General features: G+C 38.9%; 10 protein-coding genes across 16 annotated transcripts; 7 read left to right on the top strand and 3 right to left on the bottom strand.

The window, feature by feature from the left end:
* Positions 1-53774: 53774 nt before the first annotated feature.
* Positions 53775-54596, bottom strand: LOC130931182 (E3 SUMO-protein ligase ZBED1-like). The gene is made up of 2 exons (XM_057859753.1): positions 54340-54596; positions 53775-54185 (listed from the first exon to the last, which is right to left on the bottom strand). Exons 1-2 carry the CDS (start codon positions 54526-54528, stop codon positions 53934-53936), a joined length of 441 nt encoding a protein of 146 aa, XP_057715736.1. The 5' UTR covers positions 54529-54596; the 3' UTR covers positions 53775-53933.
* A 17562-nt stretch (positions 54597-72158) lies between these two features.
* LOC130931181 (alcohol dehydrogenase 1-like) lies at positions 72159-99524 on the top strand. Its single transcript, XM_057859752.1, has 10 exons — positions 72159-72236; positions 77208-77429; positions 79291-79392; positions 83631-83772; positions 83865-83952; positions 89318-89537; positions 94584-94844; positions 94928-95060; positions 95905-96043; positions 96995-99524. The coding sequence occupies exons 2-10, from the start codon at positions 77412-77414 to the stop codon at positions 97026-97028; spliced, it is 1137 nt and encodes a 378-aa protein (XP_057715735.1). The 5' UTR covers positions 72159-72236; positions 77208-77411; the 3' UTR covers positions 97029-99524.
* Positions 99525-104182: 4658 nt separating this feature from the next.
* Positions 104183-128771, bottom strand: metap1 (methionyl aminopeptidase 1). The gene is made up of 11 exons (XM_057859468.1): positions 128264-128771; positions 124267-124318; positions 121378-121487; positions 115555-115615; positions 109238-109329; positions 109064-109147; positions 106344-106482; positions 105732-105863; positions 105402-105545; positions 105253-105318; positions 104183-104521 (listed from the first exon to the last, which is right to left on the bottom strand). The coding sequence occupies exons 1-11, from the start codon at positions 128378-128380 to the stop codon at positions 104355-104357; spliced, it is 1164 nt and encodes a 387-aa protein (XP_057715451.1). The 5' UTR covers positions 128381-128771; the 3' UTR covers positions 104183-104354.
* On the top strand, positions 128409-153160 carry eif4eb (eukaryotic translation initiation factor 4eb). Its single transcript, XM_057859469.1, has 7 exons — positions 128409-128549; positions 137722-137834; positions 143113-143208; positions 143292-143355; positions 145390-145503; positions 149948-150087; positions 150187-153160. The coding sequence occupies exons 1-7, from the start codon at positions 128532-128534 to the stop codon at positions 150299-150301; spliced, it is 660 nt and encodes a 219-aa protein (XP_057715452.1). The 5' UTR covers positions 128409-128531; the 3' UTR covers positions 150302-153160.
* A 15851-nt stretch (positions 153161-169011) lies between these two features.
* On the top strand, positions 169012-265541 carry lingo2b (leucine rich repeat and Ig domain containing 2b). Of its 2 annotated transcripts, XM_057859426.1 has the most exons (3): positions 169012-169287; positions 171262-171366; positions 259365-265541. In XM_057859426.1, exon 3 carries the CDS (start codon positions 259408-259410, stop codon positions 261271-261273), a length of 1866 nt encoding a protein of 621 aa, XP_057715409.1. In that variant the 5' UTR covers positions 169012-169287; positions 171262-171366; positions 259365-259407; the 3' UTR covers positions 261274-265541. The 2 variants fall into 2 exon arrangements, with proteins under 2 accessions (XP_057715409.1, XP_057715408.1); XM_057859425.1 differs by lacking the exon at positions 171262-171366.
* A 7129-nt stretch (positions 265542-272670) lies between these two features.
* On the top strand, positions 272671-294333 carry c9orf72 (C9orf72-SMCR8 complex subunit). Of its 2 annotated transcripts, XM_057860390.1 has the most exons (10): positions 272672-272853; positions 274948-275441; positions 281131-281226; positions 283227-283291; positions 286410-286482; positions 286698-286814; positions 290134-290369; positions 290482-290539; positions 292648-292757; positions 293501-294333. In XM_057860390.1, exons 2-10 carry the CDS (start codon positions 274995-274997, stop codon positions 293685-293687), a joined length of 1389 nt encoding a protein of 462 aa, XP_057716373.1. In that variant the 5' UTR covers positions 272672-272853; positions 274948-274994; the 3' UTR covers positions 293688-294333. The 2 variants fall into 2 exon arrangements, with proteins under 2 accessions (XP_057716374.1, XP_057716373.1); XM_057860391.1 differs by lacking the exons at positions 283227-283291; positions 286410-286482; positions 286698-286814 and having other exon boundaries at positions 272671-272853.
* A 4053-nt stretch (positions 294334-298386) lies between these two features.
* On the top strand, positions 298387-399740 carry kiaa1109 (KIAA1109 ortholog). The gene is made up of 89 exons (XM_057859070.1): positions 298387-298537; positions 299149-299235; positions 299705-299840; positions 303627-303743; positions 305666-305744; positions 305838-305902; positions 306955-307129; positions 308996-309077; positions 309192-309385; positions 311599-311678; positions 311897-312047; positions 312215-312371; positions 312994-313072; positions 313385-313476; positions 313609-313726; positions 313856-314011; positions 315636-315733; positions 315908-316092; positions 323145-323251; positions 323340-323563; positions 323651-323866; positions 324130-324267; positions 324501-324677; positions 325049-325177; positions 328909-329028; positions 329214-329545; positions 329659-329909; positions 330831-331071; positions 331218-331709; positions 333338-333611; positions 334330-334467; positions 334581-334651; positions 334733-334906; positions 335100-335220; positions 335343-335492; positions 336361-336488; positions 336900-337102; positions 337195-337395; positions 337506-337717; positions 338085-338233; positions 338758-338908; positions 338986-339138; positions 339269-339509; positions 340282-340430; positions 340524-340755; positions 341491-341640; positions 342891-343075; positions 343623-343798; positions 344131-344722; positions 346735-346933; positions 348069-348329; positions 349164-349257; positions 351779-351829; positions 353585-353791; positions 354921-355156; positions 355239-355483; positions 355593-355698; positions 355957-356054; positions 356701-356889; positions 356963-357131; positions 359297-359508; positions 361308-361506; positions 361582-361641; positions 361802-362028; positions 364312-364442; positions 364597-364720; positions 364865-364977; positions 366028-366118; positions 369486-369754; positions 371034-371249; positions 371889-372069; positions 372160-372340; positions 372602-372763; positions 372869-373005; positions 373511-373703; positions 373918-374118; positions 379855-380031; positions 380616-380753; positions 380947-381189; positions 381296-381449; positions 384092-384249; positions 385451-385640; positions 385716-385933; positions 387775-388026; positions 388105-388308; positions 388620-388814; positions 392177-392311; positions 392935-393106; positions 396601-399740. The coding sequence occupies exons 3-89, from the start codon at positions 299735-299737 to the stop codon at positions 396821-396823; spliced, it is 15222 nt and encodes a 5073-aa protein (XP_057715053.1). The 5' UTR covers positions 298387-298537; positions 299149-299235; positions 299705-299734; the 3' UTR covers positions 396824-399740.
* Positions 399741-421069: 21329 nt separating this feature from the next.
* On the top strand, positions 421070-473425 carry sntg2 (syntrophin, gamma 2). Of its 2 annotated transcripts, none has more exons than XM_057860055.1 (17): positions 421070-421340; positions 435235-435372; positions 435487-435543; positions 435656-435713; positions 440147-440190; positions 441827-441868; positions 442165-442252; positions 444163-444242; positions 444628-444752; positions 446505-446634; positions 452869-452907; positions 453543-453659; positions 454784-454855; positions 456674-456853; positions 464219-464311; positions 471664-471774; positions 471901-473425. In XM_057860055.1, the coding sequence occupies exons 1-17, from the start codon at positions 421272-421274 to the stop codon at positions 472027-472029; spliced, it is 1572 nt and encodes a 523-aa protein (XP_057716038.1). In that variant the 5' UTR covers positions 421070-421271; the 3' UTR covers positions 472030-473425. The 2 variants fall into 2 exon arrangements, with proteins under 2 accessions (XP_057716038.1, XP_057716036.1); XM_057860053.1 differs by having other exon boundaries at positions 456644-456853; positions 471901-473424.
* An 8709-nt stretch (positions 473426-482134) lies between these two features.
* On the top strand, positions 482135-514896 carry tpo (thyroid peroxidase). Its single transcript, XM_057858555.1, has 12 exons — positions 482135-482222; positions 483366-483450; positions 483564-483724; positions 483816-483945; positions 488917-489046; positions 489367-489555; positions 494043-494531; positions 497295-497553; positions 502897-503067; positions 510742-510979; positions 513488-513696; positions 513930-514896. Exons 1-12 carry the CDS (start codon positions 482135-482137, stop codon positions 514118-514120), a joined length of 2340 nt encoding a protein of 779 aa, XP_057714538.1. The 3' UTR covers positions 514121-514896.
* A 2064-nt stretch (positions 514897-516960) lies between these two features.
* Positions 516961-539849, bottom strand: LOC130931552 (calpain-1 catalytic subunit-like). Of its 4 annotated transcripts, XM_057860460.1 has the most exons (23): positions 539720-539849; positions 539572-539618; positions 538065-538324; positions 535068-535137; positions 534469-534587; positions 533929-534062; positions 533667-533841; positions 533287-533361; positions 530777-530862; positions 530388-530462; positions 530162-530322; positions 528978-529147; positions 526257-526268; positions 525962-526170; positions 525827-525872; positions 525666-525719; positions 525086-525143; positions 524949-525010; positions 522699-522767; positions 522526-522604; positions 522308-522424; positions 517548-517600; positions 516961-517450 (listed from the first exon to the last, which is right to left on the bottom strand). In XM_057860460.1, exons 3-23 carry the CDS (start codon positions 538299-538301, stop codon positions 517424-517426), a joined length of 2088 nt encoding a protein of 695 aa, XP_057716443.1. In that variant the 5' UTR covers positions 538302-538324; positions 539572-539618; positions 539720-539849; the 3' UTR covers positions 516961-517423. The 4 variants fall into 4 exon arrangements, 3 of the variants coding, with proteins under 3 accessions (XP_057716443.1, XP_057716445.1, XP_057716444.1); XM_057860462.1 differs by lacking the exons at positions 539572-539618; positions 539720-539849 and adding an exon at positions 534233-534318 and having other exon boundaries at positions 534469-535137; positions 538065-538152; XM_057860461.1 differs by lacking the exons at positions 539572-539618; positions 539720-539849 and having other exon boundaries at positions 534233-535137; positions 538065-538152.
* Positions 539850-553428: the final 13579 nt, after the last annotated feature.

Here is a 553428-nt window from a genome sequence, read left to right on the forward strand (position 1 = left end):
ACTAAATATGTGTTAGGATATCAGATTCTCAATGGCAGGTAGAATGCCAAAGATGCGAGTTAAGAGAAAATTGGGATTACATCCAACATGCTTTAGCAGGTATTATGCCAGTTTTTAACATCGACTGCAACTTGCAATCAAAGTACAGTGGTACCTCTACATACGAAGTTATTTCGTTCCAGGACCTTGCTTGTAAGTCGAAATAGTCGTATGTCGAGCAGGATTTTCCCATAAGACTACATTATAATTCCATTAATTCGTTCCACAGCCTGAAAACCTATACTAAATCCTTAATAAATACTGCTGGTACTATTGCAAATAGCAGTTACACGGAGCAAAACAAATAAATTATGAATAAAAATAGGAATAATAATATAATAATACCAATAATAAAAACAATACCTGTAATAATGTAACGAATCAGATTCTAATGTGGCAAATATGTTTTGTGTGGTGTAACTGAATGCACCGCGTGGCTGACGTTACAGAGTGAGAGTAGACTTTTTACCTTCCCTTTTTCATGTTCAGCTGCGGCGGACAGTAGGCATGTTTTGTTGCACAAGTTCTGAAATAAATGATTAAAAACCTAACGAAGATGGAGATTTTTTAGGTGATGTTACAATCATAGTCACCTTAACTTATAAAGACTGGCCAACGGCGGTCGGAGGAGAACAGTCGTGATCGTAGACATTCTACATTCTGCCATATTGTTGAGTCAGTTCACAGTGGCGCACACCACGCTCATATTTTATATCATTTCCATAAGGGGCCGTTTACATGGTGACTCTCCGAGAATATGAAAAAATTCAAATTTGCATTTGAATTTGCGTCTCCATTCGAACAATGTCGCAATTCCGCATGAAAACGATGTAGTATTCATGCTAGGCCCGAGGGGTCAGTGCAGATTTACAGGGCGACTGAGAATGATGCACTTTGACCCCACCAAGCTCCCTCAGCTCGGAAAAAAATATGGCCGCCCACTCGAAGCAATGGCATTTTTCTATTGTTCAAAAAGGCACAAAAATTGAAACATTCAACATATTTAATTTAAAAATATTATTAAAACAGTAAATTAAAGCCGACATTCCGCCATATTTGCTGTTTTTGATGTTTAGTAGCACCGCTGCGCACGCCCAATGTGACGTGTACGAGTGCTGATGTTAACGGCGCGGTCTTGCGCCGCGGGTGCCTTTGATATGCATGCCGAGGAAGCCCCACTCAATCCCCCACAATCGGATTCTTCCACTTTGGAGGCAGGATTCAGAATTTTTCAGTCTTCGCCGACACCATATGCACGCGAAGCGAGTCCGCTACTCAGTCATTGCGTCTTTGTGTCGCAAAGTCGCCATGTAAACTGCCCTTAAGAAACTGCGGCTCTGTCATAAATCATCGTATTTCGAGCATGTTGTTAGATGTAGAAACAAATGGCGAGTCAAATTTGATGTCGGATGTCGAAAAGATCGTGTGTCGAAGCGATTGTATGTCGAGGTACCACTGTACTTAAAATTGTGAAAATACACACATACTGTATATATTGTACTAGCAGTATGCCCAGCAACGCTACGTGTCCTGGGTTGTTTGGGCCAAGGTTTGTTAAATTTGTACATGAAACCGTAAAGTCTAAAAACCAACTGTGACACTGCAGTCGCCAGAGACGCGTCTTTTGCCCAGAAGATGGCGCTGTCGCCGCCACAATCAAGTTGCATTTTCTATGCTAATTTTTGGAGTTCCGAATTAATTTTGCACACTAAATGGAGACCTACATTGATCAAACCCATCTAAGAACACTCTCTGACACATAAAGTACAATTGTGCAACATTTTGTTTAAATCCGCCCAGCTGTTTTGCAGTCAATGGCAAACGAACACACACAGAGACAAAGTATAGTAATATATAAATAGAGATATAAAAGCATTATGCCTTCTGCTGACATTGCAATTTGAAAATTGCATTGTACCACATCGCAATGTCGATTTGAATTTGATTAATTGTTCAGCCCTACTCCCTTGTTGAAATTTTAATCAATTGATGTCAACAGACCCTGAGTGAATTTTGGAACAGCAATTTAAAGTAATTCAAGAGTGGCAATGACAGGGAGAACACACTGACTCGACAATGTTCGCCTTCTTTAATTTGTGTTGCAATTCAATAGCTCCAGCTAAACCGTCATCCTCTCTGTAAAAACACACATGCACACACACTCAGCTGACCTTCCCATGCCTTTCTTTTGCTGTGTAAATGCTCAATGTTAAGAGGCTTTGTGGAAGCACCTCGTTGCTGTATTTCAGGTCTTGTTTAATCTGAATTTCTCATATTTTTAACTATCAAATGCTACCTTTAATGAAAGATTTATAAATATTCCTGTGGATCATAATTTCATATAACGGCTAATAATGAACCTCCAAGACATATGAGTATGCAAAGTCCGCCATTGACTGATAGCTTTGAAAGATTTATGACTGGGGATTAGGAGCCATCATATCAGGTCAAGGCATGCATTCAATGGTAAGTGGCAGACAAAAAAAAAAAAAAAAAAAAACGGAGAAAACTGGTGAATACTATATATCAGGAAGTTTAAATGAACAAAATGAGATTGTAAACGCAAATGCTCATCCAAGGTGCAGTATGTCCTCTAATTCAGTGATCCCCAATGTTTTTATCACCATGGACTGGTCAGCATATGATGATTTTCGGCCAAGAAACGAACACTATAGCAAACCTATTGACTGTCCCGAGAACAAATGCAATTATTTTTCATTGGTGCACAAGAAAGTCGAGACTTTTACTTTTTTCAATGAGGAGGCCGATATTATAACAGCTGTGAAAATAGCTTAACTAGTTTTATTGAGAACGTGGAGGTGTGAGAGGCACTTTTCCGGTGTCCCAAAGCTTAGGAAACCTCAAACCTCAAGAAAGCAAATTTTTGGAATGGCCCCTTCCACATCCACAATGAAAAGATTTCCGTGTTGAAAGATGCGCACTGCTACTGCTCTGAAAAAGCTTTTATGCACAGCGCGCATGAGGAACCAATGGTGTTTTGCCATCAGTGTGCCGATGTCTCCTGAGAGCCAATGGTGTCGTTTGCCGCACACCAAGTGCTGTTGGCACTGCTTTGAAAAATGAAAGAGTTTCTGGAACATACTCACAGTGGACTTTCATATTGTTGTACGATGAGTGGATGCTCTATTGCTAGTTTCATACCGCAGGACTTAAAGTGTATTAAAACACCTGGGGAAATGCTAATATTCCATCATTTATCCATAAACGCATGCCTTTTGAATTCATATCATGCCACTTCATGTAATTACACACATCGCAACACCAAGAAAATGATAGAAATTTGGATCGATTGTCAAGCTAAAACGACCGGCGCCCGAGATCCCGGAAATCTAGCATATTGTGTGCGTGACGTCACAACAAGGAAATACCCGGCTCAGTGCTTAGTACTGAATGGCGGCGATTAGGGTTGTTCCGATCATGTTTTTTTGCTCCCGATCCGATCCCGATCGTTTTAGTTTGAGTATCTGCCGATCCCGATATTTCCCGATCTGATTGCTTTTTTTTTTTTTGCTCCCGATTCAATTCCAATCATTCCCGATAATTTTCCCCGATCATATACATTTTGGCAATGCATTAAGAGAAAAATGAATAAAACTCGGACGAATATATACATTCAACATACAGCACATAAGTACTGTATTTGTTTATTATGACAATAAATCCTCAAGATGGCATTTACATTATTAACATTCTATCTGCGAGAGGGATCCATGGATAGAAAGACTTGTAATTCTTAAAGGATAAATGTGACCTTGTATATTGTGACTAAATATTGCCATCTAGTGTATTTGTTGAGCTTTCAGTAAATGATACTGTAGCCATTTAACTTCTGCCCAAATGCATGATGTGAAGTGCAACCATGACTGTGCGTAGTGGTACCAATTGATATATCTTCTCTGCGTTGGGAAATATAATAGGGTGTTAAGAAAAAGATCAAACGAAAGCCAATGCAGCCTAATGAAAGGATCATTGAGGGGAGCAATCACACTGATGAAACACCGGCAACAGATCGTGTGGGAAACACCGAATGGTTTGTTTTGCATTTATTTTTGTGAAGCTGATGCACTGTGACCGCAAAATAAAGTAATGTATAGAATAATTATCATTTATTGTGCTATCATAGGTTTTCGCTCTGCCAACAGACTCAAATATGAATGGGATTAGAGGATTTGTTGTATATATTTCACGAGCGATAATTTATACATGTGTCCAGTCCTATATCCAATGCGTGATATGTTTTTTATTATAAAAGAGTACTCACTCTGGCCATTTCGAGCTTGGCTGTTCCCCTCCTTTGCTTAGCCTAGCATGGGGTGGTCGGGTGGTCTCATCAGTGCCAGTCATCGTCCTTTCTTGATATCTCGGGACATTTAGGTGGCTGCGCGTGCATAGTGGGCACCGCATCTGCTTTCAGCAGCAATTTCTTAGTAAAACCTGATTTCATTTGTCCATAGTTCGAATAGCTTTCAGGTGTAATATGCGCACCATACAAAACCGTGCCAGAGGCTGGGTCAGCAAAATTAGCCCTCTTTGCAAGGACGAACTTTACTCATTGTCTGCGTAATCCATCTCTTTTTCTCGCGTTCGGGAACTCATGGGTACTAACATTGCAACAAATGGCTATTTGTACACCACATACCATGACAGGTTTGAACCATTTTAACGATGGCACCTGCCTCGACCTTTTGTTTCCTGGCTGTGACGTCAAAGCCCCATTTGGCTGTTTCCGGAATACTTTCGGAAATGTTCGTAATTTTTGATCTATTTTCGATAATTGCTCATGAATGTGATTTCTTTTTTTTTTTTTTAAACTTTATTAATATTTGTTATCTTGCCGCATAACGGTTCTATTGATATCTCACAGCCCCTTAGTATTATAATTCTCTTTAACTAGTTTTATTGAGAACATGGAGGTGTGAGAGATACTTTTAGAGTGTCCCAAAGCTTAGGGAACCTCAAGAAAGCGGATTTACGGAATGGCCCCTCCCACATCCACAATGAAAAGATATCTGTGTTGAAAGATGCGCACTGCTACTGCTCTGAAAAAGCTTCTATGCACAGCGCGCATGAGGCACCAATGGTGTTTTGCCATCAGTGTGCCGATGTCTCCTGAGAGCGGATGGTGTCGTTTGCCGCACACCAAGTGCTGTTGGCACTGCTTTAAAAAAATAAAAGAGTTTCTGGAACATACTCACAGTGGACTTTGATATTGTTGTACGATGAGTGGATGCTCTATGGCGAGTTTCATACCGCAGGTCTTAAAGCACAATTTTGATTTTTTTGTCATATCTGTTTTTTGGGCGTGCCCATTCAGACTGCCTTTGTCCATTGAATCCGTTCAAGTACGATGCATGCGCACTAATTCGCAGTCCGCGCTGCGCTGAGCAAACTGACCCGCATGCGCAGGGGCATCAAAACAAATGACTACACATGATGCACACACACACACACATACACATACAGACAGACAGTTTGCCCAGACTCCCGGCAGTGTACGCAATCTTAAAAATATTGCTCATTTCGAGCAGAGAGAAAACCAAGCATTCTCTGGCTCATCCTCAACCCATTTTATCTTTTATGACTGTTGTCAAGCCACCCCTTCCCAAAAGTCGCGTTCAAACTTGGCGCTAACGCTAGTCCACAGCTTAAAAGCTACCATACTGCCCTGTCTCTCTCGCTCTTTGCTGACGTAATTGCTGCATGAATTCTGATTTAGTGGACATGACAGTTCAGACCGCAGCCACATTCTGGAAAAATGTGGCCCAGATCGGATTTTAACCACATACGAAAGTGACCTACATCAGATTTGAAATGGTCCACATTTATGCAACTTTTCCTGTTCAGAATGTCAAGTTAATGCCTCACTCGAGTTGGAAAAACACGAAAAATTCAGATTCGTGCATTAAGACCCGTGGTATGAACCTAGCCCATGAGTACATAGGTGCAGCAGTGTTACCAGACTGGACGGTAAGTAAATATCCGTTTTGTGTCCAGACACTGCCACTTGTTGAATACAGAAGGCATGAGAAGCAGAAAAGGCGGTTTCTCGTAGGACATCCACACAGTTAGTTTTTCCGCGTACACCACTTGAAAAGAGTGAGCTACATTTTTTCTTCTTCTTTCATTATCTTCTTCATTAGAGAACAAAGAAGACAGCGCATTAGTTCACAGGCTAGTAGTCCGCCTATGATAGGCAACCTCTTCCGTCCCATGAGGCAGGCATATTTTTTTGCCTCACGGAGTGAATTATTTACAGCTATTTTAGAATTAATCTACGAGTTTTAAAAACATTTCAGAAAAACATTTTATACATTACCCAGATTATGGAAACGCAGGGCCTATCATCAGAGTGTTTTATTTGTTATATATAGAGGAACAGAGACACACTATTTCCCATGCATACCAACAGGTTTACTGAGAGATTACACCATGTGCATAGTGGCACAGCAAGGACCTGCTTCACAGCGCATCTCTTTCCTGTTTTGAACAGGAGTTATGGAGCTTCTAAATTGGGGGGGAAATGTTTTCCTATTGGATTCAAATGGAAAACTGTTTATAAATGACGAAAATTTAAAATATACTGGATGTACGGCAAAAAAGCCGTAACATTACGAAATTGAACTCATAATACAGTTCTACCTCGACATACGATCGCTTCAACACACGATCTTTTTGACATCCGACGTAAAATTTGACTCGCCATTTGTTTCTACATCCACGACACGACATGCTCGAAATACGACGATTTATGACAGCACCGCAGTTGGTTTTCCCGCAAGACGGACACACGGTGGATTTTCTTATGAGAGAAATCAACATGGGCTTCAAGAATGTGAGTGAGGGTGGTGAAAAAAAAGGAAAAAGGTGAGGCTTGCTACTAGGGGCATTCAAAAAGTAATGCACTCAAGTGCATTGCTCGTACAGGATTTTACCAGTCTTGTTTATATTTGGCTCAAACATGATAGGACAAATATTCTTGTGATTTTTATATGTGTTTTTCTTATATACAGATTTTTAAAGCTTAAACTAGCTTCCAAAATGGCTGCCCCTCTTGAAGCTCGTTTGAAACAAAGAGCTGTAATCGAATTCCTTGTTGCAGAGGGAGAAACCCCTCTGAGGATTCAACCCCGGCTGGAAAATGTCTACAAGGATGATACCATAGACTATAGTACTGTAAAAAGATGGGTGCTGCGATTTACAAACAGTACTGAAGACCACAAAGAGGTGGGTAAAGCCAGCATAGCCGATAAGCCCAAAAAGTTCAAGGCCCAAAAATCAGCTGGCAAAATTATGGCCACCATTTTTTGGGATTCTCAAGGTGTAATCATTGTGGATTTTTTGCCGAAGGGGGAAACCATTAACTCTGAGGTATACATTGAGACTCTTAAGAAGCTCAAAGCAAGAATTCAACGTGTTTGGCCTAACTTGGACATGGCAAATGTGCTCCTCTAGCATGAAAATGCACATCCTCACACAACCATCAGGACCAAAGAGGTCATCACTTCATTTGGATGGACTGTGTGTGATACCACATCCGCAATATTCTCCTGATTTGGCCCTGTCAGACCACCATCTCTTTGGTCCAATGAAAAAAGGACTCCAGGGCAACCGAAATGGTAATGATGAAGTGAAAACTGCTGTCAAGAATTGGTTTATAGATCAACCGGCTGAGTTCTACAACACTGGTATACATGCCCTCGTTCATAGGTGGACTGTAGCTCTTGAGAGAGGTGGAGACTGTGGAGAAGTAAAAATGTAATCCTCACACTTGTACCTTTCTTTTGATGTATAATACATGTTGCTATTATAATTTGTTTGTACATAATAAAATAGGTGCATTACTTTTTGAATACCCCTGGTATTAAAATAAAGATGGAAATGATCGAAACATATGAGCGTGGTGTGCGCGTCTGTGAACTGGTTCGACAATACGGCCGTAGAATGTCTACAATCTCGACGGTCCTCCTCCGACCTCCGTTCGCCAGTCTTTATAAGTTAAGGAGACGATTAATATTGTGGTAACATTGACAAAAAATCACCTGCTTCATCAGGTTTTTAATCATTTATTTCAGAACTTGTGCAACACAACACGCCTACTGTCCGCCGCAGCGGAACAAAGTGAAAGTAAAAAATCCCTCTCTCACTCCGTCAAGTCAGCCACGGGGTGCGTTCAGGTACACCACGCAAAACACACCCACCACATTAGAACCCGATACGTTACATTATTACAGGTGTTATTATTTTTATTACCTAATATTTTATTATTATTACGATTTTTATTCATAATTAATTTGTTTTGCTCTGTGTAATTGTTATTTGCAATAGTACCAGCAGCATTTATTGAGGATTTAGTGTAGGTTTTAGAGCTGTGGAACAAATTAATGGAATTACAACGTATTATTATGGGAAAATCCTGCTCGACATACGGCCATTTCTACTTACAAACAAGGTCCTGGAATGAATTAACTTCGTATGTAGCGGTACCACTGTATAATATAATTACAATTTTATTATTTCGATGACTGATAGGTGAGGCTCTGCCTCCCCTGCTTCCCCTTAATGCACGACACTGGTTAGATTTATAGTGTGATTGGGCTGGAGTCGCTCTTTCTGATCTGCCATCCCTGAGGTGCCCCGAAGTTGGATCCTGATCTCCATACTGACCGTCGATGGCGCCTTGTGTGTTTTGGGCTAGACGGAAATAATTATTTATTTCTCTTGCGGCTCTGTACCAAGTGGCCCTCGGTGGTGGTTGGGGACCCCTGCTCTAATGGCCTACCGCACACAGGCTATTTTTAGACCATGACGTCGCATCGTAAAGCGGAAGTAAAGCCGAAGTGGGACATTATAGACCCGCCCTCACATAGAAACCATGTTAAAGGTGCTACTTTTCTCCGGTAATCTTTCAAAAACGAACATGCCGATCACACATTGCTTTTTTTGGAACTTGTAGAAACGACTCTAGACATTATGACATGTTATGACACAAACGGATGTTTTCTTCATAAGTTTCCCGGAACCAAAAACTCGGAGGGAAAAATATGAAGAATGAATCAACTTGTGCGGACTTTTAACGACAGCTCAGTGAATCCATTCACATTTCATACGCAGTAAACATTTTGTTGGGTTGGCATGGTCTTTCAGAGGACAAAGAGGTAAGCCATTTTGATATTTTTAACTTATTTTTTAGCGTGGCGTGCAGTGCTGCTTCTGTCTGACAATAAATGATTTGAAAATAATTAAAATGGTATCTGACTGCCAGTTACCTTTTCTGTTGTACAAAAAAAAAAAAAACTTTTGTAAGGGAATGTGTAAATAAATGATAGAATTAAGATTTGTTATCAATGAAAAAATTAAAAGTGTTTGTTGGCTGTCACTGAGTAGCATTTGCGATAGCTACACAAAACTAACTACATTACCCCCAAGAACGGTCAGAGACGTAGGACAACCAGAGGGTATGATGTATAAGAAAGACAGGGCTGGTGGTAAAGGATAGCTTGTTGAAACAGGAGAATGTCATTGTCAGTCGCGTAAGAAAAAGGTGTCGATAAAAAAGCTAAGGCTATGCTTCGGTCGGCTCATTTATTTCGTCTTTTTCAGCACTCGACACTCAAGCCATCTATTTAACTGAACATTTTTATGTTCTTCCACATCTTTGCCAGTGAATTTGGCATCAGGGACATCATTTTCGGAGAGAATTGGTAGGTTTAGCTCTGTAAACATCTCCTTCGTACATGATTTCCATTCATTTACTATTGGGGACAACCTCTTGTTTGTCCCCCCACTTAGCAACAGTAGCTATCACTATGAATATTAATGAGCGGAAGTGACGTGTAGCGTGCGGTCCCCCATTAACATCATAGGTATTTCTGCACTGCATAAAAATGAAAGACAAATAAGTTTGTGTTTTTTTTCCCTATTTTTATCCAAATAGAAAAAAAATACATCAAGAAAAAAAAAAAATCAAAAAATGTAATCTTACTTTACTTATTTTTAACATTTCATTTTCAATGTTTGATTGCCATCATCATAATCCGAAAGCTCAAGGAGGCAAATATCACACACCGCAAAATCAATATTAATCTTGCATCATTTTTTACTCTATTAGTCTGGCCTTGACTAGTGTTGGCATAGCAACATTCCACTTCGTCTAAATTAGAGTGCTGCGGCCAATCAAACACAAGCAGTGACCCTGTAGAGGCCCCAATAACAAATCAACTTCGGTGCGAGGGTGTATTAGCGTGTCAGGGCAGTTGTTTTGCACATTCATTTCACTGTCTCTTGTTGAGCAGACACCTTTGACTTGAGATAGTCTGATATATTTCCTCTTCACATCTTTCTGCTTCATTGCTATGCTTTTCTCCTTCTCCCGGTTGCAACCCTCTTTAATTAGCACTGGAATTTAAAAAATACAATCAAATGTTTCAGGTAAAACAATATATATTCAGCGAATGAGACTTTTCACACGGTTGCTGCTCGTGTGCAAATAAATGTTAATTCGCTGCCACCCTCCCGTTTCAAATGGATTGGACGATAACGAGTATGGAATTCATTTCAATTCACAGCAGAAGGATGGCAGACGTCAAATGACTGGATGTCTGACATCGTCAGTGGCTCTGAAAGGGTTAAATGTAAATTCAGGCATTGAAGGGGTTCAGTGGAGCGTGAGCATTTTGTTGCACATAAATGGTATCATGATAGAGAAGCAGAAAATCGGCAACCAGCGGCATGCAGCAGAGAAACTAGTTGAATATTAGTATTATTGATCTAGAAGTGACATTTGGTCATATATTGTTTAGGAACTGATTTATAGACCTTTGTGACAAAGTTGACAAAGGCTTTGTCAATGACTGTCTGAGACCCAAGTGACTTTGATCTGGATTAGAGCCAAAGGGTAATTGACAGACTCACTAATCTAACTGGGAGGGGGACGGAGGTCAACAATCCAAGATTTACTAGTCGATAATTAGCCTATCAGCCTGAAGCTAGATCTTGGTGATTTATCTTAAGTGGGTAAAAAAAATAAATAAATCCTCAGCTGACACACATAGGAACAGACATGGGAAAAATGGGGTGTGTACTGTGTACGCGTGTGTGGGTTTGCGTAGGGGTGTGCGTGCTTGTGTGTGGACCTGTAAGACTTCCAGCAAAGGGGGCTGAAGAATGAGGGGAAGGCCAATAACAACTGGTTGCAGACACAGTGAGCAGGTAGAGAAATGAGAACATAACTTTTTTCTAATATATCTCTACAGTCACATACACACACAAACTATTGCAGTATGAAAAAGAAGAAAAACTCATTTGTATGTCCATTTCAAATATAATATGTTCAAACATGACAGTGTTATGATCGTGGGCTGAGAACCCCCAAAACAGGCATGAGAGATAACGAGGATCTGAGTTCAAGCAGTTTATTGTTCACAGGGCTGTGGAGTCTGTGGTGTGACGATTCCGGGCAAAGCTACCATTAACAAGAGGTGTAGACGAGATTCTGGAACAAAACAAATGAGTCGATGATCAGTTGAGTCCACACAGAAATATTCAAAACACGAGAAGGCACTGACAGTGAACTGAAAGAGACGATCCAGCAACATGGTGGCGCTCTGGCTAGCTTATGTAGGATGTTGATGATGATTGCAGACAGCTGCCGTCGCTCCACCCGTCAGGTGCTGGTCCGTAATTGGATGACAGACACTTGCCACACAAGATTGAATGCAATTCTGCCTTGATCTGTTTATCAATACAATCATTATCTTGCCACTAAACCATGTAAATCCAAAAACCTCCCACTGTAATATCAAAGTAAACATATGTGAAATTCTACTTTAACCCCCTGATTGACATTTCACAAATAAACATTTAGTATTAGAGGAATACATAAGTACATAATAGTAATAATGACAATAAAAAAGAAAATTACAGTTGTATGATAATGACTTTTTAACCAATTACCATTATCTCGATATTGTCCAACTCCCAAAATCTGATACCGATATCAAACCAATTCATGCTGTTGTGGACTTTTGTGTGTTTTGGATAATATTGATGATTGTATTGTATTGTGATGCCCCGCTGGATGGTTTATGAAGGAATCTGACCTTTTAGCCAGATTACCAGAATCATGCCAGCACAGCTGGCGCAGCTCCAACGACCCGGGCCGGCAAGACCCGGGTCGGCGAAACCCTGAAAACCCAGCCAAAAGGCCAAACTCAGCGCATTCATTTTAGTCTTAACCCCTTGTACTGACTCCATTTTAGCCGCAAAAGGCTTCGAAACACAAATTGACGATTTATTCAGGTCGACAGCGATCAAACGGCAAGGCAAAACAGCCACAGACCCAGGGGAGGATGCAGACTGGTTCCAGGGTCACCATATCAGAAGTCAACAAAAGATTCCCGAGAAAAACATGAGAACCATTAGTTAAACATTTAGTCTTTTTGAAGGCTCTCACGAGGTGGGCTGTGGGTAGGAAGAAGGGTGTGTTTGGGAAGACTTGTTGCAGATTTGGGCAGTCAAGTTCGTGTGTCACTGTTGCTGGGTCATGGTTAATGAGGCAACTGAGGTGGGAGGGTCGGCGCATGTTGGGCTTCCATGGTCAGAAGGTGTCATGTATGTCATATGCCCTATGTCAAATAGGCTACGTTCATACTGCAGGTCTTAATGCACAAATCCGATTTTTTGACATATCTGTTTTTTTGGCGTGCCTGTTCAGACTGCCTTTGTCCATTGACACTGTTCAAGTATTACGCATGCGCACTATTTCGCAGTCTGACATGCGCTGAGAAAGAAGAGCTGCATGCGCAGAAGCATCAAAACAAATGACTACACATCCTGGCTATCATCCGTCATTCCAGGGCGATCATATTTTGATTTCCAAAAGAGGACACAAATAAATATACATATATAATCCTGATTCAGGCTTATATTCAAAGTTTCTGTGGATCAATAGCATGTACGTACTGTCCGTGCATGTCACACACACATACGGGCAGTTTGCCCTGACTCTCGGCCGTGTAAGCAATCTTGAAATATTGCTCATATAGAGCAGAGAGAAAACCAATCATCTTCAGGCTTATCCTCAACCCATTTTTATTTTTTTATGACTGTTGCTAAGACCGACCTTTCAACAAAAGCCGTATTCAAGGCAAGCTAGGCGCTAACGGACAGCTGCACCACTACCGTAATGCGCCTTCTTTCTCGCTCTTTGATGACGTAATTGCTGCATGAATTCCAATTCGGGAGACTTGCCAGTTCAGACCGCCGCGACGTTCTGGAAAAATGTGGCCCAGATCAGATTTAAACCACATACGAAAGTGAAATGGTCCACTTCTGAGCGACTTGTCCTGTTCAGACGATCAAGTTAATGCCTCACGCGAGTTGGAAAAAACACGAAAAAATCGGATTCGTGCATTAAGACCTGCAGTATGAACGTAGCCATATAGTCTGCTTGTTCTCCTGAAACTATGATATAACTGCTATTTATTTTATATTGGGTAGGTTAGAGTAATACAAACAATAAAACAGTAAATACGAGAAAGGATACATTTATCATTATTAAATAAAAGAATAGTAAGAACTTCAAGGTTTTCCCAATAAACACTCTGTGAAAAATAAGAGAGCAACTTCAACTGAAATGATGGAAAAAATCCCTATATTGCACTACTAATGGTTCAAATCAAAATAGTGCAAACATCTTTTTTTTTTTTCCTTGATCAAGTGCAAATGTAAAATGCCAATAAAGCACTTATTCTGTCCTCAATGTGTGTGTGGGTACACAAATAAATGGATAGCAAACAAATCAGGCACCAAAAAGAAGTCAGATACTGGAGTAAAGTTGAATTGTATTTACTATGGTCATCCTTCTCTTAACAAGAGCATTGATATTTTTTTGTAAAACCAAAAAGAACAAAACGTTGTGTCAATATATGAAATATAGTCACAAATAAAGCATCCACAACATATCAATTTGAATAACAACTGGTAGTACAGGTTGACAGCGATGAAATTATGTAAACACGTTTTACCACAAATGTAAACAAAACGAAATATACAAATCTCCAATATAATATACTTGTACAACTTTCATGAATACAAAACAAAGGAAGAATATAACTTACAAGCGATGCAGTGATCCCTCGTTTTTCGCAATAATCAAAATCCGCAAAATAGAGGTGGAGCTTATTTACATATTTTTAGTTCTAAACATGTTACTGTCCCACTGGATTATTTTTAAACAGGAATAACTTAGCAAAATTCTTGTCTTTTTCAAGTGCTTCATTTAGTGAGTCCACTCAAATCCGCTCATGCTGCTAATTTACACACAGACACACACAAGTCGCCACAGCACACTACTGCTAATATTTAACAAGCTCAACGGGCTTATACATTTGGCACCTTTCAAGGTAGGCGCTCCCAAGCTTCTCTGCCAAGATGAAAGCTTCAGAGCTGTCACTCATCGTTAACTTTAACAAGCAGCTGCTTGGTGAGCAACAAAAGCAGCGGGGGGAGAAGTGAGAGGCTGTATGTGTTCAGATCGGCACATCTCTATAAATTACTGTATTTATTTATTTTTTTAATTGAAAAAAAAAAATCATGATTGACTGAGGGTGTGAAGTTTGAAGCGCTAAGCAGCAAGGGATCATTGTACTTGTATAACGCCCAAACAATGTGGTGAGATGTCAAGAACTGCTATGGTGCATCGGCTGCAGATGTTAGCTCCTCCATTTAGCTCTTTCAATTCGCAATTAATTTGGGTTGACATATGATTACTTCAGCAGAAAGTGCTGAAACCTTTCAAAACTAATTACACATACGTGCCAGCAGGGGATAGCAAAACACCAGAAACACAAGCAGGCGATAAGGGGACATGACAGCACTTGCCATATGCATATTGGCCTGAAACCGATAATGAAAAATCGATATTGATATTATCCGATATCATTTAAAAATGCTTTTATCGGTTGATATTATCGGCTACCCGGTAATATCGGACAAACCCACAAAAAATGAAAAAAATACAGAAAAAAAATTGAAAACAAACAATTTTTAAATACTCATATAAACAAAAAATAAATAAATAAAAATAAATATATAAAATTTATTTAAAAAAGCATTTTTAATTAAAAATACAAATGATAAATGTATTTCCTATTTATTTTTCATTATTTCAATTTTTTGTAATTTATATATTTTAATTAATTTTCATTTTATTTTTTTATTCTTTTTAAAAATAGTTTAATGATTTTCTTTCAGTTATGATTTTAAATTTCTTTTTTCCAAATTAATATTCTACATTTTGTTATTATCATTTTTAGGTACCTATGTATTCCCGCAATGCTTTTTGATGTATACAGTATTTGCCACTGACGGCAATAGACGTCCAATTCATTTTGACTGGGAGGGAGCGAATGAACATCCCAATCCAAAGAGGATTGGACGTCTATCGTCGTCAATGGCGGTGACACATGATTAGTCAATATCATCAATCTATTTGATTTCAAAGAGGCTTTGGAGGAAGATCGATTGCTGCTACCGCCCAAGTCAAATTGAAATTGACATCTATTGCTGTCAATGGTGGTGAATGAGTTAAATGTAAATTCAGGAATAATGGGGTTAAACAATGTTCACCACCCAGTTGTGACGCTCTGCTGTGATGCTACTTTTCCAGCCTGAGGGGAGAAAACATTTTACAGCCAAAGGATACAAACAGAAGGAAAATAGCTTTGTCAGAATACTGACCACAGCAGGAAAACTAAGATGTTTCTGGGGGCTGCTTACTCACTATAGGGGTGAACAGAAAAGCATGAAAAGAAGCAAGCATGTGTTTAGTTATCAGTTTTCTGCCTGAGATGGGAGTGATTTTTGTCTGTTAAATGATGAACATACACCACTATGGGATATGGGTGGCCATGAATGTGTGGTGGTCATTTTTTTAGCCAAAATCATTGAAATACTACACTGTGAAATAAATGAGGACATAATAACAGTGTTTCAAGATACAGGATAAAAAGGAAATACGAATGAGACATAACTAGCTCAAAATGCTGACAAATAGATGAAAGAAAAAAGTTGAAAGGAAGGCACTACTTTACAGTTCCAGTCCAGCTGTTGAGGAAGGTCTGCAGCAGCTAGCACACACCCACACTCAGACAAAACACAGACATAGGCTGACAGCTATTCTTGCCGATGGCTGACACAGATACTGCAATGCAGAGAGAGATGAGGGGAGGGAGCCAGCAAACAAGCCGGTTGAAAAGCGGCACGCAGGGGGTGGGGGAGTATCGGTGAGTGAAGATGTAAATGGAGGGATAGGAAACAGAGTTGAGGAAGAGCAGAAGGGAGGTTTGATGGTGAATGAGTAAGCAAAATGAGATAACAATACATTGAGAGGAGGGGCTGAATTGCAGACAGGTATCACATGTCATGTACAGTTCAGTGCCAGACTGAAAAGTTTTTCTGCGAGAGCAAAGACAGGCTGCTTCCACCAACTAAATCATCTTTCGGCAGGTTTTATTCAATTGTATAATATATCTTTATAGTTGTCACAGAGTATGTGCTGTGGTAGTTCGGCAATTTTTCACTGGGAGGTCTGCCAGAGACCATTTGTTCGTTTAACGTGTATTGTCCTTAACGGCAATCAAAGAGTTCATTTCATCCTTCGTCATGTCATGAAGTATGATGTATTTGAACATAAGCGCTGAAAATATTTGTAAGGACTGAAAACAAATTAGTGCTGAATTGCTGAGTAACAGCAATAATTTCGTTTTCACTTCCTCAACTGGCAGGAGAACTGGAATTTCATAGCGATCCTTTGCGTGATTGTGGCCTAAAATAATTGTGTCTCTAGCGGCCACTAGAGCAGCGTGAAGTGCCTGACGGTCTGGAGATGTATTTTCATCCAGACTTGCTCAAAAACAATTATAATGGTCACGCCATGAGGCCAGGCTGGTTTGTGCCACTTTGCGCGTGTCACCCCTCTCCAACGTACCTGATTTTGGCCATTAAAAGACAAAATTAAGTTTCGCCTGACAACCGAGCCAGCATGGCTGAAAAAAAGTGCCTCTTGTAGCCACAAAAGTGGAATGCGTTGATTGGAGGTCTGAAGGTGTATTTTCATGTATGGACATACAGCTATTTTCTATACTGCTTAGGGGTGTGACAAGTATGGGAGCCCATTCCAGCCACTTTCTCTTGTTTTGTTGAGGGGAAAAAAAATGTCATACTTGTTTTTTTTTGTGTGTGTGTGTGGTTGGCAGGAATGGGCTTCCATAGACGAGATCAATATGGTGATAAATCCGATACTTTGTATCTCAATAGTTTATCGAAATGCTCACCAATTGAATTGATATACAGTGGTACCTCTACATATGATGTTAATTCGTTCCAAGCGTTGTTTGTAATTCGAAATGGTCGTATGTCGAGCATGACTGTCCCAAAAGAATACATTATAATTCCATTAATTCGTTCCACAGCCCGAATAGCTACACTATATCCTTTTGCACGTAGCAAAACAAATAAATTATTAATAAAAACCGGAATAATAAAATAAAAATAATAGGGCTGTCGAACGATTCAAATTTTTAATCGAGTTAATCACAGCTTAAAAATCAGTTAATAGTAATTAATCGCAATTCAAACCATCTCTAAAATATGCCATATTTTTCTGTAAATTATTGTTGGAATTGAAAGATAAGACACAAGACGGACATATACATTCAACATACTGTACATAAGTACAGTATTTGTTTATTATAACAATAAATCCAAAAGATGGCATTAACATTATTAACATTATTTCTGTTAAAGGGATCCACAGATAGAAAGACTTGTAGTTCTTAAAAGATACATTTGAGTACAAGTTATAGTCATTTTATGTTAAAACCCTTTTAATGTTTTCGTTTTAATAAAATGTTTTAAAATTTTCAATCAAAAAATAAACTAATAGCTCGCCATTGCTGCCTTTCTTCCACAGTGTCTTTAACTACGTAAGGTAGTGATTGAAATACACCACAAGGTGTCAATGGTGAGTTTTAAATTAATTAGCGATCTAGCCAAGGCTGAGTAAGTTTTATGTGTATTTAGCATAGCAATTTTGATTGGGAATGCTAGTTCTCTTTGCATTGAGTGCTTTTCTTTTTGTGAACATTGTTTTTTTAAGAGATAGGAATGTTATTTTTGTTGTGCTTTCACTAAATTATACTGAGGCGACTTAAATGTTCCACCCAAATGCATGATGGGAAGTTGGGCAACCATGACTGTCAGTGGTGGGTGCAAATGGTATATGTTCTGCGTTGTGTTAAGAAAAAGATCATCTCCTGTCATTCTTCCTCATGTCGCTCGCCACAATAGTTATGTTTGTTGTGAAAGAGTTGCCAAAGCTTATGCTAATAAAAGACGCAGCCCAATGAACGCCTGTGTCGACTTGCACATCATTGCCTTTTAGCTCTCAATGTGCAAAAACGGCGTCATTGTAATCTGATTGAGGCAATGCATGAGCGGGTCATTCCGTGCATGCGTCAAATACGTCAAATATTTTAATGTGATTAATTTAAAAAATTAATTACCGCCCATTAACGCGATAAATTTGACAGCAGTAAAAATAATAATAATAATAATAATAATAATTCCTGTAATAATGTAACGAACCAGGTTCTAATGTGGCGGATGTGTTTTGCCTGTACCTGAATGCACCACGTTGCTGACATTCCAGAGTCTAAGAGAGGACTTTTTACTTTCACTTTTCATGTTCAGCTGCGGCGGACAGTAGGCATGTTGTGTTGCACAAGTTCTGAAATAAATGATTAAAAACCTAATGAAGGTGGCGATTTTTTGAGCAATGTTACAATCGCACAGAAACGTGCCGTTGGATGGTTGTCTGAGGCAATGAACACCTTTGGAGAACTCCTTGGTAGTTCTAGTGTTAACTTATAAAGACTGACGAACGGAGGTCGGAGGAGGACCGTCAAGATCGTAGACATTCTACGTTCTGGCTTATTTTCAAGCCAGTTCACGGACGCACACCCCACGCTCATATTTTTCTATCATTTCCATCTTCATTTCAAGGCTAAGCGTCATCATTTTTCACCACCTGCACTAACCTTCTTGGAACCTGTGTTGATTTCTCACAAGAAAATCCGCCATGCGTCCGTCTGCAGCGCTGTCATGTCGTCGTATTTCAAGCATGTCGTCGGATGTAGAAAACATTGTGTGTCGAAGCGATCATATATCAAGGTATCACTGTATTGATTTAAAAAAGTTGCTACAAAAATATTCCACAACACCAGTTTTCCATTCATGTTGCTGTATTTCTTTAAGGGAATGTTGCAATAAAATATTTCTTCTTCTATTGATTTCATGACCCATGTATCGATATTTGTTGTATCACCATATTGTGAGATAATCGTTATCGTGAGCCATGTATTGCAAATTCCCTCAGATACCCCTTTCCCACTGGCCAAAAAACCCGTGTCAACCCACTAACGATTGGCTTTTGGTGGCAGTGGGAAAGGTGCAGCGACCCGCCTCGACCTGTGTCAATCAACCCGCCAAGCGACCCGCGTTAAAATCACCTCGGCTCTGATTGTCATGCAGTGTGAAAGCAAAACCCCGGGTCAACAGTCAACACCCTAATCTACGTGGTGACGTAGGCTCTTACGTGATGCGTCATAACAACATGCCAGTCGCCTCCCATTTAACACGCCCCACAACCGTAGTTACGTCGATGCTAACAACAAAGCTATTAGAAAAAAAAGAATTCACGTCGCCTATGTTGCCCCAGCACAAGCAGAGTGTTGATCCTTTGCCGCATTTCGATCATTTTGAGGGCAGTAAAAAGCATGAAAATAGAGAACACAAACGGAAAGGAGGCTTCCATAATGCTCTGCATTGTTTACTTCCTTGAACTGAATGAATTCTGTCGCACTTGTCGACATTGATCTTAGCGTGGTGACGTCACGTAACCTTACACACGGCTGAGGAGGGGTGGGGGGTTAGACAGGTGAAAAAAAAAAAAAGACACGGCTTTTTTTGTCAGTGGGAAAGGTGCCAAATGCCAGTTTCTAGTGGGTTGCATCGGCTTGGAAAAAACGCGCGTTGACCCACTAGTTTCTGTGGAAAAGGGACAATACTGGAAGGTACCCAAAGCCCCCCCCCAACGTTTTATCTTCATTAAGGTATGTGCCAATCCAAGCTCCCTGTTTATTTTAACTATATCTAATGGAAAAAATTATATGAAATTTAAAGAAATACCAACGTTGCACAAAGGTTTACATTCAAGCCTGCAGGTTTCATTGATAGTATAAAAAGGTCAGTCAGTTTGGTTGTGGTGCCGGCTCTCCTTCCAGTATAACACCCAGTTGAAAACGTAAACTATAGTCAAAAATATATCACGTCCATGGAGTTCAAAAGGTAGCTTCCTCTCAGACAGAATATCAACTACAACTATTTAACTAGTACACACAACCCATTATAAAACAAAGACAACAATTGCACTGAACTCTGGTCATGTTACATGTCATCTTAACTCACATTATGGTGGTAAAGGTGGATGTTACTTTTTCATAATTTTAAATGCACAATAGCATATTCTTTGTAATTGCAACACCTTTGTCTTTAATTCAGTTGTTGCTGTGACAATTCATGGTTGAAATTGGTTGTTCCCCTGTGCTGTTTGAAGTAGGTAGAATTTGATGCACTGCAGAAAAAAAACCCATAACACCTACAGTGGAATTTAATTGGATAGTGACAAAAAAAATAACCTACTGCGACTGACAGCAAAGAAAAAAAAACCTCATCGGCAAATCCTCAGTCACTAATGATCATTTTCACACGTCACATTTTTTAAGGACTTTACAGCAGTGGTGTGATAACCTGGCATCAGTTATTTTAAGATATGGAAATTAATGTTCATATTTACAATTGCAAAGTGCAGTGGAAGGTCTGACATGGGGTAACTAGTGCAGATAGAAAAGAAATAATATTTTTTTGCCCTCAGAGATACTGAATCATTATTGATTAATACAATAAAATTACTAGGGTAGCCTAGGATGCACCTCATGATGACTTGGATAATTTCAAAAAATTAGGATTCACACTTGAACATTGAGTGATTTGATATACTGCTTAGCCACCTCTGTTCATGAATTGTGCAAGCCCTTATGTTTTTTTTTTTGTTTGTTTTGTTTTTGTTTGTTTGTTTAATTGAACCACTTTTTTTCAGTCCAGAAGTGAATTGCTACAGAAAGAGGAGATGGGCAATATTTAAAGCTACAGTGCAGATGATTTAAAAAAAAATAAGTTACTGTACCTTGCATCCATTTATTTAAATGTCTCCAGCTAGATGTACGCTCACAATCATTTTGGCAATAGAGACTGAAATTTCCAATATTCATCTTCAGGATATCATTATAAATATATTGTAGTTAGGGTGCTGCATGGAGTTTGTCACTTTTTCACTCGCGACAGCCACCTCCGGTCTAAAGCTTAACTGCATCCTGTGATAAGCTGCTGCATAGCTGCATAGCATGATTGTACAAGCACAAACATAAAGAAGCAGGAGTTTGGCCCATCACATCAGCACCAGATAAGTAAAAACAGTAAATGTGATTGTTTACTGTTAGTAGCAATTCTTAAGTGGGTTAGACGAGTGGGTTAGAAAAGTGTTTTGCCAAGCGGTGGACAATGTGGAGGCATGGTGAAACAGGGCTGCTGCCGCGGGAACGTGCGTGGACATATACAATGGTCACTCAGAGTGTTCGACCCGAACACCCTCTATTGAAGGAAATAAAAAGACTTTTTGGAGGAGTATCAGTTAAAATACTAATAATACTAGTTGTATAGAGTTCATTTTGCCTACACTTATATATTTGTCAAACCCTTTCTTTTATCCCAGGCAATAGTAGGTAGTTTTATTTACCTGACATGTTTCGGCGGGCACTTCCGCCTTCGTCAGAGGGTCTGTCTCTTATTTATGTATTCAGCATGAAAGGAAAAAAAAATAGCCAGTGTGAATGCATATGCACAACATAAGTGGCTGTAATTTGCAGTGTTGCCATATCCTGCAACTATGACTCAATGAAGGAAAACCACTGGCCAATCAATAACTGTAAATCATGAAAAAAGCTGAAAAACACATGAATGGGTTCTATGATTTTTGCTCAGCATTGTTGTCACAGTGGACCAAAAGTATATAGAGACAAATGAAAGTAAGTGAATTGGCTGACTCAGTCTCTTTTGAAATGTGCATAATTTACACATATTATGTCCGATTTTAAACACAATTATGAACATGCGATCTCATATGGATATACGAACGCTGGAGCGAAGTAACACATCGATAATTTATCATTGTGCAAACTGTGCGTGTCTTCTGTCTGTGGTAAAATTGTACTTGTCAGTCTCAATCTCCCTCTCTAACTATAGCTAATCAATAATACAAGAGCCACTCACTGCCTGGCACACAATCAACAGCTGTTATGGCATTCCTCATTTTAGCAACCTATCATATGATGTCTTCCCTGATCAGACATCTGAAGCATCCCATAGCAGAATTATACTCTATAAAAAATATAAGAAAAAAATCGGGCACCGATACACTATAACTATTGTAAATTGTTCACAATTTCAGCATTAATCAGATTATCAGTAAATAATGGACATGTGTCTGTACAAATTAAGATAATCTTACTACATAAAAGCTCAGATAGGCTCCAGCTCACCTGTTGTCTCAATGAGGATCAATGGGTGTGAGAAGTGATGGATGAACAAGCATTTTATCACAATGAATCAAAATGCCCTTTATTGCTATTATAAGCGCAAATAATACTAAATCTAAAGATAAAAATACTAAAAGTAAAGAGATACATAGCATATTTAAATAAAAATCAAAGAAGAAGCAGGTCAAGTATACAGGGTGCCCCTCCCAAAAAACACAGGCACCCAATATGGATAGGGCAGAAAACACTCAGGTGACTTGAAGTTCCGCTCTGAGACCCAAGATTTGACCAAATTTCAAAATTGTCCGATATGCATGTGTGATACATCATTGGAAAGCTTAAAATCTCAGATTTCTGGGGGAAGAAAAAATTTGACCAGGAAGTCATTTGAAAAAAAAAAAAATTAACAGCAAAACCCTAACAGGAGGTCAGAGCATGAAAGAGCACAATTAAAGACGCCATGATTTTAACGTGATATTGTCACGTACTTACCTTGTTTCGATCCAAAAACTCCATGTAGCATGTATCACCGGGTGTCAAGACACAGCTGTAAATGGCCACAGCTGGATTTTTGGGGGATTTTATGGGTGAAACAAGGTAATATAACAAGGGTCGGGATGCAGAAATCGCACATCAAAGAGTGGTCGAGATTTACTTGTTCATATATTTACCCTTTTAAACGTTTTTTTTTTTTTTCCTTTGTTTGGATCGATAAATTATCATCTAACATATCGGGGAAAATGCAACAGTAACAAAAAATACAATTAAGCAATAGTTATGAGGTAGATATCCGTGACTTATTTACAGACACCATTTTTTTCATTGTGATGTGATTTGTTTAAAGTATCAAAATATGCGACTGCATAATTTTTTAAAGTCTTTTTTTTTTTTTTTTTTTAATGAAATAGTACACATGGATTAATGATTCTAGCTAAAAAGCTAAATAAGCTAAAAATGACAGACATTTTGTATAATAAATATAATTACTTACTTGCTTTTTATGGCTGGGTTGAAACAAAGTGGTTGCGCGACGTCTGTAAACCCGTAAAACGGACAAATTAAAAATATGTCAGGGGCTTAACGCACCATGAATCTGCTATGGCAGCATATAGACATATTGTTCTATCAAAAACAAGTTCTTTTGGCTTAAGATACAGCAGTTTATTTTAAAGAGGGGTGCAAGAGTAGAAACTGCTTTTTCAGTCTTGTCAGTGTTTTCCGCCATAGACGTATTTCTAAATTTTCTGTCGGAATAAAAGGAAACTGCAGCTATGATTAGTTTACTTTAGTTTTTGTTTCATTAGTTTACTTCGAAGACCTCCTCAATTCCACCGACACGCCTTCCTTTGAGGAAGCAGAGTCTGGGGACTCCGAGGTGGGCTCTCCAATCTCTGGGGTCGAAGTAATTGAGGTGGTTGGAAAGCTACTCGGTGGCAGGCCCCCGGAGGTGGATGAGATCCATCCGGAGCCCCTAAAGGTTCTGGATGTTTTGGTGCTGTCATGGCTGACACGCCTCTACAACATTGCGTGGACTTCGGGGACAGTGCCTCTGGATTGGAATACTGGGGTGGTGGTCCCCCTTTTTAAGAAGGGTGACCGGAGGGTGTGTTCCAACTAAAGAGGGATCACACTCCTCAGTCTATTCAGGGGTGCTGGAGAACCAGGTCTTGGGGTCTTGTTCACGAGTGAGGGCAGGAGGGAGCCAGAGTGGTGTTCAGGGCATGTTCTACCGGCGGGAGTCCCCGGGGGCGACCCAGGGCACGCTGGAGAGACTGTGTCTCTCGGCTGGCCTGGGAATGCCTTGGGATCCCACCGAAGGAGTTGATTGAAGTAGCTGGGGAGAGGGAAGTCTGGGCTTCCCTGCTAAAGCTGCTGCCTCCGCGACCCGACACTGGATTAAGCGGAATATAATGGATGAATGGATGGATGGATAGTGGACACTGCACAAAATTACATTTAAAAATAATTACATGAAAAAAAGTTAAAACTATAATATAGAACTTAATTCTCTGTATTCTGAAAAAAAGTAATTTCTAAACTTTACTGGAAGAGTTCCAAACCTCGTATTCATGTAAAATCAGGTCAGGTAGAAAGTGAGGTGGGGAGTAACATGTTACATTTACTACATTACATTTACTTGAATAACTTTTTGAGAAAACTGTACTTCTAAGAGTAGCTAAACTAGGCCATACTTCTGAAGATGAAACGCTACTCTTATTCCGCTACTTTGGGCTACACTAGTCATTACATTTTTCCTCTTTATTCTACATATCAGATTTTACTTTTTTTGCCAGAGATCCCAACATTGGCTCTACCAATTTCACCAATGAAACGCAGCACAATAATCACATTAAACCAATCAGACTCAAGCTTACGCAGATTTTAACCTCTCTCTCAAGTTTTATTTGGCACCGACTGACCGCGGAAAACCGGAGGTATGATTATTTTAATTTCATACAGAAAATGTTTTCTCCACTGGAGGGCACTCATGCTCTTTGGATGAGTAATGCTTCAGTTCTTTTTTTTTTTCTCTCCCTGGAATTCAATGATTTTTTTTTTTGTAATTCTTTGGTTTAACGTTTATGCATACTGTAGGTTACATTACAGTATAATAATAATAGTTCATATAGATAACTGCTGAGAAAAAACATATCATTGTTTAAAAAAAAACAAAACAATCATAAGCAGTTACTCCCAATTTTACACATTATTTGAGTAGTTTTTTTCATCAAATACTTTTTTACTTGTACTTTTTTGTATGACTAATTTTACTTTTACTTGAGTAATATTATTTTGAATAATGCTACTCTAAGTTTAGTAAAATCTTTGGCTAATCTACCCACCTCTGAGTAGAAATTGCCATACTGTATGATTTGATAGGGGTGGAGGGGAGTATTTCCAAATGACTTTTTACATTTGTCCCCCTAATTTGTAAAATTGCAACAGTCCATATTACGATGGGGATTACAGTGATAGGGCAATTCCCGAAAATGTTTAATTTATACTGTGAATATGCAACTCTGCTCTCATGTTATCTTATTTGCAATGTGTGCCTGTAATGTGTTATGTTACTAGATTTCAATGGCCAGAATATCTCATCGTTTTTTGCTTTTACTGGACATAAGTTAGGCAATTCCTGCATTAAGTTACTACAATTGCATATTTGACAGTTTGTAATTGAATGTGTGTACCACAATTTGTTATTATTGTTTATTAATTTATTATTATTGTTGACACGCGGTGATTTAGAATTCCTCCTTGATTTTGAACATAGGATTGCATTTCACCCCCCCCCAAAAAAAAAAAAAAAAATTCTATATCAGTGCTCCCTGCATAATTATGTGCAGATACAACGTCTACGCTCTTTATTCTATTTAATGAGGAGCACTCACTGTGACGGGTACAACTGCAGTGAACATATTCCCACAAATTCACTTACAACCACTGTCATACTCCACCATGATTTGACAATGACAGCCAATTACAGAGAGACACTGGCGATCCAGGTAGCGGTAAGCTACGGTAACGGCACAAAAAGGAACAAGGAAGACAAAGACAAAACATTGATTAGACCTGTGTAAAATCTGATTGCTATTCCGATTGGCCCATTTCAATTGGCCCCCGGGCTGCAGATTTGAGCCCCCTTTCTTATAAGAAGGTAATAAAAACATTTCCAAAAAAAAAAAAAAGACAAAGGGTTTGGAACATTTCTCACTCACTCCCTTTTTTTTTTTTTTTTTTTTTTTAACATATTCATCAATGAAATGTTTTTCTGACAGTACCTGTTTCTGCAGACACCTTCTACTCTAGTTAGAGTGTGTTTACCTCCAGGTTAAGTGGAGGTGAAACAAGTTCAGCGTAGCAGAGGGCTTTCAACTATTTCGTGTCTGTGAGAGAGAAAGTGGTGCGGCTGAATTTAGACAGAGAGGATAATGAGGGCGAAAAGGTCAATTTAGATGCTTGGCACTCAGTCTAGTAGATTGTTCTGGTGGCACTCACTCACTCTCTGCAAAGGATTCTCATTCAGTTCAGTTCTTCCACTTGACGCATCACCGTCACAAGGTTTTCGTCATCGAGATGTTGCTTTTTCTAGGTACGGCTAGTAATATTTTCTTGACCAGACGGACTAATCTTTTCCATACTCCACTATAATGAGCCCTAAGTGTAGACCTAAAGGGCCACTCTCATTTTTCTGCAGGATTTTTTTCAAAGCCTCATTCAATTCTCTTTCTGTCGGGATGAAATTCTTATTCTTATTTCCTGTACTTGGCCGCTTCTAATGCAAAAATCTGTCCATCGACGGAGTCGCTCAGAGATGTAGTGCTCTGCTGGCAAGACAGCAAAATAATTTTCATAATACTCCTTCCTCGCTTTAGTTTGATCAGGCCTAAGTAGTCAACTCAAAAAAAGTCTCAATGACAAATGAAATTATAATTTTAAATTTCATTTATCTCGTCCTACATTTTTTTGTCTAATACACATATTTTAATACATAAAAAGAATTCTCGACATCAGAGTGGACAAAAGTTATTTTCAAATTGTATTTTCTACCTAAATTTGACAAAAACATTCCCATTCATTTCCAATGGGGAAAATAATTACCTGATCTCAATAAGATGTGACCTGAAAAAGCCCCATTATCTACAGGAAGTGACCCAATCATGTCCTAAAATCAACAAGAAATGATCCAAAATATACAGGAAGTAACCTCAGAATGCCATAAATGTTCAGGAAGTGACCCGAAATCAATGGGATGTGACCTGCAAGTACCTAAAATTAACAAGGAAGTGACCCAAAATGACCTCATTGCCTGCCATTTATAACGAAAGACCTTCAGTTCATTTAAACTGGGAGATGTGGCTGTGAATGCTCATCTTTAAGGGCCATTTATGTTTGTATTGTATTAGGATCCCCATTCGCTGATGAACACATCAGCTACTCTTCTTGGGGTCCACACAAAACATAAAACAGATAAGACATCAACATACAAATCAACATAGGAAATGTATAAAAGAACGAAAAGAATAAGCTCTTATCTTGGGAATTCACACCCTAAAAAAGGAATACCGGTAATTCAACATACTGACAGAAAAAGAAGAGACAGTAAGGAGGTAAATAGACAATAAGCAATATATAAGTAGACAACAACAAAGAGAATTCCATTACAATTTCCATCAAAAATGAAATACAATTGCCCCAAAAATACTGCTTTATTTGCTTTTTGAAACTAACTTTGCTTTGAGTTTTTAAAATTTGGTCTGGAAGGGCATTCCATTCCACCATTGCTCTACATAATACTGTACGTTGTTTTGAGTTAGTTTTCATGAAACTTAATGTGTAGTTGCCACTAGTAGCATGTCTGGTGGGGTATGCATGCAGAGTTGAGCTAGGAGTGTAATGCTTAAACAAACTGTCTGGTTTGTGCAATGTCTTAATGTTTTTCAGAAAGCATAGAAGCGATACTCGAAGCCTTGTATAAACTTTAAACCAGGAGAGTTGGTCGTGCATGTTGTCTGTGTTGGCTCTCTGGCTGCATTTAAGGGCAAGCCTGGCTGCTCTATTTTGTACCCGTTGAAGCTTCTGTAGGTTCTTATTTGTTGTGCCTGACCAGACCACAGAACTAGATGTGACAGTGCAAGGGTCTGCAAGACCTGTTTGATCAGCTCAGGTGTTAAATAAGGTGAACATTTTTGACTACAGATACAGTAGGGCAAATAAGTTTGTAGTCAATCACCAACTGTGCAAGTTCTCCTACTTGAAAAGATTAGAGAGGCCTGTAATTGTCAACATTGGTAAACCTCAACCATGAGAGACAGAATGAAAAAAAAAACAGAAAATCACATTGTTTGACTTTTAAATAATTTATTTCCAAATTAGAGTGGAAAATAAGTATTTGGTCACCTACAAACAAGCAAGATTTCTGGCTGTCAAAGAGCATCTAACGAAGTCTAACGAGGTCTAACGAGGCTCCACTCTTTACCTGTATTAATGGCACCTGTTTTAACTCATTATCGGTATAAAATACACCTGTCCACAAAGTCAGTCAGTCACACTCCAAACTCCACTATGGCAAAGACCAAAGAGCTGTCGAAGGACACCAGAGACAAAACTGTAGACCTGCACCAGGCTGGGAAGACTGAATAGGTAAAACCCTTGGTGTGAAGAAATCAACTGTGGGAGCAATTATTAGAAAATGGAAGACATACAAGACCACTGATAATCTCCCTCGATCTGGGGCTCCATACAAGATCTCACCCCGTGGCGTCAAAATGATAACAAGAACAGTGAGCAAAAATCCCAGAACCACACGGGGGGACCTAGTGAATGACCTACAGAGAGCTGGGACCACAGTAACATAGGCTACAATGAGTAACACAATGCACTGCCACGGACTCAAATCCTGCACTGCCAGACATGTCCCCCTGCTGAAGCCAGGCCACATCCAGGCCCGTCTGCGGTTCGCTAGAGAGCATTTGGATGATCCAGAAGAGGACTGGGAGAATGTGTTATGGACAGATGAAACCAAAATAGAACATTTTGGCAGAAACACGGGTTGTCGTGTTTGGAGGAGAAAGAATACTGAATTGCATTCGAAGAACACCATACCCACTGTGAAGCATGGGGGTGGAAACATCATGCTTTTGAGGCGTTTTTTCTGGAAAGGTACCAGAACAACTGATCTGTGTAAAGGAAAGAATGAATGGGGCCATGTATTGAGAGATTCTGAGTGAAAATCTCCTTCCATCAGCAAGGGCATTTCAGCATGACAATGATCCCAAACACACAGCCAGGGCAACAAAGGAGTGGCTTCGTAGGAAGCATTTCAAGGTCCTGGAGTGGCCTAGCCACTTGGCCTAGACAATCTCAACCCCATAGAAAATCTGTGGAGGGAGTTGAAAGTCCGTGTTGCCCAACGACAGCCCCAAAACATCACTGCTCTAGAGGAGATCTGCATGGAGAAATGGGCCAAAATACCAGCAACAGTGTGTGAAAAGCTTGTGAAGAGTTACAGAAAACATTTGGCCTCCGTTATTGCCAACAAAGGGTACATAACAAAGTATTGAGATGAACTTTTGGTATTGACTAAACACTTATTTTCCACCATGATTTGCAAATAAATTCTTTAACAATCAAACAATATGATTTTCTGTTTTTTTTTTCCACATTCTGTCTCTCATGGTTGAGGTTTACCCATGTTGACAATTACAGGCTCTCTAATATTTTCAAGTGGGAGAACTATTTAGCACAATTAGTGGTTGACTAAATACTTATTTTCCCCACTGTATATTTCTACCCATCTTTTGCATTAAGGAATCACTATGTGCTCACCATGATAAATTGCAATCTAGAGTTACCCCTAGAAGTTTTGTTTCCTGTACCTGCTCACTGCCACATTGTTCAATATACTGTAAGGTTCAACTGAGGTTTGGATCTTAGTGAATATTTAGTCCCAAAAACGATAGTCTTTGTTTTTGATATGTTAAGTACCATTTTGTTATCAGATATCCAAATAAACACCAACTGCAGCTCTTTGTTGAGGGCTGAGGTGATTTCCTCCACTCTTTGTGCAGATTTATAGACTGTTAAATCATCAGCAGACATACACGCACTGGCATTTGTAAAAACAAGTGGGAGGTCATTTGTAAAAATAGAGATGGGCATTGACGTTTGCGTGGCAGGGGCAAATGAACAAATGTTGATTGGTTCCTCCCAGTCAGGAGGCATTGGACATCTAGTGCCGTCAATGGCAGACAATGAGTTAACAAGGAAGTGACCCGAAAACGCCAAAAAAAATTATAGGAAGTGACCGAAAATCTACAGGAAGTGACCCATGGGACTGAGCGCAAAGCATCCCCATGCCATTTCTGGAGAAATTGCATCTTTTAGATAGATAATGCTATTATGAATCCTAAAACTGATAAAGATCTCAGTTTGAACTTGGACTAACTACCAACTTTTATATCATCGGTGACACACAAATGCAAAACAAACTTTTAGCCAATTTCAGAAATAAAATCTTCCACCCAAAAAAGTTTCATGTATTTCCACAGAGATAATGCGACATTAATACTAATTTGGTTCAAACTTTGTTCTCCAACTCATCATAGCTGTAAAACAGTAATATGGTATTTCATCATGCTTAAGTGAATCCAAAATAAATGATTCTCATGAGCTCAGAATGGTATTCATTGACAGCAACAAGATTCTGATTAACAACCGCAGCAGCCACTTAGCCATATTAGCATTCAGTGGTACCGTTCTGGAGACCTGTTTCATTTTTTGTCACATTTTATCTTTTACCTTCATGTTTCACTGCACCAGCTCTGGAGGGTTGAGTCCTGCTGTTAAATGCTCTTATCGTCTTTTTAATTAGTGAGTAGTAGACTACCTTTCTTTTTAAAGTACAGATTTGGGACAGATAACTTAGGTAAACTTTGAATGCGATATAACCTTGGAAAAGAACATTAGAATGTTGGAATTTATCACCTGTGAATCCTCCATTCTTGCGAAATGACCTTACTCGTATTAGGAAGTCAGCACACAAGTTAAAAACCCTCTGTCACCATATGATTGGAATGTATCATGATTATTACAGACATTAGCTAACTTCCCTTTACACTTTATTATCTTAAAGCAACAAAAGGTAACTTTTCAGTTTAGGTTGATTTTAGTGACGCAGATGAACAAAAGCTGTAGTGTTACGCTTTGAAGTGCCTGTTACAGATATAAGCATGTTTATTTCATATTTCGCGCAGTATTTTATGCTCCTGAATGAAATGGACCGCTTGGATGTGTGTGGTAGCGATCATTTTATTTCTTCAATCTTTTTAATCCCGCGCAATGAAAATTAATAACTCCCTGTTTTGATGAAGAATGCGAATGTGACGTCACCCGGGTCAGGATCTCACAATACAGCATTGCTTTATAGAATGCAGATGAACTGCGGATTCAGATGATTTTGCAGAGTAATTCGTTTATTTTTCGCATCACGCCAGCCAAATGTACTGCAGGGTTTGGTTGCTGCACCAGGGAGAGGCGTGTGAGCCTTTTTGGGTCTCAAAAAGTTCCCGTTCACCCCGAGATTGGCCATAACAAGTCCAAAAACTGTGGGACCATTAGACTTGCGAGGAAGTGAGTAAATATCGTGTTTTGTATTATATCAAATACTGGGATCGTGGCACACATTTTAAAACGAAGGTGGCTTGCATTTTGTGGCTGACAATGCTCATTGTTCACCGGGAATGCCACTCGGGCAACGACCGGTGGCTTTTCGCACACCCCCCTCGGTCCTCTTCGCTTGCCCGCGTGGAGAGCGCTATACTCGGCTTATTGCCCTCTCGTGTGCCCGATGCTCTGTCAAATTTTGCACCCATCAGAAATTGAAAACTTAGTGTTAAAAATGGCTGCGAATACAGTGATTACAAAGTAAACACTATTAACTTTTTTTAAATAAAGGAATATTTACTTACGTTTGATCTTGGACAGACATGTAGAAAAGTCCTCCTCAGACACATCCTGCCATGTTAGCTGCACACAACAACTGCACGCCACTCTCTCACTGTTTCCGTCTTCACCATGTAGTTAAGCATTCATTTACACCATATTTGTGTTGAACATGTATGCTTACGATGTTACTTGTGTATTTAGCACCTGTGGATAGCATTGAGAGACCAACTGAATGTAAAAGAGGGCTTATTCACAGCCACAACAGCTTTGGGGGCAAAATATTATGAAGGTGCAAAATTTGGCAGAACACCGGCAGTAGACCACCATCCTCGGGTTGGGCTCAGGCAGCTACACGCTCCTCCGACGTCAGCCGGTTTGTCCAGCGGTCAATCTCCAGCTGCTCCAGCTTGGGGGGGATGTTGCTGATCGGCGAGGACAATCGACAACCCCGCCACCGTGTGACATGATCTAGGGTAGTTTTGTGTGATTTTTCACTTCGAAAGGCGAGAATAAGACCTGGGAACGTCGCTCGGTTCGGGCTAGCATGTCGGCTAGCTGTCCAAAGCCGGGGCAGGGAAATGACAAAAGCCAGACAAACTCCGGTAGCATAAAATATTGTTCGGGAGGTGCGACAGTTTTGACCATTATGGAGTGATTTTGCCATGTCATACTGAATAAATATATTTTTAATATTTCATATTCCATTTAGCACAAGACTGTTATTTGTCATGACCATATCATTTATTTAACAATTGGGGAAAAATACTTAGATAAAAAGAATATCCTGTAAAAATATTGGAGTAGAGAAATTGACACAATGATGACATATTGCCACTCTGTGTCGTATTTTCCTCGCTCTGAATCTTCCCTCTCAATGGGCTGGATTCTATATCAGCTGAAATTGTGACCCTGCCGATGTCATCCTCCAGCTGGGGATGCTAGAGCGCTATAATGACAGGCTAAACGGCAGATTAAAAGACTAATTTCTCGTCATTTACGCTTTGCCAAATTGTTGTATATAGTCAAATCGTCTAAATATATGATTCTAAATCACATAATAATGGCATTTAAGACTTTTTTTATCCTGTCATAGGCACTTTAAGGAAGACTGCGTTTCCTTTGAGGACCAGCACACTGTGCGCACAGTGTTGTAAAATCCTGATCTACTGGTCGCCTGCAGTTGGATTAATTGACATTTCTGTTTCCAGCGGCTGTGTAAAGGATGAAAAGTCATGAGGTAATGAACCCAGTTGTGGCTAAACAATAACATATGACAATGTTGATAAGAAACCACATTCCCCCACCGGTCCTCTCAGCACTGACGAGTTCGGTTTGGAGGGGGGTTCACGCCAGCGAGTGAAAGCCAGGCCAATGTTTATTCTCTTTTTTGTTTGTTTGTTTGTTTGTTTGTTTGTTTGTTTATGTTTATTCTAGGGCTGTCAAACGATTGAAATTTTTAATCGCGTTAATTACAGCTTAAAAATTAATTAATCGTAATTAATCGCAATTCAAACCATCTATAAAATATGCCATATTTTTCTGTAAATTATTGTTGGAATGGAAAGATAAGACACAAGATGGATATATTCATTCAACATACAGTACATAAGTACTGTATTTGCTTATTATAACAATAAATCAACAAGATGGCATTAACATTATTAACATTCTGTTAAAGCGATCCATGGATGGAAAGACTTGTAGTTCTTAAAAGATAAATATTAGTACAAGTTATAGAAATTTTATGTCAAAATCCCTCTTAATTTTTTTGTTTTATTAAAATTTGTAAAATTTTCAATCAAAAAATAAACTAGTAGCTCGCCATTGTTGATGTCAATAATTACACCATGCTCACTCATTGTGCTTAAACCCATAAAATCAATTGGACCCAAGCGCCAGCAGAGGGCGCCAAACACCAAAAAAACAAGTAACAAGAGGACATTACACTGCTGTCATTTTAATCTGTTTGAGCGGGGTATGTGCGTTAATTGCATCAAATATTTTAACGTGATTAATTTTTTAAAAATTAATTAATGCCTGTTAACGCGATAATTTTGACAGCCCTAGTTTATTCTTGAGTGTCCTTTTATCCTGGTAGGCTCGCTTTTTCTTTTTCATCTCCTCGGACAAAACAATTTGTCTCTTTTGTTATTCTACCGTCTTTGCAGAATTCGGGCTTTCGCTTTGACTTCCGTCTTTATAACGAACAGGGAAAGGGGGAAGTGATGTATGCCGTAAAGCAGTCAACACATTTTTCGTTTTTTTTGTGTGACAGGGTTCCTGCCACCCTCCTCAAAGTTAATTAGTGCCAGTGAAAGCCACACAGACTTCCTTAAGATATAAAAGAGGTGTCAGTCAACTAGTCAGTCGACACTTCATTACAAATGTTATGAAAATATTTTATAAAGCTTGAAACGTTAGCTAGTGTTGCTTTAATATTAAGATTTTTAAGATAAATTTAGTTCTAGATTTGGATTCACTTTGCTTTGTATTGTTGTCCTGTTGGATGGTCCAACGTTGTCCGCGTTTCAGCTTTGTCACTGACTGCAAGACATTAATACACCTTCTGGTAGATACTTTTAATTTCATGGTACACATTGACAATTCCATGTGTTATAATGTTGCATATGTTTGCATATGAATGTTTATTTTTCTGTTTCTTTTAGCAATAACCTTTCTCTGGAATATTTTGTTGTTCATCCAACATTTTGGAATGTTTCTTGGAGATGACTTCAATTTCACCTTGAAATTGACGTCTAAAGCCCTTTCAGTGAAAATCTGGAGGCAGATGCCAGATTAACGTAGAGTAGGTGAGGGCAGGAGGAGTTCATGGTTATGCAATAGCTCATGTTTTATGCCCTTTTGAAAAGGCTGAAACATTACTTCTGTTAATCACGTTTAATTCAATACTGATTGAAAGCACAGAACTTTTTGGTTGTTTGTCGCTATGTCAGCTTAATTTTCAACAAAAAAAACCCAACAGATTTTTACATTTCCTACTTTTTATGCGTGAAACAAGAATTCTAAATGAAAAAACTATACTTCTTTATGATTACTTTGATTATTTCATGTTATTCTTCAATTTTTAAGAGAAACAATTTTTTTTTTATACAGGACTGAGAGGTTTTAATTGTTTTACCATGAATAAAAATCTCCATTCATTGACTGCATTTTATGTTTACAAGGGTTGTAATTATTCTAATATTCATAGGTTTTTTTATCTTGAAGTGAAGTGGGAAGCTATGGAGAAAGGAAATTTAAGAAGGCAAATATTTCTTTTTTTTTTTTTTTACCCCTCATTCAAATTTGGTTTGTTTTTTAAGAGAATTACATACAGTATAGTAATACACCATTTTATCATGAAAATTGTGTGAAAAAAATTGCTTATTACAGCTCTACTGTAAAGTTCTGACTTGAATATTGAAGCTGAATGCTCTTTTCCTGAGGCATAACTATAATGTGTTTAGTCATGAATTTTTCCGCATAAAATAAACATCCTCTTCCACACAGTGACAAGCAATTCATATTCTCATCATCTCTTCTATGCAGCTGTGACAATTAATCCAATCTCCAATCAAACGGTATCTAATGAGTGAAAATCTCATTAGATTGGAAAGCCTCTGTTGACTGTAAACATGGAAGGGAAATATGAAACAGGCACACTAGTATTTTTTTTTTATAAATTTATAAATGAGTATATCGCTGGTAGACATCCATTCCATTTGTAGTGAGATAAATGAAGTGAGAACATTCGTTCATTGGTTGCAATCCCTCCCACTTCAAATGGATTGAATGTTCTGTGGCGACAATGGCTATCAATGAGTTAAACATTTTACTCTTGAAAATTTCCCCAAAAAACAGGACCTTAATATGAGAAGTAATATTACAAGAATAAAGTCATACATTGTAATATTACATAAAAATGACCAAACATTAAGACTTTAATCTGATAATGATCCTGATTATCAGGATCATTATCAGACTACTGAAGAGCTTGCTAATGAGCTGTTCATTTGATTTAGGTGTGTTAAAAGAGGGAGACATGGAAAACAAGCTGGATAGGGGCTCTCAAGGACAGGACTTGCAGACTGTCTTAAATGCACGCATTCGGAAAAGGGAAGAACTTGCACTTTGGAAACAAAACTGCAACTGGAACATTGAGCTGTTTTCCGCCTAACTGTGCAAGTGCAAACTAAGTGAACAGCAGGCAGAACTCATGTCATTAAGGGAATAGGATATAACATTCCTCACATACGACACTTTGAGGTTGCGAATGGCGCACACAATAATACGTAATGAAACTGACAGGTCTGCTGTCTCAGCACTCTGAGCGCTGTACCTTTGTGTCTGTGTATACATAACATTCTGAGGTGTATCCATCTGTGCTTGTCAAAGTCATTTTGTATTGTCTGGTAATTTTCCCTACCGTAACCTTTGTGGCAGTTGTTTTCAGTGCATGTAGTTGGATTGAGCTATTTCAAGCTTCTTTCTTCATAAATTTCCGAAATAAAAATACATGTAATAGTTTATTTGAACTCGTTGTCGTCAAAATCAGTATTAATATGACATGATACTGTCATGAACATTAATGAATGCTTATGACAGATGTCATTAAGTATCCTAACCCTAACAAAGTTCCTAAACTCTAACCCCAACACAGAGACATTTGAAAATTTCAATATTGCATCAAAGGTGACATAATTTACTAAATGACACTCAATGCCATGTCATTATCATAAGGCCTCATTCATAATGAAGGAATCTGACCTTTTGCCCAGATTGCCGGAATTACGCCAGCCAAACCTTAGGAACCGCACAGGCGCAATTCCAATGACCCGGGCCGGCAGAAGCCTACAACCCGGCCAAAAGGCCAAACTCTGCGTGTTCACCTTAGTCTTAACCCCTTGTACTGACTTTATTTTAAAAAACCAAAAAAGGCTTCTAAACACAGGTTGACAATTTTTTTAATTCCAAGTCGGGAGCATTCATACAGCACAGAGAAACCCAGGCAAGGAGGAAAACTGGATCCAGGGTCACCATATCACAAGTCAATATAAGATTCCTGAGAAAAATGACAACGATTAGTTAAACATTTAGTCTCTCAAAGGCCCTGGTGAGGCGGGCTGTGGTCCGGAAGAATGGTGTGTTTGGACATTGTTGAGGATCATTGTCTGTTGGACTGGAGAATTTGGGTGTTACTGTTGTCAGGGCAATGAGAGTTAAGGATTTTTCCACCCTAGGCGCCAGGTGAGTGCTGAGCATTGACTTCTCGGTCGCGGGTTCCTCTGTATCAGATATTCTTTGGGGCAAGACAAGATGTCCCGCCATTTGTTCTGGACTGTCCAGAAGAGCTGATTGCGGGATTTGGTTCTGCAGACGCGGGCTTGTTGATGTCTTGCCTATCGCCTGCTCGTCAGCGTCAATGTAATCCTGTATCTCTTTTGCCCTTATCTGCCCGTTGTCTTGGCGCTGCAAATTCTAATCATTTCAAGTTCAACTGTTCATAATATCAAATATATTCTGCTTGTTTTTCTTAAACTACGATACAAATGCTATTTATTTTATATTGGGTGTGTTAGAGTAATACAGTCAAACAGTAAATATGAGAAAAGATACTATTCCCTGATTGATTACCGTACTGGCCCGAATATAAGACGGTGTTTTTTGCATTGAAATAAGACTGAAAAAGAGGGGGCCGTCTTGAATTCGCGGTCTAGACATTATACCCATTCACGACACTAGATGGCGCCAGATATCATTGAAGTGGTGTTCTGTCATGACAGATCTCAGCTACTCTCCCCATTCACGACGCTAGATGGCGCCAGATATCATTGAAGCGATGTTCTGTCATGACAGATCTCAGCTACTATCAGGTTTAACCAGTTTGCATTATTTTTATTTTATTTATTTTATTTTATTACAATGTTTTTCCTTATTCAGATTTGTTTCAAGACTACAGTTACAGTTAGACTTCACTTTGATGGTTAATGCAGGTATTGCAATTTTGTTGTTTTATCACAATAGATTGGTTTATTTACATTTCAGAAACCAGAAGCCATTCATTTACAAATGTGATTGCACTTTAGTTTATATATTTAAATGTTCAGATATTAAGATTTGAATGAGGCAAAATTACATGCTTTTTCTCTCAAATATATTGTTATAATCATTTGTTTCTGATGTACTGTAATTATTTTCTGTATAAAAATTAATTTGGTGTTCAAAAAGTGTTTTTTCAAACTTGAGTCTTGAAAAAGGGGGTGTCGTCTTATAATCATGGCCATCTTATATTCGGGCCAGTACGGTATATTAAGTGTGTTAAAGTAATACAACCAGACAAACAGTAAATATGAGAAAAGATACTATTCCCTTCAATATTCATGACAGGTGTCATGCCATCATTAATGTATGACAGTTATAACTGAAATTTACAATCAAACTAAATCCAAAAGTGGTTTTCGTGCAAATTGCTGGTTCAAATATCTAAAAACAGACACTTTATCACAGAATAAAAAGAACACTGCCAAATGTTAATTTAAAAAATGGTGCCATTCAAAATTACTATTTTTAGATAAACCACAAATAAAACACCAAACTAAATATTCATTCATTCATTCATTTTCCATGCCGCTTTTCCTCACGAGGGTCGCGGAGGTGCTGGAGCCTATCCCAGCTAACTACGGGCAGTAGGCAGGGGACACCCTGAACCGGTTGCCAACCAGTCGCAGGGCACAAACCAAACTAAATATTAAAAAAAAAAAAAAAAAAAAAAAAGGGCACAAACCAAACTAAATATTAAAAAATAAATAAACGATGAAGTTATTTGTATCCGAAGTGTCTTCAGTATTTTAACAGTCAAGCGCCAGCTGCAATTGCCTGCATGGGTGCCTGATCAATATAGTTATCCTTATATAGCAGCTTTTTATTTGCAAAGTGGCCGGCAAGCGACAGCTGCAGTTGCCCACATGGGTGTTTAGTCAATATAGTTAACCTTACATATTGGCTTTTTATTTGTAAATCAGCCAACAGCTGATCATGGTAAAAAGTCAATAGGTTTATCTACATTTTTTATTAAACTGAGAGAACTTGTTACGAACAAAAAAATTAAGAGCAGAAAAAAAAATACTGAAAAATGGAACTAATACGAAACCTCTGAATAAACTCGACTAATTACAATTGATATACTAAAATGCTATCTATTTGTATATGGGTGTGTGTCAAGCTGTTTTTGCAGCAAGAACAATAGTGTCTGATTTATCCATTCAACCCTTGGGGTCTCCAACCTCTGGACTCATCACAATGAAACCTACTGTATTCTCCTTGAACAACCTCCATTAATCTAGGATTAAATTGTGAATTACACTAATCATATTTCTAATTAGCCCGTCTTGATATCCTCATTATACTGTATATCGACCCCAAAGCATAAAGATAGCATATGTGAAATCTTAAATGCATGTAATCTACCACTTTACAGAGGTGATTGAATCATACTTACAAGGCATTGTGCATAATATGGAAATTCATTAACAATAATTCTTCATAATTCAAACAAGCATTAAAAAGTAGAATTAAAAAAACTTGAAATGGTGTGTAGACACTTTGCTCTCTCCCCCATAGGTCATTTAATGTAGATTTTGGTTTACTTTTTGTAAATTTGGGGGCATTTTAGGGTTACTTCCTTCCTTGTTAACTAATTTGCTGCCATCGACGGTGCTAGACATCCCATCCGTTTTGACTGGAAGGGGCAAATAAATGCTTTGCAAGGCATCTCCACAATTAGCTTGTAAACAAAAAATACAGTCTCCTCGAGATGCAGCGGTCTAATATGATTGCTTTGAACCTAAAAGATGGCGTACCGGCAAGATGCTAATCCTTTTAACAGTCAGAGAAGGACAGAGAAGCGAACAGAAATCTAAGGCATTTCTTTCATGAAAGGATGAAATAAACAAAACAAAGATGACAGTTGGCTTAGCTGGTATTTTTGGGATGTAGTGCAGTGACTGGGCTGACAACAGGTACAGATGGTGAAAAGGGTAACTCCAAAATAGAAGACATGAGATGCGGAAATGAAAGTTCATGAGTGTGTGGCTGAAAAATAAGGAAACACTGTATGAGACATACATTTAAATACAGCACATCCCCACATGCATTCTCCTGACCTTTTAGGTAGAATGTGAGACGAGTGGCCACAATGTTATTTTTTTGTTTTGTTTTTTAGTAGGCTGTCCTAGTGGTGGGCCAGTAATGTATAAAGCGGATGACACATTGTTCTTTTGCTCCACAAACAGAGCGCACATTTCCGCGTACACGCACACAAGGAGCTGAAAGAGTCTTTTAGTACTCATTTGGAGCTACTAAGGGTGCGAATACTTAAAGAACAGTGTACTCTAGCACCCAAAAAAGTGCATTTGGGTTTCATTTGTGCTGTTTTTGTATCTCTGAGTTAGCGTTATCTTTTCGACATCCGACGTAAATTCGCCTCGCCATTTGTTTCTACATCCGACGACATACTCGAAATACGACGATTTTTGACAGCGCCGTAGTTTCTTTGTTTTGCCGGAAGATGGACGCACGGCTGATTTTTTTGTGAGAGAAATCAACATTGAAGGTTAGTGCAGGTGGAGAAAAAAAAGAAAAGGTGACGCTTACCATTGAAATGAAGATGTAAAAATGGTGTGTGCATGCATGAACTGGGTCGACAATAGGGCCGTAGAATGTCGATCTCGGCTGTCCTGTTCCATTCACCAGTCTTGATAAGTTAAGTTGACAATTCTTATTGTGGTAACATCGCCAAAGAAATCGCCTGCTTCGTGAGGTTTCTGATCATTTTTCCCATCAACTTGTGCAACACAACACGCCTAGTGTCCGCTGCTGTTGACGCCAGCATCAAAACAGAAAGTATCTCACTGTCACGTCAGCCCCGCGGTGCGTTCAGGTTCAGCAAAAAAAGTCTGCCACATTAGAACCCAATTTGTTACATTATTACAGGTATTATTATTATTATAACTATTATTATAGTATTATTCCGATTTGTATTCATATTTTTTTTTTTTTTTTTGCTCTTTGTAATCGCTATTTGCAATAGTAACAGCAGTATTTATTAAATATTTAGTGTAGGCTTTTGGGCTGTGGAACGAATTAATGGAATTATAATGTATTCTTATGGGAAAGTCCTGCTCGACATACGACCGTTTCGACTTATAAATTTGTTTTGCCTTAAGGAAGACTGCGTTTCCCATGAGGACAAGTGCACACCCGCAGTGTCGTAAAATCATGAATCAGTCAAAAAATTATCTCTCGGCTTGCAGATGGATTAAACAATATTTCTGTTTCCAGCAGCTGTGTGAAGGATGAAATGTAATCGGGTAATAAATCCAGTTGTGCCTAATAATAGCATATGACGGCTTAGTGTGGCTAACCCCCCACCCCACCTGAACTTGCGCCAACGTGTTTGGTTGGGGGTTCACGCCAGCGAGGGAAAGCCGGACAAATATTTATTCTGTATATCCCGGTAGCCTTCCTTTCTTTCCTCCTCAGACCAAACTTTTTGTCTCTTTTGTTGCTCTGCCATCTTTACAGAATTCCCACGAAAGTGTTCGCATCGACTTCCGTCTTTATAATGAATAGGGAAAGGGGGAAGTGACGTATGCCATAAAGCCGTCAACACGTTTGTTGTTGTTTTTGTTTCTGCCTCCATCCTCAAAGTTAATTAGTGTCAGTGAAAGTGATACAGACCCCCTCAAGATAAAAGAGGTGTCATCCAACTAGTTGTCAGTCGACATATTATCACAAACGTTATTAAAATATTTTATAAAGGTTGAAAAGTTATCTATTGTTGCTGTAAGTACAGTATTAACCAACCAATGCTGCCATTAATGGCGATAAATGTCCAATGGATTTTGATGGCAGGTCTAGCAGCAATTCATTTCATTTTTCATACTAAACAACAAATAATATGTATTTATTTAATTTTTTGTAATCAATTTACATAAGAATTTGTCCATGTATTAATAGGGCAAGTTCCCAGGTATTTTTTAATATATGAACTTCTTTTGAATGCTTGCATCATACAAGTAAATTGTATCTGTTTTTTTGAAGGCTACGTCAGGCTACGTTTGAGTATCACTAGAATATATTTCATAGCCTTATTGCACTATGTGGCCTGTTGAGAGTCTTGATTATGTTGAGCTTCTGCATTGACGATTGTATAACTGAAAGATGGCAATTTTCTTTTTCCTTTTGGAAAAGTAAATACTTCGTTTTGTCTAAATTAATGTGGATTTGTGGGTGTTTTTTTCAGTGTATTTAGCCAGAATCACTCACCATAAAAAAATTGTAAAACATTTATAGCTATCTGTCAGGAGGCAGGGGCAAGGCGGAGCCAAATGCAGGGAAACGGGGATGCAAGGCAGGGTGTTGATCAACTCAAAATTTAACAGTTAACAAAAACAAAGTACCATCAAAGTCCAAAAAGCACACTACCAACCAAATTCAAGAGGAGAACAAAATACATTCAAATACAATCATTTTGGGCAGAAGAATAACAGGGCAAGGACACGCACAACATGATGACGCTCGGATAGACAATGACGTAACAAGAACAATCAGCCCATGGGGATCTTAAAAACAGACAAGGGGTAATGAGACAATGAGGCATAGGTGGGTGACACAAGAGGCAGCGGATTGGTCAACAAACATATGAAATCAATCGACAATCACAAGGACAAGACACACTAGGGCTCAAACCTAACAGAACTCAACTAAAGGCATGACATAATCCTTATAATCATGATTATCAGATCCCACTCTAGGATTGGAGCAATCTTCCCCGTACTCCATTGTACATTCATAAATTATTTAAAACATTTTGTCACTTACAGCGAGTAAGATTAGGCTAACTTGCCTGCCATGAAATACAGTATCAGCATTGCTCTGACTTTGTCATGTTGTTTCCAGTCTAATTTTCTGAACTTTAAGTCGAATCAGGATAAAGTTTTACAGAGTTTTAGTTTTTAAATCCTCCAGGATATCACCTGCTTGCAACTTCCCCACACTAAACCTTGAGGTGAATAATCCGTATTACGCAGTAAAAGGCTGCTTGCGCATCTCAAATGATTTCTCAAGGTTTCCTGAAACTGAAGACTGCTCTGATTTAATGGGGATGGTGAAGAGATGAGGAGAAGTGGAGCTAAGCCATTGCTGAGTAGAGTCTAAAAACTTTGAGCAATATGTCGTTTTTAGGAACGCTTTGATAATATTATGTCGATTGTACGAGTGTGATTTCGGACTATATAGCACACCATCAATGAATGAGTATATCTGTACGTAGAATGCAACTGATTATAAGGTGCATTAGTGCATCACTTGACATCTATCCTTAAATACTGAATAGAAAAAAGTAAAGTCAAAGACAGCCGCAGCAGACTTTCTATAGGTTTTATAATTCTCTTAAATGAACAGAAGATGAAAACACATGAGCCCGGAGCAACAAAGAAAACAATAATAAGAATACTAAATATAATGTTAAATCAAAAAAAAAAAAAAAAAAAACGAGAATATAAACAAAGGTCAGAAAACGGTCCATTGTACACTCTGATGCCTGGGCCTCGGAGATAAAAACAATGAAAAAGCTTTTTCTCTTCGCAGGCCAACCACGAGCGATGCCCGAGCCAGCATTTATATTGTTCCTAGGCAAATGAGCAAGTTCATCCCACTCGCCTGGGCAGAGCCATAAAATCGCACAAGATGGATAAGTACTCACCGGCGGTAAAGACTAAACAATAAATTCCAATGTCCTCTTATCAAAAAGTGGGCAGCTACTTACGTGAATGAACTGGAGCACAGCAACAGAGCAGCAATGAACAAATACGCATACAGTGGTCCCTCGACATACGATCGCTTCGACACACGATCTTTTCGACATCCGACGTAAAATTTGACACATCATTTGTTTCTACATCCGACGACATGCTCGAAATACGACGATTTATGACACCCCCACAGGTTGTTTTAACGCAAAACGGACACACGGCGGATATTCTTGTGAGAAAAGTAAACATGGGTTCCAAGAATGTTAGTGCAGGTGGTGAAAAAACAAAAAGGTGATGCTTACCATTGGAATGAAGATGGAAATGATTGAAAAATATGAGCGTGGTGCGCGCGTCCGTGAACTGGCTCGACAATACGGCCGTAGAATGATGACGATCTCAACGGTCCACCTCCGACCTCCGTTCGCCAGTCTTTATACGTTAACGCATAGACATCATCATAATTGACTGGTCAGCTCGGCCATGTACTGCTCAACTCCTTCAAGGACGGAGCCGCCCACATCAAGAGGAGCTATTCGCAAACACACGCACGTAGCGAACTAACGGTGCATTTTGGTTCAAAAACTACGAAAGATGTACCACATACAAACAGGAAGGATTGTCTCAGGAGTGATTTGTTCGAAGATTCAAGGTAATTGTTATATTTTTCGTACAATGTATGCATTTTGAATCGTTGTGAAAAAAATTGAGGAATTAGCCGCTAAGGCAATGGCATCATAGTTCGCAATATTTACGTAAAATACCGTATTAGCCCGAATATAAGATTAATTTTTATATATTGAAATAAGACTGAAAAAGAGGGGGTCGTCTTATATTCGCGGTCTAGACATTATACACATTCACGACGCGAGGTGGCGGCAGATATCATTGAAGCGATCTTCTGTCATGACAGCTACTCTCAACTTTAACCAGTTTGCATTGTATTGCAATATTTTTCCTTATTCAGATTTGTTTCAAGACTACAGTTATAGTTAGACTTCTCTTTGATGGTTAATGCAGTTATTGCAATTTTGTTGTTTTATCACAATAAATTGGTTTATTTACATTTCAAAAACCACAACCCATTCATTTACGAATGTGATTGCACTTTAGTTTACATATTTAAATCTTCAGATATTAAGATTTGAATGAGGCAAAATAACATGCTTTTTCTCTCAAATATATTGTTATAATCATTTGTTTCGGATGTACTGTAATTAATTTGGTGTTCAAAAACTCTTTTTTCAAACTTGAGTTTTGAAAAAGAGGGGGGCGTCTTATAATCAGGGCCACCTTAGATTCGGGCCAATACGGTAAATGCTACCTGCACGTTTTTTGCTTTTAACCAAGAATCGAGACTGTTTTACATCCATATCTATAAAGGATTCAGGGATTTAAGCATTTATTAACAAGAATTTCAACATAAAATGCTCTTTGTTGTGGTACGGCGGCGCCACAGTGAACTTACAGACGCACTTTCGACAAATTTACGTAAAATAAATGCTACCTGCACGGTTTCTTTTGCTTTTAACCAAGAATCGAGACTGTTTTAATGTCCATATCTATAAAGAAGTCAGGGATTTAAGCATTTATTCACAAGAATTTCAATGTAAAAAGCTCGTTATTGTGGACTTGGGGTAAGGCAGCGCCACAGTGAACTTAAAGACGAGCCGCACATTCGACATATTTACGTAAAATAAATGCCACCTGCACGGTTTCTTTTGCGTTTAACCAACAATTGAGACTGTTTTACATCCATATCTATAAAGAAGTCAGGGATTTAAGCATTTATTCACAAGAATTTCAATGTAAAAAGCTCGTTGTTGTGGTAAGGCGGCACCACAGTGAACTTAAAGACGAGACGCATATTCGACAAATTTATGTAAAATAAATGCTACCTACACGGTTTCTTTTGCTTTTAACCATGAATCGAGACTGTTTTATGTCCGTATCTATAAAGAATTTAGGGATTTAAGCATTTATTCACAAGAATTTTCAACGTAAAAAGCTCTTTGTTGTGGACTTGTGGTAAGGTGGCGCCACAGTAAACTTAAGGACGAGCCCCACATTCGACATATTAACGTAAAATGAATGCTACCTGCACGGTTTCTTTTGCTCTTAACCAAGAATCGAGACTGTTTTACGTCCATGTCTATAAAAATTTCAGGGATTTAAGCATTTATTCACAAGAATTTCAACGTAAAAAGCTCTTTGTAATGGACTTGTGTTAAGGCGGCGCCACAGTGAACTTAAAGACGAGCCGCACATTCGACATATTTACGTAAAATAAATGCTACCTGCACGGTTATTTTTTTTTGCTTTTAACCAAGAATCGAGACTGTTTTACGTCCATATCTATAAAGAATTTAGGGATTTAAGCATTTATTCACAAGAATCTTCAACGAAAAAAGCTCTTTGTCTGTGATTCCACTCAGTCAGCTTCGACGGCCTCGCCAACAATGCAGGCCCCCTATTTATTGGCCCTGCGCCCCGTCAATAACATTCTGAAGTCTATGGTTAAGGTGACAATTATTATTGTGATAACATCACCAAAGAAATCGCCAGCTTCATTTATTTTAGAACCTGTGCAACACAACACGCCTACTGTCCACCGCAGTTGACACCGAAAAACACAGGACATTAAAAGTGAAGTAAAAATCTCTACTTTATGGGCCTCACTGTCGCGTCTGCCACGCAGTGCGTTCAGGTAGAGCACTCAAAATACATCCGCCACATTAGATCCCGATTCGTTACATTATTACAGGAATTATCATTATTGTTATATCATTATTCCGATTTTTATTTAGAATTTATTTGTTTTCCTATGTGTAATTGCCATTTGGACTGGTATCAACAGTAGTTATTAAGGATTTAGTGTAGGTTCTCAGGCTGTGGAACAAATTAGTGGAATTATAATGTATTGTTATTGGGAAATCCTGCTCGACATACGACCATTTTGACTTACAAACAAGGTCCTGGAACGAATTAATTTTGTGTGTCGAGGTACCACTGTACTTCTAAATTCCTTCAATGCCTATATGTAGAAATTGTGTAGTTCTCGGAAAGGTGTACGGCACAAATATATTTCAGCACAATGTGAGTTTGAAATCTCTCTTAAATGATTATTATGAGTAAAATACATTTCAAAATAAAACATTTTTTAAAAATATATGTATCTAACGCTGGCTTCGCCGGTTCATTTTATGAAAGGGCTAGCAGTGTGCCTCTTCATCCCCAGTATTTGACCTCACCTTCAAGATCTAGATGACCCAGATAACTTGCAATTATGCAACTTTGGGACCATAACTGATTTATTATTCCTGTCAAGGTGAAGGGAATTGGGCAGTCTCAATTGAGCTACGCTGACGATTTTATTGCTTGCTCAGTGCGAGGACTGACTCTGTTTACATTACCGGTTTATGAATGTGTAAAAATAAGGGTGAAATTAACATTTGGACTGTAAAACTCCATGCTGGCAAAACTCCATGCTGGTAAAAATTACGTGATGAATATTTGACAGTAATGTGCACAATATTATCCTAGCCAGACATATTCAGTGCTATCTGGAGCGGAAGCTTTGCAATACAACCTTGGTTCAATATAGCTATAGTGAACATTTGTATAGCTGTAGATGTTTTTCTAAGTTTTCAAAGTATCTTAATTTTTACTTTACTTCATTAACATGATATGTTCTGTCATCACTGAAAGTGAAGTTGTTCAGTTTTACATACAGACAGCAAACAAGGCAGTTGTGCTTTTGGAAGCTTTTTACTTCCTTCACTTTTGACAATTTGTAAAGTTGGAACACACATATGGACACTTATGTTCAAAATGACACGCATTTTAAAAATAAATCACTAGACACAAAACAATTAGTGTTGAAACGTTCATCTAGTCCAGGGGTGTCCAAAGTTTTTGCAAAGGGGGCCAGATTTGGTGTGGCAAAAATGTGGGGGGCCAACCTTGGAAGACGTCCTTTACGTAGAACAATATATTTAAGCAAATTTTAGCAAGCCATTCTGTGTGTCACATTTTCTTTATTTTTTTTTTAATTAATAATTTCAACAATCTCGCAATTAGCCTTTTTGGCGTTCTCTTTTGACTCTCGAGCTCTTGAGAAATACTGCTGCTGTGAAATAAACTAGCTTCAAGTTGCTTCAATTTCTCGCTGCGTGTCTTCCTTATAATCTTGTCGTACATGTCAGCCTGTCTTGTTTGGTATTATTGCCTCACATTGAACTTTTTAAAAACAGCTACTGTCTCTTTGCAAATGAGGGAGACCAAGTTGTTGCATATTTTAGTGAAGAAATAGTCCAATTTCCACCTATCCTTGAAGCGTCGGCCGTTGCAGTCAACTTTCTTTTTTTTTTGTTGATTGTCGCCATTTTAGAAAATTGGAAGTAAAGGGTCACACGGGGTAATGTTGCTTAGAGTGCTGCTGCTTTTTAGTGGGTAAATGAGGAGCAGCATTTAGTGTGTAAGCTACTTCATATGCTGGTAGCAGCACTGCTGACCAATTTACTGTATTGGCCCGAATATAAGACGGCCCTGATTATAAGACAACGCCCTCTTTTTCAAGACTCAAGTTTGAAAAAAGACTTTTTGAACACCAAATTAATTTTTATTCAGAAACACACAGTTTCAGTTACAGTACATCTGAAACAAATGATTATAACAATATACAGTATTTGAGAGAAAAAGCATGTTATTTTGCCTCATTCAAATCTTTATATCTGAACATTCAAATATGTAAACTAAAGTGCAATCACATTTATAAATGAATGACTTCTGGTTTTTGAAATGTAAATAAACCAATCTATTGTGATAAAACAACAAAATTGCAATAACTGCATTAACCATCAAAGTGAAGTCTAACTGTAACTGTAGTCTTGAAACAAATCTGAATAAGGAAAAACATGGTAATAAAATAATGCAAACTGGTTAAACTTGAAAGTAGCTGAGATCTGTCATGGCAGAACATCACTTCAATGATATCTGGCGCCATCTGGCGTCGTAAATGGGTATAATGTCTAGACCACGAATATAAGACGACCCCCACGTTTTTCAGTTTTATTTCAATGCAAAAAACACAGTCTTATATTCGGGCCAATACGGTGTGCGAGCCAGACGTAATTGATTTTATGACAGAGGCTGGGGGCCAGATGAAATTTGACCATGGGCCGCCTTTAGCCCCCGGGCCGGACTTTTGACCTGTCTGATCTCGTCTGATCAATATGTCAATTTAGTAGATTAATTTAGCCTAATTTGCCTAACAAAAGTCCGCTATCTTAAATTCTACAAATGCTAATGTATTTACAATACTCATAGCAAATCGCTCACACATACCTCGACAAACGGTATCTCTAACAAAAATGCATACATGCATACACAAACATACTATATTAGCTGAAACAACTTACAGCCTGATGTGGGCCAAACCAGAGCGCAGCTTTTTTCCATGTCAGACATCTGAATCTGCTCTTCATTCATACAAGGTGACAGTCCAGCCAGACCAAATGCAGCCACCAGAGGGCAGTGTGTCCTCCATTATTCAAAAAATGCCATACTTTGGACTTTTTATTTAGTTATTTTAAGATTTAGGGGTACTTTATGAGTTAATACAGACTTACGTGGAAAATTGGGTTACGTCACCAGCATAGGAACGGAACTCAGGGACTACCTGTATACAGAAAAACCATGAATAAAACTGCAAAATATAACGTAAGGAAAAACAAAAGGAAATCCAATGATACCTCGAGATACGACCGCTTCGACACGCGATCTTTTCGACATCTGACGTAAAATTTGACTCGCCATTTATTTTTACATCCGACGACATGCTCGAAATATGGCGATGTATGACAGCGCCGCAGTTTCTTTGTTTTGCCGGAAGACGGACGCACGGCGGATTTTCTTGTGAGAGAAATCAACACTGGTTCCAAGAAGGTTGGTGCAGGTGGTGAAAAAAGGAAAAGGTGACGCTTACCATTGAAATGAAGATGGAAACGAAAGAAAAATATGAGCATGATGTGTGCATCCATGAGCTGTTGCCCCCGCCACCCTACCCGGACTAAGCGGAAGATGATAGATGGATGGATGCATGGATGGATGGACGGACGGATGGATGGTTTGAAGTTCAAATGTGAAGGTCAAAAGCAGTTTTTAAAGTATATTATAGTGTAGTGTAGTGTAGTGTAGAATAAGTTTAATATAATGTTTCAGTGAATAGGAGTGTAGTGGCACATGTTGCTGTCTACAATGTAACACATTTATTTGATATGTGTGATGAATCAGTTGAGGTTATTGAGATTTCCAGGTGCAGCTGAACGTGCGTTTAATGGCGTATTCACACCAGAAAAGTCCTTAGATCGCGTTCGTTTGTTCCGAACTTTTTTCATGTGGTTCCTTTTCACATTGCAATTTGATCAAGCGACCCAGGACTTGACAACAAACCTACGCATGTGCAAAATTCTTTCAATCATTGGACAAAACAGTCTGGGTGAAGTAACACAGTAAAAAAAGGAAGTATTCCGCTCCTCAATACTATAATACTACAGAATTCAGATTCTACACTAAGAATAGCTTTAAATTGACACCCTTTTTGAAAAATATGACTGGCAATTAATATTATAACTATGATACCGCAATACTAATATATATAGTAGAATACTATAATAATAATAATGTTTTTTTTTGTTTTTTTTAAGAATGGTTTTGAATAATGTTCGAAAGGTGATTATGTGTGATTAATTATTGTTATTTACATGTTTATTTGTACTTTAGTAAAGAATTTAAGTGTTCCAAAATGTTTTTGGGAATTAGTAACTATCAACAAAAATTTCCCTGCTAAATTAGTAAAAAATATATTTTTTTTCTTTTATTAGTCTACTAATCGTAAAAATAATCAGCTGACTAATCGGGAGAACATTAGTCGTTTGGGACAGCCCTACCGGAACATATTTCCTCCACACCCTTCTCACCTTTTTAACCCCTGACCCATTTTCATGCCTGGTACCAGAGTTCGCTGGCTTGTATTCACACCACCCCTAAATGTGCGCACCACAACTTTTTCACCTTGGTCCAGACCAAACAGGGCAGGTGTGAATATGCCCTAAATTTCAAATTTCTTGATAATAATTAATAAGGCATTGTTTTATAGAAGTTACATACACTATGACTGTGAACGGTGAATTACAAGCGTAAATCAGTTTTTTTAATATTGTGAAAGTGCAACTTCTCTGTTCTATGACAGTATAGACACAATAAGAGGGCAAAAGGGTAGAAAAATTGAGTGAAAAAATTAAGAGATGGGAGGTGAAGACAGACAGAGGGGATACTTTTATTATGAGGTATTGCTGATGGCTGCACTGAATTTGATAGAGCAGTAGCCTTGGAGCGGACCTGCACGACCTCCTAAGGTGCTATTGAAATATGACTAGCTATTATGGCTAACAAGCTGCACCTGGAGGAGAGCTTGGAATGGGGTCGATCAGAGAATATGTCATTTTTGGTACAAGGCGGTTGAAGGCCTGTAGCTTCATAAAACTATAAAACAGGGAGGTGCAGACTACAGCTTTACAAATTAACAAAATATTACAGCTGACATCTCAAAGTGATGTTGTTTTTGTGTTGATGTTTTTATTGCTCTAGCTGCAGATGATTTACATAAAATTCATGTGATATTTTCTTCCCAATTTCTATGTACAGATATTATCTCTAAAACGATTAAAACACAGTACCATGCAAGCACAGGTCGATGAGAACCACAATAAAAGTTTGGAACCCTGTTCCTTTCCTACATCCCTGCTTATCTACTGATTACATTCCACTTCCAGTCAAGAATATACACCTTCTTGGATTGCTACTTCGCAATCTCCGTTAGCTCCTGAGCGGTTCATTGCTGGAGGGGCTGGCTGCTAGATGCAGCACAACACAAGCGGAAGCAACCTTTCAGGATCGACTGACATCATTCCTCGCTAAACATCTGTTCATTGATATAACACATCAAACGCTGCAGGCTTATTGGGGAGCCCCCGCGCATGAAGAACAGTACTATCTATCCTCATGCCAGATTGCTACTAAATCAATAGTACATGTTCACTAAATGCAGTTCTGTGTGTTCATCAGTGTTGTTAATCTTACTGAAAAAAAGTAATTAATTATAGTTACAAATGACTTCTCCCAAAAAGTAATTGCGTTAGTAACTCAATTACCTGAATGTAAGAGTAATTAGTTACTTGGCAAAGTAATTGGTGATAATTACTTTTTTTTTTTTTCCTCAAAAAAAAAAAACAAATAAACAAAAAAAAAAAACATTGGCCACGCTATGTGAAGTTTGTTGGTACAATTGGCCCGAGCCCAATTCTTTACCCTAATTTACTCTTTACCCTGAATCAACTGTTAAAAGTTGTTAGAATTGCTCCCATTATTGCATTAGTTCCCTTCTCTCTACTTTCGACATATGAAAGTTTTAAAACTGTTTCATCATTTAAAGATAGATTCAAGTCAAGATTTTGCCGGTTTAGAAGTATTTTATATAAAAAGTTACTTAGGTTCGCTAGGAAGGTTCTCTACATCTACAACAGAGCCGTCCTAAAAAGTCTACTGCTTCAAGATGGCGGCTGTCTACTAACGCATTTAGTGCCATGTCTGTCATTTTGCATCTAGTTATATCTATATACAGTACATGTGATATCTACCATGTCTACCATATCTACCATAACATGCGGGCGTAGTTTGTAGGCTATCGGCTACAACATGTATTATTGGAGCTACCTAGCATCGCGTTTGCTCGGCGTCACAACTTTCTTGCCTCCTCCCAACTCCTGCTCTGCTCTGTCGTCTCGGTGAGTCCGTCTCCCTCAGACTTTTCGACCGATATAGTAACGCATAGTAACGCATGCCTTTCCGTCCTCAGTAACGGTAAAGGCGTTGCCAAGATGAGAAAAGTAATTAATTAGATTACCCACTACTGAAAAAAATAACGCCGTTATATTGTAACGCCGTTATTAACAACACTGGTGTTCATGAACATATTTAAATGTCACCCCTGTTTTTTTCCCGAATGATGAGTGAAGAAGATTTAGAGTTATGAAATAAGGTATGCATTAATACTCTTTCGTACACAGTTCCAACCTATGGCAATATATGCCCATACAACTATTTGACTTGGATTACCAGCTTAATATATTAGGAAAATACATGTGACAATTCAAACAATCATTGATGGTGAAAAGAGCAGTCTTTTAATCTGACATTTCCCTCCTGAGTCTCTGTTATCCAGGTGTTGTAATGATACTAAAATTTTGTATTTCAAGCCTTTGACATAGATCAACTTCCCTTCAGCAGCCTGCCAAATTGATTAGGGTCAAGACTAGAGTCATTTAATTAAAGCCTCAAAGCCCAGGCTATTTTGTGGTAGTCATATTTACCTCAGATATTGAGTCAAAGCTTTGATGTGTGTTATAAGTAGGGCTGCAGCTATCGAATATTTTAGTAATCGAGTAATCGACTGAAAATTCTATCGATTAATCGAGTAATCGGATAAAACACTTTTTTTTTTAGGTAAAGAACAATTATAAATATACATGAGAAAAAAAGACATTTTAACTAATTTTGAACCATTTTTATACAACGTCTTTATTTTAGATGGACATTAACAGCCAAAAATTGCAACTCAGATGTCACTAGAAAAAAAATAAATAAATATAATATTATATAACATTCAACTTAGTGTATTCTTGTAAGCACCAAAACATTTGGCCTGAATAAAAAAATAAAAATAATTTGGTTACGGGTAACAGAATTTACAGGCTTAACAGTCTTCTCCTTTACAATTCCAAAAACATTTGAACCTAGAACAAGTCAGTGCAACCAGTCTCTCATGGCATGTGTGTACAAACCTCTAGAGGAGCTCTTTATTGCAGTGTAGGAATGTAAGCATATCAACATGCTCAGGGCTGAGGCTTGCCCTCTTCTTTGATACAATGTTACCTGCAGCTGAAAACAGACGCTCTGATGGTGTTGATGTAGCTGGAATAGACAGCAGGGACCTTGCCAGCTCTGCCACTGTTGGATAGCGTGCTGCATTCTTCTCCCACCAAGTCAGTGGATTTTCCTTCTTGGAAAGGGGATGTTCTCCAAAATACATGAGGACCTGTGTGTGACAACAATAATATTTAACATATGTTATTTATACAATATTTTGCACTAGTTCCAGGCCGGTTTCATTAGTCATTATCTGTATCAAAAATTTCTATCATTTTTGTGAAAATTGTTTAAGAGACAAAATTTAAAAAAATATCTTTCACCTCCTGATGTACAGCTTGGAGTAACTGCTGCTCCTCATCTTGTTCTTCGTCACTGGTGGTGGAGTCTGAGTCAAGGAATGATGTAGTCCTTCCATGTGCTGTTGGTGAGATTGGGGAGTCCTTTGCTGTGCTGTCTGTCTGTTTACTTGCAGTGGGCTTTCTCACTTGCTGTTTGGCTGCAAGTGCCATGGTTTGTACTGCGCTTTGGACTTTGACAACTTCCTCAGCAGCCAAGAACTTCAGTTTTCGAAACCTGGGATCCAAAGCAGCAGCAAGGAGGGTGATGTTTGGAGGTCCAGAAATAATCTGGAGTAGTCCTTGCCATCTTTCTTTGATCTGTTCTGTTGCATGAGTCTGGAATGAACTCGCAGGTGAAGTCTCAAGTTCTGGACTCTGTATGTTCTTTTTAAGCTTGTGCACAAGATGTGGAAGTGCAGAGAGTGTGACATATTGTTGTCCACTCAGAAACACTGTGGCTGATTCAAAAGGCTCAAGAATCTGGTTCAGCTCCTCAATCAGATTCCACTGGTCAGGTTTGAGATCCAGATAATGTTTCCCTCTCTGGGTCACTGCTGGGTCAGAGAGTGTGGCAGTCACTGGCCATCTCTGTTCTTGTAGCCTGGACAACATGGCACATGTGCTGTTCCAGCGTGTGGCGACATCTTGCACAAGCATATATCCCTTGCAACCCATTTGTTTTTGCTTGTCCTTCAGCTTGGTGCATGCCAGCTCACTCTTTTTAAAGTGTTCAACAAGGCTTCTCGCAGCAGCAATACACTTGGAGATACCCTGGTGGAATTTCAGTGAGCTTTGCACAACCAAGTTGAGGGTGTGCCCTGCGCATCTCACTGATGCCCATCCATTCCTGTCTTCCAATATCTTTGCTGCTGCTATAACGTTGGCAGCGTTGTCGTGTACGACAGCCTTTATTTTCTTGGCTGGAATGTCAAATTTGGCAATCACCTCCTCAATCCACTCTGCAATATTTGAAGCCGTGTGTCTCTCTTCAAGGGGCATCGTCGTCAGAGAGTGGGACACCATGTTCCAGTTCTTCCCAATGTAGTGGCATGTCACCCCGATATAAGCCTCTGTTGAGATGCTTGTCCAAATATCGGTAGTGAGTGCAAGGTTGTCTGTCTCTCGTAGAGCCTGTGTCATCTTTGCTTTGATGAAGTCATACTTTTTCTCCATCTGTTTTGTGAAGAAAGTCCTTGATGGAAGCTCATACTTGGGATTGAAGGTTGAAACCATAGCTTTAAAACCCTCATCCTCCACTATGCTTAGTGGACGCATGTCCGCGATTATCATGTTCAAAATACTGTTTGTAAACTGAGCTGCTAGCTCAGGGCTACATAATGGCGCTTTGTAGATGAATTTGTCCATGCGAGACTGTGAGGATTTACTGAAAAAGATGAGAAATAATATTTTGTTAATTGATATTACTAAGAACAAGTGATATCATACAATACGTTCATGGCTGTGCATTTTAAAACCCTGAATTTAAACCAGCTGATCAAATTCACTGCTTTCACTCAAAAAACTTTCCCCCCTTATTTCTTACCTAAGAATGTCATTACGCTTGACACACACATCAATTAAAAGGTAGGTGTTTTTCCCACGTGTTTCAATTTAATTGTCATTTGTTTCAAGCAAAATTTAAGTTATAGGTAAATTTTAAGGTAGTAGTGTTCAAAATACATTGATACCTCATGTATACCTGCACATTATGCACCAGTACTACTTGTTTTATCAATCAATGACTACTGAGCTAAAAATGACAACATATTAGTTATCTTTAATATTATTCTACATCCTCACTCTACAGCGCGGTGTCCCGCCCCCTCCCGCAGATTAAATAAGGCCGGTATGAAAGGCACGTTAGCCACGCATATACAGTACAGTAGTCATAATAATAGAAACCTGGGCTAGCCCTCCGCAGTACTAACGTTATATTAGCAAGGTTCAGTAACGTTAATCTTATACTGTATATTAGCGTTACTTTTGTTTTACTAGCGCTACGTTTTTTTTTACCTTGTCTCGGGTATCAGTCCCCCGCTCTCGCAGTAAACAGGATGTCTCCGGTGGAGATGCTGTAGCATTGAAGACGTGCTGTAATGGTAAACAAGCACCGCCTTACAGTGAATACATACAACAGTATTCGCCTTGGTGTCCAATTTAAAATGCTCCCACACTTTTGACATTTTCTGCCTTTTCTTTGGGCATTTCTCTTGGCTTTCGTCGGCTTCTTCATCGCTAGCTCTACTTCCGTGCATGGCTGAAATCAAATAAATGCGCCGCCACTGTTTTCTTCCGGAACGTACGTGACGTCAGTGCGTTTTCCTGCATTAAAAGTAGTCCGGGCAAAACGTGATACTTAGAGCCGGCGTAATTAAACGATTCCTCGAGGCCGATAAAATTACTCGGATCAAACTTTATACTCGAGTTACTCGAGTTACTCGAGTATTCGTTTCAGCTCTAGTTATAAGGATGATTCAACATCATTTGTGGAAGAAGGATCCAATGTATACTACCGTTGTACACTACGGTTACCCAAATTTTTGAACGGTAGTGTACGTACAACCCAATTCAGTACAATGACTGCAGCTTCCAACATAAAACCTATACTTTCAATAATTTACAGTACACATAAAACTTATACTCAGTCTTAATATCTTTATATCTATTCTCATCAAATATGCAGGGAACTACGGATCATTATCGACATTGTGCTCTTGTATTTCTGAAGAGGTTGATTATAAATGCTTCAAATATCAACCTGATCATTACCTCATGTCTGAAAACAAGTGATAATTAATATAATTGAAAAAATTCTCTATTCATCCATTTTTCACTGATCATCCTTTTAGGATCTGAATAAACTAGAGCCTAACAAGCAGATTAGCAGATCACTATTCAGTTCCAGGGCACTCTCACATCTGTTCTGATCTAAGGGAAAGCAGTTTTCAGCTATATATCTCAGTGCGATACTTTAATTTAGTGATTCATTCATCTCTCGTACGGCTTATCTTCACGAAGGTCCCAGGGGTGCTGACGCCTAACCCAACTATACGGTGTACACTCAGAAATGGTTGCCAGCCAATCGCAGGGCACACATACTGTCTAAACAAACAACCATTCACACTCATAATCACATCTACAGTGCTGGCCAAAAGTATTGGCACCCCTGCAATTCTGTCAGATAATGCTCAATTTCTCCCAGAAAATGATTGCAATTACAAATGCTTAGGTAGTAATATCTTCATTTATTTTGCCTGCAATGGAATTAACACAAAAGAGAATGAAAAAAAAAATTCAATCATTATCATTTTACCCAAAACTTCAAAAATGGACCGGACAAAAGTATTGGCACCCTTTAAAAAAATCATGTGATGGTGATGATTCTCTAATTGTAATGTGTAAATAACAGCACTTGTTACTTACCTGTGCACATAACAGCTGGTGGAAATAACTTAATCACACTTGCAGCCAGTTAAAATGGATTAAAGTTGACTCAACCTCTGTCCTGTGCCATCGTGTGTACCACATTGAGCATGGAGAAAAGAAAGACCAAAGAACTGTCTGAGGACTTGTGAGGAGGCATGGGCAATCGAAAGGTTACAAATCCATCTCCAAAGACCTGAATGTTTCTGTGTCTACTGTGCGCAGAGTCATCAATAGGTGTAAAGCCCATGGCACAGTGGCTAAAATCCCTAGATGTGGACAGAAAAGAAAAATTGACGAGATATTTCCACAAAAGGACGGATGGTGGATAAAGAACCTCGACTAACATCCAGACAAGTTACAGCTGTCCTGCAGTCCAAGGTTTCAACAGTGTCAACCTGTACTATCCGTCAGCATCTGAATGAAAAGGGACTCTATGGTTAGATACTCAGGAAGACCCCACTTCTGACCCAGAGACACTAAAAAGCTAGGCTGGAGTTTGCCAAAACTTACCTAAGAAAGCCAAAAACGTTTTGGAAGAATGTTCTCTGGTCAGATGAGACCAGGAAAAGGCGTCAACATACAGTTTACAGGAAAAAAACGAGGTCTTCAAAGAAAAAAACACAGTCCCCACAGTCAAACACGGCGGAGGTTCCCTTATGTTTTGAGGTTGCTTTGCTGCCTCTGGCACTGGACTGCTTGACCGTGTGCATGGCATATGAAGTTTGAAGACTACCAACAAATTTTGCTGCATAATGTAGGGCCCAGTGTGAGAAAGCTGAGTCTCCCTCAGAGGTCATGGATCTTCTAGCAGAACTATGACCCCAAAAACACCTCAAAAAGCACTAGAAAATGGTTTGAGAGAAAGCACTGGAGACTTCTAAAGTGGCCACCAATGAGTCCCAACCTGAATCCCATAGAACACCTGTGGAGAGATCTGAAAATGGCAGTTTGGGAAAGGCACCCTTCAAATCTCAGAGACCTGGCACAGTTGGCCAAAGAAGATTGGTCTAAAATTCCAGCAGCGCATTGTAAGAAACTAAGTGATTGATTCCGAAAGCGGTTTTTCGCAGTTATTTTGTCTAAATGTTGTGCTACCAAGAATTAGGCTGAAGGTGCCAATACTTTTGTCCGGCCCATTTTAGGAGTTTTGTGTAAAATGATAATAGTTTTTTTTCCCATTCTCTTTTGTGTTTTTTCATTGCAAGCAAAATAAATGAAGATAGTACTACCAAAGCATTTGTAATTGCAATCATTTTCTGGGAGAAATTAAGCATTATCTGACAGAATTGCAGGGGTGCCAATACTTTTGGCCAGCACTGTATAGAGAATTTAGAGTCTTCAATCAACCTAGTATACATAATGAAAAATCCCATGATACACTACGGTTCAAAAGTTTGGGGTCGGACCCCAAACTTTTGAACCGTAGTGTACAGTGCCTTGCAAAAGTATTCGGCCCCCTTGAAGCTTGCAACCTTTCGCCACATTTCAGGCTTCAAACATAAAGATATAAAATTTTAATTTTTTGGTCAAGAATCAACAACAAGTGGGACACAATCGTGAAGTGGAACAAAATTTATTGGATAATTTAAACTTTTTTAACAAATAAAAAACTGAAAAGTGGGGCGTGCAATATTATTCGGCCCCCTTGCGTTAATACTTTGTAGCGCCACCTTTTGCTCCAATTACAGCTGCAAGTCGCTTGGGGTATGTTTCTATCAGTTTTGCACATCGAGAGACTGACATTCTTGCCCATTCTTCCTTGCAAAACAGCTCAAGCTCAGTGAGGTTGGATGGAGAGTGTTTGTGAACAGCAGTCTTCAGCTCTTTCCACAGATTCTCGATTGGATTCAGGTCTGGACTTTGACTTGGCCATTCTAACACCTGGATACGTTTATTTTTTAACCATTCCATTGTAAATTTGGCTTCATGTTTTGGAACATTGTCCTGTTGGAAGATAAATCTCCGTCCCAGTCTCAGGTCTTGTGCAGATACCAACAGGTTTTCTTCCAGAATGTTCCTGTATTTGGCTGCATCCATCTTCCCGTCAATTTTAACCATCTTCCCTGTCCCTGCTGAAGAAAAGCAGGCCCAAACCATGATGCTGCCACCACCATGTTTGACAGTGGGGATGGTGTGTTCAGGGCGATGAGCTGTGTTGCTTTTACGCCAAACATATCGTTTTGCATTGCGGCCAAAAAGTTCAATTTTGGTTTCATCTGACCAGAGCACCTTCTTCCACATGTTTGGTGTGTCTCCCAGGTGGCTTGTGGCAAACTTTAAACAAGACTTTTTATGGATATCTTTGAGAAATGGCTTTCTTCTTGCCACTCTTCCATAAAGGCCATATTTGTGCAGTGTACGACTGATTGTTGTCCTATGGACAGACTCTCCCACCTCAGCTGTAGATCTCTGCAGTTCATCCAGAGTGATCATGGGCCTCTTGGCTGCATCTCTGATCAGTTTTCTCCTTGTTTGAGAAGAAAGTTTGGAAGGACGGCCGGGTCTTGGTAGATTTGCAGTGGTCTGATGCTCCTTCCATTTCAATATGATGGCTTGCACAGTGCTTCTTTAGATGTTTAAAGCTTGGGAAATCTTTTTGTATCCAAATCCGGCTTTAAACTTCTCCACAACATTATCTCGGACCTGCCTGGTGTGTTCCTTGGTTTTCATAATGCTCTCTGCACTTTAAACAGAACCCTGAGACTATCAAAGAGCAGGTGCATTTATACGGAGACTTGATTACACACAGGTGGATTCTATTTATCATCATCGGTCATTTAGGACAACATTGGATCATTCAGAGATCCTCACTGAACTTCTGGAGTGAGTTTGCTGCACTGAAAGTAAAGGGGCCGAATAATATTGCACGCCCCACTTTTCAGTTTTTTATTTGTTAAAAAAGTTTAAATTATCCAATAAATGTTGTTCCACTTCACAATTGTGTCCCACTTGTTGTTGATTCTTGACAAAAAAAATTAAATTTCATATCTTTATGTTTGAAGCCTGAAATGTGGCGAAAGGTTGCAAGATTCAAGGGGGCCGAATACTTTTGCAAGGCACTGTATATGTATACTCCAATTGCAATAGGCTAGAAAATTTAGAGTATAACTGCTGCCACGAGCAGTGGATAACTATCTGAAATCATTTAAGTCCTGGAAATTTGGGGTTTTATTGACGTTTTTCTCCACTGTTACACATCAAAAATGAAATTCTGCGGGGTTTTTTTGTTTGTTTGTTTTATTTCCAAACTTTTAAACAAGGTTCTTTCTGCTGGGATGTACTTCAACAAAGTGATAATTGCGCTTCAAAGGGTAAACGTTAGATCAATGCATTAAAGTTGACAACCTTAATATGTACGTATATAGACTAATATTGTATTTACCACCAGATGGTTAAAAGAATGTCAACTGGGAATAAAATCATGTGAGAAAAGTACACCAATTATGATCATAGTCGCCATATGTTCTCCAGTCCCTACATTTCCTTTTCCTAGGACCACTATCTCCTCCCCTCTCTTTGCTTCTGTTTTTTACACTCCTGAATACTGAGTAGCTTATAAAATATTCATAGCAACGCACCAGAGTACACACACATGTACGTTTACACACACAGACACACGCAAACAGACTCAAATGAATTGTTCACCCTCTGTGCCTTATGCACTTGAATGCATCCGTACACACGCACAGCTCCAAACTCATTGACATGCTGTAAGAGAAAAGAACCAGCTCAAACCAAGCAGCTATGAAAGTTTAATGTGTGTGGTGTCCAATGGGTTCCCAAACTGGCACTGTTAAGCTATATGGGTGTGCCCTGGCAGCAACACTCTGTGTCTTTTTCACTCAAGATAATAAAAGTTTAATTTACAGGATGTCAAGCAGGTTCCTTTTATTGAGCCGTTTGCAGCACCTTTTATTTTTGTGCTTCTCGAATATTTGAAACAAACTGAAACATATACCGTTCGCACACCGAGCTATTACATAATCTTACCCAAAGTCAGCATTTGTTGTTGATGGAGACATAGTCATTAAGGACTGTTAAAGCAATAAATGTCTTGTAAATTTGACAAATTACAGACTCTCTATGCCACATTTGAATGAGCTTAGCTGGGGGCTTTGTGCAATTTCTAGCCTTGCCTACCCTGTTGCGATGCATCTGGTAGAAGGTAATGGCTCCCGTTAACAGAGCACTTACACGTGCACTTATGCATCCGACTCGTTGCATACAGGCAAACAAATCTATTATAGGGTGACCATATTTTGATTTCCAAAAAAGAGGACACTCGGCCCGGCCTCAAGATACTTGAATTTTACTCGAAGTTCACTCAAAGATGCCTACATCACTTTAATATGTTTAAAGTGTGCCTCCTCCGTATGGACAGAAAAATTCAGTTTTATTAAATAAAAATATTGCCATATAGTACAGTATATATTTTATACTATATGGAAATAAGTTTTTACTCAACAGGCTTTGTTCTTACTAAAACATAATCAAACACTAAAAGCGCAAAAAAAAACAAAAAACGAATGAAATAATGACAAAAAAATATCATGCAGACCTGTGGAAATATAGTACAGTCAATACTGACACACAGTAGGCTATGTGCCACATAAAGATTTTTATAAATTACTATCACGACAAATGTCGTGGAGAAATTGTTATTCCCACTCAATTTTTGTTCTCATTTAGTGTACTAGATTGCACGCAAACAATAACCAAAATAAACTGACAAACTATTCAAACAGCATGTTTCCAACCAAACGCAGCAGTTCAAAACTACATTTCCTATAATGCCTAGCGCGACTTAGCTCACTGATAGCTACCCTATTAGCGAGTACCGGGAGACGAGGCAAAATCAAACTTTGCTATAAAAGTTTACAATCATCGGCAGCGCAACGATGCGACACCAAACGCGATTTTACAGATCATGCCAGTACAGAGCTCCGACTGAAGTCAACAGTTTCCATTATATACGTTTTTATCGTAAAAAAAAACAAAAACTTAACAACTGGGCAGGCGCTCCTACTTAGAATATAATACCATTGATTCTCTTTAAATTGGTCCCATGAAAAATCATAAAAACCGGACATTTTCATGAATTTAAAAAACCCGGCCGGACGCCACGCAAAAGACGTTTGCCACATTACAACCACAATTGTTACATAATTACAGGTATTATTATTATTAGTAAATGTTGTACTATTACTATATTATTATTCCCATTTTTATTCAGAACTTATTTGTTTTGCTCTGTGTGATTGCTATTTGCAATAGTAACAGCAGTATTTATTAAAGATTTAGTGTAGGTTTTCGGGCTGTTGAACGAATTAATGGAATTATAATGTACTCTTATGGGAAAATTCTGCTCGACATACGACAATTTCGACTTACAAACAAGGTCCTGGAACGAATTAACTTTGCATGTAGAGGTACCACTGTATAGTTATTTACTTTATTTGGCAATTAGATTATTTCCCAATATCGTTCAGCCCAAATGTCCGCGTACATTTTGGTGACAATAAATTGCATGTACAGTATTTGTATTATTATTTTTTTGACGGGGGTTGTTGCCAAACTCCCAATGGCATAATGACTAGGGATGTTCCCGATCCGATCACGGAAATCGGGCCTGATCACGTCATTTTCCCACAACCGGAATCGGATGAAAAAGATCGGGATTTTAACATATATTTATATACTTTCATTAATTTTCAATGTATACAAAGCAACAAAATAATCAAGATATACACGGTTATTGGGGTTATTGTCAAAAGCAACAACAACAAAAAAAACTTACTATTTGTGAAATGCAACATCGCAACACAGCGGAATCAGAAGTTAACACAACCCTGTAGGTGAATTGGTAGCTGTCATGGGAAGCTAACAGTAAGATAGCTTCATGCAGGTTATAAATTCTGTAATATGGAAATATTTTACTTTGATCGTGCTTCTTTTTCCCTTTGAAGGGAATAGTATATTTTCTCGTATTTACTGTTTGACTGTTTGTATTACTCTAAGGGCCCAAGTACACCAGATGCATGATCGGTGCGGTTCCGGTCCGACTCCGGTAAAAAATAGCGCCGGAGCCAATCCGTTTCCATTATATCCTATTGTTCAACGTATACCGGCCGCGTCAGTGCTCCGGATTGACTGCGAACCACCTCCGGCGTGCCGCATGCCCACAGGATGGTATAGGCTATTTTCTATTTTTGCCGGACACGCATCCGACAAAATGGGCGGAGCTGGGCCTGACGTCAAAAGCCCAGGTGCCTAATCACAGTTTAAACACGAGCGAAGATGACGGATGATGAGCGCTTCATCATGGAGGTGGAAAATGGAAAGTCACAAAGTAATATACGATGCAGCAGATCGTTATTATAAGGACAGCATTAAAAGCGAAGCTGCAAGGTGTCCTATTATGTGTGTTTATCTGGCAATGATATCAAACACACGGCGTGCTGACAACTTTGAGCGAAAAAAAAAAAAAAAAACAGCGTATCTGGAAGTGGTTCCACTGCAGAAATTCTCGTGCCCGGCGCACACACAATGTCGGTTTGTATACAGAGTCGAGGGGGAAAAGTACGAAAGAGAAAAACGAGACACCCACAATTTTCAACCTGGTGGTCTATTCAAGACGTTTCTCTTTCTTTCCTACGTTTCACTTGACTCTTCATAGAAAAAACAACAGTTTTCGCTGGGCACAGGAATCTGCAGTGTTGAGACACCAATTCCAAGTACGCTGTTTTTTAGTTCGTGCAGTATAGAATTCGCTATCCATTTTATAAATATTACAGATTATTTAACAGTTGTTTATAACAGCTCTATGAGATGTTATGTGCCATAAATTTTAAATGTGCACAAAGATATAAACCCACCGACACAACCAAGGGCATAATAGCCCCCCTTCCCCCCACACACGGAGCCCTGATCTCAACATGATGCAGTCAATCTGGAATTAAGAGACAGACACAACTAAAATATTGTAGCGTCACCGGGGCTGTCATCGGTGGGTTAATTTATGCACCAACGCGGGGCTGTCATTGGTGTGCTGGTGCACCAGCGCGATGCTCCGATTGGTGGACTAGATAGTGTCAGTGTACTGTATATAGTTGTTGTTTTTGCATTGGTGAGGTGGCGGGAAGTTAATAAAGAAAATAGGAAAAAGGCGTTGAAGCTCGTGTGTTGTTTTCACGGCCAAACTTCCACTTAGTAAACGTTACAATATCAATATGCAAGGAAAAAAATGTGCTCTCTCTCTGCTTCTCTGATGAGTACACAATCCGTGTGTTTGTCGTTGTTTTAAATGGCACATTATCGCGCGCGATCACGCGAGACCTCACGAGGGGACGGAGTTGGCAGACCGCAGCCGGCCAGTATGATTTACCTGTTTTTGACGTACTGCGTGGCACGCAGTCAACACTGGAACCGCAACGATCATGCATCTGGTGTACTTGGGCCCTTACACACCCAATATAAAATAAATAGCATTTGTATTATAGTTGCCACATGGAACATCTAATATGGAGGAACCCGCGACCAAGAAGTGAATACTCAGCACTCACGTGGCAAAATCCTCAACTCTCGTTGCCCTGACAACAGTAAATCACGAATCCTCCTGTCCAATCCACAAACAGACAATAATCTTAAAAAACACCCAAGCACACCCTTCTTCTGGACCACAGCCTGCCTCACCAGAGCCCTTAAAAGACTGAATGTTTAAATAATCGTGGTCATTTTTTCTCAGGAATCTTTTGTTGACTTGTGATATGGTGACCCTGGATCTTCGGCTAGGTCCCTCTGTGCTGTATGATTGCTGTCTTCTCGGAATAAATTGTGAACTCGTGTTTCGAAGCCTTTTTCCAGCTTTCAAAATGGAGTAAGTACAAGCGATTAAGACTGAAGCCTGAGTTTTTCCAGCTTTCAAAATTGAGTAAGTACAAGCGATTAAGACTGAAGCCTGAGATATGCTCCTGCGTTGCAGTGACGGCGAAGTGACTATGGCGTCAATGAGCATTCCATGGTTCTGCGGTGAGGGAACGCGTTGCTCTGTAATTCACCGCCAAGCCACCAGAAGGGTGTGGTGTTGTGTTTGTATGATTTTGGGGCATGCTTGTCGACTTCCTCTAGTTTAACAGAGAAAAAAATAAATAAACAACGCAAGATGGAATGCTTGAATGTGGATCTACAGCTCATCAACATTGAATACATTTTGATCATACAAATGTTGAGGTGCAGACAACGCAGAAGATGGTTTCGAGGTGGTCTGTCCGACTTTTGATGCCGCACAGAGACTTCTAGCCTCGGGTGCAAACCAGCAAGCTGTGGCGGCTAGCTTCAAACAGGCGTCAAGCACTGCGTCCAGCGTTTTGTCCGAGGTCTGCAAAGCCATCTACCCTTATTTGTTTGCAGTGTCCTACAACCAGCCAGTTGGAAGCCATAGCAGATTTCTGGTGGCTATGGAACTTTCCAAACTGCGTTGGAAGCTTTGATGTTACCGTTATCATAAAAGCACCGAGGCACTCTCAATCAGTTATGATGTATCGAGCGTGAACTGTTGGTGAAAATTAAACATCAAAACAAATCTTTTGAAACCAAACTTGTACTTTATTCTTCATATACTTGAAGTGTGACACGTAAATAAGTCAGAGACTCACAGCAAACATATGTACATAATAAATGATGAAGTACACCAACCAAAAATACGACATAAAGTGATAAAAAGCTGGCAGTTTTTGGCCGACTGGGTGACCGCTTGGTGTGGCCACTCGATTCCGAACACACACATACTTGTCTCGGTGGTTCTTTCATATTTTTATTCAATCGCTGGCTAACATTCAGCCCCATATTTTCAGCAATCTCCTCCCACGAATTGCTTGCCATTTGGCAATCTTCATAATGTCTTGATGAGACATTGCAGAAGTTGTCGTCCTTGCTCTTCCTTGCTCTTGTCGGCATAGCGTGTAGCAAAATCATGTTTGACAATGGCGGTGATTTCGCGCACAGTCCATTTCCGCCACGTCATATGCGTCGATGTGACGCGAAGTCACAAAATTCTGTAAGTGCACGTCAGGCTACGGTGGAGGGTCGTAAATCGGGTCTTCCTTGACGGCGCAGGTTTAACGCGGAAGCATAACTCGGCCTTAAGGTGGACACGCGGAGTTTGGCCTTTTGGCCAGGTTGTCGGATTTCCGCCAGCCCAGGTCGTTGGAATTGCGCTTGCGCGGTTCCTTCTGGTGTGATTCCAGCAATCTGGCTAAAAGGTCAGATTCCTTCATCTTCTTACTATATTTCCAAGGTATGGTATCGATAGTCAATTTCGCCAAATCCTCAAAATCAAATGATTAGAAGTTGAACACAGGCGCAAAAATATGTGATAATGACGACCCTAATAATGATGCAAATGAAGACAAACGTCTAAGCTTCATTTTCTTTCTTCCTCTGAAGGCTCTCAGTTCCTATCTCACATCTTCTGTTAATTTCTTTAAGAAAATGTATCAATACACTATTTATAATAACTTCATTCCCTTGAACTACTCAACAGGGCACCAATGACAAATAAAACCAAATTATAAATTAAGATACTTCCTTTTGAGCCCTTCTTGTTGCTATATTTTAAATGTTGCTGCTTACAGGTTTTTTTCTTCGTTGGACGTGAATAAAACTACCTTTGAAAACGTGAAAATAAAAAAGGGCGAAAAGGTTAACATACTCTATCTTATGTAATGACAAATGACCTGACCTTTAACTTTAATGAGAAATCTAGTATGAACTTTATATCGTCATAAATACTTATAAGGTGCAATGTGACGTACCAGTTCTTAATTCATGTGCTATTAGAACACGAAGATACCTGGATACATCATGGCAGACACTTACATGGGCAAAAGAGGTGCTCTATAAATCCATATCCTGACCTGATTGTCAAGTGACTACCACGGACATGCTCTATTACACCTCATGAGATATCCAGTTTTCAAACAGTATGTGCCCTTGAGACATACCTGATTGTAATTAGTGATCATAATTAAAAGCTGAAGGGGTCAAATGAAAGATGTTCAACGACATCTTGAGAGTGAATCTAACATCAACAAGGGCTATTCTCAGGCCACTGCGGCATTTAAGTCTTTCGCTGCCTTTGACGACGGTAGATGTCGAATCATTTGATGTCCAATCATCCTTCTGCTGTGAATTAAATGAGTTTATCATTAGTAGACTTCCAGTCCATTTAACTGTGAGGGTGGCAGCAAATGAACTTTCATTTATTCGCCGCCATCCCTCCCACTTTAAATGGACAGGACATCTGTTGGTGTCAAGTTAGTTGAGTTAAAATACACAGATTTGCTTAAAGGTCTTACAAACTCAATATGTTGATACACTGAATTGAGGAAAACCTTGAGGTAGGATCTAAACACTGTACAGGACATTTCAAATAGCCAAACGAGGCATTTGAGGTGTATGTGAAAAGATTTGGTTAGGCTTTGCAGAGGTGTTTCAAATATAAGCTAGCTATGTAGCATGCGCCAGTGTCGAACGATCCAAGGAACCAAATTTCTTTTTTTTTTTTTTTCTTTTTTTTTTTTTGTATCGGGCTGCTGATTAATTGCAGAGTTATGTATATAGAATGAGGAAAATAAGTATTTGAACACCCTGTGGTCTTGCAAGTTTTTCCATTCCAGAAGAGATGGGCAGGTTTAGAATTTTCATGGTAAGTGCTTGTCCACTATGAGAGACAATCTAAAAAAAATCCATAAATCACAGTGTATGATTTTTCAACAATTTATTTTTGCATTATACTGCTTCAAAAAAGTGTTTGAACACCTGAGAAAATCAATGTTAATATTTGGTGCAGTAGCCTTGGATTACAATTACAGAGGTCAAACGTTTCCTGTAACTTTTCACCAGGTTTGCACAGACTGCAGCAGCGATTTTGCACCACTGCTCCACACAAATCTTCTCTAGATCAATCAGGTTTCTGGGCTGTCACTGAGAAGCATAGAGTTTTAGCTTCCTCCAAAGATTTTCTATTGGGTTTAGGTCTGGAGACTGGCTATGCACCTCCAGAACCTTGATATGCTTTTTACAAAGCCACTCCGTTGTTATTGTGGCTGTGTTGGAATACCCAGTCATGATTTATTTTCAATGCTCTAACTAAGGGAAGGAGGTTATTCCCCAAAATCTCACAATACGTGGCCCTCGTCATCCTCTCTTTAATACAGTGCAGTATAATACAAGTAAATTGTTTTTTTAAAAAATCATACAGTATTTTCTAGATTTTTTTTAAACAAGATTGTCTCTCAAAGTGGACAAGCACCTACTATGAAAATTTCAAACCCGCACGTCATTTCTAAGTGGGAGATCACATTGTGTTCAAATACTTATTTTCCTCACTGTATGTTTATACGCACATATACTTTGCATATCCAGCAAATAATATGAAATTAAAAATAAATAAGCATGAGTGTGCTACAGCACACTACAGACTGAAAGCTGTGAAAAAGAGCATACATGCCCTCTACTGCCTAACTTGAAACCTACATCGGCTCACAATCCGAGCATCATATCGCGGTTGATGATTGCCCATTATAATTTGGGTTGTTTCTCATTGATTCTTCAGTTTAGATAATGTTGGTCACTGTTTAAAGAAAAAGTAATTGAGTTTTACTCTTCAACCAAACGTACCCGACCCCCACTGACACGTGTATGGACAATGCCACTGAAGGAAAAAATCCAGAACATGTCCTTAAGAAGTAAAAAGCTTACTTTGCATAAAACAGTTGTTATAATGACGGGCTTCGTCACACTGATTTTCTACAAAAGGCTTTTTCATGGTTGCCATGCAACAGTGTTAAATTATAAGTAATGCATGATTGCCATCTGGTGGGGAAACTAATATTATTCCTCTGTTTAGAAGTGTCAGCAATTCCTGATTGAAAATGAAAAACAAAATAAAATGATTTGTATAATGAGAGGAGAAAAAGATGTGTCAACTCAATGAAGAACAAAGTCACATCAAACTTGGCCAATGGCATCATTATCATAGGGTTATTTCCCACTCCTATCATGAGTTTATTATGTTATGCATTTGAACGCTGTGTTGATGTTGTGAACTATGTTTTCTATGGCGCGCTGAATTTGCCCCTACTTGCATACATCATAAAAAAAATAAAATAAAAAATAATAATACAATAAAAATAAATGAATTACAAAATAAAACCTCTAATTAAGGTTTTGTTTTGTTTTTTAATCCTTATTCAAGTAATTTTATCACGCATATATTCGGATAAAACATGTACACTTTATTAACTGAACTTTTAAAGCTTGAATGGGATTGTAAAGGATTAGATTCAGATTCAGCTTTGTTACTGCACACGTACAGATACAGCACAACAAAATGCACATTGCATTCACAAAAAAGAGCAGCAAGTTCAGATACAACTGTGAATAAAGAAATTTGAATTAAATAAGATTATTACAACAAGGTTCTACTCTGAAAATATACGTATTACAGATGGTACCACACAGGGGTCGCGTTAACCGAATATTTTCCGTCGTTGACCGGTTTTTTAAAACGGTGACGGAAAAAACTCAAGTCCATCTGTCATTTTGACAGGCTGCAATTCACACCCCAGACCACATGGTGGCGAGTGAGCATATTAATTAGCTATTGTCTCTCTTGATGCATGACGTCGTTGGCCTTACTCGGAAAAATGTCAAGGCAACTGAGTGTTTGCCTGGCACGGCCAGACTGTTCTCCCTGTATTTTTCAAACACTAAGAGAAAAGTCTGGGACACAGCCTCTCGAGTAGGTACAAAATCAATCGACGAATCAGATTTGTTTATTTGCGTGACGTGTTCTTCACGAGCAACGTCACTCTTGCGCGCCGAATGGCATCATTATCATAGGGTTATTACAACAACAACACGGATGGTGGGAGAGCCGAGAATATGTTTCAATCCGCGGTAAATTCAGTTTTAAATGAGCTAAAACACATCGACACGAGACATTGACAACAGACTGTCTCGCGCTAGCCATGATGAATAAACTCCGTTCTCCTCGTATGTTTACTTCCGCACGCAAGTCCCTCGTCCTGCCCTCGTCGCTTTGGTAACGGCACGTCTGCCCGTCGCTGATTGGTGCACTCCGCTGTCTGTTTGCCTCTTGTTAAGCTTGTTCAGACAGAATATTAATTAAAAATGAATGAAAACTAAATACTGTTGAATATGTCATTATTATCATTTTAAAAATGTAAGTGACAGGTAAAAATAGATTATGACCGGATTTTTATGACACTGTAAGTCAAAATGACAGACAACGGAAAAAGTCTAGCGCAACCTCTGGTACCACATACATTAAATGCCTTAAGGCTTAAGCTATAGGTGCAGAAATTATTCACATAAAACATGAGGAATGTGCAATGAGAAATTAGACTAAAGTGTGCAAAATAAGACTGAACAGTGTCTATGTTAGTTATTATCTAGTGAATATATTTTATTTTAGAGGAGATAAAATGCAGCACTTGTCAAAATAAGATTTATGTCCCTAAGCCCGGCCCCTTTTGAAAGATGTATGGTCCTTAAGCCCTGCCCCTTTTACCACCTGTCAAAGGATAACGATATTTAAGCCCCGCCCCTTTTAGCACCTGTTAGTATTGTTATGGGGGTGTTTCCCCCGAGGGCGAATTCAGAGGAAGTGTTGGGGGGTTGCAGGTGGGTGTTACAGAATGTTTGGAATTTTTCGGAAGTCTTTGAAGCGAAAATACTCTTTTGAAGTTTGAAAAGAAAGGTTTGGGTTGGTTAGGGTAGGAGGTGGTATGACCGGTTTTCCAAGACATGTCTGGGCAGTTTCCTGCCGGAACACGTGGTTGTTGTGGGATGGTGCGAATAGGTTAGTTTTTAAGCAATGATAAACGGTCGTTTTTTTCCGTTAGCTTACCATATCAGCGCGTGGCGTCATTCTCCTGCTGTGGCTAAAGTCTCTTAGCTCAAGGAGTTTTTGTTGGGCTAAATGTTTAAAAGTTTTACATGAGTGACATCTTTTTTTTTTTTTTCAACGAGTAGTAACAAGGGAAGACCGGCCATGATCAACGAGACGTGTGAACATCACCCGCGGTAGGGTTAACACGAACAGAGAAGCACCCCGCAAAACTCAGAAGTACCTACGGCGTGTACGACCCCCCAGCGAGGAGTTGGAAAAAACATTTTCTGACACAGGTTCGTGGAGGTTCAGATGCAACTACGCTATGGGAGAGTTGTGTTTTTACACTAAGGAGGAAGATGAGGACAACCAAATGCTACTTTGGGCAACACTAGAGATGTAACATTTTTACTCTTTATTCTACATTTTGACTTGACTTGACTTTTTTTTTTTTTGCCAGAGATGCCAACAATGGCTTTCTCAGTTTCACCAATGAGACGTTGCAACAATAACCACATGACTATTATACCGATCAGAGGTAACAATGTTTTTCTCATGCTCTTTGTACGGATGTTTCAAGTGTTGTTCTGGTCTGAATTCAATGATTTTTGCATCCTCCTTTTGGCATAACATGGTCATGTAATATGTAATAATACAATAGAAAATGTTTCAAGTGTTGTTCTGGTCTGAATTCAATGATTTTTGCGTCCTCCTTTTGGCATAACATGGTCATGTAATATGTAATAATACAATAGAAAACTATAGATGAACTTGTGCTGAAAAAAAATACCATTATTTAAAAAGGTCAGACATTGTAAGTAGTTACTCACAATGTTACTCATCACGTGAGTATTCTTTTCAACAAACTTTTTAACTTGTACTTGAGTAAATTTTTGGATGACTACTCTTACTTTTACTTATGTAATACTAATTAGAAGGAACACTATTCTTACTTGGGTACCGTTTTTGGCTACACTACCAACCTCAGTTCATTACCAATAAACCATAATCATCCGATTAACAAGAAATAAAGAGGGAGCAAGAGTGACTCCTCAATAAATTTAAACACTGTTCGAAAAACGATTTGCCTGATAATTAAGTTTTTTTTACTTGTAGCAAAACAATGGCGTCATCCTTGTGCTAAGTCTGGGTGTGTTTCTGCTCCCACCGAAATCAGAAACACTGTGTTAATACGCAGCATTTGTCTGTGTGTGTGTGTGTGTGTGTGTGTCTGGAGGGGGGGATCATCTATTTTCAATCAGACCACTTTGAAAAAAAAAAAAAAAAAAAACTCCTATTATCCTCCCAGTCACTGCCCCTTACATTCACCGCAGCAGTGACCTCCTACTGACTGCTGCATTTTCTTTTGTTTGTTGTGGTGCTGCCCAGGCCACCAAACAATATGCCGTTCCATACCTCCATCTCACCGCTAAACACCTCAATTTAGTCTCTGAGAAATTGCGTTGTTTTTTTTTCCCCTTCTCATTTCACCTGTCGCTATGCCTCATCCTTCACATAGCATTGAAGACCTGACTCATCTATATCATTGTGGTGGTTTGGATAGTCCTTGTTTGATGGACTTTAGGCATGTAAAAAGATCCCCCTTTTTTAAGTGTTTTTATCATTATCAACAAATTGGAGGACCTGCTATAAGATCAAGATACATATGAAATACTTAATACATACCAATCAGAACTTGTGAAGATGGAGCTCAAAACAGACAGTTTTAGAAAAATATCAACATAGGACACACAACAATTTAGAGACTAGCTCGACACACTGGGCAATACCGGCATAAACATAAAATTCACACATGAAGAGGAGATACTGTGTATCACAAAAGTGAGTACACCCCTCGCATTTCCGCAGACATTCAAGTATATCTTTTCATGGGACAACACTGACAAAATGACACTTTGACAACAATGAAAAGTAGTCAGTGTGCAGCTTATATAATCGAGTTAATTTATTTTCCCCTCAAAATAACTCAAAATATAGCCATTAATATCTAAAACCCTGGCAACAAAAGTGAGTACACCCCTTTGAAAAAACGTACATCCCTAAATGTCAAAATTGAGTACTACTTGTCATTTTCCCTCCAAAATGTCATGTGACTCAACTCGTTACAGGAAGCCCGCAAACACTTTTGCTGAAGACATGTCAACAAAGCACATGGATTACTGGAACCATGTCCTATGGTCTGATGAGATGGGCAGGCTTTCTTGTGTACCGTCTTCAGAAGAGGCTTCCTCCTGGGGTGACACCAATTTGATGTCGAGTCCGGCGTATGGTCTGAGCACTAACAGGCTGACCCCCCCGCCCCCACCACCACCACCACCACCTCTTCAATCTCTGCAGCAATGCTGACAGCACCCCTGTAACGAGTCACATGACATTTCGGAGGTAAAATGACAAGCAGTACTCAATTTGGACATTTACGGATGTATGTGTTTTCAAAGGGGTGTACTCACTTTTGTTGCCAGGACTTTAGACATCAATGGCTATATTTTGAGTTATTTTGAGGGGAAAATAAATTAACTCTATTATATAAGCTGTACACAGACTACTTTTCATTGTGTCAAAGTGTCATTTTGTCAGTGTTGTCCCATGAAACGATATACCGGTACTTAAATATCTGCAGAAATGCGAGGGGTGTATTCACTTTTGTGATACACTGTACCCAAATCTATAGCCTTTCTGGATCTCAAAATAGACTACGGAGAAGACGGCAGCATATACATAAAAATATTACAAGAAGGAAGAGGAGGGACACATACACAAAATCAGTATTCACAGTGGGCAATAGAAAAGGGGGCGTGACATGCTCAAAGCGCAGATGAATCTCAATAGAGGAGTAAGAAGCGGGTGCAGAATATCATGGCCACCAACAAACAAGCAATATTCACTTTACCACACATAATGGGGGTCACGAAACGGGTAAAGTAGTAAAAGTCAAATAAAAAAGTTAAATTGTGTGCTAACTTGTTTTATACTTACTAGACGTGCTCATTCTACCAATTATGGCAATGCTTTGAAACTGGCTGCTTAGGTGGAAGTCTTCTCCCTGAATGCTCCTCTAGTTGAATCTGTCTCTGGTGTCATTAAACAAGTTACAGTATTTGCTAGAAATGCTTACATTTTTTAAATAATACAGTACTGGGGTTTGGCAATGTGGCCTAAAAATATAATCTTAGTTTTTAAAATGACAAAACAATTTTTCAAATTCTGAAAAAGCAACTGCTGTTTTTATCCTGGAAATAAAAATTGCAAAAAAAGCTATCACAAATGTTCTTTAATACAAACACTTCCATACTTGTGTACGCTGTCTTCTACTTAACTGCCGGCTACAGCTATAAAAGCAATAAAGCAATCAGGTGTGTGTGCAAGTTAATCTCTTTTGTACATACATTGGTAGGTACAAAACATGCTTGAATAAGTTATTTTATTAAATTGTCAAAATAAAAATGAATAAATAAAGAATAGAATTAATTTATTAACTCGATTCATCTCTCGGGCCTAAATTATACATTCCTAGGATGAAAACAAATAAATTCAAATATACATGTCTGTAGTGTAGTGTTCTTCATTTAAATTTCAATTCATATTTACTGTAATTTTCAGACTATAAGGCGTTACTTTTACCCCTCATTTTGAATCCTGCGGCTTATAGTCCAGTGCGGCTAATTTGTAGATTTATTTGGGTTAATAGGTAACACTTTATTTGACGGCGGCGTCATAAGACTGTCGTAAGACCTTCATAATTATGACATAACACTATCATTGGCATTAATACATGCTTACGACAGATGTCATTAAGTATCATCATCCGGGAAATTATGTCACTAACTCCATTTATGTCCAGCTCGGATCTTTTACATCCATTCAAAAGTGAGATAATTTGCCGGATAACACAAAATGACATCTGTCATAAGCATTCATTAATACTCACGGCCGTGTCATGTTATAATTATGATGGTCTTATGACAGTTTTATGGCACCACTGTCAATTAAAGTGTTACCAAATACCATAGCTAGCAATTAATGAAACAACTGGAACAGTAACTGAAGAAATAATTAGCACAGAACATGTATTTTGATTGTTATTTACATCTGTAGCGCTGCAATGCATGTTAGGAGGCATGTTGTGTGACAACAGTGTTGACAGCAGGTGGCAGCAGAGGTTGAATGTCTCCCACTAGGGGGCAGTGATGGCCAAATGATGTAATGAATTCATGGTGGTTCATTTGGTCTTAGACAGTCTTATGTTGCCGCTGTCAAATAGTTTTACAGGTTAATATCTTTTGGTGTAAATATCCCCTAATACAGTGAGGACAGCAGCGGCTTATAGTACAGTGCTGCTTATCTATGAACACATGCCAATTTCGTGTCAAATTTGGTGGGTGGCGGCTTATAGTCAGGTGCACCTTATAGTCCGAAAATTACGGTACATTTACACTTACACACAATTTTTAAAGTTTTTTTTTTAAGTTTTTTTTTTTTTTAAACAATGCATACAAATGATATTTTGGCTTCATGTGTTATAAAGTCAGTAGTGTTATCAAATAAGTCACATTAAATCAAAGTAATCATGTAAACACAAGATTAAGTAATCATGTAAATATAAAATTAGTGTTTTTCATTTGCATGAGTGAAAATGTATCCTTAACCTTCCAATCTTTGGGGTCACTTTGACCCCATTTAATGTTTAACATCTCTAACTATAATAAATGATTTAGATAACCTCTTTGCTTCAGACTTGTTAACTGTTCCAAATCGAAATCGGGACAACTTGGTCAACAGAATGAACAGGATGACATATTTTCATTGTTCTGGACATGTTGTCTGCGTCAGTTTTTTTTTTTTTTTTTTTTTTGGGGGGGGCAACTTGACACCAAGCTGTTTTAATTGTATAAAACACAGAAATGAACAGTGGATATAAACAGTATGTGAAGCCTTTAATTTCTGCAAAAATTGATTGTGGACTTGAACACTTTCACTGCTGTTGAGGATAATAGATTTCCAATCACGCGTGTCTTCTTCTGTTAATTTATATGAGTTTATCACAAGTGGGTACCACCCTCCCACTTCAAATGGATTGGACATCTAGCGCCTTCAACGACAGTTAGTGAGTTAACAAAGCTATTCACAACAGATTGGCCAGGAAGTTTGTTTTTTTTAAGTGCAACAGTTTGTTCAAGATTTTGCAACTTCAGAAAATTTTGGGTTTAGATTATTGGTACTGAAGGAGGGTCAGCGAGTTATAAAATCTGAAGGGTTACTGACTAGTTCCTCCATGTCCAGTGAATTTATTGAACACATATTTTTTAGGTATTTATTAGTTTTAAGGCGTGTATTTTTGTTTGTTCTTTTGAGTTTAATGAATATTAGACCACATTTTATGAAAGAAATTCCAATGGTACTTTTACACCAACAGTATTGAGGTCTGGGCAGGTCAATCACTTTGCAAAGATAATCTCTGACAACCTTTACTTTTTTCCCCAACTTTGAGGTCTATCTATGAAGGTCAGAGGACGGAAATGTCCCTATGTGATCCAAAACACGTGGGTTCAACTTTACGCCAGAGAGTGAAGCTCCACCCATTGTTTCAGGAAGGGATTATATAAATCCAAGACAGAGGCTCGAATTTGTCCAGCAACTGCAGCTGTATTCTATCAGCTCCTCCTTTCCTTCCCAAAACACATTGACTGTGAAAATGGCCACAGCTGGTAAGGTAAGTCAAATAGTATGTGTTTGCCCAGAATACATGCAAAATGTGATGCCGTTGTGTCATTCGTGATTATTAGAATATTATGAAGTAGTCCTATGATGTACGTATTTGTACATATATCAATAGGAACAATGCTACCACGACAGTATACTATACGTATTGCTGTATCTAAAAACAGTGAGATAAAGGTCTACTCATTTTAATGAAAATGTCTCTCTAAGTTTGTTTTGTTTACTTTAAGTCTGTGCCACTTGCTCTATTTTGACCTTTGAAACTGTCGTAAAAGACTATGGTGTCGGAGTTACTAATATGTTTGGTAGTTTACACACAGTAAGAAGTAGGTGTGTTTTTTTTTCCCTCTCTGCTCATGCCTGGTACACACAGCAGTTCTTATCATGTTCTTTTCAAGGGTTATTCCAGAATTGGAAGACCATATGGCATTCACATTATTAAAAATCTGGCCATTTATTTCATAATTGTTTATCATTTACCATTTTATGATTGTTGTGTTTGTTTGGTGTCAGAGTGATGAGTGTAAAACATCTGCAGATGGTATTAAGGTGGCCTATTGTAGAGATTTACTACTGTATCAACCATTCAGCTGTGATCATGGAAACATGCCTGAGTTGGGAAAAAAAAAAAAAAAGAGAGAGAGAGAAAACAAAAACTTCAAGCTGACCATGGATGTAATTGGGATTTTGCAGAGGCAAAGAAGATGACCAAATAAAATGGCTTGAAAAATGACATTTTGGCCACTTTCACCGCAAACTATCATGCAAAGTAATGACATCCAAGGTTATTAAAAATAATGTAGTCAAAAATAAATTAAAAAAACACTTTAGTGCCATTTAAAGTTAAACGGTCTCTCTGAATACAATTTGTTCCACGTCAAGATTAATGTTTATCTACTTGACCTTTGTGTCAGTTGTAACTTCATTGCACTTCCCTCCAATTATTTTTAAAAGTAAATTAAATAATTCTGCATGTATAGCTTTTTATTGTATTTTATATACAGTGTATCACAAAAGTGAGTACACCCCTCGCATTTCTGCAGATATTTAAGTATATCTTTTCATGGGACAACACTGACAAAATGACACTTTGACACAATTAAAAGTAGTCTGTGTGGAGCTTATATACTAGTAATAGAGTTAATTTATGTTCCCTTCAAAATAACTCAAAATATAGCCATTAATATCTAAACCCCTGGCAACAAAGTGAGTACACCCCTTTGAAAAAACGTTCATCCCTAAATCTCCAATTTGAGTACTGCTTGTCATTTTCCCTCCAAAATGTCATGTGACTCGTTACAGGAGTGCTGTCAGCATTGCTGCAGTGATTGAAGAGGTAGGAGGTCAGCCTGTTAGTGCTCAGACCATACGCCGCACTTTACATCAAATTGGTGTGCATGGCTGTCACCCCTGGAGGAAGCCTCTTCTGAAGACGGTACACAAGAAAGCCAGCAAACAGTTTGCTCAAGACATGTCAACAAAGCACATGGATTACTGGAACCATGTTCTATGGTCTGATGAGACTGGCGGGCTTTTCTGTGTAGATATTAATGGCTATATTTTGAGTTATTTTGAGGGGAAAATAAATTAACTCCATTATATAAGCTGCACACAAACTACTTTTCATTGTGTCAAAGTGTCATTTTGTTAGTGTTGTCCCATGAAAAGATATACTTAAATATCTGCAGAAATGCGAGGGGTGTACTCACTTTTGTGCTACACTATATTGTTACTTTGTACCATACGCAGGTCCGGAAGTAGCATTGTGCCATGCAGGACCATTTATAGACTCACTTTCTTATCTATTAAGCCTATCCCAAGAGTATTGAGCATTTTTTTAATCTGCTTTCAAGGTCATCAAGTGTAAGGCAGCAGTGGCCTGGGAGGCAAATAAGCCTTTGGCTATCGAGGAGATCGAGGTCGAGCCGCCGCAGGCCAACGAGGTCCGCGTCAAGGTCAGTGAAAGAGGAGTCCACCTTATTTTTGTTTGTTGCACAAGAACTTGTGAAAAGTTCATTGAAAGTTGCATGTTTTGAGTATTTGGGTGACCTTTCAGGAAAAACGTAAAATGCACCTTTACCCCCAATAACAGGTAAAATGTACTTTCATTAGTTATTTCAAAACTAGATTACAAGTAAACCAATCGAAAAAAATCAGAACACATTTGGAATCCACAAATAGAATGTTTATTTATTTCATTATTTATTATGGTTTGCCTTTCTCTAGAAGTCCAGTAAGCAGGGGAGGAAAACTGCTTATCTGTTACTGGGGTGAAAGTGGCCAGAATTTCTTGCCGGAACTCCCCGACGTGAAGGTCGCCACGGAGCCAGAAATTTTATTTTTTATTCAAAATTGTATTTTTTTTTCAATGATTTGCAAAATAAAAGTTAACAAAAACAGCAATAACCCCAACCTCCATCTCCTAAATTTTATTTTCCCACATTTCCTCACAAAGTAAATGCCAAATCTCAATTTCAACTACTTAAGAATATAGGATATATATTAAAATTGAAGTTAACGTAAAATTTTCTTTTTTTTTTTATATAATAATAAAGATATAAGTAACATACATTCAGAAAAATTAGTACACTTATATTATGCAGAGTGCAATGGAATATATTTTGAAGATTGCACAAACATTGACTTTTTTAAATCATAAGGAAATGAATAATTAGCCTAACATAAATGAACAAATATATGTCCAAAGTGCACATTGACAGCCAAGATGTTCTGAACCTCAGAGCAAATAAAACTACATATGATAAATAAGCCCCCTCAACTCTTTCGTTGCTCTTAAAGATTTCATCCATTTTATGTTGCATTGCCCTTTTTTTGTCGCATCCATTCAACAAGCTTTTATTATTATTGGTTTTTTGCTGTTCCAGAAAACATGCACATTTGAACCAATCAGAGCTAACCATCTCTGCCGATCACATATCAGTATGTCAGCCAATTGAATTAACGGATAAACGAGTCCAGGCATTTTGCTTTGCTGCGTGCATTCGCACATTGATGTGACTCATCATCGTCAGACTCCGATAACTGCAGAAGCTGGGGAAACCTCTATGCCGTCCGTGGAATGAAATCAATAATAAATATTGGTGGAAACGGATTATGCTGCAGAAGCACTTTATAATGCTTGTTGTTAACACTTTTGTATGTAATTCTGTTGTAGGTAGACTGTATTCTTCTTGGAGCTGAAATGCATGTGTGGCAGCTTAGCATTTTTTTTTTCTTTTTACATAGTGTTTGACAGTTGCTGTCATATTTTCGTAATCAAAGCACCGTGTACCGGAACAGCATTCTGGCCCTGAATTTTATACCAGAACTGTGTTCTGGCCCTGAATCTTATACCAGAACTGTGTTCCTGACCGTTCTGGCCTACTTTCACCCCTGTCTGTTACATTGTCTTCACTTCTTGTCACTGTCTTCACAAAGATTGAAGAAATGTTGCGGCACTGAGATGCATTTTTCTCAAGTGCTTTCTTTTTCCAGAGCCTCTTTCTGCTCCCACTTTCCTCTTTTTGCGCAAGTATTCCATTAGTCCATAGCGATATCCTTGGCTCTGTCTGCTGTTAACATAATGATTTTTTTGTTTGTTTGTTTTGTTGTTTTGGTTGATGTGAAGTTACCAGCCAGTAGCAGAGGCCTTTAAGAAGAGTTTGTTTATTTTTTCCATGGCGCCGTCATTTCTCAGTTCGGGCCTGAACTCAGATTACGGAAAGCAGATCTGTTTTAGATGACGTGGGAGTTCTAAATTGCTCTTATATGGGTTGAATCAGATTTTTCTTGGCACAAACTGAACTAAATATTTTACCCAGACACTATAAGTATTTTTAGGTATCACTACTTGCTATGGCGACCCCAGAAAGGAAAAGTCGAAAGGAAAAGAAGAAGATTATCCAGGTAGTCCCCGGGTTACAATGTACCCGATTTACGTGATTTCGACTTTAGGATGCTGGAGTCTCGTCCGCCATTTTTTCTCCAGTCGGTTAAAAAAATGTATTATATTGTTGACTTTTGTTTTGTGATGCATGCTTTTATTTTGGCGCAGGAAGTGCAGAGAAGGTAGTACTTCCGCACACAAGTAAGAGCGCATGTACACACGAAGAAGAACGCATGCACACACACGAGGAAGAGCGCATTTACACCAACGAAGAAGTGGGCGAGAGACGAGTGAGAAAGGGAATAGTTTACAGCTGCAAGCCTGCGCACACATTTGTTGCTTGTGAAACATCCACAGAGGCAACACCTTAATATAAAAACTTTTATATAACACATATATATAACTTATACTGTTTATTGTACGTTTTCAATTGTGGTGGAATACTGGGGCTGGTTTATGTGATTGTTTTTTATGTGTGGAAGCTAATTGATACATGCTAAACGTTTGTGTGGATTGTTATTGCTGTATCAGCAGCGAGTTAAAAACGCTAATTAATTGCTGCTATTGAAGATGAAACTGATTTAATTAATATTTTATTTTAGTTTCATTCTGCAAGTGTTGATGTCATGAGTAGCTGAATAAAGTCAGCAAAACACAGGGACGTCTGACATCGTCATTTTGGAGCTTAGTTTGCTGTCTAGCTAGGACTTAGCGCCAATGTGTGTTTGTGGGTAATTATTCTGAGATTTAGGGGTAATTAAAGGGATAATTCCGATTTACGTGGAAATTTGACTTACGTCGCCACCGTAGGAACGGAATTCGTTCGTAACCTGGACACTACTTTTTATTGACTTAAAGTGCTTGTGACACAATAAAAAAAAATCTTAAATAGCATTATTATTGAAATTAAAATTGTCAGGGAACGCTGGTGGGCAGGTGATGTGTACCCAAATGCAGGGATAGGGAGGCGAGGAAGAAAGGTGGTGCAAAACTGAGCCAACCAAAAAACAAAGTACAAACCAAGACTGAGGTGATCCCAAAAACACAGTAGCTAACAAAACCCAAGGTATTAACCAAAGACTGGCATCAAAAACTTACTAGGCAAAGGAACACAAGGGCCAGGACGTAGGGACGGACAAGAATTGATGCTGCCATAACGTAGACAATGTCGGGACAAGACTAAAAACGGGGAGCTTATATACACACAGACATGGGGTAACGAGTCAATGAGGAACAGGTGGGTGACCAGGAGGATGCGGGTTGGAGAATACACTAGGAGCACGCAAAACAGGTAAAATCAATGGGCAATCACAGGGACAAATCACATTAGGAGAAAACAAGCACACAACCTAACAATTTTTTGAGATGATTCAACTATATACAACAATTTTGCAAAGCGCAGATGATGAGAAATGAGTCTTTTCATCTGCCGTTTACCTCATCCTGCAGCTTTTTATTTTTTTTTTATTATACAGCTCTGGCGCCTCCATCTGGGTGATGATGTGAACAGAGTAGCAATTTCAGCAGAATTGGAATTAGGGAACCACAGATGAGAGCGTCGGCCGAGGGAGGCGGCCACTCCTGCCTTCTCGGTGGACAGGGCATTGTTGCCCGCAAAATGCAAGCCCCCTCCTTATTAAAACGTGTGCCATGATTCCAGTATTTGACATTAAATAAAACACATAGGTTACTCGCTTTCTCGTCCGTCCAATGGTCGCTCCATTGTCATACTTGTTTTGCCCATTCTTCGCGGCGAACAGGATCTTTTTGAAACCCAGAAAGGCTCACACCACTCTCCCTGGTGTAGCAACAAAAGCCTGCAGCACATTGGGCTGGCGTGACGCGAAAAATTAACAAATTAATCCGCAAAATCAGCTGGATCCGCAGTCCTTTCAGATACAATAGTATGGCTGTAAAGATGATGTCTCCTGTTAACGTCACATTCCCCTTCTTCCTCAATCCGAGACCGTGGTCGGAAGTCTCTCATTTTCGTAGCGCGGGATTCAAAAAATTGAATAAATATATCAATCACTTCTGCACACATCCAAGTGGTCAGTTACATTCAGCAGCATAAAATACTGTGTGTAATATGAATAAAAATAAATATGCTTTTCTGTGTCACAGGCACTTCAAATTGGTGGAACATGGCAGGAAACCTCTAGCATTACATGCAAGAGAGATTTGGAGCTTCTGACTAGCAAATAAATGTGCTATTTAACGATACAACGATAAAAAAAAAAAAAAAGTACTACTACTAACAAGAACTAAATTGGTTGTTTTACTAAGAAGGTGTTCTCTTTGGAACAGATTGTGGCAACGGGTCTCTGCCGCACTGACCTCTTCTACCTTATTGAGACTGACAAAAAAGACCTCTATCCAATGGTCCTCGGCCATGAGGGAGCAGGCATTGTGGAGAGTGTCGGCCCTGGAGTCACCGAATTTCAGCCAGGTCAGTTTGTAAAGAGCGTGATGGGAATAAGATACCATACGTAGGTTTGTATATATTTTTCACTTATGGCTTGTGTTTTGCTCTTTTTTTAGGCGACAGAGTTGTTCCTCTAATTGTCTCCCAATGTAGGGAATGTCGTTTCTGTAAGAGTCCCAAGACTAACCAGTGCGAAAATGCATGGTGAGCTCCATTCAAATTCTTAAATGGTTTTTACGAAGTTATTGATTTTCCCAAAATACAATTAGCTCTTTGGTCCCATCGATCGTTTCCAGTCCCTCCCAATTAAAGTAGACTGGACGTCAATTGCAGTCAATGGCTGAATATAAATTTCCTTCTTTTACTAACTACCAGAACAGATACTCTGTGACCTGGGCTGGCACAGAATGAGCTTAAAGCTTTATCATTTATTATAAATTCTGCCTTAAAAGTAGTAAAAACAAATAGGGGTTACTTCTGATTTATACAGTGCCTTGCAAAAGTATTCGGCCCCCTTGAATCTTGCAACCTTTCGCCACATTTCAGGCTTCAAACATAAAGATATGAAATTTAATTTTTTTGTCAAGAATCAACAACAAGTGGGACACAATCGTGAAGTGGAACAACATTTATTGGATAATTTAAACTTTTTTAACAAATAAAAAACTGAAAGTGGGGCGTGCAATATTATTCGGCCCCTTTACTTTCAGTGCCGCAAACTCACTCCAGAAGTTCAGTGAGGATCTCTGAATGATCCAATGTTGCCCTAAATGACCGATGATGATAAATAGAATCCACCTGTGTGTAATCAAGTCTCCGTATAAATGCACCTGCTCTTTGATAGTCTCAGGGTTCTGTTTAAAGTGCAGAGAGCATTATGAAAACCAAGGAACACACCAGGCAGGTCCGAGATACTGTTGTGGAGAAGTTTAAAGCCGGATTTGGATACAAAAAGATTTCCCAAGCTTTAAACATCTCAAGGAGCACTGTGCAAGCCATCATATTGAAATGGAAGGAGCATCAGACCACTGCAAATCTACCAAGACCCGGCCGTCCTTCCAAACTTTCTTCTCAAACAAGGAGAAAACTGATCAGAGATGCAGCCAAGAGGCCCATGATCACTCTGGATGAACTGCAGAGATCTACAGCTGAGGTGGGAGAGTCTGTCCATAGGACAACAATCAGTCGTACACTGCACAAATCTGGCCTTTATGGAAGAGTGGCAAGAAGAAAGCCATTTCTCAAAGATATCCATAAAAAGTCTCGTTTAAAGTTTGCCACAAGCCACCTGGGAGACACAGCAAACATGTGGAAGAAGGTGCTCTGGTCAGATGAAACCAAAATGGAACTTTTTGGCCACAATGCAAAACTATATGTTTGGCGTAAAAGCAACACAGCTCATCACCCTGAACACACCATCCCCACTGTCAAACATGGTGGTGGCAGCATCATGGTTTGGGCCTGCTTTTCTTCAGCAGGGACAGGGAAGATGGTTAAAATTGACGGGAAGATGGATGCAGCCAAATACAGGAACATTCTGGAAGAAAACCTGTTGGTATCTACACAAGACCTGAGACTGGGACGGAGATTTATCTTCCAACAGGACAATGATCCAAAACATAAAGCCAAATCTACAATGGAATGGTTCAAAAATAAACATATCCAGGTGTTAGAATGGCCAAGTCAAAGTCCAGACCTGAATCCAATCGAGAATCTGCGGAAAGAGCTGAAGACTGCTGTTTACAAACACTCTCCATCCAACCTCACTGAGCTCGAGCTGTTTTGCAAGGAAGAATGGGCAAGAATGTCAGTCTCTCGATGTGCAAAACTGATAGAAACATACCCCAAGCGACTTGCAGCTGTAATTGGAGCAAAAGGTGGCGCTACAAAGTATTAACACAAGGGGGCCGAATAATATTGCACGCCCCACTTTTCAGTTTTTTATTTGTTAAAAAAAGTTTAAATTATCCAATAAATGTTGTTCCAATTCACGATTGTGTCCCACTTGTTGTTGATTCTTGACAAAAAATTAAAATTTTATATCTTTATGTTTGAAGCCTGAAATGTGGCGAAAGGTTGCAAGGTTCAAGGGGGCCGAATACTTTTGCAAGGCACTGTAATTGTAGATGTGGGAAGGTAATCCTGCCTTAAGTAAATAAAGGAGCTCAGGCCCTAAAAAGAAAAATGGTTAACTATTTTAACTTAAACTATAAACTATTAGGATTAAACTATTAGGGTTAAACTATCAGAAATAAAATTAATGAATAAATACATACCTGGAGAAGAAACAGGTATGAAATCTGAAAGGTGAGTACTGAAGGGTGAATGCATATTAAAACACAGTTGCACACAAAGTCAGGCAACAGGCCACCAAAATAGCAATTCCTATGGCTGCTTGCAATCATGTCACTTCACAAACATCACATACACAAGAGTGGGTGGAACAAATAGGACTGCACACTAAAGCTTCTACTGACAGTGCTTGTGTCGTCTAAAGCCAAAGAGTAAAGCAGGAACGCAATAGTATTTGATGCTGTCAGATAAAAGAGAGTATCACATCACTAGTGGTGGCATTTACCAAATTATAACACAGCCCTTATTGCACCACTAGGGTCAGGTTTAGAGCTCCTGCCCATCCTTCAGCTAAATGAACTCCAGATTACAACTCCCCTGCTGTGTGGCGTCATTTATGTCACAGTTCTCCTCCCAGGCGAACGAATGAAAGACTCCTCTTGTAAAATTTGACCTGACCCCAAAATATGTAATTTTATAATTATATGGTATATTTCTATTTTCTATAGCTTACTACTTGTCCTCACTAGGGTAAGAGAAAAACCAGTACACCCTCACCCATAGCTAATTTAATTAATACATTAAATATTTTATATTAAATTAATATATGATTTCTCAATAACAATTTCAACTAGTGCTTTGCGTTGGATATTTTTCATACAACACAGAAGCAGATCATATTCAGGCAGCCATGCAAGGATATACAGTACTGTACAGTGCTGGCCAAAAGTATTGGCACCCCTGCAATTCTGTCGGATAATGCTCAATTTCTCCCAGAAAATGATTGCAATTGCAAATGCTTTGGTAGTAACATCTTATCATTTATTTTGCTTGCAATGAAAAAGCACAAAAGAGAGTAGGAAAAAAATTAAATCATGATCATTTTACACAAAACTCCAAAAATGGGCGGACAAAAGTATTGGCACCCTTTAAAAAATCATGTAATGCTTCTCTAATTTGTGTCATTAACAGCCCGTTACTTACCTGTGGCACATAACAGGTGGCGGCAATAACTAAATCACACTTGCAGCCAGTTTAAATGGATTAAAGTTGACTCAACCTCTGTCCTGTGTCCTTGTGTGTACCACATTGAGCATGGAGAAAAGAAAGAAGAACTGTCTGAGGACTTGTGAGGAAGCATGGGCAATCTCAAGGCTACAAGTCTATCTCCAAATACGTAAATGTTCCTGTTTCTACCGTGCAAAGTGTCATCAATAAGTGTAAAGCCCATGGCACTGTGGCTAACCTGCCTAGATGTGGATGGAAAAGAAAAATTGACAAGAGATTTCAACGAAAGATTGTACGGATGGTGGATAAAGAACCTTGACTAACATCCAAACAAGTTTGTTTGTGCAACAGTGCAACAAACAAACTTGTGCAACAGTGTCAACCCGTACTATCTGTCGGCGTCTGAATGGGAAAGGGACTCTATGGTAGGCTACTCAGGTAGACCCCACTTCTGACCCAGAGACATAAAAAAGCTAAGCATAAAATGTTTTGGAATAATGTTCTCTGGAAAGATGAGACAAAAGAAGAGCTTTTTGGGAAAGGGCATCAACATAGATTTTACGGGGGCAAAAAACGAGGCCTTCAAAGCAAAGAACACGGTCCCCACAGTCAGACATGGTGGAGGTTCCCTGATGTTTTGGGGTTGCTTTGCTGCCTCTGGCACTGGACTGCTTGACCTTGTGCATGGCATTATGATGTCTGAAGACTACCATCATTTTTTTTAGCATAATGTAGGGCAAAGTATGAGAAAGCTGGGTCTCTCTCAGAGCTCATGGGTCTTCCAGCAGGACAATGACCCAAAACACACTTAAAAAAACACTAGAAAATTTGAGAGTTTGAGAGAAAGCACTGGAGGCTTTTAAAGAGGCCAGCGATAAGTTCAGACCTGAATCCCATAGAGCACCTAAGGAGAGATCTTAAAATGGAAGTTTGTAGAGGGCACCTTTCAAATCTCAGAGACCTGGAGCAGATGGCCAAAGAAGAATAGTCTAAAATTGCAGCAGAGCATTGTAAGAAACTCATTGGTGGATACTGGAAGCGTGTTGTGAAATGTTTGGTTGAAATGCATAATTGAATTCATCGTGAATAATAGTTCAGTGTAAAACAAGCTAAGAGAAATAGTTAAAATGTAAAACGTTTCTATTTACATTATTTACATTGAAAAGTGATAAATACACAGCTAAAATTATTCTGATTATTATTTCCTGAACAGTTAATATACTGCTAGAGATTTGACAGGAAGTGCTTTTATTTCCAAGTGCGACAGAGAGAGCTGTTGTATTTTATGTTTCCTTAAGGGGGAAAAAAAAAAGAAAAAGCAAGCTATGCTGAATGAGCCTTGTTATGGCAAATGCCTTTGTTTTATGTTAAACTGCAGCATTTTAAGCAGTAAATGTTCAAGTTCAAAAGCGAGCGTCTTGGTCGTCATTAAGAATGGTAAATGGTGTTATACTTATATAGCGCTTTTCCACCTTGCTTCCACTACCCTTACAAAGCGGTTGTTCGCAGTTATTTTGTCCAAAGGTTGTGCTACCAAGTATTAGGCTGGGGGTGCCAATACTTGGCCCATTCTTGGATTTTTGTGTAAAATGATTATGATTTCATTTTTTTCCCCCATTCTCTTTTGTGTTTTTTCATTGCAAGCAAAATAAATGAAGATATTACTACCAAAGTATTTGTAATTGCAATCATTTTCTGGGAGAAATTGAGCATTATCTGACAGAATTGCAGCAGTGCCAATACTTTTGGCCAGGACTGTATGTCAGAGTGAAAGGCAGCTGGGGTAGGGTCGATGCCTTGCTCAAGGAAATTTTGAAACTAGTCAGGGACCAGATAAGCATTTCTCCAACAAGTTGTGATTTTACATTTTGTCGACACCCAAACCTTTGTCTTGAAAGATTAGCTACAGCCAGCCCATTACAAATGTCAACAAAATGTACAACTCTGACTGACTGACAACTATTAAGGAAATGGAGAAAAAAGAAAAACGTGTATGTATTTGCATAATAAATTGGAACACCGAGTAAACTACACTTCTGAAACAATATAAAAAAATATACTGCATTAGAAAACATTTATTCATTTATCTTGCAAGCTGCTTACATTGAAATGAAAAGCCTGAAAAGCCTTTACAAAACTGGAACCTTACGTGAGGCAGCCATGAGGCTATATTAATTGAGCTGTTTTCAAACCCTGTATTGAGCAAATATAACACTACTGTACTTGGATCTGTAATCCAGCTTTTTTTTTTTTTTTTTTTTTTGTCTAGGGATATTGTTCCTCACAATGTGAGCAGAGCACCTGTCTCCAAGTTAAGCTGCAAGGGAAATAAGTTACTGCAATTCATGGGAATCAGTACTTTCTCACAGTACAGTGTGATTAACCAGATTGCACTGGCCAAGATCGACCCTGCTGCCCCTTTGGACAAAGTTTGTCTCCTTGGCTGTGGAGTCTGCACGGGATTTGGAGCAGCAGTCAATAATGCTAAGGTATGACATGAAAACACGGTTCGGCCAATAAATGTATTCATTTTTTATTATATTATTATTTTATGAATTTTCTTTAAACTTTATGGGACATATTTGAAAGAAAAGAGGTAAAACTGTGGAAAAGAGCGAGCAAAAAGGTGTAGCGCGCTTTGCATGGCTCTAATTCAATACAAGGCATTTCGAAAATATATAACACTATGCAATTTGAAGACCTCGACAATGGGTGACAAAATTACTTACAATTATTCATTTATTACAATATTATTATTTACAATATAATGCTTGAGGTTGCTACTAATTTACAAACTATGACACCTGTAAACCGAGGTGGGTAGAGTAGCCAAAAAATTTACTCAAGTAAGAGTAGCGTTAGTTCAAAATAATATTACTCAAGTAAAAGTAGTCATCCAAAAAATGTACCCAAGTACAAGTAAAAAAGTATTTGGTGAAAACAATACTCAAGTAATGAGTAACGTTGTGAGTAACTGCTTAAGATTTTTTTTTTTTTGTAAACAATGGTATTTTTTTCTCAACACAAACTTATCTATATGAACTGTTAATATTATTATACTGTACTACAACTTATTACATAACCACATTAATCCAAAGAAATACAACAACAACAAAAATATTGAATTGCGGCGAGAGGGGAAAAAAAACTACAGAAATTAAGCCAAAGAGAATGAGTGCCCTCTAGTGGAGAAAACATATTTCCTATTATGAAACTAGAAGAATCATAACTCCGGTTTTCCGTGGTCAATCGGTGCCAAATAAAAACTGGGAGAGATCAAAATCCGCGCTTTTGAGTCATGTTGACGACAGTGCTATGTCAAATACTCATTTTTTTACGGTGTTTTAAAGACACCGTGTGATTGAACAAGCCAGCAAGCATGAGTCTAATTGGTATAACGGAGTCATGTGATTATTATTGCGACGTCTCATTGATAAAACTGGTTGAGCCATTGTTGGTGTCTTTGGCAAAAAAAAAGAAAAAAGTAAAATCTAATATGTAGAATAAAGAGGAAAAATGTAACGACTAATGTAGCGGAGTTATAATAGCATTTTTTCTTCACAAATAAATTCAACTAAAAGTAAAAAGTATGGCTTATTAAAACTACTCTTAGCAGTTAATTTCTCTCAAAACTGTACACAAGTAAAAGTAACGCGTTACTACCCACCTCTGCCTTTAAATCATGAAATGGATTGATGAGTTTTTGTTTGACATAATAATATTATCTTAAACCTGAATGGGGTAACCTGAAGTACATCCACCAAACAGTCCTATGATTCAATTAATGGATTGTTGAGAATTATGAAGATTATCGGATCAGTTATTGTTTTCTCATGTGTGGATTATTGTTTTATGTGTGGGGCGGGTGATGGAGTGCAGTACTTCTTATGAATTTTATACGAATTTGTAAGCAACAACACAAAACCAAATTTCAATACCTGGTTGTGGGGTATCGGTCGATCCCAATACTGTACCAATACAACATTTTTGTTGTTGTTGTTTTAATTAAAAATTATATTTATAAAGCATTCATTCGCTGCCCCCCCCCCCCCCACTCCAAATGGATTGGACGTCTACTAGTAATAAACTCATTGAAATTCACAGCAAAGGACGCCACACATTTACACATCTATTATAATCTTGGGAAGGGTTCAAGCGCTCCTTTTTTACAATGGCGTGTGTCGCTGGCGGTCATCTTAGGTAGGTTGACCAGCGTTGGAAACTAAATCTTGATTGGTTCGTATTGTATAGCTTCAGTGCGTTATTTCTTAGTATTCCCCAATACTGATGACGTCATTTCGACGTCAGGGGTCCTCAAATACAAATCTTGAAGGTCCACAATTATTTTTTTTCATACAAGCATGGGTCCATTTATTAATGTCGGTCAAGTACAAGGCAGGTCGTAAAGGTAGTTTTTTGACCAGACAAAAATACAATGCACGTTCTGATTAAATAAAAATACATTGACAAAACATTTTCTTGACTTAAAATAAAAATACAAAAAAATATGCAAGTACATTGTTTACAAATGTACACTAAATAATTGACAAGATCTGTCATTATGGTGCAAATAATAACTATTGCCAGTACATTTTGTAACTGTAAAACACTGCTGGACAAAAAGAAAACGTGCAAGTAGTACAGTACATGTTAACTTGTTAAGAACATAAATGACAAGCTCTGTCATTAAGGTGCAAACATAAAAATTACTGACAATCAATGTTCCCTCTAAGCTGCGCGCGTGCGCAATCGCGCACTGCTGGCACCTACTCTGCGCACAAGAAATTCAATGCTGCGCACAAAAAAAAAAAAAAATTAACAGAAACGTATGTTGTAACTCAGTGAGTGAGAGGTGTCCAGCAAATGATACGATAAGGTTCACTTCCGCAACGCAGCCAATCAAAGCAAGCTGACAACAGTGCGTGAGTGCGGCGGAGTTGAGAGACGTAAAGGCCCTTATCATGGCGAAACGAACGGGCAGCGACACTTCCACTCACCAAGCCAAAGTAAAAAAGAAATGCGGTTCATATAAGAAGGAGTGGCTGTCGGAGCATGTGCAAATAGACGAACAAGCGGTGAAACTGAAGCCAAAGTACCAAGTGAATTTTCAGAGGGGAAAATGTGGACTGAATGGAAGTTGGGCTACCTCAAGTGTCATATTCAGCAGAAAAGTCATTTGAAAGCTGTTGAAAATTACAAAGACTCAAGATGCGACAGGGGATTGGTACATTATTGCGGGAGAATGCAAAAGACCGACAGAAGAGAAACGAGCTGTCCCACAAAACAAAATCTGACCCAGAGCAAGTTGAAGTTCTCATTGACAATCTTTTACTTGCCATCGAAATGAATGCGTCAATGGTGTCAATTCAACAAATCCGCAATCACGTGGCAAAGTATGTGAGTATATCAGAAAGCTGGCGAAGTAAAAACTATGCCTTTGAATTTGTAAACTCAATCAATGATATAGTCGAGAACGAGACTATGTGCAGTGTTAAAAATGCACCCTGGCATACACTGATAGCAGATGAGCGCACTGACATAAGTACACCAAATGCAAGTCCTATATATTAAGACGTGAAAAATAAGGTACAATTTAAGTCAGATTGGTGTGTATTCCAGTGAAATTTATTAAGATATTTTAATTATGGATATTAATCATTAAATGCTCTTACTACTAAATATTTTACGGGCAGTAGAAATGCTAATAGGCGTGAAAAGGCGTGATACTGGTGTGTGGCCGCTATGTACCGTATTTTTCGGACTATAAATTGCAGTTTTTTTTCTTAGTTTGGCAGAGGGTGCGTCTTATTTTCTGGAGCGACTTATATGTGAACTTATTCACACATTATTATATCATTGTTGCTAGTTAGCATGTTCTTTATGCTATAGTTATCTGAATAACTCTAAAAAGCTGTTACATTGACAAACCAGGCATGTTCTCAGTTCGTTGTTTATGAGTCATGTAATGTTATCATACCGTACACTTATTCAGCCTGTTGTTCTCTATTGTATTTTTATTCTAAATTGCCTTTCAAAATGACATGTCTGTTCTTGGTGGTGCATTATACCAAATAAATTTCCCCCCAAAATGCAACTTATACGCCGGTGCGCCATGTTTTTATCTTTTCATTGCGCATTTTTTTGGCTGGTGCGACTTATAGTCCAAAAAATACGGTGCACATCTGATGTTGCTCACCGTGGGCCGCAGTGTGCTCAGGGAGATTGTGTGTTTGCTCGGACACATAAAAAATTAGAGGGAACATTGCTGACAATAAAGTTAACTGTAAAACACTGCTCAATGAAACAAATGGCATTTGGGGGTCACATAGCTGTTCACTCACATCATCAGCCAGTACTTCAGTGCGTCTTTTGGTTCATAAATCTGAGAGTGAGATTTGTTTGATTTTTTTGTCATTCCCTCCTTTTCTTTCCCTTTGAACATTGCTGTCATTACTTCAGTCATACACTCTTCTACTATTTCTCCATCAGAGAACGGCTCCTTATTTTTGGCCAACACCCACGACACTCTGAGTGAGCACTCTGTTGCAATTTGTTGTTGTGTCATAGATTTATCAATGACCTTGCTTGACTCTTGATATGACTGCTTTAACCTGTTAATTTCTTGCCTTCTCAATTTTGATTCAGGAGGAAACTTATCTTCAAAAGAGCTGTGCTCTTTAACATAATGGTGTTTCACATTTTTATTTTTTATCAGCGCAGCTGTCTTTAAGCATATTAAGCACATAGGTTTGGTACTTGCAGTTAAAATGGAGGCATATTTGTAATCCCATTCCTTATTGAAACGACGATTTTCATGTCCTTTTTTCTTCTCTTGGTCAACTTTAACTTGCCTTCGATCTTCTACTGGTGGCATGTGTGGTGTTAGTGAACGTTGTTTAACGTTGTGATCTTGAACATTGCCCGTATCAGCGAGAGTGCCGGGGTAACACGGGGAAATAAATAAATAAATCACGTTTGATCACAGTATGACTCACGTTCTTGAATGAAAAATGAAGTACACGACAGCATGTACAAACAGATTGTAAAGTGCCAGGTGCGACTCGTGTTTGAGGTTGCTGACACTGCTGCGGTCCATCCACGCTAGCTAGTAGCATGCAGGCTCTCAGCCAATCAGCGCATCCACGCACACCCTCTCAGCCAATCAGTGCATCCACGCAGGCTCTCTTAGCCAATCAGTGCATCGTTGTCATAGAGATAACAACTTAAGTGAGAAAATAAGATATTTGACTAAGAATAAAACAGAATTTAGTGATAGAATAGTAGCGCATAGCGATGGATTGGCGATTCATACAAATGATATGATTTTTTTCCCCCCGTTTTTTCATTCGTCCGTGGGTCCACAGAGAGATGTGCCGTGGTCCGGTCGTGGACTGCGGTCCGGTAATTGAGGACCCCGGCAATAGGCCATCTATACAAGTATCGGTATCAGTGCAACAATATTTAGGATACATATTGGAAATACATTTTGTCAACTTGCAATCGGTAGTGATTTTCAATTTTCTTCTTTCTTTTAGGTGGAACCGGACTCCACGTGTGCTGTGTTTGGCTTGGGAGCAGTTGGCATGGCTGCAATCATGGGCTGCAAATATGCTGGTGCCAAGAGAATTATCGCTGTGGATATTAACGCAGACAAGTTTGATAAAGCCAAAGAGTTTGGAGCCACTGACTTTGTAAACCCAAAGGATCACAACAAACCTATAAGTCAAGTGATATCTGAAATGACTGGTGGCGGAGTCGACTACTCTCTGGAATGTGTTGGGGATGTAAAACTCATGGTGAGGAACATTTGGGTTTAGAATGAGATAAAACCATTTTTAAATGTCTTGTGGAATTATTAAACGTGTCCCTGTCTGGGTAGCATACTGCTTTAGAATCCTGTGTGCCAAGCTGGGGAGTAAGTGTGATCGTTGGCTGGACTGACAGAGAAGAATTCTCTGCACGTCCAAATGATCTCATTAGTGGACGTACGTGGAAGGGCTCCATGTTTGGAGGTAAGGAATTCTTCATGATAATTTCCAACATAGTGTATATTTTTGTACTGTATATGATTTGGAATAGTGATAATTTAACTGGGGCATTTCCGGATCGCATCCTTGTTAATCCATTGTCTGCCATTGATGGAGCTAGATGCAAATTCATTTGGACTGGGAGGGGCGAATAAACATTTGTTTATTCCAGTCCAAATAGATTAGAGATCTACTGCCGTTAATGGTACGGAAAGATGACCAATTAGAGCCGGTCCTGACAATTTAAATTAATTGGATGTCTGTTGATTTTAATGACAGTTGATTGTGAATCACTTCCTTGTTAACTTTAAGGTAATTATGTCACTTCTCGTAAATTTTGGGGCATTTTCAGTTCACATCCTGTTCATTGGTCACTTTCTGCTGATTATCGGGGCACTTACGTGTCAGTTTTTGTGGAATTTAATGAGCCATTGGAAATGAATGGGGCCATTGAAATTGTATGTTTTGTAAGTTTCTGTCAAATGTTGGCAAAATTGTATGTTTTTACCAAAAACTGGCTTTCATGTGCCTTTATTTTGTGAATGTTTGGATGTGGTAATTATGTGAATTGGACTGGAGGACAACAAGCAATTCGAAAATTGGAAGAAAAAAAAAATCCATTGGAAATGTTTTTTTTTTTTTTAATCCAAAACCTGTGTATTTGACACAATCATGAATGCTATGAGCCGTGTACATCTCTGTATACACAGTGATGTACGGCTCCTTGTCCAATTGGTTTTACTTGGTTAACTCAGAATTCCAGCCAGCTTATGTGAAGGATTATTTTTATTTTTAATTTGTTATGTATTTGTTGGAATTCCTACCTCAGGCTTTAAGGGTAAGGACGGCGTGGCAGAAATGGTTCAAGCCTACATGAACAAGAAAGTGAAGCTGGATGAATTCATTACTCACAAAATGCCATTGGATCGCATCAATGAGGCCATTGAACTGTTGAAGCAGGGCAAAAGGTACGAAAGACTCCAGTCATTATATTCAGGGGTGCACATAATTTTTTTGCCCAGGTTCTCAGAGGAGGACCTGGAGATGTGACTTGGTCCTCATTGAGCTTGAGAGCCAACCCGCCTGATGCGATAAATTTATGACAAGGTTTACTTAGAGCCAATTAACTTTAATTAATTATAATAACAATTAATGCTTGATTAACATCAAATGGCACAACAAAATTGCCATTACTTTGAAGTGAAATGTAAAGAAATAAAAAGCACCAATTCAAAATAAAGGGCATTATGCGGCTCCCACATTAACTCCAAGCCTTTTTAAAAGTGGGATGTCCTCCTCATAAGACCTCATTGAACGTGCATGTTTAGCTTTGTAAAATGCGAGCAAAAACACGTTTGTCAGTGCATGTCGTTGTTCATTACCTTTATTCCGCCACTTGTCCATAGGGCGAGTGGGGTCCTGTTTGACATCGATAGTTTTCTTAATTGCCACATGCTGTTTTTTCCGTGGGTTTTCAAAGTTTGGATGGCTGAAATTCTTTGACCCTACATAAAATGCGCTGCTCTTATCGGCGACATTGGGATCCTCACGGCACATTTTGTACCGCATTTCCGTGCGAGCATCATTTGCTTCTTGCCAGCAAAAGTCCTTTTTTTCGGTAGCTCCGGTGACGTCTCTGTCGTCTGTCTGTCTTTTGACGGGGGTGGGGGAACACGGAAGTAATTACTCAGTGTGGCCTGCCTCTTCGACATTTTGAGAAGTTATTTTCTCATGTCCTCCGCAAATACAGTGGTCAGCCATCGGTACGCAAAAGCGTGTGGAAGCCGTTGAGGGCCAGCGCATTTGTCTACGTCCAGTACGCATGCGCGCATGCGGACCACTTATGTGCACCCCTGATTATATTGTTATCATAAGCCAGAAAAAAAAGATCATGATTGTTATTTTTTTTTGTTCCACAGCATCAGGACAGTCCTGAGTGTTACTCCACAATAAGCCTTGCATCACTCCTAAATAGTCTCTGTACATTTAAATTGCACTATACTAGTCCTTCTGAAAAAAAAAGCATATTGTAATGAAGTTCATTACTTTCTGTAATCTACTGATAAACATTAGACTTTCATATATTTTAGATTCATTACACACAACTGAAGTAGTTCAAGCATTTTATTGTTTTAATATTGATTTTGGCAAAAAAGTTAAAGAAAAAAAAAAATTCCTATCTCTAAAAATTTCATCCGACCAATACAAAAAAAGTGTTTTTTAATTAAAAAAAAAAAAGTCAACCTTCAAGTAATTATATCAGCTATGCACTCAATACTTGGTCGGGAATCCTTTTGCAGAAATGACTGCTTCAATGCGGCATGGCATGGAGGCAATCAGTCTGCTTCAATGCGGCATGGCATGGAGGCAATCAGCCTGTGGCACTGCTGAGGTGTTATGGAGGCCCAGGATGCTTCGATAGCGGCCTAAAGCTCATCCACAGTGTTGGATCTGGTGTCTCCCTACTTCCTTTTCACAATATCCCACAGATTCTCTATGGGGTTCAGGTCAGGAGAGTTGGCAGGCCAATTGAGAACAGTAATGCCATGGTCCGTAAACCATTTACCACTGGTTTTGGCACTGTGAACGGGTGGCAGGTCATGCTGAAAAATGAAATCATCTCCATAAAGCTTTTCAGCAGATGGAAGCATGAAATGCTCCAAAATCTCCTGATAGCTAGCTGCATGACCCTGCCCTTGATAAAACACAGTAGACAATCACCAGCAGCTGACATGGCACCCCAGACCATCACTGACTGTGGGTACTTGACATTAGACTTCAGGCATTTGGGCATTTCCTTCTACCCAGTCTTCCTCCAAACTCTGGGACCTTGATTTGCTTTCATCTTTAAAAAGTACTTTGGACCACTGAGCAACAGTCCAGTGCTGCTTCTCTGTAGCCCCGGTCAGGCGCTTCTGCCGCTGTTTCAGGTTCAAAAGTGGCTTGACATGGGGAATGCGGCATCTGTAGCCCATTTCCAGGTTTCTGCAGTTCCCCCTAGGTCTGGAATCAGCCCTTCTCCACAATCTTTCTCAGGGTGCAGTCACCTTTTCTGTTTGCGAAGCGTTTCCTGCCACACTTTTTCCTTCCCACTGAGGTGCCTTGATACAGCACTCTGGGAACAGCCTATTCGCTCAAAAATTCATTTCTGTGTCTTAGCCTTTTGTTTGAGGGTGTCAATGATGGTCTTCTGGACAGCAGTCAGGTCGGCAGTCTTGCCTATGATTGCTGTTTTGAGTAATGAACCATGCTGGGAGTTTTTAAAAGCCTCAGGAATCTTTCGCAGGGGTTGAGTTAATTCGTTGATTCGGATGATTAGGTTAGTAGCTTCTTTAGAGTACCTTGTCATGATATGCTAATTTTTGGAGATAGTCATGAAAAACCAAAAATCCCTTTTTTGCAAAAATCATCAATATTACAACAATAAAAGGCTTAAACTACTTTAGTGGAGGGTAATGAATCTAAAATATATCTAAGTCTAATGTTTAACAGTACAGTACAGAAAATAATGAACTTTATCACAATATGCTAATTTTTTTAGAAGGATTAGTACGTAAAGACATATATTTTTGCTTAATTAGCACACTCATGCAGTAATGAATGCAAACACGTGTACTCCAAGGACTTTTTAAAAAATGCAATAAAAAGGACTGTTTTAGAAACCTTGGACCAAACAGAAGATTTGCGATTTCTCCGTTCAAATGTGTCAGCATGTGTACATCAATAACTGGGGCTTTGAGTTTGGCTACATTACTGTCTGCAATGAAATACCTATCTATAGGTCACAATGCAACATGTGTTTACATTCAGACAACGTACATACAGTATGCCCTCGTGAGGGTTTCAGTGCTGCTTCTTGTCCAGGCGCTCCTTTCTAGCCCTCTCTATTCAAGAACGCAGGCAAAGGACGTAAACAATGGTTATGTTTGGCCACCTTGCCCTTCCACGTCCGGGTCGTGGAAGGTTCTCCATCAAGGACAACGATGCGGGAGTATTTTCTGTATTTGACGGTTTCACAAGGCTGCAGTTTTCAAGTGTGTTTTTAATAAACACCTGAAACGCAACAGCTTTTCATTGCCATTAATTAAACAAACAATGGAGGTCCTGTAACTTTTTGCTTCACTCAAGAAGTATTGGCAAGACCTAAAAAGTTAGACGTAAGAACATGCCTGCAATAAAAAAATTGGTGGGGGGGCACCGACTTCATGATGATACATCAAATCTACGGCCTAAAGCAATGGAAAATGCAAAGCCATTTTGATGTTTATGAGAATTTGCTGTGACAGACATTTGAATTAAATTATTGTACATAAAAAGCATATCTTAAAGATTACAATGTTGATCACTGTTTTGTGTTTTGATTGTAAGAAAGTTGCTATTAAAAATCGTGTCATGTCTGTAATCTGTTTTCTTTCTACAAAATTAAACAACAGCATTAACATCCACAAAGACTGGTGATTGCATAATTTTTGCCAGGGGTTGTATACAAATAAATTGGAGTGCCTTGCCTTTACCAAGTAAAATTCATTCTAGATCTCCTCCATTCTGATTATACGCAATTCATAGGATTTTAGGTATGTGTAACTCATTCACTGTTGACTCTTTCAGGCGTCAAGGTGGCTGTTTTTATACATCCTTCAGTTGTAAATTTAAATGAGTTTACCAATCCATTTGAACTGTGAGGGTTCGTTCATTCGCTGCCACTTCCCAGATCAAATGGATAGGACATCTATCGTCGTTAACAGCAGCAAATGAGTTTAACGCGACCTACGGTACTTTTAAGCCATAATCGCTTGAAAAACAAGTGGATGTAGGTAATTGTTTCATTATCCCATATTGTGTAATATTTTATCTACCTTTCAATTATTTTTTTAATCTGTGTATTATATTGTGTTTAGGGTATGATGACATATTTTAATTTTGCACTAGAGCAACACAATGTCATATCAAGCACGTGCAGAAAGAGGGGCAGAGGGTGCTTGAGCACCTGCCTTTTTGCCACCACATGCCCATAGTGCCCCTTTTGACTGGGCTTTTTTTTTTTTTTTGAGTGCGTATGTGTGTGCTGGCCGACTGTGCAGACACGCCACCGAGTATTTGAACACCGAAAACACCTTTCTTTTATAAAAATAAATAAATAAAAATGCCATCTGTGTGCTGCTAAGCCACTGCATAACACAAGGGGGTGCTTGCTATGGAGATAGAATAGTGCCAAAAGAAGTGAGGTTGTAAAATGAAAATTCTTCCTGTAAAATGACCATTTTTAACTAAAAAACACTTGTATTACCGACTTTTTCCTTTTGTAATAAACATGAAAAAAACACAATGTAAAAAATACATTATACAAGTGTTTTTTTTCCAATTACAAGTGATTTTTTTTGTTCTACGGGTGTTTTTTCTTAGCTACAGGTTAAAAAGTTTTGTCTCACCCTTGTCGCGTTTTATGAGACAAAAAAATACTCGTAACCTAGTTTTAAAATAAAAACATACCTGTAAAATGACTCATCTTAACTAAAAAACACTTGTATTTTAACTAAAAAAAACACTTGTATTTCCAAATTTTTTCGTTGTGAAATAAACATGAAAAAACAATATTATAAAATTTCTTCAAGTGTTTTTTTTCCTCATTTACAAGTGATTTTTTTTGTTCTACGGGTGTTTTTTCTTAGCTACAGGTTAAAAAGTTTTGTCTCACCCTTGTCGCGTTTTATGAGACAAAAAAAATACTTGTAACCTAGTTTTAAAATAAAAACATACCTGTAAAATGACTCATCTTAACTAAAAAACACTTGTATTTTAACTAAAAAAACACTTGTATTTCCAAATTTTTCGTTGTGAAATAAACATGAAAAAACAATATTAAAAAATTTCTTCAAGTGTTTTTTTCCCCCATTTACAAGTGATTTTTTTATTTTTCTACAGGTGTTTTTTTCTTTGCTACAGGTGAAAAAGTTTCGTCTCACCCCTTGTGGCGTTTTCTGAGACAAAAGTCACTTGTAACCAAAGATGAAAAAATCTACTTGTACATCGAAATAATATGTTGTAAAACACAAAAATATCATTCCAAGTCGTGGTCAAAAGAAGACGTTAGTTAAGAAAGAACACAATCTAGTGAATAGTTCTTCGGGTGTTTTATCTTTAATAATCTACAAGTGTTTTCTGAGCATGTACAACTAAATTTCGGCCCAAGCATGTGATGTGAGGCAAAATTCAGACCAATCGGAACGGCGATTGTTCAGGAGGAGGGCGGGACAGCGTGCTCTGCCATTTCTGTCGTACTCTGCCGTGATGAATAAAGCAAGAAGGAGCAGGTCGGCAATGGTGTGTCCCGCCCTCCTCCTGAACAATCGCCGTTCCGATTGGTCTGAATTTTGCCTCACATCACATGCTTGGGCCGAAATTTAGTTGTACATGCTCAGAAAACACTTGTAGATTATTAAAGATAAAACACCCGAAGAACTATTCACTAGATTGTGTTCTTTCTTAACTAACGTCTTCTTTTGACCACGACTTGGAATGATATTTTTGTGTTTTACAACATATTATTTCGATGTACAAGTAGATTTTTTCATCTTTGGTTACAAGTGACTTTTGTCTCAGAAAACGCCACAAGGGGTGAGACGAAACTTTTTCACCTGTAGCAAAGAAAAAAACACCTGTAGAAAAATAAAAAAATCACTTGTAAATGGGGGAAAAAAACACTTGAAGAAATTTTTTAATATTGTTTTTTCATGTTTATTTCACAACGAAAAATTTGGAAATACAAGTGTTTTTTTAGTTAAAATACAAGTGTTTTTTAGTTAAGATGAGTCATTTTACAGGTATGTTTTTATTTTAAAACTAGGTTACAAGTATTTTTTTTGTCTCATAAAACGCGACAAGGGTGAGACAAAACTTTTTAACCTGTAGCTAAGAAAAAACACCCGTAGAACAAAAAAAATCACTTGTAAATGAGGAAAAAAAACACTTGAAGAAATTTTATAATATTGTTTTTTCATGTTTATTTCACAACGAAAAAATTTGGAAATACAAGTGTTTTTTTTAGTTAAAATACAAGTGTTTTTTAGTTAAGATGAGTCATTTTACAGGTATGTTTTTATTTTAAAACTAGGTTACGAGTATTTTTTTTGTCTCATAAAACGCGACAAGGGTGAGACAAAACTTTTTAACCTGTAGCTAAGAAAAAACACCCGTAGAACAAAAAAAATCACTTGTAATTGGAAAAAAAACACTTGTATAATGTATTTTTTACATTGTGTTTTTTTCATGTTTATTACAAAAGGAAAAAGTCGGTAATACAAGTGTTTTTTAGTTAAAAATGGTCATTTTACAGGAAGAATTTTCATTTTACAACCTCACTTCTTTTGGCACTATTCTATCTCCATACTTGCACGCTTGTGACCTGGGTGTGTGGTGAGGAGTCTGAGGACATCTGGTTGTTGGAAACAAATGGAGTTACCCGTATAGATTGTTTCTCTCTTCACAATATTATTGAGAAATTAAGAAAGCTTTAAAAATAAATGCCACCTGGGATTTTTTTTTCTTTTTTTTTTTTTCTTAATTTTAAGATTTATATTTTATTATGTAGACCTCGTAAGGAAAGGAGGTTGAGGGATAAAAAAAAATAAAGCTGGATGAGGCTGCTAAAGGCAGTGGATCCCTCATCAGCTGGGTGAAGAGCACAATAGGTAAGAATAAGTTTGCAAGGATATTCAGGTATAAAATCCAACAATTATAAACACAGTTACAATGTTATTGTTCTATAACATTTTATGTCATTACTTTATTGGGTGCTAGAGTAATCAAATATGGATAATGAAATAATAGTTTTGAAAAAGCTGCTGATGGTGGCTCAGTGAACATCTGATGTACCGTAGTTTGTTCTCAGATGAACAACAAGTTGAGGAAGTTTTGTAAAGAGTTTGAAGGAAGAAAAGAGGCAAAGACTAAGTCACAGCCAGAAAGTGTTAATGACAGTGTTTATTTCTATTCACTTTACCCCCTCCAAATTAAGTCAGTCACAGCCAATTATTCTGTAAAGCTGGTTAAACTGGTTGTTGTTGTAAGGTGTATTAAATTCTTATTCATGTGCCCCTTTTGATCTATGAGCACTTGCCCCTCCATCGGTCTCTGCAAGGCCCTGTCTCATAGTATCTTAATATTACAATGACAACTCTATTCCAAGTAAAAAGGACTTAACGCATGAGCAACGATTCTCGTTCGATTCGATTCTTGCTAGAGATTTTCTTTCAACATTAGTTGGACCACATAATGAGCTTCCAGCTTCATTTAACACGCAAATAAAATACTATGATGGTGATATATGTTGCTTTGTTATGATAAAATAAAAATATTTGAAAGAAAAAAATATGCCAGTATGTGCCTTTTCTATTTTCTATCATAATGATCATCATAATTGTTTTTTAAAGTTGACCTTGCATCTTTGAATCTTTCAACATAGTTCAACAAGCTGCTATTCATGGCAGTCCTATACATGATTTTGGGAAATAAGAGGTAGTTTAATACAGTATATTGGATACTTTTAGTAATTTCACTATAATCAAGACACCCTCTAGTTTAAGAACCAAAGATTACTCAACTTGAAATACAAATTTAAGTGAAAAACCTGTGCAAATGTTTTTTTAAATAAGCAAAACGCATATTTGGAGTACTTCAAATTTCAAATATTACCTTTTTGTACAGTACATCTTACTATATATATCTAGTTTTTTGATGTCAACATCCCACTGTGGATTATACTGTACATTGCCTGACAAGAGTTACAGTTCTTATTTTGCACATTATGCTATTGAGTTTCCGCGCAAATGTTTTGACCTTGAAAGAAAATATATAGGACAGTTAAGAAACTGTTTTGGTTTTGCTCACTACGGGATAAAAAGCTTCTCTAAAAAACATTTTGAATTGCTAATAGATAGTGCCCCCTGCTGACCACCTCAGGAATTTTCCTTAGTCTCTACTATTTTCATTTGATTTATCCTGATGACTGCAGATCACTTTTTTTTTTTTTTAAATACTTTAATATTTCTTCCAGAGAACCACACTTTTCACGATCAAATCAATCCAGATATAACATTCAAGTACATCCATTTAATTTGAGGGCTGATATTTAATTGAAAGAAACGAGAGCCACAGTAAATGTAAACTCCAGAAACAGTATTCTTTTGTTTGAACATGTGTGAACGCGTACATGAAACCCAGAATGCTGGATGTCACCACGTCCGCTTAGTCCAGTCCTCAGTGCGTGCGTACCAGTCCGGTCTACACTTGGCTCAGAAAATGAGCCTGACCATTGTCTTCAAGGCGGCGGGTAAGGATCTCGCAGCCTGTTTCCGTGACCAGAAGTGTGTGTTCAAACTGGGCAGAGCGCTTCCCGTCCCTAGTGACTGCTGTCCAACCGTCGGGCCAGGTCTCATCTTGCCAGCCACCTGAGATGTTGATTGTACACCCTTATTAACCACGGGTATATAAGGCGTTGGCATAATACACGAGCAAACCAACGGGAAACGCGGAGAAAAAAACGTAACCATAAATCATGGCTTTTCAGACAACAGGCATCCAATTTAAGCAGACTGCAGCATAGACTAAAATTCAGACAGCCCGATCGAGTTTGCCTGCATAGAACTGCAGGACTCACTTTTTAAACGCGGTTGTAAGGCAGAAGAAAAAAAATCTCCTCTCATTCCTTTTCACCCAATCATACTCATCATACAACACACCATGGTCAGCTTAGCACTAAATACTCTTGTTATGATTCTAAATATGGATCTATGGAGTGGATCTATTCTAGTCGGACGGATAGCGGGCACAAACCATTTGGAATCGGGGCGCAGAGAGAGAAAAAAAAAAAATCTTAATAGCTGCGTTTCCATGCAGGTCCGTCCAAATATAATATCTTCATACGAATTCTGCCCATGGCGCAAGAAAGGGGTCCAAGATCGAGGACAACTAGATACACAATTCTAAAATAATTAATTTCTTATCATTATGTTTTACTTGATTATTTAATGGACTTGACTTTATTAGTAACTAGGTTTGGACTAAATCTGGTGTTAAATTGGACTATAATTCAATTGTGCATCCATTTTATCAATGCTCACATTTATTTGGTATGATCACAAGATATAACTGCATGTCAAATTCATCAATTGAGACTTACCTTCACATATCATGGGTTCAATGGTAAACACATGACCTGGCTTCATAACACCAACGGCTTTGTTTTCTGGACAAGTGAAGGCAGAAAAAAAATCATATTAGGATGATTGAAAAATTGAAATAAGAATTATTAATGTTAGTGCAACTTACTGGCATAATGCGGCACATTTGGAGCGGTGTGGAAAAGCCTGTGGATGCCATGGCCGCAGTAGCTCCGCACCACAGAGAAGCCATTAGCCTGAGCATGCTTCTGGATTATGTTACCAAGCTCTCTGTACCGGATGCCAGGCTTCACTGTATGGGCAATGTAAGCAACATCAGACAATTCATCCTATTATCTAACAATTACGTTCATGTGTAAATATTTACTCTGCATTTGCACAGATGGAGCAAAAAAGACAATTACAGGTCATTCTAAATCCAACATATAAATGTAGGGCATAAAACGGCCAAAAGAGTAAGTAAAAGACCAGTCCTTACCAGAGTCAATAGCTTGCATAAGGCATTCATATGTAGTCTGAACTAGTTTCTTTCCTCCTTCATCCACATCTCCAACATAAAAGGTCTCATTGAGGTCACCATGGAAACCATTGTGGTAGACAGTAATGTCCACTGCGCAAAAGAGAAGACAGACTTTTATTTCAATCACCCTTATTTTGTCATGTATCAAAGAAGCAGTGGGTATAATACAGCCGATTTCAGGCCTGTTGACAGAACTGTGGGAAATAAGAGCAAATTGGAAGGCAGGTAATATGAATGGAGGAACACCACTGTGATAAGTTAACGACATCATTTGTCTTGTGGGATCATGCTGATCACTTAATGGCAAGTCAGTCAGACGACACAAGAGGAGTTTCTAATTGAAAACTTTAAGTTGAATATTCATTTAAAAAATACTGTAAACTGACTCTCGATTTAGACATGGGGCAATTTAATCCCGTGAGTGAAATTTAAATTTATAAAATGATATAAACATATCATTTTTATATTATTCCAAAACACTTTGAAGGAGACGGGACTGTAAATTGCGACTTGCATAAAAAGGTTAGTACAAACAGGTGCCATGAACACCCAAATGTTGATTGAGCATACCATTAAGAATATCACCATCTTGTAGCGGTCTTCTGTCTGGGATTCCATGGCAGATAACTTCGTTGACGGATGTGCAGCAGGATTTGGGGAAATTATAATAGTTGAGAGGAGAAGGGTAGCAGTTCCTTGAATTACAAGCCTGGGCAGAAGAAGCAGGGATTCAATTAAGGATGAGGGGGCAAATCTAACTAACCTGTAAATCGCAGTGTTAAACTCATTTTTGTCACTGATGGTTACTAAGCCTGTCGCGATAACAAGTTTTAGTAGGCAATATATTGTTTCATAAATTATTGCAATATGCGATATTATTGCCCCCTTTTTTTTAACCTATTCAACCACGAATATAGTGACAATATATAAATAACCTATTGAAACGCAATAGGTTGTTATTCTTAAATAAAACAAACTGTATTAAAATTTATAAATATTAAAAAAAAAAAAAATAAATAAAAAAAACATTGCTTAATGAGTCATTTTAAAGCTAGTTGGGTGCAGAATATGAAATTGGTGAAAAATCCAGTCATTTTTGTTGTCTGCCAATTAGAGCCCATTAAAAGTGTTAATATCATCCAAAATGACTCATCTTGTCCTCCAAAGTGTGCATGCAACAAATTTGAAGCCAAATCATCATAATTTATTACATCATATTATCATTGCCAATTAGAATTTTCATAATGGGTGTCATTTTAAATTTATTCTTAGTGTAGAATCTGAAGTATATTTATTTGCCTCCAGAAATCTGATCATGACATACTTTATTTTGAAATGTTCACCTGAAGTGCTTTTGCGAAGTCACTAACCGTAAACTTTACACTCAGTAAAAAGAAACAAAAACAAAATGTACTTCTCTTTCGTCATGCAAGGTGTATCAGTATCAGTAATAAGATTGTTTGTTCATTTGTATCAGTAATAACATTTTTTTTCTTCTTTTGTTCGCATCGCTTGCAAATTCTTTAATTCATGTTTGATGTGTCACCTTTTAACCACAATTTTGCTTTGTGGAGAAGACTGTCAATGTTTTATAGCAGACTAAAGTGGTTAGTACATTGTTTTTTTTTCCATTAGCCTCAATGTAGCAACGCTAGCTTTTACAATGTTTAATATAGAAGTGTTTCCTTATTTTGTATAGCTGAACTGTAATTCCACGGCGTGTCGATGGCCAATAAACATCTGTGAAAGCTACTGGAGTCTCATATGTGATCAACACGCACGTGTGCCGAGTGCACGCAGCACACGCACGCACACATGGATGTATGCACGCACGCACGCGGCGATAAATCACAGCCAGGAAAATGACCGCCCTCATTTCTATTTACCGTGTGATAATTTGACTTACTGCATATTGCGACAGGCTTAGTGGTTACCATGTAGAAACTAGAGGGAGAGGGTGGAAGCTCCCTGTATCAGAGGTTGCGCTAGACTTTTTCGTTGTCTGTCATTTTGACTGACAGTGTCATAAAAATTCGGTCATAATCTATTTTTACCCGTCACTTACATTTTTAAAATGATAATAATGACATATTCAATAGTATTTAGTTTTCAATCATTTTTAATTAATATTCCGTCCGAACAAGCTTAGCAAGAGGCAAACAGACAGCGGAGTGCACCAATCAGCGACGGGCAGACGTGCCGTGAGCAAAGCGACGAGGGCAGGACGTGGGACTTGCGCGCGGAAGTAAAAATACAAGGAGAGCGGAGTTTATTCAACATGGCTAGCGCGAGACAGACTGTTGTCAATGACTCATGTCGATATGTTTTAGCTCATTTAAAACTGAATTTACCGCGGATTGGAACATATTCTCGGCTCTCCCGTTCGCCATCCGTGTTCTTGTAGAGACGACTTTCGGTGCGCAAGAGTGACATTGCTCGTGAAGAACACGTCACGCAAATAAACAAATCTGATTTGTCGATCGATTTTGTACCTACTCCTGGGCTGGGTCCCAGACTTTTCTCTCAGTGTTTGAAAAACACAGGGAGAACTGTCTGGCCGTGCCAGGCAAACACTCAGTTGCCTTGACATTTTTCCGAGTAAGGCCAACGACATCATGCATCAAGAGAGACAATAGCTAATTAATATGCTCACTCGCTACCCTGTGGTCTGGGGTGTGAATTGCAACCTGTCAAAATGACAGATGGACTTCCATTTTTTCCGTCACCGTTTTAAAAAACCGGTCAACGATAGAAAATATTCGGTTAACGCGACCCTTGCCCTGTATGTACATTTCAAAAGTAGTATCTCCCACATTCTAAATATCATATATTCAACCAACTTTGGTTTAGTGTAAAACAAGGTTTAGCAAAAATGAAAAAAAATCAATTAAGCACTAAATATAGAGTAAACATGATTTATTTTAGTGGGCAACAATTTAAGTGGCGGACTGGATCTGGCCCCTGTGCCTTGAGTTTGAAGCATTATCTGTAAATATTATTTTAATCACAGATTTAATTACTCACTACAATGAAACAAAACCTTATTAAAGCTAATGATACAAAACACTGGAAATGTAACATGGACTACAACCAGCAAGCATTAAAGGATGACACAATTGCACTTTAAATGGCCGATGTGTTTCTTGTTTTGGGTCTCCTCATCAATAATGTCAAACATTGCAAATCTCAACTGAAAATAAAACCTCACCTGTCCGAGATTATTAATGAGTTTTAAAGTGATTATTCCAAACAATTGTCAAAAGGTAACTTGTATGTGTGTTCACATGTACCAGATGTACTGCATGGTCAATTTCTTCTGTTGTAACGCCGGGTTTCACCATTAAAGCCGCGATATCCAGAACTTCTCGTGCCAGCTGTAATTGACAGTCCCAATGCATAATAAATGAAAGGGGGTCCGTGACATCAAGGGCTGTCAGTGCATGTAACATAAAAGAACATAATACCTTGCAGACCACTCTCATGGCTTCAATGTCCTCAGGAGGGAGGATCTTGATCTGTGATGATCCCTTCAGAAACTGCTCAGATTCAGACATCCCTGTGGAAAAACAAGTATAAAATGTTTATTACATTATTCACTTTTTTCTTATCGTTGTCCAACTCAAACTTGCTGAAAGAATTAGTTTATATTTTAATGCGACTGGTCAAGAAGTGGCCTTAATCGATAAAAATAAGAAAAACATACGATCAAATAATTGTTTCTATCTTGACCAGGCGTCACCATTGTCGTAGGAAACAACCGGTCCCATTGATTGAAAGAACGACTAAAAATTTAGGGCCCGAGCACTAAGCGTGCGAGGGTCCTATTGTTTTGCAAAGGATTATTATTTTATTTTTTTTCAGGGCAAATGAAAACGACCAATTTGGAGGCCTGAACATGCACGAAAAGTCACCAAAATTTGCACATACGTGTGGAAAATTGTAAATTTGGATAATTTTGCAACGTTGCAAAAAAATGTAACGCAATGGCTCACTGGCACCCCCTTGAAATTTTAAAATTGGCCTATAACATTAGGGTCTGTCAGCGTAGAGCAATGTTATTTGGGGAGTCTATACCTTGTCCAAAACCGCTCCAAAAAAGCATTGGAACCCATATTCCAAACCCAACAGGAAATCGGTTATTTTGGATCGAATATGAAATTTTTATCGATTTACAGGGTGCACATTTGAGACCTTTTCGCCGAGGGAGTTAGTTGGATCATCTTCAAAATTGGTGAGACTATTCAGGAGACATAGGAGATCTAAAAGTTTTCAAAATGGTGCGTTTTCATTCATGGGTCTGACCTGAGCGTGGTGCCAAAGTCGGACACAACGTTTAAATCTTTTTCATATCTGGCATGTATGTGCAATTGTATGTATCAATTAACGGTGCACATTTGAGACCTTATCACAGAAGGAGTTAGTTGCATCATTTTCAAAATTGGTGAGACTATTCAGAAGACATAGGAAATCTAAAATTTTCAAAATGGTGCGTTTTCATTCATGGGTCTGACCTGAGCGTGGTGCCAAAGTCGGACACAACGTTCAATCTTTTTCATATCTGGCATGTATGTGCAATTGTATGTATCAATTAACGGTGCACATTTGAGACCTTATCACAGAAGGAGTTGGTTGGATCATTTTCAAAATTGGTGAGACTATTCAGGAGACATAGGAGATCTAAAATTTTCAAAATGGTGCATTTTCATTCATGGGTCTGACCTGAGCGTGGTGCCAAAGTCGGACACAACGTTCAATCTTTTTCATATCTGGCATGTATGTGCGGTATCCCACCCTTAACACGAGTGCATTGAAATATTACCCATTAGCCCTTGCGCCCCCTAGTGGGAACAGGAAATGCCTTTTTTTTACAAAACAGGCTCCTCCTCCAAGGAAAAAAAATCAATTCACCTGAAACCTGCATCAGGGGAGCCATGAGACATGTGTTCAGGTGCCTGATGAAAAATACTGAGGTTTGGTTGAAGCAGAAGGGTGCAACAGGAGAAGTGAACATGACTGAAGCTATTTCGTCTCACCACAAGTTTTGAACAGTCATAACTTGGAAGATCTACAACATAACTGCACCAAACATCTCGTGCTTGTTGAGTCATACTCTGAAGGGTCCTGTAGGGGTCATTTGCATCAACCCTACAGCGCCAACTAGTGGCAATAGAAAGTCACTCGTTTTTCCAATACATGTCCAGTTCTTTTCAGGTTGGTCATTGTAGTTTCAAGACCTTTTGAAATACTTATTTTAAGGCCCATGTCCACATGTCTCTGTCTGTTGCCGTGATGACCCTTTGTTCGCCATTAAAAGGAATTTTTTTTTTTTTTCCAGAGACTCAGGCATTTTATAGAGCCACAAAATTTGGCACACTTGGTCGAATTGGTCCAGTTAGAAGATTCATTTCTGTTTTGAATTAGGGCTTGGCTGCACAGCTCAGTAGTGGCTCCTTTTTTGTAGTACTCTCTCCAATAGGGATTTTTATCTCTTAGGTGTGTGAATGTAAAGAGGCGACTTTCGAGCATGTTAGATTTTAATGAGATGATTAGAGAGGAGGATCTGCCACCACCCAGACCTGCACACTGTCCGAGTTGCGTGATGTCCGAGTTGCGCTAGATTGCGAGGGCCCGTTCAGTCCTGCTTGCAGGCCTAGTTTGAATTAGTAATTGCTGCAGAAAGAGATGGCGTCAAATTAATCTAAGGGGACGTTTACATGGTGAAGAATACTACAAATTTCATTTGCATTTTTATGGTTCTGTCTTGGTTCCCTCTCCATTCGAACGACGTTGCAAATCCGTGTGAAAACGTTGTCGTATTTATGCCAGGCCCTAGGGGGCAGTGCAGTTTTACAAGGTGACAGCCAATGATGCATTTTCTTGATGGCAACCTCCTTAGCCTGGAAAACAACATAGCCGCCCACTCAAAGCAATGGTGTCGACGTTTTTTTTTCTTCTTTGCTCCAAAAGGCACAAAAACACGAACATTAAATATGTTTAAATTAAAGTATATAAGAGTATTGAATTTGAATTTATTGTCATTTGTCATCATCATCATCAACATCATCATCATCATCATCAGCATTTAAATCAACGTAAAAAAAAAAAGTAAGTAAAGTAAATTAAAGCTGACATTTATGGAGGACCAGGAGTGCAAAAATTCAATAAATAAATACACAATTAAATAAATAATTAAAAGTGTCATTAAAATGCTTTTATTTCAATATTTCAATATTTATTTATTTCAATTTACATTTATTTATTTCAATTTACATTTATTTATTTCAAAATTTATTTCATTTTTATTTATTTCAATTTTTATTCATTTATTTCAACTTTTATTTATTTATTTCAATTTTTATTTATTTATTTCAGTTTTTATTTATTTATTTCAATTTTTTTTTTTTAATTTCATCATTTATTTATTTATTTCAACTTTTATTTATGTCACTTTTTATTTATTTCATTCTTGCACTCTTGTTCCTCTGGAGGTGCAACCATGAAATAATTTTATCTATCACGTTTGCTCGTCAAAGTTTCTAACGTCTGATTGGTTGCTCAGCAAAGCAAGTCTTAACTAGTCGATCTCAGATAATAGATTGACGCCTGAGGCATTGGCTAATTTTTATGTACACCCGATACATAAGGTGGCAGTGTAGATCCGTATAATCTGAAAAATAATTGCTCCCTCAAAATCACAAAGACGACGAAGATTAGTAGCGTGGTCAGCGTAGCGGTAGTAGGCTTTGACGCATTTCGCGTGTTGTCCAAGCAAAACATACATATGTCCAAAATGTGCCCAGAGCTGCTCAGAGAAGCAGCAAATTTAATCGAGGACACTCTGAGGAGAACTCCACCAGCAGCCCATGGTGGAGTCCAGTCTGTGGCTTCTACATCGCGCGGCCAGCGCCTTTAAACGGGCTGATGTCTGCATACGGGAAACTCATATAACTCAGAAGTGGAATGGTCCTTGGATATTTACCAGATTTTTTTTTTTTTTTTTTTTCATCAAGTTTTGAAATAAGGCTAAATGACACAAATAAATAGCAGTTTTCTAAGTAGTTTTACTCTAAACTCCGACATCATTTTTACATGATAACAACAAGAACAAGAGTGCAAGAATGAAATAAATAAATAAATAAAAATTGAAATAAATAAATAAAAGTTGAAATAAAAGAATAAAAATTGAAATAAATTAAAATCGAAATTTTGAAATAAATAAATATAAATTGAAATAAATAAATATTGAAATATGAATCGAAATAAATAAATATAAACTGAAATAAATAATTAAAAATCAAAATAAATAAATAAAAATTGAAATAAATATAAATTGAAATAAATAAATAAATAAAAATGGAAATAAATAAATAAAAATGGAAATAAATAAATATAAATTGAAATAAATAAATAAAAATTGAAATAAATATTGAAATAAAAGCATTTTAATGACACTTTTAATTACTTATTTTATTGTGTACTTATTTATTGAATTTTTGCACTCCTGGTCCTCCATAGACATTTTGCCGTATTTGACGTTTTTCAATGTCTAGTAGCAGCGCTACGCATGCCCAAAGGGACGTGTGCGAATGCTGACGTCGGCGCAAAAGCTTTTAATTTATATGGTTGAGAAGCAAGCCTCACAATCGAATCTTTCTGCTTTTGAGGCCGGAATCAAAAAGCTTGCATTTTTGCCTTCCATTTTCGCCGTCATCAACACAATCGTTTCGTCTTGGTGTCACAGCGTCACCATGTAAACGGCCCAAATATCGGTAATAAAATGTTGGCTGGCTAAGAAAAATAAACAGAATACCTCTGGGGTATGCATTTTGCAGATGATTTGAGCAACAGCAAATTAAGTCGCTGCTTGCAACTATCTAATTCACAGCCATCTGGGCTCTAAAGATTATTTGTATGTGACAATAATGCTGCGGCTGAGAGGGCAGGACTGATTGTGAGTATAAACAATATAAATAAACATAAATAACAATGTAAAGCACCCTAAAAGCCTTGACCAGCCCTACACTCATGCTGGTGAGTAAGGATAAACAAGGCAAGTAGATGTAGAATGAAGAAGAGTATTACAGTGCTGTCTGTGAAATTTATAATACGGCAATTTCAGACTGTTTAGACATCCCAATGTTTAAAAATTCAACAAGGTTTCAAAACAGATACGGTGCTGAAGGCACTAAAGGGTCTTGTTTGGTCAAAGCATTGGAGTCATCAGGCATTTACTGATCAATAATTTATGAAGTCATCAAGATGATTACTTTATGAACATCAACAGTTGCTCGGCAACAGTGATTTTCAACCTTAGGTTCTGCACAATCTAGGCCCCCTTTTAACCAACCCTAATGGTCCACAGCGTTGAGTGCCACCATCAAACATTACTTAAGCTTAAAGTGAGAATGTCCAAAATATTTTCAGAATGTTAACAATTACTGTTTTGCACTGATTAAAGTGAAAAAGGACAATTATCAATAGTGTAAAAATGATTTTGAACCAGTTCGATGTTAACGCTATTGTAAGAAGCACGGCTATGCGTTCTTCCTGAAAAAGCATCACAAGAGAATGAAAAGACATCGTAACCATGGCTACCTGAGTAAGGATCTATGCAGGCAGATGACAAGGGTGTAGGTTGCCATGGTAACGCTAAATGAGTTGCCAAGAGAATTTTAAGACAGGTTACAACTATCGGAGGGAGAGAGAAGTATGGAAATTTCAGCAGAAAGAGTTGCAGACAATTTTTATTGTTATTTGTATCTTGAAACGGGATGACATTGTAAATCCTTCGTATTAATTATAAGATAAGGAGCTGCACGTGACGAATCATGAAACTGGTGGGATTAAATGAACAAAGAGTTCCATGATAACAATGAAACCATTGCTATCTAGTACATCAACTGTACAATGTTGACATTTATTAATTTATATCATAAATGTTTGGTATTGTAAATAATAAAGATAAATCGTTCATCTTTATTGCTTTGATTTGATTAAAAGTACGGCGATTTTAGGTTGTTTTTAACCCCTTGCTGCAAAAATTTAATTTTAAAAAAAAATCAGATTTAAGAATATTTACTTCTGTTTTTGCTTTAAAGTAGACAGTCAAGTTTAGAAAGTTAAAGTACAAAATAAAATTATAATAAAATAAACCAAAAAATACATAAAATTTTATTTAAATTGTAAATCAGCGACAACAGACATCTATGGTTAAAAAAACATTGAGGCTGCTGTTGATCTGGAATGGTTAATGCTAGCAGGTGAACAAACTTTCCAGTCGCATTATCAATATTTGGTACCCGCCGTTTCAGTATCGTTCTCTGCAGAATCAACGCATTTTAACTGCAGATTCCTGGGGGACTAATAAACTGTAAAAATAGGTCTTAGTGGTAAGACTTGGGGAACCCACACAGTAGATGGCACTGTCACCTCAGGTATAGAGTATAAGCAGTAGAGTAAGAAAGGGAGCCGCAGGCTGCTAACACGAGCTAGCCTACAAATTTAATCCCCCGTCCTTTGATTTTTACAGGGCTGAAATCTTGTCAAATCACCACTCAATTATTTGTTGTGCAGCATGTTGACATTTTCTGTAACCTCAGAAATCATGTAGGTGCAGCATGAACTCCATCAACAATAGACCGGTAATACTGTACGTTACATTCACGTTTGTGTTTGATGGAATTTCATTACAGTGAGATTTACCAGGGTTTTTTTCCCCAACAATTAAATTCCAAGTTAGATGTCCCCCTACCCCCCCACCCCCTTTGTTTTTGATGGTTACCTCTAGGATGGTCAGCATAGTCAGGTCTTTGGATTTCACTGGGTACAGGCCGCAAAGGTGTCTAAAAGGAAAACGGGTCAAAGACAACACATTAGCCAAGACGATTTTAAAATATATTTAATTTTCTTTATTTTAAAGGAACCCTCTAGTCAAGAGAGTTCACTTTTTGACTAACAAGCTTACTATATGTATTTTATAACCATTCATCCATTCATTTTCCATGCCGCTTTTCCTCACGAGGGTCGCGGAGGTGCTGCAGCCTATCCCAGCTAACTACGGGCAGTAGCCATGAACATGAAATTTGCATTCCTATTCTCTAACTTCATCTATTTGTGGTGCAATCTGTAAATAATGACCAGTCACTGAAACGCCTATTTTTTATTGGCAAGACCAACACACCCCTGCTGGTCTTAGTTCAGTGGTTTTCCATCAGCTAAGTAACACATTATATTGTTTGAATGTTTTGAATTGTTTAGTTGTTTTTTTTTTTAAACGTGTTTAGAGAACAACTTTATAGTCTTGGATTTTATTATTATAATTATAAATATATACATACACACATTTATATTTAAGGAGAGAAAATACATTTTCTAGGGGAACCGGGAGATTTATTTTAATTTTTATAAAGTAGCCCTATTGTGTTTGGTTAATGTGTGAAAAAGACTTTGGGGCTATCTCTCACAACTCTTGGAAAATGAATAATAATTGCATGCATTAATATTAGTGCTGTAACGATTAAATCGAGTAATTCGATTACGTAGATAAAAGATTCGAAATACATTTTGCTGCTTCGAGTATTCGTTTAATTAAAGTGGCGTTGTAATGGTTTGTTTTGAAAGTGTTTGCATTTAGTTTTATTGATTTGGGTGGATACACTGCCCTTTAGTGGCAAAAGTGAATGTGATATAACATTTCACATGGCGGAATCTAGCTGCTCCCTATTAAGACTAACAGTTTTTGTTTGAGCTAATGTTTTTTTAATGCATTCGCTCATTCCTCATTTATTTATTTTATTTATATTATATATTATATTTTTATTTATACTTTTATTTATATTTTTATACTGTTTGAGGCTCAGCTCAGGCATTTTATTTTTCAATGTTCCTTATCTGATTACTCAATTAAGATAAGAAGGCCTTTATTGATCCCACCATGGGGAAATTCTCGGTGTTACCGCAGCAAAGATATAGAGGCAACGGCATTATGTAATTATTCGAACTTACTAAAATAATCGATAGCTGCAGCCCTAATGCACATTGGTGCTTATTTTTTCCCTAATAAAGTGTGTTCCAACAGAAAACACAAAACCTGATAAGGATTCCAAGCTGTGGTGGAAGAAAACAGGCAAAAAATGGCTTTTGGGGTATGTAATCATGTATGCATCAGTATATATCAGTAATGAAAAGGATAGATATGATGAAATGAAAATATCTAGTTTGCATTAGACATAGTTCTGCTTGCGCCCTTAACATTTAAAGGGGGGTAGTGCTTCTAGTAAAACAAATTAGTCTGGAGCAGCGCGCCAGACTAACATTTTTCACTATATGTCCAGACTAACATTTTTCACTATATGCACAGTGGCAAAATGTTAGGGGCACGAGCAGACAATTCAGGGGCGTACACTGTAAATCGACATGCAAAGTTTTCCTCTATTTTTCACAGTTTAACTTTCATAATAAATGCATAAAACTACAAATTACACTGTAAATCGACATGCAAAGTTTTCCTCTATTTTTCACAGTTTAACTTTCATAATAAATGCATAAAACTACAAATTATGAAACTATATTTTCTATCAGTTTTGAAATTATCCAGTAACTGCCTGCCTTAGGAAGACCCAGCTGTAACATGGATGTACAGAGGTAAATATAGTAAACTGAGTACACCTTTAAACAATACATGTTATAGATTACAGTATTCATCAGGGTCCCCCCAGAATTGATCAATCTAAATTCAAGACTTTTAAGACCTTTTTAATGCCATTTCAACTGAAAATTAATACTTTTCTTGCACCCATTATTTAGATCATATTGAACCATATTAAATAAATAAAGAACTGAACATCAAATTTAACTTCAATTACTTAGTGTGTTTGACAAAAGAATGCACATATTGTATATTGAAGATACAATTAAAACACATTTAAAGTAACATTATAAAGTCTGTCAGAATTGTTTTAAACACACACACACACAATAAGACAAAAAGAAGAGTAGGACAGGACTCAGACCAGCCATCTTCTGTAACAGGCTAGACGCTAGTGCACCTGCCAAGACCCCAGTGAACATGGCTAACTCTTGAGTTAAAACGGCGAAATTCACATTCATTCGAAAGGCAAACCGAAATGTTTAAGCAGGTCCACTGCCTTCGCATGACCCATAAACTGCAACCTAAAGTTTCTGGATCTAACTTAAGCCCCTATCACATACTCCAAAACAACGGGAATATCGCGGGACTTACTTAACCGTGTAGCAGTTGTGTGTGAAAACAATTTCCCGTGTCGACTGACATGGGAAGCAGTGTGCGTGAAAGCAGGCGTTAAATTCCCGGGTCACAGCAGATGGCTGATGACATAAATATCATAGCGGCGGCCGATGTAACTTCCTCCCTCTTCGCAGTAAAAGGAAAAGCGGTAAACAAACATCGCAATTATAAACATAGCAAGCTGGAAACAGCTAAATTAAACTGAAAACATGACCAAAATTAAAATGTCAATTATTACGTCGGGCCGGGCCAGGGTTCTTTCTCGCCAACTTTTTGAAATAACTATATATTAACGATGTATGAATGATAAACTAAGGAATACTTGTTATAAAATAAATAATTTGGATTTAAAAAAAGAAGGCGCTGTATGGTCATTGCAGAGCCAGAGCGTGCCTATACGCCCTTTTTAATCTTCCCCTCTGCGAGTCTGCAAAACCGCACCTGTTTATTTATATTTAACAAACTTTTCCAGCGTTATTTCGTTGTGTAAATAAATTTATAATGATCATAAAAATATGCAGTCTATTTAACCCTTGAGAGTCGAAGGACGCGCCGGCGCATCTTCAGCGCACGTCGTCTTTGAAGCACCCTCGCGTCTTAATTACGTCACCCACATGCCGTTGGTTGGTCTCGTTTTAAAGTGCGGAAGTTGCGGTTTACTCTCGTTGTTATTTGAAGTCAATCGACCAACTAAAACGTGAGATATTGTCATTTAAGTTTTATAGTTTTATTGTCCTCTCAAAAAAACATTAAAACGCTGCATGGATCATTTGTTTATGTCTATATTTCCATAATTTCTTGTCCTTTTTCAAAACGGAAGCTCCATGAAAAAAACACAAATCAAACGAACTCTTTTTTTTTTTATAAATATAACTGCCGTGCGAGGTTCCACCGAACGAGAGGCAGGAGTGTTCTGACGCAGCGACGGGCGAGCGACGGCCGTTTGAATCAAGCAAGCGGGCGAGCGACTTTGTGTGACTTTGAGGATGAACGGAAAACTAAATTTTGCGCAAGCAATTGTGCTTTTTGATCAACTTGAGGAAGAGGGTGGTCCAAATTCGTCATCATCGTCTTCTTCGGAAGAGTCCTCGAGTGAAGATAGTGACGGATTTGAACACGTGGGTGACGCCATCGACGAGCAGAGGTAAGCCAACTCACTTTTTTTTTTTTTTTTTTTTAATGCTGTAAAAGTTTCTTTTGATATTGCAAGACAAAGTTAATTTTGATGCAATATAAGTGCGTGTTTGTGTATGTAATAATAAAATGTGCATATCAGATCAAAGTATAATTTGTGGTCTTCTTTCTATATGAAGATTAGGGATGTAGCACATATTCAGCTACGGTATTCTTTCTATTGTCATATATATAGATTTCCATTATTATTTATTGCTGTATATATTTTTATTTTATACTTTATTATTTTCATAAATACTGACTTTTGTTTCATGTACATTTATAGTGACAATGAAAGTAAAGTGAAATGAAAATGGAAGGGTGGAAAGAGGACCGACACCCCATGGAAGTGTGGGCTGTGATGTAGCCCTGTGTCTAATTCCAGGACGAAACTGCTTTTCGGAGTGGCATGCCTGAAAAAAATTTAACTTGTTTATTGTAAATATTTTTGAAAATACTTTTTTCCCCAATGTTATATATATATATATATTTTCCCACAATCAGTCTTCTCAATTTGTGTATATAAATGTGTGTTCAAGAAGCTTGATTGTGTGTACATAGTTTTCATCAGGTGATGGGCCGCAATACCTAAACTCATAAAGAGATGGCCTCTAAACACTTTTTGTGTTAGATGGTATATTTTTTCACTGTTCTTCACTGTTTGGTCTGCTGTATATAACCTGTTTTGACTAGAGCATGTATAAATGCAAAAAACGCCTATGGCTATACCTGTTGTTTATGTTGAATTGTCAAATAAAAGACTATTTATTCTAAATTTTTTTGGTTGAATGTTCATCCTAACATGTTGAATAAATATTACAAAGTTTCAAAACGGTTCGTTACGCATGTTTGGTTGTCAATTGGACATCAATATTAAAAATTTTGACAAAACGATTTTGGAATTTTTGGTCTTTTTGGGCCCAAAATTATGATTTATAATTGGTCAGTGAAGGAAACAACAGTTTGGACATGAAGTTCAAGGTGTCACAAAAAAAGGGACCAAACCAGGCCATCGTAAACAATTCTGTCTTTGAAATATAAAGGCAACTTCAAAGGCATGCAAAATCAGACAAAATAGGCCCAGACCTTAAAGGGTTAAACATTAAGAAAATGTGCGGGGTTTTTTTCTTCTGCCAACTGAGAATTCGTTACAAAAGACAGGCTTTTATGCAGACATCGTCACAAATGTTATCACACAAACGCGGGTCGGGCTATACCCGCGGACCAGTTCGGGTCGAGCTGAATTTTTTAGGCCCGATTTTACCTCTATCTTAAAGTCTTGATGAGCTTAAATTGACTGCAGTTACGAAGTCGGGAATGCTCCCTCCGGAAAAAAACACGATTTGACCAACATTATGTTTAACAAACTTTTCCCCCGTTATTTCATTGTGTAAATGCATTTATAATCATAAAAATATGTAGACTATTTAACATTAAGAAAATGTGCGTTTTTTCTGCCAACTGAAATTTGTTACAAAAGACATCGGGAACGCTCCCTCTGGAACAAAACGCAATATGACCAACATTGTGACAGCCGATGCCGACCAAAAATGACGTAATATCCTAAACAGATCACCAATGGACTCATTTGAAGTATATGAATGGTGGTCTGTTTTGGTGTTCAGAATCCATAATACTTCTGCCTGCAGGGTTTTCGTTCCACGCATTCCCGATGCAGAGGTGGGTGGATTCTCCGTTTTGCCGGTTATGGTGGTTTGGCACGCACGAGCTGCATTTCGATTTGTAGTGCAGTGCATCGTAAAAATTCTATGAGTCATCTTCATTATGGATTTAAAAAAAAAAAAAAAAAAAAAAAAAAAAAAAAACTTTGTCACGGATATAATTTAGGTTGCACTGAGATGTTCTTGAAAATTAAGACCACGGTGAAAAAATTCCAGGCTTGCAACAGCTAATTTAATACCTTTAATAATGGAAAACTAAATTCAATGCTTTTTTAATACTTTTAATAACCCGCGGGTACCCTGTTCATGTGCATGCATGGTTCTCTTTTAGTTGTATCAAAATAATTTCATTTATGGTACACACAAACCTTTTCATGGATAACATAACATGTTTTAAGTTAATTGGAATCGGAACCCTCGGAATATTAATTGAAAAGCACTGCCATATACCATTTTAAAAGGTTCTCTTTTTGAGAAAACTTACCAATGGATAGTAAGGGCGAAGTTTCCCTGTGTACCGGTAGCCAGGCCATGGATCTGTGTTGACGTCTTTCTCCACACAGTTCTTACATTCATTCTGGTGCTTGTCCTCCTCTGAAAAAAAGAACATAAGGTTTTTAGAACATGAATCTTATCACTGTCGTCTACGACCTTGAAATATTAGTCTAAAACACAAACTAATATAATTTTACAGTTAAACCATGTTTAGCTTAAACAGTGGATACAGTACATTATTTTCCTAAGAGGGTAAAGTATAGTGGTACCATGCTGCCTTCATGTGGTGTCGAAATTATGGTAACTTGCCCAGTAGAAAATTCCAACTGAATGCAACCTCAAGTCGTATTTTCTACTAGAGAACAGGGATTTTATTATGATACCCAAGTTTCTGATATAAGACAACCTTTCACCCATCAAAATGTCGGAGAGTGAACAAGGAAATGTGAAAACAAAAACTACATTTTTAAGATTCATCGGCAATTTTCCCATTGCTTTGACACCTTCATAATAATGTTGTATATACAGTTACAAAATTTACAAAAAGTTATGAAAAAAATAGTCCTATTTTTTAGTTTACATAGCGAAATAGACACGTGTTAGCACTTGGATGGGAGTCTGAGTAAAACACTCATGCATATGTACATGTTTACAGTACATGCCATTGACAGCATGATTAGTTATGACTCATCAAGCAAAGACGCCCTAATGGGTGGTGGAGATGGTTGGAGGACTGATGATGATAGACATATTAATAGGTCTAAAAGAGTTTTGTCCACGCAACTAACCAAAATCAAGTATGTGTCTGCCATGTGCTTTTTGTTCCGACAACAAATGCTCATTAACAGGACACACTTGTCATTTCCAATCAGCAAGTGGTAAAGATCATCTTTTCCAGAACACGTGAACACAGTACTAGACACATTGCTAAATAAAACGAATGTGTTAAAAAATATATATATGTATGTATATATATATATATATATATATACAGTGGGGCAAATAAGTATTTAGTCAACCACCAGTTGTGCAAGTTATCCTACTTGAAAAGATTAGAGAGGCCTGTGATTGTCAACAAGGGTAAACCTCAACCATTAGAGACAGAATGTGGAAAAAAAAACTGAAATCACATTGTTTGATTTTTAAAGAATTTATTTCTAAATTAGAATGGAAAATAAGTATTTGGTCACCTACAAACAAGCAAGATTTCTGGCTGTAAAAGAGGTCTAAGTTCTTCTAACAAGGTCTAAAGAGGCTCCACTCGTTACCTGTATTAATGGCACCTGTTTTAAATCATTATCCGTATAAAAGACACCTGTCCACAACTCAAGTCAGTCACACTCCAAACTCCACTACGGCCACGACCAAAGAGCTAAGGACACCTGAGACAAAATTGTAGACCTGCACCAGGCTGGAAAGACTGAATCTGCAATAGGTAAAACGCTTGGTGTAAAGAAATCAACTGTGGGAGCAATTATTAGAAAATGGAAGACATACAAAACCACTGATAATCTCCCTTGATCTGGGGCTCCATGCAAGATCTCACCCCGTGGCGTCAAAATGATAACAAGAACGCTGAGCAAAAATCCCAGAACCACACGGGGGGACCTAGTGAATGACATACAGAGAGCTGGGACCACAGTAACAAAGGCTACTATCAGTAAGACAATGTGCCACCAGGGACTCAAATCCTTCACTGCCAGACGTGTCCCCCTGCTGAAGCCAGTACACGTCCAGGCCCGTCTGCGGTTAGCTAAAGAGCATTTGGATGATCCAGAAGAGGACTGGGAGAATGTTTTATGGTCAGATGAAACCAAAATAGAACTTTTTGGTAGAAACACAGGTTCTCGTGTTTGGAGGAGAAAGAATACTGAATTGCATCCGAAGAACACTATACCCACTGTGAAGCACTGTGAAGGAGGTGGAAACATCATGCTTTGGGGCTGTTTTTCTGCAAAGGGACCAGGACGACTGATCTGTGTAAAGGAAAGAATGAATGGGGCCATGTATCGAGAGATTTTAATTGAAAATCTCCTTCCATCAGCAAGGGCGTTGAAGATGAGACATGGCTGGGTCTTTCAGCATGACAATGATCCCAAACACACAGCCAGGGCAACAAAGGAGTGGCTTCGTAAGAAGCATTTCAAGGTCCTGGAGTGGCCTAGCCAGTCTCCAGAAAATCCATAGAAAATCTGTGGAGGGAGTTGAAAGTCCATGTTGCCCAACGACAGCCCCAAAACGTCACTGCTCTAGAGGAGATCTGCATGGAGGAATGGGCCAAAATACCAGCAACAGTGTGTGAAAAGCTTGTGAAAAGTTACAGAAAACGTTTGGCCTCAGTTATTCCCAACAAAGGGTACATAACAAAGAATTGAGATGAACTTTTGGTATTGAACAAATACTTATTTTTCACCATGATTTGCAAATAAATTCTTTAAAAATCAAACATTGTGATTTTCTGGGTTTTTTTGCACATTCTGTCTCTCATGGTTTAGGTTTACCCATGTTGACAATTACAGGCCTCTCTAATATTTTCAAGAGGGAGAACTTGCACAATTAGTTGTTGACTAGATACTTATTTGCCCCACTGTATACATGCCACAAAAGAGGCTTCAGCATGCTTGAACCATGATACATGGTGCACACTAGCGATCGTAGTAAGGATAAGAAGTAAGCAAAATGGATGAACAGGTATTTAGGACTGATTCACTTACTCATGATGACAGTTAGGTGGTGTAGGTGGTAATACTAAAGACCAGAGGCATAAATAGTATGACAGCATTGTACTGTGTCAGGTGTATACACACAGGCTCTCCGGTGTGCTGACAAAAGGAATGCTCCTTAATACCAACTATTCAGAGGGACCACTGATACTTACTTGCTTTTTTGTGCAGCAACTTGTGAGATGCCCAGCTCCCTTTGAAACATTCCTGGGGAGTAAAAGTTGTCCTTGCATTAGTTTTACATGATTTTTCATCACCTTTGATAACATTTCATCAACTTTGCAAGACAATTTTTATCATGAACCTATACAACAATTATTAATCAGGAAGTCAATTTACGATATTCTACGATACAACTATTAAAGATGAAAAAAAAGCTATTTCTGAATGGAAATATGTTTATTATTTGCACTGTTGCGGAAAATCGGTCTTTTGTCTTCCTTTCAGACTGTGAGAATATTTCACTGCAATGTGGCATCGGGAGGGAGGTTTCCTCGGCATTCAACGTATCTGCTTGCACCCTTTACACTCACCCCCTGAAACCTTCACTGCTGATACAGGTCAGAGCACCAATGTAATCTGTATTAATGTGCTAGCAACGCAATCTGACCCCCCTTACCATGCCAGGACTCATACCCATGCCGTCAGCGTGGCAGGAGTGCTTGGTAACCGCCAGGGATGTCCCGAATGCCTATTTTTGCACCAGAGTCCGATTCACCTGATTTTGAGAGTCTGTCGATACAGTCCCAAGCTGACACCGAAAAAAAAGTTTGTTTATTTAAAAAACTAAAGTTTACAGTACTGTACCGTTTACAGTATTTCATCTTTTTCCATATATAATGCATATATTCTTGTTTCTTTTGGCAAGGCCATTGTATTCCTGGATTATTTTGTTACTTTTTAGCCTTTAAAGAATAAAAACATAAAAAAAACATGAGCATACTGGCCAAAACGGTGCATTTCCCCTTGTGCACTGCTACCATGAAATAAATGTCCTCCAATAAAACACAAGGCTTGATATTTTCTTGTTTTTATATGAAGTAATTCATTAAAGTTTGGGAAACTAACAAAGAACCATGCATGCATTCAACACAACTGTACAATACACACCGGTATACAAATACCATGTAACCACACTTCACTTGAGCCACAAGCTATAAGTATAGGTTAGCTTCCATACAACAGGACTTAACAAATTTCGTTCATACAGCTTTTTCCCATAAACACACATATACTGCATATTAACAGGTTGTTATAGATGTAACATACTTAAGGCCGAGTTATACTTCCGCGTCAGACCTACGCCGTCAAGGAAGAACCGAGTTACGATCCTACGCCGTAGCCTGACGCGCGCCTCTCGAATTTTCTAACCTTCGCGTCCCGTAGACGTGTATGACGTGGCGAAAACGGACTGTGATTGGTCCGCTCAGACTGTTGTTTCCGGTTTAGCGCCAAATCACCGCCATTGTAGAATAGAATTAAACATTATTTTCTACACGCAAAAATGGACCAAGCCGACGGGAGTATCATCGAAGACCAAGTCTCGTTAAGAAATTATTGTGATTGCCAAATGGCAAGGTCGGCGATTGAAAAAAAAAAAAATGGAAGAACCACCGAGACATGTGTTCGGAATCGAGTGGCCACACGAAGCGGTGACCCAGTCGGCCAAAAACTGCCGACTTTTTATCACTTTATGTCGTATTTTTGGTTGGTGCACTTCATCATTTATTGTGTACATATGTTTGCTGTGAGTCTGTGACTTATTTACGTGTCACACTTCAAGTATATGAAGAATAAAGCACAGATTTGGTGTCAAAAGAGTTGTTTTGATCTTTAATTTTCAATAACACAGTTGACACACGATACATCATCACTGATTGAGAGTGCCTCGGTGCTATTTATGATAACGTTAAAATCAAGGCTCCCAACGCAGTTTGGGAAGTTCCATAGACGCCAGAAATCTGCTATGGCTTCCCACTGGCTGGTTGTAGGACACGGCAAACAAATCGGGCTGGAGAGGGCTTTGCGGACCTTGAATGCAGTGTTTGACGCCAGTTTGAAGCTAGCCGCCACAGCTAGCTCTCTCCACCCGAGTCTAAAACTCTCTGTGTGGCATCAAAAGTCGGCCAGACCGCCTCGAAACAGTCTTCTGCGTCGCCTGCCCCTCAACATTTGTATGTTCAATATTTATTCAGTGTTGATGAGCAGAATATTTACTTTCAAGAGTTCCATCTTGCATTGTTTATTTTTTCTCCAACTAGCGGAAATCAACAAGCATGCCCCAAAACCGTACAAACATAACGCCACATCCCTCTAGTGGCTTGGCGGTGAATTACAGAGCAACGCGTTCCCTCACCGCAGAACTATCGAATGTCGAATGACGCCGTAGTCGCTGCACCGTCACCGCAACGCGGGAGTATAACTCAGGCTTTACATTGTTTCCAAAGCAGAAAGCTAACATAAAGCACTCAACAGCATGCGACCGACAGGCTGTGTGTGTACTGGGCAAGGGAATGAGCCTGTGTTTCAAAGTGCGTCACACGATGGTTGCAATGATTTATTATGACCACAAGGTGGCAGTAATGTATTGTAAAATGTCAACTGGCTCTGAACACTGGAGACTCTAGCCAGCACAATAAGTTTTTGTTTTGTTTTTTGTTTTTTTTTTAATTAAAAACCCGATCCTTTTCACCAGATTTCGATCCTCTGAAAAAATGGCCAGACCGGCCCGATGTACGATCACGTGAATGGCTCGGGGACATCCCTAGTATCCATTAGACCGGGGTGGGCAAACAGGTCTTCAAGGGCTGGAGTGGGTCCTTGTGTTTTTTCCAAGTGATCCAGCACAGATAGTTTAACCAATGAGGTTTCACTGAGACAAGAAGCACCTGACTGCAGTCAACTGATTGCACTTGCAAGACACCAAATTGATGAAAAGGTTTCCCCTTGATGAGTTGGAATAAAAACCCGCACTCACTATGACCCTTTGTGGAATCGTTTGCCCACCCCGGCACTCGACTAAAAGCCCAGGCTTGCTGCTAGCGCGATCTCTTGAAGGCTTTGGGAGGGAGGTTTCCTCGGCATGCAAGGCACCTGCTTGTTGCCTGGCCCGGCCAGACTGTTCTCCCTGTATTTTTCAAACACTGAGAGAAAAGTCTGGGAACCAGCCCATTAACGGCCTCTCAAACAGGTACAAAATCAATCGACAAATCTGATTCGTTTATTTGCGTGACGTGTTCTTAACGAGCAACGTCACTCTTGCGCGTCGGAAGTAGTCTCCACAACAATATGTTCCAATCCACGGTAAAATCAGTTTTAAATTACCAAAAACACATCGACACGAGTCATTGACAACAGCCTGTCTCGCGCTAGCCATGTTGAATAAACTCCGCTCTCCTCGTATGTTTACTTCCGCGCGCAAGTCACTCGTCCTGCCCTCGTCGTTTTACTAACGTCACGTCTGCCCGTCGCTGATTGGTCCACTCCGCTGTCTGTTTGCTGTGGCTTGCTCCGCCCTGGAAATTGTATCCGCTGAATGGTGGCCAGACTCAATAGCTGGAACAGCAGTGAGTCTGGTGTACCAGGCAAACCTGCTTGCACCCGCTACACATCACCTCGTCCTAGAGGGCACTCTTGCTCTTGGGACGGCAGACTATTTAATATTTTTCCAGGGAATGTTAAACATTTTTACATGGCATATGAAGTCAAAATAAAACCCCTTTTTTTAAATGGCCAGAAAGGGCTCAGGACATTAAGGGTTAAACAGTGACATATTTTTAAAATGATATATTTATAAACTATCAGGATATAAAATATCGCGATATATTACAATTTCGATATATTGTCACATCCCTAGTAACTGCCCCTAACCATGATAACATTTTTGGCCAAACAGTCAAGTGTTAGCTAGGTTAAGCAGCACTTTACCTTATAATATAGAATGAGCTTCACTTATAACGGACGCTAGTATAATTATTCAACTAAATTTATGTCATGAAAATACCCAAACTTAGTTCCAGGCTCACGTGCAAAGCTTCAACTTGCTATGTAGCATGACAGCTAGCTACATAGCGGGCTCATGATAACACAGGGCCCCTTCCGACACAAAAACAGTGCTCACTTTTTAACCAAACGAGACCATGTAGACTTTACCTGGGAACAGAAATAGGAGCCTTGAATGCCAAGTTTGATACACGTGGGACACTGAAGTTTGGCGTCTTTGCTGCAGCATTCCGTCTCGCACTCTCTTCTCTCTTCTATGCTCGCCATGCCTCGGTCTGTCTGTTAGAGGGGTGGAGTCCTGGACTCCTAGTGTCGAGGCAGCCAGCCAGATGCCGCACAACGCGCATGTCTGCAGCGATCGGTCACGCTGCTCCGTCTGCTCCAATCAACTGTAACTTTCCCAACACAGATTTGTAAAATGGCGACTGCCGAACCGGTGAGCACTTTCTCTAAAAACTTCAAAAACACTAGTAGTTAGACCGATTTCACGTAAACCTTGTCGTTCGCTCGTCTGAACAGTAACTATTAAGTGTTAAGGGACTGCTGGTCATGTTGTTTGAGCTTCCAATGGGTGTGTTTTACTGCGACCGAAGCCTAACGTCAAAGAAGTATGGAGACCTCGCAACTTTTAAGCTGACGTTGAGGACTCGCCGTCCACTTTACCCAATACTAGTCTATCAATTTACATTACTTAACTGTACTGGCTTTAAGTCAGAAAACACATAAATCGCAAACGATCGGTCCGCAGTTTAAACACTAAATTCGGCGTTTCGCGTACGTAACAATAAACCCAATTTGTGCTCTCTTGTAGTACAAGTTACCAGTCTAATTGAATGACCTCGCCATCGATTTCTATTTCAGTGACTCATGTTGTATTTAAAGAGCCGAATTAAACCTCCTACAGGGCTAGGAACTATTTATGGTAATTGAAAAAAAAAAACTTAACCCCACATAGATATGTCGTTCACATACGTGGCCATTAGATTTTGGGTGATTTAGGCCCCAATGTTTACTCACCGACTTCCATTGACGGCGATAGACGCCCAACTGGCAAAGCAAGGCAAATTTATTTATATAGCACAATTCAATTCAAGGCAATTCAAAGTGCTTTACATCACATGAAGATAATAAAAATCACATTAAAATCAATAGAACGTAAAAGCAAAGACAATCGAAATAGGAAATAGTTATACAAAAGTATAAATATAAAAAATCGCATTTAATAACCAGGCATGAAAATGGGTCAGGGGTTAAAAAGGTGAGAAGGGTATGGAGGAAATATGTTCCAGTACACTGTACACCCCAACAAAATATTGAGCTCTGTCGACCCACACTGTGTTTCAGCAGGGCCGTGCAGAGACTGGTGGAGGGGCGGGTGCTTGTAGATCAAAAAGGGCACATGAACAAGTATTTAATACACCTTAAAACAACATAACTTCAATTTTAACCAGCTTTAGATAATAATTGGCTGCGACTGTGACATACTTTAATTGGGAGGGGGCAACAGTGAATAGAAATCAAAACTGTCATCAACACTTTATGGCTGTGACTCAGTCAGTCTGCCTCTTTTCTTCCTTCAACGTCTGCATCAAAACTTCCTTCCTCAACTTGTTCATCTGAGAACAAACCACATCAGATGGTCACTGAGCCACCAACAGCACAGTTTTCTCAAAACTATTATTTCATTATTATCCATACTTAACAACTCTAGCACCTAATGATTAATAAAGCAATGACATAAAATCTTATAGAAAAATAACATTGTAATTGTGTTTATAATTGTATTTAATACCCGACTATCCTTGCAAACTTGTTCTTACCAGGTCTGCTATTCACCCAGCTGATGAGGTATCCACTGCCTTAAGCAGCCTCATCCAACTCCTTTTTTTATCCCTCAATCTCCTTTCCCTACGAGGCATGTCTATGTAATGAAATATAAATATTTAAAAAAAACAACAACAAAAACAGACTCCCCGGTGGCTTTTAGTTTTAAAGCTTTCTTAATTTCTTTCTCTCTCAATAACGATGGAGGTAGATTTGTGTTTTTGTTATTCAATCAAAAAACAAAGTTACTTCTCTCAAAAATAAAGTTGCTTCAATCAAAATACAGTATATACTTTTAATCCCAAAAAAGTCACTTCAACAAAAAAAAATTGTTTTTGATTGCAAAAATAAATTTGAGACAAAAAAAGCATTTGAAAACTATTTTTCTTGATTGAAACAAATTTTTCCATTGAAGTAATGTTGTTTTGTGTTTGGGCCACATTTTGGCTAGGACATTTGTGTCTTTATTATTCAATCAAATAAGTTGCTTCAAATAAAAAAATATATATATAAAAAGAAAAACTTTGCACATGTGTCAATCACCGTTTAAAAAAGCCTGAGAGGGTTTGAGTAGACTCACTATGAAGCATTTAATAAAGCCAAGCATTTTCTTACTACTTTATTCTTGTTGAAAAATAATTCGGTGGGGCAGTAACATGTTTAAAACTTATCATAATTCTTACATTTTGAAGTGCTTGAAAACCATTTATAAATGATACTTTGGTGAAAAAAGTGAAAGAAACATGTCTTATATATACAGTGCCTTGCAAAAGTATTCGGCCCCCTTGAATCTTGCAACCTTTCGCCACATTTCAGGCTTCAAACAAAGATATGAAATTTAATTTTTTTGTCAAGAATCAACAACAAGTGGGACACAATCGTGAAGTGGAACAAAATTTATTGGATAATTTAAAATTTTTTAACAAATAAAAAACTGAAAAGTGGGGCGTGCAATATTATTCGGCCCCCTTGCGTTAATACTTTGTAGCGCCACCTTTTGCTCCAATTACAGCTGCAAGACGCTTGGGGTATGTTTCTATCAGTTTTGCATATCGATAGACTGACATTCTTGCCCATTCTTCCTTGCAAAACAGCTCGAGCTCAGTGAGGTTGGATGGAGAGTGTTTGTGAACAGCAGTCTTCAGCTCTTTCCACAGATTCTCGATTGGATTCAGGTCTGGACTTTGACTTGGCCATTCTAACACCTGGATACGTTTATTTTTGAACCATTCCATTGTAGATTTGGCTTTATGTTTTGGATCATTGTCCTGTTGGAAGATAAATCTCCGTCCCAGTCTCAGGTCTTGTGCAGATACCAACAGGTTTTCTTCCAGAATGTTCCTGTATTTGGCTGCATCCATCTTCCCGTCAATTTTAACCATCTTCCCTGTCCCTGCTGAAGAAAAGCAGGCCCAAACCATGATGCTGCCACCACCATGTTTGACAGTGGGGATGGTGTGTTCAGGGTGATGAGCTGTGTCGCTTTTACGCCAAACATATCGTTTTGCATTGTGGCCAAAAAGTTCAATTTTGGTTTCATCTGACCAGAGCACCTTCTTCCACATGTTTGGTGTGTCTCCCAGGTGGCTTGTGGCAAACTTTAAACGAGACTTTTTATGGATATCTTTGAAGAATGGCTTTCCTCTTGCCACTCTTCCATAAAGGCCAGATTTGTGCAGTGTACGACTGATTGTTGTCCTATGGACAGACTCTCCCACTTCAGCTGTAGATCTCTGCAGTTCATCCAGAGTGATCATGGGCCTCTTGGCTGCATCTCTGATCAGTTTTCTCCTTGTTTGAGAAGAAAGTTTGGAAGGACGGCCGGGTCTTGGTAGATTTGGAGTGGTCTGATGCTCCTTCCATTTCAATATGATGGCTTGCACAGTGCTCCTTGAGATGTTTAAAGCTTGGGAAATCTTTTTGTATCCAAATCCGGCTTTAAACTTCTCCACAACAGTAGTTCGGACCTGCCTGGTGTGTTCCTTGGTTTTCATAATGCTCTCTGCACTTTAAACAGAACCCTGAGACTATCACAGAGCAGGTGCATTTATACGGAGACTTGATTACACACAGGTGGATTCTATTTATCATCATCGGTCATTTAGGACAACATTGGATCATTCAAAGATCCTCACTGAACTTCTGGAGTGAGTTTGCTGCACTGAAAGTAAAGGGGCCGAATAATATTGCACGCCCCATTTTTCAGTTTTTTATCTGTTAAAAAAGTTTAAATTATCCAATAAATGTTGTTCCACTTCACGATTGTGTCCCACTTGTTGTTGATTCTTGACAAAAAAATTAAATTTCATATCTTTATGTTTGAAGCCTGAAATGTGGCGAAAGGTTGCAAGATTCAAGGGGGCCGAATACTTTTGCAAGGCACTGTGTATATGTATCTTTTTTCCAATGTAAAATCTGAATAAATACATCGAACACGCACAAAAAATAGGGGGGGGGGCTACTTCGCGGTTTTCACTTATTTCGGCGGGTTCTGGTCCCCATTAACCGCGAAAAACGAGGGATCCCTGTATTTCTGAAAAGCTTTAAGAAGCAAGAGTCATTCCCACCACTCGTCGGGCCGGTGTTGTGCCGACACCGGCCGTCAGCTCAAGTCCCAACCGAAAATAACGTGTCTCAGGCGGACGACGGGAGCGATGCGAGGCGCCCCACTCCATCCGAGAGCATGCCGCTTAATTTGACTCAACTGTGCGTTTCTTCGTTAATATTACCGCTAAATACACGAGTTTGACGCCAATTTAACGGGAGCTATTTTTTCACGAGAGATTTGGCTAGCTCTGGCAGTGTTCAACACAAGCTGCAACGAATGGCAGTAACTTTATTATATCGCAAAATATGAAAACGATTGAAAGCATTACTCACCAAATTCAATCTGCTGGCAAATGCAGGGAAGTGTGTATGCTGCGCTCTGGTCTGCCCCGCTCTGGATAAGGCCTGCTTTTTGTTTTCGCAGCTTTGCAATGCAACCAAAGGCTCTCCAAGCACTCCATGTACACGTAAAGAGTGCGCGCGATTGGAATAATGGAACGCAGTTTGGGCCGATGATTGGTTCTCGTCAGCGAAGCATCTAGAAGGATTTGCTGACTGGATTTCTTAAGTGCTCAGTTAACGTACTAAGTTAATCACATGATGATAATAATAATAACTAAATAAAACCTCCCGACCCCCCCCCTCCTCCCAAAAAGAATTTCTCCTCGGATCTACGCAATTCACGTAGGTCGCCCTTTTTGACTTCAAAACGGCGAATTTCGCCGAAAGGTGAGAGATTTTCATGCCTGAATAACGAATAAAATAAATAAATAAAACGAATACTACTACTAATAATAATAATAATTCAAATCAGCAATGGGGATAAGCACAAGAGGAATAGAAAGCAAATAGATTGAAATATAAAGACAGTTATGGATATGCAGTGCTAAACAAAAGCGTTTTTAGCCCTGATTTAAAGGAGCTAACAGTTTGAGCATACTTCAGACCTTCAGGTAACTTGTTCCAGAGGTGAGGAGCATAATAACTAAATGCTGCCTCACCCTGCTTGGTTCTTGTTCTTGGAACATACAGGAGACTGGTTCCAGACGACCTTAGGGGTCTAGATGTTTCATAAGAATCTAACAAATCAAGCATGCGTTTTGGTCCAAGGCCGTTAAGTGTTTTGTAGACGAGCAGTAGTATTTTATAGTCTATCTTTGACTCACTGGAAGCCAGTGTAACAATTTCAAAACCGGTGCAATGTGGTCCAGTTTCCTTGTATTTGTGAGTACTCTGGCTGCAGCGTTGTGTACTAGCTGCAGCTTCCTGACTGATTTTTTATCAAGACCTGTAAATGTACCGTTGCAATAGTCCAGTCTGCTGAAAATTTTTTTCCATGTCTTGTTGAGTCAGAAGCCCCTTAATTCTGGCTATATTTTTTAGGTGATGATAAGCAGATTTAGTGACTGACTTTAGATGGCTAGCAAATTTTAGGTCTGAAGCAATAATTATGCCAAAGTTTCTGACTTGATTTGTAGCTGTAAGTGACATTGTGCTAAGGTGCCTGCTTATCTTTGACATTTCCTTTTTTGGCCCAAAACTGATCACTTCTGTCTTCTCCACATTTAACTGGAGAAAATTCTGTCACATCCATTCAATGATTTGATGAATGCATTTTCCTAAGGGAGACTAAGGGACTATAGTCATGTGGGGACACAGAAAAGTTTGGTCTCAACATTGGTAGGGAAGATATAACAGCATAACCTGCATGTACACTTTTTGCAGGGGACGGACATTATTTTGACCAAATAGATTATTTAACGGGGGTCAGAACCATATTTCTCACAAATATGAACCTAATTAATTGATAGGTGAAATGATTAAAACAAAATGAATCTGTATTGACTTATACCAACTTTTATGTAAATTTGGTTCACGTGATACGTTTGATTAAAAAAAAAAAAAAAAACTATTAGAGAAACATTTTGAAGGAAAGTCCCTTTAATAAAAAAAAGGGCAGCGATCTAAGAATAACTCCACTTCTAGGAGACCTAGACTCAAACTAAAGTATTGGAATATAAAAGTGATTTGGGGAAAAAAAATCATGAAAAAAATCTGAGATATCCAAAATACTCTCATGAAATTCTGATGTGTGATTTCATTTCACTTTTTTTCATGTCAGTTTATGTTCATGTCAGTGTCCCTGTGAAGTGGACCCATTCTTGGGACTTGCACTCTGAAGCCGCCGCGTTGCATTACGGTAATGCACATAATGCAAACAATGCTCCAGATGAGGGTCAGGTAGCTTGCCTTCGTTGTTCCTTGTGGAGGCTGTCCTGACCGCAGTATTTTTGCTGGTTATTAAGTTCACACAGATTAATGCTATGCTAACTGTGATGCAGGTCGGACTTAGTAGCAAAATTAGTGGCATTTCCCCCACCTCCACAACATTGACATATTTTTACAGTACATACATTAGTTCCAGTTGCTTGTGCTGGCCGAAAAAACCGTCTAATATCCCTCCTCTTTGAAGGGTGTGGAGGAGGCAGCACATTGTATTTCTGTCAGCGAGGTTGTGTGAGTGTGCGTGTGTCTGTGTGGTGGGAGAAGGGGGCGGGGGGTCAAGTCATCATCCAATCAAACGTGTGTTTGAGGGGAAAAAATGCACCGGCACATACAACAAGTGAAAAGGGATAAATATAAGTCTGAACATAATGAAAATTATTCACTTACTAATGGTAGGGTCTATTCAATCTTTTCACCATTTTAACTGAACTCATAATGCAAATAAGATGGCTTAAGAGTTTGTGGGGTCAATTTGAGCATCCTGAAAAGTTGATAGTGTTATGTCCCTAGCGTCACTATGCAAACCTACGCCCTTGCGGCCAATCCATTTGAAGTGGCAGGGCTTGCATTGCAAAAAATCCGGGAGATATCCAAGGACTGTTTCACTACTGAGGTAGTGATGGTGAGATGAAGCCTCGTGAGGCATTGAACCACTTGAGCCAAATGGTTCGAGAAAGGGTTAATTTTTCAAGCTTCATGTTAGCACGGTACCACCTACTGGTTAAGTGTATGATCACAGTCAGTTGTCTCTCAACCCTAGTTATTCATTGGTTTTTGTTGTGTGTGTGTGTTTGTTAGAAAGGAATTCATTTACAAAATATTGTTCGACCAAATTTTCTATGTCCATAGATTATCACATATACAGTGATCCTTCAGTTATCGCTGTTAGTGGCAACCGGAACCGACCGTTTAAAGTAAAAACCTGCGAAATAGCCCCGCCCACACACAATTTTTAACATATGTTTTTTTCGTGTATTTAATATCAGTATGTGTATATAAAAGCCTAGAATGCATATGATATCATTAGAATATTAAAGAATAGTTTGAAACGTAAATAAAATATTAATAACATAAATAAAATACGTAAAATAATGTATAAATAATACATACTGTACATTCTCTCATATAATAGGTGTGTTGTCTTGTGTGTAAGTGTACGTAAATACGTAGATGAATATCAAGTGCACATAAATATATTTTTAGCAGTATTTTATTCCTGTAACAAAATCCTTATGACAAGATTAAAAATTCTGCAATGCACTGACGGTGCAAACTAGGGCTGCAGCTATCGAATTTTTTAGTAGTCGATTAATCGATGGACTAGTTAGTTCGAATAATCGAGTAATTGGATAAGGAACATGAAAAATTAAAATACCAGAGCTGAGCCTCAAACGTTTTTTTTTTTTTTTTTTTTTTTTTTTTTTTTTAATGAGGATCTATGTACAACAAAAGGACAATTGGCTAACTTACATAGAAAAAGTCCGCTAGCTGAAATGCTATAAAATGCTAGTTTTTTTCAATGCTCTTAACAAATGTTTCAGACACATATTCTCACAAAAACTGCTGAATATCCCTATAGACTAAATTATGTATGCATTAAAAAACATGAGCTCAAAGAAAAATTTAGCTCACGTTGGTCTTAACAGGGAGCAGTTGGATTCAGCCATGTGAAAAGAGGCAGACCAGAGAGCAGTGTATCCACCCTTATCAATAAAACTAAATGCAAACACTTCTAATGTAAACCATTACAACGCCACTTTAATTAAATGAATACTCGAAGCAACAAAATTTAATTTCAAATATTTTTTTTTTCAAATCGAATACTCGAGTTAATCGATTAATCGTTGCAGCACTAGTGCAAACGTTGAGTCACGAAGTATCAAGGGATTACTGTAATGAATAGTGTGTGCGTGTGAAAATGATTCCCCAAATGGTATTCTCATAATATGACAGGTTGTGCAATGTTTTTTTCTCAGATTGGCATGAGCATAATCAGGCAGAGGACAGTAAAAGTGTAACTTGAATATTGATGTACAGAATGGGTGGGTGGGGGGGGGGGGTCATTCATTTTCATTCAAAAGTTTCTCTTTCTTGCTGGCTCCATCCTATAAACTACTGTACCACTCCTTAACCTTTCAATCTCCAAACTATCCAGACTCTCACCTGATCGCAACTCTCCTTCAAACACCCATATTTGGAATGTAACCACTAGCCAGAGGTGTTTATGTGCTGCAGCGAGCTGTCAAACTGCGCGTCAAAATATAAAGCACTCCCTGAAGCAATCACGTGGTTCAGCTGGACAGCAAGGCTTCAGAGGTCATCGTTTTCGGAACCTCCCCTAAATGAAGCGAGCCTCGGTACACTCTTCGCAGAAATGTCCCTCGACACACGCTTCGAAGGCTCGGGGCACCTCGTTACATCACTAGCTTGCACCCTCCCAGCGAATGAATGTTCGTTCATTTGCTGCCACTCTACAAGTTCAAATGGATTGGAAATCTACTAGTGATAAACTCATTGTTGGGAGGGTAAATCTTTGTCAGAAGAACGTTTTTGGGAGGGTAAATCTTAGCCAGAAGAAGAACTTTTTTTAACTAATTGCCATCGACTGCGCTACATATCCAATTCATTTGAAGCGGGAGGGCTAGCAGTGAATAAATTAATGTAGAGATAGTCAGTGCAAATTGGATGCCATCTGCTCTTAAATGTGCTTTGCAAGAACAGGTTTTTAAGGTGATAATGATGATAAACATCTAAAATGTCATTAGAATGATGATAGACATGTAAAATGTCATTAGAACGGTTTATGTGGTTCGGTAATATATCATCATTTTGTAAAGCATTATTCTACATATGTTTTTTTGTTTTGTTTTTTCTCTCTCTCTCTCTCTCTCTCTCTCTCTCTCTCTCTCTCTCTCTCTCTCTCTCTCTCTCTCTCTCTCTCTCTCTCTCAGGAAACTACTCCAAATCCATCCCTGCTAGAAGAGGGTGGAGCTGAAGAGGCAAAAGAGACTAGTCAAGAAATTGTTAGCCCAGAAGCCTACATCAAACACCCTCTACAAAACAGGCAAGGCTCAAACAGCACAGTGAGAAATGTGATGTTTTGTATATCATTCAGGCATTTCTCTGTTTCTGAACTATCTGACTTCATCAGGAGAGTCAAATATGCAACTTGTCACCTTCTGTCCTTGCAAACTAGTCTGGTCAAAGCTTCTGTTAACGACCTAGCTTGGTTTATAAAACTACCTTTGTACACTCTTCTCCTACCTCATGTTCCTTGACCTCTCAAATTAGCTTCAGTAATTGCAATAGTAAAAAAACCCAGTACAGAGACAAATAACTTGAATAATTTAAGCTTTATCTCCAATTTATCATTTCTGTCCAAAGTTCTCGAAAAAATTATCGCAATGGAAGTCCATACCCATCTCTCTGAGAATAAACTTAATGAACAGTTCCAATCTGGGTTTCGCCCATGACATAGCACTAAAACTGCCTTGTTAAAGATCACCAACGACCTTCTTATGGCTGCTGACTCTGAGCTTCTTTCTATACTCATCCTCCTTGACCTAACCGCAGCATTTGATACGATCCCCAACGCCATTCTCATTCATAGACTAGTTTCCATTAGCTTTTCTGGCACATCCCTAAATCAGTCCATCTCATACCTCTCTGGTCGCGCTCAGTTTATCCAGGTAAACTATTTTACATCCCGTCCTTGTCTCTTTTCCTCTGGTGTTCCCCAAGGCTCTGTTCATGGACTTCTCTTATTTATCATCTATATCATCCCCCTAGGTCAGATATTCCTCAAATTTGACATTTCCACTGCTATGTGGATGACACCCTGCTCTACCTTTCCATCAATCCCAATTCTAGCCTTCCTCCCACTCATCTCTATTCCGCCAAACTATTCCACATAGGGCTATAGTAGATGCAACAAAATTGCAACAAAACAAGATAAAGAAAACTCCTTTTCACCAATCTGGTGTCTTACAAATATAATCAGTTCATTGCAGTCAGGTGCTGCTTGTTTTAGTATAAAGCTCATTGGTTAAACTGTCTGTCCTCGTTCGATAGGAACAAAAATCATGACCTGCAGCGGCCCTTGAGGATCAGTTTGGCGACCCCTGGTTTACAGGAAATAGGGCATCTGGTTTTTATCAATTTCCTCAAATTTAACAATAATAAAACAGAGCGCCTTCTAATTGTTCTAATTGAACAACTTCTTAATTTCCATTTCCCCATCATCTTGGGTTTAGAGTCGGGGTGTTATCCTCACACTTTCATATCAGAGCCATATAAATAGCATCACCCTTTCAGCTTATTTTCACCTCCGCAGTATCTCCGCGTCTCCGTCCTTCTCTCTCTCACCTCAGAATACTGCAACCCTGTTCCATAGCCTTGTCACATCTTACCTTTATTAGTGTAACTCCCTATTACTTGGTTTACCTGACAAATTCAAAAATTGCAACTAGTTCAAAATGTTGCTGCCCAGATCATCATGACAACTCCCTCCATGAGTCACATTACACTCATTAAATTCCGCGTTATCTACAGAATCCTTCTTTTAACCTTCAGGGCCTTAACCTACCTGGCCCGTCAGTATCTCACTAACTTCCTCCATATACATGCTTCCATCCGCCCCCTCGAGGCCTTCTTCATCCAATCAATGCACTATACCACTTGCTCGCTTGACCACCATGGGGTCCAGAGCATTTCAGCTGCTCAGCTCCCTACCTTTGTAACGACCTTCCTGAACATATAAAGACTTCAACTCTATTACCACCTTCAAATCACAGCTTAAAATATTTATTCAGACAGGCTTATTCTTTTTCATAACACCGTTATTCCTACTTCACAATTTCATGTTGTTATGGGTTTTATATGTATGTAAAGCACTTCATTTTGTATACCGGTATTTTAATTTTTTATCTTTTTTACAGTGACCTTTAGTGTCCTGAAAGCAGCCTAGAAAAAAATGTATTATTATTTAAATGTATTTATTATTTAAACAAGGCTATGTGTCAAAAACAAAGGGTTGACATTTTAATTAGTCACACAATCTTATTGTGACCATTGCTGTAACGATATGCAGATATAGTAAGAGTATTCATACTGTCTCGAAGAGAAAACAACCAAATTGATGCAGAAACGGTAGCTAGGCGGAAGGGCATGAAAGTCCTTATTGGAGAAAGTGGCTGACAGGATTCAGTCATTTGTCTGAAATAGGCACACGACAGTATCATATTCTGACGGTATGACAACCTTGAGCAAAAATATCCTGGTATTGTGATTGAAGCTCTAAAATGTTTATATATGTTTTGGTAAATAAATAAGAAACAATTTTTTTCCTCATTGAAAAAAAATGTTTTGGTGATGCTGCGACACCAAGATTCAACAATTGTGTAGCGGAATAGCCTCGCCTTTACGTGGTGATGGCAAAAACAGAAGACGAAGACGCAAACTTTTCATTCCGCCGTCCAAAGCGGAACGATTCAATTGCAGGGATTGCTCCACAACCATATGAATGGAATGCTCTCGCTCCAGTGGCGTCATCACTCGCACATGTAACTTTGGGCATGTGCAGTCGCTGCTAGTAAAAATTCAAAACAGCAAACATGGTCAGCTTTAATTTACTGTTTTTGTAGTATTTTTAATTCAAATATATTTTAAGTTTGTTTTTTTTTTTGCATTTGAAGCAAGGGTCGCGTTAACCGAATATTTTCCGTCGTTGACCGGTTTTTTAAAACGGTGACGGAAAACTGAAGTCCGTCATTTTGACAGGTTGCAATTCACACCCCAGACCATAGGGTGGCGAGTTAGCATATAAATTAGCTATTGTCTCTCTTGATGCATGACGTCGTTGGCCTTACTCGGAAAAATATCAAGGCAACTGAGCGTCCGAACTAAGGCTACGTTCATACTACAGGTCTTAATGCACGAATCCGATTTTTTCATGTTTTTCCGACTCGAGTGAGGCATTAACTTGATGGTCTGAACGTGACAAGTCGCATAGAACGGGACCATTTCAAATCCGATCTGGGTCACTTTCGTATGTGGTCTAAATCCGATCTGGGCCAAATTTTTCCAAACTGTCGCGGCGGTCAGTACCGTCCAGTCCCGCAAATCGGATTTAATGCAGCAATTACGTCATCAAAAAGCGAGAGACTGTACGGTAGCTATGGTAGCGATGCAGCAGTGCGTTATTAGCGCCTAGCTTGCCTTGAACACGGCTTTTTAGGAAGGGTCGGACTTGACAACAGTCATAAAAAAATAAAAATAGGTTTGAGGATAAGCCTGAGAATGATCGGTTTTCTCTCTGCTCCATATAAGCAATATTTCAACTTTGCTTACACGGCCGAGAGTCGGGGCAAACTGCCCGTATGCGTGTGTGACACAAATAACAGACATAAATAATCCCAGTTTAGGTTTTTATTCAAAATATATGGATCGATAGCATGCACGCACTGTTCGTGCATGTCGCACGCACTGTTCGTGCATGTCACACACACATACGCGCAGTTTGCCGCGACTCTCGGCCGTGTAAGCAATGTTGAAATGTTGCTTATATGGAGCAGACAGAAAACCAATCATTCTCAGGCTTTTTATATGACTGTTGTCAAGTCCGACCCTTCCTAAAAAGCAGTGTTCAAAGCAAACTAGGCGCTAATAACGCACAGCTGCATCGCTTCCGTGGCGTCTCTCTCGCTTTTTGATGACGTAATTGCTGCATGAATTCCGATTTGAGAGACTGGACAGTACGGACCGCCGCGAGAGTCTGGAAAAATGTGGCCCAGATCGGATTTGAACCACATACGAAAGTAACCCAGATCGGATTTGAAATGGTCCAGTTCTATGCAACTTGTCACGTTCAGACCGTCAAGTTAATGCGTCACTCGAGTCGCAAAAACACGAAAAAATCGGATTCGCGCCTTAAGACTTGTAGTATGAACGTAGCCTAATTCGCAGTCCGACATGCGCTGAGCAAGACGACCCGCATGCGCAGAAGCATCAAAACAAATGACCATACAATCACACATGCTGGCTGTCATCCGTCATTCCAGGGATATCATATTTTGCTTATTAAAAAGAGGACACAAATAACAGGCATAAATAATCCCTGTACAGGTTTATATTCAAATTATATGGATCAATAGCATGCACGCACTGTTCGTGCATGTCACACACACATACGAGCAGTTTACCCCGAATCTCGGCCGTGTAAGCAATGTTGAAATATTGCTTATATGGAGCAGAGAGAAAACCGATCATTCTCAGGCTTATCCTCAAACCCTTTTTTTTTTTTTTTTATGACTTGTCAAGTCCGACCCTTCCTAAAAAGCCGTGTTTAAGGCAAGCTAGGCGCTAATAACGCACAGCTGCTTGATGTGTGATGGCGCGGTGTGGATTCTCTGTTAAGCTTGTTTGGACAGAATATTAATTAAAGATGAATGAAAACTAAATACTATTGAATATGTCATTAATAACATTTTAAAAATTTAAGTGACGGGTAAAAATAGATTATGACCGGATTTTTATGACCCTGTCAGTCAAAATGACAGACAACAAAAAAGTCTAGCGCAACCTCTGATTTGAAGCGAAAGAAAAAACGAGTGGACGCCATTGCTTCGAGTGGGCGAGTATGTTGTCTTCCTGGCCAAGGAGGTTGTTGTCGAGGAAGTGCACTGCCCCCTAGGGCATGGCATGAATAACACATCGTTTTCGCGCGGAATTGCAACTTTGTTCAAATGGAGACGGAACCATGTAAATGCAAAAATGAAATTTGTCGTATTCTTGGAGCGTCACCGTGTAAACAGCCCCTTAATTTACCATTTATTATGTTTATAAAAGTTCAGTTCAATTCTGTATGTTTAGAGATTCAGGATCCGAGTCAGATTTTTACCCTCGGCTACGGTATAGTTGATAAAGCACGTTTAGTCAAATGCCCATCCCTAATTTCGTTCGGACGTGAGTGCACTCACAATGTCAGGATTAAATGGAATAGAAACCGGAGCAGATGACTCAACAGTTCGTACAAACAGCATCCAGGTGCATCCTGATTACTCATTTGCTATAAAGCTGAGTGTCTTTGACTTTTATCAACCTCTCTTTACTTTTTCCACTGATGATGTGGGATGAAAACATCCTTCTTCTGTTGCAGTTTATAACTGGTTTATCTCTTGTAGACATCCAAGCCATTTGAAGAGTGGCAGCAAATGAACTTTGTTTCGCTGTCAACCCTCTCTCTTAAAATGGATTGGACGTCCACCGCCGTCCATGGCAGCTAATTAGTTAATGAGGAGTTTTTACATTTATCCAAATCTATGTTTCTGTTCACACCCTAACAGATGGTCGCTCTGGTTCTTCAAGAATGACAAGAGCAAAACATGGCAGGCCAACCTGCGACTCATCTCTAAATTTGATACAGTTGAAGATTTTTGGGCGTAAGTGGCAATACATTTCTTCAGTAATCTACTGAAATTACAATTCAAATCATTTTGTTTACTAGTATACTATTTCTTTCCAGTCTGTACAACCATATCCAGTTGTCAAGCAATCTCATGTCAGGCTGTGATTACTCCCTTTTCAAGGTGTGTTTGATCAATTCATAGTATTAACTAGAGATAGACCGATTATCGGCGCCGATATTTGGAAATTTGACGTACATCGGTATCGGCCTTTTTTTTTTTTTTTTTTTTTTTTTTTATCTGAAGTAGTATTCACCTCGTCCTCTGATTCGTTAAATGGTATGCGAAATGGAATTACACTTGTATTGTGCCTTTCCACCTTTTAAGGCCCACAAAGCGCATCACACTATATCGTCATCAGTGTTGTCACTAACGCATGACTAAGTAAAGTGTTACTGTAATCTGACGCGTTCATTTTTCCAAACCAGTAATCTGATTTAAGTTAGTTTCGTTTTTGTTATTGCCTCATAATGTATGTAGAATGACGAGTATTGTAGTCATGTACAAAGAGCATTTTGAATAGAAAATGTTAGAAAGGTTCCCGCTACGTGTTCGTTTCCATGGTAACCGCTCACAGTTACTTCCTGTTTTGGTCGCGAGTCACACGCACTGTTTTGGGCCTGAGAAAGGCGTGTGCCATCCGTGCCTGCCCCCACCCTTGTGTTAATTGCACTGTGCAATTCATTTGCGTGTTTTTGAATATTGTGCAGTCAATTTGCATTGTTTTACATTGGCAGTGATATGCTGTTAACCATAACTTCTTAACCCCAGCTCGAAATGCAGAATTTTTGACATTAGGCTTAATCTTCGAATTAACAGGGCTTAATTAGTCAGTTGAGTTGATTTCAACAAATTCCATGCAGTTTTTCAGTAATTTGTTAGTTTCAGGGCTCCGAAGTGGCTAAGCTAGCGCGAGTCAATGGTGGTTGAAATCAACTCCATCGACTAATTAAACCTCCGCTAACTCAAACATTAAGCCTTATGTGAAATATTCTGATCTTTCCCTTTAAACTCAACTATGGGAAAGTCAGTTATATGCGATGACATTTTCCTTTTGTCAGTCTTTTATGTTGAGGCGGCAAAGGGGAGAAAAATTGGTAAAAAGTAACCGATAAATTACTTTTAAAGGGACTTAATTACTTTGATAATAAAATAATCAGTAAAGTAACTAGATTACTTTTTTTACGCTTAATCAGTAATCGAATTACTTTTTCAAGCAAACTGTGACAACACTGATCCTCATCTAACCTACTGGTGACGCAGCACCAGGAACAACTTGGGGGTTTATTGTCTTGCTCAGGGATACTTAGATGAGGTCATCAGAGCGGAGAATCGAACCCACAACCTCTGGGTTGGGGAATGACTACTCTGCCACTGAAACACACACTCCAGATTCAGTAAAGATGCTCTAGGCCAGGGGTCTCCAAACCGTTCCTTGAGGGCCGCTGTGGGTCCTGGTTTTTGTTCATACTGATCAAGCGCAGACCTTTAAATCAATGTGTTTGTACTAAAACAAGCAGCACCTGCAATCAACTGATTATACTTTAAAAAACACCAGATTGGTGAAAAGGTGCGGTCTTGTTTTGTTGGAGTGAAATCCTGCACCCACTGCGGCTCTGTGGAATAGTTTGGAGACCACTGCTCTAGGCATTTCAATAAAGTTCAGTGTTTGCATTATTCAAATTTTTATGCCAATTTTTTTACATGTTTACTGTAAATGAATATCTGCTCCAAAAATTGGTTATCTGCCCCTCTAACAACTAATAATAGATATCAGTCCTGAAAAACCCGTATCGGTCAATCTCCAGTATTAACATCCTGAATGACCCAATTTTTTAAATGTTTGTAATGTTTTTAGTTTATTTTGTGGTTGCATCACCAAAACCTAGAACCATAGAAATGTGGATCATAATCTTGATAATTGGTCTAACCAAAAATAAGGTTTTACCTTGACTAATAATTAATTCCTTCCGTATAAAAATGGAAACTTCAGATATACCCTTTTAGCTAGAAATCTTTGAAGTGGATTCCAAATTCAACCCCCTTTGATGAGTTTGAAATGACATGCTGCATGTCATGACACCAGTCATTGTTTTTGAAAGTGTGTGTTAACAACTGAGTAAACAATGAATTTAACACAATTAATGTTTGCTCCAGGATGGAATTGAGCCCATGTGGGAGGATGAGAGAAACGTACGTGGAGGACGCTGGCTGATTACACTTAACAAGCAGCAGAGAAGATTAGACCTGGACCGCTTCTGGTTAGAAACTGTGGGTTTGCATATTGACTACAGTATATGCACTGCGAAAACACACCACCTTAAAACGAGTTCAATTACCTTGTTTTCAGTGTAAATTGATCAGAAATAAGTGAAATTATCTGCCAGTGCTTCAGGTAAATTTTACTTAAATTTCTTGAAATAAGAAAAATACCTAGCTGAAAATAATCTATTCGGACTTATTTTAAACAATACATTAGTATATTTAAGCTTAAAAGAACTTTTTGTCAGAAATTTTCCTAATTTAAGAATAGATATTGCTTAAAACATTTGAAAGCATTTTTTATTTTTTTGAGAAATATTACTATTGTTTTTATTAATCCCATACACCTAAAAGTTGGTAATTTCTCACCTAAATCAAGAAAAAAATTATTTCAAATAATGTTTTGAACAATATCTATTCTTGAATTAAGAACATTTGCTTTTCGGTTTAAGATTAAATATACTAATTGCTTAAAATAAGTCTGTTAAGCTTGTTTTCAGCTAGCTATTATTCTTATTTTTTTTAAAAATCTGAGTAAAATTTACTTTAAGCAATGGCAGATAATTTTACTTATTTCTGGTAGATTCGCACTGAAAACAAGGGAATTGAACTAGTTCTAGGAGGTGTGTTTTTGCGGCGTGTTGCTGTTTTTTTTTTGTTTTTTTTTTAAATCATATACTGCACAGTGGAAAATTCCTTACCACTACTAGCTTCGATGCATTAGTTACTTTTTCCAGAGTAAAAAAAATACTGTACAGTGTAGCCGAACAAAGGTTGTAAAGCTTGTTGACTGGTGGGAAACAGGCCATGGATTTAGGGATATCTCCGTTCCAATCACGTGATCGGAAATCAGGCGCAATCACGTAATTTTCAGAGGGTCGGAATTGGGTAAAAAAAATATATTTATATTTATTCTTCTTTTAAGTATTAATGTATTGGCTACCATTTACGGCGATAGACATCCAATCCCATTTTAAATGCATTCAAACAATTGCTGCCAGCCACCCAGTCAAATTGGACGTCTACCGCTGTCAATGGCAGTGAAACGTGATTCCTCAATGCCAGTTAAAATGAATTTGTTACTTATCACTGCCAGTGGCAGTAAATGATTTAAAAGGAACAAAATAATGCCCAGATATACATACATTGCAAAAAAAAAAAAAAAAAAAGAATACCTATATGTGTGTATACATGGGGGAAACACTCAGTTGACTTGAAGTTCCGCTCTGAGACCACCATTTCGCCAAATGTCAAAATTGTCCTATATACACAGGGGTGCACATATTTTTTTTGCCCAGGTTCTCAGAGGAGGACCTGGAGATGTGACTTGGTCCTCATTGAGCTTGAGAGCTGACCCGCCTGATGCGATAAAATTATGACAAGCTTTAGTTAGAGCCAAATACCTTTAATTAATTATATTAACAATTAATGCCTGATTAACATCAACTGGCACAACAAAATTGCCATTACTTTGAAGTGAAATGTAAAGAAATAAACATAAAAGCAGTATTAATTCAAAATAAAGGGCATTTTGCGGCTCCCACATTAACTCCAAGCCTTTGTAAAAGTGGGATGTCCTCCTCCTCATAAGAGCTCATTGAACGTGCATGTTTAGCTTTGTGAAATGCGAGCAAAAACACGTTTGTCAGTGCATGGCGCTGCTCTTCATTAACTTTATTCCGCCACTTGTCCATAGGGCGAGTGGGGTGCTGCCTGACATCGATAGTTTGCTTAATTGCCACATGCTCTGTTTTTTTCATGCATTTCAAAGTTTGGATGGCTGAAATTCTTGGACCCTACATAAAATGCGCTGCTCTTATCAGCGATTCTCACGGCAAATTTTGTACCACATATCCGTGCGAGCATCATTTGCTTCTAGCTATGGTACCTCCTGCAGCCACTTTTCAGCAAAAGACCTTTTTTCGGTAGCTCCGGTGACGTCTCTGTCGTCTGTCTGTCCTTTGACGGGGGTGGGGGAACACGGAAATAATTACTCAGTGGGGCCTGCCTCCGACATTTTGAGAAGTGATTATCTCGTGTCCACCGCAAATACAGTGGTCAGCCATCGATACGCAAAAGTGTATGGAAGCCGTTGAGGGCCAGCGCGTTTTTATACGTCCAGTACGCATGCGCGCATGCGGACCACTTATGTGCACCCCTGAATATACATGTGTGATACATCATTGGAAAGCTTAAAATCTCAGTTTTCTGGGGGAAGAAAAAAGCAGGGCATTAAAAAAAGTGGGCATTTAATTAAGAAAAAAGTTTAAAACCCCTAAACCCCAACTAGAAGGTGAGAGCATGAGAGAGCAGAATTATAGACGCCATGACTTTAACGAGATATTATCTCGTACTTATCTTGTTTCGATCAAGAACTCCATGTAGCATGTCTCACCGAGTGTCAAGACACAGAATAGCCACAGTCCCGACTTTTGGGGGATTTTATGGGTGAAACAAGGTAATATAACAAGGGTCGCAATGCAGAAATCTTAGACATCAAGGAGTAGTTGAGTTTTTATTTTTCAAATGTTTACCTTTTAAACATTTTTTTTTTTTTTTCAATTTTTCTTTGTTTGGACCGGTCATTTATCATCTAAAATATCGGGGATAATGCGACAGTAACAAAAAAAGTCAATTAAGTTATAGTTATGAGGGAGATATCCGTGACCTATTTACAGACACAGTTTTTTTTAATTGTGATGTACTTTGTTAAAAGTTTAAAATACTATGTGAGTGAATAATTTTATAGTCTTTCTTGTAAGCTGAAAATGATAGATATTTCGAAGGATAAATATAATTACTTTTCATTATGGCTGGGTTGAAACAAAAGCGGTTGCGCGGTGTCTGTAAACTGGGGTCCCCAGGGTAAAACGGACAAATTAAAAATAGTTCAGGGGTTTAATGCGCAAAGAAACTACTATGGCAGCATCTAGACATATTCTATCAAACACAATAGTTCTTTTGACTTAAAATACAGCAGTTATTTTTAAAGAGGGTTGCAAGACCAGAAACTTTTTTCAGCCATGTGTGTTTTCCGCCTTATAAATATATATATATATATATATATATATATATATATATATATATATATATATATATATATATATATATATATATATATATATATATATATATATATATATATATATATATATATATATATATATATATATATTAGGGCTGTCAAAATTATCGCGTTAACGCGCGGTAATTAATTTTTTTAATTAATTACGTTAAAATATTTGACACAATTAACGCACATGTCCCTCTCAGAAAGTATTCTGCCTTTTGGTAAGTTTTACAGCAAGGCTTTTTTTGCTGTCCAACAGCGAACTCTTATGGTCGCTTTGCGACATGGTTTATTATTTTCTTCTTTTCTTTCTTCATTATGGCTGCACGACGTCTCGGGCTGATAATGTTGTGCTTATATGATCCTTGGACAAGATTTTTCCGTAAGTATGGTTGTTGTAAAGAATGTACATATTATGTTAGTAAGCGAAATGTTATATTTTTTGTATGAGACGCTTTTTGTTTTTGTTTAGTGAACCTGTATAGCGTGCTAAGCTAACGTTGTTGCTAATGCAATGCTTGTGTACTTTTATTTTGTAGTTTTACGACAGCCTAAAGAGGACAATGGTTTGAGGCCATTTTATTAATAAACCAATGAAAAAGGAAGAAGTCTAATTATTAAGGCGTCGTTCACTAGCTGTCTAGCTTTGGAAAAAGTAGACGCTTCGGAGTGAGGACAGCATAGACAGATTTAAATGACAGTAGAGTGAAATGCCCACTACAGTCCTTATGTACCGTATGTTGAATGTATATATCCATCTTGTGTTTTATCTTTCCATTCCAACAATTTATTTTACAGAATATATATATAATTTACAGAAAAATATGGCATATTTTATAGATGGTTTGAATTGCGATTAATTGCGATTAATTACGATTAATTAATTTTTAAGCTGTAATTAACTCGATTAAAAATTTTAATCGTTTGACAGCCCTAATATATATATATATATATATATATATATATTAATAAAATACATAGTTAATTATATTGTGTGAGCAACATATGAGGTTATGTTGCCCACACAACATATTTAACTATGTGCATTAAAAAGAAACGTTTTTTGATTCAGTGAGCTACCCATACTAGCGTTGCGATCGGCGTAATGGGCACCCCTGGCTTAAAGAGCCAGACAACAACTTTATCTTGTTTATCGCAGCGGAAAAGCTTTTGTTTAAAAGAAGAAAAAAAAGTGAGAAATATAACATTTGAATTTAATTTTTCTGATGTTTAATAAAAGATGAAAACGTCTTCGATTTCATCAATGCATAATATTTGGTATTAAGTATTGGAATACTAAGTCAATTCTTAGATATTTCAGCAATTGGTCTTTCATAATATCTTCATCCCAGTCCATAATTGCTTCTCGTCCTTACTTTTCAGCTCTTGTGTTTAGTTGGGGAGGCCTTTGATGACTATAGTGATGACGTTTGTGGAGCTGTGGTCAACATCCGCGCAAAAGGAGATAAAATTGCTGTCTGGACATCAGACTGTCAAAACCGTGATGCTGTAACACACATCGGGTGAGGAGCTTGCTTTAAAATAGCCAAATGTTTGTATTTGTACAAATTATACGAATACCAGCAGTCATCCAACTTAATTTTTTTTTTTCCTGCCAACAGGAGAGTTTACAAGGAGCGGTTGGGGCTCCCCATGAAGATGACTATTGGCTACCAATCCCACTCTGACACAGCAACTAAAAGTGGCTCAACCACCAAGAACAAATTTGTTGTTTGAGAAGCACCCATTGTGCCCCTTTTCAACTTGTCATATTTGTTGGTGCATTTGTTTACTTTACTGCAAAGACTGCGGAATGCAATCCAAGGTTACATGCCAAATGCTTCCAGAGCCTGCCAATCACTTAGACCACAGAAATATTTTAATGTCAAAACTTGGACTGAGCACATTTTATTATGCGTAAGATTAACTGGTATTAATGGCATTGTCATACACACAAGCCGAGAATGAATTCAAAAGTGGCGTTTAGCACACTTTTTTTATAAAAGCCAATAGAATATCTTTGAAGTAGTGCTGGGCACATTTTAATCGTGATTAATTGCGTGAGATTACCTGCGATTAATCGCATAGTCCTACAATCCGATAATGCATTCAAAAGTGTTTTTTAGCAAACTTCTAAATGTACTGCAATGTTAGAGAAATATTATTTCATATTGACTCATGGGGAATGAGTTCAAATAATTATCTGTGTTAAATTGGGAGGTAACTGCGAGTTAACTTGCCAGGCTTAGTTAAAACACTAACACCGTTGTTCGCTCGGACATCGATGTAAAATTAACATTATTAGTGCACATTTTTTAGCTACTATCTCTAAACAATGCAAGTCAACAATGACATTGGGATGCAATATGGATGTAACTCCGTAGTGGTTTTTAAGTAAATTGGATTATAGTTGAATAGTTCAGCAAAATGGAAACTAATGTGATCACTAAAAAAGAAACATGTTCCGTTCAATGTCTGGTTTTTGCTGGCCATGTAAACATATCCAATGAGTGCTATTACTAGATGTTGCTACTTAGAGTGCTTCATGAATACTCTAAGTAAAAAAATATATATATACTACCGGTAATTCCTTTCTTTTTTTTTAATTGCAGTCAGTCCTGAAATGCAAAAATGTATTTTTTTTGCCATTTTCTACAGCATGAGTGGTTTGCTGTAATTGTCTAAGAAATTAAACCCTTTAATTTATTCTAGCCTGCATATTGTTCAATTAGCAGGGAAGTTTAACTTTTTTGCCCTGACTGTTGCATGTAACCACGCTTCTTAGTCTCTATATTTTATGACTGATGTTCTTTTGGGTTAATATAATTAAAACAGGAGTTTTGCAATCATTTGCAATGTCACTCATTGCAAATTCATAGATTCTTTCATCTTGAAATTGTTGTGTATTATGGTATTACCACTAAGAGTTACTGATTCTTTAACTCTCTTGCAGGTACCGATAATTGTTCGGGTTTATTAGGGAAATTGGACCCCATCATGTAATGTTCTGAGGATCATAATAGGGTAAAAAAAAAAATCTGTGTTTTCAAAAAAAATTTTAAGTTTTAACTCATTGACTGCCATGGCGATAGATTTCTAATCTTTTTTGACTGGAAGGGTTGGCAGTGATCGAAGAATTGCTGTCAGGGCCGGCCCTGGGCATAGGTGACTAGACAGTTGCCTAGGGCGCTGTCTAGTGGTGGGGGTGCCAAATTGCTTTGGAGGGAGAAAAAAAAATTCACACTACACTTCCAGAACATTTTCTAACATATCAAATATATTTAAATAGGCTTTATATAAAAATTGTAGCCCTTTTCATCCTGGATTGTATTAGCCACCTGCTATTTTGTAGCACATATGAGGCAGGGAGGAACAGTCCATTCTAACAGTATGTAAGCAGATCCACTTAAAGAAAAAGGACAAATAATGGCAGGGGTTTAAATTCAGTTTCAATTTATTCATACACACATTCATATTTACAAAGTGTACATCATATCACAGTGCTGATCAAAGGTCATTCAAACTAATAGTTTCAAAACAACATTATCACATAACTAAGTAGCATAACTAGCAATTGATAAAACATCTGGTGCACTAAATAATTAGCACGGAGCCTTAAGTTTAAATGTTATTTACATCTGTAGTACTGCAATGCATGGTGGAAGGCATGAGGCACGTTGTACGACAACAGTGTTGATAGCAGGTGGCAGCAGAGATGGCCTGTCTCTCCCAAGGGAAGTGAGGGATTAAGTTGATCAGTGATGACCAAATGAAGCTCCTTTGAATGAATCTTTGCAGCCAATTGATTCAAAGCTTCACGATGGTTCATTTTCTCAATGGAAAACTGGTCATGAAGCCCAAGAGGCAAACAGTGATGAGAATTCTTTGGCTATTTCAGAAAATGATATGAATGTGCTTGTGTTACTGTATGAACAGAGTGCAACAAGTTCGACAAGGGTAATTTGCTATTCATTTATATTGAGAAACAATAGCAAGAAAGCTCGCCCGTCTCATCAGACCATAAGACATGGTTCCAGTAATCCACGTGCTTTGTTGACATGTCTTCAGCAAACTGTTTGGGGCTTTCTTGTGTACCATCTTCAGAAGAGGCTTCCTCCTGGGGTGACAGCCATGCACACCAATTTGATGTAGAGTGCGGTGTATGGTTTGAGCACTAACAGGCTGACCCCACCATCTCTTCAATCTCTGCAGCAATGCTGACAACACTCCTGTAACGAGTCACATGACATTTTGGAGAGAAAACGACAAGGAGTATTCAATTTGGACATTTAGGGATGGACGTAGTTTCTAAGGAGTGTACTCACATTTGTTGCCAGGGGTTTAGATATTAATGGTTATATTTTGAGTTATTTTGAGGGGAAAATAAATTAACTCTATTATATAAGCTGCACACAGACTACTTTTCATTGTGTCAAAGTGTCATTTTGTTAGTGTTGTCCCATGAAAAGATATACTTAAATGTCTGCGGAAATGCGAGGGGTGTACTCACTTTTGTGATACATTATGTATAAAACATATTTACATGACTGGAGCAAACATTAAAGAACAATGTCTAGCAATGAGAAAAAAAAATCACAATGAGGATCCAATTTACCATATTGGACGACCAATTTTATTATTTTTTTTTTTTATATAAAAGTATTGACGTGTTGTGTGTGTGCAACCTTATTTTTGCGGCACAAATGAATTGAAACTTCTCCTTAATCACTTCAATGAGACCACTGCTTTGTTCAAATTGCGGGTGAGGGCATTTGGACGGCTATTATTTATCAGTTTTTGCAGATCCTCAAAATCTGGTGACTGATTCTCATGCAAAAATGTGTGATCAAGACATCCCTAATAAATATCCTGTGCTTGCTGCCAAGGTTCTTATAAAAGACTAACCAAATTGGCATTAAACATTCACTGTAGTTCAATTGAAGTGACCATCTCCCTATATTCGAAATGTCAGTATAAATAGAACTTTCAAAGAAAAGGTTTTGAGGACATGGCATAACATATTTAATTTGTATGTCGGCTGCTTTAAAAATGTCATTTTAAAGGAGACAAATGTCATCAAGATGCGGGTAGTCTTCAAGCCAGCAGGCACACTGCTTACTGCTGGATCGGAAGTCTAACAGAGTCCTTGTTTAAGTGATGTTCAAGTTGTAGCAACCTTTAAAGGTCAGTTGATCTCCACATAGGATCCTTTATAAACAAATCCTCACAGCATGATAAGTTATCGTTATCGACCAACAAGGAAAGGCTGTTTCTGGAGAAATCGTTGCAGATTGCTGTCACTGCATCCCCAGTAAACGGCCACCAAGTTACATGTTTACTTCATTATTTGATCATGTCAGTTCCCTATTCAAAGGGAATTTAATTAATTTAGACTATAGTGTAGCATTATCTGGGGATAAGCAATACAAAGGGTATTTAAGCATATGTACCAATAACTATGAAAGCCCAGGGTGTTATACCCTTGTGAGTACATGATCTGAGGAGCCACAGCCACTGGAGAAGCTTATTGCTTTATGAGTTAACTATTCTCCTGTTGACTGATGAATTACCCCAGGGTCTACTCTATGATTATTTTGCTTGCAGCAGTGTAAAGATCAATGGTTGGATTTGTTTACTCAGATTACAGCAAGGGAGGCGACAATCACAGAAGCAGTTATCCTACCCTATGGCTTCAATCAAGAATCGTGAAGTGACATTAAAGCTTCGCCACGAAAGGATCACTGGAACAGTGCCATCATACAATATAATCAAGCAGTGAAAAACAAACACTAAGCAAAATTTATGGTTTTCTTTATTGATCATAACTGATCTCCACTCACCCTATCAGTAATTTCTATAAAACCCAACTACTAAACAGCAGTCAAACAGTGTATTAACTCATGCTTTGATATTAAATCCACAGACGGTCATAGAAAGCTTTGTATTTCTCCCATGGGCTCTTCACTGCTCATACGATGTTGTCAGACTGTCAGATACTGTACATGTTCTTGTCTCTTTAAATTTGGTCTACGTGGGTGCAACTGTTCCCCGAAGACTTTCAAACATAAAACCAGTTTTAACTTACACTGAAGTTGCAGTTCTAAAATAACAATGCCGCATACTGCTGAATACAGTGATCCCTCGTTTTTCACAGTTAATGTGGGGCAGAACCCGCCGCAATAAGTGAAAAACCGCAAAATAGCGCCCCCCCCCCCTTTTTTTTTGTGTGTGTGTGTGTGTTCAGTGTTTTCATTCAGATTTAGCATTGGAAAGATACATATAAGACATGTTTTTATTTTTTTATTATTATTATTATTATTTTTTAATTAATTAATTTATTTATTTTACATTTTTCCCATAGTATAATTTTTTAAAATCTTGTGAACTTTTGTATACGTATATATATTCTAATTAGGGCTGTCAAAATTATCGCGTTAACGGGCGTTAATTATTTTTTTTAATTAATCACGTTAAAATATTTGACGCAATTAACGCAGATGCCCCGCTCAGACAGTTTTAAGTACAGTGAAACGCTCACTTGTTGTGTTTTATGGAGTTTTGCCGCCCTCTGCTGGCGCTTGGGTGCAACTGATTTTATAGGCTTCAGCACCCATGAGCATTGTTTAAGTAATTATTGACATCAACAATGGCGGGCTACTAGTTTATTTTTTGATTGAAAATTTTACAAATTTTATTAAAACGAAAACATTAAGAGGGGTTTTAATATAAAATTTCTATAACTTGTACTAACATTTATCTTTTAAGAACTACAAGTCTTTCTATCCATGGATCGCTTTAACAGAATGTTAATGTTGTTAATGCCATCTTGTTGATTTATTGTTATAATAAACAAATACAGTCCTTATGTTCCGTATGTTGAATGTATATATCCATCTTGTGTCTTATCTTTCCATTCCAACAATAATTTACAGAAAAATATGGCATATTTTATAGATGGTTTGAATTGTGATTAATTGCGGTTAATTAACTTTTAAGCTGTAATTAACTCGATTAAAAATTTTAATCGTTTGACAGCCCTAATTTTAATAAATGGTTTTTAAACACTTCAAATTAAAAATGATCTTAAACATGTAACTGTCCCAATGAATTATTTTTAAACAAGTTTAAAGTTCTACTTTATTCTTGCTAGATACTTGTCTTTATCAAATGCTTCATTGATTGAGTCCACTCAAATCCGTTCAAGCTGTTCACTTAAGGCTGGTTTATGCTTCTGCGGCGGACCTACGCCGACAAGGCAGACCCAATTTATGACCCTCCACCATAGCCTGACGTGCACCTCCACAAAATCCGGTCACGCGTCACATCGACACGTGGTGACGTGACACAAATGGACTGGGATTGGTCCGCTCAGCCTGTTGTTTCCAGTTCAGCGCGAAATTACGGCCATTTACAAACATTCCTGCGCTACAATCAAAAATGGACCGAGCCGACGAGAGCATATTCGAAGAGGTACGCAAGTGCAACCACCTGTACACTGTTTCATCAAGGCATTATAAAGATTGCCAAATGGCAAGCAATTTGTGGAAGGCCGAAGGAGATTGCTAAAAATACGGGGCTGGAGGTCAGCGAACGCATGTAAAAAATAGAAGAACCTCCGAGACAAGTACTGTATGTGTGTGTTCGGAAGTGTTTGCTGTGAGTCTGTGACTCATTTACATTTTACACTTCAAGTATATGAAGAATAAAGCAGTTTTGGTGTCAAAAGAGTTAGTTTGATTTTTAATTTTCAACAACAGACAGTTCACACACTTGATCATCACTGTTTGATAGTGCCTCGGTACTATTATGATAGCATGTTTACCATCAAGGCTTCCAAAGCAGTTTGGAAAGTTCTATAGCCGCCAGAAATCTGCTATGGTTCCCCACTGGCTGGTTGTAGGACACAGCAAAGAAAGCGGACAAAACGTTGCTTGCTGGCTTCCATCCAATGCTAGAATTCATAATGTGACTCCCAGTCTCTGTGCGGCATCAACATTCGAACAGACCACCTCTGCAACGGTCTTATGCGTCGCCTGGCCCTCAACATTTGTATGATCAACATTGGTTGTTCAATGTTGATGAGCTGAAGATCCACATTCAAGCATTCCATTTCCGTTGCCATTGTTGTCTAACCGGCAGAAAACTCAAGGAATTCGACAAGAGTACCCCAAAACCGCACAAACACAATGCAATACCTCTGTATTGGCTTGGCGATGAATTACAGAGCAAAGCCTTCCTTTGACGCAGAACTTCGAATGCTCGTCGATGACGTAGGGCAGCGGTCTCCAAACCGGTCCTCGAGGGCCGTTCTGGGTCCTGGTTTTTCTTCACACCGATCAAGTACAGGCCTTTTAACCAATGTGGTTTCTACTGAAGGGAAAAGGTACCGTTCTCGCACACACCATATTATTGTTTGCATTAGTCTAACACATTCATCTAACTAGTTTAGGCAGACTTCACTCAGTGCCCTTGACACAGTAAAGTTAATCACCTTATCGGCGCTCATGAGGGGGAAAAGGAAAAATGGTACCGTTTCTCGTAGGCACCGTCTAACTGTTTGCATTACTCGAACACACGTAATATAATCAATCATGAAATAGTATAGTACTGTATACCATAGTTTAAAGAAACGTCTGTGCCACAAGCAAGATTGACACACCAACTCTAGCAATCAGTCCTCCCGACAAACGAACAAGGACAAAGACCAGCACGCTTTGTTCTAAAACAAGTAGTGCCAGCCCAGATAACAAAGTTGATAGCAGGCGCTTGTGACATCAAGACCAGCGGTCGCTGTGGCAACCACATCCCATCCACGCACGAACCTAAACAACCCGAAACCGGCCAGAGAGGGATGATCCCAAAGCAACGCCAGGACACACCTTCGGCCGGCCCACAGACTTAAAAAACACTGGACATTGAGATAAGACAGATTTTGCTGCTCGGAAACATTTGTTATGTAGCCTTGCGTTGGTTCAGCATTGTTCCCTCCATCGTCTGTTTTTGCCTTGTTTTTGACCATTGTCAACGAATAAATTGTCAACCTGTTTTCGGTGAGTCTTCTTTAAACTTTTGAAACATGGAGTCAGTACAAAGGGTTAAAATAAGAAGAGAACGCGCGAAGTTCCGCCTTCCCGGTTGGCGCACGCGAGGCAGCATCGGCCGAGCGGCACTTGTTTTGGCTGTTGCTGTTTCCATGCGGCTTGACTGGGGAGGCGAATTTCAACACTACTAAAACAAGCAGCACCTGACTGCAATCAACTGATTACACTTATAAAACACCAGATTGGTGAAAAGGTGTGGTCTTGTTTTGTTGGAATGAAATCCTGCACCCACTGCGGCCCTATGTGGAATAGTTTGGAGACCACTGACGTAGGGTCTACGCCGTTGCTACTCTGTCACCACAACGCAGCAGCATAACTTAGGCTTTACACACAATGAGTTGCCACAGCAGCTGTTTAACAAGTTAAACAATGATTGACACATGCGGTACTTTGAAGTATCGGCTTCCCAGCGTCTCTGGCAAGCTAAAACCTTAACATCTGTCAATCATTATTAACTTTAATAAGCAACGCCAGTGCACTGCCTGACCAAGAAAAGCAGCGGGAGCGAGAGTAAGAGACTACGTGATTGGATCGGGCCAGCTCTGTAAACTACTGCATTTATTTATTTTTTAATTGAAAAAAAAAAATCTGCGATGGGCGGAGGGCACAAAGCGCAAAGTAACGAGGGATCACTGTATATGCATTGTTAAGTAACAGTACATTGAATCCACATTCAATGGCAAATTATTTTCTGACTTCAAAAGGCTATTTGTTACTTAAGTAAACATAAGGTTAGCTTTGAAATAAGGTCAGATCTAAAGTCCCTATAGGTATTTAAATAGCCATGAATAATTGAGAGTGAAAATTAAAGAGAACACAAGTAGAAGACGGTTACATAAGATGAACAATAAACGGATGAGTACAATCATAAATTATGTACTCCGTCTGTATCGAAATATTGCTGCGTACAACAAAAACAAAAAAGTTTAGTAATAATTTCCTTTGATTTCATACAGTGGACTGGCATCTGTACAATTATGACGGGTTGCTGAATTTAAAAAAATATGTTGAGTATCACAAGTAAAATTAACTATTGTAAGTGTATAATTGTTGCAGGTTTATTATTATTACTTTTTTTTTTATTTTTTACACATAATTCTTTTCAGACTGATTGTACTGTATTTGTGAGCTTGGCTTGCATGCACAAGCTTCCAAGTATTTAACGCCTACCTCTGAGCCACTTGTCACTTATTCATGGTTGCTGTCAGTAATTCTCACACAAGTAAATTCTACAGGACTGAATAAAGGACTCAGCAGTGTGATGTAAATTTATTGGCCTTGTTATTTGTTTATTTGCACCTCTGAGGTATAGTATATAGTGACGGAGTGAACGAGTTACATAACAAATGCACAATTTAATATACAATATTCAAAACATAGCCTAGAATAATATGAAGCCATTCAATAGAATTAGACTAGCAGACCGGCAACCTTCTTTCTAACTTTCCTATGCAATAACTTGACAACTCCAGAGTGTCAGATAATAAGGGGTGTGCCTGTGACCCCACCACCACCACCACACTCCCATCCACTACAGCAGATGACAGTATCAATATCAGATATGTTTTTAATGTACTGTATATATGCACACAAAGCGTAGAGATATGAAGTACAGGGAGCAAAATTTGAAACATAGACTTCATAATATATTGACGGGACAAGTCAAAGTTGACCAAGTGGAAACACAGACAAAGAGCTTCTTACATTGAAAATTCTTGTGAATAAATGCTTAAATCCTTGAATTCTTTATAAATGTGGACATAAAACAGTCTTGATTATTGGTTAAAAGCAAAAAAAACCCACAAAAAAAACGGGCAGTTAGCATTTTATTTTACGTAAATATGTCGAATGTGCTGCTAGTCTTTAAGCCACTGTGGCACCACCTTATCCGCCTTATCGCCACAAAGAGCTTTTTACGTTGAAAATTCTTGTGAATAAATTTGTAAATCCATGAATTCTTTTAAGATATGGACGTAAAACAGTCTCAACTCTTGTTAAAAGAGCAAAGAACCAGGCAGTTAGCATTTATTTTATGTAAATATGTCGAATGTGCTGCTAGCCTTTAAGCCACTGTGGCGCCACCTTATCACCACAAAGAGCTTTTTACGTTGAAAATTCTTGTAAATGAATGCTTAAATCCCTGAATTCTTTATAGATATGAACGGAAAACAGTCTCGGTTATTGGTTAAAAGCAAAAAACCGGGCAGTTAGCATTTATTTACGTATATATTGCGAATTATGACGCCAATGCCATAGCGGTTAATTTCTCCCATTGATTTTTTTTCACAACATTTCAAAATGCATGCATGGTACGAAAAATTTAATAATTACCTTGAATCCTCGAACAAATCACTCCTGAGACAATCCTTCCTGTTTGTATGCGGTACAGCTTTCATACTTTTTCAACCTTAATCTGGCGTTGGATTGCTGCGTGTTTGAGAATAACTGCGGAGTGTGGGACGGCCCCCTACTTGAAAGCGTGGCGCAGTGTCTGGCAGATGTGTTCCGTCAATATCATTATGGAGTTTATGTTTGAAACTAAACCAATGGAAAAATATTTAGCTGGGATGAAAAGAAAGGTGGAGACAGGGCCGGAGTGGGACTCATTTTCGGCCCTGGAATTTCATGCCTCAGACCGGCCCACTCATTTAAAATTATGTCATTATGCATACACGTGTTAAGTTCAGTGTTCTCTAAAGCCGTGTACTGTAATTCTGTGTATTCCAATTCAGTGCAGGTCATGGTTGTTTAACAAGGTGGCTTTATTTTAACAAGTGCAACACAACATATTTTGAACAAATTTAAAAATGGATTTTAAAAAAAACTATATTAAATGATACATTTGAAAAATAAATTAGGCCTGTCAAATGATTAAAATTTTTGATCGAGTTAATTACAGCTTAAAAATTAATTGTAATTAATCGCAATTCAAACCATCTATAAAATATGCCATATTTTTCTGTAAATTATTGTTGGAATGGAAAGATGAGACACAAGATGGATATATACATTCAACATAAGGTACATAAGGACTGTATTTGTTTATTATAGCAATAAATCAACAAGATGGCATTAACATTATTAACATTCTGTTAAAGCGATCCATGGATAGAAAGACTTGTAGTTCTTAAAAGATAAATGTTAGTACAAGTTATAGAAATTTTATATTAAAACCCCTCTTAATGTTTTCGTTTTAATAAAATTTGTAAAATTTTCAATCAAAAAATAAACTAGTAGCCCGCCATTGTTGATGTCAATAATTACTTACACAATGCTCATGGGTGCTGAAACCTATAAAATCAGTCGCACCCAAACGCCAGCGGAGGGCGGCAAAACTCCATAAAGCACAATTAACAAGTGGGCATGTCATTGTACTGTCATTTAAATCTGTCTGAGCAGGGCATGTGCGCTAATTGCGTCAAATATTTTAACGTGATTCATTAAAAAAATTAATTACCGCCCGTTAACGCGATAATTTTGGCAGCCCCAAAATAAATGAATAAATAAGACCTTTTCTGCAACATCAAATATTAACAAAATGAGTGCTTACAGATAAAACAAACATAGCAACATAACAATATGAAAAATAAAGAATACGTATTGCACATTGTAACAACTTCTAATGATACTATTATCCATTTTCCATTTCCACTTTAAAAACGCCACGTAATTGATTATATTAATTCTAATGTTCACTCGCTGAACGACATGGCAATCCTACCTTCCAGCTCTGCACCTGTGGTGTGTTCATTATGGCTAATGCTTGCTGCTACATATCCCTTGTGAGGTGCTACAAGAAGCCAAAGTTTCCACAATTACATATTGTCGTATCACACGGTGCAAGTTGCATTTTATTCGCCATCTGGCCTTACCACTTTCGTTGTAATCCTCTGTAGTTTGAGGCAGCAAGGTCGTTGCATGAAAAAAATTAGCTATTTTCGCGCATTTTGCCGATTCTTTCACGAGTGCTTTTCTTTTTTTAATTCTTATTTTTCAGCGCCACCCTTGCTCTTTTTATCCATCCGAGCACCGAGATAGCAGCTAATTTGGCTCAATACAGACTACAATTAGGGGGCGGAGCTGCATGCTGTATTTTTCGTCTGCACACGTGAGGATGAGTCTGGAAAAAAAAATAATACTGTTTTTTTTTTTTTTTTTAAGACGGCCCACAGGGACAGCGGTAACAGAATGTAAGTTATACTCAGTGACACTGTCATAAATAAATACCAAACAAAAAATGATAACAGTGTAATTTTTTTTTTTTTTTTTTTAATAAAACGCGGACCGGCCCATCTGGCCGGCCGGCCCTTCTGGAATCGTCCAGAAGCTCCCGATTAGTCACTCCGGGCCTGGGTGGAGATATGCGTAGATTATAAAACAAAGGAAGGACTCTTGAAAGGTGTGACCAGGAAATAATAAGTTGCGCATTTAGTGCTTGGCTTCACTGTAACTATGATGAGAAACGAGGAAAGGCCGGAGTGTTTACTGTGTCTTGGTAGCTGACACCATGAAGCTAAAAAAATTACTACTGACTAATCTTGACTTAAGTGTCTCAAGCAATGCTTCATTTTATTGTCTGAATGTGATTTTGATTGAACAAATGGTAAAAACGAGCATTCGAAACCACAGCAGGATTTTTTTTTTCTCCACCAACATCTAAAATGACTTCCCACTCAATATTTTGGCTCGTTTAATAAAAGAAATAGCGAAAATTTCTTATATGAATTCAGAGTAAATGACTACAATAAAGTGATTTTTGCCTCAAGTAACATTATTACTGTCTCCCAGACTGTACTGGGTATACCATTGGAGACAGAACTGTCACTCTGAAATTAAGTTTATTCTCTTCACCTGACATTTTGAGTTTGAAAATGTCATCTTTCTTATGTTTAATGACTTGAGGCTTACCACAGAGGGGGTAATGTTTCCTGTTTATCAATCCAAAATGTCAAGATGGAAGTTACTTATTTTGGATTTACCTATACATACGTACTTATTTTCCATTCACCAAGAGGATATCCAACATATTGGCAGAGGTCTAAAATTGTACCAACATGACGACACAACTTCATTACATTCTGCTCATCATCAGGAACTGCAAAGTGAACTTCAAGGAATAAATCTACATTGTATTACAGTTTTTCTCAATTGCTTTGGTACGTTTCTCAGATCAGAATTGAAATTGTCACACTCTCAAACAAGCAAAACAACATCAATTACCTGCAAAAGCCATTTTTTGTGTGCAAAATACCGTATTTTTCGGACTATAAGTCGCAGTTTTTTCATAGTTTGGCTGGGGGGTGCGACTTATATTCAGGAGTGATTTATGTGTGAAATTATAAACACATTATGATATCATTTCACATGTTGTTTTGGTGTTTTGGAGTGACAATGATGGTTTCGTAAACTTGTTAGCATGTTTTTTATTCTATAGTTATCTGGATAACTCTTAATAGCTGTGGCCACGTTCGCCTTCTGCCTTTGGCAATGTGTGTTCAATTGTATTATTGACTTTTTTTATATTGAAATGCATGCTTTTAGTTTGTGGCGCTTTCACGCCCTCGTGGGGGCACACTCGAACTTGTTTACGTGAAGAAGAGCGCTCACACGTCAGAAGAAGACAGCTATGCAGCATCTATAAGAGCGAGTGGGCAAGAGAGCGAGACAGAGAGAGAGAGAGAGAGAGAGAGAGACACGACTGCGAACCTACGTTCATTGTTAATGCTTGTAAAATATCTCTACAGAGGTAACGCCTGTGTGTATCATCTTTTCTGTTGTTGTTGTGTGTTTTCCACCCGCGATGGGACACTTAGAGCCAGTTGTGTGGCTGTTTGAACGATGTACTAATGCTAGCGAACGCATGGTAATCGTTTGTGTCATTGCTGTAATAGCACCTAATTATTATTTATTTATGTTGATGCGAACCTGTTTGGTATCGAGGACGAAATTGAGTCAGCAAATTATACGGACGTCCAGCATGGTCATTTGGGACTTTAGCTCGCTGTATAGCCAGGACCGAGCCGTAGCGTCCTGGTGAGGACAGTATATTCGCATTTCGTTGTTCATGCACTGTACACTGTACACTTATTCAGCATGTTGTTCTCTATTGTTTTTATATATTAAATTGCCTGTCAAGATGACATATCTGTTCTATGTGTTGGATTTTATCAAGTAAATTTCCCCCCAAAATGCGACTTATACTCCGGTGCGACTTATATATATATTTTTTTCTTCTTTGGGCATTTTATGGCTGGTGTGACTTATGGAGGAAATTGGTGTGATGTCACGATGACGTCACCTCGCTTAGCAACGTGTCGCTATTTTGTGAAGGGGGTACGCACAGCTTAACAGCCGTAGACAAATGTTGTCTGACATTCATATATTTCAGCTGTGTTTTGCGTCTTTTTTTCATGAAAACGTCTTAAACATGACTTTTCATTATCACGAGTCACTGCCGTCAGACGCGAGGAGGCGATACAATTTAAAATTACCGTGTATTGGCTTGCAAATCTGCCCATACAAAGTCGCAGCTGATAGCTGGATGAATAATCCAAAGGAATGGCCTGCAGTGGAGTTCGGAAACATCTACAACTACCTCATAAAGTCACCCTGTAAGTTGACCTTTATCAATTACTTGGAATATGTACTTTGTGGAACTAAGAAAACTGGTAGTACAGTGCCTTGCAAAAGTATTCGGCCCCCTTGAACCTTGCAACCTTTCGCCACATTTCAGGCTTCAAACATAAAGATATAAAATTTTAATTTTTGGTCAAGAACCAACAACAAGTGGGACACAATCGTGAAGTGGAACAAAATTTATTGGATAATTTAAACTTTTTTAACAAATAAAAAACTGAAAAGTGGGGCGTGCAATATTATTCGGCCCCCTTGCGTTAATACTTTGTAGCGCCACCTTTTGCTTCAATTACAGCTGCAAGTCGCTTGGGGTATGTTTCTATCAGTTTTGCACATCGACAGACTGACATTCTTGCCCATTCTTCCTTGCAAAACAGCTCGAGCTCAGTGAGGTTGGATGGAGAGTGTTTGTGAACAACAGTCTTCAGCTCTTTCCACAGATTCTCGATTGGATTCAGGTCTGGACTTTGACTTGGCCATTCTAACACCTGGATACGTTTATTTTTGAACCATTCCATTATAGCTTTGGCTTTATGTTTTGGATCATTGTCCTGTTGGAAGATAAATCTCCGTCCCAGTCTCAGGTCTTGTGCAGATACCAACAGGTTTTCTTCCAGAATGTTCCTGTATTTGGCTGCATCCATCTTCCCGTCAATTTTAACCATCTTCCCTGTCCCTGCTGAAGAAAAGCAGGCCCAAACCATGATGCTGCCACCACCATGTTTGACAGTGGGGATGGTGTGTTCAGGGTGATGAGCTGTGTTGCTTTTACGCCAAACATATCATTTTGCATTGTGGCCAAAAAGTTCAATTTTGGTTTCATCTGACCAGAGCACCTTCTTCCACATGTTTGGTGTGTCTCCCAGGTGGCTTGTGGCAAACTTTAAACAAGACTTTTTATGGATATCTTTGAGAAATGGCTTTCTTCTTGCCACTCTTCCATAAAGGCCAGATTTGTGCAGTGTACGACTGATTGTTGTCCTATGGACAGACTCTCCCACCTCAGCTGTAGATCTCTGCAGTTCATCCAGAGTGATCATGGGCCTCTTGGCTGCATCTCTGATCTCTCTGATCAGTTTTCTCCTTGTTTGAGAAGAAAGTTTGGAAGGACGGCCAGGTCTTGGTAGATTTGCAGTGGTCTGATGCTCCTTCCATTTCAATATGATGGCTTGCACAGTGCTCCTTGAGATGTTTAAAGCTTGGGAAATCTTTTTGTATCCAAATCCGGCTTTAAACTTCTCCACAACAGTATCTCGGAACTGCCTGGTGTGTTCCTTGGTTTTCATAATGCTCTCTGCACTTTAAACAGAACCCTGAGACTATCACAGAGCAGGTGCATTTATACGGAGACTTGATTACACACAGGTGGATTCTATTTATCATCATCGGTCATTTAGGACAACATTGGATCATTCAGAGATCCTCACTAAACTTCTGGAGTGAGTTTGCTGCACTGAAAGTAAAGGGGCCGAATAATATTGCACGCCCCACTTTTCAGTTTTTTATTTGTTAAAAAAGTTTAAATTATCCAATAAATGTTGTTCCACTTCAAGATTGTGTCCCACTTGTTGTTGATTCTTGACAAAAAAATTAAATTTCATATCTTTATGTTTGAAGCCTGAAATGTGGCGAAAGGTTGCAAGATTCAAGGGGGCCGAATACTTATTCAAGGCACTGTATATACGGAGTGATTATTTCTGCCGTAACCGGAAATTCACCTCCAAGAGTTATTTAGTCGTGAACACGTCACAGCAAAATAACCAATTTCCACCAGGCCATTAATATACCGATTGACCGATCAGAGCAGTTCACGGCAAAAGAAAAATAACGCTTTTCGAGTTGTTGGTTCCGGTAATAATAACCACTGCCTAGTCTATTGAATCCTAGATGCTAATTGGGGCAAAAAAACTTACTCACCAGTAATAAAATGTCGGCTGCAAACGTAAATGTGCTTGGATTTAGATTCCCACAGGCGAGAATAGTCCACGGAACTGTCTTCTTTTACTGTTTTTCGATTAATTGCTTTCAGCCATTTGTTTCTCATTTTCTTCTCACGACGAAGAATGAAGAACTTCAAATGTGGCTCTGAACTCTTCCTTGTGTGACAACCCGCAACACAGCAACTTTTAGTCGTTCCGACGGAAAAAAGACCACAAATAAGACGAAAGTTGAACGCGTTTGTATTACAATGCACGACAGAGCAACTGCTTGTGACTCGTCTTTTGCCCTGTTTTCAATATGGCGACGCTTTGTTGTGGCTGGTGATGTCATTAATGCCCAGATGTCCGACTTCTTCTATACTCAGGTGCGACTTGTAGTCCGAAAAATACGGTAGTCTATCGCTCAAAATTGAATTTCTATGTCAATGAATGTGTCAGTGCTGTCAGAATGACAAGTCCTTGTTTCATTTTGTACATACAACACAGTCAAATTGCTTAGTCATGTTCTCAATTGAACAGTTACTCTGGTGGAAGGCTCCGATGCTGAAGATGGTGTACGTAAGTTTTGATGAAAATTGCAAATAACACATTTGTGTGCGGGAGATTAATTGCAAGAGACTGGACAAGATTCAGTTCACACTTTTACTGTTTTTACAATTTCTTGACAGACCATGTCACTGCAATACAGAAAGCAAAAGACAGCGCTGTCACAAAGAAAACAAACAAAAGCAAAATTAGAAATGTGAACAAAAGACAATCGGCACAACTAAACTTTGAGCGCTACATGTTGGGATTTTTTTCCCCATTCTTTCGACACATCTTGACATTCCTACCTGTTTGCCACAAAATTTTCATCCACGTCACAAGGGATGTCCTCTTGATATACAGTGTGGATAGAATGTTCTCTAATGCCATATCCAGCTTGTGCAGGCATCTGTTGTGATGCCACTGCATGCTGCATTCATGGCATCCAGAAGAGTCATCTGAGTGTGAGACTGGCGATCATACACTTGCCATGTGGAGAAAAATTCTTCTTTTGGATTGAGAAGTGGGGAGTACGTTAGGAGGAACTCCATTACCATTCTGCTGTGGGTTGCAAACCATTCCCTGATTTTGTTGGAGTGGTGGAAACCCACATTGTCCCAAACTATCATAAATTTTGGCAAGTCAAAATAAATTACGTAAAATATGTAATGAAAATACTTCAAAATACGTACACATTTTGACTTATTCTGACAAGATGTTCATGCATTTTGCATGTAAAGACTTATGCAATGAAGTGATGACAAGATGTTGTGGGTGGTGAGACTAATCAATAGAGACCTATGATCATCCAATTTGACCATCATGACAGATGCAACTGATAATGTAGGAAACAGCAGAGAATTGTACAAAATCATTTGCATGGATGCACAAAAACATCTGCAACTTGCTCAAAGAAATGAGAAACTGCTTTTTTAATGTGCACTACTGGGACAATGTTGCGAGGATTGAACAAGTAGTTTTGAGTACCAAAGCAAGTGAGAAAAACTGTAAATCACTAGCACCTTCATACGCTTTACGATCAACGGCAATATTCGTAGAATTGATTCAGAATAAGCAAAACGCTCAAAACAGCTCAAAAAAAGGAAACATGCTTTTCTCTCATTCACACCTAATGTTATTCATCCAATAAAGTTGGAAAAGTATTGAAAAGTTTTTTTCAATGTAGCCGACCTTTTGAATTTGTGGATTTTTATTATCTTTATTGTATTTTTACCTCTACTTGTGTTACATCATGTGCTGTATTTGGAATTCTGCACTTAATGTTCATTATTCAATGTTGTCCTGATTCTGTCTTAGTGTAACCTACCTGGGCCATGTTTATATCTGAAGAAAGGTTATTTTGGTACCTGTCCTACTCATGTATGTATGTATGTAATGTTAGACATTTCAGTGGCAGCCAAAGATTTAAAAAAATATAGGCCTATATAAAGCGCTGGAACTTGGAGGAATATACTAGTACATAAAAAATATAATCTTAATTTTAAAAAAAAAAACTAAAAAAAAACTAAAAAAAAAAACTTAAAGTCATGAAACAGTTATAACACAGAAAAATCATCTAAAATAAAAAGTCATAAAATAAATATAAAAAGATATTGAAAAAGATTTTTTTTTAATTGGTAATGAACACAAAAAGGAGGAATTTAAATTCTCCTCTTGTATTTATTTTTTATTTCCTGTGAAATTTTATTTCTTAAATTTCTTTAAATGTTTTTCCTTCATTCGTTTTCTATATTTCTTTCTATTTCTGTTTTTTAATATTTTTATTTAATTCTTTAATCACTTTTATTATTTTATTCTTATTAATCTCTATAATTTAATTATAAGTATTTTTTTAAACAAATCTTTTTTTCTGTTAGATGTTTTTTTTAATTAAGAATTTTCCAATTTTTTGTTATATTTTTCAGTTTAATTTTCTGTATACAGGTGAAATGTAAATTCAAGCATCTGGGCGTTAATAGAGTTGAATAATATATATCACTCATTACAATGACTAATAATTATCTATATCTAAGTACATCTATTCCACCAATGCTTTTTGATGTATATTTGTTCATGTAAATTCAGGCATCAACCATTTTTGCATTTATCAGTGAAGGTTCACATAATTTCAGGCTTTTACTCTGAAGGTATAAACACATCAGTCTTCCTCCTGCTGCTGGCTTGATAACTCTCTCTCCCGCTCTCTCCCCTGTACACCCCCTCATTCTCATCCAGCACTGTGCAGATACATTGCAAAATGTGGAGCAACCTCCGTCTGGGATGAGCTGCTGGGCAACTGAGCAGAAGATCACATTAGGGAAAATAAATCCAAGAAAAAATATATTTGTGAAGCTGATTTTTCTTCAGTAGTGCAACGACACTAACTCAGACAGAGGATTCCATGCACAGTCTGTGCAAGTCTGTGTCAGTTTGAGGGTCTCCGTGTTTGTGAGTGTGCGCCTCGGACACCCATTGTGCGATGTAAAGGTGGATTTTGACATGCAGAGGAGCAGGTAACAAGGTAAGAGTCGTGACACTCTTTGGCCTGTGTTGAATTCTCTTAAAGCCTTTGCAAATCTTTTTTTCTTTTTAAATTAATATTCATGCAAATATAAAAAACACTCCTGTCCAGCATGACTCACTATCAACTGACCGTTAACTCCCAGGAAAAAGGTATTGATACTTGGTTTCATCAGCAGTAGGGACAGATGTAGTATTTATATTAAGGCTGGGTGAGTTAACTGTCATATGAATTATTACAGTTAATTATTTTAACTGCACATTAACTCTCGTTGTGAATTAATACAGGTTAATATTTAATTAATATGACTGATAAAAGTGTGCTCAATACTACTTTTGTGTAAATACTACTTACCTTATTATACATAATGTGGTTAATAGCAATTAATCTTTCAGTTGATTATTCTAACTGTAAATTAACTCATTGTCTCCCATTGACAGAGTTATTTCATTAATAAGATTTGGAGAGGAATTGTTTCATTAATATGGCAGTACTTTTACAATAAGTGTGCTAATGACTACTTTTGACTTTACAGTTGTACAGAATGTGATTAATCGCAATGAAAATGACTAACTATTGTCCAGCCCTAATTTATATTTGTTTTTATAAATCTTTGAGGAGGTCCTTGTAGAGTTGTGGTGATTAAAGATGGTTTTCCTCAGTTTGAAAGGTGTCTTGGGAAAAGTAGTGTTGTGCATTAACTGGGATTTTTGTGTGTGTGTGTGTGTGTGTGTGTGTGTGATGACATTTTGCTTTTTCAGGCAATTCTGGGATGAAAAGGCAATCAATCAAGTGGTGTGAAATGTAGAGAAGAAGGTGTAAATGGGCATGAATGGATGAAGTGAGATGGATGGGAATGGAGTCTCCAATGATTGTTGCAGCTAATGACGTGATAACAGTGAGCGTACTCCACAAGGTGGTCCCTAAGATGACACATACGAAGTCGGCACTGGTGTGTGACTCAAAGTGATCCTGCAGCAGAGTAGTACTGTCCTTTCACTGTAGACCGCCTACCGCTTGAGTGCACCAGCATCTAAAAGCCTTGATTTTTTTTTCTTAAAAAAAAAAAAAACTTACCTCAATGCTGACTTTAAGTAGGAGAAATAGGAATGAATTATAAATGAGTTCTGTTCCAGCCGAGGGACTCAGCTACTGTCTCCCGTCTCACTTTCAAAGCCTCAATTGGAACTGTGTGGTGAGATAAATGTGGAAAATAAAGCTCAATTTTTTTGCAGCAAATGAGTGTTCATCCTTATGCTGTGAATTTGATTGAGTTTATGATTATTAGACATCCAATCCATGTAAAAAGAAATGCAATTAAACAAAATAAAATGTGTTCTTCCTCTGGCAAAGATGCACACTCCCACTAATTAGTTTGTCAGAAATAGACGTCCAATCCATTTGAACTGGGAGGTTGGCAGCGAATGAATCACGACCCTCCAGGTCTGACTGTCATTGCCCACGTGAGCATTTAAGTCCCCAAGCAGAACGAGGGAGTCACCCCTCGGGAGCTTTTAACCCATGACAACACATTTCTGGTAACCTGTGGTCGTGCAAAAACAAATAAATAAATGTCAATACTTTTGCAATGCAATAATGTATCCAGATACAACATTTCAGTACTGGTACTTCGATACTCTGATACTTTTGACAACCCTACTGATGAAATATCGCTTATCGACATGTAAAAATCCACCTATAAGCCCCAGGGTTCAAATGGATTGGACGTCTAATGTCGTAAATGGCAGCCAATGAGTTCATTATATTTTTCTTCCCCTAAATGTTTTTAGACAAAGGGACTTTGTGCTACATCAGGGCTTTGACAGCCCTCCTGTCCCTAAACAAAAAGAATCCTAATGGAGGAGAGTGAGGATGCAGGCATTACCGCTGCAAGACAGAGAGAGGGAGTGCATCCGTGAGAGCGTGTGTGAGGCGTTTCCATGGCAACCTGACAGGGGTGTGTTTGGTCCCCAGAGATGGTGCGAAAGCAGAGTGGAGAGATGAGAGGAGAAGAGAAAACTCTCCCTTGTTAAGGGAGATAGGGGGATGGGAAGGAGATGATGGAGGGAAGAAGGGCAGGTAGGAGCATTACCCTCTTCCTATTATTTGTTTTCCCCTGCAGCGCTCGCCTCGATGGTTTCCTCAACATTCACACGCAACCTTTTTTTCTTCATTCCCAGCAACTTGTAGGGCTCGCCGTGGTTATATGTATATCTGTCACGAGATGCTCTCCCCACTATCTTCAGATATGCGTTAGAACTCATTGCACGACATCAAGTCTCCATCACCCTTGATTAGCTCTTCAGTAGGTTCTTTGTGTCTTTTACTTGTATACATTGCAACCTGCATACGAAACACACTTTATGACTTAACTAACGAGCTGCACTCACACAAAAACCTGCACTCAAACATGCTATTGTTGTCTCGGTACTTTTTTGACTCTAAGATGGGGTAAAAATGGAATTCATGTCATTTTTACTACAGTTCCTCCCATTATTCGTTGAGATTTAGATTTTATTTACAGTAGCCTGGCAAGCTAGCCTGGATTTCCCCATATACAAGGCACATGGCAAGTCAGTCTGGTCTTCTGTGGTTTGGGGTAGATTTCAAAATCAATGCTAGAGATGGGGCTAATAAGCAAAGGCTGAATCTGAAAGAAACAATCACAGAAGCACAGATGTGACATAAACACAATGCCACTCACGTTATTGGTTATAGTCAATTTGTAGTGCACAAACAATCACAGCGGTAATTGCCGTGTTTTTTGGGAAAAAATCTTTAGTGCCGTATTCAGTACTCATATTTGATCAGAGCCAAATCACCCCAAAAATTTTCCATACTTAATTCGATCTGACAGCAAGTTGGAAATGTATGTAAGGTATGTGAAAAGTTTTGACTTAACGCTGTACGAGCCATAGCAGGACGCTGAAAAAGAGTGCGTCTTCAAAAAATATCGCAACACCTTTAACACCCCGGCTCAGGACCAAATGAGCGACTGGGAGACCTTTAGAGAAAGTGTACTTCAGAGATCACCATCACCCAAAAAACCATGGATATCAGAGAAGACGCTCAACATCATTGAACAGCAAAGCTGGGGAGTACTGCCAACGGAACCGTGCACGAAATGAGGCTATTGCCGAGGACAGGAGGCTGAACATCTAGAGCCAGCAACCAACAAAAATAACATGAGACGTGTTTACAATCTACTCCGCCAAGCTCGCAATGGCCCCCACATAAAGTCAGCCCTGGTTAAAGACTCTGACGGCAACCTCATAACAATGGAGAAAGGCTGCCTTCAATGCTGGAAAGAGCACTTCCGCCTCTTACTGCAGCACAACACCACCCTGCTTCCCACCATCATTCCAGTTGTTGCAGCCACAACACCCAACCAAGTCTGTAACACAGTCCTCATAACACCAGAGGAGGTCAGAGCCACTGTACAAAAACTGAACAACAGGAACCATAACCGCTCCATAACCGCGACGATGATGAAGTCAGGCCGGAATGGCATTGTCGAGTGGCTGACACACATCTTTAACAAGGTGTGAGAAACAGAGCAGCTCCCCAGCGACTGGACCAAAGGGGTCATCCTGCCTTTCTGGAAGTGTAAAGGCTACAGGCTTGTCTGTGGGAACCACAGAGGGATCACTCTGCTCTCCATTCCTGGAAAGCTCTTCACAAAGATCTTGCTGACCTGTGCTCTCCCAGCGATTACAAGTGGCCGCCGCCCCCAGCAGGCTGGCTTCAGGCCAAACCGCTCCACATCAGATCACATTTTCGCCATTCGTCTGCTCATTGAGAAAGTCTATGAATTCCGGAAAGACCATTATCTTTACATTGGATTTCTAGACCTCAAGGCCGCATTTGATACAGTCCACCACTCATCTCTGTGGAGTATCCTACAAGCCCTTGACTTACCCCCAAAAATCACCATCCTCTTCAGGCTGCTTTACAGCAACGCACAGAGTTGTGTCCGGGTCAACGGCCGTGACTTTGAGTGGTTACCCATCTCCAGTGGTGTCTGCCAAGTCTGCGTAGCTGCTCCAGACCTGTTTAATTGTATAATCGACCACCTGATGTGCATTGTCTGTGAGTGAGTACTCAGAGTGTCCCTTGGCAATTACCAACTGACCGACCTGGAGTACGCTGACGACACCATCTTGTTCAGCAAATCCTACAACCAGCTAAGTGCCGCTCTGAGTATATACAGTGAAGAGGCAGAAAAGCTTGGTCTCCACGTGAGCTGTACCAAGACAAAATTCATTCATGTCGGTGAGGTAACTGATCCACCCCCCATCTTGCTTGGTGATGACACCGTGGAGCATGTGAAGAGCTTTATTTATCCGGGGTCCCTCCATATTGGTGACCGATAACGGGGATCTCAAATCAGAGGTTCTCCGCCGTAGAGCCCTGGCAGCCTCTGCCCTGCAGTCTCTCTTGAAACCACTCTGGCGGCACCAAGCCATCTCATGGAAGACGAAGCTCTGAATTTACAACACCGCCGTACTCTCTATTCTCCTCTATGGCTCTGAAACATGGCCCTTAAACAACACACTGGCCGCAAAAATAGACGGCTTTGACAGCAGGGCTCTTAGAACCATTGAGAACATCATTTGGCCCCAGCAAATCTTCAACGAAAACCTGCGAGCCTGGACAAATCAGCCCAGAGCCTCCTGCCTGGCTGCACAGCGCCGCATCCGCTGGCTTGGCCATGTTCTCCGTCTTTCTATCTAGACCACCCGATAAGAGCCATCCTGAAGTTCGACCCAAAGGCCGCAAGCTGGAGACGACCACAAGGAATGCCCGCACTTGATGGCTTGACACCATTGTGGACGACCTCCAACAACACTGAGTTACCTCGAAGGATGCAAATCTGCTGGCACGAAACCGCCAATACTGGAGGGGCCTAGCTCACCTGATTGGGATGGGAAACCAGCCCCACCGCAAGAGCCGTGATGATGATGATGATGATTCAATAAATATACGGAAAAAAGACGAGAACACACGACACCTTCCAAAACCCACGAGTGTATGAAAGGTTTGACGTATCATAAAATCTCACCTCGCGTGCTTTGATTTGTCGGTTCAGATTGGACCTGTCAAGGAACGGGTGCGGGCGCGCGAGGAACTAAGGAGCGGTGGACCCAAAGGAGGGAAAACTGGCGAGGCAGAAATGCTTTGATTGAAGTTAACAAAAGCAAAGTACAAACAAAAGGCCAAGGGATCCAAAATCACAAAGGCAAACAAAAGACTGGTATCAAAACACATTTACTGCGGATCTGAGCTTGGACGGAGGATCAGCAACACAAGTGACATTGACAATGACACAACAAGAAATAACAAAACATAGGGAGCATGAAAACAGTCATGCGGTAACAAAACAATGAGGCGCAGATGGGTGGCACAAGAAGCAGCCAATTGGTTGACATGCAAGGAACAGGCATAGCAGGAAAAATCAATGGGCGATCACAAGAACATGAGAAACTATGGCAAAAACATGAAACAAACCAACAAACCAAAACTATAATTGGACCAGAGTGTAAATTCAATTGAAACCACAGAATACAATACTGACATTCAATGTACAATATATTGTACATGGCCAAAGTAAGGTTGATATTTGTTTCCATTTGATTGCACATACTATATTACTTGGTAGCATACAGAGACATAGAGATAGACAATACATTATGGGAAGGGCGATTCTCTATTTATTTGCCAAGAATACCCCATTATACTCGAATTCAATAAAATTGCAAGGAATAATCTAACAATACACCTGTGATGTACTGCTCCAAACAGCACTACCTACATACATGGGAGAGTTAAAAGAAATCATTTTGTTGATTGTTTGTTCAGGGGCGAATTCAGTATATGAATAATAAGCATGCTGTGTGACAAGCGCCAGCTTTTGCCGAGAATTGTAGGACTTGCTGTGTATTGTGTTTGTTCTCCTTGACATGTTAACATGTCATGTTAGTCAAGAATAAATATGATTTCATGCACTTAAAAGTGCATCTCAAACTTTTCTTTTCCACTTTATTCAAATGCTTATGACAGCGTCATAAGACTCATAATCATGGCATGATCCATGTCATGAATATAAGTGAATGCTTATGCCAGATATCATCAAGAATCATCCAGTCAATTATGTCACTTTTGAAACAAAGTTGATAATGTTTCAAATGTCTTTACTTAGGTTAGGAACTGTGTTAGTTTTAGGCTTAGGACAGTGGTGTCAAACTGGTCCTCAAAGGGCCGAAGTGGGTGCTGGACAAGATGAATATCTTTTTCACCAATCTGGTGTCTCAAGGCCAAATTATACCAGACGCGTTTGCAGTACGGATCCGCCAAGCACCGTATTGACTGCGTGCTCCGCAGTACGTCAGTTATAGGACAAAACATACCGACTGCACACAACTGGTGGTCCGGCAGCTCTGTCCCGTTGTGAGCTTTCGCGTGATCGCACGCGATAATGTGGCATTAAAAGCAACGCAAACACACAGTCTAACCCTACTCAACAGAGAAGCAGAGAGAGGTGGACTTGATTTGACTGAAGATTTTTTCCCGATTTTTTTTTTTTGCTTTTACCATGGGTTTGTGACACCCCGACCACACCAACAGCCCATTCTGTACTGTTTTAAATTACATAACTTGCATAAAAACTCACCGTCCATCCTCATAGCTTCTGCTATAGCGTTCCATGCAGATTCCTTTTTAATGTTGTCCTTATAAAAAAGATCTGCTGCACCATAAACCACTTTGTGACTTTCCATCTACATTATAAAGCGTTCTTCATCCATGTTCGCTGGTGTCTACACCGTGAATAAGCACCTGGCCTGTTGACTCCAGCCTGGCTCCGGCCATTTTGCCGGATGCGTCTGCAGCAAAAATAGAAAATTGCCCAAACCATTTGGCGGACTGCAGCATGTCGGAGATGGTCCACAGTCAATCCGTATCGCTGACGCCACCGGTAGAATTTGAACAATAAGATAGAATGGAAACGGATTGGCTCCGGCGCTATGTCTTGCCGGACCCAGTATAATTTGGCCTTTACAGGTGTAATTGCAGTCATTGTCTACTTGTTTTGGCAGAAACCTCATTGGTTGAACTGTCTGTGCTGGATCTGTTCAAATAAATGCATTCAAATAAACCATAGGTCTCCAAACCAGTCCTCAAGCGCTGCTGTGGGTCCTGGTTTTTGTTACAACCGATCGAGTACCGGCAGTTTAACCAATGAAGTTTCTGCTAAAACAAGCAGCACCTGACTGCAATCAACTGATTACACTGGTAAGACACCAGATTGTTGCATAGGTGTTGTTTTGTTTTGTTGGAATTAAAGATACACGATAATATCGGTGTCCGATAATTATCGGCCGATAATGGCAATTATGACGTCACACAGATAATCCAGATAATAAAAAATTCAACCGATAATGCAATCCGATAATTATATACTTGATTTAGCCTCCAAATGTGCACAACCGAAGAATTCAGCACGCCACCTCCTCAACCCCTCCCCTCTCTGAAGCCCCTGAGGGAGGAGGGGTTGAGGAGGCGGAGTTACACGACAAGAAATAGTTGAATATTATGGCGGCTGTTACTAAAAAAACGACGCTCTCGCCATTTGCGAAACATGTACCGCAGAAGTTCCATGAGGCCGAAAGAAAGCGTCCTCATTCAAAACCACTAACCCAGCATCCATTTAAAACTGCATCACAAAGATTTTTGGAACGAATACCAGGCTGCTGCTGCTAGCGGGAATGCTAAAGCTATTGTAAACACTAAGTTAAACTAGGGGCTTGTGACGATACAGAGTCAGGTTGTTTGGGAAAGCAGCCCAAGGCGGGTGGTAAACTCTCATCTAAGGCTAAACACCGGAACGATTGGAGACCGATAGTCGGCAAGTAGCCGTCTTCCGACGGAGCCCGCCGCTCTGGCCGGTCCGGCAGGCCACCACCGCCTCGCCGTTGGCGGGGCGGGCAGAGCCCGGTTCCCCGGCTTCAGGACCTCCGGCGAACACCCCGGTTTCTCGAGCGTTCCCTCACGGCATGTGAGCAGAGCCAGGCCCCGAATACGCCGCGGCCCCGGGCGGATTATCCGGTACGAACGTAGCCGCCGCCGAGACGAGACACGATTTTTTTTTTTACCGAAATGACCCGAGAGCCAAAGCCCTGGATAAAAAAATAATGCAGTTTATACGACCACCATTCTTCATGAAAAACATGCCAATCACATTTTCACCACTACATCTGAAAAAGTGATGTCCAGTAAGCAAGCTTATCATGACGGCGCAGCGGTTAGATGATAATTTAAACATGGAGAAAACGAAGTCAGCCCGTCAATAATGCATTCAGTATGTAAAATGACGAGCGGTCAGATGACTTTGTAATGCTGCCTTTATTTTCGGCTTAACAAAACTCAGGCACAAAACAACACGCACGGAGATGCGAGCTCCAACTGCATCCAAATAGTACTGTCGTTTATCAGTTTAGCTGCTGTGAAGCGAATGTCGCGACTCGTGAGTGCCGCAAATGTAAACAAAGCGCTGCAGAATGGGTACATGACATTTCGCTGTTTTAAGTTAATCATTTTCACAGTGTGCAACAAAGCATATAACATTAGCAATCACTTTTCAAATTAATTTAACTTATTTGTCTGCTCAATTACAGTCACAGTAGATGATCTAAACTTATTGGCACTTATCAACACTTATTAATTTAAATATGCACATTCCTGTTGTAATGAAATAACAATAATATTCTGTAGCCACAAATATTCAAAATCTTTTCTTCTTCCAAGTTTTTTTAGGATTAAGTATAATAATGTATTGCTTGAAATAAGGCTGTTAAGATTATTTTCAGCTAGCTATTTTTCTTCCAAGAAATCTGAGAGAAATACACCTGAAGCGCTGGCAGATAATTTCACTTATTTCCAATAGATTTACACTTAAAACTGACTAGTTTTAAGGAAGTGTGTTTTGCAGTGTATTAATGTTATGTTAGGAATGGCTTACTTTTAAAGGCATTTTTGTGCAACTTAGGTATTTACTCTGTAAGTAATTGTTGCCAAAAGTTTACCATTACACAATGTCAGACAATGTCATTATTTAGATGTTGGAATTGACGACTTGTTCATATTTTATGTTGAAAAAAAAAGAAAAATTATATTTTTGCACAGTAATATTTTCTTTTGTTTAAAATTTTACATAAATCTTTTTATAGAATTATCGGCTTGACATTATCGGTTATCGGTAGGAATGAGGAGGAAATTATCGGTTATCGGTATCGGTTGAAAAATGTATTATCGTGCATCACTAGTTGGAATGAAATCCTGCGCCCACTGCGGCCCTATGTGGAATAGTTTGGAGACCACTGATATAAAGTGTTATCAAGAAGTTATAACACCATGAACAAAAGACAATAACCACTTTTGATACAATAGAAATATGTTTTGGTGTGCCAAATGTGTTATAATAACGCTTGAGAGACTCTCCATGAAAATGCTAAAAGTCTGTCATGCTAACGACAGTATTATGACACTGTCATAAGAAGCATTCAAATAAAGCGTTCCAAAAAACACTATAACAACATAAACAAAAGACAATAACCTTTTTTGATTCAATCGCCATGTGTTTTGGTGTTTCAAATGTGATATGATAATACTCGACGTACTCTCCATGAAAATGCTAAAAGTTTGTTATGATGACAACAGTGCTATGACCGGTTTTGGTAATAACGCCATTATAAATAACGCCGTTACATAACGGCGTTATTTTTTCAGTAACGGGGTAATCTAACTAATGATTTTTTCCGCCGTTATAACAGCGTTACCGTTACTGACGGTCAAAAGCGGTGCGTTTGTCACTTTGAATAAACTGAAGAAACTACCAGCCATAGCGAGTCTACTCTGCTCTGTTTATTTGTCATCCAAGACTTGGGGTGCTTTCAGGTTCATGGCAATGAAAATAGTAAACACACATACCCTACCTTTACAAGAACGATGGAGTTGCCGTTTGACACAGTCATAATGTGCAGGTTCTACACCCATCCGCAGCAAAACTGTTCGTAGCTTTGTAGCGATTTGTAATTTCGGAATCGCTGATGAGTTTAGTAACATACACCAAACAATAAATAAGGCAGAATATCCATTTCGCGTAATTGTGGAAGCCCGTCAACATCTTTACTCCATTTGTCTTCGGCTTGCTCGTAAGGGTCAACATTGTTCAGATCCTTAAGTTTGATCACATATCTGTTCTTCGCCTTAGTAACGAGTTTGTCTCTTAAATCGAACAGGCAAGTTAAAGTTTCATGTCCCGCGAGCCAGACCTGCTTCCAATATGGCTGCGTTGTTGTCAAATCTCACGTGATCCCCCATTCTGTGACGTAAACGCTCGACTTTAGAGCCGGTGTTTTCACACACAAACCGGAACAGCGCGTGCGGCAAACATAAACACGCAAAACAGATGCAGAGGGATATGATGGCAGAGCATTCTGAGGAAAACTTGTCCTTAATGAGGTGGAGATATAAACACTATTTCAAGTTGGTCGAAATTAAAGGAAAGAACGTGCATGTAAAGTGTAATTTATGTCCCGGGGCAAAGCTTTTGTCGACATCTGTGGTAAGCAATTCAAATCTGTTTATTTTTGTCGCACTTCAAGTGTAGGATAAATCTGTTGCTGGTGAGGTGGAATTAATATTACAAGGTTCTATAACACAACTACCTGTCTGTTCTTCTCTATTCAACTGACTCGAATACTGCTCAGAAAATTTCAAATTTTTTGACATACAACAACTTCGTTTTAAAGTAACGTAAATAGTTACTTTCCCTGGTAACTAGTTACTTTTACATTGAGTAATTCAGTTACTAACTGAGTTAACTTTTGGAAGAAGTAGTGAGTAACTATAACTAATTACTTTTTTAAAGTAACGTGCCCAACACTGGCTACGACACTGTCATAAGAAGCATTCAAAAAAAGTGTTAGGAAAAAATTCTAAAAATGTGAACAAAAGACCTTATGATTCAATAGCAGTGTTTTGGGATAGCAAATGTAGTATAACAACGATCGAGGTACTCTCCATGAGAATGCTAAGTTTGAAAATGAACTGTGATGATCTCTAGATGACATGAGCAAGTAATAAATGAAAATAGGCAAGTCAAGTAAAAAAAAAAAAAATACAGAGTGAACATCGGCACGGGCTTTCCGGCAATTGTCAAGCCATGTTAGGCCCTGACTGATGAGACTACCGGAAATCAATACATGCCAGACAACAAGGAGCACAATGCAAAGACAGGAAAAACATGATTGATTGACCTGAAATGTAACTCTGATGAACAAAACATAAACAGCCAATCAAAATGTCATGACATATTTGTTTCACCAGCATTTCTTTTGTTTCTATCTTGAATTTTAGGAAATCCTCGCAAGTCTGTGAGGGAGGACAATGCTGTCTCAATTCAATCGATCGTATTTTTGGGTAGGAAAAATGTGCTTCCCACCCTGAGAGTCATATTGACAAAAGTGTCAAGAACTAATGTTAAATCAGAAATAAATTTTGATTGAAATATCCTGACATGGCTGCATTAGCCGAGATCAATTGAAATTCAATCAAAATATATGTACCTTTTGTACATCGCAAAGGCAGTTTAGTGTACATAATGCCATGGACGATTATTGACGTCCATTTAAATGAGTTTATCGCAAGTAAAAAAAAAAATGGTTCCAATAAAATAATGAAATCTATATAAAAAGATATATAATAAGCCCAGACTATCAGTGAGGCATAGAGCCTGAAAACATATATCAGATTTATAATGTACATAATTATGTAGTCTATAAAACTGTTTATATGTGTATCATCTGGCAATTACAGCGGATACCCCCAACAAACCCCGTAAAATCTTTCAATAGGTGAATTTGTAAATGCCTACCATTAAAAGTAACAGCAGTTTACCCCAAATATGTGCAACAAATCTAAATATAAATAACATTTTCTACCAACCAAGAATCCTGTAGAATGAAGTTCAACAGTCCTGATTTTATGTATCATTTATGAACATTTTCAAAGATTTATATTACATGATATTCCCGTAGAGTTCATTTTGAACCAAGAGCTTTGTCTAATATGGTGTTAATATGATATGTGGTACTTGAACTGTATCAATATTGATGGTATTTATTGCTATTTGTTTATATGACCAAAATGAATTGAATCAATCTGTATCAATTAATTACCTATCTTTGGGATATAACCTCTAACAATTTTGTATGTGTGCTCATCCTAATTTCCAGCTGTTTTACAAGCATTTATTTGATACTGCAGTGCCTGTGATCTGTAACAAAATGTTTTTTTTCTATTTGACTCAAACAGCATTACTCTTGCAAATGGATATTAAAAAGTTATTTGCTCAAGATAAATCAGCAACAGAGGTGGGTAGACAAAAATTTTACTCAAGTAAGAGTGGCGTTATTTCAACATTATATAACTCAAGTAAAAGTAAAAGTTGTCCTCCAAAAAATGTACTCAATTACAAGTGAAAAAGTATTTGGTGAAAGAATACTCAAGTAATGAGTAACATTGTGAGTGACTGCATATATTTCTGTTGGATTTTTTTTTCTAACCATTTGGTATTTCTTTCTGAGCACAAAGTATGGATTGTTATTATAATAATTCTGTACATTAACCCATTACATAACCACATTAAGCCCCCCCCCCCCCCCCCCAAAATCACTGAATTCCATCGAGAGAGGAAAAAATTACATAAATGAAGCATTATCCATCCAAAGAGCATGACTGCCCTCTGCTGGAGATAGTAGTTCCTAGTTTGAATAGTGAAGATTTCCTTCATAATTACTACTTTGAAATTAAAAGGATCATATCCAGTTTTCCGTGGTCAGTCGGTGCTAGATAAAAACTGGGAGAGAGGTTAAAATCATGTTGAGGGCAGCGCTCTATATTAAATACTTCATTTTTTACGGTGCTTCAAAGACACCACATGATTGAACAGACTGGCGTGAAGATAGAATGGCAAGCTTGCGTCTGATTGGTATAATGGAGTCATGTGATTATTGCTGCGACGTCTTATTGGTGAAATCGGTAGAGCTACATCGGTAATACACCAGGCACGTCTGGCATCGCTGTCAAGAAAAAAAAAAAAAAAAAATCAAATATGTAGAGTTAAAGAGGAAAAATGTAAGAACTGTTGTGTAGCCCAACGTAGCGGAATAAGAGTTTTTTTTTTTTTTATTATTATTCACAAATCTATTCAAGTAAAAGTAAAAAGTATAGCTTAGTAAAACTACTCTAAGAAGTACATTTTTCTCAAAAAGTTACTCAAGTAAATGCAACGGAGTACATGTAACGCGTTACTACCCACCTCTGATCAGCAAGGAGGTAAGCTAGGTAAACCATGGGCAACATAAACCCATTTTAGGTCACAACCTACCAGTTGAGAAACTGATTTATTCGCATAACGCTTACAATGATATAGTCAAAGTCGAGCAGCAGAGTCTGGAAGAGGAAGAGGTGAAGGAGAGATGAAGGTTAATGAGCATGAGCAGAGGTGAATTGACAATCAATAAGGTGTCCCAATTTTGATTTTGAATACTGAGGGAAAACAAAAAAAACCCATCACTTTTACAGAAACATGTATTTTGGTTTCAGTATACATAGTTTAAAGTGCTATTTCTGACTTTTTATGATAGATAAGCACAAAAAAAAAAACTCACCAGTGCCCCTCTGAACCTCAGTATAGTATTAGTTCTAGTGACGCCCCTGGATTGGAATAAAAAATGATTCATTGAAAAACCCTTTTGATAATATTCGGACCTGATCAAGCCTTTGCAGATGAAGATTCCATTCCGAACGAAAAAGATGGTTTATGTCGATTTATAGTTGGATCACCACGCATGAAAACACTTGTTCTGAAATTTTGGAACAAATCGCCTTAACCGCGCATGTCTGTGGAGTCAGTGTATGCATTTCTGTTATTCTCAGAAGTTAGTAAAAGCAGAGCAAGCCAAACAGCAAGACAGATCGGGCACAAGACTGAACTGGTCTGTATCCTAGACAAACATGCTGCTGTAGATATTAAAAGATCTTACAATTGTTGAAAGACCTGACGGTAAAAAATCGGGAAAATACGCAAAATAACACTAACATTTAAAGTACAGATGGACAGACTGTTTTCTAGACACAGAAGTCGTTATACAGCTCCTTCTTCTACTACTACTTTATCTGGTATGTTTGGTCAATCTGCGCATGTCAAAATACTTTGTTCCGACTGAATGTGTGAGGTCTCAGTGTCCATGAACACAGTGCATCCAATCATAATATCAATCTAAATGCTGTTCGGTGCTAAATGCTGATTTCAATTTGTCCATGTAAACAGAGCCATTGAGAAGACAACTTTGGATAAACGTGTAAAGGTGTGTTATAGGAAGAACATTTATGAATTTGCACAGTCATCAAAAGTTATGTTGAAAGAGTTGTTCTTAATCTAGATTTTGTGAGTCAGGCAATGTTTTTGTTTGTTTAGACGTCGCCCCACTGAGCACATTATGGATGTAGCGAGCAACGCAGTATTGTTATTGTAGATGAATTTTTAGTTTGACGGGAAAGACGTGGCTAGACTGCCGGGTCCTTTTGCTGGCATATGATTAGCATTGCAGATGTAGGTTTCTGTAGGCGTCAGTTACAACAAACTCACGGTTCCCCCGTCTCTAGTGCGTGATTAAAATTCATCAGTGATGCGTGGGAATTTCGCTGCACAATAATGATCCTACGTTTTATGTGACTATTTTTTGTTCAGGTATGTTGTACCTCCTTGCGCACAGGCTCTCATTTTCACACACACAAGGGCTAAAACAATACGAGAGGTTTTATGTTCAATGCCAAAATACATTTTGAGTAGGACACTAATAGAAAAGAAACAGTCTGACTGAAACACAGTCAGAAGCAAAACAACCTACAATATATTTCCCATATTAGTGGGAAGCACTGCCTTATTTTAATAGTTTGTGGAATCCCCAAATTATGGATTGCAATTAGTGTTGCGCTGATATCATTTTTTGGCCCCTACTTCCAATACCTGACTGTGTGGTATCGGCTGATGCTGATACTCTAGTCCAAATTACTGCATACGAAGGTGTAATGGTACATGTATTTGTATTGAACCGTTTCGGTACGTGGTGCTCGGTTCGGAACGGAGGCGTACCGAACGAGTTTTTGACGTAATGTAACCCTTACTTTTTGAGGCTGGGAGTCGATCGGATTACAGTTTCTTTGTGTAGATTATATCGACTCCATCTTCTCTACTATAATGAGGACCAACACGGTAGGACAGTATAACCAAGAAACGTCAACGGTGCGACAACGTGGCCGCCGCGAGAATGCAGTGAAACGCGGGCGTTAAAGTAAATCAGTAAACGCACACCATTCGCAGTGTGGCCGCGTGTTAGACGCGTCCCAGAAGCGGCTCAACATGACGCACGTGAAAAGAACGGCAGAGTTTAATATTTGACACGAGACGCGACCCTCCTGCGTCAATACTACTACCGGTAGCTAGGATCAGGCAGACTGGAAGTCACTCGTGTAAAAATACGGTGGTCAATTTTCAAACTAATATGCAATCGTAACCCACTTTTTGAGTCCATCAGATCTCTTGAGTGTTAAATCGGGGTACAGTTGACTTGTCTTTGTTGATTTACTGCTGTCTTCTCTGCTATAATAGTAACCAAACGGCCCCGTGTTCAATCCAAAACCCTCCTACCAACCACAAAACAAGTAGGAATTAATATTCACAACTAAAGTTATACAACATAAAATATACAATATAAATGAATACTACATCACATTTGTATAATATAAACACATAATAACATAAATAATAGCCCATTTAAATAAAATAAATTGAAATGAGCTAAAACACCTGAAATTAAATAATAAGAATAATACACAGATCCTGCTTACACAATTAAATTTATTAATTTCTGTGTGGCGCTTTAACTTGAGAAAATCCACCAACAAAGCTTTTGAAAAGCGTTCATAAGAAAAAAAAATGATTCATTGAGGCATTTCATTTGTAAAATACATGTTAAAATCTTTGTCATTGGGATTGCTTTTCTCTTTAGCACAGGACTTCTTTTTTCTTCTTTCTTTCAGAAAGAAATCTGACCAATATGTGGGGTCTGAAAGGCAAATTGTTGTTGGATTATCTTTAAATACCCGCTACTTTATGAGCAGAATTCTAGCTTCGTATAGGCTAATGTTCCTATTGTTGAAAGCACAAAGGTGTGTCATCAACAACTAGCACATTTATATTTTACATTTTGTTTTCTTACTGTACCGAAAATTAACCGAACCGTGACCTCAAAACCGAGGTACATACCGAACCGAGATTTTTGTGTACCGTTACACCCCTACTGCATACTCATTTGAATGTAACGTAATTGGTATCACGGGTTGGTCAGACATTGCTTAACTCATTGGCTGGCACTTTCAACAGGGCTGACAGCGAATGCATGTTGATTATATGCCACCCTCCAACTTCAAATTGATTAGTATACTAGTCAGTTAGTAATAAAGGCATTTAAATTCACAGCAGAAGCATGACTGGACACTACACAATTGGACATCTATCGTAGGCTTACGAAAGATGACATGTGCTTTTTTAAAAAAAAAAAAAATTTAATGGCAGCGTGTGTCGCTTTGGCCATCTTGGATAGGGCGACAGGCGTCCGGAAACTAGATCTCGAAGAGTGCATATTGTGAAGCATCGGCACATAATTTCTTAGTACTCCCCCGATAAGAACAACGTCATTTTAGTGCGTCATTTTAGTGCGTCATTTTAGACGTCAGTGCTGATACCATCACTAATTACAATGTGCCTTCATCCTAAATTATCCAATGAAAAAAACACATGAAGACATACATTAGATCTGCTTCACTTCAAATTGTTCATCAATCAGACTGAATCATACCTATCACTGAAGACAACAGTGGGGATCAAATTGTTGTGTGAGCGACCATTTATTTAAAAGAGATCAATATGCTGTATCCGTTCCAACCACACAAACACAAAACGCACACACGTTCCATATTTTTCCCACAACTACCATGTAGCAGCCTGTCATGTTTTATTAACATATAATGAGGGTGTGTGTTGTCTTCATAAAAATCTGACAAACAGCAGCACTCTTCTGGCCTTGGGGATGTTCCCTGCCAGTATGCACACTGACCAACAGCTTTCCTGGATTTGTGTCTTGCATTGATATTATTCACAGTGCATACACTACATGGAAAAGGCTACTTAGCATAGATTGTCGCATCTACTATGCTAGCAAGGTTTTGTGAGTGCGTATTCTGAAAAGGACAACCTCCTTCGGGCACATTTTACACGCACCTTGCTGTTACCTCAAGTATAACCCTCGGATTATAAACATAATTTGCTCCATATTTGCATCATTTGTTGCTAAATGTACCTTGTAATAGAAAGCAAATACTTTGCAACTGTTTTACGACCTTTCGACTCTGACTCTTTAACTCTGAAACATGTCATAAGTAGCCATGTCATGATATTCTGATGTTATGGTAACCTTGAGCCAAAATATCACGATTTCACAATATCACGGTATTGCAATTACAGCTCTAAAATGTGTTTAAAAAAACTTTTTTTTCCATTGATCAGGATTTCTATTTTTCAGAACGTTAGTAAATTGGAACATAAGTATGATGTTAAGTTAAAATAAATGTAAAAAAAATAACAAAATATTCTAAATAAAATTAAAATAAATGCAGTCCTTTATGTGAAGCCCGACCCGGCCCGAGCAATTAACTTAACTTGTAGGCCCAAGCCCGAAAAAACTGAAATTGTATTTTTTATTTGTATCCCCGAGCCCGAAAAAAAGCTGAAATTTTACGTTTTATTTGTAGGCCCGAGCCCGAAAACCCCCTGAAATTTTATGTTTTTTCTTTGTGAGGACCCAGAAGGAGGAAATGCGGGGATGCGATGCGTCAGTCAGACCTGGAAAGAGCACGGCTGAGGAAACGGATGGGTTTTGTGTGATCACATTTGTGACAATGCCTATGTGCATAATGATAACAAATGAAAGTTTTCTTAATGTTTAAATAGTCTAAATATTTTTATGATCATTATAAATGCATGTACCGTATTTTTCGGACTATAAGTCGCACCCGAGTATAAGTCGCACCAGCCATAAAATGCCCAACAAAGAGGAAAAAAACATATATAAGTCGGACCAGAGTACAAGTCGCATTTTTGGGGGAAATTTACTTGATAAAATCCAACACATATAACAGATATGTCCTCTTGAAAGGAAATTTAAAATAAAAATACAATCGAGAACAACATCTTGAATAAGTCTACAGTATCATAATGTTACATGATGCATGAACAACGAAATGCGAACGTGGCCGGTATGTTAACGTAACATAGCTATTAAGAGTTATTAAGATAGCTATAGCATAAAGAACATGCTAACAAGTTTACATAAACCATCGGTGTCACTCCAAAACACCAAAATAACATGTGAAATGATATCATAATGTGTTAATAATTTCACACATAGGTTGCTCCAGAGTAGTCGCACCCCCAGCCAAACTATGAAAAAACTGTGACTTATTGTCCGAAAAATACGGTACATAACGAAATAACGCTGGAAAGGTTTGTTAAATATACTGTATTTCTGTGTGAGATATTGTGCTCACATGGACGCACCTCTCTGACAAGGAGAGGAACAGCAGCATATACAAAAATAAGCTAAAATAGTTTTAAATAACATTCTTTATTTTAATGACTAAACTACGACTTTAAACTACATTCAATTGATTTAATATTGTGAATCAACCGTTAAAGTTGTTAAAATTGCTCCCGTTATTCCATAATTTCCCTTCTGTCTACTTTCGACATGTGAAAGTTTTAAAACGGTTTCATCATTTAAAGATAGATTCATGTGAAGATTTTGCCGATTTAGGAGGATTTTAGATTTAAAAAAGTTTACTTTAACTGAACTTTAAGATGGTGGCTATTTAATAACGCCAGTAAGTTCATATCATGAGTGTCATTTCACATATAATTTTCTATACATGTGCTCCTAACACCGCCGAGTCTGTAATTTCGCATCTAGTTCTTTATACATGTGATATCTTCCGTAGCATTATGTGGGCGTAGTTTGTAGCAGCTGTTGGCCGCAGCCAGGTATTATTGTTTTTTTTTATCTACCGGCATGAGTTGAGGCAAAGCCGTAAGTTGAACGTGATGTTTACTCTCGGTCCGTTCTTCATTGCGTCCCGAAGACCGCCTGACTGTGTTTTAGTTCCGCTTTACTTGGCATATTTCAATAATTGGAATTTGGATGTTTGTGAATTGTTCTCGAATCTTCCATGGCCGAATCGCGAATAATCTAAGAATCGGAAATTTCGCACACCTGTAGTCTTTACTAACCTTTAATTTTGTATAAATACGAAATCATATTGAAGGTATTGCCTCTTCAGCAGTCACCCTCCGCAAACATGTTTTACATGTTGGTTGGCCCTCCTCCTCTAAGCCGCGGCCATCTGTAGCTTTTCTGTAGTCAAAGTATTCCCATATCAGCGATGTTTTCTTCGATGGGGATAAAATTCAGGAGTTACACCTCCTCCAGCCATCGTGTTGCACAGCTGACTCACTGACACTCACCAACAACCGGTGGGGGAGGGTTGAGCCTTGCAGCTGCAAACGAGGGATTCCTCCATATTTAGGGACATAAAAAATAGCTAATACCTTAGGAACGGGATGACGGAAAATTTTTGCGGTTTTGAAACCTTGACGTTTTCATACCACGGTATACCTTGAAACTGGTAATCAGCACATGTCTAGTCATAAGATGTTGCCGCTGAAATTATTTTTCATTAGCTCAGTTTCACCCAGCTGAAAATGTGCTGCATTCGAATGTACGATCAGCAATTTCAATGATAAATTAGTATTGCACCTATACCAGCTCTAGTATTGGATCAGTACCGATACAGCATTAAAATTCAGTCATCGGTATTGGAGAAATAACTAAGAAATAATGCACCAATGCTGCACAATGAGTACTTTTCAAGATCTGGATCACCCAGGCCAAGGTACGCATACCACTGGAAAAAGTACTTGTCACCCTTCCCAAAACGATGATAGATGTCCAATCGTGTTGCATTTAATCATCCTTCTACTTGTAAGTCTTTGACTACGTAGTAGACATCCTATCTAGAGATGTCCCGATCGATCGGCATCATGATCGATCAGGTCCGATCACCTCATTTTTAAAGTATCGGAATCGGCAAAAAAATATCTGCCATGCCTTTTTTTAATATATATATATAGATTTTTTAATGAAATCTTTTTCTAATTGTATTTAACGTTACCAGCATAATATGTTACACTCATCCAGAGTCTTTAGTTGAGGCTTAAGGTAGGGTTATCAAATTTATCCCGATAAAGGCGGTAATTAATTTTTTTAAAAATGTATCACGTTAAAATATTTAACGCAATTAATGCATGCGCTGCATGACCAGTGTTGTTAATAACGGCGTTACAATATAACGGCGTTACTAACGGCGTTATTTTTTTCAGTAATGAGTAATCTAATTAATTACTTTTCTCATCTTGGCAACGCCGTTACCGTTACTGAGGCGGGAAAGGCGTGCGTTACTATGCGTTACTAAGTTGGTTGAATTAAAAAAAGTCTGAGAGAAACGGACTCACGGGGACGAGAGCAGAGCAGGAGTGGGGAAGACGCCGTTGCAACTGCGATGCTAGGTGGCTCCAATAATACCTGACTGCAGCCATAGCCGACAAACTACACCCACATGACACGGTAGATATCATATTATAGAACTAGATGCAAATGACAGACACTGCTGCATTGCCAACATGTTTTAAGGACTACATGCGTTTGTAAACAGCCGCCATCTTAAAGCAGTAGACCTCTCAGGAAGGCCCTGATGTAGAGATCCTTCCTAGCGAACCTAAGTAATTTTTTTTTCATCTAAAATGCTCCTAAATCGGCAAAATCTTAACTTAAATCTATCTTTAAATGATGAAACAGTTTTAAAACTTACACATGTTTAAAGTAGACAGAAGGGAACTAATGCAATAACGGGAGAAATTTTAACAACTTTAATGATTGATTCACAACTTTAAATGACTTCCACACATAGCAAAGGTTACTAGCTAGTTATCGCAATACCCTTGTGTCTAGTTAAGTGGAGGGTAAAGAATTGGGCTAGGGCCAATTGTCCCCCAAACCCTTTAAGCTTCACATTGTGTGACCTGTGTTTTTTTTTTTTTTTTTTTTTTTTTTTTTGAGAAAAAAAAATATATATCACTAGTTACTTTGCCAAGTAACTAATTACTCTTACATTCAGGTAACTGAGTTACTAACGCAATTACTTTTTGGGAGAAGTCATTTGTAACTGTAATTAATTACCTTTTTAAAGTAAAATTAACAACACTGCATGGCACTAAATGCGTTAGTAGACAGTCGCCATCTTAAAGCAGTAGACTTTTTAGGACGGCTCTGTTGTAGAGAACCTTCCTAGCGAACCTAAGTAACTTTTTATCTAAAATACTTCTAAATCGGCAAAATCTTGACTTGAATCTATCTTTAAATGATGAAACAGTTTTAAAACTTTCATATGTCGAAAGTAGAGAGAAGGGAACAAATGCAATAATGGGAGCAATTTTAACAACTTTTAACAGTTGATTCAGGGTAAAGGGTAAATTAGGGTAAAGAATTGGGCTCGGGCCAATTGTACCAAAAACCTTAACAAAAAACTTCACATAGTGTGGCCAATGTTTTTTTTTTTTTTTTTTTTTGAGGGAAAAAAAAAAGTAATTATCACCAATTACTTTGCCAAGTAACTAATTACTCTTACATTCAGGTAATTGAGTTACTAACGCAATTACTTTTTGGGAGAAGTAATTTGTAACTATAATTAATTACTTTTTTTCAGTAAGATTAACAACACTGTGCATGACCCACCCACGCATTGTCGTGCTCAATCTGTAATGGCACCGTTTTACCTATACAGAGAGATAAAAGGCAGCGTAAATTGAGTAGAGTGAATTTTAGCAGCCTTTGGAGCCTTTTTTTAATTGGCTAAAGCCTTACAATCCCTCTCCCTACGACTAGAAATATCATGGGAAGCATTGTGGGGAAGCAAGGTAGCAATCGATCTTTTTCTTAACACCTTATGTTATTTCCCAACGCAGAGAAGATATATCAATTGGTAGCACTACGCACAGCCATGGTTCCACTTCCCATCATGCATTTGGGCATGGCTACAGTATCATTTACTGAAAGCTCAACAAATACACTAGATGGCAATATTTAGTCACAATATACAGTCACAAGTCTTTCTATCCGTGGATCCCTCTCACAGAAAGAATGTTAATAATGTAAATGCCATCTTGAGGATTTATTGTCACAATAAACAAATACAGTACTTATGTACTGTATGTTGAATGTATATATTCATCCGAGTTTTATTCATTTTTTTCTTAATGCATTGCCAAAATGTATATGATCGGGTAAAATTATCGGGAATGAATGGAATTGAATCGGGAGCAAAAAAAAAGCAATCGGATCGGGAAATTTCGAGATCGGCAGATACTCAAACTAAAACGATCGGGATCGGATCGGGAGCAAAAAAACATGATCGGAACAACCCTAATCCTATCCATTTTAATTGGTAGGGTGGAAACGAATGAATGTTTATTCGCTGCTGGACGTCTAGTGTTGTCAATGGTAGACAATGAGTTAAGACATGTCTGACCGAGCCATGATAGCAATTACTTTACATTCAAGTGAGTTTGCAGTAATTTAGTACTTTAAAAAGAAACTAATCTTAAAAAAAAAAAAAAAAAGAAGTATCAGAACAGTATCGGCATCAGCCAATACCACACATCCAGGTATCAGAATCGGTATCGGGAGCCAAGCAATGGTATCAGTGCAACATTAGATTAAACAGTTACAACAATGAAAATTATTTGGTAGTTTTACAATAATATGTCTATTTTAGTGTGCAGTTCCTTGTTCACACTTGTACTGTAACCGACATCTCTTGTATTTAGTCCCTTTTTTAGTTACAAGCTTCTTTGTTTTTCAGTTTTGTCATTTTTAGTAGCTTCTCTCATTGCGTTTCCCCTCTCTAAATTTTGATTGTTTTGCTTTTCCTTTGATTTGTAGGAGCGGTTTGCAGCTTTTAATACAATAAAGACCCAGCTGTTCATTTCCGCAAACATCTGCTCACCTATTTAGCCATACAGTGTTTCTTTCCAATGGAAATCCCATAACAGTTTGGAGAATGACGAAGTGGTGACAAAGACATCGTACTGATTATCTTTCACCCTAAAGGGCACACGGTTGTAATGTTATCAAGCAGCTTGGCCTTCTTGTGATCATGACCATTTATCAGTGTCGATGCGCCCGGTTATGAACTTGGTGTTATCTTGTCGGCGTTGACGTCCTATCTGTGCATGATCCTGAATCAGTCAAGAGTCTTGTTAACCTGCTTCCTGTCTCCTGTGCGAGCTCTGCACTGGACCCTCATCAATTATGAGCTTTTATATAGTATGATTATTCAATCATTCATCTTCCATCCCGCTTATACTCACGGGGATTGCAGGGGTGTTGGAGCCTATCCCCGGCTAACTATGGGCAATAATTGGTTGATGCTGAATTGGTTGCCAACAAATTGCATGGCACGATACAACCATTCATGCACACTCAAATTAGTATCAAATTGGTTGCTCTTTACATTAATAATTCCTCAAGAATTAGCTGTTAATTGGGGAAAATACAAATGTTTGGTGTGACAGCAGCTCAAACTCTGTAAATGTTGCGCGAATATTGAATGACTGAATGTTTTTCTTTGAAATTTCATACAGGCTATGTTTCCCCTTAATCTCTTTAAAACCCCTCATCATCAGAAAAACATGTTCATAAAAAAAAAAAAAAAAAAACATAGGTATTGGTTTATTGGCTTAGAACTTAACTCACCACAGTGTGCATTGCCTCATCATTCCTGACTCAACTATACAGTTCACACTTGCTGACAATCCACTCTAGCAAAAAGAACAAAGGTGCCACATCATTTCAACATTATCTCAGAGAACGCCGACTCAGCAAGGGATCATTGAGTCCGGTGCAATTAAAGGATTAGTAACAGTCACACCAATTTCCTTTGTTTTCACCTTAATTAAACAAGATTCAATACACTAGAGAAGAATATGTCAATCTGTAACAGGGCAGCAAGTGTTTTTTGACTAGAGAAGAAAGCAAAAAGTACATTGTTTAGACTGCAAAGAGTGTGAATTAACACTGCTAAAAAAAAGATTTATGTTATTTTGCAAACAAAGCCAAAAGGGAGAATATTTGTTTTGTTTTCTTCCCTCAAAAAACAAAAGAAGACAATATTTAAAAACCCTTGTTGTTGGTTCAGTACATTTGACTTCTTTGAACAATTGTATAGCAAAAGCGGCACTGCCAAGCCAGACCGAAAAATACAATGATTGAGGGACAGTTTTCACTACAGTAAACAGCCATTCAAAAGCTGACACATAAAACCTTTAACCCTCTATAGGGGAAGTGATTATTTTGCAATTATATTTACGTGTATGTATATATAGACCCTACCCAGCGACGTCACAAAACCACGTGCTCGCTGTATGGTTCCGCCCACTTGTCCGTCATTTTGTCTCTGTATTAGCATTGGTTTCAATTGACCGAGGAATTTAAAATGCATTTCATGGAAGACCCGGTGCTTTCTGATGCCATAAACTCACTGGATGTGTTGCATAAAAGGCGTTATGTGGAAAAGCTTCGTTCTATACAGTCGCCAGATCCATATTTGATGCCCAAATCGATGTTTTTCGACCCACTGTCTTCACCCTGTCTGCCTGACATCTGCTACGCTGATATTTACAATTATCTCGTCCACACAAAATTAGCCTATTCTCACGAAAATTTGAAAAACTTCAAGAACTTGGAGGCTTATAAATACTTCGTTGCTGGTTGGGTGAAACAGGTCCTCGTCCACGAAAATTCGGCAGGAATCTATCTTGTGCTTGGAAAGGTGAGTTACGAAATTTTCAATTCAAAATCTTTTGTTATTGCTAACATCCACTGTCAAGTCTAATGTATTTCATGTCGTTTGTCAATGGAGTTAAGGCTTTTAATGTTTATATGGTTTAGCGATAGCACTCTCACTACATACATACGTGTATGTTGTCGGCGGTTAGCCTAGCAATGATCTTAAATGTGGTTGTCAGCCCAAAACCCTCTAAATATATCTTAAATGCATCTTACCGGATATAAAATGACTACTACATAGTCAGTGGTGATTTTTTGGTGCCCAGTTTTCACGTCGAATTGCAGCCGTCCATTTCGCTCTCCTTTTTGGATCCCTCGGAATACGGTAAATCCTCAAGTCTCTCCTTCCATCTTCTCTGTTAGTGCAACCAACAGCCACACACGCCTTCACCATTTTGATTATTAATGTTAAGGAGCAGAAAAACACGCCGTAAATAGGAGGAATGTACGTAGCCGTAACAGGTTAACACTATGTTTTGCATACAGTTGGGCGGTACCATTCAGGAGAGCGGAGTTGTGACGTCACGTGGGTAGGGTCTATATATATATATATATATATATATATATATATATATATATATATATATATATATATATATATATATATATATATATATATATATATATATATATATATATATATATATATGTATATATATATATATTTTTTTTAGGGGTGTCAAACGATTAAAATTTTTAATTAATTACAGCTTCAAAATGAATTAATTGTAATTAACCGCAATTAATCGCAATTCAAACCATCTATAAAATATGTCACATTTTTTCTGTAAATTATTGTTGGAATGGAAAGATAAGACACAAGATGGATACATCCATTCAACATACGGTACATAAGTACTGTATTTCTTTATTATTACAATAAATCAACATGATGGCATTACCATTATTAATATTTTGTTAAAGCGATCCATGGATAGAAAGACTTGTAGTTCTTAAAAGATAACTGTTAGTACAAGTTATAGAAATTTTATATTAAAACCCCTCTTCATGTTTTCGTTTTAATAAAATTTGTAAAATTTTCAATCAAAAAATAAACTAGTAGCCCGCCATTGTTGATGTCAATAATTACTTACACAATGCTCATGGTTGCTGAAGCCTATAAAATTAGTCACACCCAAGCGCCAGCAGAGGGAGCCAAAACTCCGAAAAAATCAAGTACACGTTTCACTGTGCTGTCTTTGTAATATGTTTGAGCGGGGCATTTGTGCGTTAATTGCGTCAAATATTTTAACGTGAAAAAATTAATTAACGCCCGTTAACGCGATAATTTTGACAGCCCTAATATATATATATATATATGTATATATGTATATGTGTGTATGTATGTATATATATATATATATATATATATATATATATATATATATATATATATATATATATATATATATATATATATATATATATATATATATATATATATATTCAATTCAATTTTATTTGTATAGCCCTGGATCACAACAACGTTGTCTCAAAGGGCTTTGCAGAGGCAATATGATACACAATAAGAAAAAACAGCAAATGAAGCAACAAAGATGAATAAATAAATTCAAGTCCTGGGTATCCCCCATCCTTAGACCCTCCATGTCGGCAAGGAAAAACTCCCAAAACTCCAGAGTCTTCGGGAGAAAATGAGAAACCTTGGGGAGTACCACAGTCAGGAGAGATCCACTCCCAGGACGGATAGACAGGAAGCCCCAGGACAGCTAATGGGAATTAGCAGGCAAAGTTACAGTCCGTAAAGATGCAGTGGAGTAAAGGAACAAGAAGAGGTCCATCTCGCCAGATGAGACGGGGTGGCAACGAGGACGTCCATCCAGCTTGGGGTCCGGACAGTCAGGAGGCTGCAGCTGAAAAATAGCCCCTCCTCAGAGGGGAGGGGGGAAAGGGGACACCGGGTGACTAGTGATGAAGAGACTAGATATTAACATTGGAAAATAGAAATAAAGTAAGATAAGTGGTAGGTAGAATGAGAAAAAGGAGATAGAACTCAGTGGCTGTACTCCCCCCAGCTTTATAGCTTCTAGTGCAGCTTAGACTAAACTTTGAGTCTACTCCAACTTCAACTAGCCTGACCATATGAGTCTACTCCAACTTCAACTAGCCTGACCATAAGCTTTGTTGAATAGGAACGTTTTTAATCTAATCTTAAATGTGCAGACTGTCTCGGCTTCTTTAATATTAGCTGGAAGCTGATTCCATAAAACAGGCTTGGTGGCTAAAGGCTTTAGCTCTGATAGTACTTTTAGAAACCCTAGGATCTACCAGTAGACCTGCATCCTGACAGCGGAGTCTTCTGTTGGGGCAGTATGGAACCAGAGCATCGGTGAGATAAGATGGCCCCAACCTATTAATGGTCTTAAATGTAAGAAGGAGGATTTTAAATTTAATTCTAAACTCGACTGGAAGCCAGTGAAGGGCCTGGAGCACAGGGGTGATGTGTTCTCTTCTATTGGTTCCTGTTAAAAGTCTTTCTGCTGGGTTTTGGACAAGCTGAAGACCTTTTAGAGAACTTTTAGGACAAGCTGCAAGTAGGGAGTTACAATAATCCAATCTCGATGTAACGAACGTGTGAATTAATTTTTCTGCATCGCTTTTAGATAAAATATTTCTAATTTTGGCTATGTTGCACAGGTGAAAGAAGGCCGTTCTGCAGGTTTGTTTAATGTGAGCTTTAAACGATAAGTCAGGGTCGAATAAAACTCCTAGGTTTTTAACTGTGGTGCTGGAGGCTACACTTACATTGTCCAGAGTGACTATCTGGGCAGCTAAAGAGTCTCTCACACTTTTCGGGCCTATTATAAGGACTTCTGTCTTTTCAGGATTAAGTAGAAGATAGTTAGTGCTTATAGACACCCCCATCCCCCTCTTTCACTGGCCAATAGGCCCCCACATGGTGTAAACCGGAAATACATCTCGCGGACGATAGCACCAGCATATTAGTAACTAGTCTAGTTGTTCAATGTATTTCTTGTTTTGTTTGTGTATGTGTTTCTTTTCTTTCTTCTTTTGTATTTCTTTTCTTCTGTCCCCCCATAATCCCTTCCTGTTCGCTGTTTTGTCATAATAAAAAGGTATTTTGAATGATCACAATGGGAGTATGTCAGACTCTCAATGTGAAACATTAAAACTGTTCAGACTATCCGGGCACTTAGACTTCCATTCTCTGTGTCAAACAGCTGAACAGGACAGGTTTAAAAAAAATAGTGCTCATCCAGGTATTTATATCTCGGACGCAGGTGCTTAGTTTGTCCACTTGCCTGATCTGCGCAGGTTTAATTGTTAATACAGTTGTGTGTCGTCAGCGTAACAATGAAATTTAATGCTATGTTTTCTGATGATATTACCCAGAGGAAGCATATACAGCGTAAACAAGATGGGCCCGAGGACCGATCCTTGTGGCACACCATAACTAACTCTAGAATACGGTGATGATTGCTGGTTTACATTGACAAACTGGTACCTATAGACCCTACCCACGTGACGTCACAACTCCTTCCTCCTGACTGGTGCCGCCCAATTGTCTGTCAACACATCATGTTTTCCTGTTACGGCTACGTACATTCCTCCTATTTACGACGTGTTTTTCTGCTCGTTAACATTAATAATCAAAATGGTGAAGGCGTGTGTGGCGGTCGGTTGCAATAACAGAGAAGATAGACGGAGAAGACGGAGAGACTTGAAGTTCTACCGGATTCCGAGAGACCCAGAGAGGAGAGAGCGAGATGGGCTGCTGCAATTCGACGAGAAAACTGGGCTCCAAACGATTACCACAGATTATGTAGTAGTCATTTTATATCTGATAAGATGCATTTAATATATATTTAGAGGGTTTTGGGCTGACAACCACATTTAAGATCATTGCTAGGCTAACCGCCAACAACATACACGTATGTACCTGTATGTAGTGAGAGTGCTATCGCTAAACCATATAAACATTAAAAGCCCTAACTCCATTGACAAACAACATGAAATACATTAGACTTGACAGTGGATGTTAGCAATAACAAAAGATTTTGAATTGAAAATTTCGTAACTCACCTTTCCAAGCACAAGATAGATTCCTGCCGAATTTTCGTGGACGAGGACCTGTTTCACCCAACCAGCAACGAAGTATTTATAAGCCTCCAAGCTCTTGAAGTTTTTCAAACTTTCGTGAGAATAGGCTGATTTTGTGTGGACAAGATAGTTGTACAGTTCAGGGTAGCTAGCAGATGTCAGGCAAATACGGCGGAGACAGCGGGTCGAAAAACATCGATTTAGGCATCAAATATGGATCTGGCGAATGGATAAACTGAAGCTTTTCCACATAACGCCTTTTATGCAACGCATCAAGTGAGTTTACGGCATCCGAAAGCACCGGGTCTTCCATGAAATGCATTATAAATTGCTCGATCAATTAAGACCATTGATAATACAGACACAAAATGACGGACAAGTGGGCGGAACCATACAGCGAGCACGTGATTTTGTGACGTCGGTGGGTAGGGTCTATTAGATAAATATGATTTAAGCCAGCAGAGGGCTGCTCCTCTAATGCCTATGTCACATTCTAATCTCTGCAATAAGATATTATGGTCGATTGTGTCAAAGGCTGCACTCAGGTCCAACAGAACCAGGATCGAGACTAATCCAACGTCAGCGGCTAGTAACAAGTCATTAGTTACTTTGACTAATGCAGTTTCAGTGCTATGATGAGCTCGAAAGCCATATATATATATATATATATATATATATATATATATATATATATATATATATATATATATATATATATATATATATATATATATATATTTATTTATTTATTTATTTATTTATTTATGTTGAATGATCATTAGCCTCACCCAGTCAAAATGAATTGGACATATAGTACCGTCAATGGCAGCCAATGAGTTAAATGAGTGAGAGAGAAAAAAATCATAATTAGTGCGTGAATGGGTTAATTGGTAAATGCAAGCACTATAGATCCATAGGTTAGGAATAACCTGTGCACTTGCAACATTCCTCCACAAACTGCACCAATTGCACAAAATTGACTAAATAGTTCCCTTCAGGCATTCCCAGCTGGAAATATAAAAAATATGCAGAATTGTGCTTCTTTGATGAAGTGCACTGCCCTAAAATGGTACCTAAATGCATTGCGTTGCTGAAAGATAGGTTGGATGCTCTTATGCATAAAACATTCAGATGTGATCACAATTATGTTTAAAAGCTTTCCCTTATGAGCAGCATTATATTCGAACAGTTAGCAGATCTTCCTCATAGTTCTCATGTCCTCAGCTCAAATTAGGCACCTGCTTCTCTTGCCAATAAGTATCATTCATGCATCAACATTTAAGAAAATTAAAGATTCGATTTTTTTTTTTTTTTTTAAGTAATGGCGTCAAATGTACAGTATTTGACGAAAATAGTCATCCAATCCATTTTGGGGTCAAATTAGATAGAACTTCAATCGTCGTCAATGGCAGTCAATGTGTTCACAAAGATCCATTAAAAAGAATAGAGGGAATACATACAGTAAGTAGAGGGGCGCTGGAAGTCACTCACAGCAGGGGGTGCTGAGGATTATGTTTTGTTTTTCCCATCCAAATTTGTCATGCATGTTTTTCTCCATACAAGGTGTTAGAGGAGTTGCAAAAAATCGATTATTACATGCATCGCGATTTGACACGTGGCGATTCGATTACGATTCATAAAGGTTCAAAAACGAGGATTTTCATTCATAACTTTACGACAGCCGCTCGTAGCAGAACGAAATTCAAGACACGTCTGTCGACCGGACACCATCAACAAACGCACGCATAACGTTATGATGGATGCTCCCAGTTACTGGGAGAGAGATATACTCCTTTTTAAAAGACTGGAAAATAAATTGATGTACGAGACAGACAGGTACAGAAGCGTGACCCACCTTTTGTGCGTAAGTTATTTTTTTAGAGCGAGAGGGGAAGAGAGGTAGTTCATTGCTCCTTGTCTTTCAGATATCCAGCAGTAATTTTAAAGTGCCTGTGACACGAAAAAGCATGTTTATTTCATAATACACGCGGTATTTTATGCTCCTGAATGATATGGACCGCTTCGATGTGTGTGGAAGCGATCGCTATATTTATTTAGTTTTTTTAATCCCGCGCCAGGAAAATGAGTGACTTCCGGATTCGGTCTTGCATTGAGGAGGAGGGCGCTGTGACGTGTACGTTAGAAGACGACCTCTTCACGCTACAGTGTACTGTTGTGTATGAGGACGAAGGATTCAGCTGATTTTGCGGATTAATACGTTTATTTTTCGCATCACGCCAGCCAAACGGCTGCAGAAAAATCATTCTGTATGAGGGAGAGGCGTATGCGCCTTTTTGGAGTTTCAAAAGGTTCCCATTCACCGTGGATATTTACTGTGGGACCATTGGACTTACGAGGAAGTGAGTAAACATCTTGTTTTGTATTATGTCAAATACGAATACAGCGATTACAAAGTAAACACTACAAACTTCCTTTAAATGAAGGACTACTTACGTTTGATCATTGATAGGCATGTAAAAAGCTCTCCTAATGCATTAGCAGCAGCACGTTAGCTGCGTTAGCTCCAGCCACCCTCCTCCGGGGAACGAACTGTAAATTGCTCTCCGCCGGGCGGTTTGCCGATCCGCTAAGACATTCGACAACCGGGTCGTCATGTCAAATAATCCAGGATAGCTTTGTGTGATTTTCCGCTTTGAAGACTTTGAAACATCACTCGGTTCGGGTTAGCATGTCGGCTAGCTGTCACTCCTTCTGGTTTGTTTACATTCTCCGAAGCCGGGGAAGGGAAATGACATATGTCCGATTTAGGTGTCATAAAATATCGTTCGGGAGGTGCGACAGTAAAGGTGAAGTCGACAGTTTTGACCATTATGTAGTAATTTTGCCATGTCGTCTTGAATAAATGGATTTTTATTATTTCATATTCCATTTAGCACAAGATTGTTATTTGTCTTGACCATGCCATTTATTTAGCAATTGGGGAAAATACTTGGATAAAAAGAATATCCTGTAAAAATATGGAAGTAAAGAGACAGAAACAATGACATTTTGCCGCTCTCTTCGTCGCGTTTTCCTCATTGTGAATAGTTCCCCCTCGACGGGCTGACTGGTCCTTCTCAAGCCATTTATATAGCTATTGGGGAAAAATACTTGGATAAAAAGAATATCCTGTAAAAATATGGAAGTAAAGAGACAGAAACAATGACATTTTGCCGCTCTCTTCGTCGCGTTTTCCTCATTGTGAATAGTTCCCCCTCGACGGGCTGACTGGTCCTTCTCAAGCCATTTATATAGCTATTGGGGAAAAATACTTGCATAAAAAGAATATCCTGTAAAAATATTGGAGTAGAGAGACTGAAACAATGACATTTTGCGGCTCTCTTCGTCGCGTTTTCCCCGTTCTGAACAATTCCCCCTCAATGGGCTGAATAGTAAAACCGATGAGCCCAGTCTACCGCTGACGTCATCCACCTGTTGGGGACGCTAAAGCCCTATAATGGTAGGCGTGGCTAACCGGCAGAATAAAAGACTAATTTCTCTTCATCTGCGCTTTGCTAAATTGTTGTATATAGTCGAATCATCTCAAAATATGATTCTAATTCACATAATAATGCCATTTAAGACTTTTTTTCTGGTGTCATATGCTCTTTAAGGCATTTCAATTGAAAAATGTCCTGAGTGTGTTGCTAAGACCTGTGTGCGTCTGTAAGAGGTGAATACACGAACCCTCTTGTACTGTTTAGCCTTTATTGTTGTTGTTTTTGAGCTGTTAATAGTTAGCGCCGAGCGCTAAGCTAATGGGCTAATTCGCTAACGTGTATTTCATATGCAGAACTTGTAAAACCATGATTCAGTGCAGCGGTAACACTACAAACAAGTGAAATAGTACAGAAATCTGTTGTTGCAAGTTCTGCCTGGGAGCCGACAGGCGTGTGTGCACTTGGGCGGGCGGGGAGAGAAGAAAGTGCGAGCGCTGTAATGATTGTGTGTGTGGCAGTGTTGTTTTTTTATGTGCTCAGCAATGAATGCCACAAGTTAAAAGTGATCAAGAGCAGTTGTGATTTCCACCTGTCACTCCAAGAGTTACACAAGGGAGGTAACACTGTGAAAACAAAGTATATTGGTTAAAAGAAGTCTTATTTCTCAAGACACTTTGTTTGTGTCCAGAATTCATTCCACCAGTGTAAATGTTATTGTATTGTTGAGAGGAATAAGTTCTCCCTTTAAAATGGTTAATGTTTTTGCACTTTCTTGTAAAAAAATAAATAAATAAAAAAGCAGCTTAAGGGCAGCTTTTTGTTGTATGGGCATTTTTCCATTATTCCTGTTGAATCATAAAGATATTTTAAATAAATAATGGACATAAATTTGTTTGCTACTTTATTAATCAGTAATGTACGATACATCGATAATCGTGATAATTGTGATAACCATGGTCATCGTTCAAAAATCGAATCGTAGCACTCTGAATCATAATCGAATCGAATCGTGGGGTGCCTAAAATGGCACAACCCTACAAGGCAGGTACAATGGCAGTACACACGCCTGCAGGATAGTTTACGTACCACTACTATGCTACTACAAATACAGCGTTCTCTTTCACCTACAATGTGTGTTGGAGTTTTTGTATTGGAAATAAAAGTACCCGTGTATTTTAATGCAAATCCCCACAGCTAGATAGTGCAATGACACACAAACATGCTTGAATACTAAAAGGTCCAATAAACCTCGGTTTAACACCTACTTTTCACAACTGCAATAAATTGCGCATGAACATCCAACAGTGTTCTGCACTGTGGCAGCTCAACAGCAACAACAAGCAATAATATAGCTGCAGTGCAAACTTTTTGAAGTTCTCCACGTCTAAATCCGCAGCTATCTTTTCCTTGTTGGGAATTGTTAAAAACTATCATAATCATCTTCATTTTTTACCTCGATTTGAATTTTAGAAAATTCCACTGTTTTTTTTTGTTTTGTTTTTTTTTTTTAGGAAAAAATCGATCATTTGTTTTTGCGCCATGTTAACGCCTCCTCTGTCAAGAGTTAACGTTTCCTTTCCAATAGCGCCTTATCCCACACGACCTAGTAGCAAGCAAGGTGTCAGGTGTTGACCAAGGTATTAACAAAAAAAATTCAACATACAGTACTGTGCAAAAGTTTTAGGCAGGACGCCTGCCTAAAAGTTTTGCACAGTACTGTATATATATTTTTTTTATTTTTAAATTTATTAGGATCATGGAAGCTTCCACTTTGGGAAAATATATACATACAGTATATCCTGTATATACATAATATAATAAAAATATACAGTACTGTGCAAAAGTTTTAGGCAGGTGTCCTGCCTAAAACTTTTGCACAGTACTGTATGTATTTCTTCAAAGTTAAATACGCTATTGTTTCAATATGTTTTATTTATTGACTTCTTTTTACAACACCCCAAAAAAAATCTACAAAACACTTTTTCCTCACCAACACCAGGGGGTGCTACAGCAGCCTACTTCCGTGCCACTGCATAAGTACATTTATTAATACATTCATTCATTCATTCATTTTCTGAGTCGCTTATCCTCAAGAGGGTAATGGGGAGCTGGAGCCAATCCCAGCTATGGGCAGTAGGCGGAGTACAGCCTGAATCGGTTGTCAGCCAATCGCAGGGCACAAGGAGATGAACAAACATTCGCGCACACACTCATACCCAGGGACAATTTAGAGTGTTCGATCAGCCTACTATACATGTTTTTGGGATGTGGGGGGGAACCAGAGTATCCGGAGAAAACCGATGCAGGCACGGGGAGAACACGCAGGCTCCACACAGGAAGGCTGGAGCCCGGGATTTAACACTTGATCTCAGAACTGTGAGGCGGACATTGTAACCACTCTACCTTACATAAGTATCGTATTGGCCCGAATATAAGACAGTGTTTTTTGCATTGAAATAACACTGAAAAAGTGGGGGTCGTCTTATATTCGTGGTCTAGACATTATACCCATTCACGACGTTAGATGGCGCCAGACATCATTGAAGCGATCTTCTGTCATGACAGATCTCAGCTACTCTTTTTAGTTTAATCAGTTTGCATTATTATTTTATTGCAATGTTTTTCCTTATTCAGATTTGTTTCAAGACAACAGTTACAGTTAGACTTCACTTAGATGGTTGATGCAGTTATTGCCATTTTGTTGTTTTATCACAATAGATTTGGTTTATTTACATTTCAAAAACCAGAAGCCATTCATTTACTAATGTAATTGCACTTTAGTTTACATATTTAAATGTTCAGATATTAAGATTTGAATGAGGCAAAATAACATGCTTTTTCTCTCAAATATATTGTTATAATCATTTGTTTCAGGTGTACTGTAATTATTTTCTGTATAAAAATTAATTTGGGTGTTCAAAAAGTGTTTTTTCAAACTTGAGTCTTGAAAAAGAGCGGGTCGTCTTATAATCAGGGCCGTCTTATATCCGGGCCAATACAGTACATCATAAAAACAAATGAATAGAAATAAAAACAAATAATTAATTTGATAACTAAAATAAAAAATAATAATAGGAAAAGCCTAAATTTAAAACAATCATGAAATACATTTATAAAATTATATAAATAAATATTAAACTTGAATTCAATAAAAAGGAATAGTAGAAAGTTGGAACCGTTATTAAAATTACCATTATAAAATACAAAAGATAAATATATAAAATAAGGGTTTAATTAAAAAAAAGAATTATTACTGTACTACAACTCCTTTTGTATTTTTGAAATGTAAAATTTATATTTTACTATTTATTTATTTACTATTTCTATAATTATCTATTTTTTATATTTAGTTTTATTCTCATTATTTTTCTATTCTTTTTAAGATTTTTTTTTCTTAATTTTTTTTTTTTTTTTTAAGGGAAATTTTTACAGTTAGTATTTAATCAATACAATTTATATATATCTCTGTATTCCTTCAATGCTTTGTGTATATTTATTGAAAGTAAATTCAGGCATCAAGGATTTCTGCTCCAACTTTTGTTAACTTAATAATTTCCTTAAATGCCTTCATACACATTGTGCCAATCTAATACCATACCATCATTGAGTTATTTCTGAAATATGAGATGTATTGTATTATGGTTTACATCCCATTACACATCACATGAAATATACTTAAATACTTGATTGGCATTACATCTGCCACTAATATTTAATTATGCTACATGAACGTTGTCATTCCAGCAAGATACAACTTCCATAAAAAATATTTGTTGTACTCATTAGACCTCCCGAGCCAGCGCTAGAGTTTACAAAAAAAAAAAAAAAAGCAAGTCACAAACCACCCAGATCGATTGCATTGTAATTAAAATAAATCCTGATTATGTGTTTATGATTGGATGAAGAGGTGCTTGTTGATTGTTTGAAAATCCAAGAGGACTTGACCGTTGAGCACAAATGAAGCCATAAGTGCTCATACAAACGAGTTGTTTGTTCAGGTAGAGAAGGGGGCACCACCCTCAAGTAACTTCTGCACCACTGAAGTCACCACTGTATTGGTTCCATCGGCCCCTGAGCTGCATTTTTAATACACTCACCCTTTCTACATAATAAAGCACTTGTAAGAACATGATTCCCATTAAAAGCAGCAGCCTGGCCTTTGTATTTGTGGAGCCACTGGCCTCTCAGCTGTCCTGTTGTGTGGACACGCACTCCCTGTGTGAGAGCACACTTCTTGCCGAGGGGCAGCACATCTGCTTGATGGCCAGAACCTTGTTACTTGTTAAGGATGAACACGTTAGTTTGTCATGTGGTTGGAGTTGTTGGCAGGTGCCAACAGATTCCTTTTGATAAATGCATCTATTCATCCTGTTTGGGTTCTGGGTCTTATCCCGTCTCATGTTGGACCAGAGACCAGGTACCTATACCGTGTTACATACCATAACATAACACACCATCACATAGTACAACAAAAACATCTAATGTATTTCATTATTATGGCAGTACATTTGAAATAAATGTGTGAGAAATACTATTATTTTATCGTTATGATACAGCATGCAATTAATCGTGATTGAATTAGTAACCAATGCACAACCCTAAATCATATCGTAATAATGTATAGATAAGTTTCCTGAGCGAAACATGGGCGGCGCCATCTTTGACATTTTCTGCTACGGACTTCCGGTTTAGACAGAACATCATGAAGTAGACAAAGTTTTAAACTGACAAATCAAACCAGAGGAACCCACAGGATCTCCCAAAATGGATTCAGCATGACGTAGATGAGACTCCAGGATTTTCTGTGCCTTGCTTGGTTGTGTGAACTCCTGGAAGTGCCTATATACAGGGGTGAAAGTGGGCCAGAACGGTCAGGAACGCAGTTCCGGTATAAGATTCAGGGCCAGAACGCAGTTCCGGTATAAGATTGAGGGCCAGAATGCTGTTCCGGTACACGGTGCTTTGATTCCGAAAATATGACGTCAACTGTCAAAATGCTGTGTAAGAAAAATGCTTGGCTGCCACACATGCATTTCATCTCCAAGAAGAAAACAATCTACCAACATCAGATTTACATACACAAGTGTTGACAACAAGCATAATAAAATTCTTGTGTAGCGTAATCCGTTCCCAACAATATTTATTATTTATTTTATTCCACGGACGGCATGGAGGTTTCCCCAGCTGCTGCAGTTATCTGAGTCTGACAAATGATGAGTCACGTCAATGTGCGAATACACACAGCAAAGCAAAACTCCTGGACTCATTTATCCGTTCAATACTGACATGTGATCAGCAGAGATATTTAGCTCTGGTTAGGGTTAAAAAAAAAAGGTTGAATTGATCCGACAAAAAAAGAGCAATGCAACATAAAATGGATCAAATCTTTAAGAGCAATGAAAGAGTTGAGGAGGCTTATTTATCATATTAAGTTTTATCTGCTCTGATGGGGAGGTTCAGAACATCTTAGCTGTCAAATGTAAACTTTGTACTTATATTTGTTCATTTATGTTAGGCTACTTATCCATTTCCTTCTGATTTAAAAATGTCCATGTTTGCGCAATATTCAAAATACTAGTATATTTCATTTCACTCTGCACAATATAAGTAATTTGTAGTTATTTTTCTGTATGTATGTTACTTATATCTTTATTATTAAAAAAAAGTAAATGTTTACATTAACTTAAATTTTAATATACGTTCTTTGTTCTTAAGTAGTTAAAATTGAGATTTGGCATTTAGTATGTGAGGAAATGAGGGAAAATAAAAATTAGGAGATGGAGGTTGGGGTTATTGCTGTTTTTGTTACATTTTATTTTGCAAATAATTGAAAAAATACAATTTTGAATGAAAATCAGTTTTTGTATGTGTTATAAAAATAACTGTACTAAAAGTTTTCTTTGCATTTCAGTAGTTTAAGATGTTTTTTTTTTCAGATATAGATCGCAATAAAGTTTTTGGACAGCATGATTCCATTTCTTGTTTTATTTAAAACAATTGGTGCATGTGCAATACAGGTCAATAAATCCCAATTTATGAACTTATTGGAAAAATATTAACAAAGTGGAGTATAAATCGAGCCTTCTATCATCAAGGTAGAATGCATGTACACTTGATATATGTCCATTAGGGGTGTGACAAAATATCGAAATGGTGATACAGTGGGGAGAACAAGTATTTGATACACTGCCGATTTTGCTGGTTTCCCACTTGCAAGCCATGTAGAGGTCTGTAATTTGTATCATAAGTTCTCTTCAACTGTGAGGGACGGAATCTAACACAAAAATCCAGAAAATCACATTGTATAATTTTTAAATAATAAATTTTTATTTAACTGCATGAAATAAGTATTTGATACATTACCAACTAGTAAATATTTCGGCTCTTAGTTCTTTTTTAAGAACCCCTCCTGTTCTCCACTCATTACCGGAACTAACTGCACCTGTTTGAACTTGTTACCTGTATAAAAGACACCTGTTCACATGCTCAAACAAACAAACTCCAACCTCTCCACAAGGCCAAGACCAAAGAGCTGTGTAAAGACATCAGGGATAAAATAATAGACATGGACAAGGCTGGGATGGGCTACAGGAAAATAAGCAAGCAGCTTGGTGAGAAGGTAACAACTGTTGGAACGATTATTAGAAAATGGAAGAAGTTCAATTTGATGGTCAATCTGCCTCGTTCTGGGGCTCCATGCAAGATCTCACCTCGTGGGGCATCACTGATCATGAGGATCAGCCCAGAACTACACAGCAGGACCTGGTCAATGACCTGAAGAGAGCTGGAACCACAGCCTCGAAGAAAACCATCGGAAACACATTACGCCGTCATGGATTAAAATCCTACAGGCACGCAAGGTCCCGCTGCTGAAGCCAGTGCATGTCCACACACGTCTGAAGTTTGCCACTGACCATCTGGATGATCCAGAGGAGCAATGGGAGAAGGTCATGTGGTCGGATGAGACCAAAATTGAACTTTTTGGTCTAAACTCGGCTCGTCGTGTTTGGAGGAAAAAGAAGGATGAGTACAACCCCAAGAACACCATCCCAACCGCGAAACATGGAGGAGGAAACATCATTTTTGGGGGCTGCTTCTCTGCCAAGGGTACAGGACGACTGCACCGTATTAAGGGGAGGATGGATGGGGCTATGTATCGCCAGATCTTGGCTGACAACCTTCTCCCTTCAGTGAGAGCCCTGAAGATGGGTGGTGGCTGGGTCTTCCAGCATGACAACGACCCAAAGCACACAGCCAAGGCAACTAAAGAGTGGCTCCGTAAGAAGCATCTTAAGGTCCTGGAGTGGCCTACCCAGTTATCAGATCTGAACCTGATAGAAAATCTATGGAGGGAGCTGAAAGTCCGTGTTGCCCGGCAGCAGCCCCGAAACCTGAAGGCTCTGGAGAAGATCTGCATGGAGGAGTGGGCCAAAATCCCTGCTGCAGTGTGTGCAAACCTTGTCAAGGACTACAGGAAACGTTTGGTATCTGTAATAGCAAACAAAGGTTTCTGTACCAAATATTAAGTTCGATTTTTGTGATGTATCAAATACTTATTTCATACAATTAAATGCAAATTTATTATTTAAAAATCATACAATGTGATTTTCTGGATTTTTGTGTTAGATTCCGTCCCTCACAGTTGAAGAGAACTTATGATACAAATTACAGACCTCTACATGCTTTGCAAGCGGGAAAACCAGCAAAATCGGCAGTGTATCAAATACTTGTTCTTCCCACTGTATATCGTGATGCTTTGTATCCCCAAAGGTTATCGATATGGTCCTGCCCAGAATCGAGATATCGTTTTGAAAAGGTGTCAATGTTTAAAAAAAAAAAAAAAAAAAAAAAAAACAGGAACCAACAAGTTGCTACCAAATTCTTCAACCATAATAGTGTCTCAGTTAACTCTAAGGCTGTCATTGACGGTGCTCGACGCCTAATCTATTTGGACTCAAAACAGAGCATTCGCAGTCATTCTGTCCAATTTTCGGGGCATTTACAGGTCACTTGTTGTTCATTTACAGGTCATTTCCTGTTGAGTTTGAGTCACTGCCTATTCATTTGGGTGATTCCCAGGGCACTTCCTGTTCTGTAACTCAAAATAAACAGGAAGTGACCCATAAAGCACCCCCAAATCAACAGGAAGTAACTGAAAATGAACAGGTAAATTTCCTTAAATGGCCCAAAATTACCTCATTGCCTGGCATTGACTGCCACTGACAGCCATAAACGTTCAATCCGTTTGAAGTGGGAGGGATGGCGGCGAATGAACTTCATTCGCTGCCATCCCTCCCACTTCAAATGGATTGGACGTCTACTAGTGATAAACTCATTCCAATTCAGAGCAGAGGCTTGTTTTTCTGTTTATTGGTTTTTGTAGAATATCCTAGAATGATTTCCTGACCAATGTATCGATAATCGTGCATCGCCATATCGTCAGATCATCGTTATCGTGAGCTTTGTATCGCAAATCGTATCTTATCGTGAGGTACCAAGAGGTTCCCACTCCTAATGTCCATCAAATTAAGTGTTGTGAGACACATCAAGTTGTCATCCCTTGCCTAACAGCGTTTTCCACCTGTAAACAAACAAACAAAAAACGTCGAGCACTTGAATTTATGCATTTATGGTAAAAAGCTTGTGTACTGTACGACTTGAAGTAGATGAGTGTTTGTTTTACATTTCTTTATCGTTGAAGGTAATGCAAAGCTAATGATGTCTCTGCTGACGCAACATACAGAATTGTTGTTAAACTGAACATAATTGTAACTGTTATTGCTTTGCGGTGGCACTGTCTTGGTTCCACATCTGCCTTCATAAACACAAAATTCACATATTCATGTATTAGAACACATTCAGCTGGATGCTTTGGGGCTTTTCAGGTCCCCAGATTGCGTTTCCATACACTGCCATTAAATCAGTAAAATACAAACCATTTTGGTTGGTTGTGGCCACTCTCAGCAATTTCTTCATGTTGTCTTCCCATGTCGTGATGATGGAAGATGATGGCGGCATTTTCAAAATGACTTTGTTGAGGGATTTTGATGAGTAACTCCACTCCAGCTCCACTGTGGTTTTGGTTAGAGAAAGTGTAAAATGGAAGTCGCGAGCAGAAATGCGGAAGTGCCTCGGAAACTTGACTATAACATAACAGCATAACATACATTTGTTGCTTTTTGCAAACACTTTTTGTTCATATTGTTCTTTTTGTTACTGTTAATCTTACTTTTAAAAAGTTATTAAAGTTACAAATTACTTCTCCCAAAGGGTAATTGAGTTCATGTTCAACACATTATTACATCATACACTCTATAACATTTTTCACACCAAAGATGTTCATATGAACTGATTGAGGAATAAAAACACTCTATACAGTATTTTAGAACGTTTGATATTTATTCGGATTAAATATGTTAGTCTGTTAAGAAAACACAAATGTAAATTCACTATTAACCAGTTCAAATCTCTGAAACTGTATGTTAGGACTACTGCACAATAAGTAGAACACTATTCTTATCTTATCTTAATTATTCCGTAAGTAACACTATTAAAATATGAAAATAATTCAAGTACAAATACCAATACCCAAAAATGTAAACTTGGGTTAAGGGACTCACTCTTGCCACAATCCCGGTACTTCCAGTTTGAGAACGCTACCTTTGAAATTCCCTGGCCTGCCGCCATTATCGCTGTCTTGTTGTGTTTGCCAGAGCGTGCAGTGAAGCAGGGCATGATCCGCCCACCTAGCCAATCATCATGGCGTTCGCAACCAGTGTTGTAAAAAAGTAATTAGTTATAGTTACTCACTACTTCTTCGAAAAAGTAACTTAGTAGCTGAATTACTCTATTCTAAAAGTAACTAGTTACCAGAGAAAGTAACTATTTCCGTTACTTTAAAAAGAAGTTGTTGTGTGTCAAAGAATTTGAAATTTTCTGAGCAGTATTCGAGTCAGTTGAATAGAGAAGAACAGACAGGTAGTTGTGTTATAGAACCTTGTAATAATTATTACACCTCACCAGCAACATATGTATCCTATACTTAAAGTGCAACAAAAATAAACAGGTTTGAATTGCTTACCACGGATGTCGACAAAATCTTTGGCCCAGCACATGAATCACATTTTACATGCACCTTCTTTCCTTTAATTTCGACCAACTTGAAATAGTGTTTATATCTCCACCTCGTAAAGGACAAATTTTCCTCTGAATGCTCTGCCATCATATCCCTCTGCATCTGTTTTGCGTGTGTGTGTTTGCCGCACGCGCTGTTCCGGTTTGTGTGTGAAAACACCAGCTCTGAAGTTTTTTGTTTTGTTTTGTTTTGTTTTGTTTTTTAATTGAACAATAATCAGACATACAGACATGCATAAAAACATACATATCAAACAACAGTAATACAGAAAAACCAGCTCACCTAGAAAAAATCCTTATCAACAATATTTCCTCTCACCTAGTAAGACATACAAAATAAATAAATTATATATAACTGGCTCTGAAGTATGTGCGCTATTAGGCTCGAGCGTTTACATAACAGAATGGGGGCTCACGTGAGATTTGACAACAACGCAGGCATATTGTAAGCAGGTCTGGCTCGTGGAACATTAAACTTGAACTTGCCAGTTCAATGAAGAGACAAACTCTTTACTAAGGCGAAGAACAAATATGTGATCAAACTTAAGGATCTGATCAATGTTGACCCTTACGAGCAAGCCGAAGACAAATGGCGTAAAGATGTCGACGGGCTTCCACCATTACGCGAAATGGACATTCTGCTGTATTTATTGTTTGGTGTATGCTACTAAACTCATCAGCGATTCCGAAATTACAAATCGCTACAAAGCTACGAACAGTTTTGCTGCGGATGGGTGCAGGACCTGCACATTATGACCGTATCAAACGGCAACTCCATTGTTCTTGCAAAGGTAGGCTATGTGTGTTTAGTATTTTCATTGCCATGAACCTGAATGCACCCCAAGTCTTGCATGACAAATAAACAGAGCAGAGTAGACTTGCTCTGGCTGGTAGTTTCTTCAATTTATCCAAAGTAACTAACACACCGCTTTTGGCAGTCAGTAACGCATTGTAACAGCGGAAAAAATAATTGGTTAGATTACACCGTTACTGAAAAAATAATACCGTTATGTAACAGCATTATTTATAACGATGTTATTCCCAACACTGTTCACAACAGTGTCACCTCCCCCTTCCCTCCTCCCGCTCTGCACTCTCCAGGTAGGAGGCAGCTAATGTGTGACAAAACCTATTGACTATTGACAACTAAAGTTTCATTCAACCAAATTGTAGTAACACGCCCCTTCACATCCTCAGTAACGGTGACAGTGTTTCAAAGATGGAAAAAAAGTAATGAATTAGATTACTCACTACTGAAAAAAATAACACCGATAGAAACCCTGTTACACTCTAACGCCATTATTAACTACACTGTCCATAGCGTTATCTGTTGCTTTGGGACCTGTTGCTTCAGAACCTTGAGTGGAGAAACACATCTGATTTTAACTCTTTGGCTGCCATTGACAGCGATAGATGTCCAACATTTTGCAGTGGGGGGGGGGGGGGGGGGTCAATGTTGTCATCCTCCCACTTGAAATATAAAGTGATAATTTAAGTCCATAGAAAAAAGTTGACACATGATTGGACATCTATCAGTTTCAATGGCTGCCAATGAGTTGAAAATACCAGTGGGGGTTGCTGTGGGTGTGTGTGCACTTTGCACAAAGCTGAAAATGTCCTTTTGTGTCTAACTGACTGATGGAATGGTCACTGCTGCATATATCAGGACAGGAAAGGACTTCAGGCAAGATTCAACATCGAACTGTCCAAGACATCTGGGCCTCCAGTAACTGACCAAAGAAGCGGAGCTTTATAAGATTACATAAGTGGTGACCCAGTCCATTGAAACGCAGTCATCTGAGTGTGCCGCCTTTTGTTATTTCTGAGCTTGCCCCCCCATGAAGACTGTGACTTGTAAAATTCTCTAATCTGGAAGCTTTCATGCAGAAATATCCCTACAGATGGGCTCTTTACATAAAAAATACAACGAAATGACTTTTCATTAATCATTTTCACCCAATATATGAGTTTGCAGACTACTTTGTAAGGCAACAGAGAGATGGTCACAAACAAATGAGCATGCGAAATTCTTGTATTCACTCAGATTAATTTTAACTGCAAATCTTGCAAAACAATCAGTATGTGTGACATTTCTGGACTGGGAAAAACAGCGAAGTTACAGAGATTCACAATTAGTGTTGCGCCAATTTCATTTTTTTGGCTCCCAACCCCAGTTGCAACACCGGTGTGTGCGGTATGGGCCTTTGCCTGTTCTGATCCCAGCAAATGAATGAACTTGCCTCGCGATTGAACGTCTATAATTGTCTTGGGAAGGGGCGACAGGTGTTAGTTTTTTTCCGATGGCATGCGTAGCTGGTGGCCATCATGAGTTGGGCGACCAGCCATTGGAAATTAGATCTTGAAAAGTACATTTTGGGTACTGCGCAGCATCGGAACGTAATCTCCGCTACTGATGATATCATTTTAGTGCCATATTGGTACCAATACTGATACTAGGCGGAAAACACTCTGGTGACTTGACATCTATTCAAAAATAATCATTCTATTAACTCATTCACTGCCTGCCCTGATCACAGAGTATGTATCGTTGTAGTTAGTAGAGAGGAAAATTGATAGTAAAAATACCTAATGACGATATATATATGGCGGAAAACACTCAGCTGACTTCAAGTTCCACTCTGAGACCCCCTAATTTGACCAAATTTCAAAATTGTCCGATATGCACGTGTGATACATCATTAGAAAGCTTAAAATCTCAATTTTCTGGGGGAAGAAAAATTTTGAACAGGAGGGCATTTAAAAAAATAAAAAACAAACAGCAAAATCCTATCTGGAGGTGAGAGCACGCGAGAGCAGAATTACAGACGCCATGACTTTAACGAGATATTATCGTGTACTTATCTTGTTTCGATACAAGAACTCCATGTAGCATGTATCACTGAGTCTCAAGGCCACAGCTGGATTTTTGGGGGATTTTATGGGTGAAACATGGTAATATAACAAGGGTCGCGATGCAGAAATTGCAGACATCAAGGAGTGGTCGAAATTTTCTTTTTCATATATTTACCCTTTTAAACATTTTTTTTTCAATCTTTCTTTGTTTGGATCGATTATTTATCATCTAACACAGGGTCGGCAACCTATGACACGCGTGTCAGCACTGGCACGCGATGGGTTAACCAGTGACACGCGAGCGCATGGCAAAATATTATTATCATTTTTTTTTTTTACCTGAAATTAAGACATTTTTAGTTGCACGCCCTGTTATTTAGGGCTTTACAGGAGCGTCCCTCCCGACCCCTCTGCCTATAGCGTTATTTGCAAAAATTATGGATTTTGAGCACACTTCCAGCTCTTCAATTTCTCGATTCCTGCGCTCGTCGTTTTTTTCCCCCCTCTGCGCACTCAATTCTGCGCGCTCAGTTCAGCACCCGCTACTAACGTGTCACGAAGCCAACCAGTCAGAGAGCTGGCGGAAGTACACATTGTCACCAATCTGCACTTTTTAGTGCTGTTACTCCAAGCCCCAGCGTGGAGGCCGGCGGGCTAGTAAGCGAGTAGACAGCCGGCGAATCGCCGGCGTCCGCGCCGGGCTTTGAATTGAGATCCCGATGTCACACACTCGCCCCGGCGCGGAGGCCGGTCGCTTAAGATACGGGACTGTACACCCCTGTCCCGGCGCATCGCAACACTCCGGTTGGACCCCGATTGCCAGCTGTCAGGTCAGGGCAGCGGGTGAAGCGATGCTTGCACTTTAGTATGGAGTGAACCGGCGATTAACGTGGCTCGTTGCCGTCGATTCGTCCGGTGCTTACTTCGGAGAGGTGGCAATGTGTATTAAAACACTGTGACGCGTTGGATGGCGTTTTACTGGAGACTTTTATTAAACAAAACAAAAACCAGCGGGGGACACAGCCTCTTCTCTCCTTTTCACGGCGCTCTCCGCTCTCTCTCAACACCTTCCTTTGCTCCTCCCTCTCTTTTTCTCGCACAGACGCCCAATTCCTCTTCTACGCTTAACTAGTAAGCCGATCATATTGTAGGGGACAGCGGCTCCTTGGGGATACCGGTAACAACTGGTTGCCTGGTTACTTCCGGTAGCTCTTTTTGTGCATTATGCCTCGAGAGTGTTGTGTGTCGCACAACAAGTGTCAAACGCCACTACGAGACAAAACATGAAAATTCATAGAAAACAGGGCCAAGGAACACATTAAAGTGGGCATCTTTTATATGTGTAATATAAAATATAAAATTGTGCATATAATTCACTGTTTAAGCTAGTGAACAAGACAAAATGTAAGAGTCGGCTGTTCTGACTTTGAAGGCTCTCTGTACTGTGGGAGACCTGGACTGAGAATCACACCTGTTCCCCTTTGCGTGCTGGGGTGTGTGTGTGTGTGTGTGTGTGTGTGTGTGTGTGTGATATGTTTGCATAAAATGGTACAGCTGTACAGCTGTTATTACTGTTGCACTTATTTTCAAGTTTTGATATTTTCTACAATATGCATTAGTTTTTAGTTAATTGATGAAGACGAATGGTAGTTATACAAATTAAATGTATGTCCATGTTTTTTTTATTTGGAGTAAAATTACAGCTCTGCCGGATATAAAAATTCAGATGCGCGTCATTAATCTTGGGGTGGCACACTGATTGACAAGAAAATTTGAAAGTGGCACTCCACACCAAAAAGGTTGCTGACCCCTGATCTAACATATCGGAGAAAATGCGACAGTAACAAAAAAAATACAAGCGATAGTTATGAGGTACATATCCGTGACTTTTTTATAGACACCGTTTTTTTTCATTGTGACATAATTTGTTTAAAAGTTTAAAATATGTGAGTGAATAATTTTTTAAAGTCGTTTCTAAGCTAAAAATGACAGACTTTTTGAATAATAAATATTAGGGTTGTTCCGATCATGTTTTTTTGCTCCCGATCCGATCCCGATCGTTTTAGTTTGAGTATCTGCCGATCCCGATATTTCCCGATCCGATTGCTTTTTTTTGCTCTCGATTCAATTCCAATCATTCCCGATAATTTTTCCCAATCGTATGCATTTTGGCAATGCATTAAGAAAAAAATGAATAAAACTCGGACGAATATATACATTCAACATACAGTACATAAGTACTGTATTTGTTTATTATGACAATAAATCCTCAAGATGGCATTTACATTATTAATATTCTTTCTGTGAGAGGGATCCACGGATAGAAAGACTTGTGACTTTTTATATTGTGACTAAATATTGCCATCTAGTGTATTTGTTGCGCTTTCAGTAAATGATACTGTAGCCATGCCCCAATGCATGATGGGAAGTGGAACCATGACTGTGCGTAGTGCTACCAATTGATATATCTTCTCTGCGTTGGGAAATAACTTAGGGTGTTAAGAAGATCAATTGCTACCCTGCTTTCCCACATTGCTTCCTATGATATTTCTAATCGTAGGAAGAGGGATTGTAAGGCTTTAGCCAATTAAAAAAAGGCTCCAAAGGCTGCCAAAACTCACTCTACTCATTATATGCTGCCTTTTGACTCTCTATATAGGTAAAACGGCGCCATTACAGATTGAGCGCGACAATGCATGAGTGGATCGTATAGCGCATGCATTAAATGCATTAAATATTTTAACGTGATACATTTTTTTTTTAATTAAGTACCGCCGTTGTCGGGATAAATTTGATAACCCTACCTTAAGCCTAGAGACTCTGGTTGAGTGTAAGATATTATGTTTGTAACATTAAATACAATTAAAAAACGATTTAATTAAATAGCTGTCAAACGATTAAAATTTTTAATCGAGTTAATCACAGCTTAAAACTTAAGTAATCGTAATTAATCGTAATTAATCACAATTCAAACCATCTCTAAAGTATGCAATATTTTTCTGTAAATTATTGTTGGAATGGAAAGACACAAGACGGATATATACATACAACATACTGTACATAAGTGCTGTATTTGTTTATTATAACAATAAATCCACAAATGGCATTATTAACATTCTTTCTGTTCAAGTGATCCACGGCTAGTAAGACTTGTAGTTCATAAAAGATAAATGTTATAGTTACAAGTTATAGTAATTTTATATTAAAATCCCTCTTCATATTTTCATTTTAATAAAATTTGTACAATTTTCAATCAAAAGTAGAGTTAATATAATAATAAGAAGAATAAAAATAACAATAATAAGAATTGAGTGACCAAACTCTGAGTAATGCCAGTTCACTTTCCATTGTTGTTTAGCTGTGTGAGAATAGGGCCTCATTACTACAGACTGAAGTGCTTTTCTTTTTGTGAACATTATTTTTTTTGAGAGATAGCAATATTATTTTTGTTGTGCTTTCACTAAATGATACTTCTGTTTGTTGTGAAGGAGTTGCAGAAGCTTATGCCAATAAACGGCGCAGCCCAAAGAACGCCTGTGTCCACTCACCTTTATAACAGATATATATCGGTGCATATCTTACCCAAAATACAACAAGAGACACATAATTGCCACTAAAAGAAAGCAAACTTACCGAAATATGTGTAGAGCACAAAGCAACAGCATAAACCTCTCACAACTACTAATTCTCCCACTATTAGAAGGAATAACATTAGTATGGAACGGCGCTGCGCTGCCCCCAAGCAGCCGGTGGCATTCTCTTCACTCTTAATGTCCATAAACGGCGTCATTGAAATCTGTTTGAGGCAATGCGAGAGCGGCTCATTCAGTGCATGCGTTAATTGCGTCAAATATTTTAACGTGATTAATTTAAAAATTAATTAACGCCCGTTAACGCGATAATTTTGACAGCCCTAATATATATATTTTAAAAAGGCATGGCCTATATCTTTTTGCTGATTCCGATACTTTGAAAATGACGTGATCGGACCCGATCGATCGGGACATTTCTAATAAATATAATTAATTACCTTCGTTTTATGGCTGGGTTGAAACAAAAGCGGTTGTGCGACGTCTGTAAACGGGGGTTTTCAGGGTAAAACGGACAAATTAAAAATAGTTCGGGGGCTCATGCGCAATGAATCTGCTATGACAGCATATAGACATATTGTTCAATCAAACACAGCATTTCTTTTGGCTTAAAATACAGCGGTTTCTTTTAAAGAGGAGTGCAAGAGCAGAAACTGCTTTTTCAGTCTTGTCTGTGTTTTCCGCGACTAGTATATTCACAAGGCAATGGTGAACTTCGACTTTCGCAACATTTAAAATCTTACATCCTTTATTCAGGTACTGAAAATGTCAAAAAAAAAGGACTATCATTATACTATAAATAATGCATTCCGCCCATTTCAATGAAAGAAACCGGTGACACTTTTATAACTGTTTACTCCATCAACCAGAGACTATTTCTGTTTAGGATGGTGAGCACTGTGGCTTTCGTTACTATGGCAACTGCACAGAAGTCTCTCTCTCACAGCAACAACAAAGAGACATTGTGAATTATTGTCAGAAGTTCATCGCTTATCATATGAGCAATTGGACAAGGTGTTCTTCGAAGTTAATTATATACAAGCATTCCAGCTGTAATGTATATCAAGTTGTTAGGCTAACCCTGAAAACAAAGTACAGGTAAGCTTGCTTAAATTAGCTAGAATGAGAGGACTGGTCCTGTCTAATGCAAGTGAGCGTGCACACAACCCGCCCTACATACCGCTGGGCCAATGGCGGGTATGGATTGTGTTACCATGACGACTAGGATGGATCTAGGGTTGGTGCACGTCGAACCCCGAATCTAAAAAAGTGACTGCGAAATGCAACGCACACAAACACATGTTAGGGTAATTTTAAATAATATATTCTGATATAAGAGTACCTTAATTCTTTGGCTGCCATTGATAGTGATAGACATGATTGCTGCCTTCCCTATCCGTTGGAATGGATTGGATGTCAATCATTGTCAATGGCAGTGAATGAGTTTAAAAAAAAAAAAAAAAAAAAAAGTTATAAAATACTTAGATAAATGGAGTTTACCTCACATGCCTGACTACATTCCACAACTAGCTACTGATTAAAACTGAGTTTGACCGTTGGCTTATGTGACTATATTGAAATGTGTCCTTCAGCAAGAAAATAAAGCCCCGCTGAGTCATCACTAATTGAATGTTAAAGCGCTTTGAATACCTCAAAGGTAGATAAGCATTACACATTTGAAAGCTCATTCACTAATTAATTTTGAGTACCGTATCTTTCGGACTATAAGCCGCTACACTTTTTCAACACTCTCTCCCTGCAGCCTGAATACCAAAGTGGCTTGTTTATGGATTTTTATGGGCTAACAAGCTTCATGGTTTCTTGTTACAAAGCAAATGTTTTCATCCACCCAATTATGCTTGGCGGCTCTGAGTGTTATATGAATGCTGCCACCTTGGATGAGTTCAGAGTCTCTACCTACGACCCCGAGGGTTCCATTATCCTACAACACTCTTGAGTTTCCAAGTATAGCAGCGTGCGCTCAGAGTACATTGCCCAACGCATCTTTAGCTTGTGATAACATTCCAAAGGCTTTGTTTGTGAGAAAGTGAGTTATTTAAAGGCAGGTGCTGACTTGTTGTCAAAAGAACATCTATTTTAAAAGAATGGATGAACAAATTTGCAGTGTTGTCATTAGAGTATAACGGCGTTACGAACTGCGTTATTTTTTTCAGTAGTGAGTAATCTAATTAATTACTTTTCCCCTCTTTGCAACGCCGTTAAAGTTACTGAGGATGTGAAGGTTGAATTTGGCTGAATTAACCGCTTGTTGTCTGATTTTGTCACAGCTGCCTGGGAGGTAGCAGAGCAGGAGTGAGGAGGAGGGAAATGGGTGGAGACGCCGTTGCAAATGGGATGTTAGGTGGCTCGGAGCGTTACCATAGCATTCGCGTTCCCGTTAGCATTAGCATTTAGCGTGGCAAGCGTCATGTTAAACTCTCAGGCAACTCTTTTTTTGCAAACAGTTCGTGGCATTCAGGTGAGTATAATTACTTGAAAACAATGTACTGTTTTCATGTTGAGTATGTATTCTCATCACCAAGTTGGCATTGTCCTCACAATATAATATGCCAAATATAGTCACTTGCCGTTAAAACTTTTCTTGAATGACGTCTCCATGAATATTGAAAAATATATCTATATATATCAGGGGTGGGACGAAACACACAAGTGCAGGTTCAGAACCACAGGAAAAAAATGGCTTTTTTCTTGCAGCATTTGAAAGGTAAAGTTTGTATACCATTCGCTCTTATATAGGTGAAATTTAAAAAAAAAATGTAAAAAGTGTGACCTATGTTTTTTTTGGGGGGGGGGGGGTGAAAAAACAACAATTCAGTCAATTAATATGTAACATATCTGATGTGAAAATGTTATAGAATGTAACATGTAATAACATGTACAGCATGAAAAGTAACATCAGTTACTTTGCTGAGTAACTAACTATTCTTACAATGAGGTAACTAAGTTAGTAACGCAATTACCTTTTGGGGAGAAGTAATTTGTAACTGTAACTAATTAATTTTTTAAAGCAAGATTAACAAAAATGCAAATTGGCCATATTTTAAAAGAACAAATCTGGCTAGCTTCCTCAGACTTCATCAAAGACAAGGGATTTTATTGACAAAAAGAAACAGATGCTAGGTGCAACATACAGATGGAGAATTTGAGGCTATTTAAATTAGGATGACCATAGTTTTTATTTTCAAAAAAGATGGCACTCAGCCTGGCCTCGAGATACATGAATTTTACTTGAAGTCCACTCAAATGTGCCTTTATTACTTGCATATATTTAAAGTGTACCTCCTAGAAAAAGTCAGTTATAAAAAATATATACAGTATATATCAGTATCAGTAACCCAGTATACAACAGAAGACACATAATCGACATTAATAGGAGATAAACTTACAGAATTGTTTCTTCCTTCGAGTGGATGGCGAAGTGTATAAAACACATGGAAGCGTCGGATGGCTTTTTCAGTGGAGACTTTTTATTAACAAAACAGAACCAGCGTGGGACACTGCCACTTAACATGGCGCTCCCACGCAACTTCAACACCTGCCTGTTTCTTTCTTTTGCGCTGCCCAATTTCTTCTTCTGCGCTTTATTTGTAATGCCAGTCATATTGAAAAAGGATAGCGGACCCTTGGGGATAGCAGTAGCATAAACGTCTCTTAGAACTATTCCTTCTCCCCCTACTAGTTGGAGCAACTTCAACACAGGCAGGCGCTGCTCCCCAGCGGCTGGAGGGATTCTCTATAAATTGGTCCCGTAAAAAATCATGAAAACCGGACATTTTCATGAATTTATAAAACCCGGCCGGACGATACGGACAGGATGTCAAAAGTGGACATGTCCTGGCAAAAGAGAACATTTGGTCACGCTAATTTAAATAAGACCGCAATCTAGTTAGCTGCTGTGCTAGTACAAAACGGCTAGTTGTTTTCGTTGCACAAACTGGGCTTTTTTTGCCGACGGAGCCTCCATCTGATGCTAAGGGCCACTACAGAAGAAAAAGATAAGTCTAGCTATGAGTGGTTTGACAGATTAAAAAAGAACGGACATTCACATTGCACTACGCTAGAGCTGGTGTTTACAGCTGTTAGCCCAGCGTAACAAAGTAACGAATAAAATGAAATGAAAATGAACAATGTTTTGATCTTTTAAATAAATTTTACAGATTCTAATGGGGACATAGATGCCAACTAGTGAAACATATCCTAACTCGGGTGTGGCTTTGTAACCGATTTATGCCTGAAAGGAAATAATTTTACCTATTAATGCTGATCGTGCAGTAAAAAGTAAGACTAACAATAACACAAGTAACCATAAGTGGTTGCAATGTTTCCCGCCATTTATCTGATTTAATGGATCCTTGCAGAAGAGGAAACTAACACGGTGCTCTTTGCTCGCCAAGACGTGATAAAGTGCACTCAGCATCCTCGCATGGTTAGGGAAAAGCTTTGTTATATTTGGAGGCTAATTTGCAGATGCCTCTTATAACTCATAAATCATAATCATGTCATGTTAACACCTATTACATTTTCACCATGGTGCTGAGATATATGGATTCTCAAAGGATTTTGTATAAAATAATTCACAAATGAGGGTCAGGCAAAAGAAAAGATGATTCCACTGCTTGTGTGCTGTATTTGCTCACAAAAGTGATGCAACAGCAGCAAACATGGAGGTGGGAAGGAAGTTGTGTTGGTGGTTGTTAATTAGATAGTGTACATGAGGATATATTAAAGGCACCAGTGGTCCAAGTAATACTACTGTAATTATTTCAGTTATTTGTAATGTAATGTAATATAATTATATTTGGTTACATTTTGATGAGTTTTTCACTTCGAATAAATGCTTTCAAATTATTATCATTATACTGTAATTAGTTTACATTTTACGTGGACAGAATGTGAAGAAGATGATAAATAGTAAATAAGTTCTTAACATGTGCCAGCAGTGCACCGTGTAGATGCAAGGAATACCTCGAAGAGTTGTTTAATGAGGGGAAATGAGCGAGAAGATAGAGGAGAAGGTTCAAGTGTTCAGTGGAAATAGAAGAATAAGGCTACAGGGAGAATAAATAGCAAAGGTAGAGGACTTTAAATAGTTGGGGTCAACAATCCAGAGCAATGATGAATATGGTTAGGAGGTGAAAAAAAGGATCCATGCATGCCGAATATAATGGATGGAGGAAGGTTTTTGATGCGACAGAAGAGTAGCTGCTAGAATGAAGGGTAAACTTAATAGGAAACAGTACAGCTGAAAAGAAAACAGGAAGCTGAGCAGGAGGTGGTGGAAACTAAAATGTTGAGGCTGATGGATGAAGTGTGATGGATGACACGATGACAGTTTGTTTGAGAGAGGAGGATAGAGAAGATAGGTGGAACATGAAAAAGGATGTCACGCTGGGAAATTACAAATTAAAAATATATATATATATATATATATATATAGGAATCCATGTGGGAATGTAGAGATACAGGGGACTCTTTTTTTCACAACAGTAAATCTAGACAATTCCCATGAGTTGACACATTTGCTAGTATCTGACTTTGTGTCCGGGCAACAAAGCATTAAAATGTAGTTAATATCCTGTGAAGAGATCCAAATTTCTCTCCCTCGCTCTAAAACACTCCACCCACCACCAACACACACACACACACACACACCCATGCACGCAGACACACACATTTGATGCTTTTTAACAATCTAGAATGAAATTCTCATGTGAACAAATCACTGAAGTAAAACTTTTGTCTCTGTCACAGTAAGCCAGTAAGCACATCTCTGACGATATAATTTAAAGTGTAACACAGTGTCAGTGCTTTAACTGTGGGAATGAACACAACCAAGAATATAAGAGGTATGATTTTTTCTAAAACTGACACTGATAATCCAGAAGTTTTGTTTTGTTTTGTCGTCTGTGACTGTTACAAATGTTTCGTCATTCCAATACAAAGTGCACTCAGACTCGCAGTTTGGGGTCTTTGGAGTTCAATGAAAACATCTCACCAACTCAAGCCAATGTCACCTTGAATCCCACACTGACATTCATTTATTTGGAACAGGAGTAAATTCTCTCGAGTGGCAGCGGAGATTGCTAATCCGTCAAAATGATTTGGTGACGGGTGAAAAGTCTTAATCCCTCCTGTATTATTCAATGCCAGGGAGGATCGCCTAATCTCTTGCTGAATGTCTAGTTTTAACGAGCTGACGCTAACGAAAAGTCTCTTATGAAAAAATGTTGACGTTCCTGGTGGTTATTAGCATACCTGATATTGCTCAGAGTTTTGTTTTGTTTTGTTTTGCTTTGCTTTGCTTTGCTTTCACGCAAAGTACATTAGAGTACATCACCAAAAAAACTAATAATTAATCAGATGTTTGTTGTGGTGATGCTTTTCAAAGGAAAACTCTCTACATGTAAAATTTGTATTACTGTCCATTTTTACAGCACGCCACACACACGGTTTGACCAATTCACACTGTTTCAACTATCAAATGTTCTCTTTGGATTTCGACCCAAACATTACCGGTTGCACCAAAAAACACATTCTTTGTGTGTGTGATTTTAAAAAACATCAAATCATTTCCAGTGGCAACAACATGATAATGTCAAATTTTCAAAATGCTGCTTGTACTACAGGTTTTGTTAAATTCACAGACAGTAATTCACACATCAAAATATTCACAAAATCAAGGCGTACAAATTTTTGGGGGAAGTTGTGTCCAAATCTGCCAAAATTTGACAAAAACCTCCCCATACAATTTCAAGGCTCCACTTATTTCCAATGGCACATTTTATCTCCCACACATGTGAAAAAACATAATAATAATAATAATAATGATAAAAAACTTTTCCATTCACTCCTTTTGAGTTTAAACTTAGACCTAAAAAAATATTTCCATTAGTGGCCATTATTTCTGATAAAGAAAGAAATTCCTTGAAATATTCTGAAATTAACAGGAATTGATCCAAAACTGTGTAGGAATTAACCCAAGAATGCCCCAAAATCATCAGAATGTGATCTAAAATTAACAGAATGTGACCAATAAGTAATCCAGAACCAACAGGAAGTGAACTCAAATAAACAGGAACAGGCCCGGAGATGCACTAAAATCAATGGGAAGTGACCAATGAATAAGAAGAGACCCTTAAATGCCCTAAAATCAAAAGAAAATGGTCCAAAATGTTTCACATTTGACCTCGAAATGCCCAAAAATGAACAAGACGTGTCCCTTAATAAACAGGAAGTGACCTGTAAGTACATTATAATTACCAAGGAAGTGACCCCAAATTACCTTATTGCTCGCCATAGACAACGCTAAACATCCAATTCATTTAAACTGGAAGAGCTGGCTGTGAATGCCCATCTTTCATTGTCATTGATGGCGCTAAACGTCCAATTCATTTTGACTGGGTGGAGCAAATAAACAAATGTCTAGCGCGTTCAATGGCAGTCAGTGCGTTAACAAGGAAGTAACCTGTAAATGCCCAAAAATTGATAGGAAGTGACTCATGGCATTCCCTCGTAATTTCTCTCAAAATTGCGTTTTCTAGTTACTTACTATCAGTGTTGTTAATAACGGCGTTACAATATAACGGTGTTACTAACGGCGTTATTTTCTTCAGTAGTGAGTAACCTAATTAATTACTTTTCTCATCTTGGCAACTCTGTTACCGTTACTGAGGATGGAAAGGCGTGCGTTACTATGCGTTACTATAGTGGGTGGACGCGAGAAAGGTCTGAGGGAGAAGGACTCACCGAGACGACAGAGCAGAGCAGGAGTGAGGAGGAGGAAAAAAAGTTGTGACGTCGAGTAAACGCGATGCTAGGTGGCTCCAATAATACCTGACTGTGGCCGATAGCTCACAAACTTCGCCCACATGATATTTGAGCTATGGTAGAATCACATAGACATAGAACTAGATGCGAAATGACAGACACGGCAGCGTTAACAACATGTACAGTATAGGAACTAGATGTGTTAGTAAACAGCCGCCATCTTAAAGCAGTATACTTCTTAGGAAGGCTATCTGTTGTAAAGAACCTTCCTAGTGAACCTAAGTAACTGTTTTTTTTTATCTAAAATACTCCAAAATCGGCAAAATCTTGACTTGAATCTATCTTTAAATGATGAAACAATTTTAAAACTTCCACATGTCAAAAGTAGACAGAAGGGAGCTAATGCAATAATGGGAGCAATTTTAACAACTTTTAACGGCTGATTCAGGGTAAAGGGTAAATTAGGGTAAAGAATTGGGCTAGGGCCAATTGTCCCAAAAACCTTTTAAACTTCACATAGTGTGACCTGTTTTTTTTTTTTTTTTTTTTTTTTTTTTTTTTTTTTTTTGAGGAAACAAAACATAAAAATTATCACCAGTTACTTTGCCAATTAACTAATTACTCTTACATTCAGGTAACTGAGTTACTAACGCAATTACTTTTTGGGAGAAGTAATTTGTAACTGTAATTAATTACTTTTTTAAAGTAAGATTAACAACACTGCTAACTATGTTAATTCTGAAGTATATCTGTTAATTATTATGATCCTAAAATGTAGTACTGATTAGCTTGAAGTAAGCTGAATGATTCGACTGCTTTATCCTAAGGTTTGTGACTTGGTGTAATGTGACCAAATGTTGCTCTATGGCCAAGGAATACATCACTATATTCAAAGCTTGTGTTTTATTTGACAAGTGCAATTAAAATTCAAAATAACATAATCAACAATAGTTAAGTAATCCTCTTTGTTGTAAAACTCTATTATTTTCACTGTTCTGTAATTTCTCTCGAGAAGTGCTTGTTGAATGTTAAAATCAAGCATGACTTCAATCAATACTCTTGATCAATATATGCACCACATAATTACAACAGGGCCCCTACTTGGTCCAAACAAATGAATCCCTTGTGTTTTGTGCCAGAACGGAAAAACAAAAAATTGACAGCACACACTATGAAATATAGCTTCAGGTTTAAGTTGTCAAAGCAAATAATTGGAATCTAATCACATAAGTCATATTAAGAGTAAAATCATATCAAATGTTGACTTTTTGTTCTTGTGTCATTTTAATAGGCTTATTAGAATTTCACACAAGCTTAGATGGTAATCCTTTTACGCTTTACTTTACGAAAGGAGCAATAAACCATTTAGACTTGGAACTAAACTAAACATGCATCTCTCAAACACGATTTACCATATTAAAAAAAAACTGGATGAAAACCAAATGTAATTGAATTTGGTTTTGTGAATAAGTCTATAAATAAGTGCTTGTGGTAAACAGGTGCCATGAAAAATGGATGAGATGTAGCCACTGAAAGGAAAAGTAGACAGGAACCTAATATGGTGAATGTCCTTCAAGTAACACCCTGATTTAGAAGTATCAATGAGACAAAATAGAAGGAAAGATCTGTGTCAGAGTAATATTTTCTTATGTTGGACAAAGAAACATTACACCATGCAACACAGTGTGCAAAATTAACCCAATTTGCAGGAAATGTAAAATTAAGGTTCAAGATCTGTTCAGGTTATCACACACAATATAAAAGATGTTTCATTGACTTTGGTCGAATCTACTCTTAAGACAAGTGATAAAGTCACACAAAGGATTTAAGTACGATCGTTGTGTAGTGCACATATTTGAAAACCAATAGCCAGAATCATTTGACAAGAAAAATTTATTATTTTTAAATGGATATTTCATTCTTATTATAAAATAGTGTTCTACCGATTCAATTTTTTGGCTACCGATACTGATTCCAACACTCAGCATTGTCGTATCAGCCAATCCTGATACTGTACCATGATTTTTTGAAAAATAAATAAATAAAATAATAATATTAATAATAAATAGTTATTTTTTTTAATGACCAAATTACTGCAAACTCACTTGAATGTAAAGTAATTGCTATCACGCTTTGGTTAGACACAGATAAACTTATTTAAATTCACAGCAGAAGGATGATTGGTGCCAAACGATTGGATATCTATCATCATCTTTGAAAGTGATGAAAACGCATTCCTTTTTTTTTTTTTTTTATTTCATTTTATTTTTTACAGTTTTTCTCAATTGCTTTGGTACGTCTCTCAGATCAGAATTGAAATTCATAAAACTACTTGTTCAATCTTCACAACATGTCGCACAAGCAGTAAAACATCATGGATTACCTGCAAAAGCCAGTTTTTTTGTGCAAAATACTTAGTCTTTCACTCAAAATTACATTTCTGTGACAATGAACATGTCAGTGCTGTCAGAATGACAAGTCCTTGTTTCATCGTGTACAGACGAGACAGTCAAATTGCTTAGTCATACTCTCAATATAACAGTTACTCTGGTGGAAAGCTCTGATGCCGAAGATGGTGTACGTAAGTTTTGATGAAAATTCCAAGTTACACCTTTTTATGTGGGAGATTGATTGCAAGAGACTGGACAAGATTCATTTCACACTTTTACTGTTTTTGCAATTTCTTGACAGACCATGTAACTGCGACACAGAAAGCAAAAGACAGCACTAAGTATCACAAAGAAAAAAAAAACATAACAGCAAAATCAGAAATGTAATCATAAGACAATCGGCACAACTAAACTTTTGAGTTCCATCTGGATTTTTGTTTCTACACGGGCCACACATTTTCATCCACATCACAACGGGTATCCTGTCTTGCTATACAGCGTGGAAAGAATCTTCTTGAATTCAGCCTCTGCAGGCAGCTGCTGTGATGTCAGTGAATGCTGCATTCGTGCCACCCAGAAGAGTCATCTGAGTGTGAGGCTGGCAATCATATACTTGCCATCTCCATGTGGAGAAAAATTCTTCTATGTGATTGAGGAATGGGGAGTCTGGTGGGAGGAACTCATTACCATTTTGTTACCATACCATACCATCATCTTCCGCTTGCTCCGTGGTCGGGTAGCGGGGGCAGCAGTTTTAGCAGGGAAGCCCAGACTTCGCTCTCCCCAGCCACTTCAGCCAGCTCCTCCGGCGGGATCCCAAGGCGTTCCCAGGCTAGCCGAGAGACATAGTCTCTCCAGCATGTCCTGGGTCTTCTCAGGGCCTCCCGGACATGCCCGGAATACCCCTCCAGGGAGGCGTCCAGGAGGCATCCTAACCAGATGCCCGAGCCACCTCAGCTGGCATCTCTCAAGGCGGAGGAGTAGCGGCTCGACGCCGAGTTCTTCCCAGATGACTGAGTTTCTTACCCTATCTCTAAGGGAGAGCCCAGACACCCTGCGGAGAAAACTCCTTTCGGACGCTTGTATCCTGGATCTTGTTCTTTCGGTCACGGCCCATAGCTCGTGACCACAGGTGAGGGTAGGAACGTAGATCGACTGGTAAATTGAGATCTTTGCCTTTCGGCTCAGCTCCTTCTTCACCACTACGGACCGATGCATAGTCCGCATTACTGCAGACGCTGCACTGATCCGCCTGTCGATCTCCCGCTCCCTCCTACCCTCACTTGTGAACAAGACCCCAAGGTACTTGAACTCCTCCACTTGGGGCAGGATCTCATCCCCGACCCGGAGAGGGCACTCCACCCTTTCCCGACTAAGGACCATGGTCTCGGATTTGGAGGTGCTGATCTTCAACCCAACCACTTCACTTTGCTGCGAACCGCTCCAGTGAGAGTTGGCGGTCATGGCCTGATGAAGCCAAAAGCACCCCATCATCTGCAAAAAGCAGAGATGCAATGCTGAGGTCACCGAACCAGAACCCCTCAACGCTTCGGCTGCGCCTAGAAATTCTGTCCATAAAAATTATGAACAGAATCAGTGATAAAGGGCAGCCTTGGTGGAGTCCAACCCTCACTGGGAACGAATTCGACTTACTGCCGGCAATGCAGACCAAACTCTGACACTGGTAGTACAGGGACCGAGCAGCCCTACCGTTTTGTTGTGGGTTGCAAACCATTCCCTGATTATCTTTGAGTGGTGGAAACCCATATTGTCCCAAATGATCACAAATTTTGGCAGGTTAAAATAAGTTGCGAAAAATAAGTAATGAAAATGCTTAGAAATAAGCGCACACATATTGACATATTCTGACAACATATTCATCCATTTTGCATTTAAGGACTTATGCAATGAAGTAATAACTAAATGTTGTGGGTAGTGAGACTTATCAAATATAGACCCATGATCATTCATTTTGACCATCAAGACAGATGCAGCAGATAATGTAGGAAACAGCAGAGAATTGTACAAAATCGTATGCATGGATGCACAAAAACATCTGCAACCTGCTCAAAGAAATGAGAAACTGAAACTTTTTTGATGTGCACTAGTGATACGATGTTGTAAGGACTGAACGAGTAGCTTTGAGAATTTTAATTCTGATCTGAGAAACGTACCAAAGTAGTGTGCGTAGCTTGCGGCTACCTTGGGTCAGACAACCAGCAGTTGTAAACTAGATCTCAACAAGTACATATTGCGTAGCATTGGCACATTATTTCTTAGTACTATGTACTGATCACGTCACTTTAGTGCCGTATTCAGACAATGCAATATTGATGCAGCACTATGATACAACTAATAATAAACAAACAAACAAATAGTAAAAGCTAATGAGAGTTTCCGCAAGACCACAGCTTTAAATCAATCCAAAGAGCATGTGAATACTGAGTGAAGCATAATAGTTCAGTGCCACAGATAAGAGCATTTTTATTCTCTTTCAAACTCATGTCAAACTCCATTTTATTGCTTCTCAGATGCAGGATGTGTCTTGATTGAACATGACAGGGCCATTAAGGACTGCAGCATCGATAGGGATAGAGCGAATTCAGACAGGGTATGGTTGTTTTTCTGTTGTAACCCTCCTACTGTGTTGCGGTTCAAATGGAGCCAGCTTTTATGTAGATGTCCTTATCACTCTCATCATGCTAAAATTCAAGTCACTGAAGGTGTAGAATTTAAATGAGATTTGACATCCTCCATCCTCTTAATGCCATGTGTATATTTGATAAATTTTGGGTGTGATGGTTTTAAAATAATTCATAAATCGGATTTTGTCAGGGAAGCTCCTTTTTGAACTCCAAGACACGTGTTACTTCGATAGCTCGATTAGAGAAATAAATACGATCCCAACCATGGATTGAGTTTCTTCGAAGACTTTATAAACATGATATATCACGGGTACAAAATGATATGACTCAGCCATGAGCTGAGATCACCCAGAAAGTACGAAGCTGTACAATAGAACCTGGGCATTTATACTGTTAAAAAGGGCAGTGCCGAAGCGCACCGTGAAACGAAACTTTACCAAGAAACGAAACTCATCATCTCACAAGCCTGGGTATTTTTCCATACAAAAACATCTTTGAGCTGAGACCTTGAGCACCGGTCCCGGCTAGAACGAAGATAAGCTTAGTTTGATAAACTACAGTCGCTCATTGTATTCATTCAGGGCATATTGGAAATCAGGAACATAACAGTCCATATTTGGGCATATGGTGATACAGTCAAGGCCATCAGAAGGCACACTCAACAGATTAATGCTATAATGTTCTCATGCAAGCATAGCAAAAAGCATACAAAATATGATTTAATATGGTTGTGTTTTAAGCATGAACAAAATTCTCTCACAGGTTTGCATCCTTTAACCCTTTCAGGAACAATTTTTGCTTCAGTCTTCAGTGGACATCTATTCAAAAATAATCATTCTATTAACTCATTCACTGCCTGCCCTGATCACAGAGTATGTATCGTTGTAGTTAGTAAAGAGGAAAATTGATAGTAAAAATACCTAATGACGATATATATATATATATATATATATATATATATATATATATATATATATATATATATATATATATATATATATATATATATATATATATGGCGGAAAACACTCAGCTGACTTCAAGTTCCACTCTGAGATCCCTAATTTGGCCAAATTTCAAAATTGCCTGATATGCATGTGTGATACATCATTGGAAAGCTTAAAATCTCCATTTTCTAGGGGAAGAAAAATTTGAACAGGAGGGCATTTAAAAAAATAAAATAAAATAAATACTTTTTTTTTTTTAAAAACATTTTTTTTAAACAGCAAAACCCTATCTGGAGGTGAGCAGAATTACAGACGCCATGGCTTTAATGAGATATTGCGTACTTACCTTGTTTCGATCCAAAAACTCCATGTAGCATGTACGACTGAGTGTCAAGACACAGCTGTGAATGGCCACACCTGTATTTTTGGGGGATTTTATGGGTGAAACATGGTAATATAACAAGGGTCACGATGCAGAAATCGCTGACATCAAGGAGTGGTTGAGATTTTCTTTTTCATATATTTACCCTTTTAAAGGTTTTTTTCAATTTTTCTTTGTTTGGATCGATTATTGATCATCTAAAACAGGGGTGTCTAAACTTTTTGCAAAGGGGGCCAGATTTGGTGTGGTAAAAATGTGGGGGGCCGACCTTGGCTGACGTCCTTTACGTAGAACAATATAGTTAAGCAAATTTTAGCAAGCCATTCTGTGTGTCACATTGGCTTTATTTTTTTTTTTAATTAACAATTTCAACAATCTCGCAACTAGCCTTTGTGGCGTTCTCTTTTGACTCTCGGGCTCTTGCGAAATACTGCTGCTGTGAAATAAACTAGCTTCAAGTTGCTTCAATTTCTCGCTGCGTATCTTCGCCATCATCTTGTTGTACATGTCAGAGTGTCTTGTTTGGTATTATCGCCTCACATTGAACTTTTTAAAAACAGCTACTGTCTCTTTGCAAATGAGGCAGACCGAGTTGTTACGTATTTTAGTGAAATAATAGTCCAATTTCCACCTATCCTCGAAGCGTCGGCCGTCGTAGTCAATTTTCATTCATTCATTTTCCATGCCGCTTATTCCTCACGAGGGTCGCGGAGGTGCTGGAGCCTATCCCAGCTAACTTCGGGCAGTAGGCAGGGGACACCCCGAACTGGTTGCCAGCCTATCGCAGGGCACAAGGAGACACACAACCATTCACGCACACACTCACACCTATGGACAATTTAGAGTGTTCAATCAATTTTCTTTTTTTTTTTTTTTGTTAATTGTCGCAATTTTAGAAATTTGGAAGGGTCACATGGGGTAATGTTGTTTAGAGTGCTGCTGCCTTTTAGCGGGTAAATAAGGAGCAGCATTTAGTGTGTAAGCTACTTCGTATGCTAGTAGCAGCACTGCTGACCAATTTATTAAGTTTGTGCGGGCCAGACGTAATTGATTTTATGACAGAGGCTGGGGTCCGGATGAAATTTGACCGCGGGCCGCATTTGGCCCCCGGGCCGGACTTTGGACATGTCTGATCTTACATATCGGAGAAAATGCGACAGTAACAACAACAACAGCAAAAATACAGCTAAGCGATAGTTATGAGGTAGATATCCGTGACTTTTTTACAGACACCGTTTTTTTTTTTTCATTGAGACGTAATTTGTTCAAAAGTTTAAAATATTCGAATGAATAATTTTTTAAAGTTTTTTTTAAACAAAATATTAGACATCAATTAATGATTCTAAGCCAAATATAACAGACATTTTGAATAATAAATATAACTAGGCCTGCAAGCAGGACTGAACGGGCCCTCGCAGTTTGGCGCAACTCGGACGCCACGCAAACTCGGACGGTATGCAGGTCGGGGTGGTGGCAGACAGCCCCCCTCTACATCTCCCAAGTTATCACTGTTCAAAATATGTGGAGAGAGAAAATGATGACAGTCATAATCACTTTCCTTTTGGACCCTTCTGCTTTACCCAAACCTCAATAATTTTCATCAGGCACCTGAACACATGTCTCCTGAACAGTCTCACCAATTTTGAAGATGATCCAACTAACTCCCTCGGCGAAAAAGTCTCAAATGTGCACCCTGTAAATCGATAAAAATTTCATATTTGATCCAAAATAACCGATTTTCTGTTGGGTTTGGAATATGGGTGTAAATGCTTTTTTGGAGCGGTTTTGGACAAGGTATAGACCCCCCAAATTTCATTGCTCTACGCTGACAGACCCTAATGTTATAGGCCAATTTTAAAATTTCAAGGGGGCGCCACTGAGCCATTTTGTTATATTTTTTTGCAACGTTGCAAAATTATCGAAATTTACAATTTTCCGCACGTATGTGCAAATTTTGGTGACTTTTCGTGCATGTTCAGGCCTCCAAATTGGCCGTTTTCATTTGCCCTGAAAAAAATAAATAAATAAAAAAAATAAAAAATCCTTTGCAAAACAATAGGGCCTTCGCACGCTTAGTGCTCGGGCCCTAATTAATGCCCTTCGTTTTATGGCTGGGTTGAAACAAAAGTGATTGCGCGACGTCTGTAAACAGGGGCTTCCAGGGTAAAACGGACAAATTAAAAATAGTTTGGGGGCTTAATGTGCCATGAATCTGCTATGGCAGCATATAGACATAGACAGGATTAACAACAGTGTTTATGTATTTGGTAATGCATTGGATAATTGTATTCATTACATAAGTTTTACTTTTCATATATTGTTGGTTACTAAATTACTTGGTGTCTGTTGCTGGGTTTTTGTTGATTTGTTTTTTAGTTGTGTGAATTCAATTTTTGATTGAATCGAAAAGAGGGATTTGTAGATATACATTTCCTTTTATTCACTTGATAATGATATATAGATTTTTCCCCATCACAAAAATGTGCAGGCAACACTAATACTACGATTAGATATCAAATGGGGACCGCAAAATATTTTCCCCTGGGCGGCAAATTGGAGACCCCTGTCCTATGTCCTACCTGAATATGATAAAAATATTTGAGCGAAAACAAATAATTTTGTGCATGAAAGGGTTAAATCTTTGTATGAGCCTGCTTTTGTGAGCAGACCCCTTGTGCTGTATACCATGAAATCAAAATGAGTTCTATCTATATGAAGGGGGAAAAAACTGTTCTTTTTCAGCTAAATTGAATCGTTAACCTCCCGTCAGAGGTCCCTGAGCATGTAGCGAATTGATGGATGTAACACGACAAACAAAGCAAGTGGAAGTTTTGACTTAAATTGGAATGAGTTTTTGACCGTTTCCAATTATTATAGAGTATTTTCATAGTTCCATGGCTACCGTCACCTATTCTTCTCGCTGGATCAGAAAATTAATATTCATATTATTCATGGTCACAGCATGAATGCAGTGTTACTGAATGCTATAGCATTGCTGTGCTATTAGTATGTGCATGCAATGATTAAGTATTTCTGTCTAAATTTAGAGACTGCAGGATAATGCCCTATTCCGCATGAGCCTGAGGCACATGAGACATAGAACAAGCCACATGGCGGAAGGATTCGCTGTTGATGGCTCAACAAGGCACCCTCCCGAGGAAGCAAGGCCAGTGGTGCATAAATGAGTGTTTAATTGGTAGAGTTTGAATGCACATTCACTAATTAGACGAGAAGATTCAACCTTACCATTCCAATAGCATCCTGAAAACGCTACTGACATTTTGTGCTCCGCTGCTCATTTGAAGTGTCACGAAGCCCACAATTTCACTTTTGATTGTTAGCACTTGTCGTTATTATACAGCCAATTTAGCATTAAAACAAGACTGGTGTAAAGATGTGTGAAAAGTATGAGATACTAAGGTTGCAAAATACTCATTAGCCATATATTAGCCATTTCCATGCAAACTCTTTCTTTATTTAGGTAAAAAAAAAAAAAAAAAATCACTCCGATTGAAGCTCTCAGGCTGACTGTTTACATTGGACATGATTAATCGGATCTACTATTTGCATGTGCTACAACATTTAATCACAACGTCTGTCAAACGTGATCCACGCAGACGTACAGTGGGGCAAATAAGTGTTAAGAACGGCAAGCCGTTAATGTGGATCCAAAACACAGACCAGGAGATCAGTAGAGTAAATGCTTGTATTTAACAAGTACAACAAAGGGAGCACGCTAACAAACGCGAGTTTAACAAGTACAACAAAGGGAGCACGCTAACAAACGCGAGTTTAACAAGTACAACTAAGAGAGCACGCTAACAAACGCGAGTTTAACAAGTACAACTAAGAGAGCACGCTAACAATGCATGAATATAACAGAGTACAAGAATCTAACTACGAAGCCCAAAATAGCACTAAAGTAAAGATGACCAAACCAGAATACGACCGTAGAATAGTGATGTGCCCTACTGTGCCGAGGCGCCGATGCGTGTGCCGAGTAAACCGGAAAAAAATCTGCAAAGCGTGCATCGAGGCATGTGTTGATCACGCTTGTGGCCACGCCCGAAGCCTCGGAAGGCACGTTGCTACGTCCGAAGCCTCACGAGACGGGCTTCCTACGTCATTACCAACACATGGTTTTGCGGGTGATTCGAAATAAACTGGCGCACCGAGACGACAATGAGCTGACAGGTGACACTGACACACCCAACTCACTTCTTCAAACCTCAATTCAATCGGATTCGTTGTCAATCATTTACGTTCGGGTCGGGCCGGACTTCTTCTCTCGCTAACTTTTTAAAAATAAATATACTGTATATTTATTGTATATGGATTTTAAACTAAGGAATACTTGTTATAAAATAAATAAATTGTATAAAACAGAGAAAGGGCGCTGTCATGAGCCGCAGGAGAGCCATGCAGTGCATTGTTTGCGCACATGAACGCTCTGGGGCTCTCCGTGAGTCTGCAACTCTGCATCCTTTCCTTTTCAAATTTCGATATGGATATGATATTAGTCAAACATCTTTATTATCATTTGTTTGGAGGGCCACACCTCTTCGTGCAAAGGTGGACATCCTGAAGTTCGTGGTGTTCCTTAAAATGTTCTTATTTTGTTTCAGTGTTTCTTAAGGCAGGTTGTTCTTTTGTGTGTTCTGATCCGAGTAATTAAAGTAATGTCATTTAAAAGTATTTTAATTTATTTTTGTATATGCTGCTTTTCTCTCCTTGTCAGAGAGGTGCGTCCATGAGAGCACAATATCCCACACAGAAATATATTTAACAAACCTATCCAGCATTATTTCGTTGTGTACATATATTTATAATGATCAAAAAAGTATGTAGACTATTTAAACATTATGAAAAATTGCGTTTTTTTCTGCCAACTCGAAGGAATTAAAACAAATGTCTGTTACTGCATTTTGCCAAGGAAATGAAGCATGAACTATCCACCTAATAGAACAGACACACAAATATAAAAATATAAATGTTTATTGAATACGCATTTTACAGTCTTGTTCAACTGGGAGAATTTGTTACAAAAGACAGGCTTTAATTTGTTATCATTATGCACATAGGCGTCGTCACAAATGTGATCACACAAAACACAACAATTTTCCAAGCAGTGCTCTGTCCAGGTCTGACTGATGCATTGCATCCCCGCATTTCCTCCTTCTGGGTCCTCATAAATAGAAAAATAAAATTTCGGCTTTTTTTTCCCACTCGGCCATGCAAGTTAAGTTAATTGCTAGGGCTTTAATACACGCGGGCCGGGCCGGGTCGGGCTGGATTTTTTAGGCCTGATCTAGGCTCTACTTTCAAGTAACACACGCACATTCATTCACATCACAACTCCCTGCCCTTTTGACCCCATCAAATCCATGGTATCATTTTAAGCCCTCTGCCTGTTATGACCTTTATTTTCCACTTGATGGCGCAATAGAACAAATGAAGCCTCATGATGCTTCGGCCCAGTTTGATGGAAAGCCTCATTGCTTCATGATGCTTCAGTTTGCCATCACTGCCGTAGAACGTCGGGAAACTCGAAGGATGACGATGAACACACAGGTGGTAAGCAAGGCAAATAGCAAGCAATAGTCCGACACTTGCAGATGGTGACAGGCTTCCTTAAATACTGAGCTTTCCTAATCAAGCACAGGTGTGTCGCATCACCCCGCCAATCTGGCTCAATCAGGTGCTGCATAAAGAAAAAAGAACTGAGACACACACAAATATGACAATAAGTATTTAGTCAACCACCAATTGTGCAAGTTCTCCTAATTGAAAAGATTAGAGAGGCCTGTAATTGTCAATATGGGTAAACCTTAACCATGAGAGACAGAATGTGGGGAAAAAAACAGAAAATCACATTGCTTGATTTTTAAAGAATTCATTTCCAAATTGAGTGGAAATTAAGTATTTGGTCACCTACAAACAAGCAAGCTTTCTGGCTGTCAAAGAGGTCTAACTTTTTCTAACGAGGTCTAACAAGGTCTGACGAAGCTCCATTTGTTACCTGTATTAATGGCACCCGTTTTAACTCATTATCAGTATAAAAGACACCTGTCCACAATCTCAGTCAGTCACACTCCAAACTCCACAACCTCGGTCAGTCACACTCCAAACTCCATTATGGCCAAGACCAAAGAGCTGTCAAAGGACACCAGAGACAAAATTGTAGACCTGCACCTGGCTGGGAAGACTGAATCTGCAATAGGTAAAACGCTTGGTGTAAAGAAATCAACTGTGGGAGCAATTATTAGAAAATGGAAGACATACAAGACCACTGATAATCTCGCTCGATCTGGGGCTCCGTGCAAGATCTCACCCCTTGGCGCCAAAATGATAACAAGAACGGTGAGCAAAAATCCCAGAACCACACGGGGGGGACCTAGTGAATGACCTACACAGAGCTGGGACCACAGTAACAAAGGCTACTATCAGTAACACAATGTGCCGCCAGGGACTCAAATCCTACACTGCCAGACGTGTCCCCCTGCTGAGGCCATTACATGTCCAGGCCCGTCTGCGGTTCGCTAGAGAGAATTTGGATGATCCAGAAGAGGACTGGGAGAATGTGTTATGGTCAGTTGAAACCAAAATAGAACTTTTTGGTAGAAACACAGGTTCTCGTGTTTGGAGGAAAAAGAATACTGAATTGCATCATACATACTGTGAAGCATGGGAGTGGGAACATCATGCTTTGGGGCTGTTTTTCTGCAAAGGGGCAAGGACGACCGATCTGTGTAAAGGAAAGAATGAATGGGGCCATGTATCGAGAGATTTTGAGTGAAAATCTCCTTCAGATGAGACACGGCTGGGTCTTTCAGCATGACAATGATCCCAAACACACAGCCAGGGAAACAAAGGAGTGGCTTCGTAAGAAGCATTTCAAGGTCCTGGAGTGGCTCAGCCAGTCTCCAGATCTCAACCCCATAGAAAATCTTTGGAGGGAGTTGAAAGTCTGAGTTGCCCAACGACAGCCCCAAAACATCACTGCTCTAGAGGAGATATGGATGGAGGAATGGGCCAAAATACCAGCAAAAGTGTGTGAAAATCTTGTGAAGAGTTACAGAAAACGTTTAGCCTCTGTTATTGCCAACAAAGGGTACATAACAAAGTATTGAGACGAACTTTTGGTATTGACCAAATACTTATTTTCCACCATGATTTGCAAATAAATTCTTTAAAAATACAACAATGTTGTAGTTGAGGTTGTTGAGGTTTACCAATGTTGACAATTACAGGCATCTCTAATTTTTTCAAGTGGGAGAACTTGCAAAATTAGTGGTTGACTAAATACTTATTTGCCCCACTGTATATATCACGTGATTTTGCGAAGATGGAGGCATTGCGCACAAAAAAAAAACAGCCATAACACACGCCTATTATAACCCTTCATAGAGCACTGTTTTAAATAGTTTGTTACTCTGTCTTTCTGCCATCCAAGCATCCGTTGATGTTAAACACTTTAAGAGTATGAAAAACTAACTCTCTGACGCAGACCAGTTGTGCGGCTCTGTTTAGACGCCATATTTGTGTGTAAACATCACTTCTCGTTTACGTCTCGACAAAGCTTGCGAAGACAGGATGTAGCCTGCCAACTTTCAAAATTAACCTATTCATGGCATGATTTTACTTTTAAGCGGTTTGGGAAAAGGAACATTGCATCCCTGTGAATGTGAATTCAATTTAGTTCAGATTTGGCTTGTTTATTCCGATTGAGATGTTTATATGGGGTATCTTGGTCTTATATTCTGATAGCAATTGAATTATTTATGTAAATACTGTGTTAACCTAACTAGTTATTTGTTTTTTCGCTACAACAGGTCACCAGAAATTTGTTTTAATAGGGGTATGAGGTACATTTGATTTTGAACTAGTCTTGATAGTAATGTTAAAGTGAACTTCGGACTTAAATACTTGTAGTGTTAGGTTTTGTGTTTGTTTTCTCCTAATGTAACTTGTCCCTGTGATTGCCCATTGATTTCACCTGTTGTGCCTGCTCCTAGTGTATCCTCCAATCTGAATCCTCCTGTGTCACCCACCTGTTCCTCGTTGACTCGTTACCATGTCTTTGTGTCTATATAAGCTCCCTTTTTTTGTTGCGTCTGGTCGCAACATGGTCAATGTGCATGTCCACGTTCCTGTCAGTTGCTTTTGCTGTTCGTTTTCTGAAATATTGACAGTGCGGTCATGCTCGTTAATGTTCCTCTCGGGTTCAAATTGAAAGGGTTGAACAGATGACATGTTTATGCTGCTGGGCTTCTAGAGTGTCTTTCTATCAATGGATCTCTTTAGAGAGTTTTAATTTCCATTTTTAAGAGCCACATGATGGTATGACATCGAGTAATTTTTCAATGATTGAAATCAAGTTGCAAGCATGTCTACAGTATTAGACGCTATTTATGGTAATGTCATCGACATGAAAAATCTTCAGGCTGTACTAATTCTGCATACCAAGCCACGATGAACCTTGAATTACCATAAAATTCCAATTTAAAATCTGTTTGTGTGAGGTAAGTTGCACTCAATAAGAGCATGCATCAAAAAGCAAATCAAGATAAAGGAACGATTTAAGCAACGCAGGTCAATTACCTTACATTCTTTATTATATTGCTCACACTATAGTTCTAATCGCCTGCATGCGAACTCGCTCATGTGCAATAATTCCATTATTCATGCTACTGTTATATATGGAAATGAGAAAACATACAACTTAAACATAAATTGAAATTATTAAGGCAAAACAGTACATGTGTTTTTTATTCATTTATTTTACACTGGCAAGCAACGCGAACAAGCAATTTAAACATCTTTTGACATGTTGGTCTGAGTCAGGCGACTTCGATATATGCGAGGACAAATAATAACGCTGTCTTTTTGTGGAGATTTGGTGAAGAAATAACTGCAAGCATGCAAATTCATTCAAATGAATGTTTTAGCAGAGCTGTGAGGAGAGGAGAGAGGATTCATTGCTGATATTATTATGCACAGTTACGGAAATAATGGACCAAGCTTGTAAGTCTGTGTATCCGGGATAAATCTAAGATATCAGCATCAGGGATACTCAAAACTCACAATTAACCATACTGTACCTTGCAATTAGTAGTTTGCATTAAATAATTTACAATGAAACAGTTGACTTCCAAACCACAAAATCATTGCTTCATTTTGGGCCAGAGATTTTTAGTGGAATATGATGTATCAAAATGAATTGAGTGAATTTTTAGCTTTTTTTGTGTGAGCTTTCATTTGGCTGTTTTGTTGTTGTTTTGTTTTTTTTATAATGCTTTGACTTGCGAGCAAATATTTAAGCTGCAAAGACTGTATGGTGGTGATAAATGCAAATTAGCTCACTTCACAACATGCAGCAGTTTGGAGGATGGAAAACAAATCTTTAAAATTGAGATTTCAAGCAGTTCATTGCCTATTTACCATGCAATAGATAATTTTTGCAAAAATTAGGGGCACGTGCTGTGTAGGGTGACCAAACGTCCTCTTTTGCCCGAACAAGTCCTACTTTCACGTAGTACCCCCGTCGTCCGGGCAGGTTTTATAAATTCATAAAAATGTCCGGTTTTTATGATTTTTCACGGGACCAATTTGAAGAGAATCCCTCCGGCCGCTGGGTGGCAGCGCCTGCCTGCGATGACATAGCTCCTAGTAGTAGGGAGGGAAGGAGTACTTCTTGTTTTTTTTTTGGGCAGTTTACCCCTGTCATGAGGCATTACCGCCATTTACTGGGTTGATGATTTGGCCACAGCGCCTGCCCAGTTGTTAATTTTTTTGCGATAAATACGTATATAATGGCAACTGTTGACTTCTGTTGGATCTTTGACTGTAAAATCCCATTTGGTGTCGCATCGTTGCGCTGCCGATGATTGTAAACTTTTATAGCAAAGTTTGATTTTTGCCTCAGCTAGCTATCAGTAAGCTAAACCGCGCTAGGCATTATGGGAAACGTAGTTTTGAACTGCCACGTTTGGAAACATGCTGGTTGAATAGTTTGTCAGTTTATTTCGGTTTTTCTTTGTGTGCAATCTAGAACATTGAATGAGAATATCAATTGAATGGGAATAACAATTTGTCAAGGACAATTGTCGTGATAGTAATTTATAAAAATGTTTAGTTGGCACATAGCCTACTGTGTGTATGTGGATTGACTGGACTACATTTCTATTGGTCTGCATATACATATATATATATATATATATATATATATATATATAATATATATATATATATATATATATATAATATATATTAGGCCTGTCAAAAATAACGCGTTAACGACCATGATTAATCTGGAAATATTAACGCATTAAAAAAAAAAATAACGCAATTTACCGCTCACACTAAGTTTGGCCACAACTGCCTCCCGTAGTCCCACACGCTGATGTTTACATTCTCCGCGCGGCAATGCAGGACATAATGCAGCCAGCCACGATGATGATGATGACCAAATTCCGTTGTAAAAAGCTGCCTAATGGAAACCTGGATAAAACCAAAGTTGTGTGCACATACTGCTGTGATGAACTGTCCTTCGGATCGAAGCTCAACCAGCCTAAAGTACCACCTTCGGGCAAGGCACATCTTCGCTAGTGTTAGCAATGACGCTGACACTGCAGGAACAAGCCGCAGTCATCAAGCTTCACTGGCAGAGTGCGGACTCGGACTTGCCAACAAAAAGAAACCAAGTAGGTTGACTACTGCTATCGCTACATGGGTAGCCAGAGACTGTAGAGTGTAGACCCATTAACATAGTCGAAGACGAGGGCCTTGAAAATCCAATGACAACAAACAGCAACAACCAATGACAAACCACTAGACAGGTACAAGGCAGTGCCAGCATGGACTCATGTCCACTACAGTGGTGGTCTGCGCACAATAGTGCCCACAGTAAGCTGGCCCACCTTGCAAAAAAAGTATCTGGTCACACCTGCCTCCTTGCGAGAGACTATTTTCTTTGACAGGGTACATTGTTCAAAAGAAAAGATCTGTGGCCTATACTACGAACCGAGTTCAACCTCCCCAGAAGTAATCCAGTTTACCATCGGGTAACCGGAGTTGACAAAACCTGGTTGTCTAGTTTGTGGTCAATCGGTGCTACGACGCTGATTATGAGGTTGATTAGTCGAACCTGTGTCAACCCAGTCAGAGTTACTGCGCGTTCACATAAAAGGGGGCGGTGACCAGAGTCAAACACTACTTGTGACGACGGCACGGGCACCTTACTTCACGGAGGAGGAATGCGCGATGATCATGCGGAATTATGAGGAATTAAAATCCACCCTCACTGCGAAATCCAACACCGCTTCGACGAGTAGAGCGCAACGGGTCTGTTGACAGCGAATTTACAGATCGTGTGATTTGTGAATGCGTCAATATGCCAGTTTACTTATGTCCATGAAAAGAAATAAAGCCTGCTGTCAGGACAATAAAATAAGATTTGGTACATTAACAGTAAGAAATAATTGTCACGCATCACCACACGAAACAGGATGATTGTATGTTTAGTCCCCTTGACTGTACGAATACGTATGTTCTTTTTTTTAGTTTGGACCTAAAAAATCCAGCCCGACCCGAGCCGAGTCCAATCAATAAACTTGATTTGCAGGCCCGAGCCCGACAACCCAAAAAAAAAATTATGTTATATTTGTGAAGACTCAGGAGAAGAAGGAAATGCGGGGATGCCATGCGTTGTTGCGTAAATAAAAGCCCGTCTTTTGTAACGATTTTTCACAGTTAAACAAGACTGTAAGATGCATATTCAATAAACATTTATATCTTTTATATTTGTGCGTCTGTCCTATCAGTGGATTTGACATTTAATTTAATCTCCTCCAGTTGGCAGAAAAAAAACGCAAGTTTTCTCAATGTTTAAATAGTCTACATATTTCTATGATTATTATAAATGCATCAATTTGAAGCGTTTCCATACCCCACTCCGAATCGCACGGCATACAGTGTTCTTACGCAGATATTCAGCATCACCGATGGAATACATATATTGTCCCTGGCGAAAGAGCGCACGGACAGGCACACACAATCTGCGCGGTTGTGAGGGCCTGACTCGGCGGGTTACATTAGTGACGTCTGCTGCCTAGATCAGTTGGCACAGGTTAAGAATTCCCTCAGCTGAAAATCTATATCTTTCATGGAGAACATCTTCCGGGTACGCCAGCGGATTCTGGCGGTCCCGAAATACCCGTGCCCTCCGGAGAGAGCCCCTCACAATCCGCGTGCCAATGTCGTATGGGTCGTCCAAGTACGCTGTCATTGTCAGAAGGACACGTCCGCGGAGGAGTGCTGTTTAAATAGAGCGTGGTTAATTGGAATCCTGATGTTAAGCAAGATCTAACTCTGACACGACCAGGTTTGGCGTGTGGCGTGTGTTGCCATGGCAACACTTCTCGGTTCCAACATATCCACCTTTCGTAGTCTCGCATAGCCGCGAGCTTACGTCGCACGTGATAAAGTTACTCTCGAAGTTACCCTGCTAAGCCAGAAAACCGGCTTTGTAGTATAGGCCACTGCTCTGTTATCTGAAAATGTCAACAAGCTAGTTTGCCTGAGAAGTTGGTTTAAAAAAAATAATAATAAGAGTATGGCTAACTTAGTGTTTCTAAACACCTTTACACACAGTTTAGTGTAATGTTTTTCAGTTAAGTGTGTGAAAATTGTTTAAAAAAAAAAAAAAAAAAAAAAGCTTTCAGGCAATGTAGTGTAAAACTGCAAGTGCTGCATTTATTTGTTTTCAAATGTTGAATTTAACAGACAAGTTGTTTACACATTTTTTTGAAATACTAGCTATTGTTACTGTATTGTGCTTGTCTGCTTTTTAAATTGGGAGTCAATTTTGGGTAATATGCCAATTGAGCCACATTGTTAGTCTGAGGCACTTTAATCTGTTAAAACTCTTTGCTGTATAATATAGACAATTTATTTTATTTTTTATTTTATACGAGCTGAGTTGTTAAATAAAATTTTAAAACTCTATTTGGTTAATTATTAATTCATTCACACATCATACATTTCATCTTAAAACAATTTTTAAGTCAATTATAGTATTTTCCTAGATTTTTTTTCCTGAAGAGCAACTTTATTCATCCCGAGGGAAATGTGATTAATCATGATTAATCACACAATTGACATATGATTAACTAGATAAAAAGTTTTAATCGTTTGACAGCACTCATATATATATATATATATATATATATATATATATATATATATATATATATATATATATATATATATATATATATATATATATATATTTTTTTTTTTTTTTTAAGTCATTATTTTTTTTCAAACTGCATTTTTCCATCCAGAGTGAGGGGCACACTTTAAATATATATTAAAGTGGTATAGGCATCTTTGAGTGAACTTCGAGTAAAATTCAAGTATCTTCAGGCCAGGCTGAGTGTTCTCTTTTTTGGAAATCAAAATATGGTCACCCTAGTGTTGTGCTCTACATCAGTATAGCTAACTAGCTATATAGATGCTATGGTCTCACCTGCTCTAGTAAATCATTTTTCACAGCTGCTGTAGTTTTCCCTTCCTCTTTAAAGTGAGAAAAGCTATGGCTTTCTTGTGCAACAATGAAAAATCTGTGAAAAGACCTTCAGAGCACCGGCACTAAGTTGCTCGCATCTGCAATCAAGTATTGGCGGGTCACGCGTTGAGCATTAGCTGTGCTGTAGCATCTTTTTCTAACTAGCTAGCTATGTTGATCCATCTATTTTCAGGTGTCATATAAAACAAGTAATTAATGTTTTTTAGTTCGTGCAATAGAAAGAATATTTTATTTGTTGAAATATGAAATGCTCCTTCATCTTGACAACACATCGTTATTCAAGGCATAGTTTATTTAATTTTCAAATTTTCCTTTTCATCTCATTGAATATTCTGTCCATTGCACTCATAAACATCCATTAACTGTGTATTATTACCTTGTTGCAAAGTTGGTTTTAAATCATATGAGCAATCTCATTATTTTGTGAACAAAAATAAGTTCACTGTGCAGTGTTACCATACAAAGAAATTGTGAACCTTATAATGTATGTACTGTAGTCCAATGTTTGTGAGATGGAATAACAGGTGCCTAAAGTTAGAAACCTAATGCAACACAGAAGTGAAGCATGCAGTTATCACAACAAGTGAATAGTTGTTCAGTGGTTCGCAGAAGTGGAATGTATTCTGTTCACGCCTTTCTGTGAAGGTATAATTATTTAGATTTACTTTATGCTTTCAGTTAGACTAAGATGTGCACTGGTCTATGGAAATGAAAGCTATTATAAGGATTTTGTGTGAAGCGCTACTGTATAATTACTGGCACTCGAATTATCAGACATTATTTTAAGGCGTGATAAGATAACATTTAAGGTGGGTGTTTAAGTGTCTACCTTTGCCCATTATCTGTATGTTGATGTGTCTCTTGATAATAACACTTGCAGCTCATCCACTAGAAGTCAGTAAAATCATCATTAATTCATGGACATGTTTGTCTCTTGTAAGATCAATATTGTATCTTAGAGTAGTTATTAAAAATTTATTGTCTTATTACAGTAAAGATCTCCTCGGCAAAGATAAATTCATGCCACTAATGTCAAAAGCCATAAATTTTGAAGTGTTGCTAATGAACAGGGATTTAACAGTGCCCATGATGACAGATCAGCCTGTAGACAAGTTTCCTGAGCGAATATTTGGCGGCACCATCTGTGACATTTTCTGCTCCGGACTTTCGGTTTAGACAATACACCATGCACTGCGGTTGAGAGAGACAAAGTTTTAAACTGCCAAATCATACCAGAGGAACCCACGGAATCCCACGGAATCTCCAAAAATGGGATTCAGCACGACATAGATGAGACTTGGGGAGCTTCTGTGCTGTGCTTGGTTGTGTGAACTCCTAGAATCGCCTATATATATGCTAGGAAGTGGAATGTTTTGAACAGCGTCCAGCTTCAAAACGTCAGTGTGGATCCCCCTCGCTATACGCCTTAAATCTAACAGACAATAAGATAAAGATGTGCTTTAAAGCTAAATGATCCACCTAAAAGATTGCATGTTTGTTCTTATCACTTGGTTGATCGTTGAGGACAAAATTCTAAAAATCTGTGCAGCCTGTGTGAGCTTGAGTGACCAAAATGAGGACAACACGATTCCACTTCTTGTTTTATTTAAAACAATTGGTGCTCGTGCAAAACAGGTCAATAAATCACAATTTATAGAATCATTTTTTAAAAATATTAGTAAAGGTGGAGCATAAATCGAGCCTTCCATCATCAAAATAGACAATAGATCAAAATACGTAGTCTCGATATATGTCCATCAACATACTGTAAGTGTTGCAGTGATGCACATCAAGTTGTCTTCCCTTGCCTAACAACGTTTTCCACCCGTAAACAAACAAACAAAAAACGTGTAACACTTTAATTTATGCATTCAGGGTTCAGCTTTTACGCAACACACAACTGTTGTCAAATTGAACATGTTTATACCTGTTATTGCTTTGTGGTGGCACTGTCTTGGTTCCACATCTGCCTTCATGAACACAAAATTCCCATATTCATGTAATAGGGCACATTCAACTGGATGCTTCGGAGCTTTTCAGGTCCCTGATTGCGTTTCCGTCCACTGCCATTAAATCAATAAAATACCAAACAATTTTGGTTTTGGCGATTTAAAGCAGTAATGTGAAGTAATTTCATAACATGCCAAATAGGGTCACAATTAAAGTAATTAAACATTGTCCAACAAATAAAGCATGAAAAAATAATTTATATGTTGTTTATTTGACAAAATAATCACGTTTCCGAAGTTCGAGCCTGAAAGGGGATGAACCAGGAAGTGATACTGTACTTCACACCGGGAACAGCGATGGCAGCTCCATACATACGGCCACCATACAAAGCCCTTCAAACAATGTTTCAAACAGCAATATAAGCGATAGATCGAGTGCAAGGGAGGAGATCCAAGTTTTTGAAGAGTTGGAGGAAGAAGAGGAGGTTGGAATTTTATGTTGGACCTAACATGTATTAGCCAGACGCTAATCAGGATGCAAACAATGCGCCTAGACTACCTGACATGGAATGGCTACAAGACCCATCGAGATTACAAGATTGGTAAGATATAGGCTGATATTATTTTCATGATTTGAAGATGCAGGCATTTGCACATAATTTTATGTTTTTGTCTATCTGATGACATTGTTAAAAAAAATAATAGTCAGACTTCATGTTCATTTTGGCAGATCCGGCACCTCCCGTGCATATAAAATAATAATATAAAAACGTTGGGGGGAAAGAAGGAGATGAGTCGTTGATGGCTTTCTCCACTTTATTGTGGCAACAATAAGAAAACAAAATAATAGCGGACTGCCACCACATTTGACCGCGAAGTTTTGCTTCTCGCTGATCTCCTCCTCACCTCCTACTACTCCAGCGTCTCTTAAACGGATCGTGCATAGTGTCTTGTTATGAGCTTTTTGTTTACAAATGTATCAAACACACAACGTGCTGACAACTTTGTTTCTTAATTAACACATGGAGCTAACAGTAGAACACGGCTCGGGGCTCTCGGGAGGAAGTGGCGTCTAATGGCGTGAGGAAATGTCGTTTTTTCACACAAGCGAACAGATTACAAAGCACCACTTCAGTGTTGTCCCGAGACTACATTTCCCATGATTCACTGCGTGACCTGCGCGCTCGCTGATTCGCTGCCAGACATTAAAAGCAACACGCATGTTGTTGTCACCTGTCAGCGGCTCTTGTACGTAAAACACAAACTAGAAGGCTATCAAGCGATCACCGTGAAAAAAACGCAGAACCGTACAAATGCAATGCAATGCTTGAAGCATGAAGGTGGAAATACATAATACAAATACAAATAAATGTGCACAAACTCACCGGCGGTGTGTGTCTCTTACTGCAACATGACCGTGAATTACCGCGACGCCGACCTGCTTATATGCACATCCACACACCTTTCCCGACTGACAGTGGATTAACACTTTCGGACAAGATCGTAGATGACGCACAATTTAAACACACTTAACCTAGCGAACGCAACAAGAACTATGATCGGGGATTGCCACGAGTTAACTTTCGGCTAACGTCGCTAGCTTATACTGTTCATTCCACAACAGTCGGCAGCTCTGCTTTGACAAAGTCATCAGTCATCTATCCAAAAATCACACTTACTTTTTGGCAAATCCTTGATCATAAGCAGACCGGTTAAGGAAGCAGGCATCTTCGAAGTGTTTGCAGCAGAGAACACTACTCGATGATGGCGTGAAATTCATTCGCTTCGTGCGAACGAAAGATGTCCATTTACGTGCCCTGCTATCCTTTGGCCATCCTTTCGTTTGAGTGAGAACAAAACATCGCCACACACCGCCGTGGCATCTTACCGAGAAGCAATGCAACAAACAATACTGTTCTATGGTGCACTTCCCTCGCACTTCCCGGTGTGAGGTAATTTCCGAAGATTTCCGAAGATTGCCGAAGAAAAGCATTTTCGTTGTCAAGGGCGTTGCTATGGGTTAAACAAAGAATCTGGAAGGGTCGCGTTAAAAAAAATAACGAAAATATGCTTATAACTGTTTAGCCATTGATATTATTCAAAAACATGGTTGGCCAACCTTACTTCACATTACTGCTTTAAGCCGTTTCTTCATGTTGTCCTCCCATGTCGCGATGATGGCAGATGGATGCAGCATTTCTAAATTGTCTTTTATGAGGGATTTTGATGAGTAATTCTACACCAGCTCCACTGTTGTTTTGGTTAGAGAAAGTGTAAAACGGAAGTTGCGAGCGGAAATGCAAAAGTAAAGCGTAAGTTTCATACACATCACCCCCTCTCCGAAGTAAGCACCGGACGAATTGACGACAACGAGCCACGTTTATAGCCGGTCCAATCCACACTATGGCGTGGAGTTGAAAGCACCACAATTACGAAAAAGTGCAGATTGGTAACACAGTGTACTTCCGCCAGCTCTCTGATTGGTTGGCTTTGTAACACGTTAGTAGCATGGGCTGAATTGAGCATGCAGAGAAAAAAATCCAATGAGCGCAAGAGTCGAGAAATTGAGGAAGAGCTGGACGTGTGCTCAAAATACAATATTGCTCGCATATAACGCCATAGGCAGAGGGGGTGAGAGGGGCGCTCCCGTAAAGCACGCAACTGAAAATGCCTTGATTTCAGGTAAAAAGGCACTTTTTTAATTTTGCCATGCCCTTGCGTGTCACTGGTTAACCCTTCGCTTGCCAGTGCTGACTCGCGTGTCATAGGTTGCCGACCCCTGCTCTAAACACTTTTTCCAGTTTTACTTGGCTTATGGGACATTACAAATCATGGTGGGTCAAAAAAACTATCTAATTGTTGATTTATCTGTCCCATAAAAAGTTTAAATAAAAATATTCATATACAGTGGGGCAAATAAGTATTTAGTCAACCACTAATTGTGCAAGTTCTCCCACTTGAAAATATTAGAGAGGCCTGTAATTGTCAACATGGTTAAACCTCAACCATGAGAGACAGAATGTGGGGAAAAAAACAGAAGATCACATTGTTTGATTTTTAAATAATTTATTTGCAAATCATAGTGGAAAATAAGTATTTGGTCAATACCATCTTAATACTTTGTTATGTACCCTTTGTTGGCAATAACAGAGGCCAAACGTTTTCTGTAACTCTTCACAAGCTTTTCACACACTGTTGCTGGTATTTTGGCCCATTCCTCCATGCAGATCTCCTCTAGAGCAGTGATGTTTTGGGGCTGTCATTGGGCAACACGGACTTACAACTCCCTCAGCAGATTTTCTATGGGGATGAGACCTGGAGACTGGCTAGGCAACTGCAGGACCTTGAAATGCTTCTTACGAAGCCACTCCTTTGTTGCCCTGGCTGTGTGTTGGGGATCATTGTCATGCTGAAAGACTCAGCAACGTCTCATCTTCAATGCTCTTGCTGATGGAAGGAGATTTTCACTCAAAATCTCTCGATACATGGCCCCATTCATTCTTTCCTTTACACAAATCAGTCGTCCTGGTCCCTTTGCAGAAAAACAGCCCCAAAGCATGATTTTTCCACTCCCATGCTTCACAGTGGGTATGGTGCAATTCAGTCTTATTTTTCCTCAAAACAAGAGAACCTGTGTTTCTAACAAAAAGTTCTATTTTGGTTTCATGTAACCATAACACATTCTCCCAGTCCTCTTCTGGATCATTCAAATGCTCTCTAGCGAACTGCAGACGGGCCTGGACGTGTACTTTCTTCAGCAGGGGGACACATCTGGCAGTGCAGGATTTGAGTCCCTGACGGCGCATTGTGTTACTGATAGTTGCCTTTGTTATTGTGGTCCCAGCTCTCTGTAGGTCATTCACGAGGTCCCCCCGTGTGGTTCTGGGATTTTTGCTCCCCATTCTTGTTATCATTTTGACGCCTCGAGGTGAGGAGGGAGTTGAAAGTCCGTGCTGCCCAACGACAGCCCCAAAACATCACTGCTCTAGAGGAGATCTGCATGGAGGAATGGGTCAAAATACCAACAACAGTGTGTGAAAAGGTTGTGAAGAGTTACAGAAAACGTTTGGCCTCCGTTATTGCCAACAAAGGGTATATAACAAAGTATTGAGATAAACTTGGTGTATATAAATTTTGGTATAGACCAAATACTTATTTTCCACCATGATTTGCAAATAAATTCTTTAAAAATCAAACAATGTGATTTTCTGTTGTTGTTTTTTTTCTTCTCATTCTGTCTCTCAAGGTTGAGGTTTACCCATGTTGACAATTACAGGCCTCTCTAATATTTTCAAGTGGGAGAACTTGCACAATTAGTGCTTGACTAAATACTTATTTGCCCCACTGTATCTTTGTATTCCTTTTCAATAATGTAAATGATCAAGTATATATAGTAATTCATTATGTTTGTGCTGATTGTCTTCAACTTTATTTTTGTTCTAAAAGTACAGTATTAGATCTGCATTAATCATAATTACAAATATTTCTTTTCTGTTAATTTATATGTCTGGAATGAAATATGCAAATAAAATAATAATCGTGCAAGCTCAGTTCTACTCATTGCTTCTTGTTTTAATTTCTGCTTCTCCCTTTTCTCCCTTGTCTCGCTTTTCCTCTCACAATGCATCACCCCACAGCTCCTTTTCGGCTGTAACATTCAAAGCAGTTCCAATATGACTATAATCCAATTCAGAACCAAATCAATATAAATATATATATACTGAACCCTTCTCAATGACCCCTCACCGTCACCATTTACCCAGAATTCTGAAGGATTGTATTTGCTTTCCATTTTGCCAATGCCACGCTTGGCTCAGTGTGTTTCTAAAAATATGATATTTTCTGAGCCTGAATGGAGCTGAGAACCAGTGCCGTTCTCTCTACATATGCTATTCATGTTGACACTGGCCCCAGAAAATGAAAAAAGTCACTCAGCAGATATAAATTTATATGCCTTTGAGGCCAACTAAAAAAATAATAAAAATAATAATAATAATTAACCATTAATTAATTAAGCTCTAACGCTACATTTGAACTCACTCACTTGAACTTTTTTTTTAAATGCCCTCCGGTTCTTTTTCTTCCGCCAGAAAATTGAGATTTTAAGCTTTCCAATGATGTATCACGGATGCATATAGGACAATTTTGAAATTTGGCCAAATTGGGGGTCTCAGAGCGGAAATTCAAGTCACCTGAGTGTTTTCCGCCATATATATTTAGCCTTTCTGTCAAGGTATGACACATAATATTTAACCATTTCAGGGGTAGTGTTCACCACAGTCGACAACAACTATTCAAATGTTGACACGTTAGAACTTTAATCATTTACAGGGCATGTGACTATTTTTGTTCATTAAAAAAAAGCTTAAACATTAGAAAGTATTATGTTTTTTTTAATTTTCTGTTGTTAATCTTTATTGTATTTTATAATATTATTTTTGTTCAACTATAAATAAATATATACATTAATACAATGTTAAAAAGTTAAAATAATTTATTTATTTAAATTAATTTAATTAAATCTAACTTAATGAAATAAAAATTAATAAGAACAGAAATACGCTCTAAAGTAGGGGTGTGACAAAATGGTGATACAGTGTATCGTGATACTTTGTATCACAAAAGCTTATCGATATGCTCCTGTCAAGAATCAACATACCGTTTTGAAAAGGTGTCAATATCTAAATAAATAAATAAATAAAAATGAACCAACAAGTTGCTACCAAAATTTTCCACCATAATAGTGTCTCAGTTAACTCTAAGGCTGCAATAACGGTGCTCGACGACCAATCCATTTAAACTGTGAACATTCGACAGCAACACTGTCATTCTGTTAAATTATCAGGGCATTTACAGGTCACTTGCTGTTCATTTTAGGGCATTTACAGGTCATTTTCTGTTGAGTTTGAGTCACTGCCCATTCATTTGGGTGATTCCCAAGTCATTTCCTGTTCTGTAACTCAAAATAAACAGGAAGAGACCCATAAAATACCCCAAAATCAACAGGAAGTAACTGAAGATGAACAGGTAAATGACCTTAAATGGCCCAAAATTAATTCATTGCCTGGCATTGGCTGCCACTACTGGCCATAGACGTTCAATCCGTTTGAAGTGGGAGGGATGGCAGCGAATGAAAGTATGTTCATTCGCTGCCACCCTCCCAGTTCAAATGGATTGGACGTCTACTAGTGATAAACTCATTCCAATTCATAGCAGAAGCTTGTTTTTCTGTTTATTAGTTGTTTGTAGAATATCCTAGAATGATTTCCTGACCAATGTATCGATAATCGTTGTATCGTCAGATCATCGTTATCGTAAGCTTTGTATCGCAAATCGTATCGTATCATGAGGTATCCAGAGGTTCCCACTCCTACTCTAAAGTGTACTTGTTTAACAGTATTTAAGTAACTCTTTGATGGCGAGAGAGGTCCCATCCATTTCGAGTAGAAGGGGGAAAATCTACAAACTTTATTCCCTCCTTCCTGTCGAAATGGCGGTGGCTGAGTGGTTAGCACGTCTGCCTCACAGTTCTGAGATCAAGGGTTCAATCCCGGGCTTCAGCCTTCCTGGGTGGAGTTTGCATGTTCTCCTCGTGCCTGCGTGGGTTTCCTCCGGGAACTCCGGTTTCCTCCCACATCCCAAAAACATGCATGGTTGGCTGATTGAACACTCTAAATCAGCGGTCTCAAACCGACTCCACAAAGGGCCGCAGTGGGTCCTGGTTTTTGTTCCAACAGATCCAGCACAAACAGTTCAACCAATGAGGTTTCTACTAACATAAGCAGCACCTGATTGCAATCAACTGATTACACTTGTAAGAAACCAGATTGGTGAAAAGGTATTTGTCTCGTTTGGTTGGAATGAAATCCAGTACCCCCTGCGGCCCTTTGAGGACCGGTTTGAGACCACTGCTCTAAATTGTCCGTAGGTATGAGTGTGCACGCGAATGGTTGTATGTCTCCTTGTGCCCTGCGATTGGCTGGCAACCAGTTCAGGGTGTCTCCTGCCTACTGCCCGTAGTTAGCTGGGATAGGCTCCAGCACCTCCGCGACCCTCGTGAGGAAAAAGCAGTTTGGAAAATGAATGAATGAATGAATGAATGAATGGTCTAGTGCTGCTAATGGCAGCCAGTGAGTTAAAGAAGTGCCCCATAAGGGGGCTGAGGGTCATACTTTGTGCACGAAAGGGTTAATCATCTTTCACAAACATTGCTTTGTTGTTGGTGGTGTTTTTTCTTCCACCTTGTTTTTGGTCTCACTACACTTCAGTGGGTAGAGCTGTTCCTGATGCCCAGCTCTGAGACAAATCACCTGACCAGTTGCTCACTGCAGTGCCAGACAACTGGCTTGTAATTATTAAACAGAAAGCCTGGAAGGAACACGTTGACGGCTAAAGGCAGACTGATAAATACACAGAGACAGGAGCAGGCTTGTGGATGGATAATAAGGTAGACTGACAGAGATAGTTACTGGAGCACAAAATGGATGGGCCAAAAGACAGGTGGACAAATAGCAAGGCGGTCAGAATGACAGTTTGGAAACACCTTCATCTTGCCTCGGTTAAAACCGGGGAACATTTGTGTGTTCTGTCAATTTCAGGGCTGAAGAAATATGAATAAAACAACACCCTTCTTACTTCATTTGACCCGACTTTCATTAATTTGATTGGCAGTATACGTAGGGCAGATGAGAGTAGTTGTAGTTGCTGTGGCAACAGCCTGTTCTTTGTTACACACTGCATTCCTGGCATCTGATGTGTCTTATGCTGCGATCGATAAATACCCCACCCTGCTGAGACTCCTGAGCGAACTGATGTTTTATCCATGCCGGGACTGTGAAAAGGAAGGGAGTTTGGTTAGACAAAAATGGGCGCATATAATGTTTGAGAAGATGGAACAGCACATAGCTTTTTAGCAACTGAGTTGGTAGAGTCAGTGCAAGCTTGGTAGCACCAAATGCATTATTTCATATAATATTCGTATTTGTGTTACCGCGGGGTTTTTGACATAAAGAAAAGAAGCAACATTCATTTTTAATGGCAAAAACATTTCAATTTTCTAATTTCAAAATATGTCGTCTATGGCTGCAACCAACGATTATTTTTGTCATTGATTAATCGGACCATTAATTAAACGATTAATCGGATAAATATCACTTTTTTCAATTGTCTTCGCAATTTTAACTTGAAGTTGATTTAGGCATGTTATAAGTAACAATGAAGAGCAAATGGATGACTATTTCCTTCCTCCTTTTATTGCAGCTTTCTGACTTAACACTTGGCTACAACTGTACTGTTTTAAGTACATAAAACTTGTTAAAAAAATTATAAAGATTTTGAGAACCACACAAACATAAGAAGAATTTCTCAGTACGCAAATCAGACAAAAGTCCTGTTCGTTCAAATAAATAAAAGTGCCGCTGATTGACTTGATATAAATTGTGTCAATGACTCAGTTATTAAAAAAAAAAAAAAAAGTGAAATAACTTTACTGCCTATAAATAATACAAGCGCTAATGTGCTTCTCCAAAATACAATACAAGCGGACACTTAAGACACTGATTAGCATAATTGCTAATTAGCTTAGCGCTCTGTGCTAAGTAGTAATGTCTCATTAACAAAGAATACGTCCAATACAATTGGCTTCATTTACTCACCTCTGACGGAGGCACACTGGATTTAACAACACACATGACTCAAGACAATCTAACTGTCGAGTAAATATTATTCATTCAGCAGCTAAACCTAAGTGTAGCAGTGACCTCTCTTTTGCTCTTGGACTAATCATTGGCGCATGTGCAGCCTCATATTACACACAAACAAGGATCAAAACGGGACTGTTTATAGCTGTCGGCAAAAATCGATTATCAAATTCACTGACAACTAACTCATTAATCCATTTTAATCGTTTTAATTGATTAGTTGTTGCAGCTTTAATGTCGTCCCATACTTTTTATTCATTTCACATGATTTAGCATAAATTTTTTTTTTTTTTAAATCAAGGTGCATCAACGTTATATACAGTTTTTGCCAAAAACACCAAAATTTGACCCAAAAAAAATCAGTTTATTTCAAATTCCCCCATTAATTCCAATCGGTAAAAAATGACCCGATATCAACAGGAAGTCAGATTTAAAAAAGGCCCCCAAATCTACAGAAAATTAGCTTAATCCAAAAGAAACTTACCTGGGAATGCCGGAATTGCAAGAAGTAACCCGAAATCAACAGGAAGAGACGTCTAAGTACCCTAAAATTAACTAGGAAGTGACCCAAACCTAATAATAATAATAATAATAATACATTTTATTCATGTAGCGCCTTTACCAATGCTCAAAGACGCTTTACAGTTGAAAACACATTACCCGCCGCTGACAACAAGTAAAGATGGTGCATGCTAATCTTTTGTTGCCATTGATGGCGCTAGACGTCCAATTCATTTTGACTGGGAAGGGCGAACAATTAAACATTCATTCGCCCTTCCCAGTCAAATTCGATTGGACTTCAGTGTCTTCAACGGCAGCCAATGAATTAACAGAGAAGTGACTCAATCATGCCCCAAATTCACGTAATAGGAAGCTACCGAATATCTACAGGAATCTACAGATATTGTATATTACAGTTATTGATGTCACTCACTTTGCTATCAATGTGTGGTTTGTGTCTGTCTGGGAGAACTACGTCTGCTTATCTTGCCAGCATTCTACACGTCAGGTATTGATGCTGCTCTTTGAAAGCAAATTTTATACCTCTGTGATTTTTTTCCCCTCCAGTGTATTAGAATTTCCAGCACTCATGGACAAAGCTTACATTTCGTACACCTAATTGGCAAAAATTGCCATGAGCAGAATGCAAATAATACTGGTAATGAGGCAATTATTGTCAGACTTTCTGTCCTTGTAGGCATCTGTCAATTCAACAACCTGTGGCTGCTGGGAGGCATTCTTTTGTCAAGGTCGATGTCTTTCCAATTTGGAAAGAGGAATTTCTCCCATGTTTTTGCAAGGAAGTCTGCATCCTTGCCCTCATTACTCTTTTATGAAGACCTAGCACTGTACTGCATCATGACAGGGAATTCCCAGACTTGTTTCAACTGTAATGATTCCGACAAAGTAATAGGGCCACACAAATCAAGAAATAAATAAGCCTACGAGTATAAAGTCGTAGTATTATAACTTTAATCTCTTAATATTACAATAATAAAGTCATACATCATGCTATGAAATGAAATTCATAATATTATGGGGGAAAAAACTCAAAATATATAACTTTATTTAATCTCATATGATTTCAGCGAATGACTTTGTTCTCATAATATTAGGACCGCAGTCTCGAAATATTATGATTTATTGTAATACATAATCTTGTTTTGTTTTCTTTCTTTGTGTGGCCCGAATGCTCTGTCATAAATAACAAATAATTACCAATCTAAAAATTCAAATGTTGTATAAAATTGTGAACGTTTTATCATTACAATTATAAATACGCTTTTCTGTCAAACAATATCGTATCTACCAGGGAAAAAAATGTTTATTCTCACACCAAGTATTACACATGCAATAAATATTTTTAAATAATGTAGATACCATGAAGCAGATAGATGGATAGATGGACGGACGGACGGACAGGCAGGCAGACAGACATAGAAATCAATCTATCGATCGATCTATCTATCTTTCACTGCCATTGACAGTGATAGGCATTAAATATATTTGAACTGGGATGGCGGGCATTGAATGACCACATTTCACATTTGATTGACAGCTACGGCGCCCAAGTCGAATTATGTTGGACCTCTATCGCCATCAATGGCTACCGAGCCTGCCATTGAGTTAAATAGAGAGGAAATTGTTGGCCCAAAATATAATCCATCCCTACACGACATCAACATTTAGCCTGCAACCTTTTGTGCTACCCTGTCGTGAATGTTCACATTTTTCTACAGATGATATTTCTCATGTGGCGCCCTGCCCTGCTTTAACTTTAATTCAAAAATTTTCCAGCGAGTCAGGAAAAGTGACAGTTAATTTAAGTCAGGAGGACTTTAAGGTTATTTCAGAAAATTTAAAGTATAAAAAAGAAGAGGGCATACCAATGAAGATTCTGAGTAGAATATCAAGTATTCTAACCTTTACGTTTTTTCATATGCTTTGCCTTGCAGGGCCTGATCGTGATGGTGTTCTGGACGATTAACGAGCTGTGCGATGACAGTGGGCAACGTGGGTAAGAGAGTCATGCAACGCCCAGCCCGGCACTACCACATCCTCCTGGCTGGGGCTGTGCTTCTTCTCCTGGCCGGGTTGACCCTGAGCTGCCCTGCCCGATGTGAGTGTTCTGCCCAGACCAAGTCAGTGAGCTGCCACCGCAAGCGTCTGAGCACCATCCCCGAAGGCATCCCCATTGAAACCCGAATTCTGGATCTCAGCAAAAACAAGCTACGTATAATCACACCGGACAACTTCTCTTCATTTCAACTGCTGGAGGACCTTGATCTTAGTGACAATCTCATCAGTGTGGTGGAAACCGGGTCGTTTCGTTCTCAGCTCGCTCTACGCTCACTGAACTTCCGCAGTAATGTAATCCAGTTGATTCCTGCAGGCGTGCTATCTGGCCTGACTAACCTCACTCAGCTTGACCTGAACCACAACAGAATTGTGGTTTTACTGGACCATGCCTTCCAAGATCTGCACAAGTTAGCATCCCTGGAGGTGGGTGACAACGAACTTGTTTTCATCTCTCAGAGGGCCTTCATGGGATTAACTGGTCTTCAAAGTCTAACCCTGGAACGTTCTAATCTCACTGTGGTCCCTACTGACGCTTTGGCACATCTACACAACTTGGTGGAATTACGTATGCTCCATTTGAGCATTAGTTTTCTCAAGCCTTTTTCTTTCAAAAGGTTATTCCGTCTCCGCCGATTAGAGATTGATTATTGGCCCTGGTTGGACACACTGCCCCCGCTGTCACTACACGGCCTCAACCTCACAACATTGTTTGTAACCAACACTAACCTTTCTGCCTTCCCTGGTGCAGCTTTGCGCCATTTGCCTTACCTCACTCACCTTAACTTGTCTTTCTCTCGAATTCAGCATATCCATCAAGGAGAGCTAGGGCACCTCCCACATTTGATGGAGCTCCGTCTCCAAGGTGCTCAGCTTGTTTCTATTGAACCCTTTGCATTTGTTGGCCTCATATCTTTGCAACTACTGGATGTGTCACAAAATCGCCTGGACTCTCTGGAGAGAGGAGTTTTTGCTTCACCCGACAGCCTCCAGAGGCTTTGTCTGGGTGGAAACCCATTGGTGTGTGACTGCAGATTGCTCTGGTTGCTGAACAGCTACAAGCCCCCCTCCCTTCATATCCTTGATATCCAGCCGGAGTGCAGTGCCCCAGAGTACCTACTGGGAAAAACCTTGCGTGAGCTCAAGGAACCGCTGGTCTCTCGGTACATGACCTGCACCAAGCCTCGAATTGGACCGAACATAACACAGCTGCTGATGGCTGACGAGGGTCAGCCTGCCCGTTTGAGCTGCATGGCAGAGGGAGCACCGAGGCCATCAGTGGTCTGGGTTACACCTCACAGACGCTACATCACATCCAAGAGCAGCGGAAGGGTGGAAGTTCAAGCAGATGGCACCCTGGAGATCAAGGCTGCGGAGTTACATGACAGTGGGGTGTACTTGTGTATTGCAAGTAACCCTGCTGGCAACGCCAGCTTGTCTGCCTCTTTAGCTGTGAAGAGTCTGGCCATTAGGGACAGCTCTCACAATAGCAACAGGAGCTCAAATTATTTGACAAACTCTAACAGCACTTGGGGGAATGGGACTGTGTTGTACAACATGACAGTCCCTATTGACATTAAGACTATCATTATATCCACAGCCATGGGCTGCCTCTCCTTTCTAGGTGTGGTTGTTTTCTGCTTCCTCCTTCTGTTTGCCTGGAGCAGAGGGAAGGGACGTCATAAGAGCAACTTTGATATTGAATATGTCCCTCGAAAAACCAACGGGGCCTCAGCTGAAGCGACAGAAACAAGTGGCCCTCGACGAGTCAATATGAAAATGATTTGATCGTGAAACAGACTCACCAACAATGCAGTGCATATGTCATCTTAAAAAATTGTTTCTATGACACAGTGGAATTGTGAAAAATGATGTAATAATATAGTGACTGTCGATGGAGGTGATCTTGTGATCATGTGAATATCAAAGTGAAACCGTGAACGTGTTTATATGAAATAATGTCCTTACATTACATTGAGTATAATACTATAACCAACATATCAATATGGGAGTGATCTAGTGTTGCACTTGGCATGTGTATCAGTGGTGATGTGATGAGTAATGATGTTGTCGACTATCCGTGACATCAAAATGAAGGACGGAACCACTGGCGGTTATGGAGTGCAGTGATAGCTATCAGTGATTGCTGCAACATGTCCAATCCTCTAATACTCATCTTAGCTGAAGTGTGAAAGGTGTGTGCTTTAATCATGTGTGCGTGCATCGGTGTACGCATGTTGCATTTGTGTCTTTCTTCGTGCATGTGCACGCATTGCCTTTCTTATCTAACAGAAATATTAAAAAGATGGGGCCCAGTCCTTAGTCTTGATGGGTAATTGTCCATGCTGGGTAAAATAGGATCATTTATGTTTTGTATGAAAAAAAAAAAAAATCCCACAAATACTTAAAAAGTAATGCTGCATCCATTTAGAAATAGACTAGTTGCCCCAGTGCAAGGGGTCTAACATTGGGAAATAACTAGTGTTGCACCGATACCATTTTTTAGTTCCCAATACCGATTCCAACACCCGGCTGTGTGGTATCAGTCAATGCAAATACTGTGCCCATACCACGTTTTTGAAAAAAAAAAAAATATATATATATATATTTTTTTTTTTTTTTTTTTAAATGATATGATTAAAATGCTAATAGAGGTGATGTTCCCATCAAATTCAAAGCACTGAAATTAAAATTAAAGTGCCTGTGACACACACAAAAAAAAAATCTTAAATAACATTATTATGTGAATTAAAATCATATTTTGAGACAATTGGACTATATACAACAATTTGCCAAAGCCCAGATGACGAGAAATGAGTCTTTTAATCTGCTGTTTAGCCCTGCCTGTCAATATAGCGCTCTAGCCCTTCCATCTGGGTGATGACGTCGGCAGATTTCAGCTGATTTCGAATCCAGCCCAATGGGTAAGATTCAGAACGAGGAAAATACAACAGACAGCAGCAAAATGTCATTATGTTTCAATCTCTGTACTCCAATATTTTTACAGGATATTCTTTTTATCTAAGTATTTTCCTCCAATTGCTAAATAAATTGTATGGTCATGACAAATAACAGTCTTGTGCTAAATGGAGTATGAAATATTAAAAATGCATTTATTCAGTACGACAGGGCTAAATTAATGCACACTGGTCAAAACTGTTGACTTCTCAAACCTCCCGAACAGTATTTTATGCCACCGGAGTTAGTCCAGCTTTTGTCATTTCCCTGCCCCGGCTTCGGAAACGGAGGAAAGAGCATAAACAAATTAGGCGTGAGAGCTAGACGTCATGCTAACCCAAACCCAGCGGCTCTTCCAAGTATTTTCCTCACATTTCAAAAACGAAAAATCACACAAAACTACACCGACTCAGGCCCAAGCTGAGGATAGCACTCTATAGGCTGGCACTTCTCAGTGGACAGGGAGCATTGTCACCCACAAAATGCAAGCCACCTCCTTATTAAAATGTTTGCCATGATCCCAATATATCTTACATAACATAAAACACGTAGCTTACTCACTTCGTCATCCGTCCAATGGTCTCTTGATTGTCGGACTTGTTTTGCCCATTCTTTGTGGTGAACAGGATCTTTTGGAAATCCAAAAAGCATCACATCACTGTCCCTGATGTAGCAACAAAAGCCTGCAGCACATTGGGCTGGCGTGATGCAAAAAATAAATGGATTCATCCGCAAAATCAGCGGAACACGCAGTCCCTTTGCATATGATAGTAATGCCAAGCAATTTGACGTGGGAGGGCACTCTCACCACTTCAAATGGATTTTGACGTCTACCAGTGACAAACTAATTGGTGAGAGGGTGCATCTTGGCTACAAGAAGAACAAGTTTTATTTTTTGCCCAATTGGCTGCCAACGTTCATTTACTGCTAGTCCTCCCACTTCAATGGATTGGATGTCTACTCTGGATAAACTCATTGAAATGCACAGCAGAAGGATGGTTGGACACCACATAATTGGATGTCTATCATCATCACGGGAAGAAGGATGACTTCTCCTTTTTTTACATATCTGGCAGCCATCTTGGGTAGGGTAGCCAGCGGTTGGAAACTACATCTCAAAAAGTAAATATTTCACAGCATTGGCACGTTATTTCTAAGTTCTCCCGGATACCGATGGCGTCAGTTTAGTGTCGTATCGGTGCAACGCTAGAAATAACTTAACTCAGGGGAACATTATGCTGTAATTTAATATGAGGTGTGAGCTTTGTCTCGCCCATAGAATTCACTTTCCAGCAGGACAAAACACTTCTCCTTAGAAATAACACCGGTCAAAGGCGTTATCGCAAGAGAAAAGCTTCCAGCAATAGAAACGGCATGTTAAAGCTGCTTCATAACATCATAAATCACAGGCAGTTTTTGCTGCCAGAAAAAAATCCCTTGATGTGATATAAAAGACTCTGTGGCCAGACACAATGGCAAAGATTTACTGGCGTGTGCCCTCTTTGGGACAAGACAAAGTTAAGCCTCACAGATTTATGGCTTAAATTTCCCCTCATATTTCTTTGATCGCACCTCTTCAATTCGTCACCAGGGCACCAAGGGACTCTGTTTATTTAATAGGTGTCAATTTCAAACTTGTAGTGGAATCTTGTAATGTTATGTTTGTTTGGAAATATTTTTTCGTGTTTGCTGTGCAGAGTATTGGCAAAACAATTAAGGGCAAATCTTTGTATTACAGGGATGTGTGTGTTTATTTGTGTAATTCTGTTGTGATAAAATATTCAAAAGTTGTATTGTTTTCATATGAAGAATTTATGGGTATATTTTCAAGAGAAAATAAATATCAAACATACCCCTAAAATTGGAATTGTATTTTAAGTTTAGCTAACGAAGCTCTCATAGCATATAACTTGAATATTAAATATTTACGATTCGATTCAAAAGCCTTCTATCAAGTGACAAATTACATGCACCTCATATGCTTCCACCATTGCAGTATTTATGACCACTTCTTGAAGTCCACAACATCCAAGTCGAATAGCATCTTTTTTCACACAGCACTTAATGTTATTGTCAGCGGGAGATTTGTTGTTTTTATTTGAGTCTGAAAGCCAGCAGGGAATAGAAAGCCTACTGCTGTGACACATGAAGACACATTCAAAGTCTCTCAAATCGGCTTTCACTCATATTTCAATCAGAAGTTCTCTTTTATTCACTGCAATTTCCAAGTAGCAATTTTCCTTTTCACACTGTGATACTGCATTTTATTTCAACGGTATTCCCATTCGGCGGACTCTAGTCTCTGAAGCAGCATGAAATATCCGATTAAAAAAAGTAATGTATGGCAACACTGGAGCCTAACCAACCAAAGAATCCAATTTCTCATTTTCATAGGATTAAAGATACTCCAAAGGAGGGTTTTCAAAAGTATCGAAAAGTATCAAAGTATTGATACAGAAATGTTGTAGTTGGATAAATTTGATTGCAAAATTATTGATATACAGTTATTTATATTTGCATGACCACAGGTCACCAGCAATGTGTTGTCATGGGCTAAATTCTGATTAGAGTCGCTAAAAAATTTACTTGCAATATACACACCATCCGTTTTGAACTATAAGACTCATAAATTCATTGGCTGCTATTGACAGCGCTAGACGTCAAACCCATTTGAAGTGGGAGGGCTGACAGCAAATGAACACAATTTCATTTGCTGCTGCTGGTTTATAAAATATAAATTCAAATATTCTACAAGGTGCTGATTGACCTTTGAGTTGAATATAACTTTTGACTATGTTCTGAAATAGCCTGTGAAACCCAAAACACATGCTGTTTCTCCATTATTCTGCAGGTGTGTCTTCCACGCCAGCGTCTTTTGTAGCGATTAGTAGTCGCCTCTGTGCCTGCGCTGCAGTGTCGTGTGCGTCCATTTTTATTCTGTGCACCTTCAGAGCAGTTTCAACCTGCCTCAGTCCAGCTTGCACCTTTTTTGGGGGGGTTCCAAATTAGTCCAGTATAGTTTAAAACTGTAATTTTCTTACAGGGTACCGTATTATATTTATTGTATATTAAAATTAAACATCCTAAAACCACAGAAATGCAAAAAATATATATATATTTTTAATGAATTAAGCAATCATTAGGCTTACTGGCTTACACTTACTGTAACAAGGCATACATGAGCAACTGATTTTCATTCAAAATTGTATTTCAAAGTAATATACATGAACAAAATCACTTACATTGTGCACAGTGAAATGGAATATATTTTGAAGATATTACAAACGTGGACTTTTTTATATTATAAGCAAATAAGTAGCCTAACATAGGTAAATGAACAAAAATAAGTCCAAAGTGCACATAAACTATCCTGCCAAATGTGTCACATTTGAGAAAAGCATTTCTGGGACTCATTGCAGTAAAAAAAAAAATAGATATTCAGATCCAATGCAAACTGTTCTACTTGAGTGCTCTTCTTAAGAATTTTTTATTATGCTAGGGTTATTAAAAGTATCGAAAAATATTGCAATATCGATAAGAAATGTATAGCCGTATATGATATTGGATTGCAAAAGTATGGATACTGAGGTAAATGTGTGTTTTTGCCCGACCACAAGTCACCAGAAATTTGTTGACATAGTGTGAATGTGACTTTGCACGAGTCTGTATGGTGACTGAGGTTTTTTTTTTTGTATTTTCCTTATTAACGCAGTGGCTGCCACTAAGGGTGTTAGACATTAAAGCCATTTGATGTGGGAGGGTCTGGCAGTGACCCTCACAGTCCAAATGGATTGGACGTTTACTTTTGATGAACCCATTGAAATTTTAGTTTTTAAGAACTTAGCCAATTGTGACGTTTGTTGCCTTGTTACTACTGCTCCTGCATAAAATACTATTCAATTTAAAATCTACATACAAACAACGCCTGGGTTGGATATGAAAAAATGGGAATTGCACTGTTCTTCTTGCATGATAAAAATCAGATGAAAATATTAAAATCTGAACTCACCTGCAATGTGGATGTAACCTAGTTAAGATAGCAGAGGGTTGACAGTTCAAATTTGCCATATCAACATATCTGCATCATCTTACACTTCAGGACCAACTGCTCAAGTGTAGGGAAAAAAGGTTCAACAGCTGCCTCCTTCATCACCTGACAAGTGAGATGAAAGGAAATGCAGATTTGGCATCCTGCTCTAACAGATAGTTTCATTTTTAGATAGCGCTTGATGTTATCATCCTGATGGCAAAGGGAATGCAGGTCTTCTGTGTCTCAAAGCTCACGGGAAATATTAGGCTGTTGCTGTGGCATGATGAAGACATGATCAAAGTCCCTCAAATGCTCTTTCATTATTTCCATTGTTGGTTGCCTTTTACTGAGGCGTTGCTGTAAACAGGCAACGAGATGCAACGAATATATTAAGTTGTTTGTTGGTCCAGCTTTTAATGATTCAAGATCTTAATACACAAACAATGTGCAATTTGCTGTATTTATATTGTACTATACGAAAAGGGTTTTCAGTGCTATCCGTAATGATACAACCTTAACCACTTTGACAAATTTTCCAGGCTGTTTTGACAAACATCAAATTCATTTGGACTAGGAGGGGCAAATGAAATAATGAGTAGATGAAAAACTTGCGTAGAATATACACACAGACATTTTTTGGCCCACAAGCCCAACCCGACTATAAGCGACACCCACCAAATTTAACAAGAACACTGTATTTGTAATTATATACGCCTACTATAAGCCAGAGGTGTCCACATTCTATATATTTTAACAACAGCTCATTAGCATGTAAAAGTCCCAAAATTAGTTGCAATGGTCTATAAACTGCTGCTTTCAAAGTGGGGATGCAGACAAGGGGGAGTAGTGGTTTATAGTCTTAAAAATAAGGCATATACAGTGGGGAGCAGAAGTATTTGCACCCTATGAGATTTTGCAATTTCAATCATAATTGCATTTCCACTCATAGAGACACAATCTAAAAAATATCCAGAAATCACATTGTATGTTTTTTAAAAAATATTTTTTTTGTAATTTACTGGGGTTCGTAAGTATTTGTATCCCTGAGAATCTGCAATAACTATGACGCTCAAAGAGTTGTTAGTCAACCTTAAAAAAAAAAAGGTTACATTCACCCCATGAGTAACCACCCACCCGTTTGAGCTCATTTTTGTTACCTGTGCACCCCACAGACAGTCATAATCCAACTGCTCCCATGTTGCCCATGGAGCAGACCAAAGAGCTTTGGAAAGACACCAGAGGAAAAAAATGTTGAGCTCCACAAAGCTGAAAAGGCAATGGGACAATTGGAAAGCAGTTTGGTGAGAATAAATCAACAGTTGCAGCAATTCTTGGAAAATGGAAAAGGCTAAACATGACTGATAATCTAACTCGGACTGGGGCTCCATGTAAAATTTGCAAAAAGTGAAGTCTCAGCCTAGAATTACAAGGCAAAAGCGGGTCAATGACATGAAGAGAGCTGGACGCGCAGTTTCAAAGGCTGCTGTCAGAACTCTACGTTGCAATGGTTTAAAATCATGCATTGCTCAGGTTCCCCTGCTGAAGCCAGTACATGTGAAGGCCCGTCTGAAGTTTGCCAGGGACCATCCGAACGATTCAGAGGGGTCATGGGAGAAAGTCAGGTGGTCAGATAAGAACAAAGTAGAACTTTTTGGTGCAAACTTTACTCGTCTGTTGTGAAGAATAAAGGAGGATAAATACAATCCCAAGAAGAACACCATCCCCACTGTGAAGCATGGGGGTGGAAACCTCATGCTTTGGGGCTGCTTTTCGGCAAAGGGGACAGGACGACTGTTCTGTACAAAGAAGAGGATGAACGGTAAAATGTATCGTCAGATTTTGAGCCACAACCTCCTTCCCTCAGTCAGAGACTTAAAGATGAGTCGTGGCTGGATCGTCCAACATGACAATGATCCGAAGCACACAGCCAAGCTGACCAAGGAGTGGCTGCGTAAAAAGCATATCAAGGTTCTGGAGTGGCTTAGCAGTCTCCGGACCTCAATACAATAGAAAATCTTTGGATGGAGCTGAAACCTCATGTTTTTCAAGACCAGCCAAGAAACCTTACAGATCTAGAGAAGATTTGTGTGGAGGAATGGGCCAAAATCCCTGTATTCATACGTGAAAACCTGGTGATGAACTACAGAAAGTGTCTGTCCTCTGTAATTGCAAACAAAGGCTTCTGCACTAAATATTAGCACTGATTTTCTTAGGGGTACAATAACTGACTTTTTTTATTTTACATTTTTTTAGTATGGTAATGGAAATGGCAAACAGTGGCTAACCATTACAGATTGTCCCATGCTGTCACTGTGATCAGATTACACTTTGTGTGGGCAATTACAGCGCTGGTCAGTGAAGTTTGAGCAGCTGCTTCCTTTCAAATGGACATGTAGCGATGCCACACATTTTATTATGACTTCAGTGAGGGTGAAACCCCACCCGTTCATTATCTCAGCATTTAACCGTGCCCTGGTCAAAGCCAAGCAGCACTCAGCTTTTCCCAGTAGAACTGCCCCATTAAAACACGGCTTGTGGCAAGTGTCAGCATGCACTGCTGTGTGAATGATGAGAGCAATAACAGGAAAAGGAGCGTATCACACAGCATCACAAGTGGGCCTCCGGGTTGTGAAGTGAGTTGATACTGTACGTCATGTTAGGCGGTTGGGTAACAGATGGTTAAATGTGACGTCATTTTACGCTACGCACTACACCTTCAGTCTTATCAGCCTCCATTAGGAGATAATAAACCTGTACCCTTGGTTCTTGGATGTGATAGGCATTAAAAAATAATGTGTGAGGCCTCCTGTCATGTAATCCAAAGTTTTCTGAGGCACTTTGGATTTTTAATGCATTAACTCATTGGCTACCATTGGCGCAATAGAAATCCAATCCATTTGAACTTGGAGGCTAACAGCCACCCTCGCACCTCAAATTGATTGGACCTCTACTAGTGATGAACTAATTTAAATCCAGAGCAGGAAGATTAAAAGAGAGGTGGGCGTCTATCACCGTCAATGGCAATCAATCAATTAAAGCCGTATTCGGAACATGTGCTTCAACTTCATGTTTTTTGCTATAAAAAAAATTCATGGAAATTTTCCACAGTCCAGAAATTGGAGAGTAGTTACCACCCCACTCTCCCCTGTTTTCAAAGAAATAAGTTCAAAAACAAAATTTGAAAAATTTAAGAGAATATTTCCTGTTTTTTTTTTTTTTTTTAATTAAATTCCATAATGACAAAAAAAGGAATGTTTGCTGATGTCCCCTCCCATTTTAAATAAAATTGTATATGAATAAAAAGAAAATAAAAATAAAAAGTATTTAATTTATGAATATGTAAAAAGAAAATAATTAAAATGGTCGTTTTTTAAAAAAAAACATCAATTTTAATTAAATTAAAAAAGTAAAAAGAAAATATATTAAAAAATTAAAAAGAAAAAAAATGCTAAATATAAATAAAAAAATAAAACTAGAAAATAAATAAATAAATAAATAAATAAATAAAAAGTACAAGTACAAGTGTTCCCCACCCGTTTTTATAAAGAGAAATTAGAAAATGAGACGATTTTTAAAAAAATTGTAAATAAATAAAAAGATTTTTAAAAAATGAAATAAATGAAGAAATGTATAAAATGTAATATTTTTTCATTTGCAGTATTTATCAATTAAAAATCAAACAATTTTCGATAAATTAAAATATAGGTATATTTACTGTTTCTCACTCTTTTTTTTCTTTAAAGGGAAATGAAAAAAAATCAATAAGAAATGTTATCAAAAGGTTTCTCCAATAAAAAAATGATTTGAACAATTTGAGGGTCAACAATGTCTATAATCGGTTTAATGACTATCAAATCAGTCAATTTAGCCTGGCAGTCCTAGTTTTACTGCCACTGACGATGCTAGACGTCCAATACATACAAAATGGATTGGACATCTCGCGCCGTCATTGGCAAACTATTAAGTTAAATATTTAAATGGGTTGGTGGAGGTAATGTCCCTCTGAAGGAAAGCATAATTGCAATGTGGCCGGCGAAAAAGTTCTTTGGTATCCCTACTCTAAGAGATGAGGAATAGAATTATGCCATTTACAGTACATATAACAGATTCATAACACAGCATGTTAATTAATTATTTTACTGTTCCTTCAATTAGATGATGTACAAATTCTAATCTGTGAGTTATACCTGTTGTCTCCCACACATTCTAAATCACAGAGGCAGGAAATTAAAACAAGGTGCATATTAATTCAAACATTAAATCTCCTTACAAGCCTTCCAAGTAACAGTTAATGGGCCCATTGTTCATCTAAAATCTGTCCCTCTTTTTGCGTAATGTTCAAGCGGAGGAGTTCATTCATTCATTTTCCGTACCCCTTATACTCACGTGGGTCATGGAGATGCTGGAGGCTATCCCAGCTATTTACTGTATGTATGGGCAGGAGGCAGGGTACCCTGTACTCTATGCCTATCAATAAGAGGGGGGTGGGTGGGTTGGAAATAAGATGGAGTACCCAGAGAAAACACAGGAAGGCCAGAGACTGGGATTGTAGGCTTCCCTTGATCCTCGAACTGTGAAGCAGACGTGCCAACGATCACCACCGCCGGAGGTAGGTAATTTTTGGGGTGTCCAGCAGAACTAGTCTGTGGGAGTAGCAGTATTATTGGTGTGTATGTTTTGACATATGTTCATAAAAAGCTTTGGAGGATACATACATAGTGTCTTTCCACTGTCAAGGCACTCAAAGGGCTTTGACACAACATGCTGATTGACTTACGGATGATGCAGCATCAGGAGCAACGTGGGGTTTAGTATTTTGCTCAAAGATACTTAGGTGAGGTAACAAGGGTGGGGAATCAAAACCTGTTGGGTTGGCAAACAACACCTTTACCACTGAGCCATGCCAACCCATGAGTACATTATATACACCGTGATTTTCACACCATAAGGCGCACCAGACTATAAGCCGCCACCCACCAAATTTGACACGAAAACGGCATTTCTTCATAGATAAGCTGCACTGGACTATAAGCCGCAGCTGTCCTCACAGTATTATAAGATATTTACACCAAAAGATATTAACTGGTAACACTTTATTCGACAGTGACATCATAAGACTCTCATAAGACCAAATGAAACACCATGAAGCTTTGAACCAATTGGCTGCAAAGCTTCTTTGCTTCAAGAAGCTTCAATGTGGCGTCACTGTTCTCTTGGGGGAGACAGTCAACCTCTGCTGCCACCTGCCGTCAACACTGTTGATGTCCAACATGCCTCCTAGCATGTATTGCAGCGCTAAAGATGCAATGAACAAATCCAAATTCATGATCTGTGCTAGTTTAAGTCTTTGCTAGTTATGGAATTTGGTAACACTTTATTTGAAAGTGGCACAATAAGACTGTCATAACACCATCATAATTATGACATGACACTGCCACTAGCATTTATGAATGCTCATGACAGATGTCATTTTGTGTCATTCGGCAAATTATCTCCCTTTTGAACAGATGTAAAAGATCCAAACTGGACATAATTGGAGTTAGTGACATAATTTGCCGATGAAACTTAATGACATCTCGCATAAGCATTCATTAATGCTAATAATTAATAATAATATATGACGGTCTTATGGCAGTGTTATGACGCCACTGTCAAATAAAGTGTTACCAATAACCCAAATAAATCAACAAATAAGCTGCACTGGACTATTAGCCACAGGATTCAAAATGAGGGGAAAAAAGTAACAGTTTATAGTCCGAAAATTATGGTAATGATAAATATATATGATTACATTGAAAAATGCAGCTAATAGTTACAAAACTGGACCAAAAAAACTTTGTAAAAAAAATAAAATAAAATAAAAAGAAAGGAAAATATTAAAATTAATTAAAAGGAAAAAAATAACATTAAGAAAATCAAAAAGGGAAGGAAATGTTTTTGTAGAATTTTTTTTTTTTTTAAATACATGGAAATGAGGAATTTATTCCTATATTTCTCCTATCTAATATTTCAAATATTTGACAGCTATAGACGTCCAATCATGTGGCTCTTTTCATCCTTCTGCTTTGAGTGGCGACCGAACGTTCATTCGCTGCCCCACCCCTGACACTTCAAATGGACTGGACGTCTATAGCTGTCAATAACAGCTAACGAGTTAATATTCACCAAAAATTCACTAGGGGGCGCTAGGTAAAATGACATCAAATGCACGTACCAGGAAGTATCTTGACTACAACAAACGGGACTGCAGCTGTATAAGCTTGTCAAGAGCCTAGTGTAAAGCTTTCCACTAAAAGACAATAATATAAAATCCCAACAATTAAATATTAATATTACACAACTACACTAAAACCGGAGGCGTGATAAAAACGGCGAAAAGGGTAAGTCACAGTCGGAAACCAATCTGTACTTAGTGCTATGTATAATTACTCGGGTACAACATTTGTAAGCTGATCCACGAAGAATTGAGAATGTAAACCCTTTTTAACGCATTGGCTACCACTGACAGTATTAGACGAACCGGATTTGCTATAAAAAAGAGCTGTTTTTACGATTACCACACATACCGTGCTGGCCAAATGTTTTGGCACCCTTGCGATTCTGTCGGATAATGCTCAATTTTTCCCGGAAAATGATTGCAACTACAAATGCTTTGGTAGTAATATCTTCATTTATTTTGCTTGCAATGAAAAATCACAAAAGAGAATGGAAAAAGATCATTATCATTATACACAAAACTCCAACAATGGGCCGGACAAAACTATTGGCACCCTTTGAAAAATCATGTGATGCTTCTCTAATTTGTGTAATTAACAACACCTGTTACTTACCTGTGGCACATAACAGGTGCTGGCAATAACTAAATTACACGTGCAGCCAGTTAAAATGGATTAATGTTGACCCAACCTCTGTCCTGTGTCCTTGTTTGTACCACATTGAGCAAGGAGAAAAGAAAGAAGACCAAAGTACTGTCTGAGGACTTGAGAAGCAAAATTGTGAGGAAGCATGGACAATCTCGAGGCGACAAGTCTATCTCCAAAGACCTAAATGTTCCTGTGTCTACAGTGCGCAGTGTCATCAATAAGTCTAAAGCCCATGCCACTGTGGCTAACCTCCCTAAATGTGGATGCAAAAGAAAAATTGACGAGAGATTTTAAGGAAAGATTGTGCGGATGGTGGATAAAGAACCTTGACTAACAAAGTTCAACCGATCCTGCAGTCTGAGGGTACAACAGTGTCAACCCGTACTTTCCGTCGGTGTCTGAATGAAAAGGCACTCTATGGTAGGATACCCAGGAAGACCACACTTCTGACCCAGAGACATAAAAAAGCCAGGCTGGAGTTTGCCAAAACTTACCTTAGAAAGCCAAAAACATTTTTGAAGAATGTTTTCTGGTCAGATGAGACAAAAGTAGAGCTTTTTGGGAAAAGGCATCAACATAGAGTTTACAGGGGGAAAAAAACGAGGCCTTCAAAGAAAAGAACACGGTCCCCACAGTCAAACATGGTGGCGGTTCCCTGATGTTTTGGGGTTGCTTTGCTACCTCTAGCACTGGACTGCTTGACCGTGTGCATGGCATTATGAAGTCTGAAGACTACCAACAAATTTTGCAGCAGAATGGGTGAGAAAGATGGGTCTCCCTCAGAGGTCATAGGTCTTGCAGCAGGACAACAACGCAAAACACACTTCAAAAAGCATTAGAAATTGGTTTGGGAGAAAGCACTGGAGACTTCTAAAGTGGCCAGCAATGAGTCCAGACCTGAGTCCCATAGAACACCTGTGGAGAGATCTGAAAATGGCAGTTTGGAGAAAGCACCCTTCAAATCTCAGAGACCTGGAGCAGTTATTTTGTCCAAAGGTAGTGCTACCAAGTATTAGGCTGAGGGTGCCAATACTTTTGTCCGGCCCCTTTTTGGAGTTTTGTGTAAAATGATAATGATTTCATTTTTTTTTTCATTCTCTTTTGTGTTTTTTCATTGCAAGCAAAATAAATGAATATACTACTACCAAAGCATTTGTAATTACAATCATTTTCTGGGAGAAATTTGGCATTATCTGACAGAATTGCAGAGGTGCCAATACTTTTGGCCAGCACTGTAACTTCGGCATATTTCCACTTTAAATACTAAAAATTAGAAAACATTTATTCATCACACCGTAACCTTTGCACACTACCACTTACATTGCTGAAATTTTGAAAACACATCAACAGTCTTCCTACTGTTAAAACGGAATTAAGCTCTTTCATAAACTGGACAAATGAATTGGACCTTTATCACCTTCAATGGCACTAAAACAATCACTCAATGACAGAATTTGACGTCTATCATCATCAATGGCAATCACTGAGTTGATAAAAGCTGTAGAATATCTAGAAATACAGTAAGTTTTGCACAAATTTAGTTGTTACTTTTTAATTGTTTAAAATTTGCAGCACAATTATATTGTTTAACTGGATGTTTTAACATTTCAGATTGACTCCTATTCATCTTTACCAAAGACTGTAACATTTGGGGTTAAATGTCTTCTGCATGTCCACCCCAATCACCAGCAGTGGCTAAATCTGAAGTAGCAATAGATGGAGAATGCCCGCTGCTGGCTGCCACATTTGCTTATTGGGACAATATCCTCGGTCCACGCGTCCATCACATTTGGGCCCCAAAAGGTGATCATCTGATGCTGCTCAGCGATGGAGATGTGACCTTCTTGGCCAATCACACGTTAAATGGAGAGATTTTGCGCAGTGCAGAGTGTGGCGCAGTAGACGTTAAGTTTTTTGTCCTGGCAGAGAAGGGCGTCATCATTGTGTCACTCATCTTTGATGGTGAGCTCAAGGGGGACAAGAACACGTGTGCCTTGTCCATTATTCTTCCACAAACGGAGCTAGCCTTCTACCTGCCTTTGCACACCGTCTGCGTTGAGAGACTAAAGCATGCTATCAGAAAGGGACGCATTTGGATGCAAAAGGTACCTTTGACACATCAAAAATCTCTTGGCTATTCCTTATGAGAGGCAGTTAAAATCATTATCATAGCTCTGGTCAGATAATATTAAAACTTTTGAATTCATTAGAGAAGGCAACAAAATGAGCAAATTTTTCTCTATGAGATCAAAATCATGATCTCAGAAAGTTCGTGCTTGCGCAAAAAAAAATGTTCGCGTGTAAAAATAGTGCTCACGAAAAATTGGTGCACCCACACAAAAAAAATGTTTGCACTTGCAAAATCATTAAACTAGAGGATTACTTTTTTACATGTACAACACTGTACACTGCTCTACAAAATGATGGAAAATATCTTCAGAGATTAAAAAAAAAAATGTCATACTTGCTGTGGTGACATGGATTGGATAATAAAAGATTTTAGTGCTGGTTGGCTAATGTATTTAAAATATTGAATATTAAAGTTGGATTGCAAAGATCCATTGATGTAATTATATCAGTTTTACAAGTTGGTATTTGACATAAGTTGGATGTATCAGTTAGGGATGTGCCATCTTCGGCACCCCACGATTTGATTCGATTACGATTCAGGGTGCTACGATTCGATTATTGAACGATGATCACGGTATTGACGGTGATAACGGTTATCACGATTATCAACGCATCGTACATTGCTTATTAACAAAGTAGCCAAACAAATTTATGTCCATTATTTATTTAAGATGTCCTAATGATTCAACAGGAACGATGGAAACATGCCCATACAACAAGAAGCTGCCCTTAAACTGCTTTTTTTCTTTTACAAGAAAGTTTAAAAACATTAACAATTTTAAAGACAGTACTTATTCCTCAACATGCCCATACAACACACAGCTGACCTTGATATGCTCTTTTTAACAAGAAGGTGCAAAAGCATTAGCTGTTTTGAAGGCAATACTTATTTCTCTCAGCAATACGATAAAATTTACACTGTTGGAATGAATTCCACATTTTCTGGAAACAAAGTGTCTTTAGAAATAAGACCTCTTTTAACCAATATACTTTATTTTCACAGATATCTGTACTATTTCACATGTTTGTAGTGAAACCGCTGTACTTAATCCTGGTTTTAAGCGTTCTGCATCTGGAGTAATTTATGTACAGCACCAAACCACGCACAACGTGACATGGAAATACATGTTAGCGAAGTCGCTAATTAGCATAGCGCTCAGCGCTAACTAGTAACATCTCAAAAACAACAACAATAAAGGCTAAACAGTACAAGTGGGTTCATGTACTCACCTCTGATAGACGGACACGGGACTTAGCAAAACACTAGGGACTTTTTCCAATTAACACGACTTGAACTTACTGCTGGACAACTGAAAGACAAGGAGCAATGAACTATCTTTCTTTAACCTCTTGCTCTAAAAAAATAACTTGCGCACAGAAGCGCGACCGCCGGGCTCTGCCTGTCTCATACACAAATTTATTTTAATCGCTTGCTTGGAGTGTCTTTTTCGCGCATCTAATTGCATAAACATATCCTATATCTGATTGTACGTGACATGCATTGTGTATTTAGTGTCTCAAATTTAGTAAAGTCTCACCGCTTTTATCCGGGAAAGCTTTTTTGCTTGTAGACAAGTGGTATGAATCTTGCCACGGCAGGACACTGCCATAAACACTGCCAATAACAGCCAGTCCGAACAGTTTATTGGCTACCAAGTCAGTTTTGGTCTTCAAAACCAACTAAACCAATCACGCATTCTAACTGAATGCTATTGACCTCAACCTTTACTGAGCAATCCTAATTTCAATCAGCACCAACTAATATATCTTCAGTGCTATCTTTTGCATTTGTCTATTAATGTAATATACGTGTATTAATACAAAGAATGGAATTGTATCATAAAGGGACATGCATTATCCACTTACAGTACTTGAAAATATTTTTTGATTTAAAGTACTTTACCATTGGCGTTGTTTGCATTTTTACTGAAATATTTCTGAGATTTTATGTCCATTCAAACATCCTCCCAAAAATCTTAATTCATTTCACCAGCAGAATTAAAAAAAATATATATATATGAAGGAAAAAAAAGAAGCTTAAATTCAGTCTATTCCAGACTTAATTAAACGTGGTTTCAAGTTGTTAAATTTAATATATCTCTCAAATTATGTTTATCGTATAATAATATTGTCCCAAAAAAGTGCTTTATATATGTATGTATATATATATATATATATATATGTACTGTATGTATATATATACTGTAAAGATACACGATAATATCGGTCACCGATAATTATCGGCCGATAATGGCAATTATGACGTCACACAGATAATCCAGATAATAAAAAAATTCAACCGATAATGCAATCCGATAATTATATACTTGATTTAGCCTCCAAATGTGCGCAACCGAAGAATTCAGCACGCCGCCTTCTCAACCCCTCCCCTCTCTGAAGCCCCTGAGGGAGGAGGGGTTGAGGAGGCGGAGTTACACGACAAGAAGTAGTTGAATATTATGGCGGCTGTTACTAAAAAAAAAAAAAACGACGCTCTCGCCATCTGCAGAACATGTACCGTAGAAGTTCCACCAGGCAGAAAGAAAGCGTCCTCATTCAAAACCACTAACCCAGCAGCCATTTAAAACTGCTCCACAAAGATTTTTGGAATGAATACGAGGATGCTGCTAGCGGGAATGCTAAAGCTATTGTAAACACAAAGTTAAACTACAGGGCTTGTGACGATACAGAGTCGGGCTGTTTGGGAATGCAGGCCAAGGCGGGTGGTAAATTCGCATCTAAGGCTAAACACCGGCACGACTGGAGACCGATAGTCGGCAAGTAGCCGTCTTCCGACGGAGCCCACCGCTCTGGCTCTCGCTCAGGCCGCCGCCGCCTCGCCGTAGCCGGGGCGGGCCAAGCGCGGTTCCCCGGCTTCGGGACCTCCGGCGGACACCCCAGTTTCTCAAGCGTTCCCCCACGGCGTGCGAGCAGAGCCAGGACCCGAATACGCCGCGGCGAACCGGCTGGGGCGGGCGGATTATCCGGTACAAACGTAGCTGCTGCCGAGACGAGACACTTTTTTTTTTTTTTTTTTTTACCTAAATGACCCGAGAACCAAAGCCCTGGATAAAAAAAAAAAATGCAGTTTATACGACCACCATTCTTCATGAAAAAGTGATGTCCAGTAAGCAAGCTTATCATGACGGCACAGTGGTTAGATGATAATTTAAACATGGAGAAAACGAAGTCAGCCAGTCAATAATACATTCAGAATGTAAAATGACGAGCGGTCAGATGACTTTGTAACGCTGCCTTTATTTTCGGCTTAACAAAACTCAGGCACAAAACAACATGCACGCAGATGCGAGCTCCAACTCCGTCCAAATAGTACTGCCGTGTATCAGTTTAGCTGCTGTAAAGCAAATGTCGTGAAAGCCGCAAATGTAAACAAAGCGCTGCAGAATGGGTACATGACATCTCGCTCTTTTGAGTTAATCATTTTCACAGTGTGCAACAAAGCATATAACATTAGCAATCACTTTTCAAATTATTTAACTTATTTCTCTGATCAATTACAGTCACAGTAGATAATCAAATTCTTAAATCTATATTCTGTAGCCACAAATATTATTCAAAATCTTTGCTTCCAAGTTGTTGTTTTTTTAGGATTAAGTATAATAATGTATTGCTTAAAACAAGGCTGTTAAGATTTTCAGCTAGCTATTTTTCTTCCAAGAAATCAGAGAAATACACTTGAAGCGATGGCAGATAATTTCACTTATTGCCAATAGATTTACACTTAAAACTGACTAGTTTTAAGGAGGTGTGTTTTGCAATGTATTAATATTATATATGTTAGGAATGGCTTACTTTTAAAGGCATTTTTGTGCAACTTAGGTATTTACTCTTTAAGTAATTGTTGCCAAAAGTTTACCATTACACAATGTCGGACAATCTGTCATTATTTAGATGTTTGAATTGATGAGTTGTTCATATTTTATGTTGAAAAAAAGAGCAATAAATTATATTTTTGCACAGTAATATTTTCTTTTGTGTGTACTTTAAAATTTTACATAAATCTTTTAATAGAATTATCGGCTTGACATTATCGGTTATCGGTTGGAATGAGGAGGAAATTATCGGTTATCGGTATCGGTTGAAAAATGTATTATCGTGCATCACTAATATACTGTATATATTAAGCCTGAACGATATATCGGTTAAACATCGCCATCGCGATGTGCGTGTGCGCAATAGTCCCATCGCAAGCACGTGTGATAGTTTTTCTTTTTTTTGATCCACATATGCCTCACTTTCTGGTCTGCGCACAGCCTCCTACCCTCCCTCCCCCACCCTTTTGATCCTCTCAGTCACTGTGGCACAACAATGGCTTTGATCTGGCCAAAGAAGCAGACTTCACACGGGCATCTGTCAATCATCGTTTAACTTGTTAAACAGTTGCAAGGAAGCCACGCTGGAATGAATGTGTGTACTGTGGGGACGTTGGAGACATTTAAATGCCAGAAGTGATCATGAGGAGTTTGAAATATTTACATGTCACTTCAACAGAAAAAAACATGTCTTATACACGGTGACCCAAAAAAAAAGTTTACACTGCCATAATACAACTTAAATGCCATGTTTATTCAGCTTAGAATTAGAATTGAATCACAAATTATACATTATTGTAAAGAACATGTACAGTACACTCTATTTTTCAATGTGTCCTCCCTTAAGTGTCACAACAGCCTCCAGGCGCCTGCGGAACGCTTCTTTATGTAGGATGCTGTCATCTTTTCCCAAGATCTAACAGTGGACCTCTCCAAGGCTGCCACAGAAGTTTGTGGCTTCTTACAGGCACTGTACTCCACAGTTGCCCATATGCTATAATCCAGGGGATTGAGATCTGGACTCTGGGGTGGCCACATATCACCTTGTCAATCAACTTTTTGGTCCGCACAGATCGACACTTCCAGGCCTAGGTTTTCGTGAGGCTGTTCCAATATCTTTCAGCTTCTTTTTAACTTTGTAGACTGCACATCTGGATATTCTCAGATTTGCTGCAATCTCAGTAGGTGTCAGACCGGCACGCAGCAATTCAGGTACAGCTAAACGTTTTCTTCATTTTCAGCAGAAGCACAGGAATTGTAGAGACGAGAGATTACCCGCTGCATTGAGTGACCTTAATGAATCACTTAAGCATGACAACCTATTTAGATATGTTTCAATGGCTTTTAAACAAGCAGTCAACTGAGTGTAAACTTTTTTTTGGGTCAACCTGTATGTATCTCTTTCCAATGCTAAATCTGAATAAATACATTGGGCACAAAAAACACACACAAAAAAAAAAAAAATTAAAATGGGGGGGGTGGGCTACTTCGCGGTTTTTCACTAATCGCGGCGGGTTCTGGTCCCCATTAACCGCGAAAAACAAGGGATGACTGTACACTGTGGTGATCTAAAGTCTTTCCAAACAGCTATTTAAGTCATCTTGTGAAAATATCTTGAAAAAAAATATACATTTTTTTTTAATATCGCAATATAATATCGCAATATATCGCAAACCCAAAAGAAATCGCAGCAATAGTTTTTCCCAATATCGTTCAGGCCTAATATATATATATATATATACATATATATACTGTATATAACCCTATATAAACTGTTTTTTTTTGACAGGTTGCAATTTATGAATTTTTTTTTTTCTTTGCCTAATTTTAGGGTTACAACATCATTGCAGTGCTAAGCTTGGAAATTGTTCCTATTATGGAGCTGCTCGCCTCTATGAAGACACACAGTGTGCCTGAAGACATAGATGTGAGTAACTGCAGTCTTCAATTGTGAGTAACTGCGAGTCTTCATTTGAAAAACCAAAACGCTAATAACACAATAACATCTCATCACAAATTATTAATTGTCGTGATGTCAATGCATTCTTTGCAAAGAGCCCATTGAAAGCCTGCTGCTGTAGTTCATTTTAAAGAGACTGCCCGAAGAGCTGTTTGATTCACAACTGACATGGGTGGGCTAACACAAACAGGGCCGGCCTCATCTTTGGTGCACATCTCATGAAAGCGAAACATGTTGCAACAAGAGGGAAGATAAAGTTAAATGAATAATTTTGTTAAATCATCTGCAATAATAATAATAATAAAAACTATAATTCATAGAATTGATTAATTGCCCAGCCTGCATCAACACTGATCAACATGGTATGTGAGACTAATATTCAGAATTCAAGTCACTAGGTTTGGGCATCGAGCATCGATGGGATCCAGGACTAACACTCCGATGCTCCCGGAAACGTTCGAATTTTTAAATTTCGATTCCATGTTTCAGTGCCCTGATGCCGGAATCGCCGATCGGAAAAAAATAGCTGCCTAACACCACGAAGAAGAAGCCACATGAAGCTTGTGTTTGTGCATTGCAACTTAATTTCGACCATGGACACGATGTGGCGCGCTCAAAAGTTTGGCTCTACTACACAAAGAAAAATGACCAGTCAGCTTAGTGCAACATTTGCAACACAGCTATATCATGCAAAGGTGGCTGCACGACCAATATGATTAAACACCTCCGGCTTAATGGAATACAAGTGCCGAGTTGTGCATAGCTGAGTGCCCAGTATTTGACACACCATCATTTGACAAACAGTCTGAACCAGGTAAGTAAAACAATAAATTACGTCTGTCCTCTGCTACCCCCACGACCCGACCCCGGATTAAGCGGTAGAAGATGGATAGATGGATGGTCCGAGAATAAGTTGTATTATTACGTCGGGCTAATATAGCTACATTTAAGCAGCTACGTATTTTACGTAGCGCGTTGCCGCCTCCGTTAAAATCCACGGTATTTAAAGCATCTTTTGTTTTAGAATTGGTTTTACAAATAAGGAAATCCTTATTATTTTGCCTTATCTGCATCAAATTATAATCGATATAAGAATTTATACTAATGCTTCGTCGTAGCTCCCAGCTAAGGTACATCTATCTAGCTATCTTACCCCAACGTAATATTTGTGACTTTTTCTCGCTTTCTCATACCTATGCGTTCAGTCTTCATCTACACCCAGTGAACGTGTGTTCTCCACTGCAGGAGACATTATCTGTCCAGAACGCTTATGCTTACTGCCTGAAAAGGCAGATATGATAATTTTCGTCAACAAAAACTGTTTCTGGTTTTATACTGTACCCACTGCTAATCTGGACTGGATTTTACAAGTTGTTGTTTTTTTGTTTCATATTCTGCACCATGTTAGGCCATTAGTGGGAGCTCAATAACATGTAAAAATCCCTGCAGGATAAGACGCTCTAAACATAGGCAAAAGAATATGTGTAAATGTTTTCTCCGTGAGCTTTTGAAAAATAAACATCTTTGTGAAAGTGCACTCCTGTGGAAAGAAACTTCATTATATTCAACTTCAAAGACTGATATTTATATACAACTTAAAAATAGCCCTGTGAGAAATTCATAGTTAATTGAAAGTTCATGTAACATAAAAAATAATCGAGTAATTAAGAAATTAATATAAACAGTGCATTTTTTTTACCCTGCCTATTAAAAGAATAGGAATAGAGAATCGTTTGGAACCGGAATGGAAATGTGGAATCGGAACCGTTCTAATTCAAACGATGCCCAACACTAGTGATAACACACACAAACTTTTTCTTCCCTAATTTCTGATGCATGTCATTGATGACACAGTTTCTGTACACACATAAGTGGAGTGTTCAGGCGCTTCGATTTTCCACACATTGTCATTGAATAAGCATCTTTGCCAACGAAACCTCGTCTCCTGTTTTCCTTCATCTGACTAGATAAAAGACACCGTACTAAATGATGATGACATTGGGGACAGCTGCCATGAAGATTTCCTTCACAAGTAAGCACCGTAGTCCTGACAAACGGTGATAGATAATGAGTAGTGCCATATTAACCTCCATCAGTCCTCCACTGAGTTAAGGGGCAAAATGTTGCAGAAGTTTCCCCCAGTCAAAGACCAGACCTTAATTGCTATTGCTCAGAGCTTTAGACGTTTATCACATCATTTTGCTATGATGCAAAATGTTCTATAATCTAAACTAATTCATTTGCACGTTAAATGACATTCATTGCTAACGAGAGTTAAATAATACAAACAGCTGAGATGATTTAATGTTTAGTCAGTGTAGATCATTTGGGGCCAGTCAGATCATCATGTTAAAAGCCATAAACTACAAAGAGGGTGATAGATTGCAGTTCTTGCCTCGCTCGGATGAAAGCAGTTTGTATTAACTCTTTGGGCCTGGTCTTCTAAGATCCCAAATGCCCGGTACTAAATTTTGTACACTCTATCAGACAGCACGTACTGTTTGTGGGCGTGTTGTGCACAAATTTAAATAGTTTGTGTGATATTATCCATTCAGTCACCCTAACGGATTGCGCATGCTTTTAGCAACAGTTGTAAAACTGGTAATTACTTTTTATGACTTCGTTACAGAAAATAAATATATAGCGCTCCACTAAGCCAGCAACCGCATATAAGCCATGTTTTATTTTTCATTTTAGTGAAGGGAAGAGGACTCAAAAGCTGACACAAGTTAAACAATTGCTTCTCAATTATTTTCTGCAATGCCCCCGGAGGAACAGGAACTACAAATGGTATCAAATGTATAAGTTTGGTGGCAGTATTTGGCACACTTTGGCTGAAAAAAAAAAAAAAAACAACTTAAGTTTAACTAGAAACTGCAATTTCTGGAGAAATTAGTCTGTGTCTTTGCTGTGTACAGATCTTAGCCCCGCCCAGGTTGGTTTGGGGACATTTCGGGGACAATATCAGGTCACTTCCAGTTGATTTGGGGACATGTCCAGGTCATATCAGATCATTTGGGGACACTTGGGGGGACGTGTCCTGGTCGTATCAGGTCATTTTGGGACATTTGGGGGCATGTCCTGGTCATATCAGGTCATTTGGGAACAATTAGGGGACGCATCCTGGTCATATCAGGTCATTTGGGGACATTTGGGGAGCGTGTCCTGGTCATATCAGGTCATTTGGGAGCGTGTCCTGGTCATTTCAAGTCATTTGGGGACATTTGGTGGGTGTGATCTTGGTCATATCAGGTCATTTGGGGGATACGTCCTATTTGATATCTGGTCATTTTGTGTTGATTTGGAGACATTTGTTTTTTTGCCATTGAAAATGAATGGGAAATTTGGAAGTCGATGGCTGTCAATGGCATTGACTTACATTTGCGTCAATGGAATCCAAGTACAATAGAATCAACAAACATGGCCGTCAGTGGCATTAAAGGGATCCTCTATTTTTAAGACAAGTAATTCTTATAAGATACATATTAGTATGAGTTGGAACTCCGGTTTTATTAGCAGATATTCAAGGTAAGCATATTGCGTTTTCAAACTTATCCCAATATAATTATGCAGATTGTTAGCATCCAGAGCTGTCATGTGCTTTACATACAGTACAGGCCAAAGAGCACACCTTGTGTAATCCATGTCTTGTACATTGTAACGTGTGGTAGCTAGGATACGTGTATAAAAGTACCAAAAAGGGGAGAAGCTTCCACTATACAGATTTATTCACAAAAAAATATTTCCACCATGACCACTCTCCACTCGGGAGCTCAGCAGTACGCAAACACGCGTTCCCTGACGAACTCCAACATTGTTGTGAGGTCCACGTCAGAGTCACTGTCGTCACTGTAGCGTGACATAGTGCTTTAATTATTTAGTATGATTTGGGGAAAACTCCCACGAAGAATGGTCAACATAAAAGATAGCAATAGTAATCCAAATCCGCGTTTTTTACTCACTCGAAGATTCAGGAATTAGACCGATCCCATGGCAATATCGCAGCCGCCATCAGGCCGTCGATTCCACAAAATAGACTGATCCGAAAAGCCACTGTGGGACCGACGAATCAAAAAATGGACAGATCCGAAGCCAATATTGCAGACGCGGTGGGACCGTCGGATCCATAAAATAGACGGGGATCCCTTACTTGACTGAGGATCCAGGAAAAATGTTCGGCCGCCAGTTGTAACGCATGGTGGTTAGGATGTATCTATATATCTATACCTATATCTATACCTATATCTTTGCTGCTGTAACACCGAGAATTTCCCCATGGTGGGATCAATAAAGGTCTTCTTATCTTATCTTATGTGTATACAGGGACCAAAAAGGGGGAGAAGCTTCCACTTATGCACATTTATTCACTAAAAATAATAATTCCACCTTGACCACTCACTTCACTCCCCTTGTTTCCATTTGACTGGAAATTGCATCCAAAAGCAGCACATCGTGGCATTTTACTTCGCGAGTTTAGACAACATTAAGCAATTGTTGAACACGCTAGTGACGCTACACATTTGGAAAGATCCCAATTACGTCATCACTGCGAGCCCGCAAACCACGGTGCCAACTAACGGTCAAAATGTGGACTAAATATTGCCATTGATTTAACATTTTATGTGTTTCTAACAACATATTTTAGTACAAGGGAACAATTGTGGTTTATTAGAGCCTACATGTATTTAAGTTAGAGGATCACTTTAAAAAAAGTAAATGCCATTGAAAATGAATGGGAAATGTAGACGTCCATGGCTGTCAATGGCATTGACTTCCATATGTGTCAATTGAATCCATGTACATTATGTAAATTGGCATCAATAGAATTTTTTTTGCAAAGACCCAGATAATTAACGTGTAATGTTACAATGTCTGTAAGTAACACCTTAATTTAGATGGCTTCATGATGTCTGCTTCAAAGACTTTTACATACTGTACAGTAAAAAAAAACTGTTCTTTCCTCGTCTCTCAGTGTAGCAACAGTAAAGCCAAGTGCTACATTGGCATGTTCATATTTTCTGGTTATCACGCAACTGCAATCTACTGTAGATGTGCACAAAAAAAAAAAAAATGTCACACGTGCCCCTCACTATCATAAATCTAATAGCACTGATTGTAAGTCATTCGCACATCTTTTCTCTGTGATTCAGGGCCATCAGCTCTCACCTACAGACTTGTGGTTGTTCAATCGTTGTTGGAAGCAATCCAGAGAAAGTAAACAAGGTAAATTTATCAGATGAGTGGCTCCACTCACACCACTACAGTAGTGTTGATGGTTTCCGACATAGTTACGTACTATAAAATCTAAACACCCATTTAGTTCACCTATCAAGAAATTCAGAATCTGGAATATTTTTTATTCATTAGCAACATTTTTGCTTGAATGGTTTCTAGTTGGACCTTTTCAAGTCATTATTTTCCAAACTGTATTTTGACAGATTGTGCGAACACTCTGCCTCTTTCTTACTGCTGCTGAGAAGAAATGTTCTCGCCTTTGCAAGGCAGACTCATCTTACAAATATGACACAGGCCTCTTTGTTCAGGGTCTACTAAAGGTAAGATACTTCCAAAACATCTACATGATTTAGATGTAACACATTGGTTGCCTGTTATGGTTCAGTGAATTGACAACTGGTTGATTCTTTATTATTGTTCTTGACAGTGTAGCAGGAGTTAAATTAGCTGGTGGAGTTGATTTCAAGAAATTCCGATTCTGCTGATTTTTTAATTTGTAGCCAGCAGCTAGTAACCACAGTTTATATTGTTCTTCGTTCTTCTTAGGGAATTTGTGGAAACATTATTTTGCCCCTTTATCTGTTTCCACCCCCTCTCAATGTACACTTCACCATGCTGCCGTTCTTCAGTAAACTCAGCAGACTGATGCTGCATTCGAGGAAGGTGGGAAGTCGGAGTTTCCATCCTCTGACCTGGTTATATATAATTGGAACGACACTGAAACTGGGAGGACCTTGTTCAAAGTCGAAAAAAAAGTACCCAGACATCACGAGTTGTTTCAATCTGATGTCACTGTGCTTTTTTACCTCAGCCGTCTTTTTTCCTCCACTGTTTGATCGCTTATGAGAAGGCATGTTTACTGGAGGTCAAAATGACTTGATGGCCAAAATAAAAAACAACTTGTCGAGATCAGCCATCTTTGCTGATTTTATTCGCCTGGAACGCTATGAGGTCGCACAGCCCATCCCTCCTCCCGCAGCCCAGCAAAGGGGCCATTGTCATCCCTCAGGGATCCAGGGTGGTTCCCCGGGCCACCCGCGCCCCCATCAACCGGCCTTCAGGGATGGGAAGAGGGGACGCACCACCAACCCCCTCGCCCACCCCCCGTCCACCCACCTGGCCACAAGCCGCAGTCCCCCAACCAGCACGGCACACCACGGGACCCCCAACAGCCCACCAATCCCAGGGTAGGGCTCCCCACCGGAGCAGGCAACACCCAGCCAACACACCGGTGTCCAGCCAATGACGCGTGTCGGAGTGCAGGGCGGATACTCTGGCAGAGAAGAGATGGGAAGGTGGAAGCAGGAGAAAGCTGAGGAGCCGTGAGGCGACGCGGGATCGGATCCTCGACCTCCCCCCACTCCTGCGGCTGGCAGCCCAGGTAGAGGGGAGGCCACGCCCCAGGAGCCACGCCATAGAGAAAAAGTGCGGGACCCACCTACCACCCTATTACTGTGGCTGCCAGGTACCTGACTGGCAGCCATTACCCAGCACCGTGATGGGATTGTGTGGGGAGGGTAGTGCAATGTATGCATTAAAATAGGAGAGCTCGGCTTGGGGCAGTGGGACCATGGAATTTTTACCCAGCTGCCAGTCCCACTGACCTTTGCTGGAGCTCCTACAGTGGGGCAAATAAGTATTTAGTCAACCACTAATTGTGGTTGACTAAATACTTGCAAGCATTTCAATATAATGGCAAATAATAGACTTTAATACATGGGTCCCCAAACTCCGGCCCGCAGGCCGGATACGGCCCCCCCCACATTTGGTCCAGCCCTCTGAACCATACCAGAGAGCATTTTCAATTTTCATTTTTTTTTTTTTTTTTTTTACTCAATAGTGTTATTTATTTCCTGGCCTTTTTCTGTGAGGAACTCAGAGAGGGTTATTTGGTTATTATCTATTTAATTAATGGTGTTATTATTATTTTTTATTATTATATTTTTATTTTATTTACTTTTGTTCTGTGAAGAACCCAGAAAGGGTTATTTGATTGTGGCTTTCTGAAAAACAATATTTTTTTACATTTAGGCACTCCTGCAATCGTCACACTTTTTCTGTTACAAACTGACCCCGGCCCCTCATCAGAGAAGGGAAAAGTTATGCGGCCCTCACAGGAAAAAGTTTGGGGACCCCTGCAAGTTAACACATATTGCCTAAGGCAGAACAACGACTTAAATGCCAATATATACCAATATTTTTTTATTTCTATTAGAAAAATGTTTCAGTAAAATGTTACACATTCTTGTGCATTTGCCACTTATTGCCACAGCTAACATTGAGGCTTTGTGCCTCTTTTGACCTTGTTGTGAATTTGTAAGGTTGTGACTTCTGATTAAACAAACTCGATGCCAATCAAAACGTTTGTTCTTCTTTTTCCCCAAAATAGAATCAATGAGAGAATCGATAAAGAATCAAATCGTAAAGCAATATCGATAATGGAATCGGAATCGTGAAAATCATATCAATTCCCATCCCTAGTCTTGTATGTCTTCCATTTTCTACTAATTGCTCCCACAGTTGATTTCTTTACACCAAGCGTTTTACCTATTGCAGATTCAGTCTTCCCAGCCTGGTACAGGTCTACAATTTTATCTCTGGTGTCCTTTGACAGCTTTTTGGTCTTGGCCATAGTAGAGTTTGGATTGTGACTGACTGAGATTTTGGACAGGTGTCTTTTATACCGATAATGAGTTAAAACAGGTGCCATTAATATAGGTAACGAGTGGAGCCTCGTTAGACCTCATTAGAAGAAGTTAGACCTCTTTGACAGCCAGAAATCTTGCTTGTTTGTAGGTGACCAAATACCTATTTTCCACCATGATTTGCAAATACATTCTTTAAAAATCAAACAATGTGATTTTCTGTTTTTTTTTTCCACATTCTGTCTCTCATGGTTGAGGTTTACCCATGTTGACAATAACAGGCCTCTCTAATATTTTCAAGTGTGAGAACTTGCACAATTAGTGGTTGATTAAATACTTTTTTGCCCCACTGTATGTGGAGTCTGATGTGGCGGTGTGTTAAAAAAGGTGCAGGAGACCAGAGCCCTGAAACTAACAAAGTTCTGACAAACTGCACGGAATTTGTTGAAATCATGTCCACCGACTAATTAAACCCCTACTAACTAGAAGATTAAGCCTATGTCAAAATTCCTTTAAAATATTCTCATTGAAGCAAATACAGTATACTCATAATCCCAATTTCTTTAACACAACAGAATTGTCAAACAAAGCAGACAATACAACAGTTTTTCCTTTTGTTATGAGGAGCCATTGTGATGCAAACTAGCTTTCATGCAGTTTCTTGTTTTGACATAACTTTCCACGCGACCCACAATGGGGTGCAAGCAAAATAGGATTGATTTACTGAACTGATTTACAGATGATAAACCCTATTTTCCAAACTTATTTTACTCATATTTTTTCTGATTGAAGTCTTTTGTATATTATTATTTGGTTTATGTGAGACCCCATCAATACTTTGATATACAGTATGGGTATCCTTCTTCTAAACTGCAATGTAATTCAACTGTTTCTATACCTTTTCGTCTGCTTTGCCATAGGAGTTTAAGTAAAATCATCTTGGCAAATAAGTGTGTGTATTGCCATTCATTGTTACCTTTTATTCATGTTTCAGGACTCTACTGGTAGCTTTGTACTCCCGTTCCGCCAGGTACTTTACTCACCTTACCCAACCACACACATCGACGTAGACATCAACACAGTCAAGCAGATGCCGCCGTGTCATGAGCATACTTACAACCAACGTGCCTATATGCGGTCTGAGCTGAATACACTTTGGAAGACTGACAGCGAAGAAGACATACCTCCTGACACTATCATCCCCACTGATGACACTTTCACACCTGACTTGTAAGCTAGTCATTTATTTGCATCATTATATTGACTTTATTGTAATGTTTTGAAACATTTGTTCATAAGTTCAAAATAACAATACAGTGGACCTCCTTTTTTTTTTTTATAGGAATATATTTCAAGATGTAATGCATACAGATACGTTGGTGAAATCATTTATAGATGAGGTAGGTTCATAAGCTTTTTTGCCTGGGTAGTCATACACTCATGGTAACCTTGCTATTACAACTTGCGTGACTTGGGAATAGACAACTGAAGTTTCTAACAGAAAGGACAGCAATGAAGAAATGAATAGTAATGTTTCAAGTCCCTTTACTGAAATTTATCCATTACCGTTATCCTTGTCAATACCTTTTTTTTGGTGGGGGCGGGAATTAAAATACCATCAAAAAAGTGCTAGAAAATAATTTTAAATGAAGTTTAGGTAATATTAAGGAGGATCTTGCGTGAATTTAAGGCGAAAAACGACATTTTTAATTTTGAAGGGACCCTCGGTCTGAAAATTTTTATTGTCAAAAATAACTCAAAAGTGTCTGCAAAGTCTGCACGGCAGTTAAACGAACGGATAACAAGAATAATCACATAGTATAGAAACAGTACTGGTGTGTGGATAAGGTTTGTGTGAGTGTGTGTTTTTTAAGACTGATATGAGGATACCAAATTTTGGATGGTAATGGCTCAATGTCGTCGGAGAGACACGGGAAAGATTAAACAAAAGATAAAGAGTGGAAAAGAACCAGAAGTCTTATTCCATAGGAAGGAAGACGATGAGACAGGTCCAGTAGGGACAATAAAAGAGGTAAAAGAGGAAGTGAAAGAATCACCCAAAGAATTAACCTTTACTATGCCAACCATAGTGATAGTTGGTGAATTGTGCTGCTGAAAGTTTGAGTAAGTTGTATTGAGGGCAGAGGTAACCATAAGCCTAGGTAAATGGGTTGCGAATGTGTTTGGTTGTTTGGTGGACGTCTGAAGTGGGAAAAAGGAGCTGAGAAAGTAGGACTGAGAAAGTTTTGGGCGTGGGAGAGGAGCGTCGATAAGCGAGGGAATTGTTTGTAAATAGCTGACCGTTTATTGCGTAAATAGCTGACCCTTTAATGGGCAAGATCGGAAAAAAGGAGTTCTTTAACATGAGGAGTGCGGCCCTTCGGTGGCCCCTATTTGCAACATGGGGTCCTCGACGGCATCCGCTGGGTTTGCGCCCAAAGTAATTATAAGGGAAGGTTGTGATTGCAGCTGGGAATATTCCAGCCTTTCCCTTATACTATTTAGGATATGAATTTTGAAATGGAATCTCATTAGAGATAAGAATAGACTATTGAGCTAAATTGAAACTTATAGAAAGCTCTTAAAAGAGAAAGAAAATGGTTAATGTTTTGAAAAAGGAAAAGATCAACTGTTGATAAATAGCTATTTGAAAATAAACAACAGATTTATTTTAAGCAAAGAGCTAGTATGTTTGATAAAAAGAAAATTAGATTGTTAGAAATGTTCTTCATTCAAGAATAGATATTGTTCATAATATTATTTGAAAGTAAATTCTTCTGAATTCAGGTGAAAAATGACCAACTTTTAGATGTATCGGGCTAATAAGAACAAATAATAATATTTACTCCAAGTAAGTAGAGTAAACTGACGTGTTAATCTTTGAACTAGTCTTTAACATTCAAAATAAGATGGAGAAAATTATTCGGTTAGATTTAAGAAAAATGATCTTAGTGAGACGTTATTAAATTTACTATGAAGAAGGTGATTCAGAAATAGAAAAATGTAGTCATTATTGGCAGATTTAAAGAGAAAAGGAATCACACATAATGACATAGTAAATAGATTCAATGTCTGTTGATGGCTGATCGGCTACGTGTTTTTGCCGAGTGTGTTGTGGTTGTTTTAGCATCGTAGACCCATGATATTTTTCGCAAAACAAAAAAAGTTAACATTTCGTAATTCGTAACACAAATCAGGTTTTTTTTTTGTTTGTTTGTTTTTTCTTCCGTAAACTTGCCTCATCAAAAATGTTCGTTTTAATAACTTGCACCATGACATTTTTTAAAATTTGCTCCGGGCAATAGGAAAGCGGTTAACTTCAAGTACTTGGTGAACTCTAGCAGTCTTCGCTTCTGTTTGGATTTTAGTCTTTCAAAACAGGAGCTCTCATTCCAAAGTCTTAACAGCCCATCTTCTCCATGAACTGAATTTTTATGATTGTCTGCAGTATTGGAGATTGCTCTATGTTCCTCTCAAGGCCTATTTTCATGTTCCTTGTCATACCTAGGTGTTCATGCTAAAACCTGGCCTTTCCCTGCGGAGTGCCTATTTGGCCCAGTTCTTGTTGCTGCTTCACAGGAAGGCCCTCACACTGCTGAAGTACATTGAAGATGAAACGTAAGAGTTGTTTAGGAATTCCCCTCGAATTTTGGTCAAATTACGAACGGTACGATCTAAGGGATTCAAAATTCCCACCTTTTTTCTCTCTTAGATTGTGAGACCTTTAGATAATTTTATAATGTTTATTTAATGTCCATATCTTCATGTATGTTTTTCAGCGGTATTTTCCTTTACTAAGCACGAGAATTAGTATCCCTAGTAGATTTCTAATTCATTTGAAACAGGAGCGTTGGCAGAATGCTCATTCGGTGCCAGCTGCCCATTTTCAAATGGTGATAAACTTATAAACTAGTGATAAACTTATTTAAATTCACAGCAGAAGGATTAAAACAGCCACATGATTGGATGTCTGTCATTGTCAATGATATAATTGACAACTATCATTGGCAATGGCAGCCAATGAGTAAAAACGAAAGTTTATTTTTAGTCTGTACAATAAATGTTTATCCTGTTTGGACCCCAACCTCAGGTGTGCCTTGAGATTTGTGCTCTCAGTGCGTTTGCTTTAAACACCTTGCAGAGTGAGCATAAATGTGGTTTGTTCGTTGTTATTCAAAAGTCTGAGATCTAAGAGTCTGTGCCATTTCACATGTGACAAGATGGTTTATGTTAACTGCATAAGCAGGCATACAGTAAATCTCTGTGGTATAGTACCTAATGTACTGTTACCTGCAGCCCGGCTATATTTTTAATGCCTGTGTTTGACAAGTTGCTAATCATTGACTGTTTTCATTTTACAGTCAAAAGGGGAAGAAGCCTTTCAGGTCCCTACGGAATTTAAAGACTGACCTTGATCTGACGGTAGAAGGAGACCTGAACATTGTCATGGCCTTTGCTGAAAAGTTGAGAGCAGGACTTCACTCATTTGTGTTTGGAAAGCCATTCTACACAAGCATGCAAGAAAGAGATGTTCTCATGAACTTTTGATTCTGGATGTTTTTTTTTAAATATAGTTTTTGGAAAACATGCTGGGTTTCTTTTCAAACCTGCAATTTTCATTCAACTATTGTCCCATCTTCTGCACAATCAATCAGTTCAAATAAATACTGCTTCTTTGAGCTGTTGTATTTTATTTCCCTAATCTGTTTTAATCATGTGTTTTGAGAAGATAAGTGTTCTATATGCTAAGGATAACATAGGTTTTAGATTATGGTGTTAAAATAATCTGTCTGGTAGGATGGTGCATGCTTCAAAATGCAATTTATTAAAAGTATCTGATATTACCTATGTGAAGCAAATGTCATTGTACTGTGAAGAATAGTTTTTCTTTTAAACGATCAATGATTTTTTTTTTTGCTAAATGTGAATGTTACAAATCCATTTACAGTATTAAAATATTTTGTTTAACGCTAAAGCCTGGTGATTTAATAGAGATGAAGGCATAAATCTTTACTGATGGAACTGGTCACAATTACTTGACGAAGCTTTACTGGTTTGCAATAATCTCATTTATTCAATTCAGCATGATGTGTTTTTGCCTTGAATTTTCTTGTTCTCATAAATTAATCAACTTTTTGATGGATAAACTAGTCTGGCATATTTAATTTGCGTGCTGTAAATTAGCCTCACAAATGCCAGACTAGATATAATAAAGTTTTGTGTATTTCCACAGTTCACAGGTATTAATGTGTATGGTTGAATTTTTGTTGACTTCAAACTTACTGTTTTCAAAAGAATAAATTGACTCTTTCAGGGACAGCGGTCACTACATTGGACATATATTCAAAAGTTATTGTTAGTCATTAGCATAACTGCTTCACTGCCAGCCCAGCTCAGAGTATGCTGTGTGGTAGTTATAAAAAGAGATTGATGTTGAAAACACCTGGGACCTGGCAGCCACAGTAATAGTGCAGTAGGTGGGTCTCACACGTTTCTATATGGCAGGGTTCCTGGGGCGGACCTCTTTTTCTGGGCTGTTGGTTGTGGGGGTGGGGGGATCGAGGCAGGTATAATGGTGGACCCTTTGCCGAAACTGAGGGAGGATAGGTTGATGCACTCGCTTCCCCGCCTGATTGGTGGGGGCGGTGCTGGGGCTCTGGGGTAGCCCCTGGGAAGCATTTCTGCAGGACTATCACACGTCTGAACGGGTTTACGCATGACTGGGTGCAATTGGACACACTCAGGTAGAGAGCTTTTCGGTGCCAGGATTGGCGATCAGGTAATATAGAATAGGATGTCAACATTTCTACATTTACAGGTGATTTACATAATACTGTGCATCCCACCTCATATTGCTGAATTGTGTACGCTCCAACCTGCCTGAGCACTTCTCCTTTTGACTTGGCCTCCCTCCTCTTTCTCCTTGGTTTTCAGGCCCCCCACATGTTGTCCACGGGTAAATATAATTAGTTAACAATTGCACCACTATGTTCTTGTTAGCATAGGCGTAATATAATGTATTTGATGTTGTTGTTTGTTCTTCTTCTTGACTGTCAGCCTCCTTCCTTTCTCTTCCTGCGATCATTTGAATGGCAGCCAAATCACTAAAGCTGCGAGGTCACAGGAGATTTATAAAACATAACAAAAAATAAATAAATTTCCTCGAGCAAAATACACACGGGCAACACTTATTTGAGTTTTATTCTACTTATTCTAGTTTTGCCCTCAAAACGATCAATCTTGCAATAGAATTCCTTTGTGACACATCATAACACCATTTTCCAAGCTACCCTTTAATGCATTATGACTATAGACCAGGGGTGGGCAAACCAGTCCTCGAGGGCCGCAGTGGGTCCTGGTCTTTGTTCCAACTGATTCAGCACACACAGCATAACCAATGAGGTTTCAGTGGAAACAAGGAGCACCTAACTGCAATCAACTGATTGCACTTGTAAGAAACCAGATTGGTGAAAGGCTGTCCTCATGATGGGTATGAACAAAAACCCGCACCCACTGCGGCCCTTTGTGGAATTAATTGCCCACCCCTGCTATAGACAAACACAGCATTCACAAACACCAGAATCAGATGCATGCTGAAAAATTTGCAAACCAGCAGGCCAGAGGTAAAACAAAAAACAAAAAAAAACAAAACAACAAAAATCTTGTACTATTTTTCCAGACAAGCAATGTATTGTATCTAAATCTGAGTATGTACGTACTGTCAGGGGCGGACTGGGACTAAAAAGCAGCCCTGGACTTTGACTCAGCCCAGCCCACAAGAATTGCTATACGAAGGGAAACACCGACCCCCTAGGGGGTTCGGGGGCATGCCCCCCCGGGGATTAAAAAAAAAAATTTTTTTTTTACACATTTTATTGTAAAATGCATCAATTTCGTGCACTTTGAGAAAAAATGAAGAAAATGTGTCTAGACTGTGACTGTCTGACTTGAGGCGCTCAAAGTACTGCAAGGCTGAACTGGAGTTTGATTCATTTTCTGTACTAGCTCTATGATCAACCTGAATAAACAAATGAAAGAATTTATTTTTCAAAGCAAGTTTTATGTATCCAATTGATTATAATATATCTCTATATATCTCTGTCTATAAAATGACTTCATTGTTTATGCCATAATTCAGTGGTCTCCAAACTATTACACATAGGGCCGCAGCGGGTGCTGGATTTCTTTCCAACAAAACAAGACAACACGTATCCACCAATCTGGTGTCTTACAAGTGTAATCAGTTGATTGCAGTCAGGTGCTGCTTGTTTTAGCAGAAACTTCTTTGGTTAAACTGTCGGTACTCGATCGGTTGAAACAAAAACCAGGCCCCACAGCGTCCCTTGAGGACCGGTTTAGAGACCCCTGTTGTGTTGATTTAAATGTGATTTTTATGGTCTTCATGTGATGTAAAGCACTTTGAATTGCCTTGTGTTGAATTGTGCTATATAAATAAATTTGCCTTGCCATAATTAATCTTGCCATACAAATAATACATTTCAATGAAAATACAATAAACATTTCAAGACAAATCCTGTATACATAACCTTCATTGGAAAGTATTAACCTTAAAACAAAACGATATATAAATGATTAATATATATAACATCAATTTAACTACCTAAACTTTAAAGTAAAGTTTATTAATATTTTGTTATATTTCTTCTGAATTAATATTGCTGCTGCGTGTGCATACGTTGTTTTACAGCTAAAATATTTTTCTTAGGAGAGTGCTAGTAGGACTAGCATACTGTAACTTGACACGATTGCAAACGGGTACATGGGCTAGCTGGCACTAACCCTTTAATTGTCATTTATTTCATTTAAAATGTAGCTACCTGGTGGATAACTGCCAGTATACCGAGCAAGTAACCCTCTTCATCACTACTTACTTTCCCTGCGTTTGTCTGGGGAAGTTCCATATCGTTACCCCCCTCCCTCTTCTTTTCTCTCTCCCTGCACCGGTTGCACGTCAGAGCGGCTGCCGCTCCCACACTCAGCATCGCCGGGGGCTGGGCTGTTGACTTGTTACCCGACGTGGCCGTTGCAGCTTGCGAAAATATTTGTCAATTTATGACATTTTAATGCTTCGCTCTCCAGTTTCTTTAATTTTTTCTCCCTAACCTTCTCAGCGCCACCCTTCTCTTTTCTTTTTTTGCCACCACCATTCGTATTGACGCATGTTGCTATTTTGCTTCCACAAGGATCCAATGAAGGCTACTCTGTGCTTTCTTCGTTCTTCTATCAGATTGGCAGTGCCAGGCGCATTGCTGCCACCTGTCGGATTGGATGCGAACTGTAGTTAATCAGAGGATAGGGAGGATAAAAACAGTGATGTATAATGAATGGCGGCCGCCGGCCGTCCAGGGCACCGGCCGTTCTGTGATCCTCCAGAACCCACAGATTACCAGTCCGCCCCTGCGTACTGTATGTATCTAATGTAAGATGTAACAAATTCATAAAGAAGTGATGTCAACATCAAAGCCTATTCTGGAATGAGTATGAAGGTGTAGACACATATAGCACTAATGCATGCATGTGTCGTGAGGGCAGAGGGGAAAATAATAAATGATGCTTTTATCGCAGAGTGTTTTGTGTGGGTGTGTGTGTGGGGGTGTAGGGGGTGGGGGCAGCAGTGTAATTCAGCCTTGACACAACACTATATGTAGTGCTATTTTGTCACTTTCAGAAGTGATCCCAACGAGTGTTTTCTATGGAGGCCATATCTTTAATGGAACTCTCATTTTGGTAACACCTGATATAATGAGGCTACAAGGGCCTCGACCCCGCCACTAACAAACAAATAAATATTAACAACCCTTGATTGTACCTCATCAAATGGAATAAATTATAAACAGAATTACTATAATGTTTTGATTTAATTATTTTTTTTGTAATATTTGAAAAATAATTGAAAACCTAACTTTTCAGTATTTGTCCAATGAGTTGCTGGCAAGAACATTATTTTACAGAACTTTATGTTAAGTGTCCAGATGGTGCATTCGTTAATTTGTTTATATGATTTTCTTTAAGATCGCGTCTATTTATTTATCATTACTCTAAAATGAAGCTTTCAGTGAAGAGCTTTATTTTCCTGCGGTTTTGGCAGAAGTTTCGCCCCGTTATGACGACATTTATTTTGATTGGTACAATAAGATGTACGTCAGAAATATATGTAACATTGCGCTTTCATTGGTGGAACCGGGACATGACCGTTTCCTCCCATTGGTCGTTTTCGTAGCTGTGTCGTCAGAAGCGGAAGAGATTTTGGCTGGCCGTAAGCCAGGTAAATATTCAGCAGAGGATGGATTCTCTCCATGCCTGACACAATAAAATGACAGCAACTGTTGGATGACAGACGTAAAGATGAAACAGCAGCCTTCGCCAGCGGGATCAAGGTACTGAAGTATCGTTAAGTGCCTTGTCTTCATATTTTATTAAATGTGAAGTTGCAGGGTGCGGCCCGCTGTCATTAGCTTGCTAGCTACACACAGTGCTAACTTTCTAATATTTAGCATTTAGCTTTATTATTGGCATAATCTTTCAACTGCAAATGCCATTTGTGTAGAGACCAGGAACCCTATTATTAATCGCATCTTAGTAAACTGTTCAATTCGGAGTGGGACAACATTATATGGCAGTTACCTGCACTGATAGTAGTACTGAATTGAGGAAATTACTAAAGATTTAGGATTAGCTCTGCTGGGTTCAGCTGGTTGGGCATGGCTTTCTCCCAAACCCGATCTGAATACGTTTTTGTAGTGCACCAGAGGTTAAGTAACAACAGTTGAAATATATGTAATCTGTCCCAATAGAATACTAAATTATGTTATGGGTCCCTTTAAATTTCGATGTAAACAAAGCAAATTGAAATTAGGAAATTAGTGGGATTTATTTGGGATAAAATCTCCTTCAATCTCTTCTGAAATGAAGAAAAAAGCATTGAAAATTTCATGATAAAGTATTGTCTAACTATTTTTTATTTATTTATTTATTTTTTTCTTTAAAGATGTACCTGTAAGCCAAAGTCACGCATCGAGGTGGTGGGCAGAATCTGATGTAATTGGTTGAACTGCAATGTAGGCCTACATATGCAGTAAGTACTTTATCAGTAGCAAGAGTTTTCTAAGGCACAAACACATCTCTCAGTCATTCACAGGCAGATAATTGCCTGCTTTTTTATTCTTGGGTGAGGATATCCTTAAGATACAATTTCACACCCGAATGTCCATGAGAGAGCTGACCAATCAGAAACAAAGTGAAGAAATATGACAAATTTAAATCAATCGTTAAATCATTGAGTTCATGAACACTTATACATCATTAAAAGAACTGGAAAGAATTATTTTAATAGAATTTTTAACTAATTTATTCAGCATTCAACAAATGTATTTATTCTATTTTGTTTACTTTTACAGTCCCATCGCTAAATTGTTTTTAATACTTTTTTAGTTTTAGTAGTAGCTGTGCATAAAAAATGTTTAAAAAGTCAACAACTGCATTGTATTTGGTATGTAAAGTAATTTAATCCCACTTTTAATTATTTAATGAATCTTCTTTTTTAGTTGTCAGAATCGACAAGAGAGCCATTAGCCATGGATGTGCTTGGTTCCAAAAACAACGAAAGTACCTTCCCCAGTTATGGGGATTTGGATGACTTTCTCACCAAGCATAACTCTAACTTCATATGGCTTCTTGTGGGTAAGTGCTGTTTTGTAAACATCAGCTGATGAAAATTAAAAGGACAAAAATGTATACATCACTGATTCTTGGGGGTCAGGACAGATTAATTTCTGAAAGCTTCTTGATCACAGTTATCCTGTATTTTCATATTGTTAAAGATTTGAGCTATTTATTAATCTTGTAAAGGTTCAGGTTGCACTTCAAAAAATATTTTAAACAAATTCAGATGTTTATTTCCAAAACGTTATTTGTGTGAACTCTGTCTGACACACTAAAAAGTATATAATTTTAATTATTTCAGCTCAACAAGAGTCATGATTTCTGATTGTTGTGATAGTCTTTCAGTACTCTGATATGCAAAAATATATACTTTATAAACTTAAGGTTGATTTTCACACTGTTCTGAATACACAGATTTTTAAATATTTGCATGACTCAACTTCATCTTTTATTTTGTGGTTATAGACAGTTGACAAAATGGAATGTTAGCTAGCTGGTTTTTGGGCTGTTGTAAAAGGATTATGCGTTATAAAAATATCATATCAGAGAGACTGAGTTAACATGCTCCAGCTGTGACCATTGGAAAATGACCATGTTATTTCTTGATTTGATGAGGTTAATTTAAAAAAAAATGTGACACTGAGGCACGGCTTTGATTGGCAGATCTTGATGAAAATATTACTTCATATTCAAAACATGTATTATTTTATATATTTATAACCCTTTGATTTGATATAAATTTATTCACAATTTTAAATAAGTTCACAAGTTTTTGGGGCTGTTAAATATTGGGACCTCTTACTGAGGACAAGAGAAGTAAAATGGGTCGTCTAAGCCCAAGTCAAACTTTTATAAAAATAAATAAATAAAGCCCCAAAAGGTATGCTAAAACATAACATCATGATTCATAATTCCTTTATATCTAGCTTTGTGAGTATGTTAATCATTATGAATGTATTTAGTTTATATTTAAATTAGACTTCTCTTTGTGGGACATGGTTTGTCCCAACTCTCAAGAATAACTTATGTATAGGGCGGCAGCTATCGATTATTTTAGTAGTCGAGTAATCGATCAACTAGTTAGTTCGAATAATCGAGTAATCAGATTAGCATCATTTAATTTGTTGCAGAATCAGTTTAAGGAGATGTTAAACAAATGCTTGCTAAGATTGCATTTTCAAAAGAGCATTGAATGCGAATACAAATAAAATTCCCAAGTGTTTCTTCAAACTATGCAGAATTGCACTTTCATTTAAAAATAAATGTAAATACCTGAGCTTAGCCTCAAACTGGATTAAAAATAAATAAATAAATAAATGAGGATCCAAGTACAACAAAAGAAGAATTGGCTAACTTGCAAAGCAAAAGTCAACTTAATTTTTGTTTTTTTACAATACAATGCTCTTAACAAATCGTTCAAACACATATGCCCCCCCCCCCCCAAAATAAATATACTTCATAAACCAAATTACGAATGCATAAAAAACTTTTAGCTCAAACAAAAACTTACCTCATGTTGGTCTTAACAGGGAGCAGCTGGATTTAGCCATATTCAATGAGTTATGTCATATTCATTGTTGCCACTAGAGGGCAGTGTATGCACCTAAATACCACACAAACTAAATGCAAACACTTTCAAAACTAACCATTACAATGCCACTCTAATTAAACGAATACTCGAAGCAGCTAAATTAGAAGCTTTTTTCTAATCAAATTACTCTAGTCGAGTTAATCGATTAATCGTTGCAGCACTAGTTATGTACATATATGTGCAGGTGTGTGTATATGTAATATATATATACCGGTGTGTGTGTATATATATATATATATATATATATATATATATATATATGTATATATATGTGTGTGTGTGTGTGTGTGTGTGTACAGTGCCCTCCATAATTATTAGCACCCCTGAAAAAGATGTGTTTTTTAGCTTCTAATATATTTTTTTATTCAAATAATATGGGACCTTAATGGAAAAAAAGAGAAAAATCCAACCTTCAATACAAGTGCATTCATTCAGTGGGGAAAAAATCCCTCATAAAGAAAAAAAATATTTGACATCAAAAAATGTGTGTCACAATTATTAGCATCCCTGGTGTTAATACTTTGTACAACCCCTTTTACCAACAAAACAAGGTCTGGGGACTGAGATGGCCATGGGAGGAGCTTGATTATGTGTCTGGTGAACCATTTCTGTGTAGATTTGGCCATCTGTTTAGGGTCATTGTCTTGCTGCCCTCCATAATTATTGGCACCCCAGGTTAAGATGTGTTTTTTAGCTTCTAATATTTTTTTTTCATTCAAATAATATGGGACCTTAATGGAAAAAAAGAGAAAAATCCAACCTTCAATACAAGTGCATTTATTCAGTGGGGAAAAATCCCACATAAAGAAATAATTATTTGACATCAAATAATATCCCAGTTGAAGCCTGGGACCGTGTTCTTTGGTCAGATGAGACCAAGATTGAGCTTTTTGGCAACAAACACTCTAAGTGGGTTTGGCGTGCCACGAAAGATGCGCATGCTGAAAAGCACCTCATACCCACTGTGAAGTATGGGGGTGGGTCAGTGATGCTGTGGGGCTGTTTCGCTTCCAAGGCCCTGGGAACCTTGTTAGGGTGCATGGCATCATGAATGCTTTGAAATACCAGTACATTTTAATTCAAAATCTGTTGCCCTCTGCCCGAAAGCTGAAGATGGGTCGTCACTGGGTCTTTCAGCAAGACAATGACCCTAAACAGATGGCCAAATCTACACAGAAATGGTTCACCAGACACAAAATCAAGCTCCTCCCATGGCCATCTCAGTCTCCAGACCTTGTTTTGTTGGCAAAAGGGGGTTGTACAAAGTATTAACACCAGGGGTGCTAATAAATGTGACACACATTATTTGATGTCAAATATTTTTTTCTTTATGTGGGATTTTTTCCCCACTGAATGAATGCACTTGTATTGAAGGTTGGAGTTTTCTCTTTTTTTCCATTAAGGTCCCATATTATTTGAATAAAAAAAAAATGATTAGAAGCTAAAAAACTCATCCTTTTCAGGGGTGCCAATAACTATGGAGGGCACTGTATATGTATGTGTTTATATTACGCTTAAGTAGTAGGTTTAATTTTTAAATAACTTTCATGTGAAAGATGGTTGCTCAAAGAATGTAAATATGCAAATCACAAATTTCTTAAAACTATAATAACGGAGTAAGTAATGTCTAAACACAGAAAATTACACAGCTAATGGGACGAATGTGATGTCAGTTATACCAACACTCCTTTCTGCTGGAGATATTTTATAGACTTCCAGCCAGGATGTGGCAGAATCCCAGAGAAGGCTGTGGGCTTATTGGTTTTGGGCAGTGAAGCAAAATAAAATGTCGGCTGAAGTTTCCAACTCCAGTTGTTGGAGCGATGAGTCTTTCTCAAGCTGTGTTAAAAAGCCAGAACTGGCTGCGGGTTGCAGGCGAACCGTTTGAGCCAAGCTGATCATTGGATTTAGCATCTTCATTGGGAGGAGAATCAGCGTGTCAATAAGAGCAAAGTGATGAAGAAATCAATGTGGGGACAAATCGTTTATCACACTTACACTCTTACATATCGATGACAAATATTCAGATGTTGTGCACTATTCACAATAGCCTGCAATGTTAGCAGCCTAAGTTAGACTTTGGCGCAGGCAGTGATTATAAGCTTTAAAGTACTCTGTCATAAATAATACAGGAGAACATAGTGCATGCTATGTTTTTTGCTACTAACTAATTACATTTCTAAACTAATCAGTTGCTTGTATTTGTCATTAAGCCACCATTCTGTCCTGTGGATGGATCATCTATTTAACTTATTACAACTCCCGAAACATTGGCCTCATCCTCACCTACATTATCAACAGACTCTACAAGGATGGCTACATTCATATTGGTGAGTTTATCAGCAGCTGCACTATGAAGCAGTAATAAAGTAGTGCTTTTGAGTTTTTACTTCATGGAATTTACTTGTCTCATGAATGATAAATGGCATGCCAGTTTCTCTCTGTGACAATAGCTACCAACTACAATATGTCTTGACATGGAGTGAATACATTTTTCATGTGTTTTACTTTAGCCTTTACTTTTCAGTTACATCATTTTAAACCAATAAGATATGTTCCAATAAGTCACAGAGGGCATTTAAAAAAAAAAAAAAAAAAAGAAATGATTAATTGTGAAAATGAATTAAGTAGTATAAATGCTCATACTTTTCATGTTCATTCCTTTAAATTGTCCAGCATTTCAAAAAATATTTTTGGGGGAATTAGTCTAATGTAATATTGTAATTTTCTAAAGTACTGCCATCAGTTTTAATCATCAAAATTAGGGATGTCCCCGACCCAATCACGTGATCGGAAATCAGGCCGATCTGGCCATTTTTCAGAGGATCTGAATCGGGTGAAAAGGATTGGGTTTTTTTTTTTTTCTTTTCTTTTTTTAAATATATATAAAGAGAGAGATATAGAATATATAGTGTTTCCTATTCTGAATGGAATTACTAAAATAATAAACATTTGGTGATATTATTATTTTTTTGACCAGCACCTGAATATATGCTTATTCCTTTTATAACTAAAATAGTCTGAGAAAGAAAATTCTGAACGCGTTCAGCACATACGTAAAACAAAAAGCAAGGTGACCTGTTATCGTGGCCATGACTCAGCCCACAGAAACATTTGTGCTATTTTAAATCCAAAAAGAATTTCTAATCTAAACACGTGTGTTAATCCAATAACCATGCTAAAGTTGAGCACGTTTTTTTACTCTTACTCTTTGTTTTGAAGCTAATCTGATGCCACTCTCTAACATTTCTGTTTGTTACAATTCAAGATGTCATTCCACTTTTCCAGTTTCGTTAGGTTATTCACAAGTTGGAAATGCAAATTTAATGGCCAAAAATTATACCTGAAATTGCCTCCTTGCAGATTTCCCCTTTACATTTATACTTATATTTCACTTATATTTATACACCGATACCGATTTAGTAGTTAGGGGGGCCGATAACTGATTTTTGGCGCTGATATTCATTTGCAGTAAAAATTGGTGTAAGTATATTGAATAATGCAAACATTGAACTTCATTTAATTGTCTAAAGCATGTTTATTGAATCACACAAATAGAAAATAATAGCTCCAGAAGTGCCTGAATTTCCTAGACTCAAAAACATCTGTTATAAAGTTGAATAAAAGGTTAAATAAATAGCTCTCTGACATTTTTCCACAGAAAAGAAAGCCCTGATGACCTCGTCTAAGTATCTTTGCACAACATACTAAACCCCACATTGCTCCTGGTGCTGAGTCACCAGTAGGTAGATGAGGATATGGTGTGAAGGGCTTTGAGGGCCTTACAAAGGCCGAAAGGCGCAATACAATTACTATTTACCATTACCATTTAACCAATCAGAGGACGGGGGTGAATACAAGTGCAGGAGACAGAGGCGCGGCTGCATCTGAGCTGAAATAACCCAGTTTTAAATTGATTTTTTTCCATAATGGCCAGTCGGATTTAAAAAAAAAAAAAAAAAAAAAAAAAAAGCAGATATCGATATATGTCAAATTTCCAAATATCCGTGCCGAGATTCCGCCGGCAGATAATTGGTCTATCTCTAATCCAGTGTAATTATTACACATTCTTCCTTTTAATGTAGACCGATTTGGTCTGGTTCAATTTCATACAGTTCTTAATTTTACTTGGATAAATACTGAATATCTACATCCCGAAAATAACTATTGTAATATAAAATTTTGGTCATGTTACCCAGGACTGTTTAAGCAATTATGTTTAACAGAAAACTGTTGTTGTCTTGCTCCACAGGCTCCTTCTCATTCTCTGTGCTCTCAGGAAAGGTCATGTTCAGAGATGTTTACTATATCAACCAAGACATGTCTATCAGGTAAACTCGCCTCTTGCCTTGATGCTCTGATCTCTGTGAATATACTGTAATGTTATAATGTTATAATGTAATTTTTTTTTCTTTTTTCGATAGGATACAGGATGGCTTCCTCATATTTCGCTGGTGGAAAATGTATAACCCCAAGCAGAAACAGCATGGTGAGCAAAGAGCAGGGATCCTCCTGCAATTCCCACACATTTGTTTGGGATTTTGTCTTGGATTCAAGTTCACACAGTGCTTACTAATTTTCTCCACTCATAAATAAAAATAAAATCTTCCTTGCTTGTTGACAGCTGTTGTGGTTGTCATCTAAAATGTTGTTTTTACTTTACATGCCATTAGGGCTTTTAAACTACAGCAGTCCACACAGTTTATAGCACTTATTCTGTCAGGGTCGCCTAACATCGTCATGTTTTAAATGGAACCACGGACAGAAAGACTTGTAGTTCTTAAAAGATAAATGTTAGTATGATTTATAATAAATTGATATTCATACCCCTTTCAATGTTTTTGTTTTTAGAAAATTTTAAAAATTAGTTTAACTAGCAGGTTGCCATTGTTGTTGACAATGGAGTGCACTCTGGGCGGTGATGTACTTCCACAGTGTCACTCGTTAGCTACATAAACATGTTGTCAGTTCTGCCCTTCCAAATTGTACCCGCGCAGGAAAGCACTGTCGATATCTCACAAAACGAGCAGCAAAAGCCATTTCTGGCACAGCTACTCTCCCAGTCCAGTCCAACTGCGTCATCAACCCCAGTACATTGCATGCGTAAAACATGGGGCCCTCCGCAGGTCAAAACATGTACTAAATATTATAGATTTCGAAATCAATGGCAATAATTTACATGTTTCTAATAACATTTTAGTAAAATAGAACAGTTGTGGCTTATTAGAGCCTATAAGTCTTTAAGTCCGAGGTTCCCTTTAAGTGACGACAACCTGCAATTTTGCTATTTTAGCAGGAAACGCAAAGTCAATGCACATGAATTCCTTTTAAGTGTCCGTAAATCTCGACAGTTACATAAAAACGTACAAAATGAGCAATTTTTAAAGACCCTTTAAATGGAATACATTTTTGCAATGTTATATGAGAAAATCCTACTTCCTCAAGGAAAGACCCAAGTTGAAAGTGAAGATGGTCAAAAATGAAATCTAACACCATTTTTTATTGTATATATATTGATGTTTGGCTTTGTCATGTCATCAGATCCCAAAGCGGAGACGAGGCTTTACGTGACAGTTAACGGTTTCGAGTTTCATGTCTACAATCGGACTGACCTTTACGCTCGTCTACAAGAGACTTTCGGTCTGGAGCCGACGGTTAGCACACCTAAGAAAGATGATGACCGAGGAGGGGAAACAAGAAAAAAGACCTTGGAACGGTAGTTTACATACTTGACTAAAGTATAGTGCGTATTATTTTGTACATTTAAACTTTGTGTTGGCTTACTTGTTGTTTGTGGTCAGAGTTTTATCAGGTATTTCAGTTTTGATGATGTTATGGAATATTTATACTTTTCATTAAAGAAAATATAGTAAGCACCAGTATTTTCATATTCTATTCTGATGGCTTTAAAAAATGTTGTTGATAAATTAGCCAGTAATTAGGTTTTTAGGTTCTATTCAATTCAATTCAATTTTATTTGTATAGCCCTAAATCACAACAAGGTTGTCTCAAAGGGCTTTGCAGAGGCAATATGATACACAGTCAAAAACAGCAAATGAAGTTAACAAAGATGAATAAATAAAGTTGAAGTCCTGGCCATCCCCCATCCTTGGACCCTCCAAGGAAAAACTCCAAAAACTCCAAGCTCTTTGGGAGAAAATGAGAAACCTTGGGGTGTACCACAGTCAGGAGAGATCCACTCCCAGGACGGATAGACAGGATGCACCAGGACTGCTAATGGGAATTAGCAGACGTTATTACAGTCTGTAAAGATGCAGTAGAGTAAAGGAACAAGAAGAGGTCCATCTAGCCAGATGAGACGGGGGTGGCAACGAGGACATCCATCCAGCCAGGGGTCCGGATAGTCAGGAGGCTGCAGCTGAAAAATAGCCCTTCCCCAGAGGGGAGGGGGGGAAAGGGGACACCGGGTGACTAGTGATGAAGAGACTAGTTAACTAGATATTAACATTGGAAAATAGAAATAAAGTAAGACAAGTGGTAGGTAGAGTGAGAAAAAGGAGATGGAACTCAGTGGCTGTACTTCCCCCAGCATGATAACTTCTAGCGCAGCTTAGACTGAACTGTGAGTCTAATCAGACTTCAACTAGCCTGACCATAAGTACCATAATCCTAAATGTGCAGACTGTCTCGGCTTCTTTAATATTAGCTGGAAGCTGATTCCATAAAGCGGGCTTGGTGGCTAAAGGCTCTAGCTCTGACAGTACTTTTAGAAACCCTGGGAACTACCAGTAGATCTGCATTCTGAGAGCGGAGTGTTCTGCTGGGGCGGTATGGAACCAGAGCATCGGTGAGATAAGACGGCCCCAATCCAAGTCCTATATTCCAAATATTTGTGATCTGGATGGTCGTAGTGCCCTTCTAAGTTGTACTAAAACTAGGGCTGTCAAACGATTAATATTTTTAATCGAGTTAATCACAGCTTAAAAATTAATTAATCGTAATTATTCGCAGTTCAAACCATCTATAAAATATGCCATATTTTTCTGTAAATTATTGTTGGAATGGAAAAATGAAACACAAGATGGAGATATACATTCAACATACTGTACATAAGTACTGTATTTGTTTATTATAACAATAAATCAACAAGATGGCAATACCATTATTAACATTCTGTTAAAGCGATCCATCGCTCGTCATTGTTGATGTCAATAATTACACAATGCTCATGGTGCTGAAACCCATAAAATCAGTCGCACCCAAACGCCAGCAGAGGGTGACAAAACACCAAAAAACACAAGTAAAAAGTTGACATGACACTGTGCTGTCATTTTAATCTGTTAGAGCGGGGCATGTGCGTTAAATGCGTCAAATATTTTAACGTGATTAATTTAAAAAATTAATTACCGCCCGTTAATGCGATAACTTTGACAGCCCTAACTAAAACATGATGTGTTTAGCATGTGGGATGTGAGTTCGAAGGTAGTTGAGAAGAAAATTGGTGGGCCTCAGGAATTTCAGTAAAATTTATGGTAGCTTGTTTTTTTGCTATGAAGTACTTTTGGGATTGTATAAAGCAGGAACAACATTTTCAACTGGCCTGAATGTTATTTCTTGGCAGTGTGAACATTCAAGCAGAGAATCCAGACCCCACATCGTCTTGGCGCTCCCTCATTCCTGTTATCAAAGTTAACATCAGTACGGTGAGTTCTTCAAAGTTAACAAATTTCAAAAACAGCTTAAACAGTCATTTTCGTGTTCTAATACGTTTCTAGCCCTGTAATGTGTGTTAAAATGTTTGATTTCTCTTTCTGAAGGGTCGGTTGGCATTTGGGAATCACCACCTCCCTCAGACTCTTTGCTTGAACTTTGAGGATGCCTTCCTGACCTATGCCACCAAGCCTCCATCTAGCCACCTGGATCAGTACATGCACATTGTGAAGGGCTCACTAGAGAATGTGCGAGTCATGCTGGTTCCTAGTCCACGCTACGTTGGCATGCAGAATGATGAGTAAGGATGTGTTAACCAGACAAATGGTGTTTTTAACTCATTCCCTGCCATTCACAGTGAGACATCTATATGATTGGCAGCATTCGTTCGATCGCTGCCATCTACAGTGCCTTGCAAAAGTATTCGGCCCCCTTGAATCTTGCAACCTTTCGCCACATTTCAGGCTTCAAACATAAAGATATGAAATTTAATTTTTTGTCAAGAATCAACAACAACTGGGACACAGTCGTGAAGTGGAACAACATTTATTGGATAATTTAAACTTTTTTAACAAATAAAAAACTGAAAAGTGGGGCGTGCAATATTATTCAGCCCCTTTACTTTCAGTGCAGCAAACTCACTCCAGAAGTTCAGTGAGGATCTCTGAATGATCCAATGTTGTCCTAAATGACCGATGATGATAAATAGAATCCACCTGTGTGTAATCAAGTCTCCGTATAAATCCACCTGCTCTGTGATAGTCTCAGGGTTCTTTTTAAAGTGCAGAGAGCATTATGAAAACCAAGGAACACACCAGGCAGGTCCGACATACTGTTGTGGAGAAGTTTAAAGCCGGATTTGGATACAAAAAGATTTCCCAAGCTTTAAACATCTCAAGGAGCGCTGTGCAAGCCATCATATTGAAATGGAAGGAGCATCAGACCACTGCAAATCTACCAAGACCCGGCCGTCCTTCCAAACTTTCTTCTCAAACAAGGAGAAAACTGATCAGAGATGCAGCCAAGAGGCCCATGATCACTCTGGATGAACTGCAGAGATCTACAGCTGAGGTGGGAGAGTCTGTCCATAGGACAACAATCAGTCGTACACTGCACAAATCTGGCCTTTATGGAAGAGTGGCAAGAAGAAAGCCATTTCTCAAAGATATCCATAAAAAGTCTCGTTTAAAGTTTGCCACAAGCCACCTGGGAGACACACCAAACATGTGGAAGAAGGTGCTCTGGTCAGATGAAACCAAAATTGAACTTTTTGGCCACAATGCAAAACGATATGTTTGGCGTAAAAGCAACACAGCTCATCACCCTGAACACACCATCCCCACTGTCAAACATGGTGGTGGCAGCATCATGGTTTGGGCCTGCTTTTCTTCAGCAGGACAGGGAAGATGGTTAAAATTGACGGGAAGATGGATGCAGCCAAATACAGGAACATTCTGGAAGAAAACCTGTTGGTATCTGCACAAGACCTGAGACTGGGACGGAGATTTATCTTCCAACAGGACAATGATCCAAAACAAAGCCAAATCTACAATGGAATGGTTCAGAAATAAACGTATCCAGGTGTTAGAATGGCCAAGTCAAAGTCCAGACCTGAATCCAATCGAGAATCTGTGGAAAGAGCTGAAGACTGCTGTTCACAAACACTCTCCATCCAACCTCACTGAGCTCGAGCTGTTTTGCAAGGAAGAATGGGCAAGAATGTCAGTCTCTCGATGTGCAAAACTGATAGAAACATACCCCAAGCGACTTGCAGCTGTAATTGGAGCAAAAGGTGGCGCTACAAAGTATTAACGCAAGGGGGCCGAATAATATTGCACGCCCCACTTTTCAGTTTTTTATTTGTTAAAAAAGTTTAAATTATCCAATAAATGTTGTTCCACTTCACGATTGTGTCCCACTTGTTGTTGATTCTTGACAAAAAATTAAAATTTTATATCTTTATGTTTGAAGCCTGAAATGTGGCGAAAGGTTGCAAGGTTCAAGGAGGCCGAATACTTTTGCAAGGCACTGTATATCCATCTATCGCCGTCACTGGCAGCCAGTGAGTTGATTTATGAAACAACATTACAGCCATTAGGATAGTGGAAATGTTGTTGCTATCACTGTCAATGACAGCCAAGAACTTAACTCGTTGGCTACTATTGACGCCGATAGACGTCCAATCCAATTTGACGGGTGTTCAACTTGGTCAATTGTATAATCACTGCCAGACCTCCCAATCAAAATAGATTGGCCATCTTATCGCTGTCAACGGCATTGACACATGATTACTCACTGCCAGCCAGTTGAAATAGATTTGATGTCTATAACTTTCAATGAGACTAAATGAGTTATTATAAAATGACAGTCGTTTTTCGGTACACACCAAGGTACTCTCAATAAAGTATTGATTAACTTTGTCAGACCATTATTGAAATGGTTAATTCAATGCTAGAAAATACTTTTTATGACCATGACACAAAAATTAAAAATGTCTTGACAATTTGTTTTTAGACCCCCCAGGCTGATGGGTGAAGGCTTTGTGGTCATGCAGTCCAATGATGTAGACATCTACTACTACCAAGATGAACCTGGTATGAAATCTAAATACACATATTGACAACAGTGGCCATTGACTCCAGAGAGGGATGATAACTAGCAAGCTAAGGAGGAAGGAAATGCAGTAAAAGGCTTTCCCATACTTGGCTTTTTTTTTTTTTTTTTTTTTTGAGTAACAGATTTACAGTTTGTTAAAAAAAAATCTTTCAATCTTTGTTTGCTAAGAAACACCATTTTTCCATATGTATATGAGGTGTTGTACCAGTGGAACAAGAAAGTGTGGAGGAAGCTGAGACACCAAGTGAGGATGATAAGCTTCAAGACCTTCCTCCGTGCTGGGGTCTTGACATTGTTTGTGGAAAAGGAACTGACTTCAACTATGGCCCTTGGGCAGATCGCCAGAGGTGCACGGACACGCGCATGCATGGAAACACAGACACAGGAATTAGAGAATATAGTATAATGTTGCGAACGTAATATCTAGCTGCTATATCAGTTTCCTATAATGTATATATGATGAGTTGATGACATCTTTAGTTTGGGAATAAAACACATTAACTTTATTTCATAGGGATTGTCTATGGAAGTTCTTCTTGCCAGCAGACTATCAGGACATGAAAGTGACTGAAATGGCCGAGAGAGGACAACCCAGGCAGATACAAGCCTTCGAGCTCCGTATGAACATCATTGCTGATGCCACTATTGACCTGCTTTTTACCAAAAACAGGGTATATTACACTCTTGAAATCTTCCTTTTTGCTTGCCTTTTTTCTGATCCTCCAAATTAGGGATAACCCGATCGCATGTTTTTGCACCCGAGTCACCTGATTTTGAGAATCTTGCCAATACTAAATCACGATCCCATACAAAAATAAATAAATAAATAAAATAAAATAACAATTTGAACAAAAGTTCCAAACGTTACAATACTGTACTGTTTACAGTACTTCCTCTTCCGCTTTTTACGGAAGTGTTGCGGAGTATAAAATGTATATTTAGTTTCCTATGGCAATGCCATTGTATTTCTGGATTTTTGTTGTTGTTGCTTTTTAGCCCTTAAAAAAATACAAATATATACATATACTTTTAAAATTAAATACCCAATCCTCTTCACCCGATACCGATACCTTGAAAAATGGCCTGATCAGCACAATTTCCGATCACGCAATTGGATTGGGGACATCCCTATTTCTAATCCTTTTCAAGCTTTTTCTTTTTTGGGGGGGGTCTTTTTGCTACGGTGACACAGTATTTCTGACAGCTTTCTCTATTGACCAAAAATACACTGTAGGACTAGGAATACTTTGTCTTTGCCTACTGTTTATCTTCTGTCTTCATTCTTCTTACTAGGAAACCAATGCCATCCATGTGAATGTAGGTGCAGGTTCTTACCTGGAAGTCAACATCCCTATGACTGTTGGGGACACGGGTATGATTTTTTCTTTTTTTTTAATAAACTTTGGGAAGGTCATACATTAGCTTATCTCTATGGACCTGAAGTGGGAGGAGATCTACTCATGTGCACAAAAAATCCAGTTGATTGTGGATGTGAAAAAGAGTCAGCAATTCAACTCAAAATGTGTTCTTAGTCTTGTCATATTTTCTTCAGCACCTTTCTTCAAATACTGTATATTTAATATATTTTGAAAATAAAAAATGAAATGACTTCACAGGGTCTTAAACTATTAACACATCTATCGTTTTAAAGAACTAAGGGTGCTTTTCTTGCCTTTTCCCTCAGGCTACTTGCCCACGATCAAAGGGCAGCTGCTTCATGTTGACACCACCAGCAGCATGCAATACAGGACTCTCCTTGAAGCTGAGATGTTAGCTGTAAGTAGCATTTAATTAAACATGTGCCTCTGCTGGCACTTGTCTCTGCTGCTCTATAGAAAAAAAAATGAGTCACTTTTAAGATTTTAATCATACAATTTAAACATCGATGTTTTGCCTCCAAAATTTCAGTTCCATGTGATTGCCAGCTACCCTCGGGTGTGGAACATGCCGCAGTCTTGGCAATGTGAGATTGAGGTGTACAAGGCTACCTACCATTTTATCTATGCCCAGAAAAACTTTTTCACTGGTGAGTTAAAAAACAAAAAAGCAGTGAAATATCAGAAGAAACAATTGTAACCTTACATAATGCCACTCAAAATTGTGAAAAATGGTCAACGGATTGACAATATATAACGTTACTTTGTTAATTCAACAGATTTGATTCAGGACTGGGCCAGTGATAGTGCACCAGACATTTACTCTTTTGTACCCTATTCCTGGACATTCAAAATGCTTTTTCACCAATTTGAGATGATTTGGGCTGCAAACCAGCACAACTGGATTGACTGTTCCACCAAGCAACAGGAGAATGGTAAGAAAGATTTTTAATAATTACTCATGAGCCTTCCATTTTGTCACCACTTTGCTGCAGATTCATGAAAAAAACAGACAACAATTTATTAATGAGCACTGCTCTTTAAAGGTGCTTTATGGAGTTTGTCACTTTTTTACTCGCGAATGCCGCCTCCGGTCTGAAGGATAACTGCAGCCTGTGTTAAGGTGGTCATGGCACGCAAGTTGTCACCATCAAATCAGCACCAGAAATGTAAAAACCGCAAATTTGATGGTTTGCTGTTATTGTACTCCCTTAAGTGGTTTAGAAAAATTGTTTTTTTTAACTATGCGGAGACTCGGTTACACAGCGGTGCTGCCGCTGGGAATGCGTGGACGTGCACAGGTGCGTGTTCACCCAGAGTTTTCAACCCCAAGTCTCTCTGTTTAAGGGAAGAAAAAGTGCTTTTTGGGTCAGTCTCAGTTAAAATGTCAGGGCTCTCTGTACTCATCAGGGCATTAGTGGAGTATGTATGGAGTAGAAAAGTCGTGTAAATTCACACAAACTATTCTTTATAGTTACCCTGCGATTGGCTGGCAACCGATTCAGGGTGTATTCCGCCTACTGCCTACAGTTAGCTTGGATTGGCTCCAGCACCCCCGTGACCCTCGTAAGGATGAGCGGCTTGGAAAATTAAAGAATGAATGAGTTCTGTATAATGCCTTTAAGAAACAAACACTGCAATTGAAAGTGTTGATAATGTAGCTTTTTGATGTGGGGGAAAAAACAAAAGATTAAAGCAAACAAAAATAAAATTACATTAAACAGGAGGAAATTAGAGGCATTGTTTGTGATTGCTGAATTCTTAAGTGCTCTTAAGAATGCACTTTGGATCTTCACATAGCTAAGGAGAAAGGAAGGAAGGAAGGGAGGGAGATAACCAAAGATGGAAATAACACACAAGGCACTCAAGACGTCCAGTACTGTTTGTGTGTCCTTTTCATTCTGAAAACACACTGCGTGCTCTTACCTTAGTACTATGTGTGTTGTATGTAGCAGGTCATGATTAGGCATGAAATTGCTGAATTGAACTTCACTGCCTCATAGTGTGTTTGTCGAGTGCCTGTGTAACAAATTGTCTGTTTTGTACTTTTCAATATAGTAGCTCGTGCCAATTTACCGTATCTTCTGCACTATAAGGCACACCTAAAAGCCTTCAATTTTCTCAAAAGCTGACAGTGCGCCTTATAATTCAATGTGCCTTATATATGGATCAATATTGGTCAAATATGGCATTAAATTCCCTTTACTGCAGCTTCATCTAGTGGATGCATAACTCAGCCCCAACCCCTACTACTACTACTACTAATAATAATAATACTACTACTGCTACTGCTGCTGCTGCGCCTTATAATGCGGTGCACCCTATATATGAAAAACATTAAAATAGGCCATTCATTCAAGGTGGGCCTTATACTCGGATGCGCCTTATAGTGTGGAAAATACAGTATTATTTTTTAAATTTGCATTACTGTACTGCTAATGTGACTATGACATAAATGCTCTTCTCTACCAGAACCAAAAGACCAACCTTTATACTATTTAATCAAGATGTATTCTATTGTATGACTGTTCGAATCCCTATAATGTTGATTTTCTGCAGTGTACCTGGCAGCATGTGGTGAGACGCTCAATATAGACTTCATTTTGCCTTTCCATGAGTTTGTTCCTACCACCTGCAATACGCGCTTCAACTTGAAGGTCAGTTCTTTTTTCAAATATGAACAAGTGCAATGATCTTTTCCCTCTTTACCAACAGTAAAATCTCTCCTAAAATTGCTCATGAGTCATAAGATATTTTTAGATTTAGAGTAATTTTATGTACTTGGTAGGATTTAATTGTGTGTATCTAAGTATCCATCTTGACCTTTTTAGGCAGAGGATACAGACATGCGACTGTCTCTGCCTGAGTGCCATCCTAGCCGCTACCCCCTCCTCACCCTTGCCAAAGATTACCAGAATGTCAAACTGCCCCCAGACATGTTTATGCCTGGAGAAAATCCAAGTGCCCCCCTCCCTAAACCCAACAAGTCCCGGTGGAGGAATATCACCCATGCAGAGTGAGTGTGTATATGTGTATTGGGGTGGTGTAAATGTATGTGGAAAAAAATGGCTTCATGACTGACTTCAATGCAAATGAGAAAATATCATTGAAAATACTGCCTCTTGATTATATTGTATTTTCAATTGAATCGAAATGTAGTTCTATTTCATTCCTTCTGACCGCCAGAGGGCGGTGCTTAGCACCTGGATATCTACGTGTGCGCAGCACAAAGGTCGAGAATAAAATACCAACAAAGTCACGCCATTGGACGTGACCTGGGTGACGTCAGAGGTCGATAAGAGCCCCGCTCACCCAGCACTAGTTCCTTTTCTACATTCTCGCATCGGCGAAGGTCGTATTACCGCGCTCGCCGGAAGCCTCGAAACCGGCTTGGTTGGAGCTACGTGGATTACGTCCTCCAGAGGCTGCGAGCTGCGGCTGGACTATCGATTTCTTCACGTTCTGGATTATCTTCAGTTGCATATTTTCTGTGAGTGTTTTCCGCTCCGGTCTCTATTGATTGTATTGTTGTGTGTATATTTCGCTCTGATACGCTAATGTAGCACCGCGGCTATTTCCACCAATCATGCGGGCCCGCACTGGCTAATGTGTCGCCGCGGCGGTTTCTTCCGAACCGGGTTATTGATTAGGCTGTGAGTGTTTCCCGCTCCGCGCCATTTTTGTTTGGTGTGCAGTGAGTGTTTCCTCGCTCTTTGCATTTATACAACGGGAGTGTTTTTGCTCACTCTTTGCATTTCTACAACGGGAGTGTGTGAGTGTATTTTCGCTCCGCGCCTCCTCCAGCTGTAACCGAGTGGCTTGTTTGCTTCGAGCCTCAATACTGTGGACTGGTCCTCGAGTGTTATTCGCTCGGGGAGCCTCGTACTTTGCTGACTCACTCCGGAGTTCGTGAGTAGGGCTCGCACTGTGTGTAGGCATGTCGGGACCGCTCGTGAACGCGTGTGCTCGCTGTTTAGCCCACCTGAGCCCAGAAGACGGACACACTTTATGCCCGTCGTGTTTAGGTGTTGGGCATTTAAGAAAGGCGCTCACCGAGGAAGCGTGTCTTAATTGTGTCTGCATCCCGTTGTCGGAAAGGTCCGCTAGACTGGCTTTGGTGGAAAATGAAATTTCTCACGGCGCGTTGGCGTCGAGCCCAAAAAAGACGACCAAGCGCCATAAGAAGCAGCATGTTGGGGCCACCTCATCAATGAAGGCTTGTGATACCGACCACATGCTATCTGCTAAGGTTGACACTTTGGCCTCTGAGTTCGCTCAGATTAAATCATTACTCCTGAATTTACAGCCAGGGGGGGATATGTGTGCAAACACAGGTGTCATTGATAGCGTGCCTGAGCAGGAGCACTGCAGTGTAGTTGGCCACCTGGAAGAGGACGTTGTGTCCATAGCAGCAAGTGACTCGCTGTTTAGGACCGGAGATGTTACCTATGGTGGTGACCTTGACATCGGGCCTTCTCCATGCCCCTCGGTAGCGGACTCTGACACTTCCGAGTCCCTACCCCCAGACTCTAGTCCTGGTTTGTCTTTCATAAAGCAAACTGTCCAATTAGCCCTTTCACAACTGGGTATTGAGACATTACCAGCTGAGAATTCGGTTTCTAATGCCTTCTTTAAGACCGCTCAAAAACCACAATTCTGTGTGCCAGCATCACAACCCTATATCAATGAGCTTCAGCTTTGCTGGACGGATCCTAAGTCGTCCACCCACTTGTCCCAAGACTGTAGGGCACTCAGCTCTATGCATGATGCTGCTCAATATGGGTTAAACAAGATGCCGTCGGTGGACAGCATTGTCGCGAGCCTGATAGTGGACCCAGCAGATGCTGCCCGCGCAGAGGCACGATGCCCGCGCCCACAGTGCCGGGTGACTGATGATCTCCTTACCAAGGCCTATGATGTTGCGGCTCGGATTGGCCGCTTGGGTAATACGTTTTCCCACCTTGCCCTGGCCCTTTCACAGTCATTGAGGGTTGCAGGTGTCAATGAAAGTTTACAGAACCTGAGCGATGCTTCCCTCCAGACATTTGCATATATGTCCAGAGAACTTGGCAGACTCATGTCGACACTTACTGTGACCAGACGCCAAGTATGGTTGGCACAGTCTCCTCTGACTGAGTCGTGTAGGGGTGCGCTTCGCACTCTACCTGTTGTTCCGGGTCAAGTGTTTGGCCCAGCAGCCCAACAAACCCTTGAGAGAGCTGTGGAAGCCAACAGGTCCCGGCAACAGTTTGTTGACCTGCAACGAGCTTCCAGGCCCCCCCACAGACGTGCTCCTACCTATCACTCTGCTACCAGGGCTCCACCTGCGCCGAGAACTGCACGTCCAGTTTCTGCGGATGGACATTCCTCTCTACGGCCTGTTTTTCGGGAGCCGACAGGAAGACCTCCAAGAGCCGACCGATTTCACAGACTTCAACACACTCGCCCCTCCAAGCACTCTACCGCTAGTAGGGGCAGGAACGGTAGAGTTTGACTACCATTGCCAGGGCCTCAGCCATTTTACCGAACTCCATCTCAGACGCTGGGTCGCCCTTGTTCCAGACCCATGGGTCATTTCAACTCTGTTCAGAGGTTACACTATTCAGTTCAAGCGTCGTCCCCCAAAGTTCAATGGGGTGAAGACAACAGTTGTGTCAGATCCAGGGAAACGTATGGCCCTCAGAAAAGAGATCGTAGAACTCTTACAGAAGGATGCTATAGAGTTGGTTCCCAGTTCAAACCTGTTGAAAGGGTTTTATTCAATTTATTTTCTTGTTCCGAAGAAGGACGGCGGATTTCGCCCTATCCTCGACCTGAGATCACTAAATTGTTACCTCAAGCGTCTAAAATTTCACATGCTTCGCACGACGGACGTTCTCCAATCAATCACTCAAGGAGACTGGTTTACAAGTGTGGATTTAAAGGACGCCTATTTTCACGTGCCAGTGGTACCACACCACAGGCCTTTCCTTCGCTTTGCCTTCGAAGGAAAAGCATACCAATACAGAGTGCTGCCATTCGGCCTCTCTCTTGCTCCCCGGACATTTACAAGATGCATGGCTGCGGCGCTGGCCCCCCTGCAGAGCCGCGGCCTCAGAATTCTTCCTTACTTGGACGATTGGCTTGTGTGTTCACAGACTCGGGAACAAGCTCTCAGCCACACCACGCTGCTGTTGGACCATGTGAAGCAACTAGGTCTCAAGGTAAACCTTTCAAAAAGTCATTTGATTCCCAGCCAACATGTGATTTTCATCGGCATGAGCTTAAGCTCCTTAACTATGACCGCCTCTCCGTCGCCACAAAGGGTGGACGACGTTCTCCGAACGGTCACGCGTGTCAGACACAGTGCGAGTCTGTCATACGGGACCGTCCTCCAGTTGTTGGGGAAACTGACTGCACTATCAGTTGTGGTGCCATTGGGGCTTTTGTTTTTGCGCCCGTTACAGATTTGGATGAACGGTTTGGGATTGGATCCCACCCGGCATCAACGCAGACTTGTGACTCTCTCAGGGCGTTGTCATCGACTTCTAAGGCCCTGGATGGACAGGCAGTTCATATGCAAAGGGGTCACGTTAGGTTCTCTTCCCTCACGCCGAGAAGTGGTTGTAACGGATGCGTCGCTTTCAGGCTGGGGAGCAGTGTGGAACCACAGGACGATCAGGGGTGTTTGGTCCCCACTGGAGAGACTTTGTCACATAAATGTATTGGAGCTTCGTGCTGTTCGACTTGGTCTCAAGCATTTTCTCCCTGCGCTGAGTGGAAAGCATGTTCTGGTTCGGTCGGACAATACGTCCACTGTCTACCATATAAACCACCAAGGGGGGACCAGATCTCCTCTCTCACTGGTGGAGGCTCAAAAACTTCTCCTGTGGGCTTTTCCACACCTTCTGAGTCTCAGGGCAGTCCATCTTCCGGGGGTGCGGAACTGTGCAGCAGACTTACTCTCCAGGCAGAAACCACCGCCTGGGGAGTGGAGGTTGAACCCTGCTGTGGTTCAGGAGATATGGGGGAGGTTCGGTGTTGCAGAGGTGGACCTCTTCGCTTCAGAAGCAACCACTCATTGTCAACTGTGGTTTTCCCTTGCGGAACCGAACAGTCCACTAGGTCAGGATGCCCTAGCACACTCATGGCCAGACTCTCTCCTGTATGCGTTTCCGCCTCTTCCTCTCTTAATGGTGACTCTGCACAGAATCAGCCAGAGCAATCACAGGGTGTTGTTGGTCGCTCCGTTCTGGCCAGGAAGAATGTGGTTTCCGTTGATTCTCAAACATCTCAATGGGGATCCTTGGCCTCTGCCCCAGAGAATGGACCTGTTGTCCCAGTTGGAGGGGAGCATCTGGCACCCCCACCCGGAGCGTCTTCACCTGTACCTGTGGCCTCTGAAGGGCCGGACTCTCTGTTAGAGTCCTGTACAGAGGCGGTTGTACAAACTGTACTTGATGCTCGTGCTACGTCCACGAGGGCGCTTTACAGTAACAGGCGGAGACTGTTCAATAAATGGTGTAAGGATCACGATGTGGATCCTGTGCGCTGCTCTGTGCCAATATTACTTAGCTATTTACAAGAACTTCTTGATAAGGGACTTTCTGTATCAACCTTAAAAGTGTACGTGGCTGCGATAGCCACCCACCATGTTTTGGTGGATGGCCGATCAGTGGGCTCTCATACCCTGGTGTGTCGGTTTTTGAAGGGTGCCCTTCGTCGACGGCCTCCAAGATTACCACGCGTCCCCACGTGGGACCTTCCGTTAGTCCTGGAGGGTTTGTGTTCAACCCCTTTTGAGCCTTTGGATGGGGCTGACCTTAAGTGGGTCACAATAAAAACTGCGTTCCTCCTCGCAATTACTTCAGCGAAGCGAGTGAGTGAATTACATGCTTTATCGATTTCTCCGAACTGTTTAAAGTGGAATCCTGACTGTTCTGGGGTTACATTATGGCCCAATCCGAGTTTTCTACCGAAGAGACTTTCAGCCTTTCACATTAACCAGCCAGTTACCCTGGCTATGTTTAACGATGTGAGTGAACCTGACGGACATTTGCAAAGTTTGCTATGTCCTGTTCGTATGCTGAAGCACTATATTAGCGTGACTGCAAGCACTCGTAAAACAGATGCTCTTTTTGTATGTTTTGGTGACAAAAATAAAGGCTGCACAGTCTCGAAGCAACGCTTGTCACATTGGGTTGTCGAAGCTATTCTTCAGGCCTATGAATCCAAAGGTCTTCAGCCTCCTAAAGTCACGTGCCATTCCACAAGGAAGATGGCAACTTCCTGGGCGGCACTGAGAGGTGTTCCTCTGAATGACATCTGTTCCGCAGCAACGTGGGCATCGTCTTGTACGTTTGCCCGCTTCTACAGAGTGAATGTGGCAGCTCCTCACCCGGTAGCTTCAGTAGTGCTGTCGGCTTCCTCTCACCGTGACTGATCCTCGGTATGTGTGGTGTCTTCGTGACATTGTTGGTATAAAGTCATCCAGGTGCTAAGCACCGCCCTCTGGCGGTCAGAAGGAATGAAATAGAACGAGAGTTACTTCTGTAACTAAGGTTCTATGAATTCCGGATGACCGCCAGAGCTGCCTGTCACTCAGACTCCCTGCGAGTACATTCCGAAAAGGAACTAGTGCTGGGTGAGCGGGGCTCTTATCGACCTCTGACGTCACCCAGGTCACGTCCAATGGCGTGACTTTGTTGGTATTTTATTCTCGACCTTTGTGCTGCGCACACGTAGATATCCAGGTGCTAAGCACCGCCCTCTGGCGGTCATCCGGAATTCATAGAACCTTAGTTACAGAAGTAACTCTCGTTTCATTTATTTCTTTTTCTTAAAAGAAGTGCAATTAATTTTTTAGCATAAGAGGAAGGGGAGGCAGGGCAAATTTATTTGTATAGCACAATAACACGATGTAATTCAAAGTTCTGTACATCGAAAATAAGCAAGACATAATTAAGAAAGATACGGAAGAGGACTAAGGCCACTGAAAACAAACAAAAAAACAAAAACGGAAGATTCTGAGAATAAAGGCAGTTTTTACTTTAGAAGTCAGAATTCTCACTTCAAAGTCAGAATGTTAGCCAGCTTTTTTTGTTCTCCCTTCAGCAGCCCTAATCCTCTTCCGTAGAAACAGAAATAAAAACACAAATAAAATTATACATAAACTCATTCATTGGAATGGAATGGAATTTTATTGTCATCATCATCATCGGTATCATTGACAATCATTGACAATTACAAAATGTGATATGATTTGCCCGAAGGAACCGAAGAAGAAGACAAAGGCGGACGGAATGAAGCATATGCTTATCAGTTTCCCGTCCCCCATACAATCAAAGACGCACATTCAGGCATGGAACATACATCAAAACTGTACAATAACACAATCAGAGTGCGACTGTACACGGTGAAGTCTGTACACGATTACCAAACATCATGTCAAAAGACACCTCCCCTTCTCAAGAATTTACAAAATGAAAGATACCCGTCTTTCATCACAAAAAGTTTGTTTCTACTCTTTTTCTTTCTGTAGTTATGAGCAGTTGAACATCATGAACAACATTTAACACAGTTAAAAACAAAAACAATGCAACTACAAGTGCACACCTTTTCACCATTTTTTTTACGACCTGTAAATCGTCTTTAGGCATTTTTCTAAGCATCGAAGTTTGGAAATCCTGATGTTAGAATAATGAAAAAAATGGAAAACAAGAATAATAATGCTTTTATTGGCAACATTACTCTTTATGATTACATAAAGTGCTGATATGCAAAGTATAATTTATCTTGAAATGATATATGCACTTTTTTCCCCACAATTAACCAATTGACTGCCATTGACGAAGATAGACGTCCAATTCATTTAATCTTGGATGACAAGGTTTGAATATCCATAGACGTCTAATTCATTTTGACTGGGAGGTTGAATGAACGCTCATGTGTCCCTGCCCAGTCAATATGAATTGTACATCTAATGCCGTCAGTTGCAGCCAATGATTTAAGACGTCTTTCCGAAGAAATTTTTCTATAGGCTGGTTCAAATTTAAACTTCATTTTTTGGTGTTCCTTCTTAAACATCAGAGCTGGCTGGGTTGACTGTTGGAGTGTACCAAACTTCTTGCTTATCATTGACTACACATGGCATCCCATTTATCCCCAAAAAGCAGATGAGCAACTCAAACAGTCATGTAAGCTTCCTGCCATAGTCCAATGCAATCATAGTATAATTCTTTTCAAAACTCAGGGGACTTATATATGTATCTGTCCTAATTGCAGTGTCTGAAATGGAGGAATCAATCCTGTCAGCTTCACGACCCCCAGAACACACTTCAGGACACCACACTCACCCATACTACACCTCTGCCAAAGCCAGCCACAGCCAGATAACAAGTGACCCATCAGAGCTCCCTCCTGACAGACTTCATGTAGAGATGGAAATGTCTCCTGATTCTCAAATCATCCTTTATGGACCTTTACTCCGGGCTTTGATTTCCATCAAAGTAAAACTATCTTTTAATTATCTGTCATAACACAACCTGAAGTTATCAAGTAACATTTTAAGGTCGATTCTTCTACTGTTTTTTCAGGAAAATTATTTTGGTGAAGACGACATGTACACTGACTTTGAAGAGACAGTATCCAGTCCGGTTTTGTCCACTTCCTCATCAGGCCTCGGTTGGTCCCCTCTTGGAATGGAAGACAGCGGACATAAGGAAACGTCCGACCTACATCCCTTGGACCTGCGCCCCTGGGATATAACCGTGCTCATTAATCTCTACAAAGTTCATGGTCGACTGCCTATTGTAAGACTTATTGTACAATTTTAGGGCTTTATAAAAATAAAAAAGTTGTTAGAGCAACATTTAGTAAAACAATGCTGGAAGAGTAACAATGTGATCATGGACAAAATTGTTCAGAATATAAAGAAAGGTCTATCTTTCTTGATAGTGAGATCAATGGTTTTATTTTTAGGCCATATCACAGAGTGCCACAGTGTTTAGATGATCTGGGATTTGGGCATATAGCAGGATTGATCTCTAAAGTTAGTCTCGCTTGCTTTCTTCAGCACTGTAGCAGCGAGGGGCCAGAAGGTCCATCTGGCTTTTTGGAGCGTCTATGCTTTGAAATGAAAAAAGGTTACAAGGAGACAATGCTTCAGCTACTACTGTCACCTATTCACATCTTTGTCAGTGACAACTACCAGGTAAACAATAAACATTTTATTTAGACTTTGCTCAACCATTCACCGTTTTGCTTTGCTGCTAAGAATTTATATTTAAGTGGGTTGAGGAGTTTGTTTTTGACATAAAAAGCTTTGCTGCCACCTAATAGCTATAGTTTGCAGGGCTTGGTCCATTTCCCCATTTCCAGGGTAAACTCTATTAGGTAAGAAGTGATAAATAATATAGTTTTTTTTCCCCCTTCATTGTGCCACAGCGTCCTACAGTGGACGGAGTGTTGCGGGATGGTCACCTAAGCCTGTCGGGCTTACAGATGAGGGCCCATGCCATGTTCTCGGCACAAGGACTGCCTCTAGGAAGTGACACCCTTGAATACGCATGGCTCATCGATATGCAGGCAGGGTCTCTCTCTGGCAGGGTGACTGTTCCACAGGTGTGTACTGTTCACAACTGACGTTCTTGAAATCAAGTTGAAATATTGTGAATGCAGCAGTACCCTGAATTTGTACCACAGCACTTTCTGGTTTTGAAATAATTAGTTCCACATTGCAAACTGTCGCCATCATAAAGCTTTTAGCTTCCATCGAGATAAGAACATGATTTTAAGTTACCGGTAAATTTCATTACCTGTTATCACTCTTATGGAATGAGCGTGTCGCAAAAACTCAAAGAAGCAAAACGACACTCAATCCTTTGAATTTTAGGGAGGAGGGATACACATAAAAACAATTTTCAGACTTTTGTGCTTGCAGTTAATATCTGTAATTACACTTTTTTTTTTTTTCTTTTTTTTTTTTTTTTAAGGTGGCTAGTATGATAGAGTGGGGGGAATGTTTCGTTTTCCATGTGATGTCACGCGAGTTTCAGCTCGAACAACCCAAGCCCTCTGTCATCTGCCAGCATGGTGTTGACCGGCGCATCTGTGATGCCAAGGTATTTTGCATGCCATAACCCTCGTGGACGGTTATCCGTGTGCCTGCATATTTGTTGTTAAACTTAAGAACAGCGGTGTCCAAACCTTTTGTCTGAGAACCGTTTTCAGAAAAATGAAGGAGCAAGGGCCAACTTGAAATCTTTCCACTATCATTTGTTAGTCAGTAGATCATTATCGGGTGAAAAAAAAAAAAAAAGATTGGGTTTAGGGCTGCAGTTAATGATTTTTTTTTTTTTATCGATTAATTGGAGGATTAATCAAACGATTGATCGGTTAAGTGTATTTTCAATTACCTTCACAATTTAACTTGGAAGTTGTTTTAGGCATGTTGTAAGTAACAATCAAGACAAAATGGATGACTATTTCTTAAAAAAAAATTTTATTACAGCTTCCTTACTTAACTGCAGTCTACGACTGTACTATTTTCAAGTACATAAAAAATGTTAGCTTTTAATCAAGAGTATAAAACATAAGAATTTCTCAGTACGCAAATCAGACAAAAGTCCTGTTCATTCAATTATGAGAAAAAGTGCTTCTGACTGACTCATTTATTTTCTTTAAACAAACTAAACAACAAAATCGAATAAGGAGGAGGCAGACTGTAATGAATCAGTTTTCTTTATCAAACAGTTGTTCATAAGTATCACAATTTACAGTTTGAATGGGAGTTTGTGTTAAAAGGAGACTCTAACCTGTTATATGAATGGGTTTATGTGTGTGGTTAGGGTGTAAAAAGAAATGAGATAACTTTACTATCCAACAATAACCCACATGCTAATCTGCATCTCCAAAACACAATAGACCCCACTCACCAACGTCACACAATGACGTGTCGCTGTATCCGGCCACCATATTGTCCGTCATTGTTTATCCGTATTGTCAATGGTTTAATTTGTCGTGCAATTTATAGTGCAATTCATGGAAGCCCCGGTGCTTTCAGACGCTGTAAACTCATTGGATGCGTTGCATAAAAGGCGTTATGTGGAAAAGCTATAGTCTATACATTCGCCAGATCCATATTTGATGCCTAAATCAATATTTTTTGACCCGCTGTCTTCGCCGTCTCTGCCTGACATCTGCTACCCTGATATCTACAACTATCTTGTCCACAGAAACTCAGCCTATTCTCCCGAAACTTTGAAAAACTTTAAGAGCAGCACTCTAAGCAACATTACCCGGTGTGACCCTTTACTTTCAATTTTCTAAAATGGCGACAATCAATAAAAAAAAGTTGACTGCAGTGGCCGACGCTTCAAGGATAGGTGGATATTAGACTATTTCTTCAATACAATACGCAACAACTGTGTCTGCCTCATTTGCAAAGAGACAGTCGCTGTTTTCAAAGAGTTCGATGTGACGCGATATTACCAAACAAGACACGCTGACATGTACGACAACATTACAAGGAAGATACGCAGCGAGAAATTATAGTAACTTGAAGCTAGTTTAATTTCACAGCAGCAGTATTTCGCAAGAGCCCGAGTGTCGAAAGAGAACGCCACAAAGGCGAGACTGTTGAAATTATGAATTAAAAAAAATAATAATAAAGCAAATGTGACACACAGAAGGGCTTGCTAAAAATTGTTTAAATATATTGTTCTATGTAAATCAGCCAAGGTAGCCCCCCACATTTTTACCACACCAAATCTGGCCCCCTTTGCAAAAAGTTTGGACACCCCTGTTTAAATGATGATCCGTAGACGAGGCCAGCTTCTTTCACTTGGTACCAGCTAAATATTATTCAAAATATAATGATGGTGGAAGAAATAAACATCTTGAATTTGAAACTGCATGTTGTCGGCGATTAGCCTCGCAATGATCTTAATTGTGGTTGTCACCCTCTAAACCCTCTAAATATATATTAAATGCATCTTACCAGGTATAAAATGACTACTGCATAGTCTGTGGTGATCGTTTGGTGCACAGTTTTCTCGTCGAATTGCAGCAATCCATCTCGCTCTCCTCTCCCGGTCTCTCGGAATACGGTAGAACTTCAAGTCTCAACGTCTATCTTCTCTGTTACTGCAACCAACCGCCACACACGCCTTCACCATTTTGATTATTAATGTTAATGAGCAGAAAAACACGCCATAATAGGAGAAATTTACGTAGCGGTAATGCGTAAACACGACGAGCTGACGGACAATATGGCGCGGAGGCGTGGTTGTGACGTCATGTGAGTGGGGTCTATACAATTGGACACTAAAGGCACTGATTAGCTCAATCGCTAACTAGCTTTGCGCTCCGTGCTAAGTAGTAGCGTCTCATCAACAAAGAATAGAAACAATACAATTGGCTTCATTTACTCACCTCTGACAGAGGCACACTGGATCTAAAAACACACACGACTCAAGACAATCTAACTCTCATGTAAATATTCTTGATTCAGCAACTAAACCTGAGTTCAACAGTGAACTCTCTCTCTTGTTCTAATCACTGGCATGGGGGCACAGCCTCACATTACACACAAACAAGGAGCGATGAGTATTCGGCAAAAATGGATAATGAAATTAGTTGGCAACTAAGCAATTAATCGATTTTAATGGATTAGTTCTTGCAGGCTTAATTGTGTTTTTTGAAAATTTTATTTTTTTAAGTATTAACTCATTGGCTGCCATTTATGGTGATAGATGTCCAATCCATTTTTAGTGGATGGGTTGGGAGCAATTGTTTGTTTGAAACTACTGAAACAAAGAGGCAGAACAAAGAGCAAATATCCAATGACAGCAAAAAAGTCAAGAAAATCACGACCAAGATAGCTCAATTCATCCCATTGGATTATTTTTTTTAATATACATTTATTTATATAAAGCAGAATACTAAAATTATAGTTTCCTACATTGACTTCAACGTTTTGTTGGGTTTTGGCCCCTGAGCTGATGGAGAGGCATTGTTTACATGAATAGCTCCATTTAGTGTTAAAGTTGAGAAGTCCAACAGAAAGTAGGTTAAATGTAAGTTTCCTGTGCAGACCGTATTCAATGATATTTTCATAATTTTCTGCGGGCCAATAAAAACTGTGTGGGCCGTAGTATTGACATCATGTTTTAGAACAATTGCGCTGTTGTGCTATTCCGTCTCTGTGCTTGCACTGGTCGAGCCTCACTTTATTATAAAGTTCCGCTCTTTTCTTTCTTGGCTTCGTTGATTGTATGGAGTCATAGAGTTCATTTATGTTGTGCCCGACAGGGTTATAGTGAAGAACTAATATGAGGAGTAAGCATATCAATCACACGACGTGACATGCAGAGTGGATGTGACTAAGTTTACAATAGACTTTTGAGTCTTGACGTAGCATATTTCTTGTCGTTATAGTGTTGGGTGTCATTAATAACTGGGAAGAGGAGCAGTTAATTAAGTGACATAGACATGCTCATGCGTGACCAAGCATGGATGTAATGTTTTCCCCTCTGAGTCAGTGTCTTTCTATTTTTTTTAATCTTAAACAAAATCTATTATATTAATTATAATTAATTACTTTTAGGGAATTGTTTTGTTACAGTAATTATACTGAGATGTCAGCTTTGCATGCAGAGTTTACTAAGTTTACCAAACTTAAAGTATTCGAAAATCTTGCCCTACCCAAATATATTGGGTTTTATAGGTGTCAAATGGGCTGAACGAGAGGGTGTGGATTGCTTAGTATGTGTTCACCCTGAAAGTCAGTATACCTTTGACATAAACACCTTAAACCAAGTTACAATAATAGCTTTTTTTTTTTTTCTTTTAGCTAACCTGCTTGCCAGGTCACTGTCGAACGTCAGAGGAGCTCAAGTACACCATGACACGACTGGCCATGGATGGAGTGGACCTGTTCATAGTTGAACATGGCTGTGCTGCTAACATCAAAGTATTTATCACTTCTTATTGGAATATTTTTAAAATGTATCAAATAGCACTCTCCAGTGTCCAATAACAGAATTATTGTTATACATTTTTTGGGATATTTTGAATAACAAATGTTCACATTCCAATGTTTTATACACCCAACTACGACAAACATCTGGTGGTGTAAACTACACTATTTCCTTTTAGACAGGTATTTTACGTGTGGCCAACTGCAACTTGCATAACCAGGCAGTGGGAGAGGGCATCAGTGCTGTGGTGCAAGACCTAAACATTCAACAGTACATTGAGCAGCAGCATCACAGTGAGGTTAGCAGGCTGCTACCAACTGGGCAGGGGCAAGTTCCAGGTCAGCCGCTAAATCTCTGCCAGCCTCCGGTGATGCGACGCTCTGTCTGGCTGGAGGCGGGCTCAGTCAACCTGAACCTCATCACAGCAGACATTGCCCTGGCTGCTGACCATTCAGCCAAATGTGAAGTCCAGAGGCAATTTCTGGAACTACATGACACACAAACCAAAAGGTATAAAACAATGTCATTTGCTGCTGTCTACCAAGTGTAGCCTTTCAATATTGTGTGTTTGTTGTCTTGTGGTGAGTTAGCAATTGACCTGTTTTCCTCATCCCTCTTCCAAGACTCTGGTTCCTATGGCCCGAAGAGGCTGGCATTCGAAACAAGCGTAGCAGGAATCGTTGCGGCTGCCTTGGAGGTTGCAGGTTCTTTGGAGGAACCAACATGGGCTTGGACTTCTTCAAACTGGAAGAGATGACACCCTCCTCCTCATCTGCATTCTCATCGTCTAGCACTGAGTCGGATATGTGTTATGGTCAGTCTTTGCTTCAGCCTGGAGAGTGGATTATGACCAAGGAAACCCCCAAAGTTGATGGTAGGAATGATTAAATTAATGTAATCCGTTACAGGCTCACGTCAGCTTCCATACGTACAGAAATTTGTCGATTGATTGATTGGTTGGAACGAACAGAGCAGTTAATTGGCCTAAAATATGTTGCAATGATGCGCTAGGTGTTTTTTTCTACAATGTAAAATTATTGCAAAGTGATATTTGCAACAAAGTGGATATATAGCTGGCACTCTGAAAATAGCCCAAAAGTAACTACGTAGCAAAATGATACCATTTGTGCCAGGTTTTAGACATAGTGCACTGCTGCCAAAGTGCTCCAATACTTGAAAATCAATCAACTAGGACAAGCTAATATCCACATTTGTCAAACCGTTCCTCAAAGGGCCACAGTGGATGCAGGTTTTTGTTCAAACCCATCAGGTGGTCAGCTTTTCAACAATCTGGCGTCTTACAATTATTGCAGTCAGGTGCTGCTTGTATTAGCAGAAACCTCATTGGTTGAACTGTCTGTGCTGGATCTGTTGGAAAAAAGACCAGGACCCTCTGCGGCCCTTTGCGGAATGAGTATGACACCTCTGTAATCAGTTAAGCAAAAAAAAAAACACCTTATGCAACAGAAAATGACAAAAAAATTGGCTAATGTAATAATGTCTTGAATGTTCATATCTACAGTAGATATTGATACAATAATGATATCGCCCAGCCGGAATAAGGGTAGTTAAGCTAAAATATACCAGCATAGGTTTTTCGGAAATGTGAATTATATTTAATGTGAATTATATTTGATAAAACATCTTGTTTAAACCAATATCTTGAATTTCAGTCTCATTTCAGGAACAGCAATTTTTCTCCCATGACACAGTGGGATATTCATATAATGATCACTGTTTTGCCAGTTTCATTGTCTCAACCCCAATTTTTTTTTTTTTTTTTTTTTTTTTTTAGGAAGGGTTGTTGGCCTGAAAACAGATACACACTCACCCTGCCTTCCTCCTGGGGTGCCTGAGAGACGTGGTCAGCAGCACCTTAGTCTCCAAGTACCACAACGCTCTCATAGCTCTGCCTCTTCTTCAGAGGAGAATAGTTCTTCCAGTGCAGCATTACCCCTACTAGCTGGAGAAAGGGACACACCTTCGCCAAGTGTTGAACAACGCATGTTTCCTATGAACGGAAAAAGTCCTGCTGAGTAAGTAGAATGAAGAAGCTTTTGAGTTGACTGTGGTATGCATTTAAAGTAGGTGTAATATGTTTAATTAAGCTTAGCTGTTAAATTTCTAGATTTACGTACTTATTTACCTTTTTAATTGTGCCACTTGTGTCTGTGACTCTCAGCACTTTCCGGGATATTCCGGAAGGATCGCCTATTTCACCCAACAACTGCCAGGAACGACCGTCCGTGCGCTCACCCCTTTGCTCTCCCATCAAGCGGCAGTCCTCAGTACACTCTAGTAGATTAGGCAGCACGAAGAGCTTGTCAGCTGCTGTTTTCAATGACAGGCCCCCTCCAGTGCTGTCTGGAGGTGTTCAGTTTAGCGGTGATGTTTCGCGCAGTGACGAAAACGTCCTGGATTCACCACGTCAGCGTCGAAGCTATGGCTCATTCCCGTTCACTCCTTCAGCAGACTCCAACACATTCCATCAGTACCGATCTGCAGACTCCAGCATGTCGGTAGCTGACAGTGAAGCCTACTTTTCTGCAGCCGAAGACTTTGAGCCGATCAGTAGTGCTGACGAGGGTCCTGGGACATACCCAGGACGCAAAAAGAGGAGAAGGCAGCAGATGCAGCAACCACCACAGCCTCCTTATTACATGGAGAACTACAGGTTAGGTTGATCATGTAATTGAAAGGAATGTCAGATACTCATGAACAAGGGAACTTAGACGATCATTAAAGTTAAATATGTTGATCATGTCCAAACAGTATAACATGAATGAGAGTTTCATGATGTCATCTTAGTTGAATTGATTTAAATGCCATTTGACTGAGAAGGAAAACATTCCAATAAACACAGAATTGGACTACCGTCAAATTCATAAACATTGCATAATTTCTAAAATCTTACTTTGCACGACAATAAAAGTATTTCAGTTCAGTTCATATTTAACTGGCAGGACAGTGGTCACTACAGTGGAGAGCAATTCAAAAGTTGGGCTCTTAGGACTTTTAGTCTTTTATACAGCAAGTGACTATTTTTGGTATTTGGTAATTATTATAAATATTTTTTGGCACTGAAGACCTTTAACCCTTTATAGGACACATGACTATTTTTGGTCATTAAATAAAAAATATTATGACTAGTTATAAATATACATTACATTATTATTGCATTTTTATAAATTATTTTTTGTCATTATAAATACATGTATTTATTAATACAATGTCAACACTATCATTATTAATGTTGACACAAAAAAAAATAGTAACATATAAAATAAATAAAAACAACAATACACACTGGTAATGGACCCAAGTAACACTCTGAACCTTTTTTTTTTCCCCCTCCTAGTATTTAACTCGTGGCATGCCATTGATAGCAAATCATTTAAACCGGAAGACTGGCTGTGAATGTTTGTTTCAGTGCCATTCGTTAATTTGCCCCCTCTAAGTAAATGACAGTATATGAGTTAAATGAGTGCCCAACAAGAGTTAAAAAAAAAAAAAAAAAATCACTATTGGTGTATGAAAGGGTTAAAGCCATCTAGTGCTAAACGACTTTTTATTACTTTAGTCAATCTGGCCGGATAGAAAGAATGTCACAAAAATGTAGTGAATAAGTTTAAATTTACATTAGGAAGTCCGCAAAAATCAATTTTTTTTTTTTCGAGTTATGGTATAATTTACGTTTGCCTCAAGTGTAAACAGAACAATTTAGTTAGCTCAATAAAATCACAATGCAACTGCACGAAAGGTTTTGCTGTAGCACAGTCCTGTTCAAGCATAAAATAATGTGAATAAGGGTTTAGACGGGGAATCTATTATTTTGGATGTTTTGCTAATCGTACAGAGTAGAACAAATCTGTGTGGCAGGCTGACGGGCAATGATGCAATTTATGTCAACCAATGACACTTAATTTAAAATGAAATCTTTAAAGTAATTTTGAGTACATGACAAATAAGATGAATGAGCTGGGCATGGAGATGATGATGCAGCATGGTTGCCACATTACTGCAATATTACACCAGTCTGTTGCCTCCACCTGTCACATTTTCCACACACTCTTCTGCTTGGCCACTTGCCTGTAATTTAACCTGATAAAATCAAACTGTTATATGCTGCATGTGCTGAAACTGTTACAGCAATCTACATTAATTAGTTGATAATTAAATGGGTAATTAATAACAAGGACTCAAGCTATTAATTGAAAGATGATTGGAATGCATTAAAAATTGAACTTATTATATATTAAAACTTTTAAGCAATTATGCTAAAATATTGTTCTTCTTGCTTAGCCGGAGTTCCATCTACCATAGTGTTGAAGGCCCACTCACTTATGTGCTCAACGGGGAGCTGATCACTGAGCCCCGTCCTCTGCCTCCACCACCAACACTACCACCACTGCCTTCCCATCCTCTGCCAAGCCACATATCCCAAGCCTCCTTTGTATCTGCACTAGCCATGGAGGAAGAGAGCTCAGTGGAGGCTGAGAAGACTGCAGAGCCTGGCCCAGTAACAAGACAGCCCCACGTGATGGCGTGCTACCAGAACTACCTGGCCCACTATCAGGTAATAGTTTTATTATTAGCTGTAAATGTGTCATGTCTGCTTCAGAATATTTTTTTTTATTACTATCTTTTTTCAAAAAATATGCCAATGGCTGTGGCGCTGGTGTGTTGTTGGGGTGTTGCACATTCAGATATAAGAGATTGGCGTGGAAAGTCGTTTCTAATTGCCCATTCGACAGTGCACATCTCCCTCATTTACTCCTTAGGTTTGCTTGTACGTTTTAATTCAGAGTTAAATTTCCACTGAGCAAACCAGGTGTCACTCTGGCAAGCAGAGTACGAGCAACTCTTAAGTGTTCGAAAGGGAATGTAAAAAAAAATCTGCAGATTATCGCAAAAGTGCGTATTAATGTCTATTAACGGCACATCCCGCCCTCTTTCCAAGAACATAATTGCACCTTTTTGCAAAATTACCTAAATTTGGACTAAAACACCTCTTCGCTTGGCGTACATTAGCCTAGATGCCGTACAAAAACAGGGCCCTTAGTCTTTTGGGATTCGAAGCCAAGGCAGGTTACAACTCTTTAAGAATGTGGTGTTGAACCAAGACTGGTCTTGAGTATACAACATAATGGGTTTTGTTCCAAAAGTTCTGTCAGGAGGAATTCTTGATTGCCAAACAGAAATGTGCGGTGGTTGACAGTATGGAAGGAATTTGAATTTGTTCCAATCTCTCTATTGGGTCTTTGTTTTGACGTGTGCTGGTTCTTATTTTCAAGGTGTCTAATTGGTCTGTCAAGCAACCCACTAATAAGAGGACATCAAAGTCTTCGCTACACCGCCCCTTAGATCTTGACACGCCCACAAGTGAAGAAAGCTCAACCTCTTTTGACCAGCTCTCTGTTCCAAGTTTTAAGGTTTTTTATCTTATCATTATAGTCAGGAAATTCAAAAAATTGTTGTTAAAATAAATGGTCTAAAGGAACCCAAAATACATCTGTGTATTAATATTGAAAAAAAACTATTTCAGGTGATTAAACACGGCCTCTCTGCTAGTTCTCTGTTAGATAGAGGACTTCAGCTGATGGGAGATAACAACAGGTATATTTCAGTGACTAACATTTTCTTCAGTAGCACCTAATGATATACCAGACATAAAATGTATATTATCTTTTTCTCCAGTACGCCCTACACTCCCCTGGATAAGAGAGCTATGGAGAATACTGATGAGGACACAACGACAGATGACTGGTCTTTGGAACAGCCTTTAGCTCAGACCAGGACCACAGCCATAGTGGAGGTGAAGGGGGCCATCAATGTGGTGCTTACACCCCTTGTGGCTGAATCCCTGGACAGGTAACATTGCGCTGTTAGTGAAAATTGTATAATTAAAAGGAACTCTATTGGAATATTTTTTCATTAGTTCTAAAAAACAAAAAACGATACGGTTTATAGGGTGGGAATTTATATCGACTTTTATTTGGGTGTTGTCACTATCTCAACAAATGGTGTATTATTTCTACCAGTTTTCTTATTGTGTTGGTTTCAGGTATATCGAGTCTATGGTCCACTTTGTCAGTATCCGTCATCCTGCAGCCATTCTAGATGACCTGCATGGGAAAGTTCTCAATGAGGCTTATCAGATTAGCAAGTCTACAGTTACCGAATCTGTAAGTAAAAAATAATAAATACATGAGAAGCAATAAGACGGTTCCAATTACTGTACTTTCATCATCTGTAACTTTCTGCCTTGTGGCTGTAATGTTATTGTTGTGTATATTCATCTGGACAGAGCCAAGGAGTCAAACAGGAGCACAAGCTCTCCAGAACTGAAGGCACAACCCATGTTTCCCTTAATACATCTCATGGCCAAACAGATTTGTCTGTGAAACCAGACAATGTGAAAATTAAAGGTCTCCAAGCCAATGTCTCAATCCCGAAGGTCAGTTTCATGACCGCAAAATAGAGCTGATTTTCAAAACAAAACATAATTGCCGTTTTTCTGGCCGATACTGTGATTTCGATTCAATTAATGTTTTTTTTTTTTTTTTTCATCAAGGTGTAATCATACAGTATTTACAAATACGAAATAAAATTACATCAAAACGTTATAAACTTTGACTCTTATAATGCAAGGACACTCATTGCCTGCCAATGACAACGATACACGTCCAATTCATTTAAACTGGAATAAATGGCTACAAATGCTCATGTTTTAGTGAAATTGGCGGCGCTAATTGTCTAGTTCAGGGGTGTCGAACCAATTCCACAAAAGGCCAAGAGGGTCCTGGATTTCGTTCCAACCAATGAAGAGGTCAGCTTTTCACCAATCTGATCCCCTACAAGTTTAATCAATTGGTTGCAGTCAGGTGCTGCTTGTTTCAGCAGAAAATTCATTGGTTAATCTGTTTGTGCAGTCTTGGTTGAAATGAAATCTAGGGCCCTCTTGGCCCTTTGTGGAATTGGTTTGACACTCCTGGTATAGTTTGTTCATTTGCCTTCTCCTCGTCAAAATATCAAAACGAATTGGACATCCAGCGCAGACAATGGCAGCCAATGAGTTAAGGAAAAGTAGGTGGTGGCCATGATAAGTTTTAAAAAAAAATTTTTTAAAGCAGAAAGCATGCAGTCATAAATATGTGAATACTGTATGTTAAAATATTTATTTTTAACCAGATATGTTTTGAGTTTTGCACTACTGTTGATGAAAAATAATTGAACAATAATTGTTATTTGCAATTCAACATTTGTTGATTTAATAATTATATTAACATCTATTGAATTTTATTTGTCATTTTTTTTTCTTGTAGGTGAACCTTTGTCTTCTACAGGCCTCTGTGGAGGAAGGCTTTCCATCCTCCTCCAGTAAGTGCGTCACACATGTGTCTCTTGTGGCGCTGTGCTTTGACAGGATTGCCACTCAGTTCAGGATGAATAGGTGAGGACTTAACTATTAAGTGTGCGTGCAAGCATGTGCGTGCATGTGCACCCCCGTGTGTGTTGCTAGGTGGTCTCATATGTCTGTGTGCGTGTCATTACGTAACCTCCCCTGCTGCTGCTAGATTATGGTCAAGGACAGATTTTGATCAAATGATTTTAGGCGTAACATTTTTTCAGGCGAGGTTAAAACTCAGTTGTTGTTCTTTTTTTGTCAGCTTAAACTTGGGTAAAAAAAAGTTACCAACAATGAATATATGACATAATATATCATAATGAAACATGTTCTGTTAGTCACAAAAGTATTGGGAACGGCTCTCATTATAATGTAGTCTAGTTCTACATACAGGGTAATATCACAACTACCATTGTCAGTGTTGTGAAGACAGGTTTTTTTGTATATTTTTTCCAGGGGTATAGTCGAAGAGCCTCCCAACACCACAGATCAAGGGCGACCCTCTGTTATGTTAGAGAAATACGCCTCTGCCACTAAGATGCAGCCTCAATCATCTGGCTCATTACGTTCTAATGCTGGCATTGAGAAAGGCAAAGAAATAGCCGCAAGGCTCAACATCCACCGCATCCACAGCCAGCTTAGAGGCCTTGACTCCACAGGTTGGGTCATATCTTTTCAACGTATATCACATTTAATGGTTTGCTGTTGGATTGTATGGATTGTCATTTTGCCTTCATTTATCCACCCATAGATATTGGCACTTCCGCCATTACAGCCATCCCTATTGAGAAGTCCAAAGTGCTGTTTGGCCTGGAAGAAATTGAGGAATTTTCTCTAGTAGATGAGACAGACTTTCATGGCAGCTCAGGTGACCTCAGCCGTTCTGCAACTTCTCTTGAGAAATGGGGTTGGATCATGTTTGAATGTGGCATTGAGAACCTCACAGTCAAAGGTAAACAAGCTGGAAAAAAATTCTCAAAATATATTGTATGTATTTTTTTTGTTTGTTTCGTGTGAAATTATTTATAACACTTTTTTTTTTTTTTTTTTTTTTTTTTTTAGGCGGTCGTCAATCAGGAGCCATTCTTTACAATGCATTTGGCATGATGGGCCGCTCAGATACGGGTGGACAAGCAGGAATCCCCAAGTCTAATGGATCAACGGGATCTCAGACTGGGAGTGGTTACAGCACTGATGTTTCTGATGACAATTTACCACACGATACTGTCAGCCCTCCTTCTGATGTTAATGGACATTCTGACTCGGATGATCAGGTAAGGCAGCAGGTTGTGATTATAATATAGCGCTGTAGTGTTCTGTAAAGTGTCATTGTCTAAAAAGGTGAGTGAGGCTCAACATAGAAAATGCTGCACAAAGTGCTTTACATAACAAAACAGAAGTGAAAGGATAGCAGTGCCGTGTGTACATATTACACATGCAAACACACATTTCACTTTTGTTTTGGAAGTTGGAAGACTGGGGAAACTTCACCCATAGATGGCAGTGTCACCTCATGTGACCTATAGCATAACCAGTCCAGCATGAAAGAAAGCTGCAGGCTTGTTGACTCTGAAATGTATACTAATTCCACAAAAAATAATTTTAGATCTGTTTCACAATGTACTTTAACTTAATGTCTAGGATGAAGGGGTTGAGTCAGATGACCTAAAGAAAGACCTTCCACTCATGCCTCCACCACCTGACTCCAGCAGCATGAAACTGACCATTCGTGAGATTTGGTTTAGTTTTGCTGCTCCAACTAATGTGCGACCTTCACAGGCCATCTCTAGGTAATGATGTCACAACACTTTTACACTGTTAAGGAAGTTCACTAACGGCATGATAAAACACCGGTAGATTTTTTATGTTAAAGTAAGCATGCTGCACATATTTTTACGTAGTCTGAGGTTTTAATCCAACCTCATCCTTATTAGTTCCTCTTTTAATCATGATCACATTGCTTTCTCATACTACCCCCTACTTGTGGTCATAATGAGGTTTCATTTTATAATAGTTAACAAACACATTCAGTGGTGGAACAAGTGTAAACAGGGCCCAGGTGCGATAAGCATAAACTGGTCCCTCCAAGTGGACCGTCCAATAGGGTGGGGTGTTTGTGGACAATTATTCGCAGGCCCCTCAAGACGGTCGTCTGGTGTGTGGGGGTCAAGTGGAATTTTTTTGCGGGCCCCTCCAGACAACTGGCCAAGTAGCTGGCAGAGATATTTTAACACTTAAACACTATAACACAGCCCTGCGCATTATCTTACCTTTCTGTTTGACCTTCCCCTCGCCCGACCACTCCCATTTTCAGACAATTGAATCTGCTCAGCACTGCCACTCCAGCCATCGGCGCCTGGTTGGTCCCCATCGACCAGCTCAAATCTTCTCTTCGTAAACTGGACATGGAGGGTACACTCCGCGTGTGTGCTGTAATGGGATGCATCATGACTGAGGCTCTTGAGGTCAGTAATTCAATCAATAACGCAAAGCTCTTTAGTCTAATACAATTTCATTGAATCACTAAGTTGTCTTATTGTAGAAAAAAAGCATCCACATCCCCATTCGAAGCAAGTACAATCGCGTGACTAAGCGAGCTCACTACCTGCACGAGAATCCCTCATGTATGCTTTGCAACATCCTTCACCGATATCTGCAACAGGCGGACTATTCTGTCATTGAGGAGGCAACCATGGTTAGTACGAGTTCGATGCATTTCTTTCCCAGTGCAAATCATTCTCTTGGCTGCCCTTGTTACTAACAAAGAATTAACTATACTACATATTTCCAATGCTAATCTTTATACTCTTCATAATTATTCACAGAATGATGGAGTCCCAGCCTTAGTGACTCTAAAGAAGGGTCTTGTGGCTTTGGCTCGTCAGTGGATGAAATTTATTGTAGTTACTCAGGGCTTCAAAGCTATTGGTCTGATGAGGCCCAATCAGCTTACGAAACCGAAGGAACCCCAGCAGAACTTGGCTGAGACGATCCTGGGCTTGGACAACGGCGCCGCACTGCAAAGTGACACGAGTGGTGATGGAGCTGAATTTGAATATGATGCAGGTGGAGGGAAAACATTCCTTATTAACCCTTGATACATGAATTATGATATTTTTTTAAAACCCTTACAGGGCACTCTTTTAATTAATCACTGCCATTGGCAGTGCCAGACATCCAATCCATTTTGACCAATCAATATGAATAGGACGTCTCGCGCTGTCAATGGCTCTGAAATATGAGCGTACCTAGTTAGCCTTACCGATTTAAATGAATTGGATATCTATCACCATCAGTGGCATGCCATGAGTTAAATACTATAGGGGGGTTAACTTAAGGTTATTGGGGCGGTAATTAATCAGTCTGTATTTCTGTTTTTATTCGTTTTAATTTCATTAACTTTTTATTTTTTAAACATTGTATTGATTTTCAAATGTATACCTATAAAAATGTTAGAATGCAACAGTGATTAATAATTTAAAAATATATTTTAATTACATTTGGGTTTTTTTAATGACCAAAAATAGTCACTCTGCCCTATATAAGGTTGAAGGTTAAAAAGTTAAACTTTTGAATAGCTGTCCACTGTAGTGACGACTGTCCCTGAAAGGGTGAAATTTGTGTATAATATTTTATTACATAAAAAATAACTTTCAAAGGACAATTAAATTTTGTTACACTTTCCCAGTAATTATCAAATATAAACTGAAACTTCCAACAGTCAGTTGTTGCTAAAAAACAGATTATCCTTAAATACTTCTGACCTCACGTTTAGTTAACAACTCAGGTATTACTATTATCTGTCAAATGAAGTATTAGATTCTTCTCCTTTCTACAGCCACAGTGAGTGAACACACCATGTTACTGGAGGGACCTTGCAATCGCCCGCCACCAAAAGAGCCAAACTGTGGTCCTGTCAGCGGAGTGGAGATCATGAGGAAACTCTCCAAGTCCCATGCACACAACGAGTCTGCACTACGAATAAAGGTAAATGGTAACCTTCACTCCTGATCCAGCTGTCCCATGATGGAAATCAAACTCATCTAACATGACACTGACATGTACGTATGTCATGCCCAGGGCTCTCATCCATATCAGTCTCTCAGTTACACCAGCGGCGACACAGCTGCTGACTCACCAGCACATGTGAGCCGTGCAGGCCTGCCAGTCAAGGACAGCCCCAGGAAAGAGAGTCTCCTGAGCAATTTAACAGGGAGCTTTCGGAGTCTGCACAACTTGCTGGAAGGGACGCCCCAGAGGAATGAAACATCATTTGCCACAGCAACCAAAAGTGGTTCCCTTACTCGTACAGGTGCCACTTTAAATTAAAGTTGTAGTATTCATCATAGTATTCACTAATACCGATTCCGTTACTCGGCTGTGTGCTATCGGTCAATGCCTATAATATAATATACAGATAACATGTTTTTTGGATTTTTTTTCTTTCTAATGAAACTAAAGTACTTCTTACTCACGTGCATGTAAAGTAATTGTTGTCATGGCTATACTAGACACTGCTTAACTTATAGGTCGCCATTTACGGCAGTAGACTTGAAATCCATTTGAAGTGGGAAGGCTGGTGGCTTATGAATCAAAGTTCATTTATTGCAATTTGCCACGCTCCCACTTAAAATGGATTTGATGTGTATTAGTAATTAAGCTCATTGAAATTCACAGCATTATAATGTTTGGATGCCACACAATTTGACATCTATTGTAATCTTGGGATGGGCGAAAAGCGATCGTTTTTACGCTGGGATGTGTAGCCGGCGGCCATCTTGGGTAGGATAAAGACCGATTGGAAACTACTGCTTGAAGAGTATACATTGCGCAGCATCGGCAAGTTATTTCTTCGTGCTCACCAGTACCGATTACGTCATCGTAGTGCCGTATCGGTAGGTGCAGCACTAATTAATGGTAAAGCTAAATTTTTCTCAATAAAAATTTCACCACACAGATCTTTTTGTCAAAAATATTGAAATACGAAACTGTTGGTGTTCAGTAAATTAATCTGCTTAAACCTAAACTATCCTTTTGTGGGTTTCAGGAACAGATATCCTGACTGAGCATCCGCTCCTATCTGAGCCATCCTCCGTTAGCTTTTACAACTGGATGTCCAATGCTGTGGGTAACAGGACTGGGGCTGCAGTACAGGACTCCCCTCTTAACCGCTCACAGCACAACAGCCTCCAGACAGGTGAGATATGATACACAGAAATCTTGCTTTCTTTTCAGTGTTCCTTGTCTCTAAATTTGAAGAAGGCTGTGGTTAATCTGATCATTCCAAACAACAACAATTCAATTCAACTTTCTTTAAATGTTTCAGTTTTTCTAGACCCATTGGATTCCCCAACCATTCCTTACCAGTACCAGCCACTACAGAGAGTAAACAGTCCAGAAGGAGGTTAGGGGTTGTCACTCAGTGGTGTGCTGACGTTGATGTACTAGTTAGACCTGGGTATAATAGTTAAATCCCTCTTTAAGTGACCTAGAAGTTTGTATTAGTATCCCTCTGTGACGACCTTTAAACATGTGCCTTGTTTGATGTTATTGATTATGGGGGTGGGGGGGGGGATAAATCTCAAAGACCAATACCAAGTTACAATAACATAATTATTTAACTGGGATCACTAGAAATTCCACTTTCCACATTTAGATTCCCAAGACTGTTCATCAATATAAAACAGACTTTTGCACGTGGTCATTATGCAGTTTTTTTCTGTGAGCAGTTGCAGTCTTTTGATCTTTGATGCAGAAAGAGTTTTTACCTACACGCCAGTACATTTTCCAGCATTTTCCTAGTTTTGTTAGCACCATTGAATGAATCTGTTTTGGCTTGCATTACTGTTGTAATTGTGCTCCAATTTTATTCTGCTTGGTTGGCTACTTGGCACATCGCGCCTGGTGTACAACACTTTGTTACAGCTGTTCAACAGATTTTTGGTTAGCATGCCTGCCTCACATTTGAGAAGTCTTGTGTTTGAATCCTGGATCATGCCGTTATGTGGCGATTGCTACTTCCAGCTTTCTTTAGTGGTTTATTCTGGATACTTTGACTTCCTATGGCAAAAACACACATCTTATGCTTAACTGATAGAATCCAATCACTTTACAACCATAATGAGGACAAGTGATATATATATATACTGTATGTATACGTTTACATGGACTTGACTTTTGCTTAGCCAATTCCCAGTCCGCACAAGTTCCTCAAAGATTAGCTGCATGCATGCTCAATGACTCTTGCATTTAAACATGATTATTAATTATGAAGAGTGAATTTAAAATCACGTTAGCTGTAAGACCTTTCAGAAAGGTGTTCCAAATACAAAAGTCAAACATAAGTCACTGATGCCTGATATTTAACTTCATTTATACTGTCAACGCTGGTGGCACAAATTCTTTCCCAGTTTAGTTCTACTCTATAAATCTCCTCAACTTTTTTAGGTGGAACGTGTAACCTCCCAACCATTCCCTCTGCATCGGACTTCAACACAGTGTTATCCAGTGACCAGAACACCTTGGACGGGACCCACTCACAGCATTCGCAGCATAGCACTAGCCAGGATGACATTGCTGATATTGAAGAGGGAAATCAATGTCCTGCTGCTGTTCAACTGGCTGATGCTCAGGTAATTTTCTTCGTTTTTGTTTTTTTTTTTTCAGTCATACAATGTGGACAAAATATTTTGTACCCGCTCTATTAATGAAAGGAAAACCCTACAATGGGGTTGTAAAAACTTGAAACTAATAATAGTAATAATTCATATTTATGTCAGGTGTCATATCATGATTATGACAGTCTTAGTTATGACACTGTCATAAGAAACATTTCAAAAAAAGTGTTACTATAATTTCTTTTGTGTCCTGGCCAGATCATTAGTTGAGTTTTTTTTATTCTTTTAAACCACTTTACAAAAAAGTATATACAGTGGGGAGAACAAGTATTTGATACACTACCTATGGGAAAACCTATTGGCAGTGTATCAAATACTTGTTCTCCTCACTGTAATTATGAGTCACTCAAATGTTCAATTGTGGGGTTTTCTTTCATTAACAGAAAATGTCTACATGTATGAAATGAATAAAGTTTGATAAGCATTTAATTTCAAATTAATATGTTGTATTCACCTTGACAATAGCTTATTTGAGTTCTTTAACATCTGATGTACCTCATAGGTTGTTTTCAAGCCTTTACTTAATTATACTGGCATCCAAGCACAAGACACCACTCCTTTGAGCTACAAAATGTATTTTGGAGAACATCTATCTTTTTCTGGCAACCTGGAATGTTTGAGAGCAGACATTGTGGACTCTGATACATCTAAAGAGCGTAGAAACAAAAGATCCAGGAGGTAAAGTATATCTTTTTGATCATAAAAGTTGCAGTGGAAAATAGTACATTGGTACATGGAATGCCTTCAATTGTTGACTATATCTGACTATAACTATACTTCAGTCGGTAAATAGTTGCAACATTCGTGTCCAACACACTTGTTATTTGCTTTAAATTAGGAGCTGCACAATGTATTGGATAAATATCATTTGCGAACGGAAACCAAGAAAAAAACGTTTTTGAATAGATGTTCTACTGTACCTCATTTTAAAACCAGAGCAACATGCTGCCTGAAGTTTGCAGAAATGTCTGACATGATTTCAAAACCATTTTGACTTCTTTCCTCTCCAGACAAGGTATGGTGAACCTGCCACCACTTGATTTCAAACCAGCTCTTCTTATTGAGACTTTCAGCTTGAATGCAGTCGTGATGGAGAAATCAACCAGTGCACCGCAAGGCTCTTCCACAGTCCCACTGTCATTCCATGACCTCAACCGCCGCCACTACAATACATTTCATTGTGACTTCACAACAGCCTGCCAAGCCATTAGCCAACGTGTCGACATGGCTTTAGTGCGCCTTATTCACCAGTTCAGCACCATGATAGACGATATCAAAGCCACTCAAACGGATATCAAACTGAACCGCTACACTGCAGGCTCGGCCTCACCAACACCAACCTTTAAGGCTCGGCCATATCGCCACTTCAGATCGTCTGACTTTAGCAGGAGTTCACGGGGCAGCATCAATGGGACGGCACGCAGTGCCACACAAACCTTGAAGAGCAAGAGAGGTTTGGTCGTTGCATTAGGTGGTGGAGGTACAGGGGTTGCTGGTGGGGGTTTACCAATCAATGGACCACCCTCAGCCATGGACACACTAGGAAGAAGGGAGCACAGAGGACGTGGTTCTCTCGGACGTTCAGAGCGTCGTACCTCGAAGGTAAAAATTTGTCAAAACTTAAATATTTTTTTCGAAAAGACATAGCGTGATAACTAGTAATTAATATGTAGAATCATGTTCATTCCAAAGATATCAAACCTTCAACCAGGGGTGCTCATTGTTTTTTGTCTCCAAGATCAAGGAGACAACCTCCCGCGATCTACCTTTACGTGGGGGTTGTTGCATAACAACCACATATGCAGCTCACACAAAATTAACTATGTCCATTTGGAGAAAATTATTTATTTATTTTTTGGATGCCGCAATCTACTCACGCTAGCTTTACGATCACCGTATTTAGCACCACTGCTTTAAGCCATAATTCCCGAGCAAATATAAGCTCCTAACGCTTATCACACTTGCTCAAGCTAAATGCAGAACATTGATCAATCATGTCATCTATTAAATACATATGCCGTTTTGAGACAGAAAAAAAAAAAAAAAGAATGCTTTGCATTCAAATATGTGAAACGTTTCAACAACAAAATTGTCAAATATGTCGATTGTCGAAATTGCTTCGTATTTTTCATTGCTTTGGATTAAATTTAACTTATTGAGTCAAATGTTCACTGTAATTTCTGCACTAGAGAGCACACCTGACTATAAGCCACACCGCCCAAATTTCACAAAATTTAAGAAAAAAATCCATATACTAGTCCTTCTCCAAAATTGTGAAAGTTCATTATTTTCTGTAATGTACTGATAAACATTAGACTTTCATATGTTTAGTTCAAGCCTTTTATTGTTTTAATATTGATGATTTTGGCAAAAAAGTGGAGAAAAACCGAAAATCCCTATCTCATAAAGTATGCTAATGCTAATTTGCTAATGCTAAAGTCAAGAAAAACCAAAAATCCCTGTCTCAAAAAATTATGCTAATGCTAATTTTTAGGCATTTTTGGTTTTTCTTGACTTTTTTGTCAAAATCATCAATCTTAAAACAATAAAAGGCTTGAACTACTTTAGTTGTGTGTAATGAATCTAAAATATATGAAAGTCTAATTTTTATCAGTACATTACAGAAAATAATTAACTTCATCACAATATGCTAATTTTTTTTAGAAAGTCTAGTATGTGCCGCACCTGACTATGAGTCGTGGGTGTCCATGTCTTAATGTGGGAAATTTACATCGAGAAATGTTAGTAAGATTTTATAATAAAACGTGTTTTGGAGGCATGGGTACCAGCAAATAAGGGGAGCTAATTACATGTGCGAAATGAAAAAATATGCTTTTGAAGACCAAATTCAGGGGACTGTAATGTTCAGGAAAGGGCGTTCTACTCAAGAAACTACTATTTACATCAGTTCATTCTTTTGATTTATTAGAACAGGGGTCCCCAAACTATGGCCCGCCTCCACATTTGTTCCGGCCCCCTGAACAATACCAGAGAGCATTTTAAATTTTTTTTTTTTTTTTTCTTAATAGTGTTATTTATTTCCTGGCCTTTTTCTGTGAAGAACTCAGAGAGGGTTATTTGGTTATTATCTATTTAATTAAGTTTTATTATTATTATATTATATTATTTTTTTAAATTTTATTTACTTTTGTTCCGTGAAGAATCCAGAAAGGGTTATTTGATTGTGGCTTTCTGAAAAACAATACTTTTTTTACATTTAGGGACTCCTGTCACACTTTTTCTGTTACAAACTGACCCCGGCCCCTCATCAGACAAGGGAAAAGTTATGTGGCCGTCACAGGAAGTTTGGGGACCCCTCCCTGTATTAGGAGCATACCAGTTTGTGATATGGTGGTAATATACATATTTACAGACAGGGGGCGCTAGTAGATTACAAAAACAATCAAGACCATGCACATAACCTTTAAAAATGTTCTAATTCGCACAATGTTGTCAGCAATACGCTTTTATAAGGTTTAGCAAAATAAAAATACATTTCACATTGGCTGTATGTGAATGAATTTTAATAATAAATAATAAGACCAACCAATGTTTTTGTTTGCAGCTGCTGCAGCTGTGAAATGACCACATTGAATTTCTTTGTACATATTTAGGTGTCAAGAAAGGGCTCTCGTGATGTGGCAGATCACACGGCCATCCAGATGGACGACTCTGACTCCATCACAGTGTCAGAGCAGAGCGAGCCTTCAGCCGAATGTTGGCAGAACATGTATAAGCTGCTCAACTTTTACTCCCTCATCTCAGATCCCACAGGCATCTTGGAGAAAGGTTCTGCTGAAAACTGCTTGTCAGGTAGGAATCAGCAGTCAGCATTTTTCCCCCTGCCTGAAACCCCAAATATTCTGCTGTCAAGATTCAGTCTTTGCTTTTGGAGTACTCTCTTTGTCCTCACATAGCTCCTGTGTTTTTCTATTATAATTTTTGCTATAGAATCTGTGATTCACTGAATTATTCATTCTAAAGTGATATACAGGTGTTATCCAAGATAAGAAACTGTTTGTTAATCCAACATGTAACCCAATGTCTGCATTTTTTTTTTTTTTTTTTTACTAAGCATTGTATGCTATGGTTCCTAAGCAAAGCAAAAAAAAAAAAAAACATTTTCAGGTAGTTGAACACATTTACAGTTCTCCATTGCTGTTGTGTTTAGCATGTTTTGTTGTTATTCAATTATTCAATCATTTTGAGTTAATGACCTAGTATCACTTGACTGTTGTTAATTACTACTCATGAGCAGAAGCTGAGGGGATACAATTAAGTCGTAATTTTGATTTAACTCATGTACTAATCTGTAGGTGTGCAATATAGAAAAATTGCATTGCATGTTTTATATCACAATAACGAAATATTGTATATCTTGGCTTAATTTTTTTCCTGAAACTTAAATAACATTAATGGCAATTTTCTGTCACCTTTTCTTCGTGTATTTATGTAAATGTATAAATTCATATTTTATACAGATCACACAAATAATTGAAAAGAAATAATCAAATATCCAAGGAAAAATAATATACATTTCAAATGATCTGGTTGTACAACAACTTCAAGGTTTGCAGAAAAGTGCCAAAAATAAAAATGAATTGAGCACAGTGCTTCAACTAACACAAGTGTATAACTGTCTCTTATCAAGTAGTAATAGTATTGCTAAGTTGAGGGTAATGACGAAACACGATTCCCCCGTAGTTAAATTTAACCTTAAAAATGGTAGATGATTGTTGTGTGATGGACATTTTACTCTTTTACTGTATTGCACAACACTACAATAAACTGAGTTTACAATAATATAAAGACTACTTATAAAAGAAAAGCAATGGTCAATGGTGTCACTTTGAAGAAGTTAACTTTTTCAAACAATTTGGTGATGCCCGGTGTTGGATGAATTTTAGAAATGATTGCTTTCCATTTTCGCCCCTCATTTTTTCCACAGAAGGTGGGCGTCGACCATCAGAGCCCCTCTGTAACGTGATCTTTGAGAACGAACAGGAGGAGTCTACACCTACAAGGCCTCCTGCTGCAGGCGGTAGGCGCCGGAGCCTGGTGAGCTCTGAGCCTCAGCATGTCACCCTCATAGTGTTTGGCATCGGCATGGTGAACCGCACCCACCTAGAGGCTGATATTGGTGGACTCACAATGGAGGCAGAACTTAAGAAGATACATGGAAGCTTTACCCTCAAGGAGAAGATGAAAGGTGATTTTGTTTTGGATATATACTGTAAGCATTGTATATTCTTCCAAACAATTTTTTCGTAACGATTGAAGTCCATTTCAATTGAAGTGGGAGGACAGCATATGAATGTTAATGTTTCAGTGGAATTGACAGCACTAGACATCCAATCCATTTTGATTGAAAGGGGGCAGTCAAATTGGACATCTATTTTGTAAAACAAATAGTCAAGTTTGCATTAAGCCCTAAATCAGGGTTCACTAAATCCGGACCTCGGTGCCACTTTTCCTGTCGTGTTTTCCATGTCTCCTTCCTCCAACACACCTGAATCAAAATAATCAGGATCTTTATGTCATCAGCAACCTGAAGAAGCCTGATAATCATTTGATTCAGGTGTGTTAGGGGAGAGAGACGTGGAAAACACGACAGGAAAAGTGGCACCGAGGTCCGGATTTAGTGAACCCTGCCCTAAATCATCCCCACCAAAAAAACTATCCAAAAGTCTTCAGACACATAATTGACGTAATATATTAAATAGTATTATCATGTTTATAAATAATGTTATACTAAAAAATAAATAATTTAAAAGAGCAATAATGATCTCATAATCATGAAATAAATGAGTAATAAAAATATTTTGAATACATATTAAAAATGTAACATTATGATTAGTCTTTTTCTCAGATTAATGAGCATATTTATTCAGATTGTTAATATTTCAATTTAACCATTGTCCATGTATGGATGGATGTAGGGGGAAAAAATCTCACTTCAAAAGGTTTGTTGCTGGTGACATGATGTAAATGTGTTTTATCCCTCCTGTATATTACTTTCAACTTTTATTTTCTTATCTTTTAGACATCCTACATCAGAAAATGACTGAGACCTGCGCATCGGCTCATATAGGAGGAGTGAACATTGTATTACTGGAGGGCATAACGCCAGACATTCAGTATGTACAAAGTTCCTTTCATTTACATCACTGCACAAAAAACATCTTTTGAATTCGGTGTCAAACTTGTATACTGTACATGATTGCATTTTATAATGGTCATTTGGTCATTCGCATCACTTAACGAGTCAATATATTATCTTTATAATCTGATATCTTGATGTAAATTCTTGCCATGTAATATGAAATCAATTTGAATTTCATCTATGATGAATGAAATTAGTGCTGTGCGTTGTGAGGCTATATATCGCCGAAACGATATACAGGTAGTCCCCGAGTTCCGTTCCTGCTCTGGCGATGTAACTCGGATTTCCGCATAAATCGGAATGAACCCTTTTAATACCTCTAAACACCCTTTCAATCACAAAAAAATACTCTCCCAAAACATTTATTATATGTCATTGTACTCTCCTCGCCAAGAGGTTGGAGCTGAGTCCTAGCTAGGCAGTGAGCTAAGCTCCGAAATGACGATGTCAGACGTCCGTGTGGTTTGCTGACTTTATTTAACTTCTCATGACATCAACATTTGCAGAATGAAACTAAAATAAAATGAAATTGAATCAGTCTCATCTTGAATATCAGCAATTTGATTTTGTCTTTACAAGTAGCTGCTACTACAACAATAACAAACGATTAGCATGTATCAGTTAGCATCCGCACATCATCAAAAGCAATCACGTACACGCTTCCGAAGTATTCGACCACAATTGAAAACGCACAATAAACAGTACAAAAGGGGTTATATACAGCTGTTGCTTCTGGATACTTCACAGGCAACAAATGTGGGCACAGGCTGTCATCTCGCGGCTACGCTCTTCCTCATGTGTGCATGTGTGGGGTGGGCGTGTGTGTATATGCGGTCGCTTGTGGAAGTACTACCTGCGCCAAAATAAAGGCACGTATCACAAAACAAAAGTCAACATTAAAAAAAAAAAAATGACGAGACTCGGACGTCGTAAAATCACATGAGTCGGGTACGTCGTAACCAGGGGTGCACATATTTTTTTTGCCCAGGTTCTCAGAGGAGGACCTGGAGATGTGACTTGGACCTCATTGAGTTTGAGAGCCGACCCGCCTAATGCGATAAAATTAGGACAAGCTTTACTTAGAGCCAATTACCTTTAATTAATTACATAAACAATTAACGCTTGATTAACATCAACTGGCACAACAAAATTGCCATTACTTTGAAGTGAAATGTAAAGAAATAAACATAAAAGCACTAATTCAAAATAAAGGGCATTCATATGCGGCTCCCACATTAACTCCAAGCCTTTGTAAAAGTGGGATGGCCTCCTCATAATAGCTCATTGAACGTGCATGTTTAGCTTTGTGAAATGCGAGCAAAAACACGTTTGTCAGTGCATGGCGCTGTTCTTCAAAAACTTTTTTCCGCCACTTGTCCATAGGGCGAGTGGGGTCCTGTCTGACATTGATAGTTTGCTTGATTGCCACATTCTGTTTTTTTTTTCGTGCTTTTGGCACGAAGTTTGGATTTCTAAAATTCTTTGACCCTATATAAAATGTGCTGCTCTTATTAACGACATTGGGATTCTCACGGCAAATGTTGCACCACATTTCCGTGCGAGCATCATTTGCTTCTAGCCATGGGACCTCCTGCAGCCACTTTTCAGCAAAAGTCCTTTTTTCTGGTAGCTCCGGTGACGTCTCTGTCGTCTGTCTGTCTTTTGACGGGGGTGGGGGAACACAGAAATAATTACTCAGTGGGGCCTGCCTCTTTGACATTTTGAGAAGTGATTTTCTCGTGTCCGCCGCAAATACAGTGGTCAGCCATCGGTACGCAAAAGCGTATGGAAGCCGTTGAGGGCCAGCGCGTTTGTCTACGTCCAGTACGCATGCGCGCATGCGGACCACTTATGTGCACCCCTGGTCGTAACCCTTTACCCGTAAAATGCCCCTGCAATGTACATTTCTGCCAGCAGAGGGCGCCTGATTTGCACTGCCTTGCCATTAATGAGCTTCGCCATGCCATCATAGTCTCACAAATTGGCCTCAAGATATCCCTGTCTCCACTCAATATTTAGCCAATTAGCTTCCTCTGACATCTGTACGTTAGTAATGTATGCAAGACATTTGAAAACGGCAACACATGTAATCCACACAGAACACAACACAATTAGTTGCAATACCAAAATTAATTTATTGTTAATTACGTGATGCTAACTTAATATACAGCTGTCTTAAAAGTCAAAAATACTTGGCACAAGTATTCGTAAAGAATTAAATTTTGAATCATTTAAAATTTGTGGCAGATCATTTTAATTAATGTCTATTCAAAACTAAAGTGAGTGCAGAAGCGGTCACAGTTGTGGTATAACTTTTCACTAAATAATACAAATGTATTATACCATAGAGCGTGCTTTTATAGGAACAACAATTCAGGATGGGAAATGTTGCATTTTTTAACCATTATACGCTAATTTTGTAGAATTATTTTACATTTTCTCTGCTCTCCTTTTTCTTGTTTTTCTTTTGCCTCTTCCTATAATTACATGCATAGACTGGAGGATTTCCCAACATCTCCCACCAGCACAGCAAAACAAGAGTTTCTGTATGTTGTTGCTGCTCTTTAGGGCTCACTGCATTATTTTATTCAAATTTTAAATTCATTTCCATCATTTGTTTGCCATGTCTGTTCCACACATGTGTGCAGTGAGTAGTTTTCAGTGGTTTTACCATATACAATCAAAGTGGTTGGTCTGTTGCCATTGATAGCCATAGACGTCCAATATATCTGAAGGGGGAGAAGTGGCAGCAAATGAACAAACTCTGGCATCCTCCCACTTCAAATGGATTGAACAGCTACTAGTGTTATACTTATTTAAATTCACAGCAGAATGATTAAAAAAAGAGCCACCTGATTGGACGTATAGCATTAGGAGTGGGAACCTCTTGATACCTCACGATACGATACGGTTTGCGATACAAAGCTCACGATAACGATCTGACGATACAACGATTATCGATACATTGGTCAGGAAATCATTCCAGGATATTCTAAAAACAACTAATAAACCGAAAAACAAGCTTCTGCTGTGAATTGGAATGAGTTTATCACTAGTAGACGTTCAAACAGATTGAACGTCTATGGCCGTCAGAAGCAGCCAATGCCAGGCAATGAGGTAATTTTGGGCCATTTAAGGTCATTTACCTGTTGATTTTGGGGTATTTTATGAGTCACTTCCTGTTCATTTTGTGTTACAGAACAGGAAGCGACCTATAAATGCCCTGAAAACCGGACAGAATGACTGTGAATGCTCTGGTTTCGAATGAACGAACGTTCCTAGTCTAAATGGACTGGGTGTCGAGCACCGTCAAGGCAGCATAGAGTTAACTGAGACACTATTATGGTGGAAGATTTTGGTAGCAACTTGTTGGCTTTTTTTAAAAAAAAAACTTTATTTTATTTTTTTTTTTTATAAAAGACATTGACACCGTTTTAAAATGATATCTCGATTCTTGCAGGAGCATATCGATAACCTTTTGGGATACAAAGTATCACGATATATCACCATTTCGATATTTGTCACACCCCGATCTAGCATCAATGACAGTGAACAAGCTAAACTTGCATTTAATTAGAAGAAGTTGAAGACGAATCAAGTAACACATTATTGAGTCTGAAGCACAGTGTTTAATTCTTCATAAATTACAAGCATTTGGGTACATTTTTTTTTATGTTTTTTTTTTTTTTTTTTAATTAAATTTTCATTGATTGTTTTTGTAACTCGTAGCTTGGTCAAGTGTTTTTGCACTTGCCTTTTGCGGTCTGGTTAAATTATTCGGTTTATCTATTTGGGTATTTTGTTAGATGTGACACTAGTTGTTCACTCTTATGCATGGTCTTTAGTGGTCACAATCTTGAAAATAAATGCAGTCAATTTTTGGTCACTTATTGTGAAAAGGATATGTTCATTTAATTTTTCATCAGTGATTTTAGATCCCTTCCTAATTAGCCTACGCATCAATAATTTTAGTATCCATAGCTATTAATGTGTTCTCTTCTGATTGCAACTTTTGTCATATGTCAAAGAAGGTGTAATTTTGTCAAGGCACTTAAATATTTTAGGTAGAATGGAAAATAAGCATAGCCTGGTGGTGCTCTGTGCCGGTTAGTTCTCAAGTCGAAACTGCATATGTGGCACAATTGATCATTGTTCTTCTTTCCAAAGATCTGGATGTGCTCAATCTGCATGATTCTTAAGTAATCTTGTTGTTGTGCATTCACGCCATTTCATCATGTCACCTGCTGCAGGTCACTTTTCAAATTTGTTTGATCAACAGAGTTCTCTTTTCTACATTGCAGAACTGTGGTTAAATGTAACATCGCCAAGTCTCAGGCCTTGTATAGCGCCCAACGTGGACTGAAAACTAATAATGCAGCAGTCTTCAAAGTGGGAGCCATCATGATCAACATCCCCCAACACCCAGCCACTTTACACAGCATGATGGTCCGCAGCTCCCATCAGTTGTCCAAACAGATCTCTGACCTCATCCGACAGCCATCTAATGTGTATGTCTGCCTTTGGCCATCCTCCGTCAGAAAATATGTTACCTAGGAGCCATATAAAACATCCTACAACATTCATAAACAAAATACATGTATTTTCATGCCAGGTAATGTCATTTGTTATTTAAATGGATTTTTCTTCAAAAATGATTACCATCTTCTCAATGAAATTTAAATTATTATTTTTTTCCTAATTTTCTTTAAAAGAAAAAGCAAATATGAGCAAGTTTACATGATGTTACAATTAGATTGCATAGAACAGGTTCACAAAAATGCTTCAACAGAACAAAACATGTCAATTTTCCAAATTTTTGTGTGAAAACAAGAAGTCATTGCACTCAACACAAAATTAAATTGAGGCCAGATATGAACATCAACATAATCTCGCTATTCACTCTCTCAAACACACTGATGACAGGCATAGAGTGTCCGCCCTACAAATATGCACCCTGCCTGCACACTACACTGTTATGTCAAAATGTTCGGGCTTTGTGTACTCATCAGGGCATTTGTGGAGCATGTATGGAGTGTTTTAAATTAACGCTAAAATTTCGGGTCATACCTTTCATGGTAACACTTTCATGACTCGAAACCTACCTGTAAAAGACCAATTAAAAAAAGAACGGATCCAACATTTTTAAAGTGACCTAAAAATTGCCTCTTACCTCAAAGTGACACTTTACCGAAACAACATTGATATAGCCAATGTGACATACAAGCCTGTTCTCTCCTAACACTCAGGATTTGTTGGGGGTATATGCATAAACCAAGATTCTTAAAAATCCATTTCTGTTCAGTATAATTCATTTTACAAGTTAGTTTCTAGGTTTCACGTTACACTATGTCTTTGCATGGAAAATTATATGCAATAAATTGAACTATATTAATTTAAAATACCTCAGTTATCCTAACTGATTGATAATGAAAAGTTGATCAAATAATAAGAAAAGATATTTTCAGTGGTTTATAATCTGATGAATATAGTAATGAGATTATCACATTTACCTGTAGTCAGTCCATACAATACAAGCAATATTTCTTTGTTTATTTTGAAATGCATTCGTTTGACATTAGTGCTTATTCAATGGGCCGTTTTGGATGAATTGAGTGATTGTTGCTTTTTCTTCGTCAGTCAACCTCCCAACAGGGAAGATACGCCCACTCCACAACCCTCTGATAAAGGATCCAGCATCAATCAGACGCCTGTTGAAGCTAATGAGTTCCCTCAGCTTCCAGAAGGCCTCGAAAAGAAGCCCATTGTCCTCAAGTTCAGCGCTATGATGGATGGCATCACCATTGGTGCTGCCCTCCTGCCCTCACTAAAAGCAGAGTACAAAATGGGTCGCATGAAAAGCCATGGAATGACAGGTCTATTCAAAAAGATGGTCTCACAGCTTGTAATTGGTTCTAAGAACTGTCAAAACTTAATATGTATGTTTGCTTTCTTTAGGAGCTCAAACCAGTTTCACCTTTGAATTGCCAAACCACAAACTATGCTTTCAATCAAAAGTGTCTCCAGTGGACATGTCCACCATGCCACCATCAGCGAGCCTCACCCTGCCACCAGTCACTATGTCTGGAGAATACATCATGGAGGACCATGAGAGTCATTCCGACCAAGGTTGGAATGCTGATGACTTCCCTGCAAAGCAAGGGAACTATCTTCAGGGCAACTATCTACGCTGTGTGGCTGAGGTGAGATACTAAGTTGGAGTTGGCGATATTATGTGCCAACACAGGAGTTAAGGAACGACTTTGTCACACCAGAAACGCTGACAAACACGTTTTCTCCTCTCTTGTGTAGATTGGCTCTTTTGAACATAACCTGACCACTGATCTGCTAAACCACCTAGTTTTCCTACAGAAGGTTTTTATGAAGGAGGTCAATGAAGTCATCCAGAAAGTGTCAGGTAATTTAAATAGACGAGCTCAAATGTTACTTGAATTTGTTGAACTGTTATAAAGGTACATCGTTCAGGATCATTGCTGCAAAGGATCAGCTGCTTTTTCACACCCTTAATTTCACAAAATATGAAGAGTTGAATCTTGAATCTTGTTTCTGTTCACAATCTTTGACTTTTCAGCAATTAAGTAGAATTTATTCTGATGCTAATTTTACATTGATCATTCTAAACTTGTGATATTGATGTGTGTTTTCATTGCGGCAGGTGTGGAACAACCCATTCCGCTGTGGAATGAGCATGACACTTCAACAGATGCAGACAAACCCAAAATCCTGCTTTATTCGCTAAGCCTCATGTTTAAGGTAGTTTTCACTTATTTATTTTTATCAGTGGTGTCAAAATGGTGACCTTGAGCTCAGATCAGGACCGCAGCATTATTTCGTCTGGCCTGCGAAAGTAAATCACGTCCATGGACTTGATGCTCTTTGCTAAAAATTGCATTTATGTAAAATCTCCGTAGTCAAAATATCATTTACAGGTTTTTTTTTTTTTTTTTTTTTTTTAAATTAAAATACATTTAAAACAAATTAATAAATAAAACAGGAATATTTATTGTTTTCCACCCATTTATGTAAAAAAAAAAAAACAACAACAACAACAAAAAAAACATTAGAGGCCCAAAAGAAGTATTTGGGCAATTTGGAGGTCAACAATATCCCAAAACGGTGTATTGACTTTCAACAAAGGTGATCATTTGCATTTAATTGTGGCAGCCCTAGTTTACCAATCCATAATGGTTTGGACGTCTCACACCATCAATAGCAACCAAATTAATTAAATCTTTGCATGGTTTAGTCAACATAATGGCCATCCAAAAGAAACCATATAAGTACAATGCGGCCCACGACAAAGATGAGTTTGATACCCATGTTATATATGACGACATCAATTGTGCAAAATATTAGAATCAGTTCAATTCAATTTGAATCCGTGCATTCCATTTTACAGGGAATCCAGATGACCGCCACCACCCCGTCAATGAGAGCTGTGCGCTTTGAAACTGGCTTGATTGAGCTAGAGCTTTCCAACAGGATCCAGTGTAAGGCTCAGCCTGGTGGCAGCAGCAGTTACTTGAAACTCTTTGGCAAATGTCAAGTTGACCTCCATCTGGCCCTCGGACAAATAGTCAAGCACCAGGTAGAACTAGGTCCATCAATTTCCTAAAGTTATTATTTTGAACATGTAGTTTAACCTACTTCTCCTGTGATAGGTGTATGAAGAGGCTGGCTCAGACTTCCATCAAGTAGCATACTTCCGGACCCGAATAGGTCTGCGAAATGCTCTACAGGAGGAGATCAGTGGCTCATCTGACAAGGAGGCTGTTCTCATCACACTCAACAGGCCTATTGTTTTCGCCCAGCCAGTGGCTTTTGACAGGGGTCAGCTTGCTTTTTCTCTTTATCACATACATACCATCTACCATCATATGGTTTAGAAGATGGATTTAATTTTTACTTATAATTTTTATGGAGCTAAGCTCTGTATCAACTGTTTACAGTTACAGTGCCTTGCAAAAGTATTTGGCCCCCTTGAATCTTGCAACCTTTCGCCACATTTCAGGCTTCAAACATAAAGATATGAAATTTAAATTTTTTGTCAAGAATCAACAACAAGTGGGACACAATCGTGAAGTGGAACAACATTGATTGGATAATTTAAACTTTGTTGACAAATAAAAAACTGAAAAGTGGGGCGTGCAATATTATTCGGCCCCTTTACTTTCAGTGCAGCAAACTCACTCCAGAAGTTCAGTGAGGATCTCTGAATGATCCAATGTTGTCCTAAATGACCGATGATGATAAATAGAATCCAAATGTGTGTAATCAAGTCTCCGTATAAATGCACTTGCTCTGTGATAGTCTCAGGGTTCTGTTTAAAGTGCAGAGAGCATTATGAAAACCAAGGAACACACCAGGCAGGTCCGAGATACTGTTGTGGAGAAGTTTAAAGCCGGATTTGGATACAAAAAGATTTCCCAAGCTTTAACCATCTCAAGGAGCACTGTGCAAGCCATCATATTGAAATAGAAGGAGCATCAGACCACTGCAAATCTACCAAGACCCGGCCGTCCTTCCAAACTTTCTTCTCAAACAAGGAGAAAACTGATCCGAGATGCAGCCAAGAGGCCCATGATCACTCTGGATGAACTGCAGAGATCTACAGCTGAGGTGGGAGAGTCTGTCCATAGGACACCAATCAGTCGTACACTGCACAAATCTGGCCTTTATGGAAGAGTGGCAAGAAGAAAGCCATTTCTCAAAGATATCCATAAAAAGTCTCGTTTAAAGTTTGCCACAAGCCACCTGGGAGACACACCAAACATGTGGAAGAAGGTGCTCTGGTCAGATGAAACCAAAATTGAACTTTTTGGCCACAATGCAAAACGATATGTTTGGCGTAAAAACAACACAGCTCATCACCCTGAACACACCATCCCCACTGTCAAACATGGTGGTGGAAGCATCATGGTTTGGGCCTGCTTTTCTTCAGCAGGGACAGGGAAGATGGTTAAAATTGACGGGAAGATGGATGCAGCCAAATACAGGAACATTCTGGAAGAAAACCTGTTGGTATCTGCACAAGACCTGAGACTGGGACGGAGATTTATCTTCCAACAGGACAATGATCCAAAACATAAAGCCAAATCTACAATGGAATGGTTCAAAAATAAACGTATCCAGGTGTTAGAATGGCCAAGTCAAAGTCCAGACCTGAATCCAATGGAGAATCTGTGGAAAGAGCTGAAGACTGCTGTTCACAAACACTCTCCATCCAACCTCACTGAGCTCGAGCTGTTTTGCAAGGAAGAATGGGCAAGAATGTCAGTCTCTCGATGTGCAAAACTGATAGAAACATACCCCAAGCGACTTGCAGCTGTAATTGGAGCAAAAGGTGGCGCTACAAAGTATTAACGCAAGGGGGCCGAATAATATTGCACGCCCCACTTTTCAGTTTTTTATTTGTTAAAAAAGTTTAAATTATCCAATAAATTTTGTTCCATTTCACGATTGTGTCCCACTTGTTGTTGATTCTTGACAAAAAAATTAAAATTTTTATATCTTTATGTTTGAAGCCTGATATGTGGCGAAAGGTTGCAAGATTCAAGGGGGCCGAATACTTTTGCAAGGCACTGTACTTCAGCCAAAATTATTATTCTGTTTTTTTTTTTTTTTCAATGAAGTAGTGTTGTGCTGAAGACTACATTATCCAAGACCAATTTTTTACAGTAAAGGTTTTTTTTAAACCTGATTGTTTTTAAAGTTACATAAAGGAAGGTTAGTAACACAAAACCTGCAGGTATTTGTTGTTTTACCAAGTTCTTCTTATTATTATTATTAATTTCACCGCCATATTCATTAAAGTTGTAGAAAAGCACATACTGTAATTATCGGTTTTGACAGAAAATCTGATCAGTTAAAGACTAAGAAGAGACAATTTTTTTGGGCAGACAAGCCCAAGGCCTTCAAAATTAGGTCTTAAAACCTGTTACAACTATACAGTGGAAATTTCTAAAAGCTGTTTCCGTTTGGGTGTCCTTCCGCAGCTGTGCTTTTCTGGCTGAATTACAAGGCAGCATATGACAACTGGAATGAACAGCGTTTGGCACTCAACAAGGACATTCATGTGGCCACAAAGGAGGTGGTGGACAAGCTGCCAGGTATCCAACAGACTTCTGCCCAGGCCTTCAGCACCCTCTTTCTTCAGCTGACCGTCAATGACTTAGGCATCTGCCTACCCATCACCAACACGTCCCAGGTAATCGAATATGTATTAAAGGACGTTAACATGACTAATACCATATTTCTTTCATAGTCCAGACATTGGAAGCGTGAAATATTTACTGTGGGTGGAGGGGGCAGCTTTTATCGACCTTTTTTTGAGCCTCTGCATGTATTTCATGTTGAAAACCACTTTAACAAAGAACTTGTCAAATGCAGATCCAGAAGTACCTTTTACTTCCAACTAGATGAAGACCATTCAATCTGTTACTATTTGTCAATTAGCATGGATAAATGAGCAAAGTATTTTATTGTTATTGGAGATATTTCTTTTCTGTCTTTGGTCAGTTGTTACAATGCACGTCAATACATCATCACCTAGCCTCTATTTCAGCAGGATGAGGGGAGAAGAAGTGGCAGTAAAAGAGGCATACGCGTTGGCTAATTACCTGTGTGTAAAATAGATTTGCAAGGCAATATTTAAATATTTCTACTGAGGTAGCAGCTATAATTTTATGGTAAGCCGTTCCATAGCTCTGGAAACCACAAGGCACATGTTGTGAACAATTAAAACTACAGCAGAGTGTCCTTGAATACTAGCCTGTTTCACCCCAATTGATTGCTAATTCAATACTTTGTAGTCTAAACACAGTAAGCAATAAGAGGTCACACGCTTCCTGTAATTCTTGAGTAGGTTTGCACACAGTGTTGCTTTTTTTATGTTCTTTAATTACATTACTGTATTTGTCTCTTATAATATATATTAACTCACAAGGGGTGAATGAATGAACGTTCATTCTCTTCTCCCGGTCAAGATTAATTGAACCTCAAGCACTGTCAATGGTGCTAAAGGATAAAAATTCAAAGCTAGACTCCCCAGTTTAAAAGAATTGGATGTCTATCATCATTGTCAGTTGCAGGCGATGAGTTCATATAACATATATGTCATGACTTATTTCCGTAGAAAGGACAGCCAACCCCTGCCAACTCAGAATCTGGGCCCTGCACATCAAAAGCACGGCATAAAAGTGCACAAAAAGTAACCAGCAATGTGTATATCGCTTCTGATGGGTAGCTGATGGACATAGGCTATGATCACCAAATTGGGATGAATGTTTCATTTGTGATTCTTTGTTATTTCCTGGTTAAAATTAACAAATGAACACTGGTGGTGGTGGTGGTGGTGTGTAAATGATTATTTTACATTCCAATCATTTTGACAATAAATGTGCTTTTAATGTACTGCATGTACATTAGAAATTATCTGAATTCCTGCAATTGGGTCATCAATTTTTCTCCATACTTTTTTACTGCCTATAATTAATAATAGGAAACATAATAATCTCTTATGCTAATATAAAATTTGCAGGAATTCAAATAATGTTAGCAGTACACTTTTTTTCTTCTTCATCAAACTATAAAAATCTTGAGAAGTAAAACCTTCAAAATTCCACTAGCTTTCGAAGGTAGCTTGGGGGCACTACACCAATAACATTGAAAATGACAACAATAATCTTTTTCTTTTTTTTTTTTAATGAACAATTTATTACAACTCATAAAACCGTATATGGGCATGTTGTTTCATGGGGCTTTAATAAGTTGTTTGTGAAAAAATTATGATTGTTGTCATTTACAATTTTCTTTTTGTTGTTCTCCCTTATGTCAAAAGAACTGATACAAAGCTGAGTAAAGTGGTACCTACAAGTCTTACCTACACTGTCCTGCACTTTTACCTAACAATTTGGGATTACTGTTCATTATACAATGTACTGTAGATGTTTTTGCATCTTATTCAAAGGTACAAATAACACATTTCTCTCTCTGGTAAATTGCTAGGCAAACCACAGTATAGATTTTGACACCAGTTCAGCTCTGGTCTTGACGATTGAAAGTACACTTATCACCGCCTGCTCCTCCGAGTCCTTGGTTAGCAAAGGCCACTTCAAGAATTTCTGCATCCGCTTTGCAGAGGGCTTTGAGACCTCATGGGATGACTGGAAGCCTGAAATCCGAGGCGACCTGGTCATGAATGCTTGTAAGTGATAATAGTGACTACCAGTGGCTTTGAAATTTGTCTAGAAAGTCTTACTGTTTTGTCATGCGTACTCAGGTATAGTCCCAGATGGCACATATGAAGTTTGTTCAAGAACCACAGGACAACCGTCTGCTGGCAAGTTGTAGTCAATAAAATATGAATGTCGCAGCAGATTTCTCCAATAAGACTGAACAGGACTTCTTATGTTTTTGATTCACTTTAACATTGCCCTTGATTTTCGTTTGTTTGTTTGTTTGTTTGTTTGTTTGTTTGTTTGTTTGTTTTAACAAATCAGAAAGCAGTAGTGCTGGTACCTGGACCCTGAATGTGCTTTGGAAAATGTGTGGCATTGATGTTCACATGGACCCCAACATTGGCAAACGCCTTAACGCCCTGGGTAATACGTTGACATCAATGACGGGAGAGGAAGACGTAGAAGACATCACCGACCTCAACTCTGTCAACATGGTGGATCTTTCAGATGAAGATGAAGGTGACACCATGTCACCCACCATTCACATGGTCAGTAAATATCTGCTTTGCTTGAGCCCGTGCAAAGATTGCACTATCATTCCCACAGCTAAGTCTACCCAATGGTTTATCTCAATACAGGACTTTGTGGCAATATTTTCTTACAACAGTAATATAATGTTATGCAGGTAATTACATTTCAACAGGCATATACAAACATAAATTTCATGCATTTGCATGTATAATATTTTAAAATGCTTAATCATGTTTATGCTTCAAAACACAACACATGGAGAATTGGCAGATAAATACACTGGTCTCCTGTTGTGTGTGTTAAACTACAGTGCTGTGCTTTTTAAAAAGCATTTTGTAATGGAAACATTTGTAATAGATTCTAATGGCGAATCTCGCAGCCTCGTTTTGATTTAGTATATGCATCAATACAATGTGTTTTCAAAATTTTACCCTTTGTCAATTCAAAATTAGCTCAAAGCTTCACTCGTTTGTTTATTAGACAAACTAACGTAAATGAATGTGTTGTGACCCTTCCCTACTAGGGATGGGAATCTCAAGGTACCTCCTGATGCGATACGATTTGCAAAACAAAGTTTACGATAACGATTATTTCACAATACGGCAATACAACAATGATCTATAAATGGGTCAGGAAATCAATCTACGATATTCTATGATATAACTTCTGTAGATAAGAGAAAATAAAGTTATTTTTAAATGGGGTAAAACTGTATATTTTTGCACTGTTGCAGACAATCTGTCAAAAACCTTTCCTCACAGACTATGAAAATATTTCAGTGCAACATTTCTGTAAAAATTATCAGAGCACTATATTATTGCAACGTTCTCGTCAACAAATGAGTATCTTCACTTATTGCCTCCCATTGACAATAGGCATCCAATTTTAACTTGGAAGTCTGGCTTTGAATACTCATGGAAGGGGGCGAAGGAATATTTGTTCATTCACCGCTTACACAGTCAAAATGAATTGGATGTCTAGTGCCATCAATGGCAACCACTGAGTTAACACAAACACTGTTTGAGTGCAAACAAATTGGTCTAATTTTAAAATTTTGGTTCCTTTACTAAACAGTGACATCTTTTTAAAACAATATATCGATTCTTGGAGAGAGCATGTCGATAACCTATTGGGATACAAAGTATCGTGATATACTAGTACTGTATCAGTAATGGATCCAATATTCTATTTTTGTCATTTAACAAGATAGGTTTAAGATTAATATTCTATAGATTTTAAGGGAAGACCAATGTGATGTTAACTTCTGTGCTTTCATCAGGAAATTATTTTAAATATTAACATTGACGTGTGCTTGCCTGTGGCGAAAACTTGAAAAGTGATGACTATTTTTCCATGCTTAACTAAAAATAGTTAACTCTTTCACTGTCAGCTGTTTTCAGAACAACAAATACGAGCCGTTTTAGAGCAGTTTAAAAAGTTTTTCAAGAATAACGTGTTTTATGAATGTATTCACACTAAATTTCCCAAACAAAATACTTAACCCATCTCTTGCAGCAGGAGAGTTTGATTCCATCTTTCTCCATTCTCTAGTTATCAGCAGTAGAACATGGTTTGGCTTTATTTAAAAACATACAGTATTTGATTGGTATGCTTGTCAATCACAGTGAAAGAGTTAAGCAGTTCCTAAATGTTATTCTTTTCATGGAAAAGCAACCACAGTGAACTCAGAGCTTCGGAAAATCTTCCTGTTGTCCTTCCATTTGTCTCTGCCGTATTCCTGCAGAGTCCAGAGAGCCAGTTCAGCCCACGACTGACTTTAAAGAAACGCCTGGTAAACCATATCCTAGGGCTCAGTCCCAGACCCCAAAGTGTGGCTGACTACTTAAACAGCCCTTCTCTCCGCCTTCGAGCGGACAGTGCCCGGGCCCAAAGACCTGTCTCCTGGGCCTGTGTATGTAGCTAGCCATATTGTTGAACTCTTCTTTGGGCTGATAAAATGACTTCCAGATGACCAACCTTTCTGCCACCTGCTGTTGACCAATGAGGGTTGTGGATTATGATCAAATACTGATTAATTTGTAAAAACTTGCTTCACATTTGCACTTACTGACATCCTCTTTAAAGATTTAATTCTGGGTGAAATGAAATAATGTGCATCTGTGGGACAATCATGGGAACTATCATGTGGACTGGTGATGGTGGTGGTATCTCAACCCTGAATTATAAAATTACTATTCACACAACTTAATCTCACATGTAAGACACCTTCTGGTCACAGACTGGACTTGTACTCAAAGCGTGGTTGCTGTTTACATTGCAGTTTTTCATGATTCCAACAGGAGGCAGTTGATCCCAGAAGGCAGATGGTCATGGGCAACCAGGTGATTGACGGGCGCGGTCGAAAGTTTACCAAGAGGGTTGTGGACATCAGAGAGCTAAACGAACAGGCCAAGGTCATCGACGACCTTAAGTAAGAGTCTTTTTTTTCAAAATGCTTTCAAAATCAGACACCTTGATACCTTAAGTAGAATTCTAAAAGTTTGTGATTCAACCAGGACAAGCTATTGCTGTTAAAAAAATGTCCTTCTAAAAGTTTTTATGCAGTGAAATCTCTGCATCCTTAGAAAATTGGGAGCGAGTGAGGGCACTATCAACCAGGAGATTCAGCGCTATCAACAGCTTGAGTGTGTGGCTGTCAATGACATCAGGAGAGATGTCAGGAAGAAGCTACGTCGCTCCAGTATGAGAGTGAGTTCTCACCTGTCCTACTTTATGCATTTACTGCAGCTCTCTTTCTCTGGTCAAAAAATTACTCCCTCAACAATGACCTTGCGTGTGTTTCAATCATACCTTCATAGAACTATTTCTGACTTTATTTTTGCCTCCCTCAAGGCGGCCTCGTTAAAGGATAAGTGGGGTCTTGGCTACAAACCAAGTTACAACCGTTCCAAAAGCATCTCGGCAGCAGCAGGTCGACCACCTCTAAAAAGGATGGATAGACAGAGGTAATGAAGAGAACGAGAGGGCCTCAATCAAATTATGGAAATCACTAAAGATGGATATGATTAATTGATGAACCCATTTTTGACTTTGAGGAATTGTGTTAAAACTAGGGATGTCCGTTTACATATTTTTGCAGCAAAGTCTGATTTTGAGGACCTCCCGATACAGTCGCGATCCAATCCTTCAGGAATGTATCAAGGAGGGAAAAAAACTCCCAAATGTCTTTTTTTTCTAACTTGAACTAAGCTATCCCACCATTATAGCCATATAAAAGGGTTATTAGTATAGCAGTGGTTTAAACAAAGTGGGTGGGGGCTGAGTCACAAATATTTTTGGGGGGAAATTGGGTGTGGAGGAAAATCAGGTTGCAAACAAATTACCTTTATATATGTTGTCACTGTTGTGATACATCAATAAACTTCCAGAAAAATTAAAGTGTGATAAATTGAGCTGTCTTGGTCGAGATGTCCTTGACCTATTTTTGCTATCGCTAGACATTTTCTCTTGTTCTGCAAAGTTTGTTTCACTACTCTAAATGAATAATAAAACATTTTTTGTTGTAATTATTTATTTTTTTGCAATGTCCTAATACCTCTGGATTATTTTGTTGTTTGTAGCCCTTAACTCATCCACTTCCATTGATGACAATAGACATCAAATCCATTTTAACTGGGAAGGTTGGCATAGACTGATTGTGTTTCACTCCTATTGACGGTGAGACGTCCAATCAAAAAATTGATTGCACGTCCATTTCCGTCAGTGGCAGCCAATTAGGTTATACTTAAGAATACAAATAAATATATACATTTTAAAAACCCAATCTTTTTTTTTTTTTTTTTAAACCCGATTTCGATCCTCTGAAAATGACCAAATCTGGCCCAATTTCTGATCACTTGATTGGATCGTGACATCCCTAAAAATTACCAATGTATTGCTCTGATCAATCTTAACTTCACAATCTTTAAATCAGGCCAAAAGGGTGTTGTGAAAATATGTTTTAATGTTGCATTATGTTTGACAATCACCTTGTTGTACCATTTTGCTGTTTCCAGTTCCAAATTGGGAGATGTGGACGACTTCACTGATATGCGTGTGGATGCTTCTTCTTTTGGACCACGAGTCACTTTCAACATCCAGGATACGGTAACATTAAATTATGTCCAAACTAAACCCAAGTCAGGAAACAGATGTGTTGTTTATATGATCGTAAAATTTTGTAGGTTTAGCAGGATTATAGATGCTCTAAGAGTGCCAAATATGTTTGGCTGTTAAGCTCTGGCTCTCTTATATTTTATTAGAATTATCGGGTATGTAAATGCCAATTGAGAAACTCAGATATTGTACACATTGTAAAGGTCTTTGCTCACACAAAGTGTTATACTAAATTTTGGAAGAGCTGTTTTTTTTGTTTGTTTTTAAACTTTTTCCTTCAATTTAATAAAAAAAAAAATCAGGCTTTGGAGTCTGCAATTGCGCCGGTCAGTCCAGGAGATGTGTTCAAGGTATACGTTTTTTGTTTGTTTGTTTTTTTATTATTTTGACAAACATTAATACAAAAGCATCACTAAACAATACAATACTTTGGTTTCCACTTCTTCTCTGGGATTACTTTATTAATGCTGTTAAGATTTTTAAAGATCCATACAGGATGATGAAATACTGGCTTCAGCAATCAGGGTAGATTTAAGAAACACCGTTATATTTGAGTAACAGTGTGAGTGGATTTGCATAACTTGCTACAGTGCGTGTTGTGATTTATTCATGCAGCATACAAAAAACGTGTTTATTTCTCTATTTATTTCATGAATCAAATTATAATCCCAGCTCTGCAGTCAGTGTGCAAAATAGCAATTCATCCCAGGTGTTACGTGGATAAACACTTGAAAAGGCAGAAAATATTATGCTTTTACTGTGCTTTATAAAGTCAACGTACAAAGTATTTTCATCCTGTCTTGAAACTCTTTAAAGATCGTAACTAGCTTTGCTTAAAACTAATTCATTGCCAACTCCTAACAATAATTATGCATGGTCAGTTGATGAAACACTCCTTCTACTACCACCACTACTATGGTACTACTCTCTCACGCCTAAATATACATGCAGACATTCTACCAAATATAGAAATAGGTCCCACTAGCACAGGGGTGGGCAAACAGGTCCTCAAGGGCCGCAGTGGGTCCTGGTCTTTGTTACAACTGATCCAGCACAGGCAGTTTAACCAATGAGGGGCTGGGGGAAGAAGACCACCTGACTGCAATCAACTGATTGCACTTGATTGGTGAAAAAGTGTCCTCTTGATGGGTTGCTACAAAAACCCGCACTCACTGCGGCCCCTATGTGGAATAGTTTGCCCACCCCTGCACTAGCACAAGGGTCAAGAACAAAGCATTAACTATACAACATCAAACCTTAATAAAAGTTAAAAGAAAGTGTTTATTACTGCAACATCGTGTTAGATAGTATTAGCCTGATCAAATTTTTTTTTTAACATGACATTGATACCGTTACATCAAACTCATTATTAGTAAGTGCTGGGACGAGCATACAGGGAATTTAGCTCAGCGGCTAGAGCCCTCAACTCCAACCGGTGGTGGGGGTGGCACAGATTTGCAACTGAAGTTGGTTCAAAAAGCATATCGGATGCCCCACCGGTACACTGACAACTGGCTATGATACTATGAGTTATTACTATGATACTATGAGTTATTAGTGCCTCTGTTTTCAACACTGATTAATAGGCGCATGAACGTCCATGACAGACAGGCACCATTTGAAACAGCTGGCGAGAGAGGGGGCAATTTTGAAAGAAAAATAATTATAATTATACAATATATTAACATTTGTTTATGAACATGATCATTGTTGTCGTCATGATCGGTCTACTAATCTTGGTAGTTACATTTCACAAGGGACAAAAGCTGAAATATCTGACTAAAAGGTATTAAGGTATTTACCCTTCTTCTTTGTTGTGTTTACATTTTCTTGGTATTTAAAGCTTAATACAATTCAAGCTTGATAGTCTTAGCATATACATTTAGCCATGTTCAGTAAGGTGAGAAAATTGCCAAGGTCAGTGCTTGTGGTATTTTCATACTACATCATGCATTCATTGAAATCACATTTGCCATTTTTACTTTTGTTTCCATTCTTTTTTCTGTCCCCTTCTGAGGTATCCTGTTGTTTTCATCTCCTTCCTCACACTGTCACTGAAATTCCATTCTACAGAAAGTGCATGACCTCTGAGAACCATTATAGGATGCTAGTGTTCTGTCTTTGGATGACATCTGCGAATTACAAATTCCAGTGAAATATCCTCACCCCTCAATCTTAGGATGTACAATGACAATAAATGGCATTGTATATTATTTCAATTTTATTTGAATGGATGGATGGATAGTTTGTCCAATTACTAGAACACTATCTCCTTTGTGGTGTGGATTTCTTGTAATTTGGCTATCACTTATCAAAACAATCCTTGTGTTATTGTTCCCTTCAGAAAAGTGGAGCAAAAAAATGCTACTTTTTGTTAATTGGTCAACTTAAATTCGGAATAAATGACCATATGGAAAGACAACACCTTCGTCATATGCAAATATAATCTTGTTTAATATAATGTATCCCAAAATAAATAAATAAATAAAATAATATATATATATATATATATATATATATATATATATATAATTATTTTGTTATTTATTTAAATTTCATTTTTCTGATGTGTAATATTATAGAAAAATATAAATAAAAGCCAATATTTCCCGGAAGCAGACCAAATAGCTGTAGGCAAACAGTTTTTAAATTCCACTGCCAGTCCTCGTCACAGACTATGTATTGAGGTAGTCAGTAAAAGAAGTCAAACACCCTTTGACCGCAATAGATGTCCAATCCATTTCTTCTGGGAGGTGTTGGAAGCAATCGTATGAATAAATGCTAGAACTATTTGAGCCAATCAAATATGAGCATCTCAGATTGTCTCACCTACGTACCTGTCACGTAGTACCTACTCATTATGTGAAGAGCCACTGTAGACTTCACGCTTTAGTAGACCAAATAGGTGGCACAAGCTTTGTCTTTGAACAGGTACAGTACACTTTATACAGTAGTTGGGGGGGGGTATTTTTTTAAGATACTCATTAGATATTTCAAGAGTACCAACACTTAAATGCTCTACGTACGTGCATAGAACTTCATCACGGTTTATCACAAAATAGCTGAGACCATCATTTTTTGTATGTAACATTACATTCTCCATTACCATAAGTCTAAGTAATGTGCGATTTCCATACTAAAAAATTTTGAGCAGCTGCCTTTCATATGAAGGTCATTTACACTAGGTGTTGTCTTTCCTTTAAATTGGATGATTTATAATTTGTTGATACCCAACCATGAATCCTTGATGGCTTCGTAGTTAGGACATCACAGCAGTTAAACTGTGTTAAAATAGGAAGTGCTTTGTGTCAACGTAGTCTGTCTCCAACTTAGTCTGACTTTCTGATCTTCTGTGAAGTTTCCTGAGGAGTCTGAGATGGACCTGTTGTCAGTCACCATTGATGACCCATCCCATCTTCATGATCAGCAACATCTTCATTCCTCATCCATAATTGGAGACCATTGCTCAGTATTCAGTGCTCCGTGCACTCCTGCTGTTCTCTCACCCACAATTCCCTTCCAGCCTGATGAAATGCAGCGAGATGACCTGTCTTCATCTTCCTCTGAGGACTCAGAAAAGGAAGACGAGTTTGAACGCGAGAAACCCCTAAGCTATCGAAGGCCTCTGTAAGTTTTTCTCTCCTTTTACTGTCTTTCTGTATTTTCTGGACTATAAGTCATTCTGGAGTCGAATTTTTGAAGGAAAATGTACCATATGTTGTCACCATTTGTCGCCAAAAAGCTCAAACGTAGTCACTAGTACTACTTCAGCAACAAAAGAGCAGTTCAAAGGAATTGAATGGTCGCCAAAACCATTGCCGCCACATTGCACACACTCACGCTAAAAACTAATACTGATAGTGCCAACATAAGCACCCTTTAACTAATTAAGCTTATACGTTGTAGCACTTCAGCTGAACAATGGCCACTTGAGCAGTTTTCTTCAACTTTTGTAGCATGCACACAGCCTTTTACCTCACGGTTGTGGCTAATATTCAGCTCACCGACGGTCCTCTTAGCTTAGCTTGGCTGTAGTGGTTTTCCATTCGCTTTATTGGGCGCTTTCACACTAAACCAAGAGGACCAGGGTCCAGTTGGAGAGCTACCTCGCAGCAACAATTGCAAATGTTGAAAAAGTTCTTCGAGTAGCATCACGTGGACGAAAGGTGCACTCATTGATTGGACAAATAAAAGAGGAAATACCTCCCTCCTGGGAGGGGAGGGAGCGTGGAGTGTCACAGCGTGGTGCTGTGACACTGCACGTAATGTAGCATAGCATAAAATCTATATCATAAATCTTATCATAAAAGTACATTCACATCAATTTATATGAACGTTTCACATATATATACATGAAAGTTTTATGTCCATGTTGATTTGTTTTTTTTTTCTAAAATGATGTATAAATATTGTAATAATCGTCTTCACGTGTAGTTTTGGGATTAGTCTGGATTGAATCCAATTGTGGCCTGTGAATGTTAATATGAATCGTATCGCCAGATATGAGGCAATACTAACCCCTTATTATTATACTGGTTTAGTTAGATATAAATAATAGTAAATACTGTAAGAGCACTAACTTTTCTTAGCTTCTTAATCACAAGGTAAGAGTGCCTTCACGCGGCTGGTTGTGGGTAGTGTTTACTCCATGGTTGACCGGTATAATATTTTAGAAGATGTAAAATTCTTTATTTTAACATTACATAAGTCTCACCTGGGTAAAAGTGTCAGGCTCAGCCAAAGTATGAAAAAGTGTGACTTATAGTCCTTAAATACGGTATTTGATCCCGTATTAATGATTTTGCATTCAAATTGCATGAACTCCATTATGTCTTTGACATATTTTATAATGTCAGCTTAAGTGTCATGGTTTAACTTTTGTTGAACCATTTCTTTGCTCTTTTAGTCAAGCTTCTCACAGGAAGTCGTCAGGCTTTTCTGCTGTGAGTCAGTTGTTCAGTGAGCGTTGGCCAAGCTCACCTGCCAATCGGAGTTTCGGCGGCACGACAACAGAAAGAAACATCGACTTTGAGCTGGATGTCCGTGTGGAAATAGACAGTGGGAAGTGTGTTCTTCACCAGAGTACTCAGCAACAGGAGCATGAAGAAATTTCATTCAGGAGGTGCAGTAAAATCCTCTTGCATTATTTTTTTCCCCCTTGTCTCTTTGGGATGTAAAAGCACTGACAAATATTGAAGTATCAATCCTAAAATGTCGTGTCCAGAAATGAAATTTGATTGTAAAAGTATCATATAAGTATCTATTGATGACATTTGTTTTATTCATTTATTGGATTTGTTGTCATGGGGAAAAGTTGCCAATGAAATCAAAGACTTAATAGTAATAGTAATGGGGGATATTTTTGCAATTTCTTTTTCAACCCCTCCCCCAAAAAAAACAAACAAAAAAAACAATTTTTGTGATTAATAGGTGTCAATGTCCCTCATTTACTAACTACCACAAGTTCCACAACATCTCTGACCTGGCATGGCAGTGCGTTAGTTAAGCTAATGATAACTTATTACTTGTTGTTCACTGTAGTGAAAGTATCCCTGAAAGGGTTCATACAGTGTCGGAAATGGTATTGATTATCAATTATTAATATTTTTTGTATTGATATAGGTTGAAAATTTGAGTATTGTGACAACAGTATTTTCTTTTGGATGCAAGAACCCTTTTCAGTAATTCAGTAATTTATTTTTCTTTTGAACACTGTGCTATACAAAAGTAGAAGTTTCATATGACCATGTGGATTTTATAGGGGCTGTGATCGAAGCCTAAGAAGTCTAGACCAGGAGTCGCCCCCAAAAAAGAAAAAATTGCAGCCCACGTACACATCCACTACCCATCTTCTTGCCGGAAAAAAATGTCCCTCTTCTCTGCAAACCAAATCAAATGACCTTGAGACCACAGTTTTCTACATTCCAGGAGTGGACGTGAAGGTCAGATTCTCCTGTAGTATTTCAAAATAAATTCTGTTTGTAATAGATTTTATATCATGAATTATTCATGGTCCCTTTTTCCCATTCTAGTTGCACTATAACTCCAAAACCCTGAAGACTGAATCGCCTAATGCCTCACGTGGATCTTCCCTCCCGCGCACGCTCTCCAAAGAGTCAAAGCTGTATGGTATGAAAGATAACGGTCCTCCCAATGCTGTCCAAAGCCAGACTAACTCCCTCCTACCTCCCCCGCTCCCACCTCTTCCATCAGGTATTGAGTGTTCCCTCATTCTTAATTGCATGCCTTCATGCCATCCCTAGCCTCCTCATGCCATTCTGTAGGTATTTGATAATTTAGATATGCATGTGATTCCACTACATGCTGCATGCAATTAATTAGGTATATACCGGCGTAAATCCATTCTTTGATCGAACGGGCTCATGGATATAAAAATAAAATTGCAATCGCTGTCCTTTTGACCTCTCCACATTTAACAAGCATACAATTGAGACTTTTAATGTGTGTCTGCAGCCAAAGCTAAAGGCAGTGGAGGGGTGAAAACGGCCAAGCTTTATGCCTGGGTGGCCCTCCAGACTCTGCCAGAGGAAATGGTCATCAGCCCCTGTCTTCTTGATTTCTTGGAAAAAGCACTGGAAACCATTCCTATCACTCCAGTAGAACGGAGCTATTCAGGTTATTTTTCTTGAGTGTGATTCCATATTCATTCAGTTGTTTCTGTCTTTACTGCTCATAATGGACAGATTACATTTTTTCATCTGTACTTTCAACTTAATGCAGTGGCTGCCCAGGAAGAGGACATAGGACAGTTTGAGACAGTGGAACCACTCGAGGAATCGGCCACCTCTCTGGTTTCTTCTTCAACATCTGCATATTCTTCTTTCCCTGTGGATGTGGTTGTCTATGTCAGAGTTCAGGTACAGGGCAACTCAGAAATAATTAGTGTTGTAAAATGTACTTATTTTTTTCTTTTAATCCGTAATTACTGCATAGTGCATACTCAATTGAATGTAAAGCAATACCTATCATGGCATGGTCAGACACTGCTCAACTCATTGGCTGCCATCCTCTAGCTTCAAATGGATTGAACATCTATAAACTAAATAATGATAAACAAATTTAAATTCACAGCAGAGGATGATTGAACACATCACAGGTGGACGTCTATCATCATCATGGGAAGTGCGAAAAGCTCCTTTTTTCACTGATGCGTGCATAACTTGCACTTGGTTAATTCGACCAGCAGTTGGAAACTAAATCTTGAAGAGTACATATTGCACAGCATCGGTGCATTATTTCTTAGTAATCCTTGATAACGATGACGTCATTTTAGCGCTGTATCAGTATCGGTGCAAAACTATTTAAAATCTTAACCGATATAAATGTGTTCTGGTATTTAATATAAAATATTTGTGTTCTAAGCCTTCTCAGATCCGCTTCAGCTGCCTGCCAATGTCCAGAGTTGAATGTATGCTAAAACTGCCGTCACTGGACCTGGTCTTCTCCTCTAACCGTGGTGAATTGGAGACAAGTGGAGCTCATCCAATTGATGGCTCACACCCACCCTCCTCCACTCCACCTGGGCAACACGTCCCCAAACTACCTCCAAGCAAAGGTCTGAAAATCTAATCATTGTCTAAGTACAGTTATATCGTTACTCAAGAGTGCCTCAACTTTTGAATGTTTTTTTAAAATTTATTTTATTAATGACCTGTTGCTTGATTTATTTATTTTTTTCTTTCTGTTTTGACATCAAATTTAAGATCTGAATGATTTCAACCATAAACGGTAACATAGCTACATCGTTTCTGCTCTCTTCTTACCTATAGCCTCTCCATTACTGGGAAGTCCTCTGGGCAGAAGCCGCCACAGCAGTAGCCAGTCAGACCTTACTGGAGGACCGAGTAATTCTTCGGGTCTCAGCTTCACTGCCTGCATGTCTGACTTCTCTCTCTATGTCTTCCATCCGTATGGTGCTGGAAAACAAAAATCTGCTGTCACAGGCCTGCCCCCAGGTCCAAGCCCATTAGGTAAGGATGTATATTTTTTACTGCAAACTAAAAAATAAAAAAAATAATACAAAAGAGTAGTATATAACTCGAGCCAGAATATCACAAATATACAATATACCAATGACAAGTCTGTTTGGGGTGTTGTTGGCTTCTCTGTGAGCACTTGGAGTTTAGAACCACAGTTTCATGTTATACATAGCCAACTTCTATAGAAAAAAAACATGACCACTAGAAGTTCATCGAGCAACAATTTTTGGAAACTCAAACCTCTCGATCTTTGTGCCGATCTTGATTTTGTCTGTGTGTGTGTGCAAACAACAGCATACACTTTTAATACTCCAGTCATTCTTGTTTTATTGTAAAACATCAAACATTACCTGTGAACCAAGACTTTCCTCTTCTTTCTTAGCTGTGCATGCATACTTTTCTTCAAAACTTTACAAACCTTTTAAATACAGTATAACTTAATTTGCGCAAGATTAAAACGTTGCAGTATTTTGCTTTACAAAAATAAAATCACAAGCTTTGAGGAAATGGATGAATTACTTTTCCGGAGAAGAGAACTACTAAATCAGGGTTCACTAAATCCGGACCTCGGTGCCACTTTTCCTGTCGTGTTTTCCACATCTCTCTCCCCTAGCACACCTGAATCAAATGATTATGTCATCAGAAACCTCTCCAGAAGCCTGATAATGATCCTGATCATTTTGATTCAGGTGTGTTGGAGGAGGGAGACATGGAAAACATGACAGGAAAAATGGCACCGAGGTCTGGATTTAGTGAACCTTGTACTAAATTATTTCTGCTAAGTTTTTCTATTTTGGCATCTCAAATAGTGCTGTCAAATTTATAGCGTTAACGGGCGGTAATTAATTTTTTAATTTAATCACGTTAAAATATTTGACGCAATCAACGCATACACGGAATGACCCGTTCATGCGTTGCCTCAAACAGTTTACAATGACGCCGTTTTAGCACATTGAGAGCGAAAAGGCAGAGAAATGCGAGTGGACACAGGCCTTCATTGGAGCGCACCTTCTATAGACCCTACTCACCAACGTCACAGAATGACGTGTCGCTGTATCCGGCCGCCATATTGTCCGTCTTTGTTTATCCGTATTCTCAATGGTTTCAATTTGTCGTGCAATTTATAGTGCAATTCATGGAAGCCCCGGTGCTTTCAGACGCTGTAAACTCATTGGATGCGTTGCATAAAAGGCGTTATGTGGAAAAGCTTCAGTCTATCCATTCGCCAGATCCATATTTGATGCCTGAATCGATATTTTTCGACCCCGCTGTCTTCGCCCTCTCTGCCTGACATCTGCTACCCTGATATCTACAACTATCTTGTCCACACAAAATCAGCCTATTCTCACGAAAGTTTGAAAAACTTTTAAGAGCAGCACTCTAAGCAACATTACCCCGTGTGACCCTTTACTTCCAATTTTCTAAAATGGCGACAATCAATAAAAAAAAAAGTTGACTGCGATGGCCGACGCTTCAAGGATAGGTGGATATTGGACTATTTCTTCAATAAAACAAGCAACAACTGTGTCTGCCTCATTTGCAAAGAGACAGTCGCTGTTTTCAAAGAGTTCGATGTGACGCGATAATGATATTACCGAACAAGACACGCTGACATGTACGACAACATTACAGGGAAGATACGCAGCGAGAAATTATAGCAACTTGAAGCTAGTTTAATTTCACAGCAGCAGTATTTCGCAAGAGCCCGAGTGTCGAAAGAGAACGCCACAAAGACGAGACTGTTGAAATTATGAATTTAAAAAAATAATAAAGGAAATGTGACACACAGAAGGGCTTGCTAAAATTTGTTTAAATATATTGTTCTATGTAAATCAGCCAAGGTAGCCCCCCGCATTTTTACCACACCAAATCTGGCCCCCTTTGCAAAAGGTTTGGACACACCTGTTTAACTGATGATCCGTAGACGAGGCCAGCTTCTTTCACTTGGTACCAGCTAAATATTATTCAAAATGTAATGATGGTGGAAGAAATAAGCATCTTGAATTTGAAACTGTATGTTGTCGGCGATTAGCCTCGCAATGATCTTAATTGTGGTTGTCAGCCCAAAACCCTCTAAATATATATTAAATGCATCTTACCAGATATAAAATGACTACTACATAATCTGTGGTAATCGTTTGGAGCCCAGTTTTCTCGTCGAATTGCAGCAGTCCATCTCGCTCTCCTCTCCGGGTCTCTCGAAATATGGTAGAACTTCAAGTCTCTCCGTCTATCTTCTCTGTTATTGCAACCAACCGCCACACACGCCTTCGCCATTTTGATTATTAATGTTAACGAGCAGAAAAACACGCCACAATAGGAGAAATTTACGTTCGGTAATGCGTCAACACGACGAGTTGACGGACAATATGGCACGGAGGCGTGCTTGTGACGTCATGTGAGTAGGGTCTATTGGTTTAAGCTTTGGCAACCTTTTCACAACAAAGACAAACAACAAGTATTGTGGCGAAAGACGTAGGGAAGAATGAGAGGAGATGATCTTTTTCTTAACACGCTTAATTGAAGACAACGGAGCACATACTGTATATTATTTGCAGCCACCACTGACAGTCATGGTTGCCCAACTTCCCATCATGCATTTGGGCGGAACAGTTAAGTCGCTACAGTATCATTTAGTGAAAGCAAACCTAAAACAATATTCGTAACTCTCAAAAAACTAATGTTCACAGAAAGAAAAGCGCTCAATGCAAAGAGAACTGGCATTCCCAATCAAAATAGTTATGCAAAATACACATAAAACCTATTCAGACTTTGCCTTGGCTAGATCTCTGATTAATTTAAAACTCTCCAATGACACCTTGTGGTGTATTTCAATCACTACCTTACGTACTAAAAGACACTGGAAGAACGGCAGGGAGCCCATGTGACGTCCCGCTCGGCGACGTCAACAATGGCGAGCTATTATTTTATTTTTTGATTGAAAATTTTACAAATTTTATTAAAACGAAAACATTAAGAGGGGTTTTAAAATAAAATTACTATAACTTGTACTCAAATTTATCTTTTAAGACAAGTCTTCCTATCCGAAGATCCCTTTAACAGAAAGAATGTTAATAATGTTAATGCCATCTTGTGGATTTAGTGTTAGAATAAACAAGTACAGTACTTATGTACAGTATGTTGAATGTTTATGTCCATCTTGTGTCTTATCTTTCCATTCCAACAATAATTTACTGAAGAATATGGCATATTTTAGAGATGGTTTGAATTGCGATTAATTACGATTAATTAATTTTAAGCTGTGATTAACTCGATTAAATTTTTTAAGCGTTTGACATCCCTAATCGCAATGCCTTTTAATGCTGAAAGTGTTTGAATGTGATCCAACTTTCATCGTGAACATTCGTGGTTATTAATATAAGCGTAAGTGCGCTGGTTGGGTATTTTCATAGTTTCTGACCAACACAATGTTTACAATTGTAACGTCTGACGCGCTTTGCTGTCTTAATATGCTAGCCACTGTGTTGTCACTCAAAAAATACCAGTGATGCCAGTAAGCTAATGAGGCTAATTGACTCCAGACACAATATCAGTTATAATTTTTTCTTTTTTTGTTATCGACTTGTTACCGATCCCGCAAAATTTTGGAAATCGCTTAATCTATCTGTACACCTTTAACTCAATGGCCGTGAAACATGATATCTATCACTGTCAATGGTCAATGGCAGTGACTGAGTTAATGGCAGCTATATATAGTCTGCTTCTTGTTTGCTGTTGAGGTGCCCTTGAGCAAGGTGCTTGTGCACCCCTTGGTTTTGTGTGTGCGGTGTGGAACACACAAAAAAAGTTACACAGCAATGTCTAAATTACTTTTCACTTGGTGGATTATAATCAGTTTAATACATTTAAAATTTTAAAAACATGGAAAGGTTAGTGTTGCGTTTTGTTTTAATGATGGTGATGGAGCCAACGTTTCTAATGTAATAAAGGCGAGTGTTTCAAGGGTGTGAGCCTGAGTGGCGAAAATTCTCTCGACCTCAAGGTCATCAGACAGCCGAGGGTGATGTTAAGTCGGAATGACAAGGATGACCAGAGAGACAAGAGGGTGTGTTAATGCAGAGATTGATTAGATGCTGAGAGGCAAGGTTGTTGATTATGTTGAATATCAAGAGCAAGAGGATTACATGATGTAATTTTCAGCCATTACATTGGCTAGTAATTATCAGGCAGGTTTGATATGACAGCTGTCAGGGAATCTTGAGAGTGGCTCAGTTTTGGACCATTTACGGTTATCTGAATTATTTCTTTGAGTAAACGAGTGAGTTACAGTAGCCAAGATGTGATTTAACTGTAAATTAAGGATGGCAGTATTGTTTTTAATGAGAAAATGGACAGGTGAAACCAGACAGGATGATTGATGGAATTCATGTGTGACCTGAATGAAAATGCAATCGAGAATGACACTCGACTATTAACCTAGGTCCTAGGAGGTAAAGTGGGAACTATTGATCTGAGAGATGGTGGATTAGATTGGTGCACAAAAACTTTTTTTTCACTGTTAAATTTGAGAATAGAAATGGAAGGCCATGATCTGATTTTCTCTACAACCGGGTGCTTTGTTAAATTTGTGTGTATCAGTGGAAGTTAATGGTTTGCTTTTATTTATCTATTTTTAATATGGGTTCAGGGGAGAATTTAGATTATGAAGGGGATTGGGACTGAGAACACAGCGTTAGGGAAGGTCAGTAAAGTGGGGGAGAAGGGGGTGATTTTTAGTTTTAAGCAAAATCAAGAAATACGGTTATTGAAATCTTTGGTAAACCAGTTAAGTGAAGTGTCACATAAATCCTACCATTACAGTGGTACCTCGACATTCGATCGCTTCGGCACACATCTTTTCGGCATCCAACGTAAAATTTGACTCACCATTTGTTTCTACATCCAACGACATCCTCGAAAAACGACGATTTATGACAGCGCCGCAGTTACTTTGTTTTCCGCACACAAGATTTTCTTGTGAGAGCAATCAACATGGGTTCCAATGTGAGTGCAAGTGGCAAAAAAAGGAAAAATGTGAGGCTTACCATGGAAATGATACAAAAATATGAGCATGTTGGGCTCGTCCGTGAACTGACTCGACAATTCCGCTGTAGAATGTCTAGAATCTCGATGGCCCTCCTCCGACCTACGTTCGCCAGTCTTTATAAGTAAAGGTTACAATTATTACTGTGGTAACGTCGCCAAAAAGTCCCAAGCTTTGTCAGGTTTTTAATCATTTATTCCAGAATTTGTGCAACAAAACATGCCAATTGTCCGCCGCAGCTGGACAAGGTGAAAGTAATAAGTCCTCCCTCCCTCACTCTGCCAAATCAGCCACGCGGTGCATTCAGGTACACCACGCAAAACACATCCGCCACATTAGAAACACCTTTCATTACATTATTACAGGTATTATTATTATCATTACTATTATTATATTTCTGATTTTTTTATTCATAATTTATTTGTTTTTCTCTGTGTAACTGTTAGTTGCAGTAGTATCAGCAGCATTTATTATGGATTTAGTTTAGGTTTTCAGGCTGTGGAACGAAATAATGGGATTATAATGTATTCTTGTGGGAAAATCCTACTCAACATACGACCATTTCGACCTACAAACAAGGTGCTGGAACGAATTAACTTCCTATGTAGATATACCACTTTATTTTGCTTTGTTTTTTCTTGTGACCTGATTGTTCACCATCACTGCACTTATTTTTCCTGAAGGTACGGTAGATGAGGAGCCAGCATCTGTGACAGGAAGAAAGGACTCTCTAAGCATTAACCTGGAATTTGTTAAAGTCAGTTTATCAAGGATGAGGCGCACAGGTGGCCCAACATTTATTGAAAGCTTCATTCCTGGTAAAGGTGGTAAAATGGACACCACACTCATCAATATATCAGGTATGTTATTGACTCCGGATAGAATTTAACAGAATCATGTTAGTTTTATGTTCACAGTACGTAATTAAGTGACTTAGTCAATACCTTAGAAAATCACATTCAAGGGGGAATCTAAATTTTAAAGATCATAGATTTAAAAAATAAATTAAGAAAAGGGGGTCGGTGAACAGCCATGATGGACATACAGTATATGGCTATAAGCTATCAAACATGGGGGATATTGAGCATGGCTAAAGTTTAGCCGATAGTCAACTTCCTCCGAAGATATCAATTTTCATGGTTTTCGAGATGTTCTTTCCATCCCTGTTGAAGTAAAACTAAACGTACATAGCAAAAAGCCACACATGTTGTACGTCAAAATTAAAAATATGCCAAGTCCTCTTGTTCCCTACATAAAAAAAAAAAAAAAACTACAAAAAAAAATACCTTTGCCGAATGTTAATATAACAATGGCTGGACACCATTCACGGCTAATAAAAATTAACCTTGCGCTATATTTAACTCTCAGAACAATAAATATAGCGCTTGACAGATATTTTTTTTTAATATGAAAAGATATTTTATGGTTTTTGTTTTGTTTTTAGCTGTTTGTGACATTGGCTCAGCTTCTTTCAAGTACGATATGAGACGACTCAGTGAGATTCTGGCCTTCCCAAGAGCCTGGTACCGCCGAAGTATTGCTAGACGCCTCTTCCTTGGAGACCAGACCATCAACCTTCCAGGTACTTTGTCTGGTTTGTGTTGCTGACTAAATAAAATTGTTACCTTTTTTCCTGATTATGAAGAGGATTTTTGGGGTTGGTTCAGAAGACTTTTGCAACATGAACGCGGGTTGTCGTGTGAAAAGAAAAAAATTGAATACAAAAAATGGCTACTGTTCCCCTTTAACACAACTTGACCTTTACCTTGCTTCAGCCTCTGGCCCTGCCACCCCAGACTCATCTGAAAACATGACTCAGCATCTTTCTCCTGAGTCCAGCCGTAAAGCCTACTGGAGGACCTGGGACGGCAGCACCGGGACACACATGCCTCAGTCGCCTAATGTTTTTTCTGACCACACCACCGGAAGCAACATGTCCCCTGGTGGCCTTGGTCACCTTCGGTCACCTGCACCCGGACGAACCAGAAGTGTGTCTGATTCATCTGCTCCAAGAAGAGGTACAAACTCAGACGGGCTTTGAGCACATGAACCATACCATGAAACAAATGAACCATTTTATTAGCAGTTTGATACCCTGCTAATCTCATTTATCTTTTGACACAGATTCAATGACAAAAACATCCACACCCTCCTTTAGTAAAAATGGTAAACCAGCAGGGCAACAAGGGGCACCGTGGGAGACACTGGTCGTGTTTGCTATCAACTTGAAACAACTCACGGTCCAAATGAACATGAGCAATGTCATGGGAAACAACACGTAAGATGTTATTTATTTATTTATTTATTTATTTACATTCACTTCTTAATGAATATATGACTAAGGAATTGCATGACTAAATGAGATGATTCTTATCTTTTTCATCTGTTTTACTTTCTATTCTTTATAAAAGTCTAGTCTTGCTATTGACTATATCAAATTAGATTCAGCCATACAAGTTCATCTTAACCTGTGTTTTCGTGCTTACTTTAATGCAATCTAATGTAGTTACTGGTTACCTTTTAAAAAAATAAAATCATCCAAAATTTAATGCAATAGAAATAATATGCGATATTGGCTTAATCCAATACTTCTGAATTATATGTTGTGCACCGCCATTGTGAAACCCCCCAACCCCCTACGTCAGTAGTATCACTTGTCTATTTTGTTTGTCATTGGTATACCTCCACAGAACATTGTATCCTTATCATAACGCACAAGAAAGAATTATTGAATTAACACAATGTTAACCAGTAACAGAAAAATTTTAAAGGGCATCAATTTGTCAGAAAAAAAATAAAATATTTATTTTAACGGTAAACTGAGTACTACATGCACTTTGTAGCTTCCTCTTTTTAGCATTAGGGTACATTTCTTCTCTTTTCTTAACTCCGTCTCTTGCCATCTTTCTTTTCATTCCTGTGCAGAAAGTCGTCTCTTTATGGTTTTGTTTACTCTCTTCATATCCTTTGCTTAGTGTAAAAAGCCTCACACCATAGTAACAATGAGAGTGCCACTGCCACCTACTGTAGTGGCTGTGCAATTACACTTAATTCTAGTGTAACACTGGCTTAATCTAATACCAGATGTGCTAATGAGGGAAAATAAAATATCAACGTATTAGTATTGTCTTTTTAGTGTTATAAATCTTTAAAAAATTAGTGTACAAAATAGCTTCACATACCTTGAAGTATCTTTGTCTAAGAGCTACGCTAACTAAAATTGCCTGCTATTGAAGAAGAACAAAGAACAAATGTTCATTCACCTTTCAAAATTATTTAATGTCTAGCCCTGTCAATAGTAGCCAGTGAGTTAATACTGAACACAACTGGAAAAAAAATTCAAAAATTCAATCCTACATATCAGCGTCAAAAGTAATAGCTGGTTGGCTGGCTCACAAAATTTTAAATAAGAAGTTGAGTGCATGCAAGATGACAGTAATCTCACAATCTAAAGGCCTCATTTGCACTGTACAGTGGTTTTGGTCCCCTTTTCAGCTTGATATACAATTAGATTTAAGCATTGTTTTTTTTCATAAGCTCCCATTTAATACAGTATTTCTAAAGATGTAAATTTTGAGTTGTATTTCTCCCTTTTAGTTCTGATGAACTGTCCGGCACCTTTTGTATAGAAGTGCTGCCTAATGTGCATGGCCCTCTTTCGTTCCAAAATATGTCTGCTTGTGTAACAATGCAGTCAATGGCTAAACCGACTGAAGGCAGACCTGAGTTTTAAGTCAGAAATTCTGCTCTCCTCCCTGTTGAGCTCGGCAGTCACCTTAAAGTTAAACACACAATTCTGCTCATTGTTGAGCTAGAAGGTCAGCAAAGTCAACTCTCCTGAATTATTTAGGGCCTCCGAGTATTATCAGAAATAAAGCACTGCACTCAGCAGTTCTGATTTGGTTTTATTTTTTTTTAATAGAAACCTGTTACAGCTCCCTTCAGCCAATTTTAATAGAAACCTTTTACCGCTCTCCTCAGCCAATCATGAGGCGTTTAAATGTATTGCTTTCACAAGGTAGCTACATAAAATCACAAAACAAACAGCTTCTGTAACAAGCAAGATGGCATGTTGAAGTATTACTGTTCGATATGGCGATATATATTGCCTAAATGATATAAAACCTTGTCGACATTTTACATGTCAGTTGTCATTACTGGTATAAATAGACCTGTTTTTGCAATGGATGTTTTGACAAGCAAATAGTGCCCAATTTGTGTTGACTTGTTACATGTTGGGATTCCATATTGCATATGCCATAGTAGTACCATCAAACAGCCTCAATGTCCCAATCGCCACTCAATAGTTAGCAAATTGGCTCCTCTCGCCAACCGTACGTGAGTAATGCATGCAAGACCATTGAAAATAGCAACACATACAGTTTAATCCACACAGAACACAGAACAAACAAGTCATTCCAATATCAATAGTAATTATTTTTTTATTAATGCTATCATGCTAACTTAATATACATCAGTCTTGAAAGACAAAACCACTGCTTACTCGTATTAGTAGATAATTAGATATCTTTGCATTTGAGCAAAAATATATGTGTCACTGTGCCGCTTCTGTTTACATTGGATAGTTTTATCTTGAAGCACTACTTGATGCATTTAGTAATGTGGCAGGTCACTTTAATATCAATTTTAAAAAAAGTGAGTGGGGGAAAGCTGTCATAATTGTTTTATAATTTTTCACCAAATACTTCTATTCTATTCTATTGCAGCATATTGATATTGTGATATAAAATGGCCCATATCGTGATATTTTTTTCCGTATCGCTCAGCACTGTTAAGGGTCAGTTAGTGTCATCGCTGACCTTTTACTTTCCACGAACCAGTGCATTTCTCACTCTGACAGTCATTTATGTTTCATAGAGAGCGCTAGTGCATTATTCAACAGCGTTATTTCCCCTGCAGCTGGACGACTAGTGGTCTAAAGAGCCAAGGCCGCCTGTCTGTGGGCAGCAACCGCGACAGAGAGATCAGCATGTCTGTTGGCCTGGGACGCTCCAAGCTGGACTCCAAGGGTGGCGTAGTGGGTGGCAATATAGACGTCAACACCCTAGAGATGGTCTGTAAGTAAACAAAAGCATACTGCTGTCTTCCCACACTTTGTTAAATAAGAACCTGTTGTGTAAGCTGTAGCAGGGGGCAAAAGACCTGCCTTTGCAGCTACAATTAGTTGTACTTAATATGCATTAAAAAATGTATGAAGTCACGATACATTATAATTTAATTTGCGTATTTGACTAAATGTATAGTTGTTATATATATATATATAGTTGCATGAAAAAGTATCCTTTTCGAATTTCTCACATTTCTGCATTAAATCACTATCAAATGTAATCTTATCTTTGTCAAAGTCACACAGATGTAAAAACAGTACCATACCATACCTTTTATAAGTATTCATATTTTAATGAGGATAGTATGCAAACAATGACAGAAGGGGAAAATAAGTAAGTGAACCCTCTGCCTAAGGAGACTTAACGAGCAATGGAAACCAATTTTTAACCAAACAATTTAAGTCAGGTGTGTGCTCAAACACTGATGTTGGTTTAAAGCTGCCCTGCCCACTATAAAACACACACCTGGTAAGAATTGTCTTAATGAGAAGCATTGTCTGATATGCATCATGGCTCGGTCAAAAGAGCTGTTTAAAGACCTGCGATCAAAGATTGTTGATTTGTATAAAGCTGGGAAAGGATACAAAAACATCTCTGAAATCTGGACGTTCATCAATCAACAGTCAGAGCAGTTGTCCACAAATGGAGAGAGTCAAAGTCCAGACTTGAACCCCATTGAGATGCTGTGGTATGACCTAAAGACAGCGATTCATGTCAGACATCCCAGGAATCTGACTGAACTACAGCAGATTTTTAGAGAAGAATGGGCCAAGATGCGTTTCGTTATAATAGAGGACCAGGAGTGCCAAATTTAAATCAAAGCATTCATAATTAAATAAACATGTAAATAAATATCATATAATGTTAGGATTGAGATTTGAGCTTGTGTGCATTATTTGAATTTTTAAATTTTGTTCATTCAGTCATCCATCTCCCGTGCCGCTCACGATGTGCTAGAGCCTTTTTTTTTTTAATATTTAAAATTTATATTAAACTTGGTTTATTTGATATCTTAGTTTTTCTGTTTAATATTTTATATATCAATGTTAGATTTAAGTTTTATTGATATAATCACTTTCAACAGTGTTGATGTGCCGTTTCCAGTTTTACTGGAAAATGCTGCTGATTTTGGTTTCTGATTGTTTTCTAGCTCACATCTCTGAGCACCCAAACCAACAACCAAGCCATAAGATCCAGATTACTATGGGTTCAACCGAGGCACGGGTTGATTACATGGGCTCCAGCATCCTAATGGGTGTTTTTAGTAATGCTGACCTGCAGCTTCAAGACGAGTGGAAGGTCAACCTGTGCACTGTTGACTCCAGTATTTCTGAGAAAAGGTATGACATTTCATCAGAAGAGTCCATCTAATCAGCAAGCGTGCGATGTAACAACCCTCCCTATCGTCCATCCAGTGAGATCTTTGTCCATGGAGACTTGCAGTGGGACATTTTCCAAGTGATTATTTCACGCTCCACCACACCAGACCTAATCAAGATCGGCATGAAGCTACAGGAATTTTTCACTCAGCAATTTGACACCAGCAAGCGGGCCCTCTCCACGTGGGGCCCTGGCCCATACCTGCCTCCGAAAACCCCAGTCATCAATGCAGACAAAGGAGCAGCAGAGCTGTGTAAGTACAACCTTTTTCTTGCTCGTTCCCGATTGCTGAATGAGATTTCTGAATTATATTACGTTATACTCTTAGCAAGTGTTGAGTCGTGTTGGACGCCAGAAGAGTTTTTATGACCATTTTAGATATGCCCATTTTTCACACCACAGCTCCTACCTGAAGAGATATACGTGACATGGCATAGCCAAAATGAATTTGAGGATTTTCTGAGAGGGAAAAGGCTAACTTCTTTGCGAAATTCACATTTTCCCAATAAACGTCCATAAACGTCATGAACCTATTTGGTCGATTCAAAGTTACGTTATCATCCACACGAGTAAAGCCTAATTTACGGGTATGCTTTGCATTTTTTTATTGCTTTGGGTGAAATTGGATTGCTTGTGTTAATTGTATACACACTATCATATTAAATAGATTGAAGGTCCTTGAATCGAATCAAATCGTGGCATACTTTGTAGTATCGGCAAATATCAAATCATTGTCCAAAGATTTGAGGTTGTATAGTCTTTAATCAGCGGACCGCAGTCCACGACCGGACCACAGCAAACCTCTCTGCGGACCCAAAGCAAATGGCACTTATCCCCCCCAAAATTTTACTTTTTTTAAACATATTTTATTTGTATGAATCGCCGGTGTATCGCTTTGTGCTGCTATTCTATTGCTAAATTGTTTCATTTTTAGTCAAATAGCTTCCATCTTCCCACTTCTGTTGTCATCTCTATGACAACGATGCGCTGATTGGCTGAGAGAGCCTGCACGGATGTGCTGATTGGCTGAGAGTCGGACCCGGCACTTTGCAATCTGTTTGTTACAATGCCATCAGTAAAAGACCGAATCAATCAAAATGGCACGGTCAAAGTTTCCAAGAGAAGAAAAGTGGGCAACGAAAATCTCCATTTCAATGAGGAATGGACCGGCAAATATGCGTCCATTTTACCAACTGCAAGTACCAAAATTATGTGCTTAATATGCTTCTAGACAGTTGCTCGGGTAAAAAGTGAAAATGTGAAACACCATTATGTTAAAGAGCAGAGATCTTTTGAAGATAAGTTTCGTCCAAAATCAGAATTGATTGATATATTGAGAATTGATATATAAGCTGCACACAGACTAGTTTTTATTGTGTCAAAGTTTCATATTGTCAGTTTTGTCCCATGAAAAAATATACTTAAATATCTGCAGAAATGCAAGGGGTGTTACTCACTTTTGTGATGCACTGTAGTTATTGTTTGCCCCATAATAAGAGATCTTGCCAATTATTTAGTGTACATGTGTAAACATTTTACTTGCATGTTTTTTTTGTATTTTTATTTTAAATGAAGAAAACGTTTTGTTTATTTTTATTTAATCAGAATCTGCATTTTATTTTTGTTTGGCCAAAAGAAAACCACCTTTACCACCTTCGACCTGCCTTGTACTTGACCGACATTAATAAATGGACCCATGCTTAAATGAAAAAATTGTGGACCTTCAAGATTTGTTTTTGAGGACCCCTGTTGTATAGTGTTGGAATTGGTGATTTACACCTCCACTCCGGAAGTACACACGAATCATTATATTAGGTACAAGTTTTGGGAAATACACTGTATTACAAAAAAGTTTAACCGAACAGTTAAACAAATCACAAATTCAACAGACTAATTGGTCGTGGTAAACACACACAGAGGGCGAAAATTAATGGCTTAATTATTGCAATATTTCCATGATGAAAACCGGCTATTCCAGATTTAAATAGCACACAGTATTCTTTTGGACTTGAAATATTAGTCAAAATCCTAACGGATGGCGGTGAATGAGTTTGGATAATCCCACTTTGTGTCTCATAATTCTTTGTTACACAGACATGGATGCAGCACATCACCGTCACTGGCCCGGGGTGCTGAAGGTAATCGCAGGCTGCCACATATCACTCTTCCAGATGCCTCTCCCAGAAGACGCTGTGCAGTTGGGCGGCTCAATGAGTCTCCATGGTAATCACATGACCCTGGCCTGCTTTCACGGGCCCAATTTTCGCTCCAAGTCATGGGCTCTATTCCACCTGGAAGAGCCCAATATTGCTTTCTGGACAGAGGCACAGAAAATACTAGAAGACGGTGAGAAAAAGCTTTAATGTCCCCGATCAACTTATGCTGCGTGTGCTGCCTGGCTGTATAATCGGTTTTCCAAAACAGGTTCCAAAGATGATTCCACATACATTGTGCAGACACTGGACTTCCATCTCGGTCATAACACAATGGTGACCAAACCATGTGGTGCACTGGAAAGCCCGATGGCCACCATAACCAAAATAACTCGGCGGCGGCACGAAAACCCTCCGCATGGAGTTGCCACAGTTAAAGAATGGTTTAACTATGTGACTGCCATGAGGAATGAAGGTTAGTTATTTTTGAAACACATCAACTACTGCCAAAATGGCTTTAGGCGTCTATTACCGTCAATGGCATCGGTTGCCATTGACGGTGACAGACGTCCAGACCATTTTGACTGGGAGGGGCTAGCAGCGATCGTTCGATCACAGTACAGTCAATTAATATTATAAAAACTTGTGCTGATGATAGCGACTTTCAGTCTTCCTTGAAGCAGACTATCTTAAATGCAAAATAGCTGAGATAGTGTTAAAGGAAGAGAAGCTTGACCTTAAGCTGAAAGGAGTTCTGACTCTATTTCTTCTTATCACTCACTTCAGAGTTAAATTTGCTAAGGAACGTGGAAGCCAACAACCAAGAAAGTGGAGCTGCTGCCAAGAGCTCCAGTCTGCTGAGTAGTTTCCGCAGTAACTCCAGCTACAACCATGAGACTGAGACCATCTTTGCTCTTCCCAGAATGCAACTGGATTTCAAGTCCATCCATGTACAAGATCCTGATGAACCGTCTCTGTCAGGTGGGGAACCTATTTATTATATATTTATATTTTCAATATACAGGCCGCAAAATATCAATGTCCAAAGTCCAAGGGTCTGAAGGTCATCCAATACCAATCCAAAAATTTTGTGGAAAGACTCTAGTGGCTTTTGGTGAGATTAGCAGTCCTGAATGATAGCATGGAAAAATAAACTACCGTAATTTCCCGAATATAAGGCGCACCCGTGTATAATGCACACCCCAAATTTACTTGTAAAATCTAGGGGAAATTATTGTACCCGTTTACAACGCGCACCCTAATTTTAGCACCAATAAATAGAATACAAGAAAACAGAGCTTGTGTACAGATACAGAAATGTCATTTTACTGACTGGTGAAATACAGCACAAGCATAGCATGTTGGTAGTTCAAAACATTACCATAAACAGACAATATTTATGGTAATAATATGATTTGACAACTTCTCCAACTTACCAGAATCTGGGAGAAAACAAAACAGATGTGACTTTTCTTTTAAAGGCTGCCGTATAACTTGCTCGTTTCATCATGATGAATAAATGTTTCTTCCATGGATTGATACGGTAAAATGAAAGTGAGAACGTAAGCCGGAACTCCGTGAGAGCTCATCGCTGTCGACATGACAGTAACAATAGAAACTAAGTTTTCTTTGGGTTTGAGTTTCCCAAGGAACAGATATAGTTGACAGACACACACAGGAAGTCTGTGTTGTTACGTCTGTTATGGTCCGAGTTGCGGAGCTGCAATAAACGTTCACGCAAATGAGTTCAAGAAACTAAATTCTGTACTTTATGAAGAGTGAAAAAAGCTGAATTTAACACAGACAAAATCATTCGGCCGATCAGAGTGAAGTATTACCGAAACAAAATGGTGACGTCACGTACCGTAACGGTCGTCAGCGGATCGCCGCATGCGTTTCTTCGACACAACGTGGCCATGTCAATTTTTTTAAAAATCGTCTTTTATATAATATATATATATATATATATATATATATATATATATATTAGGGCTGTCAAAATTGTCGTGTTAACGGGCGTTGATTAATTTTTTTAATTAATCACGTTAAAATATTTGACGCAATTAACGCAGATGCCCCGCTCAGACAGATTTAAATGACAGTACAGTGAAACGCTCACTTGTTATGTTTTATGGAGTTTTGCCGCCCTCTGCTGGCGCTTGAGTACGACTGATTTTATAGGCTTCAGCACCCATGAGCATTGTGTAAGTAATTATTGACATCAACAATTGCGGGCTACTAGTTTATTTTTTGATTGAAAATTTTACAAATTTTATTAAAACGAAAACATTAAGAGGGGTTTTAATATAAAATTTCTATAACTTGTACTAACATTTTTCTGTTAAGAACTACAAGTCTTTCTATCCATGGATCGCTTTAACAGAATGTTAATAATGTTAATGCCATCTTGGTGATTTATTGTTATAATAAACAAATACAGTCCTTATGTACCGTATGTTGAATGTATATATCTTGTGTCTTATCTTTCCATTCCAACAATAATTTACAGAAAAATTTGGCATATTTTATAGATAGTTTGAATTGCGATTAATTGCGATTAATTAATTTATAAATATATATAATTTCTGTCTCCATCCATGTACCCGTTTATAATGCGCACCATGATTTTACAAGTTGATTTTGGGGAAAAAAAGTGCGTGTTATTCGGAAAATTACGGTAGTGTGCCACAATAGACTGAAGGCTATGACAAACAGCTAACTCTTGGCCTACAGGCAACAATGAATGTTAATGTACTTATTAGATTAAATTTATTAGAAATTTGTAATATTTTGAATGTATTACTTGTTTTATGTATGATACTTTTTTAAAATGGTCCAGAATTTTGTTGTTTTTCTCCGAAGGCGCACAGAGAGGTATATTTCAGTCAGGAAGCAATCTTTTGCAAGGACTTCCTTGTGACAAGTATTCCTTTGATATTCCTTATTTCTTCTTAAATAAAACATCCACTCACATGACGCCAAAGAACAGTGCATCAAGGCTGGAGGTCATTGTCATATTGCAGACCTGAGGCGATGCACAGGAGATGGAAGAGGAAAAAAATTAGGTCGAGAACCAGGCAAGGAGGCTGAGCAAGCCAAGCAAAGTAGCACCCAGCCAAGTAAACGTTGACTGGTGGAGGGGGTGTTGACTTTGTGGAGGCACGAAAAATACAACAGATTTGTCTGTATGAATAATCAGACATCCAGACAGGCCAGATGAAACAATGCGATTTCACTGTTGTTTTTTTTTAAGTTGTTTCAACTTTAATCCAAAAGACTTCTTCAGTTCTGAATTTTCTGTTTGAAGTTGCTTTAGTTATGCCTCCATGGGTGGGTTCCCTGGGGGTGGTCAGTAATTTGTGTGATGTTGTTGCCCAATGTGGTTTGTGAAATTAACATCCTATATACCAATCAGTCAGTAAATCAACATTTAACTGTTGTGTTATTAAAAAAAAAATGTATATATATATATATGTACAGTGGGGAGAACACTGCCAATGGCAGTGTATCAAATACTTGTTCTCCCCACTGTAGCTGTTGTTTCGAAAATACATAAAAAGCTGTGGAATTATGGCTGACAAGTTTGAATTGTTTTAAGTAAATAATTAATTCTTAATTTTTTTAACAAAATTTTATTTATTAAAAAATCAATACGTTTTTTTTTTTAATCAATAAGATACATACAGTATATTTTAAATTTAAATTGTCAGCTATTATTCCAATGCTCTTGATATATTTTTAATTGTTTGATGTTGTGTCGTTTCAGTTTCGGCATTGAGATACTGTATGAAGGGGATACGATCGAAGTCAACATTTTCGTATTTGACACTTGTTTGGATAAGAATTGTTGTACATGCTGTATTGCACAGCTCTAATCACACTCTTGGAGAATCTGGGTTTCTGCATCATAGTGTTTCTGGCAATGTGGTTCTGCCTCTCAGTTTTTCCGGCTCTTCATCATGTCATGGTCAAACCTTGGTAGAGAAACCTGGTGATGGGTATTTATTACTTAAATTTGCCCCACTTGTAAATAACTGCAAGAATGTCTATAAGGTAGATTGAGTTGGTTTTTCAATGTCACCCCTAATTGGGGGTAAAAAGTCAAAAACATGCCCTTTATTTTTAACAAGCACTTGACTATTGTGTTGCATTATTGTGGCATATTGTCTCTATTCCCATTAATAGCTATGATTTTTTTTTTCTTCAAAATGTGATCAAATCACAGGTCACACAGAATCTCAACAATGTTCTTCAGTTTCAATCCCTGAATCAGTGTGATGGTTTTGCTCTTTGTTGCTTCTTGATTTCAAAGTCACCTTAGCTCATTGTTCATGTATTCCTAGATTCCAACAACAAACCGAAGGTCGAGTGCAGTGTGGTAACAGAATTCACAGACCACATCTGTGTGACCATGGATGCCGAGCTCATCATGTTCCTTCACGACATGGTGTCTGCCTACCTGAAAGAGAAAGAGAAAGGTTTGTGGTCTTTTTGTTTTGTGCATCAACTAAATTAAACTCATCAAGAGTGCTAACTGCCAATTGAAGATTTCAAAGAAAGCCATTTTCTCCCAATTTAAGAGTCATTAGGAAACAACACGTAGCATCTTCTTGGGTGCGCGTGTGCATACGCTTGAGCGGAAACGGGCTGGCCAAACTGTTATTTTCTCACACAGCAAAGAGGTTAGAAAACGGAACATAGTCTGCATTTTAGGATTGGCAAAAGTATCAATACTTAATGTCGTGTCTGGATACAATTTTATTTTTATTACTCATTTATTTATTTGTTTTTTTGCACTAATCCTCCCAATTTTAATTTAGGTTTTAAAAGCCACATGATGATACATCTATCATCTTATTTACGTAGTATCAAAAAATCAAGCATTCTTTTGAGTACTCATGTATTGTTCTGTTTATCTTGTAGCTGAAAATAAAGTGAGTGGTAAAGCTGTTTCTTCACGCCTTGTCAAGCAAAGAGTAGATTGAGAAAAATGTGTTCTATTCACGTGCAAAGAATAGAAACTGAATTTAAGAGGAGAGCACTATGCCGGCATAGCGTGCAAAAAAAGTTGTCCATGTCTTAGTCTTTTTTACGTCCTTAGCCCTTTTCGCCCCACGGATGTTTGCGGCTCGGCCAGGCCAGAAAAGCCCTACGGCCGCACACGATGACGGTTCTACGGACAAGGACAAGGACAAAGACGACAACATCAACTATACCACAGTGGATTGGAGGGAGTTCATGTGTAACACCTGGCACTTGGAACCAACTCTCAGGTCAGCTGTGCCCCAGCTTTTTTATTATTCAGTGCCTATCATAAGTATTCACTCCCTTGGATGTTTTCCCCTTTATCGCATTCGTAAATCAATTATCATCAAAACAATTTGGCATTATTAAGTAAAAAAATATATATTGGCAAAAGCTTTTTAATGTCAAAGTTAAACCAGATTTCTACAGAGTAAGATCAATAAAAATATAAAAATATTTATTTGTATAATTCTTCACCCCTTGCAAGTCAGTATTTTGTAGATGCAGCGACAGCAGTGAGTTTGAGTCTGTGTGGATAAGTCTCAATCAGTCTTGGACATTTGCTATTTGCAGTTTTGCTCCATTCTTCATTGCAAAACTGCTCAAGCTCTGTCAGGTTTCACGGGTATCGGGCATGAACAGCCCTTTTCAAATCTAGCCAGAAATTGTCGGGCCCAAAATGTCAATTATTTACGGTTGGGTCGGGTCTACTTCTCTCTTGTTTTTTTAAATAAATATATATTCATATATTTATACTAAAACGATGTATGGATGTTAAACTAAGGAATACTTTTCATAAAATGAATAATTTGGATAAAACAGGAAGGCGCTGTGCATGCCTGCTCACGTGAATGCCGTGCTCCCTCCCTATTTTTAATCTTCCCCTCCCGCGCTGGCGCCCTCCGCGACTCCTGGTATTTCCTTTTCGATATGAAGCAGGAAGGAGTGAAAAACAAACTAAAGACAGGGGAATTGAAAAGAAAAGGTAGGAGTGGGGTATGGAAAGGCTTCATATTGATTGTTGAAGATGCTATACAGAAACCTGTGTCGGCTTCGCTGAATGTAAACAAATGCGGCGCTTTGCTCCTATACGAGAAATATATTTAACAAACTTTTCCAGCGGTATTTCGTTGCGTAAATGCATTTATAATGATCATTAAAAAATGTAGACTATTTAAACATTGAGAAAACGTTTTTTTTCTGCCAACTCGAAGAGATTAAAATTAATGTCAAATCCACTATCGTGAAAGGTTTCTTGCCTTTAGCAATACGGTTCGCCACGAGGTGTAAAGTATGAGGTTCGCTTTTTTTGCCTCGTTTGCTAGCTTTTTGCCACATATTATGCAGAATAGACTTGGTTGTAGGCTCATCTTCTGGCTCAGCAGATGGCCTTTTTCCCATAAAAAAGCTGTCCAAAGACGTTACCGCCCGCAGCAGACAGCCAACAGCTGCTACCGTTTACATTGACTGACGCTGAACTGCTATAGGTGTGCAAACACCCCAGTAATGGCGGATTAGTCAATAGAGTAGACAGGCATATTTATGTGTCAAGAGGCACAGACCAGATTGCTATCATCAACAAATTATTTATTATTTTTCTGCTGCCTGGTAGCAAATGCACCACGGACCAGTACCATTCCCTAGCCCAGTGGTTGGGGATCACTGCACTTTAGGTTTGAGGTCGGGGTTTTGACTCGGCCACTCCAGAATATTTACCCCTTTTCTTTTTTTTTTTTTTTTTAAACCATTCCTATATAGCTTTTGCAGTATGTAAGACTGTCCCCCACAAATTCTGTTTATTTTGCAGCATTCATTCTGCTGTCTATCTTTACAAGCCTTCCAGGTTCCGGCTGCTGAGAAACATTTCCACAGCATGATGCTGCCACCACTATGCTTCACGGTGGGCATGGTGTGTTTTTGGTGATGTTCAGTGTTTGAATAGTTGAGTCATATTAGATCATGACTAGAGTTTGCCAAAAAGAATGTGGAAGACTCCATGGGCAAGGTGGTCTGATTGCAAGAGGTTGTTTGGCAGATATGAACGTATTATTTAAGAATTGGATTAACAGAGGCGGCACGGTGACAGCGGTTAGCACATCCGTCTCACAGTTCTGAGATCAAGGGTTCAATCACGGGCTCCGGCCTTCCTTTGTGGAGTGTGCATGTTCTCCCATTGCTTGCGTGGGTTTTTGTCCAGGTACTCCAATTTCCTTCCACATCCCAAAAACATGCATGGTAGGCTGATTGACAACTTTAAATTGTCCTTAGGTATGAGTGTGTGTGTTAATGGTTGTTGGTCTCCTTACGCCCTGCTATTGGCTGACAACCGATTCAGGGCGCACCCCGCCTACTGCCCATAGTTAGCTGGGATAGGTTCCAGCAACCCCGTGACCCTCGTGAGGATAAGCGGCTCGGAAAATGAATGAATGAATGGATAAATAATGTAAGACGAGATATATTTTGAAATTTGAAATGATTTTGCTATAGACCCTACCCACCGACGTCACAAAATCACGTGCTCGCTGTATGGTTCCGCCCACTTGTCCGTCATTTTGTGTCTGTATTATCAGTGGTCTCAATTGATCGAGCAATTTATAATGCATTTCATGGAAGACCCTGTGCTTTCGGATGCCGTAAACTCACTTGATGCGTTGCATAAAAGGCGTTATGTGGAAAAGTTTCAGTTTATCCATTCGCCAGATCCATATTTGATGCCGAAATCGATGTTTTTCGACCCGCTGTCTCCGCCGTATTTGCCTGACATCTGCTAGCTACCCTGAACTGTACAACTATCTTGTCCACACAAAATCAGCCTATTCTCACGAAAGTTTGAAAAACTTTAAGAGCTTGGAGGCTTATAAATACTTCGTTGCTGGTTGGGTGAAACAGGTCCTCTTCCACGAAAATTCGGCAGGAATCTATCTTGTGCTTGGAAAGGTGAGTTACGAAATTTTCAATTCAAAATCTTTTGTTATTGCTAACATCCACTGTCAAGTCTAATGTATTTCATGTCGTTTGTCAATGGAGTTAGGGCTTTTAATGTTTATATGGTTTAGCGATAGCACTCTCACTACATACATACGTGTATGTTGTCGGCGATTAGCCTAGCAATGATCTTAATTGTGGTTGTCAGCCCAAAACCCTCTAAATATATATTAAATGCATCTTACCAGATATAAAATGACTACTATATAATCTGTGGTAATCGTTTGGAGCCCAGTTTTCTCGTCGAATTGCAGCAGCCCATCCCGCTCTCTTCTCTCCGGGTCTCTCGGAATCCGGTAGAACTTCAAGTCTCTCCGTCTTCTCCGTCTATCTTCTCTGTTATTGCAACCGACCGCCACACACGCCTTCACCATTTTTATTATTAATGTTAACGAGCAGAAAAACACGTCGTAAATAGGAGGAATGTACGTAGCCGTAACAGGGAAACATGATGTGTTGACGGACAGTTGGGCGGCACCAGTCAGGAGGAAGGAGTTGTGACGTCACGTGGGTAGGGTCTATAGGAAATGTACGAGGCTTTTTTTTTTTTTGTCAAAAAAAAAAAACAACATTTTTGGCACTGCTGTAAACGGTAGGGGCGAAATAAAAAGAGAACCCCTGTCTTGTTAACATTTCAATGTTGCACTGAAATATTCTCAGTCAGTGTGGAAGACAAAAGTTTTTTGACAGATTGCCCACGACCGTGCAAAAAATAACAGCTTCCCACCCCTAATCATAACACTGTCTTTGCCTTCAGGCTCATTTCCTGGACAGGGCGTAAGATTGACCCAGTGGGGGTGGACTACATCCTTCAAAAACTGGGCTTCCACCATGCCAGGACTACCATTCCCAAGTGGCTCCAGAGGGGTGTGATGGACCCTCTGGACAAGGTGCTGTCAGTCCTCATTAAGAAGCTGGGCACTGCCCTTCAAGATGAGAAGGACAAAAAAGGCAGAGAGAAGGAGGAGCACTCTCACTGAGAGCAGTTTAGCAGTGGACATTCTTGGATCGCTGTTTTTACACTCTTTTCCAACTTTTCTTTTCTTGCCCCACTTAGTGAATTTCAGCATGGCTGTTTACTGCGGTGCGCGCCACCACTAGCAGCTTTGACTGAGGCTTTTGCATAGATGTCATCAATGTGTACACTATTTTGGAAAAGAGTAGCAATTTATGTAGTATACTTTAATTGTTTTCATGAATACAACCCTGCCTCTTTTTACATGTTGTAAATGACCTCGCTTGAACCTTTTTATTTTCCTCAAGGCTTTCCAATATTTAATGAGAAATGATTTCTTAAAGAATTGCCTTTTCTTTGTTTCCAATGGAACACGTGGTAAATGATGCTTTACGTTATGCATTTTATGTTGTATTTAATATTTTTGATTTTTGTTTTTCCCTTTATGTGAACAAATGAGCACTGGGTATGATCTGTCATCAGGACAAAAGGAATCTGTTATTAATTACGAGATTATTGTTATTATTTATGGGTATGTGAAATGGAAACCTTGTAACATGAATTCGCTTGAATGGGTCAAGCTTGTTTTTGGTTTTTAGTCAATGTATATAATTACATTTCGTAAATGTGTTGATTTCCTAACTTAATAAAATAATGACACTGGATTTTATATTAATTAATTCCAGCATTTCATCTTGCTCTGAATTCCATGAGAGGTTGCTGAGGGGTGTCAAACCGGTGGCCCGGGGTCCAGGTCCGGCCCACTGCATCATTTTGTTTGGTCCTCGGAAGTAAATCACGTGTATCGACTTGATGTTTTTCACCAAAACAAAAGTTCTGTAAAACATTTTTAAACCGGTGTTTAACAATGTAAATAGCTAGAAAATGCCATTTTTGGAGAAAGTGGGATGGTAGCTTGATTTGGAAGCATTTTGGGGTCACTTCCTCTTGATATGGGTCACTTGCTTTTGATATCAGGACATATCCTCTTGATTAGGGGTTAAGTGGTTTATGTGGTTATGGTTTTTGGATAAAAATTGTAGGACAAGTAGGTTTTTTTTTTTTTTTTTTTGCCAAAAATGTTCCGATTGGAAATGAATGGGCACAAATACCCAAATAGATGGGACAAATTTTGGTGGAAGAAATGCCTTTTTGCTCTAACCATAAATGTTACGGGCAAGGTCTAAAGGAAGCCTTCGTCCTATGAATTTTTGGAACGTGCCGAAGTTGGAAGGGTGTCAAACGGTATTGGCTGGGCGACGCGCTGAAAAACGTGGCGGAATAATTATTATAAAGTTGCAGAATATTATAGATGGTAGCATTTGCATGTAAATCAAAGCCATCATAACCACAATGTAGCCCTCGAAAAAGATGAGTTTGCGATCAACTGACAGGTATTTGTAATTTTCCATGTCAATGATATTTGCTGCCACATGCATTTAGGTCTGAGGATAATTTGACATGAAAGCATATGGTATACACATTCCCCCCCAAAAAATCACTAAAATTCACAAGAGAGCATGAGAGCCACTGTTAGTCTCGTAAGTTAGCAAATTTTCCTTAATCAACTTTTTTGTCTCGAAGAAGAAAAATATTTTTGTAATAGTCCTTTCCTGCAAGACTAAACGAATGAATGGGTAAATCCATGACTGGGTGTAATTAGGCACATTCCGATATAGAGATTGTCGGTGCCAGGATTAGTGATCAGGTAGCATAGAATAGGATGTCAACATATTCACACTTACAGGTGATTTACATTACACTGGGTTTCCCCTACCTCACATTGTTGACCTGTTTACGCTCCACCCTGACTAATCCCGTCTCCTTTTGACTAACCTTCCCTTCTCTTGTTATCAGGCCCATCACGGTGTCCACGGATAATGAACAACCACAATAGGAATATATCATACTCCTATGTGATACAATAAAACAGTTCAGACCATAAGGACACTTAGATTCCTATTGTCCTTCTATAAGCAGCTGAACAAGACATGTAAAAGAAGAAAAAAAATATACATAGGAATTCAATTACTTGGAATCGGTAACCAATAAGACCAATAATCCCTAATTACCCTATTTGATTATGTATTTCAAATACTACTGCATATTTTTTTTGTAATTTGAAGACATTTAAATAGCTTCTCCAATTCGTTAGCTTTACCTCATTTGTAATATTCGTGGAACAGTATGCCCGCTGGTAGTTGGAAATGGGAGATGATTCTATTAGTGGCCTATAAAGACTGGATACAGTGCCCTCCATGATTATTGGCACCCCTGAAAAAGATGTGTTTTTTAGCTTCTAATATTCTTTATGTGGGATTTTTCCCCACTGAATGAATGCACTTGTATTGAAGGTTGGATTTTTCTCTTTTCTTCCATTAAGGTCCCATATTATTTGAATAAGAAAAAAAAATTAGAAGCCAAAAAACATATCTTTTTCAGGGGTACCAATAATTATGGAGTGTATGTAAGTTCAGTGATCAAGAGAGCAGGGGCAAAAGAAAAAGGAAAAAATGTTTTTTATTTACAAAACAGTAAAGCAAAGGTACAAATATTGAATTGACAGCCCAAAGACAAAGACATGACACCAAGTTTTAAACTGTCACAATCACTATTTCTAGTGTCCTTTTGTTATTTTGTGATAAATTCACACAGGGTTGTGCTCGAGCTAAATATATCTTGAGGCAAAAAATGAACTTTGGTATGTTCCATCTTTCTCCCTGCTCACTGACCCACAATTATTCAGATTTATGTAAACAAGATGGAAGCTATTTCTTTGACTATTTGCATGAGATGCCTTTTGGCTTGAGAGTTGAATTCAGGGAGGGTACAGACTCTATAGGTTTGTTTGTTTTTATTTCGGTTAACCCTTTCAGGGACATGGACCTTTTTGTTATTTTTTTTTAACACAAGACCTTAAACATTGACGTTTTGGGGGGTGTGGGGTATATACAGTGAAGAGCAGAAGTATTTGCACCCCTTGTGATTTTTCAAGTTTACCCAGTTAGAAAATAGGTTGAGGTCTGAAATGTAAATCATAGATGCATTTCCACCAATAGAAACATAATCTAAATAAAAAGCCACAACTCACATTGTATGATTTTTCAATAATTTATCTGTAATTTACTGGGGTTCATAAGTATTTGTACTAGGGGTGCAACGGTTCAGTTAGCCCACAGTTCGGTTTGAACCTCGGTTTTGGGATCACGGTTTCGGTTCGGTTTCGGTTTGCGTTTTGCAAAAAAAAAAAAAACTGCCTTTATTTTGCTTTCAAAACAATGAAATAAACACTTAAAATGTAAACATTTTCAACTGTTAAAATGCCTCTTAGCTCTTTGGCTAGTGTAGTGACTACTGAAATACACAGTAGTAAAAAAGTTACTTGGCAAAGTAACTGGTGATACCTTTCATGTTTTTTTTTTTTCATTAAAAGAAAAAAAAAAAAAAAACCCAAAGAAAGAGTAACCTTTGCTATGTTTGGAGATCATTTAATGTTGTGAATCAACCGTTAAAGTTGATAAAATTGCTCCCGTTTTTGCATTAGTTCCCTTCTGTCTACTTTCGACATGTGAAAATTTTAAAACTGTTTCATCCTTTAAAGATAGACTCAAGTCAAGATTTTGCCGATTTTCGAGTATTTTAGATAAAAAGTTGCTTAGGTTTGCTTGGAAGGTTTACTACTTGGAAGGTTTACTACAACAGAGCCTTTCTGAGAAGTTTACTGCTTTAAAATGGCGGCTGTTTACTAACGCTACCAAGTCTGTCATTTCGCATGTAGTTCTATATGCATGAGATATCTAGGCGTAGATTGTATGCTGTCGGCTACAGTCAGGAAATATTGGAGCCACCTAGCCTAGCACCGCGTTTGCTACAGGGTCTCAACAAACACTCTTCCCTCTCCGTGTCTGACTTTTCTCACGTCATTCAACCAACGTATTAACGAACATTGTCTCGTTGCAGAAAGTGACCAAATCCGAATGGATGAAAAAAAAAAAAAAACGTAATGCACGAAAAACATGCAGATTTTGAACGTAACGTACGGCGTACACATTTAAAAATTAGTGCTCACTTGTACAAATTACAACGAGACCGTATAACTTGACAGGTATGAATTATAGTGGACCGTCACAGTTAGGTAGTAGCACTCTGTAGCACGGGACGTCCAACTATCAGTGGTCAGGGCGAAACTATGTGCTTTAGCGAAATCATCTTCGATGGCTTTGCGTGCCATTTCATAAATGTCAGGGATTACGTTGTTGGAGAAATATGTCCGCGAGGGAACAATGTAACGCGGGTCAAGCGTTGCAAATAAATTAACAAAGCCCGCCGTGTGTTTTGACTGGTGTCATCTTCGGGGTTGTCCTGCCCTGAGAAAGTGATATCTGTGGGTGATGCCGGCTGAGGTGCCGGAGTCATGTTATAAAAGTGTTGCCATTAGCATAGGGAACAAGCGCTGAGCAATGCTTGCAAATTGTTTTTTTTTTTTTCTTTCAATATTTTCTCTCCCTCCGCATTGTAGTCCAAGGGGAAACCAAAATGTTGCCACACTGCAGATTTGAAAGAAGCCGGTGCTTCCTCAAAATTCGGTCTCTCCACTCACCATAGCTATTTGTTTTCTTTCTTGTTTCACTTTCACTTCGCACGTAAGCGAGAGAGGGCGTTACTCGGCTTCTATTACACAGGTGCTTGACAACGATCCGACATTTACTTGCGGGGCGGGAATTTCTCCACAGCGGTGCTTCACGTGACACACAGGCACACAGAGCTCGATCAATTCATTCCACAAGCGTTCGGAATACATTAATTGCAAAACTGAAAAGGCGCGGTTCATAAAGGCGTTATTGAACCGTACAGGGCGAATTGTACGGTTCGGCTTTGAACCGCAAACCATTGCACCACTAATTTGTACCCCTGAGAAATCAGTGCTAATATTTAGTGCGGAAGCATTTGTTTGCAATTACAGAGGTCAGACGCTTTCTGTAGTTCTTCACCATGTTTTCACATATGGAAACAGGGATTTTGGTACATTCCTCCACACAAACATTCTCTAGATCTGTCAGGTTTCGGGGCTCTCATAAAGAAACATGACGTTTCAGCTCTATCCAAAGATTTTCTATGAGATTGTGGTCTGGAGACTGGGTTGGCCACTCCAGAACCTTGATATGATTTTAACGCAGCCACTCCTTGGTCAGTTTGGCTGTGTGCTTCAGATCAATCTCATGTTGAAAGATCCAGCCACGACTCATCTTCAAGTCTCTGACTGAGGGAAGGAGGTTGTGGCTCAAAATCTGACGATACATTTCACCATTCACCCTCTGCCTTATAGAGTACTGTCTTCCTATCCCCTTTGCCAAAAAGCAGCCACAAATCATGAGGTTTCCATCCCCATACTTCACAGAGGGGATTGTGTTCTTGGGATTGTACTCATCCTTCTTTTTCCTCCACACACAATGAGTAAAGTTTGCAACAAAATGTTCTACTTTGGTCTCATCTGACCACATGACTTTCTCCCTAGACCCCTCTGCATCATTTTGATGGTCCCTGGCAAACTTCATATGGGCTTCACATGTACTGGCTTCAACAGGGAAACCTTTTGAGCAATATATGATTTTAACCATTGCACCGTTGTGTTCTACTGACAGTACCCTTTGAAACTGTGCATCCAGCTATCTTCAGGTAATTGACCAGCTCCTGCCGTGTAGTTCTAGGCTGAGCCCTCACTTTTCTCATCATGAGTGATGTCCCACAAGGAGATATTTTACATGGAGCCACAGTCCAAGGTAGATTATCAGTCATGTTTAGCCTTTTCCATTTTCTAAGAATTGCTGCAACTGTTAATTTATTCTCACCAAGCTGCTTTTCTATTGTCCCATAGCCTTTTTCAGCTTTGTGGAGCTCAACATTTCTTTTCTCTGGTGTCTTTCGAAAGCTCTGTGGTCTAGCCCGTGGTAGTAGTTGGGTTATGACTGACTGTGGGGTGCACAGGTGACAATATTGAGCTTAAATGGGTTGTGGGTGGGTGGTTACTCATGGGGTAAAGGTGGACTTTTTTTTTTTTTAAAGTAGACTGACAACTCTTTGAGGGTCAAAATTATTGCTGATTATCGGGGGTACAAATACCTTATATACCTTTTATACCGAATACTTATGAACTCCTTTAAATTACAAATTATTGAAACATCATACACTGGGGCAAATAAGTATTTAGTCAACCACTAATTGTGCAAGTTCTCCCAGTTGAAAATATTAGAGAGGCCTGTAATTGTCCACATGGGTAAACCTCAACCATGAAAGACAGAATGTGGAAGAAAAAAAACAGAAAAACACATTGTTTGATTTTTAAAGAATTTATTTGCAAATCATGGTGGAAAATAAGTATTTTGTCAATACCAAAAGTTCATCCCAATACTATGTTATGTACCATTTGTTGGCAATAACGGAGGCCAAACGTTTCTGTAACTCTTCACAAGCTTTTCACACACTGTTGCTGGTATTTTGGCCCATTCCTACATGCAGATCTCTAGAGCAGTGATATTTTGGGGCTGTCGTTGGGCAACACGGACTTTCAACTCCCTCCACAGATTTTTTTATGGGGTTGAGATCTGGAGACTGGCTAGATAACTCCAGGACCTTGAAAATGCTTCTTATGAAGCCACTCCTTTGTTGCCCTGGCTGTGTGTTTGGGATCATTGTCATGCTGAAAGACCCAGCCACGTCTCATCTTCAATGCCCTTGCTGATGGAAGGAGATTTTCACTCAAAATCTCTCAATATATGGCCCCATTCATTCTTTCCTTTACACATATCAGTCGTCCTGGTCCCTTTGCAGAAAAACAGCCCCAAAGCATGATGTTTTCTTCAGCCTAAAAGTATTCTTTCTCCTCCAAACACAAGAAGCTGTGTTTCTACCAAAAAGTTCTGTTTTGGTTTCATCTGATCATAACTCATTCTCCCAGTCCTTTTCTGGATCATCCAAATGCTTTTTAGTGAACCGAAGAAGGGCCTGGATGTGTACTTTCTTCAGCAGGGGGACACGTCTGGCAGTGCAGGATTTGAGTCCATGACGGCGCATTCTGTTACTGATAGTAGCCTTTGTTACTGTGGTCCCAGCTCTGTGTAGGTCATTCACTAGGTCTCCCCGTGTGGTTCTGGGATTTTTGCTCACCGTTCTTGTTATCATTTTGACGCCACGGAGTGAGATCTTACATGGAGCCCCAGATCGAGGGAGATTATGAGTGGTCTTGAATGTCCTCCATTTTCTAATAATTGCTCCCACAGTTGATTTCTTTACACTAAGCGTTTTACCTATTGCAGATTCAGTCTTCCCAGCCCGGTGAAAGGTCTACAATTTCGTCTCTGGTGTCCTTCAACAGCTCTTTGGTCTTGGCCATAGTGGAGTTTGGAGTGTGACTGATTGAGATTGTGGACAGGTGTCTTTTATACCGATAATGAGTTATAACAGGTGCCATTAACACAGGTAACGAGTGGAGCCTCGTTAGACCTCGTTAGAAGAAGTTAGACCTCTTTGACAGCCAGAAATCTTGCTTGTTTGTAGGTGACCAAATACTTATTTTCAATTCTAATTTGGAAATAAATTCTTTAAAAATCAAACAATGTGATTTTCTGTTTTTTTTTTTCCACATTCCGTCTCTCATGGTTGAGGTTTACCCATGTGGACAATTACAGGCCTCTCTAATCTTTTCAAGTAGGAGAACTTGCACAATTAGTGGTTGACTAAATACTTATTTGCCCCACTGTACAATGTGAGTTCCGGATTTAAAAAAATATATATATATATTTTTTTTTTTAAGATTCTGTCTCTACGAGTAGAAATGCATCTGTGATTGAAATTTCAGACCTCTACCAATTTTCTAAGTGGGTGAACTTCCAAATTCACAAGGGATGCAAATACATTGGCTCCTCACTGTATATATATATATATATATATATATATCTATAATGTACTGTATATAATTTATCATTTTTAAAAAATATATTTTTTTACAATACAATGTTTTTCAAATCTAAGTAAATGAATTTAAAGTGAATAAAAATAGAAATACATACTGGCCCCAAGTCAATGTTGATTTTTTTTTTTTTTTCCTCAACGGAATAAAATCATTGCATGCATGCCAATGACAACAACAAACGTCAGAAGTCATAATTCGTGCATGAAAGGGTTAAAAAGGGATGACTTAGGAAAGTACGCAATATTTACCGTGTTTCTCCATTTTTCCATTATACATAGCTTTAACCGTGCTTGGCATTGTTTAGAATTTGATTATTTTGTGGGAGTGCTCTTTTTTTAATGACTCTGCTTAGTGTTGTAATCGAAAAATGGATTTGAAAATGGCTATTTCAAAAAGATTATTTGTTAACAGCTAAATAACTGAGCAGAGTTTGTATACTTTAAATGTGAAAGCAAGAAACTTGATTAAATTAATGACCGCACCCAGAGAGAATTTATTTTCTCTAAACAACAACCTGCAGTGGTTCGCTATTGTTCAATTTTCATGAAGTGAAGTGTCTGCCAAGAAAATTATTTCTTTAAAACAAACTCTGCAAAGCACAAATCAAATTAGTTACTATTCCTGCGGGAATACCTTACCCTCTTGACAACCCGTGTATCAAAATGTACAAATTGGCTTTCCCACGAATCCAAATCATCAGCGACAGCTTTCCAAAGTGCAATCAGAACGTCATTGATTTATGCGTTTCAGTAAACGAGGCTGCAAATTTTGCTTTGATTCAGTGTAGATCTCAGGGCTTCCATATTTGAGTCCATATGCTTATAAAGCCCTGTGCTGCTGTGCACATGAAACATGTCTTGTTAGCCAACCACTTTCATACAACTTACATGGAATGAAAACATAAATAAAGATTTAACAAAACAAAAAAAAACATTTGTTACCCGAACCCTTTCTGTTGTCTTTCACTTTGGCATAACTCAAAGTAAACCAATAAATCTCTTTCACAAAAAGACTCAATGCAAGCACTCCTGTTGTGTTCTATTTCATTACGGTGAACATTTCAAAACACAAGGTGTGTTTGATACAAAATAACCTAAAGTTGCAACTACAAACTATTACTACTACTGTTTTTCTTGTAATTTTGTCTATTTTTTTTCTTTCTAGCACTGTTAAAATTTTGGCATTCTTCTTGTCAACCCATTAGTTGCCATTGACGGCGGTAGACGTCCAATCTGTTTTAAGCAGGAGGGTTGACAGCGACTGAACATATGTTCATTCACTGCAAAAACTCACTCCAAAAAGATTGGCCGTCCATTAGTGATAGACTAATTGGTGGGAGGAGGCATCCTGGCCAATGGAAGAACTTTTTGGGGTTTTTTTTGTAACTCATTGTTCAATTGCTGCCAGCCTCCCACCGCAAATGTATGGGGCGTCTGGCACATAACAGATGCTTTGATATTGATTAAATAATCTTTTAAAACTCAGTTGAGGAATAAGATAGTTATGACTCCAACTAAAGTCAATGCATTGAATTTGATGGGAACGTCGCCACTACCAACATGGCCTCGGGTCGGCCATTTTTTTAATGCAATGGAAGGTCTTTTCATGCGTCTTCCATGAGTTTATCACTAGTAAATAGACAATAGGCGTGTGCTGGTATGATATTCTGACGGTACGATAACCTTAAGCCAAAATATCACGGTTTCACGATGTCACGATACTGCAATTAGAGCTCTAAAATGTGTTACTTTGAGACAATCCGGGTTTAAAAAAACAAACAAACCTTTTTTCCATCGAACAGTATTTTTATTTTTCAAAACATATTAGCAAATTGGAACATAAGTATAATGTTAAGTTAAATTAAAAAATATATATATTCTAAATAAAATACCATTTTGGCCCGAATATAAGACGGTGTTTTTTGCATTGAAATAAGACTGAAAAAGAGGGGGTCGTCTTATATTCGCGGTCTAGACATTATACCCATTCACGACGCTAGATGGCGCCAGATATCATTGAAGCGATGTTCTGTCATGACAAATCTCAGCAACTCTCCCCATTCACGACGCTAGATGGCGCCAGATATCATTGAAGCGATGTTCTGTCATGACAGATTTGAGCTTCTCTCAAGTTTAACCAGTTTGCAATGTTTTATTGCAATGTTTTTCCTTATTCAGACTTGTTTCAAGACTAGTTACAGTTTGACTTCACTTTGATGTTTAATGCAGTTATTGCAATTTTGTTGTTTTATCACAATAGACGGGTTTATTTACATTTCAAAAACCAGAAGCCATTCATTTACGAATGTGATTGCACTTTAGTTTACATATTTAAATATTCAGATATTAAGATTTGAATGAGGCAAAATAACATGCTTTTTCTCTCACATAAATTGTTATAATCATTTGTTTCAGATGTACTGTAATTATTTTCTGTATAAAAATTAATTTGGTGTTCAAAAAGTCTTTTTTCAAACTTGAGTCTTGAAAAAGAGGGGGTCGTATTATAATCAGGGCCGTCTTATATTCGGGCCAATACGGTAAATGCAGTCCTTTTGGTGAACCTAAACACACTGGAGTTAACTCTCATAGCTAGTGGGAAACTTTCATGGCAGCCTTTTATTTTGTATAAATGCGAAATCATATTGAGGTATTGCCTCCTCGGCAGCCACCCTCCGCAAACATGTTTTACACGTCTGTTGGCCCTCCTCCTCTAAGCCGCAACCGCAACTTTTCTGTAGCCGAAGTATTCCCATACCAATGAATGACACTGAGCAACAGCCAGATGGGGAGGATTGAGCCTTACAGCTGCAAGTGAAGGATTTCTCCATGCATTTTTGGAACATAAAAAAATAGCTAAAATCTTATGGACGGAAAATTTTTGCGATTTTGAAACCTTGACGTTTTTATACCACGGTATACCTTGAACCCGGTAATCGGCACATGTCTAGTAGACGTCCAATCCATTTGTCTTGGGAGCGTGGGGCAGCAAATGAAAAGACTTCAAATGACCGCATATGACAGCCACTGAGTTCACGAGGAAAATGCAACAATATCCTCCATTATTATCAAGAGTATTGCAAAATCAAATTTTCTCCATGACAACAAATTACTGGTGAACTGTGGTAGCACATTAACAAATAAATGATTATCAAAACTTTTGCTATCAAATATAATATCCAACATTTCAGTATGTCGATACTTCGATACTTTTGACCACCCTACTTTTGGTAATTAATACTATGCATATACAGTGGGGCAAATAAGTACTTAGTCAACCACCAATTGTGCAAGTTCTTCTACTTGAAAAGATTAGAGAGGCCTGTAATTGTCAACATGGGTAAACCTCAACCATGAGAGACACAAAGTGGGGAAAAAACAGAAAATCACATTGTTTGATTTTTAAAGAATTTATTTCCAAATTAGAGTGGAAAATAAGTATTTGGTCACCTACTAACAAGCAAGATTTCTGGCTGTCAAAGAGGTCTAACTTCTTCTAACGAGGTCCAATGAGGCTCCACTCGTTACCTGTATTAATGACACCTGTTTTAACTCATTATCGGTATAAAAGACACCTGTCCACAACCTCAGTCAGTCACACTCCAAACTCCACTATGGCCAAGACCAAAGAGCTGCCGAAGGACACCAGAGACAAAATTGTAGACCTGCACCAGGCTGGGAAGACTGAATCTGCAATAGGTAAAACGCTTGATGTAAAGAAATCAACTGTGGGAGTAATTATTAGAAAATGGAAGACGTACAATACCACTGATAATCTCCATCGATCTGGGGCTCCATGCAAGATCTCACCCCGTGGCTTCAAAATGATAGTAAGAACGGTGAGCAAAAATCCCAGAACCACACGGGGGACCTAGTTAATGACCTACAAAGAGCTGGGACCACAATAACAAAGGCTACCATCAGTAACACAATGCGCCGCCAGGGACTCAAATCCTGCATTGCCAGACGTGTCCCCCTGCTGAAGCCAGTACACGTCCAGGCCCGTCTGCAGTTCGCTAGAGAGCATTTGGATGATCCAGAAGAGGACTGCGAGAATGTGTTATGGTCAGATGAAACCAAAATAGAACTTTTTGGTAGAAACACAGGTTCTGGGGTTTGGAGGGGAAAGAATACTGAATTGCATCCGAAGAACACCATACCCACTGTGAAACACGGGGGTGGAAACATCATGCTTTGGGGCTGTTTTTCTGCAAAGGGATCAGGACGACTGATCTGTGTAAAGGAAAGAATGAATGGGGCCATGTATCGAGATATTTTGAGTGAAAATCTCCTTCCATCAGCAAGGGCATTGAAGATGAGACGTGACGTGACAATGATCCCATACACACAGCCAGGGCAACAAAGAAGTGGCTTCGTAAGAAGCATTTCAAGGTCCTGGAGTGGCCTAGCCAGTCTCCAGATCTCAACCCCATAGAAAATCTGTGGAGGGAGTTGAAAGTCTGTGTTGCCCAACGACAGCCCCAAAACATCACTGCTCTAGAGGAGATCTGCATGGAGGAATGGGCCAAAATACCAGCAACAGTGTGTGAAAAGCTTGTGAAGAGTTACAGAAAACGTTTGGCCTCCATTATTGCCAACAAAGGGTACATAACAAAGTATTGAGATGAACTTTTGGTATTGACCAAATACTTATTTTCCACCATGATTTGCAAATAAATTCTTTAAAAATCAAACAATGTTATTTTCTGGTTTTGTTTTTCCACGTTCTGTCTCTCATGGTTGAGGTTTACCCATGTTGACAATTACAGGCCTCTCTAATATTTTCAAGTGTGAGAACTTGCACAATTAGTGGTTGACTAAATACTTATTTGCCCCACTGTACCGGAGTTGGCAGTGAATGAGTTAAAAATCTAAGAGGCAATATACTCAAATTATCACTAAACAAATTAGATGAGTTAAGAATATAAACGATTGTTCATGTCATGGGTAGTGAGACTACCTGAAAGTTTTATCTCTGAGGAATCTCTCCATGTTATCCGATGGTGATTTTTGTCTGATGAGTTTCCAAAGTGTTGTAAGCACATAGAGTAATTACCCAGTTTTTGAAAAGATACGAGAGGAATCACTTATCAGTAACATTCTGCAATTTTCACAGGCCTGTAACAGTTTCCCAAGAAGCATGGAATTTTACAAATAATTCAGCACCAATGCGGCTCTTGTGAAGTACAGATAATGGATGGATGGTAGCTCCCTACTTTGTCGTGCCTATTTCACCAATAACTGAACTCACTTGAACAGCAATATAAGTTTGGAACTGTTTTGTCAATCTTCATAGACTCCTGAGAAATACTCTTCTCTTGTTTCAGCTTGGTTCTAATTGAAGTGCTTGGAATGCTCTCTTCTCTACACTGTTAACTTGTCTGGACAAAAATCACAAGGGATAAGAGCTGGATCTTAATTGTCTTGAGTCAATACGCATTGGACCAAGGATCTGCTTGTTTTGTTTTTCTCATTTGTTCAATGCAGTCATCTCACAGTGATAAGACTCCAGATTCCAATCAGACAAATAAATGTGATACGCATAAACGTTTCCCTCTGGGAGGAACACTGTGAGTTCGATCATTACTTTTTACTTCAATGCATGTGGACAGAATCTAACAGTCTGAAATAAAATTGTTAAAATTGTCGTCTGCATCGTGTCGTAGATTATCATAGCCCACCAGGGATAGTTATCAGTATTAAGAGGAAACACTGCAAACTGCTACATGTTGAAAAGGGATTCAAACATTGACTACGTTTATAACATTCAGGGATAAGGTCAATAATTAGAGTTTTCAATATTTGGAATAATCTGTTACATGCGTCAGCATATATTCTTGTAACTAGTGTTGCAACGATACAAGTATTTTTTTAGCTCCAAATACGATTCCGATACTCGGCTGTGTGGTATCGGTCAATGCTGATACTGTACCGAGGCCACGTTTTTTGAAAAAATATATAGAATAGCAGTGAATGAACAAATGTATCACTGTCATTATTTGTCCGACCCATTTGAAGAGGGAGGGTAGCAGCGAATTACTATTCGTTCATTCGCTCCCATCCCTCCCACTTCAAATCGATTGGGCATCAAGCGGCTCAATGGTAGGCAATGAGGTTAACAAGGAAAATTCCCCATAACAATTACTATTTTATTATTACTTTTAAATAAACAACTAAACTGATAAATCAATACTTTTGCCATCAAATATCGTATCTGCATTTGTGTTGTCAAAAGTGTCAAAAATATCAGGTATTGATACTTAAATTATGTATCCGGATATGATATTTCTTTACAAAAGTAACGATACTCTGTTATTTGTTTTTGCACTACCAGATGTTGTCATTGAGAATATTTTATTTTTCACTTCTCTTGAAAGTAAAATATTGAAGGAATTCGCCCCCCCGGCCAAGCCGCACGGAAACGGCGACAGCTGAACGGAAATGGCGCTCCGCTGCTTACCGCTTCCGTGCGTCAACCGGGAGGGTGGATATTCCGTGCCTTCACCTCTTGTGTTAACCCTTTGTACTTATTCCATGTTCCAAAAGTTTGAAGAAGGCTCACCGAAAATAGGGTGACAATTTATTCGTCGACAGTGGTCAAAAAACAAGGCAGAAACAAACGACAGAGGAACTATGCTGGATCCAAAAACAAGGCTACATAGAAAATGTTTCCGAGCAAAGAATCACTTGTTATCTCAGTGTCCAGTGTTTTTGAAGGCTGCGGTGGAGTGGGCCAGGCCGAAGGGGTTGTTTTCGGGATTCATCCCTCTGTTTTGGGTGGTCAGGTTCGTGCGTGGATGGGACGTGGTTGCTACAGTGACCGACGCTGGTCTTGACGTCCCAAGCGCCCGCTATCAACTTTGTTATCCTGGCTGGGCGAGACTACCAAAGTAAGTAAGTGTTGTTTAGCTCAATGCCTGTGCTAACTGTATTTTTCATCTTTTATAACTTTTTTTAAAAATTCTATTTTTATATTTTATATTGGGCTGTCTGGAGGACATCATTTAAATTGTGTTTTTTTTTTAAAAAATGGTTGGCTTGCATTAATTCTATTGATCCTATTTACTGGTTTGTTATTTTGAAATTATTTTCTGGGGAACTAGTTTTTTGAAAAAAGGGGAAAATTGATACATATTTTGAACGACATAAGGAACAAAAGAAAAGGCATCAATTTCCAAGACATACATAAATATCTTAATTATTGCTAAATGGCTTTGTTTTGGATCTGAATTGGACATGAGGGTTTTGTTAAACTGAAAAGAGTAAGACATATAACTGTTTTCGAGTTGTTGCATTGGTAAACAATGAAAAGTCCAAACTTGGAGTAGACAACCACACACCGTAGTAATGAATGTATAACTCCCATCTTTCGTCAAAATGATTCCTTGTGACTAGGGTTGTTGACGATCAATATTATTTATCAAGTTTATTTTTTAAAGTATATAACGGGGAGGGAATAATTCCAAAGAAGAGTTAGACTCTCAATTAATGACATTTAGACGACCATATAGGATAGTTTTTGATTTTGTCTAGATAATTGGGGTATCACGCAAGTTAATGTAAACTGAGAATTATAACATGGACTGGGTATTCATAATGCACTTTTAGTAGTAGCTATGAGTGATATAGCCATGCTTACAAGTGCAAGCTGTTACGGTCCGCGAACGCGGAAAACAAGATTGGACCAAAGAGCAGACAAGAAACAGGGAATAGTAAAAAGGGGTTTTTAATACAACTAAAAAACACGCGATCGTGGAAAAAGGGAGAATAACAAAAGGAGTCCGTGACAAGAGGTCGACGGGGATCAAATAACACTAAACTAAGCGGTGGGCAGCGAGCCAACAAGATAACAAAAATAATCACACTCAATACCTGCACAAGGTAGAGGAATCACCGAATGAAAAAACAGCTGACGCATAAACTAGCAAATCCAACGAGCCTCGAAAGTACTGGTGTCAAATGGCGAACAGCAAGCAAATATCTCGGCAACGTTGGCTTGGGTCGCCGGCGTTATATACAACTGTTGAGTTGCTGGAATTAGCCGCAGGTGCGAAGATGGGAACGCCCACATCGCCGGCTCTGTAATGGAAAACAAAATCTAACCAGCAGCAGAATGTGACAGTACCCCCCCCTTCAAGGACAGCCCCTTGGCGACCCACCTGGCTTCCCGGGACAGCGCGCGTGAAAGTCGCGGATGACCGAGGGATCCAGGATCCAGGAGCGGGGTACCCATTGGCGTTCTTCAGGACCGTAGCCCTCCCAGTCGACCAGATACTGTACACCCCTGCCCCTCCTCCTCGAGTCCAAAATAGACCTCACGGTGTAGACCGGGTCACCGTCGATCAAGCGTGGGGGTGCTTCCGGAGGGCATAGCGGGCTGGAGGAAACTGGTTTCAGCAGGGAGACATGGAACACTGGATGGATGCTGAGGGAACGTGGGAGCGTGGAGACCCCGGCAAAATGCAGGTCCCTTGTAGACAGCCAGACTTTCTGGCCCGGCCTGTACAGAGGAGCCGGTCTCCGGTGACGGTCAGCCAACATCTGGTTGCGTGCTGCTGTCCGTGAAAGCGCTGCACGGGCGTCCCGCCAGACTCTGTGTGCCCGCCGCAGGTGTTGTTGCACTGAGGGTATGCAGACGTCTGACTCCTGGGACGGGAATACAGGAGGCTGGTAGCCGTATGCAGTCTTAAAGGGTGACATACCTGTGGCTGCACTGACAAGTGTATTATGGGCATACTCCACCCATGGGATATGAGACGACCAGGACGCAGGGTGCTGGTGGCAGACACACCGGAGGGCTGCTGCAAGGTCTTGGTTGGCCCGCTCCGTCTGGCCGTTGGTCTGGGGGTGGTAGCCCGACGACATACTTGCTGTGGCCCCAATGGCCTTGCAGAACATCTTCCACACTCGAGATATGAATTGGGGGCCCCTGTCGGATACCAGATCAATGGGTATGCCATGAATACGGAAGACTTGACTCACGAGGATGTTTGCGGTTTCCAGCGATGATGGCAACTTTGGGAGCGGAATGAAATGTGCCATCTTTGAGAACCGGTCAACAACTGTCAGCACTACCGTATTTCCCTGGGACTTGGGAAGGCCGGAGACGAAATCCACAGCAATGTGGGACTATGGACGTGATGGAACTGGCAGCGGGCGCAGGAGACCAGCAGGAGCATTGTGCGACGACTTGTTGCGGGCGCATATAGAGCAAGCCTGAAGAAACTCTTGAATGTCATCATTCATTCCAGGCCACCAGAACTTCTGGGATACTAAAAATTGTGTCCGGGAGGTCCCCGGATGGCAGGCCACCTTCGAGGCGTGCCCCCATTGCAGCATGTCCGATCTGTGTTCTTGGGGAACAAATAGCTTGTCCTTGGGGCACCCCGCCGGAACGTTCACACCTTGCAGTGAGTTGGCGACCTTACCCACCACTTCCCACTGAAGGGCCCCCACCACACGGGCCTCTGGCACAATGGGCTCTGGAACGGACTCGCAGAGGGCTGGGCTGAAGACCCTGGATAAGGCATCTGGCTTAGTGTTGCGAGAACCAGGGCGGTACGTGATTGTGTAATCAAAACGTGTGAGAAAAAGAGCCCAACGCGCTTGACGGGGATTCAGTCTTTTGGCTGCCCTAATGTATGCCAGGTTCTTATGGTCTGTGAAGATCTCGAAAGGCTCTGGTGTCCCTTCCAACCAATGTCTCCACTCTTGCAGCGCCAGAACGATGGCCAGCAGCTCACGGTTTCCAACGTCGTAATTTCGTTCAGCAGGACTGAGGCGACGTGAGAAGAAGGCGCAGGGGTGAACCCTCTGATCAACTGGGGAACGTTGAGACAGGACTGCCCCCACTCCTGAATCCGAGGCATCCACTTCTACAATAAATGGCACATCGGTATTAGGGTGAGCAAGGACAGGGGCACACGTAAACGACCGTTTAAGAGCTACAAACGCAGCCTCAGCCTCTGGGGTCCATTTAAATGGTACTTTTGTAGATGTAAGCATTGTCAAAGGTTCAGCCTTCTGGCTGTAGTTGCGAATGAAGCGCCTATAGAAGTTAGCAAACCCGAGGAACCTTTGCAATGGCTTCCTTGATGTAGGAGAAGGCCACTCGACCACAGCCTGTATCTTGGCTGGATCTGCTCTCAGCTGGCCCTTCTCCACAACAAACCCCAGAAACTGGAACGAACTGGTATGGAACCTGCATTTCTCTGCCTTGACATACAACCGGTTCTCGAGCAGCCTTTGCAGAACCAGCCGGACATGCTGTCTATGTTCCTCGAGGCTTCTAGAAAATATAAGGATGTCGTCCAGATAAATAAAACAAAACCGGCCTATCATGTCCCGAAGCACATCGTTAACAAGGTTCTGGAAAACTGTTGGTGCATTAGTAAGTCCGAACGGCATGACTAAGTATTCAAAGTGACCTATGGGAGTGTTAAATGCGGTCTTCCATTCATCGCCCTCCCTCATTCTCACCAAGTGGTAGGCGTTGCGCAAGTCAAGCGTAGTAAAAATACACGCGGACTGCAACGGTGCAAAAGCGGAGTCCAGCAAAGGCAGGGGGTACTTATTTTTAACTGTGATGTCGTTAAGGCCTCTATAATCGACGCATGGCCGGAGGGACTTATCTTTTTTGCCAATAAAAAAGAACCCGGCCCCAACAGGGGACTTTGACTGTCGAATTAGCCCGGCCGCGAGGGAAGACGATATATAATCATTCAAGGCCCCCTGCTCGGGTTTCGATACCGGATAGAGTTTAGAGGAGGGCAACGGCGAATTCGGAACCAAATCAATGGAGCAGTCGTACGGTCGATGTGGTGGCAGTGATGTGGCTAGGTCTTTACTGAAGACCAACTTGAGGTCATGATATTCAGGGGGTACCAAAGACAAATCGATATGTTCCGGCTCACGTGGTACTGTGGGCCCGGAGGGGGACGGGGCAGCGCGCAAACAATGAGAATGACAATAAATACTCCAATTTGTTATCCTGGGGGCCCCCCAGTCTATGTCGGGGTTGTGTCGCTTTAGCCACGTCAAACCTAGTACCACGGGTGCCAACTTTGTCGGCATGACAAAAAACGGTCTCTGCTCAGTGATTACCAGACACAACTAACTGGAGGCTTTCAGTTACATGAGAAATTGTAAAAATCAGGTCACCGTTAAGGTCCCGTACTTCCCGGGGCTCCTTCAGTTCAATCAAGGCCCCACCGAGTACTTCTGCGATTGAGTGGTCCACGAAGCAGTCATCAGCCCCCGAATCGACCAAAACTGTTACCTTATAGCTGTTACCGTTCCCGGTAATAATCCCAGGTAATTGCAGCCTGGTGCTTTCGAGCCGCTTTGTAGACTTTGCGACCATAGGTGGGGACCCTCCGTGTCGTGGTGGAGTGCCTCTGGGAGAGTCACTCGCTGTGGTGGCGCTGTCTGACGTCGGGACCAGGAGAGGATGGTTTCTGCCGGCAGCACGAGGATTCACCGGACAGGAAGCGACCCGATGGCCAGGGTCACCGCAGTACAGACAGAGCTGCTCAGCCATGCGCCGGTGGCGTTCCCCTGTGTCGAGTCTCTTTCCTCCGAGCTGCATCGTCCCCTCGACAGTAGTTGACCGCCACTCCCCGCCAGGCGAGGGAAGAGAGCCTGCTGCAAAAGCTGATGAAGCTCTCCCGACGACCGCACTCGTCGACCGACCAAGCCGCTCCGCCCCTCTCTCTCGTTCCCGCTCAAGAAGTCGATTGTCCAAACGAATAGATAAAAAAATTAATTCTTCCAAGTCTTTTGCTTCGTCGCGGGCAGCTAGTTCGTCCTTCACTAATGGGTGCAGCCCCCTCCGAAAAATGCTACGTAAAGCAGCGTCACCAAAACCACTCTCTGCTGCGAGGATGCGGAAGGAGACCGAATAGTCAGCGACAGTTTGCCCTGAGTCAAGTCTAGCAGGCGACTACCAGCCTCTTTGCCCCGAATGGGGTGGTCGAAAACCCTCTTCATCTCCTCAACGAATTCAAAAAAAGAGTTACGTATCTCGGGGTGCTGTTTGCTGATCGCCATGGACCAAGATGCTGCCTTACCGGAGAGAAGGCTCATGACAAACGCGACCCGGGATCTATCGGTAGAATACGTGAGAGGTTGTTGGTCAAAAACTAAGGAACATTGATGCAAAAACTGCCCACACGAGCCGGTTTCCCCACCGTAGCGTGGCGGGTGTGGGATATTGGGCTCACGCAATGGAGAGGAAGCCGGGGCAGCTTGTGCGGCAAGGTGGACGTGCGTTGGAGCCGCGGCTGTGGCGGAAACGAGACGACGAGCGCAAACCTGGTCCACCCGTGAATCAAGAGAGCGCATGTTGACAGTAAGTTTGTTAATCGTCGATCTAATTTGATGGAGCACACGATCGAGCGGATTTGCGTGCTCCCTCGGGTCGGAAAACGCCTGGGCTAATGGCTCATTGTCTGCATGGTCCATCTTGGCCGAGATATTCTGTTACGGTCCGCGAACGCGGAAAACAAGATTGGACCCAAGAGCAGACAAGAAACGGGGAATAGTAAAAAGGGGTTTTTAATACAACTAAAAAACACGCGATCGCGGAAAAAGGGAGAATAACAAAAGGAGTCCGTGACAAGAGGTCGACGGGGATCAAATAACACTAAACTAAGCGGTGGGCAGCGAGCCAACAAGATAACAAAAATAATCACACTCAATACCTGCACAAGGTAGAGGAATCACCGAACAAAAAAACAGCTGACGCATAAACTAGCAAATCCAACGAGCCTCAAAAGTACTGGTGTCAAATGGCGACGTTGGCTTGGGTCGCCGGCGTTATATACAACTGTTGAGTTGCTGGAATTAGCCGCAGGTGCGATGATGGGAACGCCCACACCGCCGGCTCTGTAATGGAAAACAAAATCTAACCAGCAGCAGAATGTGACACAAGCATGTTTGCAATCGTGGGCATTGCTAAAGGGGGATAAGTGGGTCAAGGTAACTATTTCGTTCAATACATAAATGTATAAATCAATAAATTAAAAAGAAAAAGAAAAAAACCTTAGTATAGTAAGGTATTGTTACATTTTCCTTATCAACTCATTGGCTACCATTTATGGCACTAGATGTCCAATCTATTTGAAGCTTAGCTACTCCGGAGCCCTGAAACTAACAAATAACTGACAAACTACATAGAATTTGTTATACGATTTATTATACCCCCACTAACTCCAAGATGAAGCCTAATGTTAAAAATTCTGAACTTCCCCTTTAAAATAAAGACCTAGCCATTAAAATATTGCCTATTAAAGTTGTAAAGCAATAAAACAAAAATGAATGAAATGAACGAGAATCTTACATAATGGGTCAAAATCATTTTTCGAACAGATCATGTGACTAGCAGCTTAGAGACTGTCCTTTGCTTTGCTTAACCAAAACTACACCAGAGGACGCAAGATGGATGTTTAGAATTTCTTTAAACCTAGGCATTCAAACACTATCAGCAACAACAGAGCTTCAACCGAGGATTGAACACGAACAGTGTCAAGATGTATATGGCGGAAAACACAGACAAGGTTGAAAAAGCAGTTTCTGCTCTTGCACCCCACTTTAAAATAAACTGCTGTATTTTATGCCAAAATAACTTGTGTTTGATAGAACAATATGTATACATGTTGCCATAGCAGATTCATGACGCATTAAGCCCCTGAACTATTTTTAATTTGTCCGTTTTACCCTGGAAACCCCCATTTACAGACGTCGCACAACCACTTTTGTTTCAACCTAGCCATAAAAAGAAGTTAAGTAAACGTATTTATTGTTTGAAATGTCTGTCATTTTTAGCTTAAAATCATTAATCAATGTCTAATACTAAAAACTCCATGTTGCATGTATCACGAGTGTCAAGACCAGTGTTGTTAATAACGGCGTTACAATATAACGGCGTTACTAACGGCGTTATTTTTTTCAGTAATGAGTAATCTAATTAATTACTTTTCTCATCTTGGCAACGCCGTTACCGTTACTGAGGCGGGAAAGGCGTGCGTTACTATGCGTTACTAAGTTGGTTGAATTAAAAAAAGTCTGAGAGAAACGGACTCACGGGGACGAGAGCAGAGCAGGAGTGGGGAAGACGCCGTTGCAACTGCGATGCTAGGTGGCTCCAATAATACCTGACTGCAGCCATAGCCGACAAACTACACCCACATGACACGGTAGATATCATATTATAGAACTAGATGCAAATGACAGACACTGCTGCATTGCCAACATGTTTTAAGGACTACATGCGTTTGTAAACAGCCGCCATCTTAAAGCAGTAGACCTCTCAGGAAGGCCCTGATGTAGAGATCCTTCCTAGCGAACCTAAGTAATTTTTTTTTCATCTAAAATGCTCCTAAATCGGCAAAATCTTAACTTAAATCTATCTTTAAATGATGAAACAGTTTTAAAACTTACACATGTTTAAAGTAGACAGAAGGGAACTAATGCAATAACGGGAGAAATTTTAACAACTTTAATGATTGATTCACAACTTTAAATGACTTCCACACATAGCAAAGGTTACTAGCTAGTTATCGCAATACCCTTGTGTCTAGTTAAGTGGAGGGTAAAGAATTGGGCTAGGGCCAATTGTCCCCCAAACCCTTTAAGCTTCACATTGTGTGACCTGTGTTTTTTTTTTTTTTTTTTTTTTTTTTTTTGAGAAAAAAAAATATATATCACTAGTTACTTTGCCAAGTAACTAATTACTCTTACATTCAGGTAACTGAGTTACTAACGCAATTACTTTTTGGGAGAAGTCATTTGTAACTGTAATTAATTACCTTTTTAAAGTAAAATTAACAACACTGCATGGCACTAAATGCGTTAGTAGACAGTCGCCATCTTAAAGCAGTAGACTTTTTAGGACGGCTCTGTTGTAGAGAACCTTCCTAGCGAACCTAAGTAACTTTTTATCTAAAATACTTCTAAATCGGCAAAATCTTGACTTGAATCTATCTTTAAATGATGAAACAGTTTTAAAACTTTCATATGTCGAAAGTAGAGAGAAGGGAACAAATGCAATAATGGGAGCAATTTTAACAACTTTTAACAGTTGATTCAGGGTAAAGGGTAAATTAGGGTAAAGAATTGGGCTCGGGCCAATTGTACCAAAAACCTTAACAAAAAACTTCACATAGTGTGGCCAATGTTTTTTTTTTTTTTTTTTTTGAGGGAAAAAAAAAAGTAATTATCACCAATTACTTTGCCAAGTAACTAATTACTCTTACATTCAGGTAATTGAGTTACTAACGCAATTACTTTTTGGGAGAAGTAATTTGTAACTATAATTAATTACTTTTTTTCAGTAAGATTAACAACACTGGTCAAGACACAGCTGTGAATGGTCTCAGCCATATTTTGGGGGGATTTTATGGGTGAAACATGGTAATATAACAAGGGTCGCGATGCAGACATCAAGGAGTGGTCGAGATTTTCATATATTTACCCTTTTAAACGTGTTTTTTTTTTTTCTTTCAATTTTTCTTTGTTTGGATTGATTATCAAACATTTCGGGGAAAATGCAACAGTAACAAAAAAACAAAAACAAAAATACAATTAAGTGATAGTTATGAGGTAGATATCCATGACTTTTTTACAGACACCAATTTTTTTCATTGTGACGTGATTTGTTTAAAAGTTTAAAATATGCGAATGAATTATTTTTCTAAAGTCGTGTTTTTTTTTTTTTAAACTAAATATTAGACATTGATTAATGATTCTATGCTAAAAATAACAGACATTTCAAATAAAAAATATAATTACAATAGGGCCTTCGCACGCTTAGTGCTCGGGCCCTAATTACTTACCTTCTTTTTATGGCTGGGTTGAAACAAAAGCGGTTGCGCGACGTCTGTAAACGGGGGTTTCCAGGGTAAAACGGACAAATTAAAAATAGTTTGGGGGCTTAATGCGCCATGAATCTGCTATGGCAGCATATAGACACTGTTCTATCGAACACAACAGTTCTTTTGGCTTAAAATACAGCAGTTTATTTTAAAGGGGTGCAAGAGCAAAAACTGCTTTTTCCGTGTTGTCTGTGTTTTCTGCCTTCTATCATCATCAATGGTGCTGAAAGAGTTGATTAAAAAAAATGTTTAGAAATTTTTATGTAGTATTAAAAATTGTATCAATTATAGAAATTTCTTGGATTTAAAATTCTAATATTTTAACAACAGATATTTTTTTATACTTTTAACAACCCTATTTTCTACTAAACAATTCTCGTGTCAATGAACGGGTTAATCGTGACGCAGCTGCGGAGAATGCGGACAGACAATCGTGTCCGATGTAGTCAGGACTGTGTGAGACAGACAGAGCAGATGATTGGAGCAGCGACGGCGGTTTAGAGACGGCTATGGGGGAGATTGGACGTGTTTAGGACGATGAGGCTGAAGAGGATGCCGCTCATTGAAGCTCAGCCTCGGCAGACGTGACTTGATTAGGTCCGCTGAAGTGAGCAGGAAAAGCGGCTCTAGGAGATGAACGTGCCCGGGAAACGGGATACCCAACGTATCGAGCGACCCGCTGGTCTTTTCCTTCCCACTTCGGTAAGTAAATTGACATTTTATCGGGTGTTTAAATCCAGTTTACCTTCCTTTTGAGACACATTATTAAGTGAGCTAAGAAAAAGACGCAACGTGATAGCTTGAAATAAATCTGAACACTTTATTGATATACACTTAAAAGCACAATAAAGAAGTTTTTCAGGAGGTCTGTATGTAAAACCTCAAAATATAAGCTACATTTGGGTGTGACTGCTATACTGTTATTTTGATAAAAGTAAATTAAGCCGCACTGCTCTTTCTGCGATGAGTTTTTATTATGCATATAGTTTGTCCACAGAGTAGCATCTTTTTGCATTTGTTTACAAACTCCTTCGCTGAAAAAGCTTTCTTATTGGCTGATATTTGTGATATCAGAAACTGAATCAGCATTTCTCAACCGAGTCTGAAATGCTATCCTGAATTTGAAATACCTGTTCTTAACTTGAATGGTTGAAATATAAAACTGCATCTGAATAACCTAATTTGAAATTGTATTATTTGATTGTGATCATTGTCTTGAATATAAATCATTTTAATTTGTAATGAATTTCATGAAAAATTTGATTCCTTTGATTTTTCCACATTCAGGTCTCATTATACAAATTCAGTTGGAAAAATACGAATTCAAGTTGCAAAATTCGGAGTAAATTTTTTTGGTGACATACAGTACATACATACAGTGGGGAGAACAAGTATTTGATACACTACCGATGGGAAAAATTGGCAGTGTATCAAATACTTGTTCTCCCCACTGTACATAGATATCCTCTTGGCCAATCAGCGCATTTGTTTTTGATCACGTGACACATTCCCTTCATGAGTGCGTAAATGTCAAATATTAAGTGAATAAAATCAGCTTTACGTCCAATTACACTTTTTTGTTTGTTTTTTTTAAATAGAGGAAGTGTGATTTGGATTTCGTAGGGTTTTATACAGTGCTGGTCAAAATTATTGGCACCCCTGCAATTCTAATGATAATAATAATAATAATAATAATAATAATACATTTTATTTCTAGAGCACTTTTCAAAACACACAAAGACTCTTAATTCTGTCAGATAATGCTCAATTTCTCCCAGAAAATGATTGCAATTACAAATGTAATATCTTCATTTATTTTGCTTGCAATTAAAAAACACAGAAGAGAATGAAAATATATTTTTAAAAATCATTATCATTTTACACAAAACACCAAAAATGAGCCGGACAAAAGTATTGGCACCCTTTGAAAAATCATGTGATGCTTCTCTAATTTGTGTAATGAACAGCACCTGTCGCTTACCTGTGGCACATAACAGGTGGTGGCAATAACTAAATCACACTTGCAGCCAGTTAAAATGGATTAAAGTTGACTCAGCATGTGTCCTTTCGTGTACCACATTGAGCACGGAGAAAAGAAAGAAGACCAAAGAACTGTCTGAAGACTTGAAAAGCAATATTGTGAGGAAGCATTCTCTTTTGTGCTTTTTCATTGCAAGCAAAATAAATGAAGATATTACTACCAAAACATTTGTAATTGCAATCATTTTCTGGGAGAAATTGAGAATTATCTGATAGAATTGCAGGGGTGCGAATACTTTTGGCCAGAATTGTAGGTGCTATTTGAGCAGTGTTCTCCTAAGCTGCATATTTGACTCTGGTGTCACAGCATCTCGTATTTTTGAAAAATTAGCTGTGTTCACAAAAATGTAAACGCTAATGTTGTAGGGGCGGGATTGTACTTTTCTCAGATCACTATTTTTTGCCAATGTTGTGAAGGTGTGACATAAGAGTTGAATTTTGTCAGAAATCAGATTCAGTTTCTGATGGCGCAAATATCAACCCATACTTTCTTTGCTTTTGAAAGCCTGAACATGAAATGAGTCTCAGGGGAATAATGTCTCTGAATTATGCTCTATGAGCTCACTTGCTTTCAATTCATTTCAGCCAATGATTATCATATATATTATGTTGTAGAAGTAATCTTTCTGCAAATATAAGCCCAAACAACTAAGTTGAGATGAATATGTTTTGAAAACATATTGACACATTTATATGTTTAGGAAGAAATGAACTCAGTCAATGCCATTGATAGTGTAGACATCAAGTGCTTTTCAACCGGGTGGCTATTCATTCATTCATCATCCCTGCAGCTTATCCACACAAAATGAATCATTAAGAAACCTCTTTCTCAGAGCAAGCAATATTGTTGTGTTAATGCCAATGATGAATTCAGTCTCAAGTTAACCATTGGTTTTATATGTTTTTTTTCTCCCATTTGTACTTGGGGTGCAGGTGTATAAAGGCACCTGAGATTTGTAGGGTGAGCCTTACATGAGTCAAAGGTCCTCTGCGACACCTAGGATTGTCATCCTAATTGGCAATTCAGGATATCATGAGCAATTTTAAATGGTTTCAAGAGTGAACACGGAGCAAAGGACACTCCAAACGCAGATCATTACAAATGGGATTAACTATGGACTGATGCTATACAATTATCAGGCGATCGCACCAAGGCTTTTCTTTTCAAAATAAATAAGAAGTGACATACACATCATATAGAATTAGCAAACCCTGTGGTCACAGCCTGAGGTTGTCTCTTGGCAGTGACAGCCGGTGCGTTTATTTATCCCAGTGAAGTGTGAAAAGGAGTAATGCTTTTGCAATCTGAACAAATTTAATCCTGTATATTTCCTTCGACCGAAAAGAGTAACCTGAAAAGGCCACGCTAATTTAATATTCCAAAACTTAAAATCCAGAAGAAAATGAAAACTTGACTATAGGACGCATCCAGCAACTTTTACATGAAAACTGTAGTTTGTCATACACCGTATAAGCCGCAGTTGACAATAATACACTGGTACATTAATCATAATCTGTAATAATGAAGAAAACAATAGTTTAACGCAATTTGGAAAAACTGGTCATAAAAGCAGCTTTTTTAAAAACAATTTTTTAACCTGTCCTGCTCAGCTGTTTGACACGGAGAATGGATGTCTAAGTGCCTGGATAGTCTGAACAGTTTTAATGTTTCACATTGAGAGTCTGACATACTCCTTTTGTGATCTTTCAACATACCTCATTTATTATGACAAAACAGCGAACAGGAAGGGGTTATGGGGGAACAGAAGAAAAGAAACACAACAGAAGAAAGAGAAGAAACACAAACAACAACAAGAAATACATTGAACGCCTAACTACACTAACTACTAATATGTTGGTGCTATCGTCAGCTAAATGTATTTCCGGTTGACACCATGTGGGGGGCCTGTTGACCAGGGAAAGAGGGGGAAGAAGGTGGAGGAGTCTATAAGCTAAGTGATAGAAAGGGGTAGAGTGTACACAAATCATCTCTGTGATTTAGAACCCAGTAATCGTGTGAATCCCTAGTGAGTGTAAGCCCGTTGGTGACCAACCCTACGCCACCCCGCCACCAATCCCGGCACCGGGACCCCCCGCCCGAGTGCGCCCAACAACATCCAGCCACATGCGGGCCCTGCCGGGCATGCAGCAGCCATGCAGACAAGCGGAGACGCCACGCGGGCGCCGACACAGGGCCACGGCCCCCACCCAGCCAGCCCGGGAAGGGAGGGTGGGCCATGAGGGGGAGGGGGGGGGCAGCGCAGCCCATCCCTCCTCCCGCAGCCCAGCAAAGGAGCCCCCGCCCCCCCCCCCCCCCCCCCAGAATCCAGGGTGCTCCCCCGGGCCACCCGCGCACCCCTTTACCGGCCCTCGGGGATGGCAAGAGGGGACACACCACAAACCCCACGCCTGTCCCCAACCACGTCCGCCCACCTGGGCCACGAACCGCCGCCGCAGCCCCCCAGCGGCCCACCAAGCCCAGGGCAGGGCAGGGTCCCCCGCCGTAGCAGGCAACATCCAGCCAATACGCCGCCCAGCCAGCGATCCACGCCGGAGCACAGGGCGGATACCCAGTCAGAGAAGAGAGGGGAAGGTGGAAGCAGGAGAACGCCGAGGAGCCGTTGTGGGGCGACGCGAGACCGGAGCCCCGACCTCACCCCACTCCCGCGGTCGGCAGCCCAGGCAGAGAGGAGGCCACGCCTCGGGAGCCATGCCATAGAAAAAAAAGTGTGGGACCCACCTACCACCCTATTACTGTGGCTGCCAGGTTCCCGGCTGGCAGCCATAACCCAGCACCGTGATGGGATTGTGAGGGGAGGGTAGTGCAATTTATGCATTAAAACAGGAGCTCTTGGCTTGGGGCGGTGGGGCCGCAGCATGGAAATTCAGCCCAGCTGCCCGTCCCACCGCCCTTTGCCAGAGCTCTTTTGTGGAGTATGATGTGTGTGGTGCGTTAAAAAAAGTTGCCGGGATGGTAGGGCCTGCCTAGAGGAGGTAACCGTGAGGCACCTCCACCACTAGGTCCCAACCATCCCACAACCTTGGCGTGTGATGCATTAAAAACAGCTATTGCTTGTATATGAATGGTTACTGTGATATCTGCAATATGTAGTCTTCAAGATGTAGTTTCCAACCACCGTAATTTGGCCACCAGCTATGCATGCCACCATGAAAAGAGGAGAGCTTGTCACCCTTCCCAAAATGATGATATGTAGAAGTCCAGTCAATTTGCTGCTAAATTAAATGATTTTATCACTATTTGACGTCCAGTCCATTGGGAGGGTGACAGCGAAAGAACATTCGTTCATTTGCTCACAGACCTCCCACTTTAAATGAATTGGACATCTAGTGCCGTCAATGGCAGCAAATGAGTTAAACAGTGTCTGACTAAGCAATGATAGAATTACTCTAAATGCATGTATGTAAGCTGAAATGTAATATTTTAAAGTAAAAAAGTACACTCATTTTTGCGCTATAAGCCACTACTTTATTTCCCTCATGTTGAATCCTTTGGCTTATAACCCAGTGCGGTTTATTTGTTATTTTTTTTGGCTTAATAAGTCACACTTCATTTGACAGCGGCATCAAAAGACTGTCATAAGAACGTCATAATTGTGACATGACCCTCTCAGGGGCATTAATGAATGCTTATGACAGATGTCATTAAATATAATCCAGGAAATTCTGTCACTAACTCCATTTATGTCCAGCTGGGATCTTTAACGTCCATTCAAAAGTGAGATAATTTTCCGGATGACACTAAATGACAACCTCATGACACTGTAATGTCATAATTATGACGGTCCCATGACAGTATTATCACACCGCTGTCAAATAAAGTGTTACTGTTTAATATCTTTTGGTATAAGTATCCAATAATACAGTGAGGACAGCTGCGGCTTATAGTCCGGTGCGGTTTATCTATACACAAATGTCGTTTTCGTGTCAAATTTGGTGGGTCGCAGCTTTAGTCAGGTGCGCCTTATAGTCCGAAAATTACGATATATAGTATATATGTATATAGGGCCACACAGAAAGAAGTAGAGTGTCAGATCTAGCCCCTAGGCCTTGTGTTTGACACCTGTGCTTTAACATCATACTTAACAGCAAATTCATTCACTCATCCTCTGTGCCAATCCTCATGAGGATCGCTGGGGTGCAGGAGCCTATCCCAGCTCACTATTGGCAGTAGGTGGGGTGCACTCTGAATTGGCTGCCAGCCAAAAGCAGGGAAAAATGAGGCAAACAACCATTCAGCCACTCACTCCATACTAAGGACAATTTGAACTGCCCACTGAGCCCAGCATGCATGTTTTGGGGATGTGGAAGGAAACTGGAGTACCCCGATAAACCCACGCTGGCACAGGGAGAACATGCAAACTCCACACAAGAAGGCCGGAGCCCGGGATTGAACCTTTGATCTCAGAACTGCAAGGTGGACATGCTAACCACTCACCACCATTAATAGCAAAATAAATAAGTAAATAAATTAATGAAATATAAATATATATAAAAAAAAAAAAAAATTAATTAATGTAATTAAAGATGACATCCCCTGATCTAAACCCCTCCGAACGATGCTACAGCAACAGTTCATAGTAAGATTGGGGGGAGGGGGGTGTCCTAAAGTTTTTAATTCTTGATATCAGAAATGATTAACTTTCTAAGAAAACAGTGTAATTTAATGGTAATGGTACAGGCATTCCTTACACTGAACCTGAAAGATGTTTGAATCATGCAAAAATACTGTACAGGGTGTTCCAAAATGCTTGACCCCATTCTAAATGCCCATACCTCAGAAACTACTTGATAGATCTTAATGAAACTAAATACACTTTATGTTGAAGGTCATAAGTTTTATTAGTTACATTTACAAAGAAAAGTACAAATATGTGTTGGTTCTATGATTGATTTTCATAAATGTTCATTATGAGCAATATGTTCAATATGAGCGCTGCCTGTAACTCGAGTCTGTATTCGAGCTCATGCCAAACTCGCTGTAGCATGTCTTCGGTAACAATATCCAGTGCGGCTGTAATTCTCTGTTTCAGTTCTGGTGCCTTCTTTGCAAAATTTGTTAAGAACTGTCTGTTAGTTTAAACACTTAGTTGAGTTTAGGCACAAACTTTAAAATATTGGCAGGAAACTAAGACTTCAATTTTCTTCTTACAATTAATCCCTGTAGGACGTACATTCATATTTAACTAATTATAAAACCAGGCACTAATCAAAGCCACATTTACATGCTATTTGAATTATGTAAATGTCATAATATTTTGAATAAACCCTGATTCAAATTGTATTGTGCAAAGGTTTTAGATTTTTTTGAATTGTTTGTTTGGCAAAAAAGAAAACAGAGCCTCTGTATTATTAATACCCACGGTGTTTCATTAGCTTTTTATTTAGATCCAAGGCAGGAAACCTATGCATATTAATGTTGTTTTCATTTCCCATTAAAAGAAACGGAATCCCGCTGTGTCCCTTCTGTAGCTGTTAAGACATTGATGTGGACAACCAGATTGTTACCTTGGACAGCAAATATGTACTGAGAGCAATGATTTTCCACACAACTCTAATCCAACGCGAATAATGGAATACAAGTGAAAATACAGTACTGTGCAAAAGTTTTAGGCAGGACACCTGCCTAAAACTTTTGCACAGTACTGTATATATATTTTTATTATTATTAAATTTATTAGGATCATGGAAGCTTCCACTTGGGGAAAATATATACATACAGTATATCCTGTATATACATAATATAATAAAAATATACAAGTTTTAGGCAGGTGTCCTGCCTAAAACTTTTGCACAGTACTGTTATTTATGGTATTTATATCAGTGCATGGTGAAGAACTAGCCGAATGTACAATTAATATTCCCATTTAAACATCACCATTAAAAGATAAAGAACAAATGCATTGATGGCCTAATGCGCCATATTATCAGGTGTGCGTTATTTATGAAAATAAACTCGCTGATTGATGGTGTCCCTTACGGTGTATATATTTATGGCGGAAAACACAGACAAGGCTGAAAAAGCAGTTTCTGCTCTTGCACCCCGCTTTAAAATAAACTGCTGTATTTTAAGCCAAAAGAACTGTTGTGTTTGATAGATTGAACAATATGTCTATATGCTGCCATAGTAGTTTCATGGCGCATTGCAGACACCATGCAAACGCTTTTGTTTCAACCCAGCCATAAAAGAAGGTAAGTAATATAAATAATTCGAAATGTCTATCATTTTTAACTTCATTAATTGATGTCTAATATTTAGTTTAAAAAAAGACTTTATAAAATTATTCACTCGCATATTTTAAACTTTTAAACAAATTACGTCAAAATGAAAAAAAAGTGCGTACAACAGGATAAAAAAAAAAGTCTTAAATAGCAGTATTATGTGAATTACAATCATATTTTGAGACGATTCGCCTATATAGAACAATTTGGCAAAGCGCAGATGAGGAGAAATTAGTTTTTTAATCTGCCGGTTAGCCACGCCAACCATTGTAGGGCTCTAGCGTCCTCAACCAGTGGATGACATCGGCAGGAGAATGGTTTCATCTGTTTTACTACTCAGCCCATTGAAGGGGAATTATTCAGAAATAGGAAAATGCGATGAAGAGAGCCGCAAAATGTCATTGTTTCAGTCACTACTCCAATATTTTTACAGGATATTCTTTTTATCCAAGTATTTTTTGCCAATGGCTAAATAAATGGTCCTCCCAAACGATATTTCATGCCACTGTAGTTAGTCGGGCTTTTGTCATTTCCCTGCCGGCTTCGGAGAATGTAAACAAACAAAGAGGCGTGACAGCTAGCCGACATGCTAACCCAAATTGAGTGACGTTTCAAAGTCTTTGAAGCGGAAAATCACACATAACTAGCCCAGATCATTTCACACGGCAGCGGGGTTGTCGATTGTCTTCGCCGATCGGCAACCCACCCGGCAGCGAGTTAGAGCTCGTCGTTCCCTTGCTGAAGGCAGAGGGCTCGTTTGCGGGGAAGCAGCTGGACAATGACCGCCGGACAAACCGGCCAACGTCGGAGGAGAGCGTTAGCTGCCGTATCGTCAATCGAATATGGCAAGATAATGCTTTACTACACGGCGAAGACGGAAACAGCGAGAGAGTCAAAGGAAAGCGGCTGCAGTTGTTGTGCAGCTAACATGACAAAAGTGTGTCTTAGGAGAGCTTTTCTACATGTCCATCCATAATGAAACGTAAGTAAATAGTCCTTTATTTAATGAAAGTTTGTAGTGTTTACTTTGTAATCGCTGTATTCGCGCCGATTTTTAACACAAAGTTGCAATTTCTGATTGGGTGGAAAATTAGACAAAACACCGGGCACGTGAAGGGGGCAATAAGCCGAGTATAGTGCTCTCCCGGCGGGGGGTTAGGGGTTAGTCGGCCGAGTGGACAAGGAGCATGTCAGCCACAAAATGCAAGTCACCTACGTATTAAAATGATCCCAGTATTTGACATAATACAAAACACGATGTTTACTCACTTCCTCGTTAAGTCCAATGGTCCCACAGTAGTAGGGCTTGTTTTGGCCAATATCCACCGGTGAATGGGAACCTTTTGAAACCCCTTAAAGGCTCACACACCTCTCCCTGGTGCAGCAACATTTTTCTGCAGCCGTTTGATTGGCGTGATGCAAAAAATAAACGAATTAATCCGCAAAACCAGCTGAATCCACAGTCGTTCTGCATACTGCAGTATTGGCTGTATACTAATGATGACTATCCCGCTGACGTCACATTAGCAATCCTCGTCAAAACAGGAAGTCGCTCATTTTCATGGCGAGGGATTCAAAACACTAAATAAATATATCGATCGCTTCCACGGACATCCAAGCCGTCCATTTCATTCAGGAGCATAAAATACAGTGGAAAACATGAAACAAACATGCTTTTTGCTGTTATAGGCACTTTAAATAGGTCACGGATATCTACCTCATAACTATCGCTTCATTGTTTGTTTGTTTTTTGTTACTGTCGCATTTTCCCCGATATTTTAGATGATAAATAATCCAAACAAAGAAAAAATGAAAATAAAAATGTTTAAAAGGGTAAATATTTCAAAAACAATATCTCGACCACTCCTTGATGTCTGCGATTTCTGCATTACGACCATTATTATATTACCGTGTTTCACCCATAAAATACCCCGAAAGTCCGGCTGTGGCCGTTCACAGCTGTGTCTTGACACTCGGTAAGACATGTCAAGACAGAGAAGAATTTTTGGATCGAAACAAAGTAAGTACGCGATAATATCTCGTTATAATCATGGTGTCTTTAATTATGCTCTCTCGTGCGCTCACCTCGAGTTAGAGTTTAGGAGTTTAAACATTCTTTTTTTAAAATGCCCTCCTTTTCAAAATTTTTCTTCCCCCAGAAAATTGAGATTTTAAGCTTTCCAATGACGTATCACACATGCAAAACATTTTGAAATTCGGCAAAACTGGTTATCTCAGAGCGGAACTTGAATGAAATGTTAATGTCATCATCATCATCATTGACAGTTGCAAAATGTGATATGATTAGCCCGAAGAAAGAAAAAAAACGAAGAAAGACAAGGGCAGACGGGAGAAGCATATGCTTATCAAGACCCGTCCCTCTGCAGCCAAGGACGCACAATCAAACATAGTAGAGTTGCATACATCACATTACATGAGCTTTTCTTTTTTTTTTTTTTTCCTCATGAATTTTCTTCCCAAAAGTTATTGATTTCAAGTCACCTGAGTGATTTCCGCTGTATAATATATATACCTATTGACTCTTTTGCTTTCAATAGGTGTTTTCAATATAAATGTCTCTCTTTTACTAATTATCACAACTAGGAGTTGAACCTCTTAGTAACTCAAGATACGATTCGATTTGCGATACAAAGCTCACGATAACGATGATCTGACGATATGGCGATACAACGATTATCGATTCATTGGTCAGGAAATCATTCGAGGATATTCTACAAACAACTAATAAACAGAAAAACAAGCTTCTGCTGTGAATTGGAATGAGTTTATCACAGGTAGACGTCCAATCCATTTGAACTGGGAGGGTGGCAGCGAATGAACATTCGTTCATTCGCTGCCATCCCTCCCACTTCAAACGGATTGAACGTCTATGGCGGGTAGTGGCAGCCAATGTCAGGCAATGCGGTAATTTTGGGCAAGTTATGGTCATCTTCATGTTGATTTTCATTTACAGTGATACCTCAGCTCACGAATGCTTAAGCTCACGAACTTTTCGCCTCAAGAACATTAAATTCGCAAGCATATAGTCTCTGCTGACAAACTAGTTTTCGGCGGACGAACCAATTCACGCGGTCGAAAAGCGCCACGAGAAGCTGACGCACGCTCACGGCGTCCCAGTTCGTCCCCTCACTTTCGTTGAGTGCGGACGCGGTTTGTGTTTGATAGACATTTTGGACCATATTGAGTGTACTTTTGCTATTATGGGACCGAAAAAGAGTTACCTACAGTCCTTATGGAAGGTGACTCGTGTTACCAATTCGCCCTCGACTGGTAATTGGCGGTGCTTTCAGCTTCCCACCGTAGTGAGAAGTGGACCGGCGAGTCACGTTGGCTCGTTGTCGTCGGTTGTCTTCGGTTCGCCCGATTTCCTCTCCAGAAAGGTGGCGGCGTGCATACAAACACCCAGAGGCGTCGGATGGCTTTTTGTGGGCACTTTTATTAACAACCAAAAGCATGTGGGGGGCACAGCAGTGGAGTCTACGCTAACTGCGCACTTTGCCGGTAACACTCTCCTTCCAAACAGTAACTCCCTCCCTCCCTCCTCCTCCCACTCCATTCCATCAAGCCATCAACTACCATCACAAAGGTAAATAAAACGACTTTATTATACAGTACAGTTTATTTCTTTAATTATAATACAATAGCACATTTATTATACATAAAATAAGGTATATTTTTGTGTAGTTTTAAGGCTTATTTAGTAGAAAATTATGTTTTATGGGGACCTGGGAACGGATTATTCTCATTTTAATGGTTTCTTATGGGAAATAAATGTTCGGAAGACGAACTTTTCGCCTTACACACACTTTCTGGGAACCAATTATGTTCGTGAGCTGAGGTATCACTGTACTTCCTTTTGATTTTGGGGTATTTTATGGGTCTCTTTTTCTTAGACATTGACACCTTTTTAAAACGATATCTCGATTCTTGGCAAAGTATCACGATATATCACCATATATATTTTGTCACACCCCAAATCACAACACATACATTGTCACCTGGTCTGTCATTAAATAAGTTTAGATGATAATAACTTTTGAATAGATGTCCACTCTAGTGACCACAGTCCCTGAAAGGGTGAAGAAAGTATGATTGATGTGTATATAAGCTCTATGACCAGGCAGGTTCTGTCTGGAGGCCATGTTTGTGTGTTTGTGTTTGTTTGACAGTTGTGTCGCCTTTCAAGGTTATCATTGCCTGGGAAGTTTTGTGTTGCAAGAGCCAATGTAAACTGAAAAGGGCAATATTTTGAAGGAAAAGAGAGTGATGCCTCTTTTCTTGACGTATGCAGGGAAAGTGTAAGATTTATTTATTTCAGATTTTATTCTTGTCAGGTCTTACCCACAGATGTGGTTCTTCACCAATGCAAATATGCTTTGCACTACATACGAGAGGCCAGTACTATTTGATGTATTCTGAAGAAACACAATTTTGACCAGTCAGCATGTTGACTACTGGCTTGACATTTTAACTGCATTGACAGAAAGTGTAATACAGTCACATCTAAAACGGAAGCGTGTGGTTCATCTTACTGATCTTTAAAAAGCTTTTATAGAGTAACTACTTCAATTGGGAGTTTCTAATTCAATCATTGATTAGATGACTGCCGAGGAGAGAATAGTTGACTAGAAAGGTGAACATGTCTTACAACTGCAGACTGTATTGTCCTTTCCATTGCATTTAACACAGAGGTATGAAACGCCAAGGAGGCACTGATGTACAAACTGCCACAATGTAAAACCAAGATGTATTTAGAGAGCTTCATTTCCTGCATCAAAGAGAGCATTTCACTGCGGCGTTACGTCACTGTCCTCATTACTTAATAATTATCTCTCTCAGTTGTGTTTTTACTCTGTTAGTTGATTTGCCCACTGTGGAATATTCTTTCGTCACATCCATTTGACTCCTACTTGCATCATGAAATGGCACTGTTTTTGATGGTCTTGATTAGGGGTTCCTAACCTTTTTGAAACCGAGCGCCATTTCTTTGGTACAGATTAATTTGAAGGGCTACCAATTTGAGACACATTTCTTGAAAGAACACAAAAATGAGCTCGATAATGTTCATCATGTCATGATTGTAACCGCATTCTCAAATAGACAAATAACAACAAAGGCTGATTTTACTTTTGCTATTTGCTCAAATTGCCTTCAATGTCCCAATGGTGACAATAAACATCTCATGAATTTGACACACCACAGAGGAGTGTTGTTACAGCCATGCCAACTGCTCGAAAAATCTCCAGGGTAAATAAAATTAGGCTCCAAAATCATGAAACATTCAGTCGTTTTTCATCAGCGCTGAGGCTGTATTTGCTAAATGTGCTGGTGTGCAATGCCTACACATGTCTACATGTTTGAGCCGTGAAAATGAAATTATATACATTAACGATGGCCCCGATCACGTGATCGCAAATTGGGCCCAATTACGTCATCTTCAGCGTCTCGGAGTCTGGTGTAAAAGATGATTTTGAAATGTATTTATTAGGGCTGTCGAAATTATCGCGTTAACGGGCGGTAATTATTTTTTAAAATTAATCACGTTAAAATATTTGACGCTTTTAACACACATGCCCCACTCAAACAGATTAAAATGACAGCACAGTGTCATGTCCATTTGTTACTTGTGTTTTTTGGTCGCTTGGGTGCGACTGATTTTATGGGTTTCAGCACCATGAGCATTGTGTAATTATTGACATCAACAATGGCGAGCTACTAGTTTATTTTTTGTTTTTCAAAATTTTTACAAATTTTATGAAAACGAAAACATTAAGAGGGGTTTTAATATAAAATTTCTACAACTTGTACTAACATTTATCTTTTAAGAACTACAAGTCTTTCTATCCACAGATCGCTTTCATGTTCATGCCATCTTGTTGATTTATTGTTATAATAAACAAATACAGTACTTATATACAGTATGTTGAATGTATATATCAGTCATGTCTTATCTTTCCATTCCAACATTAATTTACAGAAAAATATGGCATATTTTATAGATGGTTTGAATTGCGATTAATTACGATTAATTAATTTTTAAGCTGTGAATTTTAATTGCTTGACAGCCCTAGTATTTATGTATTTTAAGTATTAACTAATTGGTTGCCATTGACTGTGATAGACGTCCAATCCATTTTGATTGGGAGGGCTTTAAGTGATCATTTAAATCGGTCATGCAGACCAATTTACTTGAAGCTCGACATGCTACCATTGAGTCATTATGAGTAGAATCTGACTCGTTCATTGTGCACTTAATTGCTCTTCATAATGCCGATGTGCTTCTCATTTCCAACAGTTGAAATCTGGAATCGCTTTGCTATACAATGAGGACACCAACAATTCCTATGACGTCTGCCTGAAACTGACTAAAGAGGTATTAACCATACAGACGCTGGATGTGGTTTGCACAAGAGGAAGCAAATCCCAAGTAAATGTAAGTGCCCCTGGGGGCTTCCAACATTGTATTATGATTTACGCTGCATAACTCCAGACCACTTGTCACATTCACAATATCCTTTTGCCAATAAGAAACTCACACTTTCTAAAGCACAGAACTGTATTACTCCGAAGACAAGAAACAGGCGGTCTGGGCTTGAGCATCAAAGTAAGCAGATCCACTTTGATTATAAAAACATGGAAGTAGAAGTGAAAAGTGCTTTGTCTGGCAGAGGTTATTGTTGAGATCCACCGTTTCATCTATCCCTCCTACTTTTCAGGGGGGTGCCGAGAATAACGTGCCTGTGGTTATTTCCAAGATTTTTAAAGATCAAGTGGGTAAGAATGTAGTTTATCCTACTTAAAGGTGCGGAGTGAAAAGTCTTTGATCAAGGTGACAAGAAATCTTCGTGACTACAGAAAATGTTCTTGTCATTGGATGGCCTTGCCAGCATAATTTATCTACATATGTACCGATGTACTGCAAAGATGAGTCTTATCTAATATTGGCAAAAAATAAATGAATATATTCACCTTTAGAAATATGTTATGAATACTGTGTGATACCTAAATTCTTAAACATAGCTTATGCAATGTGAAATGAATGAATGAAATAAAGACCAGGCTAAAATAATACATTGATCTCATCCAAATTTTGTTGTTTACAATACAGTATATTGCCAAAAAGACTTTCTATCGATATTTTACATGTTTATCTATGGCGTTATATTTGTGCCACAATTTTGAGCAAGCAATGATAGATTTTGAACACAGAAAAACATATTGTGCAAAAAAACAAAAAATCTACCCTGGGCTCCATAATTTTGTTTGCATGTTAGTTTTACCTGCTCCATTTCCCCCTTCTGCTCTCGCTCAATCTCTCAACCCCTGAGCTCGCCGGTTTGTTTTCTCTGAGTGCTCAGTTTGGCACACACGTTACAAATGTGCCACGAAGCCAACCAATCAGAGAGCTGGCTGAAGTACACCGATTGGCTGTATGCCCTTCAATTAGATAACTTGTTACATTCGCCCTGAAAAAGCGAAGGAGACTGAATTGGACAGGAGAAGGATGACTTTTTTTTAAAACAACATACCAAAGTATTTATTATTATGATATTGTCTGATGTTATCATGATTATTGTCTCATGTTATAGAATTTGTTGTTCTATTGCGTCTCCTTTGCTTTTTCCGGGTTATTATTTTTGCTCAATATTATTTTCTGTGCTTAAAATCTATCAGTGCATGCTCAAAATTTTTAATTGATCACTCAACATATTTTTCTGTGCTCAAAATCTATCATTGCTCGCTCAGAATAGTATTACAAATGTGATGCCATATCTATTGTCATTATTGCCATAAATAGACCTTTTCTTGCAATGCACATTTTGGCCAGGAGATCGCAGCCAATTTGTGCTGATATGCTATATTCTAGAATTCCATTTGCCATAGTAGTACTCAATCCTCGGCCTAAAGATGTACCTATCACTCCTCAGTCGCTCCCCTGTTGTCTCCCCTGCCAACAGTACATGACTAGTGCATGCAAGACGAATGAAAATAGACACACTTATCCAAACTGAACACAGACAACACAATTTGTTCCAATTTCAATATTTATTCAATTATTATTAATGTTAATTTGCTAACTTAATAAACAGGAATCTTAAAGGGAACCTCGAACTTAAAGACTTGTAGGCTCTAATAAGCCTCTTTTACTAAAATATGTTATTAGAAACATAAAATATTGCCATTAATTTAAAAATCTGTAATATTAGTTACATGTTTTGACCTATGAATTTGTTTCGCCGGTGTAGCACATTTTGGCAACACATTTTTTTCCTACTCTCGTCTCATCTTATCCAGTCTTTCCTGTTCATTTTGCTTATGTTGCTCGTTTTGTGAAATATCGACAGAGCTGTCATACTCATTAATGTTCCTCTCGCATTCAAATTGAAAGGGTTGAACAGGTGACATGTTTATGACACCAGGGTCATACTCTGGAAGCCCGACAGCGTAACTACGTGATGTCACCGCCTTGCAACGTCAACAACAACGGCAACCTATAAGTTAATCTAATTTTACAAATTGTATAAAAACGAAACATGAAGAGGGGTTTCAATATCAAATTATTTTAACTCGTAATAACGTTTATCTTTTAAGAACCACAACTTAATCTACTAACTTTCTTCATGGATCCCTTTAAAAGTAAAAACCACAAGGCACAAGTATTAGTAGATGATTAAATATTTGAGCAAAATATATACGTTATGCTTGTATGCTGCTTCTTTTTATATTGAATAGTGTTAGGTTGCAGCACTACTATACATCTAATATTTGTGGCAGGCCAGTTTAATGTCTATTCTAAAATCAAGTGATTTGAGGGGAAAGCTGCCATAATTGTTTTATGGTTTGTCACAAAATAATTAAAAATGTACTGTATTATATCGTGGCATATTAATATCGTGAATATAAAATGGCCCACATCATGAGATTTTTTTATCCATATCCCACAGCAAAACCCCATATCAATGAATAAAACGACTCATCTGATTTTAACTGCCATAATGAATGTCTTTTGTTTTTCTAATATATAACCGCTTTCTTAATATGTCACGCAAATTGTATGGTATCTCCAGCCATTTGGATTTAAGTAGGGCTGTCCGAAACGACTAATTTCCTCCCGATTAGTCAGCCGACTATTTTTACGATTAGTCGACTAATCTAATAATTTTTTTTATTTTTTTTTACTAATTTAATAATGAAATTTTTGTTAAAGCTTATTAATTCACAAAAAAACATTTTGGAACACCTAAATTCTTTATTAACGTATAAATAAATAACATAAATATCGATAATAAATCACAAACAATGAGGTCAAATGCTGCTGGCATCGTGGTGCAAAAAAATGTAAACGGAAACACTGTGACTTCACCTTTTTAACAGGAGTCAAAACAATTCTTACTCTTTTTGCAGTATGTCATTGTCTATATTGTTCTAAATGTCAAAATGAATTGTAATGTCCTGGACAATCATTTTCAGAATACTTTGTGTGAGTTCAGATGCTCTCTCCGGTGTGCATTCCGCATTTTTTGGGGAGGGGGAAAAACTGTTCAACTTTTGTTTGTTTTAACCTAAAGATAACGCAGAGGGCACACTGAAATATTACCACAATTATTTTGAATGAAAGGCACACATACCCACAATAACAAAAATTAAGTATATAGTATTAATTTTATAGTATACTACTATATGTAAAACTTTATAATATTAAATAACTAACATTAGTGCAGTCATGGATTACAGTAAGCAGGCCAGTGGTGTTTCCATATATATTTTTTATATTATGTATATAGAGGATATATGTATATATTTTCCCTAAGTGGGAGCTTCCATGAGCCTAATAAATTTAATAATAATTAAAAAAAATACATAATTATATTAATTATTTTATTAAATAAAATGCGTGTTGATACGACGCACATAAAGGCAACTTCCATTTAAAAAATCGTTAGAGAGTTGTATGGACTTACAATCCGCTAGCTTGTTGTTTCTTGTTGTCTTGGAAAATTATACTTGGGTGACGACGCTTCAAGTGTTCGTTTATAGCCGACGTGCTACCGTGGTATGCGAGCTCAGCTTAGCAAAGAGTACACACAGTGGCACCCTCCATATTTTCCTTGAAATAATTCCAGGCTCTGGTTATTCTGGTCGACTTTTTTGGCTTTATGCCGCTTTCACGTGTAACCATCTCTGCCCTTTTTGGAAATTGGCGGTGTTTTCAACTCCTCACCGGCGATTCACTTGGCTCGTTGTCGTCAGTTCGTCTGGGTTCGTCCGATTTCCTCCTCGGGAAGGCGGCAGCGTGCATAAAAAGACACCGAGAGGCGTCGGATGGCTATACTTTTATTGACCAAATCAAAAAAGTGGGGGATGAAGCCACTCAACTCGGCGCTACCCGGCCCGCGCACTTTTCCAATTCGCCGATCTCGCTCCCTCTCTCTCGCTCGCTCGCGCACTTTCTTCCTCTTTGCTCAATCTGACAACGCCGGTCACATTGAAATAACAGCGGCCCCCTTGGGGGTGCCAGTAACAACCGCTTGTATTGCGAGCGCCTGCCATTCTAAACTTTATCCGCATGTAATTTTTTTAAAACCCGTCATTACCCGTCGACGGTATGTTTTGCCCGTCGACGCATTTACGTCATCGATGACGTCGACAACGTCGACTAGTCGGGACAGCTCTAGATTTAAGTAGATGCTGTAACACATCTTTCCAAGTGGGCTGCTATGGATGGTGCTTTTTCATAGTATACTGCACCTCAAATTATGACTATCAATAGTTTGTGTATCAAATGTACTAAAATAACTTCTAAGCAAATTTCAAACCACTGTCAAAATTTGAATTTTACATTACCTTAAACATTGCCTTTACAGTTAATAAATGAGCATGATGAAGGTGGTTAAATCCTTTGACAGATTTCTTTCTTTCCCTATTCATACTATTGAGTGTCTTTGACTAAACTGGTTGTGGATGCAGAATTTCTGTGGAAAGCGTTGGTTATTGTGGTAATACCCATATTTATGCACTTTATTCAGCATCTTGTGATCTTTCAAATGTCTTAGGAGTGTTATTTTTTTAAGCGAGTTATGTACCATCCAAGATTGATCAAAGAGTGACACTGATTGCTATTTCCACCACATTAGGCCATTTGAAGTGAATAATTATTTTCTAATTTTTTTCATTAACCACTGATGCTTTCCTGTTGATTACCACAGCCGATCAGACAGGGAAGTTGTTCGTCGGTGATGCTGTGTTGCAGGTGGGTAGTCAGTGACTTTCTTGGATTAACTGCCATTGACAGCAACGGACGTCAAATCCATTTGAAAGGGGATGGCCTGGTAGTGAGTGAACGAAGGCTGCCACCCTCCCATTTTAAATGGATTATAATACAAACAAAAATCTATGACAACAAAATTTTGATGCAAAAAAAAAAAACGGTAGCAGCAAGGAAATAATAATAAATAATAGAATCGGAATAAAATAAAAGAATCGGAATTGGACGAAACCGATCAGGTTTGGAAGATGTATTAACAACAACAAAATAATCAAGATGTGAAAGGATACTGTGTTGTCAACAGAAACAAAAAAAAATTGAATTTTGTACTGTGCAACATAACAACAAAGTTGGAAACAGTGGAAGCGGAAATGAACACTGCTGATAGGAGAACGTTAAGCGAGCTGTCGCTGGAAGTCAACGGCAAGATAGCATCATGCAAGAGTGAAAATGTTTAAAGTATGGAAATATTTCACATTTGGATGTGCTTTTGTTCTCGTTAATACATTGAGGTCTGGTCTCGGTATCGTCAGATCCACAAAGTCAGGTGACTCCGACTTGAACTACGGTGCAAAAATGTTTGATTAGGACAACTATAAAATGGATAGGCAAAAAAAAAAAAAAAAAAAACGTAAGCTTTGCAATGGAAAAACCTTTGAACCTCAACAGTAACAATACTTCCAGTTATGCAAGATTGGAATTTGTATACTGTTGCATTAATTTATATTAGGGCTGTCAAACGATTAAAAATTTTAATCGAGTTAATTACAGCTTAAAAATTAATTAATCGTAATTAATCGCAATTAATCGCAATTCAAACCATCTATAAAATATGCCATATTTTTCTGTAAATTATATATATATTCTGTAAAATAAATTGTTGGAATGGAAAGATAAGACACAAGATGGATATATACAGTCAACATACGGTACGTAAGGACTGTAGTGGGCATTTCACTCTACTGTCATTTAAATCTGTCTATGCTGTCCTCACTCCGAAGTGTCTACTTTTTCCAAAGCTAGACAGCTAGTGAACGACGCCTTAATAATCAGACTTCTTCCTTTTTCATCGGATTTATTAATAAAATGGCCTCAAACCATTGTCCTCTTTAGACCGTCGTAAAACTACAAAAAAAAAAAGTACACAAGCATTGCATTAGCAACAACGTTAGCTTAGCACGCTATACAGGTTCACTAAACATAAACAAAAAGCGTCTCATACAAAAAATAGAACATTTCGCTTACTAACATAATATGTACATTCTTTACAACAACCATACTTACGGACAAATCTTGTCCAAGGATCATATAAGCACAACATTACAACGTAGGTGTCAGCCCGAGATGTCGTGCAGCCATATTGAACTGGCAAGAAAACAATAAACCATGTTGCAAAGCGACCACAAGAGTTCGCTGTTAGACAGCACAAAAAGCCTTGCTGTAAAACTTACCAAAAAGCAGAATACTGTCTGAGCGGGACATGTGCGTTAATTGCGTCAAATATTTTAACGTGATTAATTAAAAAAATTAATTACCGCGCGTTAATGCGATAATTTTGACAGCCCTAATTTATATACTAAATTATTTAAAAAAAATTTTTTTTTTTTTTTTTTTTTTTTAGGTCAACGGCATAAATGTTGAGCATTGTACTCATGACCAAGTCGTAAGTATATAATTTAGAAACTGACCTCCTGTTGTGCTAATCTTCAGTGTTAAAGGTTTTGATCACCATATACTGAGTGTGTACATTTCGAGGTCTGGTACAATAATTACGATATTGACTTATCCGCTAATATATAAACTGGTTAACAACACTTTAAGTTAATATACTGTAAAGTCATAAACTATTAAACTTAACACATTTGTCAGACTTTTGTTTTATAGACTACTCTACATATTTTTCTATTCATTCACCACTGAACTATCATTGTGACTATTTTTTTCACGTTTTTCTATCAGGTTCACCTCTTACGCACCGCCGGAGATGAAGTCATCATTACTGTACGCTATCTGCGAGAAGTTCCGTCATTTCTTAAACTGCCTCTAGGTATGATTACTGAATTGAATGTTTTTAAAGGTTACAATAACAAACATGTTTTGTTTCAAAGCACCCTCTGTGCTATAGAAATTGAAGAGTCAGGGATGAGCATGGATGCTTTCCTCAAAGTGACACAATATGATTCCGTACTAACCATGCAGTTCTTACATTTTGTATAATATTTTCCGGACAATAAGTCGCTCTTTTTTTTTTTTTTTTCTCCAATTTTTAAAAAAAGGCGCTATATACCGTATCGGCCTGAATATAAGACGGCCCTGATTATAAGATGACCCCCTCTTTTTCAAGACGCAAGTTTGGAAAAAGACTTTTTTGAACACCAAATTAATTATTATACAGAAAATAATTACAGTACATCCGAAACAAATGAGTTCAACAATATACTTGAGGGAAAAAGCATGTTATTTTGCCTCATTCAGATCTTAATATCTGAACATTTAAATATGTAAACTGAAGTGCACTCACCTTCGTAAATTAATGGCTTCTAGTTTTTGAAATGTAAATAAACCAATCTATTGTGATAAAGCAACAAAATTGCAATAACTGCATTAATCATCAAAGTGAAGTCTAACTGTAGTCTTGAAACAAATCTGAAAAAGGAAAAACATTGCAATAAATTAATGCAAACTGGTTAAACTTGAGAGTAGCTGAGATCTCTCATGACAGAACATCGCTTCAATGATATCTGGCGCCATCTAGCGTCGTGAATGGGGAGCTTAGCTGAGATCTGTCATGACAGAACATCTCTTCAATGATATCTGGCGCCATCTTGCGTCGTGAATGGGTATGACGCCTAGACCATGAATATAAGACGACCCCTCTTTTTCATACTTATTTCAATGCAAAAAAACACCGTCTTATATTCGGGCCAATACGACATATAGCGGAAAACACACAGGTCACTTGAAGTTCTGCTCTAACACCCCCAATTTGGCCAAATTTCAAAATTGTCCTATATACATGTGTGATACGTCATTGGAAAGCTTAAAATTTCAATTATCTGGGGGAACAAAAAATAAATAAATAACAAAATTAAACCCCTAAACCCTAACTCAGGGTGAAAGCATGAGAGAGCATTATTAAAGACACCATGATTTTAATGAGATATTATCGCGTAGTTACCTTGTTTCAGTCCAAAACTCCGTGTAGCATGTCTCACCGAGTGTCAAGACACAGCTGTGAATGGCCACAGCCGGACTTTTTGGGGATTGTATGGGTGAAACTGTAATATAACAAGGGTCGCAATGCGGAAATCGCAGACATCAAGGAGTGGTCGAGATTTTCTTTTTAAAACATTTACCTTTAAATTTTTTTTCTTTTTTTCAATTTTAGTTTGTTTGCATCGATTATTTATCATCTAAAATATCGGGGTAAATGCAACAATAACAAAAAAATACAATTAACAGATAGTTAAGAGGGAGATATCCGTGACCTATTTACAGGCGCCATTTTTGTCATTGTGACGTAATTTGTTTAAAAGTTTGCAATATGCGAGTGAATAATTTTATAGATGTTTTTTTTTTTTTTTTAACTAAATATTAGACATCAATTATTGATTCTAAGCGATTAATGATAGACATTTTGAATAATACAATTACGTACCTTATTTTTATTGCTGGGTTGAAACAAAAGCGGTTGCGCGGTGTCTGTAAAAGAGGGTCTCCAGGGTAAAATGGACAGATTAAAAATAGTTTGGGGGCTTAATGCGCCATGAAACTGCTATGGCAGCATAGAGACATATTGTTCTATCAAACACAACAGTTCTTTTGGCTGAAAATACAGCAGTTTATTTTAAAGAGGGGTGCAAGATCAGAAACTGCTTTTTCAGCCTTGTCTGTGTTTTCCGCCATATATAGATTTACATTTTGTGAACAATGCGATGAACTGTCTCCCCATCACAGGTTCGCCTGGCCCACCTGGTGATCACAGAGTTGAATCCTCCTCCCTTTTCGACTGCAGCTCACATTTCAATGGTGGCACAGTAAGACAGTATTTTGTCATCTCCTTTTTTTAGTATTTTTTACAGTAGGTCTTAGAGCTTGATCCTGTTGTTTCCAACCTCAGGATTGCAGGTAATTTATGGTGGGGTACATAGCACACAACCATGACAAGAGGATATGTTTTTAAATTTTCTCCGATTACTCATTGGCTGTCATTCATATTGCTAGGTGTCCAATCATTGGAAGTGGGATGGCTACATCGAAATAAGATTCATTCTTTCCCTGCCACCGTCCCAGTTCAAATGGATTGGACATTAACTAGTCATAAGATTTTTAATTGAGCTTTTCAGAGCCACATGAGGCTGTCATGACACGCCTTTAACAACTGGGGATTAAAGAAGCTCATTGTCCATGTATTTCTTGCAGGATTCATCACTTCCGTCACCCTCCGCTAATGAACCAAAGTATGAGAAGCGTTGGCTGGATGCCACTTCCTTGCCCTTGTTGATGGCCAGAGTCTCCAGATACAAAGCTGGCACGGATAAATTAAGGTAAGGGTAATCCAGCGTGATATACTTCACCTTTCGACGGGCACAGTTCAGCAAGTGCTGCTGTTGCTTTTGCAAGCACTTTTGTTAATGCCAATATCTATGCACAGACATAAACCGCTTTAAAGGTCACAACATCTGAGGCTCTGACTCCGAAGTTGTGACTGAGAACATGTATTTGCTCACTTTTTTTTTTTTATACATACCGGTAAGTAAATGGTTTCAAATAGTGTTGTCCCGATCCAATACTCAGTATCTGTAATGGTGACAGACGTTATGTGTTTTCAGCACTGTCGTGCTTTTCTGTGACTGTAAACCAAACCACTAAGCAAATATGTCTGCTCTGTGGGACTACTTCACTTTAGAAAACAAAGATAATAAAACAGCATTGTTTAATATTTATTCACAAAGCATTTGCTTGAGCAAGGATGATTTGTGGGGAGGAATTTTTTTGTGATTTCCCCCCCCCCCCCCCCCCAGTTTCTTGTAATTTTCCTCCCTTTGAGGTTTAGTTGAATTCATTGGTAGTCCTTGACGCTGCTAGACGTCCAGTCAGTTTTGACAGGGAGGGGCAAATGAACGTTCATTTCCCAAGTCAAAATAGATTGGATTTGGATGTACGTATAGCTCCGTCATTGGCACTGATAGATGAGCAGTCACAGTTATTCCTCCCTGTTTAAATGAATTGAATGTCCATTGATGTTAATCCAGAACCTCTCAAATAGTGGGGCACATCCCCATTGTGGGGCGCAGAGCAATGCCGGGGGTGGCGCATGTGACCTCGGGCAACATACTTTTTTGCCATAGTAGAATAAAGTGTAGTTGCACATCCACTCCGTGGGTGGCAGTGGCCTCTCATTTTCAAAGTGTGCGCAGTATTTTTGAACCAAACAAAAGCACTGGAGATATGAAGAGCAAAGATGAGGAAATATAAGGTAGAGTATATAGTGTATGCAGCGTTTGGCTTCGACTTTTAATAAGTGGGAGACGAGAAAAGATCAGTCTGTTTACTGTCTAAAAATGTTTGCAGTGGACAGCAGGAAACCAAATCAATTAAGACGTGACATTAAACCCCAATCACATTGATAAGCCGCTTGATATTTTTTTCAACGAAAACGTCCTGCTTTGTCAGTGTTACATCAGTAAACAAGCGGGCACTGTTAGTTTTTGTTTTTCCGGGCAAATTGGCATATTGTCCTCATGAGTTAAAATTGTAATCAATTTGAATTTATTATGGTCAAACAATGTACCTTGTGTGTATTTTTACAGTGTGGATGTGACTTTTTTTAATTCAAGCAAATTGATGTGCTTTAAGTCTTTTCTGTTACGAACAACACTGTTAATAAAGTTATACAGTACTTAAGTATAAGGTAAGTTGATGTATATCACTTTTTTTCTTTAATATTAAAAATGACAGTGTTATGCAGAGGTGTACTTTTAATAATAAAGCAGAGAGTTGGGGGTGGGGGGGGATAATTGAGAAGCACTGTGTTAATGCCAGGCAATGGGTTACAAGACAAGTGGTACAAAAATTAATGAAAAATTGTATAAAATTTGAGGGTGTGTTTGCGTACGTAAGATCCATAGACAAAAAATACAACAATAGTCAAACTAGCATGTTGTGATTATAAAGCCATTCTTCAATGATCCTCCACCTCAGGTAATGTGACAAAGTAAAAACCTTCTTATTACTCAAGCAGCAATGCTTTCAGTTTTAATCATCTCTTGTTCGGACTTCTGTGTTTTTTTTTTCAGGTCGAACTGTTTTGAAGTCTTTGCCTTGAATGGAGCCAGTCCAAATATTCTTCAATTTTGCAGTGCAGCAGAAACTGCAGACTGGCTCCAAGCAATATCAACAAAGATTAGTAACTTGACCCTGGAGAATGTAAGTATAGGCCTACAGATATATACAATACATGAATGAACCTTATTATTTTTATTTCTTGATATAAAATGAAACTGACGATACAAACTCATTATTAAGATTGATTTTTTTTTTCTTACAAGAGATTCTTTAATTGGGGTTTTAAACTTCTCTTTTATGATTAAAATTTGCAATTTAATACAAAGATAATTTATAGCAATAAAGAATACAATTAACACTTAACTGGGATTCACAAAATGCACTGAACACACTTGTCTAATAGTAAAGTACATTTATGGCAGTCTGCAGCTCAAATGTTTAAAACTCAGTCACAATGCTTACATACTCTTAGTCTTTATTCACACAACCAATTTTTTCTCATACTGTGGTCATGGCCATACATTTATACTTATCTATACCTTCAGCTGAGGAGCAGGGGCTGATTATGACAGGGACCCATATTTGTTCAAAGGTGTTGTCCTCTGCTCAAAAAGGTTAAAAAATTTAAAATGTTCATTGTAGTCTGCAATGGTGAGACATTCTAATGCATTATTTGGATGTCTAGCACCATCAATGGCAACTAATAAATTAATTTTAGGTCATTTATCGGTAACATTCTATTCATTTTGAGTTACTTCTGTAACACTTTGAATCTCTTCCTTTTGAGTTTTAGTGAATGAACATTTGTTCATTCGTTGTCAACACTCCCACTTCAAATTGATTGGACATCTTGAACTGTCAATGGTAGTTACTTTACATTCGAGTATGCGGTAGTTTAGTATTAATTTTTTTTAAAGTGTTTTTTAAAAACGTCCGATACCACAGAATCAGTATCAGGAACCGAACTGGTATCGGTGTGACAATTACAAAACTACATTCAGTTTAATAGTAAAATTTGTACTTAATATTTTACTATTATTTGTTACCATGTATATCTGTCACATAAAAATCACATAAAACTGGTCTTTGGTGCACATAAAAGAATTACAAAACCTTGGGACCACTGATGTAAAGACCCTAGGCTTGCATCTTACGTTGTTTTCTGGTCCATGCCAATGGGGATTATTTGAAAATGCAATTTTCATCCACATGTGAATGTGTTTTTTTTTTTTGTTGTCAAAAAATTGGAACGTAAAAACTACAATTTTCTGCCCCCATCTACAGCGGTATGAAAAAGTGTCCGACCCTTTTGGAATTTCTCACATTTCTGCATGAAATCACCACCAAATGTGATCTGATCTTTGTCAAAAACACAGATGTAGAAAAACAGTGTCTGCTTTAACTAAAACCCTTTAAACATTGATAGGTTTTCATACTTTAATGAGGATAGCATGCAAACAATAACAGCAGGTGGAAAAATAAGTGAGTTAACCCTCTGCCTAAGGAGATACAAAGGGCAATTGAAACCAATTTTTAACAAACAATTTAAGTCAGGTGTGTGCCCAATCACTGATAAATAGTTTAAAGCTCCCCTGCCCACTATAAAACAGACACCTAGTAAGAATTGTCTTGATAAGAAGCAGTGTCTTATGTGCATCATGGCTCGGTCAAAAAAGCTGTCTGAAGACCTGCTATCAAGGATTGTTGATTTGTATAAAGCTGGGAAAGGATACATAACCATCTTAAAAGTCTGGATGTTCATCAGTCGACAGTCAGAGAGGTTGTCTACAAATAGAGTTTGGCACTGTTGCTTCTCTCTCAAAGAGTGGCCGTCCACCAAAGATGACGCCAAGAGTTCAGCGCAGAATACTCAGAGAGGTAAAAAGGACCCTAGGGTGTCTGCTAAAGACTTACAGAAATCACTAGCACAGTCCAATATCTCTGCACACATCACCTATATGTAAAACAATGGCCAAGAAGGATGTTCATGGGAGGACTCCACGGAGGAAGCCTTAAAAAACATTGTTGCTCATTTAATGTTCACAAAAAGGCACTTGGACACTCCACAGAAGTTTTGGAAAAATATTTTGTAGACTGATGAAATTAATTAATTAATTGTTTGGGAGTAACACACAATGTCCTGTGTGGAGGAAAAATGAAATAGCTTACCAACATCAACACATCATCCCCACTGTGAAGGATGGTTGAGGGAGTTTGGGGCTGTTTTGCTTCCTCTGGGCCTGAGCAACTTGCAATCATTAATGGAAGAATGAATTCAAAGGTTTGTCGGGATGTTTTGCAGGAAAACCTGAAGCCGTCTGTCCGACAGTTGAAGCTAAAAAGAGGATGGATGCTGCAACAAGACAATGATCCAAAACACAGAAGTAAATCAACTTCAGAATGGTTTCAGAAGAGCAAAATACACGTTCTGGAGTGGCAAAGTCAAATTTAGGACTTGAACGCCATTTAGATGCTGTGGCATGACCTAAAGACAGTGATTCATGCCAGACATCCCAGGAATCTGACCAAACTACAGCAGTTTTGTAGAGAAGAATGGTCCAAGATTAGTCCTGATCGATTTGCCAGACTGATCTGCAGCTACAGGAAGCGTCTGGTTGAAGTTATTGCTGGCAAAGGTGTGTGTGTGTGTGTGGGGGGGCACAAAATATTAAATGTGATTGTTCACTTATTTTTCACCCTTCGGTCATTGTTTCTATTGTATACTCATTAAAATATGAACACCTATAAATTTTTGGGTAGTTTCAGTTAAGGAAGAAACTTTTTTCATCTATGGGATTTTGACAAAGATCAGATCACATTTGTTTGGTGATTTTATGCAGAAATGTGAGGAATTCCAAAAGGTTCCTATAATACCTCTGTATATTTTGGGTGCTTTCTAATGTTGCACTAATACCATTGTTTTTGTCAACTGATACTCTACCGATAAACTTTTTGGAAAAATATACATTATATATTTATATACATACTTCGTATATTTCTTTTGATAAATATCTGCACACTCATTTGAATGTAAAGTAATTCTATCAAGGCTTGGTCATCATCATCTACCAACTATCATCATCTTGAGAAGGCCGACAGTTGCTTGGAAACAATCTCAAAGAGTACAGAATTTCTACGACGAGTCTTATTTTCTTCCGAAGGTGAGCAGTTTCCTCGTGGTTGAATCAACAACTAATCCACAACTTGCGCGGGGTGTTTTTTGTCACTTCCACGCAATTTTTGTACCATCACATCAACCAGCGCCATACATACCCCTTATTTTTTATGTATTTTTTAAAAACAATGTTTATCAATTCTTGAACAATGCAAATCAACATACACATGCATACCCCTTACCTGATTTTTAGCCAATTAAAATTTGCATAGATCGTGCCCGTATATCTGATATGTTTTTGCTTGTAACCGCACCGACTGATGGCAATGACGAGCACTCAGTGATTTACCGTGGCAACTCAGCTCCTGTGCTGACATAATTGAGACTCTCTTATATCTAATTAATGGCTGCTAAGTAGTCATTCAACTTGTGCTCTCCTAGCTGATTTCCTCGTATTCGACTTTGATTAACACACTGATCTGACGAAGTCACATGAGAATGCAGACATACTGTACATGTTCACATACAGATTGTGCAGCTGCCATTTTATCAAACATGCAATTATGTCATGCCTGTGTCGCCTAATTGTAGCAGTTGAGCGTAACTACTAAACGGCCAATCAAGATGTAATTGTGTGGATGCTTTGGAGGAGCTGATCTTTTGTTTTACCGAACTTCTATGATGAAACAGCCAGTCGTCTCCACTCAACCCCATATGTTTTACATCTGTGTATGATGTGTATGATAAGACTGAAGTCCCTATTGTTCGGTACACACAATATTCCCATTATTTCCCATTGTGAGAGAGTATATTTCAAGGTTTTTGTGGAGGTACGTATAGGCTTTCATTTGACACCATCTTCACCATTTATTACAAATAAAATGTAGTTGTTTTCAAGAGTGTCACGTTGTGTGTATCTGTTCTGGTAGCAACGGCAATAAACAAATGCGAATTCCATTGACAACTATAGACATCAATTCATTTAATCTGAGAGGACTGGCAGGGAATGCACATCCTTCAGTGCCATTGATCGCGCTAGACGTCCAATTCATTTTGCACAGTCAAAATGAATAGAACTCACGCCGTTAATAGCTGGCAATAAGTTAGTGTTTAACTCTTTGATGCCTGAATTTACAATTAACAAATATACACAAAGCACTGGAGGAATACATTAAAAAAATAAATACAGTACATATACAAAATTCAATTGGAAAGTTACAGCTAGAAATGTGAAAATAAATATTAAAATTTAAAAACAAAATGCTTATTAATTCCTCGTTTTTTTTCATTTGTATTTTCCCCAAAATTATTTAAAAAAAAAAACAAAAAAAAACTTTTATGTATATGTATATGTATTTTATGTATATGTATATGTGAGTGTGATACACATTATATATATATAATATATATATATATATATATATATATATATATATATATATATATATATAAATATTTTCTGTGGTACCTCGACATACGATTCTTTCGACATCCGACATAAAATTTGACTTGTCATTTGTCTAGCCATTTTCTCAAAATACGACAATTTTTTACAACATCGTTGTTTTCCTTCAAGTCGGACGCACGGCAGATTTTCTTGTGAGTTGAATCATCATGGGTCCTAAGAAGGTTAGTGCAGGTGGTGAAAAAGGTGATGCTTACCATTGAAATTAAGAAGGAAATGATAGAAAAATATGAGCGTGGTATGCGTGTGAGTGAACTGGCTGGACAATATGGCCGGAATATGTCTACGATCTCGACTCTCACTCTTGGTGAGAGTCATACCCTGAAGGGTCCTGTAAGGGTCAACTGTAAGGTTCTCATGAGATGATTAGAGGGGAACGATCTGCCACCACCACCATGCAAAACACAAACCCCACATTAGAACCCGATTCGTTACATCATCATTATATTATTATTCTGATTTGTGTTCATACTTTGTTTTGCTATGTGTAATTGCTATTTGTTATTGCCCCTGCAGTATTTATTAAGGATTTAGCATAGGTTGCAATCAAATTATAATGTATTACAACACCATACCATACCATACCATCATCATCCGCTTGCTCCGAGGTCGGGTCGCAGGGACAGCAGCTTGAACAGGGAAGCCCAGACTTCCCTCTCCTCAGCCACTTCAACCACCTCCTCTGGCAGGATCCCAAGTCATTCCCAGGCCAGCCGATAGTCTCTCCAGCGTGTCCTGGGTCGTCCCTGGTGCCTCCTGCCGGCGGGACATGCCTGGAACACCTCTCCATGGAGGTGTCCAGGAGGCATCCGAACCAGATGCCCGAGCCAACTCAGCTTGCTCCTCTCTATGCGGAGCAATAGCGGGTCGACGCCGAGTCCCTCCCGGATGACCGAGCTTCTCACCTTATCTTTAAGGAAGGCCCTGACTGGTAAATCGAGAGCTTCGCCTTTCAGCTCAGCTCCTTTTTCACCACTATGGACCGGTGCAGCGTCTGCATTACTGCTGACGCTGCGCCGATCCGCCTGTCGATCTCCCGCTCCCTTCTACCCTTACTCGTGAACAAGACCCCAAGATACTTGAACTCCTCCACTTGGGGCAGGATCTTATCCCCAGAGGGCACTCCACCCTTTTCCGACTGAGGACCATGGTCTCGGATTTGAAGGTGCTGATCTTCATCCCAACCGCTTCACACTCGGCTGCAAACCATTCCAGTGAGAGTTGGAGGTCATGGCTCGATAAATCCAACAGCACCACATCATATGCAAAAAGCAGAGATGCAATACTGAGGTCACCGAACCGGACCCACTCAACAATTCGGCTTCGCCTAGAAATTCTGTCCATAAAAGTTATGAACTGAATCTGTGACAAAGGGCAGCCTTGGCGGAGTCCAACCCTCACTGGGAACGAGTTTGACTTACTGTCGACAATGCGGACCAAACTCTGACACAGGTCGTACAGGGACCGAACAGCCCTTATTATAATGGATTCTTATGGGAAAATCCCACTCGACATACAGGTATTACCATTTCGACTTAAAAACCAGGTTGTGGAACGAATTTAATTCGTATGTAGAATTACCATCGTATTGATATTCCCCTGGGGCTTTTTTAATGTATATTTGTTAAATGTTAAATTCAGGCATCCAGGGGTTAATGTGAAATCCTGTCACGTGTTTTAAAAATAATATTTTGAAGTAAAGTTTAGTATTCTAGAGTAAAATTTGTAATACTCATCCTTGTTTTGTTTATTGTTTAATACAAATTTCTAAAGTCTGCTTTTGTTTTTGTCACAGATTAAGCTGGCTAACAAGTACAGTTCTTCAGATGATCAGGTAAACGTTGAATAGTGCAAGTTTTTCACTCTAGCAGTTCACTTTGGGAATTCTATTGGTTCAATATCTATATTAAATGTAGCACTTTGACAAAACAGTGTCTTCCTCTCGTTTATAGTAAATGTGTTAATTTCCCTTTTTATTGATTTGGCGTACTGTCAAAGTGTAATGCACATCTGTTTTGAGTAAAATCAATTTAATGTTAAATTAATTGCTTTTTCCGGATATATTTATCTTGGAAAGCTGAATCAATTAATCTAATTTTATTTTACCTGTCTATATGCTTTCTTAAATAATGCCAGCTAAAGTTCGTTGCTCTCCCTGCTGTTCAGTCAATTAATGACTGCAGACGTTGCTCGTCAATGTTTATTCCTTTTTATTAATTTATTTTTTAGACATATCTCACATGATCATTAGACCTGCACTTTTAATAGATTGACAGTAACCAAGATAGAGTAAACACCCAAATAGAAAATAGCACATTATAATTACCAGTAATCATTCATTGTGATTGTAACATAGAAGTACTGGTAACGTTTGTGTAAATAATGGCCTCCCTAATAAATATCTAATCCACTGAAGTTGAGTAAAAAGAGAAATAAAAAAATAAAGATTGTTATCCTCTTCGTCTACAGATTATTCATATGGGCTGGGCTTGTGAAAGCTCAGTTGGCAGAGCTGCTTCTCAAAAAGCAACTTTCAAATTCCTGGCTCTAAGAGGACAATATTTTCATATCTTCAGGAGACCACCGGTAGGTAATCTAAATTCACAAAATTACCTTTTTTGATGAAGCCATAAGGAACGGTCAACTGAACCAATTCCTTGAATATTAAAAATCAAACTTTAAATTAGTTTATCACTAATAGACTTGTAATCCATTTTAACTGGAAGGGTGGCATCGCTCTTAACCCTCCTACTTCAAATGGACTGGATGTCTATTGCCATCAATGGCAGCCAATGAGTAAATGTGGGAAGGAGTAATATTTGTTTTGACATTCCATATGGGGATATTTGATGCCTCATTACAACGTCTTTCCTTTATGACTGAATTCAGTAGGATACTACCTATTTAGTCACATTTAAACTGTTTCAGCATTAAAAGTTAAGATGCAAAAAAAAAAAAAAAGACTTAGAGACGTGAAATGATTTTTTTAGTTCTCTTGCTAGTTTTTGGTGAGGAAATCAGAATTTTGTAATTTGGAAAGTAATGATTTGAACTTTTCAAGTCTTTTTTTTTTTTTTTTTTTTTAGAACTACTCCCTGTGCCTGCCTGTCTTGTTTCACAAGTCTAAGTTTTACAATAAAACAAGGTTGATTTGAATATTAACATTTTAATGCCAGCAATATGAAGCAATTATCAGAGAATCCCAAAATTTGCAAAATAAGGCCCTAATGAAAACTTTTCTTCAAATTTGTAAAAAGTAAAGTCAAAATAAATATGTGTAATAAGCGCTCAGATATCTATAACCCTTGCTATATCCTGTTTTTTTTTTTGTTTTTTTTTTCATGGAACCTGCAGATGCATGTGTTGCCTTGCATCCATCATTTTTTTTTCAAAAAGAAATGTCAAAACTGAATTAGTCTCAAAATCATGAAATTTTAGGTGTATAAAATGTGATACATACGGCAATATAGGGTTAAAGGTACCGGCTGTTGTTCATGAAAAAAAAAAAAAAAAAAAAAAAAATCAGGATCGTGAAGAATAAAGATTGGCTTTTTAAAAAAATGGGGACCAGCCAGAAAATCAGAATTGGTACACCCCAACTATTTTACCTATGTGATATTATAGATATTAAGTATTTTATTTTACAAAGAAAAGCTGTTTAAAAGTGCTAAAAACTTCATTTTGTCCTTCTATTTTTTTTTTTTGCTTAGCTATGTGCTGCTGAATGGGGTCAGGCAGAAACTACATATAACCTCTATGAGGTTCTTTTCAAGGTTCACAAGGTATGATGCAATGCACTCACAAAAAAACTTTTAAGTCTATCACAATAGGTTTAAGGAACGCAATTTTCTTTCATAGTTTAAAATAAGGTAACTGCTGCTCAAAAAAATTGGAGGAACACTTTTTAATGACAGTATAGCAACCTATTAGTCAAACTTCTGAGATATTGATCTGGTCAGTTAAGTAGCAGAGGGGTTGTTAATCAATTTTAGCTGTTTTGTTGTTCATGAAATCAACAACAGGTGCATCAGAGGGGCAACAACGAGATGGCCCCCAAAACAGGCATGGTTTTCCAGGTTTAGGGGTTTAGGCCACTGGTACTTTTTGCCTTCCTCATCTCTTTTGGTTGATTTTTTTTTTTTTTTTTTTTTTTTTTTTTTACTGACTGGCTTTCTACTGCTGTAGTTTTTCATTTGGCTTGGATCAACATTTCTGTTGATAGCATGGTACGGTACCTGGATTCTAACTCTTCGAGGATGGCACATCAATACATGCCATTGCAGGAAGGTTTACTGTGTCTCCAAGCACAGTTTCAAGAGCAATGACGAGATTCAAGGAAACAGGTAGTTACTCCTGGAGAGCTGGACTGGGCCTTAGAAGGTCCTTAAACCATCAGCAGGATCGGTATTTGCTCTTTTGTGCAAAGAGGAACAGGATGAGCACTTCCAGACCCCTCCAGGCCACTGGTGTGAATGTTTCTGACCAAACAATCAGAAACAGGCTCCATCTGGGTGGCCTGTGGGCCCGGCGTCCTGGGGTGGCCCTGTGGTCACTGCCCAGCACCGTAGAGCTTGATTGGCATTTGCCAAAGAGCACCAGAATTGGCAACCATGCGAGAGACATGAAAGGGTCTGGAGATGCTGTGGATAACATTATGCACCAGTTTTCAGCATGACCGGTTTGGTGGTGGGTCAGTGATGGTCTGTGGAGGCATATCTCTGGAAGGACGCACAGATCTCTACAAGTTGGATAATGCCCACCTGACTGCTATTAGGTATCAGGATGAAATCCTTGGACCCATTGTCAGAACGTATGCTGGTGCAGTGGGACCTGGGTTCCTCCTCGTCCACGGCAATGCCTGACCTCATGTAGCTTGAGTATGCAGGCTGTTCCTGGAGGATGAAGGAATTGATACCATTGACTGGCTCCCACGTTCGTCTGACCTAAACCCAATAGAACACGTCTGGGACGTTATATTTAGGTCCATCCGGTGCCGCCAGGTTGCTCGCCAGATTGTCCGGGAACTCAGTGATGTCCTGGTCCAGGTCCCCAAGGGCATCATCCGTCGTCTCATTGGGAGCATGCCCCAATGTTGTCAGGCATTTGTACAAGCACGTGATGGCCACACAAACTACTGAGGATTATTTTGAGTTGCTGCAATGAAATTTTGGCAAAATGAATTGGTCACTTTCATGTATGGAGTGTCTTTTATTCCCCCCACCCCTCTATAGAGTGATCGTTTTCTCTTCTATCAAATAATGTGGAATCATTTTGTTCCTAATACATCGCCCACTTATTATCAGGAAAGATATTCAAGATCACAGCCCCCCCCCCCCCCCCCCCCCCCGGTTGGAGCTGACATTGAAAGACACACCAACCCCAAATAATGCAAAATAAACTTGTGGAGACATACTTTTAGATGATCACAGAAATACATTCTCGTAAAATATAAAGAGGCTATTATAGTTTAGTTTTACCAGCATGCTGTTCAAGAGCTTCTTTTATGTTCTTAGTAGTGGTTTAAATCACCAAATTCACAAAATTGAAAGCTTTCAGTGTTGTTTTTCTAGCTGTGGATGACAGAGGACTGTTGGCTTCAGGCAAGGCTCTACCTCGGTCTGGAGCATTCACTTGAGCAGCAGGACAATGAGTCTCTTTGCTTCAGCATTCTCATCGGGCATGGACAGAGCCACACCTTCAGAGTAGAGCTGGCGTCTGACCTGGCTGTCTGGGAAAAGTCTTTTCAAAGAGCTGTCTTCTTGGAAGTGCAGCGAATAAGAGTGAGTGTTTGTGGCACACTGCAAAATGGATTTCAATATAAATTAACTACCTTGAATCATACTTTTTAATCAAAATATCACCTCTGCTTTTGGAAGCCTAAACTACATTGGGCACATTTAACATCTCTATTTTTTTTTTCAACCAGAATATATGATACATGGTCAATGATGGCTGTCTTAATGTAATGGTATAACTGGGTAGTTATTCTCTTCAATTAAATGGATTCCAGTCCTCTCGATTAACTTTGAATTCAAAATGAAATGAAATGAGATAAATGACTAGATGTGTGGTCTTGGGGGGGCAAATATTTTACAGTCCAGTGAGTATGCAGTAGTATAGTATTATATATATATATATATATATATATATATATATATATATATATATATTAGGGCTGTCAAAATTATGGCGTTAACGGGCAGTAATTAATTTTTTAAATTAATCACGTTAAAGTATTTCACGCATTTAACGCGAATGCCTCACTTAAACAGATTAAAATGACAGCACAGTGTCATGTCCATTTGTTACTTGTGTATTTTGGTGTTTTGTCGCCCTCTGCTGGCGCATGGGTGCGACTGATTTTATGGGTTTCAGCACCATGAGCATTGTGTAATTATTGACATCAACAATGGCGAGCTACTAGTTTATTTTTTTGTTTGAAAATTTTACAAATTTTATTAAAATGAAAACATTAAGAGGGGTTTTAGTATAAAATTTCTATAACTTGTACTAACATGTATCTTTTAAGAACTACAAGTCTTTCTATCCATGGCTTGCTTTAACAGAATGTTAATAATGTTAATGCCATCTTGTTGATTTATTGTTATAATAAACAAATACAGTGCCTTGCAAAAGTATTCGGCCCCCTTGAACCTTGCAACCTTTCGCCACATTTCAGGCTTCAAACATAAAGATATAAAATTTTATTATTTGGCAAGAATCAACAACAAGTGGGACACAATCGTGAAGTGGAACAACATTTATTGGATAATTTAAACTTTTTTAACAAAAAAAAAACTGAAAAGTGGGGCGTGCAATATTATTCAGCCCTCTTGCGTTAATACTTTGTAGCGCCACCTTTTGCTCCAATTACAGCTGCAAGTCGCTTGGGGTATGTTTCTATCAGTTTTGCACATCGAGAGACTGACATTCTTGCCCATTCTTCCTTGCAAAACAGCTCGAGCTCAGTGAGGTTGGATGGAGAGTGTTTGTGAACAGCAGTCTTCAGCTCTTTCCACAGATTCTCCATTGGATTCAGGTCTGGACTTTGACTTGGCCATTCTAACACCTGGATACATTTATTTTTGAACCATTCCATTGTAGATTTGGCTTTATGTTTTGGATCATTGTCCTGTTAGAAGATAAATCTCCGTCCCAGTCTCAGGTCTTGTGCAGATACCAACAGGTTTTCTTCCAGAATGTTCCTGTATTTGGCTGCATCCATCTTCCCGTCAATTTTAACCATCTTCCCTGTCCCTGCTGAAGAAAAGCAGGCCCAAACCATGATGGCCACATTCGGGTCGGGTCGGGCCCACAATTTAAGCATTCGCGTTCGGGTCAGGTCGGGTCGGGCCGCCATGCCGGACTAATAAATTATTTAAAAAAAAACAAACAAAAACAAAAATGGAGCGCATGCTCTCTGTATTGCGCTTTTGCTTGTGCGTGTGCACGAACGCCGTGGCGCCGGCCGCTTTTTCTTCTTGTCCTCCCGCTGCACGGCCGAGGCGCCGCCCTCTCCTGTTCCCTCTCCTTGTCAGAGAGGCGCGTCCATGTGAGAACAATATCCCACACACTCAGAAATATGTTTAACAAACTTTCCCAGCGTTATTTCGTTGTGTGAATGCTTTGATAATTCTCAAAAAAATATGTAGATTATTTAAACATTAAGAAAACTTGCGTTTTTTTCTGCCAACTCGAAGAAATGAAAATAAATTGCTGCTGCTGCGTTTTTTCCGCGTCACTCAAAAAAAAAAAAAAATAAATAAATAAATAAAATGGAGAGGCAGGCTCTCTGTATTGCGCTTTTGCTTATGCGTGTGCACGAACGCCGTGGCGCCGGCCGCTTTTTCTTCTTGTCCTCCCGCTGCACGGCCGAGGCGCCGCCCTCTTCTGTTCCCTCTCCTTGTCAGAGAGGCGCGTCCATGTGAGAACAATATCCCACACACTCAGAAATATGTTTAACAAACTTTCCCAGCGTTATTTCGTTGTGTGAATGCTTTGATAATTCTCAAAAAAATATGTAGATTATTTAAACATTAAGAAAACTTGCATTTTTTTTCTGCCAACTCGAAGAAATGAAAATAAATTGCTGCTGCTGCATTTTTTCCGCGTCACTCAAAAAAAAAAAAAAAAAAAAAAAAAAAAAAAAAAATCGAGTTTTTCGGGCTCGGGCCTACAAATCTAGTTAAGTGATCAAGCTCGGGCCGGGTCGGGCCTCAATACCAGCGGGCCGTGTCGGGTCGGGCTGGATTTTTTAGGCCCGAACTAGGCTCTAGTTCAGGGTGATGAGCTGTGTTGCTTTCACGCCAAACATATCGTTTTGCAGTGTGGCCAAAAAGTTCAATTGTGGTTTCATCTGACCAGAGCACCTTCTTCCACATGTTTGGTGTGGGTGGCTTGTGGCAAACTTTAAACGAGACTTTTTATGGATATCTTTGAGAAATGGCTTTCTTCTTGCCACTCTTCCATAAAGGCCAGATTTGTGCAGTGTACGACTGATTGTTGTCCTATGGACAGACTCTCCCACCTCAGCTGTAGATCTCTGCAGCTCATCCAGAGTGATCATGGGCCTCTTGGCTGCATCTCTGATCAGTTTTCTCCTTGTTTGAGGAGAAAGTTTGGAAGGACGGCCGGGTCTTGGTAGATTTGCAGTGGTCTGATGCTCCTTCCATTTCAATATGATGGCTTGCACAGTGCTCCTTGAGATGTTTAAAGCTTGGGAAATCTTTTTGTATCCAAATCCGGCTTTAAACTTCTCCACAACAGTATCTCGGACCTGCCTGGTGTGTTCCTTGGTTTTCATAATGCTCTCTGCACTTTAAACAGAACCCTGAGACTATCACAGAGCAGGTGCATTTATACGGAGACTTGATTACACACAGGTGGATTCTATTTATCATCATCGGTCATTTAGGACAACATTGGACCATTCAGAGATCCTCACTGAACGTCTGGAGTGAGTTTGCTGCACTGAAAGTAAAGGGGCCGAATAATATTGCACGCCCCACTTTTCAGTTTTTTATTTGTTAAAAAAGTTTAAATTATCCAATAAATGTTGTTCCACTTCACGATTGTGTCCCACTTGTTGTTGATTCTTGACAAAAAAATTAAATTTCATATCTTTATGTTTGAAGCCTGAAATGTGGCGAAAGGTTGCAAGATTCAAGGGGGCCGAATACTTTTGCAAGGCACTGTACAGGTCTTATGTACAGTATGTTGAATGTTATACATCCGTCTTGTGTCTTATCTTTCCATTCCAACAATAATTTACAGAAAAATATGGCATATTTTATAGATGTTTTGAATTGCGATTTATTACGATTAATTAATTTTTAAGCTGTGATTAACTTGATTAAAAATTGTAAGTGTTTGACAGCCCTAATAAATATATATATAACATTAGGGATGTACCGAAAGCCAAACTTCTTGGCCGAAACCGAATATTGGAAACACTTGGCTGAAAAACCGAAAGGCTAAAAAATACACATGCATAGAATGATTTCATTATTTTTCGATTAATGCCCTTTTCCTCGGCATTGGTTCTACAACCCTGGAGGCTCAAGAAATTTAGATTGAAAAATCCAGATTCTGAAAGCCCAATAGGAGGATGCGTTACAGGTGTCAAATTTTGTACCCCATTAGAAATGGCAAATTTGTGTTTGTGCGCATGCGCGTAATTTAACAAATGGCCTTGAATGCAGCAGGTCCAAAGCAAACAGCACAGGCCAACCAACCTGAATCTCAGGGTAGGATTTAATAATTACCATAATTGACTACCAACTACCACACCCGCTTTACTGTGGAGGCTGATTTCAAAGCAATTGCTTTTGAGGACCTAACAATTTTGCCTGACAATCTGTCACAGTGATAAAATGGGAGTTCACAGCCAGTAGAGGTCAGCGGAATGGTTAATTTCCATCCAAGCCATTCTTAAAACCCTCAACGGCATGCATTTAGAAGCTTATAACCCACCCCAAAATACTTGAACTCCACACAAACACGCACAGAAATGTTTCATAGCATGTTCCTCTCATGCTTGTACTTATGTCAGACTTTGCTAAGGCGATTTTCAGTAAGAAATACTTCATGTTTGTAATTCCCACTGAAGAGTCCTTTCCAATTAGTCAAGTGCTCGTGCTCAGCGTGCTCACTATGAGTCTAAGTTGGGGTGACAGCATGAGGCTGCCATGCCTTCTTTATCCCTTTCACAGCTGAAAGCTGTTTCAGAATTGGGACTCCTGACATGTCCCGTAGGATATTCACTGCACTCATATACAGCTTTTTAAAAAAAATAAATAAATAAAAAAAACGACTGTGTGACAAAACGGGGAATTCCTTTGTGTATTTCATGCATGAAGAACTAGTAACAGAATGTCTTGTGGCACAATAAGACTGTTGTAATCTAAAAATAAAAAACAAAGGTTTTTCAAAATTAATGTATTTATATAAATGCTTGTTGAAAAATCTAATATTTAGAACTGTCACTTTAGGTGGGGTGTTCATTCTGGCATGGATGCTCAAAGAAAAAAATGCCAGGAAGCAGATGAAGACGTTTAGGGAGTAAAAAGTGTCATTTCCAGTTCATAAGATACAAGGTGACAAGGAAAGACAATGAAAAGACTTGACAAGTGATATTGAACATAATACAAGTGACGTTTCTACAACAGGCAGATGTCCAGTACGACATTTTGCAAAAAGAAAGACTTTTCTAATGTTTGGCATTTTAGCCACATGCAAACAGACAATTTGGGGAATTAGAAATACAATGTTTAACACTGGAACCACAGGGTTTTTATGGGCTATAAAGGAAGATCAGAAAGGTGTCAAATGCCCATGATACCAAACTGACTACGTACTTGGCTATGTCAAACAATAGACCACTCAAACAAGCAATTAAGCAGGCAACCCCCCTACACACTCCTCTGGAGTCGCTGCCTAGGTGTGTGTGTGTGTGTGTGTGGGGGGGGGGGGTCACTCTAGATAGCTGCAATTGGCATCTTGTATATTTGCAAATACAGGGCTCCCATGGCTTTGGCGAACACGGAGATGACCAGTCGCCGTGTTCTACAATATGATTGTCATGGCAGCACTGACTGCATATGTGTTGTATCATGCATGCACTGGAAGGCAAACGAGACGGGTGGAATTCTTGGTGGATCTTGCAAAGGAATTGGCTCACTCTCACATGGGCGCAAAGAAGGCGCAGAAGGAAAAATTGAAACCACATTAAAAAAACACATGAACCACATAAAAAATGTTTTTTGATTACACCATCCCTTGTATATAGTTTCTTTTGTCCTCTTTTTCACATACCTTTTTTATTGAATGAAAAGCTTTTTTGTGCATAAAAATGACTTGTGTTGTGCATCATCACCCATCCATCACCAGCAATATGACAATTATAGCTCCATACATGCAAGACACAGTGCAACTAAATATTCAGAGCGATTGAGACAGCTGTTTCTCAATGTTGTAATGTCAGACAGTCCTCCGCAACAAATCCCCAGCAAAAAAAAGTGCTCTGAAATCTTCTCAATTTTGTCAACTCGTGCACAAGTCGATCACATTAGACAACCACACTGACCAGTTACCAACCGCTAAAACATAATTATCTGGACATGAAGCTGTAGAGATAAGTGTATAGTGTAAAAAAAACTGTAAGAGTAAAGATGGGTGAGTTGCAGTGCTGACATGCACCAAGGTGTAGAAGGGAGCAAAGTCCAATCCTGTATTGTAAGTGGATGAGAGGTGGTGTCTTAACCTTCCTCCTCAATTCAGAGATGTTGTCTGTGCTTTGACAAAACATTCTTTTACACCACTGAAACCATCAAACCATCCACCTGAATGAATAGTGATGAGTGACTGCTCATTTTTCAATTTTGATTGAAAATGTTAGGAAAACATCAAAACATTTTTTTCTGATGAGGATTCACTGAGAATAAGTGTCCAACATGAAAACACAACAAAGTAACAAATGTCTCAATCACTCTCTGTCAGAAAAATTAACTACAGGAGGTTTAGGCAAACTGCAGCTTTTGGAATATGGAAGAAGGTTGTCGGCCCGATTGCCTGCCTGAGCAGTCCACTGTCCAATAAAGCCAAGGCAGCCCTGCCCTGCAAACACTCAAGATGCTAATTGGAGCAATTAACCCTGTGGTTTTGCGAGTTTGAATGGGAATACGTAATGAGGACCTCAATGGTCACAAAAGATGGGCTGATTAGGGTCAGATGACCCTTTTCTGGTAACAAAAGTGATTTGTATGAACTGATCTTGGTAGTTCTAGTTGAAAAAAAAACATCCAACCAAAGTGAAGATTTGCTAATTCCGAGTTTTATACATCTGCGCGTCAACGTTAATCAACGGGGATTTGTGTGTGTGCGTTATGTGTATATTTGTATGTTAGGCCTCCACAATATAACATTTGAACATCACTATCGCAATGTGCGCTTGCTCAATAGTCCTTTCGCAGGATGTGCGATTTATTTATATTTTTTGAACACGCTAACTTGTTTTGCTTCATAAAAGCGCAAGTGTACAAAGACATGGCCTCCTGGATCTCTTTTATATACAGCATTCTTCATCATTCACAGATAAATTGTATTTTGTCAATGTGGTCATGGTGAGTCAACCAAAGTTTTCCCTATTCAAGTAATCTGGTGAAAATTCTTCTAGTTTTAATATCACAAAATATATCTCGCAAACCCCCAAAATGTCACAATATCAGTCTTTTTTTCTAATACCTTTCAGCCCTAATGTATGTGTGAATAATGTATAACAAGCTCATCCAAACAAACTAAGACATTTCCCCCTAGGACGCTCATCATGACCAGAATACAGTCATTTATCAATCTTTGTTTGTGACTGAGTGGATGTGTGTGCATGCCGCAGAGGTTTTTCAAAGATGTGGTTATAAAATGTTTTACACCCTCGCTTTACACCAGGAGAGGACACTATAATGCTTGATGCAATGAACCCATTTTTGAACCATTTCACAAAAGCGTCATTAAACCGATTTCCACTAACAAATGATAGAGTAAATTGATAGTTAGATAATTCTAAATGCTAAAATATTTTTTCCTAGAACATTATGACCTGTATGATTTGTAAACTCCATCATATTGTTTGTCGTATTCTTTCCCACCAGGCAAAAAGCTACATGTGCTGCAACAACGGGAACACACTGTGCTTCACCATAGATTTTGATTCAGGCCTGACGTGTTTGGATTGCTCCTCTAATGTAAGTGATAACTGATTTGATAACATACTGGTACTATAATTGCTCATCGCCAGGGGTGGAAAGAGTACTAAAAAAATCTACTCATGTAGAAGTTCTTTGGTACAGTGGGGCAAATACGTATTTAGTCAAGTTCTCCCACTTGAAAATATTAGAGAGGCCAGTAATTGTCAACATGGGTAAACCTCAACCATGAGAGACAGAATGTGGGGGGAAAAAATCACATTGTTTGATTTTTAAAGAATTTATTAGCAAATCATGGTGGAAAATAAGTATTTGATCAATACCAAAAGTTCATCTCAATACTTCGTTGTGTACCCTTTGTTGGAAATAACGGAGGCCAAACGTTTTCTGTAACTCTTCACAAGCTTTTCACACACTGTTGCTGGTGTCACGTTCTGCTCCTGGTCAGATTTTGTGTTGTTGCAGAGCCAGCTGTGGGGCGTTCCCGACGTCGCACCTGCAGCTAATCACTGCTCATCAACAATAGTATAAAGATGCAGGCGATCCACTGGAAGGAGGCCGAGATATTTTCCTTGCTGGTCGCCATTCGACATCCTCGTATATGATAGCTTGTTATTTGTGTAATTTCGCCCCTGCCGTGGGTTTTGGTCACCTGTCGCTTTAGTTTTGTATGCCTCTACCTTGTGCAGGTACGTGAGTGTATTTTAGTTGTTTTATTGGCTCTCTGCCTACCACCTTGGTTTGCCCTTGCGTTTGTATATTGATCCCCGTCGACCTCCTGTCACGGACCCCTTTTGTTATTTCCCTTTTTACCGCGATCGCGTGTGGTTTTGTTTGTATTTAATAAACCCTTGTACGCTCCCCCCAGTCGTTTTTTGTCTGTTGTGAGTCCAACCTTGTTTCCGCGTTCGCGGACCCCGACAGCTTGTATTTTGGCCCATTCCTCCATGCAGATCTCGAGAGCAGTGATGTTTTGGGGCTGTCGTTGGGCAACACGGACTTTCAACTCCCTCCATAGATTTTCTATGGGGTTGAGATCTGGAGACTGGCTAGGCTACTTCAGGACCTTGAAATGCTTCTTACGAAGCCACTCCTTTGTTGCCCTGGCTGTGTGTTTGGGATCATTGTCATGCTGAAAGACCCAGCAACGTCTCATCTTCAATACCCTTGCTGATGGAAGGAGATTTTCACTCAAAATCTCTTGATACATGGCCCCATTCATTCTTTCCTTTACACAGATCTGTCGTCCTGGTCCTTTTGCAGAAAAACAGCCCCAAAGCATGATGTTTCCACCTCCATGCTTCACAGTGGGTATGGTGTTCTTCGGATGCAATTCAGTATTCTTTCTCTTCCAAACACAAGAACCTGTTTCTACCAAAAAGTTGTATTTTGGTTTCATCTGACCATAACACATTCTCCCAGTCCTCTTCTGGATCATCCAAATGCTCTCTAGTGAACCGCAAACGGGCCTGGACTTGTACTGGCTTCAGCAGGGGGACACGTCTGGCAGTGCAGGATTTGAGTCCCTGGCAGCGCATTGTGTTACTGATAGTAGCCTTTGTTACTGTGGTCACAGCTCTCTGTAGGTCATTCACTAGGTCCCCCGTGCGGTTCTGGGATTTTTGCTCACCGTTCTTATTATCATTTTGATGCCACTGGGTGAGATCTTGCATGGAGCCCCAGATCTAGAGAGATAATCAGTGGTCTTGTATGTCTTCCATTTTCTAATAATTGCTCCCTTTCTTTACACCAAGCATTTTACCTAATGCAGATTCAGTCTTCCCAGCCTGGTGCAGGTCTACAATTTTGTCTCTGGTGTCCTTCGACAGCTCTTTGGTCTTGGCCATAGTAGAGTTTGGAGTTTGACTGACTGAGATTGTGGACAGGTGTCTTTTATACCGACAATGAGTTAAAACAGGTGCCATTAATACAGGTAACGAGTGGAGCCTCATTAGACCACTTTGAAAGCCAAAAATCTTGCTTGTTTGTAGGTGACCAAATACCAAATACTTATTTTCCAGTCTAATTTGGAAATAAACTATTTAAAAATCAAACAATTGATTTTTTTTTTTTTTTCCCACATTCTGTCCCTCATGGTTGAGGTTTACCCATGTTGACAATTACATGCCTCTCTAATCTTTTCAAGTCAGAGAACTAGCACAATTGGTGGTTGACTAAATACTTATTTGCCCCACTGTACCTCTTCGTGCGAATTTAATTAGTTCCAAGACCAGGTTGGAAAGTCAAAATTGTCGTATGTTGAGTGGGATTTTCCCATAAGAATACGTTATAATTTTATTAATTTGTTCCATAGTCCAAAAACCTACGCTAAATCTGTCACATTCTGCTGCTGGCCAGGTTTTGTTTTGTTACAGAGGGGGGCGTTCCCGACGTCGCACCTGCAGCTAATTCCAGCTAATCAACAGTAGTATACAAACGCCGGCGATCCAAGAGAAGGGTGCCAAGATATTAGCTTGCTGGTCGCTATTCGACAACTAGTACAGTGCTGGCCAAAACTCTTGGCACCCCTGCAATTCTGTCAGATAATGCTCAATTTCTCCCAGGAAATGATTGTAATAACAAATGCTTTGGTTGTAATATCTTCATTTATTTTGCTTGCAATGAACAAACACAAAAGAGAATGAAAAAAAAATTGAATCATTATCCTTTTTCACAAAACAAAACTTTTTTGTCACAAAAATGGGCCAGATATAAGTCTCACCCTCAGCGTAATACTTGGTAGAACAACCTTTAGACAAAATAACTGCGAACAATTGCTTCCTGTATTAGTGAATGAGTTTCTTACAATGCTCTGCTGGAATTTTAGACCATTCTTCTTTGGCCAACTGCTCCAGGTCTTTGAGATTTGAAGGGTGCCTTCTCCAAACTGCCATCTTCAGATCTCTCCACAGGTGTTCTATCGGATTCAGGTCTGTACTCATTGCTGGTCACTTTAGAAGTCTTCAGTGCTTTCTCCCGAACCATTTTCTATTGATTTTTGAAGTCATTGTCATTGTCCTGCTGGAAGACCCATGACCTCTGAGGGAGACCCAGCTTTCTCACACTGGGCCCAACATTATGCTGCTAAATTTGTTGGTAGTCTTCAGACTTCATAATGCCATGCACATGATCAAGCAATCCATTGCCAGAGGCAGCAAAGCAACCCCAAAACATCAGGGAACTTCCACCATGTTTGACTGTGGGGACCGTGTTCTTTTCTTTGAAGGCCTCATTTTTCCCCCTGTAAACTCTATGTTGATGCCTTTTCCCAAAAAGCTCTACTTTTGTCTCATTGGACCAGAGAACATTCTTCCAAAATGTTTTTGGCTTTCTCAGGTAAGGTTTGGCAAACTCCAGCCTGACTTTATGTCTCTGTGTCAGAAGTGGTGTCTTCCTGGGTCTCCTACCATAAAGTCCCTTTTCATTCAGACGTCGACAGATAGTACGAGTTAACACTGTTGCACCCTCGGACAGCAGGACAGCTTGAACTTGTTTGGATTTTAGTTGAAGTTCTTTATCCACCAGCTGCACGAACTTTCGTTGAAATCTCTCGTCAATTTTTGTTTTCCGTCCACATCTAGAGAGGTTAGCCACAGTGCCATGGGCTTTACATTATTGACGACACAGCGCACGGTAGACACAGGAACATTCAGGTCTTTGGAGATGGACTTTTTAGTCTTCAGATTGCTAATGCTTCATCACAATTTTGCTTCTCAAGTCCTCAGACAGTTGTTTGGTCTTGTTTCTTTTCTCCATGCTCAATGGGGTACACACAAGGACACAGGACAGAGGTTGAGTCAACTTTTGTCCATTCTAACTGGCTGCAAGTGTGATTTAGTTATTGCCACCACCTGGTATGTGCCACAGGTAAGTAACAGGTGCCGTTAATTACACAAATTAGAGAAGCATCACATGATTTTTCAAAGGGTGCCAATACTTTTGTCTGGACCATTTTTGGAGTTTTGTGTAAAATGATAATGATTACATTTTTTTCCCATTCTCTTTTGTGTTTTTTTCATTGCAAACAAAATAAATGAAGATATTACTATCAAAGCATTTGTTATTACAATCATTTCCTGGGAGAAATTGAGCATTATCTGACACGATTGCAGGGGTGCCAAGACTTTTGGCCAGCACTGTACTTTCGAGTTGAATTTTTTTTGCTGGGTTGTTAGTCAGCCGCCTTTGTTTTGTTCTTGTGCAGGAATTTAGGGGCCGTTTACATGGTGACTCACGGAGAATACTAAAAATTTCAAATTTGCATTTGCGTCTCCATTCAAACAATGTCGCAATGCCGCATGAAAACGATGTAGTATTCATGCCAGGCCCTAGGGTGCAGTGCAGATTTACAGGCCAACAGAGAATGATGCGCTTTGACCCCACCAAGCTCCCTCAGCATGGAAAAAAATATGCCCGCCCATTGGAAGAAATGGCTTTTTTTTTTTTTTTTTTTTGTTCAAAAAGGCACAAAAATGGAAACATTCAACATATTTAATTTAAAAATATTATTAAAACAGTAAATTAAAGCTGACATTCCACCATATTTGCTGTTTTTAATGTTTAGTAGCACTGCTGTGCACGCCCAATATGACGTTTACGAGTGCTGACGTTATCGGCACGGTCTCGCGCCGCGGGAGCCTTTGATATGCATGCGAGGAAGCCCCCCTTAATCCCCCGCAATCGGATTCTTCCACTTTGGAGGCAGGATTCAGAATTTTTCGTCTTCGCCGACACCATGTGCACGCGAGGCCACTCCGCAACACAGTCATTGCGTCTTCGTGTCGCAGAGTCGCCATGTAAACTGCCCCTTAGTGTATTTAATTTTGTTGTCTTTTTGGCTCTCTGCCCACCACTTAGTTTAGTATAATTGATCTCCATTTACCTATTGTTCATGGAACCATTTTGTTATTGCCTCTTTTCTGCTGTTCCTGTCTGACGCGAGAGTTAGAGAAGAGAGGTTTAGGTGCGTTAAAGTGGGAAGCTTTTACTTTCTCCTTTCATGTTCTGTTGTTGTTGGCGTGGGCTACGGCGGACATTTGCCGTGTTGTGTTGCACAAGTTCTTCAATAAATAATTTTTAACTTGACAAAGCTGGCGACTTCCTTGCCGATGTTACAACTATAATAATAATAATAATGATGAGAGTCATCCTCGAAATCGTAGACATATTCCGGCCGAATTGTCGAGCCAGTTCGCTGACCCACACACCACGCTCATATTTGTCTTGCATTTCCTTCTTAATTTCAATGTTAAGCGTCATTTTTGTCTTTTTTTTACCATCTTCACTAACCTCCTTGGGACCTATGATGATTTCTCTCTCAAGAAAATCTGCCGTGCGTCCGTTATGCAGGAAAACAATGAAATTGCGACGCTGGCATAAATCGTCGCATTTCGAGCATGTCGTCATATGTCGAGACAAATGGCAAGTCAAATTTTACATCGGATGTCGAAAGGATCATATGTCGAAGCGATCAAATGTCGAGGTACCACTTTACTGTTAAATTGCTGAACTTTTGCTCTTTGCCATGGTAATCTGCGATGTTATGTCCCTCGGTGGCAGGTGTATTTTTTTATTTTATTTTTTTTCACGAATGCGCGACATGCTGATTCGTGGCTGGTTACCAGCACTATTCAAAGGCAGTTGTATAGTAATACAGTATTGTACCGTACCTTGACTCTGTCAAACAGTGAGGCATGGTGGTCTCATAAATGTTAAAGTGGCAATAAAGTTGTATACAGTATATATGGTGAAAAACACAGACAAGACTGAAAAAGCAGTTTCTGCTCTTGCACCCCTCTTTAAAAGAAACTGCTGTATTTTACGCCAAAACAACTGATGTGTTTGATAGAACTAAATGTGTATTTGCTGCCATAGCAGATTCATGGCGCATTAAGCCCCCGAACTATTTTTAATTTGCCCGTTTTACCCTCAAAACCCCCGTTTACAGACGTCGCGCAACCATTTTTGTTTTAACCCAGCCTTGAAAACAAGGTAAGTAATTATATTTATTTTTCAAAATGTCTGTCATTTTTAGCTTAGAATCATTAATTGAAGTCTATTATTTTGTTTAAAAAAAAAAAAAATTAAAAACTACTTTAAAAATTATTCACTCGCATATTTTAAATTTTTAAACAAATTATGTCACAATGAAAAAAATGGCATCTGTAAAAAAAGACACGGATATCTACCTCATAACTATCACTAAATTGTATTTTTTTTTGTTACGGTTGCATTTTCCTCAATAAGTTAGATGATAAATAATCGACACAAACAAAAAAAAATTGAAAAAAACGTTTAAAAGGGTAAATATATGAAAAAGTAAATCTTGACCACTCCTTGATGTCTGCGATTTCTGCATCGCGACCCTTGTTATATTATCATGTTTCACCCATAAAATCCCCCAAAAATCCAGCCATTCACAGCTGTGTCTTGACACTCAGTGATACATGCGACATGGAGTTTTTGGATCGAAACAAGATAAGTATGCGATAATATCTCATTAAAGTCATGGCGTCTGTAATTCTGCTCTCGCGTGTTCTCGCCTCCAAATAGGGTTTTACTGTTTAAAAAACTTTTTTTTTTTTTTTTTTTTTTTTTTTTAATGCCCTCCTGTTCAAAATTTTTCTCCCGCCTGAAAATCGAGATTTTAAGCTTTCCAATGATGTATCACACATGCATATCGGACAATTTGGAAAGATGGCCAAATTGAGGGTCTCAGAGCGGAACTTGAAGTCACCGAAGTGTTTTCCGCCATACATATTGTATATTTTATTATTTTCTCCAACCCTGGATGCGTATTATCAGGTTTGTGCAACAGTTTACTTTGAAAGTGGTCAGAATGTGATTTTTCTAAGCTACTTCAGTTAGTCCTATTTGAATTTCCTATATGAATACTTAACATATAAACTTCAACAGCTAATAGGTCTGATTGGCCGTCGTTGACAATGCAATGGTAAAAATGCATCGCTAACATGTTGGAAGTAACGCATCTTCAACCTGCTCACTTCCGGTTTATCACACAGCTGTCGCGAACAGAAATTGGCATTAAAATAGTGGATTGGGCTACTTAGGTTTATTACACGATAAAAAAAAGACTTCAAATTGTGGCTCAGAGAAATCTTTTCTATTTGACGAAAATACCCGCTGACATAAAAGTGGCACTTTAACTTATTGGCTGTCATTGACAGCACTAGATGTTCAATCCATTTTGAAGTGGGAGGATTGGCAGTGAATGAATGAATGTTCATTCGCTTCCACTCTCCGAGTTCAAATGCATTGGATGTCTTCTAGTGATAAACTAATTTAAATTTGCAGCAGAAGGAAAATTTAAAAATGAAAAGATTTCGAAGTGCTCATGATGGGTTTTTATTAATCCCCGTGTTCTTTTGTAGATGATACTATGGCGATATAAATTCTCTCAGCTTAAAGGCTCCTCTGATGACGGAAAAACCAGGGTAAAACTTCTTTTCAAGAATGCTGAAAGCAAGCAAATAGACATGCAGGTATTGATATGATTTCCATGCAGAAAATGTTTTTAGTTGTAATGTTTTGCAACTGTTTGTCACCAAACTATGGATTTTGTTTTATATACAAACTGATATGTGTCTGTCCTTGTTATTTTTGTCCAGGAACTAGAGTTTGCCAATTTAACTGCGGTCCTCCACTGTATACACTCTTTTATTGCAGCCAAAGTGGCATCCATGGACCCTCACTTCACATGCAATCAAAGCTTTAGTGTAAATTATACAAACATATGAAAGAATATGACTGAATCATTGTTGTTGGTACATAATATCAGTGGATATTTTTCTTATGATTGCTATTTTTCATCTGTGTAGCGGTAAAGGTGCAGTGTTCAAAACGCTCCATTTTGGTCACCATTATGTGCTTCTGTTTCTTTATTTCTGGTATACGTTATGAACATAAAGTTGACTGCCAATCCATGATGTCGTATAATGTGTTTGCAATGATTACAATGATTACAGCTTGACTCAACCATGTCAAATGTAATTAGAAATGTAGAAAAAGAAATTGAGATACTGTCCTATGTTGGCTTTGTCGAAGTATCGTTAGTTTGCTTCATTTTTTTTGTATCAAATAAAGTCATAACATTTGACAATCTTCACATTTTACTGGAATTTGGCATTTCACATGTAATTAGATCTAATAAACCACTTGTGTTAACATGTATTCCAATGCAATGAAAACAAATCGTGTCTAATTTCAATGTTGCAAATGCGTCTTTCTTGTATTTTCATTAACATGTTTATTAAAAAATCATCGGAACGTATGTTTAGCGCTTTTCAAAATCAGTTTGAAGAATAGCTATGTTAGCTTATTTAAAGGCCACTTATTATACTATTTCAACCCAAGTTAAAAGTTCATCATCTAAAGTTGCTATGTGCAAGTACTTTGCCAAAACCTCAAGGATTTAAAATTAACGCAACTTTTCTGCTGTCTTGACAGCGCTTTTTGCAAAACGACTCCGCGACCCTCGTGAGGAGAAAGCGGCATGGAAAATGAATGAATGAATGACTTGTTTTCTGATGCTACTAGTCCAATTCATGAGGCAAAAGATTGGCATACCAAGCTAAACATCATATCTTGGCATTGCCCCATCAACTTGGTAATTTATCACCTTTTACCCACTAAAACAAAGCTTATATCAAAGAAAGTAGATGTCTGTTTTGGTACAACCCTTGCCCCAAGTATAACTTTGTTGGCAAAGCCTCCTGTTCCCCTTGTAGATAAAATATCTCACATAGGCTCTATGACAGAGCCTACGAGTAAAGGTGGAAACACAACATAGTAGGGTCGTGAGACTTTTTGGAGACTCACTACCAAAGCCAACGCCTGAGGGCTTTAGCCCGCCACACAGCAGGAAGGCAGGACCTTTAAGTTGGGGGTGGGTGCTCTATCTTTCTGAAGTAGAAAAGTTACGGAGGTATGAAACCGCTCGTGTTAACCTCTTAATAAACTTTTTAACAAAATTAGTGGACCAGATTCTTCATGTTTTTTTTGTTTGTTTGTTTGCTTGTTCTGGGGGGTCCTAAAAGCTTCCGTTCATGAACTGTGCCATATTTTTAAGTTAAATAGGACGAAAAAAGAAAATATGGGAGAAAAAGATGCTGTATGGATTTGTTTTTCTATACAAACTAGACTAGACTTTTCCACCAATGTGTGTTTTAACGTGGCCATAGACTTCATACTGATATGAATAAAGGAATGATGAATAAATGCTTAAATCCCCAAATTCTTTATAAATATGAACATAAAACCATCTCGATTCTTTGTTTTTTATTCTTTGTTGTCTTGTTGTTTCTTTGTTTGTACATCATCTGTCCCGTTTTGAAATTTATGATTTAGTAAATTTCAAAACGGGACAGATGATGTACAACGCCTCAACAAATAGCCCTCCGTATAACTTGCAAAGTCGTTTCCAGGCTAGGGAATCGAAATACGATTTGAGGGGAGAAAATGTGTTCAAACTTAACTACGCTAGAACAACACTAAAATCATTTTCGGTTCCTTACTCTGGTGTAAAGCTTTGGAACAAACTAGATTCTGCAGTGACCAGCTCAGGGTCATTGGCTGTTTTTAAGAGGAGGTATAAACAAACGTTATTAAATAATTATGTTGCTGACTCAAGATAACTCTTGGACATAATAAGAACGGTACAAATGTTAAATAATGTCTGGGTGGCAACTCAAACCTGGAAGCAAAACAGAGTGTACCCAAAACAATGGAAGGCAAAAATAAAAGAGGAAAAAAAAAACAAAGGTGACTCAAAGCCAATGCAAACAGAACTCACAAGGACCTATCATCTGTAGGCTGTAAATACACAGACAAGTGACTTCAAATTCTGTAACAACATGGAACTGGTCGATTGGCCACTGTCCTGCCCAAGATCTTTACAATGCGGTCAAAACCTGGACAACGCGCCTGCCCAGAAAACACCTTAAAGTCTGGGTATTGTGGAGGATAGCTGGGGTAGATGGCGGCCACTGTGTCTGACCACACTCGAAGTGGAACGATATCGAGGATGTTTCCTTTTGGTGCGCTGCTGGCAGCTACTCTTCTGATTGTGCCAGGTGGGACAGTGATCGCTGGGACGGTCCTTACTGAAGGACTTAGCGATGCCAGTCCCCCAGGCCATGAGTCCACAACCGGAAAGGCGATGCAACCTACTACGAAGCTGCCCAACCTTGAGATGAATGTTCGTCGGGAGTCAGCAAGGAATGAAAACTGCGACGAAGGCGACAAAAGGAGGGTGGCGGACACGGCCTACCATCGGTCCTCAGCTATCCCCTATCCTCTGGACCGTATCAACAGAATAAACTAATTACTGAATTATGAACTAATCTACTGGATTTAATCATAACGAGCACATTGCCACGATCGACAATGGACTATTGGGAAAATAAACAATCAGAGGGGACGGTTATTATAAAAAACTTGTAATCACTACGAAATCTGAATGTCAAATTTTGATATTCGATATTTTCTGCGTCCTATATGGTATACTGGGGACGGGTTTCAATAAGCTTCGGCTTTTCCTGTCAGCCCTTTTCTTTTCGGGTTGAATTTATTGTTAACACATATAAATGCTGTATATTTGAATTTGTCATGCCTGAAGGGAAAATAAATACATAAATAAATAAATTTATTAATTAAATTAAAGAGCAAACAAGCAGGCAGTTAGCATTTATTTTACATAAATATGTCGAAGAATGATGCTGTCGCCACATTGTCTTTTAGACAATGTGGCGACAGCCTTACAACAAAGAGCTTTTTACGTTCAAAATTCTTATGAAAAACGAAAAATATAATAATTACCTTGAATCCTCGAACAAATCACTCCTGAGACAATCCTTCCTGTTTGTATGCGGTACAGCTTTTGTACTTTTTCAACCTATATCCGGCGTTGGATCGCTGCATGTGTCGCTGCGACCGACTGCGAATAACTAAAGCGGATTGTGGGATGGCCCCCTACTTGAAGGCGTGGCGCAGTGAATTATGAAGTCTATGACTTGGCCTTTAGAGTAGCGGTGTCAAAACTCAATTTTGTTTCAAGACATGGTTTCCTATAGAGGGCCATTATGTTGGCCAACCAACATTCTGTAAATATTTTACTCATTTGGTTGGCACTGACGATGCTAGAGGTCTAATCCATTTTGACTGGGAGAGGGTCGAATGAATGTTTACGTGTGGAAATTTATCATACACTGAGATGTGTGCTTTGTTTATTAAATGCTAAATCACCATACATTTAAAAATAAAAATAAAAAATCCTATTTTCAATACAAATATTTGAAATGTCCCGAAGAAGTAAGAAAAGATTAGAATATTACTTGTAACTGAAGTAATAGGAACAACCAAGGGGAACTGAAGTGACAACAGAAAATGTTACAGATCTTTAAAGTAAGACGCTAAACTCATCAGCAAGATAGACATGTTTAGTTAAAGAAAGCATCTGCTTATAATCACAAAGGATCTGTGCACATACATCAGTGAGACACTTGTTGTTAAACAACAAAAAGTTCCCTCTTCCTGTCTTTTCCCTTATTCATGAAAATAACCGCTTATCCTTACTGTTCCAACTCTTTTGGAGGGGACTCCAAATACCCTTTGGCCCGTTAAAAAGTAAGTTAAGATAGTTTACGTTTGAAAGAAAAAGATGCGATTTACCCAACCAAATGACTCAACAGCTCACTACAGACACAACTTTAAGATGTTGCATTAGCACAGTCAAGGGTGAATTTCAAGTACGATTCTCAGCTGTCAGCAGACCATGACTCACGATTGACGCCAGTGACATCTGAACGCTGACATCACAATACGTGGTAAAATGTATTCAAGGCCACTTCTAGGCCTCCAATTACGCACGTAGAAAGTTGTTTGCATGTCTCACTGCCTGTTTAAAACATTTTAGCAGAGTTCAACTTATTGTTTTTAATCTTCCCTACATCAAAAAAGGCAATAAAAAAAGGCTTTGGTAAGAAAAAAATAACAAGGAACAATTCAACACGCTAAAAACTGATGCGCCTTATATATGAATCGATACTGGTTAATCATGGGATGACATCCCCTTGAGCATAGCTTCATCAAGAGCTGCATTAAGCCATATGCTTCTGCATTGTGTTGATGGAGTAGCGACGGCGTAGACACTACGTCATAAAACGAGCATTCGAATTGCATCAAATGCTCATCCCTTGCGTCAAGGGAACACGCTTTGTAATACACTGTCAAGCCACTAGAGAGGTGCTGTGCGGGTTTGGGGGACTCATGTCGAATTCCTTAAGTTTCTTCCGGTCAGACAACAATGGCAACGGAGGTGGAATGCCTGAATGTGGATTTTCAGCTCATCAACATTGAACAACAAATATGGATCATACAAAAGTTGAGGTGCAGGCGACGCAGAAGACTGTTGCGGAGGTGGTCTGTCTGACTGTTGACGCCGCACAGAGAATAGCAGTCACATGACAAATTCTAGCATTGGGTGGAAGCCAGCAAGCTGCACTGTCCGGCGTTTTGTCCGATTTCTGTGCTGTGTCCTACAACCTGCCAGTGGGAAGCCATTGCAGATTTCTGGCGTCTATGGAACTTCCCAAACTGGGTGGAAGCCTTGATGATAAACACGTTATCATAAAAGCACTGAGGCAGTCTCAATCAGTGATGATGTATCAAGTGTGTGAAGTGTCTGTTGTTGAAAATTAAAACATCAACAAATTTTGACACCATACCTGTTCTTTATACACTCACAGCAAACATATGTACAAAATAAATGATAAAGAGCACCAACCAAAAATACAACATAAAGTGATAAAAAGCTGGCAGTTTTTGGCCGACTGGGTCACCGCTTCGTGTGGCCATTCGCTTCCAAAAAAACACATACTTGTCTCGGAGTTTCTTCCATTATTTTTAATGCATTGGCTGACCTCCATCCCCGTATTTTCAGCAATCTCCTTCCATGAATTGCTTGCCATTTGGCAATCTTTGTGCCTTGACGAAACACTGTACAGGTGATCGCACCTCTTCGATGATCCTCTCGTCGGCTTTGTCCATATTTTTGTGTAGCGCAACAGTGTTTGTAAATGGTGGTAATTTCGCGTTGAACCGGAAACAACAGTCTGAGTGGACCATCCACAGTCAATTTACGTCATGTCACCACGCGTTGACGTGACGCGTAGGCTGATAAATAGGGGGCCTGCATTGTTGGCGAGGCCGTCAAAGCTGACCGAGTCGAATCAAAGCTTTTTTCGTTGAAAATTCTTGTGAATATATGCTTAAATCCCTGAATTCTTTATAGATATGGACGTAAAACAGTCTCGATTCTTGGTTAAAAGCAAAAAAAACGTGCAGGTAGCATTTATTTTACCTAAATATGTCGAATGTGCGGCTTGTCTAAAACTTCACTGTGGCGTCGCCTTATCACAAGTACACAACAAAGAGCTTTTTATGTTGAAATTCTTGTAAATGAATGCATATATCCCTGAATTCATTACAGATATGGACGTAAAACAGTCTCGATTCTTGGTTAAAAGCAAAAGAAACCGTGCAGGTAGCATTCATTTTACCTAAATGCGGCGAATGTGCAGCTCGTCTTTAAGTTGCCTTACCACAACAAAGAGCTTTTTACGTTGAAATTATTGTGAATAAATGCTTAAATCCCTGAATTCTTTATAGATATGGATGTAAAACAGTCTCAATTCTTCTCAACGAGCAGGTTGCATTTATTCTACGTAAATATTGCAAACTATAATGCCAATCCCTCAGCGGCTAATCGCTCCATTTTTTTCATGTTTCAAATATATAATAATTACCTTGAATCCTCGAACAAATTACTCCCGAGACAATTCTTCCTGTTTGTGTGTGGTACAGCTTTCGTACTTTTTGAACTGAAATCCACCGTTAGTTCGCTGCGTGCGTGTGTTTGTGAATAGCTCCTCTTGATATGGGCGGCTCACTGCTTGAAGGACTTGCGCAGTGCAGGGCAGAGCTGACCCGTCAATAATGATGATGTCTATGTCAGGATTTTGTGGAGGTGCACATCAGGCTACGGCGGAGGGTCATAAATCGGGTCTGCCTTGAAGGCGTAGGTCCGCCGCAGAAGCATAAACCAGCCTTTACACAGCCCCAACCACTACTACTACTACTGCACCTTATAAAACGGTGCACCCTATAAATAAAAACAGTTTGTTGAACAAATTGCTGAGATGATACCAAAAAAAAAAAAAAAGACAAAGGTTTTATTTTTGTAAACCACAGTTTAAACATTAAAACTGCGCCTAGGAAAAGACTTGGATGGATGGGCTGGGGTTGTGGTCATGTACTTAACTCTTTCAACGCCATTTACGATGATAGACATCTAATAATGTGGCTCTTAAAAACTAAAATTTATAATGATTTTATTACTAGACGTCAAATCTATTTGAGGTAGGATGTTTGCATTTAAACTGTTTTCTCTGAAATACAAATTTTTGTTTTTATTGTAATCTTATCCACTTAAACTATTTTACACTTCACAGCAGATGGATGAAAAGTTCCACTTGATTGGTTGTCAGTTACCGTCAATGTCAGCCGATGAGTTAATTTAGATATGAGACTATCGAAGGTGGCAGCAGTTAACTACCCAAAATAATTTTCCCCGAAAGGAAATGTGTTCCTACACTAGTAATTGAAGCAGTTTATTTTTTTACTGACTTTTTAGGTAATGCCTCTAAAAAAGAAGAAGACAATATTTCCCAGGACTCTTGAGTCACATTATTTTTCCAAATCAGGAAAATAAAATGTATTTTCCGCTCTATAAGGTGCATCAGAGTATGAGGCACACTTTCAATGAATGACCTATTTTAAAACTGTTTTCATATAGCCTACAGGAAGTCCTCGGCTTACGAACGAGTTCCGTTTCTACGCTGGCGACGTAACACTAATAAGTCGGAATGAACCCTTTAAGTATCCCTAAATATCAAAGTAACTATCCAAAAACATGTATTATACATGATTTTACTTTCCTCGCCAAGATTTTTGATCTACGTCCTAGCTAGACAGCAAACTAAGCTGCAATCTTTCCCCTCTCTCTTTCTCACTTGGCTGCGTGACTTCTTCGTGGGATCAAATGCGCTCTTCTTTGTGTGCGCAAATAGGTTCATCTTCGTGCGCTCTTACCTGAATGCGGAAGTACTACCTGCTCTACGCATCCTGTGCCAAAATAAAAGCATGGATCACAAAACAAATGTCATTAACATTAACGTCAACATTATAATCAAAACATTATAATCAAATACACATTTCGCCAAAAGACAGTTATTAGGGTTGTTCCGATCATGTTTGCTTTGCTCCCGATCCAATCCCGATCGTTTTAGTTTGAGTATCTGCCGATCCCGATATTTCCCGATCCGATTGCTTTTTTTTGCTCCCGATTCAATTCCAATCATTCCCGATAATTTTTCCCGATCATATACATTTTGGCAATGCATTAAGAAAAAAATGAATAAAACTCGGACAAATATATACATTCACCATACAGTGTATAAGTGCTGTATTTGTTTATTATGATAATAAATCCTCAAGATGGCATTTACATTATTAACATTCTTTCTGTGAGAGGGATCCACGGATAGAAAGACTTGTGACTTTGTATATTGTGACTAAATATTGCCATCTAGTGTATTTGTTGAGCTTTCAGTAAATGATACTGCAGCCATGCCCCAATGCATGATGGGAAGTGGAACCATGACTGTGCGTCGTGCTACCAATGGATATATCTTCTCTGCTTTGGGAAATAACTTAAGGTGTTAAGACAAAGATCAATTGCCACTTTGCTTCCCCACATTGCTTCCCATGATATTTCTATTCATAGGGAGAGGGATTGCTTTGGGAAGGCTTTAGCCAATTAAAAAAAAGGCTCTGAAGGCTGCCAAAATTCACTCTACACATATTGCTCTGTTTTTTATCTCTCTATATAGGTAAAACAGCATCATTACAGATTGAGCGCGACAATGAGTGAGAGGGTCGTGCAGCGCATACATTAATTGCGTTAATTATTTTATCGTGACACATTTTTTGATAAATTAATTGCCGCCGTTATCGGGATATTTTTGATAACCCTACCTTAAGCCTAAACTAAAGACTCTGGATGAGTGTAACATATTATGTCTGTAACGTTAAATACAATTAGAAAACGATTTAATTAAAATATATTTATATATTAAAAAAAGGCATGGCCGATATTTTTTTGCCGATTCCGATACTTTGAAAATGACGGAATCGGACCCGATCGATATCTCTAGCAGTTATATTAATAAAATTAAGTAAAAAATAAAATACTATGAGGTACAATCAGGTATTTGTTTACGCAACTTAAAAAAAAAACAAACAAACAAAAAAAAACACTGCAGACAAAATAGCGGATGAGACTCCAGCGTCATAAAGTCGAAATCACTCATTATAAGGCATAATGTTATGCATCCATTAGATGGAGCTGCGCTAAAGGAAATGTCATGCCATAATTAACTATTATATAAGGCGCATCAGATTCAGGGGTCACGTTAACCGAATATTTTCCGTCGTTGACCGTTTTTTTAAAAAGCTGACGGAAAAAACTGAAGTCCATCTGTCATTTTGACAGGTTGCAATTTACACCCCAGACCACAGGGTGGCGAGTGAGCATATTAATTAGCTATTGTCTCTCTTGATGCATGACATCGTTGACCTTACTCAGAAAAATGTCAAGGCAACTGAGTGTTTGCCTGGCACGGCCAGACTGTTCTCCCTGTATTTTTCAAACACTGAGAGAAAAGTCTGGGACACAGCCTCTCGAGTAGCTACAAAATCAATCGACAAATCAGATTTGTTTATTTGCGTGACGTGTTCTTCACGAGCAACGTCACTCTTGCGCGCCGAAAGTTGTCTCTACAACAACACGGATGGCGGGAGAGCCGAGAATATGTTCCAATCCGCGGTAAATTCAGTTTTAAATGAGCTAAAACACATCGACACGAGACATTGACAACAGTCTGTCTCGCGCTAGCCATGTTGAGTAAACTCTGTTCTCCTCTTATATTTACAGTATTTCCACGCGCAAGTCCCTCGTCCTGCCCTCGTCGCTTTGCTAACGGTACGTCTGCCCGTCGCTGATTGGTGCACTCCGCTGTCTGTTTGCCTCTTGTTAAGCTTGTTCGGACAGAATATTAATTAAAAATGAATGAAAACTAAATACTATTGAATATGTCATTATTATCATTTTAAAATGTAAGTGACGGGTAAAAATAGGTTATGACCGGATTTTTATGACACTGTCAGTCAAAATGACAGACAACGAAAAAGTCTAGCGCAACCTCTGATCGGATTATAAGGAGAGCTGTTGGCTTTTGAGAAAATTGAAGGCTTTTAGGTGTGCCTTATAGTGCGGAAAATACGGTAATTTTATGATTTATTAGAAAAACAGCCTTAGAAAAAAACTGAAATGTCATTCTGAGTCATCTTGTGTTTGTTAGTGTATTTTGACAATGTCAGGTCTTATCAGTATAGTTGCTTCTGCAGCATATCTGTCCAATTATGATGCATCTGATTTCTGTCAGATTAAACTGTTTGAGCTGACATTTCTTGTGCAAAATATACTTACCTCTGCTCATTGGTCAGATTTTGTTTCTCTGGTTGTTGGAGACGTCTAGGAGCTGGCAAAACTGGAAAGAACCACATTTCTTTTTCTCCACCTCACCAAACTCAGTCAAGTGTGTGATGGTTTATTTAAGCCTTGACGACTGATTCATCCACATGTATAGGGAGGTTGTGAAAGGTCCAAACTAAAGCGTATTTGCAGCAAGGAAAAAGGTGTCACTGTTAACTTACCTACTCAAAATGGCTCATTGCTCGTTGATGCATTTGGGCATTTTCTTCTTTGTTTTTTCCACGACGATATCAAATGATGAAGTCAACTCCTTCAATGGTAAGTCCCCCACCCCCTCCCCGTTAATATACTGTACTATATTACAATCAATTGCAGTTGTGTACAAAAATGAAGCTCAAAGAGTCAAAATAATCACTAGTTGCTAATGACTTTGTCAACTTTTCAAATGTATTTTTTGTATCTTTTAGCCACACCGACTAAACATACGTGACACTCATTTTTTTTAGGAAAGTATACTGTATATTCAACTCAACTTTCATTTATTCATTTTTTTAACGCAACAACTATTCCCACAGCTTTTTTCTAGTTTTTACAACGGATAAAATAATGTCACAAGGTGATTAAAAATCTACATGATCACGATGCCAGGCATGACAGTTAACTGATTGATGCCTAAATTTACATTTAACTCTGTCAGTGCCTTTGACAATACTCGTGTGCTCAGGTAATGTCAAATCATCCTTCTGCTGTGAATTGAAATGTTTGCGTTTAGCAGACATCCACTCCATTTGATGTGTACCTAATCAAATAAAGACATTTATATTTTTAATTAAAATTAAATTGAAAAATATAATTAAAAATGGGAAAATCCTGAATTAAGAAAAGGAAAAAAAGATTTTAAAAACTCAACAACTACAAAAAAAAAAATCAAAGAACCTATGGAAATTTAAAAATTTTAAATAAAACATTAAAAATGTTATGAAATAGTTTTTGAAACAAAAAAAATAAACCTAAATAAAAGGAGAAATCTATTAATGGGTTCTTCCTTTTTATTTTTTTAATTCATCCATCCATCCAGAAATCCATCCATTTTTTATATTTACTTTTAATAATGTGTTTTTTTTTTTTAATAGTTTTTTTTTTCATTTTTAACAGCATTTTTCAGTTTAATTTTCTATATTCAGTATTTCGTTATCAATGCTATTTTTTTGTAGTTATGTATTCCTGCCATGCTTTATGTATTTTTTGTTAACTCATTCTCTGCCAACGACAGTACTAACAAATGTTAATTTTCTGTCACCCCTTCCACTTCAAATGCATTGTGACAAACTCATTTCAAATCACAGCAAAAATCATATATAGGGCCTAAACAAAAGTGAAGTACTCTCAAGTTGCAGGAAATTACAGGACTTGACTAATATTGTTCACTCTTTCAAAAAAAAATTGTCATGTACGTTACAGCAACAGCTATGAATAAATTAATCATGTCATCGTATCAAGAAAGTCTTGAAATGCTTGATGGAAAAGCATTGCCTATCAGACAAAGGTAATTATAACTAAAACCCATCCATATCAGTTACATTTCTATGACCAAGAAAAATCCTTTCCAAAGAAGATCCTCGCCTAACTACACACATTTCTTTTATTGTTTGCGCATAGACGAAGCTCATCCATATCGTCCATCCGTGGCTTTACATTTAGTCGCCAAACTGAGACTGAGACTCAAGAGATTGGACGAGCTGCTGAGGTTTTTCAATCAACTCTGCAAGGCCTTGGGAAAAAATTGAAGCAGAGGTATAAAAGGGATATCACATCAACAGGTAGGCTCAAAAATAACTTGACTGTTTATTCTTTTAAATACTTCAGCAGCTTTTCTATTGATGCTCTTTGAAATGCTTTTTTTGACCAAAGGTTTGCTTTCTTGGGAGCATATGGAGCTGATCGCGGAGCTCTCAGGATGTCCGCCTCCAGCACATCCGACTGACTGCCAGTATAGCCACCTCAGCAAATATCGTTCCATAAATGGCATGTGCAACAACAGGTAGTTAAGTGATGTCATCACTTTGAGCCAAAGAAATATCAAAAAGTTACATCATAAAACAAATACACTGAGAAATGGATGGAAACTACAATGATAAAAATGTTCTGATTCTAGTTCAAAATTTTTAAATCATTGGGTGCCATTGATGGCGCTAGACGTCCAATCCATCTTGACTGGGAGTGGCGAATAACCAGTCAATGGCACTGAAATACTGTATGTGCTTTCAGAGCCAATACTGGCAGGTCAAATGTACTGAATATTCAGCAATGTCAATGGCAGACAATTAGTTTAAGATTCAGTCAAAAAAAAAATCACTATTAAATGTGAGCTGATCTTTGTCAAAATCACACAGATGACAAAAACTATCTGCTTTAACTAAAACCACCTAAACATTTATAGGTTTTCATATTTTATTGAGAATAGTATACAAACAATGACAGAAGGGGGGAAAAATAAGTAAGTGAACCATCACATTTAATATTTTGTGTCATGCCACAGCATCTCAATGGGGTTCAAGTCTGGACTTTGACGTGGCCACTCCAGAACGTGTATCTTGTTCTTCTGAAACCATTCTGAAGTTGATTTACTTCTGTGTTTTGGATCATTGTCCTGTTGCAGCATCCATCTTCTTTTTAGCTTCAGCTGTCTGACGGATGGCCTCGGGTTATCCTGCAAAAAATCCTGATAAACTTTTGAATTCATTCTTCCATTAATGATTGCAAGTTGTCCGGGCCCTGAGGCAGTAAAACAACCTCAAATCATGATGCTCCCTCCACCATGCTTCACGGTGAGGATGAGGTGTTGATGTTGGTGAGCTGTTCCATTTTTCCTCCACACATGACGTTGTGTGTTACTCCCAAACAATTCAACTTTGGTTTCATCAGTACACAAAATATTTTGCCAAAATTTCTGTGGAGTGTCCAAATGCCTTTTTGCAAACATTAAACGAGCAACAATGTTTTTTTTTTTTTTTTTTTTTTTTTTTTTTAGACAGCTGTGGCTTCCTCTGTGGAGTCTTCCCATGAACACAATTCTTGGCCATAGTTTTACATATAGTTGATGTGTGCACAGAGATATTGGACTGTGCCAGTGATTTCTGTAAGTCTTTAACATACACACAAGTTTTTTTGTTGTTGTTTTTTTTACCTCTCTGAGTATTCTGCGCTGAACTCTTGGCGTCATCTTTGGTTGAAGGCCACTCGTTGGGAACATCCAGACTTTTAGAGATGGATTTGTATCCTTTCCCAGCTTTATAAAAATCAACAATCCTTGATCGAAGGTCTTCAGCCAGCTCTTTTGACTGAGCCATGATGCACATCAGACAATGCTTTTCATCAAGACAGTTCTTACCAGATTTGGGATTTGTAGTAGGCGGGGTAGCTTTGAACACCTAATCAGTAATTGGAGTAATTGAGCACACACCTGACTTAAAGTGTTTAGTAAAAATTGGTTTCAGTTGCTCTTTAAGTGTTCTTAGGCAGAGGGTTCACTACTTCACTTTCTTATTTCCCCCCCTTTTGTCATTGTTTGCATGCTATCCCCAATAAATTATGAAAACCTATAAATGTTTGGGTGGTTTTAGTTAAACCAGAAAGTTTTTTCATCTGTGTGATTTTGACAAAGATCAGATCACCATCGGATGGTGATTTTATGCAGAAATGGGAGAAATCCCAAAAGTTTCATATACTTTTTCATACCACTGTAGATAAGTGTTCATTATTGCAATAATAGCTCTGTTATAGAAGCTGTTTTTACTGTGATAGTTCTAAAACTGCTAGAGGGTAACAGTTCAAAGAGTGAGTGGGGGAAAATAGAAGTGTAGAGATCCTCCATGGAGGGGATGATGTTTCTAGCTACTTTAACCAACCTCTGAAATGAGTTCTTCTCTCCTTCCATAAAGCCGTAAAACCATGCGTACTTAAAGTAAGTTAAAATTCTCTCTATGGAGCTCCGCTAAAAGGACACAAGCAGTTTTTGCATAAGAATACGTTCTTCAGTGTTCTGTGAGAAAAAAGTCTCTGTTGTGCTTTTTCTTATTTATGATGATGATGATGATGGATGTGCGTTTGCCCCAGGCTGGGTAGTATTCTAACTAAACTCCCAGGAATCTGAAGGAAACCCTCTCCGCAAACTTCCCACTGATGAACGGGTGCAGTGTCCACCCATTTCGTCCCGTAGTCTAAGGGTGAATCCCATTTCACCCCTTGGCCCTACCCCTTACCCCTTCCCCTCCGTTTTGCGCGTTCACGTGTAGGTAAGACCTACATCACTATATTACGCCATATTAGGACAATCCTTAAATACCATGCAAAACTGACACTTGTATAGACCCTACCCACGTGACGTCACAACTCCTTCCTCTTGACTGGTGCCGCCCAATTGTCCGTCAACACATCATGTTTCCCTGTTACGGCTACGTACATTCCTCCTATTTACGACGTGTTTTTCTGTTCAATAACATTAATAATCAAAATGGTGAAGGCGTGTGTGGCGGTCGGTTGCAATAACAGAGAAGATAGACCGAGGAGACGGAGAGACTTGAAGTTCTACCGGATTCCGAGAGACCCGGAGAGAAGAGAGCGAGATGGGCTGCTGCAATTCGACGAGAAAACTGGGCTCCAAACGATTACCACAGATTATGTAGTAGTCATTTTATATCTGGTAAAATGCATTTAATATATATTTAGAGGGTTTTGGGCTGACAACCACAATTAAGATCATTGCTAGGCTAATCGCCAACAACATACACGTATGTATGTAGTGAGAGTGCTATCGCTAAACCATATAAACATTAAAAGCCCTAACTCCATTGACAAACGACATGAAATACATTCGACTTGACAGTGGATGTTAGCAATAACAAAAGATTTTGAATTGAAAATTTCGTAACTCACCTTTCCAAGCACAAGATAGATTCCTGCCGAATTTTCGTGGACGAGGACCTGTTTCACCCAACCAGCAACGAAGTATTTATAAGCCTCCAAGCTCCTGAAGTTTTTCAAACTTTCGTGAGAATAGGCTGATTTTGTGTGGACAAGATAGTTGTACAGTTCAGGGTAGCTAGCAGATGTCAGGCAAATACGGCGGAGACAGCGGGTCGAAAAACATCGATTTAGGCATGGATGGATCTGGCGAATGGATAAACTGAAGCTTTTCCACATAACGCCTTTTATGCAACGCATCAAGTGAGTTTACGGCATCCGAAAGCACCGGGTCTTCCATGAAATGCATTATAAATTGCTCGATCAATTGAGACCATTGATAATACAGACACAAAATGACGGACAAGTGGGCGGAACCATACAGCGAGCACGTGATTTTGTGATGTCAGTGGGTAGGGTCTATAGCGCTTTTTTACCTTCAATGTATTCAAAGCACTTTGACACGATACCTACTGATGACCAGTGTTGGGTACGTTACTTTAATAAAGTAATTAGTTATAGTTACTCACTACTTCTTCCAAAAAGTAACTGAATTACTCTATAGTAAAAGTAACTAGTTACCAGGGAAAGTAATTATTTCCGTTACTTTAAAAAGAAGTTGATGTATGTCAAAGAATTTGAAATCTTCTGAGCAGTATTCGAGTCAGTTGAATAGAGAAGAACAGACAAGTAGTTGTGTTATAGAACCTTGTAATATTTACTGCACCTCACCAGCAACAGATGTATCCTACACTTGAACTGCAACAAAAATAAACAGTAAACAATATAATAAAATAACAATCAGCAGTAAACAATATAAAGGGAGTTTAATCAATTAAATCTAACTCTCACAACCCGAGACAACAGGTCAAGTAGCCATAGCCTACTGTACTTCAATTTTTGACTTGAAATAGTGTTTATATCTCCACCTCGTAAATGACAAATTTTCGTCTGAATGCTCTGCCATCATATCCCTCTGCATCTGTTTTGCGTGTGTGTGTTTGCCGCACGCGCTGTTCCGGTTTGTGTGTGAAAACACCGGCTCTGATTGGCTTACCATGACACATGACTAACCCTCAGCCAATCACAATCACTTCCATCGCATCTATCCAGGTGGTGCATTCAGGTAGCCTCGTCCCCCTACTCCTCCCGTCACCCTCAAAGCGTCTGCCGTCCTCAAGATGGAAGCAGCATTCTTGCTGGCTGACAGTGGGGAATGGGAACAAGGCTAGCATTCAGGTGTAGCAAAAACAGAAACGTTGGCAAGCTTTGGAAAGCATTGTCTAATTGAATGAGCAGGGACAAACAGCCTGGAGTCATAAGAAGTACGTGCTGTAATATTCTGATACAGAATTATCCGAGGCACCCTAAAGTGCACACGGCACCAATATTGTTTTGCTCACATGATGGGGGAGGGAGTTAGAGACACGGCCTGCCAAAAACCGTACGTTTGTGTTAATGTTGAAGTTATATGTGCTATTAAAGAAACAGAGTGCCAGCACGTCCTGTGTGGTATATTCAAACCTGAACGCAAATAAAAACGCAGTTATGTAACGGCGTTATTTATAATGGCGTTATTCCCAACACTGCTGATGACACAGCGTCAGAAATAAAGTGGGGTTCAGTATCCTGCTCAAGGATACTTAAACAAGGTCACTAGGGCGGGGAATGGAACCCACAACCTCAGGGTTAGGGAATGACTAGTCTACCACCGTGGCAAGTGACCCCCCTTACAAATGAAAAATAACAGTTTATAGAGTTGCCCACAGTGAGAGAGGTGCTTATTGCCCCCTGACTCAGCACCTGTTCACCCCAGTGGATGAGTAGGTAGGCTCCATCCGCTTTCGGATGAGGGGGCAGGTCCAGACTCTTGTCAAACAGCAGCTCAGAGTCTTCACTCTTTCTGGAGTTTTTGGAAGGGGTGGAGAAGAGCTCCTCTTTCTGGGTTTCCCTCGAAAGCAGGATTGGGAGAACTGTTGTTGGACTGTGCTGGTCAAGGGCAGTCACAAGGACATTGAACTGTCGTTCAAATCAATCTTCTTTTTGTCAGGTACAATCATTACTGGGGAGCATCCAACATTCCTTTGGTAAGGTGGCTCCCACCTCAATATGAAGATGGAGTGCGACAACCCAAAGGTTGGAACAAAGGAAGGCTGTATAATGGATTTGAGCTTCCCATGGTAACCTGCAGAATTTTACTGATTAAAAAAAAGCAGCATGCTTAACTCAATCACTGCCATTGACAGCGATAGATGGACCTTTCAGTAAATGGTCATGTTTCATTGGCATTGCCTGCAATAGACATCTTATCATTTTGAATTTAGAGGGGCTTGTGGTGATCATTTACTAAATTTGGCTGTGTCAACTTGCATGCTCAAGTTGATATAACTTTCTTTTATTTTTTTACGTCCCATTGCTTCTGCTAGAGAGTGTACATTTTATCATTTACAGTAACTTCTGGCATTTAATGATCGCTATATTTAATGTGAAATTCCCACAGCCAAAAGAAGTCAGCAAAAATATCATAGAGAGCGCTACCAAATGTAAAGATGATACCTACTCTCATATGCTTGTGGAGTGGGGCCAGTACATTGATCATGACATAACACTGACTCCTCAAAGCCCTGGGAAACCTGGTGATGACTGCCTGAACACTTGTGAAAATGTGTATCCCTGCTTTCCAATCCAGGTAAGTGGAACCAACACCTCCTTAGTACAAGCACTAAAGTTTGTTCCTGCGTTGATACTTAGTTTCAGTGTATTAAATAACTTCCAAACGAGTCACATTTTTGTGTATGATAGTGAAAATGAAGACTTTGTTGTTCAACAACATACAAAATAAATGAAAACACAAAACATAAGTTTGGAATTTGCTATTTGAAATACACTAACCGTCATTCAAGTCAGATAGCAACTCTGGGAGCCATTTTTTTGTCAAAAGTTTAAAAGTAATCATTAGCTTAACTCATTCACTGGTAACAGAGTACAGTGGGGCAAATAAGTATTTAGTCAACCACTAATTGTGGTTTTCCCACTTGAAAATATAAGGTAAGCCTCAACCATGAGAGACAGAATGTGGAAAAAAAAAAAAAACAGAAAAATCACATTGTTTGATTTTTAAGAATTATTTGCAAATCACGGTGGAAAATAAGTATTTGGTCAATACCAAAAGTTCATTTCAATACTTTGTTATGTACCCTTTGTTGCCAATAACGGAGGCCAAACGTTTTCTGTAACCCTTCCCAAGATTTCACACACTGTTGTTGGTATTTTGGCCCATTCCTCCATGCATATCTCCTCTAGAGCAGTGATGTTTTGGGGCTGTCGTTGGGCAACACGGACTTTCAACTCCCTCCTCGCCCCGTTGCGTCAAAATGATAACAAGAAGGGTGAGCAAAAATCCCAGAACCACACGGGAGGACCTAGTGAATGACCTACAGAGAGCTGGGACCACAGTAACAAAGGCTACTATCAGTAACACAATGCGCCGCCAGGGACTCACACCCTACTCTACCAGACGTGTCCCCCTGCTGAAGCCAGTACACGTCCAGGCCCGTCTGCGGTTCACTAGAGAGCATTTGGATGATCCAGAAGAGGACTGGGAGAATGTGTTATGGTCAAATGAAACCAAAATAGAACTTTTTAGTAGAAACACAGGTTCTTGTGTTTGGAGGAAAAAGAATACTAAATTGCACCATACCCACTGTGAAGCATGGGGGTGGAAATATCATGCTATGGGGCTGTTTTTCTGCAAAGAGACCAGGACGACTGATATGTGTAAAGGAAAGAATGAATGGACCATGTATCGACAGATTTTGAGTGAAAACCTCCTTCTATCAGCAAGGACATTTGAAGATGAGACGTGGCTGGGTCTTTCAGCATGACAATGATTCCAAACACACAGCCAGGGCAACAAAGGAGTGGCTTTGTAAGAAGCATTTCAAGGTCCTGGAGTGGCTTAGTCGGTCTCCAGATCTCAACCCCATACAAAATCTATGGAGCGAGTTGAAAGTCCGTGTTGCCCAACGACTGCCCCAAAACGTCATTGCTCTAGAGGAGATCTGCATGGAGGAATGGGCAAAAATACCAGCAACAGTGTGTGAAAAGCTTGTGAAGAGTTACAGAAATCGTTTGGCCTCTGTTTTTGCCAACAAAGGGTACATAACAAAGTATTGAGATGATGTTTTGGTATTGACCAAATACTTATTTTCCACCATGATTTGGAAATAAATTCTTTAAAACTCATACAATGTTATTTTCTGTTTTTTTTTTCCACATTCTGTCTCTCATGGTTGAGGCTTACCCATGTTGACAATTACAGGCCTCTCTAATATTTTCAAGTGGGAGAACTTGCACAATTAGTGGTTGACTAAATTCTTATTTGCCCCAGTGTATATGTTGTGGTAGTTAGTAAAAGAGGGTAATTGGTAATGAAAACACCAACTGATGACAATAGAAGTCCAGTTCATTTCACCTGGGAAGGGCTGGAAGCGATCATTTGATTGCTTTCATCTCCTAGCACTTAAAATGGATTGGATGGCTATTTCTGTCAATGGAAACCACCTGGAGCAAAATTCACAAAGGCACTTATTTGAATTTATGTCTTTATTTTATTATTGCAATTATATTATATTATACTTTATTTTATATACTTTATACACACACACACACACACACATATATATATATATATATATATATATATATATATATATATATATATATATATATATATATATATATATGTACACTCAGGTGACTTGAATTTCTGCTCTGAGACCCCCAATTTGGCCAAATTTCAAAATTGTCCTATATGCATGTGTGATACATCATTGGAAAGCTTAAAATCTCAATTTTCCGGGGGAAGAAAGATTTTGAACAGAAGGCATTAGAAAAAAAAAAAAAAATAGATATTATCGCTACTTACTTTATTTCGATCCCAAAACTCTGTGTACCATGTCTCAAAGAGTATTAAGACACAACTGCAAATGGCCAAATTCAGATTTTTTTTTAATTTTATGGGTGAAACATGGTGAAGCAAAAGCGGTTGCGTGACGTCTGTAAACAGGGGTTTTCAGGGTAAAACGGACAAATTCAAAATAGTTCGGAGGCTTAGTGCGCCATGAATCTGCTATGGCAGCATATAGGCATACTGTTCTATCAAACACAACAGTTCTTTTGGCTTAAAATACAGCAGATTAATATAAAGAGGGGTGCAAGAGCAGAAACTGTTTTTTCAGTCTTGTCCGTGTTTTCCGCCATATATAAAGTGCCTTGCAAAAGTATTCGGCCCCCTTGAATCTTGCAACCTTTCGCCGCATTTCAGGCTTCAAACATAAAGATATGAAATTTATTATTTTTTTTCAAGAATCAACAACAAGTGGGACACAATCGTGAAGTGGAACAACATTTATTGGATAATTTAAACTTTTTTAACAAATAAAAAAACTGAAAAGTGGGGTGTGCAATATTATTCGGCCCCTTTACTTTCAGTGCAGCAAACTCACTCCAGAAGTTCAGTGAGGATCTCTGAATGATCCAATGTTGTCCTAAATGACCGATGATGATAAATAGAATCCACCTGTGTGTAATCAAGTCTCCGTATAAATGCACCTGCTCTGTGATAGACTCAGGGTTCTGTTTAAAGTGCAGAGAGCATTATGAAAACCAAGGAACACACCAGGCAGGTCCGAGATACTGTTGTGGAGAAGTTTAAAGCCGGATTTGGATACAAAAAGATTTCCCAAGCTTTAAACATCTCAAGGAGCACTGTGCAAGCCATCATATTGAAATGGAAGGAGCATCAGACCACTGCAAATCTACCAAGACCCGGCCGTCCTTCCAAACTTTCTTCTCAAACAAGGAGAAAACTGATCAGAGATGCAGCCAAGAGGTCCATGATCACTCTGGATGAGCTGCAGAGATCTACAGCTGAGGTGGGAGAGTCTGTCCATAGGACAACAATCAGTCGTACACTGCACAAATCTGGCCTTTATGGAAGAGTGGCAAGAAGAAAGCCATTTCTCAAAGATATCCATAAAAAGTCTCGTTTAAAGTTTGCCACAAGCCACCCGGGAGACACACCAAACATGTGGAAGAAGGTGCTCTGGTCAGATGAAACCAAAATTGAACTTTTTGGCCACAATGCAAAACGATGCAAGGAAGAATGGGCAAGAATGTCAGTCTCTCGATGTGCAAAACTGATAGAAACATACCCCAAGCGACTTGCAGCTGTAATTGGAGCAAAAGGTGGCGCTACAAAGTATTAACGCAAGGGGGCCGAATAATATTGCACGCCCCACTTTTCAGTTTTTTATTTGTTAAAAAAGTTTAAATTATCCAATAAATGTTGTTCCACTTCACGATTGTGTCCCACTTGTTGTTGATTCTTGACAAAAAATTAAAATTTTATATCTTTATGTTTGAAGCCTGAAATGTGGCGAAAGGTTGCAAGGTTCAAGGGGGCCGAATACTTTTGCAAGGCACTGTATATATATATATGGCGGAAAACATGGACAAGACTGAAAAAACAGTATATATCCATATATATAATATATATATATATATATATACACACATACATACAGTATATATAATATTTATATTATTATACACAATTATAATCTATATATTTTTATTACTCTTGGTTTCCTTTATTCTTTTTTTTTTTTATGCCTATTTTTTTTCCCAAAAATGGATTATTTAATTCATTGATTTTAAATTATTTCTCTATTTTTATTTTAATATGTGTAACACTAATATTAATAATTGGAAGTCAAATGTGGGCTGCAAAAGATTGTCCAATGGGCCGCAATTAGCCCTTTGGCCAAATGTTTGAGACGACTATCCTATGTGTAGTAAAAACATTTAAGAAAAAAAAGGAATAATTTGAAAGGAAGAAAGAAAGAAAGGGTTAAATGAGATACATGCATTACTTACAATTCCAAAAGTTGAAAGAATTATTAATTGGGCTGTGATTGAGGGGCTGGAAGTGATCGATTGATCCAGCCTCTCTCAGTCGAAATGGATTGGACATCTATTGCTTTCAATGGGTGTTTCCAGATATACATTTCCTTCTTTTACTAACTACCACTGCACAACACAAAAGTACGATCCACCCCAACTGCATCACCCACATACGAACAATAACGTACTTCAAATTTTATGTCTTTCCAGCAGGCACATGATAACGTCTCAAGTCCACAAAACTGCATGCCTTTCAATCGCTCCTTACCAGCCTGCTTCAAAGGATTTCTCCCTGATATTTCTCAAGCCTTGCAGCAACAACAGATCAATGCCATCACATCCTTCATTGATGCTTCAGTTGTGTACGGCTCCAGTCAAAAAGCGAACAACTTTCTGAGAGATCTCGATGGGTTCAATGGGAAAATGCGGGCTAATAAGCACTTTAAGGACAGCCACGGAAGACCTTACCTTCCTTTTGAAGAATCTCTAGAATCAGCCTGTATCCACAGTAAGGAAAATGTGGCATGTTTCCGTGCTGGAGATAGTCGGGTCAACGAGGGCCTGCCTCTGACCAGCTTGCACACGCTTTGGGTGAGGCAACACAATCAAATAGCTGAAAAACTTAAAAAACTCAATGGTCACTGGAATGCGGCGACTGTATACGAAGAAACGCGCAAGATTATTGGGGCTCTGCACCAGGTACTGTAAATTACTGCACATACAGTGGGGCAAATAAGTATTTAGTCAACGATTAATTGTGCAAGTTCCCCCACTTGAAAATATTAGAGGACTGTAATTGTCAACATGGGTAAACCTCAACCATGAGAGAAAGAATGTGGAGAAAAAAAAACAGAAAATCACATTGTTTGATTTTTAAAGAATTTATTTGCAAATCATGGTGGAAAATAAGTATTTGGTCAATACCAAAAGTTCATATCAATACTTTGCTATGTACCCTTTATTGACAATAACGGAGGCCAAACGTTTTCTGTAACTCTTCACAAGCTTTTCACACACTGTTGCTGGTATTTTGGCACATTCCTCCATGCAGATATCCTCTAGAATGGTGATGTTCTGGGGCTGTCATTGGGCAACACAGTCTTTCAACTCCCTCCAGATTTTCTTTGGGGTTGAGATCTGGAGACTGGCTAGGCCACTCCAGGACCTTGAAATGCTTCTTACGAAGCCACTCCTTTGTTGCCCTTGCTGTGTGTTTGGGATCATTGTCATGCTGAAGTCCCAGCAACGTCTTATCTTCAATGCCCTTGCTGATGGAAGGAAATTTTCACTCAAAATCTCTCGATACATGGCCCCATTCATTCTTTCCTTTACACAGATCAGTCATCCTGGTCCCTTTGCAGAAAAACAGCCCCAAAGCATGATGTTTCCACCCCCATGCCATGGTGTTCTTCGGATGCAATTCAGTATTCTTTCTCCTCCAAACACAAGAACCTGTGTTTCTACCAAAAAGTTCTATTTTGGTTTCACTGACCATAACACATTCTCCCAGTCCTCTTCTGGATCATCCAAATGCTCTCTAGCGAACCGCAGACGGGCCTGGACGTTTACTGGCTTCAGCAGGGGGACACGTCTGGCAGTGTAGGATTTGAGTCCCTGGCGGCGCATTGTGTTACTGATAGTAGCCTTTGTTACTGTGGTCCCAGCTCTCTGTAGGTCATTCACTAGGTCCCCCCCGTGTGGTTCTGGGATTTTTGCCCACCGTTCTTGTTATCATTTTGACGCCAAGGGGTGAGATCTTGCATGGAGCCCCAGATCGAGGGAGATTATCAGTGGTCTTGTATGTCTTCCATTTTCTAATATTTGCTCCCACAGTTGATTTCTTTACACCAAGCGTTTTACCTATTGCAGATTCAGTCTTCCCAGCCTGGTGCAGGTCTACAATTTTGTTTCTAGTGTCCTTCGACAGCTCTTTTGTCTTGGCCATAGTGGAGTTTGGATTGTGACTGACTGAAGTTGTGGACAGGTGTCTTTTATACCGTTAATGAGTTACAACAGGTGCCATTAATACAGGTAACGAGTGGTGCCTCATTAGACCTTGTTAGAAGAAGTTAGACCTCTTTGACAGCCAGAAATGTTGCTTTTTTTGTAGGTGGCCAAATACTTATTTTCCACTCTAATTTGGATATAAATTCTTTAAAAATCAAACAATGTGATTTTCTGTTTTTTTTCTTCCACATTCTGTCTCTCAGGGTTGAGGTTTATTCATGTTGACAATTACAGGCCTCTCTAATCTTTTCAAGTAGGAGAACTTGCACAATTGGTGGTTGACTAAATACTTATTTGCCCCACTGTATACTAACAAGTTTTTGATAATAAATTGTCCAGGTACAGTGGGGTGCTGAGGGTGCTGTAGTACCCCTGGTGTTGGGGAGGAAATTTTTGGGCGGTAGATACTTTTTTGGGAGGGCCGGGTTAAGAATAAATAAATAATACATATTGAAACAATGTTGATTTAATTTTGGAAATTAAATATGTATGTTAAAAAAGTTTTTTGTTTTTTCTTAACTGTTGACAGAGGCGGTGTTAACATGGCACAAAAACGAATTTGCTATTTTTTTCTTTACAAAAGCAGTGACAGTGACATTTTCTAAAATTCAATTCGAGGTCGAAAATGAAAATGATTGTCCTTTGGTGTCTTCAAATAGGGAAGACATACTTGCATTGTAGCCATATGATTGTTGTTGCTTTTGAGCTGCCACAGTGTAGAGCGCAAGCCGCTGGTTTTGGATGGGAAAAACTAAAAAACATCCTCAGCACCCCTGTTGTGAGTGACTTCCAGCACCCAGATATAACATTTTTCTGAATGGGCAATATAGCCAGAAAATGATATCACTATATTTTGGATGAAATGGGAAGAAAACAGCTGAAAAATAACATGTGATATCTGCCAAGGCCAATTTATTTGTATGGCAAAATTGATGACAAGGTAATTCAAAGTGCTTTACATCAACAATCAGCATCAAAATCAGCAAGACACATTTAAGTAATGCAAATAAGAACACGAGACACATTAAATGAATAAGACAGTTAAAAACAATTTAAACAGGAAATTAATATTTTAATTTTTTAGCCTGTGAGGTAGGACTTTGTGATGCGTCACCAATTTCTTTTTCTCTCCAAGGAATTTTGGAAACTGTTGTGTGTACTCGTCTATTTCTCCGTACATGCGACGAATAGGCCGCCATTGCTTGTACATCGCAAAGTCTCGTTCGAAGCACGAAAAAACATCATATGAATTGGGTCAATGCAAATCTTTCATAATGGACTTTTAGCATTTGTTCTTTTTTCAAAAACATTTTTTTTTAAATAATCAAACTGTCAATCATATTGCATAAGCATCCATATCACTTACTATTTTTTAATCATTTCAAATAATGATGCTAATGGTATGCTTTCATTTTGCTTTTAAAACTAAATAACCATTTTTTGTCTTTCTCTTAGATTATAACCATGAGAGATTATCTACCAAAAATAATTGGTAAAGATTTTTTTGATGATTACATTGGACCGTATAGAGGATATGACCCAACTGTGGACCCATCTGCCTCTAATGTTTTTGCCACGGCGGCCTTCCGGTTCGGTCACGCAACTATCTCCCCAGTTGTCAGCAGACTCAATGAAAGCTACCAGGAGCATGAATATTTTCCAAACTTGATGCTGCACGAAACCTTCTTCAGTCCATGGAGAATAATTAAAGAAGGCAAGAGTTATTTCATGAAACTGTTCACAGATATTGACACTTATTTCTGTACTCTGCTGAATCGTATCATTTCCATCATAGGACATCTTCCCTATTAGAACAAAGAGAATTTTAACATTAAGTGACAAATAGGAAATTTAGTTTTTGAGCAAAGCACAAAATGAGATGATAGGATGAGTGCAGACATGCGATCAACTTTTAAGCCAAATCATGTCACATTTATTTATATAGCTCTTAATCACAATAATGGCTCAATGGGCTTAACAGTACCACAGTTAACAAAAAAAGAGACATCCCTGAGGTAAAGACTTTTTCTAAAGACAGATAGTTTTACTGTGCGCATTCCATCTAACGTCATTTTAAAAAATTCTGCCAGGTTTGACGGCTTTTTTTTCCCGCATAATATTTTTGTTTGTTAAGAACAAACAAACAACACTTTTTTGTTAGTTTCCATCTGTAATCTTGCCTTGCTTCGCAGGTTTCCACTTCCCTGTTTTTGGGTCAACGCAAGCTGTTTGACAAAACATAACAATTCCCTACAGTTGCTCGACAGCTTTTTCCATGTCACCACCAATTTTACATCCATTGATCTTAAGTAATGGGTTCTCAACTGGATTTAAGTTCAGCTCTGAATGGAGCACTGCAAAATGTTGTTTTTGTCCATTTTCTGGAGAAGTGGCATCCTCCTTTGTCTGTGCCCAAGAAAATAAACATACAGTACAAATATACAGGTAGTCCCCAGGTTACGAACGAGTTCTGTTCCTACGCTAGCGATCTAACCCAAATTTCCGCGTAAATTGGAATTAAACCTTTAAGTACCCCTAAATACCCCCTAAATCTCAAAATGACTATTCAAAAACATGCATTATACGTCATTGTACTGTCCTAAATAAGACGTTGGAGCGAAGTCCTAGCTAGACAGCGAGCTTGGCTGTAATCTTTCCCCTCTCGCCAATAATACCTGACTGTAGCCCAGAGCCAAGCGACAGATACTACAAACCATGCCTCGTACAAACCACGCGCCTACAAACTAAGCCCACATGATGCTACGGTGGTGGCGTCTAATGCGTCTCAAAGATATAAAACTGTATTTAGAACTAGAAGCAAACGACAGACTCGGCTGCATTAGTAAACAGTCGCCATCTTAAAGCAGTCGACTTCTCAGGCAGGCTCTGTTTAAGCGTACCTAAGGTGAGTTACTTTTTATTTACTTGAATCTATCTTTAAATGCTGAAACAGTTTTAACACTTTCACATGTCAAAATGAGACAGAAGGGAAATAAAGCAATTAAGCAACAACTGGAGCAATTTCAACTTTAACTTTAATGCTTGATTCACAACATTAAATTAGGTACGCCCCTGTGTCTGCAATACTCCTGTGTCTAGGTAAGTTTAGGGTAAGGAATTGGGCTAGGGCCTATTGTCCCAGAAACCCTTTGGATTTCAGATAGTAAACGAACTCTTTGCCACCGTACCGACAGCAGACGTGGTTTGGAGGGGGTGTGGTTTGTTAGAGGCATGGTTTGCAGCAGCTGTCGGTTGGCCCTGGGCTGCAGCCAGACTCTTCTTTGTGCATGTGCGCTCTTCTTTGTGTGCGCAAATACGTTCTTCGTGTGTATATGCACTCTCACTGGCGTGTGGACGTATTACCTGCTCTACGCTTCCTGCGCCAAAAAATAGAACATGCATCACAAAAAAAACGTTAACATTATAATCAAATCCACATTTCGCCAAACGGCAGAACAGTCATGTTAATAAAATGAAGTAAAAAATAAGATACTGTGAGGTACAAGGTACTGTTTAAGCGACTTTAAGAAAAAAAATGACTGGAGACAAATTGATGGCCAAGACTCCGGCGTCGTAAAGTCTAAATTTTTATGTACTTCCTCAATCTACCGTAATTTCTGGACTATTGGGCACCCCTGATTACAAGCCTCACCCAGTACATTTTTAAAGGAAAAACCATTTTCTACATACATAAGCCTCTCCTGCCTATAAGCCGCGTGTGCCCACTTAGTAACAAGAGACATTGACAAAGAAATACAGTTTTCAAAATTTTAATAACACACCTTAACTTTTCGTTCCAAACAGCGCCGGCAAACACGGCAGTTATATAGCAGCGGCACGGAAGTTACATAGCATCAGCCTGGCGGTGCAGCACTGATTGTGCTGGTTAACAAAAACATAAAAGTCTTTGTTAGCAATCTTCATCTTCCTCCTGTGCATTCAAACCATGGAAGTCTTCACCCTCAGTGTTGGATATGAAGATGCTGAGATGTACTTCGTCACGCACCCACTCAGTCTTTCCTTCGCTGTCGCCTTCAATGTCTCCCATAATGAGCCAAATTCACTCCGAGCCTGTGCCGTCCTCCTCATCATGCAGCAGACTGGCCCCCCGAAACCCGTTGGTGATGGCAGACTCTTTCACAGCGCTTCACGCTGCCAGGCTCCCCCGGCAAACCTGTGCAAAAGCTGCTCATCGCATGCGGCGAGTCTTGGCAAACGATCTCTCGCCGCTCGTCATTAAAGCTTCCCATACAACTCGGATGGCCATTTTAATTTCTTCTAGTATTGTCCATGATGCAGGTCTGCCAATTCTACTCATGCACAAAGACGAGGGTCCGCCACCTCTATTCATGCACAAGGCACAAAGTTAAACTACCGGTAATAGTGCAAACTAGCGGTTTCCTCGACACATATATTCCACGTGTCTCACTCCCACCTTCCATGCTTGAGCGCCCCTGGCGGCCGTCAGAAAAATACACAAATTGGCCGCATCATTGCACACGCCGCAGGACCCAAAATGAGGGGAAAAAGTAGCGGCTTGTAGTCCGGAAATTACGGTAAGTACATTTAAGGCCGAGACTTGAGTGGAACAGCACTTCTTTATTCAGTGTGCTTCTCATCACATGTGCACACGACTCATCAGAGTGTTTCCTTTGCACTGTAATACCACTCCCACAGGGAGTGCACAACTATGGCAACAGCAGTGTGACATAAATATGTTACATCTCCTCCCCCCTTACATAACATGTCCCAGAAATAAACACAAAAGAACCTCCTGCCTTTCCAATCTTACTTATTACTTACAAATCCAATCTAGCAGCTGGTCGCCTGTCAAGTGCAGGATAACGACGTTCAACAGTCACTTCAGATTTTTCACTTCTGGAAACAGGTTCCGATACCGTTGCAGGTTCCATTTGTGCACTGTTTGAATTAAGTAGATTTAAGGCCGAGACTTGAGTGGGACACTTCTGTATTCAGTGCGCTTCTTATCACATGTGCACACGACTCATCGGAGAGTTTCCTTTTTACTGTAATACCCCACCCACAGGGAGCGCATACCACCCCTACAGGGAGTGCACAACTATGGCAACAGCAGTGTGACATAAGTACGTTACAGAAATTACGGAAGTCGGGTACATCGTAACCCGGAGACTACCTGTGTATATATGAATTGTGATACCTTCATTTCTATGGAGGTAGATTTGTGTCTTTATTATTCAATCAAAAAAAAAAAAAAAAGTTTCTTCAATCAAAATATATATTTTCAATCGAAGAAAAAGTCACTTCAAAAAACATATGTTTGAAAGCAAAAATAAATTTGAAACTCAAAAAAATGTATTTGAAAACTATTTTTCTTTGATTTAAAATTTTTTTTTTGATTAAATATTTTTTTGATTGAAACAACTTTTTTGATTGAAGTAATGTAATTTTGCATTGCGACCACATTTTGGCTAGGACATTTTTGTCTGTATTATTCAATCAAAAAATAAGTTGCTTCAAACAAAAAAATATACATTTCCAAAAGAAAAATCACTTTAATCAAAAATTTAAAAAATTCAATCGTAGAAAAAAAGGTTTGAATGTGAAAAAATATTTGCGACTCAGAGGCTTGGACTCGAGCAGTGTCCGATGACTGAATGGAGCCCTGGTAGCCATTATTCTTGCTTAATGCTTTTATGCCATTGGCGTAGTCACCTGCCACTCAAACATGTCGGACGTCGCGTTGAACTTGGATCTTTGTGTCAAAATGATTCAATCGAAAATTCCACTTAAAAAAAAGTGCGTTCAAAAATTTTCCACTTTAAATAAAAAATAAAAAAAAACTTTAAAAAAAAAAAAAAAAAAAAAAAAAAAAAAAAAAAAGAGTTTAAAACTTTTTGCTTTTCAAAAAAAAAAAAAAAAAAGCGACACTTCAATGAAGAATACCGGTATATATATATTTCAAATAAAAAAAATATTTTCCAAAAAAAAATTTTTTTTTTGCAAATGATTTTTTTCCTTTGATTAAAAATATTTTTTTTTGATTGAAGCAACTTTAATTGGGATTGAATAGACACAAATGTCCTACCCATAATATGGCTCAAACACAAAAAGGATTGCTTCGATCAAAGAAAACAATTTCAATGAAAAATGAACTGTTCAAATGCGAATTTTTGAGTCTCGAATAGTTTTTCACATTCAAACCTTTTTTTCTACAATTGATTTTTTTTTTTTTTTTTGATTGAAGTGATTTTTCTTTTGAAAATATATATATTTTTTGTTTGAAGCAAGTTATTTTTTGATTGAATAATAAAGACACAAATGTCCTAGCCAAAATGTGGTCCAAACGCAAAATTACATTACTTCAATCAAAAAAGTTGTTTCAATAAAAAAAAAAACTTGACTTAAGTAAAAAAAAAAAAATCATTTAAAGAAAAATAGTTTTCAAATACATTTTTTTGAGTTTCAAATTTATTTTTGCATTCAAACACATTTTTTTTGATTGAAGTCACCTTTTCTTCGATTGAAAATATATATTTTGATTGAAGCAACTTTTTATTTGATTGAAGCAACTTTTTTTTTTGATCGAATAATAAAGACAGAAATCTACCTCCATACACTTCTGCCCTCTGGAGATTTTTTTAACTGAAAACTACACCAGATTTTTCGGACTACGGGTCACACTTGAGTACAAGTCGCACTAGCCAAAGATTGCACAATAAAGAGGGAAAAAAATAGAAGTCGCATTGGCATATAAATCGCATTTTTTTGGGGGTGGGGGGGGTTATTCAGTACAAACCAAAATTCAAACAATACACTGTATGTTATAGTGATAATAGTAAAAAGAAGAAAAAAACAGGCTAAATAGGCAGCTGGCAACATATTATATTAACAGGTTTTCGGATAACTATAGCCTAAAGAACAGGCTGTTAAAAAACAACAACAACAATGACAACAAAAAATTAAACCCGAGTATAAGTCGCAGGCCAGGCAAACTATAAAAATTAGTCCGACTTATTTTCTGGCGTGTAAGCTGTATATGTATACAAATATTCTTTTTTCAAAATTTTATTTTTAGGTGGGATAGACCCAATCCTGAGAGGTGCAATTGGAACAGAAGCAGCATCTCTTCATTCAAACAAACTGCTGGCAGATGAGCTGACAGAGAGGCTGGTTGTTTTAGCTATTCCACAACAGATGGACCTGGCTTCACTAAACCTGCAGAGAGGACGAGATCATGGTCTCCCAGGTTTGTCTCTAGGTGGAAAACTAATAACATGTTACCTTTAGCATTGTTACTGTAGATTGCTATATTTCTGAATAGGCACAACTGCAGCATTCACTCAATGATCCCATTAATCCAGAAAAACCCAGTTTTGTAGTCAAAAACAAGACAATGTCAATTTCTACTTTCTAGGTTAAACTGGCCTAATCTTTTTAGATTCGGCAGGATGGGTTTAACGAATTAAAATTTACAATCATACGTACGCCAACGTTTCAGATTTCAATTCAGATAATGCACTATTGATACAGTGCCTTGCAAAAGTATTCGGCTCCCTTGAATCTTGCAACATTTCGCCACATTTCAGGCTTCAAACATAAAGATATGAAATTTAATTTTTTTGTCAAGAATCAACAACAAGTGGGACACAATCGTGAAGTGGAACAACATTTATTGGATAGTTTAAACTTTTTTAACAAATAAAAAACTGAAAAGTGGGGCGTGCAATATTATTCGGCCCCTTTACTTTCAGTGCAGCAAACTCACTCCAGAAGTTCAGTGAGGATCTCAGAATGATCCAATGTTGTCCTAAATGGCCGATGATGATAAACAGAATCCACCTGTGTGTAATCAAGTCTCCGTATAAATGCACCTGCTCTGTGATAGTCTCAGGGTTCTGTTTAAAGGGCAGAGAGCATTATGAAAACCAAGGAACACACCAGGCAGGTCCGAGATACTGTTGTGGAGAAGTTTAAAGCCGGATTTGGATACAAAAAGATTTCCCAAGCTTTAAACATCTCAAGGAGCACTGTGCAAGCCATCATATTGAAATGGAAGGAGCATCAGACCACTGCAAATCTACCAAGACCCGGCCATCCTTCCAAACTTTCTTCTCAAACAAGGAGAAAACTGATCAGAGATGCAGCCAAGAGGCTCATGACCACTCTGGATGAACTGAAGAGATCTACAGCTGAGGTGGGAGAGTCTGTCCATAGGACAACAATCAGTCGTACACTGCACAAATCTGGCCTTTATGGAAGAGTGGCAAGAAGAAAGCCATTTCTCAAAGATATCCATAAAAAGTCCCCTTTAAAGTTTGCCACAAGCCACCTGGGAGACACACCAAACATGTGGAAGAAGGTGCTCTGGTCAGATGAAACCAAAATTGAACTTTTTGGCCACAATGCAAAACGATATGTTTGGCGTAAAAGCAACACAGCTCATCACCCTGAATACACCATCCCCACTGTCAAACATGGTGGTGGCAGCATCATGGTTTGGGCCTGCTTTTCTTCAGCAGGGACAGGGAAGATGGTTAAAATTGACGGGAAGATGGATGCAGCCAAATACAGGAACATTCTGGAAGAAAACCTGTTGGTATCTGCACAAGACCTGAGACTGGGACGGAGATTTATCTTCCAACAGGACAATGATCCAAAACATAAAGCCAAGTCTACAATGGAATGGTTCAAAAATAAACGTATCCAGGTGTTAGAATGGCCAAGTCAAAGTCCAGACCTGAATCCAATGGAGAATCTGTGGAAAGAGCTGAAGACTGCTGTTCACAAACACTCTCCATCCAACCTCACTGAGCTCGAGCTGTTTTGCAAGGAAGAATGGGCAAGAATGTCAGTCTCTCGATGTGCAAAACTGATAGAAACATACCCCAAGCGACTTGCAGAATAATATTGCACGCCCCACTTTTCACTTTTTTATTTGTTAAAAAAGTTTAAATTATCCAATAAATGTTGTTCCACTTCACGATTGTGTCCCACTTGTTGTTGATTCTTGACAAAAAATTAAAATTTTATATCTTTATGTTTGAAGCCTGAAATGTGGCGAAAGGTTGCAAGGTTCAAGGGGGCCGAATACTTTTGCAAGGCACTGTATGCATTTTTCAATGTGTTTCTTATCGGTAGTCATTGTCTAATCACAAAAATGCTGGTAAATTCTAATTCCATCAAAATACTGAGATGCCTGTCCTAAGCACAAATGCCAAGCAAATAAACATGTTGAGGAAGTTAATTGCAGTTAATACGAGTGTTGCTCGGTGTCGCCAACGATACGGCAATAAAATAAATGAAAAAAGAAACGCACAACCATCTCTAAGGTTTACAGAGAATGGTCTGAAAAAGAAAAAATATCCAGTGAGCGGCAGTTCTGTGGGCGGAAATGCCTTGTTGATGCCAGAGGTCAGAGGAGAATGGCCAGACTAGTTTGAGCTGATAGAAAGGCAACAGTGCCTCAAATAACCACCCGTTACAACCAAGGTAGGCAGAAGAGCATCTCTGTACGCACAGTATGTCGAACTTTGAGGCAGATGGGTTACAGCAGCAGAAGACCACGCCGGGTGCCACTCCTTTCAGCTAAGAACAGGAAACTGAGGCTACAATTTGCACAAGCTCATCGAAATTGGACAATAGAAGATTGGAAAAACGTTGCCTTGTCTGATGTGTCTTGATTCCTGCTGCGACATTCGGATGGTAGGGTCAGAATTTGGCGTCAACAACATGAAAGCATGGATCCATCCTGCCTTGTATCAACGGTTCAGGCTGGTGGTGGTGGTGTAATGGTGTGGGGAATGTTTTCTTGCCACTCTTTGGGCCCCTTGGTACCAATTGAGCATCGTTGGAACGCCACAGTCTACCGGAGTATTGTTGCTGACCATGTCCATTCCTTTATGACCACAATGTACCCAACTTCTGATGGCTACTTTCAGCAGGATAATGCGCCATGTCATAAAGCTGGAATCATCTCAGACTGGTTTCTTGAACATGACAATGAGTTCACTGTACTTAAATGGCCTCCACAGTCACCAGATCTAAATCCGATAGAGCATCTTTGGGATGTGGTGGAACGGGAGATTCGCATCATGGATGTGCAGCCGACATATCTGCACTAACTGTGTGATCTCATCATGTCAATATGGACCAAACTCTCTGAGGAATGCTTCCAGCACCTTGTTGAATCTATGCCACGAAGAATTGAGGCAGTTCTGAAGGCAAAAGCGGGTCCAACCCGTTACTAGCATGGTGTACCTAATAAAGTGGCGGGTGAGTGTATATTCACTGGTATTGGTGAGTACTAAGAAATAAGGATCAAGATCTAGTTTCCAACCACTGGTCGCCTTTCCAAAAATGGCAGCTAGCTTCGTACAAGTCTATAAAAAATGTAGTGCTCGTCTCCCTAATGTGACTTGCCACCCTCCCAGTTCAAATAGATTGGACATCTACTTGTGATAAACTTATTTAGAGAGTTTTTAAAAGCCACATGATGATACGTATCAAATTTAAAATGTTAGTATTGTGACAACAGTAGAACTCACTTTCCATACTGTGTCAAGGGTAGGTGACTATCCAGATAACAGAATATAACTGGAGTGGACATACAGTAGGCCAGATGTACTGCAAATTTCGGCCCAACTTCCTAAAACGGATCTGCCCCTGTGTCTTTTTGAACAATGGCCCAAACTCAGTAAGGAGTCACTTGCCAGATCAGCAACCAGTTTTGGCCCAGAACTGGTCCAAAGTATCAGGCACAATATTAATGTATGGCCCAGATATGGCACACATGTTACCAATCTGAGCCAGATTTGTATCAAAACCATTTTTAGTATTACATTTGGGGTCCATTTTGTTCAATGTATCATACAGAAATGTGTTTATATTTCATATTAAATTTGTCTTTTAAAAGCAATAATGACACTTTTTTTCATGCCATTTATTAATGTTAACATATGAATGCAACATACAACAACATAATACAACATTTTTACGAAATATTTTTATTGGAACAAGCAACTCCACATTTAAGATGACCCATTTTTAGACTGTAAACAACATATTGTATTTGTTAAGGTTCTGTGGTAAAGGGGGACCTAATTCATTGATGTTGAGAGGGAGTGGTAGATAGTAGAGATGGGACGCTCGAGCCTTCCTGCTCGAATCTGATTCGAGCAAATGAAGTAGAGGCGTGTCAGAGCAGTGTTCCGAAAACGGCGTCGAGCAAGCCAAAAATCACGTGACCACTGCTGACGAGGCCTCGAATGTCACAGATGTGTATGCGAGTCACACTGTTTCTACAGGAAAATAAAAACTTGATGGGAGTCCGCCTGCTCAATCGGTGGGAACGCAGTAAAAAGTGGCAGAATAATGCAGTTATTCGGCGGTTTTTTGAGAGGAATTTTCGCGAGTGCTACAAACATTTGCTCATTTTCAAGTCAGGAGTGGGAATATCATTATCACTTAAATTTCATTAAATTCATTCACATTGTTATACACTAGATAGTGGCATACGTTTATTTAGAATAGATACAAATACGACCCCCCCAGAAATGATACTTAATTAAATAAAATATTTCACAAACCTTTCCTTACTTTTATTTGGCTCAATTATTTCCTTTTTATGATTTTTGAAATCCTTATAGTATGCAATAAATAATATCCCTGTTCCCAAGCACTGTGCTTACTGTACTGTAATATTCACAAAAAACTAACAATACAGAGTTACTCCCCGACATCTAGGACGAGCCACTTACAAGACTAGCACTGTCGTGTATTACAAATACTGCTTTGAACACGTCTTCACAGACAAAGCAATGACACGGGCTTAAAAAGGTCAACTTTAATTGTGTAAATCACTCATGACGACACGATCTCACAGTTGAACTAGACGACATCCACTTAATTCTATTGAAGATATATAATCAGGGGTGCACATAAGTGGTCCGCATGCGCGCATGCGTACTGGACGCAGACAAATGCGTTGGCCCTCAACGGCTTCAATACGCTTTTGCGTACCGATGGCTGACCACTGTATTTGCGGCGGACACGAGAAAATCTATTCTCAAAATGTCAAAGAGGCAGGTCCCACTGAATAATTATTTCCGTGTTCCCCCACTCCCGTCAAAAGACAGACAGACGACCAGTGTTGTTAATAACGGCGTTAGAATATAACGGCGTTACTAACGGCGTTATTTTTTTCAGTAATGAGTAATCTAATTAATTGCTTTTCTTATCTTGGCAACGCCGTTACCGTTACTGAGGCGGGAAAGGCGTGCGTTACTATGCGTTACTAAATTGGTTGATAAAAAAAGTCAGAGAAACGGACTCACGGAGACGAGAGAGCAGAGCAGGAGTGGGGAAGACGCCGTTGCAACCGCGATGCTAGGTGGCTCCAATAATACCTGACTGTAGCCACAGCCGACAAACTACGCCCACATGACACGGTAGATATCATATTATAGAACTAGATGCAATTGACAGACACAGCTGCATTGGCAACATGTTTTAATGACTACATGCGTTAGTAAACAGCCGCCATCTTGAAGCAGTAGACCTCTCAGGAAGGCTCTGATGTAGAGATCCTTCATAGCGAACCTAAGTAACTTTTTTTTTTTTTAATCTAAAATGCTCCTAAATCGGCAAAATCTTAACTTAAATCTTTAAATGATGAAACAGTTTTAAAACTTACACATGTTTAAAGTAGACAGAATGGAACTAATGAAATAACAGGAGCAATTTTAACAACTTTAACGGTTGATTCACAACTTTAAATGACTTCCACACATAGCAAAGGTTACTATCTAGTTATCGCAATACCCTTGTGTCTAGTTAAGTGGAGGGTAAAGAATTGGGCTAGGGCCAATTGTCCCCCAAACCCTTTAAACTTCACATTGCGTGACCGGTTTTTGTTTTTTGTTTTTTTGAGAAAAAAAAAAATACCACTAGTTACTTTTCCAAGTAACTAATTACTCTTACATTCAGGTAACCGAGTTACTAACGCAATTACTTTTTGGGAGAAGTACTTTGTAACTGTAATTAATTACTTTTTTTAAAGTAAAATTAACAACACTGCAGACGACAGAGACGTCACCAGAGCTACCGAAAAAAAGGACTTTTGCTGAAAAGTGGCTGCAGGAGGTACCATGGCTAGAAGCAAATGATGCTCTCATGGAAATGTGGTGCTAAACTTGCCGCGAGAATCTCAATGTCGCTGATAAGAGCAGTGCATCATATGTAGGGTCAAAGAATTTCAGCCACCCAAACTTTGAAAATCACGAAAAAAACAGAACATGATGGCAATTAAGCAAAGTATCGATGCCAGACAGGACCCTACTCGCCCTATGGACAAGTGGCGGAATAAAATTAATAAAGAACAGCGCCATGCACTGACAAACGTGTTTTTGATCGCATTTCACAAAGCTAAACATGCACGTTCAATGAGCTCTTAAGAGGTGGACATCCCACTTTTACAAAGGCTTAGAGTTAATGTGGGAGGCAAAAAAAATATGTGTACCCCTGTATATGTCTTTACATTTCACTTCAGAGTAATGGCAATTTTGTTGTGCCAGTTGATGTTAATCAAGTGTTAATTGTTAATAAAATTAATTTAAGGTAATTGGCTCCAAGTAAAGCTTGTCATAATTTTATCGTATCAGGCGGGTCGGCTCTGAAGCTCAATGAGGACCAAGTCGCATCTCCAGGTCCTCCTCTGAGAACCTGGGCAAAAAAATTATGTGCACCCCTGTATACAATGCTGAGGCAATTTGACAACTTTAGTTTTAAAAAGAAACGTGCACGGTTTATCCAGTAGATGGAGCGCTTGCAGTGTGTCAAGCACCTCGAAATAGTGATTCAATTTAGGGCAATTGTCTCAAAAGTGGTTCATTGTTTAGGAAAGCCTCGGTTTTTCCATCCCTAGAAGATTGTGTCCTATCCGAAAAATCCAGTGGGCAGTTTGGTGATCGAACAGGTGAACGGGAAGGCAGGCATTTTGTCAGGCAAGCAGTACAGGATCTAGGGCGGAAACCACAAAAATGAGCTCAGTACCAGGATCACAAGGTTCTTTGTTAGCTGAAAGTCACATACCTGTAGGTGAGTTGTTGATTTGCCGATGATGTGAGGCCCAGGACCGGTTTAAGTAAGCTGCTGACGATGATCAGCGGCACCTGGACCCAGGCTCACCCATCTGTGCAATCAAGGCGACAATTAAGGCAAAGTGACACAAATACACAAACACAAGGAGGAGGAGCTCAGTTTGAATAATGGTATTCAAACATTGAAACATTTACAGCAACACAAAGTAAATGCACTCCCTCGATATTTTGTTATGCAACAAATTTTGAATTACTTGCAGACATGTCAAATCACTTATGTACACCGGCCATTTTATTAACTTTCGATTGAACAAATTGTTTAGCAGTCAAGCAGTGACTTCAAATTATTACTTTGAATAAAGCACTTACCATACAAATTTGTCGTCCGCTGATGTGTCGTGACTCCTGCGTGCTCTTCTGTTTAGTTGCCTTTCAGGTGCCCGCTGACAATGGCGTCACATATCAACCGTTAAATTTTAGAATTTGAGTGCATCCGGTCTGCCCGGTCCATCCCGGAACAGTGCATAAACTATCATTTGAACTGTCATTGTGCTGATCCGGGCCGCATCTGGCCCAACGATGTTAAGCGAGAGTTTGAGCGCATCCGATCTGCATGGTCTGCCCAGGAACAGTGCGTAACATATCATTTGGACTGTCATAGTGCTGATCTGGGCCGCATCTGGCGCATTGACGTTAAGCGGGTGTGATTGCTATGCGGATCTGGCGAGCTCAGGCCGGGTCCAGCACGCAGTCGTCTGCTATTGGGGTATGGAGCCTTTAATAAAATATACATATTGAGAGGATATTTGCCATTTACTTTTCAGGATACAACGATTGGAGAGATTTGTGTCGAATGGAGCGCATCAAAACACTAGAAGACTTGAAACAAGTTGTAAGTAATGCCAGTGTTGCTGAAAAGATACTTCAACTTTACAAACATCCTGATAACATTGACGTATGGCTCGGAGGACTTGTTGAGACGTTCCTTCCAGGCTCAAGAACTGGTCCTGTGTTTGCATGTTTGATCGCAAAGCAGATGAAAGCACTTCGAGACGGTGACAGGTGAGATTGATTTGAGGAAATTTACAAAATTGGCATCACCAAAGAAAGAAATAATTACTGTTTGTGAAAAGAGGAGAGTCAAGGACACTGTTCTATTTGTGTTGATACCATATTTTTGTTCCATGTCAATCACTTTATAAACACAAAAAGGTTCAAGATGCAGCTGACTTTATGCGCTTTATCAATCCTCAGTCTGATCCCTTTTCAGGCTTACTTTAACCCCTTGATATCTGAAATTTACATTGGAAAAATATACATAAAGTATTGGAGAATACGTAAGTACATAAAATTAGTATGATTTAAAAAAACACAAAATATAGTAAATCAAATTGAAAAATATAACTATAAATTATAAGTCCTAACATAAAAAAATCCTAAAAATATTAGAGAATATTAGACATAAAAGTAAAATTAGAAAATAATAAAAAAATATATGTTTAGAATTAGAAAATTACAAACGAATCAAAAATGAATTTCATCATTTAAAAAAAGAAATTTGCAATGAATTTAGCAATACATTAATCCTTCCAATTCATTACTGTATTTACATTTCCCCCCCCAATTTTTTTTCTATGATTTGTTTTTAAAAAATATATATTGTATATAATATATAATAGAATGGCGTCACGGTGGCTGAGTGGTTAGCACGTCTGCCTCACAGTTCTGAGATCAAGGGTTCAATCCCGGGCTTCGGCCTTCCTGTGTGGAGTTTGCATGTTCTCCCCGTGCCTGCGTGGGTTTCCTCCGGGAACTCCGGTTTCCTCCCACATCCCAAAAACATGCATGGTAGGCTGATTGAACACTAATTGTCCGTAGGTGTGAGTGTGTGCGTGAATGGTTGTGTGTCTCCTTGTGCCCTGCGATTGGCTGGCAACCAATTCAGGGTGTCCCCTGCCTACTGCCCGAAGTTAGCTGGGATAGGCTCCAGCACCTCCGCGACCCTCGTGAGGAATAAGCGGCATGGAAAATGAATGAATGAATATAATAGAATACCACTGTATATATATATGGCGGAAAACACTTAGATGACAGTGAATGGCCACAGCGGGATTTTGGGGGGATTTTATGGGTGAAACATGGTAATATAACAAGGGTTGTGATGCAGAAATCGCAGACATCAAGGAGTTTTCGAGATGTTCTTTTTCATATATTTACCCTTTTAAACTTTTTTTTTTTTTTCAATATTTCTTTTTTAGGATCGATTATTTATCATCTAACATATTGGGGAAAATGCGACAGTAACAAAAAAATTCAATTAATGGATAGTTACGAGGTAGATATCCGTGACTTTACAGACGCCATTTTCATTGTGACGTAATTTGTTTAAAAGTTTAAAATATGCGAGTGAATAATTTTTTTTTTTTTTTTTTTTTTAAACAAAATACTAGACATCAATGATTCTAAGCTAAAAATGACAGACATTTTGATTAATAAATATAATTACTTACCTTCTTTTTATGGCTGGGTTGAAACAAAGGTGGTTGCATATAGACATATTCTTCTATCAAACACAGCAGTTCTTTTGGCTTAAAATACAGCAGTTTATATTAAAGAGGAGTGCAAGAGCGGAAACTGCTTTTTCAGTCTTATCTGTGTTTTCCATACATACATATATATATTCTATTTCTTCAATTAATTCCTTCATCTTCTGTTCATCTTATCCTCTTGAGGGTCGCAGGGTTGCTGGAGAACATCCAAGCTAACTATAGGCAGTAGGCGGAGTACACCCTAAATTTGGCATACACGTCCATGCCATTGACTGCTATGCACGTCCAAATTTCCCATTCATTATGAATGGCAGAGAAACTTGTGGTTTTGATTTTTGACCATACACTCACCATTACATCACATAGACATTCAACTGGCACCCAAGTAAGGCCATGCCATTGACGGTTATGCACGTCCAAATTTTCCATTCATTTCTATATCCAAAAACGTGAGGTTGCAATTTTTGACCATGCACTTACCATTACAGCGCATTGACATTCAACTGACACCCAAGTAAAGCCACGCCACTGACGGCTATGCACGTCGAAATTTCCCATTCATTTTGAATGGCACATAAACGTGTGGTTTACCAAAAAAATTACCATACCAAAAAATGCCACATACCAAATAAAAATGCCACATACCAAAATATATTTTTCCAAATACCAAAAAAAAAAAAAAAAAAAAAAAAGCCCACATGCAAAAGCCATTTTGCCATATACTAAATACCACTTTATGTTCTCGGCCCTGCTGCTAAATTGGTTCCCCAGCCAATTGCATTATTTCTCTCTATTTAATTTTCTTTTCTTTTAAAATACTTTTGTAATTCAAGATTTTCCAATTTACTTGTTTTATTTTTAATTGAATTTTCTATATTATAATTTTCTATTATCATTATTTTCAGGTACTTACAGTATGTATTCCCTCAATATTTTTTGATGAACATTATATTTGTTCAATGTAAATTTCGGCATCAAATAGCAAGTATTGACTACGGCCATTTATGTCTTCTAATTCAAGGTTTTGGTGGGAGGCAGATGGTATGTTCAGCCAACGACAGCGGGATGAACTGGAAAAAGTTTCACTTTCTAAGATTATCTGTGACAATACTGACATCACAGAAGTCCCACTAGATGCCTTCGTTTTTGAGAAGTACCCCTCATCTTACGTCTCATGTAACACTTTAATGGCAATTAATTTGGAGGCATGGAGAGAGGAAAAAAGTGAAGGTACATATGCTGATCAATATTCTACATCTGATTGTTGTTAAGCATTAAGTTAGTATTGTAACATTATTTCTATTTGTATGTGAAATACAAAATGCCAGATCTTTGATGATCTGCCTTTGCACTTTTTGCTTATGCAACCTTGCTGTATGTTAGTATTAAAATTGGGATTTATATCATTGTTCAGAATTCAATGTCTTGTGTATTAGCATGGTTTTTCATCATCAATTTTTCAGATTTAAAACATTGCGGCTCTCCGTCACAGATAGAGAATGGTGATTATGTACTTTTGTCACTACCTTCCAAACTGGTGGCCCTGTACTCCTGTTACCATGGCTTTAAGTTAGAGGGTGATGCCACGATTGATTGTGAAGGACATCAATGGAGCAACAAATTTCCAAATTGCAAATATAATGGCAATATTTAGGGAAACGTGAGTGTGGAGTATGTCTTCTTGCAGGTGTTCCCCCCCATACACAGCATGTACTTACACATTTACTGTATGCTCTACATTGACTAAAGCTTTGCAGCCATCTGCTGGTAAAAATAGAGTAATGAAAAGTGGTGAATTCATATGTGAATGCGTATCCTTAACTTTTCAAATTGTCCCTAATAACCATGCATATAAAATACACAACTCAGCTTGACTTGTAATAACCATGCAATTTAATTTCCTAGAAAATGCTTCAAAGGGTGGAGATAATGGAGCAGACATACACAACAAAGGAAATAATGCTATCCTCCTTCATTACAGTATACTATGCAGAAAATAACTTTTCAAAACTGGATGCAATTTTTTAATGTATAAATTAAAACGAGTGGCTTATTAATAAGCAAGAAAGTCACACAAAGGAAATATGTTTTCTGTTGAAAATGTCGCTGTTGTTGACTGTATGATATTTGTTTGCCAAGAAGTTGAAACCTCTCAAGAGATAACGCTCCATATTTTTTATTTTGTAATGTATTGTATCGTATTGTATGATATTAAATTGTAATGGACTTTGCCTGCAGTTGGATGCTGTAGAGCTAATCAATTTAAGACTAACGATGAAAACTTGGGACCGTGAAGATGATTGTACATGTTTTGTTAGTTTGATGACAAGAAAAAAAAAACACAAATATATACGTGAATATATACGTATATAAAGGCCCAAAAGAGGTAGTCTTTCCAGTTTGTTGCACAGCTAAATTACAAAAAGTATACCTGAGTACACATACAATATGTACCAAATGAGATGTACAGGAAATGTGTAAAAGTAAATAAAATCTACTTATTCAGTGACTTTCATTCATTAATTTAATTTTTACAATTAATGGTGTGTAATGGAAATATGGAATCGAGTCTGTATATCATGTCTCTATTTTGCAAAGTCACATATGTTGGATCATCTCTGTGTAGTTTGGATGCTCTCACGTTTTTTTGTTTTTTTTTAAAGGGACTTTGTTTTTCTTCCTCAGTAACTTAATTGAAGACTATGTTACGCAGAAGAACAATGCGTCTATTTTACAGACAGGTCTATAAAATATTGAGACTGTTTTGACTCTAAGCACCAAAATGAGCAAGATGTGCATTAACTGCAGACATTTACATGCAAATGGGAAGAACAGTTTAGGAATTACAGTGTAAAATTTGTACGTAGCCTTCTATTATTTAGCAGCATAAAAACACAAGTATCAATATGCAACACTTTATTTTTGGTAAATATCTGCAAGGGCTGCAAGTACAACACCCTAAAATATGACAATTTCCCAACACCGGTGTACTATTTTTAGAACAGGCTCCATTTCAGTAAACTAGACTACGACCATAAAAGCAAATACGGACTGGAAATGTTTTTGTTGTGGTTGTACAGTTGTGGTCAAAAGTTTGCATACACTTGTGAAGAACATAATGTCATGGCTCTCTTGAGTTTCCAGTTATTTCTACAACTCTGATTTTTCTCCGATAGAGTGATTGGAACAGATACTTCTTTGTCACAAAAAACATTAATGTAATTTGGTTCTTTTATGACTTTATTATGGGTTAACAGAAAAAGTGATCAAATCTGCTGGGTCAAAGATATACATACATGGATCTGAAAAAGCGAATCATTGACTTGAACAAGTCAGGAAAGTCACTTGGAGCCATTTCAAAGCAGCTGCAAGTCCCAAGAGCAACAGTGCAAACAATTGTTTGTAAGTATAAAGTGCATGGCACTGTTTTGTCACTGCCACGATCAGGAAAAAAAAACGCAAGCTATCACCTGCTGCTCAGAGAAAATTGGTCAGGAGGGTGAAGATTCAACCGAGAATCACCAAAAAGTAGATCTGGCAAGAATTAGAAGCTGCTGGAACACAGGTGTCAGTGTCCACAGTCAAGCGTGTTTTGCATCTCCATGGACTGAGAGGCTTCCGTGCAAGAAGGAAGACCTTGCTCCAAAAGCGACACCTTAAGGCTCGACTGAAGTTTGCTGCTGATCACATGGACAAAGATAAGACCTTCTGGAGGAAAGTTCTGTGGTCAGACGAAACAAAAATCGAGCTGTTTGGCAACAATGCCCAGCAATATGTTTGGAGGAGAAAAGGTGAGGCCTTTAACCCCAAGTACACCATGCCTACCGTCAAGCACGGTGGTGGTAGTATTATGCTGTGGGTCTATTTTGCTGCCAATGGAAATGGTGCTTTACAGAGAGTAAATGGGATAATGAAGAAGGAGGATTACCTTCAAATTTTTCAAGATAACCTAACGTCATCAGCCCGAAGATTGGCTCTTGGGCGCAGTTGGGTGTTCCAACAGGACAATGACCCCAAACACACATCAAAAGTGGTAATGGAATGGCTAAATCAGGCTAGAATTAAGGTTTTCGAATGGCCTTCCCAAAGTCCTGACTTAAACCCCATTGAGAAATTGTGGACAATGCTGAAGAAACAAGTCCATGTCAGAAAGCCATCAAATTTAACTGAACTGCACCAATTCTGTCAAGAGGAATGGTCAAAGATTCAACTAGAAGCTTGCCAGAAGCTTGTGGATGGCTACCAAAACCGCCTAATTGAAGTGAAAATGGCCAAGGGACATGTTACCAAATATTAGCGCTACTGTATGTATATTTTTGACCCAGCAGATTTGATCACTTTTTTATGTTCACCCATAATAAAGTCATAAAAGAACCAAACTTCATGAATGTTTTATGTGACAATGAAGTATCTGTTCCAATCCCTCTATCAGAGAAAAATCAGAGTTGTAGAAATAACTGGAAACTCAAGAGAGCCATGACATTATGTTCTTCACAAGTGTATGTAAACTTTTGACCACAACTGTATTTGTTTGAAAAGTCTACAATACAATCAATCCATAGCTCAGTAATTCAATATCTTTCAAGTAAAGGAAATTGCTACAACCTATTGACTCATTGACTGCCAGTAGAGTATTCACCATGTATTGTGATATTGACGCCATGACATCCAATTCATGTTGACTGGGATATGTCGTAGCGTTTACTCGCCGCTGGTCTATCCCAGTCAAAATGAATTAGACCGCATCACTGTCAAAGTAGCCAATGAGTCTAGCGAGGTTTACTCATCATGATTAACTGTAGCATTTTAAAAGCTAGATTCTTTTACTTCGTGTTGTAAATTGAGGAAAGCAAACCTGAATTTTTTTTCATATGCTTTTGTGTAAATTAATACTTCCCCTGTTCTTTGTTTGATAACAATCACAATGCACCTTGGTTTTCTTCCAACATCATCATCTTCAGGTACACATTGAGATTTGCATCCACTGAAATGTAGAAATACATAATTAAACAAACCTTTCCCAGTAAGGTATATGTTTTTTAAAAAATCTTTTAAATTTTATTTATTTATTTATTTTTTACCTCTGATTCAGGAAGCGTCAGATTCATTCCATCAGAAAAACGGTCAAATATTTCTTTAAAAAAAGAAAAGAAAAAAAGTATTGTTAAAATTTAGAATACTGTACAAGACATTGCTCTGATATACAATATTTTGCATCAACACTAAGAAAAAATACTTGCACCCCAGCAAATCTGTCAGATAATGCTCAATTTCTCCCAGAAAATGATTGCAATTACAAATGCTTTGGTAGTAATATCTTCATTTATTTTGCTTGCAATGAAAAAACACAAAAGAGAATTAAAACCCAAAAAAATAAAAAATCATCAAAAATCCTTATTATTTTACACAAAACTCCAAAAATGGGTCAAACAAAAGTATTGGCACCCTCAGCAAATACTTGGTAGCACAACCTTTAACTGCGATCAACCACTTCCAGTATCCATCAATGAGTTTCTTACAATGCTCTGCTGGAATTTTAGACCATTCTTCTTTGGCCAACTGCTCCAGGTCTCAGATTTGAAGGGTGCCTTCTCCGAACTGCACTTTTCAGATATCTCCAAAGGTGTTGTATGAGATTCAGGTCTGGACTCATTGCTGGCCACTTTAGAAGTCCCCAGTGCTTTCTCTGAAACCATTTTCTAGTGCTTTTTGAAGTGTGTTTTGGGTCATTGTCCTGCTGGAAGACCCATGACCTCTGAGGGAGATCCAGCTTTCTCACACTGGGCCCTACATTTCGCTGCAAAATTTGTTGGTAGTCTTCAGACTTCATAATGCCATATACACGGTCAAGCAGTCCAGTGCTACAGGCAGCAAAGCAACCCCAAAACATCAGGGAACCTCCGCCATGTTTGACTGTGGGCACCGTGTTCTTTTCTTTGAAGGCCTCGTTTTTTTTGTTGTAAACTCTATGTTGATGCCTTTTCCCAAAAAGCTCTACTTCTGTCCCATCTGACCAGAGAACATTCTTCAAAAACATTTTTGGCTTTCTAAGGTAAGTTTTGGCAAACTCCAGCCTGGCTTTTTTATGTCTCTGGGTCAGAAGTGGGGTTTTCTTGGGTAAAGACGGCAAAAACGCCGACGACGGCCTCAAATCCTGAACCGGCGGTTTGTTGTCGCCGCTTGTAAAATCTATATCTAGCCACCCTTTTACTCGTTTGTTGTAGTTTTTGGTCATGTGTTCAATGAATGCATGTTTTGTTTTTGTTTTTGTTCCTACAATAGAGTCCCTTTTCATTCAGACGCCAACAGATAGTACAGGTTGACACTGTTGTCCCTTCTGACTGCAGGACAGCTTCAACTTGTTTGGGTGTTAGTCGAGGTTCTTTGTCCAGCATCCGCACAATCTTTCGTTGAAATCTCTCGTCAATTTTTCTTTTCTGTCCACATCTAGGGAAGTGAGCCAAAGTGCCATGGGCTTTACACTTATTAATGACACTGTGCACGGTATACACAGGAACATTCAGGTCTTTGGAGATGGACTTGTAGCCTTGAGATTGCCCATGCTTCCTAATAATTTTGCTTCTCAAGTCCTAAGACAGTTCTTTGGTCTTCTTTCTTCTCTCCATGCTCAATGTGGTACACACAAGGACACAGGACAGAGGTTGAGTCAACTTTAATCCATTTTAACTGGCTGCAAGTGTGATTTGGTTATTGCCACCACCTGTTATGTGCCACACGGAAGTAACATGTGCCGTTAATTACACAAATTAGAGAAGCATCACATGATTTTTCAAAGGGTGCAAATACTTTTGTCCGGCTCATTTTTGGAGTTTTGTGTAAAATAATAATAATAATGTAATTTTTTTTCATTCTGTTTTGTGTTTTTTCATTGCAAGCAATATTACTACCAAAGCATTTTTACCATAATTGCAATAATTATCTGGGAGAAATTGAGCATTATCCGACATAACTGCAGGTGTGCCAATACTTTTAGCCAGCAGTGTAATTGTGAGTTTAAAATATTTGTATATAGTACTTCACTGGCTCTTGTTAGAGGGACGAAATGTTAGTAGAATCTTACATATTACCTTCCCAAAGTGCATTCCAAATTATGTTTCATGTAGAAGTTCAGTTTAAAAAAACATTTTACATATGGTACAGTTACATGGTTTAACTTTCCATTTACATTCAGTAGATCACAAATTAAAATTTGGGAGATGTTTCATAATGTGTGTCATTCAATAGTATTAAAGAGTTCACGGTTTAGTGCGCAATGAGGAGAAAAACATAAAAAAGAAGCCTAAACAGTAATAGTACAACGAAATTATTAAGAATTTTGAAACAATTTATTGTTATTCGCCACTAGATGATGCTCAAGCTCTTGCTCTATTGCCCTGAATGTTACTGCTGACGTCCCACCTTTTTTTTTTTTTTTTTTAAGTTACTGGTTGACTGTGTAACATAAATAAATGCATGTTAATGTGCCGTGACCATTGTGAGCCATGGCAACTAAGTTTTTCAAGAAATATGTAAGATGCAAGTGTCCACATTGTATTGTGGGATATTTACAACAATAAACATGTAGTTCATTAGCCTATTAAAAGCCAACCTCAGGGTTCAAAGCCCAGGAAAAACAGGTGACTTACATAACAGTAGTTAAAAATTGTTTTGAGCACCTGCCATCATCGGTGTACTATACATGCCTGGTGACCCAGAAAGCAAATAGGTTTGTTCAGATAAAGGCCAATGAAAGAAAGCGTCTGTCAGCCAAATCCTTCATACTAACCGAACAAAAATAAATGAAACCTCATTTTAAAATTAAAAATGTATTCACCGTATATCACAGTGACTATTTAGGAAATTGAACAAAACACATTTATCTTCATTGACTGCCATTGACAGTGATAGACGTCCAATCGGTTGGCAGTAAACGCGATATAATTCGCTGTCGCCCTCCCATTTCAAATGGATTGGACCATAGACGGAGTTTGACTTTTGGGGCGGGGTGGGCACAACATGTTGATGACCCCAAAACTCATTGTCAGCAATAAAATTAACTTAGAATATTTATAATAATAAGTTGAAAATAAGCACTTTTTTGTTTCCTATCATTTTTCAGGGGAATTCTAAATTAGTCTGCTTTGGACAGTTATAGTTTTCGCCAAAATCGTCATCCATTGAATATGGTACGCCCACCCGTGGTGGCTCTGTTGTACAATTAGCGTCTTTAGTGGGGCAAATTGAAACTCCGCTCACCATTTTGGCGGGTCTATGGCGTTTCATGGTCCACATTTTCAATCCTTGGTTCTTGCTCAGTAGCTGTTGTCGCTTTTGAAAGCTTAGGTTTGAAAAAATACATATATCTATCTAGCTTCTTCGATCCTCAGGTGGTTTTGGCTAACCAAAGCAAATGACTGTCTAAGGTGCTAGTCACATGATCTGTTCGAAAAATAATTTTGACCCATGTATATATATATATATGGCGGAAAACTGACAAGGCTGAAAAAGCGGTTTCTGCTCTTGCACCCCTCTTTAAAATAAACTGCTGTATTTTAAGCCAAAAGAACTGTTGTGTTCGATAGAGCAATACGTCTATATGCTGCCATAGCAGATTCATGGCGCAATAAGCCCCTGAACTATTTTTAATTTGTCCGTTTTACCCTGGAAACCGCCGTTTACAGACGTCGCGCAACCGTTTTTGTTTCAACCTAGCCATAAAACGAAGGTAAGTAATCGTATTTATTATTCGAAATGTCTGTAATTTTTAGCTTAGAATCATTAAATGATGTCTAAACTTTAGTTTAAAAAAAAAAAAAAGGACTAAAAAATTATTCACTCGCATATTTTAACTTTTAAACAAATGACGTCGCAAAGAAAAAATTGGCGTCTGTAAAAAAGTCACGGATATCTACCTCATAACTATCGCTTAGTTGTATTTTTTTCGTTACTGTTGCATTTTCCCCAATATTTTAAATGATAATCAATCCAAACAGAAAAATTGGCGGAAAAAAAATGTTTAAAAGAGTAAATATATGAAAAAGAACATCTCAACCACTCCTTGATGTCTGCAATTTCTGCTTCGCAACCGTTTGTTATATTACCATGTTTCACCCATAAAATCCCCCCAAAATCCGGCTGTGGCCATCCACATCTGTGTCTTGACACTCGATGATACATGCTATATGGAGTTTTTGGATCAAAATAAGGTAGGTAAGCGATAATATCTCGTGAAAATCATGGCGTCTTTAATTCTGCTCTCGCGTGCTCTCACCTCCAGTTAGAGTTTTGCTGTTTAATTTAATTTAATTTTATTTTTTTAATGCCCTCCTGTTCAAATTTTTTCTTCCCCCAGAAAAATGAGATTTTAAGCTTTCCAATGATGTATCACACATGCATATAGGACAATTTTGAGTGTGGCCAAACTGGGGGTCTCAGAACGGAACTTCAAGTCACCTGATTGTTTTCCGCCATATATAGGCCTATATATAGGCCTATATATAGGCCTATATATATAGGCCTATATATAGGCCTATATATATATATTTTTTTTCATTTCATTCATTTTGTTGTTTTATTGCTTTAAAACTTTTATAGACAATATTTTACCGGAAACCTCTTAATTTTAAAATCATAGATAGGAAAGTCAATTACATGCAATGAAAGTTTTCGGCCATGCCGCCCTGGACCCCCCTTAAACTCCGCATATGGATTGTACGTCTACTAATGATAAATTCATGATTGAACGTTTTTCAACGTCAGTGGCAGCGAATAATGTAATAATTTGCAGCATGGCCATGGCGTAGTGTACCTTATGATTACAGGAATGTTAGAATGCACCCACTTTTCATAGAGACAAGGCGGAGAGCCAGACTGATGAAGTTCTCCAGTGTGACATGTCCAGATGAAGTCCCATAGCGCACAGTTAACATATTTAACATGTTATCACTGACCCTTATTCCTGGAAACACACAAAATAAATTTTTTAAACTAAAAGTTTAGTAAGTGTGGAATGACAGTCGATTGATAAAATCTATAAACAAAAGACCATCGTTACTTTACCTAAAGCAAAAATGGCATTTCTAAGCTCGCTCTGCGAGAGTGCTCCGTTTGTTGACACATCAGTATACAGGAAAATATCCTTGGGGGGAAAAATGTAGTTAAGCTTTATCTGAATTAACAACTACTGTACTGATACAAAGAGTCAAAATTTTTTCACTTTTACTTGAATTTACCTTGTACTTGACAACCTTCTTCCACAAACTATAAAGCTCCCCAGTGTTCAGTTTGCTGTTGACGTTTGTCTTTTCAAATTAACGTCAAGGTGTAGGACAAGCATAATCGGTTTCATTACAATGTCTAGGCAAGGCAAGGCAAATTTATTTATATAGCACAATTCAACACAAGGCAATTCAAAGTGCTTTACATCACATGAAGATCATAAAAATCACATTTAAATCAATACAACGTAAAAACCAAGACAAAAGATGCATTTAAACACAAATAGAATAAAAATAAATAAATAAAAATGAAACAAAAATAAAAATAAAACAAAAACTACTACTACTAATAATAATTGAAATCGGCAATGGAGAGAAGCACAAGAGGAATCGAAAGCAGGTAGATTGAAATATATAGCCAGTTGTGGATATGCAGTGCTAAACAAAAGCGTTTTTAGCCCTGATTTAAAAGAGCTAACAGTTTGAGCATACTTCAAACATTCAGGTAACTTGTTCCAGAGGTGAGGAGCATAATAACTAAATGCTGCCTCACCCTGCTTGGTTCTTGTTCTTGGAACATGCAGAAGACCGGTTCCAGACGACCTTAGGGGTCTAGATGTCTCATAGGAATCCAACAAGTCAAGCACATATTTTGGTCCAAGGCCATTAAGTGTTTTGTGGACGAGCAGTAGTATTTTATAGTCTATCCTTTGACTCACTGGAAGCCAGTGTAGCGATTTCAAAACCGGTGTAATGTGGTCCAGCTTCCTTGTATTTGTGAGGCATTCTGTACTAGCTGCAGCTTCCTGACTGATTTTTTATCAAGACCCGTAAATATACCGTTGCAATAGTCCAATCTGCTGAAAATGAATGCGTGCATAAGTTTTTCCATGTCTTGTTGAGTCAGAAGCCCCTTAATTCGAATACAAACCCCAAATAAAAGGACTGTGGGATAATGTGCAAAATGCAAATGATAATGATTACGTTAAACATAGACTTCACTATTAATTATGAAGTCTATGCTTTACACAAACAATAATTTACACAACCAACAAACCTCACTGAATTTGAATTATTATTATTTTTTTAATCCAGATGGTACCCAGATAACAGACCGACGTTGAATAAACGTTGATTTTGCATCGAAATCATCATTCTGGTTGACATTTCAATTTTCGGCAATAAACAATGTTGAATCAGCATTGCACATACCGATGAAAGTGATGTTGAAACAACATTGTTGTATGGTTAGTCATGCGATGGTTGGGTTAACATTGTTTTATAGTTGATAAAATAATGTTAACAAATTGTTGATTTTTGATTGACCGGAAAATATGATTGAAAAGTCATCGAATTATGGATGAGCGGGAATTATGGTCAAAAATAGTTGTGTTCGTGGTTGAGTGGGAAGACAGCGTATCACCTCAAACGAACTTCACTGGAAACGCCTCATTTAAGGATAGTCATATTTAAAGGTAAGCCTGTTGCATTTCTTCAGAGCCCTTATCAGCAATGATGTCCTAAGGTTGAATAAATCACGTTTGTCATCAAAATTGTATAATAAATGGTTTGCCTGACAGCTGCCCATTTTTGGGAAAAAAACTAGTGATTTAGACATTTCTGCATCCATACAAAAAAAAATCGGCTTTTACATGTTTTATTTAATGTAACATTTCAATCTAAAAACGACGAGGGCCAGTTAGCCGCCAAGACGTGCTGAGGCAATAGTAACATTGGAATTCAACCTAAATAAATTGTCACTGTGTATAGAAAAATTCTAATTTTGCTTTTGTTGAGTAAAATTAAGATGGTTCTGCATGCTTTCGTCAAGTATTAAGCTTCTGTTGTGAAAATTGAATGATTTATTAGCTGTCGAAAAATGTAAGCCACTATTTCGGGCAAAAACTTACATGATATATGAAATATTGCTATTGATCCTGAAAACATTGGTGATTATCTCTGCATTTGGTGATTTTTGTGCATCTAGCGTAAAATCTGACAATTTTATAGCAAGTTTTGTTATACTTAAATAAAACAATCAGGATTTTATTAGGGATGGACTTTGAATTTTTTGATGGCGCTGTTCATGGAGACTCATATATGACTAGGAGAGGTACCTGTTTTGGTTTTAGGTCGCTAGCAGCTTTGGTTTTGAAAATATTTGAATTTTAAGTTTTTGAAAATAGGCCCCCTACGGGACAGCCCCGCACCCCGTCAACTGATAGTAAAGTCTATGTTAGAAAACAAACAAATTTAAAAGGATACGCTCATCATTACAACCATGCTGCGGCATGCATCAATGCTAAATCCTCCAGTTTTCAAGTCTCCTACAAAACAAAATGGGATGTCATAACTATTTAATGTAATCCTTAAATAATGACTAAAAATTTTCAAGCGCTTACCTTTCAAGACTTTATCATTTAGTAGCTCCTGAAGCAGATTTGCATCCACGTCATCAACCTAATACCAAATAAGATTGTGTTACAGGGACTTAAATTAATGTTGACCTGAAACAATGTTGTGCCAACTTTAACTGTTTAAATCTCCATGCCAACAAATAACTTACACACTTAAATGCCAACACTCACACTCTTGTGAGGAAATTTGAACTTTTAGTTCCTGGCTGACTGGCGCAAAATGCACACTCTTAACTCACTGGCTGCCACTGACAGCGACAGACGTCCAGTTCATTTGAACTGGAGTTCATTCGCTGCCACCCCCCCAATTCAAATGGACTGCACGTCTATGAGTGATAACCTCATTTAACTGCCAGAAAAGGATGAAGAAAAAATATATATACATATACTGTATTTGTAATCGTCAGTATGTGTAATATTAAGAATATTATATATTAAGAAATTCCATAGAAAAGGCATGCAGGTTATTTTTAACTCATGAGCTAACATTGATGGCACTAGATGTCCAATCTATTTGAAGTTCAAATGGGTTGCACATCTACTCGGTTGATGCAAAATACAGTACCTTCTCAAATATTTGCCGGAACAAGATTCCCTTCTCCTCATCAGCTTCTCTGGTCTACAAGACAATTACTGTAATGTTAAAACCACATAAAAAAACAACAAATTGCAGCAATGTTTTTGTCTCAAATTGAATTAAATAAAAAATTAAATTTAGAACACAACCTCTTTAACTTCTTTATGTCCATGGCTATGACCACCAGAAGTCTCACTGTTTGAGACATATTTTGTGAAGATAAATAGCTGCATTGGAATATAGTACGTAAGTCCATGTTTTTGGATGAACTACAAACTACTTACTGGATATGTGCCTCCTCCTTGGAGAGGATGGTCAGGAGGAAAGAGGCGGTCTCGTTGGGTTTGAAAGTCGATGGTACAATGAGGTATTCCCCGGGCTCCAACATGGCGAACTCCATCACTTCACGAGCGTTTGTGTAGTTTTTTGTTTGCACAACAGGTTTGTTTTTATTGAAGAAAGATGCTGGAAACTTCCCTTTTTGCGTCTTGAACTATAATTTGATGAAAAATGACATGGCATAATATTCCTTGCGATAGCACATAATAAATACTGATTCTGGAAATAGATTATACTCACTTCATCTGTCACCTGGGATTTGATAAAAATTGGGACCCGTTTAGGACCCCCCCCCAAAAAAAGAGAAAAAAAAATTCATTTGAATCATGTAAGATGATGGTGAAAAACATAGTAGGTTTTTAAATTTGATCTACTAAGCTCATTGACTTCTCTTGACAGCAATAGACACCAATCCATTTAAACTAGGTAGACTGGCAGCGATAGTGGGATCACTGCCAACTCCCCTCCCCCAGTCAAATTGGAATTGAATATACAGTGATGAAAAAAAGTATTTGAACAACCTGCAATTTTGCAAGTTCTCCCACTTAGAAATGATGGTTGGGTTTGAAATTTTCATGGTAGTTGCTTGTCCACTGTGAAAAACAATCTTTAAAAAAATCCTGAAATCAGACTGCATGATTTTTTAAAAACAATTTATTTATATTATACTGCTGCAAATAAGTATTTGAACTAGGGCTGTCAAATAATCATCATTTTTAATCGAGTTAATTACAGCTTAAAAATTAATTAATCGTAATTAATCGCAATTGAAACCATCATAAAATATGCCATATTTTTCTGTAAATTATTGTTGGAATGGAAAGATAAGACACAAGAAGGATATATACATTCAACATACGGTACATAAGTACTGTATTTGTTTATTATAACAATAAATCAACAAGATGGCATTAACATTATTAACATTCTCTTAAAGTGGTCCATGGATAGAAAGACTTGTAGTTCTTAAATGATAAATGTTAGTACAAGTTATAGAAATTTTATATTAAAACCCCTCTTAATGTTTTCATTTTATTAAAATTTGTAAAATTTTCAATCAAAAAAAAAACAACAACTAGTATCTTGCCATTGTTGATATCAATAATTACACCATGCTCACTCATTGTGCTCAAACCCATAAAATCATTTGGACCCAAGCGCCAGCAGAGGGCGCCAAACACCAAAAAACAAGTAACAAGCGGACATTACACAGCTGTCATTTTAATCTGTTTGAGCGGGGCATGTGCGTTAATTGCGTCAAATATTTTAACGTGATTAATTAAAAAAATTAATTACCGCCCGTTAACGCGGTAATTTTGACCGCCCTAATTTGAACACTTGAGAAAATCAATGTTAATATTTTGTACAGAAGCCTTTTATTTCAATTACAGAGGTCAAACGTTTTCTGTAACTTTTCACCAGGTTTGCACAGTCTGCTGCAAGGATTTTGCACCACTGCTCCACACAGATCATCTCTAGGTCAATCAGGTTTCTGGGCTGTCAGTGAGAAACACAGTGTTTGAGTTTCCTCCAAAGATTTTCTATTTGGTTTAGGTCCGGAGACTGGCTAGGCCCCTCCAGAACCTTTATATGCTTTTCACGAAGCCACTTCTTGGTAATTGTGGCTGTCTGATTCAGGCCATTGTCGTACTGGATGACCTAGACACGACCCATTTTCAAAGCATAACTGAGGGAAGGAGGTTATTCCCCAAAATCTCAAAATACATGGCCCTGGTCATCCTCCCCTAAATACAGGGCAGTCGTCCAGTCCCATGTGCAGAAAAACTCACCCAAAGCATGATGCTACCACCCCCTATGGTTCACAGTAGGGATGGTGTTCTTGAGATTTTACTCATCATTCTTCTTCCTCCAAACACTATGAGTGGAATTAAGACCAAAAAGTTCAATTTTTATCTCCTATGACCACATGAATTTCTCTCATGACCCCTCTGGATCATCCCAAATGGTCACTGGCAAACTTAAAACGGGCCAGGACATGTGCTGGTTTGAGCAGGGGACCTTCCGTCCCATGCATGATTTTAAACCATGACATCTTAGTGTATTACCAACAGTAACCTTGGAAATGGTGGTACAAGCTCCTTTCAGGTCATTGACCAGCTCCAACTGTGTCGTTCTTGGCTGATTCCTTACCATTGTTAGGATCATTGAGACCCTACGAGGTAGATCTTGCATGGGGCTGCAGTCTTAAGGAGATTGAGTCATGTTGAGCTTCTTCCATTTTCTAATAATTGCTCCAGTGGTGGATCTTATATCACCAAGCTGCTTGGCAATTGCCCCCCTACTTCAGCCTTGTAGAGGTCTACAATTCTGTCTCTGGTGTCTTTGGACAGCTCTTTGGTCTTGACCATGTTAGTAATTGGAGTCTTCCTGATTGTATTGTGTGGACAGGTGTTTATATGCAGCTAACCGTCTCAAACAGGTCAAAAAGTCAGTCTAGCTCCACTCCACTTATTCGTTGGACTTTTTTAAAAGCGACTAACAGGTCTTTAAGGTTCATTATTCCATAAGAGACAGGTGTTCAAATACTTATTTGCAGTAGTATAATGCAAATAAATCGTTAAAAAAAACATTGGACTGTGTTTTCTGGATTTTTTTCCTTTAGATTGTCTCGCACAGTGGACAAGCACCGACCCATAGACTTCATAATATAACATTTTGAAGTCTATGCACCGACCATAGAAATTTCAAACCCACCCATCATTTCAAAGTGGGAGAACTTGCAAAATTGCAAATTGTTAAAATACTTATTTTCCTGTTTATGGCCATGAAACACAATCAATGCCAGCAATTCTAGTTGAAATGGATTTGATCCCTATCACTGACAATGGCAGTGAATCAGTTATTAAATACTGTAAGTCTTTGCCTTATTTTATCTTAGCAGCACTATTTCATATAATTAACATATTTGAATATTGACTGAATAAGCACAAGACCACTGACCTGAAATACTGATAATCCAATGTGAAGATTTTTGACTAGGGCTCTGTTTCTTTTGTCTGGCTTTTGCATCAGAGACACAAACATGTTTTTGTCAATAAGTTTGGAATTACATTCCTCATTTAGTTGGTCGATTTTGACTCGATACTGTGGATTAGTCCAGAAGCTGTCCCCTGCAATGTAAACAAACATTGAGTCTATTACATCAATACAATCCTGAAACTTGTTTTAAAATTGTCAAGAAAACATTTTGCTTTTGGAATAAAAGCAAATGAGACAAAACATATACAGTTGTAATTGGCACAGCTAGGTTGGAGCTCGATAATTAAAGCAAGGCAAGCAAAATGTATTTGTATGGCAAAATTCAACACAGTATTTCAATGTGCCTACATCACATTAAAATTAGGGAGATACAGGTAAAAACAAACAGCTAAAATAGGAAACAGCACAATTCGTACATTGCAGATTTGAACACTATAAGAGCAGTTAGGAAAATGCTATAGTAACGGATTTTAAGGAACTAACAGTGTGAGTAAGTAAGTCTCAGATTTTCAGCTAATTTGTTCCACTGTTGAGTATATTAACTGAATCCTGCCTCACCCTTCTTGGTTCTTGTTCTTGGAACATACAACAAATCCGTTACAAAAGACCTAAGGTGTCTAAATGCTTTATAGGCATCAAACAAAACAGCATGTATTTTGGTTCAAGGCGATTAAGATTTTTTTTTTTATTCTATCCTTTGACAGACCGTGCAGTGATTTCATGACGGTGTAATATGGTCCATTTTCCTTGTATTTTTGAGGACACGGACTGCAGCATTCTGGATTAGCTGCAGCATCCTGATTGATTTTTTTGTTAAGAATTCTGCTAAAAATTAATGCATGAATAAATTCATCAATGTCTTGTTTAGTCAGAAGCCCTTAGATTCTCGCCATGATAACAGGCAGATTTAGTGATAAACTTTAGATGGCTGTTGAAGTTCAGGTTTGTTTCAATAATTACACCAAGATGTCTGCTTTGATTTGTAGCTGTCAATGACATTGAACGAAGTTGAGCATTGAGCGGTGATCTTTGATCTTTCCTTTTTCTGGGCCCAAAATATTTCTGTCTCTGTCTTTCCTCCATCTAGCTGGGAAAAAAATATGGGACATCCATGTATTGATCAAGTTTAGCTATTCAAAAAGTACCAAGGTTATTCATGCAGCCTCCAGCTGTTTTCCCAGCAAGCCATCTGCCCTCATATACGGATGTCTTCCAATGGTAGGAAGTTTCTCTATCAAGAATGTCAGGACACGTACAGCAGATGTCAAGATCATCGAAGAATCTACAAAAATCTTCCAGGCTCATCCTGTTGGAATCATTGTTAATTGGAATTTCTGGTGACTATCATCACTTTAATTTAAATGCGCTTACCAAAACTCGCCATTGTCAACCACAGAGAGGCACATAGCCCGTTCTTGTGAGCTCACAGTTTCCCACAAAGGTGATCTGGCAATTATTGACAAGAAGCATAATTTTCAACATGTCTGCCTTCAACAGAAATGATTTACAACATTTAGAATCAGAGGAACCGTACTGATCTGTACACTTTTGTCATCCTTGATTGTTTTCTGTGTTAAATTTCAACTCTGAATTTGGCTTGAATCAATCAATTTGGCCAGCAGTGCTCTGCTATTTTGCTGCTACTGACAATAAAGCTTTAGATTTCCAGTCTGCATAAACAAATGGTATCTTTCTCTTATTAGAAAACCATATAAAATTCAGATCATGAATGACTAATTATTTCTCCTGATGGTACTTACTGATCACTCCAGTCTCCATTCCATTCCCCCCTGCCCCAGGGATTGAACAAGCGCACCAGACAAACTGCTTGCCCGCGACTCATCATCTGTTTTGTAAATCCAACAAAGGGCAACACGTTACTTCCCATCCTTTTCAAACCAATTTAAAGTAATTTTCTATCTATTCAGATGGACCAAAAGTGATCTGTTTCTGGTGTAACATTTTTTTAGGGCTGTCAAAATTATCGCGTTAATGGGCGGTAATTAATTTTTTAAATTAATGACGTTAAAATTAGGGCTGTCAAAATTATCGTGTTAATGGGCGGTAATTAATTTTTTTAATTAATCACGTTAAAATATTTGACGCAATTAACGCACAAAGGCCCCGCTCAAACAGATTAAAATGACAGCAAAGTGAAAGGTGTACTTGTTGTGTTTTTCGGAGTTTTGCCACCCTCTACTGGCGCTTGGGTGTGACTGATTTTATAGGCTTCAGCAACCATGAGCATTGTGTAAGTAATTACTGACATCAACAATAACGGGCTACTAGTTTATTTTTTGATTGAAAATTTTACAAATTTTATTAAAATGAAAACATGAAGAGGGGTTTTAATATAAAATTTCTATAACATGTTCTAACATTTATCTTTTAAGAACTACAAGTCTTTCTATCCATGGATCGCTTTAACAGAATGTTAATAATGGTAATGCCATCTTGTTGATTTATTGTTATAATAAAGAAATACAGTACTTATGTACCGTATGTTGAATGTATATATCCGTCTTGTGTCTTATCTTTCCATTCCAGCAATAATTTACAGAAAAATATGGCATATTTTATAGATGGTTTGAATTGCGATTAATTGCGATTAATTACGATTAATTAATTTTTAAGCTGGAATTAACTCGATTAAAAATTTTAATCGTTTGACACCCCTAGTTAAAATATTTGACGCATTCAACCAGAGGTTGCGCTAGACTTTTTCGTTGTCTGTCATTTTGACTGACAGTGTCATAAAAATCCGGTCATAATCTATTTTTACCCGTCATTTACATTTTAAAAATGATAATAATGGCATATTCAATAGTATTTAGTTTTCATTCATTTTTAATTAATATTCTGTCCGAACAAGCTTAACAAGAGGCAAACAGACAGCGAAGTGCACCAATCAGCGACGGGCAGATGTGCCGTTAGCAAAGGAGGGCAGGACGAGGGACTTGCGCGCGGAAGTAAACATACGAGGAGAGCGGAGGTTATTCAACATAGCTAGCGCGAGACAGACTGTTGTCAATGACTCTTGTCAATGTGTTTTAGCTCATTTTAAACTGAATTTACCGCGGATTGGAACATATTCTCGGCTTTCCCGTTTGCCATCCGTGTTGTTGGAGAGACGGCTTTCGGCGCGCAAGAGTGACGTTGCTCGTGAAGAACACATCACGCAAATAAACAAATCTGATTTGTCGATTGATTTTGTACCTACTCGAGAGGCCGTTATTGGGCTGGGTCCCAAACTTTTCTCTCAGTGTTTGAAAAATACAGGGGGAACAGTCTGGCCGTGCCAGGCAAACACTCAGTTGCCTTGACATTTTTCCGAGTAAGGCCAACGACGTCATGTATCAAGAGAGACAATAGCTAATTAATATGCTCACTCGCCACCCTGTGGTCTGGGGTGTGAATTGCAACCTGTCAAAATGACAGATGGACGTCAATTTTTTCCGTCACCGTTTTAAAAAACCGGTCAACGACGGAAGATATTCAGTTAACGCGACCCCTGCATTCAACGCACATGCCCGGCTCAAACAGATTAAAATGACAGCACAGTGTCATGTCCACTTGTTACTTGTGTTTTTGGGTGTTTTGTCGCCCTCTGCTGGCGCTTGGGTACAACTGATTTTATGGGTTTCAGCACCATGAGCATTGTGCAATTATTGACATCAACAAAGGCGAGCTACTAGTTCCTTTTTTGATTGAAAATTTTACAAATTTTATTAAAACGAAAACATCAAGAGGGGTTTTAATATAAAATTTCTATAACTTGTACTAATACTAATATTTATCTTTTAAGACCTACTAGTCTTTTTATCCATGGATCGCTTTAACAGAATGTTAATAATGTTAATGCCATCTTGTTGATTTATTGTCTTAACAAATACAGTACTTATGTACAGAATTTATATATCCGTCTTGTGTCTTATCTTTCCATTCCAACAATAATTTACAGAAAAATATGGCATATTTTATAGATGGTTTGAATTGCGATTAATTACAATTAATTTTTAAGCTGTGATTAACTCGATTAAAATTTTTAATCGTTTGACAGCCCTAGTTTTTTTATATGTCCAACTATGTGGCTATTTCCATCCTTCTGCTTTAAGGTTAAATATATCACTAGAAAAGGGCCCATCCATTTGAACTGCAAGGGTGCCAGCAAATGAACATTCATTCATTCGCTTCCACACTCCCACTTGAAATGTATAGGACGTCTAGCACTGTCAATGGCAGCCAATGAGTTAATGTCACTAGAGATTACCTGTCTGACGCCTGTGATGGTGTAAGCGTGGCCTTGGACCAATCCATTTGGCAAAACAGTGTTGGCTGATGTCTCCTACATGTCACAGCAAGTATGTTTTAGGCAATCCTAAAATTCAACATGTCAGAACAGCAAAGCAAAACATTTTGCTCCTGACTTCCTCATTTTTTTAACAAGTTCTTAAGAAACAGATTACACGAAGCTTATCTTTCTCATGCAATCTTGTTCTCACAATGTCAATAAAAGTAACATGTATAGTCTTGAGTTGACCTGATATAAAGCAACCCAAGAAAACACCTAAGCCTAAGAAATGTTCATTTCTTCTACTTCTGTAGATCTGTTTTTAAAAAAAGAACAACATATGTTATATGTGGTTTTACCCCTTGAGGAGTACCACATCCCATCAATGATTTGGATTCTCCAGCTCTGCACATCAGCTCCCAAAGTTCTGTGGGTGGATCTGACAGGTTGATACAAATGTGAACACCTCCCGTGAAGTCCACCAATGCCTCACTGGGTGTTCCAGAACTCATATCTGAATAGGAACCACAAACTCTAACACAAGCACATTGGAATTAGTTGGAAAGTCTCCAGAGCATAGATTTTATGGAAATGATACCCAAATATATACATAGTCCATACTTTGCATAAGCTTTCTCCAACAGAGCAGGCCAAAACTCTGTTGGATCTTTGGATCTCACAAAAATGAGTCTGCCGTTGATTGTTGGGAGCTTGTCATCAATGACAACATCTACCCATCTGCCAAACCTCCAGAACTGAAATGTTGAGAAACGATAAGTCACAAAAACAGCCATTTTAATATTCAATAAGCAGCCTTCCTATGTGGTCAATCACAGTTGACAGTATTTTCATACAGGGATTTTTGTTAAGCTGGATGTATGAAAAAGGGCAGAGGGCATGCAATGAGATTTTGACTTTGACTTGCTTTTTTGATTAAGACTTTGCACTGTGGCATCAGGATATGTTGTTGCGTGGCAACCTGTATCATCCTTGGAAGCTGTAGTTAAATAACTAAATGGAGTGCGAGATAAAACGTAAATTAAAAAGCCAATTTTCTGAAACACATGCAGTAATTGCGATGACAGCATTATACGAAAATACAAATTATAGGGAAAATTGCATTTTCATCTGAATAGAAATGTCACTTGTCTATGTATTTACCCGAAAGTGAAACAGTCCACAGTAGTCCTGAGCAAAGTTTTGCTCCAGAGGAACAACACGCTCAAAAATAACTCTCTGGAATGTCAGTGAACCCAGTGATGCAAGGAACCAACAGTTTCCTAAAAGAAAACATTTTAGTGAGTTGTTATGAAGATGTGCCAAGTTCCTGATGATTATCACAAGCAAAAGCGCTGGCTGTGTGGGAAGCTACAGTATTTATATAAACTGGAAACCTGGAATGAATTAACTCATTAGCAGTCATTGACGACATGAGACGTCCATTCCATTTGAAGTGGGACTGTTACCAGGGAATGAACAAACGTTCATTTGCTGCCTTCCTCTCAGTTTAAATGGATTGGATGTCTATCTGTGATAAACTCATTAAAAGAGCTTGACTTTAGGTGCTAATTGATTGCCATTGACAGCACTTCTAGATGTCCAATCCATTTAAAGCGAGAAGGACTAACACTCTCCCAGTTTAAATTGTTTGCATGTGTATGAGTGATAAACTCATTTAAATTGACATTGGATAAAAATAGCCTCACGATTGGACATCCATCATTGTCAGTGGCAGCGAAAGAATAAATCAATTTTCTTACCAACTGCGCCTTGACCAAAATCAAACCTTGAGATGCCATCAACAACAAAATGCGGATTGGGAACCAACTTCTGGAACAGAAATGGTCAACGAATTGTGTTAAAAACACAATGCTGTAAAATTAATAGCCATATATTGTGATATTAGTGTTATATGTTTCAAAGCAAACAATGTAAACACAATGTAAACAAAGACAGAATATACTTTGAGTGGTTCTGGAGATGACATGCCTTGAACCCCTCCCCAGGGAAGCATCCAGGACGCAGCCTAACCAGATCACCGGGCCACCTCATCTGGCTCCTCTCAATGTGGCTCTAAAGACTCTACTCTGAAGCCCTCCCAGATGAATGACATGGTGCAGCGTATGGGATTCCAATAAGGCAGCTAGCATAAGTTAATAGCGTACCGCACGTAACACGTCACCTTTGCTCGTTAATATTCATCAGATTAGCAACTGTTGCAAGTAGGGCGAAACTCGCGTTTGTCCCTGATGCTAGATGCAGGTAAATAGCGTACGAACGAAATTTTTACTGAGCTAAACCTACCAATTCTGTCCGAAAATGATGCTAAATTCACTAGTAAAGATGTGGAAGAACATACTAATGAGTGCGAAGGCTGAAAAAGACGGAAAAAAGTGCCGACCTGATACAGAGGTTGCTTTTTTACAGATACCTTTTTCTTGTGTTCATTGCCTTACGCCACTGACAATTCTCCTGTTTCAACAAGTTATCGTTCACCACCATATGGCCTGTGTTGCTTATATTTTATATCCTCTGGTTGTCTTACGTCTCTCTACGACCGTTTTGGGGGGTAATTTATATTGCTATTTTTGTGTAGCGATCGCAAATGCTACTCAGTCACAGCCAACGAACACTTTTAATTTTTTTCATTAATAGCAAATCTTCTATTATTCTAATTCTAAAAATTCTATTAATGTATTCACACTTCCCCCTTAGTAAGGTTGTTTCTTTACAACAGAAAATATAAAGCTCTTAAATCTAGAGCCTACCTGTTGGCATGAACAGGCTTACTACAAAAAGAGCAAGACCAATGTAGACGGTCGTAATGTCTAGAGTTGTTTGTACAAGTTCCATAGCAGCAGTGTTTACTTGGCATGTTCTTATTTTGAAAGATTACCGGTAGAAAAGAAGCAGTACTTGCATGGTTGTATGAGGGCACACTTTTATGTTGACCCTCTTCCGGTTTACGATGGTGACGTCACGCAGCCTTGCGGTCTAAAAATAGCATTCGTGCGGTATGCTATTGTGAAGAATACTTAAACTCCTTTTCTTGGATAGAACCTAACCCTGACCTGGAAAGGACATTCCACCTTTATCTGACGATGCTCTCAATTTTGGAGATGCTGATTCTCATGCCAACAACTTCACACTTGGCTTTGAATCGCTGTAGTGAGAGTTGAAGGTCACGGCTGGATCAAAATAACAGAACTACATTGTCCTCAGAAAGTTAAGATACCACGCTGAGGCCGACAAACAAAACCCCTTCAACATCTCTGCTGCAAATAAGGTATTCATTCCATAAAGTTCATGAACAGAATTGACATAAAATAGCTAAATATTCTGGAGAAACTTCACCACGTAACAGGACATAACCAATAACCCAATGCTAAAACAAGCGATTTCATCAGGGGAAAAAATATTAGGTCTCTGGCCATGTCAATCTTAGGACCGTACACAGCGCAATAAAAATAAAAAGTGTATGGAGATTTTGGAGCAACACATGCTGTCATCCAAGCAATTTATTTTTTAGGCAACAATGTTTTTTTTTTTTTGTTTGTTTTTAACAATTATTATGATGTTCTGCACGGTGAGAGTGCTGAAATGTTACTTTACTGTGGACTGTAAATGAATTGCTGCAGTATATTATTATAAGGGGCCACCTTATTTTCACTATGATCATTCATCATCGTTACTCCGCCAAGGTTGCCCTTTGTCACCGATTCTGTTCATAACTTTTATGGATAGAATTTCTAGGCGCAGCCGAAGCATTTAAGGGTGTCCGGTTTGGTGGCCTTGGCATTGCAATTCTGCTTTTTGCAGATGGTGTGGTGCTGTTGGCTTCATCAAGCTATGACCTCTAACTCTCACTGGAGCGGTTCGCAGCAAAGTGTGAAGCGGTTGGGATGGTGATCCGCACCTCCAAATCCGAGACCATGGTCTTCTTTCCGAAAAGGGTGGCATGCCCTCTCCGGGTCGGGGATGAGATCCAGCCCTAAGTGGAGGAGTGTAAGTATCTTAAGGTCTTGTTCACGAGTGAGGGTAGGGGTGGGCGGGAGATCGACAGGCGGATCGGTGCAGCGTCTGCAGTGATGCGTACTCTGCACCGGTCAGTTGTGGTGAAGAAGGAGCTGAGCCAAAAGGCGAAGCTCTCGATTTACCAGTGGATCAACGTTCCTACCCTCACCTATGGTCACCAGCTCTAGGTCGTGACAGAAAGAACAAGATCGCGGATACAAGCGGCCGAAATGAGTTTCGCCCGCAGGCTGTCCGGGCTCTCCCTTAGAGATAGGTGAAGTGGCTCGGGCATCTGGTTCGGATACCTGCTGGACGTTTCCTAAGAGAGGTGTTCTGGACTTGTCCCACCGGCGGGAGGTCCCGGGGATGACCCAAGACACGCTGGAGAGACTATGTCTCTCGGCTGGCCTGGGAATGCCTTGGGATCCCGCCGGTGGAGCTGGTTGAAGTCGGAGAGGGAAGTCTGGGCTTCCTTGCTAAAGCTGCTGCCCCACTGACCTGACCCCGGATTAAGTGGTAGAGGATGGATGGATGGATGGATGGATGGATGGATGGATGGATGGATGGATGGATGGATGGATGGATGGATGGATGGATGGATGGATGGATGGATGGATGGATGGATGGATGGATGGATGGATGGATGGATGGATGGATGGATGGATGGATGATTAGTCACCTCTCAAGGGATCGGTAGGAACATGGAATTTTGTCATTAAAATGAAATAAACAAAAAAGCTTACCCCTGGTCTTAGCCATATCACTTTTTGCAGGTCCGAGGGGTTTAGTACATCATTTCCAATAGATCTTCTGTCAGGGGGGAACATTTCATCGATGTAGCGTACTTGCCGGCTGATACAATACTCTGTCAGTCTCTGGTAGTCTTGTTTGAAGAATCTCTCAGGGTTGTCGATGGTTGCATAACCATCTTTGCTTTGACGTGCAATTAGGAAGTTCATGCAAATGCCTGGAGAAAGCATCTCTGAAGCTTCTTTGGTCACTTCTGGAATAGGAGTTTTGGATGATTCGGTCAAACTGGCCTCCTTTAGAGTGGTAAAAAAATGTGCATACAACAGCAGAGGGGCTGGCGGAGGGTTATCATGGACGTATATTCACAAGTAAAGCCAGGGGAAGGCTTAATAATTGGACATCTTTGAAGTTTTCGAGCCTTGGCACACTCGAAAATGCACTTGATCATGCCTTGACTTGAAGGCATGATCTGACGAAACTATTTTTGTGTGAACGGACATAAGGTACATGCTCTTATCATTTTGGGGTCAGCTAATTCAAAATGTTCACAATGATAACCTCAAATCAAACTGTCTTAACCTAAATCTGAGTATTTAGAAAGATAATCAGTCTTATTACAACAATATTCAAGCATGGTAACTCCTAACTGCACAAACACAACATATAAACTTACAAATTGGTCACATTTTAATTTTGAGTCGCTTCCAAAAATAAAAGAAGAACATGTACTAACAAGCCAAATGAGCCATGTAACAAACTGAAATATCCGGTTTCACAGCTCCAAGATTGTTGAACTGGTCTTATTAAGGGTTACTCATGGTAATGTCATGTTAACACAGAGCTTTATCACTTTCATAAGTGGTAAGTTTACAAAATTCAGGCTTGGACACATATGTTGAACATAACTTCATGTTTTACATGGAATTCCTCATTACCACATGCCTTAGCATGTTGTAGTCCATCATGTCGATTTGGGAGGAATTCTCATATAAGCTTGATGCTGTCCGTGCTGCTGGTGATAGCCACATTTGAGTACTGTACTAGTAAAACATGAAATCAAACGAAGGTGTGTTCAACATGTGTGTCCAAACCTGAATTTTGTAAGGTTTTTCATTTTTGACATTTCGTGTGATGATTTTAGGACATTTTTTTTTCTTTAAATCACCCCGTATAATATCGAAGGAAGCTATATGCACATTATTGCAAAATACTTTATGACATTTGGGCGTATATGTCACTAATGACTTAGCTAATCATTGGCAATGAGTCTCAAAGTTGCTCAATTTGTTCATTTACCTCTTTGCATTTTTAGTCAACTGTCATGCAATTATTTACTTGGTTGGAACTCTACATGTACGGTCTGTGTACTGTAATTGTAAGATACGCAATACCAGTCAATGTCACAAAAAAAACTCAGAGGCTGAAAGCTAACTAAAAATATGCTGTCCATTTATCAAATGGAAAGGAAACATCACATTATAATGAAGAATGTTAACTCACCAGGGCAGCCAGAGTGTTTGCTGTGTTGTGTGCAGGTAGATCAGTATCTGTGTGAACAGGCAAGGCATATCGTTTTATATAACACATCCCCGAACCTACAGCAGTGCATAATTTATTAATCGCTATAAAGCCATCTACAATATATTACCGTATGTTGTTGAAGTGAAAAAAAAAATCTAACTGCCCTGGCTTGTTCAACGTTTCGCAATACTTTCTGTCTCAAGGGAAAAGAGCCAGGCAAATACAAACAATACAAATTAGCTCCAGCAGATTACTTGAATGACACACAAAGAGCACGGCAGTTTTTACATGGTCGAGTGACAACATGTCCTATCACATGTTGCTCAAGCCATCTATTGAGCTTTCATTACTTCCTCAATATTTACAGCACTTAATTTTGAAAAAGGTGCAATAGTTGCAAAGATTTACAAAATGTGTGGTTAAATTTGGCACGCAAACATGTAAAGAAAAAAGTAATTAATGACTTAGTTGAAAACTCCATGATTAAAATGCACCGTATGAAACAAAGAAGAATTAAAAACGCATTTTTAGATGAAAATAATGAAATTAACCTTGATGAAAGCAGCAAAAAATATGAACGATCATGATGGTTGAGAGTAATATTGAAAGATTTGGCCGTCTGTATATACAACCCCTAGCAAAAAGTGTAGAATCACCAGTCTAGGACGAGCACTCAGACATTTTTATTATGTAGAACAAACTCAGATAAAAAGCTTGAAAAAATAATGAATTAGTTCAAAAATGCAACTCCTTGGCATTCAGAAACACTAAAAGAAATGAATAAAAAACATTGTGGTTGTCAGTAAACGTTACCTTTATAGCGCAAGTGCAGGGAAATAAATATAGAATCACTCCATTAGGAAGAAAAAAATATGGAATCCCTCCATTTTGAGTAGAAAATACTGCCACACCCAGTAGATTTTCTTAATTGGGCCCCTGCCTCAGATTAGATCTGCTCGTTAGTCAGCAGTTAAAAACAGTGCAGCATCTTGGAGGTCTGCTGGACCAAGTGCATTCACAAGAATCATGGCTCCAACAAGAGAGATGTCTCTTGAGACCAAGGAGAGGATGATCAAACTTCTTGAAGAAGGTAACGCTACACATATGGTTGCCAAAGATGTGGGCTGTTCACACTCAGCTGTATCAAAAATCTGGACCAAGTACAAACAGCATGGCAAGGTTGTTAAAGTTAAGCATACTGGTAGACCAAGGACGACATCCAAATGTTGTGACAAACAACTAAAGGCCATATGTCTTGAAAACAGAAGAAGTAAAACAAGACAAATGAAGAACAAATGGGAGGAAGCTGGAGTCAAGTTATGTGACAGAACTGTGCCTATAGGAAATGGGATTTTCATACAGGAAAGCTAAAAGGAAACCATCATTGACACTTAAACAGAAAAGAACAAGACTGCAATGGGGTAAGGAGAGGCAATCATGGACTTTGAATGACTGGATGAAGGTTATTTTCAGTGATGAGTCCAGAATCTGCATTGGACAAGGTGATGATGCTGGAACTTTTGTTTGGTGCCGTACCAGTGAGATTTACAAAGATTAATGCCTGAAGAAAACATCTAAATTCCCTCAGTCCTCAATGATATGGGGCTGCTTGTCAGGCAAAGGCACTGGGGAGATGGCTGTGGTTAAATCTTTAATAAATGCACAGGTTTACATTGAAATTTTAGACAGCTTTCTTATCCCTTCAATTGAAAATATATTTGGGGATAATTAAATCATTTTCCAAGATGACAATGCATCATGCCACAGAGCTAAAACTTAAAGCATTCCTTGGAGATAGACTCATCCAGTCAATGTCATGGCATGCAAATACCCCAGATCTCAACCCTATTGAAAACCTGTGGTGGAACATGAAAAAAATGGTCCATAGCAAGGCTCCGACTTCCACGGATGATCTGGCAACTGCAGTCAAAGAGAGTTGGCACCAAACTGATGAAGAATACTCATCAATTCCATGCCTCAGAGACTGCGAGCTGTCATAAAAGCCAGAGGTGGTGCAACTAAATACTAGAGATGTGTTTTGAGTTATATTTCTTTGTTTGTTTCTCATGATTCCATATATTTTTCCTCAGAATAGAGCGATTCTATATTTATTTCCCTGCACTTGCTTAGAGCGATTCTATATTTATTTCCCTGCACTTGCTCTATTAAAAGTAACATGTACTGACCACTACAATGTTTTTTATTCATTTCTTTTAGTGTTTCTGAATGCTAAAGAGTTGTGCTTTTAAACTAATTCATTATTTTTTCAAGCTTTTTATCTGGTTTTTTTTCTACATAATAAAATGTCTGAATGAGTGCTCGTCCGAGTCTGGTGATTCCATACTTTTTGCTAGGGGTTGTATGACACTTATGTCTAGACGTAGCAGCATATTTGGAAAAAAGCAGATTTTTTTTTCTTGTGCTTGGCCCATCATCCACATGCACACGCATATTTACAGTTTTTCTCAATTGCAAAAAAGTACGTTTTTCAGATAAGAATTGAAATTCTCAAACAGTTTGCTTATTTCTCATAACACGTCGCAAAAGTAGCGTAACAACTAAAGATGCACCGATACTGATACTAGTATCGGCAGGGGGCGCCGATCCGGCCCAAAATGGTGGTATCGGTATCGGCGAGTACCAACAAAGACGGCGCCGATACCATTTACCGGTCCATTATTATAATATTTGACCACAGCTTTTTTCTCCTCCTGGCGCTCACTACACTCTGTCTCTGTGTTGTGTGATGACACGTGAACACCAAGCAGCTATCGCTATTGGCCTGCTCCAGACCAATGAGAGCAGGCCAATAGCCACTCCTGACCAATCAAACGGGGGCTTTTTCATATGGACGAAAAACAAACCAGGAAATATGGCGGCGGTCGGGAAATATTTCCAAATAGAAATCCCGTCGATTAAAATCAATGGCTGCATGCAAGATTTGCGGCCTGAAAGTTTGGAGATGTGGAGTTAAATCGGCCAGTTTCAATACCTCCAACTTGATAAAACATTTGAAGACGAAACGTGAACGAACACAACGAGTTTGAGCCTGCAAGAGCAGGACTGCTATCCAGAGGAAGAAGGCCGCTGGACCGGAGCAACGATCTCTGGTCAGTTCACTTCGTCTACTTTACTTTTATTGTCTTTTACTGAAAGAAATGCCGCAGTAATTTGGGAAGTGTTTCCAAAGTCGGGTTGCCACCTTTCAGAAATAGAAATAAGGGACTCCCACCTCCCGAAAAAAAGGAGAGACGGGATGCTGTGGTCAATTATTATTACTTATAATTGTTAGCGTCCGCAAATGCGGAAACAAGGTTGAACCTCGAAGCAGACAACAAGCGGGGGATACATAAAAGGGTTTAATGATTGCAAACAAAAAATATCACGCGATCGCGGGATAGTAGAAATAACAAATGGAGTCCGTGACAGCAGGTCGACTGACAAACTCGAAGGTTAACTAAGACGATAGGCAGCGGTTACAAACGAGAGCAGCACACTAACAGAAAAACCCAATGCAGGGGCGTAACACGCAAATGTAGCGAGTTTATTGTGCCAGATGTCAAATAGCGATCAGCAAGGCAAATATCTCGGCAGCCTTCTCTGAGATCACCCGTGCTTAAATGCTGCGTTGATGAGCCTGCATTGGATTCAAGTGCGATGTCATGAACGCCCCCACTACCAGCCCAGCAACAAAACACAATCTAACCAGCAGCAGAATGTGACAATAATTTCATGAAAGTTGCACTGTTTGGACTTTGAGAGGTTTAAAAAAATTTATTCAGTTCATTCAGAGTTCATTATTATGAATTTATTTTTACGTTCTTACTGTTGGGCTAGTATTATACATGTTTTATTAATTTCACAAATTTAGCACTATTTTGGCCTTTGAGAGCCAAAGGTTTATTCAAATATTGTCTACTAGGGTTTAGTGTACTTTTTCCTAATTTGCAAAGGTAAGCAACAGCCTGACAAAGCCTTGATAGCAATGATTTCACATCCAATTATGTAGCTCTTTGGGAAAAAAAAAAATATATATATATATATATATACAGGTATAAACAGGGTGGTATCGGTATGGTATCGGTATCGGCCGATACTGCACAGCCAGGTATCGGGGCCAAAAAATGGTATTGGTGCAACACTAGTAACAACATGGATTACCGGCAAAAGCCATTTTTTTGTAAAAAATTCTTTGTCTTTCGCTCAAAATTAAATTTCTGTGTCACAGAACATGTCAGTGCTGTCAGAATGACTAGTCCTTGTTTCATTGTATGAAGACAACACAGTCAAATTGTTTTGTCATGCTCTCAATACAGTATAACAGTTATTCTGGTGGAATGCTCTGATGCTGAAGATGGTTTTTGTAAGTTTTGATGAAAATTGCAAGTTACATCTTTGTGTGGGTGATTGATTGCAAGGGACTGGAGAAGATTCAGTTCACACTTTTATTGTTTTTACAATGTCTTGACAAACCATGTCATTGCGAGAGCAAAAGACAGCACTAAGTATCTGGAAAAAAAAAAAAACGAAAAAAAAAACATAAAAGCAAAATTAGAAATGTGAATATAAGACAATCGGCACAAATAAACTTCGAGTGCTGTCGTGATTTTTTCCCCATTCTTTCTACACATCTTGCCGTTCCTCCCAGTTGGGTCACAAATTTTCATCCACATCACAACGGCTATCCTGTCCTACTATACAGCGTGGAAATAATCTTCTTGAATACCTAATCCAGCCTCTGCAGGCATCTGCTGTGATGTCACTGCATGCTGCATTCATGGCATCCAGAAGAGTCATCTGAGTGTGAGAGTGGCGATCATACACTTGCCATCTCCATATGAAGAAAAATTCTTCTACGGGATTGAGGAATGGAAATTATGGTGGGAGAACTCCATTACAATTCTGTTGTGGGTTGCAAACCATTGCCTGATTATGTTGGTGTGGTGGAAACTCACATTGTCCCAAACGATTACAAATTTTTGCAGGTTAAAATAAGTTACGTAAAATAAGTAACGAATATGCTTAGAAATAAGAGCACAGATGTTGACATACTCTGACAACAGGTTAACGTAATCCATTTTGCATGTGAAGACTTATGCATTGAACTAATGACTAAATGTTGTGGGTGGTGAAACTATTCAATAGAGACCCATGATAATCCATTTAGACTATCATGATAGATGCAGCTGATAATGTAAGAAACAGCAGAGAATTGTGCAAATCATTTGCATGGATGTACGAAAACATCTGCAACTTGTTCAAAGAAAAGAGAAACTGCTTTTTTGATGTACACTAGTGATACAATGTTGTGAGGATTGACCAAGTAGTTTTGAGAATTTCAAGTCTGAGCAGAGAAACGTACTAAAGCAATTGAGAAAAACTGTAAAAGTCAATGAGCCAGAACAGAAAAATATCAGTAATGAGGAGATTCTCTTACCAAGTACTCCTTGCCCGATATCAAATCTGGATATCCAAATTTGTATGAAGTACGGCTTATGAGAAATTTTCTGAAAAACACAGGACATTACAGTGACGATTGGGATAAATGGGCATTAATGTCAACTTACACTGGATACAACACTTTGATTTTTGTTCTGTGATTTGGATTTTTGTTAAAAAAATAAATAAATAAAATGTCATTAGTATGTACTTGAATCGATTATGTTCATTGGAGGAATAAATTTATCAATTAAACCTGAGCACATCAGGCAAGTGGATAAACTGAACACCTGCGTCCGAGATATGAATACCTGGATGAGCACTAATTATCTTCTACTTAACCCTGAAAAGACAGAAGTCCTTATAATAGGCCCAAAAAGTGTGAGAGACTCTTTAACTGCACAGATAGTCACTCTGGACAATGAAAGTGTAGCCTCCAGCACCACAGTTAAAAACCTAGGAGTTCTGTTTGACCCAGACTTATCATTTGAAGCTCATATTAAACAAACCTGCAGAACGGCCTTTTTTCACCTGCGCAACATAGCCAAAATTAGAAATATTTTATCAAAAAACGATGCAGAAAATTAATTCACGCGTTCGTTACATCTAGATTGGATTACTGTAACTCTCTACTTGCAGCTTGTCCTAAACGTTCTCTAAAAGGTTATAAGCTGGTCCATAACGCAGCAGCAAGACTTTTAACAGGAACTAATAGAAGAGAGCACATCACCCCTGTGCTACAGGCCCTTCACTGGCTTCCAGTCGAGTTTAGAATTGAATTTGAAATCCTCCTTCTTACATTTAAGACCATTAACGGGTTGGGGCCATCTTATCTCACCGATGTTCTGGTTCCATACCGCCCCAACAGAATACTCCGTTCTCAGAATGCAGGTCTACTGGTAGTTCCCAGGGTTTCTAAAAGTACAGTCGGAGCTAGAGCCTTTAGCCACCAAGCTCCTGTTTTATGGAAACAGCTTCCAGCTAGTAATAAAGAAGCCGAGACAGTCTGTACATTTAAGATTAGACTAAAAACGTTCCTATTCGACAAAGCTCATGGTCAGGCTAGTTGAAATCGGACTAGATTCACAGTTCAGTCTAAGCTGCACTAGAAGCTATAATGCTGGGGGAAGTACAGCCACTGAGTCCCATCTCCTTTTTCTCACTCTACTTACCTCTTGTCTTACTTAAGTTCTATTTTCTAATTTTAATATCTAGTTGACTAGTCCCTTCATCACTAGTCACCCGGTGTCCCCTTTCCCTATTTTTCAGCTGCAGCGATACACCTAGCTAGATGGACCTCTTCTTGTTCACTTACTCTATTGCATCTTTAAAAACTGTAACTCCGTCTGCTAATTCCCATTGGCAGTCCTGGTGCATCCTGTCTATCCGTCCTGGGAGTGGATCTCTCCTGACTGTGGTACTCTCCAAGGTTTCTCATTTCTCCCAAAGAGTTTTGGAGTTTTTCCTTGCCGACATGGAGGGTCAAAGGATGGGGGATGCCCAGGACTTGACCTTTATTCATTTCATCTCTATTTATTTCATCTGCTGTTTCTAACTGTGTATCATATTGCCTCTGCAAAGCCCTTTGAGACAACCTTGTTGTGATATAGGGCTATACAAATAAAATTGAATTGAATTGAATTGAATTGAAAAAAGGATGTTCGGTAATGCCCTCAATACAATTCTACATTATATTAAAGTACATTAGGTATGAGAGAAGTGCACCGTAAAGTTTATTTAAACTGGAAGGAGTGGCGGACAATGCTCATTTTTCAGGGACATTGACAGCGCAGCAAAGAGTTCAAAGTGAAGTGCAGTAAAATTACGCCATTAAAAATGTGAATCAAAAAAGCGAGCGATTTTAAGAGAAACATATCAAGACATTCTATAAATGTGACTTTCATGCACATTCAAAATCATGCTTAATATTGGATGCCTTGCTTTGATTGTTGAAATAACTTTTCTGAGTGATTTGTAAATCACTAATCACAGCACTACCCTCCAATAGGATTTGCATTTTTATCTTACCTCAGTCAGACAGAATGCTTGCCCCATGTAGTGTGGCTGAATCAGCAGGTAGGAGTAGAGTCGATCAGTCAATTAAAAGGGTGGCCAACTGATAACCGAGATGAACTCTGTTGCATATGCAAATGATCATTGAATGCCTCCCACGATCACCTGTAGTATTAGTTTCAGTTTTTTTATCGGGAGGCTTTGTTAAGTCTGTAAAATCAAGTTAACAGCATGAGACAAGCTTTTATGAGTACACAGGTGATAACATTACAAGCTGGTGTATTCTTTCAAAGGAAATAAAATAATTTATAGGTTAATATTTAAGATTACATTGTCTGGTTTATCTGTCAATTATTGTTACACCTACCCTTAAATAAAGAACTTTGATTGCAACCAAATGATTCCATTCAGTATGATTTCAACCATTACAAACTCAAAAACCCAAGTTGAAGGTAAGCTCTATCGGAGCATGATTGAAAACTGAGTATAAAATTTAATGTGTATTAATACCAGATATCATTTATAAACAATGTCTGAACAACGCTGAAATCGGAGTTAAAAGCAATGATCAGCATTTATGCATGCTTTTATAAATGTTAATAAATTTTCCTTTATTTTGTCAACGTAAGTTACAATATATCTTTGTCTACGTTATTGACAGTTTTTTTTTTTTTGAGTGAGTCTTTGACACAATGACATAGTGAGAGAGGGAAAAAAAGAGTCCAAAGCCCTGTGTTATAAAAAGGCAAACCAAGTTTATGTGAGATCTGATAAGAGATAACATAGAGTACTTCCAACTGTAAACCTGTAACGTGTTACTATAACAATAAATAAATAAATACATAAAACAATAATAATAATAGCAATACTAAAATACTATGAAACCAGAAACGTCCTGTTGCTGTGTTAAATCAATGAATTAGAGTAATTGAAGGACTGGAGGAAAAAAAAAATTTTTCACTGTTTTGACCTTTTTTTTTTTTTTTTTTTTTAACACTAACAGAGGACTCCTTTAACTCATTGGCTGCCATTCACAGTGATAGACGTCCAATCTATTTTGACAGGGAAGGGTGAATGAACTTTCATTCATTCGCCCCTCCCAGTAAAAAAAGATAGGAATTCTATCACCGTCAACAGCTTTGAAGCATGAGCATTCACAGCCAGTCTTTCAGTTTAAATGAATTTGACGGCTACAGTCATCAATGGCATGCAATAAGTGCAATGAAAAAAACAAAAACAAAATTTTACTGTATTAATTTGGGGGGGGGGGCATTGTGTATTTGTTTTACTAATTGGGTTTTTATTTACATTGTATTGATGTATGAACGTAACTTTAAAAATTATATAAAAATACCCCAAAAATACAATAATGATGAATGATTCATAATTGCAACCGTTTCCGTTTTTTTTCTTTCTTTTTTTTCCAAATAACCAAAAATGGTCTTTTGCTCTATAGACAAGTTTCCGAGGTAGTTCCGCTTTACTTATGTCTGCCTGCAACTTCCGTTTTCGTTTTTTTTTACCATTGACTTCAATGGCGCTGAAGTGGCATCACTCACTAAAAACTCTGAAAAACACGATTTGGAAACACTGTATCCTTCTGCCATCTCGACATAGGAAGACAACATAAAGAAGTGACCGAAGGTGACCACAAGTAAAATATTATCGTGTTTTATTGACTCTACGGCAGTAGATTTAAAAGCCATCAGGAAGCATCAGAAGGCATTCCAGTACCTGCACAGCCACAAAGTTGGATGTGTCCTCATACACGAACGCGGGAGTTGTGTCTTCATGAAGGTGGATGTAGAACCAAGCCAGTGCCCCAATGCTCCGTACCACAAACCATGGATGCTGGTAACACTGGAGGGAGACGACAAAACTGCAGGCTGTCCCACAGGTCCCAGGCATGTGTGTAGTCATGCTGCCGCTGTCTTATGGAAGGTATGTGCTCCAAAAATACGAAACCTAAAATCTGGCGCATGAAACGACTTGTTGCCTTTACGATGATGAGTGTAATTATGATCTTTAATATTATTTACTACAACTACTGCTCCTAACCTGTTGCTAATCACTACATGTTGGATGGCATCGCATAAAAGCAAGTGTGACAAGATTTTTGTTCGTTTGTTTCCAGGTGGAGTACGCTGTTAGGCAAGGGAATATAAGTTGCTGAGCCTCAAGGCAACACTTACTGTACGTTGCAGGACCACTCATAGAGTCTCGAGTCTTCCTGTGAGCAATTCATCGCTACACATTGAGATGGCATGACGAATCTCGCGAGTAAAACCCAGAAAATGTTTGCAATATATGTCGAGGATAGCGTGGTGCTATATTTCCGTGTTCAGAATGGTGGCGAAGCCCCCTGGAAGTTATGTGATCAGGTAGCGGTCGACAGGGCGGCGCGTCCCTCGTTGCTAAGGTGTTGCTATGGCCGTAACGTAAAAACTACGCGGTCAATTATTGTCATTTTTTTATTTTCTTATGTGACTTTTTGAGACAGGGAATGAAGCATTTAATACAATTCAACCAAGTAAAACACTCAAGAACGAAATCCGAAAAGCTCTTCAGCTGCCCTTTAATATTTTTCGAATCATTTTATAAATTGTGATTTATTGACCTGTATTGCACATGCACCAAACCATGTTTAAATAAAACAAGAAATGGAATCATGTTGTCCAAATGTTTTGTTGCGATCAATATCTGCAATAAAAAAGAATGACATACTATTTTTGTTTATATTTACATACCTTGTAGTATTTCCTTGTAACAACAAAATACGTGTCAGCCCTTCTGCATTCGCCAAATGTAATATAATTTGTAATTTCAATACATTTTGGTCACTCAAGTGGCTGGCGTATAAATTTATACCTCATGTCAAACGTGCCACTGCCGCACCTCTTTTAATGCACCACATAGATTATACTCCACAGGAGGGCTATAACCAAGGCGCGGCGCTGATCGCCACCTGAAGGTCAATGGGACGATGGGGTGTCACAAACTCCAGGTGTGGATCTTTTGCTGCCCCGGGCCTAGTGGGCCATGGGTGTGCCGCGTCAGTCAGTGACTGGTGGTCCAGGTGGGCGAGCGGTGGTGGGGAAAGGTGTACAGGGCAGTGTCGCATCCCTTTACCCTTTCCCTGAGGGCTGGTTAATATGGGGAAATCAGGGGGATGATGGTGGCCCTTTTGCCGGAGCTTCAGGGGCAGGGGTGTGCCGCGCTCGATTCCTCCCCGATGGGGGCGGTGCCATTTCCACTATTTTGCAGAAGTATCACAAGTCTAAGTGGGTTCACGCACGACTATGTTCAATTAGACACACTCAGTGAAATGAGATTGCTGGTTCCAGAATTAGCGTTCAGGTAACATAGAATAGAATGTCAACATATCCACTTACAAATGATTTACATAATACTGGGTTCCCCACCTCACATTGCCGGAATTGTGCATCGGTTTACAGCAATACCCGTGGGTAATAATCACTTTGAACACAGAATTATTTATAAGACTGAGGAAAACAAGACTGTCAACTGGAAGCAGTTGCACATTTCAAACCCACTAGTACAAGGGAGTACAAATCCGAGTTAACCAGTCAGTAGACATACATCTAGCTTCACCCATGCAAAATAATTCGTAAAAATGTGAGAGCTTACTCAGATAGGCATTATATATTCACACCTGGCTCCACAGTCTATGCAATGTAATCAGAATAAATATTTTTTATTTTTTGGAAACTGTTTATTAATCACAGAAGTCTCGTCACATAATGAAGTGACAACATTTGAGCATTCTTCCCTTTTTTACCATACCAAAACAAAACAACTACAAAAAAAGCCTCCTAGCCAGCAAGGTTGAAAAAACTATAAGGTCCCCTTTCTGAGAAGGTAAAAATGTGCTGCTGGAACCACATTAAACAGAGCAGTCAAGGCATTTGGAGCAGATCAGATTAGATATTTATCGGAAATTTGGAAAACTCGCCCATACGAACATGGCCACCTAGAGGCCGCGTTGGTAAGGGCAATGAAAGATGAAAGATCCCTTCACTCTTATGCCATGAATGGCGTACCCCGCACGCAGGCTATTTTTAGACCGTGACGTCGCATCGTAAAGCGGAAGTAAAGCCGAAGTGGGACATTATAGACCCGCCCTCACATAGACACAACGTAATTTGTGCTACTTTTCTCCGGTAATCTTTCAAAAACCAACATGCCGATCACGCATTGCTTTTTTGGAACTCATAGAAACGACTCTAGACATTACGACACATGAAGGATGTTTTCTTCATACGTTTCCGAAACAAAAAACTCGGGAGGAAAAAATGTGGAGACCGAATTAACTTGCGCGGACTTTAACACCAGCTCGGTGAATCCATTCACATTTCATATGCAGTAAACATTATGCTGGGTTGGCATGGTCTTTAAGAGGACAAAGAGGTAAGCCATTTTTATATTTTTACTTATTTTTTTTGCGTAACGTTGTGCCGTACTGCTTCTGTCTGACAATGAATGACCTGAAAAGAATGACAATGGTATCTGACTGCCACTGTTACCGTTTCTGTTATATATATATATATATATATAAAAAAACAACGGTAACACTTTACAATAACTATCCGGTTTACTAGTTAATAGATCATTAGTAAACTGTTGATAAATGATTTATTGTTGATTTGTGAAGTATTTGCTAACAGTTTGTTAAGCATTTACAGGGTGTTCTTAACCTGAAACAGTTTGTGTAGAAACGTTTCAAGTTTTTGTGTGTCACGTTTGGCATTTCTATCTTTTCAGGTTAAGAAATGCCGTTCACTTCAAAAGAAAAGGCATTTTGATAAGGCATTTTGCAGGCAGCGCTCATGTTGCACATTTATGAAAATCTGCCATAGAACCAACAAATATTTGTACTTTTCTATGTATATTTAACCAATAAAACTTATGACCTTCAACATAAAGTGTATATAGTTTTATTAAGATCCATCAACTAGCATGGGCATTTAGAATGGGGTCAACCATATTGGAACACCCTGTAAATGCTTAACAAACTGTTAACAAATACTTCACAAATCAACAATATCATTTATCAACAATTTATTAATGATCTATTAACTAGTAAAACGGATAGTTATTATAAAGTGTTACCAAAACAACTTTAGTAAGGGGAAAGTGTAAATAAATTATAGAATTAAGATGTGTTATCAATGAAAAAATTAAAAGTGTTCGTTGGCTGTCACTGAGTAGCATTTGCGATCGCTACACAAAGCTAACTAAATTACCCCCAAGAACGGTAAGAGACGTAGGACAACCAGAGGATATAAAAGAAAGACAGGGCTGATGGTAAAGGATAGCTTGTTGAAACAGGAGAATGTTATTGTCAGTCGCGTCCATAAAAAAGCTAAAGCTATGCTTAGGTCGGCTCATTTTTTTTGTCTTTTTCAGCCTTTGACACTCAAGCCATCTCTTTAACTGAACATTTTTATGTTATTCCACATCTTTGCCAGTGAATTTGGCACCAGGCACATCATTTTCGGAGAGAATTGGTAGGTTTAGCTCTGTAAACATCTCCTTCGTACACGATTTCCATTCATTTCCTATTAGGGAAAAACGGTGCTTGTCCCTACTTAGCAACAGTAGCTAATGTCATGAATATTAATTAGCGAAAGTGACGTGTTGCTTGCGATACGCCATTGAAATGAGTTTAGAGATGTCCAATCCATTTAAAGTGGGAGGGAGGCATTGACTAAATGTTCCTTTGCCAATGAGTTAATCAGTGTCTGACCAAGCCATGTATGTATGTATGCAATGATTTAGTATTAAAAGACAAAGATTTTTCTTTTTAGACGTGGTAGCAATATGGTATCGCCATAGGGCAATATCATAAAGCCTGGAATCAGAATCTGTATCAAGAGCCAAAAAATGTTATCGGTGAAACACCAGTTTTTATTGGGCTTCAAGATTACTTCACGTGGACAAATACATTTTTATCTATTGACAAACACAAACTTATTTTCTTAAAACATGATCCGACAATATTTTGCTGGGTATGGAATCAACATGGGGTAAAGCATGAATTTTGTTTCTGTCTTTTTACTGAGCTGGTTTTAGTGTAGGGAGTGTCTGACAGCAATTCCTGCCATTGTACTTAGCCATCCGCTGAATTTAAACAAACACAGGAAATGTTTTGATTCTGAGTGTTCAGACCACCTAGAACCAGCATTACCAGCACAATCAGTGAAAGGAATAGATTATCAACTTGTGAAAAGTATGCTAATGGTAACTATACACTGTACAGAGGTGTGAAAAAGTGTTTGACACCTCCTGTTTCTTTTGTACAGTGTATCACAAAAGTGAGTACACCCCGCGCATTTCTGCTTTCTTGTGTACCGTCTTCAGAAG

This window comes from Corythoichthys intestinalis, chromosome 15 (genome assembly GCF_030265065.1).
Source record: "Corythoichthys intestinalis isolate RoL2023-P3 chromosome 15, ASM3026506v1, whole genome shotgun sequence".
Lineage (NCBI taxonomy): Eukaryota > Metazoa > Chordata > Actinopteri > Syngnathiformes > Syngnathidae > Corythoichthys > Corythoichthys intestinalis.

Coding starts and splice junctions, on each gene's coding strand:
- LOC130931182 (XM_057859753.1), bottom strand. CDS start 54,528: ATGGCACTTGCAGCCAAACAGCAAGTGAGAAAGCCCACTGCAAGTAAA. Junction 54,186..54,339: donor TCCAAGCTGTACATCAGGAG/GTGAAAGATATT, acceptor TGTCACACACAG/GTCCTCATGTATTTTGGAGA.
- LOC130931181 (XM_057859752.1), top strand. Junction 83,773..83,864: donor AGTCACCGAATTTCAGCCAG/GTCAGTTTGTAA, acceptor CTCTTTTTTTAG/GCGACAGAGTTGTTCCTCTA. Junction 94,845..94,927: donor TTGGGGATGTAAAACTCATG/GTGAGGAACATT, acceptor CTGTCTGGGTAG/CATACTGCTTTAGAATCCTG.
- metap1 (XM_057859468.1), bottom strand. CDS start 128,380: ATGGCGAGCATAGAAGAGAGAAGAGAGTGCGAGACGGAATGCTGCAGC. Junction 109,148..109,237: donor CCATGAGAGTGGTCTGCAAG/GTATTATGTTCT, acceptor TGTCAATTACAG/CTGGCACGAGAAGTTCTGGA. Junction 106,483..109,063: donor TTGACCATGCAGTACATCTG/GTACATGTGAAC, acceptor TCTTCTGCCCAG/GCTTGTAATTCAAGGAACTG.
- eif4eb (XM_057859469.1), top strand. Junction 143,356..145,389: donor GTGATTACTCCCTTTTCAAG/GTGTGTTTGATC, acceptor TGTTTGCTCCAG/GATGGAATTGAGCCCATGTG. Junction 145,504..149,947: donor ACCGCTTCTGGTTAGAAACT/GTGGGTTTGCAT, acceptor CTTACTTTTCAG/CTCTTGTGTTTAGTTGGGGA.
- lingo2b (XM_057859426.1), top strand. CDS start 259,408: ATGACAGTGGGCAACGTGGGTAAGAGAGTCATGCAACGCCCAGCCCGG.
- c9orf72 (XM_057860390.1), top strand. CDS start 274,995: ATGTCTTCTGCATGTCCACCCCAATCACCAGCAGTGGCTAAATCTGAA. Junction 283,292..286,409: donor CATGAAGATTTCCTTCACAA/GTAAGCACCGTA, acceptor TCTGTGATTCAG/GGCCATCAGCTCTCACCTAC. Junction 290,540..292,647: donor TGAAATCATTTATAGATGAG/GTAGGTTCATAA, acceptor TGTCATACCTAG/GTGTTCATGCTAAAACCTGG.
- kiaa1109 (XM_057859070.1), top strand. CDS start 299,735: ATGGATGTGCTTGGTTCCAAAAACAACGAAAGTACCTTCCCCAGTTAT. Junction 335,493..336,360: donor CCAATGTCTCAATCCCGAAG/GTCAGTTTCATG, acceptor TTTTTCTTGTAG/GTGAACCTTTGTCTTCTACA. Junction 385,934..387,774: donor CAAAGGAGCAGCAGAGCTGT/GTAAGTACAACC, acceptor TTTGTTACACAG/ACATGGATGCAGCACATCAC.
- sntg2 (XM_057860053.1), top strand. CDS start 421,272: ATGAACGTGCCCGGGAAACGGGATACCCAACGTATCGAGCGACCCGCT. Junction 421,341..435,234: donor GTCTTTTCCTTCCCACTTCG/GTAAGTAAATTG, acceptor CATTTCCAACAG/TTGAAATCTGGAATCGCTTT. Junction 441,869..442,164: donor ATTGTACTCATGACCAAGTC/GTAAGTATATAA, acceptor TTTTTCTATCAG/GTTCACCTCTTACGCACCGC.
- tpo (XM_057858555.1), top strand. CDS start 482,135: ATGGCTCATTGCTCGTTGATGCATTTGGGCATTTTCTTCTTTGTTTTT. Junction 483,725..483,815: donor AAGGGATATCACATCAACAG/GTAGGCTCAAAA, acceptor TTTTGACCAAAG/GTTTGCTTTCTTGGGAGCAT. Junction 497,554..502,896: donor ATGGAGAATAATTAAAGAAG/GCAAGAGTTATT, acceptor TTTTATTTTTAG/GTGGGATAGACCCAATCCTG.
- LOC130931552 (XM_057860460.1), bottom strand. CDS start 538,301: ATGCTTTCTCCAGGCATTTGCATGAACTTCCTAATTGCACGTCAAAGC. Junction 525,720..525,826: donor GACATAAAGAAGTTAAAGAG/GTTGTGTTCTAA, acceptor ATTGTCTTGTAG/ACCAGAGAAGCTGATGAGGA. Junction 522,768..524,948: donor GCATGGTTGTAATGATGAGC/GTATCCTTTTAA, acceptor TAATTTGAAAAG/ACAAACGTCAACAGCAAACT.